The following is a 487,587-nucleotide window of genomic DNA, read 5'->3' as shown; positions in this document are numbered from 1 at the left end:
CGAAAGGTAAGAATGCCCTTTTCGAGTTTTTCAGCATCGAAGTCTCTGGGAAACGGGTTTCTACGGCATGGCTATCTACACTCACAGCTCAGCAAGATCTGGACTTCTATCTAAACAGCCGGTTAAACTGGCAAAAAGCGAAACACATGAACGTGTGATCAGTTTGTGGGTCTGTGTTTTAAGTCTCCGTGTGCGCTCTCTGCGTATATCGATAAAACCCAAAGGAGGGCCCCTATGGGCGCCGGTGTGCATTCCTAGCGTGCAGAAAAATCACCTGGAGACCTTGAAGAAACACAGATCCGGGCTGGGGAGAGTCAACCAGTGACTGAGCGTCTGATGCAGGAGATCTGGGGTGGGGCTAAGAATTTGGGTTGCTGACAAGTTCCATGGTAACACCGGAGCCCGCACTGAAAACTGCTGCTGCGGGCGTGTGGAGCTTTTGAGGAGCTAGTTGGGTGGGTGAGGAAGGAGAAGGCTGGATGTGTCCAGAACATTCCCGGAGACGCTCCGAGGCAACCCTCTGCACAGAGCTGACCCATCCCCAGGCCTCCAGGAGCAAACGGTTTGTTAACGGGGTTCTCAGGCACTCTCCACTCCGTAGCGGATTAAAATGCACGGGCAGGCGTGGCTCACACGCCTAAGCACACGCGGGCGCCAAACTCCCCGGCTCATCCCCGGCGCCCCACTGTGGATGTTCTCTGCAGGGATGCAAGGAGGGTGCAGAGCGAGGGCGCCTCCCCGGCTCCGGGCAACCCTGCCCTTCTCCTTCCCACCTGCGTTCCGCCCCTCCCCTTCCCTCCCGCCTCGCGTCCCACCGAACCCCGCCGGGCCCCGCTAACTCTCCCACCCGCACGTGCGCCGCGTCCAAGCCCTGCCCCCCCGGCTCTGCCCCGCCCGGGCCTCGCGCTGCCCTCCCCTGCCCACCTGCGCCCCGGCGGCTCCGCCCGAGCCCCGCCCCCGGCGCTGCCCCGCCCCTCCGCCCCGGGAGCCCCGCCCCGGTCCCGCTCCGCCGGCGCTGGGACGCGCACTCGCGCCGAGGGCCCGAAAGGAGCCCGGAGTCGTTGAAAGGAAGAGTGGGAAGCACGCGCTGTGGTGGCCTGGCAGCAGCTGGGGCGGGGTGTGCTGGCGGGGGCGACCCGTCCCCGAGCTCTCGAGGCGCGCGGGAGGCGTGCTCCTTGCCCTCGGGCTTCCGAGCGGAGGAACCCGCGGCGGCGTGAAGGAGGCCCCGCGCCGAGGACGCGGGCCTGGACTCCGTACGCGCAGGGGGCGACCTTCCTCCTCTGGCCGGCTTCCCGCCCCTTCCCTCGGCCCAGCTCACGCACACACCCTGGTAGGTGCTGCGCCGGCTCGTCCTCGTGGCCGCGTCCCCAGTTTCACGGGTCCCGGGCCAGGCCCCGCCTCTCTGCCCAGAAAAGGCAATTCTAGATGTTAAAACTGCGAGAGACCCTAGGGGAGGCCTCCTTGTTCTGCAGAAGCAAAGTTCTTGAAAAGCGAAGTGTCCAAGGATATCTGAATCGGTTTTGTTTATCTTTAGGGTTTGTTTGTTTTTTTTTTAAGTTTTATGTAACGAATTCCATTGTATGTAGGGTAGGGGCCAGTAGGGGCCCAAGTGCAGAAGTCAGCAGAATGGATGCAGCGCCCCAGGCCACGGGTGGCTGTGGCCGGCCTGTTTGGGGAGGACGTGGGCAGAACAGAGGTTCCACCTCGGGTCCTACTGCTTAGGAAACCAAACGGCAACAGACAAAGTCTGAGCCATCAGCCTTGAGAGATGCAGGCTGGCAACGGACTGCAGATGTGTTTGATAAGCTGCGTTCCATGGAGGCCTCCAAGGAAGACCTCCTGAGTGGAAATGAGGTTCTAATAGGAAGTCTTGGGACGGGAAATCTTCCCAGATGATTTCCAGAGGGTGGTCCGCAGCTGGGCTAGTTTGTGTGTCAGGAAATCTTCTGAGCAGCCTCAGTGGCTGGGAAAAGCATCGCTTTTAGGTAACGGGCAAGACTCTGTCAAAGTAAATCATGTATTTAATAATTTTTCCCTCACCAGATAGTCACCCATAGGAAAATGACCTGTGTAACCCCCACGGCAGCGGGGGGCAGCTTCTTTATTTGCTGTCATTTGGTTCGCATTGACTCAGTCCTCTCCCATCCTCCCACCCCCACCTCCTGATGGGAGCACAGCCGCCTTTCAGAGATTTCAGGTTTCAGGGTGTTCTTGCTACCTCTGGAAAAAGTTCCCTTTTCACTTAAAGCCATTCTGCGTGTGCTGACCCCAAGACAGAGCCCAGGCATTTTCATCTGACCCCCCAAATACTAGTGAGGTAGTAATGTGTTTTGGACGTTTACTCAAGATTTGGGGGGGGGGGTGGTTAAGACAGCACGTTAAGACGCCTAAAGATGCGGGCCTCGGCTTCCTTCTCTTCTCCCTCAGCCGTCCCCTAAGCAAGGTCATCTCCTGACCTAGAGATCAATGCCAGTAGATCTGCATCCGAAGCCCCTTCCCTCAGCATTCCTTCTGTGTGTCCAGCTGCTTCCCTGATCGCTCCATTTGGCTGTTGTAAAAGGCTCCTTGTACTTAGTGTATCTTTGGCAAAACCTGAAATAGTAAAATTATTTCCGGAATGTGCCCAGACCCTTGCAGGCTCTGGCCGCTGTGTGATGTTGCAACCATGGCAACAGTGGAGGGACTTAAATAAGTTGCGACAAAAGGTGAATCCCTTTTCAGTACGTTCTGCCATTTCTTGGTTCCTTCTTGGCTCACTTCGTACACATCTTTTTACTGCCTTTTCCAGGAATACGGCCAAAATATTCTTTGAACGTAGAGAGGGGTTGTTGTCTATGTGAATAGTGAATACAACTCTGAAGAGTTACTAGTAACATCATGGCCACTGTTGAATGGTATACCTTCTTAACCTGAAGATGATTTGTGTGCTAAGACATGTTGGCATGGCGGACCCAATGAGGGTTCTGTATCGGTGGTGTCACAGCCCTCTTGGGAGCTTTTCTGGTATAATCTGGAGCCTGCCCCTGTCCGCAGAGGGCAGGGAGAAACCAAAGAAAGAGGCAGGCCGCTGTAGGTTGGTAGGTGACAGTTTTAATAATAGCAAAGGGAACATACATACGAGATTTGTCTTGGGCTGCTGCAAGACGAACGGATACCTGCACCCACCTCCAGATCTTAAAACTCCTAATGAGGCCCTAAGTGGGCTCAGTCACATATACCATGCAGGTGTTTTCAACATCACACCCACATCTCAAGGCTCTGTCCTTGGAGCTGCCTCTGGGAGCAGGAAAGACAAATGGAACCCACATTCCAAGGAAGTGGAGGGAGTGAGGAGCCTCGGAGTGCCCTGATCCAGCTCATGGGTCACTTGGTGATCACGTTCCCCAACATACCCACATACCTATAGTTTCCACTAGAAAAAGCATGTAGAGATCACCACTTAATACCGCTTACAATAAGGTCTGTTTAACAGTCTACTTAGAAAGATTAAGGTTGGTCAGTTTTGAATACCACTAGTATTTCTGAGGAAGAATGACATGATAGGGGCGCCTGGGTGGCTCAGTCGGTTAAGAGACCGACTTCGGCTCAGGTCATGAGCTCACAGTTTGTGGGTTCAAGCCCCGTGTCGGTCTCTGTGCTGACAGCTGGGAGCCTGGAGCTTTGGATTCTGTGTCTCCCTCTCTCTGCCCCTCCCCAGCTTGTGCTCTGTGTCTCTCTTTCAAAAATAGGTAAACATTAAAAAAAAAAAAAAAAAAAAGAATGACCTGATACATCTACCAACAGAGTTACCTTAGGAAATGTAACAGGATGAAAATTTAATTACTGGTGCCCATAAAAAGAGTGATAGATAATATTTTACTAAATAACTTGGTGGTGGAAGGTGGGAAGTGACCATGAAAAAGGAGTTGGTTCTAAAGCATCTGAGTGGCTCAGGAAGTTAAGCATCTGATGCTTGATATGGGCTCAGGTCATGATCTCACAGTTCATGGAATCGAGCCCCGAGTCAGGCTCTGTGCTGACAGTGTGGATTCTCTCTCCCCCCCCCTCTCTCTCTGCCCCACTCATCTCTCTCTCTCTCTCAAAAATAATTTTTTTTTAAAACAGGAGATGATTCTGCTCTGTGTAAGAGATGAATGGGAATTTTTGAGTGGGAAAGAGTAGAAAAGGGACAGAGGGAAGTGGGGAGAAAGGAGGGAGGGACTGGACCATGTGGTTGTGATTGGAAACCAGTGTAGGGATTTATATTTAATTCTAAGTGCAGTTGGAAGTCGTCAAAGATTTTCAGCAGAATAGGGCTAATCTCAGTCAAATAGAAATTCAGAAGGTCTTTTGGAATTTCCGTGGCTTAGCCGAAAACTTCCCTGATAGCACCTGTATTTTCCACTTACCAAGTTACTTTCTTAGGTTAAAAATGAAAGCGGAGTTGCTATGCCAAAGGTTTTATATATATATATATATATATTTTAAGGCATTCAATATGTATTGATATAATTTAATTCTTTATTAAGTGACTGATTAAGGACCATAGTGGGTGTTATATTTTATTTTCCCCTGTACTAAATGTTCTAGAAACATCATTCTTTTTATTATAAACAGAAATTTGTGAAAAAGAGAAAATAAGTTTCTTGTGTGATAAATACTCTTTCATAGAGGATATCAGTAGATACTGTGAATTCAGAATGTGTGGCACAGGGAAAGCTTTTGAATGGTGAGCTCAGGCTGAACCACCTACATCTCAGCAGCAGCCGTGCCAAGAACCTGTGTTTGAGTTAGGAACTAAGTTTGGCTGCAGGTAACTCAAACCTGACAAACAGCGGCTTAACCAAATTAGTGGCCTTACGTTGGTCAGATTAGGGATGGTTTATGCTTCCAGGGTGCCATTACAGATTGGACTCCTGTCTTTCCACTCATTCACTTGTAGGAGGTACTTGTTGCCTCACAGTGCATCATGGCTGCTGTGACGCCAGCATGAGGCCCACGTAGGAATGAAGCAAGAAATGAAGAGCAGTAAAACACATGTGCCAGCTGGGTATGGTCCTCTTTTAAGGGCCTTTCCTGGATGCCCTCTCCCCCAGTCTGCTTTTAGATTGTTTAGCCTAAAGTGTGTCACATGGGCATCTTCCAAGGAAGCTAGGAAATGTGGTAAATGTGATGGGACTGAGTTAATAGGGAAGATGAGGAGAATGATTGTTGGTAGACCAGTGGCAGTCTCTGTCCCGCCCCAGATGTGACCTTGGCCACAACTCCAGATGAGAAAAGTAAATCAAAATTGAAGTCCACAAATGATAAAGAAATTTTTATTACTTACCTATTGCCAAATAACAATTTACTCCAAATGTTCGAGACTTAAAAACAACGAACATTTATAATCTCACCGAACGTGTGGGGGCAGGAATGCAGATGTGCTTTAGCTGGGCCCTCTAGATGAAGGTGCCTCGTGAGGTTACCGTCAAGGTGAGCCTCGTCCAGGGCTGCGTCCCATCTGGAGGCCCAATCGGAGGAGGATGTGTCTCCAGGCTCACTCACGTGCTCATTGTCTGGATTCAGTTCCTCACGTGCTGTCAGATTCAAGGCCGCGAGTCCTTGCTGGCAGGCGGCTGCAGGCCTCAGCATCTTTCTGGATCATCTTTCCCGCAGCATAGCTCACCACCTGGCAGCTAGCAGTCAGCAGAGCGAGCAAGAGAGAGAACCAGAAAGATGGCCAGATGAAATCTGGAGTCTGTCATTGAACCTCATGACCTCCCACATCCCTTTGACCGTATTCTGTGGATAATTTACACAAGTGCGTGAATACCTGGAAGCAGGAACCACTTCATGACATGTTAGAATCTGCTGATCACAATTGTGCGTCTCGAGCGAGGACGCGTGGACCCCATTTCCTTGTAGAGCTCTGAGAAGGTTGCCCAAGAGCAAGGACTGTTTATTCTCCTGCCTCCTAATGCATTTTCTCCTGCCTACTTGAGATAAGCATTCATTTTGGAACCACACATAGCACACACCCCGCTCTTGGGCCTCATAGACTCACCCCGCTTTTTGGGCCTCAATTTACAATAATTACGTTACTTAAACATTTTCTCTGGGTCACCCACCTTCGTAACTTTATATTTGTAAACTTCCACTGTTCTTCCATCCGCATCAGTTTCTTGACGCCTGTGTTAGTCTCCTCAAGCTGCCACACCAAAATACCACAGGCTGGGGGGTTTAAACAACAGAAATTTATCTTCTCACAGCTCTGGAGCCTGGAAGCCCGTGATCCGGATTCCATCAGGTTTAGTTTCTACTGAAGCTTTTTTCCTTCTGGCTTCTAGATGCCTGTATCCTCAGTGTCCTCACATGACATCTTCTCTGTGCACAGAGGGATCTCTGGGGTCTCTTACTCTTAGGAGGACGCTAGCCCTGTCAGGTTAAGGCCCCACCCTTGGGAACTTCAACGATCTCCCTGAAAACCTTATCCAGATACAGTCACACCAGGGGCTAGGGTTCCAACATATGAATTTTAGGGAAAGCACTCGGTCCATCGCAACTCTATTATATAAATGAATGCTTCTGTAGTTTTTTTCCTTCTAAGAACTGCACCTTTACTTGTACCTGTCTTATCTCCTCTTCTGTCAACTACACCTTTGCTTTACATTTTCAGAGCTGTTAACGTTTGCATTCTAAGCATTGCGTGCTTCATTGAGGGCTGAGTGTAGGCATTGAAAGCCAAGGAAAAGTATTTACATTCCTTTTATTCTGTATATTCCTTGCCGAGCTGAGTAGTATTTTCGTATTAACTTTCCTTCTCTACAGCTCTTTGTGTTCAATTTTACTGGCTTCAGGTCAACTAAACTGTGACAGGCTCTGAGGACAAATATATGCTCTTTTTTTTTTTTTTTAATATTTAGCCTTTAAAACAATTTTTTTTCTAATGTTTATTTTTGACAGAGAGAGAGAGAGAGAGAGAGAGAGAGAGAGAGACAGAGCATGAGAGGGGGAGGGGCAGAGAGAGAGAGGGAGACACAGAATCGGAAGCAGGCTCCAGGCTCTGAGCTGTCAGCACAGAGCCCGACGCGGGGCTCGAACTCACGGACCGCGAGATCACGACCTGAGCCGAAGTCGGACGCTCAACCGACTGAGCCACCCAGGCGCCCCCAAATATATGCTCTTTATTCTTCTCTCCATCTCTTTCTTTTTATATGCCATCAACTGTTCAATGTCATGCAACTTTTTATTTTCCTTTATATTCAGAAGCATAATTTTTTTTAATAGTTTTTGGGTTTTACAGAGGCTTCTAATTGCCTTTCTTTTTTTCTTTCTCCCTTTTTTTAAAAAATATTTTTAATGTTTCTTTATTTTTGAGACAGAGAGAGACAGAGCATGAATGGGGGAGGGGCAGAGAGAGAGGGAGACACAGAATCCGAAGCAGGCTCCAGGCTCTGAACTGTCAGCACAGAGCCCGATGCAGGGCTCGAACTCACAGACCGTGAGATCGTGACCTGAGCCAAAGTTGGACTCTTAACCAATTGAGCCACCCAGGTGCCCCTCTTTTTTTCTTAATAAAAGAAATACATGCCTTTTTCATGTCTTTAGTGTAATCCCACTTCTCGATTGTAGTATCTACTGTATAAAGTCCTCTCAATTATTTACAAACATTCTAATTCTCCTGCCCCAGTCTGTATGGGAAAGCCAAATCTGTGTGTCCACCAAACTGTTTCATCCTTAGAAAGATGATCTTTTCCAAGCTGCTGCTGCTTTTAGTTAAAAAAAAAATAAAATTATAATTGTATATACATACCACGGTTGGGATGCTTCTGTATGTTGGCTATTGTAAATAATGCTGCAATACACATAGTGATGCATATATCTTGTTGAATTAGTGTTTTCATTTTCTTTGGATAAACACACAGTAGTGGAATTACTGGATTATATGGTAGTTCTGTTTTTAATTTTTTGAGGAAACGCTATACTGTTTTCTACAGTGGCTGCACCAGTTGGCATTCCCACCAACAGTGCACAAGGGTTCCTTTCTCCCTACGTCCCCATCAACACTTGTTATTTTTCGTTTTTTTAATTTTTTTTCTTTTACTCATTCTGACAGATGTAAGGTGATAACTCATTGTGGTGTTGATTTGCATTTTGCTGATGATTAGTGATGTCGAGCATCTTTTGATGTGTCTGTTGACCATCTGTATGTTGTCTTTGGAAATATGTCTGTTCAGGTCCTCTGCCATTTTTAGTAGGATTGTTGGTTTTTTAATGTTTATTTATTTATTTAGAGCAAGAGCAGGCTCAGCATGGAGCCTGACATGGGGCTTGATCCTGCAACAGTGAGCTCATGACCTGAGCTGAAATCAAGAGTCAAACGCTTAACCGAGTGAGCCACCCAGGTGCCCCAGATTATTATTGTTTTTTAATGTAGAATTGTGTAAATTCTTTATATATTTTGGATATGAACCCCTTATTAGATATTACATGCAAATATTGTCTGCCATTCACTAGGTTGCCTTTTTGTCTTGTTAATGATTTCCAAGCTTTTTATTTTGGTGTAGTCCCATAGTTTATTTTTGCATCTGTTTCCCTTGCCTTAGAAGGCATAGCTAGAAAAATGTTGCTATGGTTGATGTCAAAGAAATTACCGCTTATATTTTCTTCTAAGAGTTTTATGGATTCAAGTCTCACACTTAGGTGTTTAATCCACTTTGAGTTATTTTTGTGTATGGTATTAGAAAGTGGTCCAGTTTCATTCTTTTGCACGCAGCTGACCAGTTTTCCCAGCACCAATTGTTACGAGCCTGTTCTTTCCCAGTTGTATACTCTTACCTCTTTTGTTGTAGATTAATTGACTGTATAAGCTTGGATTTATTTCTGGGGGTCTCTTCTGTTCTATTGATCTATGTGTCTGTCTTCCTGTCAGCACCATACTGTTTTGATTACTGTCGCTTTGTAGAATATCTTGAAATCTGGGATTATGATGCCTGAAGCTTTGTTCTTCTTACGATTGTTTTGACTATTCAGGCACCTTTTGTGGTTCCATACACATTTTAGGATTATTCTAGTTTTGTGAAAAATGTTGGCATTTTGATAGGGATTACATTAAATCTGTAGCTTGCTTTGGGTATTACGGACATTTTGACGATATTTGTTCTTCCAGTCCATGAAATATCTTTACGTTTATTTGTGTCTTATTCAATTTCTTTCATCAGTGTCTTATAGTTTTCAGAGGACAGGTCTTTCACTTCCTTGGTTAAATTTATTCCTAGGTATTTTATTCTTTTTGGTGTGATTATAAATGGGATTGTTTCTTAATTCTTAATTTATTCCTTAAGTTCTTAATTCTTAATATCTTTGCTACTTCATTATTAAGGGTATGGGAATGATACAGATTTCTGTATATTAATTTTGTATTCTGCAACTTGACTGAATTCGTTAATCAGTTCTAGTCATGTTTTGGTGCAGTCTTTGAGGTTTTCTCTATATAGTGTCATGTCCTGTATATGCATGTAGTGATAGTTTTACTTTCCCTTACTGCTTTGGAAGCCTTTTATTTATTTTTCTTGTCTGATTTCTGTGGCTACAACTTCCAGTACTATGTTGAATAAAAGTGGTGAGGGTGGACATCCTTGTCTTAGAGGAAAAGTTTTCAGTTTTTCACCATTGAGTATGATGTTAATTGTGGCTTTTTCCTATATGGCTGTTATGTTGAGATATGTTACCACTTTGTTGAGAGCTTTTATCATGAATGGATGTTGAATTTTTCAGTGCTTTATCTGCATCTATTTATATGATCAGTTTTTATCCTTCTTTTTAATGTGATGCATCACATTGATTTGCAAATAATGAATCACCTTCACATCCCTGGAATAAATCTTACTTGATCATGGTGAATGATTTTTTGTAATGTACTGTTGAATTCAGTTTGCTAATATAATGTTGAGGATTTTTGCCTCCATGTTCATCAGAGATATTGGCCTGTATCTTTCCTTTTTTGTAGTGTCTTTATCTCATTTTGATATCACTGTAATGCTGTCCTCATAAAATGAATTTGAAAGTTTTCTTCCTCTTCTATTGTTTGGAAATAGTTTGAGAATAGGTATTAACTCTTCTTTAAATGTTTGGTAGAATTCACCTGTAAAGATATCTGGTCTTGGACTTTTGTTTCTTGGGAGGTTTTTGATTACTGATTTAATTTCATTACTGTAATTGATCTGGTCAGATTTTCTATTTCTTCCCGATTCAATTTTGGAAAATTGTATGTTTCTAGGAAATTATCAGTTTCATCTAGGTTGGCCAATTTGCTGACATATAATTTTTCAAATGAAGATTCAAATAAATAGAGTAATAACCCTTTGTAATTCTGTGGTATTGGTTGTTATTTCTATGTCTTTTTTTTTTAATGTTTACTTATTTTTGAGAGAGAGAGAGAGTGCGAGCTTAAGCGTGAGCAGGGGAGGGGCAGAGAGAGAGGGAGAGGGGGAATCCCAAGCAGGCTCCATGTTATCACCACAGAGACCGACCTGGAGCTTGAACTCACGAACTGTGAGATCGTGGCCTGACCCAAAATCAAGAGTGGGATGCTTAACTGACAGCCACCTAGGTACCCTGAGATTTTTCTTTTTTCTTGAGGTAGGCCCATATTACTGTAAAATTTCCTCTTAGAATTGCTTCTGGTGCATCCCAAAGATTTTGAACCATTGTGAGGTTTTGTTTTGTTTTTTTTTTTTAAGTTAATTCAGAGAGAGGGGGCGGGGGGAGGTAAGGGCAGAGAGAGAAGGGAGGGAGAATCCCAAGCAGGCTCTGCACTGTCAGCACAGAGCCCCATATGGGGCTCAAACTCATGACCTGCAAGATCATGACTCGAGCTGAAACCAAAAACCAAGAGTCGAATGCTTAACCAACGGAGGCACCCAGGCGCCCCTGAAGCATTGTGTTTTCATTTTCATTTGTCTCCATGTATTTTTAAATTTCCTCCTTTTTAAAAGTTTTTAAAGTTTTTATTCAAATTCCTGGTAGTTAACAAAAGTGTAATATTAGTTTCAGGTGTACAATGTAGTGATTCAACGCCTCCATACAACACCAGGTGCTCATCACAGGTGCACTCGTTACTCCCCATCACCTATTCTACCCATCCTTCCCCCGACCCGGTAACCATCAGTCTGTTCTCTGTAGTTAAGAGTCTGATTTCCTCTTTGATTTCTTCACTGACCAACTGGTTGTTTAGCAGGCCTGTTGTTTAGCCTGCGTGTGTTTGTGTTGCTTCCAGTTCTTGTGTTTGATTTCTAGTTTCGTACCATTGTGGTCAGAAAAGGTGTTTGATATGATTTCAGTCCTCTTAAATTTATTGAGACTTGTTTTGCGGTCTAAAATGTGATATATCCTGGAGAATGTTCCATGTGCACTGGAAAAGAATGTATATTCTGCTTTTGGCCGAAATATTTTGTATATATTGGTTAGGTCCATCTGATCTAATGTGTCATTCATAGCCACTAAACAGTCGTTAGCATTCTGTCTGGATGATCTATCTAGTGATGTAAGTGGGCTGTTGAAGTCCCTTACTATGATTATTGTATTACTGTCAACTTCTACCTTTATGTCTGATAATATTTGCTTATGTGTTTAGGTGCTTCTGTGTAGGGTGCGTAGATATTCACAATTGTTCTATCCTCTTTTTGGATTAATCACTTTATTACCATAGGCTGCCCTTCTTTGTCTCTTGTTACAGTCTTTGTTTTAAAGTCTGTTTTGTCAAGTATTGCTGCCCCACTTTATTTTTTGCTTCCATTTGCGTGTTACTTTTTTCCATCCTTTCACTTTCAGTCTGCATGTGTCTTTAAGTCTGAAGTGAGTCTCTTGTAACTAGGATATAGATGAGTCTTTTTTTTTTTTTAATCCATTCTGTTATACTATGTTTTTCGATTGGAGCACTTAGACCATTTAAATTTATTTAAAAAAAAATTTTTTTTAACGTTATTTTATTTTGGAGACAGAGACACAGCATGAACGGGGGAGGGGCAGAGAGAGAGGGAGACACAGAATCGGAAGCAGGCTCTAGGCTCTGAGCCGTCAGCCCAGAGCCCGATGTGGGGCTCGAACTCACGGACCGTGAGATTGTGACCTGAGCCAAAGTCGGACGCTTAACCGACTGAGCCACCCAGGTGCCCCATTAAATTTAAAGTAGTTATAAAAAGGTATACACTTATTGCCATTTTGTTGTTTTGTGATTGTTTTTATACATCTTCTCTGTTCCTTTCTTCTCTTACTCTCATCCTTTGTGGTTTGATGGCTCTCTTTAGTGTTATGTTTGGATTCTTTTCTCTTTTTTTGTGTGTATCTATTACAGGTTTTTGATTTGTGGTTACCATGAGGTTCATATATAACATCTTATGTGCATAACAGTCTGTATTAAAGTTGATGGTCACTGAAGTTTGAATACATTCTAAAGCACTCAATTTTTACTTCCTTCTCCATATTTTATGTATATGTCATATTTTACATTTTTTTATGTCGTATACCCCTTGCTTGATTTTTGTAGATACAACTAATTTTACTACGTTTGTGTTTTAACCTCCATCCTGGCTTTATAAGTGATTAATCTAGTACCTTTACTATATGTTTGCTTTTACCTGTGAAATTTTTCTCTTCCATAGCTTCCTTCTAAGTATGGCCTTTTATTTCCACTTAAAGGATTTCCTTTAACATGTCTTATCTCTCCTTCTATTCAGAATGATAACCTTGCAAGGTAGAGTCGTCTTGGTGTAGGTGTTTTTTCCTTTCAACATTTTGAATATATCATGCCACTCCCCTTTGACCTGCAAAATTTTCGCTGACAAATCAGCTGATGGCCTTATGGGGTTTCCCTTGTATGTAACTGTTTTCTTTTGCTGCTTTAAAAATTCTCTATCATTATTTTTTGCCATTTTTATTGTTATATGTCTCCGTGTGGATCTCCTTGGTTTTATCTTGTTAGTGGCCCTCACTGCTTCCTGGACCTGAATGTCTGTTTCCTTTCCCGGATTAGGGGATTTTTCAGCTATTATTTCTTCAAATAAGTTTTCAGCCTCCTCTCTTTTCTCCTTCTGGGATCCCTAAATTGTGAATCTTAATATGCTTGATGATGTCCTAGATTTCCCTTAACCTATTCTTGTTTTTTATTGTTTTTTCTTTTTGATGTTCAGCTGGGTTGCTTTTCGTTACTCTGTCTTCCAGGTCACTGATACGTTCTGCTGCTGGGATCCTCTAGTCTGCTATGGATTCCCTCTCTAATGTGTTTGTTTTTTTCAGAGATTGAATTCTTCAGCTCTGCCTGTTTCTTTTTAATATTTCTTAAAAATTTCTGTTGAATTTCTCACTGAATTTATCCACTCTTCTTAAGTCTCATGAATATCTTTACGGCCATTACTTTGAATTCTTTGTCAGGCATGTTGCTTGTCTTTTTTTTTTTTTTTTTTTTGGCTCTTTTACTGTGATTCTGGTTTTGTTTTGTTTTGTTTCCATTCAGGACATCTTCTACTGTGTTTTCATTTTGTCTAACTCTGTGTTCGTTTCTATGTATTAAGTAGGTCAGCTATAGCTCTTGGTGTTGAAAGTAACGGCCTTGTATAGAAGAGGTCATGTGCTGGGGCGCCTTGGTGGCGCAGTCGGTTAAGCGTCCGACTTCAGCCAGGTCACGATCTCGCAGTCCGTGAGTTCGAGCCCCGCGTCAGGCTCTGGGCTGATGGCTCGGAGCCTGGAGCCTGTTTCTGATTCTGTGTCTCCCTCTCTCTCTGCCCCTCCCCCGTTCATGCTCTGTCTCTCTCTGTCCCAAAAATAAATAAAAACAACAACAACAACAACAAACGTTGAAGAGGTCATGTGCTGTCCTATAATGCGATCCTCTTGTCACCAGACCCAGGTGCCCCAGGGTGCCCCCTGGACGGACTGCATGCACCCTCCTGTCATGTCTGGGCTGCAGTTGTCTTTAGCGCAGCCGACTGCAGTGTCCCACTTTTCCTGGTTGGGTGCACCTATCCGGGTTTCCTTCCTGTGCTGTTGAGGGGCCTGTGTGCAGCCACTGCTGGCTCTTGAGTGGGCTTTAGCCAAGTTCAGTTCTTTGAGTTAACTCACAGCCACGGCTGCAGATCTGCCGAAGGGCAAGGCTTGTCCCCGACACAGCCAGCCAAGAGGCCACTGCGGGGACCGCGGGCATGCTGGCGTGTGGTGTTGCTTTCCACCCCTGCCTCCCTCCGCAGGAGCCGCCGGGAGTGGCGCTGGCTCTGGCTGTGGCTTCTGCCGGCTGTGGCAGGGCAGGAGCTGCTTTGGAGGGACCTCCGGGGTTGGGTGGACTGGATGGGGCGGGTCCACAGGGGAACGTCCGGCGGGCACGTAGTGCTAGCAGGGCAGATGGGGAGTGTAGCGTTGTCTCCCACGCGTGTCCGGCTACCAGGCTGGGCGGAGGGGAAGAGAAATGGCACCTGCCGGTGCTTGTGTTTCTGGAGAAATGTCCTGTAGATCTTTGCCCTTCCAGCACGTGTTCTGAGATTACTCAATAAATCTCTCTCGTGTGTACTCCATGCATTTTAAAACTAGTGCTTCTGTGCTGTGTCTCGGGCTGAGTTATTTAATATCTTGGCTCTTTCAGGATGGGGACTCCATTTCCTGTTGCCCTCTGGCTTTCCCAGAGTTAAGCCCACTGATATTAAAGTACCCAGAGTTAAGCCCTGCCGATTTTAAAAGTTCCCTGAGTTAAGTCTTCTGGTTTTCAAAGCCAGACATTATGGTCTCCAGCCCCGAGTGTGCCTGTGTGGGGTCCGAGCCTCTCATTTTTTCATGCTTGTGATGTCCCTCCCGTTTGTGGGTAGTCTCACTGGGGGGTTCACTTCCCGGCGGTGTCTCTGCCCCTCCTGCCCATTGGGTCTTGGCCTCTTCTGCATGATTAGCTGTGGAAGGTCTGTCCTGACGGTCTTCAGGTGTCTTCAGAGTTAGTCGCCAAGGTGTGGCTGTTATTTCGGTACGTACATGGGATGGGGTGAGCTCGGGATCCTCCTGTTTTGCCCTATTCCCCAAATTCCTATTACCATTCACAACACTTTTTTGAGATACATACTATTTTATCCTCCTTTTACAGATCAAGAGACCGAAGTACAGAGTGATGAAGGTAACTGGCCTGGGTCACGTGGTGGTGCCACTCTAGCCATCAGTTACTCCTTAATGACCTCTGTTTCCTCTCTGGATGCTTCCAGCAGCATGTCTTTGGTGTATGAGGTTGTGTATACAGCTGTCTCTTCTTTTTCATCTTGGTCCCTGTCAACAGGTTCTTTTCAGCAAAGACTGTGCCTTTCTTCAGCCTTGCAAGTAATCTTCAAGTGCTTTTCGCGGATTCCCCATCTTCCCTGTCCTGTCCCTTCCTTTTTGTACTCACTCTTAGTTCGGTGTTGAACATTCTCGATTGATTCTCTACATTTCCTATCTCTTCTTTCATAACCTCTTCTTTTTTCTCTATATCGTAGGATATTGACCAAACTCTATCTTCCAGACCCCCGTTTGTATTTACTTTATCTTACAGTATTATTTTTAATTGTCAGGAACTCTTCCACATTTTTTACTTTGTCCTTTTCATACCATTCTTTCTTTGTTTTATGGATGTATTCTCAAAAATGTCTGAATGTATAGTTGCAATTTTTTTTTTGTTAAAACGTGTTGTAGTTTACAAATTATTGGTGTAATTTTAGAAGTGATTTGAAAACACTTTGCCTTTCTATTCTGTGCTGTTGATTTTCCAAAATACTGATTAAAAGTGGCAGGATGTCTCTGAAGAGAATTGCCTGTGAAATACCGTGACGGGCCATTTTGGAGCAGTACGGTGAAGTGTTTGAAACAAAGACATTGCAGCCGGAGTGCCTAGCTTGGAATTCTCACGTCATCATTTATAACTTGAGTGACCTTGGGAAAATTACTGAACTTCTTTGTTTCACTTTCTTCATTTGTAAAATGGGGATATTAACACCCCCTGCTTTGTAGCACTGTTGTGGTGATGAAATATGATCGTATGTGTAGGGTGCTCAGGGCCTGGGACAGAGTAGGGCCTATATTAAGCGTTGCTCCTGCCACTCCTGTGGTAGTAACTATAATCATGATGATAATGAGGGTGAGGATGAAGAGATGGGACACTGCTTGTGAGACCTTAGAGTCCAGCAAAGTGAATCAAATTGCTTTGCAAAGTAAGATATGAAGACTTTTTAGTTTGTGTGGCATCCTGAGAAGTAGAGTTAAAAGGCTAGAAAAACAGGAAGGCCGGGTGGGAGATGAGAAGTGAGGACAGAAACTGGGCTGAAATTGCAGTAAGGAAGCAGGAGTCCAAGAAGGGGCTAACTGGAAGCTGACTTTGGCAGAAGAAGCCAGAAAACTCACAATGATAAAAGTACATACCATTCTAAGTTTCTTGTTTTGCTGGTCCAATATGAGCTGGGAGGGTTAACCCCAGCAGACCTGGAATTGACCTGAACTGTTGTACTGAGGACCATACAGGGCACTAACCCCTGGTCAAGCTACGGAATGTGCTGTAGGGAGTGATAGTGTTTCTTTGTAACCGTGGGTCCGATGAGTTTGTACCAGCTTGTCAGCATTGCTTACTGATAAAGATAAGAATCATGATCTGCACCTTGTCTCGGTGAGACCCGCTTGTCCCCAGGGCACCTTGCTATTTGGACTGGTTCTATATCCAATCAAGAGCATGCCTAGAGGGCATAAGAAACAGCTCGGGGCACCTGGGTGGCTCAGTCCGTTAAGCATCCAACTTTGGCTCAGGTCGTGATCTCGAGGCCCGTGAGTTCGAGCCCCGTGTCGGGCTCTGCACTGACAGCTCAGAGCCTGGAGCCTGTTTCGGAATCTGCGTCTCCCTCTCTCTCTCTGACCGTCCCCCGCTCATGCTCTGTCTCTCTCTATCTCAAAAATAAATAAACGTTAAAAAAAAAAAAAAAAAGAAACAGCTAAGGTTATATTTTGGACTCTGGTTTTGAGATTTTCCGGGCACAAGTCAGTAAATTCCTATCCGAGACAGAGAAAGGGTCTGCACTGGCCCTCACAGAGGGAGATTCTGGGAGCTGGTGTTGCTTTGGGGCCGCCTCTGACTGTGATGTATTGCCTTACTTCAGTGCTATTGCTAAAGTATATCCTTTTCCTGCAATAAACTGTAAATGACAAAGCTTTGTCACGTTGAGTCCTGTCTCTTTAGCAGTCCAACTTAGGATGACCACTCCATCCCTGTTCACCCAGGGCTGTCCTGATTTTAGCACTGGAAGTCCAACATCCCAGGAGAACCATCAGTCCCAGGCAAACGGGCATAGTTGGTCATCCCAACATTTGTGCAAGTATATTTCCCCTTCTTCCTTACCCACTCCCACCCCACATTTCAAATATTCAGTTAAAAAAAAAATTCCATTAGTTGTTTTGTGTTCGAGACATTTAAGCAAATCAAAGAAAAAAGACTGTGCTCCAAGTTTAAGTTGAAGAAAGGTAGAGAGAAGGCAACAGCTTCAAGGGGATGAAAAAGAAATCAAGGATTCTACTTGAGGTGAGAAATGGGAGAGGAGATGAGTAGTAGAAACAAGATCTGAGGATCCTTGGATGGATTGAAGAAGGATGCCGTATTTTCCCTAGTAGTCTGACTGTGGGTTCTATCTAGTTTTATTTGAACACCAGAGGAAGGAAGGATTTGAGCAGCTGGAGGAGGTGAGAGCACCCAGAACTGCAGCCTTGAGCGGCGCGATTGGAAATGTAGCAGTGCTCTCTCCCTCCTTCCGTCACCCGAGGCCCATGAGGAGGGGACATCCGTGGCCGTGGCCACAGGGGTATGGGCCTCAGGTCAGCAGAAAAGATTGATATTCTTGGAGGGGGGATTCCCTTCTGGGAGCATGGCAGCTGCGTGGGATTCGCGGGGTCCCTCTTGCTCGTGCCCAGGACACGCTGGGAAAGGCAAGGTCAGGGGGAGAGGCATCTGGACAGCTTCACTGGCCGGCTCATCGCGGGGGGCGGGGGGGGGGGGCTTACACTGCGTTTGTTCTCCTTAACGAGGAAAATTACAACTTTCTAAATATAAATGACACATATAAAAGGGGAAGGACTCACTTTTCTAAGGTGTTGGTGTTGTTTCCCCTAAAGGCACACAAAATTGTGACTAAGTTGGCTTCTCAAAGTCCTTGGGTCTAAGTTTATTATCTTGTTTTAGGGGCATAAACTGGTTGAAGTAGGTTTGCTCTTATTTTCAACTTGGAAGTCCAATAAACTGTGCTGCCCAAATGGGAAAATAAATTGTAGATATTTAAATAACTGGAGATTTCTTAATCCTGGGTCCTTTTTTTAAAGTTGAGATATAGTTGACATAACATTATATTAGTATCAGGTGTACAAGGTGATGACTCAATATTTGCAGATACAGCGAAATGATCACCCTTATTGTGACTTACTGGTCTAGTTAACATCCATCACCACACATGGCTACAATTTTTTGTGGGTTTGGTTAGAACTCTTAGGTCTACTACAGCAACTTTCAAATATACAATGCAGTATCATTAACTGTATCGTGTTGTACATTGTATTCCCAGGATTTATTTATGTAGTGGGATTGTTCTTTGTGTATCACCTAGAAAATTCAGTAAGTCTTGACTAAAATCATCTATTTTCCAAAAATGATAAAAGGGACTGACAGAGCAGCCATTTATATAAAAATAATGCCATTCAAGATGGCAGACAAGGAGTTTTGCATTTCTAAAAAGGATCACTGCCTAAAGTATCATTTGACACAGTGTCATGCAATTTATGATGGGTGGGGGCATTTACTCCAATCTGAAAAACATGATTTCTTTTTCAATTAAAAATAGGGTACCTAGGCGGCTCAGTCAGTTGAGTGTTCGACTCCTGATTTCAGCTCAGGTCATAATCCTGGGGCTGTGGCATTGAGCCCCATGCCAGTCTCCACGCTAAGCACGGAGCCTGCTTGGGATTCTCTCTCTCTCTCTCTCTCTCTCTCTCTCTCTCTCTCTCTCTCTCCCTCCCTCCCTCCCTCCCTCCCTCTCTCTCTCTTTCCCTCTCTCTCTCCCTCTCCCCCCCCGCCCCTCTCCCCTGCTTGTGTTCATATGTGTGTGTGTGTGTGTGTGTGTGTGTGTGTATGTATATATAGTAATGAAAAATTTTAAAAAAATAACCCATCTGGGCACATGATACTCTTTCTTGGCAATTCTTTTTTTTAAGTTTTTATTTATTTTTAAAGTTTTATTTATTTTGAGACAGCACAAGCAGGGGAGGGACAGAGAGAGAAGGAGAGGGAGAATCCCAAGAAGGCTTTGTGCTGTCAATGCAGAGCCCAACACGGGGCTCAATCCCAAGAACCATGAGATCATGACCTGAGCCAAAATCAAGAGTCAGACACTTAACCAACTGAGCCACCCAGGTGCCTCTTTAAGGCCTATTAAGAGGCACCCAGGTGCCTCTTTAAGGCACCTACTAAGGTGCCTATTTAAATTTTAATGTACAGTATAATAATAGTTTCAGGTGTACAATATAGTGATTCAACACTTCCAAAAAATACCTGGTGCTCTCACACCAAGTGCGCTCCTTAATCCTCATCACCTATTTCATCCATCCCCCGACTACCTCCCTTCTGGTAACGACCAGATTGTTCTCTATAGCTACGAGTCTGTTTCTTGGTCTGCCTCTCTCTTTATTTCCCTTTGCTCGTTGGTTTTGTTTCTTAAATTCCACATACGAATGAAATCATTCAGTATTTGTCTTTCTCTGACTGTCTTATCTTGATGAGTGTAATAATCTCTAGCTCCATCCACATTATTGCAAATGGCAAGATTTCATTCTTTTTTATGGCTGAGTAATATTCCATTGCATACATATACCACTTCTTTTTTTTTTTTCCCCTCAGATCTAGGGTTATGGTTAGGATCAGGTTTAGGGTAAAGGTTAATCTTAGGGGCCAGGGTAAGACTATGTCCCTGATATCTTGGTATTCTTTACAAAAACCTGTGACCGTTTACCCTGAGGTGCTAGAAAGGAAGCATCAGTTACACCTCTGACAATAGTCTTCGATAGCAGAAAATATAAAAGTCCAACATTATAAGACCTTTTTGATGGCTAGCAAAAATTTGGACTTGAACTTATTTTTTTTTTAATGTTTTTATTTTGAGACAGAGAGACAGAGCATGAGCAGGGGAGGGGCAGAGAGAGAGGGAGACACAGAATCCAAAGCAGGCTCCAGGCTCTGAGCTGTCAGCACAGAGCCCGACGCAGGGCTCAAACTCATGGACTGTGAGGTCATGTCCTGAGGCGAAGTCGGACGCTCAACCAACGGAGCCTCCCAGGCGCCCGTCAATAATATTGAAACGCTCATACATTTCAATGTTAACATAAGGGGCATATGATTCCACTCTTGTCTGATGTATCTATAGATGTGTGTATATGCCCATACACATAAACAGGATCATAATAAACATGCTATTTTGAAGCTTATTTTTGTCCCCCACCTTATAAACTGTGAATATTTTCTCATTTGGGTAAATACTCTTTTACAACAGGATTTTAAATGGTTTCTGGGTATTTAAAATAAGATTTTAATGAAATTATATGTAATTTTTAAACATTTAAAAAATTAATATCTTAGTTAATATACAGTACAATATTGATTTCTGAAGTAGAATTCAGTGATACATCACTTAAATAAAACACCCAGTGCTCATCACAAGTGTCCTTAATATCCGTCACCCATCTAGCCCATCTCCCCCCCAACCACTACCTCCCTCCATCAACCCTCAGTTTGTTCTCTATCATGAAGAGTCTCTTGTGGTTTGTTTCCATTTATTTCTCCCTCTTCCCATATATTCACCTGTTTTGTTTTTTAAACTCCACATATGAGTGAAATCGTATATTTGTCTTTCTCTGATGGACTTATTTTGCTTAGCACAATACATTCTGGCTCTATCCATGTTGTTACAAATGGCAAGACTTCATCTATTTTGATGGCAGAGTGGTATGCTATTCTATATGTATACAACTTTTTTTCTGAACTAACTGGTTTATTTATTTAAAAAATTTTTAATTTATTTAAATTCAAGTTAACATACAGTGTAGTCTTGGCTTCTGCAATAGAACCCAGTCATTGATCGTTACAAATAACATCCAGTACTCACCCCAACAAGTGCACTCCTTAATGCACATCGTCCATTTAGCCCTCTCCCCCCCCCCCACCTACCACACCTCCAGCAGCCCTCGATTTGTTCTCTGTATTTGGAGTCTCTGATGGTTGGCCCTCTCTGTTTTTATCTTATTTTTCCTTCCTTTCCTTTATGTTCATCTGCTTTGTTTCTTAAATTCCACATGAGTGAAATTACACGGTATTTGTTTTTCTCTGCCTGACTTATTTCACGTAGCATGATCTATTCTCGTTCCATCCACCTCATTGAAAATGGCAAGATTTCATTCTTTTTTTTTAACACAGAGTAGTGTTCCATTGTGTTTGTGTGCGTGTGTGTGTTGATTCTTCTTTATCCATTCATCAGTGGACATTTGGCCTCTTTCCATAATTTGGCTTTTGTTGATAGCAATGCTATAAACATTGGGGTGCATGTGCCCCTTCGAATCAGCATTTTGGTATCCTTCGGATAAATACCTAGTAGTGCAGTTGCCAGGTTGTAGGGTAGTTCTATTTTTCATTTTTTGAGAAACCTCCATACTGTTTTCCAGATTGGCTGAGCCAGTTTGCATGCCCACCAACAGTGCAAAAAGGGTTCCTCTTTTTCCACACCCTCGCCAACATCTGCTGTTTCCTGAGTTGTTAATTTTAGCCATTCTGATAGGTGTGAGGTAGTATCTCACTGTGGTTTTGATTTGTATTTCCCTGATGAGGAGTGATGTTGAGCATCGTTTCATGTGTCTGTCGGCCATCTGGATGTCTTCTTTGGAAAAGTGTCTATTCATGTCTTCTGCCCATTTCTTTACTGGATTATTTGGTTTTTGGATATTGAGTTTAGTAAGTTCTTTATAGATTTTGGATACTAACCCTTTATCCAATATGTCATTTGCACATATCTTGTCTCATTCCATTTGTTGCCTTTTAGTTTTGTTGATTATTTCCTTTGCTGTGCAGAAGCTTTTTATCTTGATGGAGTCCCAGTTGTTCATTTTTGCTTTTGTTTCCCTTGCTTCCAGAGACTTGTCTAGTAAGAATTTGCTGTGGCAAGGTCAAAGAGGTTGCCGCCTGTGTTCTCCTGTAGGATTTTGTCTCACATTTAGGTCTTTCATCCATTTTGAATTTATTTTTGTGTATGTTCTAAGAAAGTGGTCCAGTTTCACTCTTCTGCATGTCACTGTCCAGTGTTCCCAGCACCACTTGTTGAAGAGACTGTCCTCTTCCCATTGGATATTCTTTCCTGCTTTGTTGAAGATTAGTCGGCCATACATTTGTGGGTCCATTTCTGGGTTCTCTGTCTTGTTCCATTGATCTATGTGTCTGTTTTTGTGCCAGTACCATACTGTCTTGATGATTACAGCTTTGTAATACAGCTTAAAGTTCAGAATTGTGATGCCTACTGCTTTGGTTTTCTTTTCCAGCATTACTTTGGCTATTTGGGGTCTTTTGTGATTCCATACAAATTTTAGGATTGTTTATTCTAGCTCTGTGAAGATGTTGGTGTTATTTTGATAGAGGTTGCATTGAATGCATAGATTGCTTTGGGTAGTATTGACATTTTAACAGTATTCTTTCAATCCATGAGCGTGGAATGTTTTTCCATTTCTTTGTATCTTCCTCAGTGTCTTTTGTAAGCTTTCTATAGCTTTCAGCATATAGATCTTTTACCTCTTTGGTTAGGTTTATTCCTAGGTATCTTATGGGTTTTGGTGTAATTGTCATGGGATCAATTCCTTGATTTTCCTTATTGGTGTATAGAAATGCAACCGATTTCTGTACACTGATTTTATATCCTGTGACTTTGCTGAATTCACATATCAGCTCTAGAAGTTTTTTGGTGGAGTCTTTTGCATTTTCATGTAGGGTATAATATCTGTGAAAGTGAAAGTTTGACGACTTCTTTGCCAATTTGTATGCCTTTTGTTTATTTTTGTTGTCTGATTGATAGGGCTAGGACTTTCAGTACTATGTTGAACAACATTGGTGAGAGTGGACATCCCTGTCATGTTCCTGATCTTAGGGGGAAAGGTCTCAGTTTTTCCCCATTGAGAATATTAGCTGAGGGTGTTTTATATATGGCCATTATGAGGTTGAGTAATGTTCTTTTTATCCCTACTTTCTTGAGGGTTTTTATCAAGAAAGAATGCTGTATTTTGTCAAATGCTTTTTCTGCATCTATTGAAAGGATCATATGGTTCTTACCCTTCCTTTTATTAATGTGGTATATCACATTGATTGATTTGCAAATACTGAACTAGCCCTGAAGCCCAGGAATAAATGCCACTTGATCATGGTGGATAATTTTTTTAATGTACTGTTGAAGTAGATTTGCTAGTATCTTGTTGAGAATTTTTGCATCCAGGTTCATCAGGGATTTTCGCCTGTAATTCTCCTTTTTAGTGGGGTCTTTAGTTTTGGAATCAAGGTGATGCTGGCTTCATAGAATGAGTTTGGAAGCTTTCCTTACATTTCTATTTTTTGGAACAGTTTGCTAAGAATAGGTATTAACTCTTCTTTAAATTTCTGATAGAATTCCCCTGGGAAGCCATCTGGCCCAGGACTCTTGTTTTTTGGGAGTTTTTTTGATAACTGATTCCATTTCTTTGCTGGTTAGGGACTATTCAAATTTTCTGTTTCTTCTTGTTTCAGTTTTGGCAGTGTATGAGTTTCTAGAATTTGTCCATTTCTTCCAGGTTGCCCACTTTGTTGGCATATAATTTTTCATAGTATTATGTTATAATTGTATTTCTTTGGTGTTGATTGTGATCTCTTTTGTTTGTGATTTTATCTATTTGGGTCTTCTCTCTTTTCGATAAGTTTGCCTAGGGGTTTATCAATTTTGCTTATTATTTCAAAAAAACCAGTTTTTAGTTTCATTGATCTGTTCTACTGGGGTTTTTTTTTTGTTTCTATATCATTTATTTCTACTCTAATCTTTATTATTTCCCTTCTTCTGCTATTTTTTGGACTTCACTGACTGCTCATTTTCTAGCTCCTTTAGGTGTAAGGTTAGATTGTGTATTTGGAACCTTTCTTGCTTCTTGAGATGGGCCTGAACTGCAATGTATTTTCCTCTTAGGACTGCCTTTGCTGCATCTCAAAGGGTTTGGGCTGTTGTGTTTTCATTTTTATTTGCTTCCATGTATTTTTTATTTCTTCTCTAATGACCTATTTAGCCCATTTATTCTTCAGTAGGATGTTCTTTAACCTCCATGTATTTTAGGACTTTCCACATTTTTTCTTGGGTTGATTTCAAATTTTATAGCGTTTTGATCTGAAAATATGCATGTTGTGATCTTGATCTTTTTGTACCTTTTGAGACTGACTTGTGACCTACTATGTGATCTGTTCTGGAGAATGTTCCATGTGCACTCAAGAAGAATGTGTATTCTGCGTTAGGATAAAATGTTCTGAATATATCCATTGTTAGGTCCATCTGGTCCAGTGTGTCATTCAAAGAGATTGTTTCCTTGTTGATTTTCTACTTAGGTGATCTGTTCAATGTTCTAAGTAGGGTACTAAAGACTCCTATTATGGTTTATTACCAATGAGTTTATGTTACTGATTTCTGTATTTGGGTATCTCCAAGTTGAGGGCATAAATATTTACAATTGTTAGATCTTCTTGATGATAGATCCCTTACTTATGATACAATGCCACTCTTCATCTCTTGTTACAATATTTGTTTTAAAATCTAGTTTGTCTGATATAAGTATGACTACTCTGGCTTTCTTTTGACATCCATTAACATGGTAGATGGTTCTCCATCCCTTCACTTTCAATCTGCAGGTGTCTTTAGGTCTAAAATGAGTCTCTTGTAGGCAGCATATAGATGGCTCTTATTTTTTATCCATTCTGATACCCTTTGTCTTCTGATTGGAGCATTTAGTCCATTTACATTCAGAGTGATTATTAAAGGATATGAATTTAATGCCACATGTTACCTGTAGAGTTGGTGTTTCTGGTGATGTTCTCTGGTCCTTTGTAGTCTTGGTTGCTTTGGTCTTCTTTTTTTTTTTTCCTCAGAGAGTCCCCCTTAAAATTTCTTGCAGGACTGATTTAGTGGTCATGAACTCCTTTAGTTTTTGTTTGTCTGGGAAACTCTTTATCTCTCCTTCTATTCTGAATGATAGCCTTGCTGGATAAAGAATTCTTGGCTGAATATTTTTCTCATTCAGCACATTGAATATTTCCTGCCACACCCTTCTGGCCTGCCAAGTTTCATTGGACAGGTCTGTTGCTAACCTTAGGTGTCTACCCTTGTAGGTTAAGGACCTTTTGTCTGTAGCTGCTTTCAGAATTGTCTCTTTATCTTTGTATTTGCAAGTTTCACTATGATATGTTGTGGTGTTGACCTGTTTTTGTTGATTTTGAGGGGTTTTCTGTGCCTTTTGGACTTGAATGCCTGTTTCCTTCCCTGGATTAGGGAAAATTCTCAGCTATAATTTGTTCAAATAAACCTTCTTCTTTTTCCCCACTCTTCTTCTTCTGGAACTTCTGTGATACAGATATTGTTTCGTTTTATTGAATTACTAGGTTCTCTGAGTCTCCCCTCATGATCTAATGGTTCCCTTTTCCTCTTTTTTTCAGTTTCATTATTTTCCATAGTTTTATCTTCTATCTCACCTGTTCTGTCCTCTGCTTCTTCAATCTTCATTGTGACTGTATCCAGTCAGTTTTGCATCTCAGTTACAACATTTTTTATTTCAACCTGACTAGTTTTTAGGTCTTTGATCTCTGCAGCAAGGGTGTCTCTGGTAGCTTTTATGCTTTTTTTTTTTTTCAAGCCCCACTAGTAGTCTTATGACCGTTGTTCTAAATTCTTATTCAGATATATTGTTTATATCTGTTTTGAGCATGTAGAGACTGTGATTTCTTCTTGGCCTTTCTTTTGGGGAGAATTCCTCTGTCTTGTCGTTTTGTCTGTTTCTGTCTTTTGCGTGTTTTAAACGCTTGTTTTGTGTGCTGCACCTGAGAATACTGCTATATTAAAAAGGGGTCATACGTGGTCCAGGTACCTGGTACTTCAGGATGTGTTTCTGGGATGTGCCGTGTGCAGTCTGCTCTTGCATTTTGGCTGCTCTTTCCCACCGCTCAGTCCTCTGCCGAGCTCCTCCTTGCCTGCAGTGGGGAGTGTTTGGGCCTTTCGCTAGGTGTGCTTTGGTTTGTTTGCTAAGATAAGGCTTGCACCTGCCATGCTGTCTCCCTCCGACCGTGGAGATCCTTTTGCCAGTCTGCAGATTGATTTCCTGGGTATTCCAAAGGATCTGACCTCACTACAGCTGTGTTTCTGTATTTATATTTAAAGTGCATTTCTCGCCACTGCCGTATTGTTGGATCTTGCTTTCTTGTTGAGTCTGACAATATCTGAGTTTCATTTGGAGTATTTAAACCATATATACTTAATGTAATTATCAGTGTAGGTGGGTTTAAATCCACCAGCTTTCTATTTATTTTTTATTCCTCTTATTTTCCACCCACCCCCACTTTCCCTGCCTTCTTTTTGATTATTTTTAGTATTCCATTTTATCCAATAAAATGTTTCATTAGACATTCCATTTTATTTAAGCTTTTAGTGGTTGTCCTACAATTTATAGTGTACCTCTTTAATTTTCCACAGGCAATGTTTAAATAATATGTCATGTAAGATATAGTGTAGAAACTCTATGGTAATTATTCTTTCCTTTTCTCTCTCCCTTCCTTTGTGCTATTGTTGGCATATGTTTTACTTCTACATATGTTATAAACCCTACAATACATTGTTACTAATTGTGCACTAAATAGAAACAAATTGTTTAATTAGAAAATAAAATTCTTTATGTTTATCCAAGAATTTGCATTTTTGAAGTTTTTTAATTCCTTTGTGTAGATCAGATTTTCCATCCCTTACCATGTTCTTTCTGCCTGAACAACTTCCTTTAAACCTCTTCTGTTAGGTCAGGATTGTTAGTGATAAACTGTCTCAATTTTTGCCTGAAAATGCCTTACCTTCCCCTTTCATCTTGGAGGATATTTTCATTAGCTATAGAATTCAGATTGACAATATTTTTTCTTCTTTCAGCAAATTTCCTTTTGGCTTCTCTGAGAAGTCAATGGTCATCTTCTATTTGCTTTTCCTTTCTTAACTTTATAATGTGTTTTTTTTTAACCTTCTGGCTAATTTTGAGACTTTCCTCCTCATCCTTGATTTTCAGCAAATTTATTATGCTTTGTTTGTTTGTGTGTGTTTAGCCTGCCATGGGTTGGCTATGCTTCTCAGATCATGCTTGGAAAATTTTCCACCTTTTTTTCTTCAGTGATTTTTTTTTCTGTTACTTTCTCTATCTGCAATTCTAAAAATTGCATGTAAAACTGATATTGTCTTACAGGTAATTGCTCTTTTTCAGTTTTTGTTCAGCCTTTTTCTTTGTGTTTCAGTTTGGATAGTTTCTACTGCTGTGTTCAAGTTTATATATATATATATGTATATATATATATATATATATATACATACATACACACATATATATACATGTATGTATATACACATATATATGTATATATATGCATATATATATAATAGATATATATATTTGATTCTGCAGTGTCTAATCTAAACTTATTCAATAAAATTTTCATATTGTATATTCTTTTCAGCTCTAGAAGTTTCATTTATTTCTTCATTTATGGTTTTAATTTCTTTCCTCATTGTGTTCATGTTATCTTGAAGTCCTTAAACATATTTGTAATAGTTATTTTAAAGTTCTTGTCTGTCAATTCCATTACCTCTGTCAGTTCTGGGACTGCTTCCATTGACTTTTATTTTGGTTACAGATTAGGTTTTCCTGCTTCGAATATCTATTTGAGTATTTTTGACAAGATGTTGGACATTGTTACTATTACACTAAAGTGGATCTGTTTTGTGCTGTTAGAGGGTTTGTTTTTCCTTCCAGGCAGCTAAATTAACTATGGCTCCCCCTAATGATTTGGATGCTTATTTTTAAGCTTTCCTAAGATAAGCTTTGTTAAAGTAAGATTATGGGTCTATAGTAGTTCTTGCTCTAAGTGCTGGCTTAGCCTTACTATTAAGGTATGGCTCTGGGGTCTTTGTGGAATGTCTCAAGTATTCATCAAGCCCTTTCTACCCTATTTGGTTGAATATTGAATCCTGTGGAAGTTGTAGGAATTGTTCAGCTTAAATGCCTCTGGTAGCTGTCCTTGCCATCGTCATTGAGTTTCACTCCACATATATGTAGGTGAGCATCTAGTTTTTCACTCTGTGACATCCCTAAAGAAATATCTACAGCTCTGTGTATAGCTCCTTTCTCAATAATACTATAACCAGAAAATACCAGCTGCCTCAGCCTCCCCAAATTTTTAGCTTAGTTTCCCCAGTTCACTGAGAGTACTGTGCTTTGCTTGGGTACTACTTTCTTGTACCATGGTCTGGAAAATGCCTCTAGGAAGAAAGCCTGGGGAATAGTATGGCTTTTAATTCCTTTGTCTTAGGGATTATATCCCTATGCTGCCCTTTGTCCAATGTCTGAAAATATTTTTCTCATATATTTTTCCAATTTTCTAATGGTTTTAAGTAGGTGGTTTTAAGTAGGAAGGCATGTCTAGTACATTATGATTGGAAATAGAATTACCCTGTATTATTTTTAAAAATAGCTTTATTGAGATTTAAATCACCAATTCATCCATTTAAAGTATAGGATTCAATGGTTTTTTAATATATTCATTTTAATATGGGCAACTATTACTGCAGTCAATTTTAGAACATGCTTATCACCTCAAAAAGAAACCCTGTACCTTTTTGATATTAACCCTTTCCCCTTCATCTTCCCACCGGCACTAAGCAACTACTAATCTCCTTTATATATCTATAGTTTTGCTTATGAACTTCCCAATGGAATATTATATGTGGCCTTTTATGATTGGCTTTTGTTTTTTTTACTTAGCATAATGTTTTTAAAGTTTATCCATGTTACGCATGTATTAGTATTTCATTACTTGTTATGGTCAGATAATATTCCATTGTACGGACATAGCACATTTTGTTTATCCATTCATGGATAACTTTTTGAGATATTAATTAGATTTTTCTCCCCATGCTTTTCTTGTTGTCTCCATTCCAACAGTTATCAGGCTTTTTGGATTATTTCCTCAGAGGAGTCCTTTGATAGGATAGAAAATAAAGGTTCCACCTTTAAAAATTCTGGTTTTTGCTTTTAAAAACTCACTAAATAGAATGGGTGTGAGAAAGGGGACTTTGAACTACAGGAGAATTTGAAAGCTATCTGTTCACTCCCTCAACGTGCCCTGGAATGATAATGTGTTCCAGGAGAGGAATGTCTTTGCTGGTGATGTTAGACCACATGTGCAATATTGTGATTTATAAGAAGTATGTATTTGGTCAAGATGGTCATGTGAATGACCAACATATATTTCTCATATATATTTGGTCTTTGTCCATGGTTCCTGGCCCACAGCAACCAAAACCCTTGGGATTCCCTGAGTGATAAGAGCAATGAGAACATCTTTTGTTTTATTATTCAGTGTCTTGTCATCAGTTCCTGAAAATGCTTTGGACCCTTAAAGGCGAGATGCTGTCTTTTTATTCCTAATAAATCCCTTTCTATCACAATTCGGTTTATGTTAATGAAGTTACTTTTAGAAAGCACCTAAGAACGGGGCCTGGTTGCCAGGGGAACCAACAATGAATAGAGTCTCACCTACCCCTTTCTGAGGAGGGGGAAGGAGTGGAGTTGAATCAGTTACCAATGGCCAGTAATTTAATCAATCGTGCCTTCATGTAATGAAGCCTCCGTATAAACCCAAATGAAAGGTTTTGGAGAATTCTGGGCTGGTGAACCAGAATGTTTCCATGTGTTAACATGCTGGGCCCAAACTCCACTGAGACAGAAACTGCTTTGTTTGGGACCTTGCCCTGTGTATTTCTTCATCTGGCTGTTGAATCATATTCTTTCATATTATTTAATATCCTTTGTAATAAATTGGTAATCTAATGAGTAGATGGGTATTCTGAGTTCTATGAGCTGCTCTAGCTAATTAATTGAACCCAAGAAGGGTGTCATGGGAACCTTTGATTTATAACCAGTTGGTTAGAAACACGGGTGATATTCTGGACTTGGGATTGGCATCTGAAGTGTGTATGTGTAGGGAGGGGCAGTCTTGTGGGTCCGAGTCCTTAACTTGTGGGATCTGATGCCATGTTCCAGGTAGATAGTGTCAGAATTGAGTTGAATTATAGGACACCTGGCTGGTATCTGAGAATTCTTTGGATGTATAGGGAAAAAAGCTGTCCCACATCTCAGAATTAGTGACCCAGAATCATTAACAGGCGTGGGATTTCCAGCCTCCTCAAGGGTTTCAGTTTCCCATACCTGGCTCAAAAGCCTCATAAAGTGACCAAAATAAACCATTTGTTTCAGTGGTGACCTGTGTGGGAAGACGACAGAAGAACAGAGGGGTGTCCCGATGCTGTGCACTGTATGAAACCCTGGAAAGTTGGTAGACGCCTGAGGCACAGTCCCAAGAATGATTGTGGTTGAATTTCCTACTAAGTCCTAATGTAATGGACATTACATTCAAGTGTACAGAAAACGGGATATGTTGATTCCTGCCCACTGATTTTGAAGCCTGAGATTAGGGTATTTTCCACCTATTTGAATTCATTGAAATCAAGAGTACCGTGCAGATATTGTACAAGTAAAATATGATTCAAAGTGACAGGACATCCTACTTAGAAAAATATTTTATATTCTGCCTTTATACGCTCCACCTTAGTCTGTGAGTTTTCAAAGTACAGAGTTTGTGGGTGACTCGTTTGCAGTTAAGTAAGGGAGGCTTATTCATCATGACATTCTTTACCTTTTCTCCCAGAACAACTTATACCAGAGCTTAAGTTTTGGTGAAACAGAATGCTTTTAATTTTATACTTCAGACTGAACTGATTATCTCACAACCACAAAAAAGTAAGCAAGTTAGGTGAAACATTGAACGCAAATTTTAAAAAAAGCAAATAGGCTTCCCCCATTATTTATATCCAAGGATTGTGACTCCGTCGATACATAAATAACAAATTGGCCAGAGCCACAAGAAATGAGCATTTGGGGGCGTTGGCACGTTCTACGGTCTCGGGGAAGGACATGAGAACACAGGATGTGGTCCAAACCTCACTCGTAGCTGGACTCAGAAGAGATCGGACTATAAGCTCTTACTGGTTTTGATTTTAGTAGCGTCATAAGAACGGACGAGTTCTTCCTGAGTAATCACACCTTGTTCTAGCTGAGAAAATGCGTACCCACCTGAAAGAGTAAAGCACAGAGGAATCTGTTAGGAGCACTAACAGGGAACATTCTGTTGACAGAAAGCAAGACTCCTACCAGACTGGGCCTCATCGGCCACATCAGCCAGGCCCGTGACGGAGGCGGGAAAAGTGGTGAGGTGATGAGGGATGGTAATGGAGCGGCTTGCAAATTTGGCTGTATTAACATACCCACTCCTGGGGCCACAACTGAAAGAAGGAAAGTGATTTATGTCCACGTGGCACTGGATTAACTGAAATTGCTCCCGCGTGGAAGGAAAGACAGATGGTCCCAGCCTTCCCTGCACAGTGTAAGCACCTGGGAGCTGGTGAAATCCCAGGATCCAGCACCGACACCGGACCAGTGCTTCTCAAGTGTGCACCAGAATTCCCGTGGTGACCACTGGCCCCACGTCCAGAGCGTCTGGTTTCACGAGTCTGCCTCGGGGCTCAAGAACTGATCCTTCGGACAACTGCCCAGCCAAAGTGCCTGCCTCGGGCCTAAGTGCCAGGCATGGAGCCTCACCATTTGGGCCGATTTAACCCCAAGCTGTGGGTGGACACTGTTACCAGTAGCTTCCAACCCCTGGGGGCTTCCTTCCTCCTCTTTCCTTCCCGCTCGAACTCCATCACAACCTCAAGGTGGAAGTTTGCCCTTTTTTTTTTTTTTTTTTTTTCTGTTTTCCCCTGTTTTTATTCTTGACCTGAGACTTCCAGAGAGCAGGAGGATCTGAAAAGAATGCTTCAGATTTGGCCTGAAAGTATATTTCTGCTTGCTTCTGACAAGACTCGTATACAGAGAGGACCTTTTGTGAGCTGAAGTGGCCGCATTACCCCATTCAAAGCTCCGGGTGGTGTTTTAGAATTTTCTTTTGTACGCTAGTGATCTGTTGTGATTTTTTGGACTCATTCTAAACATTTAAACCTAATTTTCCTTAAAAAGGCCCCCCAAACTATATAAAGATCTGGCCTCGGAGAAGCAGGATCTGCTGCTACACCAGAGTCAAATGGTGTCTTTTTGGAAACTGGGCCTGGTTTTCCTTTCAGCAGTGTCCCCAGGGAGGAGTGAGGGCTGAAGAGGGACAGCAGGGACCATGACCCTCCGCCTGCCCAGCCCGCGCCCCTCAGCTTGACAGAGATGCGCCATGAGGTCAGCAGCTCAGTCTGACGAACCTTTACCTTCTGTTGGCATCCAAATGGGGAGCTCAGAGGAAGCTTCCAGCTCTTGGCGTCTCCCACTTTTGTCCGTCCTGACAGACGGAAAGTAACAGCGGGGCCCTGGGGAAAGCCCTGGATGGACCCCACTCCTGAGCTTCCCCTGGCTGGCTTCCCAGTGCACCTGCTTCCTAGATGCTCAGCCACAGCCAGAGTCCAAGCATAGAGGACGGGATGTAGAGGTGAAGGATGAGGGGATTTTCAAGCAGCCAGAATCCAGGGGATGAGGGATAGAGGAAGGGTGGGTAGAGGTGAAGCATGAGGGGATTTTCAAGTCGTTTTTTTCTTCACCTGGTAAAGCGTTTAGCAGATTTCAGAGTCGACCGTGTCATTTCTCATTATTTTGGCATAATTGTCTTGTTTAATGCACTTCATTAGAAATTGAGGAGTCTGATCAAATCTTAAAGCCAGAATTTTCTGGCTCAAGAAAGAGTTGTTGATGGCAATTAACAAAGAACTTCCCCCTCTATTTCTTATTTGAGGAGCTCAGAGCACTTTACAAATTCAAGCCAATATTAATAAATAATATTTTGGTGTACAGCAGAAAAATATACAGGACCCCCAAACCCACAAACTGCCTGAGGGACTTCAAGCAATAAAAGATAATGTTGCAGAAAAAACACCTTAGAAGCTCTTATAATCCTGTAAGATTTCTAACCTTTCAATAACATTCTCTGTTTTAATATTTTTATTTATTTTTTTTATTTATTTTTTTTTTCAACGTTTATTTATTTTTGGGACAGAGAGAGACAGAGCATGAACGGGGGAGGGGCAGAGAGAGAGGGAGACACAGAATCGGAAACAGGCTCCAGGCTCTGAGCCATCAGCCCAGAGCCTGACGCGGGGCTCGAACTCACGGACCGCAAGATCGTGACCTGGCTGAAGTCGGACGCTTAACCGACTGCGCCACCCAGGCGCCCCTGTTTTAATATTTTTAAAAAGTGGGTCATGAAAATACAATGTTTTTAAAAGTAACTGAAATATATTTTTCTGTTTCTCATATACATTCAGTCAGTGATATTTTCAGGACATTCATATTGGTTTTGTAGTGGTTTTAGGACAATGTGATTACTGCGTAAAACACCCGTCTATTTGAGTCCAGATACACGTGTCCGTTAACACTCCATACTACCTATCATGACGCCAGTAGCATGAAATGCCAAAAAGGTAGAGACAGTGCAGCTCAGGGACGGTAACTAATATGCCTAGAGTCCCACAGCAAGTCACGAGGCAGAACTGGGATGTAGCTGCCCATCTGTCTGGTTTCTGTGTCTCTTCTCTGGAGCTCGACAATGTGGCACTTTGGAGTGAGACAGACTGAGGCTCCAATCTGGCTTCTGCCCATTTCTAGAGATAGAATCTAAGGCAAGGGACAAATTTGCCAAACCATTTCCTTCTCTGCAAAGTGAGGATTCATCCACTTAACCTGCCATTCAACAAGGATTTAATAACTGTCTCCACATGGTGGCTCCAAATATTCAGTGCAGTGAAGCCCGAGTATTTAACAGTGGCCCAAATCACAGTTTTATGTGCTCCATAAATATGGGTTCCATTTTGGCCATATTTATAGTTGACGTCAGACAGATGGAAGAAGGAATGGCTATTTGTTAATTCTGCTTGGAGACTCTTCATTAGTCAATTAGTCCATTCATTCAATGAGATTTGTATAGTGTGTCTACTATATACATGCATTCTTGGAATGAGTTAGTAAAGCAAAAATCCTTCTTGTTATGGAGCTTACCTTCTAGCAATAGAGATACATAAATAAGTACATAATAAGCACATAACATAAAGTTAATCATATGGTACCCAAGAATGTACTAAAGAGCTGTGGACATCAGAAAAAGTACTTGGACAAAAACTTGAAGGAAGTGAGAGAATGAGTGACACAGATAACATGAGGGATTTGCTTTCTAGGCATAAGTGTTGGCCAGTTCAAAGGCCCTGAGGCGAGAGCATTCCTGATACATTGTGAGAAGAGCACAGAGGATGGAGTGGAATGAAAGAGGAAGAAGATTAGATGACACTAGGAAAGTAACGGGGTCCAGACCGAGTAGGTCTTTTTTGACGTTGAATCTGATAGCCATTGCGGGATTTCAAGCAGAAAACTGATGTGCTTGTGCTGATGTAATTTTAAATGCGTCACTTCGGCTACCGTGTAAGAGTCACGGGTAGAAGCAGGAGATGGGTTAAGAGGTTGTTGAGGTAGTGCCGGTGGGTGATGGTGGTCCAGACCCGGGTGCCAACGGGGGTGTGCGTGGCAAGCGGTCGGTCTCTGAGCACAGTGTGACGGCAGAGCCATCCGCTACGTTAGAGGAATTAAGAACGACTGAAAGGATCGTGGCCCGCACAGTTGGAAGCATGTGGTTGTCTTCAAGCGAAGGCGGCAGATGGGGCCGGCTGGGAGGGAGAGGAAGCCAGGGGCAGTTTTGGACATCACTGGTGGCCTTGACTGGAGGCGTGTCAGTGGCGTGGTAGGAGTGAAGGCTTACTGGAGCGGGTTCAAGGGAGACTGGGAGGAGGGGATTTGGAGACCCCGGGGACAAACGATTTGATCCGGAGCCATTGCTGCAAAGGAGTGCGACGGAATGAGGCGCACTCTAATGGGTGACGTGGGGTCCAGAGGAGGTTCTGCTTTGTGAGACCACCTTTTGGAGGCTGGTGAGAACGATCTAACAGAGGAGCGTGGGAAAGTGGTGACGTAGAAGGTAAATGACGGAGCAGCTGGAGCGAGGCGCTTGGGCGTGCAGGAGCAGACGGAGTCAGAGGCAGGCGCACGGGAGGGAGAGCCAGTCTGTGCAAACAAGCGGGAAGGCAGAGCACCTGGCAGGTGAGGTGGTGGCGGGAACCCCCGCAGGTTCATTTCTGGTGCGTTTTTCTCAGGGATGGAGAAGTCAAGGCCATCGGTTGGGAAAGAGGACGGGAGGGATGTCACCCAGATTTTTAAGACATCTGCCATCCTTTGTTTTCTTGTCCTCGTTCATTTTTTTCTTTTTCTTTTTTTTACCTTTGGTTCCCTTTCAGCTGCTGTTTCCTAAGTGTCTCTAGGGTGAGGGGAAGGCAAAGTGGTGGGCACAGGACAGGAAGAGGAAGTAATGCGTGTGTGTGCAAAAGAGAAATAGCAGTCAATCCAGAGACACACAAATCTGTGATATAAAAAACAGACAATAAGGGGCACATGGGTGGCTCGGTCTGATAAGTGTCCAGCTCTTGGTTTCGGCTCAGGTCATGATCTCTCGGTTCGTGGGATCGAGTCCCACATCAGGCTCTGTGCTGATAGTGCAGAGTCTGCTTGGGATTCTCTCTCTCCCTCTCTCTCTGCCCCTACGCTGCTGATGTTCTGTTTCTCTATGTCTCTCTCTCTCTCTCTCTCAAAATAAACAAGCTTAAAAAAATAGACAATAGAATTTTAAAATCCTACAACTTTCAACAAATACGTTGGTCGGAAAGGAGGGACAGTTAGTCTCCACAAACACCACATGTTCCTTTATTGGTATCGCCTTTTTGTTTGACTTGTACTCAGGATCGTACTCAGCACTCACATTACCAGACATGAGTCACATGGGACCTAAACATTTCATCTAGGCACTTCTTGGACACATTTCTTTTTGAAGGAAGGGAAAATGAAATAACTTTTAAAGGTTTTCATGCCCAATGTGGGCTGTGTTAACATCACACCCCCAATAAGGGTATGTAAGTTTTCTAAGGGTATAAATTATTTGGAGCCAAGTACTACTTTTCCATTTAAAATGGTAGGCTGGGGGCGCCTGGGTGGCGCAGTCGGTTAAGCGTCCGACTTCAGCCAGGTCACGATCTCGCGGTCCGTGTGTTCGAGCCCCGCGTCAGGCTCTGGGCTGATGGCTCGGAGCCTGGGGCCTGTTTCCGATTCTGTGTCTCCCTCTCTCTCTGCCCCTCCCCCGTTCATGCTCTGTCTCTCTCTGTCCCAAAAATAAATAAACGTTGAAAAAAAAATTAAAAAAAAAAAAAAATAAATAAATAAAATGGTAGGCTGGGGGCACCTGGGTGGCGCAGTTGGTTAAGCGTCCGACTTCAGCCAGGTCACGATCTCGCGGTCCGTGAGTTCGAGCCCCGCGTCGGGCTCTGGGCTGATGGCTCAGAGCCTGGAGCCTGTTTCCGATTCTGTGTCTCCCTCTCTCTCTGCCCCTCGCCCGTTCATGCTCTGTCTCTCTCTGTCCCAAAAATAAATAAACGTTGAAAAAAAAATTAAAAAAATAAAATAAAATGGTAGGCTAGAGGGGCGTCTGGGTGGCGCAGTCGGTTAAGCGTCCGACTTCAGCCAGGTCACGATCTCGCGGTCCGTGAGTTCGAGCCCCGCGTCAGGCTCTGGGCTGATGGCTCAGAGCCTGGAGCCTGTTTCCGATTCTGTGTCTCCCTCTCTCTCTGCCCCTCCCCCGTTCATGCTCTGTCTCTCTCTGTCCCAAAAATAAATAAACGTTGAAAAAAAAATTCTTAAAATGGTAGGCTGGAAATCTGTCAGAAGGTCTTGAAAACGTGAGGATGTTAGATTTAAGGATGTTATCATTGAGTGGGAGACCGGGAATTACTCTTTCAGACCACACTTGTTTTAGGCCAAGAACATTAATTTCATGAATCCAATGGAGCCCTCCTTCTGTATGAGAACTACCTTACCTTTTAAAAAATATGTAATACTACAGGTAGTTTCCTTTTTAAAAAAAAATTGTGGTAAAATACATGTAACGTAACACTTACCGTCTTAATGAGGTTTAAGTGTACAATCCAGGGGCAGTAAGTACATTCACAGTGCTGTGGAACCATCACCAGCATCTGTCTACGGACCTCTTTCCACCTTCCCAAACTGAAACTCCATACCCATTAAACACTGAGTCCCCATTCTCCCATCCCCGGGCCCCTGTTAACCCCCAGTCTCCTTTCTGTCTCTATGGGTTTGAGGACTCTAAGCACCTCATAGCAGTGGGGCCATACGGTACTTGTCTCTTTGGGTCTGGCTCCTTTCACTTGGCATAATCTCATCGAGAAGCACCTAATGTTGAATTACTCCTCCTCCTTGTCCGTAGGTGGAGTCTCAGCTTTGCGGCCTGCTTTACGGCACCGATACTCACGTGGGGCGCTTCGATCAACAGATTCATCCTGGAAGACCACCTTGTGCAGCTGGCTGGACAGAGGCTGTTGGAGGTGTTCTGTCTTCACGCTGTGAGTAAACCAATCATAACCTGGCTTTAGTTCATCGGAAAGTGAAACAGGACAAAACAAAACAAGTGACGAGGTAAAAGAAAAGAGCCTTCCTCACGTTTCAGAGGGTGTTCATATAGTTCAACTGAAGTTGAAAATTGATACTATCCAGACACTCAACTAGGTGTTTCTTCTAAAATAGGGTTGTGCTTGTGAACGTTTCTTTATTATACGGCTCTCCTAACTGTCCTTCACCGGTAGTTGAACTGAACGACCAATGTCTGGTCAGTCTTCTGGCCTCCCAGAGCACCTTAGAGATTTTATAATGTGTATTTTAAAAATCTTTGTCTCAACTTCCTGTTCTAATGGCAAAGCCGTAACTTACGCTGGGTCAAGACTCTGAACCATGTCTGTCGGGAAGGGTCAACTCTAGCAAAAGAGCTACCTTCTCCAGTTCCCAAGGCTTCTTGTGACACTACACCGGAAGCCCAAGTTCAGTACTTTCTAAATTCCACAGAGTGGGTAAGCATAGTGGCATAATTAGAGAAGTCCATGGTTTTTTCTTTTTTTTTTTTTTTTTTCCTCTAGAAGCTGAAAGATGGGGTTAAAAAAATACCCAGGCGGCCTAACCTAATCTGCTTTCTCACTCCTAAGATGTCACTAGGCCATACTGGGGCCTTCTGCTGTTTTGGGATTTACCATGTATCCTGACATTTGCAGGGACTTGAGGGGCTCACACCCTGGGTGATAAACTGTAGCTGCTTTCGACAGCTGTAAGGGCACTCTGATACCGTGTCCTCCTGCGGGAAGAGGGTCTTCCCTAGAGCCAGCTTCCCCTTTGTGGCTCAGAGGAAGGTTTCGAGGGATGCAGCTCCTGGGGCGGTGCGGCTCAAAGGTTATTGCACGACAGGGGTGGCCTTTGGAATAGTTGGCTACTGGCTTCCCCCTCTGAATTCCCCTCTAGAAAGAAGGCTACCCACTGATAATGTCCTGAACCAGATTTTTTTTTAACTTAAAAAAAAAAAATAGGATTTTACTTTTGCTCATATATTTAGGAGCTGAAGAGCATTTGGCTCTGGGCTTTCCAGAATCCATTTACTCATTTGCATTCCCTCCTCTCCGTCTCTCTCCTCTCTGTCTCTCTCCTCTCTCTCCTCTCCTCCCTTTTCCTTTCCCTCTCTGTCTATGCTAAATTTGACACAAATAAAACATTTACATGGTTAAAAATTGGAAGAGAAAATATGAAAAGTAGAGAATAAACATTGTTTTCCTTTCCCCATCTTCCTGGTTCCTCACTGGTAATCTGTTTTTTACTGGTAATCGCTCGAAGTGCTTTCTTAGCTAATTTTGCAGAGGTGCTTTCTAAGAAAAAGTGCTCATATATTATTATCCCTGCCCTTTGCACTAAAGGTTGAATATTGTACACGGCGTCTGACATTTGAGTTTTTCGGCTAATACATCCTGGAATCGTTTGCATCTCAGTACCCAGGGAGCTCCCTAACTCCTTTTCACAGCTAGAGAGTATGTTAGCATGACAATGTGCCACAGGTATGGTTGTTCCTAAGTGTTTGCTGTTCCAAATACTGTGGTGGTCCCTACCACTGGGACCTATGTGAGTATTTTGAGGATGGGAGGGAATGGTATGTTCCCAGAAATGGAATTACCGAGTCAAAGACCATATGCAATTATATTTCTGATAGATATTGCCAAAGCAACTGCCATAATTCTTTACTTTCCCATACTTTCACTAACCAAGGGTGGCCAATGATGATGGATGAAAAATATCCTTCCTGTGTACTTAGGATTTTCATTTCTTATTATGAGTAAAGTTGAGAATATTTTAATGAGATTAAGAATCTTTAGTGTTTCCTTTTATTTCCTTTTCTGTGAACTGTACTTTGCTTATTTTTCTATTGCTTGGGGGTAGTTGACCTTACTGATTTCTAGAAACAATTTATCTGTTGGGGAGGTTAGCCCTATGTTATGTGAGCTTTCTTTTTGCACATTTATATCGTGTTTATCGTTTTGGTTTGGTTTCTTACTGAGATTGATTTTGCATGTGATAAAATGCACGGATCTTAAAAGTACAGTGTAATGAATTTTAACAAAGGTATTTACCTAGGTATCAATCTCCCAGATCTATTTTTTATATCAGTACTATACTGTTTTGATTGCTATAGCAATATATATATTAGCTTTAGAAGAGAATGTAATATAGTATAATAGCTTTGTAATACAGTTTGAAATCAAAAAGTGTGATGCCTCCAGCTTTGTTCTTTCCTAAGATTGCTTTGGTTATGTGGGGTTTCATGCAAAGTTTAGGATTTTTTTCTATTTATTTTTTATTTTTTTCTATTACAACATCATTAGAATTTTGATAGGGAGTGCATTCAGTCTATAGATGATTTTGTTTCCAGAAGTGGAATTTCTGAATCATATGGTATATCTAATTTTAATTTTAACTGTTTTCCATAGTGGCTATACTAATTTTCATTCCCAACAACACTGCATAAGGGTTTCCTTTTTTCCACATTCTGCCAACACTTGTTATTTCTTGCCTTTTTGATAATAGCTGTTCTAATAGCTGTGAGGTGATATATCATTGTAGTTTTGATTTGCATTTCCCTGATGATTACTGATGTTGAGCACCTTTCCATGTACCTTTGGTCATCTGTATGTCTTTGGGAAAATGTCTGTTCATATCTTCTGATAGTTTTTAATTGGATCGATCGGGGTTTTGCTATTGAGTTGTAGGAGTTCTTTATATATTTTGGACATTACTCCTTTATCAGATATGATTTGCAAATATTTTCTCCCATTCTGTAGATTGCCTTTTCATTTTGTTGATGGTTTCCTTTGCTGTACGGAAGCTTTCTCGTTTGATATAGTCCTACTTGTTTATTTTTCTTATTGTTGCCTTTGTTTTTGGGGTCAAATAAAAAAAATCACTAACACCAATCAAGGAGCATACGTTCTGTGTTTTATTCTAAGAGTTTCAGGGTTTTAGGTCTTACATTCAATCTTTAATCCATTTTGAGTTAGTTTTTGTGTATGGTGCAGATAGTGGTCCAGTTTCATTCTTTTGCATGTTATTGTCGTTTTTCCAACACGTTTATTGAAGATAAACTTTGTATATTTTTGGTGCCTATGTTGTAAACTAACTGACCACATACGTACGGGGTATTTCTAGATACAAATTTCTAGATTCAACTTTTTGGATTGTTTGTTCTAATTCTGTAAAAAATGCCATTGGAATTTTGCTAAGGATTGCCTTGAATCTGTAGTTTGCTTTAAGTAGTGTGCACATTTTAACAATATTCTTCTAATCCGTAACCACAGAATATTTTTCCATTTGCTGGTGTCATCTTCAGTTTCTTTCATCAGTGTCTTAGAGTTTTCAGTTTGTAGTTTCTGTGTCTCCCTCTCTCTCTGCTCGTGCTCTGTCTCTCTTTCTGTCTCTCAAAAGTAAATAAACACTGAAAAAATTAAAAAAAAAAAAAAAGAAACACAACTGGTTTTTGTATATTGATTTTGTATCCTGTGATACAGATTACTGCATTTGCTTATTCCAGCAGGTTTTTTGATGGAGTATTTAAGGTTTTCTGTATATAATATCATGTCATCTGCATATAGTGACAATTTTACTTCTTCCTTTCCAATTTGAATGAACTCCCTCCCCCACTTTTGTTTTGCTTAATTGCTTTGGTTAGGACGTACAATATTATATTGAATAAAAGTGGCAAGAGTGGACTTCCTTATCCTGTTCCTGATCTTGGAGGAAATGGTTTCAGTTTTTCACTGTTGATTATGATGTTAGCTGTGAGCTTGTTATATGTTGAGACCTTGTCATATGTTGTCATAGCTGTGGCCTTTATTATGTTAAGGTACATCCCTCTATACCCAGTTTGTTGAGAGTTTTTATCATGAAAGGATGTTGAATTTCATCAAGTGCTTTTTCTATATCTATTAAGGTAATCATGATTTTTATCCTTCATTTTGTTAATGTGGTGTATCTCACTGATTAATTTGTGGATGTTGAACCATTATTGCACCCTTGAAATAAATCCCACTTGATCATGGCATATGATCCTTTTAAGTTATTGTTGAATTTGGTTTGCTAATATTTTGTTGAGGATTTTGTATCTATGTTCATCAGGGATCTTGGCCTATAATTTTTGTTTCTTGTACTGTCCTTCTGTGGTTTGGTATCAGGGTAAGTGCTGATCTTGTAAAATGAGTTTAGAAGTGTTCTCTTTTCTTCTATTTTTTGGATGAGTTTGATAAGGATTAGTATTAATTCTTCTTTAAATGTTGGGTAGAATTTACCAGTGAAACCTGGTCGTGGACTTTTGTTTATTGGGAGGTCTTTGATTACTGATTCAATTTTCTTACTGGTAATTGGTTTGCTCATATTTTCTATTTCTTCATGATTCATCTTGGTAGACTGTGTTTGTTTCTAAGAATTTATCCATTTCTTTCAGGTTGTCCAATTGTTGGTGTATATAATTGTTCATAGTAGTGCTTTATGGTCCTCTGTATATCTGTGGGATCAATTGTAATGTCTGTCTTTTCTTTTTTTTTTTAATTTATTTATTTTTTTCAATATGACCTTAACTTTAAAAAGCCTCAGGGTACAAATACAATAAAGTCATTCATTAAAATATTTAAAACTGATGGCAACATAATAACAGTTGTATTCCATACTGCTTTTTCGTCTTGGCAGGACAACTAATAAGACAGGGTTTGGGTTTTTTTTTTTCTTTCTCAAATTTTTATTTAAATTCCAGTTAGTTAACATACAGTGTAATGTTAGTTTCAGGTGTAGAATTTCTGATTTATTTGAGTTTTCTCTCTTTTTCTTATCATGAATCTAACCAAAAGTTTTTCTATTTTTTGAAAAACACAGTAGTTAATTGATCTTTTCTATTGTGTTTTTGCTCTATTTCATTTATATCTGCTCTGCTCTTTGTTATTTCCTTCCTTCTGCTAACTTTAGGCTTACTTCTTCTTTTTCTAGTTCCTTAAAGGGTATCATTAGATTGTTCATTTGAGATGTCTTTTGTATCTTAATGTTGGCATTTATTGCAATGAACTTCCCTCTATAGAGCTGCCTTTGCTGCATCGTATAAGTTTTGGTATGTTGTCTTCCCATTTTCATTTGTTTCCAGACATATTTTGATTTCTTTTTTGACCATTGGTTGTTCAATAGTATATTGTTTAATCTCTACAAACTGTGAGTTTTCCAGTTTTCTTCTTGTAATTGATTTCCAGTTTCATAGCATTGTGGCTGGAAAAGGTGCTTGATATGATTTTAGTCTTCTTAAATATCTTAAGACTTGTTTGGGGGCTGAACATATGATCTGTCTTGGAGATTGTTCCATGTGCCTTTGAGAAGAATGTATATACTTTTGCTCTGAGATGGAATGTTCTATGTGTATCTGTCACGTCCATCATCTAACAAGACATTTAAGGTCAATGTTTCCTTGTTGATTTTCTGTCTAGGATATCTATCCATTAATGAAAGTGGGGTATTAGAGTCCCCTGCTATTATTGTATTGCTGTCTATTTCTTCTTTTGGGTTTGTTAATATTTGCTTTATATATTTAGTATTCTTATGCTGGGTGCATAAATATTTACACATATTATATCCTTTTGTTGGATTAACCCTTTTTTCATTGTGTAATGCCTTTCTTTGTCTCTTGTTTTTATTTTAAAGTCTATTTTGTCTGATATAAGTATAGCTACCCTAGATTTCTTTTGGTTTCCATTTGCATAGAATATCATTTTCTTTCCCTTTGCCTTCAGTCTCTGTGTGTCTTTACATCTGAAGTGAGTCACCTGTAGACAACATATAGATGAGTCTTGTTTTTTTTAATCCATTAAGCCACTCTATTTCTTTTAATTGGATAATTTAGTCCATTTACATTTAAAGTAATTACTCATAAGTATAGGCATACCTCAGTGGTACTGCAGGTTTGGTTCTAGACTACCATAGTAAAGCTAATATTGCAATAAACCAAGTCAGATGGATTTTTTTTGTTTTCCCTGTGCATATAAAAGTCATGTTTATACTATACTGTAGTCTAAGTGTGCCATTGCATTATGCCTTAAAAAATGTACATACCTTAATTAAAAAATAACTTACTGCTGATGACTGCTTACCATCACCTGAACTTTCATCAAGTCATAATCACTGTTGACAGATCACCATAAAAATAATAGTAATGAAAATGTTTGCAATACTGTGCAAATTACCAAAATGTGACATAGAGACATGAAGTAAGCAAATGCTGTCAGAAAAGTGGTGCCGATAGACTTGTGGACACAGGATTGCCACAAAACTTCAATTTGTAAAGAGAAAAGGTGGGGAAGAAAAGCAGTATCTGTGAAGTGCAATAAAGCAAAGCACAATAAAACAAGATATGCCTGTTTGTAGTTACTGCTTATTTTTGGCTCTTTGTTGTTTTTTGGCTGTTTTGGTTGTGTACTTCTTACCATTTTGTTTGTTGTTTTGAAGGACCGTTGTCCTTCATTTCTCGCTCTCTTTTTTGTGATTTGATGGTTTTTCTGTAGTGGTATGCTTAGATGCTTTTTTCTTTATTATTTTCTTTGTGTATTTACAATAGTTCTTTGCTCTGTGGTTACCATGAGGCTTACCTAAAATGATTTGTATTTGTAACAGTCTGTTTTAACTTGGTAGCAGTTGAAGTTCAAACGCATTCTAAAAGTCTGAATTTTTACTCTCCCCCCCCCCTTTGTTTTGTATGTCAATTTTTTCTTGTGTATTTATTAACAAATGATTGTAATTATAGTTATTTTTTACTACTTTTGTATTTTAACCTTCATATTGATTTATCTATCACCTTTTCAACATTAGATTATTTTGAATTTTACTATATATTTACATTTACCAATGAGATTTATACTTTTCATGGTTTTCTGTTGATTAGTGCCCTATTGTTTCAGCCTTAAAGAAGTCCCTCTAACATGTCTTGTAAGGCCAGGCCTGTGGTGATAAACTCCTTTCTCTTTTGTTTGCTTTGAAAACTCTTTATCTCTCCTTCAGTTCCAGCTTTGTCAGATACAGTATTCTCGGTTGGTAGCTGTTTTCCCTTCAGCACTTTGAATATAGCATGGTACCTCTCTCGGACAATAAGTATTGTGTCGAAAAATCGGTTGATAGCATTACCTTGTGTGTGACAAGCTTCTTTCCTTTTGTTGCTTTCAAGATTCTTTGTCTTTGATTTTTGACAGTTTCATTATAATGTATCTTGGTGAAATCTTCGGGTCATACCTGATGGGGATCTTTCCGCATCATGCACCTGGATGTGTAGACATACACTTTAAAGTCTCTTGGGTAAATACCTAGAAATGGGACTGTTGGGACATGGGATAAGCTTTTCTTTAAACTCATGAGAAATGCCCAGCTGTCCAGACTGTCTTTTTCAGCATCTGTACTTGCTCTTCGTCCTTGCCAACGCTTGGGACCATCACTCCTGAGTACTCACCAGGTGCCAAATATGTGGGTCTTGATTAATCACCCCATTCATTTATTTTATATTTGCCCACTTACAATTTTGATTCTCCCTAAATAAAATCAAAAATGTGTTTGGGCCTCTTTATTCAGGTTACATCACCAGTTGCTTTTGACCCTTTCCATCTTGGTTAACAAAGTACTCCAAATATAGCAGCCATTCAGTATAGTTAAAGACTTATTCTTTGCCTTATACTTCCTGTATAAATATTCCAGATGCAGAGAAAGCCCACTTAAAACTCCAGGACAGACCAGGCTTCATGGAAGTGCCTTGAATAGAAGAAAAGGAGCATGGCACTTTTACTCAGAAGAACACCCAGGTTCTGTCAGACAATTGGAACGGATCTCTCCCTGGAGATAGTTTAGATACAGAGATAAAAAATATTAGTACACTTTGATTCCTAGCATTTGGTCTATTCTTCTCTCAAGGCCGTCGGGTCAGGACCAGTGGGAAGAAGCAGCAACTGTGGAAGCGAACACTGTAATTTGGTGTCTTCTTCCCAGGCGGTGGGAGGAGGGGAGAGTTTCTAGAAGCAGCCCTGGTCTTTTTCTCTGGCGGTGCCCTCCCCTGACCTCCTGCATCCCCAGCTTCGTCTAGTGGGAAGGACTCAGAGAGAGGAGCTGCTTCCCCTGCACGTCTAAACCTTTCTGCAAGAATCTGCAGGGGAAAGTGGCAGAGATTAGCAGATTCCTTGGCCCAACACAGGTATCTGGGTGTCTGTCCACCAACCACTAGAAGTTAAAATAAAGTCAGCGTGCATAAGCTTGATGCACCATCTGTTAGAATAATAGCAAGGGAGGTTGTGAAAAGGACACACCTTGCTTTGAAAATATGTGTGGTGAAATGGAAATGTGATTTTCCAAAACGAGGCATTAAAAAAAGAAAAAAAACCTTTTGGTGACCAGACATGAGAAGAGAAAGCCATAAGGAGGTATCTCAAATTGGTTGTGTGTGTGTGTAATGGGACTGTGTGTGATGGGACTGTGTGTAGGGCACTGGAAGCCACTAAAAGGGTCTTGTCTTTCTCTGAGTGAGAGAGTGAGAGGAGAGGTCATAGGAAAGCAGAGAGCAGGGAGTGATATGGTCTGATTTACCCTGCCAAAGCCTCCTCCCTCTGACTGCTATATGGAAGGCCAGAAGCAGAGATACCTGGTAAGAGGCTTCTGCAATGATCCAGGAGAAAGATGATGGAGGCTGGACCTGGTCACGATGGTGCAGGTTGTGAGTAGTGATCAAATTCTCAGCGTTTTTTTTTTGTTTTTTTGTTTTGAAGTAGGAACAGTAAGATTTTCTGACACGATGGGGGTGGGATAGGAGAAAGAGGATGTGAGAATGACTTCAAGATTTCTGGCCTGAGAAACTGGAAGAATGAAGTTGCCATCCGCTGGAAGGAGGGTCTTACGGGAAGCTGGTGTGGCTGGGGGTGTGAAGTTCAAGAAGCCTGTTGACCTGCACTTAATAAACTTGCGGAATCATGACAAGTATGGAAGTGCCTGGGAGGGGAAAGGTAGAAAAAGAACAAGGAGATCAGGTTTTTAACAAAAGTCAGGATGAAGGGAAGAGCCTCACCTCTTTTCAAACGCTGTTGGAAGATGAAGTTCTTGAACTCTGCCTCTTTCCATCTTACGAACTTCTTCTAGGAACGTTCCGTTGCAGGTATTTCTAATCCTGTATCGTATGGGAAAGATAAAAAGAACACATGAGCTTTACACGGTGTAAGCAACAATTTCTCCCTCTTGGGTAGCTGGACATCCCTTGCCTACAGGCTGTACGATGAGATGCGATGCATTGTGCCCAGCCTCTGAGCGAAACCAGAGTCTTGCTTTCCCAGCAGCTACGAGGCGTTACCAGAGGGGGTGCTGCAGCCGCCCCGAACACTGCCGACTCTCCGTGCAAGTCTGTAGATCTGGGTGTGTGTCTAAGTTGCAGGGGCCGTGACTCTGGACGAGTCAATCTGCATGCATTTTAGCCAGACAGTTGAAGGTTCAGAGGACTGAGACGTGATTCCGTATGACTTTTTCTACCATGGTCACTAGTTGGGAATCTTGATTCTCAAGTTTTCAGCTGTGTGCTGCCTCCAACCCTCACTTCCATCAGAGACACCTAGGACTACCTGTGCCATTCACAGCAGTCGTAATGGCAGAGTGGATGTGTCCTGTCAGTGCTTGACCACAGGTGTGCATTTCTGACTTGAAACCGACAAGACAGTGCTCCCCCTTTCTGTGGCAACTTGTTTTCGTTAGGGTCTCTATCTGTATTCATGCACTCATCATTCATCCACTCCAGTATTAAGTTTCTTTGAGCCACAATTAGATACCAAAGCAAAAATAGACATTGTTTCTACTTTCTCTTTTTTAAATTTTTTTAACATTTGTTTCTGAGAGAGAGAGAGAGAGAGACAGAGCATGAGCGGGGGAGGGGCAGCAGAGAGAGAGGGAGACACAGAATCCGAAGCAGGCTCCAGGCTCTGAGCTGTCAGCACAGAGCCCGACGCGGGGCTCGAAGTCACAAACCGTGAGATCATGACCTGAGCCGAAGTCAGACGCTTAACCGAGTAAGCCACTCAGGAGCCCCGGTTTCTGCTTTTGCGACGCTTCCAACGTATATAGAGAGACAGTCAACAGACAAGTACACGAATGAGCCATGTCAGAGGGAAACAGGTATGATGGAAGGGGCCCCACGTGGCACCATTCCAGTGTGAGGCAGAGGTAGAAGCTTCCAAGGGTGTTAGCAAAGCCTTCTCTGGAGAAGTGGAATTTGAGCTGGGGTGAAGGAGGAGAAGCCGGTTAGTGAAGGAGGGTGTGGGAGAGCATTCTGGACAGAGGAGACCCACTCTGGGAAACCCCTGTGGTGGGAGGGGCACAGTAAGCATGACCTGAGAGAGGCGGGGGAGATGGGGCTGGAGCAGGCCATCTGTGGCCTTGGGAGGGGTCTGGCAGGCGCTAAGAAGTGACACAGAGGACAGCTCACGGACTCCTGGGTAGTCATAGCCGCTCACATCCCCAGACAAGTACAATTAAAAAGTGCAAGAGTTTAGGCTGGTAGTAAGACTTGGTGGTTTATAAATTTTAGGCTGGCTGAGGCAGAAAATCACGGGAAGAAGGAAGATTGGGTAATTGGGAGAAATTATTAGAGACGTCAGTGGTCAAGTTTTGGAACAAAAACCATCAAAGAATGTGATGCCACACACTTCAAAATTGTATTATAAAAGAATTAACAAGCCGGGGTGCCTGGGTGGCTCAGTTGGGTAAGCCTCTGACTTCAGCTCAGGTCATGATCTCGAAGTTCCTGAGTTCCAGCCCTGGGTCTAGGTCTGTGCTGCGGGCTCAGAACCTGAAGCCTGCTTTGGATTTTGTCTCTCTCTCTTCTGCCCCTTCCCCGCTCACGCTCTGTCTCTCTCAAAAATAAGCATAAAAAACAATAAAAAAATAAAGAATTAACAAGCCTAAACACTAATGTATACTTGAAGAAAAACACGTGTCTAACTGGTATGCTTCAATTTTAGGAATTTTCTAAGCTGTTCCCTAAACAAAGGAAGCTGCCTTTCTCTCTAGTCAGCAGCTGTTCTGATATTTTAACTTAAAACCTGTGACTGTGACGTCACTGTGTTGGCACTGCATTGAATCTCTTGAAATCCTTTTGGATTAAAGTAAAATTATGAACATATAACAAGTGAACACTTTACCATGTTCTTTGTATGTTGACTGCAAGGTTTATCTGTCTCCGGTGTATCAGAAAGTTGCTGATGGGAAGTAACTTAACAACAAACGAACAATGAAGGAAATGTAGCTAATAAGATATGGTTTGAATGTTGGAAAAGAAAAGCCATACTTTATTTGACAGGTTCAGAAGTCCGTGATTATTCATTATAAAAAAGCTTTACTTACTGTATGTCTATCTAACGACATATTTGGACATCACAATGTAAGGAAAGGTGAAGAGTGATGGAGGAGAACATTTTGTAAAGCAGTTGAAATAGAGGCACAGGCTATATTTGCTGTTTACTCGAAAGTGAACAGTTTTTGTTTTATGGAAAGAAAGTTCAAGGTAGAGTATAAACATCTTCTAACTCCTGGGAATGGATTATAAATAGTAAAATATGGTATTTGTCACTTATGATTTTTCTGTAGAATAAACAATAGAACTAAATTATCAAGGAAGTACGCATGAGAGATAAATAAAAAGATCCGTACATAAATACCAGCATGTGGCAGGTGATTTTCTAAACACTTTATATGTACTAGCTGTTTTAATCGTAATTCCGTGAGATAAAGTGCTGTCATTTGAAATGTAGATTGGTAAGTTAACATTAGATTGAATTTGAAATCTCACGCATTTTATTTTATTTTTTTTTAATTTTTTTTTTCAACATTTTTTATTTATTTTTGGGACAAAGAGAGACAGAGCATGAACGGGGGAGGGGCAGAGAGAGAGGGAGACACAGAATCGGAAACAGGCTCCAGGCTCCGAGCCATCAGCCCAGAGCCCGACGCGGGGCTCGAACTCCCGGACCACGAGATCGTGACCTGGCTGAAGTCGGACGCTTAACCGACTGCGCCACCCAGGCGCCCCGAAATCTCACACATTTGATATAAAATATATATTAAAAATGACACCTAAACCACATCAGTTTTCGTTACAGCGTATATTTGGAACTTTCCAAACTCAAAACCATGCTGGCTCTAAAGCAGATAGAGAAACGCTCAGTGTGGCTGTCCAGAAAAGCCCTCCCCAGATAATCAGGGCACCCTTCAAGCCACCACATTTTCTCCTCGCTGCACAGCAGGAAGCCACACGGGGGGAGGGGAGGGCAGCAGGGAGGCAGTTCACCTTGTTAGCTCTGGGATCCTGTCGACGAGGTCCTTTGTAAAGCTCCTGAGGGAGAGCCTTGGGATGGTGGTTCTGGTAGTAGGTCCTAAGGGGCAAGGTCTGAAGTCTTATCTGAAGCAGAAGCAACCACCTCTGGCTCCCTGGTTTCCTCACACCCCCAGTTTCTGCACGTGTACCTGCCTCCTCAGGTCCTCCCCCTCTTACCACCCTCTCCAGCAACTTCTCTTCATTCCTTACCTTCCTAGATTTCGGGCCGGGAAACAACAATTTCAAGCACTTGTGTACCCAGTAAAGTATTTCTCAGGAGCTGAAATACTGCTCATTTCCAGTGACACTGTTTCCCTTTTTCCCCCCACGGAAATGAGTTTCGTTTCATCCATGTTATCAAATAAATAGCCACTTGTGGCCTGAACTAAAAAAAAATACTGCTACTTACATTTTTCTGAGAAAATGTGCCTTTAGATGCAAATAGATGTGCAATTGAGTATTTGGAACATAATTTGCTATCGGGACCATCTACGTGCATTTACATGGATTCTTCTAGTAAATTCCATAGTTATGAAAAGGATCCTAAATATTTCCTTGATAATGTGTAACTGTAGGATGGCTAAAATGTAATACTTAACAGCTCTGAAAATTATTTGGAAAGTGATCCATGGCATCGAGTGTAGGTCTTAACTTGGATCTTTTACAACCTGTGGCTTCTGTCACTTGATTCCCCAGTGATGTCATCATCTAGCCATAGATCCTAGATTTCCAAAGAGAGAGAAGGGTGCGCTGGATGCTGAGGGGTCCTGTTAGAATCATCCTCTCAGTATGTTAGCATCTTCGTCTGTAACTGAGTATGGCCAAGGTGGTCTGCAAGTTCCCAGCTGCATTTTATTTATTTTTAAAAAAAATTTTTTTTTTCCAACGTTTTTTTAAATTTATTTTTGGGACAGAGAGAGACAGAGCATGAACGGGGGAGGGGCAGAGAGAGAGGGAGACACAGAATCGGAAACAGGCTCCAGGCTCCGAGCCATCAGCCCAGAGCCTGACGCGGGGCTCGAACTCACGGACCGCGAGATCGTGACCTGGCTGAAGTCAGAGGCTTAACCGACTGCGCCACCCAGGCGCCCCCCAGCTGCATTTTAAAGGCAAGTAAGAGTAATCCTGAATTTTTCGTTGTCTTTTTAGTTACTTGAGGCCCCCCCTTTTTTCTTTGAGTAAAGATAAGTTAGCATACCACATTTTTTGTTTTTGTTTTGTTCTGTAATATGGTAAATAGAGGTGGGAAAATCTGCAATTCAAAGGGACTGTGAAATGCTTGAAATTTGTACTTTAGTGTAAGTGTTATGTAACTCAAAGAAAGTATTTTAGTAGTATATACAGTCTTCTTAAGTCCAAATCACATGTATATTTGAATTATTTCACGTTTGTACTTAACTTTCATGTAAGTATCTCCCTAGGATTATACCAAGATTTTTTAAAGATTTTTTTAAATGTTTATTTATTTATTTTGAGAGAGCGAGCGAGCAAGGGGAGGGGCAGCAGAGAAACGGAGCAAGAGAATCCCAAGCAGGCTCCACACTGTCGGTGCAGAACCCAGTGCAGGGCTCGATCTCACCGACCATGAGATCCTGATCGGAGCTGAAATCAAGAGTCAGATGCTTGACCAAGTGAGCCACCCAGGCGCCCCATTTGTACCAAGATTTTGAAATCATTCTGGATCACAGGCTATTTTATAAGCAGGAAATATAAGTAGAGTAGTAAAGGGGATAGACTCGTTGAGGTTAAAAACAAAACAGAGCCAAAAGAACTGCTCCTAAAAGTCCGGTGGCTTTAGTGGCAGCATTTCACAGCAACCTTGACAGATGAACTTCGCTGTGCTGTGAGTGCACAGCAGTTCATTTAAAAATGCCATCTCAGGGGTGCTGGGTGGCTCAGTCAGTTGAGCGACTGACTCTTGATTTCAGCTCAGGTTTGTGGGGGGGAGCCCCACTCAGGCCTCCACGCTGGGGTGGAACCTGCTCGGGATTCCCTCTCTCTTCCCCTCCCCTGCTCACGCGCGCGTACACACTCTCTCTCTCAGATAAATAAACGTTAAAAAGATACAAATGCCATCTCAGACTAACAATTTGGAAGAATTGATTGCGAAACTAATTCAAGAAAACCAAATTTATGCTTTTTAAGAAATACATACTATCCATATTATACAGGTGCCCAATGAGGTGTTTTAAGCAAAGTTTGATACAATGGGAAAGTGCAGGTGGTTAAGAGGATAAAAGTGGAGTGTTTACAGATCCAAATCTACCCCTTATTGCCTAATAGGAGAGGACCATCCAGGAAGTTTTCAGATGCCACAGGGCAAAAGATGACTACTTCATTCTGACGTTTTTTTACCCATAAGAGTTTAACTTCTGAAATGGAGAAAAGAATGGTGAGCTAAGAAAGAGCAGAAATAACGCAGCTGATGTGCCGAAGAGCTCATACTGAGATATGTGTAATGCCACGTGCTGGAATTTAACACCTTTAAAAAAGTTTAACACACTTTCAGAAAGATTCAAAAACTCAAGCTCCAAGTTCCGCAGTGACACCAGCACGGAAGACACGCTTGTGCACTGTCAGCGTGTGGCACATTCTTCATCTACGTGACAGCAGTTAATGCCCAGTCGGTTACTTTGTTCCACAGTAATTATTTCCGAGGTTAAACTGAAAAACTTGTGGATGGGATGCGGATTAGGATGTAGTGAGGAATAATTAGGAGAAATATATTGCACGTTAAAATGTAGTATAAAATTTCCCTAGATCGAGTACTTTATAGAAAGGTTTTTTTTTTTTTCTTTCCAGAAAGAATCTCATCCAACTTAATAGAAATATTTATACTCAGAGATGGGATAAAACAATGTGAAGAAAATTGCATTCTGTAAGCAAAAGAAAGTATGGAATGAAACTGGACCAGTACATATTGCACTGGGGAAATCGATGCTGTGGTATAGATATGAAATGCTCATTTTAAAGAATGTTTTCATGTTTATTTATTTATTTTGAGAGACCGCAAGGCAGAGAGAGTGTCCCAAGCAGGCTCTGCACTGGTAGCACAGTGCAGACGTGGGGCTCGATCTCACCAACTGTGAGATCATGACCTGAGTCAGAATCAGGAGTCGGATGCTTAACTGACTGAGCCACTCAGGCGCCCCTGAAATGGTTATTTTAGGTTGGGAGTCTTCAACGTATCCTAGTTCGGTTGAGGTTTCTGTCTCCCTACTGGCCACAACTCTGCCAGCAGGAACACTTTGGTACTAAGTAAATAAATGCCTCTGGGGCAGCACATCCTGGAGCACTCAGATTGGAGGTGCCCCCAAGATGGGAAATGGTATGTTTCCAGGGGTTTTTTTTTTTTTTGTTATAATTAGTTTTTAAAGTCTGAGATCTGTTAATACAAAGGTGGGTATGTAACTATTAATTACACTAGAATGGTTTCCTCCCCAAATGGCAAAACCTACTGAATGGAAGATAAGATGTACTTGTGGGACTGTGGAGAAGACATTCTGTGCCAGGGCAGAACGTTTATGTTTCAAAATGTGATGAGATCGGAGCCATGGAGATATTCTAGGATTTGTGAGCCCGGAGACACTGGTTTTATCTCACCCCTGCACAACTTTACTCACATTCCAAAGAGTGGGAACCCGTGATCCTTCTCCTTCTCTTCCCCAGGAGAATTGGCTTCCATTAAGGAGCAAAGCCTCTCTCCTTTCTCAGGAGACAAGAGAGGAAAACTGCTGTTCTCCTGCAGAGACTCCCAGGTTCATAGTCTGGGGCTTCCTCCCCTGTGACATACCTTTCATGCTAGGAGGGGGGGGCACCAGAGTGGCTGTTGCCGTGAGTAAGCACTACTGGCTGTCTCTGCCCTGACCCTCCTGCTCTCAGGATCGAATGAATAAACATGCATATTACAAACGTATTAAGTACTTTCTCTCCACCTCCCATCGCTAACTTTGGTTGATGAGTTAATAGTGATATAAAGGGTTCTTCAAACAGTTTCTTAAAAGACAGTTCTTGCTGAAGGTGGAATGAATGAAAAGACCCCCTCCCCCACACTTGCGCAAGCGCACGCACACACACACACACACACACACACACACACACACAACACATGGAAAGAGAAAAAGAACCTAATATGTTTGGGGGGGGGGATTTGAGAAAGATTCACCCCTCTGCTTTGGGGTCTATAAATAATTACATTTGCCCTGATATATAGAGGAATTAAGGAAGAATTGGACATTAAAAAGCAAAATTAGTATTATCACTTCTAGAATATTTCTTTCTCTAACTTCTTAGTTTGAAATTTATGATGTTTATTTACTTTTTAATGTTTATTTTTGAGAGAGACAGAGAGACTGTGAGCAGGGGAGGGGCAGACAGAGAGGGAGACCCAGAATGCGAAGCAGGCTCCAGGCTCTGAGCTGTCAGCACAGAGCCCGATATGGGTCTCAACACCACGGACCGGACCGTGAGATCAGGACCTGAGCTGAAGTCAGGTGCTCAACTGACTGAGCCACTCAGGCTCCCCTGTGATGTTGTAAAGCCCTGTTGTTCATGTTACACATTATGTACGATGATCGTGTACAAGTTATTTCCGATTTTTAAAGCTTGTAATTTCATGGGTTCTTTATCTGTAACATTAGGGATTTCAGGGATTTCTAACACCTTAGTTAAAAGCTTTTTTTTCCTGTTGGATTCGGTAAGAAAAAAAAGGGGGAGGGGAGTTTCTGTCCTCTAATACCTAAATATTCTGGGGGAACTATATTTAATAGACTCTTATTTCCCATGTTTTTAAAAAGTGAAGAATGTCTTTCTAATTTGAACATCTTCCTCCTGTTTCTTATTTTGTTATTAGTTTTTAATCTGTGATCCTCTGGTATCAGGTTTTGGTTCCTCTAAAATGGATAGAAGTCCCACTTCTAAAGAGTAAGTGGATGACCTTTCAGGAAAGATCATGAACTAGGTAGTTCACTACCAAATTTACCTCTCATGTATTTTGATAACATCTTTTTCCCCCCCAAATTGGTTGCTGGGAAATCTACGGTGGTGAAAGGCAGAAGACATTTACTTCTAAAAGTCCCATGACTGTTAATATTCATAAAGTGGCAAATTTTCAAATTCAACTTAATTTGAAGACCACATAATTGGAAAAGAAGAATTAACCATGACAGTATATTTTTTTGGTTACTACCTTAATTTTCAACTTACGATGTCCATAGTAGATTTAGAATCAGGCACACAATAGGGACTATGAAGAAACCCAGCCAGAAGTGTGGACAAACCAGGACCACACTGACCTGCAAATAAATAGAAATAAAGAGTATTTACATAGGAATCTTTTAGTTTGTCAGTATTGAGTACCACGTGTAACTTTCAGTTTCCCTTCTCCTCCACAAAAACCTCGAGATGCAGGTGTGGATGCAGTCATAGGAGTCTAGAACTACTCAATCAGTATAAGTACGTAAAACCTAAATATAGTATCAGCTAACTTAATTCGATAGTATATTCTATAAACAGTCAACCAAGTAAATATTTTGATCAAGTAAGTTTTATCTCAGGAATGCAAGCGCGGTTCAACCTTATGTTAACCTAGCAATACAACTTTACTTAACTTCTAGACATTGTGTGTAAGACAATTGTGCCATTCTAGTCCCCTGCGAAAAATCACTCTTCTTTCTGCCTGATCAGAGAGAATCAGGACTGTACTGGGACTGTACTTACAGGACTGGGTAAGGCTCTGTATTGTATATATTTTTAATTTTCTGTATATGCTGATGTTTCAACATCCAAACAAAAAACCTTTCTGTGTGGAGACTGCCCCTCCCAGAGCTAGTCAGTTCTTACAGATAGTAAGATCTCAGCGGGGAGGATGCCTTTGATCTGCAAACTAATCCACAGCCTCTCTCCTCTATCTGGCCCATATACCCCAGGAGGCATTATTCCTTTGCCATAATCATTCCAGAACCAGGTAACAGGCAACTAGAAACCACCCCTATAGTCCAAAGCCTGCAAAAAGTCATTTAAACTAGCCGTTCCTGGGCTGTTCACCCTGCTCTGCCTTGCCTTTCCCATGGAAGCCCCAATAAAGGCAAGGCCTAAGCACTCCTCAGCTCCTGTGTTCCTCCTCCTGACCACCCTGGTCTCTTTCCCATGTGGCATGCTGTGATTTATCTTTAGGACCTGTGGGAATAATACATGTTATTAAAATGGCTATAGTAAGTCCTTACCAGTAAGTAATTACTTTAAATGTAAACGGATTAAATTCTCCAATCAAAAGACATAGAGTGACTGGATAAATAAAAAAGATCCAACAATATGCCGCTGATAGGAGACTCACGTCAGCTTTCAGGCCACATAGGCAAAAGTAAGGGGATTGAAAAAAATATTACAAGTAAATGGTAACCAAAAGAGAGCAGGAGTGGCTATATTAATATTAGATAAAATAAACATTCAGGCCAAATCAGTCATAAGAGACAAAGAAAGTCACTATATAGTATTATGGAGGTCAATTTATTAAGAGGATATGAGAATTATAAGTTTGTTTGCACCTGACATTGGAGCACCTAAATATTTAAACCATAAACAAAACTGAAGGGGGAAATTCACAGCAATATAATAATAGGGAATTCAATTCCCCACTTTCAACAATGGAAAGATCATTTGGACAGAAAATCGATAAGGGAACAGCTGTCCTCAATAACACAATAGACAAAATGGACCTTATAGACATATTCAGAACATTCCATCCAACAGCACCAGAATACACATTCTTTTCCAGTGCACATGGAACATTCTCCAGGATAGATTACATGTTGGGCCACAAAGCAAGCCTTAACAAATTTAAGAAGATTGAAATAATATCAAGTATTTTTTTCCCTGATCATAATTCTATTTAATTAGAAATCAGTACTAGGAGGAAAACTGGATAAAATCACAAATAATGTGGAAATTAAACAACACACTACTGAATAATCCAGCGGGTCAAAGAAATCAAAAGGGAAACCACTCATGCATCTCTGGAATAAATTCTACTTGATTGTAATGAATGACTTTTTTAATGCATAGTTGCATTTGGTTTGCTAATATTTTGTTGAAGATTTTTGCATCTATGTTTATCAGAGATATTGGCCTGTAGTTATCTTTTTTGTAGTGTCTATCTGATTTTGGCATCAGGGTAATGCTGGCCTTATAGAATGAATTTGGAAGTCTTCCTTTTTTAGAAGTGTGAGAAGAATACATATTAACTCTTATTTAAATGTTTGGTAGAATTCACTTGTGAAGCTATCTATTCCTGGACTTTTGTTTGTTCGGAGTGTTTTGATTATCAGTTCAGTTTCATTACTTAGTAATTAATCTGTTCAAATTTTCTTTTCTTATTCAGTTTTGGAAGATTGTATGTTTCTAGGAATTTATCAGTTTCTTCTAGGTTGTCTGATTCATTGGCCTATAATTTTTATAGTCTCTTATAATCCTTTGTATTCCTGTGGTGTCAGTTGTTATTTCTCATTCTATATTTCTGATTTTATTGACGTGAGTCCTCTCTCTCTCATTTTCTAGATGAATCTGGCTAAAGGTTTATGAATTTTGTTCATCTTTTCAAAGAAACAAACTCCTGATTTCATTGATCTTTTCTATTTTTGGTCTTTATTTCTTTTATTTTTGCTCTAGTCTTTATTACAAACATTACTTTGAATTTTTTATTGGGCATATTGCTTATTTCAGTTTCATTTAGATCTTTTTCTGTAACTTTGTCCTGTTCTTTTATTTGGTACGTATTCTTCGGTCTCTTCATTTTGTCTAACTTCCTGTGTTTGTTTCCATGTATTATTAGGGAGGTCAGCTGTGTCTCCTGGTCTTGGAAGTAGTGATCTTGTAGAAGAGAGGCCCTGTGGGGCCCTGCAGCACAGCGTTCCCTGGTCACCAGAACTAGGTGTTCCAGAAGTATCTCCCGTCTGGGCTGCCTGAACCCTACTGTTATGGCTGGGCCACATTTGCCTTTAGCCCCACCAGCTACAGTGACCTCCTTTGCCTGCTGTGGACACACTGGGCAGGGTTTGGTCTCTGCATTGCTGAGGGCCTGTCGATCAGTGTGATACACCAGATTCACAAGACAAAGGATAAAAAACTAGACAGTCATCTCAGAAGATGCAGAAAAGCACTTGACAAAATCCAACATCCATTTGCAATAAAAACTCTCAACCAAGTGAGTTTAGAGGCAACACAGCTCAACATAATTAAGGCCATATAAGAAAAATGCACAGCTAACATGATATGCAGTGGTGAAAAACTGAGAGCTTTTCCTCTAAGATCAGTAACATGACAAGGATGTTCATTTTTACCACTTTTATTCAACGTAGTGCTGGGAGCCCTAGCTGCAGCAGTCAGACAATGAAAAGAAATAAAAGGCATCCAAGTTGGTAAGGATGAAGTAAAACCGTCACTGTTTGCAGATGGCACGATAGTATGTATAGAAAATTCTAGACTCCGCCAAACAACTATTAGAACTCATGAATGAGTTCACTAAGGTCACAGGATATAAAATCAATGCACAGAGATCTGTTGTATTTCTATACACTAAGAATGAAGTATCAGAAAGAAATTAAGAAAACCATCCCACTTAAAATTTTATTCAAAAAGAATAAAATACCTAGGAATAAACTTAACCAAAGAAATGAAACATCTGTACTCTAAAAACTGTAAAACATTGATGAAAGAAATTTTAAATGACACAAATGGAAAGATATTCCATCCTCATGGATTAGAAGAATTAATATTGTTAAAATGTCCATATTACACAAAGCAATCTATAGATTCCATTCAATCTCTATCGAAATACCAATAGGACTTTTTACAGAACTAGAACACATAATACTAAATTTGAGTGGAACTACAAAAGACACCAAATAGCCGAAGCAATCTTGAGAAAAGAACAAAACTAGAGGTATCACGATCCTAGATTTTGATCACTACAAGCTATAGTAATCAAAACAGTATGGCACAAAATATACATGCAGATCAATGGAAAAGAATAGAGAGTTCAGAAATAAACCCCTGCTTATATGGTCAATTAATCTATGACAAAGGAAGCAAGACCATAAAATGGGGGAAAGACACTCTTTTCAATAAATGATGTTGAGAAACCTGGACAGCTATATACAGAAGAATGAAACTGAACCACTTTCTTATATCATACACAAAAATAAAGTGGATTAAAGTGAGACCTGAAACCATCAAGCTCCTGGAAGAAAACATAGGTGTAATCTTTTTGACATCAGCGCTAGGAACATTTTTCTAGATATGTTTCCTCAGACAAGGGGGGAAAAAAGCAAAAGTCAACTATTTGGACTACACCCAAATGAAAAGCTTTTGCACAGCAAAGGAAACCATCAACAAAACAAAAGACATCCTACTGAACAGGAGATAATTTGCAAATCATATATCCAATCAGAACCTAACATCCAAAATATACAAAGAACTTACAGAACTCAGCAACAACAAAACTAAATTGGACCTGAATAGACATTTTTCCAAGGAAGATTTATAGATGGTCAATAGAGGTTTCCTGAGGGAGGGGCCAGGATGCTGGAGCAGCGTGGAAGTTCTCTGCTTCTCTCGTCCCTGAAATCCAACTAGATGAGCACCAAACCATTTTGCACTCCTAGAAAATTGATCTGAGGATGAACACAACTATCTGCATAACTTGAGCCACAGAACTTGGCAGGTACACAGTGCGGAGAGGTAAACTGGGGGAGAGAGGCCATGGAGGGTAGAGAGCTGTTTTTGCAGAGAGAGGACAGAGAAAGGGGGCAGAGTACAGGAAAAGCACTCCCGCTGAAAGTAGCTGGAGGGAAAGAGTGGAAACAGCCACAAGTAACTGGACAAGAAAGGGAGAAAGGAGAAACGAGAGGGTTTCAATACCATTAGGGCTCTATAAACAGGGGAGAGCAGTCAGAAATTCCACAGCTCAATACCTGGCAGTGCTCTGGTGGGAAGGGCGAATCCCCGGGAGCAGGCAGTGAGGTCCGAGGCCTGGGGGCTACGTGGGGAGAAGCAGTTCCCCTGCTAGGAGGGCATTTGGTAGAGGACCTCCCCACAGGCAAAGGTCCCAGCGGACCCCAGGGAACGGCCACGTTTGCTGGCATTGAAACAAAGATGCCAGGATGAGGCCAAACGTGGTGTCGGTTGTGCGTTGTGATTTACCATAACCCCTTAACCTCTTCTGCGCAATTGCACGAACTTCTGCTGGGGCCAGCCGGCACCCAGCCATTGCTCAATGAGACCCCTCCCCCAGAGGGTTGGAGCAGGTCCAAGCCACAGGGCCCTCAGAAGTGGGGGGGGGGGGGGGTGTGGAAACAGCCCCGTCTGAAACAAAATTCTGGACGGAGGTGCTGCGTGGCAGGATGGCTTAAATGCAGACACTGTAGAAGCAGGGAGTGGACAGAAAACAGAGACATAGGAGGGTTGCTTGACTGCTGGTCAGTGAGAGTGCGGTGTTCCTGTGCCAGACTGGGAAGGTGGGTAATGCCATTTTCCCCTCTCCCACACACGTGCATCCGTCCATCCCCGTAAGCTAAGCAGAGCCACCTAGTGGACAATCGAGCCGTTACACCAAGCCCCATCCAACTGCACCAACCAAGCCCTAGAGGACCACAAGTCTCTCTGCCTCCTAAGTGTGCAGATACACAGTGCTTTATAGTTTGGCTTCCAGGGCAAACTGGACGTAATTTCGTTTCGATTTCATTCTGTTCGCTGGTCCATCTATTTGGGTTTTTTTTTTTCCTTTTCTTCTCTTAATCTTGAATACAGAATAAGAAAAAATTTATTTTTATTTTCCGTTTTTATAAATTTTTAAAAATTTTTTACTATATTTTTTTGTAAATTTTTTTATTCTAATTCCTACAGACCAATAGACACATGAAAGGCTACCTCACATCACTAGTCGTCAGTAATCATCAGAGAAATGCAAATCAAAACCATAGTGAGACATCACCTTGTATCTCAGAATGGCCAGAAATAAATAACAAATGTTGGTGAGGATGTGGAGGAAAAGGAACCCTTGTGCATTGTTGAGAATGTAAATTGATGGAGCCACTATGGAGAACAGCATGGAGGTCCCTCGAATTTAAAAAGCAATAATGTATGATCCAGTGATTCCAGTACTGGGTATTTACCCAAAGAAAAAGAAAACACTACTTCAAAAACATATGTGCACCCCTCTATTTATTGCAGCATTATGTACAGTAGCCAAGACATGGATGCAACTTAAGTGTCTATCAGTAGATGAATGGATAAAGAAATGGTGTGTGTGTGTGTGTGTGTGTGTGTGTGTGTATTATTTTCATAGTAAAAAATGATATCTTGGTATTTATGACATCACAGGTAGACCTAGAGGGTATTATGCTAAGTGAAACACATCAGACAGAGAAAGACAAATACCCTATGATTTGATTTACATATGGAATCTAAAAACGAATAAACAAACAGAAACAGACCCATAAATACAGAGAACAATCTGGTGGTTGTCAGAGGGTTGGGGATGAGAGAATTGGTGAAATGGGTAAAGAGGAGTGGGAGGTACAGGCTTCCAGTTATTGAATGAATAAGTCTTGGGATTAAAGGTAAAGTGTGGTGAATGAATATAATCAAGGATATTGTAATAGCGGCGTATGGTGACGGAGGGCAGTTACACTTGAAGTGAGATAGCATAATATATAGAGTTGTTGAATCACTATCTTGTACACTTGAAATTAAATAACACTGTATGTTAATTATACTTTAAAAAGAAGGTACAACAACAAAACAAGTTCAGAAACAACAATAGAGGAAACAGGAAAGTATCTCTGGACAAACAAAAATGAAAACACAACATATCAACACTTATGGGCTGTGGCAAAAGCAGTTTTAAGAAGGAAGTTTATAGTAATAAATGTTTACGTCAAGAAAAAAAGATCTCAAATGAGCTAACTTAACGACTTGGGAGCTAGAGAAACAAGAACAACCAAGCCCACAGCTCGCCAAAAGGAAGGAAATAATAAGGAATAGAGCAGAAATAAATAAAACAGGATTCTAGGACAATGGCAGAATAGGAAGCAATGGGGAGCTGTCTGCCCCCCACCCCCGACAGTAACTGCACTCATAGGATGTGTCTGTTATAATTGTTTTTGAACTCTGGAATCTGTTGAAGGCTTGCATATTCCAGGGGGTAACTTGCAAAATTAAACTGTGTTTAGTTTTGGTCAATTTCAGCTCTTTGCCCAGTAGCAGCTCCCCATCATGTACTCCCAGCCAAGTGGCACATATTTCTGAAGCATCTCGCGTACAGGTTAGGGGAATTTGGCCGAGGGAAAAGGACCCTGTTCTCCAAATATTGGAGGTGTTTGCTCTGATCACGTACTGCTGCTCCTGATCACAGAGGTGCAAAGAGGCATAGTGTTTTCCACAGTGGCTGCACCAGTTTACATTCCCACCAACGGTGCTCAGCAGTTCTCTTTTCGCCACATCCTCACCAACGCTTGTCATTTCCTGTATTTTTGATAGTAGCCATTCTGACTGTTACGAGGCGATATCTCCTTGTGGTTTTGATTTGTGTTTCACTGATGATTAGTAACGTTGAGTATCTTTTCGTGTGTCTGTTGGCCAACTGTACGTGAGACTCTTGACTTTTGTATGTATAACAAAAGTAATCAAACTAGGTAACTTCAGCACAAATGGAGTTACTTGCAGGAGTTCTGTTCCACAGTTCCAGTATTCTGCCTGATCCCAATACTTTTTCGGTAGGGAGGTTTGTTTTTACTGGTTTGGTAAATAGATTTCCTGCATGCTATGCCAAACTCAGAGTGGAAAACCTTTTCTGTGACGTGTGCGTGACGAAAATCAATAGATCTGTATGTAAACACTTTGCCTTTGCAGTCTTGGCAGTTTTGCCAATGGTAAAGAGAGGATTTATGAATAGAAATAAAAATCAAAGGAAAGGAAGAAATTGAATACGTCTTTGCTACAAGCGTCAAGGAGTTTTCACTCTCTAGATTTGAGTGTATTTTAAGAACTGAAACAATACATATACTTAACACCCTGGACCCAGAAGCAGGTAGCTCAAGCCCAGAGTAACTGGCTTATTATTGTTTGGCTCTCTCAGTGGAGAACAGCTTTCTTCTGGACGTATGCATGAAAGGTGTATTGGGGAAATGATTTTTAAAGGAACTGAGGAACAAGTAAGAAAAAAATATTTCATTTAATATCTAAACAACAAACTGCATATTCCTTCACCTTAACAATCAACTTATGCTTAAAACATTCAGAAAAGTACAAGACTTAAAATGATAAATTTTAGTTTGTTTTTGTGTATGATGTAAGAAAGTGGTCCAGTTGCATTCTTTTATATCTAGCTGCCCAGTTTTCTCAACATCATTTGTTGAAGAGAATGTCTTTTTCCTATTGCATATTCTTGAAGATTAATTGGTCGTATAATAATGGGTTTATTTCTGGGTTCTCTATTCTGTTCCTTTGATCTATGTGTCTGTTTTTGTGTCAGCACCACACTGTTTTGTTTACTACAGATTTGTAATATATCTTGAAATATGGGATTGCGATACCTCTAGTTTCGTTCTTTTTTCTCAAGATTGCTTTGGCTATTTGGTATCTTTTGTAGTCCCACTCAAATTTAAGGATTATTTGTTCTAGTTCTGTGAAAATGCTGTTGGTATTTTGATAGGGATTGCACTAAACGTGTAGATTGCTTTGGGTAGTATAGACATTTTAACGATATTTATTCTCCCAATCGATGAGCATGGAATACCTTCCCATTTGTTTGTCATCTTCAGTTTCTTTCATCAATGCTTTATAGTTTTCAGAGTACAGATCTGTCACCTCCTTGGTTAAGTTTATTCCTAGGTATCTTCTTGGTTTTGGTGCGGTTGTAAATGGATTGTTTTCTTAATTTCTCTTTCTCCTACTTCATTATTAACGTATAGAAATGCAGTGGATTTCTGTATATTGATTTTGTGTCCTGCGACCTTACTGAATTCATTATAAGGTCCAGTAGTTTGTTTGTTTGTTTGTTTGTTTGTTTTTTTGGTGGTGTCTTCAGTGTTTTCTACATACAGTATTATGTCATCTGCAAATAGTGACAGTTTTCTTAACCAATTTGGGTGCCTTTTATCTCTTTTTCTTGTCTGATTGCTGTGGCTAGGACTTCTAGTACTACGTTGAAAAGAAGTGGTGAGAGTAGATATCCTTTTCTTGTTCCTGATCTTAGGGTAAAAGTTCTCAGGTTTTCATTAAAATTCTCAATTTCAATACAGAATTTATGACAATATAAGTATTCTCTTTTAAAATGGGAAAAAAACAGCCTGTCACCATTCCCTTACTACAGTGCTTATTCCGCCACATTCATGAATTAAGTCTCATTTAAATATTTTATTATTTTAACAGCTTTATCAAGGCATAGTTTGACTTAAAATACACTGAACATATTTAAAGTGAACAATTTGATATGTTTGGCATACATTATATCCATGAGCTCATTAACACAAGCAAGAATATAACTAGCACCCCCAGAAGTCTCTTTATCCTTCAGTGTAAGCACTCCTTCCTGGCCTCATGTGCCATTTACCACCCACCACCCATGTCTCCAGTTTACTATTGATCTGCTTTCTGTCACTATAAATTTGTTGGAAATTTCTATAAACAGATCCATACAGTTTGTAAACTTCTTGGCCTGGTTTATTTCTCTCAACATAATTATTCTGAGAGCCATCCAAGTTGTTGTATATGTCAACAGTTTATTCATTTTTATTGCTGAATAATAATTCAGCTGTATGGTGATTTGTTTTTTTATTCACCAGTCAATGCACTTTTGCGCTGTTCCCAGTTTGGGCTGTTGCAAACAAGGCAGCCTTGAATATTTATATTCAAGTCTTTTTGTGGACGTATGCTTTCATTTCTTTTGGGTAAATATCAGGGAGTGGAATGACAGGTTCTTATGGTATATGTATGTTATACTTTTTTTTCCCCCTTTTTTTAACTTAAAGTTTAGTTAATGAACATACAGTGCCATATTGGTTCCAGGAGTAGAATTCAGTGATTTGTCACTTACATACAACACCCAGCACTCATCACAACAAGTGCCCTCCTTAATACTCATCACCCATGTAGCCCCATCTCCCCTCCACCTCCCTCCATCAACCCATGATTTGTTCTATATCGTTAAGAGTCTCTTGTGGTTTGTTTCCCTCTCTTCTCTTATCCCCTTCTTCCCATATGCTCATCTATATGAAATCATATGGTATTTGTCTTTCTCTGATTGACCTAATTCACTTAGGATAATACATTCTGGCTCCATCAACATCATGGCAAATGGCAAGATTTCATTCTTTTTTATGGCTGAGTAATATTCCATTGTGTACATATACCACATCTTCTTTATCCATTAATTGGTTGATGGACGTTTGGGGTCTCTCCATAGTTTGGCTATTGTTGATAATGCTGCTAAAACATTGGGCATTATAGCATGTTAAATACACGCTATAACACGTACGTTAAGACCTTTATGAAACTGCCAAACTGCTTTCCAAAGCATTTTACATTTTTTTATTAAAAAAATTTTTTTAAACATTTATTTATTTTTGAAAGGCAGAGAGAGACACAGAACACCAGCGGGGGAGGGGCAGAGAGAGAAGGAGACACGGAATCTGAAGCAGGCTCCAGGTTCTGAGCTGTCAGCACAGAGCCGGAGAAAGCGTTTTACGTTCTTATGCGCAGCATATGAGGGTGGCAGTTGCTTTGCATCCTCAGGGACACTTGGTGTTGACATTTTTATAGTTGCAGCCATTCTCATAGCTGTGTGCTGCTGTCTCAGTTTAATCTGTATTTATCTCATAACTAATGATGTTAAGCATCTTTTCTTTTCCTTTGTTATTCATATGTATTCTTTGGTGAAGTATCTATTTGAATATTTTGACCATTGTATAATTTGGTCATTTTATCTTTATTATTTCCTTTCTTCTCAGTTTGGGTTTCATTTGTCCTTTTTCTAGTTTCTTAACATGGAAGCTAGAGCTGATATTTGAGAACCTTCTTTTTTACAGACATGATTATGGTGCTAAAAATTTCCCTCTAAGTAATGCATCAGCTACATCCTATAAATTTTGATATGTCGTGTTTTCATTTTCAGAGTTCATAATGCTCAGTTTCCTCTTTGACATATAAATGAAGTGTGTCTGTTGCCCTTAACTCCTGGATTCACTCTTAAACAGCGAATGTGCGGGGTGAGACTTCCAGAGACCCAGCAGAAAAGAGATGGCAGGTTGAAAAACCAAGCAAAGACGTGGCACCCACCCAGTGCTGGGGAGACAGAGATTGTAGTTTAAGCCTTGCCAAATGGGAATGCCCTTGGTAAACATTCGGGGTCTTCCTGAGATCCCAGAAAAGCCATGGCCTAGATGTAAATGCCTCAAATTAGAAGAAAGTACTACCTACACCATGGAAATAATAACTACCATGGCCTCAAGGGAAAACAAAACTTCAAACAACCCTTGACCGTATCAAAGTCTTTCCCTGATACTGTGCTTCTCACTTCTCTATGGCTGCCTCTTCTTGAGGGTTTTGTCCCTCAAGTCCAGGCATTTCAGCAGCCTAGGACTCTGAATTCTACCTTCCCAGTAAGATCACTGCATTAACTTTGGGCTTTTTTTCTTGCACTACAAGCTAAGAAATGCTCATAGGGAAGGAGCCAGGGTAAAGAAGGAAAGGATGGAAAAGGCTTCCCTTTTTTTCAAGAATCATTCCCTCGAGTATTATCTCTGTTCATTTCTAGCCAGTGTCTTCAAACAATTCTTATATCTTGTTTAGTTTTCAGAGTTGTTTTTGTCAGGTTCATCCAATCCTGGCCACTTGGTCATGGCTAAAACAAGAAGTCTCTTAAAATTCTTATTTCCTGGGAAGTGGGCTGCCATGATCCAGGGGTACAAGGGTCATCTCCCATTTCCACAGAGAAAGACAGGAGTGTGAAGGATGACTGTGTGGTAGACAGACCACTGGGATTGAACCGGACAACTCTGGACCTGTGTTTCTCCATTTGGCAAGTGAATAACTTTGGACCAAGGCTACCTCTAGTCCTAACATCATAATTCTGTGATCCATTTTGTAAGCATCATAGGCCTATTCCCCAGAATAGGTGTAGACAAAGTAGAATTTATAAATATGTAAACAATTGTAAAAGTCTAAAAATTATATCACCTCTGAGGTTTAACATAAGTGAAATAAAAGTTTCTAATATTTAGAAGCTGGAGCTTCTGGAGGTCCAAGGAATGTCCATTCTGGTTAAACATTTCAAATAAAAATAGTTTCTTAGTTGCCATACATACCTTATAAAAAGTACCTAATAATTTAAGCATATAGCACATTAACATGAAAAATATAACTACAATATTAGCTATTTTAGATGATTGTGATTATACCTTTTATCAGTTAGTTACAAAAAATAACAATTTTGGAAACCATAGCTAAGTAATTTTGAAGTTTGAAGTAATGCGATTTCGATGAAACAATATTATAACTAAAACTTCAACCAGAATTTAGTTGGGTCACCAGCTATTTCTAATTGTATTGATTTCATCTTTTCTTTCCAAATTACTTTGAAAGTAGATAGCAGACTGTTGTTATTTTAAAAAAAAATTGTTTTAATGTTTATTTATTTTTGAGACAGAGACAGAGCATGAATGGAGGAGGGGCAGAGAGAGAGGGAGACACAGAATCTGAAACAGGATCCAGCCTCCGAGCTGTCAGCACAGAGCCCGACGCGGGGCTCGAACTCACGGACCGTGAGATCATGACCTGAGCCGAAGTCGGACGCTTAACCGACCGAGCCACCCAGGCGCCCCACAGACTGTTATTATTAACAAACATAAGTTTTCATGAGGAATGTAAAGCATACTCACCACTGACAGTTAATAGAACTGACCTGTCCTGTCATTTCAGGAGCAACAGGAATGGTAGGCCATAAGAAAGAGTAAATTGCAAAAAACACCAGCCATATAATTATGCTTCCCCAAATTGCAAGATGATTAAACTGCGGAAAGAAAAATATTGCAGAAACCCTTCAGCCTTTTCCATTTAAAAGGAAGAAATTATTTAACTCTATCAACTGTCCAGGCCATATGTTCTCACGTGAAGAAAATGACAGTCTTTTGATTTCTTGACACTTGAGCTTTCCTTTCTAACATCCTTCTCAGAATAAAGTTTGAACAGAAATCGAGAGGGGTAAAAATTCGACTTTATCGTATCTGTCCTGCATGAATAATTCTGGGAAAATGGCAGAAGTTGTGATTCTTAGACTGAATGAAACTGGAGGGTTTTCTGTGCATATAAAGTCCCTATGTCAGTCAGATCAAGGTAATCTTGGGTGAAGGATCACTGTCTGTGCCTGGGGCTAGAAACTGCCAAATTCTTAATGGTAAATGATAAGAAGGCAGGTCCTTCTGTTGATCTGATCTGTTGCCTTGTGTGATTTGTGTTAGCAGAGGAATTGTAATGACAACGAGTGGGAGACCTGTGCTCTAAACCTGGTCGCACTGGGTACCTCAGAGTTATCATCTATGCATAAATCAGTGGTTCGCTAGATGAGATAATTTCTTTTTTTTCAGTATATGAAATTGATTGTCAGATTGGTTTCCACACAACACCCAGTGCTCATCCCAAAAGGTGCCCTCCTCGATACCATCACCCACCCTCCCCTCCCTCCCACCCCCATCAGCCCTCAGTTTGTTAGATGAGATGATTTCTTAAGGGCTCAAGTGCTGTCATCCTAGTAGGTACTGCTCATTGCTTAATCCTATCTGAACAAAAAAATATGGAGGGAAAAACCCCAATCTGCTGTTTATTAGAGTATTTATTGTTGCTTGTTTATGAGTCACTTTCAAAGGCAGTTTTTTACGCTCTTTGGAAATCATCTCTTACTCAAAGGATTTCTCTCTTGTGGTCACGTAGGAGCTGATGGAGAAGAGAATCCGCTCAAGAGTGGGAGCTTTAAACTCTTCTAACACTTGGGTGCATTTCCGTGTAACCATTCCCTTAGAGTTGGCATAAACATGAGCTGCAATGTGAGGCATTCTGCGTGGCTTGGATCCCAGGCGGGTTTCTGTCGGGACCATCCCCTGGGGGACGGCAGTAAGCCACCATTGCTGCTCTAAGATCTATTCTGTTATCTCTGCCCTGGCTCCTTCTCTGTACCTAAATAGTGGCTTGCAGAATCTTCTTCCCCAGTGAAGAAGCACAAGCTCCCTCCTGGACTCTCCACACAGGGCAGAGCAGCCTCTGACCAAACGGGAGAACTAGTCCCTTTTCTTTGCTGCCCTAATCCCCAGGCTCCTTCCTGGCCAACATGTGAGCTGGAGGGCAGGAGCCTGGGAGCTTGTGGGCCAGAAGAGACCTCTGTGTTTTGTTAAGTCTGCTTTGGCCTTGAAACGATGCCGTATTCATAAATGAGATTCACCGTATGTGGACAGTGTAAGGTCATCGTGGATCTAAGAAACATTCATACTGCAGGGAATTTAATAACAATTAAAAGGAGGAATAGAAAATAATTGCCTGTTTATGTTACATTAATGCAGTATAGTACCACATTTACAAGTGGTGTGCCTTATGAATTGCTAATAAAATAATTTTTGTTCGGCACACTTCAGTCCCACCTTTGTGTTGATGTTCAGTTGGGGACAGTAGCAGTGAGAACTGTGTTGATTACACTGGCGCAGAAACTCATGATATGCTACATAATCTTAGCTCTCCAAAAGTGACAGGCCGGTTAAAATTCATTTTCTGTCATAAACTTTTGAGTGCAGCTTGGAAAACAACTTATTTATAGGTGTATATGTACCTACATATAGATTCACTTAAATTACTGATCAGTTTATAAAAACATTCTACGTATCAGAAGTTCCACTTTTAATAATATCCTAGGGAAATTATTACTCGTGTCTGTAAATACACAAGTACATCTGTGTTCATAACAGTACTGATTATATATCATTTACAGTAACGAAGTTAAAAATTTATATTCTAAAATTTTATATTCTAAAAATATACATAATAAGTCTCCAAGTGATAAAATATTATACAGTCATTAAATGAGGTATAAATGTTAAAGATATGGAAAAATGTTAAAGATCTAGTGTCTAGTGAAAAAAGCAAATCATAAACTGTTAGGTACATTAGAATTCTATTTTTATGAAAAATAAACAAATAAAACAAAGACTGAAAAAATAGAAACCAAAATGTCCATGTCATTGACATTGAAACGTATAAGCAATTTTTATTTCTTTCCTTTTCTGTATTCGCTAAATTTTCTATTATAGTTCGGTACTTGGATAATAATAATTAAGGATCTCAATTAATATCATGATAAATTGAATCTATTTAAGATATAAGGCAGGGAAATGAATTTTTAAAAACATTAGATGGCTAACATGCCATCATCAGCTTAAATCATTTCAATATGCAAAACAAAAGAAGGTAAGATATGAAGAACAGAGCAAGATGCTTATTTTCTAAAGTTTAAAAAGTAAATCAACATGCAAACAACTATACTGGATTGAGGAACTACCCTGAAGAATACTCACTTTATTCCAAGATAGTGTCTCTAAACCAGCTTTCAGACAAACAGTAACAACTACATACTGTGCAAAGAGATGGAAAGGGGAAAAATAGATTGGGAAAATGTATTAAAATTTCCATTAGGGTCCACATCACCCCACTCCCTGACTCCCCCTACCCCCGACCCCCCTTCTCCATGTCCAGTGGACTCTGGTGCCATAGTTGCTAATTGCTTTACTAGCTTTTAATTAAGGAGAGAATGTATGGCCTCTCAACAAGTGCTTCATATTTAGAAGCCCTTCAACATATGACAAAAGCCATGCTTCTATCATGAGCTCATATTTACATTCTTTATAAATGGAATGGAAGAGTTCTTTCTGATTAGAAATCCAAGTGCCATCGATAAAAAGCACAGTTGAACGAGGGAGATTGAAATCGGCTTATTCTTGGCCTTTTGCATTTGGACATATACGTACTTTAGAAATAGCTCATCAGGCATCTGGGGCTTTTGATTGGGATTACAGTAAATCTATAAATCAATTTGAGGACAGCTGACTTCCTTTATAGTATTGAGTATTCCAATTAATGAGCATGGTATATTTCTCCATTTAGACGTTCTTAATGTTTCCAATCAAGTCTTATAATTTTCCTCAGAAGTCATGGATGTTATTTGTTAGATTTATTCATGTTTTTCCTATTTTTGATACAATGGTAAAATAGTATATAAATTTTTTATTTTCCAAATATTTATTGTTGGTATATTGAAATAGAATTTCTTATTTTTTAAATATTGGCCAATATCCAGCAAGCTGCCAGCCTCTCTTAGTAACTGTAATATTTTATCTGTAGAATTTTTTTGTATTTTCTGCGTGTACACTTGTGTCACCTATGGTTGAAAACCAGCTTTTCCCCTTTCAACGTCTTGTGCTCCTCCCCTTATCTTACTCCTCCACGATGGCGAAGAAAGGTGGGAAAACCAAGCAACTTTCTTACTTTTCATCTATTCTTAATCTCAAAAAAAAAAAAAAAAAAAGCTTTCAGTGTTCCATTAAGTATGATTTTGTCACAATGTGGGTTCCTGTGCAACAATAGACGTGTGATACACTCGGTGTTTAAAGTCCTGCTTTTGAAGCAGACTTTATGTCCACTCTTCTCGCTCTAGACTCAGCATTGCAGCTAGCCTGCATCGTCCCATCTAAGCTTCTCCAAAACCTTAAAGGTGGCAAGGCACTGGCCCCTACCTACCACTCCAAGTTCGTCTTTGCCATTATCCTGAGCCTCCCTTGCCCGCCACACAGTTTGCACTGTGCTTTAGTCCCACTGGCCTTCTTTAATTCCCTGAGAGCATCAAGGCAGACTCTACTTCCCTGGAGGTTTACTCCATTCCTCCAGCTGCTCTGTTTTGGCTTAGTGCTTCCTCCAACTCACTGGCACTGGGAACAGCATGTCAGGAAAGCTGGATCAGTGATGTCACCATGCTGACCCTGCCAACTCTCCCATTTCTCCCCTGACATCTCGTTTTGAGGTTTTTAGCATTGGTGCAGTCCCCTCTACTTCTTTGGTTGCTGTGCTGAGTTGATTTTGCCGTAGTTTGTTGTTGCTGGTTTTACTGTATATATTCATTTTTTTGTCTTAGGAGGTTGAGATTCCTTTATATCAATTTACTCCGGCATCTTAACAAGGAATATCTTTTATGTTTGTATGCATGCATGTCTATATGTGAGGAGGTTTGAAAAGAAGGAAATTTACTATATGCGTATGTCCAAATAAATAAGAAAATACTACCTAACCTCATTTGATGTTTAGGAAGATGTAACACAGAGTTAAAAGCCACGCCCATTATCATGAAGTAATAACGACAACCAGCTAAAGTGAAAAGAGGCAATATGCCAATAAATTGCTTCTTATGTAGAAGAAAACATGAGGAAAAACATGGTTTGTGGTTTTGTTGTTCCAACATGTGTTGTTAAATGAAAAAAAAAAACCAAACATGCAGAGGAATATGTTTCCACTTGCAGACCAAAAGAATAACATACAACATTGTGAATAAGACACAAAACTCAGAAGCCATAAAGAAAAATATCAATACATTTAACTACATAAAACCAACATGCAGAATACATGCATGACAAAAATGGCATGAAAAATAATATGCAAAACTGGAAATACATTTATGTAACAAATATGGGGGAAAAATTAACATCCTTAACACACAAATATCTACTACTAATAATAAAAAGACCAACAACCCTGTAGGACAATTGGTAAAGTAATTCAACAAACTTTTATACACACACATGCAAAAGAAATGAAAGGGTTTTTTTTACTTCATGCAAATATGCTATCCTCAAAGCAAAAACTGCAATAGAATACCATTTTACCTACTAGATCAAAAAGTGTGGTGAGACTACCGCCAGTGGGGGCGGTAAATATGTGGGGTCACCTAGGGAAGTGACAATGAGTCTGGATTGTGTATAGACCTAACTGTGACTCATGTTCTCATGACTGTGTACAACCTTTTGGGGGGATAATTTAGTAATAATTTCCAAGATTCACAGTACTCTCTGATCCAGCCAGTTACACTTCTAGAAATTTATCCTACAGATCTACCTACCCATGGGCATAAAGAATAGACTGCAACACTGTTCATAATGGCAAAGGACCCAGAACAATCTTTCCACTAATAGGAGACTAGTTAAATACCATCACGCAGGTACGCTGTGTAGTGAAAAAACAAGATATAAAAGAGCATCTCCCTACTTGTACAAAAGAAGAGAGGATAATATACATTAGGTACATGTATTTCACATTCCTACAAATTACATATGTGTGTGTATATATACACACACACAACACACATGCATATGCAACCACTGTTCCTCCTTGGAAAAAGTATGGGAGCATGAGGGAGATTTAAAACTTACGGATTTCTTATAATGCTTGAAATTTTCAATTAAAAACTTTCTAGAAAAAGCGATTGAATCATATGGGTAATCTTACCGTATAAATGAAATTTCCAAGAAACAAATAGTCTGTAGTGTAACCCCCTTGTAAGACCATATCTGAAAAATGAAAAAGTCATTTATTTATTTTTATAGAGTTTTAAACATAGATTTGAATTTATTTTTACCAAAGGTACCCATATTGGCCACCAAAAATGTTTCTCAATTATCGGTCATATTTTTTTTTTTAATTTTTTTTTCAACGTTTTTTATTTATTTTTGGGACAGAGATAGACAGAGCATGAACGGGGGAGGGGCAGAGAGAGAGGGAGACACAGAATTGGAAACAGGCTCCAGGCTCTGAGCCATCAGCCCAGAGCCTGACGCGGGGCTCAAACTCACGGACCGCGAGATCGTGACCTGGCTGAAGTCGGACGCTTAACCGACTGCGCCACCCAGGCGCCCCTATCGGTCATATTTCTAAAGTGACAACGATGCTCGCTTCGCCTGTCGTTGGGACACTTTTCCATTTCTCACTCCAAAGATATATTAAGCAACAAATGAATCAATAAATTGTAAGGAGCACATGAATGTGATTATTAAACCTAGTTTCACATGCAAATAAGCCAAATGGGAAAACCGAAAGTCCAATCCAATGAGTGACGCTGGAAAACAAGATTGGGGTTTTAAGGATTTTGAAATAACACCTTTGACACTATTCCTTTTCCAGGATTACTAAAATAATAAGCCTAACAGGTAACTTAAATTTACAATGGAATTTCATAGTCTCTCCAATTATTGCTAGGTCTGCTATAACTTATGAATTTCATTCTGTATAAAGAGTCAAAACTATCTCAAGATTAGGATGATTTTTTTCACTTATTTTCACTTTTTTTTTAATATTTATTTTTAAGAGAGAGAGAGACAGAGCATGAGTGGGGGAGGGGCAGAGAGGAGGAGACGCAGAATCCGAAGCAGGCTCCAGGCTCCGAGCTGTCAGCACAGAGCCCGACGCGGGGCTCGAACCCAGGAACCGGGAGATCATCATGACCTGAGCCGAAGTCGGACGCTTAACCGACTGAGTCGCTCAGGTGCCCCTTATTTTCCCTTTTTAAATTCTCGAATATATACTGGTGATTCTGGTCCTGGTTGATATGGAAATATTGGGGTGCAAATCCCTGATCTTAATACCAATTCAGAAGCTCACTCATTCCATTTTCTCCTGATTAAGAACTCACTAAAAATACACAAGGCTCATACCCTTTCTTAAAATTATCTGCAGTGGAATATTAGGGCATCTCATTGACAGAACCTATAGGTAAATATGTGGGGTCACCTAGGGAAGTGACAATGAGTCTGGATTGTGTATAGACCTAACTTGGTGAGTTTTATTGGGAACGGGGTGACAGTATAGATGAGAACAATCTTGTAACTGCCTAGAAACAGGGAGAAAACTGCAAAAAAAGGGAAAAAAAGGCCATATTGACTTATGTTGTCCAACTGCATATTCACAAAGGGAAAAGAGAAGGGAAGCTTTGTTGGGTCACCAGGGAAACTTCCACTGTGCACATGGTGATGTGAAACAGAGATTCTTTTCCTTCTGGATACTGTACAAAATCAATGATGCAAATAGAGAAAACCTCCACAGAATCTTTGTCGGGGTAACTAGGAGACAAAAACAAAATCCACAATCTCAGAAAGCTAATTAGGGTTTCAAAGCAGCTAAGGTGAGCGCAGAAGCTGTGCTCGGTAAGTGATAGTAAAAGCTCCAGGGTAGAGCAAATTCCAAGCTGGCTGAGGGCAGCAGACCTCAGAAAATATCGGCAAAAATACTCTCCTTGAAAGAAACTTCTTCCGGTAGCCGGGAAAGAAAAATCTGGTTTCTTGAGGAATAATACAAAAGTAGCAGGCACAGCACCAATGACAAGAGACTGTAGGGAAAAAGGCAGGATATTCTACTCTACGTGATTTATATGGTTATTATCTACCATACTATACTGTACATCTGTGTAATGTATAAAATATGTTTGAAAATGGTTTGAAAGCAAATAAATAGAAGATCAGCAAAACTTATTAGATGATGTATACTCACCAAGGAATTTTGGAAAAAAAAACTATTTTACCCAGCTAACAAAGAAATGATTGGAGAAGCCAGAGCGAAAAAGGCCATTGTGAGCATTTGATATGTTAATTGTAGAATTAAAATGAAGAAAGCAAAACCAAAAACAAACATAGTGTTAGAATAATCAATATGATTGTAGTTATTCAGCACCCAGACAATGTGGAAATGATGATAATTCATACAATATCTGAGGGCATATGTGAATGAGATGGGAAGTAGAGTAAGTTTGCAGATTGTCTCAACTATAATTAGGAGTCAAATAAGAACATTCAAAGCTAACAATCAAGTAATGGAATTATAAGTTCATATAAAGTGTAAAGGAGATAATGGGATGCTAGAGGAAAGGGAAGGGAAATGGAAGGATGGGAAACAAAATTTTTTCATACTTGGAAACAAATGGATTTGTCCAAAGAAAGACAGCAATGTCTATTAAACTTACAATAAAAATAAGCATAAGAACAAAAATCCAAACCTTCCTGAATATCAGAAGACAATACACAAGGAACTCACAAAGAAATCCAACCGCATAATTAAAGATTAGAAAAAATAGTAAAACATGAAATGTGAAGTCTAATGAGATATTGCAAAGAAAACCTATTTTTTTGAAAAAAAAAACTACTCTCTGATTATATCTCAAGAACAAAACAGTTCTATTCTGTATACAAGCAACAGGCCTTAAAAAAAAAGTAATTCATAAAGTTTGAAAAGCAAATTACAGGAAAGGAAAATACAAATTAAAAGCATAAAACATGGTATTAATATTAATTAAGAAATTGAGGGTGAAGAGAATTAAACAAGCACTTTATAATGCCAAATGGTACAAATTGCAGTGAATGTGAAACAACTTGGAGTAGTGGAAGAACAAATAACATTTCTAAACTATAAACTATGAGAAATTAAAAGGGAAACAAATATTTTAGTAGGAGAAGACTTTCACTCACCTTTCTCAGTACATGACAGACCAGTGACAAGAAAATTAGCAAGACCAGGACTCTACCTGCCACCCATAAAGAAGTAACAGTACTTTTCCTCTTGCTATAGTCAATTAGATCATTGGATGGGGGGCACCTGGGTGGCTCATTCGGTTAAGCGTCCAACTCTTGATTTCGGCTCAGGTCATGGTCTCATAGTCATGAGATGGAGCCCTGCTTTGGGCTCTGCACTAAGCATAGAGCCTGCTTGGGATTCTCTCTCTGTCTCTCTCTGTCTCTTTCTCTCTGTCTCTGTCTCTGACTCTCTTTCTCCCTCTGCCCCCTCCCCTGATTATGTATGCACTCTCTTTCCAAAGAAAGAAAGAAAGAAAGAAAGAGAATTGGACGAAACATATGAAATAATTTCTTCATACATTGGGTAAAAAGCAGCACCGGACTGTGATCCCTGAGAGAAGGGTAAAGAGACCCACTACTGCCCTTGCTTCATACCTGGAGGCAATTTCTGGTCTGTGCAGGGAGGAAGAGCCCAAAGATGGGTCATCACTTTGGCTAAGTTATGAGACAGAGATTGGACCTCAGAGAGGTGGCTGGAATTTGTAGAAATGAACACTGGAAATGAGGGAACTATGCAGAGAATGAGCTCCAGAAATTCTTTGGCTGAATGCCAATCTGTATGTGTGTACTGAGAAATTTCACAAGGCCACCAACGAGCAGTTACTGTGGGAAACCAAGTTACCACAGAACTGTGAGTCAAAACTTGCCAGATCTAATATAGAGCTAGAAATTACTCTTATTTCCATGGGTCAAAGTAAAGAGACCTTATTCAATATATGAAGCATTCAGTAGACACCCAAGAAGAGATAACCCTTGTATAGGAACTAAATTACTTCTTAAGTAAAAGATACTCTAGACTCACTTGAAGAAGAAGAAAAACAAATCTTAGAATGATCAAACTATTCATAGGGAATGTAACTTCCTGTAAAACCAAAGTCCAAGTATTTAAATGTATACAACAGAAAACATTCAACAGCATAAAATTCACAATGTCCAGCACCTGTTATAAAATTGCGGTCTATGAAGAAGCAAAACTTTGAACCATAGCCAGGAGAAAATCGGCCATAGAATCAATAGAAAAAAAACAGATACTGCAGTGAATTAGCAGAAAAATCTTTAAGATAGCTATTACAATTACACTCAGTCATGTGAAAGAAAGCAATGAGAGAAAGATGTAAAGAAGAACTAATTAATATTTCTAAAGATGAAGAGTATTAACACATGAAGGGAAAATGTCACTGAATTATTATTAACCTCAGAGAGGCGGCTAAATAAAAGACCCAGTGAACTTGGGCACGGCAAAAGAAACCAAAAATGAACCAAAGAGAGAACAAAGATGGTATAAATGAACAGAGATGTGGGAAATATCAAGAGTTCCAATAGATGTATGGTTGAAGTCCCAGAAAAAAAGGAAAGAGTGAGAGAAAAATATGTATAAAAAGAAATGATCAAATTTTTCCCTATTTGATGGAATCTATAAATCAACAGACCCCAAGAGCAATCTCAAGAAGGATAAATGCAAATAAAACAACACCAAAACATGTCAGTATCAAATTGCTGACAATCAGCAATGAAGAGAAAAATCTATAGACTACACAAAAATAGAAAACATAATACATGAAGAGAAACAAATAGGAAAAATATCAGACTTCCCAATGAAATAGTGCAAATCAGAAGACAGCAAACATTTTTCAAGTGTTGAAGAAAATAAACTTCCAATCTAGAATTCTGTACACAGAAAATTTTTTTCAAAATTGAAGGCAAAAGTATTTTGAGAAATAAAATTTGAAAGAATATCCATTTCCTTTAAATTTAAAAAGAATTTAAATTATCTTTAGATGCTTATGTTAGAAAAGGAGGTTACAAAATCAATGACCTAATCTTCCAACTTCAACACGTTGGAAAGGAGCAAATTAAATCTCAGTTAAATAGAAGGGAAAGGAATAATAAAAGTAGAAATTAATACAAAAGGAAAAAGACAAACAGTATATAAAATCAGTGAGACCAAAGTTGGTCTTTTGAAACTATCTATAAAGTTATCTAGGTGCACTGATCACCACAAAAAAAGAGAATTCAAAATTACCAATGTCAGTAATGAAAGAGAGAATTATCAGTAGTTATCAGTATGGGTATCACACATAATAAGGGAATACTATAAACAAATGTATGTCGATAAAGGTGACAACTTGGATGAAAATTTAAAATTCCTTGAAAGATACAAATTAACAAAATAGATTCAATAAAAAAAAAAAAACCCTGACCATCCTTATATTTAATAATAAGATTAACTTCATAATTAAAAACTTCCCCGGGGCTTCATCAGTAAATTCTCTCAAATATTTATGGAAGAAATAATGCTAATCTTAAACTTTTTCAGAAAATAGAGACAAGGGAAACACTGCCCAAATCAAGAAGCAAGAGCTACGCTGATTCAAAATCCAGACCAAGAATATTATGGGTTAAGTCAGACAAATATCTCTCATAAACTTAAGTACAAAATCCTTAGCAAGTATAAACAAATCAAATCTGAAAATAATCACCTTAAGAGATGCATTTAAAAATAATTTGATCGGGGCGCCTGGGTGGCGCAGTCGGTTAAGCGTCCGACTTCAGCCAGGTCACGATCTCGCGGTCCGTGAGTTTGAGCCCCGCATCAGGCTCTGGGCTGATGGCTCAGAGCCTGGAGCCTGTTTCCAATTCTGTGTCTCCCTCTCTCTCTGCCCCTCCCCCGTTCATGCTCTGTCTCTCTCTGTCCCAAAAATAAATAAACGTTGAAAAAAAAAATTTTTTTAAATAAATAAATAAAAATAATTTGATCAAATCCAAAATCTGTTCACAATAAACAGCTTCAGCAAACTAGAAATTAAAAGAAACTTCCTCAACATGCTAATGGACATCTATGGAAAAGCTAATATCATAATTAATGGTAAAAGGAATTTTTCTTCTTAATATTAGGGAAAAAAACAAACATGTCCACACCTACCACTTCTGTTTAAAATTGTTTTGAAGGTCATAGAGTGTGCATTAGTGCAAGAAGAAAGGAAAGGAAAAGAAGAAATAAACCTCTCTTTATTCACAATGTGGTATGTATAGAAAATACTAAAAATTGGGGCGCCTGGGTGGCGCAGTCGGTTAAGCGTCCGACTTCAGCCAGGTCACGATCTTGCGGTCCGTGAGTTCGAGCCCCGCATCAGGCTCTGGGCTGATGGCTCAGGGCCTGGAGCCTGTTTCCGATTCTGTGTCTCCCTCTCTCTCTGCCCCTCCCCCATTCATGCTCTGTCTCTCTCTGTCCCAAAAATAAATAAACGTTGGAAAAAAAAAAAAATTAAAAAAAAAAAAAAAAAAAAGAAAATACTAAAAAGGCAAAAAGCAGTTACTAGGAAAATTAGTGAATTTAGCAAGATCACAGGGTGCAAGTTATTGTAAGAAATAAAATGTATTTCTATATGGTAACAATGAAAAGTTGGAAAATAAGACATAAAAATACCACTTACAGTAGCATCCAAAACTTGCATAGTGATGGATAAGTTTAACAAAAGATGTGCAAAGACTGTACATTAAAAACTACAACAAATTCCTAGGAGAAATTAAAGACAACTTAAATCATTGGAGAGATATACTATGTTCATGAACTTGAAAACTTGATAATGTTAAGATGTCATTTCTCCTGAAGGTAATCTATAGACTAAATTGCAATCCAAATCTCAGTATTTTTAATTAGAATTTCAACTGATTTTAACAATTTTTATTGAGATTCAAAGGACTTAGAATAGCCAGAAATTTTTCAGAGAAGTTATATTACCTGGGTCAGGATTTAAATATGAAGTATAATTATCAAGACAATATGGTCTAAGAATAGATTTATGTCAGTGAAACAGAGATTCCAGGTACAGATCCATTCATGCAGCTTCAAAGATGCCAACATAATTCCATGGGAAAAGCACAATCTTTTCAACAAAAGGTGCTGGAACAACTGGCCATCAATAGGCAAAAGATAAATCTCAACTCTTACATCAATCCATAGACAAAAATTAAGATCAGAAAACTGGAAAACAAACTTCTAAAAGAAAACAGTATTAAGTCTTTGTAATCTTGCGGTGGGCAAAGGTTTCTTAGGATAAAAACAAAAACACAGACCATAAAAATGTTTGATAAATTGGACCTAAATTTAAAACTTCTGACTTTAACAATATTAAGAAAATTAATCAAGCCATAGATTAAGGTATAAAATTCCAGTGTATACATGACAAAGAACTCTTATCCAGAAAGAACACTAGCAACTCTGTGGGACAACTACTACAATTCAATTAAAAAATGGGTAAAGTACTTGGAAAAAAAACTCCCTCAGAGGAGGTATACAAATGGCAAAGAATCACATGAGGAGATGCTCTATATCATTAGTCATCAGAAAAATGCAAAATAACATCGCAAAGAGCTAGTGTATAATATTTTAGTGATGTTGTAAACAGTAAGTGAGACATGATAAAATGGGGTGAACTTATGCACATTGGATTTCTAATTTAAGATTATTTGATAGGAAACAGTCAAACATGTAGAATCTGTATGTACATCATCCATGTAGTCCCTGATCTATATGTATCCAAATTGCAAATGGCCTCCCTATAGGATTCGCTTCTATGGCAACAGGACCTTTCCAGGACTTTTCTGTGAGGCTCTCGCGCTCACGTCTTGATACTTGCAGCCATCACCACTCCTGCCTTCCTGCCGTAAGAGCCTATAAACCGCAGCTGCTGGAGATACCCACCTGCACCTTGCACCTGACCACCTCGACCCCTGTGAACTCTGAGAGGGTGAAAATAGTGGTATCTGAGCAAGTCAGTGACGCCATTGTAAGTAAGTTAAGGGGAAAATGCATCCCAAATTCTAAATAATTTTTAATGACCTTTTGGAATATAAGATTTTTATTAGCTATAAATCACCAGAAATACAGTTAATACCATAGAATGCAAAGCATATTAAAGCATTAAAAACAGTGCCAACATTTTTACATATATATAAAATCATTCCTTGCCTATTTCTTTATTTCTTTACACTTGTACTAGAGCAGTAATTCCCAAACTTGTCCGTACTTTGGAATCTTCTGGTGAGCTTCACAAACCACTGATGCCTGTGGCCGAACCACAGAGACTGTGATTCAGGTCGTTTGGGGTGGTTTAGGCTTCTGGAATTTTTAAAAAAAATCTCTCACTGATACTGATGTACAGACAAGTTTGGGAACTGCTGCATATACTAGAAAATGGTAGGGATGATGATCCTCTCTCTCTCTACTTTCAAAGTCCTGCATTAATAGATTTCATGTGATACAAGTTAAAACATAACACTATGTAGATAATGTAAGTTTGGTCAGTTACATTTAGTATGACACATTTAGGCTGAATTTACAAAGTAGGAACCTGGAAACACTGGTTGTCGTTTCACGGAACTCCCCAATGGTGAGTGAGAGTTTGTGATTACGTGGTTTGCTTGCCTGTTATGTACAGAACGGCTTTAAATTTGAACATGTATTACACCTATTTGTGTGGTGTTGTGGGCAGTTAAGTAATTCAGTCCCATTAATTTGTAAGGAAATTTGCAAAGATTATTTTATCTTAGTTACTCCTCTGTCCCACCCAGTAAGCACAAATAATCATAATTGTTTATTTCTTGTAGAGAATGTAAGGGTGTTGTGTGTGTGTGTGTGTGTGTGTGTGTGTGTGTGTGCGCGTGCACATGCTGGGGGACATTTTACATGTTATGAGATTGAAAATTTTAGTGAATCTTAGAGAAAAATGCTTAAAAATGAATGTTTTAAAAAGAATTACCGTATTTTTAAAAATTGTTTTAAAAGCAAATTTTATTTTACTTTTGAGAGAGAGAGAGACAGAGTGTGAGCAGGGGAGGAGCAGAGAGAGTGAGAGACACAGAATCCGAAGCAGGTTCCAGGCTCTGAGCTGTCAGCCCAGCGCCCAGTGTGGGGCTCGAACTCACAAACCCTGAGATAATGACCCAAGCCGAAGTCGGATGCTTAACCGACTGAGCCACCCAGACGCCCCAAGAATTACTGTATTTAATACTTGACGTTTAACAACAGAAATTCCGTAAGATACAAATTTAATAAAACCATAGTATTTCTTGTTCTGGATTTGCATTCATTATTACCACAGTGGTTCAAATTCCTATCTCTCTTTTGCGGATGAGCTAAGATCCCCCAAATATATTCTATTTGTTGTATACAATAAGTCTTTACCAGATTTATTGACACATAATTTACATACCATACATCCACACATTTAAAGTGTGCAGCTCAACGGCTTTTAGTATATTAACAGAACCAGGCAACTATCAGCATCATCAGCTTGAGAACACTTTCCTTCCCTCACAGAAGAAACCCCAGACCTCTTGGCTATTACTGCCCCATCCATCCCCCAGCCTTAGGCAAACACTAATCTGTTTTCAGTCTTTATATAATTTGCCTGTTCTGAACATTTCATATAAATAGGCTCATATAATATGTGGTCTTGTGACTAGCTTCTTTCACTTAGTATAATGTTTTCAAGATTCATCACTGTTGTAGCATGATCAATACTTCATTCCTTTTTGATAATAAACACTATTCCATTCATTGTATGTATATAGCACATACCCATTATATATCCATTCATTGATTAATGAACATTTGGGTTATTATGAATAAAGCTGCTATGTGTACAAATTTTTCTGTGGCATAGACTTTCATTTCTCTTGGGCATATACCTAACAGCGTAATTGCTGAATAATACGGTAACTCAATGCTTAACCATTACAGGAAATGCCAGACCGTTTCCCAAAGGGGCTACACCATGTTACATTCCTGCCAGCGGTGTGTGAGGGTTCCAGTCTCTACATCTTTGCCAACAGTCATTGCTGTCTGTCATTTTGATTATAGCCACCCTAATGGACATGAAGTATTACTCATTGTGGTTTTAATTTGCATTTGTTTAATGATTAATGATGTTGACCATCTTTTCATGTATTAGTTATTTGAATATCCTCTGGGGGGAAAGGTCTATTCAAATCTTTGGCATGTTTTAAAAATTGGGTCTTTTTGTCTTTTTACTGTTGAGTTGTAAGTGTTCCTCATACATCCCAGATAGAAATCCTTGTTATAAATATAATGTGTAAATGCTTTGTTCTATTCTGTGGGTTGTATTTATACTTTTTTATTGAAGTATAATTGACATACAATGTTAAATTAGTTTCAGGTGTACAACATATTGATTAGACAATTCTATTCATTACTCAGTGCTCACCACAATAAGTGTTAGTCACCATTTGTCACCATAAAAAGTTATTACAGTATTATTGACTCCATTCTCTATGCTGTATTTTTCATCTCCATTTATCTATTTCACCCATTCCCCACCTACCTGCCATCTGGTCACCAACAGTTTATTCTCTGTATTTGTCTAGCATTTTGTTCAATTTTTTTATTCAGTTTGTTTTGTTCATTTGTTTTGTTTTTTAGATTCTACACGTAAGTGAAATCATATGGTATTTGTCTTTCTCTGACTTAACTTCACTTAGCATAATAACCTCTAGGTCTGCCCATGATGTCACAAATGGCAAAAAAAACCACAAAAACAAAACTTGTTCTTTTTTATGGCTGAGTAATATTCCACTGTATGTATATGTATGTGTATGTGTGTGTGTACACACATACCACATCTTGTTTATCCATTTATTCATCTATAGATGGACACTTGGGTTGCTTCTGTATCTTGGCTATTGTAAATAATGCTGCAGTAATCCTAGGGGTGTGTATATCTTTTTGAAATTCTGTTTTTGTTTTCTTTGTGTTAATATCCATTAGTGGGATAGCTGGATCATATGGTGTTTATATGTTTCATTTTTGAGGAACCTCCATACTGTTTTCTACAGTGGCTGCCCCAGTTTACATTCCCATCGACAGTGCATGAGGGCTCCCTTTTCACCACATCCTCATCAACACTTATTTCTTATCTTTTTGGGATTAGCTCTTCTGATTGGTGTGAGGTGATATCTCACTGTAGTTTTGATTTGCATTTCCCTGATGATCAGTCATGTTGAGCATCTTTTTATGTGTCAGTTGGCCATCTGTATGTCTTCTTTGGGAAGACATTCAGGTCCTCTACCCATTTTTAATCAGATGCCTTTTTTTTTTATGTTGAGTTCTTTTTGTATTTTGGATATTAACTCCTTATCAAATATATCATTTGCAAATATCTTCTCCCATTTACTAAGTTGCCTCTTGTTTTGTTGATGGTTGCTTTTGCTGTGCAAAATCTTTTAATTTTGGTGTAGTCCCACTAATTTATTTTTTCTTTTGTTTCCCTTGCCTGATGAGACATGTGGATAAGTGTGTTGCTAAGCCTAATGTCCAAGGATTACTGTTATATATTCTTTTAAATTTTATCATTGCAAGTCTCACATTTAGATTTTTAATCCATTTTGAATTTATTTTTGTGTATGGTGAAGAAAGAGGTCTAGTTTCATTCTTTTGAATGTAGCTGTCCAGTTTTCCCAACACCAATTATTGAAGAGACTGTCTTTCCCCATTGTGTCTTCTTGCCTCCTTTGTTGTAGATTGAGTGTATAGGCTTGGGTTTGTTTCTGGAGTCTCTATTCTGTTGATTCATGTGTCAGTTTTTATGCCAGTGCCATATTGTTTTGATTACTGTAGCTGTGTGGTATATCTTGAGTCTGGAATTGTAATACGTCCCTCCAGATTTGTTCTTTTTCAAAATTGCTGTGGCTCTTCAGGATTTTTTGTGGTTCCATACAAGTTATAGGACTATTTGTTCTAGTTGTGTGAAAAATGCTATTGGTATTTTGATAGGGATCACACTGAATCTTTAAATTGTTTTGGGTATTATGGACATTTTAACAATATTAATTTTTCCGATCCACAAGCATGATGTATCTTTCCATTTGTTTGTGTCAATTCAGTTTCTTTCACCAGTGTCTTATAGTTTTTGGAGTATAAAGTCTTTTACATCTTGATTAAATTTATTTCTAGGTATTTTATTCTTTTTTGTGCAATTTTAAATGTTTTTTTTCCTTAAATTTCTATTTCATTAGCAGGATATAGAAATGCAATAGACTTCCACAGGGCACCTAGGTGGCTGAGTTGGTTAAGTGACCAACTCTAGACTTTGGCTCGGGTCATGATCTCATGGTCATGAGATCAAGCCCTGCATTGGGCTCCACACTGGGCATGGAGCCTGCTTAAGATTTTCTCTCCCCCTCCCTCTTCCCTTCTTCTTCCTCTCCTCCCCCCAAAAAGAAAAAGTAAAAAGAAATGCAACAGATTTCTTTATATTAATTTTGTATCCTGCCACTTTATTGAATTCATTTATTCATTTGGGAGGTGTTGTGAGCTAAACAGTATTACATCTTTCAATCCACAAATGTTGGATGACTTTATGTTCATTTAAGTCTTCTTTAATTTCTTTCAACAATGTTTTATAATTTTCAAGGTATAAATTTTGAACTTTTGTTAAATTTATTTCTAAGTATTTTCTTCATTTTTATGCAATGGTAAATAGAATTGTTTTCTTAGTGTCACTTTCTGTTTTCTTATTTCTGTTGTATAGAAATAAAATTGATTCTTTGTGTGTTAGTCTTGTACCCTAAACCTTAATTTGTTTATCTTTAATAGTATTTTAATTTTATCATTATATAATATATATATATATATATATCATTACATATATATATATATATATATATATATATATATATATACAGGGTTTTAGCAATATATATCATATGTATGTATTATATATATATATATATAAAATCATGTCATATACAAATAGAGATCATTTTACTCTTTCCTTTCTACACTGGATGATTTTTATTGCATTTTCTTGCCCAACTATACTGCCTAGTATTACCAGAACAATGATGAATAGAAGTACTGTAAATGATATTTTTGTCTCTTTTTTTAAGTATATTTATTTATTTTTCAGAGAGAGAGAGAGAGAGAGAGCATGCGTGCGAGAGGGAGAGGGAGAATGAGCGGGGGAGGGGCAGAGAGTGGGAGAGAAAGAATATGAAGCATGCTCTGTGTTCTCAGCGTGGAGCCTGATGCTGGGCTCAATCTCACAAACTGAGATCGTGACCTGAGCTGAAATCAAGAGTCAGATGCTTAACCCACCAAGCCACCCAGGTGCCCCTCATTCTTGATTTTAGGGGAAAACATTCAGTCTTTCACCATTAAACATGTTAACTGTGGGAGTTTTGTAGATGTCTTTTATCAGATTCAGAAAGATCAATTCTATTCCTACTTTAGTGAATGTTTTTATCATGAAGATGTATTGACTTATGTCAAATGCTTTTTCTGAATTTATTGAGACAATCATGTAATTTTTGTCCTTTATTTTTATGATGAATGACATTATTTTTGTGTGTTAAACCAACCTTGCATTCCTGAGATAAATCCCATTTGGTGTTTTTGTGTGTAACCTTATATATATTTCTAGATTTAGTATGTTGATATTTTGATAAAGATTTTGCATCTATACTATTTTATGAAATTTATTTTAAAATCATTTATGAAAAGACAGAAGATGGAATAATGCATTTACACTGTCTTATATGATTACATAATTTCCTTTATCAATGCTCTTTGTGAACTGGGTTTACTTATTTTTAATCTGAAGAACCTCCTTTAGTATTTCTTGAAAAGCATGTATTACAGTAACAAATCCTGTCATTTTTCTGTTTATATGAGAATGTCTCTGTTTTGCCTTCATGTTTGAAAAATTATTTTGTTGGGCATAAGATTCTTGGTTGACAGGTTTTTTTCTTTCAGCACTGCCTTCTGACCTCCATTTTTGTGTGTGTGTGATGAGGAGTCATCTGTAAGTCTTAACTGGAGCTCCCTTGTCCATGAGCCACTTTTATTTCTCTGCTTTCAATATTTTCCTGTTGTTTTTGGCTTCCAACATTTTTGCTACATGTGTCTGGGTATGGATCTCTTTGCATTTATCTCACTTAAAGTTCACTGAGCCCCCGTGGATGTACAAATTAATGTTGTTCAGCTAATTTGAAGCTCTTTAGCTATCATTTCCTTGAATAGTTTTACTACTTCATTCCTTTTCTCCTCTGGTTCTTATACCCCATTTGCCTATATTGGTGTGTTTAAAGGCTTCTCATATTTCTGAGTCTGTGTTAATTTTCCTTCATTCTGTTTTTCTCTCTGGTTTTCAGATTGCGTACTTTCCATTAATGTAGCATCAAGTTTCATAATTCTTTCTTCTTCCAGTTCACATTTACTGTTGAGCCCCTCTAATGAATTTTTCATTTTGGTTATTAAAACTTTTCAGCTCCAGAAGTTTCATTTGGTTCTTTTTTATAATTTCTGTCTCTTTTTTGATAATCTGTTTGATGTGCCTTCATACCCTCATACCTTTAAGGATTTCTTATGGTTCTTTCAACATGTTTGTATTGGCTAATTTGAACTCTTTGTAACTCTGACATGTAGGCCCTCTCACAGGAAGTTTCTGTTGCCTACTTGTTACTGGGTATATGGGTCATGCTGCCCTGTCTCTTTGCATGTCTTGTCCTTTTTGGTGTTGCTGAAAACTAGACATCTTACATAATACACTGTAGCTACTCTGGATACTAGTTTCCCTCCCCTGTCTTCAACGCTTATATTTGTTTTGATGTTTATTTGTTCTGTGATTTGGCTGGCTATTTTAGTTGAAGTCTATTTCCCCTGTAGTATGAAACCTTGGTATTGCTCCTTGGAAGGTGCAGCCCTGAGCAGGCACACAGTCACCTTGGTTTTATCTGGTCTGTATTGACACTCCTTTTCCCTGATTTTTCCATTAAGCTACCTGACTCACTTGGTATTACGCCAGTTGTTAGGCTCCACTAATTACCCACGGGATATTCTATTGTTTTTGACAGTGTGCTAGGGCATTAATTGTACAGCAGTCTGATCTGACTAAATTCAGACTGGGATAATTTTGAGACAGGTCTTTGAGGTTTGTTCTCACCTCAGGAGGGCTATTTTTATCTGTTTCTGTCCCTGGTTCTTTCTGAACCAGGCCTATGGTTTAGCTTGTTGGTCTCATTTAAGAAGAATTATTATCTTTGAGAACATCCCTAGACTTGAACTCTTCCCCCAGTATGTTTCAAACAGTCACTTCCTTTGGAAAGAGTTTTGGGTCTGTCTTTTCTTATGTACCACCTGTTACCGTAGGTAAAACCTTATTGCCACTACCTTTGGTGGTAGTGAGGTTGTTGTCACTGGTCTTCTTGGCTTGCCTTCCCAGCAATCTCTTGGAGATTCTCTTCCCTACAAGCAAGCTGTGGTGAGAGTGATCATGGATCCGGTATTCTTAGCCTATCGTGCCTGTTGTAGAGACTTTCTCCTGTGGACATAGGTTGATTGGAAAAGGAGAGCTCTAACCTCTTGGCCACACTCATCAGGAATTTGGCCTCTTCAACTCAAAGTTAGGGGCAGGGGATAAGAAATGCCGGTGGCCTGGCTCTCCTGTGAGATATTGTAACATTGAGTGACCATTGAGAATACTAGTATTCCTACCCTCTTGGCCACACTTGGCTGTAGTGGAGCTTCCATCAAGCTAGGTTGTGATTAAGATAGGGAAGGAGTAGGTCATGGCTACAATGCCATAGACTCTCAGTGTTCTTACTGAGTAGTAGGTTTGCTTGAATAAATGTTTCTTCATTTGTCTTTAGGACACTATCCAGAGAAGGTGCAGAGTCATGTTTTTATAATTTTGACCAGTTTTGCTTATCTGGGTGGGAGGCAGGTCCAAGGAGCTCCTTACAACTCCATCCTAAAAGGAACTTTTTGTAAACTTGTGATTTTGCTATATTTGTTACCATTTGAAACTTTTGTCCATTGTTTTTACAGTGAAGGCCTTTAGCTATATTAATGGCAGATCCTTTCTTTTAAATACCAACCAATAACACATACAACTCAAACTCAATGTTTAAAAAATATGTCCAAGATAAAGGATATATTTCTGGTAACACCCAATGAAAATTAAATCTGGTTAAAGAAAAATAATTATATTTCACACCTTAATTTATGGCTGTGAACCCATTACACAACAATAGCACACTTCATAAATATATCTCCTACATTTAGATGTATTGGATCCACGTTAGTCTGTAGAAACACTTCATACATAATGTTATTTGGAAAATCGTATATCAGGAAAAGGAGACTTGGTCTAATAATAAAGTGTATTAAACTTGTGGTATAGTCCAAATTGTAGCATGAAGTTTGGGAAGTGAAATAAGAAAATAGACATAAATTTCAAACTTACTAATGGAAGGCACCTATGATTCATTAGAATGATTATGCTTTCTATCAGACCTGCCAACTCAAATATTTATTAAAAATGAACAGTAAAAAGCACTAATTCTCAATTTACTTATGTCAGACACAAAGAAAATGCTTTCTAAAGATCAACTGTTAAGTGTCAGCTGGACTGTAATTTTATACATATTTTTAAATTCCCTTTTTGTTGCCTTCAGGTCTTTCTTTGGAGACAAACACACACGCGTGCGTGCACACACACACACACACACACACACACACAGAAATACTGGCCCCAGTGAGAAAAACATGCTCTTTGTTGAATATATGAAACAGTGAAGCCATTACCATGCTCCAGCATTTTCATGGGCAACCAGAAGAGAATGAAGGAATGGACCAAAGCATTTATGCATTGAAACCAAAATACCTAAAAGAAAACAAAGCAAGAAAGTTATGATAGTATGTTGGTCTAAATCTAAAAATATGTGACATTAGGAAATATACTTGCAGTTTGAAACACGGTTATAAAGCCAAAATGTTTTCCTAGATATGGAAAAATTCCATTTCTTCTAAAAGAAATGACTATGAAATTAAAGGGTATTATTTGAAAACTCATTAAATATAAATGTGTAGGATTCAAATATAGAATATTTGTTATAAAAAGTATAAAAACCTAAATTATCCAATGAAAAAGAACCAGAAGTAGTAATTTGTAAAAGAAATAAAAATATTTTTCAGTCCTTAAATTGCAGTGTTTTAAATATAATTTCTTTCATGTAATACAATCTGCACCTTTACATCGACACCCAGATTTTGGTCAAAGTAAATTTTAATAAACCATATACAATTTTCTTAAAGGAAATATTAATAATATAAAATCTCTAGGGTCAAACAAGAGTACATTGGTTAGGAGATGGTAGAACAACAGCAAAAACAAATCTTTGTTCTTTTGGTTCTAAATGTATCAGTTATTTTTATGTTTGCCAGGAAGACTTACAGATAAAGGACTAGAGGAGAAAAATATGTGGAAAAAAACATATCTGTCCTGTGACCTAAATTTCCTGAAGTAAAGCTGTTTTTAGGAAAGAATGTAAGAAACTGGTTTAAAAACACAACTAGTGCCAAACTGGAAAACCTCAAGATTCATGGAACATTGGGCAGAATACATAGAAGTTTCTGTCTCTGTGGAGAAAAATTATCCTTGGACTTAGCACAACTCCTGTCCTTCCTAATATTAAAATGCAGATCCAAAAGGGCTAAATTGTTTCCAGTTAACGTGCTAGTATTCCAGAACAAAACTCAAGAATAGTCATGGTGATACAAAATAAAAAACTTTTGTGCACAGCAAAGGAAGCCATCAGGAAAACAAAAAGGCATCTTACTAAATGGGAGAAGATATTTGCAAATGATTCATCCAATAAGGAGTAAATTTCCAAAATATATTTGTAAAAAAACTTGTACAACACACACACACACACACACACACACACACACACACACACAATCTGATTTAAAAATGGGAAGAGAATTTAAATAGACATTTTTCCAAAGAAGACTTACAAATGGCCAACTGACACATGAAAAGATGGTCAACATTACTAATCATCAGAAAAAGGCAAATCAAAACCACAATGAGAGACCACCTTACACCTATCAGAATGGGTAGAATCAAAAAGACAAGAGATAACAAGTGTTGGTGAAGAGATGGAGAAAAAAGAACCCTCGTGCACTATTGGTAGCAATGCAAACTGGTGCAGCCACAGTAGAAAACAGTATGGAGTTTTCTCAAAAAATTACATATAGTAATGCCATATGATCTAGTAATATCACTACTGGGTATTTACCCAAGAAAACCAAAAACACTAATTCATACAGATACATGCACCACTATATTTACCGCAGCATTATTTGCAATAGCCAAGATATGGAAGCAACCCAAGTGTCCATCCGTACATGAAGGGATAAAGAAGATGTGATATGTATATACAATGGAATACTGTTCAGCCGTAAAAAAGTAGGAGATCCCACCATTTGCAACAATATGGATGGGCCTAGAGGGTTCTATGATAAGTGAAATAAATCAGGCAGAGGATGACAAATACCGTATGATTTCACTTATATGTGTAATCTAAAAAATAAATGAACAAACAAAAACCATAAGAAATCAATACAGAGAATACACTGGAAGTAGCCAGAGGAATGGGAGAGTGGAGGCATGGGAAAAATGGGTGAGGGGGGTGAGGCTTCCAGTGTGGAATGAGTAAGTCATGGGGATAAAAGGTAAAGCACAGGGAATATAGTTAATGGTATTATAATAGTGTTGTATGGTGACTGATGGTAGCTACACTTGTATAGAATAGATGTAGGTAGAATAATGTATAGGCTTCTTGAATCACTGTTTTACACCTGAAACTAGTGTAGCATTGTGTGTCAACTATACTTCAATCAATCAATGTAAAGGGAAAAAATATATTCATGGTTATACAAAAATATCTATCATGTAGGACAAATCCAATTCAGAATTATCAGGCATTTAAAAAAAGGCAGAAAAACACTACCCAAAATGAGGAAGTAAAAATTAATTAAATCCAACCTACAACCAATACACATATTAAAATTTGTAGATAAGAATGTTGAAAGAGTATAACTCTATTCTTTTCCTTTTTTGAAACAGTATTTATTCTTTATGTTCAAAAGCTTAGTAGGGAAATAGAAAATATAAAAAATTTCTGGATAAAAATTTAATAGATTAAAAACTATAAATTTTGAGATAATAAACTTACTAGACGGCAGTAATGCAGATTCAGCATTGCAGAAGAATTAATGGCATAGATGTTGCAGAAGTAAGTGAAGACAAAATGATAACAAAACACCCAGACAAAAAAAAAATTTAACAGAGAGGAGGATGTATAAAACAAAGGTATAGGTTCAGTGAAGTTTTGGACAACTTCAAGTGATCTAACATATGTATAATTGGAAGCAACAGAAGGAGAGAAGATAGGCCAGAAAAAATATTTGAAAATACAATGGCTGAAAATTTTCCAAATTTGATGTAAACTATAAACCAAGAAACTTTTTTTGTAAAGGACAAGATGGAAAAAAAGTATTTTATTCTTTGGGGGCCACAAGATCTCCATTACAACTACTCAATTCTGCTGTTGTACCTCTACGATAATCATAATCAATTTGCGAATGAATGGTCATGGCTGTTTCCCAATAAAATTTTTTGAAATCAGGCAACGGACTAGATTTGGCCTATAGCCCATAGTTTGCTGATCTTTTTTTTTTTTTTAACATTTACTTATTGTTGAGACAGAAAGCATGAGCGGGGGAGGGGCAGAGAGAGAGGGAGACACAGAATCTGAAGCAGGTTCCAGGCTCTGAGCTGTCAGCACGGAGCCCGACACAGGGCTCGAACTCACGAACCGTGAGATCATGACCTGAGCTGAGTCAGACACCTAACCGACTGAGCCCCGAGGGGCCCCCTCATCTTCTTAGTATAAACCTACAGATCCAAATCCTCAGTGCTCCCCAAGCACAGGAACCATGAAGAAACAAGTCACCACAATCCAATTGCTCAAATCTGGGGGGGAAAAAAATCTTCAAAGCATCCAGATGAAAAAAGACACATGAAAGGTATAAAGTGAGGATGACAGTAATTCCACATCAAAACAATGCAAGTAAGAAGACAATGGAAATTACTGAAAGAAATAAACTGTCAAACCTAGAATTTTATGCCAACCAAAAATAACTTTCAAAAATGAAGGTCAAATGAAGACTTTTTGAGTTCCATAAAAACTAAGAGTTCGCTGCCAGCAGATTTGCACTACAAGGAATGTTAAAGGAAGCTCTGCAGGCAGAAGGAAATCAGAACACATATTAATGTGAATCCACACAAAGGGTAGAAGATTACTGGAAATAACAAAAGTATGGGTAAAGATCTAAGTGTTTCTCTTACTATTTAAGTCACTTTGAAAAATAATTGTTCAAACACAAGTATTAATATGGTGTGGGGTTGTTAACATATGTAAAAGTAACATGAATGACAACATTAGTCCAAAGGTCAGAAGGAGAGAAATGGAGGTGTACTATTAAGGTTTTTATACTGTATGTGAATTAGTATATCACTTGAAGTCATACTACACTAAGTTAACAATACATGGTATAAACCCTAAAGCAAATTCTTTAAAGAAAAGAATTATAGCTAAGAAGCCAACAAGGAGATGAAGTGGAATTCACAAAAATTAATCCAAAAGAAGTCAGAACAAGAGAAAACAAGGAAACAAATTATAATTAGGAAAAATCAAAAATGTGTAGAAAGATGGTTAAATTTGAAACAAAACACATCAATAAACATACGAAAATGTAAATACTTTAAACACGCAGTATAGAGACGTAATATCAGACTGGATAACAAAGACTACAAACTGCCCACTAGCCCACTAGAAGACTCAAATAAATAAATAAATAAATAAATGAATGAATGAATGAATGAATGAATGAATGAATAAATAAAAATAAGAGGATGGAAAAGATATATCATAAAAACTAAAAAAAAGCTGGAGTTGTCATATTACTATCAGACAAAATAGACAAGATCAAAGAAGAAAATAATAAAGGTAATTTCATAATGAAAAAGGGATCAATCAAGACAATATAAATAAATCCTAAACATGTATACACCTAATAACAGAACTGCAAAATACATGAAGCAAACCTGATAGAACTTCAGAGGGATATAGATGAATCCATACTTTGGGTTGGAGATTTTAGTTCCTCTCCAACTGAGTAATTAGACAGAAAATTAATGTAGAAGAATGTAGAAGTTTGAACACTACGAAGTTGACCTCATTTAACATTCTGTCCAAGTAAAGATGAAATATTTATCAGATAGACCATATTCTGAGCCATGAAGTAAGACTCAATACAGGGGAAAGTGGGTGTTGGGCACTGAGGAGGGCACCTGTTGGGATGAGCACTGAGTGTTGTATGGAAACCAATTTGACAATAAATTATATTATAAATTATATAATTATATTATAAAATTATAATATATATAATACATATTATAAATTATGTATTATAATTATATTATAAATTATATTTAATATATGGGTGCCTGGGTGGCTCAGTGGGTTAAGTGTATGACTTCCCCACTCATGCTCTGTCTCTGTCTCCCAAAATTGAATAAAAGTTAAAAAAATTTTTTAATTGTATTTAATATAAAAGACCCATGTTTCTTCCAGGCATCTATATATTTTTTTAATTGAAGCACAATTAACATAGTGTTATATTAGTTTCAAGTGTACAATATAATGACTAATAATTCTAAAACACTATTTAGTGCTCATTAGGGTAAGTGTACTCTTGATTCTCTATTTTACCCATTCTCTTACCCACCTCTCATCTGGAAACCACCAGTTCATTCTCTGTATTTAAGAGTCTACTTTTTGACTCTTTTTTCCTTTGTTCACTTGTTTCTTAGATTCCACACATGAATAAAATCATATGGGATTTGTCTTTCTCTGACTGACTTATTTCACTTAGCATTATACCCTGTAGGTTCATCCATGTTCTTGCAAATGGCAAGATTTCATTCTTTTTATAGTTGAGTAATAGTCCATTGCTTATATATACCACATCTTCTTTACCCATTTGTCTACTGATGGACACTTGGGTTGCTTCCATATCTTGGCTATTGCAGATAATGCTGCAATAAATATATGGGTGCATAGGGATTAATATGCAAAATATATAAAGAACAAGTAAGTTTTTTTATGAGCGTAAGTTCAACTCAATACCAAGAAAACAAATAATGTGATTTAAAAATGGGCAGAGGATGGGCATGCAAGCTGGTGCAGCCACTCTGGAAAACTCAAAAAACTAAAAATAGAACTACCCTACGACCCAGCAATTGCTGGGGTACAGGTGTGCTGTTTCGAAGGGACACATGCACCCCCATTTTATAGAGTACTATCAACAATAGCCAAAGTATGGAAAGAGCCCAAATGTCCATCGATGGATGAATGGATAAAGATGTGGCATATGTATACAATGGAGTATTACTCGGCAATCAAAAAGAATGAAAGCTTGCCATTTGCAACTACATGGATGGAACTGGAGGGTATTATGCTAAGTGAAATTAGAGAAGGACAAAAATGATATGACTTCACTCATATGAGGACTTTAAGAGACAAAACAGATGAACATAAGGGACGGGAAACAAAAATAATATAAAAACAGGGAGGGGGACAAAACAGAAGAGACTCTTAAATAAGGAGAACAAACAGAGGGTTACTGGAAGGGTTGAGGGAGGGGGGATGGGCTAAATGGGTAAGGAATCTACTCCTGAAATCATTGTTGCACTAGATGCTAACTAATTTGGATGTAAATTAAAAAAAAAAAAAATGGGCAGAGGGCCTGAATAGACATTTTCCCAAAGAAGACATACAGATGGCTGACACATGAAAAGATGTTTAACATCACCAATCATCATGGAAATGCAAGTCAAAACCACAATGAGATATCAATTTATACCTGTCAAATGGCTGAATGAAAAAAACTCATGAAATAACAAGTGTTGCGAGAATGTAGACGAAAAGGAACCTTCATGTACTGTATAAATGCAAATTGGTACACCCATCGTGGAAAACAGTATGACAGTTACTCAAAATACTAAAAATATAATTGTCATGTGGTCTAACGGCACTTAACTGTGGTATTTACCCAAATGGTACTTACCCAAAGAAAGCAAAAATACTAATTTGAAAAGATACTTGCAGGTGTCTATATATTTTTAAAGCTTCACTAATGACTGGGATGCAGTTAGGTTTACTCCAAATCTCAACTCCGTGATCCCAGGAAGAAAGCATTCCAGAAGAATCGCTTGTCTCCTCTAAAAATAGGCCTGAGTCCCTCATTTGTATTTTCCAGGATTGCCCCAATGCACAGCATGCCTCCTGAAGCTGCTCTGTGCACAGTTTGTGGGACCACACATGGTGCCTTGCTTCTTTTTCTTTAGTTTCCCTCGGCCACATATTGTTATTTAAATCTCGGTTCCCTAGATAAACTAAACTACGAGGTAAATGATTGCACAAGGCTGCATTCCTTGGTTTTTAAATGATTTTTTTAAGCATCAGAAAAGGAAAAGAGGAACCTTTGGAGTTGAGATGAAAACCTGCATTAAATCTTCTGTTTACCTTTGTGTTGAAAATTTTCCCTGCCTGAGAAATCCTATAGAGTTGTGGGCACCTCAGCAGGCTCTTCTCACTGCAACACTGTTCAAAGATTCCCAGAGTAAGAGGTGGTAATGAAGTGAAAATCTACATAGAAAACAAGGATTTATTAAAAAGAACTTTTAGTCTGTAACTAAATTAATAATATTGTAACAATGTCACTTTCCTGACTTTGATAATGTATTACTACTATTAAGATATCATTATGGGGGAAGCTGGTTGAAGGATACACAGAACTATTTTTGCATCTTCTGGTAAGTCTTAAACTATTTAAAAATAAAAATTACTGGGGTGCCTGGGTGGCTCAGTCGGTTGAGCGTCTGACTTCTGCTTAGGTCATGATCTCGTGGTTCCTGGGTTCAAGCCCCCCACAGGGCTCGGTGCTGACCCCTCAGGGCCTGGAGCCTGCTTCGGATTCTGTCTCCTGCTCTCTTTGCCCCTCCCCCACTTGCGCTCTGTCTTTCTCTGGCTCTCAAAAATGAATAAATAATAAAAAATTTTAAAAATAAATAAAACAATTATTTACAAAGAAGATATTATAAGTCACATAGATTCAAACACATTACCAAATCACGACTTAATTTTCTGATCCAATCCTTTGGTTCAGGAGGTTATAACTGTGTAAATGTTGCTTTATGAGCATAAAATGAATACGTTTTTTCTTCTGTTTAATGAGGTAAGACAAATTGACTATCTAGATATTTTAATAATAGGCATAATACTGCCCAACATATCTACCAATAATGACATTCATATCCCTCATAAGAACCAGTTGTTTAAAAATTTTTTTAATGTTTATTTTTGAGAGAGAGCGAGTGAGCATGAGCAGGGGAGGGGCAGAGAGAGAGGGAGACACAGAACCCGAAGCAGGCTCCAGGCTCCGAGTCATCAGCACAGAGCCCGACACGGGGCTTGCATCCACAAACTGTGAGATCATGACCTGAGCTGAAGTCGGACGCTTAACTGACTGAGCCACCCAGGGGCCCCAACAACCAGTTGTTTTCTAAGCTAGTTCACTTGACAGGACTGGCCCATAGTAATTACTCAGTAAATACTTTCGTGAATGTTAGATTAAACAAAAAATATATAAAAAAAATTCTTTATCTTGATAATAATCAGAAACAAAGAGATGTTTCCCAGTCACTTACTCTTGAAATATTTTGTTAACAATCATTATGCCAGCAACCGTATTAAATGAAAAGTACATGGCCCTTTAAAAAGTTCTGGACCTTGTCAGGGAGGGAACGCTGTAACAGCAGATACAATAACATGAGAAAAATGGGGAAGTAGGGGAAAAGTTTAAGAAGGAGAAAGGGGAGAAAAGGAGAGGAGAATAGCAGGAAGACGGAAGTGCATGAACTGTGTCCATTGAGAACTGAGAAGTGCTTTCAAAAAGACTCCTTGGATAAAGGACACTTGAAGCTCACTAGAATTTACATGTTTCTGCTCCATTTGGTTTCAGTGCCTTTGCCAGTTCAACCGGGGATTCTTCACAAAGAGCAACAAGGCTCACTGAGCAAGTGCTCTTCACACCTCTGGGCCTCTTACGTTTGCTGTTGTCTCATTGGCCAGATCAAGTCACATGACCAAACCCAGAGTCGGTGTGGGTGGGTACACCAAAGTTGTGGATACACCAACTGGGGGACATTTACTGTAACAATATAACACAACATGCGACTCATGTAGATTTTCTAGAATTTTGTACAAAATATTGACAGCAACTAAGTAAAGCATTACTTCTCTTTCAGTTCTTTTGTTTTGTTTTGTTTTTGACTCATTGCACTGGCTAGGACCTACATATGATGTTGAATCGAAGTGGTAAGAACGTCCATTCTTCTTGATCTTAGGGGAACAGGTTTTGCCATTAGGTATGATGTTAGCTGTAGGTTTTTCAGAGAAGCACTTTCTTAGTGCTTCTCAGAATGAGTGATAAATTCTCTTAAGTGTCTTTACTGCATTTGCTGAGATGATTATATGGTTCTTCCTTTTATATCTTTTTTTTTTAAGTTTTTTTTAGAGACAGCATGTGCCTGTGCAGAGGTGAGGGGCATAGTGGGGGAGAGGGAGAATCTTAAGCTGGCCCTGCGCTCAGCACAGAGGTCATAACCTGAGCAGAAATCAAGAGTCTGCCACTCAACTGACTGAGCCACCCAGGTGCCCCTTCCCTTTAAATCTTATAAAAAGGTGTATTACGCTGAATATTAAATAGTAAACCAAACTGCATTTCTGAGATAAATCCTAATTTGTCAAAAAGTTTTTTATATTGCTGGATTTGATTTGCTAGAATTTTTTGCATCTGCAATCTTGAGGGATATGGGATTGGAATATTCTATTCTATTTTGTCTGGTTTGATATCTGGGCAATACTGCATCATAAATGAGTTGGGGTATTTCCTCCTCCTCTCTTTTCTGGAAAAATTTGTCTATATTTGTTTTGTTAATACTTCTGAAGGTTTTCTTTAATATATGGGAAGGTTTTTAACTAAGAATTTAAAATTTTTTAATAGATATGGGGCTGTTACGGTTATCTATATCTTCTTGGGTGATATTTAGTAGTTTGTGTCTTTCAAGGAATTTGTCAATTTTATTCAAAATGTAAAATAGGTCATAAATATTCTTCATATTTGCTGATAGTCATTTGTTATCTGTAAGACCTGTAGACCCCTCTACCATTCATTCCTAATATTGGTTAATTTCTGTCTTCTTTTTATAGTGTGCTTGATCAGTCTGAATAGAGATTTATCAACCTCATTTGTCTTGTTTTAAGAACCAGTTTTTACTGCCTTTTTTTTTTTTTTTTTTTTTGCTTTACACTTATTTTAATCATGCTGTTTTCTTTTATGTTTATTTTGCTTTGTTATTCTGGACTTCTTTGAATCTTCCTTTTCTAGTTTCTTCAGGTTGGAGCTTGATGTTAGACCCTAAATTACTGGTATAAGCATTTAAAAAATGTAAGTGTTCTCTAAGCACTGCTTTAGCTACATCTCACATAATTTGAAAATTTTTGTTTTATTTTTTCTGTTCAAAATATCTCCTAAATATTCCTGTGATTTCTTATGTGACCATGATGTATTTAGAATTGTGTTCTTTAATTATCAAATATGTGGGTATTTTCCTAAGGAATTACTGTTATTCCTTTCTTGTTTATTGTTACTGCTATGTAGTTTAAATCCACTGAGATCAAAAGAACATCTTCTATGTGATTTTAATCCTTTTCAATTTACTAAGACTTGCCTTATCACCCAGCATGTAGTCTATTGATGAATGTTTTATATGCAACTTGAGAAGATTGTGTATTTTGCTGTTGTTGAGTAGAATTTTCTATAAATGTCAAAGGAAAGTTCTTTCACTGAGGTATACTTGACTCCTGATGCTACATTAGTTATACAACATAGCAGTCAACAACTCTGTACATTATGCTGTGCTCACTTCAAGTGTAACCACCCCTTATCACCACACAGCACTATTATGATATCATTGACTGTATTCACTCTGCTGTACCTTTCACCCCATGACTTATTCATTCGTAACTGGAAGCCTGTATCTTCCACCCACCTTTATGCATTTTGCCCATCCTCCAACCCTCTGACAACTACCGGATTATGCTCTGTATTCATGGATCTCTTTTGGCTTTGTTGCTGTTGTTGTTAGTTTGTTCACTTGTTTTGTTTTTAGATTCCACATGTAAGTGAAGTCATGTGGTATTTGTCTTTCTCTGACTTACTTCACTGAGTATAATACCGGCTAGGTCCATCCGTGTTGTTACAAATGGCAAGATCACAGTCTTTTTTTTTATGACTGAGTAATATCCTTTTGTGGGTACATACATCATCTTTATCCGTTCATCTGTGGGTGGACACTTGGGTTGCTTCCACGTCTGGGTATTGTAAATAAAGCCGCAACAAACATAGGGGTCCACATATCTTTCAGAATTAGTGTTTTCATTTCTTTGGGTAAATAACTAGTAGTAAAATTACTAGATCCTGTGGTATTTTTATTTTTAATTTCTTGGGGACACTCTATACTTTTTTCCACAATGCTTGCACCCATTTAAATTCCTACTAATGGGGATTTCCCTATTGGTTCCCTTTTCTCCACATCCTTGCCAACACTTGTTATTCCCTGTCTTTTTGTTATTAGGCATTCTGATATGTGTGAGGTGGTATCTCATTGTGGTTTTGATCTGCGTTTTCCTGATAATCACTAATGTTAAACATCTTTTAATGTTGTCTGTTGGCCATCCGCGTGTCTTCTTTGGAAAAATGTCTATTCAGGTCCTCTGCCCATTTTTTAATCAGATTTTTTTTATGTTGAGTTGTATAAATTCTTTACATATTCTGTATATTAATTCCTTATTGCAATGTCTTGCAAATATCTTCTAGGTTACCTTTTTGTTTTGTTAATGGTTTCTTTTGCTCTACATTTTATTTTGGTAGAGTCACAATAGCTTATTTTTCTTTTGTTCCCCTTGCCTGGAGAGATATATCCTTAAATATGTTGGTAAGGATGATGTCCAAGAAATTACTGCCTATGCTTTCTTTTAGGAACTTTATGGTTTCAGTTCTCACTTTTAGATCTTTAATCCACTTTGAGTTTTTGTGTATGGTGTTAAGAAAGTGGTCTAGTTTCATTCTTTTGCATGTAGCTGTCTTGAAAAGACTGTCTTTCTTCATTCTTGCCTCCTTCGTTGTAGATTAATTGGCCGTTTAAATGTGGATTTATTTCTGGGCTTTCTATCCTGTCCCATTGACCTACGTATCTGTGTACGTGCTGGTGCCATACTGTCTTGATTACTATAGCTTTTCAGTATATCTTGAAATCTGGAATTTTTATGCCTCCAGCTTTGCTGTTCTTTCTCAATATTGCTTTGGCTGTTCAAGGTCTCTTGTAGGTCCATACAAATTTTAGGATTGTTTGTTCTAGTTCTGTGAAAAATGCTATTGGTATTGATGGGGACTGCCTTGAATCCATAGATTGCTTTGGGTAGTCTGACATTGTAATGATATGAATTTTTCCAATCTATGAGCATGGTATATCTTTCCATTTCTTCGTGTCATCTTCAGTTTCTTTCATCAGTGACTCACAGTTTTCAGAGTATGGTTCTTTCATCTCATTAGCTAACTTTATTCTTAGATATTTTATTCCTTTTGGTACAGTGTAAATGGGATTATTTCCTTAATTTCTCTTTCTGCTACTTTATTATTTGTGTATAAAAACATATTTCTGTAGATTAATTTTGTATCCTACAACTCTACTGAATTCATTTATTCTAAAATTTTTTTTGGTGGCTTCTTTAGAGTTTTTATGTATAGTGTTGTCATCTGTAAATAGTAACAGCTTTTCTTTCCATTTTCAATTTCTTATGCCTTTTGTTTCTTTTTCTTATATGATTATGTGGCTAGGACTTCCAGTACTATGTTGAATAAAAGTGGTTAGAGTGAACATCATCGTCATGTTGCTCGTCTTAGAGGAAAAGGTGTTTTTGACCATTGAGTATGACATATCAGGTGTGGGTGTGTCATACGTGGCCTTTGTTATGTTGATGTATGTTCCCTCTAAACACACTTGAGAATTTTTATCATGAATGATGTTGAATTTTGTTAAAATTTTTTTCTGTATCTATTGAGATGGTCATATAATTTTATCCTTCGTTTCGTTAATATGATGTATGACATTGATTTGAAAATATTGAAACATCCTTGCATCCCTGGAATTAATCCCACTCAATCATGGTGAATAACTGTTTTAATGTATTGTTGAACATGGTTTGCTAATGTTTTATTAAATATTTTCATCTATGTTTATCAGGTGTATTGGTTTGTAGAGTTCTTTTTATGCAGTGTCTTTGTCTGTTTTGGTATCCAGGTAATGCTGGCTCATAGAATGCATTTGGGAGCTTTCCTTCCTCTTGTTGGGATGGTTGGAGGAGAAAATTGTTTGGTAGAGTCTTTAAATGTTTGGTAGAGTGAATCCATCTAGTCCTAGACTTACTCGTTAGGAATTTTTGATTACTGATTCATTTTTGTTACTAGTACTGTGTTCAGAATTTCTATTTGTTCTTAATTCAGTTTTGAGAAGTTATATATTTCTAGGAATTTATCCATTTCTTGTAGGTGGCCCAATTTGTTGGCATATAATTTCTCATAGTAGTCTCTTATAATCCTTTATATTTCTGTGGTGTTTATTACTTCTAATTTCTGATTTTATTCATTGGAGTCCTCTTTTTTCTTGATGATTCTGGCTAAAGGTTTATCAAATTTGTTTATTTTTTCAAAGAACTAACTCTTGGTTTCCATGATCTTTTTTATGTATATGTATGTATGTATATATATTTATTCTCTGTTTCACTTATTTTTTTTTTTTTCTGTTCTTTATTATTTCTTTCCTTCTACTGACTTTGGACTTTGTTATTTTTCTGGGTCCATGACATGTAAGCTTAGATTGTTCATTAGAGATTTTTCTTATTTCTTGAGGTAGGTGTGTATGGTTAGAAATTTCCCTCTTTAGAACTTCTTTGCTGCATCCCAAAGATTTTGGACTATTGTGTTTTCATTTTCATTTGCTCCGTGTATTTTTTAAAAATGTTTTAATGTTTATTCACTTTTGAGAGAGACAGACAGAGCACAAGCAGGGGAGGGGCAGAGAGAGAGGGAGACACAGAATATGAAGCAGACTCCAGACTCCGAGCTGTCAGCACAGAGCCCAGTTGGGGCTCGAAATCACAAACTGCGAGATCATGATCTGAGCCAAAGTTGGATGCTTAACGAACTGAGCCACCCCGGGCATCCCATGCCTCCATGTATTTTTTAATTTTCCATTTGATTTCTTTCTTGACCTATTGGTTATTTAGTAGCATGTTGTTTAAAATCTATGGTTTGTGCTTTTTCCAAAGAGTTTTTTTCTTATAATTGATTTCTAGTGTCATACTATTATGGTTGGAAACGATATTTGATATGATTTTAATCTTACTAAAATATTGAGACTTGTTTTGTGGTTTAATATATGATCTACCTAGGAAAATGTTCCATGTGCACTTGAAAAGAATGTGTATTCTGTTGTTTTTGGATGGAATGTTCTGTATGTATCTGTTGAGTCTATCTAGTCAAATGTGTCATTAAAGACCCTGTTTCTTATTGATTTTCTGCCTGAATGATCTATCTATCTATCGATAGATAGTGTCTATCTATCGATAGATAGGTAGATCTATCGATAGATAGATCTATCGATAGGTAGATCTATCTATTGATAGATAAATGTGGTGTTAAAGTACCTACTATTATTGTGTTGCTGTTAGTTTCTCACTTTATGTATGTTAATATTTGCTTTATGTATTTAGGTGCTCCAATGTTGGGTGCACAGATATTTATAATTGTTATATCTTCTTCTTGGATTGATTCCTTTATCATTATGCAGTGCCTCTCTCTGTCTATTGTTACAGTCTTTATTTTAAAGTTTATTTAATCTGGGGCACCTGGGTGGCTCAGTCGGTTGAGCATCTGACTTCGGCTCAGGTCATGATCTCACGGTTCGTGGGTTCGGGCTCCACGTCAGGCTCTGTGCTGACAGCTCAGAGCCTGGAGCCTGCTTCGGATTCTGTGACTCCCTCTCTCTCTGCCCCTCCCCTGCTCACGCTCTGTCACTCTCTCTCTTTCAAAAATAAATAAACATTTAAAAAAAACACTTTAAAGTTCATTTAATCTAATATAAGTATTATGGCTTTTTCCCCCCGTACCATTTGCATGGTATGTTTTTCCATCTCTTCACTTTCAGTCTGTATGTGTTTAAGTCTGAACTTTCTTACAGGCAGCATATAGATGGGTCTTTTGTTTTGTTTTTATCAATTCCATTATCCCTTGTCTGTCTGTTTATTTATTTATTTTGAATATGAAATTTATTGTCAAATTGGTTTCCATATAAAACCTAGTACTCATCCCAATAGGTGCCCCCCTCAATGCCCATCACCCACTTTCCCCTCCCTCCTACCCCCCATCAACCCTCAGTGTATTCTCAGTTTTTAAGAGTCTCTTATGCTTTGGCTCCCTCCCTCTCTTTTTTTCCCCCCATCCCCTTCCCCATGGTCTTCTGTTAAGTTTCTCAGGATCCACATAAGAGTGAAAACATATGGTATCTTTCTCTGTATGACTTATTTCACTTAGCATAACAATCTCCAGTTCCATCCACGTTGCTACAAAAGGCCATATTTCATTCTTTCTCATTGCCGCGTAGTATTCCATTGTGTATCTAAACCACAATTTCTTTATCCATTCATCAGTTGATGGACATTTAGGCTCTTTCCGTAATCTGGCTATTGTTGAAAGTGCTGCTATAAACATTGGGGTACAAGTGCTCCTATACATCAGTGCTCCTGTATCCCTTGGGTAAATTCCTAGCAGTGCTATTTCTGGATCATAGGGTAAACCTATTTTTAAAGAATTTTTTTTTCAACGTTTATTTATTTTTGGGACAGAGAGAGACAGAGCATGAACGGGGGAGGGGCAGAGAGAGAGGGAGACACAGAATCGGAAACAGGCTCCAGGCTCTGAGCCATCAGCCCAGAGCCTGACGCAGGGCTCGAACTCACGGACCGCGAGATCGTGACCTGGCTGAAGTCGGACGCTTAACCGACTGCGCCACCCAGGCGCCCCAAACCTATTTTTAATTTTTTGAGGAACCTCCACACTGTCTTCCAGAGTGGCTGCACCAGTTTGCATTCCCACCAACCGTGCAAGAGGGTTCCCGTTTCTCCACATCCTCGCCAGCATCTATAGTCTCCTGATTTGTTCATTTTAGCCACTCTGACTGGTGTGAGGTGATATCTCACTGTGGTTTTGATTTGTATTTCCCTGATGAGGAGTGATGTTGAGCATCTTTTCATGTGCCTGTTGGCCATCTGGATGTCTTCTTTAAAGAAGTGTCCATTCATGTCTTCTGCCCATTTCTTCACTGGATTATTTGTTTTTCAGGTGAGGAGTTTGGTGAGTTCTTTAGATTTTGGATACTAGCCCTTTGTCTGATATGTCATTTGCAAATATCTTTTCCCATTCTATCTGTTGCCTTTTAGTTTTGTTGATTGTTTCCTTTGCAGTGCAGAAGCTTTTTATCTTCATGTGGTCCCAGTAGTTCATTTTTGCTTTTAATTCCCTTGCCTTTGGAGATGTGTCGAGTAAGAAATTGCTGTGGCTGAGGTCAGAGAGGTTTTTTTTCCTGCTTTCTCCTCTAGGGATTTGATGGTTTCCTGTCTCACATTCAGGTCCTTCATCCATTTTGAGTTTATTTTTGTGAATGGTGTAAGAAAGTGGTCTAGTTTCATCCTTCTGCATGTCACTGTCCAGTTCTCCCAGCACCATTTGTTAGAGTCTTTTTTCCATTGGATATTTGTTCCTGCTCTGTCAAAGATTAGTTGGCCATACTTTTGTGGGTCCAGTTCTGGAATCTCTATTCCATTGGTCTATGTGTCTGTTGTTGTGCCAATACCGTGCTGTCTTGATGATTACAGCTTTGTAGTAGAGGCTAAAGTCTGGGATTGTGATGCCTCCTGCTTTGGTCTTCTTCTTCTTCAGTATTACTTTGGCTATTCGGGGTCTTTTGTGGTTCCATACAAATTTTAGGATTGCTTGTTTCAGCTTCGAGAAGAATGCTGGTGCAATATTGATTGGGATTGCATTGAATGTGTAGATTGCTTTGGGTATTATTGACATTTTAACAATATTTATTCTTCCAATCCATGAGCATGGAATGTTTTTCCATTTCTTTGTATCTTCTTCAATTTCCCTCATAAGCTTTGTATAGTTTTCAGCATACAGATCTTTTAAATCTTTGGTTAGGTTTATTCCTAGGTATTTCATGATTCTTGGTGCAATTGTGAATGGGATCAGTTTCTTTATTTGTCTTTCTGTTGCTTCATTATTAGTGTATAAGAATGCAACTGATTTATGTATATTGATTTTGTATCCTGCAACTTTGCTGAATTCATGTATCAATTCTAGCAGACTTTTGGTGGAGTCTATTGGATTTTCCATGTATAATATCATGTCATCTGCAAAAAGTGAAAGCTTGACTTCCTCTTTGCCAATTTTGATGCCTTTGATTTCCTTTTGTTGTCTGATTGCTGATGCTAGAACTTCCAACACTATGTTAAACAACAGCGGTGAGAGTGGACATCCCTGTCGTGTTCCTGATCTCAGGGGGAAAGCCCTCAGATTTTCCCCATTGAGGATGATATTAGCTGTGGGCTTTTCATAAATGGCTTTTATGATGTTTAAGTATGTTCCTTCTATCCCGACTTTCTCGAGGGCTTTTATTAAGAAAGGATGCTGCATTTTGTCAAATGCTTTTTCTGCATCAATAGACAGGATCATATGGTTCTTTTCATTTCTTTTATTAATGTGATGTATCACATGGATTGATTTGCGAATGTTGAACCAGCCCTGCAGCCTGGGAATGAATCCCACTTGATCATGGTGAATAATTCTTTTTATATGCTGTTGAATTCGATTTGCTAGTATCTTATTGAGAATTTTTGCATCCATATTCATCAGGGATATTGGCCTGTAGTTCTCTTTTTTTGCTGGGTGTGTGTCTGGTTTGGGAATCAAAGTAATGCTGGCTTCATAGAATGAGTCTGGAAGTTTTCCTTCCCTTTCTATTTTTTGGAATAGCTTGAGAAGGATAGGTATTATCTCTGCTTTAAATGTCTGGTAGAATTCCCCAAGGAAGCCATCTGGTCCTGGACTCCTATTTGTTGGGAGATTTTTGACAACTGATTGAATTTCTTTGCTGGTTATGGGTCTGTTCAAGTTTTCTATTTCCTCCTGTTTGAGTTTTGGAAGTGTGTGGGTGTTTAGGAATTTGTCCATTTCTTCCAGGTTGTCCAGTTTGTTGGCATATAATTTTTTTTTTTTTAATTTTTTTTTCCACGTTTTTATTTATTTTTGGGACAGAGAGAGACAGAGCATGAACAGGGGAGGGGCAGAGAGAGAGGGAGACACAGAATCTGAAACAGGCTCCAGGCTCCGAGCCATCCGCCCAGAGCCTGACGCGGGGCTCGAACTCACAGACCGCGAGATCGTGACCTGGCTGAAGCCGGACGCTTAACCGACTGCGCCACCCAGGCACCCCGGCATATAATTTTTCATAGTATTCCCTGATAATTGCTTGTATTTCAGAGGGATTGGTTGTAATAATTCCATTTTCATTCATGATTTTATCTATTTGGGTCATCTCCCTTTTCTTTTTGAGAAGCCTGGCTAGAGGTTTATCAATTTTGTTTATTTTTTCAAAAAACCAACTCTTGGTTTCATTGATCTTCTCTACAGTTTTTTTAGATTCTATATTGTTTATTTCTGCTCTGATCTTTATTATTTCTCTTCCTCTGCTGGGTTTGGGGTGTCTTTGCTGTTCTGCTTCTATTTCCTTTAGATGTGCTGTTAGATTTTGTATTTGGGATTTCTCTTGTTTCTTGAGATAGGCCTGGATTGCAATGTATTTCCTCTCTGGACTGCTTTCACTGCATCCCAAAGCATTTGGATTGTTGTATTTTCATTTTCATTTGTTTCCATATATTTTTTAATTTCTTCTCTAATTGCGTGGTTGACCCATTCATACTTTAGTAGGGTATTCTTTAACCTCCATGCTTTTGGAGGTTTTCCAAGACTTTTTCCTGTGGTTGATTTCAAGTTTCATAGCATTGTGGTCTGAAAGTATGCATGGTATGATCTCAATTCTTGTATACTTATGAAGGGCTGTTTTGTGACCCAGTATGTGATCTATCTTGGAGAATGTTCTGTGTGTACTCGAAGAAAGTGTATTCTGTTGCTTTGGGATGCAGAGTTCTAAATATATCTGTCAAGTCCATCTGATCCAGTGTATCATTTAGGGCCCTTGTTTCTTTATTGGTCCTGTGTCTAGATGATCTATCCATTGTTGTAAGTGGAGTATTAAAGTCCCCTGCAGTTACCATATTCTTATCAATAAGGTTGCTTATGTTTGTGATTAATTGTTTTATATATTTGGGGGCTCCCGTATTCGGCGCATAGATATTTATAATTGTTAGCTCTTCCTGATGGATACACCCTGTAATTATTATATAATGCCCTTCTTCATCTCTTGTTACAGCCTTTAATTTAAAGTCTAGTTTGTCTGATACAAGTATGGCTACTCCAGCTTTCTTTTGACTTCCAATAGCATGATAGATAGTTCTCCATCCCCTCACTTTCAATCTGAAGGTGTCCTCAGTTCTAAAATGAGTCTCTTGTGGACAGCAGATAGATGGGTCTTGTTTTTTTATCCATTCTGATATCCTATGTCTTTTGGTTGGAGCATTTAGTCTGTTTACATTCGGTGTTGTTATTGAAAGATATGGGTTTAGAGTCATTGTGATGTCTATAGGTTTCATGTTGTAGTGATGTCTCTGGTACTTTGTGGTCCTTGCAACATTTACTCACAGAATCCCCTTAGGATCTCTTGTAGGGCTGTTTAGTGGTGATGAATTCCTTCAATTTTTGTTTGGGAAGACCTTTATCTCTCCTTCTATTCTGAATGACAGACTTGCTGGATAAAGGATTCTCAGCTGCATATTTTTTCTGTTGATTTCCTGCCATTGAAGATTTCCTGCCATTCTTTTCTGGCCTGCCAAGTTTCAGTAGATAGGTCTGTCACTAGTCTTATCAGTCTCTCTTTATATGTTAGAGCATGTTTATCCCTAGCTGCTTTCAGAATTTTCTCCTTTTCCTTGTATTTTGCCAGTTTCACTATGATATGTTGTGCAGAAGATCGATTCAAGTTACGTCTGAAGGGAGTTCTCTGTGCCTCTTGGATTTCAATGCCTTTTTCCTTCCCCAGATCAGGGAAATTCTAGCTATGATTTGTTCAAGTACACCTTCAGCCCCTTTCTCTCTCTCTTACTCTTCTGGAATTCCTGTTATACAGATATTATTCCATTTGATTGCATCATTTAGGTCTCTAATCCTCCCCTCATACTCATGGATTTTTTTTATCTTTTTCTCAGCTTCCTATTTTTCCATAATTTTATCTTCTAATTCACCTATTCTCTCCTCTGCCTCTTCAATCTGTGCTATGGCCGCCTCCATTTTATTTTGCACCTCATTTATAGCATGTTTTAGCTCCTCATGACTATTTCTTAGTCCCTTGATCTCTGTAGCAATAGATTCTCTGGTGTCCTCTATGCTTTTTTCAAGTCCAGCAATTAATTTTACAACTATTATTCTAAATTCCTGTTATGGTATATTGCTTAAATAGTTTTTGATCAATTCATTAGCTGTCACTACTTCCTGGAGTTTCTTTTGAGGAGAATTCTTCTGTTTTGTCATTTTGGATAGTCCCTGGGGTGGCGTGGAACTGCAGGGCACTTCCCCTGTGCTGTCTGGAGTAACTTGTGTTGGTGAGCGGGGCCACAGTCACACCTGATGTCTGCCCCTAGCCCACCACTGGGGCCACAGTCAGACTGGTGTGTGCCTTCTCTTCCCCTCACCCAGGGGCAGGACTCACTGTGGAGTGGTGTGGCCCCTGCCTGGGCTGCTTGCACGCTGCCAGGCTTGTGGTGCGCTTCGATGGGATCTGGCCAAGGGCATATTAGCCAGGGTGGATCCTCAAGGTGCACAGGGGCGGGAGGGGCAGGCTCAGCTCGCTTTGCCGTGGGTGGTCCCCTGTGGGAGGGGCCCTGCAGCACCGGGAGGGATGGATCCACAGAAGCACAGCATTGGGAGTTCGCGCAGCGCAAGCAAGTTCGGTGTCGGGAACTGGTTCCCTTTGGGATCCCGGCTGGGGGATGGGCGAGGGAGATGGCGCTTCCCAGCGCCTTTGTTCCCCACCAAGCTGAGCTCTGTCATCCGGGGCTCAACAACTCTCCCTCCCGGTGTCCTCTCACCCTCCCCACTCTCCGAGAGCAGAGCTGTTCACTTTTACCATTCCGGATGTTAAGTCCCGCTGGCTGTCAGAACACGCTCTGTCCTGCCCCTCCGCTTTGGCAAGCCAGACCCGGGGGCTCTGCCTTGCCAGGTGGTCTGGCCGCCCCTCCTCCACCCCGGCTCCCTCCCGCCAGTCCGTGGAGCGCGCACCGCCTCTCCGCCCTTCCTACCCTCTTCCGTGGGCCTCTGGTCTACGCTTGGCTCCGGAGAGTCCGTTCTGCTAGTCTTCCAGCAGTTTTCTGGGTTATCTAGGCAGATGTGGGTGGAATCTAAGCAATCAGGACGAGGTGAGCCCAGTGGCCTCCTATGCCGCCAACTTCCCTTGAATCTCCCCATGTCTGTTTTTAGATTTTACTTAAATCCAGGGGTGCCCTGGTGGCTCAGTCGGTTAAATGTTCAACTTTGGCTCAGGTCATGATCTCACGTTCGTGGGTTCAAGCCCCACACTGGGTTCTGTGCTGACAGCACAGAGCCTGGAGCCTGCTTTGGATTCTGTGTCTCCCTCTCTTTTTGCTCCTCCCTTATTCATGCTCTGTCTCTCTCAAAAATAAATAAAAGTTAAAAAAAATTAAATTTTGTTTAAGTCCAAGTTAGTTAACATTATTATAATGGTTTCAGGGTAGAATTTAGTGATTCATCACTTACATATAACACCCAGTGCTCATCCCAACAAGTGCTCTCCTTAATGCCCCTCACTCATTTAGCCCATCTCCTCACCCAACACCACTCCAGCGGCCCTCAGTTTGTTCTCTGTATTTAAGAGTCTCATGGTTTGTCTCCCTCTCTTTTTAATCTTATTTTTCCTTCCGTTTCCCTATGTTCGTCTGTTTTGTTCCTTAAATTCCACATAGGAGTGAAATCATATGGTATTTATCTTTTCTTATGGGGCATTTAGACCATTTACATTTAAAGTAATTATTGATAGGTATGTACATATTGCCATTTTGCTCATTGTTTTCTGATTTTTTTTTTGTAGTTCTCTGTTCCTTTCTACTTCCCTTGTTCTGTTTTCTTGTGATTGATGACTTTGTTTAGCATTATATTTGATTTTTTTTTCCTCTTTATTTCGTGTGTATGTATTATAGGTTTTTGGTTTGTGGTTACCATGAGGTTTGTATATAACTTCCCTAAGTATATAGAAATCTGTATTAAAATGATGGTTACTTATACTTGAACACATTGTAAAGGAATTTCGTTTTTTCTCCCCCCTCCACATTTGATGTGTATGTTATATTTTGCATCTTTTTGTGAGTCCTCTTTTTAGATATAATTAGTTTTATTTCTTTGGTCTTTAACCTCAATACAAGATTTACAAGCGATTGGTCTACTACCTTTACTGAATGTTTGCTTTTACCCGTGAAATATTTTCTTTTATAATCTTCTTCTAATTATGGCGTTTTCTTTTCCACTCGATTGTAGGTTTTTTCCTTTCGGTGCTTTGAGTTTCTCATGTCACTTTGTGTTACATGCAATTTCTCCTGAAAAATCAGCTGTTAGACTTATGGAATTTCCCTTGTACAAACTAGTTGCTCTCCTCTTACTGCTTTTAAAACTCTGTGTCTTCGGGCACCTGGGTGGTTCAGACGGTTAAGTATCCGACTTTGGCTCAGGTCATGATCTCACGGTTTGTGAGTTTGAGCCCCACGTCCGGCTGTGTGCTGACAGCTCAGAGCCTAGATTCTGCCTCAGATTCTGTGTCTCCCTCTCCGCCTCTCCCCTGCTTGCACTCTGTCTCTCTCTCTCAAAAATAAACACACATTAAAAAATTAAAAAAAAACTCTATGTCTTTAATCTTCGACATTGTAATTATTAGTGTCATGTCGTAGACCTCCCTGGTTTCACTGGAACTCTGTCTGCTTCCTGAACCTAGATGTCTAGTTCCTTTCCCAAGTCAGGGGATTTTTTGCCTCTTATTTCTTCCCATAAGTTTTCTGCCCTTTTCTCTCTTCTCCTTCTGGGACCCCTATAATGTGAATGCTTTTTCACTTGATATTGTCCAAGAGATCCCTGAACCTATCCTCATTTTTAGAAACTCTTTTGTCTTTTTGCTGTTCGGGGTGCTTTCCATTACCCTGCCTTCCAGGTCACTGGTCTGTTATTCTGTCCCTCCAATCTGTTGTTGATTCCCTCTGGTGTACTTTTCAGTTATTGTATTCTTTCAGTTACTGTATTATGAAGAACCTGATTGGTTCTTTTTTATGTTTTCTATCTCTTGATGTTCTCACTGAGTTCAACCGCTCTTCTCTCCAATCTGGTGGGCATGTATTTGAGCATAACTTTGAACCTTTTTTTTTAAATTCTGAGAGAGAGAGAGAGAGACTGACTGTGAGTGCGAAGGGGCAGGGAGAGAGAGAGAGTTCCAAGCAGACTCTGAGCTGTCAGCACAGAGCTCAATGTGGGGCTTGAACTCCCAAACCATGAGATCATGACCTGAGCTGAAATCAAGAGTCAGATGCTTAACTGAGCCACCCAGGTGCCTCTCTACTTTGAATCCTTTATTGGCTATCTCCCTTTTGTTTAGTTCTTTCTCTGAGGTTTTTGTTTTGTTATTTCATTTGGAGCGTATTCCTCTGCTTCTGTGTTTTACTTGACTTTCTGTGTTTGTCTTTGTCAATTAGGTAGAATAGCTATTTCTCCTAAACCTGAAGGGATGGTCTTGTGTCTGGCTGTCCCCCGTGTAGATTGTGTGTGCCTGGTGACTTTGGCTGGCAGGAGCCGTGGCTGGCGCGGGATGGAGTCCCGCATGACTCCACACTGGGGCTGCCCTGATAAAATAGATGAAGCTGAAATGGGATTGGGATGGAGTGATCCTGGGCTCTTGGCACAGAGGGTGTCCTGGCAGGACGGCTGAAGCTGAGGTGAGTGCAAGGCAGGACCTGAGGCTTTCTGCACTGAGGGTACCATGGCAAGACAGCGAAAGCTGACGTGGGCTTGGGCTGGGGTAGTCCCAGGACTCTTCACGCGGAGGGTTCCCTGGCAGGATGACTGAAGCTGTAGTGTGTGCAGGCCTGGGGCCCAGGGCTCTCCACACAGAAGGAACCCTGGCGGGACAGCTGCAGGTGAGGTGAGTGCAATCTGGGTGTCTCAAAGCACTCACTGGAAGGGGCCCACGCCCCGTGGGGTGGCTGGCGCTGAGGTGGGCGTGGGCAAGAGGATCCCAGGGCTCTCTGCAGAGTGGACACCGTGGCAGGGCCACTGGAGCTGAGGCAGGATGCAGGCCAGAGGGGCCTACGGACACTGCGCAGGGGGTGCCCGGGAAGTCCTATGGGCCTCGTGTGTCTCATGGTGTTTGGTGCCTCTGTCACCTTGGTGGGGTGACTGGTGCCGGTGTAGACTGATGTCCCAGGGCTCATGGAAGCGGTCGGCTGGCTTGGGCACCAGACCCTGCTCATTCAGGAGAGGTTAAGCCACTGAAGGCAAGAGTCCATTTACTTAACTTGCCATTTAATTATATCAAGATCTGCTTCATTTCTCCTTAGTTTCTAATAAGCTGTGTTATTAGATTGTTACATAGTTCGGATTCTTAGGATTTCTAATTATTGGGATAATTACAGTGTAATTATAAATGTGGTTCAGTTGAAATCTACCATGGTCCTGTTTTCTTCTGTTTGGTGCAGTCTTCCGTTTTACCTTATATCCTGACTTCTTTTGAAGTAATTGAATATTAAGATTTTATTATATCTCCATTATTGGTTCATTAGCCATAACTTTTGGGGGTTTTAGTTCTTTAAAATTTACAGTATGCATATGCAGTGTATCACAAAATTCAAATAATACACTCCCAAATCCCTCCTCACATTCTTTGTGCTATCTTTATCATATGTTTTAATTCTAAATTAATGACAGTTCCCAGAATACATTATTAATTTTGTTTTAAACAGTTATCTGGCATCATGATTGAAAATGAGGGGAAGAGGGAAAGTGTCTTATAAATTCCCACATAATTAACATTTCTGTTCCTCTTTGGACAGATCCAGACTTCATCCTGATGTACTGTTCCTTTTGTTTGAAGAGCTTTCTTTCACATTTCAGGTATTACAGGTCTTCTGGTGATGAGTTTTCTATTTTCTTGGTTCATTTTCAAAAGACATTTTTACCGCATATAGAATTTGGGGTTAATGGATTTGTTTTCTTTCTTTCAGATCTTTAAAGATATTCCATTGTCTTCTGCCCTGCATGGTTTTCAACGAGAAATCTGCTTTTATTCACACGTTTGTGTTCTGTACACGGTATTGGTTTATGTGGTTGATTTAAAGATTATTGTCTTGGCCACTGATTTTCAGCAATTTGGTTATAAAGAACATTTGTGTGTTTTTCTTTAGGTTTCTTCTTCTTGGAATTTGTTGAGGTTCTTAGATTTGTGAGCTTTCATCAGATTTGACATTTTCGATCATTGTTACTTCAAATATTACTTTCTTTTTTGGCGACAGCCTCCCACTTTATAGTGGTTCTTTCCCTAGCTGTGGGTAGACTTTTCTCATGCAGACACAGAGCAGAAGCAATAGTTCGCAGGGGCCAGCTACGGATCTCCGGAGTCACGCTGTCTCTCTCTCTCAGTATAGTTCCCTCTGACATTCTAGCTGCCTTGGTCCTGCACTCCAACCTCTGTGTCTTCAACTCGCGTAGACACCTGGGCTTTCTTTTGGGTCCATCTTCCTGCGTTGTGGCCTGGAAGAGGCCTTCTCTCAAGGATCACAGTCATGAGCAGCCTGTCGTTTAATGTTTGAAAATCATTATTTTATATATTTTGTCTGATAGGTTATTTCTGGCAGGAGGTTTCCTATAACAGTTAGTCATGCGCGGAAGAAGCAGAAATAATATATGACCTCCAGAAATAGTATGACAACCGATTTAAATTTAGCTCTCTCTTATTGCCAGTAACTATGTAAAATGTCTAGGCCTCCTCTTTTTTCCCATCTGCAAAATATATTCGTAATAAGATTTAGTAAGTCAATGGCTATTAATAAGTCATCATATATTGTCCTAAAATGTCTATAATTTTAAGTTTCCCACCGTAGCCCTCATTTTACTGTTTATAAAAAAAAAAGTTTCTGTGCTTTTGTTCATTAAAGAAAAAAATAAGACTCTATTGACTAATATCTGTGGCCATGCATTCATATGAATGTTCTTCTTTTTTTTAATAATTTTAAAAAATGTTTGGTTTTTTTGTTTGAATGTTTGTTTTGAGAGAGGGAGAGCGAGAATCCCAAGCAGGCTCCTTGCTGTCCGCACAGAGCCCAATGTGGGGCTTGATCTCATGACTGTGAGATTATGACCTGAGACAAAATCAGGAGTCAGACACTTGACCAACTGAGCCCACCAGACACCCCCATAGTGAATTTTCTGACAGAGAGGAGAGACTGTGCCACTCCCTACCGCAGTATGTAACGACACTTCAAAAACAATAAAGAAACAACACATCGAGTGTTGTCGTCTGTGACCAAGAGCCTGGTAGAGCGACTATGTGTATGACCTCAGGTTCATCGGTGTAGTGCACTAGCCAGAAGCGCCTGGAGTTGACTTGTAACTGTTCCTAGCACTAGACATCTTAGTATTATTGGATACTTAATGACTTCTGGCCCGCGACTTGTGTCTGTGCTGTTTCAGAGTTTAAGCTCCTAGAAGACAGAATTTTAGGGATTAAGGCACACAGCATCCAGATGGTAACATGACTATGACAGTGCAGTACAAAAGAAAAGTCATGATATGCTCACCGGGAGCGTATTTTTTACGCTAGGTTTCCCTAACTGCTAATCTTTAAAGTGGAATTAATAATACAAGAAAAATAAACCAAAAATTTTAAGATGAACTTAACCATATTGTTTATTCCCAGTGTTTGAATTTAAAATGAGTTAAGTAATGGTATGGGATTGCTTAGTTGTAGAAAATTCCATTTATTACATTTATTCTTAACATAGGACTCGATATCAAATTCATCATTTCATACAAACACAGGATGATATATTTACAAAAGGACAAATTTTCTTCCAGGTTTAAAAGGCCATGGAGTTACACTATGAACACACACCCACATATACAAAGATAGATAAATATTAATTATATGTATTAAATGGAATTGGTTGAGGTAGAGTTCAATAATAATTACTTGCCTTAAAAGCCTGAAAACATTGTGCAAGCATTCAGTAAGGAGATTTTGGATGTATTATCAAAATACATTGGTACAAATTTAATGCAGTTGCTATAGAATGATCTGCTATGATTGAAACCATGTGTGGAGAGCTTGGGCTTCTGCGGGATGTGTCGCAGCAACAAAGGCTCTAAAGATGTATTTGTGCTGCCCGCTATGTATACAGATGATTGACTTAGATACACTTCCCAGACGTAAACAGTAAAGGAATGTCACTGAAGTTTCGCATGCTATCAGATAGAGACAGGGAATGCTTACCACATTGTACAAGCCGATGCACCAGCGTTCAAATATAATCTGCCCAGAAAATCCATTAACAAAGGCGAACCAAAGCTGAAAGAGAAGAAAGTTCATGAAGTTTTGTATCAATACTGACCTAAATGTTTCCATTCACTGAAGTACTTAAAATACTATGCTTTATCATTCTTATTTTCCCATGTCATCAAATGGAATTTTGCCAGAATGTAAATAAAATCAAGCTTGAGTGTTTGAGCTTAACAGAAAGGCAGTTCATTTATTTTAGAATTTTTATTTCATTCTTTATTTTTTGACAGAGAAAGAATAACAATTTCAATGAAATGCTTAGATCTGATTGTCCAATAATGCATTGTTTCAGTGAAAAGATCTCTGCCCCTCTGTGTTTACTGCAGCATTATTTACAATGGCAAAAATGTGGAAGCAGCCCAACTATTCACCAGTAGATGAATGGATAAAGGAGAGGTGGTATATATACAATGGAATATCACCCAACCATGAAATAGTGTGAGATCCCACCATTTGCAATAACATGGATGGACCTGGATTGTATAATGCTAAGTGAAATAAGTCAGAGAAAGACAAATACTATATGATTTCTCCCCTGTGTGGAATTTAAGAAACAAAAGCAACCAACCAACCAACAAAAAAACCCAGACCCTCAAATATAGAAAACAGACCGGGACTTGCCAGAGGGAAGGTGAATGAGAGGATGGGTGAAATAGGTAAAGGCGATTAAGACTATACTTCTTGTGATGAGCACTGAGTAACGGACGGAATTGTTGAGCCACTATGTTGTACATCTCAAACTAATATAACAATGTATATTATTTATACTCGAATAGAAAAATTTAAGGCAAAGGACTGGGAATAACTAAGACAATTTTAAAAATATATAGTGAAAAGACTCACTCTACCTGATGTTAAGGCTCATGGTATTGCTACAGAATTCGAGACAGTGTGATGTTGGCAGAGGAACAGACACAGAAATCAAGGAGTTAGAGAACCCAGAAACACATAGTATGTATCTACATGAGTATGTCCAACTTACTTTAATTGTGGTAAGAACCATAACCAATTTTAAGTGTACAGTGCAGTAACGTTAAGTATATTCACATTGTTGTGCAACCAATCTCCAGAATTTTTCATCTTGCAAAACTGAAACTCTGTACCCCCTGAACAATTCCCCATATCCCTCAACCCTCAGCCACTGGTCACCAACACTCTCCTTTGTCTCTCTGAATTTGACTATTTTAGATACCCCATGTAAGTGGAATCATACATTGTTTGGCTTTTTGTGTGTGACTCATAGTTAGCCAATGTCCTCAAGGTTCATCCATATTATAGTATGTGTCAGAATTTACTTTCCTTTTAAGGCTGAATAATATTCCATCGTATTTATATATCACATTTTGGTTATCTCTTCATCTGTCACTGGACGTTTGGGTTGCTTCTGCTTGGGTATTGTAAATAATGGTGCATTAAACATGGTATGTAAATATCTCTTCAAGATTCTTGCTTTCAGGGGCACCTGGGTGGCTCAGTCGGTTAAGTGTCCGACTTCGACTCAGGTCATGATCTCGCGGTTTGTGAGTTCAAGCCCCGCATCGGGTTCTGTGCTGACGGCTCAGAGCCTGGAGCCTGCTTTGGATTCTGTGCCTCCTCCTCTCTCTGCCCCTCCCCTGCTCTCTTCTCTCTCTCTCAATAATAAATAAATGTTAAAAAAATTAAAAAAAAAAGATTCTTGCTTTCAGTATTTTAGATACATACTCAGAAGTGGAATGGCTGAATCATGTAATTCTATTTTAATGTTTTGAGGAATCACCATACTATTTTCCATACTGGTTGCACCAATTTTTATTCATACCTGCAGTTCACAAGGGTTCACTTTCTTCACATCCTCACCGACATTTGTTATTCTCTGCGGGTTTTGTTTTATTTTTTAATAGTAGCCATCCTAATTGATGTAATACGTGATTATGGTTTGGATTTACATTTCTCCAGTGATTAGTGGTGTTGAACATTTTCTCACATATTGTTGGCCATTTATATTCTATCTCTGTAGAAATGTCTGTTCAGGTTCTTTACCCAACTTTATATCAGATTGATTTTTTGTTGTTGAGTTGTAGGAGCTCACTATTCTAGACATTAGCTTATGAGATATGTAATTTGCAAGCATTTTTCTCATATCCTGTAGGTATTTTTACTGTGTTGATTGTCACAATCAACACAGAGGTTTTAACATTTGATGTAGAACCACTTGTCTGTATTTGCTTCTGTTGCATGTGCTTTCATGTCATGTTCAGGAAAATTATTGTCAAACACAATGTATGAAGATTTTCCATTTTATTTTCTTGTAAGAGCTTTATAGTTTTAGGTATTATTTTTAGGTCCTTAATCAATTTTCAGTTAACTTTTGTAAATGGTTTAAGGTGTTTGATTATTTATTTAATTTGCATATGGATATCCAGCTTTCCCACTAGCATTTGCTAAAGGGGGACTATCCTTTCTCCATTATGTAACCTTGGTGTTTTCAAAGATCATTTGACCATATACACTAGGATTTATTTCTGGGTTATTTTATTCCATTGGTCTATATACCTGTTTTTATGCCAGTAAAACACATTTTAAATACTATAACTTTGTATATGTTCTGAAATTAGGGAGTATGAGACTTCTCAGTTATTTCTCAAGATTGTTTTGGCTATTCAAGATGCTTTAAGACTCTGTGTGAATTTTAGGATGCATTTTTCTATTTCTCCAAAACATGGGATTTTTGTAGGGATTGCATACAAGTCTGCAGATCATTTGGGGTAATATTGTCATCTTAACAATATAAACTTTTACAATCCATAACCATGGGATGTCTTTCCATTTATTTGTATCTTCAAATTATTTCAGCAATATTTTGTAGTTTTTGGTGTACAAGTGTTTTTCCGCCTTGGTTTTCTTAATTTCCCTTTTTGATAGCTTGTTATTAGTGTATATAAATACAGCAGTTTTGTATGTTGGTTTGTATCCTGTTGCATTATTGAATTTATTAGTACTGATCATTATTTTCTGACATTTTTAGGATTTTCCACATATAAGATCTTGTCCTCTGTAAACAGAGATACCTATTCCTTTCTGATTTGGATGTTTTTCTTTCTTCCTTCCTTTCTTCTTCTTTTTTTTTTTTTTTTCTCTTTTGCCCAAGTGCTCTTACTGGGACTTCCAGTACTGTGTTGAATAGAAGTGGTGAGAGCAGGCATCCTTGCCTTTTCCTGATCTCAGAGGAAAGACTTTTAGTCTTTCGCCACTGAGCATGATACCAGCTATGGGATTTTCATATATGGCCTTTATTATGTTGAGGAATTTTTTTTTCTTTCTAGCCTGTTGAATGCTTTTATCATGTAAGAGTGTTGAATTTCATCAAATGCATTTTCTGCATCGAGATGATGTTTTTTTTCCTTTGTTGACTGATTTTCATATATTGAACCATCTTTGCATTCCAGGATATGGTTTTTATTCCTTTTTTAATGTGCTGCTGAATTCAAGTTTGCTAGTATTTTGCCAAGGATTTTTGCACCTGTATTAATCAGGGATATAGGTCAGTAGCTTTCTTGTAGTGTTTTCTAGTGTCTTGTAATGTAGCTTTGGTTTTATAGTAATGCCAGACTCATAAAATGAGTTTGTAAGTGTTTCTTTCTCTATAATTTTTTGGAAGAGTTTGAGGTAGATTTTAATTCTTCTTTGAACGATTGGTATAATTTGCCAGGGAGGTATTTGATTACTGATCTCCTTACTAGTTATACTCTGTTGATATTTCCTATTTCTTTATTACTTGCCCAACTGATTTTTTACAAAGGTAGAAAACCAATTTAATGGAAGGATAACCTTTTCATCAAATAGCACTGAAGTAATTGAATTTCATGGGCAAAACAAATAGAAAATCTAAACCCTCCACTCTGCACAAAAATTCACTGAAAATGGATCATGACATTAAGTGTAAAACACAAGACTTTTAGAAAAGTACACAGAGGAATGTCTTTGGAATCTAGATCTAGGCAAAGAGTTTTTTGACACAGAACCAAAGCATGATCCATAAAAGGAAAAATTGTAAATTGGACCACTTCAAAATTAAAAACTCTTATACTCTGAAAGACTCTATTAATATGACAAAACATCATGATACAGACTGGAAGAAAATATTTGCAAACTACATATCTGCCAAAGGACTAATGTCTAAAATATGTGAAGAACTCTCAAAAATTAATAGTAAAAAATTAATTTAGTTTTTAGACAATTTAGACAAAAGATGGGAAGACACATTTCAGAAGATGTATTGATAGCAAATAAGTATATGAGAAGATATTCAACATCATTAGCCACTGCAGAAATGCAATTTAAAACCACAATGAGGGGGCTGCGTGGGTGGCTCAGTTGGTTGAGTGTCCAACTCTTGATATCAGCTCAGGTCATGATCCCAGAGTCATGGGATCAAGTCCCAGAGTTGAACCTGCTTAAGATTCTTTCTCTCTCTCCCTCTGCCCCTCTCCCCTACTCACACTCTTTCTCTAACATAAAATAAAAATAATTAATTAATTTAATTAAATGAAACCACAATGAGATACAACTAACCATCTATCAGAATGGCTAAAATACTAAATAGTGATAATATCAAATGCTTGGAAAGATCCAGAGAAACAAAATAACAGATACTTTGCTGCTAGGAATCGAAAATGGTAAAGTCACTCTGGAAAATAGTTGGGAGTTTCTTTAAAAAAAAAAACAACAAAAAACTAAATATACACCTACCATATGATCCAGCAATTGTACTCTTGGACATTTGTCCTAAATAAATGAAAACTTACATTTGCCCAAAATCTTTATACAAATGCTCTTCAATAAGTGGGTGATAAATGTTATGGTCTGGAACAAATGATTGATACAGGGAACAACGTGGATCAATCTGAAATTATACTGACTAAAAAAAAAAAATCAATCTCGAAAGGTTATATACTACACAATTCTGCTTTTATAACATTCTTTCTTTTTAAGCTTATTTATTTATTTTGAGAGAGAAAGCATGTGGAGGGGGAGAAAGAAATTCAAGCAGGCTCTGCACTGTCAGTGCAGGGTCCAACATTGGGCTTAATCTTGCAAACTGTGAGATCATGACCTGAGCCAAAATCAAGATCTTGTCTGATGCTTAACCAACTGAGCCACCCAGGCACCCCTACTTTTAGAACATTCTTGAAAGAACAAGAAGGATAGGGATAGGGAACAGATTAGTCACTGTCAGAAGCTACGGCTGGATGTGGATATAAAGGGGTAGCATGAGTGGGATCCTTGTGATGGAACAGGTCTGTATCATTGGGGCCGAGGTGGGGTGGTCTGTCTCGATTTCTGTGATGGTTGTATCAATCTACACATGGATAAAAGTACATAGAATCACACAAGTGTGGGTAAAGCTTGTGAAGTATGAATCTCAGTCAGTTGTATCCTGGTTTCGATAATGTCCTAGAGTTATTCAAGGTGTTATCTTTGGGGAAAATTGGGTGACTGTTTCATGGGACCTTCTAAAAAATATTTTTGGAACTTCCTGTGAATCCATAATTATTTCAAAGTAAAATACTAAACAATATTTTTCCATAGCCAAATTTAAGGCTTATACAAATGCTTTTTTAAGTCAGGATGGTGGTTAGAAGACTCAAATTTACCAAATAACTTTGAGCAAAAACCTAAAGCAGAATTGTGTAATGGTAATTTAAATGATACAAATATGGGGAAAAAAACAAAACACTAAACTGCCATACATGATGTCAAAGAAAGACCTAACTTTTTCATGAAAGAAAGCATATCTTTTCTTACCTCAATAACATATAACACGACATTTTTGTAGAAACAATATAATATGCATTTTGTCACTCGAAAATAATTCCAAGCTCCATGAACCAACAGAAGCTTCTCCAAGTAGCTAAACTAAAAGAAGGAAACAACAGTCAGGGCAAGTTCAAATGAAACAGCAAAGTATTTGTTAGACCCACTGTTGTAGAATGCATACAAAAGACTGGAGACAGATGGGGCAGAAATAGGAAAATGTCCATTTACAGTTCTTGGGCTAACACTCATTCTTGGAAAAGTATAAAATGGCACACACCATGGCATAACATCTTCTCTACAGTCAAAGCTGCTCTTGGGTCAAAGCAAGATGGAGGAAGACAAAATGTGGCTTAAAGTATTATCATTGCTGTGAAATAGCCTGTTAATGGGGGCCTGAGCATGAATCAGTTCAGTCTCCTGCATTAGTGACTTATTAGTATATATTTTTGAGAGAGAGAGAGCGTGCATGTGAGCAGGGGAGGGGCAGAGAGAGAGAGGGAGACAGACAATCCAAAGCAGGCTTGGCACTATAGGGGCAAAGCCCAACGTGGGGCTCAAACCCACAAACCGTGAGACGATGACCTGAGTTGACGTCAGGTGCTCAACTGCCTAAGCCACCCAGGCACCCCTACCAATAATTACATTAAATGTAAACAGTCGAAAACACTTGGAAAAAGACATAAGGTGACAAAATGGATAAAACAAATAAGACCTATCTATATGCCGCCTACAAGAGACTCACTTCAGACCTAAAGACACATACAGACTGAAAGTGAATAGATGGAAAAAAAAATATGCCATGCAAATGGAAGTCAAAAAAATAAAAAGTCTGGGGGAGGGGATACAATACTTCTATCAGACAAAATAGACTTGAAATCAAATACTGGAGCAAGAGACAGAGTGGGCACTATATAATAATAAAGGGATCAATACAACTAGAGGATATAATTGTTGTAATGATCTATGCACCCAACATAAGAGCATCTAAATAAAGCAAATATTAATAGACACAAAGGGAAACCTTGACAGCAATAAAATAATAGTAGGGGACTCTAATTCCCCACTCACATCAGTGAATAGATCACCCAGGCAGAAAATCAACACATTAGACCAGATGGACTTAAATATATACAGAAAATACCATCCAAAAACAACACAGTAACAATACACATTCATTTTAAGTGCACATGGAACATTCTCCAGGACACATCATGTGTTAGGCTACAAAACAAGTCTAAATAAATTTAAGAAGATTAAAATCATACTAAGCATTTTTCTGACTACGACTAATATGAAGAAGCTAGACATGAATTACATGGGAAAAACAAAAAACTAGAAAAAGCACAAACACATGGAGCCTAAACAACATGGTACCAAACAGCCAGTAGACCAATGAAGAAATCAAATAGGAAAATAAAAATACATGGAGAGGAATGAAAATGAAAACACAATCGTCCCAAAAATAAATAAACGTTGAAAAAAAAAATTTTTAAAAAAAAGGGGCGCCTGGGTGGCGCAGTCGGTTAAGCGTCCGACTTCAGCCAGGTCACGATCTCGCGGTCCGGGAGTTCGAGCCCCGCGTCAGGCTCTGGGCTGATGGCTCAGAGCCTGGAGCCTGTTTCCGATTCTGTGTCTCCCTCTCTCTCTGCCCCTCCCCCGTTCATGCTCTGTCTCTCTCTGTCCCAAAAATAAATAAACGTTGAAAAAAAAAAAAATTAAAAAAAAAAAAAAAAGAAAATGAAAACACAATGGCCTCAAATCCTTGAAACTCAGTGCAAGCAGTTATAAGAGGAAAATGTGTAGCAATATAGGCCTACCTCAAGAAACAGAACCTAACCTTACAACTAAAAGGGAAAACGAACAAAATCCAAACATAGCAGAAGGAAATAATAAATACCAGAGCAGAAATAAGTGAAAAACAAGAAAAAACATAGAAAAGATCAATGAAATCATAACCTTGTTCTTTAAAAAGATAAACTGATCAACCTTTGGCCAGTCTTTTTTCCATCAAGGAAAAAAGAGGGCTCAAATGAACAGAATCAGAAATTAAAGAGGAGAAATAACATATCACAGAAATAGAAAGGATTATAAGAGACTATTATAAAAAATTATAAGCCAAGAAGTTGGACAACCTAGGAGAAATAAACTCCTAAAAATATTCTTTCTTCTTTTGGAAGATTGTGTAACAAAATTGAATTGGCAATCAAAAACTCCTAACAAAAGTCCCAGAGCAGATGGCTTCAGAGGTGAACTCTACCCATGGTCTTCAAACTATTCCAAAAAACTGAAAGGAAGGAAAGCTTCCAAATACATTCTCTGAGGGCAGCACTACCCCGATACGAAAACCAGACAAAGACACTACAAAAAAAAAACACACACACACACAAAAAACCACTATAGGTCAATATCTCTGATGAACAAAGATCACAGAAATCCTCAACAAAATATGAGCAAACTGCATTCAACAATACATTAAATATAATAGGATCATTCACCATAACCAAGTGGAATTTATTCCAAGGATGCAAAAATAGTTTAGTATTCACAAATCAACACACACCACATTAATTAAAGGGAAAAAATCATATGATCATCTTAATAGATGAAGAGAAAGCATTAAATATAATACAACATCCATTCATGATAAGAACACTCAACAAAGTAAGTTTAGAGCGAACACATGCCAACATAATACAGGCCATGTATGTACAGGCCATGTATGACAAACCCACAACTATCATCATACAGAATGCTGTAAAGCTGAGAGTTTTTCCTTCTAAGATCAGGAACAAGACAACAATGTCCACTGTCACCACTTTTCTTCAACATAGTACCGCGAGTCCTAGCCATAGCAGTCAGACAAGAAATAGAAATAAAAGGCATCCAAATTGATAAGGAAGAAGCAAAACTGATAGTATTTGCAGATGGCATGATACTCTACATAGAAAATTCTAAAGACTCCACCAAAAAACTATTAGAATGATAAATTAATTTAGCAAGTTGCAGGATACCAAATTAATATACAGAAATCTGTTGTGTTTCTATATACTATTAGCAAAGTGGCAGAAAGAGAAATTAAGAAAAATTGTTTGAGAATTAAATTTAAAAATTATAAAATACATAGGAATAAACTTAACCAAAAAGGCAAAAGTCCTGTGCTCTGAAAACTATAGAACACTGATAAAGTAAACTAAAAAGACACAAAGAAATGGAAAGCTATTCCAGGCTAATATTCCATTAATTTAGAAAAATTAATATTGTTAAAATGTCCATAGTACCAAAAGTAATCTACAGATTTAATACAATCCCTGTCAAAATACTAAATATTTTTTACAGAAATAGAATAATCCTAAAGTTAGTATGGAACCACAGAAGATCCCAAGTAGCTGAAGCAGTCTTGAGAAAGGAGACCAATATATCTTTCAAGATATATTCCAAAGCTGTGGTAATGGAAACAGTATGGTACTGGCACAAAAACGGACACAGGTCAGTGGAGCAGAATAGAGAGCTGAGAAATACCCCCATGCTTACGTGGTGAATTAATCTACAGCAAAGGAGGCAAGAATATGCAGTGGGGAAAAAAAAAAGTCTCTTCAAAAAAATGCGTTGGAAAAACTGGACAGCTACATGCAAAAGAATGAAACTGGACCACTTCCTTACATGATGTGGAAAAATAAACTCAAAATAAAACGCCCTAAATGTGAGGCCTGAAACTCAGGGCACTAGTGATGAGCACTGCGTGTTGTATTTGATGAATCACTAAATTCTACACCTTGACTAATATTACACTGTGTGTTAACTAACTGGAATTTAAATTTAAAAACTTGAAAAAAGGAAAAAAAGAAAAGAAAGGCAGTAATCTCCTGGACATTGACCTTAGCAACACTTTTCTAGACATATCTCCCCAGGCAAGGAAAACAAAAGCAAAAATAAACCATTGGGACTGTATCAAAACAAAAATCTTTTACACAGCAAAGGAAACCGTCAACAAAATGAAAAGGCCTACTGAGTGGGAGAAGACATTTGAAAATGGTGTCTTTGAAAAGAAGTTAATATTCAAAATATATAATGAAGTTACTCAACCTAACACCAAAAAAGCTGCAAAACATCCAATTAAAAATGGGCAAAAGTGGGTGGGGGATGGGTTAAATAGGTGATGGGATTCAGGAGGGCACTTGTTATGATGTACACTGGGTACTGAATGGAAGTGTTGGATCACTATATTTACACCTGAAACTAATATTACACTGTATGTTAACTAACTGGAATTTAAGTACTTTTTTAAAAAATGAGAGGACAATAGACACTTTTGCAAAGAAGATATATGATGGCAGGCAAACACATGAAAAGATTCTCAACATCACTAATCATCAGAGTAGTGGAAATCCGAACCGCAATGAGATATCACCTTACACCTGTCAGAATGGCTAGAATCAAAAAGACAAGAAATCCCGAGTGTTGGTGAGAATGTGGAGAATGGGGAACCCTCTAGCACTGCTGGTGGGAATGCAAACTGGTGCAGTCACTGTGGAAAACGGTATGGAGGCTCCTCAAAATATTAAAAATAGAAATACCATACAATCCAGTAATTTCACTACTGTGTATTTACCCAAAGAAAAGAAAACAACTAATTTGAAGATATATGCACCTCTGTGTTTACTGAAGCATTACTGACAATAGCCAAGATAGGGAAGCAACCTCAGTGTCCATCAATAGATGAATGGATAAGGAAGATGTGGGGGGTGTGTGTGTGTGTGTGTGTGTAATGGGAATATCAGACATAAGAAAGAATAAACTCTTGCCATTTGTGACAATATGAATGGACTTGGCGGGTGTTGTGTGAAGTGAAATAAGTCCAACAGAAAAAGATAAATACCATAAATTACAATGTGGAATCTAAAAAGAACAAGCCAAAAAAGGAGAAATATTTCCCTGGATCCCCAGGATACCTGATACTGGCCAGCCTGGTGTGTGCACAGTGTTTAACAGTTCAAGGCTTATGTCACATATAACTGCTGAGATCATGGGAAGCATGTATCCCGATGGCATTTAGAACAGTTTAGGACAGGATCAGGAGAGTTTGGTGTGGTCATTTCCCTGTTTACAGACACAGGTGCTTTGATCATAGTTTACTGACACTTCTTGTAACCCAGATACTCTAGCACACAGGAGCCTTAGTTTTCCCTGTTGTAAAACTAGAACACTTAATCAGAATGGATGTGATTCAAACACTGGGGTAATACACTCCTCATCTATGCTGTAGAATCCTAGGAATCCGTTTTGTTACCACCCCAGTTTCAGGCACCTGCTTACCTGTGGGCAGGGTACTAAATCATCTAGCCTCTCAAAGACAGCCACCACAAGAATAGCCCCAGCAGGGATGTTCTACTCAAAGTATGGGATTATTCCTAGGGAGCTGTTCAAGAATTACATGTGGCTCCCGAATTCACCAAGAGTGAATGAAAAGTCTTCTTGTTAGTTGCTCAACTGTGGTGAAAATATTGTATCCATTCAAAGCTGATCTTACATTGATTAAAATATTCTTCAAAAGTCAAAATATTAATATGTAGAAGCAGGGAGTGTTCTTATTAAACAGCTTGGATATTACAAATACGCAGGGGCTGTACATCACAGGCCACACACTCTTAAATGCATTCCAGTAAATGGTACCACTACTGTGGAAGGCAGTTTGGCAGTTTCTTACAAAACTAAACGTACTTTTATACTTTTACTATATGATCTAGCAGTTGCACTCCTTGGTATAAATCCAAAGGAGTTGAAAATTTATGTAGCAGCTTTATTAATAACTGCCCAAAGTTGGAAATAGCCAAGATGTTTTTCAGTAGCTGAATGGATAAACAAAGTATTGTTACATCCAGAAAGTAGAATATTATTCATCGCTAAATAGAAATGAGCTATCAAGTCACAAAAGACATGAAGGGTACTTAAGTGCGTATTACTCAGTGAAAGAAGCCAGTTGGAGAAGGCTACATGCTGTATGAATCGGACATTCTGGAAAAGGCAAAACTATGGAGATAGTAAATAGATCAGTGGTTGCCAAAGTAAGTTAGTGTAGAGGGAACGATGAGTAGGCAGAGTGCAGAGGACTCTTAAGGAAGTGAAATTACTGTGATGATAGGTACTTGTCCTTATACCTTTCTCCAAACCTACAGAATGCACGACACCAAGAGTGAACCCTAATGTAAACTGTGGACTTTGCACGATGATGTGTCAATGTAGGTTCATAAGTTATAACAAATGTACCATTCTGGCAGAGGACGTTGATGGCGGGGGGAAGGCTGGTGGGGGTAGGAGCAGGGGATATATGGGAGTTCTATATCTTCTGCTCAATTTTGCTGTGAAGCTACACTAAAATATACAGTCTGTTTTTTTCAGATCTGCCAAGGGGCGGTGCCTACTTTTAAAAAGCAGAAATTGGATAAAACGTTGAAAAAAAAAATTTTAAAAAAAATAAAAAATAAAAAAAAAATAAAAAGCAGAAATTGGGAGATTATAAGTCTTCAAGAAATATTCATCAAGAGATGCCACAAAGTAAAGCACACATTACAGATTGAAGAGACTGGGGATTTAGAGATTCTATTAGCAGAGCTACAGACCCTCAGTGGTATCAGTTGGACCAAATCCATAACCGCTCGAGAAAAACCTTTTTGCTGCAAACTGTATAAGGACAAAACTTAACCCCAAATGTTCTGTTGGTCGCATATTGAAGAGCAGCTTAAAGAGTAGGGTAGACCTCATGCACTCGACGTGCCCACACCACTGACCTGTGCAATGGCAAAATCTGAGTTGTTGGTGGCCTGCATGCCCTCGTTCCCACTGATTCCCACACCCACGTGGGCCATCTGGATCATCCCAACGTCATTGGCACCATCCCCGATGGCAAGAGTGATGGCCCCTACGTGCTTCTTAACCACGTTGACTATTTCTGCCTTCTGGAGGGGAGATAACCTGAAAAAGAAGACAGAAATCACCACTTTTTATTGTTTTATGTTGGTTCGTTTTACTTCACCTTGTCGTAAAAGCCTTTAACATGGAGTCAACGGCAGTCTACACCTAACCACCTTTAAATGACAGCTACGGATAAATTTTCCAATACATTGATCAAGCTTTTAACAGATATAAAAACGTTCCACCCACCAATCTAAAATAAATGAATAAACAAACAAAAAGCAGAATCAGACCTATAAACACAGAACAACCTGATGGCTGGTGGAGGCTGTGGGGTGAAGGGATGGGCAATATGGGTGAAAGGGGGTGGAAGGTACACACTTTCGGATGGAACAGAAGTCACGTGAATAAAAGGCACAGCACAGGGAACAGAGCCAGTGATACTGTAGTAATGTTGTGTGATGACAGATGGTAGCTCGCTTGTGGTGAGCACAGCGTAACAGATTTCCAGTCACGTTGTACACCTGAAACTAATGTATCATTGTGTATCAGCTATACTCAAAAATTCCTTCCCCCGCCCACCCAAAATAAGAAGTAAAGCAAAGAAAGCACACAGTAACTTCTTTAATGTCCCCAAAGAAATACACAGTATCAGTTGCTCCCTGTTTCTAACACTGGCCTATCTTAATTTACATCATCTCGCTACATGAGAGCAAGAAGTGAAGATCTGTTTCTAAACCTGTATAAAGGCATTTCCCCCAAAGGATAAATATGTGGAGTAGCCTAGGAAAATCAAACTACCCTCAAGTGAACTTTACAAGGAGACAGAGAAACATGAAGATCTCAGTCAGGAGTCTGTGGAGACAATAACAATCCAAAGGTAAGTGACTGAAAATAACAAATGTTTGCTTCTTTCCCGTGGATGTGTCCAGTGCAGATGAGGATACCGTTGATCCTTTCTTTTCACCCAGACAAGCTACGAAAGCAAATTTCGTATTCCTCAAATATTTCAGACTAGCAGACCCTGTCTACACAAAATACTTAACAGACATTCCAAGGAAAGAGAAGCAAATTTTTTTCTCTCTTATTTATCACTTATGTACTCATTCACTAAATAAATTGGCTACATACCTCTATCCAAAATGATCAGGGACACACAAAGGTTTTATTTTCTAGTAAGTGAGTGTTCATCCCCTTCCCACAAAACAGCTCCTAAAAACTAATTTAAATCTCAACCTTTCAAATTTCAGGTGAGATTATTAAAAACTGAGGAGATGAAGTTCCCTTGACTAGAACACACTCCAAATTTTAAGACAGAAACACAGACGGAAGACCTTTGGTTTCATAATGAGGAAAATGTGAGTTAACATTAATACACTGTAGATACAGTGTGAAAAGTTGCTGAAGTAGATGATGTTCCGGAAACCATTTGTAAGTTTAGTTTCCATCTAGAGACACTGTTTTTTTTGTTTTTTTTGGTTTTTTTGTTTTACTGCAATAACTACAATGATAATAACTTCACCATTTTGTCTGGCAAGTACTTTTATATTTAAACTATGATATTTGTGAAGAAAAAAAAGAAAATGTACCTCATATTAATACCAAATTTGACTCTTCATACTGTCAAATCTTAATTCTATCGTTTGAGCCAGTGAAGCTCTCCAAATATGAAAAGAGAACTACAGGGACCCAACTAAGCCTTCTCCTCCCCTTGCTAAACATCCTTGAATCCTTCAGTCCTTTTGTGAGGTGGTTCAGGGCCTTTTGCCAAAGCTCCACATCAATTCTGATCAGTTGTTGGCAAGATGTAGAGAAAGGGGAACACTCATACACTGTTGGTGGGAATGCAAACTGGTACAGCTACTCTGGAAGACAGTATGGCAGTTCCTTAGAAAGTTACACATAGCAATTGCACTATTAGGTATTTACCGAAAGGATACAAAAATATTGAGTTGAAGGGGCATGTGCACCATGATTTATAGCAGCATTATCAACAACAGCCAAATTATGAAAAGAGCCCAAATGTCCATAGAGGTGGCACATTATATATATATACACACACACACACACACACACACACACACACACACACACACACACACATATATACACACACATATACGTGCTATGGAATATTACTCAGCCATCAAAAAGAATAAAATCTCACCATTTGCAATAATGTGGACACAGCTAGAGTATATTACACTAAGCAAAATAAGTCAGAGAAAGACAACATATTATTTCACTCATATGTGGAATTTAAGAAACAAAACAGATGAACATAAGGAAAGGGAGAAAAAACAGAGGGAAGCAAACCATAAGAGTCTCTTAACTGTAGAGAACTGAAGGTTGCTGGAAGGGAGGTGGGTGGGGGATGGGCTAAATGGGGGATGGGTATTAGGAGGGCACTTGTTGTGATGAGCACTGGGTGTTATATGTGAGTGGTGAATCACTAAATTCTACTCCCCAAACCAGTATTAGACTATATGTTAACTAACTAGAATTTAAATTAAAACTACAAAAAAAAAAAAAAGAGAAAAGAATAGAACTGGATTATCACTATTCTGATTTTGGATCTCCCTCCCATACATGAAAATAAATCCTAAAATAATAATAGTCTTTTCATACCTATGTGTTAAATGAGCTTAAATTAATAAAACACTTTAGGTCATGTTTCTGGGTGTATTAAGCCAAATTACCCTAATCTTGAAATTTTAGGGTTATACTCAATTGATGATCTTTACATTCATGTCTGGCAAAGTTTATCTTGTCATTTTATTTGCTGAAAAAACATAGACACCCCACAGCCATCTATTCACAAAAACTGAAGGGTGAAAAGTCTACTCAGGATAGGAAAAAAAGTCAATATGCTGTTTCAGGACACAAAAGTAATAAGAAAACACAGCCCTAAAACACAGTTTGAGAAATTCAAAACAGACATTAAACAGCTAATTTCTGTTCTTTTCATCTGAATGAAAGATGAAAGTATAAAAACCTTCCAAAACATAGTATTTCACGTGTCAACGCTCATTGTGATTTTTAATCTATAACATGGAACCGAATAAATTCAACAATGTAGAAAGAGCACATAATAGATTCCAACCTATAAAACAAACACTCTAGTCACATTTGACTTGATTTAAAAATTGTAGTATTTTTATCATCTGTTTTCATGGAATTACAAAGATAACTAAACCAATTGACTGGAATAATGTCATGGTTTTTCCATGGCACACACTACTGACTTCTTTATCAATACAATCAGTGTTAGAAATAAAAAATAAAATGGTTTCCACTCAAAATTTGTAAAATAGGTTCAACATATTATATGGCGTAGATACTTTCTTGTATATAAAAACAAGTTTTCTTGCTATATTTGTGGTTGGAATTCTCTGCGTAAGCTACTTACAGGTAATCTCATATGCATTAATTATTATTTATTCAACAAATACTGATGTCCCTACATATGAGCCAGGCACAGTTCTTGATACAGAAAATAGTGCAGAGAATAAAATACATAAGCATTCCTGCCTTCATGAAGTTTACATTCCAGTGGAGAGGAGAAAGACAATAAACCAAGTAAATAAAACATAAATTATGGCATATGGTGATAAGAACTTTCTTTTAAGTTTCTTTTTCAGTCAGTGCAGAGCCCGATGCAAGGCTTGATCCCATGAACCATGAGATCATAACCTGAACTGAAATCAAGAGCTGGACACCCAACTGACTGAGCCACCCAGGCGCCCCGATAAACTGAATTTTCTAGATTAATTAGATTTTTCTCTCCTGATTATGTTTACCTGAGTGCCACTGATTAAGCAATTGTAACAAATACCATATGACACCCTCCAAGTATCTAAGCTTTTTTATTTCTAAATGACATTCAGTAAGCAAATTATTGGTCAAAACTTTAAGAAAACTTTCTATACCTGTTAATGGCATATAAGGATATTAGACAGTTTCCTTCAGAAAGTAAACAAGTATAAAACTGGAAAACGTGATTAAGAACATTTCAGCCCATCAGAAAATGCCCAAAGGTGGAAAAGAACTCGAGACATGTTTATTCATGAAAATCAGAGAAGTGCAGCAAGTTCGTGACCTCCATACTTAGAGGTGTTCCTGTTCCCCTGACCTGGGAGTGGGGGAAAATCTGCAGATTTGCTACCCAATACACGGCGGACGTGGTTTGGAGCAGATAATGAACACCCACATCTTTACCAATTGGGGTGGCTCTCTCAGTTCAGGGAGGGCAGCAAACCAGCTAGAAATGTAACAGGGAGATTGTGCAACAAAAGAATCACGGGAGGGCTGAGGTCATCAACTTGCCCGTATTCCGAACTGACCACTAAAGTAAGGATATGCAGGAAAGAGCCCAGAGAGGCTGTCATGTTGTGCCTCTGAAAGCATTCCTCCAACCAGCATATGGCCCTAGCATCAAGGGTAGGAGCGTCAGACTATGACTTGTCTAGGCACAAACTTGGCCAAATAATTGCGTGATGACTAAACTCTGCAGGCACAGGAGAAACTCCTGGGAAGGCAGGCTTAAGGAAAAAAAAAAAAAAAAGGCTGAGGAAAGATACCAGTAACTGCAAGTGAACAGGGAAACATACTTGACAGTCTGAGTCCAGGCAAGTTACTAAAACACTGGGCCAACAAAATGCAGAAGAATAAATTAGAATCCAGATAAACTACACTGTATTTTTCCACAATAGCCACTTTCACTCTAAATAAAACAAAATCACTAGATGTGCCAAGAAACTTAAGGGTATTTGTTTTCATTCACAGTGAACAAAGCAGCCTGACTGAGAATAGACCTGATATAAGAGTTAGCAAAGACTTCAAAGCAGCATTATAAATACGCTCACAGAATTAAAATATGTTCAAAGAAAGAAAATTATGATAATTATGAGTCAACAAACAGGATATCCCAACAGAAGAATGGAAACTATTAAAAAAAAATTAGAAACTCTGGGATGAAGTGAAGAATACACTTCATAACTTAAGTCAGATCTGAGTGGAAGAAATTAGTGAATCTGAAGTTACATCAATAGAAAATATGCAATCCAAAAAGAAAAGAGTTGAAATTGAAAATGCAGTGGCAGTGCAACGGGTCTGTAATCAACATCAAGCATTCAATCATACATGTGATTGGACTCCTGAAGCAAAGGAAACAAAAGTAGCAAAAACAAAAACAAAAAACAAACAAAAAAAAACCCCTGAGAAAATAATGGTTGAAAACTTTCCAATCTGGTAATAACAAAACAAAACATTAATTTAGGGATCCATTGAATCCAAAGTAGAATAAATACAGTAAGAACCAGATTTAGAGCCAACATAGCTAAATGAATGAAACCCAGTAACAAAGAGAAAATCTAGAAAGTAGGAAAATGACACATCACATACAGGCTAACAACAGCGTGAATTTCTCACCAGAAACAAGGGAGCCAGAAGACAAGAGAGTGACAAAGTACCAAAGAAAAAAGGTCAACCAAGTATTTTCTTTGATAATAGCTTTAAGTTAGAAATCAGTAACAGGGAATATACCCAAATGTGTGAGAATTCAATACTTTTAAATAGCCCATGAGTCAAAAAGGAAATCAAGAGAAATTAGAAAATACCGTACTTTGAACTGAATGATAATGAAAACACAACATATCAGAATTTGTGAAATGTAATTAAATCAGTGCTTAAAGATTTATATCTTGAAATGCTTATAGTAGAAAATAAAAAATTTTTAAATCAGTGACAAAAGTTTTTACCTTAAGGGAATGAGAAAAAAATGAGTTCAATCCAAAGTAAGGTAAAAGCAGAAAATAATCCAGATGAGTATATATTATAATGTCTATCAGAATATGATATCATTATATATTATAATACACATATATTACATCATATTAATGTTATATATACATAACATTACATATACATTATAAACATATATCAGAATATAAATAAAAAACTGGACGGACCGTGGAGTTGGCCTTTTGAAAATATCAGCAAAACTGGTAAAGCCCTAACTAGACTGATCAAGGAAAAAAAGAGTAAATTATCCATATGAGGAAGGGAAGGAACACCAGCACACGTCACACAAAAGTAACAAATAAATAAAGGAATATTGTGAAAAACTTCATGCCAACAAGTTTGACAGCTAGAACAAATGGACAAATCCCTTGAAAGACACAAATCACAAACTTGAAGAAGTAGTAGAAAATATTTGCTTCCTAAATTGAATTACTCATCAGAGCCTTCCTACAAAGTCCAGGTCCAGGTGGCATCGTCGACAGTGAAGTCTGTCAAACGTTTTGGGAAGAAATCATACCAAACACTACAGAGAGTATAGAAAACAGGACAAAGAAACACCTCCCAAATCAGTTTATCAGGTTAGAATGATCTGATAACAAAGCCACTCAAAAAGTTGAGATGAAACCACAGACAGATGTCTTTCATGAGTACAGACTAGAAATGCTTCATGAAATTTTAGTAGAATATACAGAAAAACTCAGTCAAAAGTTTGAAGCCATGAAGAAAGTGAGAGACAGACTCTCCTCTCCTTGTCCGTCACCACTCCCCTCTGCAAAGTACACTTTCAGCCAGGTCCGTACCGAATTGTTTCCATCATTCAGGATGTACCTCAGTCAACAGACTTCAGTTTTGTGTTCATTTATGTTTACTGTTCCTCCAGTGGGGACCCTTAAAGGGATGGTGGGACTAAGGGGAAAAACTAAGACACTGGACCACATAAACCTGGAAAATTGAGAGTCGGTGTCGCAGTGGGCTGACAAGTGACCCTGCCGGAGCTGGACAGGGAGGAGAGGGAGGTCAAGTTGGACATTCCCCTGCTCCTCCCTGCCACATCCGCTCCAGGTGGCTGTGTCTGTCTCCTGCCGCTCACTGCTCCTCCAGAGGCAACCGGCTCTGAAGGACTCTTTCCTTCCAGGCACAGTGACTCCTCCCCTCCTCCAATCCCTTTGGACGTAGGGGTAGAACAGCTCTTCCCACTGTTACCAGCACGTATACGATCCCTTTGTTTTCATCTCAGGCTGCCGGCAGCAAGCATCTTTCAGAGCCAAGCACGATGTCCCATTTGCTGAGATTTATGGGAGAAAGCAGATGTGAAACTTGCCCTGGATGCAGTCCTATGAAGATGCGAGGTCTCTCAACCCCTAACTTGCTGCCCAAAGGGGATCTCGCCTGGGGATGAAGCCTGCACCAGACAGATCAAAAGGGGGACAACATTGGAACCCTACAAGAAACCACGAGTAAAGCCAGATTTAGGACCAACCACCACTAGGTCACTGCAAGCCAACTACTGGAATGTCCATCCTTTGTGGCCAAATTAGCCCACGTTTTCTCTCCTCTTCAGTGATGTCCTTTCATGGCTTCCTCCAGCATGAGTAGGAGGTTCAGGTGGAGAGACCGCGAACACTCCTTAAAATATTGTTAGAATGCAAAACGAAAATGGTTCCATAAAGTCTAAATAGTGAAAAGAAAAATAATTCTGACGAACTGTTGATAAATTTGCTTGCTTCCCTTGAAGTTGGCTTTGCCAACAGAATTTTCAACCATGTGAGCTAATAAATTCCCTTTTAGCCCAAAGGCGAATTTGACTTAGCTTTCTGTCATTTCGGTTCTAACTAATGGAAGGCTATGTCACAAAGAATCCTGAAGGCTAAACTACAGTCGTGACAAGTGAGAGTGCAATAAAGAACAGAACCTGCCGAATTCTTGTAGCTGATGCTGAATGAATGTGAACAAAGAAGGACACCGGGGGGAGACATTTGAAGCATATAGGGAACCTGATGACCGAGAAAACGGTCTAAATCAATACTTAGAAGTCCAAGGCATCAAAATGTCTTCATAATTGGTCCAGTTAATATTTTTATTCAGGAGAAAGGAACAATTACTCTGTACTTAGTTTATTTTCTTAGCTCCATCCATCTTTGTTGTACATGATTTCCCTTTTTAAATTGATGTTTAGACTTCCAGTAACACCGATAACTTCATTTCTCTCTAGGTGTCAGAATTTTTTCAGATATGCCCCTCACTATAAATAGAGGACCTTTGGGGCACCTGGGAGGCTTAACAGGTTAAACGTTCGACACCAGCTCAGGTCATGATCTTAAGGTTGGTGAGTTCGAGCCCCATGTCAGGCTCTGTGCCGACAGCTGGGAGCCTGGAGCCTGCTTCGGATTCTGTGTCTCCTTCTCTCTCTGTCCTTCCCCTGCTCATGCTCTCTCTCTCTCTAATAAGCATTAATTTTTTTTAATAGAAATAATTTATTTATTTATTAAATTAATTAAATAGAGGACCTTTGTTCTTACTGAAGACACCTTTCATCTGGTCAATACATCAATAATTTATCATTGAAAAATTATAATCTGTTTTCTACTACATCTTAAGCTTGACAATTAGAATTAAACTCAGATATCTCTCTCCAATTTGAACATATATTTTATCAATAAGGAACTTTTCCTCTACAAAAACTCCTATTTCCATGTCTACAAAAACTCCTATTTCCATGTCTACATTTTCTTTACATGTTTATGTTAAATATAGCAGGGAAGGGAAAAGAACAGTGAATATATCCTTACCTACAACATAATACTGCTCTGCATGAGAGGGCCAAGTTGACAAAGCTCCTCTTAACTTCAGGATGGAAGGCGTACTTCAGTGTTTCACCATCAATGATGAGGGCCAGGTCATTTTCTTCACCTAACAGGACTCCAAGATCTTGACAGTTCTGATTAACTGCTTGTTGTGTTGCCTAAAACAGAGTGGGGTGGGGGGGGGGGGGAGGGACCACTTATTTTTCTCATTTTATATATAAATATATAAATATAAATAAAAGACTTTCTGAATCAATATGGTAGACGGAGGCATACTTTTTACCTCATTCTTCCCTTCAAATATCTCACTGAAATGAAAAAGTAAGTAACATGAAAAGAAGAGTGACATCATAGATGACCAGTGAAATGCCAATAGAAACCACGGTGAGATACTACTTTATACCTATTAGCATAACTAGAATCAAAAAGCCAGACAGTAAATGTTGATCAGGATTTAGAGAAACCCAAAACTCTCAAACACTGCTGGCTGGAATGTAAAATGATGTAGCCACTTTGGAAAATAGTCTGACAGTACTACAGATGGGTAAGTGTGAGTTCACCAGATGACCCAGCAACACCACTCGTAGGCTTCTACACCCAAGACAAGTGAAAACCTGCGTCTACACAAAACTTGTACGTGAATGTTTATAGCAGCACCATTCACAATTGCCTAGAAGTGAAAACAACCTGATGAATGGATAAACAAAATATTGTATGAATATCCATACAATGGAATATTCTTTAGCCATCAAAAAGTTATGAGGTATTAATGCATTCTACAACATGGACGAACCTTAAAAATACAGTAACTGAAAGAAGCCAGTCACAAAAGACTATGTTATTATGACTCAATTCACATGAAAGTCAAGAATAAGCAAACCCATAGAGTTTGAAGCATATAGGGACCCTGGTCTATCAAAGTAGATTAGTGGTTGTTTAGGGTGGGGGAAGGAAGATGAGAGAAATGGTAACTAAAGAGTAGGGAGATTCTTTTAGAGGTGATCAAAGTGTTCTAAAAGTTGACTGTGGTGACGGTTGCATGTATGTGTGGAAATATTAAAACAGACTGAATTGTACACATTAAACATAATTTTTGTGTGTGATGTGGATCATATCTCAATAAAGCTGCTCTTTAAAAGGTATAGAAGAGTGAATTCGTATCAGCTGGAAAATACAAATGGGTGCTAGCATACCAGAAAGTTCAGAGAATTTTTGAGAAAAATGTTAAAGGTGGGAACAAAATAATGGGAGTGAACTCTACAAAACTGAGTCTCCGGTTTCTAAGGGGGAAGTATAGAAGTTTTAGAGACTCGTTCAATTTAAGATATGTGGGAGTCACCTCCCTTAGCTTATTTTCCTCAGATCATCCTTCCTTTCCTTCATAATTCACATAAACTATTGAAAGCTCAAAATTTTAGAGAAATGACTCCCCATGCCAGTAGCAGAGTAGAAAATTCAGATAGTGGAGTATTTTAAGGAAAATACATAATAAAACTATAAGTCATGCAGATTAATGCTAAAGAAAATTCCTTCATCAAATACAAGTGAAATAAAAATAGTATCAGTTACCACTTTCTGTTGCAAGATTAGTGAACTAATAAGTGTGCCAAAACATTTCTTGACTGTTGCCAACTCTTTTATTTCTTTGACTATGTGAAATGAGTGCCATAAAATACTAAATCATATTTAAAAGATTATTTTTTAACTATTTTGCTTAAACTACACTTTTCAGTTATATTCAGTCATCTGTAGAAATCAGAGGTTTTTTTTTTAATGATCTGTACTTTTCTTAAACATGTTAATGAATGAAATTTTAACAAGATGTGGCACCTGGGGAAAACTTTTAAAACATAACAGGTATCAAGCTCCAAAAGCTTTAATGAAACAATCCTCCTTCCTATTTTCCTCAGAAGGCCTTCATTACTCATTACTCAAATGAAATTACTGTGTTTCCTGAAATAAAAGGTAATTTAATAATCCTTGAATTACCAAGGCCTTTATAGAAACCTGCAGGTCTAAAAACACATGAAATTCAGACACTTAAAATTTGATTTCATACTGTGTAAGAGCTATAATATATACTATACGTGTATCATATTAAACATTTCCACTTCTACTTTTTCCACATAGCGGACTACATATCCCATCAGTGATCTCAAATGACTGCAGTTATTTTGTTGACCCCAAAATAATCTGGCAAAATTGAAGTTTTCCTCTATGTTAATAACTCTTCTCATACTTCATTTCATCACTGAACACAAAACTTGGTGCTTTTCTGATTACTATATTGCTTTCAATTTTACAGTTACTTGGAACACGTAAATGCTTGGAGCTAAAGCTTAACAGTCTTAACATCTTTTTTTTTTTTCTTCCACTCCTAAATTATTTGTTTTCCTTTACCAGTCCTCCTGCTGCCAATGTTAACAGGAGTGAAGATAATTCCTCCAACGTGGTTCACTTTAGAACATGACTACCTGAGCAATTTGCCAACGTTAATTATGTAAAATTCTGCACAGCACAACCTGCAGCACATTATACGGGAAAGTTGCATTATCTGCTTCATTATGTAAAGCAAGTGTATCAGTAATGATTATTTAGGAATAATGAGTTCTGTTTTTTTATAATATTAAATATTTTCTTTTTTGATGTCTTGAAATGAATGGTGAGCTGGCTTGCTAAATGGAAAATGACACTCCTTCCCAATTTTTGTTATAATCGGAGGCTCCATTTTTCTTTTGCAACATTATTTTCAATAAATGTGTGAATATGAAGCATTGAGATTGCTTTAAAATCTCTACTAACATGGTAAATTTTTTTGTAATGTATTACAAATTGGTTTCCATACAACACCCAGTGCTCATCCCAACAGGTGCCCTCCTCAATGCCCATCACCCACTTTCCCCTCTCCCCCACCCCCGCACTCACCCTCAGTTTGTTCTCTGTATTCAAGAATCTCTTGTGGTTGGCCTCCCTCCCTCTCTGTTTGAAACTATTTTTTCCCCTTCCCTTCCCCCATGGTCTTCTGTTAAGTTTCTCAAGATCCACATATGAGTGAAAACATATGGTATCTGTCTTTCTTTGACTGACTTATTTCACTTGGCATAATACCCTCCAGTTCCATCCACGTTGCTGCAAATGGCCAGATTTCATTCTTTCTTATGGCCAAGTAGTATTCCATTGTATGTGTAAACCACATCTTCTTTATCCATTCAGGAATAATGAGCTTTGAAAATGACATAACTCTAAAGTTTACAAGAACTTAAAACATAAGAGAAAATCTTAAAGAAACAAAGTGCCAAGATCACCATGGAAATCACAATATGGAAGTGAAATAGAGCTTTCACTCACAAGACTAGCTTCTGGAAAATTCTAATTATGCAACCAAGACCCACAAAGTCACAAACTTTGTAAACACAAATTTGAACACGTCTCAGCTGCCTATGCTGTATATAATTTGGAGAAATAAAAAGTATAACTCAGCCTTCATCTAATATTTAACAGTAGAAGAGTTAACAAAACATAACATTTTATTCTATATTTCTTATACTCTTAAGAGACATTGTAGAAGAGTTAACAAAACATAACATTTTATTCTATATTTCTTATACTCTTAAGAGACATTAAAGACTAGGGGTGCCTGGGTGGCTCAGTCAGTTGAGCATCTGACTTTGGCTCACGTCGTCATCTCGTGGTCCGTGAGTTCGAGCCCCACATCAGGCACTGTGCTAACTGATCTGAGCCTGGACCCTGCTTCAGATTCTGTGTCTCCCTCTCTCTCTGCCCCTATCTCTCAAAAATAAATAAAACATTAAAAAAAATTTTTTAATTTAATAAAATAGTACAAACGCTATACACAACCCTCAAAGTATATGCAAACTAAATTGAGAAATAAAGGAAAATATTAGAAAAGATACCACCATTATTATATGCCATGAAGAGTTAACCATAATGAGAAAGCTGAAGTGATATATCAGATAACATAGCCTTAAAGAGAAAATATTACCAAAAATAGAGACGTTTCATAATGATTAAAAAGTTAATTTTTCAGGAAGAAATAACAATTATATTTCCTAACAATAGAGCCTCAAAATATATGGAGCAAAAATGGGTAGAATAAAAGGGAGAAATATAAAATTCAAAATTACAGTAGGATTTTAATAATTCTTTCAGAAATTGATAGAATGGCTAGAAATACAATGAGGACAGTTTATTACAACAGTGACTCAGCCACCGTGACTCAACTGATATTTGCACATAGCATTTTACCGAAACCATATACTGGAACATAAAACAAGTCTTAATGGATTCAAAATGATTAAGACCAATTAAAACATATGTCCTTTGTCCAGAATTAAATTGAATTAAAAACAAGTAACAATAAGACATCTAGAAACATGCCAAATATATGTAAATTAACACACTTCTAAATAAGCCATGGGTCAAAGAAGAAATTAGTGAAAACTGGATATTTTGAAATAACCTTATTGAAAATATAACACTAATATTTATGGAATACAGCTAAAGCAATGCATAGAAGAAAAATTATGGTTTTAGTGCTTAAGTTAGAAAATATGTTGAAAAATAATCACCTGAATTTTCGCCTCATGGTAGGCAGGATTTTAAGATTCCCACCCACCAATGTGCATGCTCCATACAATCCCTTCCCATTGACCTCATCTGGTAGGCTCTTTCAAAAGAGGTATTAAAGGTCGGAGACAAAAGGACAGAGATATTCCAAGCTGCAGCACATGTTCTTTTGTTGGCCTGGAAGTAAACTGCCATGTTGCAGAGAGAGCCACAAGGCAGGGACCTACAAGTGACCTGTAGTTCCCGAGAGCAGTCCCTGGCTGACAGCTAGCAAGAAGACAGGACCTCATACAGACACAAGGAAGTAGATTCTGCCAACCAACTAAGGGAGCTTCAAAGTGGCTTTTTCCCCAGTTGAGACTCCAGACGGGGACACAGCCAGCTGACATCCTGATTTCAGCCCAGTAAGACACTGAGCTGAACCAAAACATGTCAAATTCCTAACCCGTGAAATCCGTAAGACGAAAAAAATTTATGTTGCTTTAAGCTGCTAAGTTGGTGGTCATTTGCTATGCAGCAATTGGAAAGTAACACACTGTTCTAAAATATAGTGTATTAATAGAAAATTTGAGATACAGTTAAGGCCAACAGATCAGGAGACAATTGCCGTTGAAAAGACGTTTTGTTATACTCACAGATCCCAAGATACGGAAGCAAATAACACAGTGGAGATGGGGGGGGGTGGGGGGACACATGGGACAGCACTGAGTTCAGTCAGAAGGCAAAGGGAACAGAAGGAAAGTGTGGGCAAGAACCTTTATTGTGCGTTCCACAAAAAGGAACAGGTGACACAGGGTAAGCAGATCTAGGATTTTGCGAGTTTGAATAATTTCAGTCGGCTCTGGGGCTTAGGGCAAGTGGATAGTGGCCCAGAAGGTGAGAGCCTGATAAAGGAGGTGGTAGGGGTACGGGCTCTGGATTGGTTGGTTTGCATAAGAAACGCACATTCACTGGGCAAGTGGTTTACTAGCTCTGGGAGTTGCTTAACCCTGGAGGGGAGGGACCTTCCCAGCACCTCCCCAGCAAAGCCCCCAGTAATAGCAAAACATCAGAATAAAGATCATGAAAGACAGGGTTAATATATATACACCTCAAAAAGACTGAAGAACAAATTAAACACAAAGCAGTAGATGGAAATAAGTAATAAAGACAGGAGTAACAATCAATGACGTTCAAAACAGACAAAATATGGAGCAAAATAACAAAGTCAAAAATCTGGTTCTTTGAAAAGATCAACAAAATGGGTAAACCCATTACTATACTGATCCAGAAAAAGAGAGAATATAAATTATCACTATCAAGAATTCAGAATTGGGGCGCCTGGGTGGCTCAGTTAAGCACCTGACTCTTGATTTTGGTTATGATCTCACAGTTCAAAAGATCGAGCCCCGCATCAGGCTTTACACTGACAGTGCAGAGCTTGCTTGGGATTCTTTCTCTCCCCCTTTTTCTTTCTCTCTCTCTCTTTCTCTCTCTGCCCCTCACCTGCTCATGCTCTCTCTTCCTCTCTCTCCCTTTCTCTCTCTCTCAAATTAAACTTTAAAAAATTAAACTTTTGGTATTTTAGGAGCAAATAATTGGAAAATTAAGCTGTACATACAATTCCAGTTCCAATATAGCCACATACATAAAGTACCTAGTGACAAATTTAACAAAATATAGTCAAGATTTTTAGTTTAGTGGTACTTGTCTATTTTTGCTTTTATTGCCTGTGCTTTTGTTATCGTATCCAAGAAATCAGTGCCAAGTTCAATGTCAAGCAGGTTCCCCCCTATGATTTCTTCTAGGATTTTACAGTTTCAGGTCTCTGTTTAAGTATTTAATCCATTTTGACTTGACTTTTGTGTATGCTGTAATGTAAGAGTCTGCTATGGTCTGAATGTTTGTGTCCCCCAAAATTCATATGTTCAAATCCTAATGCCCAGTGATATTAGGAGGTGGAGCCTTTGAGAAGTAATTATGTCATGAAGATTAATGCTCTTATGGAAGAGACTCCAGAAATTCCTAGCCCCTTTCACCACCTGTGGACACAGCTTAGAAGGCACCAGCTATGAACCAGGAAGACAACCAGCACCACAACATGACCATGATTGTGCCTTGGTTGTGGATTTCCCAGTCTCCAAAACTGTGAGAAATAAATTTCTGTTGTTTATAGGCTAGCCAGTCTGTGGTATTTTGTTATAGCAGCCAGAATAGACTAAGACAGGATCTGATTTTTTTCTTTTGAATGTGGATATCCAGCTTTTCCAACACCATTTTTGAAGGCACTATCCTCTCCCCAGTGTGCATTCTTGGCATCCCTGTAATCCATATACATGGGTTATTTCTGGACCCTATTCTTTCCCATTGCTCTCTGTCTTTATGTCAGTACCATACTGTTTTCATAATTGTAACTTTGTAATATATTTTGAAATCAGGAAGTATGAGGCTTCTGGCTTTGTTCTTCATTCTTAGGATTGCTTTGGCTATTTGGGGTGTTTTGTGATCCTTATGAATTACAGGCTGTTTTTGCTATGTCTATGGAAAAAAAAATTGGAACTTCTTGTGTGTGCAGCTGCAACAAACATTAAGTATGGCCAGATTAGCATAAAACTTTACATTAAAGGCCTTTAGCTCAATTTCTATTACCAGATTCATCATGTCCAGCTTTCAACAAAAAATTACAAGACATGCTAAAAGGCAAGAAAAAGCACCATATCTGAAGAGCTAAAGCAAGCATCAGAACCAGATTCAAAGATAACATAGATTTTGGAGGTATCAGTGAATTTAAAAAAACTATGATTGAGGCTCCTGGATGGTTCAATCAGTTAAGTGTCTGACTCTTGATTTTGGCTCAGGTCATGATCTCACCGTTCGTGATAGCACAGGGCCTGCTTGGGATCCTCTCTCTCATGATCTCTTTGCCCCACCCTCACTCACAGTCTTTCTAATTAAATAAATGAACATCTTTTAAAAATAAACTATGATTAACATGTTAGGGACTGTAAGGGAAAAATAGACAATATATGGGGAAGATAAGCAGAGTGATGGAAACACTTAAAGAATAAAAATGAAATGCTAGAAATAAAAAACACTGTAACAGAAGATTGCCCTTTTGAGCCCAACAATAGACTGGACACAGTCTAAAAATTAATGAGCTTGAATTATGTCAACAGAAATTTCCCAAACTGAAATACAAACAGTAAAAAGAATTAGAAAACAAATCCCAAATGGAATATTCAAGAACTGTGGGACAATTTAAAAGATCTAACAACATACAGTCAACTGGAATTCCAGAAGGAGAAGAGTAAGAGAACAAAACAAAGAGAATTTTAAGTACTAATGACTAAAAATGTTCCCAAACTAACAGCAAACACATAACCATAGACCCAGGAAGCTTAGAAAACACCAAGCATGATAAAAAAAAAAAAAAAATCTATACCTAGGCATATCACACTCAAACCACAAAATCAAAGGCAAAGAAGAAATGTTGAAAGAAGCCAGAAGGGAAGAATAAAGTAAGAAATAGCAGGCTTCTCATCAGAAACTACACAGTTGAGAAGGAAGTACTGAAAGAACAAGATATACCAACCTAGAATTCTATATCCAGTGTAATTGTCCTTCAAATGTGAAAGAGAAATACTTCCTCACACAAAACCAGGAAATTCATCACCAGCTGATCTGCCCAGTAGAAATATTTTTAAAGTTTTTTCATGGAGAATAATAATGATATGTGTCAGAAACTCAGAACTACATTTAAAAAAAAGAATGAAATGTAATAGATGAAATCTATTTAAAATTCTTTAGTGAGTATGAAAATTATACAGTAAAAAAAATTAACAGAAAATAAATGGCTGTAGCCATTTAATTTTTAAGGGCAAGGATGTTCAGTATTGGATTCCAAAATCCTTTCATTCTTGGGGCGCCTGGGTGGCGCAGTCAGTTAAGCATCCGACTTCAGCCAGGTCACGATCTCGCGGTCCGTGAGTTCGAGCCCCGCGTCGGGCTCTGGGCTGATGGCTCGGAGCCTGGAGCCTGTTTCCGATTCTGTGTCTCCCTCTCTCTCTGCCCCTCCCCCGTTCATGCTCTGTCTCTCTCTGTCCCAAAAATAAATAAACGTTGAAAAAAAAAAAATTTAAAACAAAATCCTTTCATTCTTGCAATATAAATGCCAGGTATCTACTCAAAATTCTGGTAAAGACTGCTATATGCACATATTTTTCTTTTTTTTTTTTTTTTTCATTTTTAAAATCAAGTATCTGAGTGCTGGGTTTGGTATGATGCTGGGAACAGGGTGATGAAGGCCTAGCCTAAGAATGAGGCAAGAAGTGGGAACCAGAGGGGCGCCTGTGTGGCTCAGTCGGTTGAGCGTCTGACTTCGGCTCAGGTCATGGTCTCATGGTTTGTGAGTTTGAGCCCCGCGTTGGGCTCTGTGCTGACAGCTTGGAGCTTGGAGCCTCCTTCAGATTCTGTGTCTCTCTGCCCCTCCCTTTGTGCTCTGTCTCTCCCTGTCTCTCAAAAATAAAAAAACGTAAAGAAAAATCTTTAAAAAAAAAAAAAAAAAAGAAAGAAGTCAGAACCAGAGGTAATGTTCCAGTGGACTTGGGTGGGGGTTCAAGACAACTTACGTAGATTTTAAGGTGTTGGGGAACACTCAAGTAACAAATTGGGTATACTCGTATTAAATAGAATTTTTAAAGTCACTTACCTCGAGTGAGTTTGAATTCAATCGAATACAAGGCATTTTAGTTGATAACAGTTTACAGGAATATGCTACAAAGTGACAAAGAAAGAGGTCACATATTGCCTTCCATGAGTTCATGTTTTTAATGAAAAATCTACTTATATTCTCTATTCACCATACTGTCTCACGACTAGTTCAAAGTCTAGAGGCTTATCACAAACACTGAGCAAGGGATTGTGGAGGGAAAAAATTGAAACGTCACTTCATTTTTATCTTAATCAGCAATTTAAGTAGAAATGGTTGGGAAATGGCATGTAACTAACGGCTAAATCTGTACCTTTAAATGCCTGTGGATTTTTTTTTTTAATTTTTTTTTTTTCAACGTTTATTTATTTTTGGGACAGAGAGAGACAGAGCATGAACGGGGGAGGGGCAGAGAGAGAGGGAGACACAGAATCAGAAACAGGCTCCAGGCTCCGAGCCATCAGCCCAGAGCCTGATGCGAGCCTGACGCGGGGCTCGAACTCACGGACCGCGAGATCGTGACCTGGCTGAAGTCGGACGCTTAACCGACTGCGCCACCCAGGCGCCCCTAAATGCCTGTGGATTTTTATTATCTCTCTGTGACATGAGATTCAGTTCATACTGTGTATCAATTCCAAGTCCTGAGGAATCCAAGTTCTGTTGTATCAAGCCACTATGTCAACATATTGTTCCTACTGTACTAATAAAATCCTAGGTGTGGTTAAAAGAAATAAACCCACCCAATCCTCAAAGCATTCAACGTGATGATCAAAGTATACACCTCAGGGGGCACCTGGGTGTCTCAGTTGGTCAAACATCCGAATTCCGCTCAGGTCATGATCTCACAGTTCTCGTGGTTCAAGCCCTGCATCGGGCTGTGTGCTGGCAGCTTAAAGCCTGGAGTCTACTTTGGACTCTGTGTCTCCCTTCTCTCTGCCCCTCCACTGCTCCATGTTTTCTCTCTCTGTCTCTGTCTCAAAAATAAACATTGAAAACGTTTAAAGATAAATTTATACAATACCACTTTAAAAAATTTTTTTAAGTTTATTTTTGAGAGAAAGAGAGCATAAGTGGGGGAGGGGCAGAGAGAGAGAGAGAATCCCAAGCAGGTTCCATGCTGCCAGTGCAGGGCCTGACGTGGGGCTCGGGCCCATGAACCGTGAGATCATGACCTGAGTCAAAATCAAGAATCAGATGCCTGACTGAACCACCCAGGCCCCCCAGGAGATAATCATTCTTAAATGATCTTCCTCATCAGTTATTGGTTCATCTGATGCTTCCTGTGTAAATCGTGGTTTTTTTCCCTAAAGAATGCAATGATCTTTAATTTCTATTTTGAAGCCTGTGGATATTCACTTTGCATTGCTACAGCAGTATTCAAAACCAGAGTTTCTAAACTCTTCTAAGAATTCTAAAGATTCCCTGATACATTTTTTAAATGTTCACTTATATTTCAGAGAAAAATAGGGGGAGCAGGAAAGGGGCAGAGAGAGAGGACCGATGATCCGAAGCAGGCTCTGCACTGACAGCAGAGAGCCCAATGTGGGGCTTGATCTCAGGAACCATGAGATCATGACCTGAGCTGAAGTCAGACACTTAAATGACTGATTTAAGGTGCCCCAAGATTTCCTGATAAATTTTATTGCAATGTTCATGTTTCCACTTTTACTTTGTAATAAGTTACTGACAAAGTTAACTGCGTAATGCTGTCAGTTTCTGTACCAGCATGCGGGTTGGAGAATTAATATTTGTGCCAGACACAGACAAGCCAGCCTCCACCTGTGGGTTCCAGTGCTGCCCCCAAGGAGAAACAACTTCTGTCCTGAAGCTGTTGCTGCTGCTGGCTCTATATAAACAAAGGCTAAAAAGTCTCCATATAGAGAGGTTCCTCAAAAAGTTAAAAATAGAACTACCCTACAACACAACAATGACACTACTAGATATTTACACAAAGGATACAAAAATACCAATTCAAAGAGACACATGCACCCCAATGTTTACAGCAGCATTATCAACAATAGCCAAATGGAAAAAGCCCAAAAGCCCATCAAATGGATGGATGAACAGACAAACAAGAGGTGAGATACACACACACACACACACACACACACACACACACACACACACACACATATACACATACACACATATATGTATGTATACACACACATATAATGAAATATTACTCAGCCATCAAAAAGAGTGAAATCTTGCCATTTACAATGACATCGATGGAGCTAGAGTGTATCATGCTAAACAAAACAAGTCAGAGACAACTACCATATGATCTCACTCATAGTGGAATTTAAGAAACAAAACATGAAGTAGGGGAAGGAGGGAAAAAGAGAGAGGGAGGCAAACCATAAGAGGCTCTTAATGAGAGAGAACAAACTGAAGGTTGCCAGAGGGGAGGTGGGAGGGGATGGGCTTACCGGGTGATGGGTATTAAGGAGGAAACTTGGAATGAGCACTGGGTGTTATATATTAAGTGATGAGCCACTAAATTCTACCTCTGAAACCAATACAACACTATATTTTAACTAACTAGAATTTAAATAAAAACTTGAAGCAAAAAGTGTCTGAAATAAAAAAATAAATAAAATTAAAAGTCTCCATATATTATGAAAATTTAAATCAGTATGCAGGCACTGATGGCTTACTCGTACCCAGCATCATATTGGGTGCAAAGGAAGATTTACGACAGGTATGTATTATAAGCCTCTTAAAACCTAAGGAATCAAAGCTAACACAAAAGAGGAAAAAAAACAACATACTGATAAGCCAAATATAATAGTATAAATGCTGCTGAGGTTGAGAAGTAGCAGATTGTGTTGAACTGTGTTATCAGAAAGCTTTCAGGGGCGCCTGGGTGGCTCAGTCGGTTAAGCATCCGACTTCGCCTCAGGTCATGATCTCACAGTTCATGGGTTTGAGCCCCATGTCGGGCTCTGTGCTGACAGCTCAGAACCTGGAGCCTGCTTTGGATTCTGTGTCTGCCTGTCTCCCCGCCCCTTCCCCGCTCACACTCTGTCTCTCTCTCTCTCTCAAAAATAAATAAACATTAAAGAAAGAGAAAGAAAGAAAGAAAGAAAGAAAGAAAGAGAGAGAGAGAGAGAGAGAAAGAAAGAAAGAAAGAAAGAAAGAAAGAAAGAAAGAAAGAAAGAAAAAGGAAGGAAGGAAGGAAGGAAGGAAGGAAGGAAGGAAGGAAGGAAGGAAGGAAGGAAGGAAGGAAGGAAGCTTTCAGAAGTTAATAGAACTAGTAGTCTTAGAAAACAGACAACAAACGTGACAGGAGTCCTCAAACCCGATCCTGACATACTGATTCCTGAACGTATGTCAGTAAGTAAACCTCCTGCCAAGTCCTTGATCCAATTTTGTTTGTAACCAGTAACAAGACTGTTTAGTCTTGTAAGTGCACAGCATTAGCCAACTTGAGCTCCGTGAGAGATGGCAGTGATTAGAACTGCCACAACATTCACAAAGGCAGCGGCCAACATTTTTAAAGCCCTCACTCTACCCAGTATTTCAGAAAGAACCGTACATGTGCATCTCATTTAATGGTCACAATCACCAGAGGTATCATGGTTATCTCCATTTTATTAATGAGGAAATTGAGGATTAGAAAAGCCTACAAAAGCACAAGCTTGTAAATGTAAAGGCAGAAGATTCAGGCTCAAAACGTGGTCCTTGTAACTCCGAAATCTGTGATTTTAAACCACTATGCTCTAGACTATCTTTGAAAGATACAAAGATGTCAGCTCTCAGACACAGCTCAGTCTTCTTTTTGAATCCATTCCCCCCCATTCAGACTCATGAAAGTAAGGTGAGAGCTCTCTAACCAAAGGCTATTGCATTTCTTGGAAAAGAAAATGGCCCGGAAAGCCTCTAAGAAAACAAGTTATATCAGCATGCTCTTCAGTTTATATCAAAGCTCATTGACTCCATTTTTAGCTGGTCTCTGCAGGCGTAGCCTCTAAGGGAGGACAATAAAATTCACTTTGGGACCCAGTACTCAAAAGGTGTCAGGAGACTGTAGGCTGCATTCAGGCAACAGACGTGTTTTGCTTTGCCCTTACAGAATTTTATACATTTGAGCCCACATCTACGTATCAAGATATTTCGCATCAAAATACAGAATTCTGAATCATCTTTTAAAAACAAAAAACCTGTGCCAACAGCGGACTCTCATTTCCAAAAGGCAAGACTACACTGACTGTCCCTGGGGGGCCAGTGTTCCCCCTGTGGGCTTCCTCCTCCGACACGTGTGTACTGCCCCTCACTCTTGTCCTGCCTGACTCTTACAGATGTTTGCAAGCCCTGCTTTAAGAAATTAGAGAGTTTGTTTCCTTTCTTCCTTCAAGTCCACCAGAGTTACTGTACATTTTTTTTTTGAATGGATGCAATTTAATATGGCGGTTTTCTAAGAATCCATTATTCTGAGCAAAGAATCCTCCAAGTGAATTACAGACTTCCCCTAACAAAAATAAGTTTCATTCAGTAAGTATAAAAATTCCGCTACTAATAACAATGGCTGTGTCTCATCTAGGTAGCGTTTCAGTCCTGAGCTGAGGAGACAGTTGAAGGCTTAGGAGAAACAAACAGTCCTCAGGTTGCGGGTTTGTAAAGAATGATAGGGTGCACTTTAGGAAGATAGGAAGAGAGCAGTCATTCTCCTTTGTGGTGCTGGGTCAGCTGAGCCCCTTCACAGGATATACACTGAGTTACTGTGGTCACTGAGGTCATGGTTATCAAGAAACATAGCAAGTCACACTAAAGCCAAAATACGGGAGAGCTGGCCAAAGGAGAGCATATGCATAGTGTGTCCTCAGATATTTGCCAGGTGGATAAATGAGTGACTACATCGTCCTCTGAGTCCTTAATAATTACATGAATATCCAGCATTCGTGAAGGACTTGTGAATGCTGCACCTCAAGCTAAGGTCTTCACAGAGACTACCTCAAGGCATCCTCACAAGAGCCCTATGAGGTTAAAAATATTATCATTATCCCCATTTTACAGACAAGAAGAAGTTGATGTTTAGAGATGTTAAAATCGATCCTTCAAAAATAACCAACCCTTCATTGACTCTGTGTTCTCTTCCAGCTACACCCTATTTCTCTGCTCCCCTTCACAGCAAGACTCTTTGAAAGACTCCTCTGTGCCCACTGCACCCTCATCAGTGAGGGCTGACAGATCAGCCTACCAGATGTACCCCGAATTTGGTCCCTCCTCCCCTTCCCATCACATCCTAGTGCAGGTCGCCACCGTCTCTTGTCTAGACGTCCGCAAAGGCTCGCTACCTGATCTCCTGACTTGACTCGGCCCAGCCTCCACACGGTAGCCAACAGATATTGTTGACACGCAAATGAGACCATAGTACTCTCCTGCTCGAAAGGGTACACATTTCTTACAGCAGATTCTCATCTCCTGTCTTCTCTGCTTTGCTCCCTGTACTCAACCACACCGGCCTCTCGACTGTTCCTCGAGCACACACACGCCCGAACCAGGGCCACGGCGCTCACCTTACTCCTGGCCTGGAACACGCATCCCAGGGACCTTCCCGAAGCTTGCTCCTTCTTTCCATCTGGGTCTCTGCTTCGAAAGTCACCTCCTTAACAGGCGTTCTATTTAATTACCTTCTCTACCTCTTGCTATGCCTTTCTTTGTTTTTATTCTTAGCACTGATTGTAATATAATACACAGTGATTTGCTTATTAATTTTATCTTCTCTACTTGTATACAAGTTTCACGAAGAAAGAGAGTATTACTCAAGTTTTCATTCCCAGCTCCTAGAGTGTCCTCATATCTAGTAAGTGTCCAATATTCATTAAATGAACGAATGCAGAGTAAACAAATGAGTGGAGACAACAAGTAAAGGGTGTCTCGTGCACACAGACTCATTTTATCATATATGTTCATCTAAACAGAGCTGGATGCCATGATGATTATGAAAAAAACATAATAATTTCAATTCCTTGTCACCACTGAAATTTGAATATGCACAGCTAACAGTTCATTTTTCAACTCCTATTCTGCACACCTCAACCCTAAGACACAATCATACAGTAAAGTTAAGGGGGAAAGGGGCCAAAAAAAGTGACATTGGAGCTTGGGGAAAAAACAGCTGAATATTCTAATAATCAAAATATTTATGAATAAACATATATAATACAAAGATAGGTATACACATTATAGAGAAAATATGCCATAACTTCAGGTTTCCAAGGAAAGGAACAAGAAACTACATACTACTCATGTCAGCATTCTGCAGTCTCTATTTCAACAATGTGAAGGAGACACAACAGTTTGCTTTGCTTGGTTTGTTGAAATTTTTTGCCATGCGATGGCAAGGTTCCATTGCACTCCATTTTCCCCAAAGACACATAAAACAATTACTTGAAGGCAGCTCATTCATTCTTGATACTAGGATATATTTAGAATACCTGTTCAACCAGATTTTTAAAAACTTTGTATCTATTACCTATGTTAATTGCAGTTTCTTGTTTATCTCCTGTCAGGACCCATATTTTTATGTTTGCGTTCAGTAAAGTTGTTATCGTTTCTGGAACACGTGCTTGAAGGTGATCTTCAATGGCTGTGGCACCAAGCAGCAGAAATTCCTAGACGTTTTTTTCAAAGAGATATTTTTTATTATTAGTTAAGATAAAAAAAATTTTAAGACGGAATAAATTGGGCAAATTTTGACAAAAGATACGCATTCTACTTATTATGTCCCATACCTGTACACACACACATACTTTTTTCTTGTCTCTTCCATTGGTCTGTTTGTCCCTAGTTTGTTACAGTATGAGGCAGTGTAGCATGATAGTTAAAAGCATAGACTCATGGATCCATGTCTTAACTCTACAAATTACTACAAGTTATGATCTACAAACGATCATAAGCACATTACTTAAATTTCCATGCCTTCATTTCTTCATCTATAACTGGCAAAGTAGGGGGAAAATGACTCAGAATTATTGTGAGAGTTAACATTTAGAAAGTGAGTAGAATAGTATCTAACATATTATAATTAGGAAATTAGGATTTGAATAGACATTTCTCCAGAGAAGATACACAAATAATCAAAAAACACATGAAAAGATGTTCAACATCATTAAAGAAGTGTAAATTAAAATCACAGTGAGATAACCGCTTCGTACCCAGTAGGGTGGCCATACCAAGTTATAGATAGTAACAAGTGTTGGCAAGGATGTGAAAAAATTGGAACCCTCATACACGGTGGTAGGAATGGAGAATGGTGCAGCCACTTTGGAAAACTAGTCTGGCAGCTTCTCAAATGGTTACATGGAGTTGCCATATGACCCAGCAATTTCATTCTCAGGTATATTCAGGAAATAAAGAATGCCCACATGAAAACTTCCATGAGTGCATACAGAAGCATTATTCACAACAGCCAAGTGGAAACAATCCAGATGTCCTTGGACAGAAGAATGGATAAACAATTGTATACCTACACAATGGAATACTATTTGTCACTGAAAATGAATGAGATACTGGTACGTGCTACAATATGGATAAATCCTAAAAACATTAAGCTAAATGAGAGAAGCAAGTCACTAATATTTATGATTCCATTTATATGAAATATCCAGAGGAGGTGAATCTATACAGACTAAAGGAAATTAATGCCTGCATGGGGCTGGGCAAGAGAGTAGGAGGGTACCAGAGAGTGAATACTAACAGATATGGGGATTGAGAAGGATGTTGAAAATATTGTGTTCGTTATGGTGATGGTTGCACAATTCTATTGAATGTAGATATTATGCAGCTGAATATACTAAAAACTGTAGATTGTATGCTTTAAATGGAGGAATTGTATGGTATGTGAATTATATCTCAATAAAGATGTATTAAAAAAAAGGAATTATTCAAAGGAATTTGAGGCCAGAGAACCTCAGAATCAAGTCTACCTCAGAATCAAGTCTAATTCAATCAGCCAATATGTCAGATTCATATTTTACCAATTGAGTGATACTGGCAACACGAAAATTAATTACTTCAGCAGTTACTAAGTTATGATGTACTTACTGACTATTGATACAAATGTGGAGATTGTCTCTCTTACTCTTACCCAACAGGAAACAAATTTAAATCTTATGAGTGTCCTAAGGAAAAATATTCAAGAAGAAAAGAAGTGCTACTGGCCACAAGAGCTAGGAATATCAGAAAATCCCTCCCTATAACTGAAAACAAGTAGAGTCATAGCAATGTGCATGGAATTATCTATAAGAACCAATTTCACACAACTAGTTGACCCTGACACATCTTTGGTGTTATGTTCCAGTAGTTACCAAAAAGTCCATAGAGAGTAGCCATATAACTAATTAACATAACATCAGCTGGAACTGTGGAAATTAACACAAGTCACCAGGCAGAATATTAGACACTCTTGTAGCTAAAAAAAAAAAAAAAAAAAAAAAAAAAGATGTAAAAGATCTGTATGCTGAAAACTATAGAAAACTTACGAAGGAAACTGAAGAAGACACAAAGGAATGGAAAAACTCTCCATGCTCATGGATTGAAAGAATAAATATTGTTAAAATGTCAAAGCAATCTACACATTCAATGCAATCCCAATTAAAACTGCACCGGCACTCTTCTCAAAGCTAGAACAATCCTAAAATTTTAATGGAACTACAAAAGACCCTGAATAGCCAAAGTAGTATCGAAGAAGAAAACCAAAGTGGGAGGCATCATAATCCCAGACTTTAGCCTCTACTACAAAGCTGTAATCCTCAAGACAGTATGGTAGTGGCACAGAAACAGACACATAGACCAATGGAATAGAGAACCCAGAATTGGACCCACAAATGTATGGCCAACTAATCTTTGACAAAGCAGGAAAGAGTATCCAATGGAAAAAAGACAATCTCTTTAGCAAATGGTGCTGGGAGAACATGCAGAAAAATGAAACTAGACCACTTTCTTACACCATACACAAAAATAAACTCAAAATGGATGAAGGACCTGAATGTCAGACAGGAAACCATCAATACCCTAGGGGAGAAAGCAGGATAAAACCTCTTTGACCTCAGCTGCGGCAATTTCTTACTCGACACATCTCCAAAGGCAAGGGAAATAAAAGCAAAAATGAACTACTGGGACCTCATCAATATAAAAAAGCTTCTGCACTGCAAAGGGAACAATCAACAAAACTAAAAGGCGACCGATGGAATGGGAAAAGATATTTGCAAATGACATATCGGACAAAGGGCTAGTATCCAAAATCTGTAAAGAACTCACCAAACTCCACACCCCAAAAACAAATAATCCAATGAAGAAATGGGCAGAAAACATGAATAGACACTTTTCCAAAGAAGACATCCAGATGGCACATGAAAAGATGCTCAACGTCATTCCTCATCAGGGAAATACAAATCAAAACCACACTGAGATACCACCTCACGCCAGAGTGGCTAAAATGAACAAATCAAGAGACTATAGATGCTGGAGAGGATGTGGAGAAACAGGAACCCTCTTGCACTGTTGGTGGGAATGCAAACTGGTGCAGCCACTCGGGAAGACAGTGTGGAGGTTCCTCAAAAAATTAAAAACAGAACTACCCTAAGCCCCAGAAATAGCACTGCTAGGAATTTACCCAAGGGATACAGGAGTACTGATGCATAGGGGCACGTGTACCCCAATGTTTATAGCAGCGCTTTCAACAATAGCCAAATTATGGAAAGAGCCTAAATGTCTATCAACTGACAAATGGATAAAGAAGATGTGGTTTATGTACACAATGGAATACTACTTGGCAATGAGAAAGAATGAAATATGGCCTTTTGTAGGCAATGTGGATGGACTGGAGAGTGTTATGCTAAGTGAAATGAGTCAGGCAGAGAAAGACAGATACCATATGTTTCACTCATATGTGGATCTTGAGAAACTTAACAGAAGACCATGGGGGAGGAGAAGGGGGAAAAGAGAGAGAAAGAGGCAAACCATAAGAGACTCTTAAATACTGAGAACAAACTGAGGGTTGATGGGGGTTGGGGGGGAGGGGAAAGTGGGTGATGGGCATTGAGGAGGGTACCTGTTGGGATGTGCACTGGGTGTTGTATGGAAACCAATTTGACAAGAAGTTATATTAAAAATAATCAAAATGGGGGCTCCCTGGTGGCTCACTTGGTTGAGTGACCGACTTCGGCTCAGGTCATGATCTCACAGTTTGTGAATTAAAGCCCCGCGTCGGTCTCTGTGCTGACAGCTTGGAGTCTGGAGTCTGTCTCGGATTCTATGTCTCCCCCTCTCTCTACCCCTCCCCTGCTCACGCTCTGTGTCTCTCAGTCTCTCAATAATAAATAGACATTAAAAAAAATTTTTTTTAATAAAAAAATAAAAATAATCAAAATAAATAAATAAAATTAAAAAATAAACACTGTCTGTTTGCCAGGCACTGTGTACATGCTGGAGACCAGCATTGAGCTGATGATTCACCTAATAACATGAAGAAACCAGTCAGCTTGAGGCCACCGCACTCCCTGACCTTGCCACCCATCTCACATAACCTGGGAAAGGCAAACTTACCTGTTCTTTTTCTTATCCTATGAATTCCTTACTCTTTTCCCACTTATGACTTCCAGACTAAAACTAAAACTAAAATATAAAATACATCGGTTTGATTGAAAAATAATTGCATAGTAATACTTGTACAGTCTCTCAAGTGCCAGAGGCCAATTGCAACTGCCCAGATTTCTTCCCGGTGTGTGGGAGCAACAGACGACTTGCCGGGAACATAAGGAAGAGGAGGGTTACATAAATCAGTTAGTCTCCTTGCTGTGCTGCGTCAACAGATGCAGAGTAATCACCCGTGAGGGTTACTGCAGCACATTCACGTAGTTGGTGTGAAGCTAGGTTAGGTTCCTAATCTTTCAACACACAACTTAAAAACAAAAACAAAAACATAGACCCAATGATGTCAAGAAAACCCCCGAGTCTAAATCTGCTTTGGCTGTGCTCCTGCAGGAATAAAATGCAGAGTTCATGGAACCAAATGACAAAAGAACCCAAGTCAAGAAACTAAGATAAGAATGGACCCAGGAGCCACAAGATCCCTGAGGCCACAACAAGCAAATTCACAATGACCCTCGAGTGACACTCAACAGTCCAGGGTGCAAGAGATCCCCTGGAACAGTAACCACCAGAGAAGAGCACAATAAAATTATACTCATCCATGTAATGAAATACCATGGACTGATCTAAGAAAATAACAGAAGAATATTCAGTAATATGGAAAAAATATCCCCAATTTATTGCAAAGTGAAAATTTTCATGATTCAAGCAGTATTTTCATGGGGAAAATTCGATGGAGATTTTTTTTTTGGCAGCAGGGCGGGGGAGGGTAGATTTTTACTTTTAATTTTTATAGGAAAAAATTTGTATATGTGTATTAAATACCTACAATGGAACACCACGCATATATGAAGAAAGAGACTGGAAGATTATACACTAGAACTTAGTCATTAGCCCAACATTACAGATGATGGTTATTTACTATTCCAGCTTATTTTTCTGTGAAAAACATGTATTTCTTTTGGAATGGGAAAGGTTATTCAAAAAAAAAAAAAGGGATAACAAGATTGGAGTAATTAGGATATGATTTGGAAAAGAAAGAAATATTTTTAATATTTTACAAGATATATCTTATGAATTTGCAGTACAAAATGTATACTTCTGAAGAAAAAAACACACAATTTAACTGAGTTTTTAAAATTACATCAAGACATGAAAACATCGATGAGTGCATGTTTTCAAAACTTTAACTTGGCCTGTAGCATACACATGGGGTATGTTACCTTTTCGATATGATCGTAACATTCTTCCAAACTCTGCCTTCTGTCCTGTATAACTGTACTTGCTTTTTTATACTCCATCAACCACTGTTGATATTGTTTCTCCGTTAAATCTGTATAGGCAATACAGAGAGTTCTCAGTCCTGCAAGAAAGAATGGAATACAACCTGATCAAGCCGTCAGTCAGTGATCAGGGAGAAGTAGAGAATTTGAAAACAAACCCAAAAGTGTTAGAGGTCACGGGAATGTGAAGTCCTTCACATGGCCCTATCTGATCTGTCCCTGGCTACCTTACTGATTGATCTTATCTCCTCCCCTCTTCATTGCTTTCTTACTGGTCCTCTTCCTGCTGGTCCTCTTACCTCCCAAAACTTGCACTTCCTCTGCCCTTGTCCTGGAATCTTTCCCCCTGGAAAGCCACATGGTTCTCCTTCCCTTTCTTCAGTTTCTGCCTAACTCAGCCTGCAGAGAGAGCAACCATCACACTCTGTTCCCCTATCCTGCTTAAATTTTCTCCATGGCACTTATCACCCCCCTGACATTATCTATTATTGGCCAATTCCCTCAGGGCATGAGCTGTCTATGTTTTGTTCACTTCTGTCCTGGGAGCTCACAACAGCGCACGACACTTAATAAATACTCAATATCTGTTTATTGAAGGAAGGAAAAAATGAACGAGGCTTTAGTTTTTCAATTTCCAAGTAAGTCAAACAATTGTTAAAATAACAGAATATGAATTTGAATCCCATTTTGTAAAGACTTACTGGGAAACAAATTAGAAATCATTTTTTACTCTAATATTTTAGGCTAACCCCTGAAAAGCATTCAAATAGTTGGGGATCCCCTAGAAATGAACTCATTACAGATAAGCTAAAGAACTTGTTATATTGATTTGAGCTCCATTACAATACAGTTCCTATATGCTTCTACCTGTTGTAACCTGCCTACAGCTCACATCTATTTTAAGATGGCAGTAAAAGGCCCAAAGTGCAACCTTGCAAAATACCAACACTTCTAGGCAAAACACACGGCTGTGGGAAGGAGACGCTTATAAACTAAAATGATAAAGGGGGATACAGCTTCCAGGTATTATTAGCTTTACTCTTACATGATACGATACCTTGCTTTTTCAAAACTTCTATCAACTTTTTAGTTAGTGTTGTTCTTATTCAAAACTCACTCATGAAATTTTCTTTTTAATTAAAAAAAGTTTTAAGTGTCTGTTTATTTTTGAGAGAGCGAGAAAGAGACGAAGCGTGAGCAGCAGGGAGGGGCAGAGAGAGAGGGAGCCACAGAACTCGAAGCAGGCTCTGGGCTTGAAGCTGTCAGCACAGAGCCTGAGGAGCTCGAACTCACAAGCTGTGAGATCGCGACCTAAACCAAAGTCAGACACTCAGCCAACTGAGCCACCCAGGCGCCCCCTGAAATTTTATTTCTTAAGAGATGGGTGATAAGTCAAAATCAGAAGGATAATAAGAGAATGGCAGGAAAACATTGACTGTGTCTGCTTTCTGAGTTATATGCACAAAATAGGTAACTTTTTCTCTACTATGGGCCAAGTTCCTAGTACAACAAATAGAAGCAGATAATAGATGTCTTTGTAGACAATGCTTTTGGAATAAAGGAAGAACATCACAGTAGAAAAATACTTTTTAGTGTTTGCTCATGAGCCTAAAACACATGGAGAGAGGAAGAAGGAAAAATAATGTCTCAACAGAGTTTATTTGAAGAACCATTTACTTTTAAGCAAACAGAAGGCATTACAAAGTCACATATATGAATGAGCTCCCCTTGCCAGCCAAGCATCAATGACATACATTCATTTTATAATTTCAATATTTAAGAAGAGCATTTCAAAAGGAAACATCATTCTAAACAATTTTCACTTACCTTCTTTGGCAAAATATTCCAGATGGGTTAATGTCTCCTTCACAAAGAGAGAGTCATCTGAAAGTCTCTCATAAATCACTGTATCCTATTAAAAAAAAAAAAAAAAGTTCCTGTGACTAACATCTTATCTAAGCCTGACAGTCCAAATTCTAAATACTGCATTACAATTTTATTGTCATATACAATAGATGTGAGGAACTCAAGCAGTCCCAGGGAAGACACAATTCCAAAGAGGATACATTACATACAGAGGAACAGAGATAACAGACTTTTCACTGAGACAATGCAAGTGATAAGCCAGTAAAGCACGATCTTTACAGAACTGAAAGAAAAAAATTGTCAACCTGGAATCCTATATTCTGCAAAAATTTATTTCAAAATGAAGGTGAGAGAAAATAAAGATGAAATAAAAATATTTTTCAGACATAAACAGGCTGAAAAAACTTATTGCCAACAGATGCATGCTATAAGATATGGTAAAGGGAATCTGTCAGAGAGGAGATTATAGCAAATAGAAACATGAGTCTGAAGAGCACTGAAAATGATAATGACATGAGTGTGTGTCACACACAGTATTTTTCTTATTTATTTTAACAAGGATAATTGCTTGAGCAAAATTAATAACAATACACTGTGAAGTTTATAACATTTATAAAATTAAAATGTCTGACAAGAGCACAAAGATTGGGTGGAAACAGATGGAAGTACAGAATTGTAAGGTATATAATCACTCCAAGACAGAATGTAATAAAGATGCCCACTCTAAGACCTAAAACAACTAATCAAATTTTAAAAAGGAGAGATATAGGAATAAAAAAATACTGAAGTAATTCTTGTCATAAATGAAAAAAGAACTGGAACAAATAGAAAATAAATGGCAAAATTATGTGTTTAAACCTAGCTGTATCAGTAAGCATATGTAAATGGTTTAATATCCAGTTAAAAGGAAGAGAATTCCAGGATGGATTAAAGATAAAAAACAAAACAAAACAAAACAAAAAACAACCAACTACATGCTTCCTAGAAGAATCGTACTTTAAGTATGAAGACACAAATGGGCTAAAAAGAAAGAAAAAAATATACCATAGCAACACTAATCAAAAGAAGCCTGCGATGGCTATGTTCTAACCAGACAATAGAGAATTCAGAGTGAAGAAAATTGCCAGGGATAAGGAAAATCATTTTGCACTGACAAAAGGGTCAATTTCACCAAGAGGAATTGGCAATCCTGAATGTTTATACACCTAATGACATAGCTTCAAAATGAAGCTTAAACTAATAGAAGCAAATGCAATGAAGGAAAAGCTAAAAGAACTTGAAGATGAAAAATCACCATTCAGACACAATGATATTTGGGGATTTTAATATCCCCCTTTCAATCACTGATAGAACAAGCAGACAGAGTCATCAAGGATATAAAAGATTTGGATGACAGTATCAACCAACTTAACTAATAGTTATAAACTACTTTATCCCACAACAACAGAATACTCAGACTTTTTATGTGCCTACAAAACATTTAACATTTGATAGGTCATAATATGAACCATAAAACAAGTTCCAATAAAATAAAGGATTCAAGTTATATAAAGTATGTTCTCTACTAAAACAGAATTATGTTATAAATCAATTAAAAGAATAGCTCTAGCAAATGCACAAATATTTAAAAACACATACTTAAAAAGAACCCATGAGTCAAAGAAGACATCAAAACAAAACTTAGAATATTTTGAATGAATGAAAATGAAAATGCAGCACATCAAAATTTGTGACATTCTGCTAAAGCAATAATTAGGAAATGTATAGGACTAAACATTTGTATTAAAAAAGAAAGAAAGTTCTCAAATCAAGTTCTGCCTTAAGAAACTATAAAAAGACTGAGGTGTTTGGGTGGCTCAGTCAGTTGAGTATCCAGCTCTTGATGTTGGCTCAGGTCATGACCCCAGGGTGGTGGAATTGAGCCCCACATTGGGCTCTGCACTAAGCGTGGAGCCTGCTTAAGATTCTCTCTCTCTCTCTCTCTCTCTCTCTCTCTCTCTCTCTTTTCCTCTCTCTCTCTCTCCCTCTGCATCTTTCCCTTGCTCACACTCTCTGTCTTTAAAATAAAAAATAAAGAAACTAGAAAAAGAGGAGCAAATGAAGCCACAAGTAGGCAAAATAATAGGAATAATAAAGAGTAGAAGTTAATGAAATAGGAAACAGAGAAACATTGAAGAAAAATCAAATCTGGAAGCACTTTCTTCAGGAATATCAAAACCAATAACTAGCTAGCCCACCATATGATTTCACTCATATGTGGAATTTAAGAGACGAAACAGATGAACATATGGGAAGGAAGGGGAAAAGAGAAGAGCGGGAAACAAACCACAAGAGACTCTTAACAACAGAGAACAAAGTGAGGGTTGATGGAGGGAGGTGGGTGGGGGATGGGCTAAATGGGGGAGGGGCATTAAGGAGGGCACCTGTTGGGATGAGCACTGGGTGTTGTATGTAAGTGATGAGTCACTAAATTCTACTCCTAAAACCAATACTACATTCTATGTTAACTAACTAGAATTTAAACAAAATCTTGGAAGAAAATAAGTAAGTAAAAATGGAATAATTATGAGTTAAAGAAGCTACACAATAAGTCATCCTATATGACTTACATATATCCTATATGACTTTATATAAAATTTAATAAATGCAAACGAATCTGTAGTTGACAGAAAGCAGACTGGTATCAAAACGTATCAAATTATACACTTTAAATAATGTGCAGTTTATTTTACCTCAATAAAGCTGTTTTTCTTTCTTTTTTTTAAAAAATTTTTTAATGTTTTGTTTATTTTTGAGACAGAGAGAGAGACAGAGCATGAGCAGGGAAGGGGCAGAGAGAGAGAGGGAGACACAGAATCGGAAGCAGCTCCAGGCTCCAAGCTGTCCGCACAGAGCCCGACGCGGGGCTCAAACTCACGGACCGTGAGATCATGACCTGAGCCAAAGTCAGACGCTCAACCAACTGAGCCACCCAGGCGCCCTGTAAGCTGTTTTTCTTTTAAGTACATATGGCTGTGAACAAATATATACGTGCTTAAAAAAAAAAAGATTTACAGAGGCAAAGCCATTTCCTGAGATTCACCAAATCCAAGCACTTTGGGCTTAAAATGGGGATCAAAATTCCTGCTCTAAACTCTTAGCATCAACAATCTACTCATTAGTTCTCAACAGACCAATTGAGTGACAACAAATTTTTCACTGACATTAAAGCTTAATAAACATTCTGGTGTGGATCACCATAAATTTCAATGACTTGAGTCTTGGGGAAGCTTTGGGGCTACCTAGAAAGGACTTTTCAGCCTTGGCTGATGCTGGCAACGACCAATGGTAACAGCAGATTCAAAGTAACATTGAAAAATAATTGCAAAGTTGTAAAAGGCTTCCTGCAAGTTGTTGAAACAGAGGGAAGGCGTTAATACGAATGATGAATCATGATACTTACAGCCCCTTTGCAGTACAGCCGGAGCTTTCCTGTAGGAGTTCGGACAATTACAGACATCCTTTTTCTATTACTAAGACAATATGAAATGCATTATTGGTTTCCATGTTCCTCAGTACATGGTACTAACACACACACACACACACACACACACACACACACACACACACAAAATCCAAGTTAAAAGAATTCTCAGAGTCCTCAGCTGACCATTAGTGAAAAGGCCAACATGTTTCTTGCCAGCCTCCATTTCTTTTTTCTTTACCTGTTTCTTTAAACTGAGATTCTAATCTAAATCTCCACCTTCTACTACTACTGTTTCTCAGTTACTATCATTTTCTTCCATGGAAACTTATTAGCACAAATATATATACATATATATATATACATATATATATTTTACATGTTAATTACATAGCGTGATATGTATAACATATATTGTGTTTTATATTATTACTATTATGTATTATGTAATACATATGTAACGTAACATACACTTATCACGCATTACACATATAAGACATAAATTATATATACATATAGCATATATAATATAATCACTTACGAACTGATGAGGAAAGAGGAAAGCTTCCCTGGTTGTGTATTTTTCAGGCCTCACAACATCTCTGTCAAGTAGATCCTCCTGTCCCCACTCTGCTGCACAGAGATGTTCAACTGCTGGCTTGAGAGATGCCAGTTATTTTTCTGTATAGTTCTGTCTCAAAGTCCTCTGGATTGTTTTCCTGTTTGTTTTTTTATGATTATAGACAGAACTTAAAGTCATTGCTTTCATTCCTGAGTTAGCAGCCCAAATAGGCTTGAAGATCTCCCCTCTCCTCCTTATCCCACACCCTGCCAAAGTAAACTGGCCAAAATCTTTTTTTTTTTTTTTTCCTTTTTCCTCATCTTGTCATTCCCTAACCTTAACCTTGGATGGCTCTCCATGGCTTACAGCAACTTTTCAAGAGACTCAAACAAACTACCTGCAAATCAGCACCTTCTCAGATATTCATCATATCCTACAATGCTGTGTGTTGCACAGTCCAAGGGGGGAGGGTCCCAGGGAGTAGCCCCACACCTGAACACTTGAGCTGGGAAGCATCTCAATAGGGACAGGGGCCAGCAATTGCTTTAACTGCCTAGCTGTCAGAATGCCACTAAAGGCAATTGAGTCATTCCAGTGTCACCCAGCTAGGAGCTCGTACTTTAAGGGCAGGAAACGAGTGCTCTAGTAGCAGTGACAGTCAGATATGAAGTGAAAGGAGAGCTACAATCAACACTGAGATACGTTTTCTTGTAATACGGTTTTTAGAAGAAGCTGTCCTCAAGAGACAAGTTGGTAACAACAACTTTTCTGAGGTTCAAAGCTTTTTTTAAAGTATGTCATTGGCCAGTAAGTCTTACTCATATGTGGATCTTGAGAAACTTAACAGAAGTCCATGGGGGAAAGGAAGGGGGAGAAATAGTTACACACAGAGAGGGAGGGAGGCAAACCACGAGAGACTCTTAAATACAGAGAACAAACTGAGGGGGGATGGGGGGAAGGGGAAAATGGGGGATGGGCATTGAGGAGGGCACCTGTTGGAATGAGTACTGGGTGTTGTATGGAAGCCAATTTGACAATAAATTATATTTTTAAAAAGATTTTTAAAATCACCTGGCTTTGGGAAGAACGAATTATTCCTTTCCTAATTTTCTAGCATTTCTCTTTCTAATTTTTCAAAGTCCACATTAGAAATGCTCAGATGGTCTAAGAGACTGAGACTCTGTGAGTCTTTAAAACAGTGCAATGAAAATAAAATCATCACCAATGTCCTCACAATAGGCTATGGGGACCAGGCCACAGTAGCTGGACCAGAAGGCCCTCTGAAATCCAAGAGAAGAGAAGACAATGTGGATGCACATTGCCTCCTTTGGGGGTAAAAAAAGGAGTTACTTCACTATCTATGTTTAAAGAAATCATTTTGGGTTTATTTGTAAAAATAATGTCCAATATTCATCTATTCATCAAGTGTTTATTGAGCACTTACTGAATACCACATTCCACAGAAGGTGACTCATGCGTTCCTGGGATCCCAAGTCTAGCTGGCGACACAGTCAATAAGTAATAACCCGGATGTGAAATCTCAAGTGTGACTCTGACGAGAGCTGAGAAGGCGAGGTGTGGGAACCCGTCTCAGCTACAAAAGGGGATTTGGCCTAATGAGGCCTAAAGAAGTGAGCACCAGGCTCAGATTTAAGGCTCGATGGAAGCTGACCAGCATGATTCTGCATTAAAGCTTTGATTTACATTTCCAAATCCTAACTGAAGAGTCACGGAAAGAGCCCTGGAGAATACATGAACAAAATGAAAAGGCAGCTTACCTAGAAAACTCCAGGATGTTAAGAATTTCAAATGTGAAGTTTTCTCCCATCTATAGGAAGGTAAGACAACATATTCTTACCTGAGGAAAACAGTACTCATCTTGCAAAACCACTCACTCTCCCAGTCGGAAACAAGTTTTACCGGACAACTACACATCTTTTTCAAAACAGAAATTTCCTTACAAACTTAATGAAATGATGGCGCCCTCTTCTGGCAAGAACATTGTTTGCAAACTGGGGAATAAGAAAAATGCTCCTCAGAGTGCAGATTTAAGGCTGAAACACCTCTTTTCAGTATAAAGTCAGCACCACAAGAAACAGTTTATAAACACTCTCATGTTGTAAGGGGACGTGGAGACCATCAACAGACAGAAATGGAAAAACAAGTAAGTCCCGTCATAAAGTCACGCAGTTCAAATGAAATCCTTAATCCTTAGATAATTTGAAAACATAAGCATGGAAAGAGATGGAATGCTATAAAATTTTATATCAGTAAAATCTGAATTCTTTTCTAAATTTTTCCAATTACAGCTTCTTGACTTCCTGTAGCCATGATCAGTTCACCAAGAAGGCAGTGCAGAATTTCAAATAATTAGAGAGTGGTCCATGTGGCATGTACTCTGGGTATAAGGATGAATCATTCAGTCCATTCTGCCAAGGGCTGAATGTCTAGTAAATATCCCTAACCACTGCATTATTACTAGAAAAAAAATTAGTGAGTTGAGCATCATGCTTGCATTGCATCAGTCCTTCCCCATGATATTAAAGGCTTGTGGTAAGTGGTCATCGAGACAAAATATATATATATATATAGTACATAAATATATATGTTATATATATATTTATAAATAATATATATATTATATATATGAATCAAATAAAATGAACAAATCAACATAATAACAACTCACAAAAAAATAGTTGGAAACATTTCAATTTTTCATAGAAAAAAAGTCGTGTATTTCTTGAAGATCTGATGATTCTGACTCTTTGGAATAGTTCACTTTCTCTGTGCTTTCTCACTAATTCCGGTTACTTTTCATACATTAACTCATTTAGTCCTCACAAGAACCCTGTGACACGCACCATAGGGAAACTGGGGTAGACACAGAAGGAACACACTTGAGACAAATGGCTGGGAAGGTGTGGGTCCAGGTGGGCATCCCAGGCACTGTGATCCCAGAGCTCCCAGACTCAACCACTCTACTGCGTCTCTCTGGAAGGGGCACGTGAATCATGAGAATGTAAGATGCTACTCACAGCATTTATGGTGACAGAGGATGGCGTTCTTGTAGTGAAAACAAAGCCAAGTTTCTTCATTCCTTTCACTAAAGCTGCTTCATCTACCAACAAAAAGTCGGTATTAATGGAGACTGAATGAAGATATTAACACTGAATTTAATTTGATACAGATTTCTATTCTCCAGCGCTAAAATACCATGACATTTTTTTAACTTGGCTTTTTTGTGTGTGTGTGTGGCTCCAAATGCACTTATCTAACTACCAGATAGCGTCCATGAAAGAGGAAATCTGCTTACATAGACCCCTTTCAGTGAAGCTGAGATCTATTTACCGGCCTAAATTCCTTTCTTAGTACTCATTACGGTTTTTGTTCGACAAGCCATTGACAGAATCGCCACAAAATGCCGCAGTGCCTCAACCTTACTCCTGCCTTGTTACTGATTATGACTAAATGTTCCACCGAGCCCTAGCTCAAAGAGCCGTCTCCACCAACGTCCTTAGGGCAGTCTTTGGGGGTGTGGGGAGCAGCATCCCCAGCGCTGCAGCGTGGCTCAGAACCGCACAGTACCATCCATAGCCCCGATCCATAAGAACGCCTGAGAAGGAGCGACGCGGGGGCAGTCGGGATCAGTGACGGCACCACCTCTTCTCGGGGTTCCTCGCCTACCGGGTGCTCCAGGAGCACGCGACAGACACCTACCTGGGGAGGAAGCCTGGTAGGTTGTATTACCTCCGTCTCTCTCAGGAACAACAGTGTGACACACACATAACAGGGTGAGAAACTCCTTTATGTAATCTCTCGTGGGCTACAAAAAAAGGCACAGAGCCAGTGAGTCTCTTCCAACACCAGTGGCACAAGAGTTAGATACAGTCTGCAGGTAGCAACAACTGCGGTTTTCACCTCAGGGACAGAGAGCCAAGCGCTGACTGCAGACCGCATCAGGCACTCGGAACGTGTTTGCACAGTGGCTACCAAGGCAGACAGTGCAGGGCCGGGGAGACCTCAGGGAACAAGATGACCCTACCCTCTTGGAGCTTCTCTCCTCCCCAGGGAAACAGGTTTTCTCAAAGCCGGAGGAAACAAGTAGGGGTCGTCACAGAGCAAGGAGGGGCATGTTTTAGGTAGGTGATCTGGGGGGAAGAATTGGAGGACATAATATCTAAACTAAGACCTAAATGGAAAAGTTAGTAGCTGTGTGACTGTGACATGTGACCGTGGCACAGGCTAGACAAAGGGGATGGACAGCACTTTCAGAGGCTCCGAGGCAGGAGACAGATTCATAGGTTTGCGAGCTTCAAGTTTGTGTGACTCCAGCGTCTTGAGCAAGGGGAATAATGACACAGAATCAGGTGGGAGAGAAAGCCACGGTGACGAGCTAGGATTTTATCTTAAGTGGCGTGCCAGTCCTCTGAAGGTTTTGAAGCAAAGGAAGAACACGTAAAGATTTATGTTTTTAAGATCACTTTTAGTTTTGATGGGTGGGGCGCCTGGGTGGCTCAGTCAGTCAAGTGTCCAACTCTTGATTTCCTCTCAGGTCATGATCTCACGATTTGTGAGTTCAAGCCCCACATGGGGCTCCATGCTGACAGTGCAGAGCCTGCTTGTGATTCTCTCCTTCCCTCTCTCTCTGACTCTGCTTGTGCTCTCTCTCTCTCCCTCTTTCAAAAATAAATACACTTAAAAATAAAAATAAATAAAAATAAAAGACCACTTTTATTTTTGAGAAGACCAAGATTTCAAATCAAGTAGATCAGTATTTTGAAATCGGTAAGTGAAGTTATTGGTAAAATACAATAGAACCAAAGCGCTTAAAAGCATTCAGAGATTTTCTTACACAGATTGCTACACAGTAAAATGTTCTTGAGTGATGTTTGGATTCATTCACACCAGTTAGTTTGGCACTCCCCTCATAACATCAGTATGGAATCCACTGTTCACTATATTAATATCAAAAAAATTTCAAGACCCTCTCTTTCCTGGCTCAGAAAATTATACCTTTTAATAAACCACATATATGTTTTAAAGTTATGTAGCATTACCGTGTGACATGGAGTGAAAACAGCAGACTTACGTGGCCATTCTCAAAGTTCTGCAACAATGTTGGGTCATTAAATCCACCGGATTCTGTGATGGCAGACGGTGATGCACTGAGGAAGAACAGAGAAGATTTACTGTAATTAAAAGTTCCTGACAGAGCCAGTCAGGGATCAAATGGACCTAAAGTGAACACGCAGCCCCATCTTCTGATTTCAGGAAGTTACACTATGAAGTCTACACAACTACAGCTGACGCTTGAACAACATGGACTGTGCGGGTCCACTGACACACAGATTTTTCTTGTACAATATGGTAAATGTATTTTGTCTTCCTTGTAATTTTCTTAGTAACACTTCCTTTTCTCTAGCTTTACTGTAAGAGTACAATCTATAATACATGTACAAAATCTGTGGTAATCAATCGTTTACATTATCGGTAAGGCTTCTGGTCCAACAATAGTCTCTGAGTAGTTAATTGGGGAGTTAAAAGCTATACACGGATTTTCAACTGCCTGGAGAGGGTCAGCACCCCTAACCCCTGTGTTGTTCAAGGGTGAGCTGTATAGTAAATATTTAAGGTTCTGTCAAATTATACATCCTCTCAGCCCTCAAGTTGCAAAATGGCATTAGAAAATGCCTAAACCTGTGTTGAAAACCATGTAATCATACAGAGTTTAAGACAGAGTGACCATAAAATCAATAAATCAAAGTCTGGATTCTGGGTTCTTTGAATATCACATGGGAAAGATCCATCCAGGGGAGATTTCTGGGAACTGCCTTTGGAGATCTGGACAAGGGATAGCTGTGTTACCATATATCAGAACTCCAGTACTGATAAAAAGCCCATTACAGGGGAAAAGGAACATGGGCAAAGTAGGAAAGAATGTTGTCTAGTTACCTTAGGTTGTCCAAAACGGTATCACTTCTGTTTGACAGATTTCTGAGGGAAAACGAGGGAGGTTATAAGGCTATACATATAAAAAACTTCAGGAATTCTTAAAAAAACACTTTAAAAAAGCTGATATAAACCATATTTTTTAACAACTGCCAGTTTTCATTTACGTTTCAGTCTCATTCAGATATAGCTATGTTATTAGAAATTCATTTAAGTTTTGAAGTAAATAAAGACTTATTAATCTATTTAAAAAATGAGAATTTTCAACAGAGTATGGCAAAAAAAAAAAAAAAAGCCACTTACCCATAAATTATACCTGCAATGGTACACTTCTTCAATGTCATAATATTGCAAGTGAGTGTTCCTGTTTTATCAGAAAATAAATATTTTACCTAAATAAAGAAAAAACAAACATGATAAACAACATAAATATAAAAATTAAGAGCAAAGACAAATTTAAGTTCTTTTCTTTAAAGCCTCAAAATATTTGAACTTTTAGTAAAAAGAAGTTCAGCCTACAAAAATTCTGCCTTTAATATTTATACTTCTTTCAGAGGTTCTCTTTGTTTTATACTGCAGGTGAAATTTTATGTTAATATTTTCAGGCCATCCAACCTAAGAAAATCAAAACTCCAAGTTCTTTTTCTTGCCACAAGAAATCTCATCAAAGGTCTCTAGAAAACATTAAGTGTATATATAGATAGAAAGATATAGACACACACACACACACACACACCACACACACACACACACACACACACACACACCCCAAAACCAGATAAAGACATTATAGAAAAAATGTAGAGGCCAATATCCCTGATGAGCATAGATGCAAAAGTACTCAACAAAATATTAGCAAATCAAATTCAACAGTACATTGAAAAGATTACACAACATCATCAAGTGGAATTTATTCCAGTGATACAAGAATAGTTTAAAAAATCAATCAATGTGATATACCACATCAATAAAATAAAGGATAAAAGTAATACAACCATCTCAGGAGATGCAGAAAAAGCATTTGACAAAATTCAACATCCATTTATGATAAAAACTCTCAATGAAGTAGGGGTTAAAGGGAACAAACTTCAACATAATAAAGGTCAATATGACAAGCCTGAAGTTAACACCAATGGTCAACGGTGAGAAGCTGGAAGCTTTTCCTCTGAGATCAGAAACAAGAAAGGGTGCCCACTCTCACCACTTTATTCGACATAGCATTGGAAATCCTGGCCAGAACAATTAGGCAAGTAAAATAAAAGGCACCTAAATTAAAAAGGAAAAAGTAAAACTGTCACTATTTGCAGAAGACCACACCAAAAACTCCTTAGAATGAATGGATTCAGTAAAGCTGCAGGTTACAAATTCAACACACAGAAACCTGTTGAATTTCTATACATTAATAATGACTGTTAGAAACATTAACAATTCCATTTACAATTGCATCAAAAAGAATAAAATACCTAGGAATAAATCTAATCAAGGAGGCAAAAAACCCGTGATCAAAGAAACTGAAGAAAACACAAATAGAAAGATATTCCACAAATTAACATTGTTAAAATGTCCATACTACCCAAACCAACTACAGATTCAATGTAATCCCTATCAAGATTCCAGTGGCATTTTTCACATATTTAGAACAATAATCCTAAAATGTGTATGCAACCACAACCCCAAATAACCAAGGCAATCTTGAGAAAGAACAAAGGAGGTATCATGCTTCCTGATTTCAAACTCTATTACAAAGTTATAGAAATCCAAACAGTATGGGATTTGCATAAAAACAGACACGTAGGTCAATGGAACGGAAAAAAGAGCTCAGCAATAACCAATGAACATATGGTTAATTAATTTACAACACAGGAGACAAAAATGTGCAATAGAGAAAGGACAGTCTCTTCAATAAATGGTGTTCAATAAATAAATGACAATCTCACCAATAAACTTGACAACCACATGCAACAGAATGAAGCTGGACCACTTTCTTATACCATGTACAAAATTAACTCAAAATGGACTAAATACTTGGACACAAGACCTAAAACTATAAAACTCCTAGAAGAAAACATAGGTAGTATGCTCTTTGACATCAGTCTTGGTGATGATTTTTTGGATTTGACACTAAGAACCAAGGCAGCAAAAGCAAAAATAAATAAGTGGGACTACATTAAATTAAAAAGCTTCTGCACAGCAAAAGAAATCATCAGCAAAATGAAAAGGTAACACAATGAATAGGAGAAAATATTTGCAAATAATATATTTGATGAAGGGGGTTAATGTCCAAAATATATAAAGAACTCATGCAACTCAACAGCAAAATAATAATCCAATTTTAAAAATGAGGAGAGGATCTCAATAGATGTTTTTCCAAAGAAGACATACAAATGGCCAACAGACCCATAAAAAGATGTTCAGCACCACTAATCATCAGGGAAATGCAAATCAAAACCATAATGAGATATCACTTCACACCCGTTAGAACAGTTATTACCAAAAGACAGTAAGTGTTGGCAAGGACGTAGAGAAAAGGGGACTCTTGTGCACTGTAGGTGGGAGTGGAAATTGGGGCAACCACTATGGAAAACAGCATGGAAGCTCATCAAAAAATTAAAAACAGAACTACCATATGATCCAGCAATTTCACTTCTGGGTATTTATTTGAAGAAAATGAAAACACTAAGTCAAAAAGATAGATATACCCCTATGCTCATGGCAGCATTATCTACAATAGCCAAGATAAAACAACCTGTCAATGAATGAATGGAGCAAAGAAAATGTAGTGTATATGTAATACAGTAATACATAATTATACACACACACAATTGAGCCATAAAAAGAAGGAAATCTGGCTGTTTGCACATGAAAGGACTCTGAGGGCATTATGTTGTGTGAAGTAAGTCAGACAAAGAAAGACAAATGCCACAGGATTCACTTACTTGTGCATCTGAACAAGAAAAATAACTAAACTCGCTACAGAGAACAGATTGGTGGTTGTCAGAGGCAAGGAGTGAGCAAAATGGGTGAAAGGGGTCAAAAGGTACAAACTTCCAGTTAGAAAGTAAATGAATCCTCAGGATGTCGTGGAAAACACGGTGATTGTAGTTAATACTACCATATACTGCATGTTCAGAAGCTGCCAGGAAGATACATCTTAAAAGTTCTCATCACCAGAACTCTGTAACTATGTATAGTGACAGACGTTAACTAGACTTCTTATGATGATCGTTTTGCAATATATACAAATACCAAACCATTATGTTGCACACCTGAAACTAATATAATCATAGATGCCAATTATACTCAATAAAGAAAGGAAAAGAGGCAATGTTAAACCATTTTTTTATTATCATGGTAAAGTGCTTTTGGATAAAACTTACCGTTTTGACCATTTTTAAGTGTTCTTATTGAACACATTGACATAGTGGTGCAACTGTCACCACCATCCACCTCCAGAACGTCTTTCTCATCCCAAACTGAAACCTCCTACCAATTCAACAATACAATGACTCCCCATTCTGTCCTCCCTGCAGCCCCTAGCAACCACTATGCTACTTTCTGTCTCTATAAATCTGACTATTCCAAGTACTTCATATAAGCTGAGTCATGTTCTATTTGTGTCCTTTTGTGTCTGGCATATTTCACTTAGCATAATCTTCAAGATTTATCCATGCTGTAGCCTGTTTCCAGATTTCATTCATTTTTCAGGACTGCATAATATTCCACTGTATGTGCAGACCACATTTTGTTCAATTATTTATTGGACGTTTGAGTTGTTTCCACCATTTGCCTATTGTGAATAGTGCTGCTTAGAACATGTGTGTGTATAATAGCTGTTTGAGTCCCTACTTTCAATTCTTCTGTGAAAATCCCCAGATGTGGAACTGCTGGAACATATGGTAATTCTAGATTTCCTTTTTTGAGGTTTCTCCATAGTGTTTTCCACAGTGACTGCACCATCTTACATTTCCACATGAACACGTGTTCTCTGGTTTGAAAGTTTTACAGTAGGTGTCCTGGTGGCTGCCAAGTGCTATTTCATTATGGTTTTGATCTGCAGTTCCTTAAAGATCAGGGATGTTGAGCATCATTTCCGGTGCTTATTGTTTGTTTATATACATTCTTTGGAAAAATGTCTATTAAAGTCCTCTGCTATTGAGTTGTACTAGTTTTTATATATTCTGAATATTAAACTTATTGTCTTGTTTTATTTCTGCTCTTATCTTTATGTATTACCTATATAAACAATGTAATTAATTTTTTTTTTAATTTTTTTAATGTTTATTTACTTGTGAGAGACAGAGTGTGAGCGGGGGAGGGGTGGGGAGGGGCAGGGAGAGAGGGAGACACAGAATCTGAAGCTGGCTCCAGGCTCTGAGCTGTCAGCACAGAGCCCGATGCAGGGCTTGAACTCACAAACGGTGAGATCATGAACTGAGCCGAAGTCAGATGCTTAACCGACTGAGCCACCTAGGCGTCCCAGTATAATTAATTTTCAAAGCTTGAGTTCCAAAGCCAGTTTTATTATATTGAATTACTACTCTAAAGTAGCTAGAGTCGACTGACAAGGCAAGAGGGATAAACTGATTTTTTTCCCAACTGTCAACAGAAAACATATGTTCTAAAGGATTAGCAAATGATCAGATTTTCACGAGCAGAAAAGTTGCTAGAGAGCTGATTATTCCATCCTCCTTCATTTTTAGTTTTCCAAGGTAAAAAGGCTATTAATGGTGTTCTCAGGTCAGGCATTTCCAAGAGCCAGAAATATTCTAAAATAAATATTTACTGAGAACTCACTATTCAAATGATACTATACAATGTGACCATAAATTAGAAATCATATAAACTAAATACTGGTTAATTAAATCCCTTCTTCACACTGGGTACTGTGCTGAGTGTATTACAAATACATTATCTTATTCAGTCCTCCAAACAACCTTCTGAAGTAGTTGCTATCAACATGCCCGAATTACAGATGAGGAATCCAGGCCAGCAAAGTTACCTAAGAAGCCCATGGTGACGCTGCTGGTAAATAGTGAGACCAAGGTTCACTCCCGGGAAGTTTAACTCCGAAAGTCTGCTTTTTATCATAATTTACATATTGCTTCCAATTAATTGAAAGATGGGAACTTATAATATTATTAAAAAAAACATTAATAGCAAAAATAATTACAAAAAAGTACCAATCGGAAGTCCCATCCTTCCAGGTACCATACGACTGTGGGAGTTAGCTGAGTTTTTCCAGCTGTCCTGAGGTATAACTGACAAATAATTGTGGGAGTTTTTAAACACAATTTATACTTGTAAAGCTGCCACTGTCACTTAGAAGGCAACCAACTGTCCATTGGTAACCTGGCATCATTCCTGCCCCTTTCTGTTGTACTGTAGGGGCTCATGACCTGAGGGTACATTTGTCCCTATCTCCCAGGATTCCAGTTTAGATTCTACCACTGAAAGGAACTTGCAGTAAAGAATTACAAGCTGCATCGTTGCCCTATTGGCAGCTATGGGCAGATGCATGCGTTAGATGGGTATGAAATTTTGCAGCAGGCTCCAGATGCTTCCCTGTGGGTCCTCTGCCGTAGGGAAGCAGGAGCATGGCCACCAGTGGCAGATGCCCAGGTTCCTGTGACTCCCTGAAAGCTAACTGAAAACTTGAGAGCTAACTGACGCTTTCACTACCTGCCTCTCCAGCTCTTCTACTCTTTCATAAGCACATTAATAACCTGTATTAGGTCCGTTCGACTTGCAACCCATGATGCATTATCAGTATTTTTAGCTAATTATACTTTTGAAGCTCCACATGGGTATCATGTCAACTACAGCTTATGGCTGAATTCGCACTTTAACTTTGCACACACTCTCCCTAGATCCACCTTCTTCAAAGTTCTTGTCACATACCCAGGCCCTGAAGGGGCCCTCACCTGCCCAAGCTCTTCGTTAAGATTGGACGTTCTGGCCATGGCATAGACGTTATTTCCTTCATAATGCATATCTTCATCCTGCAAGAAATGAGCAAAACAGCCAAGCCACGCAGTCAGAACTAGGCTCAAAACGTCTGCAGGTCAACTGGGCTGCCACTGGTCTTCTGACATGGCTGACATGAGAAAGAATTCAAAATGGAGTCTAGAATACTAAGAGAGTCTTGGGTGCTAGTTTCTCACACGCCTTGGCAGAGCTGATTCAGGACAGGCAATGCTACATAGAAACAAATATCAGTGTGTCGTTGATTTGGTATTGGAAGACTTGGCTTCCAAATCCCGGCTCCGCCTCCGACGCTCCCACAGAGTGTCTGAGATCCTGAGTATGCTTTGCAGCAGCTACATCTATAAAATGGGAGCGATAACACGGATCTCACAGCGCCACTGTGAATTTTAAATGAGAATACACTTAAAAGCACTCTGTCTCATTTTGTGGTTGTTAAAAATAACACTACCCTTCAAGTGATGGTAATTCATTGATACAGGGAAACATTTTAGTAGGACATCTAGCAAAAAAATTTATTTCCACAAAAAAATCTTTTTAAATATAACTAAAAATTGCAAATGCACATTCAAAGAAGAAAATTTGCTCAGTCACATGATACTAAGTATCAATTTAAGTGAATGCATGGTTTTCACCTAAGAAATCTTTTCCTTAGTTTGAAGTCATTCTGGAATGGCTGTTTCTGTCACTCTTGCCAAGATACGTAAATCTATTGTAAGTCTACTGGACTCTACTGTTCTAGAACATCTTAAATTTTAATGGGCCATCTCTTTGCAGTTGCTACTAAGTCACTACTCTTGAATCTTTCTTATCAGCTAGGAAAAAACATATTAAGAAACAGTGTCCTCAAGAGTGACACAGAGAGGCCCAGGCACTGCTGAGTCAGGCTGACCCTGATGTTTGGCTCTCCTGTCAGGAATGCAACTCACCCGTGCACCACGGTAGGAACTCAGGCACTCTGATTCTTAAAACCAAAGCCACAGGTCAAGAGAGAACTTGTTTTTAAACTTTCTGATTTTCATACTCACCCAGTTTATAAACAGGGCCTGAATATATTTCACAATTTCCAGAGTGACCAGCAGGCTAATGGGGATGAGATTGTGATACAAGATGATGAACACCAATATGTCAAACCCTAAGCTGTGGGAGCTGTAATCTGTGGAAGAAGATCAGAGGAATCATGTCACAGCTTCAGGCAATACCTCTATTCTTCTTTGCATTATTACGTTTTAAAATTGTGAAAATTTCTCCATGAAAATTACTATTAAGGGTAAAATTAAATGGACACATAAAGCAGTTTTATTATTTTTTAATATAGTTTATTGTCAAATTGGCTTCCATACAACACCCAGTGCTCATCCCAACAAATGCCCTCCTCAATGCCCATCACCCACTTTCCCCTCTCCCCCACCCCCATCAACCCTTAGATTGTTCTCTGTATTTAAGAGTCTCTTATGGTTTGCCTCTTTCTCTCTCTGTAACTTTTTTTCCCCCTTCTCCTCCCCCATGGTCTTCTGTTAAGTTTCTCAAGATCCACATATGAGTGAAACATATGGTATCTTTCTTTCTCTGACTGACTTATTTCACTTAGCATAATACCCTCTAGTTCCATCCATGTTGTTGCAAATGGCCGGATTTCATTCTTTCTCATTGCCAAGCAGTATTCCATTGTATATATAAACCACATCTTCTTTATCCATTTGTCAGTTGATGGACATTTAGGGTCTTTCCATAATTTGGCTATTGTTGAAAGTGCTGCTATAAACATTGGGGTACACGTGCCCCTCTGCATCAGCACTCCTGTATCCCTTGGGTCAATTCCTAGCAGGGCTATTGCTAGGAGGGATAGTTCTATTTTTAATTTTTTGAGGAACCTCCACACTGTTTTCCAGAGCGGCTGCACCAGTTTGCATTCCCACCGACAGTACAAAAGGGTTCCTGTTCCTCGCCAGTATCTATGATTTCCTGAATTGTTCATTTTAGCCACTCTGACCGGTGTGAGGTGGTATCTCAAAGTGTGGCTTTGATTTGTATTTCCCTGATGATGGGTGACACAGCATCTTTTCATGTGTCTGTTTGCCATCTGGAGTTAAGTCTCAGTTAAGCACCAACACTGTAATAGGGCTTGTGCCAAGCGTCAACATACAAGATCTAGCAAGAGACAGACCCTGCTCCCAGGGAGCTTTGGATGCAGCTTGAGAAAGGAAGATGTGTCAGGAATTACGACACAATGAAATCCATGATAGCGCTGAACACGAAGAGTTGCAACAACACAAAATGGAGGGCCCAGAAAGAGGGTGCACAGAAGAAGGTGAGCCCAGTTTTGAGGAAGGGAGTTTGTTAAATGGAGATGAAAGGAAGAGCGTGAAGAGGACATTTATTTAGGTGGAAGTATGTGGCTTGAAGACAAAGAGATAATTAATGATTTTTTAAACTTAAGAAATGAAGGAAAGTAAAGCCAAAAGGAAAAGAAAAAAAGTTCAATCTAATTTCACAGAAATTTACTGAAAAATATACAGAAGGTATTCAGGAGATAAATACAGACTGCTTTCTATAGGTCTTTATGAAAACTTACATCTCAATCTTACGTATTAAATTTATATGTTGAGTTACAACTGAAAAGAACTAAACAAACTGATTTGTCAGATTAATTAAGCACAAATATGTATACTGAGAGACAAAATTAAATAATTTTAAGTTAAAATTTTATATTCATTTTTCCTAAAAGGGAACACACCTGTAACTCAGAACGATCGTAGTTAAATCTAGATTTCTAAATTCCATCAACCTAAAGGTCAAGTTTAATTCACTATCATATCAATTCAAATTCTTATCACCTTGAGTTTACTAACTTTCCCTTATTTGCCCCATGATTACACTTTTATACTTACTATGCTACCTTATGGTCATAAATCAGTCTTTTAGGAATACTAGAGGCAGATATTATTAGGACCGTTTTTTTGGACAGAGAAGTCGAGAAAAGATCTCTAGTGCTTTGTTAAATGTATTAATTACTGGAAATGCAGTTATAGTTTAATTACCCAATACCTTTCTCTTCTTTTAGACTAGAATATCTTGGGCAGAGTGATATAGTCCAGAGCCAATAACAGATTTTTATTCCAAATAAGCCAGTAACTTCCTCTGTGCTTTTTTTTTTCATAAAACAAGGGGCTGGGCTAGAAAACAATAGAGTTCTGCTTCTAAATATAAAAATTATTTCTTTTACTTAAAAAATTAATTACTGAGTTCCTATTATGAAAAGGCACTGTTCTTGGAGTTAAAGATACAATGATTCCTGTCCTCAAAAATTCACAATCTAGCTGGAAGGATGGGGCAAACAATGATTATAAAACATGGAAATGGAATGATATCTATTAAGGACATCATTATAGAAGCCAAAGAGGCCTCCTAACTAAGAGAGGGAGATAAGATATAGGAAATCCTGCTGGAGAAGGTAATGCCTCATCTTGGACTGAAATGAGAAGAGACAGGTATCCCGTCACGAAGAGACCAGAGGTGCATTGAGGCAGAAGGAACTGTAGACAAAAGGCCTAGAGATGCTGAAGCAACTGGTGGATCACGAAAGAGAACAAAAGTCAGTCTTCTGTGAATACAGACTAAGTATCAGATGATGGAGATAGGACCAGATATAAAAGTCCTGATGTGCCATGCTAATAGCCAGAGGATAAATCATTTTGGTTTTACAAGACATACAGTCCTAGTTCCAACTACTCAACTCTGCTGTTGTAGCATTGAAAGTAATCACATGTAAGGGCATCTGGGTGGCTCAGTCAGTGAAGCATCTGACTTCGGCCCAGATCATGATCTCACGGTTCGTGGGCTCGAGCCCCCCGTCAGGCTCTCTGCTGACAGCTCACAGCCTGGAACCTGCTTTGGATTCTGTGTCTCCCTCTCTCTCTGCCCTTCCCCGACTCGTGACCTGTCTCTCAAAAATAAACATACATTATGGGCGCCTGGGTGGCTTAGTCAGGTAAGCATCCGACTTTCGCTCAGGTCATGATCTCACAGTTTGTAGGTTCGAGCCCCACATTGGGCTTTGTGCTGACAGCTCAGAGCCTGGAGCCTGCTTTGGAATCTGTGTTTCCTTCTCTCTCTGCCCCTCCCCTGCTCATGCTGTGTTTCTGTCTCTCAAAAATAAATGTTAAAAAATAAACAAAATAAATAAATAAGCATTAAAAATTTTGTAAAGGGGCGCCTGGGTGGCGCAGTCGGTTAAGCGTCCGACTTCAGCCAGGTCACGATCTCGCGGTCCGTGAGTTCGAGCCCCGCGTCGGGCTCTGGGCTGATGGCTCAGAGCCTGGAGCCTGTTTCCAATTCTGTGTCTTCCTCTCTCTCTGCCCCTCCCCCGTTCATGCTCTGTCTCTCTCTGTCCCAAAAATAAATAAACGTTGAAAAAAAAAAAAAAATTAAAAAAAAAAAAAATTTTTTTGTAAAAAAAAAGAAAGAAAGCAATCACATGTAATACATAAACAAATAAATATGGCTGTGTAAACTTTATTTACAAAAACTAACGATGGGCCATCAGGCAGTGGCCCACCGAGCCATTGTAAACAACAGGATACAGTGAAGCTACTGCATGCATTCATAACTACTTTTTACATACATCTTTCTGGAAACTGTATAAAGAATGAATCTGAGTGGAACTTGACTGAGGGCTGGGCAAACAGTTGGAGAACTGTGGCAGTAGTTCAGGGATGAAAACGAGAGTGTGCACAGACAAAATATTGAAAAGGTGGAATCAATAAGACTTTGGAACTGATTGGAGGATGAAGGCCATGGGGATAGAAGTGGGGAAAAGAGGAGGAAGCGAGGAGGGGTGAGAGTGACATTCATGTTTCCAGCTTGGATAATGGTTGGATAGCAATACCTACAATTTACATGGAGAATACTGAAAAAAGACACTCATTTGGGGAAAACAACTTGAATTTAGTTTTGTACATGATGTAAGAAGTCTACAAGATATCTGGAAAGCAATCTCCAGGCATCATTGAGTTAATAATTCATAGAGGTATCTGGGCTGGAGGCAAGCAGGTAGAAGAGAAATCAACTAATGGATGACAACTGAAATTATTAAAGCAAGTGAGCTCTCTTAGGATTTTCTTGGATAAAACAATCCCTAAGAAGCTGGTGAAGGCCATCCTACAGGAAAAAACATGCATACATAAATATAGGACTAAAAGTTTCACAAAATTTTCAGGATTTATGGACCCAAGTTGAGGCATTCCTGGTGAACACAGGATCCTGCAAAACACCAGCATGTAAGAGATGGATCAAGGTTTTCATGAATCAAGTAAGGAACAGATGATTTGTTTGCTTGTTTGTTTTTAATCAGAAGAGGGTGGGACGCTTGGGTGGTTCAGTCTGTTAATCCTCCGACTCTTGGTTTTGGTTCAGGTCATGATCTCATGGTCCATGAGTTCAAGTCCTGCATCGGGCTCTGTGCTGACAGTGCAGAGCCTGCTTGAGATTCTCTCTCTCCCTCTCTCTCTCTGTCCCTTCCCCACTTGCTCTCTCTGTCTCTCAAAATAAATAAATAAACTTTAATAAAAAATAAAATAAAACTCAGAAGAGGGTGGCAGAAATCCAATTCAATTCCACTTAAATGACCACTGGGTTTGGCAATTAGGAATTGCCTTGAGCCACAATTCCAGTAGACTGGTTGAAATGGCTAGCAGATGGGAAGGGACCAGGAGGTAAGAAAATAGAAACAGTGAGGGTTGTGTCTCCTTCAAGAAGTCTGACAAAGAAGGCAATAAAAGGTCATTTGTGGGGTATGCAGAATTTGACATTTTATCAACACCAAAATGTTCAGTGACTTCTGTAAGAATTTATGTCTGTGTCAAAATAATATAATATTCACAGTCTTGGGCTAGGATAAATTAAACAAGCACATTTAAGTTGAGATTACTTTTTTGAAATCACTGAAAATCTAAAAGCTTGAGCTAAAAACCATACAAGTAACATTTAGAAACCAAGATTGCATAGGAATGAATCCATAGTTTTCTGATACAATCTACAAAGTCTGTATCTTAGCTTCTTTATTTATTTTTTTTATTTTTTTTTCAACGTTTTTATTTATTTTTGGGACAGAGAGAGACAGAGCATGAACGGGGGAGGGGCAGAGAGAGAGGGAGACACAGAATCGGAAACAGGCTCCAGGCTCCGAGCCATCAGCCCAGAGCCTGATGCGGGGCTCGAACTCACGGACCGCGAGATCGTGACCTGGCTGAAGCTGGACGCTTAACCGACTGCGCCACCCAGGCGCCCCTTCTTTATTTTTAAGATGCTCCCAGACAGATCTGCTCAAGGGAAGTTAGAACAATTTAAAACCCTCAGTTGATAGATGAGAAAAGTAGAAAGATACATGACGGTTAATTGTGAAAACATGGAAAGACATAAGCAAAAAAAAAAAAAAAAGACTGAACTTTTAATGGCCAAGTATCAGTTTACATCTTTTACCAACCTTCTGGTCCCCTTCAGGGACCCTTGTCTTCATTTGGGGGGCATCATTCCTTGTATACAGAGCACTGTACTAACCCCATAAGGTAGGTATTATCCCCATTTTCAAATGAGGGAAGCATTGCTCAGAGAAGTAAAAAGCCTTGTCCAAGTTCTCCTGGTGACTAAGTGACAAAGCCAAGGACAGAGGCCCTGTGTGTCTGCCTCACTGTCTCATTCCTCTGCCTTGACCCGTCTTCTCTCCTTTATTCTGGAATGCCAAGATTATGTGGCACTGGCAGAACAATCTTAAGAAGGAAACACTCTGTTTCTAAAACTCACTAATCCTCAGTGTCTCAAAAAACCAAAACAAACAACAAAAACTGTTCTAACTGTTCTACCAGTTAGAACAAGGGCCTTCCCTTTCAAATAAAAACATGGAAACAAGTGTTTAAAGTCACTTCAGAGCGTTACCACTCTTCAAATGGTAGCTTCTCGACACCCTCGGACACTTACCCTTCGCCCCGATGTACCAAATGTCTCCTCCATGCCCTTCCTTCCAGAGTATGGCTCCCACACAGCTCACCAAGGACATGGCCAGAAGCAGCAGGAACAACACCAGGATCTGCACGTTGGTCACCTTCTCAACAGTCGATCTCTTGAGAGGCAATTTGATGGAATTCTGCACCATAGCGAATGCATACACACCAAAGAGAATGAAAAACAATCAAAGGAATTATAATGCATGAATATTTTTATGGTAAGAGGAGGTCAAAAATCCCAACAGTTGAAAAGGAGAATATGGTTTTTGCCAAGTAAGTACCAACACTGAAAGCACCATGTTGTTGAATGATGTGGCTTTCCCACTTCAGTCCTTGAAGCATCTTCTACTTATTCACAGAGAACATATTCACACAGCGGACCTACCACCCCACAGTTCTAGGGTTTTTTAAAAAAGCAAATGTGGGAAATCACACAGTCTAGGTGATCTTCTGTACAGATAAAAGAAAAAAAAAGACTGTACTAATTTATTGGCTTTACTATTTATAGTTATTGAATTATTTCTGGTTTGAAAACCATGGAAAGATACCTTTTATCTGAGTCTGTTGGGGAAATATTCAAGATTTTACCAGTACAGGGACACCTGGGTGGCTCAGTCGGTTAAGGGTCCAACTTCAGCTCAGGTCGTGCATGATCTTGCACTTTTCACGGGTTTGAGCCCCGCATCGGGTTCTGTGCTGAGAGCTCAGAGCCTGGAGGCTGCTTCAGATTCTGTGTCTCCCTCTTTCTCTGTCCCTCCCCACTCGTGCTCTGTCTCTCTCTCTCTCAAAAATAAACATTAAAAAAATTTTTTTAAAAGATTTTACCAGTACAATAATTATTCTAACACATGCTTATTTTAGGGACACCAAAGCTCTGGGTTAGGGATACAGGAGAGCTTCAAGTAATAACTTTCTATTAGCATTTCAAATTTACCCATAAATTTCTGATAATTGTCTGCATAGGTCTATTAAAATATTGACAAATAAATGTATATTTAACTTTCTTATATATAACATGTATAATTAGCCAGCATATAAACAGATATAGGTATTTAACTTTGCAACCATACTTTGCCAGATTAAATTTACCATTTCTACATATTTTTTTAAGTACGTTTCACACCCAGTGCAGAGCCCAACATAGGGCTTGAACTCACAACCCCAAGATCAAGACCTGAGCTCAGATCACTAGTCAGACTCTTAAATGACTGAGCCACACTGGTGCCCCTACATTTTTTTAAGTGTGGAAGCATAAATCCTCAAAGTCTATTAGTTATGAAAATATGAGTTAGTAAGCTAAATTACTCAGCTTTTTTACAAAGCACAGGAATAAAAATTGAAATCCTAGTTTTAACTGCATTAAGCATATTATTAGAGAATGTCCGTGCATATATGTGTACGTACTATAATTTATATAATATATACATCTATGTATAATATCTCCAAAGCAATCATGTCATTCCTTCTCTTTTTTTTAACTTGTATAAGTAATGTCTTCAAATGCTATACAATATAGAATAGTTTTCAGCTAAGCGTGTTGTGCTTAAAACCTTTCAGTAAGGAAATATTTACATTTACTAGTTCTTTCTTTCCTGAAGTTATGAAAAGGCCCACTTTGAGATTTTTGTTATTCTGAAATGACCCAATCAGCATGTATAATAAGCAATGATTTACACCCACAAAATAATGTGGAATAGTAGGATGCACCTTCTCATGAGCTGCTGCACAGACTAGCCACACAGGGGAGATAATGGGACAGGCTCCTTAAATCAACAGTAGGCATTTAAATTTGAGATTGAATGTTGTATCACCAGCTATACAATTAAGTAATAACAGCACGATCATTTGAAGACAACTGAAGTCAGAAGGGTGTAGCGTTTGAGAGTTGTGCGTTTTACAGTTGAATCACAGGTCACGATTATGTGGGTCTATGTTGCCCTTGGTTCACTGTCCAGATACAAACTTCTATTTGTGGGTAGACCGTGTCTATATCGCCATCTTCGTCCGGGGTTTTTAGTATACAGAGTGTAAGGAAAACTTACACATTAACGCACTACTGCAGGGTGCAATCCCAGGGCAGGAAGAATGAGAGGAAAAAGAAAAGTGAGACAAGAAATCAGGAAGCAAAGAGAGAGTGGAATGTTACTGACCAGTCATAGCTTTGCAAGAAAATGTACCTAGGGCCCCAGTCACAAGGGCCCCAACTTTCCTCGGACTAGTCTGTCACCATTCCATGCCTTCTTTCTCTGCCATTTACCCTACAGTCACACTGAGCAGCGCTCCCCAAATGGCCCCTGGACACATGCAAGTCTTGGTCTAGCGCTCTCCCACCTACCACGCCTTCATTCTGAACCTCCCCACACCCTTGAAACTTTCATCTGCTCTACTCAGCTTTCAGGTCTCGGTTTATTTACATCGTTCTTCCCCACAACAGCCTCAATGTCAGGTTGGATGGAGCTCCTATATAAACACACAGCGTCCTACACTTAACCTGCCTTAGTGACCTCTGGCTATTACGTTACCTTGATTGTCTTCCTTCACAGACCGCAGGTAAGTCGAGGGCAGGAAACAGGCCTTGTGCCCTACTATACCCCACGGTCTTAGCACAGTGTCTGGCATTACACAGGTGCCAAAGAGATGCTTGTGCAAGCAACAGTCAAAGCCAAATGTTATATTTTAGCAGATGGACTAACGGGCGGACTTACTGTCAAAGTATTAAGGATAAGAAATGTGCAAAACATTCCTAGTCCAAAACAGGTGTTTTGAAGGATGTCCTGAAGGGACAAACTGAAGGGTTCTCGAAAGACAGTGATTGGGAAGAATGGTATGTAAGAGTAATAACTTACACAGAACTTCCAATGTCATTTTGGCCAAAATAATCTTACCACTAATGGGAGCCATGTAGACTAAAATGAAATATGGACCTCCCTTCAAACTTCAGGTTAGTAAACAGAAATGAGCCTCCTAAATTCAAGAGACATGTGATGCTAACCCCCCTCACCTCATAAAAAAGGGAAAAATCTAGAGGCAATACAGTCATCACAAATTATTTTACCTGCATGAATTTGGTTTCAGATCCAGTGTAAACAACTATGCCAAGGATCCACCGGGTATTTTTAAGTTGTGTACCTCTTAGCAAGACCTGATCAGGCCCTACTGCAACAGGGCTAAAAATAAAGAGCATGTATACATTACCAAAAAGTTTTTTCTTTTCTTTTCACAAAGTGAAGCAAGCCTAGGCTTTCATCTTATACATATTTATTTTTTGTCGAGTTCAACTTTAGGGGGAAACAGCAACAAAAACAAATGTGTCTTCATACAAGGAGCATGGGGAAAAAATGGTTTTATCATCCATTTCTCACTAACCTAAAGATAAGTTGATTAAAAGTTCTAGAGAAATAATACCTCTCATACCTAGGGTGACTATGAAACTTAATGTCAAGGAAGACTGGGCAGAGGAATAAATACTTGTGTATTACCAATTTGGTTTTCTATAGAAAAGATTACATGGGGTCATTCAGAGCACACAAAGCAACCTTGGTTTGCCATATTTTCCTGTCCTCCTCCCCTCTGGCACTAGGCTGACTCACTCACTATATAAAAAAATGCTTCCCGGGCGCCTGGGTGACTCAGTCAGTTGAGCATCAGGCTTAGGCTCAGGACGTGATCTCACGGTTCCTGAGTTTGAGCCCCGCGTTGGATTCTGTGCTGACAGCTCAGAGCCTGGAGCCTGCTTCGGATTCTGTGTCTCCCTCTCTCTGTCCCTCCCCGACTTGTGTTTGTTCATTCTCTCTCTCTCTCTCTCTCTCTCTCAAAAATAAATAAACGTGAAAAACAATGCTTCCATAAAAGTCTTAAGTGGGAGCTAAGCAGAAGTGGAGCAGAAATTAGGGAAAATCCTTCATCATTATCAAACTGAATTCCTAGTGGCTTCTCTTCTTGGATGACTTTCAAAACTTTGTTCTTCCCGCTAACTTAGCCCAAGGGATGTGCCAAGTACTTCTACGCAAAGGGAACTTAGACCTGACTTCTCTAGCCCATTTACAGGTATACCAATTTAAAAATGCCATATAGGGGTGCCTGGGGGGCTCAGTCGGTTGAGCAACCGACTTCGGCTCAGGTCATGATCTCACGGTTTGTGAGTTCAAGCCCTGCGTCAGGCTCTGTGCTGATGGCTCAGAGCCTGGAGCCTGCTTTGGATTCTGTCTCTCTCTCTCTCTCTGTCCCTCTCCCACTCATGCTCTGTCTGTCTCTGTGTCAGAAATAAATAAACGTTAAAAAAATTTTTTTAAACGCCATACATTTTCCTCCCATATTTAAGAACCTTTTTAACAGTATACTGATGCCTCCAGTATTTCAAAATCAAGTAAAAAAATGAAAAAACTATTAAACTGAGAGAACAAAAATGGCCATATTTTATGTTCCATTTAAAAAAAATGTTCAATAAGAGAAAAACGATACCTTTTACCATTTAGATACAAGGTTCCAATGAAGGTATTGAAATGACGATTAGGTCCTTCACATTCTATTTTTCCAGAGAGGCTTGACAATTGTTCTGTTTGCATTTCAGCTGTTTCTAACAAAGCCTGTAAAATAAAGTCAAAGTAAAATTAATATAAAACTTTAATGGCAAAGTTCAGTGTCCTAGTAGTTAATAAAATTATGAAAATGAGGGTCCAAAATGTATTGCACTTACCAGACAACAAATAAGGTACCTCAAACTTTAACATAAAGTTTGTTAGAAAATTTTGCCATACGAGTATTTTGCAAATATTTTTAATAAGGTTCAAAGAGGTAGTAGGAAAGTCAAATTTTCATCATCTCTACATGAAAATAACATTTTTGAAAGTGTAGTGACTTTAACCAAACATCATGGCATGTTTGATACATTTATAGCTGTAGCTGATGAGGCTGATATCTGGACCACATTTAGAGTAGCAAGGATCTAGAATAATGGCTCCAAACTTTTACATACATCAGATGCACCCGCAAGTCTTGTTGAAACACAGATTGCTGAGATTCACCCCCAGGGGTTTTTGTTTGTTTGTTTGTTTGTTTGTTTTTATTCAGTAGGTCTGAAGTGGAGTGCTAGGATTTGCATTTCCCAAAGGATGCTGATGATGCTGGTCTAGAGAGCATGCCCGGAGAAACACCGATCTAGAAAATGTCTCATTGCAATAAGCAGACCTCAACTTTACAGACAGGAAAAGAAGATCATCTTCAGGAGAACAAGAATCAAATTGCCATCTGTCTTTTTTTAACAGCAATACGAGACACAGGAAGACAGCGAATTTTTATTTTTAATTATCTAAATAAAAGACCTTTAAATTCAGAATGTTATATCTTTCCAAATATCAAACAAATGTGAAAGTTTAACGCAAATATTCTCAGGCACGCAAATGTCTTAGAAGTTTTGACGCTCAGAAACCTACATCGAAACAGTTTGGGATGCACTTCTGTTAAAAAAAAAAGATGCCTTAACAAAAATATGAGAACAAGTTACCAACTGGGAGAAGGCTTTGATGACATGTATAACTGACAAAGAATTGGTATAAAAAATATGAGGGAGGGGGCGCCTGGGTGGCGCAGTCGGTTAAGCGTCCGACTTCAGCCAGGTCACGATCTCGCGGTCCGTGAGTTCGAGCCCCGCGTCAGGCTCTGGGCTGATGGCTCAGAGCCTGGAGCCTGTTTCCGATTCTGTGTCTCCCTCTCTCTCTGCCCCTCCCCCGTTCATGCTCTGTCTCTCTCTGTCCCAAAAATAAATAAACGTTTAAAAAAAAAAAAAATATGAGGGAACCCAAGTGGCTCAGTCAGTGGAGCATCCAACTTCAGCTCAGGTCATGATCTCACAGTTCCTGAGTTCAAGCCCCACATCGGACTCGCTGTCAGTGCAGAGGCTGCTTCAGACCTTCTCTCTCCCTCTCTCTGCTCCTCCCCTGCTCATGCTCTCTCTCAAAAATAAATAAAACATTTTAAAAAGTTTAAATACATAAAGAAGTCCTATAAACCAATAAAAAGTACAAATATCCCAATAGAAAGATGAATAAACAACATGAACAAATATTTCTCAGAAAAAGAAAATATGTATTACCAATAAGCTCAAAAGCAGATGCTCAAGAATGATAGATTAATGAATTTAAAAAGAAAAAGTAGGGGTGCCTGGATGGCTCAGTCGGTTAAGTGTCTGACTTCGGCTCATGTCATGATCTCACGGTTCGTGGGTTCAAGCCCCGCATCAGGCTCTGTGCTGACAGCTCAGAGCCTGGAGCCTGCTTCGGATTCTGTGTCTCCCCCTCTCTCTGCCCTTCCCCCATTCATACTCAGTCTCTTTCTCTCAAAAATAAACAAACATTAAAAGACATTAAAAAGAAAAAAATTGTATCAATTGAGGCTGAGAAAATTAGTAAAAAGTTTAATATGCATTCTAGATAAATAAAATTCTTAGCAAAACTTTGCAAGGTGGGTGGTTATTTACCAGAATGAAATGCAACTACCCACACTTAACTATAAAATGTTAAAGCATTTCCATGTTAGTCAGGAACAAGAAGAGACTGGGTTCTAGCAGAGTTTCTGGGTATTGCCATAAGATGGGGGGTGGGACGGTAAGAAATTAGGTATGATTATTGGAAAGTAAACAACAAAAATAACCTAATTTCTAAAGAAAGAATTTATCACCCACAAAATCCTATCTGCCTGACCTAAAAATTGTAGAAATGCATAGGAATACTTAGTAAGGTGTTTGGATTTAAGATCAATAAACAAAAATAACTGTAGGTATATCATAACTAAGCCCTTACCCATAGAGGGCAACTGTCTAGTAAAGCCTCTATAGGCAACTCTATAAAGGTTTTTGTGTGAACATAGGTTTCTACCTCTCTGGAATAGTGCAATTACTGGGTCATATAATAGTTGTGTGTTCAATTTTATACAAAACTACCAAAATGTTTTCCCAAGTGGCTATGCCATTTTATATTCCCACCTGCAATGTATGAATAATCCAGATTCTCCACATCCTCACCTGCGTTTGGTGTTGGAACTATTTTAAATTTTGACCATTCTGACAGGTGTGTGGTGATACTTCGACTCTTGATTTTAATTTGCATTTCCCTAATGGTTAATGATGTAGAAAATGTCTTCATGTGCTTTATTTTCCATTTTTATATCCTGTTCTATGAAATGTCTCTGTCTCTTTTGCCCATTTTCTAAGTGAATTGGTTTGGAGGTTTTGTTTGCTTGTTTTTGTGTGTTTATTTTGTTTTTTTATGTAGAGTTTTGAGAGTACTTTATATATTCCAGATTCCAGTCCTTTGTCAGACATGTGGTTTGCAAATATTTTCTCCTAGTTTTCAGCTTGTCTCTTCATCTTCAAAAGCAAAAGCTGTTCATTTTGATGAGGTCCAATTTATCAATTTTTCCTTTTATGGATCACATTTTTTGCATTGATTCTGAGAAATCTTGGCCTACTACAGATCCTAAAGATTTTTTTTTCCAATTCTTTCCCCTAAAAGTTGTATCGTTTTACATTTTACATTTAAGTCATGATAAATTATTAATTAATTTTTGTATAAAGTGTGATTTAGGTCAAGGGTTTATTTGAGGTTATTGTTTTGTTTTGTTTTGCCTGTGAATGTACAAGTGCTCCAGAACCATTTGTTGAAAATGTTACCTTTTCTCCAAAGAATTGCTTTTGCACCTTTGACAAAATCATTTGGGCATATTTGTATGGATCTATTTCTGGGTTTTCTATTCTGTTGCACTGAGCTATGTGTCTATCCCTTTACCAAAACCACACACTCTTGATTACTGTCGTAGAATGTCTTGAAATCTTATTCCTTCCATTTTATGCTGCTTTCTCGAAATTGTTTTAGTTATTATAGTTCATTTGCCTTTCTGTAAATATTTCAGGATAACCTCATCCATATCTACAAAAGATCTTGCTGGGATTTTCCTACGAGTTCCATTAAACTGGTATGTCAATTTGGGGAGAATTAGTATCCCTTACTGTGTTGAGCCGTCCAATCCATGAACACTGTTTATCTCTCCATTTATCTAGATCTTCTTTAATTTCTTTCATCAACATTGTAATGAAATTTTCAGCATACAGATCCTGTCTATATTGTTAGATTTATACCTAATTCACATTTTAGTGCTTATAAATGGTATTGCATTTTTAAATTTCAGGGTCCACAGGTTTATTGCCACTATACAGAAATGAAAGTGTTTTGTGTTTATCTGGTATCCTGCATCCTTGCCAAAAACACATTATTTCATTTTATTTTAGATTCCTTGGAAATCTAGGTAGACAACTTTTTTATGTAGACAACTATGTCAAAATCAAATACAGTCTATTACTTCCCTTCCAATATGTATGCCTCTTTACTGCACTTTCTACTGCTTCCAGTGCTATGTGAGTAAGAGTAATGTCAGCAGATATCCTTGCCTTGTTCCCATCTAGGGTGGGGGGTGGGGGGAATGCATTTAGTCTTTTACCACTTACATTTCATTACATATATTTTAATAGTAGCTCTAAGTTTTTGTAGATGTTCTGTGCCAAGTTGAGAATGTTCCCCTCTATTCCTACAGTTCTCTAATTTTTCTCATTGACATTCAATTTTGTCAGATGCTTTTCCTGCATTTATTGATATTACCAAGTGATTTTTCTTCTTTAGCCTAAAATGGTGGATTACATGGATGGATTTCCAATTATTAAATGCACCTTGAATATATGGAATAAACCTTTATATTTCTTTTCCTATATTTCTGAATTCTATTTACTAGTACTTTTAAAGAATTTTGGTGTCTGTACCCTTGAGGGATATTGAAACATTTTTTTTTTCCACTGTCTTTGTCTGGTTTGGGTATCAGGGTAATAATAACAGCTTCACAAAATGAATTGGGAAGTGTTTCCTCCTTTTCTGTTTTCTGGAGGAGACTATATATAACTGATGTTCATTTTTCATTGCATGTTTGTTAGGATAGTCCACTGAAACCACCAGGGCCTTGAGATTTCTTTTGGGGGCATTTTTAAATTATGAATTCAATTTCCTTAGAAGTTATCAGGCTATTCAATTTATCTTTTTAAGTGTTTGTAGGTTTTTCTGTTATGTTTGCCACAATTTCTAGCTTTATTCTCCCATGGGTGGAGAACACGTTCTCCGTGGCTTCAATTTTTTTCATTTTTATGAGGCTTGTTTGATGACACAGGTATTCTGTATCTTGGTGTACGTTCTTTGAGCACCAAAAAGAGTATGTCTTTCTTTTGTTGGGTATTGTTGAATGCTGTATAAATATCAAATAGATCCCGTTGGTTGATGGCATTTAGTTCTGTATCTTTGAGAATTCTCTGTGTGGTTGTTCTGTCAATTAATGAGACAGGGTTGCTGAAGTCTCCTACTAAAAATGTGGACATGCATATTTATCCTTTAAGTTCTAGCAATTTTAGCTTCACATATTTGCAGCTCTGTATTTTGATGCATACACATTAACACTGCTATGTCTTATTGGCGGATCCACTCTCTTGTCATTACATAATAAAAAATGTTCCCTTCTATCTCTGGCAGTTTCATTTGCTCTGATGTCTACTTGATATGCTATTAATAAAGCCACTCCTGACTTATTTTATCTTTACATGACATATCTTTTTCTATCTTTTACTTTTAACCTGCCTATTCCATTATAATTAAAGTGAGTTTTGTATAGAAAACTTATATCATCCAGCATATGCATGGATCATGTTTTTAATCCATTAGATAATATTCTAATCTAATATTTCAGGGCATTTAATATAATTATTGATTTTGTTTTTTTTTTTTTCTGATTTTGCTTTATTGTTTTTTCTTTCTCCTGCTTTCCTTTGGGTTACTTGAACATTTTTTTAGAATTTCATTTTGATTTGAGAGTTTTTTAGTATATTCCTCAGTGTATAACTATTGTAGTGGTTATTCCAGGCATTACATTATTTATGTATAACTTCTCACAGTTTGTGTCATATTACAAGTTTAAACAAAATATAGAAGCCTTGCTTCCTTTTATGTCTCTTTACCCTCCTCTGCTACATACCTTATATATTTTCTTTCATACATTTACAACCACATCAGATAACTTTATAATTTTTGTTTTAACCATCAAACATAATTTAGAAAGCTGAAGAGAAAAGAAGCGTATTGTATTTGGCCTTATTTTTGCTTATCATGTTCTTTATTCCTTGTTTCTTATGTTCCTTTTTTATGGTTTCCTTCCTTCCTTTAGCCATTCTTTACAGTACGTCTTGTGGCAACAAACTCTGTTCTTTTTTTCCTTCAATTGGGAATGTTTTAATTCTCTCTTCATTCTTGAAAAATATTTTTGCTCCATACATGATTCTGGACTGACAGTTCTTCCCTATCAGCATTTTTTAAATGTTATGCCACTTCCTTCTGACCTCCATGGGTCTTTTTTAAATTTTTTTAATGTTTATTTTAGAGAAAGAGAGAGAGAGACAGAGCATGAGTGGGGGAGGGGCAGAAAGAGAGAGGGAGACACAGAATTTGAAGCAGGCTCCAGGCTCTGAGCTGTCAGCATAGAGCCCGACGCAGGACTCAAACTCATGGACCGTGAGATCATGACCTGAGCCAAAGTCGGATGCCTAACCGACTGAGCCACCCATGCTCCCCTGACCTCCATGGGTCTTAATAAGAGATCTGCTTTTATACAAATGGTCTTTCCCCTATAGGGAGTATCTTTTTTCTCTCAACTACTTTAAAATATTTTTTGTTTTCAGAAGTTTGATTATAATGTGTCTTTGTATGGATTTCTTTGGGTTTATCCTTTTTGGTTCACTCAGCTTCTTAAATTTATAGTTTACGTTTTTTTGGCAAATTTGTGAAGTTTTAGCCACTGTTTCTTCGGATGGTTTTTCAGCTCCACCCTCTTTTCCCCTTCCAGTAGCTCATGTCATGAATGTTAGCTCTTCGGTTATATTCCCACAGGTCTCTGAGGCTCTGTTCATTTTTTTTTCTCAGCCTATTATCTCTGTTATTCAAGCTGGGCAATTTCTATTGCTTTATCTTTCAGTTCATGGATTCTTTCCTCTGTCCCTTCTATTCTGCTGTTGAGTTCATCACTTGAGAGTTCTTAATGCCTTAAGTACTTTTCAGTTCTAAAATTTCCACTGGGTCATCTATTTCTTTGCTGAGATTTTGTTTCTTCGCTGAGACTTTTTATATGTTCCTATTTGTTTCAAGAATGTTTGTAGTTGCTCATTGGAGGTTTTTTTTTTTCCCAACAGATCCTTTAAAATCGCTTCCAGATAATTCTAACATCTCGTTATCTTGGTGTTGGCATTAGCTGTCGTCTTTTCAATGAGTTTGAGATCCTCCTGGGTTTTGGCATAATAAGTGACTTTTTATTGGAATCTGGACATTTGGGGTATTATAAGATCTGGATATCATTTAAGCTTTCTGTGTTAGGTGGCTTCCTTTGACACCACTCTGACAGAGAAAGGTGTTGCCTCATTACTGCAAGATGGGGGTAGAAGGACAAGTTGCGCACTTGGCCTCTGCTGACAGCCAAATGGAGAGGCCCCTTGTTACAGCTGGACAGGAGTGGAAGTTCTGGCTGCCCTGTGGGCCTCCATCATTGAAGAGATTGGAACACCTTATTACTGATGTCCATGTCGTCTCCACTGACACTGTGGAAAGAGGAGAGGGCCTTACTGCCACCCTTATTACAAAATCAAAGTCTTAGCTTCCTACTTGGTTTCTCTGACATCATCTTTGTGGTGGAGTTGGGTGCCTCATTTCAGCATGGTAACGGTGGAAGTCAAGGCTCTACATTCAACCTTTGCTGGCAGAGGTGGGAATGGGACCATATTTTCACTCCGTGTCTGGCTGGGGTAGAGTGGCCATTGTCAAAGTTTCTGTCTTACTCTCTGCCCTTTTCCCAGTCCTTTGACTAGAGAAAGGAGGCTTTTGTTGGACCATCCTTTTTTTGGGTCTGTGTCCATTGGTTTTTCTGGGTTTTTGGTTTCTTCAGTCCCAAACCTGGTATATACAAGGCAAAAGGAAAACCCAGGGAACTCACCACCATGTTGTTCCATGGGTTCTAAGGTACCACAATCTACCTTCTTCTGTCACTCTTTCAATGTTTTTCAATGACACTTTCAATGTCTCCTTATAATTGTTTTCTACATAATGTCCAAACTTTTTAGTTGTACTTAGCAGGAAAATAGAAGAAAACATGTCTACTTCATTTCTCCTGAAACAGAAGTCTATAACTGCATTTTTAAAATTCAAGAAGGTACCACCAAACTATCACAACAATTAGTACTGGGGATAAAGATGGGATTTAGAAGATAGAGAAGGTTTAACAGACTGCCTAGGTTTCTGTACTGTTTGTATTATTTTTACAAAGATGATGTATTACTTTAATAAATCCTAAATACATATTTTTCACTTTCAATCACACTAAAGTTTGCAAAAAAGATTAGCAGACATGTAAATATTCAAATGTAAAATCAGGGGCTTCCTTTCTGAAGCCAAGTGATAAAGCAAAGACTCAATTATTTTATTTATTTTTATTTTTTATTTTTTGAGAGGAAGAGAGAGAGCACATGAACAGGGGAGTGGGATACAGAATCTTAAGCAGGCTCCACACTCCTCACAGATCCCGACACGGGGCTCAATCCTACAACCCTGGGATCATGACCTGGGCCAAAACCAAGAGTTGGACACTCAACTGACTGAGCCACTCAGGCACCCAAGACTCAATGATCTTAAAGATCAATGTCTTTTTTCCATTAATAGGAAGTTAATTGGAAAACTATCTCCTTCCATTCATAATCACAAGTTACTCTGAAATTCAAATGATAGTTTAAAAAGCAGTGTTATATAAGATCACTCAGAGCTCGTTTAGATTAATAATTATGATATTTATCATGAAGATAGTTATATTACCAAAGCACTAACAAAAATATCCTCAAAACAGCATGCTCAAAGGTATGTTATCCTTTATGACCTGAATTTTATAGGACACTTTTTTCTTACCTAGTTCCTACTTGTTTTTTTTAAAGTACCCTGTAAATAACTGCTGAGGACTCATTATATCTACACCAGAGTAGTGAGATACTTTTCTTCATGAAAAATAAGTAATTGGCACCTGACAAAACTTGACATTGTGAGCTTAAGCATAAAATCAGGATTTAAAAAGGTGTCTTTACCTGCCGTATTTTTAGGTTTGTCTCCCCATCCAGATTAGATGTTGCAACATAACATGTTGCCTCAGGTTCACTAAGGAAAATAAAGCAAATAACATTGAATGAATATCTGTCAAAAAAACTAATTTCCCAATAATATGAACAATGAAATGGGACCTACATCAACAGCTCTGTTTCTTCAAAACCGAAAAGACCACAGTTACTTTTCCGGGAGATATTAAGTCTGATACCACCAGCCTAAAATTCACCCTGTAGTAGAGAACTTTCTACCCTTCAAAAGCTGTGTGATTACTCTTTAATCTCAGAAAGAGACATGGCTGACGGTGAACAGGGTATGTTACATAGGCCAGAATAGACCAGCATCACAATGAGGTCAAACTTAAAATTCTGTTCTTTTCTAAAATGTGTCCGTGGTAGTTCCCAAGAGCTCAGGCTCTATGGCCTTTATAATGAGGGTAAATCTTTAGGATAACTCTGGCCAGAGCTGAAGTCCTCAAACACTACACTTGGGCTTCTCCATTTCTATCTGACCTCACCAGTGAAGAAATTAACACTGAGTTAACAAACATTTGTCTTGCCAGATTTTACTCCATGTCAAATGCAACTCACTCATGAAAATTAATTATTTGGGGAGGCGGGGAGTGCCACAAAGAATAACAAAAATTGTCATTAAAGTCTTGATTTCAGTCTTATCTCTTTTGACTGTATCTCATTCACAGCAGTATCAAGTTTAAAATAAAACAATCTATGAATTTTGCCAGCCAAGACCATATACCCCAAAATAAAAACAGATCTTCATTAAGGATGTCAGTGATATAACAAAGTAAGAACTTCCAAAAACTTTCTCCTCTATAAAACAATGAGATAACTGACAAAAATTATCAGAATCAAGTTTTTCACAACTCTGAAAATTAACTAAAGATTTAAATCAATCCAGGGAGATTTTATTCAAGAAAAAAAAAAGCCAAATCTTGTTGTTTTTAAAGAGAGCTTTGTAATATTTTAACTTCCTCCTGCTTTGGGCTCAGTAGCAGCTTTAAAAAATAACAGTCCACATTTCTAGTACTGAGGGAGCATAAAAGAGAATGACCTCTTTCAAAGCCTTATTCCCAAAAAGTTATTATTTCACCTGTCTGATGGTCTCTGGAAGGTCCCACCTGAAGGGCTTGTTTTTATCTGACTTAACCCAGAGCTTACCCAGTGCTCAAATCTAGGTAAACAGTGGTGGGTGTGGGAGAAACATTTGTTGAGAACATTTACAGGAAAGTATTTTAATGTTGCAGCTATCTGAGGTGATGTATAAGTTAGGGAAAACAACAGACTAACCAAAAAGCCTAAAAGAAAAACTTTCTTTTTAAATTTTTATTTATTTTTGAGAGAGAGAGAGAGGGAAAAAGAGCATGAGCATGGAAGGGACAGAGAGAGAGGGAGACACAGAACCCAAAGCAGCCTCCAGGCTCTGAACTGTCAGCACAGAGCCCAACGTGAGGCTCAAACTCATGCCCAGGTGCCCCCTAAAAGAAAAACTTCTAATGAAAAGCAACAAAAAGAAATCCTGGGGAGGAGAGAGAATTTGATGGTCAGAGATGCCACATTATATTACTTAAAATGTTCAATTTTCAACAAAAAAACATGAAACATGAAAACCATGAGCAGCAAATAAGTATGAACCATATACAGATTAAAAATCAATAGGAAGTCTTTCTGAACAAATCCAGACATTGAACTTACCAGACAGGTGTAAATCAGCTATACTAAATATGTTCAAATAGCTGAAGGAAACTATGTCAAAAGAAATAACATATTAGAACGTGTCCCCTCAAATAGGGAATATCAATAAAGAATAGAAATTAGAAAAAAGAAAGCAAATAGAAATTCTGGGGTTGAAAAGTATGATAACTGAAACGAAAAATCCACTGCTCAGATTTGAGCAGACTCGAACTGGAAGATAGGTCAATTGAGATAACTCAGGCTAAGAAATAAAAATTTAAAAGAATAAAGAGAAAAAAAAAAAAACAGAGCCTCAGAGACCTGTGGGACACAAACAAACATAGCAACATACATATAATGGGAGTCACAAAAGAATTCAGAAAGGGGCAGAAAAAATATTTAAAGAAATGATACCCCAAACTTCCTAAATTTGATGAAAAGCATTAATCTACACATCCAAGAAGCTCAACAAAATAAGCCTCCAAGTAAAATATTCTCAAAGAAACCACACCTAGACAAATCCTAATCAAACTTGAAAATTAAAGCCAAAGAGAAAATCTTGAGAGCAACAAGAGAAAAGCTACTCACCACTTTTTTTTTTTTAATTTTTTTTTTTTCAACGTTTATTTATTTTTGGGACAGAGAGAGACAGAGGATGAACGGGGGAGGGGCAGAGAGAGAGGGAGACACAGAATCGGAAACAGGCTCCAGGCTCTGAGCCATCAGCCCAGAGCCTGATGCGGGGCTCGAACTCCCGGACCGCGAGATTGTGACCTGGCTGAAGTCGGACGCCCAACCGACTGCGCCACCCAGGCGCCCCTACTCACCACTTTGAAGAGATGATAAAAAAGCCTATCAAATCTTTCTCAGCAGAAACCTTGGAGAATAGAAGGTACTAGGATGACATATTCAAAGCACAAGAAAAAAATTATCAACCAAGAATGCCATATCCAACAAAACTACCTTTCAAAAAATGAAGAACTAATACATTCCCAGATAAATAAAAACAAAGACATTGTTGACAGCAGGCTTACCCTATAATAAATACTGAAGGGGTTTCTTCAGACTAAAATGAAAGGTCAAAAGGCAGTATCTCAATCCACATGGAGAAAAAAAGAGTACCATTAAAAGTACCATGTAGGTAAATATAAAAGACATATATGGCATATATATATTATATATATATATATATATATATATATATAATATATATACACAGTATATATATATGACCATATATATACTATGTAAGTAAATATAAAAGATAGATATAGATATAGATATATATAAATTTTTTGGTTGTAACTTTTTCCTCCTTATTTAAAAGTCAACTGATTTCCTAATAAGAAAAAAAAAATTGTTGTGGTTACCCTTTAGAAGCAGGATCAGCCAGCCAGCCACCCACCCAAAATTTGGTTTGAGTGTCAAAACTGATGATGCCACAAACACACCAAAAGGGTGGGAAGATTTATTACATACATAATGAGGTTTTCTGGGGAGAAGAGGGCAGACCTTTGAAGCTGATCCAGAAATGCCTTAAGAGAGCAGGTAAAGGAGACAGGCTTAGGGGTGGGGCTTTTTTGGTGGTCAGGGAGGAAGCCCTCACTCAAGCAGAGGCTTACATGATTTGAAACTCCTGCAGGTGCCGAAGGAGGCAGCACGCAGGCTTTTCTGTCAGCCAGTCTAGACATGGGGCAGAAGGGGAAGAGGAAAGGAGGCTTAAAAGCTGTCAGCAAAGATCCAAAAATGGAGTCAGACTCCTTATTATTAAAAAAATATATACATTCCTGTGATAAACCCCATTTGATCATTACATATTACCATCTTTTATACTGTCAGGTTTTAAGATTTTATATTAAAATTAGCAGCAAAATGGACTTGTCAGTTTCCTTTCTCATTCTGTATTTGGTAATTTTTTTGTGTCAAGTTTATGCCAGTTTCAGAAAATTAGAGCATATTCTTGGTATTTCTTTGAGGAATTTATTAGAAAATTGGTATTTTCTCTACACTGAATGTTTGACAGAATTTGACAGTTACAGTGTCTGGTCTTGATAGTCTCTTTGTGGGAAGTTTATGTGTTTTTTTGGTTTCATTTTGTTTTGGTTTTTTACTACTTATATAATATCCTTAATGATTATAGGACCATTCAGGCTCTATATCTCTTCTAGAATAAGTTTTGGTATATTATATTTTCCTATGGGTTTATGCATTTCACTTAAATGCTAAAACAAGATCATAAAACTTTCATAAGATCCTCTCTTTAATCTCTGGTGCATTTATAATTATATCAAATTTTCAATTTTTAAACAAATACACGTATTTGTGCCTTTCCTTTTCTTCCTTGATTAATCTTACCAAACTTTCATTTATTAGTCTCTAAGAAGCAAGCTTTGCCCATTTTCATCTTCTCCACTGTTTTTCTTTCATTAATTTCTACTCTTTTTTTTTTTTTAAATTTGAGAGAGGTGGGGAGGGACAGAGGGGGAGAGAGAAAGATGATCTTAAGCAGGCTCTATGTTCACTGCGGAGCCCAATGCAGGGCTCGATCCCATGATCCTGGGATCATGACCTGAGTCAAAATCAAGAGTTGGACACTCAATCAACTGAGCCACCCAGGCACCCCATTAATTTCTACTCTTATCTCTATTATTTCCTTATGTTTGATTTCTTTGAGTTTATTCTTTTGATTCTTAGCTCTTTTTTTTTTTTGCATTTATTTCTTTTGTAATGAAAATGTCTATAAATTTAGTTATAACACAGGAGATTTGATGCATTCTCATAAGTACTAAAATCTAAGTATTTTCCAATTTCCATTATGATTGCCTCCTTGACCCATGATTTACAGGTACGTTTTATTTCTAACACATAAGGTTCCTAGTTATCTTATTATTGAATTCTGACTTAATAGCGTTGTGGTCAGAGCAGGTGGCCTGTGGGATACCAGCCTCTTAAAATCTGTTGATTCTGTCTTATGACAGAATATATTGACATATATTCCTAACTGTGCTTGAAGATTATGTATACATCACTTTTTGGTATAATACACCAAAAAGTTCTGTTCTATACATGCCATTATTTCAAGGTTGTTATTGTGCTTTTCAAGTATTCTACCTCCATATGGACTTTCTTCTCCATTTGATCAGTTCCTGAAAGCAAATATTAAAACATCACAGTATGATGTGGGGTTTGTAAGTTTCTTGTAGATGTATAAGTTTCCTCTTTTCTCCATGAATTAAAACTTTTATTGTGCAATGGCTCTTTTCTTTTTCTTCAATGAGACTTTACCTCAACGCTTTTTGCCTCAAAACCTATTTCATCTAATAGTGATACCATCTCTTCTGGATTTCTTTTACTATTTTCTGTGTGTATTTTTTCATCCTTTGATTTTAATCTTTGTGAGCACTTGTGTTTTGTGAATTTCTTATAAACATATAGCTGGATAATTTTATAACCTTCTCTTTTTAACTTCTTAAATCCATTTGCTTTAATTATAATTGATGATATATTTTTCTTTATTCTACTACCTGACTATGTGCATTCTGTTTCTCCCTCTTTTTGCCTCTTTTTTCTATTCTTTTAGTTACCTTTGAGGGCTTTTTCCTTCTGCTCAAATAATCTTTCCCCTTGATATGGCTGGAAGTTATATCCTCTATGTCTAATCTTTTAGATATTAAAGTTTTACACAAATAATCCAGAATTTAAGGTTTCTAGCCAATTGGTATTTTCATCCTCATTCTGAACAATACAAACACAATTCCGATTATCACACTCTCAATGACTCTGATGCTTCCTATTATTTACTTCTAGCTTCAGATCCAGGAAACCCAGTGAATCCAAGGGATGGACTTCCAACAATTCTGAAAACCTGTCAGCCATTATCCTTTGGACCGTTGCCTTTTCTTTTCTCTGTTTTATCTCCTTCTAATTAATTAGAGGTTTTTTTCTTTATTTTCCATGATGACATTAAATTCTCTTCTTAAAATCTCTTCACCCCACAGGCCAGGTGAATTCAGAGATCATATCTGAATGAGTCAGCTTGAATTCTCACAGGGAACGTCTCCCCTCCCCTCTGTGCCAAAGTCAAGGCAAGCACATTTCTCTATTGCCCCTACAGCATGGCGGGTTTTACTTTTCATTCTACCTAAACTAAGATTGTAATTCTCAACTTTATGCAAGAATCCCCTACCCAGTTCTCCACATAGGGGTGTCCCCCGGGCTTTATCCCTGTCTCTTGTACTCACTAAGCTCAGCAAAATGGAAGCTTATGGTCTTCATGGTTTGGCAGAAACCCTTGGGGGAAAAGCCTATATTGGCACACGATTACCTTCCAAGATACTTAGGAAGATTCTTCCAAGATTCTCAGTTCATTCTTGGCTTCAATCTGGTTTTCTTACTTTTATGCCCAATCAAATAAGCACTGGGGGGTGTGTGTACGCGCGCGCGCGCATGCGCAGGTGCGTGCATGTGCATGCACATATGTGTGTATCTGAATTGTTTAGCAGGGGTAGGGTGAATACTTAGAAAATATAATCTATAAAATTGCCAGAAAAAAGTCCAAGAATATTTTTGTCCCCCCCCCCTTACTTCTCTCCTACTCCAAAAAAATACTGTTTTCTATATAAGTAGTACTTTTTTGAGAGAAAGGAAGAGGTAAAGAAAGTCACACAAACAAATAATGTAGAGGTTATAAAAACAAAACACTTTATGGTACATCTCTGGCTCCTATGTCAACCCCATAACCCTAACCAAACCCAAAAGAGAAACACATCAGCAACAGTTAAGTTCCTCTGTCCAGTGGGTTAATGCAACCATGACAAAAGAACAAAGTGCATCTGGTAGGAAAAAGAACTAATGTTGGAATTACTGCTTTTCAAGAAGCTTGGACAATAGCTCTAGAACAAATCTGCTTCTCTTCCCAAGAAATCTCTCTATGCTGCAGAGTGACATGTGTCTAGATGGCTAGGAAATTTTTTTTTTTTTTTACCTTGAGATGACTATGACTTATCTAGGAAACCAGTTTACCCAACATGTCAAGTGCAGCTGTGTTCATGACTATAGCCACTCTTACCCACAGATGCCCTAGACTATGTTCTCCTTTCAGAGAACAAGAAGGAGGAAACCCAGGAGGGACAACACAGAAGCATGAGGGAGGTGGTCAGACGCCACCTGAGGGGAAGGAAATACCCATTGCAGGGAGTCTCTGTGTAAGTTTCCTCTAAAACAGCCAGTGAATAAAGCAATGTAGTTCTACAAAGAGACCAGAGGGTGTGTTTTTAAATTTGGGTCTCATATGAACCCACTTAATGGTACCAAAAAAATCACTTACTCTCTGTGCGAGTCACTTTGTTTATAGAATGGGAACATCTCAGAATTGCCATAAGATTAAAATAAGACCGGTGTAAATTTTTCGAATTTTTGCTGAACGTCTGTAGAAATTATAGAAGGGATGGAATTAATCTAACAATTAGGAAAGAAGAAAATATGCCCAGGGAAATTAAAGAAAAAGATAATAAAAGTATAGAATAGCAGTCAGCAAACTATGGCCCACAGGCCTAATCCAAGCCCTGCCTCTTTTTATAAATAAAGTTTTATTGGAACACGGCCGCACCTATTTGTTTACATGTTGCCTATGGCTATTTCTGATGCCACAACAGAGACTGCATGGCCCCCAAAGCTGAGAATATTTACTATGAGTCCTTTCACAGTAAAACTTTGCAGGTGCTAGTCTATCCTATAAAGAGATGGATGGAGAAAGGGGTGAGTAGGGTAGGCCTTTGTTTTCCTTAAAATTTCTCATTCAGAATAAAAGTTCCTTAAATGCACACCAACGTGACTAACCTGGAAGAAATCAGAACCATGTCTGCAGGAAGGAACTGTCCATTTGAGGCCTTCACAATGTCACCCACCTTGACCTTTTAAACCGGGAAAGAAACAACCGAAGCATAAATTCTAAAAGCACAGATAGAGGCAAAACATGTCAAATATTCTTAAGAAAAATTCTGATACGAAAATCCTGAAGCCCTGCTAAGAAACTTCGACTACATTAGAACAATTTTATTTTTTCAGGGATTCATTCCTCTAAAGTAGTTGCTCTTAACCAGAGTCTCTTTTGCCCTCCCCCTCCACCAGGGACCTTTGGCGATGTCTGGAGACATTTTTGGTTGTCACGATGTTGGGGTTTTAGGGGGTCGTGCTATTGGCATCAAGTGCCCGGAGGCCGGGGATACTGCTAAACATTCGACAATGCACAGGACAGCCCCTACAACAAATAATTTTCTGGCCCAAAATGTAAGCTCTGCCAAGGCTGAGAAATCCAAACAGACCTACTGGTACTAGTATTTTTCCCATGATACGCTGTTCATACACCATCACGCTGTTAACTGCTTGCCTAATGATGTGTTTTTCTCTGCTGGTCTGTGAACTTTATGTGGAACAGGGAATGAATGAGTGAATGAATGAATGAACAAATAAATAAATATTTGTTGGCTGAATGTATAAATGAATTCCAACTTGTAAGTAGGAGAGAGATGTAAATACTAGGAACAATACAGAGGGAAAACAATATGAGTTCTCGATGCTTTCTTCTTGTGTACTTTTTCTTTGACAAACCCCTTGAGCATTTATTTCCACGGTGCTAAGTATTGAGGACATTAGTCTTAAAAGTGGCAGGCCCTTCCTGGGCAGCTAGAAATGCAGAGGGGCAGAGGGCAAAATTTTCTCATAAACCGATTTCTAGAACTATGTTGGAAAAAATAATAGTAATTTCTTCTGAAGAGGAAGAGAAAAGGAGACTATTTTCCTTTTTATGGCATGATCACACAGATCATGTCTACCTTCATTAATTGGGCAAAGGTTAATTAAATACTTCCATATCAAAGTGAAGAGAGAACCTTAAAAGTTGCATGTGTCTACAAATGCAGAGAACACGTGCAACAGCAGGGGAGAAAAACAGATTGACAAATAAACATTCACAACTTACATATTACATAAAAATTCACAATGCAGTGAACAATAAATTTGTAACTTACATAAACGACTAATTTACAATAAGATCTAACAATGGCTAGACTGAGACAAGTTGAAACTTTGTAATTAGATTTCTGCCCCCCCCCACCCCGAACAACAGTGACCCCGAAAATTATGCACTCATGGAACTGACAGCAGGCAGTCATTCCCCTAAGGGTGGTCGTGTCTTACAAGCTCTCTTTCTGTTTTGCCCACGGTACCTCCAAATCAACTCCCTTTTCCTTTTGTAAGCCCGATATTTAGAGTGCTCCATTTGATTGTACAGGTATAAAAGGAGTCAGAGAGATAACAATTCCTGGGCCTTGGCTCTAGCTATTTGACTTGCTTTTCCAGTGGAAGGCACTGGGGGTAAATTAAAAGTCAATCATGCAGTCGCCTCTGCTCTGAGAGAAGCACCCCGCCCACCCGCTGGAGCCTCACTCCTCTCCTCTTGTCCTTCTCCCCTGACATTCTGCCATCAGGAATGGAGTGGCTCTGTCAGTGGCTTTGTTCTCTTCGTCTCAATGAGAGGAGCAAAATGCAATCATGACTGTTTTATCTCTCTTAGGGAAAGAAATACTGATACTTAGAAATCAAAACATTCTTATAATTAGCCTTCAAAGGAATTTTACACTGGTCAGCAATTAATTCCTATTATTTTTAAGTTTATTTATTTTGGGAGAGAGAGAGAGACAGCACACACAGGTGCAAGCCAGGGAGGGGCAGAGAGAGAGAGAGGGAGAGACAGAATCTCAAGCAGGCACCTCACTGTCAGCACAGAGCCTGACCTGGGGCTGGATCTCACGAACCATGAGATCATGACCTGAGCGAAATCAAGAGTCGGATGCTTAACCAACTGAGCCACCCAGGCGCCTCAGCAATTAATTATTGATGAGGACAGAGTCGGTATCTAGCCCGACTATAAATAAAAGTATGCCTTTTATTTATATCCCAAGGAAAATATATTCACGGAAACATCCCCTGAGGTAGTCTCCATACAAAGGCTGCCTTCTACCCTGAGCAACAGTCTGTGAAGCATCATCTTTAGATATTCCAGGAAATGACACAGAAGTAACCCAGAGGCACATTAGGAAGCACGTAGACTTGCAACCACTTAGACTTCAATTCAAATCCTAGTTTCGCCACTTGTGGGCTGTGTGACCTTGAGCAAAATATACTTAATTCTCTTTGATCCTCTACTTCCTTCATCATGTTTCATAGATAAAAGTCTGTAACTTTAAATATGGTAGGCGCCAGGAATGCCTGTGTGGCTCAGTCAGTTAAGCGTCCGACTTCGGCTCAGGTCATGATCTCGCGGTTCGTGAGTTCGAGCCCCACGTTGAGCTCTGTGCTGACAGCTCGGAGCCTGGAGCCCGTTTCGGATTCTGTGTCTCCCTCTCTCTCTGCCCCTCCCTCACTGATGCTCTGTCTCTCTCTCCCTCAAAAATAAATAAAACATAAAAAATAATCATAATAATAAATAAATATATATGGTAGGCACTTCTTACTAAGTTAAAAGTTCAAATACGTTCTTACCTCTTTCCACATAATCACTTGCCATTCATTCTCTCTGAACACTGAAAAACATATAGCTATATATTAACTGTAACAATTGTATTAGGTAAAGTCCAAAATAATAAAAGATACTTTTCCAAAAATCTAAATGTGTTTCTTTACAAGGTACTGTCTTTATTAATTTAACCTTGACATAAAGTAGAAAAATATGTAAACTGTGTTCACACACACTGCATCAAAATAGAGCAATATGTATAATATAATGTAACATAAGTATAGACAGATGACAGGTAGAAGCTACGTTAAGTTACTTCCACTCCTGAAAAGTTCGCTGCTACATGCTAAAATACTGGCTGATAGCCCAAAAAATAACCTATATTTCTAATCAATTATCAAGATAGCACATATCAAAACTAGGACTGGGAGAGACTATGTAACACCCAGATCTTTTTTTTTCTTCTAATGTTTATTTTTGAGAGGGAGAGAGAGAGGGAGACACAGAATCTGGCAGGCTCCAGGCTCTGAGCTGTCAGCACACAGCCCAACGCGGGGCTCAAACTCCTGAACCATGAGATCATGACCTGAGTGGAAGTCAGACATTTAACCGACTGAGCCACCCAGGTGCCCCTCCAGATCTTTTCTATTGACATAAGAATTGCTCATATCCCAAATATTCCAACTTCCCATCTCTTTTCTTTTCTTTTATCCTAATTAACATAATTGATGATTCTTACATATGGCAACAGCTTCCTTCTGGCTGTTGGTTTTTTGTGTCTCTATTCCTTTAAATAATAGAACGTTATGAAACACAGTATGTGTATCTATTTGGTCAATTTGGGTATTTTCTTACAGTGAGAAGAGATAAAAGCTCAGTCTAATATCTTACCTATTGTGTTCTTTGTGTTGACTAATCTGTCTGCCATATGTCGTTTCTGTTATAGAAAAAAATCCATTACATCGGAAGTTCAGAGTGAATAATTCACATTATAATACAAGTCACAGTAGGTTTAAGAAAGAACAGAGGCAGCAAACCTGTCAGTCTCTTCTTTGTTTTGCCCTTATCTGACTCTCCTAAATGAGAGGTCATCTAAGGGAGGGGCTAAGTGTGGCCTCGGGAGACGGCTTGCCTTGGTTAACATCCCAGCTCTGCCTTTTGCTAATGCAGGCTTCACAGGTCACTAACCTGTCCGTGGCTCCATTTAAGTGAACACATGCAAACGCTCACACACACACGCACGCACACGCACATTTTACAGGGCCTCCTACATAATGAATGCTACTGAAAATGTTAGCACATTATAGGTTGCTTTCAATGACTATATTTATAGTTAAACACATAAGTAGCAATCGTGGATTTCGCTCCAATTTAGCCCAAGGCTTTAAATCAAGTTTGAGAAATTCTTTCATATTATAAACCAATCAAAAGACCAGCAACCAAACAGATTTTCCTGATGTCCTATCTTAATAAGATATGAAGGAATTCGGCACAAGAATATGAAAAACAAATAGTTAGCAATTTTGGAAATGAGCATGAGGATTGTGAGTGAGGACGAAGGGGCCTCTACTGGAGTGGCCCAGCTGTCTTTATGAGGTAGGGTCAGAGCTAACAGAAAGCAATCTTAAATGTCTCTCTTCTTTTCCTTCACAGCTAAAACCTGCAGCTCTCGTGAAATTATAGCTCTGACAAGGTTAAAGGAGAAACGAAGTCACTGCACAATTCCTGACCTCTTAGGATCTTCACCTCTGGTTGCATTATATCCCCAAAGATACTATCATAGTTCTTATGACCACTATTAAGTCCTGCTGGTTTCTCAAACACACACACACACACACACACACACACACACACACACACACACTTTAAAATTTGAAACCTTAGAGTTTAATTCACATTTCACATCAACTACAGGTTTAAAGAATTATACCAGTTGCAAAACACGCAGCTAGGAAAAAGAGCAAGAAACATACCTCATGTACTCAAGGCAATAGTTTTGGGAACATTTCACTAACAGTAAACTTACATAATCTTCTACAATCTCTTTGATGCCTGAAATGGTAAGTATAATCATCAAAGGCAAGAGAGTTGTATATTTTCCCGTTGGAGACACATCTGGAATTTGCTGCGAAAACAGAGTTACACTATGAATTCTATGATACGTTTTTCTTGTATTTTGCTTAACGCTAAAAGCCAGGCTACTCGTGGCATACCCAGAACATGAAAACAACACACGGTGTCAAATAAAAAGGGGAAAGAGACTCTTAGCACATCGAAACCATCCCTCGAGCATGGTGTGAAACATTACATTATGGGAAAGCCACCAGTGCGCCTACTTAACGCTTCAGTCATATGTCACCTTCCCAAGAGAATACTGTTATTATGTTTTGAATTCAGAGGCTTGGACTGTATTCTGAAGCTGACTGTATTTGAAGCTTTCAAAACTTAATTGTCTAAGATAGCATCCTTTCCAAACAGTTAAAGCCAGAAGGTCAGTTATCTTAACCGAATCTTGCTTCTTTTTGAGGCGGAAGAGAAATTTTTTGAAGGCCTGGGAGAATAACGTTGCTTGGGTACAAATTACCTGTGGAGAGGGCTCTGGGGCTATGCCCCACTGTTTAAAGATAGGAGAAATAAAGTGACAAGAAGACTGGCAGTTTTCTGATGGACTCAAGGGTAGATGAGGTTGTAAAGGAGATCCTTTAACAGATTTAGAACAGCTCTCAGGCCTGTATTTCTAGACTTGGGTCTAGAGAGTGGATACTCTCTATGCTGCCTTATTTCCTGCTTGTTATTTCTTTGTGCAGCCAAAGAGTATCTATTCTGAAGCGCTCAATAATTCTTGTGGTTACTTTAAAAGCAGTCAGACACAGAGGAAGAAAGGGAGAGGTTCTAGGATCGCTGAGGCTATCAATGAAAACTGCCTTCCAAATAACTTGCCTCTGCCTGACTTCTCCATCTCTCTGCAGTGCACCCCAAGCCCGTCGTGTTGCTCCCAGGCCCCCCTCTCTCTTTTCCTCAGTTAAAGCCTCGCCGGAGCTGGTCACTTCACTGTAGCTCCTGACTGTCACTGCCTTCTCACTACAGTCCAAGCTTCTGAATGTAGCTCACGAAGCTTCTCATTACCTGGCCTCGGCCAACATCTTTAGCTTCTTCTCTACACTCCAGACAAAATTTTTACCATTTCCAGAACATTTCACATGCTAGAGAAAATTTTAACACTTTAAATTTTCACAATGCAAAACATATAAGACCTTCTTGGAGAAAAGCCTACCTCTTTCCCTCCCCCACTGGGTCCCCGGTTCTCACAAAAGGCGACCAGTGTTTCCGGTTGCTGTGCCTTTGCTCACACGGTCTTCTGTGCCGCAAAGGTCTTCTCTTCTTCCACTGACCTCTACTTACTGTTGAGCTCCTCATTCTCTAGTCTTTGGCTCAAATGTCTTCTTTTTCAGTACCTTTTCCTGAACCACTCGCCCTCAAGCCCAGAGTAGGCCGTGTTCCCCTAGCACTTTATAAATATTTCTTAAAGCACTTGTATGTTAAGACTACCCGCTCTCCAAAGGGAGAACTACGTCTGACAATTCATCCTTGAATTATTAATTTCATGCCCAGGTTTTGGTACACACTATGTGATCTCTATAAATTTTTGCTAATGCCAATCTTCTGTTTAAGGTCAATTCAACAGATTCATTAAATTCTTATCTCAAAGCTTGGCCGTTTTGAAGGCACTGTTTCTTTTCTTTTCTTTTTTTCTTTCTTTCCACGTTTTTATTTATTTTTGAGAGACAGAGACAAAGCGTGAGTGGGGGAGGGGCAGAGAGAGAGGAAGACACAGAATCTGAAGCAGGCTCCAGGCTCTGAGCCGGGGTTGTAGGGTTCATGACAAAAACAAGGTTGAAGAAACAGGAATAAACCAGATTATGGAAGGTCTTGAATTTAAGTGTTTTGAAAAGATGTCATTCCTAAAAGAAAACACAGAGGGAAAGCTTCCAGACGTTGGTCTTGGCAAAGATTTCTTGGATATGACGCCAAAAGCACAGGCAACAAAAGCAAAAACAGACAAGTGGGACTACATCAAACTAAAATTCTTCTGCACAACAAGGGGAACCATCAAAAAAATGCAAAGGCAGACTACAAAATAGGAGAAAATATTTGAAAACCCTCCATCTGGTAAGGATATAGAAGGAACTCCAATTCAACAGGAAAAAAATAATAATAATAATAATCCAATCACAATGGGCAAAAGACTTGAATAGACATTTCTCCAAAGACAACATACAAATGGCCAAGAGGTACATGAAAAGGTGCTCAATGTCACTAGTCACCAGGCAAATGAAATTCACAACCACAATGAGGTATCACCTCACACATGTTAGGATGGCTATTAATTAAACACAGAAAATAACAAGTGTTGGTGAGGACGTGAAAAAATTGGAATCCTTGTATACTTCTGTTGGGAATATAAAATGGTGCTGCTGTTACAGAAAATAATACGGAACTTTTTCAAAGAAATTAAAATAGAACTACCATATGCTTCAGCCATCCCACTTCTGGGTATTTATCCAAAAGTTGAAACCAGGATCTTGGAGAGATAGCAGCACTCCCACATTCAGCTCAGAATTATTCACAATAGCCAAGATATGGGAACAACATCAATGTCTGTCGATGGATGAGTGGATAAAGAAAATGTGGCATCTATACAATGGAATATTATTCAGATTTTAAAAAGAAGGAAATTCTGAGACACCTGGGTGGCTCAGTTGGTTAAGCAGCCAACTTTGGCTCAGGTCATGATCTCGCGGTTTGTGAGTTCAAACCCCGCATTGGGCTCTGTGCTAACAGCTCGGAGCCTGGAGCCTGCTTCGGATTCTGTGTCTCCCTCTTTCTCTGCCCCTCCCCTGCTCGCGCTCTGTGTCTTTCTGTCTCTCAAAAATAAATAAATGTTAAAAAAAATTATAAAAAGAAGGAAGTTCTGCCACATGTAACAACATGGATGAATCTTGAAGGCATTATAATGAAGTACGCTATAGAAAGACAAATACTGCATGAATCCACTTATGTGAGATATCTAATGTAGCCAGATTCATGGAGTCAGAGTAAAATGGTGGTGTCAAGGTCTAGAGAGAGGGAGAGATAAGGAGTTGTTATTCAATGAGCATAAAGTCTAAGTTATGCAAGATTAAGAAGTCCTAGAAATCTGCTGTACAACAGATGTCTATGGTTAACACTGGTATATCATACACTTAAAATTGTTAAGGGGGTAGATCTCACATTAAGTGTTCTTACTGAAATATTAAAAAAAGAAGAGAAAAGAAAATTAGCTATTTCAAACTAGCATTTGGACTTTCTTTAAACTCTTTCTTTTAATACAATAAAATTATCCTCTCATGGAGGTGGCATACATTATAAAAGTTAGTCCAATAATATCTCATTAATGATCTAAATCAGGAAGAACTGTGGGCCAATTCATCTACTGGGCATCAACACGTTTTTCATCCCCCAAATGAGAATTTCGAAGTCTTACTGAGTAACTTAAATATTGTAAGAAGAGAGTTCTCTTCTTGCCGTGTTTCAATTTATTCTGTATGTTCAATTTTTATTTCAGCTAAATGAGCTTTTTACATTTTTCTTTTTTAAAAAAAGCATAATCCAGTAATGTGTTCAGGAATATTACCTGCAATATAGTAATGAACAGGAAGAAAGCATTAGCAGCTTTGCTAAACTGCAGATACAGATATCGAGGGAGGAATGACCATATGCTGTACTTGGCTGTACTGTAGGCAAAAAGAAAATTACCACTGTCAGTTCACACTCTGAACTCTAAAAACACCAAAGGAAAACCCAGAAGTGGATAAAATATTCTTATAAAACCCTGACTCTTTTCTGAAGATTTTTTTGTCGTTTTTGAACACTCATTGTTACCTGAAAACAATGTCAGGACAAAGAAAGAATTTTCTCCATCTCAGGAACTAAGAACTACGAATACAATAGACAAGCAGGAGGTATTCCACATTTTCTAATGGCCTGTAATTCTTATAACAGAACTCCTAATCAGCATCTGTCTTATAGTTCAAGGATAACAAGAGCCAGCAATGTTTCTCCCTTCTCTCCCTCCCGGGAGCTTTATCATTAAAAGTTATCTTAAATCCATCTACCCCCAAATGCCTAGGCCACGTCACGGACAAAGAAAACCATCACGGGTGTGTTTCTTTTTTTCTAATGAACCTACTACATTTAAACATCAGAAAGGGGCGCCTGGGGGGCTCAGTCAGTTAAGCCTCGGACTCTTGACTTCAGCTCAGGTCATGATCTCACAGCTCCTAATATCAAGCCCGGCGTAATGCTCTGCACTGACAGTGTGGAGCCTGCTTGAAATTCTCTTTCCCTCTCTCTCTCTCTCTCTCTCTCTGCCTCTCCTCTGCTTGCATTCTCTCTCTCTCTCCCCCCGCCCTGCTTTCTCTCTCTCTCTCAAAATAAATAAATAAACTTTTAAAAATAACCGGAAAGACCAGGAGTTTGGGGAAGATGGCAGAATAGGAGAAACCTGAATTCACCTTGTCCCACAAACACACAGAGATAACAGCTCCATCACATAGAAGAGGCCACACCAAAAAGGGCAGGAAAGGCAGAGCTGCATTTGGGAACCAAATCCCCAGCACAGCTAACCGCAAATGGGAGAGACAGCACAAGTTCCAAAAAGCAAAAGGATGTGACCCCACACAGGGCACCCCCAGCCCTGGGGACCCACACTGATGAGTCCCCATAAAATCTGGCTTGAAGGCCAGTGGGGCTTCAATCCAAAAACTTTAAAATTCATCAGGCTTAACTGTGGGAGAGCCAGAGAGCAAGGGAAAGCTGAGTCCCTGCCCTTAAAGGGCCAGCATACTAAACAATCCAGCCCAAGGCCCAATACAGAAGCAGCAGTTTGAAAAGCACATGGGGTATACATGAAGATTTACTGACTAATCTTAAAACATGTGCCTGGAGGGGCAGGAATCTGCATGAGATTTTTCCAGGAACAAGAGTGCTGGCAGAAGCCATTTCTCTTTCCTTCCCCCAGGCTAGACAGCCAGATGCTTGTGGGAGCCAGCAACACTCTTCATCCACCTTTCTAGCATCAGGTGCCCCAGCCCAGCGTTCCCCTGTGGACCCTCCCCATCCGGCCTGCCTGATTCTTCAACAGGCATCCCAGCAAAGCAGCTGCTGCCCAACAGACCCTGCGAGCAGCTCCCACAGGGACCGGCACCGCTCCAAAGGGACTCCTGCCCTGAAGAGAGGGAGACATAACCCCATATAACAACATGCCCACAGTTTCTGCAGCCAGGCGTCTTGGCTGGCTCTGCAGAAAGCAAGCCCTGCCCTAGGGTGCATGTGCAGCTATGGCAGAAAGGCTAACTGCAGACAGGTTGGCTGACTGCCGGCCCTGCCCACCAACAAGCCCACAGTAGCCACAGACATGCCTCTCCACAGTGCAGGGAGCAAACCCCGTCCAGTGCACCAACAGAAGAAAAAATGGGTCATTGCAGCTGTCTGAACTAAGAATAACTGAGGCCCAGCTATAAGTGGAGGGTGCAAGACAGCCCACACGGGAGACACCCCTGGAGGATGTTGTTCTGGGGACCAACGGAGATTGCACTATAGGCACCACTCCTATTAAAGACCGGTACATTCAAGTCCAGGAGATATAGCCAACCTGCCTAATACATAGAAATAGACACAGAGTCACAAAATCAGGAGACAGAAGAATATGTCACAAATGGAAGAACAAGACAAAATCATAGGAAAAGACCAAAATGAAACAAAAATAATATGCTTGATAAAAAAATCAAAGTAATGGTCCTAAAGATACTCAGAGAACTTGAGAGAAGAGTGGATGAACTCAGTGAGAACTTCAAAAAAAGAGACAGAAAATGTGAAAAACCAGTGAAAGCTGAAGAATTCAGTAACAGAAATTAAAAATACAGTAGAGGAAACCACAAGCAGATTAGAGGATGCAGAAGAACAGATTAGTGATCAGGAAGATAGGGTAATGGAAATCAACCCAGCTGAACAGCAAAAAGAAAAACCAATAATAAAAAATGGAAACAGGTTAAGGGAACTCTGCGACATCATCAATAACATTCAAATATAGAGATTTCAGAAAAAGAAGAGAAAAAGAAGGGGGCAAAAAACTTATTTGAAGAAATAATAGCTGAAAACTTCTCTAATCTGGGGAAGGAAACAGACACCCAGATACAGAATGCAGAGAGAGTCCCTAACCAGATGAACCCAAGGACGTCCATACCAAGACATATAACAATTAAAATGGCAAAAAAGTAATGATAAAGAGAATTTTTTAAAAAGCAAGAGACAAGCAGAGAGTTACATAAGAAGAAAACCCCATAAATCTATCATGTGATTTTTTTAGCAGAAACTACAGGCCAAAGGGTAGCATGATAGATTCAAAGTGCCAAAACAAAAAAAAAAAACCTACAACTAAGAATATTCTATCTGACAAGTTTACCATTCAGAATAGAAAAAGAGATAAGGAATTTCCCAGACAAACAAAAGTTGAAGGAGTTCATCACCACTAAACCAACCTTACAAGAAATGTTTAAGGAAATTCTTTAAATGGAAAGAAAAGGTCATAATAACAAGAAAATTGTAAGAGGAAAAATTTTCACAGATAAAAGCAAACATATAGTAAAGGTGGTAGATAACTCACTTATACATGAGAATGACAGCTAAAAGACAAAGGCAGTAAAATCAGTTATCTACAGAAAATTGGTTAAGACATATACAAAATAAAATGTCAAATATGACATTATATACATAAAACATAAAGGGGTGTAAAAATGTACAAATATAAAAATACCAAAAAAATGCTTTTGTTTTTAATTTTAATGTTTGTTTATTTTTGAGAGGGAGACAAAGACAGAGACAAAGCTCAAGCAGGGGAGGGGCTGAGAGAGAGAGAGAGAGAGAGAGAGAGATACAGAATCTAAAGCAGGATCCAGGCTCTGAGCTGTCAGCACAGAGCCCAACGTGGGGCTCAAACCCACAAGCTGTGAGATCATGACCTTAATCGAAGTCAGATGCCTCACCAACTGAGCCACCCAGGCACCCCCAAATTTAGTGCTTTTAGAATGTGTTTGAACTTAAGTAACTATGAACATAGACTACAACATACATAAGATGTCATATATTTGATCCTGGTGGTGACCACAGATCAAAAACCTACAACAGATACACAACAAATAAAGAGAAGGAAATCCAAGTATAACACTAAGGAAAGCCATCAAACCACAAGGAAAGAGAGCAAGAAAAGAATAAAGGAACAGAGAACAACTACGACACCAACCAGAAACAACAACATGTCAATAAGTAAATATCTATCAATAATTAAATGTGAATGTACTAAATGCTCAAATCAAAATACATAGGGTAGCTGAATAAATAAAAACAAGCAAGACTCATTTATAAGCTTCCCTACAAGAAACTCACTTCAGACCTAGAGGCACATACACACGGAAAATGAAAGGATGGAAAAACATATACCATGCAAATGGAAGCCAAAAAAAAAAAAAAAAAAAAGCTGGGGTGGCAATACTTAAATCAGACTAAATAGACTTTAAAACAAAGACTATTGCAAGAGACAAATAAGGACACTGCATAATGATAAAGGGATTAATCCACCAAGAGAATATAATAATTGTAAATATCTATGAACCCAACATAGGAGCACCTAAACACAAAAAGCAAACATTAGCAGTAATAAAGGAAGAAACTGACAGTAATACAGTAATAGAAGGGGACTTTAATACTCCACTTACATCAATTAATAGATTGTCCAGACAGAAAATCAACAAGGAAACAGTGTCTGTGAACCAGATCAGACTAGATGGACCTAACAGATACAAACAAAACATTCCATCCAAAACAACAGAATACACACTATTTTCAAGTACATGTAGAACATTCGCTAGACTAGATGACATATTAGGGCACAAAACAAGTCTCAATAAATTTAGGAACATTCAAATACTCTCAAGCATCTTTTCTGACCAAAATGGTATGAAACTAGAAATCAATTACAAAAAAAAAAAAAAAAAAAAAAAAGAGCTGGAAAAAACACAAACCCATAGAGGCTAAACAGTATGCCCCTACACAACCAATGGATCAATGAGGATGACCTCAGTTTGGCTTGTCTGGCATTTTCCTCCTGCTCAGAGTGAGGTGATTTGTTGGGATGGAACACAGAGGTAAAGTGGACTTCTCGTCACATCATGTCAGGGTCCCCATCATCAACACCATTTATTGCTGCTAATGAAAAACTCAAAAAATACATGGAGACAAATGAATTGAAAACACAATTTTCCAAAATCTTTGGGACACAGCAAAGCCTGGTCTAAGCAGGACGTTTATAGTGATTCAGGCCCACCTCAAGAAATAAGAAAAAAATTCCAAACAACCTAACCTTACACCTAAAGGAGCTAGAAAAGGAAGAACAAACTAAGTCCAGAGCTAGCAGAAAGAAGGAAACATAAAGATTAGAGTGGAAATGAATAAAATGAGACTAAAACAATAAAGATAAATGAAATCAAGAGCTAGTTCTTTAAAAAGATAAAGTTGATAAAGTATAATCAGACTCATCAAGAAAAAGAGAAAATGACTCAAATAAAATCCGAAATGAAGGAGAAGAGGAGTGCCTGGGTGGCTCAGTCCATTAAGTGACCAACTTTGGCTCAGGTCATGATCTCACAGCTCGTGGGTTCAAGACCCACATCGGGCTCTGTGCTAACAGCTCACAGCCAAGAGCCTGCTTCAGATTCTGTGTCCCCCTCTCTCTCTGCCCCTCCACCATTTGCACTCTGTCCCTCTCTCTCTCAAAACATGAATAAACATTAAAAAATTTAAAAAGGAAAAAGAAAGGAGAAAAACCAACACCACAGAAATACAAAGGATTATAAGAGAATATTATGAGAAATTATATGCCAAAAATTGGACAACCTAGAAGAAATTCCTAGAAACATACAATCTTCAAAACCTGAATCAGGAAGAAATAGAAGATCTGAGCACACAGATTGCCAATATTGAAATTGAATTAGTAACCAAAAAACTCCAAACAAACAGAGGTCCAGGACCAGATAGCTTTACAGATGAATTCTGCCAAACTTTTAAAAAAAGAGTTAATACATATTCTTCTCAAACTATTCCAAAAAATAAAAGATGAAGGAAAAGTTCCCAATTCATTCTACAAAGCCAGCATTACCCTAATACCAAAACCAGACAAAAACACTACCAAAAAGAGAAAACAACAGGCCAATATCTCTGATATGAATAGACTCAAAAATCCTCAACAAAATATTACCAAACTAAAACCAACAATACATTAGAAGAACGATTTACCACAATCAAGTAAAATTTATTCCAGGGATGTAAGGGTGGTTCGATATGTACAAATCAAGATACATCACATCAACAAGAGAAGGGATAAAAACCTTATTATCTCAATAGATGCAGAAAAAGCAACTGACAAAATATAACATCCATTTTTGATAAAAACTCTCAATAAAACAGGCTTAGAGGAAACATACCTCAACACATTAAAGGCCTTGTATGAAAAACCCACAGCTAAAATTATACTCAATGGTGAAAAACTAAGAGCTTTTCTTCTAAGATCAGAAACAAGAAAAGGATGTCCACTCTCACTAGTTTTATTCAACAGATCACTGGAAGTCCTAGCCACAACCATCAGACAAGAAAAAGAAATAAAAAGCATCCAAATTGGTAAGGAAGAAGTAAAACTGTCACTATTTGCAGGTGACACTATATTTGAAAAACCCTTAAAACTCCACCAAATGACTATGAGTAATGATAATTTAATAAAGTTGCAGGATACAAAATTACTATACAGAAATCTGTTGTGTTTCTATACACTAATAACAAAGCTGCAGGAAGAGAAATCAAGAAAAAAAAAATCTCATTTACAATTGCACCAAAAATAATAAAATATCTAAAAGTAAACTTAACCAAGGAGATGAAAGACTTGTACTTTGAAAACTGTAAAATATTGATGAAAGTAATTGAAGATGACACAAATGGCAAGATATTTCATGATCATGGATTAGAAGAATCAATATTGTTAAAATGTCCATACTACACAAAGCAATCTATGCATTTAGTGTAATTCCTATAAAAACACTAACATTTTCACAGAACTAGAACAAATAGTCCTCAAATTTGTATGAAATCACAAAAGACCCCAAATAGCTAAGGCAATCTTGAGAAGGAAGAACAAAACCAGACACATCACCCTCCCAGATTTCAGGATGTACTACAAAGCTATAGTAATCCAAACATTATGGTACTAAAGCTATAGTAATCCAAACATTATGGTACTGGCACAAAAACAGACACTCAGGCCAATAGAACAGAATAGACAGCCCAGAGGTAAACACACACCTATTTGGTCACTTAATCTATGACACGGGAGGCAAGAATATAGAAAGGGTAAAAGACAATCCCTTCAATAAATGGTACTGGGAAACTGGAAAGCTACATGCAAAAGAATGAAACTGGACCAATTTCTTATATCATACACAAAAATAAAATCAAAATGGATTAAATACCTAAATGTAAGACTTGAAACCATAAAACTCCTAAAAGAAATGTCCATTTGGCATTGGACGTAGAAATATTTTTCTAGATATGTCTTCTCTGGCAATGGAAACAAAAGCGAAATTAAACCATTGGGACTACACCAAAATTAAAAGCTTTTGCACAGTGAAGGAAACCATCAACAAAATGAATAGGCAACCTACTGAGTGGGAGAAGATATTTGCAAATGACATATCCAGTAAGGGGTTAACATCCTATGCATGTAAACTTATTCAAATATAAATGTATTCCCCTCAACCCCCCCCAAATTAGTGTGATTAAAAATGGGCAGAGGACCTGAATAGGCATTTTTCCAAGGAAGACATATAGATGGCCAACAGACAGATGAAAAGATGCTCAACATCACTAATTATCACGGGAATGCAAATTAAAACCACAATAAAATATCACTTTACACCTGTCAGAATGACTAAAATGAAAAAGCACAGTAACAAGGATGTGGAGGAAAAGGAACCCTCATGCACTGTTGGTGAGAATGCAGATTGGTACAGCCACTATGGAAAACAGGATGGAGATTTCATGAAAAATTAAAAATATATTTACCATATGATCTAGTAATTCATTACTGGGTATCTACCCAAAGAAAACAAAAACACAAATTCACAGAGCTATATGAACCCCTATGTTTACTGCAGCATTATTTACAATAGGCAAGATATAGAAGGAACCCAAGTGTCCGTCCATAGATGATCGGGTAAAGAAGGTATGGTATATATCAAAATGGAAGGACCTAGAGGGTATAATGCTAAGTGAAATAAGTCAGCCAGAGAAAGACAAATACTATATTTTTTGAGTCATATGTGAATATAAGAAACCAACAAAGAGAAAAGAGGCAAACAAAAAACCAGAAACTTAAATACAGAAAAATAACTGGTGGTTGCCAGAAGGGAGATGAGTGGGGGGATGGGTGAAATAAAGGGGATTAAGAGCACACTTACCCTAACGAGCACTGAGTAATGTATACAATTGCTGAATCACTATATTATACACCTGAAAACTAATATAACACCGTATGTTAAGTATACTTCAATCAAAAAAAAAAAAAAAAAGCCTAATGCTAAATTCCCCAATGTAGGATAATGGTGGAGAACTCAGCAGCTCTGTGAGGTTCCACTGCAAAGCATTTACCTTGGGAATGCAAACTGGTGCAGCCACTCTGGAGAACAGTATGGAGGTTCCTCAAAAAGTTAAAAAGAGAACTACCCTATGACCCAGCAATTGTACTACCAGGTATTTATCCAAAGGATACAAAGAGTAGTGATTCAAAGAGGCACATGCACCACCATGGTTACAGCTGTCAACAATAGCCAAACTGTGGAAAGAGCCCAAATGTCCATCAACTGATGAATGGAGAAAGAAGGTGTGTGTGTGTGTGTGTGTGTGTGTGTGTGTGTGTGTGTGTGTGTGTGCATGTGCGCACGTGTATTTAATGGAATGTTACTCAGCCATCAAAAAGAATGAAATCTTGCCATTTGCAAGATGTGGATGGAGCTAGAATGTATCACGCTAAGCGAAATAAGTCAGTCAGAGAAAGACATATGACTTCACTCACGTGGAATTTAAGAAACGAAACAGATGAACATAGGGGAAGTGTAGGAAAAAGAAAATAAGATGAAAACAAGAGGGAGGCAAACCACAAGAGACTCTTAACTGTAGAGAACAAACTGAGGGTTGCTGGAGAGGTGTTTGGGGGGGGGATGGGCTAAATGGGTGATGGGCATTAAGGAGGGCACTTGTTGGGATGAACATGGGTGTTATACGTAAGTGATGAATCGTTAAAGTCTACTCCTGAAACCAATACTACACTGTATGTTAACCAACGTGAATTTAAATAAAACCTTGGGGGGAAGAAAGGAAAGCACTTTTACCTCCTAGGTATTGCTAAAGGGCACTCTCGATTGGCAGTGGGCTGCATGGTACTGCTATGAACAGGAGGAACAAGTGAGAGCAGAGGCCAATTCAGAAACAGAAACCTTGAGGGTGAGATGAAGACACAGCCTATTCTTGGTAGTGAACTTGAGAATTCAAAGTTTCTCAGGGTTTGAGACAACTGTTACAGCCTGAAGTATCTACACCAAGTGTATTTTGCAGGTGAGGACGACATCCTCCTCCTTCCTCTCCTCCCAGCTACACACACTTCTCACCTGATGGAGTTTTTGCAGAAGTTGTTCCTAATGGGCTCATTGAGGTAAATGGTGCGGACTTTGGACACGACTGATCCTTGAAGAGACTGTTGGCAGCCCATTTTTTCCTCCACCTCCTGACAGATTAAAGAGAAATCAACAGGTCCTACAAGAAGGCAAAGGAATGTTACCCAGAATTGCAACTGAAATCAGGCTCCAGGGAACGCATCAAGTGCATTGCATGTTGGACCTCTGTTGAGTCCCCAAGGAGGAGACTGTTTTCCTAGCCTCCAGTTCTTCACCTGTCCCATATATTTCTCCAGGGACCAGACATCCAAGACCTCCCCTGTCACCCTGCATTGGCGAGGCGGTTCTGGTTCCCTCATGGCTACCACATCCCCATTCCCTCCCCAGCCCTGGAGGCTCTGGGTGGGCACTGACACTCAGCCCGGGCAGGAGACTGGGGAAGATGCAGTGAGATAGGGCCCAGCAGCTGGCCTCAGAAAAAGAATGGGCGAGGGGAGAAGGTGAATAGGGCTGGGGGAAGCGGAGGGGAGAGTGTCTTGGCTCAAGAGCAGTAGCTCCATGACCGGAGGGCAGCCCCCTGACCAAGATGGCCTTAACATTCCCCCCAGCTTGACTAAATTGGAAATAGATGCCTTCTTGTCTCTAGTCCTGAATTCCCTTTCCTTTTTACTAACGTGAAGCATTTACTTTGGAAAAGGTGATTGTATGTTGTTATTCTACTCCCTTTGAAATGTATAGAAATGTCCTGAAAAGCCCCTTGCCAGCTTTAAGATCCATGGGAAAGCTTTTCTCAAGGACCTGGGAGATCCCTGAAATGTAATCATCAAAGAAATTCTCCATTCCATGGTAGGGTAGGAACCTAACTTCAGGGGGTGCCTTGCTCGAAGTGTAAAATTCTCACATGTCATGAAGATAAGAGAAAATGTAGTTATTCTTTGGGTAAAGCCAGTTAGCAGACACAGGTGGCCAACAATCCTCCTCCTTCCCCACCCCAGCTTTTTAAAACTCCCCCACCTTTGTTTCAGCTAAGGTGAGCTCAGTCTCTCTCCTCTATTGAAATAGCCTTGAATAGTCTTCCTGGCCCCATTAACTTCACCCAGGTAACGTATATTTTGATATCTCCTACCCCCAAAATAAGTGAGATTTTTGACCAAGGGGCCAAGGAAAGTCTCATTTGTTTCTTACAAGAAATAGAGGCTAGTGTGCCCTCAACAGTAAGAAGCATTTTTATGTCTGAGTCCATGTACCCAGTTTTCCTCAGACTTGCCCAAGGTCCTGTAGTGCAGGATTAATAGGGATATTCAAGTCCTTGAGTCACGAACTTTCTCACCGTCACTGTATGTTTAGTAAGAGAGCTATTTCTCTTCAAGCGTTTCCCTAACAATGCATCCATGTGTGAGGGTAAAGAAACAAAAGGTGAGTTACAGTTTACTAAGGGGCTGCTGATGAAAATAAATAAAGCTCTAAACACCTGACTAGACATGTGTGATCTTCAAGGCTATCAACAGGCTTCAAGGGGGAGCCTGTTGACCTGCTGCTACCTGACAGAAGGGTGCTGGTGACCAAGTGTCCCCAGTTGAAAGGCCTGAGCCTTTAATGTCCCGGCTCACACACTAGGTGCCTCTCACCACACCAACATGTCTCTTCAGCAAATAACTGGTCTCTTAGAGTGGCCCCATTAAATTGTATAATAGTAAAAAGTGAGCCAACATAGAATCTATGAAAACGTAATGCAGCTCTTTGCCCATAAAAATGACAAAGCCTAAGGAACAAAAGACAAAGGAAATTCTTGTTTGCACATCAAAGGAATTAAGTTACAAAACACACAGAAAATACATTTCCTGTAAAAGAAATTAAATATGGCCATTACGAAACAAGAGGTCAAAAATAGAAATACTAAATTATTTTTTGAAGTGATAATGAAACTGCAGAAGAATTTTTAATGTGACCTGAAAGAGCTCAGAAAAGAAATGAAAGAGAAATATCTTAAGAAAAAGGAAAGCCACCTTAGAAGCAACTAAGATAACAGAGAGCTGAAAAGAGGCATGTCCTGCACAGACTATGAAAACTAAGCAAAATGAAATGAAAAAGAGCACAGATGATAAAGAACTGGAGAAAAATTATAGATGTGGGACAAAGGATCCAACGTATGCATATTTCTTGTCCTTAAGAAATTTAAAACATGAAACAAAAATACTGAAAGTCGTAGTAGAATAGATCCTTCTTTAATGAGAACGAAACAACTAAGAAAAATCTAACACAAATTCCAAGACACTTCCTGGTTAAGTTCATTGGACTTTAAGAATAATGAAAAAAAATCATTATTAGACCAGCAAATCATTTATGAAGTTTGGAAAGAGAGGGACTATTGGGGCCCCAAGTAGAAGTCATCACTGAGGCAGGAGACCAGATGTCCTATCAAGAAATGAATGAAAAGCTGGTAAACAAGATGTAGAAAGCAGTGATTTACCTGGATACAAAAACAAGGCTTTAGGTAATCATAGGCCATCTTATTGTGACCGAACTTTCTGTTGACACAGCTTAAAATGGTGACTTTTTTTTTTTTTTAAGGCTTTTTAAATTCACTACTCAAGTGAGTAGCCATTATCAAGCCAAATTTTCATCAAAAACAAAATTCAAGAGAATTAAGTAAAAAATTCAAAAAGCACCTTCCTCCTGAAGAAATGTGCCAATTAACACCAAAATTAACAGTGGGGAAACAGGGGTTATGTAAGGCAAGGCTCGGGTCATGCCCAAGACAGAGACTCTGAGAAAACGTCATAGTCACAGAAACTCATCTCAGGGTCAGGGTGAAGTTGAAAGAATGTTGTCCCATTATCCATTCAACCACTCCCACAGGGCCTTGGTATAATTCTGACAAAGGAGAGAGAGACAGAGAGAGATGGAAGGGAGGGAGCTTCCTAGCAGAATAACCCAAATTGGCATCATCAGAGTTGGCCAAGAGATCTCAAGTACTGTCAGTTTAAGATGGTTCAGAATTAGTAGTGCTGCAAGGTAAAAGCAGATAAAAACACATACAAAGAGAGGGAGAGAGAGAGAAATAGGGCAAAAGCAGTATGTTGGCAGATGATGGCTATGACTTTTTCACAGAGGCAAGAAAACCAAGACATCTCAAACAAAGTAAGTCAAGAATATTACACTTGGATTTATAGTGAAAATGCAGAAAAATAAAGACAAAGAGGAAATCTTAAAAGCGGCCAGAGAAAAATAAGAGGAAGGAATGTTTCCCCCAAATTTTATGAAACTGCATTATGACACCAAAACCAAAGTCATTACAAGAAAAAAATAGTACAAATTCAAATCCATTATAAGCATGAATATAAAAATCCTTAGCAAAAAATCAAATCTACCAACATGCAAAACGATTACACATCATGACTTTTATGCATTGAATTGCATCTTCACACCAAAAAATGATCCGTTGATGTCCTAACCCCCAGTACCTCAGAATGTGACTTTATTTCGAAATAAGTTGTCTTAGTCTGCTCAGGCTGCTCTAACAAAATACCACAGACCAGGTAGCTCATAAACAAATTTATTTCTCACGGTTTGGTTTTTTTTTTTAATTTTTTTTAACGTTTATTTATTTTTGAGACGGAGAGAGACAGAGCATGAACGGGGGAGGAGCAGAGAGAGAGGGAGACACAGAGTCTGAAACAGGCTCCAGGCTCTGAGCCATCAGCCCAGAGCCCGACGCAGGGCTCGAACTCACGGACTGTGAGATCGTGACCTGAGCTGAAGTCAGAGGCTTAACCGACTGAGCCACCCAGGCGCCCCTATTTCTCATGGTTTTGAAGGCTGGGAAGTCCGACCTCAAGGTGCCAGCATGCTGGTTTTGATGAGGGCCACCTTCCTGGTTCGTAGCTGGTGCATTCTCATTGTGTCCTCACATAGTGGCAGGGGCTAAGGACCTCTCTGGGCCCTCTTTTATAAGGCATCGATCCCATTTGTGAGGGCTCCTTCATGCTTAAGCACCTCCCAAAGGCTCTACCTGCTAACATCCTCACCATTGGTGCTTAGGATTTCAACACATGGATTGGGGGGAGGGGGCCACAAACATTCAGACCACAGCATAAGGTCCTTGCAGCGTTACCCAAATTGAGATAATGTCATAGGGTGGACCCTAACCCAGTATGACTAGTATCCTTATGAAAAGGGGAACTTCGGTCACAGAGACAGACACACATATAAAGAGAAGACAATGTGAAGAGACAGGAAAATGCCACGTGAACATGGAGGTACCAAGTGGAGTCGTGCTGCTGCAAACCGGGGAACACCCGGAGCTACGAGAAGCTGGAAGAGGCAAAGGATGACCCTTCTCCTATGTATTTCAAGTGGAGTGTAGCCCTGCTGACCTTGATCTTACACTTCTATACTTGAGAATTCTGAGACCATAGATTCCCGTTGTTCTAACTAAGTCACCCAGTTTGTGGCACTTTCCCTATGACGAGCCTAGGAAACTGATAATGACCTAGTGGGGTTTATTCCAAGAAAGGAAGTTTGATTCATCATTTGAACATAAAATGATGTAATTTATCATCTCGAAAGACTAAAGGGAAAAAAAAAACAAACCCTATGGTAATCTCAACAGATACAGAAAAGGCATTTGACAAAGTTGAACATCAAATGATCAAAACTCTCAGCAAGCCAAGAAAATCGGGGAAGTTCTTCAACCTAATGAAGGATGTCTATGAAAAACATGCAGCAAATATCAGACTTAATTGTGGAAAACCAAATGCTTTCTTCCTAAGACTGGTAATGATGCAAGACTGTCCTTCCTCACCGCACACATACAGTATTGTACTGGAGGCTTTATTTAGTGCAAAAAGGCAAGAAAAGTAAAATTCAAAGAGAAAGGAAAGAAAGAAATAGAAGTCTATTGACAAACTACATGTTGGCCTATGAAAAATACTCTCAAAGTATCTATTTTAAAAACTGTTCTAGGGGCGCCTGGGTGGCGCAGTCGGTTAAGCGTCCGACTTCAGCCAGGTCACGGTCTCGCGGTCCATGAGTTCGAGCCCCGCGTCGGGCTCTGGGCTGATGGCTCGGAGCCTGGAGCCTGTTTCCGATTCTGTGTCTCCCTCTCTCTCTGCCCCTCCCCTGTTCATGCTCTGTCTCTCTCTGTCCCAAAAATGAATCAACGTTGAAAAAAAAAAAATTAAAAAAAAAAAAACTGTTCTAGTGTAACATGTAAAAAAAAAAAAGGCTTGGAAATTAAGACTCCCATCTTCATAAAGAGAAAAATAAAAAACATATGACTAAACTGAAAACCAATGACTCTTCTTATATCCATCAGAGAATTGAGGTCACAGGGCAAATTGCCGGCCCCAAATCTAAAGAGATAGGTGAACACAGAAAACCAGAATTTATCTCTGCAGCCAGCAACTGGCAGAAACATGAAGAGGGTCATTGATTAAGTGCAGAAGGCTTAACCATGCCCCAGATTTGAGATAAAGTCCTAGAAGGGGACCTTAAGGAATACCACTAGACTCTCAGGGTGAAGATCAAAGAAAAGTCCCCTCATGCTTCCAGTAAGGGAAGGGGAAAAGGGACCATTGTAAAATATGCTCAGCACACGGTGTTCTCCTCAACAAGGGCTGGTCCTCAAGGAAAAGTGTTTTACCAGAGCCTCATCAACATGGGAGAAGGGAAATACCTAACTTTGGCTCTTTCTAGTCTTCCTGTCTTACTTAAAAGAAAAACACCCTAAAAAGCACTTGTGAAGAACAAAACCGAATCAAAGGATTATCGCAGCTGGAAGAAGTGGCTAAGAACCTATTTAAGAAGGAGTCTCTAGAGAAACCAAAATACACAGTGAATCTACAGCTGCATATGGAACAGTTTCCAGCGGTAGGGAGGGGGAGGCTAAAAACTAGCTTAGCAAACTCCTACACATAAAGTGAACGAAAAAAAACCCACATGGGAGTGGGTGGGAAAGGCTGACACGACCTTCCTATAAACCCCACTCTAGGTATGGCAACCCACAATCAGGAGGGAACTCAAAAAACCTGAGCTTCTCCCTGAGGCATGAAGGCTTTGAACCCTACATGTGGCACCTCGACTTTTACCTGCACCTTAGAAAGGAGCCCCCAAAACATCTAGTAGGGCTTGCATCGCTGAGACTCACAAGGCTATGGTGAACTGAGAAAATTGTTCTTAAAAGGTCTCACATGTGCAAACACCCACCCCAGGGCCGAGCACAGAGGCGGCCAACTAAAAAGTGCCTAAGCTTTCTGTTAAAGAGATTTATTTTCTCATGTTAACGCACTGGCCTACGGGGCTGACATCTACATTAACACACATCTGGGGGGTCTGCTGAAATTCTCTCCAAATACAGAGGCCCGTGGGCACAATCTTTGCTCTCCCCCTTTGCCTCACTCCAGCCCTCTGCTATCTCCTAGAGTGGAGCCTGTACCCCCGCCTGGTGACTTCATTTTTACAGCTGGAGGGCTATGCTCATGGGTCCCACTGGACCGTAACCAATGGAGAAAGAGTTCACACCCAGATTGCACCCCCAATGTCACAACAGAGAGACAACAGACTGAGGAGCCCAGGCTCTCTGTGAAGCAGGCCAACTTATCTTCACAGGTGTGATCTGAGTGGCAGGGTTCTAATCAAACACATATCTAAAGACTCAGTCATCCTCTCCAGAGACCTTGGAGGGTGGGTTCTGTGTTTGTACCCACCACCCTCAGAGCACCAATATTTCCCAGAGGGGAGCTTTCACACACAGCTGGTACCCCAGTTTTTGTGACTGCCACTCAGGGGATGCTGCTTGACTTCCTGGCTCCGGTGGCCAGTGGGGGTTGCATTCCTGGGTCTCATGGGATGGGACTGTAATGATCAGAGAGCTGGTTCTTGGCCAGCACCGCTCTCAGGGCGTGTCACAGGCAGCACATGGAAACACATGCCTGGTCGTTCTGTGGAAAAGGCCCATCTGCTGGTCCTGGAGCTTCAGCCTGAGGGCAAGCTACTGGTTTGGCACACAAGGGGCCTGATGAAGTACTCTGCAGATACAGAAGCTGGTGGATGCTGTCTGTGTGCTCTCCCTCTGCCTCACTCCGGGTTGCCAGTATCTGCCAGAAAGGAGCTGGTACTCTCGCCTGGCACCTCAATTTTTGTGACTGCTTCCCAGGGGACACTCTAGGTTGCCTGGCTCTGGTGACCAGCAGGACTCATGCTTGTGGGTCCCATAAGGCTATAACCAACAGAGAAAGAGTTCTTAACCAACTACCATCCCCAGGGCAGGGCAGAGTGGCAACAGTCTGCGAAACAGGCCTGTTAGCTTTATAGCTGCAGCCTGGGGGACAGCCTTCTAATTAAGCACATGTCTCAGGGCTAACTGGAATCCTCTCCAGAGACCTCAGACAGGGGCACTATCTTTGCAGCTGCTACCCAGGGGACACTTCTAGATTGCCTGAGTCTGGTGGCCAGGGGAGCTTACACTCATGGTCCTGAAGGACTACACATATTTGTATACATTAAAAACTGCCACCTGAGGGTCTATCTACCAAGCAGGAAATAAAGACACTAACTTTAAAAGATGTCTGCACACCCATGTTCACTGCAGCATTATTCACAATAGGCAATATATGGAAACAACCTAAGAGTCCATTGGTGAATGAGTAATAAAGAAAATGTGGTGTATATATACACAATTAAACATTATTCAGCCATAACAAAGAGGAAAGTCTTGCCATTGGCAATGACATGGATGGACTTGAGGGCAGTACGCTAACTGAATTACGACAGAGAAAGACAAAACCGTATGATCTCACTTACATGTGGGAATCAAAAACAAAAACAAAAACAAACAAACATGCTTGTTCAATAAGAAGATTGATGATGGCCAGAGGTGGCGATGGGAGATGGGCAAATTTTTAAAGAAGGTCAAAAGGTACAAACTTCTGGTTACAAAATAAGTAAATCCTGGGGATGTAACAAGCAACATGGTGACTATAGTTAATAATACTGTATTGCATATTTGAAAGCTGCTAAGAGCAAATCTTGAAAGTTCTCATGACAAGACTGGGTGCCTGGGTCGCTCAGTTGGTTAAGCGTCTGACTCGGCTCAGGTCATGATCTCACAGTTCGTGGGTTCGAGCCCCGCATCAGGCTCTATGCTGACAGCTCAGAGTCTGGAGCCTGCTTTGGATTCTGTGTCTCCCTCTCTCTCTGCCACTCCTCTGCTCATGCTCGGTCTGTCTCTGTCTCTCAACAATAAATAAATGTTAAAAAAAAAAAGTTAAAAAAAAAGTTCTCGGGGCGCCTGGGTGGCTTGGTCGGTTAAGCGTCCGACTTCGGCTCAGGTCATGATCTCACAGTCCGTGAGTTCGAGCCCCGCGTCGGGCTCTGTGCTGACAGCTCAGAGCCTGGAGCCTGTTTCAGATTCTGTGTCTCCCTCTCTCTCTGCTCCTCCCCTGTTCATGCTCTGTCTCTCTCTGTCTCAAAAATAAATAAACATTAAAAAAATTAAAAAAAAAAAAAGTTCTCATGACAAGAGAAAAAAACTTTATAACTATGCATGAAGACAGATGCTAACTAGATTTGTGGGTGATCACTTCGCAACATATACAAATATTGAATCATTATGTTGTACACCTGAAACTAATGTTATATGTCACCTATATTTCAATTTAAAAAAAAAAACCACTTAAACATAGAATTACCATAGGATCTGGGAATTCCACTTTTAGATATATACCCAAAAGAATTAAAAGTAGGGACTCAAAGGGTGCCTGGGTGGCTCAGTCGGTTGAGCATCCGACTTCAGCTCAAGTCATGATCTCACGGTTCGTGGATTCAAGCCCCGCGTCGGGCTCTGTGCTGACAGTTAAGAGCCTGGAGCCTGCTTCAGATTGTTTCCCCCCTCTCTCTCTGCCCCTCCCCTGCTCATGCTCTGTCTCTGTCTCTCAAAAGTGAATAAAGATTTTTAAAAAAAATTTTTTAAGTAGGGACTCAAACAGAAACTTGCACACCAGTGTTCACAGCAGTATTATTCACAATGGCCCAAAGGTGGAAACAATCCAAATGTCCGTCAACAAATGACCTGATAAACAAAATGTGGTATGCACATATAATGGAATATTACTCAGCCTTTAAAAAGAATGAAATTCTGATACATCCTACATGGATGAAACTTGTAAATATTATGCTAAGTGAAACAAGGCAAACACAAAAGGACAAATACTATGATTCCACTTATATGAGGTACCTAGAGTAGTCAAATTCATTGAGACAGCAAAAACTAGACTGGAGGTTACTGGGGACTGGGGGAAAGGGAAAAGGAGAATTATTGTTTAATGGGTATGGGGCTTCTGTCTGGGATGATGAAAAAGTTCTTGAAATACACAGTGGTGACAGTTGCATGATTTTGTGAATGTATTTAACGCTACTGAATTGTAAACTTAAAAGTTATTTGATGTAAGAGACTTTTAAAGATAGAAAATAAACTAAGGGTTGATAGAAGGAAGTGGGTGTAGGATGGGCTAGATGGGTGATGGGCATTAAGGAGGGCACATGTTACAATGAGCACTAGGTTTTGTATGCAAGTGATGAATCACTGAATTCTACTCCTGAAACCAATGCTGCACTGTATGTTAACTAACCAGAATTTAAGTAAAAATTTGAAAAGAAAAAACACAAACCAAAAAGTGGTTTGAATGGTAGATTTTCTGTGTCTTTAACCACAATAAAATAATAGGCGATAGATATTATAAAACTATTATAATTAAACAGTGACTAGGAACAGAATAAGCCAGGAAAAGTGATCATCTATACTGGAGAATAATGAGTGGCATTATTAAGTCTTCAGGAAAAGAAAGGCCATTCTGTAAATTATACTGGACTAATTGGTTAACAGTATGGGAGGAAATTATGTCTCTAATTTCCATCACTTACAAAAATACATTTCAGATAGGCTAAATTGTTTAAGTATGAAAAGCAAAATTTCAAATATTTAAAAGAAAGAAATCTGTATGAGATCAGGGTATGGGAAAGATTACTTCAAAAACGTTCAAAAGCACGGACCATAAAGGAAAATACTAATTAATCTGACTTCATGAAAACAAAGAATCTTTTGTGCATTAAAATAGTAAAACAGGCACCTGGGTGGCTTTGTTGGTTAAACGTCTGACTTTTGATTTCAGCTCAGGTCAAGATCTCCAGGTTCATGGGATTAAGCCCCACCTTGGGCTCAGAATAAATAAACATTTAAAAATAATAAAAAATATATATTTTTTAAAAAAGAAAAAATAATAAAACATTAAAAAATTTTAAAAACAAACCACATACCACTAGAGTATATTTTAATGCATATAACTGACACAGGTTTTCTACCCAGATGTTTTAAATGATTCCCACAAATCAATAAAAAAATATAAAAACATAAGGAAAATATATGAATTGGCAATTAATTTAGAGAAAGATAAAAGCAAAATAAATATATGAAGATAACTCAAATTCAATCAGGTTAAAGCTAAAAACCAAAGAGCATGACAAGGGTAGGTGAGGACATGGGGCATGAGAAACCCGGAGGGGACAGGTGGGAGTGTAAATTAATAAAAGCATTTTAGAGAGTAAGTGAAGACTGCAGGTGTCCCACAATCCAGTAGAGTAGTCGCCCCACATCCATGGGCGATGGGTTCCAAGACCCCCAGTGGATGCTTGAAACCACAGAGTACCAAGTCTTATAACCACGATGTTATTTGCTATGCATACACACCTATAGAAGTTTAATTTGTAAGTGAGGCAGGGTAAGAGATTAACAGCAATCATGACAAAATAGACCAATTAGACCAACATACTGTAACACAAGTTATGTGGATGTGGTCTCCCTCTCTCTCTCTCTCTCAAAATATCTGAAAGTACTGTACTGACCTTCTTGTGATGATGTGAGATGTTAAAATGCCCACGTGATGAGACAAAGCAAGATGAATGATGTGGGCATCATGACCTAATGTCAGGCTACTAGTGACCTTCTGACCGTGCATCAGAGGGGGGTCCTCTGCTTCTGGACTGTGGTTGACCACGGATGACTGAAACCATGGAAAGCAAAACCACAGTTAAGAGGGCACCACTGTATTCCCATTTCTAAATATAACTTTTAAAAAATAACTCATGTGTATACAAGAAGATGTGAACAAGGATGTATATTTCAGCACCATTTGTAACAGTGAAAAAAATACGGAAAAATCTCAATGCTTATGAATAAAGAGTTAAGTAAAACCCATCTTAATCATATGATGAAATATTGTGGAGACATTTAAAAGAGTGCTACCAATAGATGATAGATGATTGATATACTAGGTAGAGCTCAAAAATCTAAGAGTGATGTGAAAATGATATATACATTACTCTACTAAATCATTTATGTAAACTTTTAAGAAATATAACTACAATATTGTGTCTTGCTTATGGATCTATACTTTGTAAATGTATATTTGTAAATGCATGTATGTAAATGTGTTTTTATTTTTCAAAATGTTTATTTATTTATTGAGAGAGAGAGAGAGAGAGAGAGAGAGAGAGAGAATCCCAAGCAGGCTCTGCACTGTTGGTGCACACAGTCTGACATGGGGCTCAATCCCGTGAGCTCATGACCTGAGCTGAAATCGAGTTGGACGCTTAACCAAATGAGCCATCCAGGTGCCCCTGTAAATGTATCTTTAAATGACTAAAACCACACATAACATATTCAGAATAGTAATTACCTGCAGCAGGGGCCAAGGGAGGAAGACAGGAGGACTGAGCCTAGAGGTAATGGTTAAAGGTGATTTTTGCTTTGTTTTATGTTCAATTATTTATTTCTAAAAAAAAAAAAATTAAATAAAAAGTTAAAAACATAAAAAATAAAATGTTAGAGGTTGTGGTGACAGTCTGTGTGTTTGTTGAATTTTATACACATGCACAGACACACATCACACAGACTGACTGCAGTGGCATCCACCAAACAGTGACGGTCCAAATTACTGGGATATTTTTAAGCAGTAGGTAAATTACATAGGAATCTGTCATCTCACTTTATCTTTCTCTGGCCACTTAGGGTCGAGGACACTGATCCCAGCCTCTCATACCTGTCCTACAAAATTTCAAGGGCAAGAATCTGCGATGAAAGAGAAGGACGGACTCCCTGGGTGAGCCTGGGACATTTGAGAATGGACCCAAGTTCAGTTACTGGAACAGTTGTCCAGCTGCTGCTTAAACGGACAACACACTGAAACAAAGGACTTCCTAGTTACTTACCAGTCAGGCTATGGACTCCACTTTTGACTGGAAAACTGACCTTTTTAGGGTTAATATCCTGAATGTCTTCCCTCAGCCCAAACAGCTCTAATCGGGGACAGTGGCCGCTGGGCTTGGCCTGGAGTGAGCTGAAACCTTCCCAGCTTGCCTCTGGGAGTTCTGACAGTTGAGGGCTCAGCACCGCCCTCCGCACTGCGCTTCTGAGATGGGGCTGCCCACATTCCCCGTCCTTCCATGCTCACCAAGTATGCTTTCCTTGCCCTCTGAAGTACCTCCCAGGCTTCAACTCAGCCTAGAAGAAGGATAAGAGAGACTTTCCAAGCTTCAGAGCTAATTCGCTTTTCCTCCGAATGGTGAAAAAAAAGTATGTAATGTGCCTTACTAACAGGTGAACACATGAAGATAAGACCATACCTCACTGGAAACAATGTGAACCTAATGTAGATTTGATAACTGATGATTTCTGCCAATAGCGTCATAGAGTAAGTCATCGGCTCTCAAACTTTAGAGTCTCAGGAACCCTTCAGACTCAAAAAATAACAAAGAACCCAAGGAGTTTTCATCTATGTGGCATATATCTACTGATAATTACCATATTAGAAATTGCACTGGTACAAACATTCCTGAAAACAATCCAGCACTGCTTACTGAAACTAAATACATCAGCCCAAACCTCTGCCATCTACTCTAGGATCAATATACCAAACACACACACACACACACACACACACACACACACACACACACACACACTACAGGGCAAATTCATAAGAAGACACATACAAGACGTACAAGTTCATAGAGGCAGGAACAGTTGGGAATAACCTAAGTGTGAGTAGAGGAAAAAAATAAGCTATGGTATGTGAATGCAATAAAGTAATATGCACCCGTCAGAAGCATGTTATATAAAGTTACATGAATAGGTCCTGAAAACCTAATAGTTTATCAGTTAGCCAAATGAGATTTATAGCACAATATCCTTTACATAAAATTGTAAAACTTATACAAAATAAGTATTATATGCTTTTCAAGGAAATATATTCAAAAGAGGGACGACTAGGGCGGGGGAGAGCATTAAATACATGAGGGAGTGAGGAGTATGGAAATGCTGGCAGGCAGGCAGAGAGAAATCGCTAAGGTAAAATGAAAGAACAAAGATGTAGCCTTTCTGGGCCAATGATTTCGTATTACTAATAAGGAATATGATCAATGAATGACTCCATTCTGAGCACCTGAGATCCTTAAAAAACAAAGCACTTACTTTACATGAGCAGAAACACTGTTGAGACTTCAGTTAGATTAAATGTTTCTTTAAATGTGAAAACCAGGGGCACCTGGGTGGCTCAGTTGGTTAAGCATCCAACTCTTGATTTCGGTTCAGGTCATGATCTCCCAGTCATGAGATCAAGCCCTGAATCAGGCTCTGTAGTGAGCACGGAGCCTGCTTAAGATTCTCTCTCTTTCACTCTCTCTCTCTCAAAAACATACATACATACATACATACATACATACATACATACATACATACATAAAACTATTCATAGGGCATATATAGTAAGTATCCCACAGGAATTTGTGAGTGAGCTGACCTTAAAAGAAACAGTCCATTCTCCTGAATAAGGTTAAACACCATATAATATGAAAGGACAGTTCAAAGAAATGCTGAAAAAAATAAAATTTCTCTGTTGAACAAATATACTATCACGTTTTTCTAAGTTAGGCTGTCCTGGTATTCAGCAGAGTAATTCTAAATTGCATTTCGGGCAAAGTTGTAAGTGCAAGTGAACTACTTTTTAATTAAATATGTGTGAATCTGAAATTCTACACAGATATTTTGTGACATTTTTACAGGATGCAAGATGCTTAAGTACACACAGAAAACTTACAAAACACATCACTTCCGTAACTTCTTTTGATTTTTCTCTGTATTATGCTTTTCCATTATGATATTCCCATAGGTATGTATCCTATATTACATATCTTATACTGTTTGGGAGGCTCTGGAATTACCCGGTTTCCTAAGGAAGAAACCAGAGCAGACCACAGGGGAGCTATAAGCTCTCGTTCATCACCACGTATTTTGAGCACCTCTTATATGTGATCTGTTGTTTTAGACACGATCATAGAGTGATCTACAGGACAGCTTCAGTGGAGAGCCCCACGACGGGTGCAAGGAAAGCTTTCCCAGGCCACTTCCAGCAACCCCATGCCACTCACCAGCAGACAACGTGGACTCTGCAAACCTTCTGTCCTTTTCCAAGCCAGCTCCCACCTCCAATCACATGACTAGATAATGCTCATGAGCATACGTAACACATACAAACATGAAATCGTGGCTGCTCAACTCATGATCCTCCAAGCTGTGATATTTCTAGGGCACTACCCACAAAAAGACCCAAAATCTTGAAATAAACACATTAACACATCCAACTTACATTTCACTATGGAAATATAACATATAGGTAAAAATGTATGGGCATACTCATTAAGCTGTTCAGATCATGAGAATTTCTAATTTGCAAAAAAAAACACAACACCTCACACTTTATGTGAGTTGACATAAACAAAAGTGATTACTGAAATATGGGGCGCCTGGGTGGCTCAGTGGGTTGAGCATCTGACTCCTGATTTCGGCTCAGGTCATGATCCCAGGGTCATGGAATCAGGCCCCATGTCAGGGTTCCACATTGGGCATGGAGCCTACTTGAGATTCTTTCTCTCTCCCTCTGCCCTTCTCTGCTCCCCTGCCTCAAATCAATTTTTTTTTTAAAAGTGATTGCTGAAATAGTCAAAATCAATGATTACAAGAACACTGAGGTTTTCTGCTGTTCATAAGATTACATGACTAAAATAACAGAAGAAAGAGAATGAGCAAATCATAAGTATATCCTGAGTCCCCTGGGCTATGGGGTGGCCAAGTGCTGAGGGGCTTCTCCTTCATGCTGGACAGCTCTTATCACCTCCTAAAGTGGAACAGGCACCTCCCCCCACTCCACAAAAAACAGGTGATACCAGGTTACCTTGTAGTATAGACTTTGCTAAAGTCTTAGGACTAAATTAGAACAGAGCAGGGAGCAACTTGGAATTCAGTATCAGACATCATTGCTCAAGTGTATGAGCAAATGGTCCCCAAGCCATAGCTTCACATAAGGCTAGCCTGGAAGTCTCTCTCCTTAGCCCTGACCTATAGCATCACTGATGAGAATGCTTATCTCCTGGAGAGGAGGGTACTTGGGTCCTGTCTTTGATCCTCAAGTCATGGGCCCTGATCCCTTCTCTGGACCAGCCAGGAAAAGCAAAATGGGGAAAAAAAAAAGCAAGAGACAGTCACTAGTTCAGCAGAAGTGACCTGCCCATGGCCAAGGTAACTACAGGAGCCAACTGTCTCTTCAACTTCTAGTCAATTCTCCAAATACTGTCCGAGTTGTCTTCCCTGGATTCTGTGGAAATAAATGAAGACCAACCAAATGAGAACAGGCAAAGTCCATTTCTTCTGAGCTTGCTCTAGCAACGCAGACACCCACCATCACTCGCACTTTGTCAGGGCTGAAAAGCAGGCAGGAAAGTGATAAATTTTCACAGTGGAGGAGAGGGATGGCTCTAGGTGTGCCCCAACTCAAGGCTGTTGACATGGGGATGTGTAGGCGGGCTTCCAAAAAGTAGGCATCCTATGCAATTGTTAGGCGTGCACATTTGGTTTTTCCCCAGTTGGTCCTAAAGTGGAAGTGGACACAAAAATTGCAGCTCTCAGTTATGAATCAAAGCCTGGTCATCCGGGGGCCAACTGATACAGTAGTTCCTGTTTGGCTTCCGGGGCTGTTACTGGTCTGCCTTCCCACAAGTATGACTTGTAGATAATGGGCTAGCTTCCTGGGCTAGTTGCTGCAGATAGTGGTCAGGTTTCTACTGTTAAATTAGGTCTGGCCATCATGTTTGCATATTCCGCCTCTCAAGTCAAAATTCTCTGGCTCCCCATGGCCTATGGGATCAAGAACAGAGTCTTTAACAGAATACACCGACCCTTCACCAACTGGCCCCTTATCTGGTCTTCCGTCCTGTCCCTCCGTCCTTTCACGTGAGGATCAAGACACTGAACCGTCCTCAGCACATGGAGCCCCTTCACACCGGACTCCTCCACAGGTACAGACCACCTAATACTGCCCTCCCTTGGCAAACCCTCGCTCGGATGTCCCCTCTTCTCTGCAGCCTTCCCTGATCTTCCCGCTGTTCGCTGTGGCCCTCTCCACTCTGCCCCTACCTCTACGTCAGCACTGCCAGCTGGTTATGATTTCTCAGTACACGTGTCTGATCACCAGGCCAGACACTGACTTCCCCCAGGGCTGAGACTGTCTCATGCTTTGTGTTTGGATCTAGCAAGAAGGAGTGCAGTATGAGTTTGCTCAGTTAATGAACAAATAAGCACATTGTATTGATAAGTATCTTGTATGGCTTATTGATAAGTATCTTATTGATAAGTATCTTGTATGGCTCACAAGAAGGCCATATTCCTCTGTAAGGCCGTCTGCCACTGATGGACAGAACAAATATATGGCTCTTTCACACACACACAAAGTGGTTTATTTTTCGTCCTTCCCTTCCTGTGCCTCATCATTCCCAGGGGAATTACATACATGTGAATATATGGTTTTAATCTCTTCCTACCACCACATTTAAGTCATCAGAGTATCAGTTGATGAAGTGATGTCAGCCCTTCATGTGCCATGACAGCTTGCTTCTGAGTCACTACCCTCGTCTCAAATGTGGAAGGTTTGCTTCCCTGAATGAACCTGAAGGGGAACATCTCATGAGTTCGTTGCACTTGGAAACCAGCACTTTGAAACAGAGTTAGCTTCCATCCCCTAAGTCTGTATTTTTCAAGTGGAGCATCACTTATAGCAAATCCTGTAACTGGACGAAGTGTAACGTAAGCCCAGGTGGCGGAAGGCAACCTCTTGAACACACTGAGGAAGAGATAAAGCGGCTCGACCCCATATGCTCCTCCACACCACACCCAGCTTCGAGTCCCTTATCAGCTCTCAATAGGATGCCACGACCACGTGATGGGTTACAGTGGAGAGAAACTGACTGTGAGGCAGGCCGCCCTCCTAGACTGTCCACCGGGAGACTTAATGCCCATTCTCATATGAGTTCGGTAGGACCACCCCAACAAAATGCCACAGACTACATGACTACATGATATAAATCTTATTTTCTCACAGTCCTGGAGGCTAGGAGTCCAAGGTGGTTTCTCCTGGGACCTCTCTCCTTGCCTTGCAGATGGCCACCTTCTTGCTGTGTTCTCACGTGGTCTTTCCTCTGTGGACACACATGCTGGTGGCTCTCTGTGGATTCTAATCTCTTTTGACAAAGGATACCAGTCACAGTGGAGTAAGGCCCACTCTAAAGGCCTCATTTTAACATAATTACTTCTTCAAAGGCCCTATTTCCAATTATAGACACATTCTGAGGTACTAGGGATTGGGACTTCATTATACAAATTGGGGGTGGGGAGAAGGACACAATTCAATCCATAACAATTGTCAAGGGGTCAGGTGTCTCTGATGCTTTAGCAGCCAAGGAGCTTAGTACCAATCAAGGTGCTCATTTTCTGAATCAGGGGCATTTTAAGAGAATCCCCTGACACAAAGAATAGGGAGCTTCCACCTCCAGCCTCTGGGTCCCCAGGCATTGTCACCATCTCTTCTCCAAGGTACCTGGTGGGTAACTGTAGGACATCCTAAGGACTGATCACATTGTCCTCCCTAAGATAAAGCTTGGCTTACTCATCTTTGGTGTCCTGGTTACCATCACAGCTCCTGGCATCTCAAAAAATTACTTACAAATGTACTTTCTTTGCCAACCATGAAAGTGAAGAAAACTGGGGAGGGTGGGAGAACCAGAAGAGGGTGCCACAAGGGAATCAGAGAGGGTGGGCCAGAAAACACTCTACCGTCCCTTCACTTTTGCAGTGACCTCCCTGTACAGAAGCGTTCACTTCCAAGTCACAGCAAGACGCAAGGCAATTTCCAATTTGAAACTGTGCATGGAAAACAACAAAAATGCTAGCTTTCTTAGGATGCTCTCACACTTGTTTAAAACTCATGAGGCTCAAGGTTTAGTGTCTATGTGTTTGACCACAAAAAGGTAGGAACACAGCGCACTCGCCTTACAGGGAAAACCAGCAGTATACTTGCATTGGACGAACCTAACTGTCAGCCTTAGGACACAAAGTGGTCCATGTCAACTCTTTAGAAGTGAAACTTGGAGAAAGATCTGACCAAGAGAAGGTAAAACCACTTAAGGGCAATGGGGGTCACCTGGGTTGTGAGACCTGATGCGAATAATGAAGGAGAATGAAGACAGACGAATGGGCTGGTAAACTCTGAACTGAAATTCTACCTTTCTGGTGAGGACTGGCCGTTGTTATGTAGGGAAATTTGCCTTCAGTTCACTTCCTAGTATTCTCTAGTCTGTACTTTTACTTTAAGCATGCTCTTTCCAGCCTCCCCTTTAAAGACTGCTATGGATTGAACTATGTCCTTCAAAAAGATATGTTGGTGGCCTATGGCTGGTATCTGAGAGCATGGCCTTATGTGGACATAGGGTCTTTGCAGATGTAATCAAGTTAAGATGATGTCATTAGGTGGATCCTAAGCCAACAGAACTGGTATCCTTATAAGAGGGGAAATGCCATATAAAGTCAGAAACACAAAGAGAATGCCATGTGATGATGGACAGGAAGACTGAAGTGACATATCTACCGGCAAGGGAACACCAAGAAATGACAGCCACTGCCAGAAACCAGGAAGAGGCAGGATAGGATTCTATTCAGAATCTCAGATGGAGCCCAGGTCTATGGACACCTTGATCTCAGACTTGCATCCTCCAGAGCTGTGAGAACACATTTCTGTTGTTTGAAGCCATCTGGTTTGTTGTGCTCCAAGAAACTGACACAAAACTTCAGGACACAACAGCTCTAAGGAACTGATATGAGGACAAACGTCCTGGAAGCAATGTCTATACCGGCCAACCTTACTTCATCAACTCCCATGAACCATTCAACTTAATGAAATTTGGCTGCCACCACTCCACAGAAACTGCTTGCAAAGATCACCAATGTCCTACTTGTCAGAAGTTCTGATAGAACCTTCTTAGAACCCATGTCGCTTCTTGGCAGCATCCTCTTCCTCTGCCCATCTCCTAAATATCAATGGTCAGCATAACTCTGTCCTGGTTCCCTTTCTTTCTCATTTGAAGCCCTCCTACTGCTAGAGCCCATCCATTCTTCAACACCCAGGTGATCATCATAACCATGAGAGAAGCCCAAATTCAAATCACCCTAAATCTATTCCACCTTACATTTTCTATTAAGTCGACAAATGGTTTCTACAATCTATCCTGCTGCCAGAAACCGAACATCCTTCAGCTTACTCTCTCTCCACACATCTAACTTATAAACAATTTCCTCTTAAATACCTTCCCATTAGCCATCGCCAAAAGGCTACTGTAAGCCACTTGTTCCTCTCCTGCACTGTTGCAAGACCCTCCCACCTCTAGTTATGCTCTATACCACAATGCTTCTTTCTTTCCAAAATACAAATACGATGCCACTCTGCTTAAAACCACTACTGCCCTTGGGGCACCTGGGTGGCTCAGCCGGTTGAGCATCCGACTTTGGCCCAGGTCATGATCTTGTGGTTTGTGGGTTCGAGCCCCATGTCGGGTTCTGTGCTGACAGCCCGGAGCCTGGAGCCTGCTTCAGATTCTGTGTCTCCCTCTCTCTCTGTCCCTCCCCTGCTCGTGCTCTGTCTCTCTCTGTCTCTCAATAATAAATAAATGTTTAAAAAAAGTTAAAAAACAAACAAACAACAACAACAAAAACACTACTGCCCTCAAAATGGGAGTCCAAGCTCCTTAACAAGAGTGTTCTATGACCTGACCCCTGGTTACTTACCTAATCTTGCCTCTCACCCTCCATGTTCCAATTAGATTAAACATTGAACAACTTTCGGGTCCGTACACACTCAATTCACCTCCTTGCCTATAAACTGTGGCATGTGATACCTCACAGACCGTAATTCCCATAAGGACAAGAACCGTGTCTAATTCAACATTCTATCTCCAATGCCACGCAGTGTGCCTGAAAACTGGCAGGTGTTCAACACTTGTTAAAAATGGGAACGTACTTGTACATGTTCTGCCTCAGAGCCTTCTCAGAAGCTGAAGTGGAAGGCCACGGGTCTGTTCAAACTCTACCTAGAAACATGGGAGAAATGCTGTTTCCTCTGCTCCCCAGACCCTGCCACCATGCCCCCGCTAAGGGCAAACCTTTACCACTGGCAGAAAGCAGACTTGTATCCTTCAAACAAGTAGTTCAAGAAGACATGTGGAACATTCCCGGTGGAATGGAGTTCCCACTGACCACAGTAGTGACCCTGAGAACAAACACACTGTTACAGTGGCTGTTCCTCACTCCATCACTGTCTCCTTATCCCCACCCCTCACTCACACTTTGTAAGGTGTTAGCCAATGGTTCAGCAGTTGAATCTGTAATACTTTGAAAAAAAAAATCCACATTTGGAGCTCTGTTAAGACTTGCAGCTTAAAATAAATTCAGGGGCGCCTGGGTGGCTCAGTCGGTTGAACGTCCAACTTCAGCTCAGGTCATGATCTCACAGCTCATGGGTTTGAGCCCCGCGTCGGGCTCTGTGCTGATGGCTCAGAGCTTGGAGCCTGCTTCGGATTCTGCGTCTCCGTCTCTCTCTGTCCCTCCGCCACTCACACTCTGTCTGTCTCTCTCTCAAATATAAATAAACATGTTAAAAAAATTAAATTCAAATGTTCAGAAACTTTAAAAATGCACTCCTGGGTAACTTGAGTTAAATGAGAAAATAAATAAGAAATTATAAACTGTTTAGGATAACCATTAGCGAATGAAACGTCCTTGGTATCCAAACCTGTGGCTATAGCAATCTTTAGGTCTCGACAGTTCACCACTGTAAGTAGTGGGTAGAGAAATCTTTATTGATAGAGTAGGATCTGAGCTGGTTTTCCCAAAATAAATATATTATCAAAGCCCTTACCCCCAGAAATCCTCCTCACTGGTTTACTGGGGCCAGAGTAAGGACCTCCAACACTGAATCTAGGAAGAAGAATCTAGAGATTGGGTTGACATTTGATGGTCTGAAATTAAAATCATAATGACATCAATAAAGACTCTATGATGCATAATGATGCACCTTTCCACTGACTACATGTAAGAACTACTCAATAGTGATTAACAGTATGTACTTGGAAATAACACATCCCTGAGTCCAAATCCCAGCCCAGCCACTGATTTTGCAGCTTTGGGCAAGTTTTCTTAATTTTTTTCTGAAACCCAATTTCCTCATCTATATGCTGAAGATAAGCTATTGCTATGAATTGTTACAAATATTAAGATTGAATATGTATAGCATTCAGCCCAGTTTCTGATACATATACATTGATTAAATAATATTTATTGTTATTACATCTCATTTCATCTCTCCAGAAAGGTTAAGTAAATTGCCTAAAAAGGGAGAGCTAGAATTAGAGCCAGGCTCCTGAATCAGTCTTGACTTCATGGGTTTTTTTATACGTTATGATTTCTAAACCCAGTACAACACAAATTTGCTCACAATGCTAAACATATACAGCCAAGTTTTTTTCCTTTTGTTTCTTTTCACTTGGCTCGCCTTATAACCACACACAGATTATGAAGCTTATCCAATTCTCACAGTGCATGGAGAGCCAGAGCGAGCAATTAACTTCAACATTCTGGAGCCAACACTGACACTGATAGGCTAATGTTGACCTTGTGACCTTGATAGGCACATTATCGGTTTATATTCCTATCCCTGACAAACAACACCAAACTGATTTTGGTTCCCGGCAAAACCTGGATAGATAGGCTGGAGCCACCCTACTCAAGGTCACTAACTCATTCTCTGTATCATCAAACACAAAGTCAAGAATGACACAGAGGGAAAATAGGACAAAACCAGTATCAATGAACTCCAGGTTGTATGGATTCAGAGATCTATCAGTTCTCTGAATCAATGCTAAGTATTCGTTTCCTGTGGCTGCAGTAACAAATTACCACAAACCTCGTAGCTTAAAACAACAGAAATGTATTCTCCCACAGCTCTCGAGGCCAGAAATCCAAAATTAGTTTTAGTGAACCAAAAATCAAGGTGTCCACACGGCACCTTGCTCCCTCTGGAGGCTCTAAGGAAGAATCTGGTCCTTGTCCCTTCCAGCTTCTGATTGCCAACATTCCTTGGCTTGTGGCCATACCACTCCAATCTCTGCTTTTGTCTTCACATGGCCTTCTTCTCTTTTTTCTGTGTCCAATCTCCCTCTGCCTCCCTCTTAAAGGATTGTATTTAGGGCCCACGCATCCGATCCAGGATAACCTCTCCCATCTCGAGAGCCTTTTTGTTTTTTAATCACAGCTGCGAACTCTTTTCTAAATGAGATAACTAACATTCACAGGTTCCAGGCATTAGGATGTGGCTATCTTAGGGAGTGGGGTGCATTTTTCAGCCTGCCACAATGGGCTTGTACTTCCTAAAACGCAGCATCTAAGTAATCCATCAGTCTTGCTTCTAAGATGTAAAATGGGCCCGCCTAATCACAAATCTACATTCTTTCCCAAGATTTAACCGGAAATACCTGAAGACTCAACCATGATCCCGAAAAGAGCTGAACTTTTGCTCCTATGGTTCTTCATGCAACAGTGCTGGGTGTCTGGTGAGTTGCCCCTGTGCAACCATTTAATACTTGCCCGATGAGTCTTCTCATACATACACCATTGATTGCCTTCGTTTCCTCTAGCACGATAATTAGTGGAAATAATACATTATGGGGAATATACGGCCTTAAGAAGAAATTTTTGCAATGCGTAGCTAAAAAAAAAAAAAAAAAAAAAAAAAAAAAAAAAAAACAGAGCAAATCTCGTAAAGGGCCTCTGGGAAAGTAAAGCTGTCCCCTGTACAGCCTTCCAGAAGCTGACCCTCCAAATAGGGAGATAAAGCGGGAACACAAGCACCGACAACACAAGCTGCCACGGAACGAACGCAGGGCTCGCTTTTCCCAGTGGCCGGTGATGCGGGAAGCCATCCTCTCTGCTTCTCGCTCTTCCCCCAGCCCCCGGCCACAAACAACCCCGTGAGAGAAGTGCTGGCACTCGCCCCGCTCACAGATGAAGTGGGCGCCAGGAGGCCAGGTCGTCAGCCAGTCACCGGACTTGAAGTGACCCAGCCGCGCTGCCGTGTCCCCAGAGCGCCCAGCCACTACCTCTCTCGCGCCCGCGTTTCTCTGCAGAGGGCTCGCAGGGGGCCCCGGTGCGCTAGTTCGGACGAAGTGCGGGACAGGGATGTCGTGGGCGGCCGGGTCCGCAACCTGGCGTCACACCACACGGCCGGCTCGGGGGACTGCGCCCAGCGCGCGCTCCAGCCGGACTCGGGGCCGCGCCCGCCACCGACGCACCCGCGGCTCGGCGGCCTTTGAGCCTCGGCTAGGAGGCCGCGCGCGCACACGCTCACGCTCACGCAAAGGCGCGCACGCGCACACCGTCAAGGGCGAGACCCTGAACTGCCGGAGCTTTGGAGGTGGGCCTCCTGGGCCGCCGTTGTCCGCTCGGCCGGGCGACACCGACGGTCGCGCGTGTCTTAGCCCTATGCTCCCAAATGTGAGCCGCGCTCTGGGTGTGCTGACGCTCCGTCCTCGGATCACCGCTTGCAGACCGCAGAAGAGGGCGGAAGCGTCAGGTTTCTGTCCCCTGCGCCTTTTTTTCTCACCCGCCCACCGCCGACCGGACCTTCGCGCCGCCGACTTCTCCAGAGCTTCGCCGGGTCTGAGGTTCGGGGTGCGTGCTGTCTCTGCAGCCCGCCGAGCCACGGGCCTGAGGACAGCTTGTGCTGCACCATGGGCACCTCTGGCCCTGGCTGCAACGCGGGGGATCCCAGCCTTCGGACTGGAAACCTGGCAAGAAACAATACGACGGAAAAAAGATCTCGAAACTTAAGCCGGCTCAGAAAAGGTGGTTGTTTGGTGGTCATACGGGTCTAATAGTCTTGGGGATAGTGGAGTATGAGAGTTCTTGGGGTGTCCGGTGTAGCTGGTAAGAATGTCAGGCCGCGAACTCTGGTGAGCAAGAAATATCGAGCCTCTTAATATTCTGGATCTCAGTTAATTTCTGACTCCTCGGGAACCACAGCCAGTCACCGTTTTCTGCTCCCATCTAATCGGCTGGTTACAAAATAAAAATTACCCCAGTCCTTCTTGGGGTTACCAGGGATTAGACCAAATTCTGACCTGGTGGGGAAATTCATGGTTTAGTTGCCTACCAAAAGACACATTGCCAGTAGGTGACAGGATTCACACCCAGCATTCCTGGACTCCAGAGGTTGTACTCTCAACCAAGATACTAGATCTCTTTCTGAGATGTTTAGCCTCAGCCCTGTTTGAAACCAGGTTGGATCACAGTGCTCTGAAGCATAAAGGACACTGGACCAGAAGTCAGAAGGTGACCTAAAACAAGACTCTATAGTTCTCTGATCTTCAGTTTCCTCTGGATGAAATGGGGTTAACGTCCAAGGTCCAGGAATTCTGGGGAGGGTAACTGTTCGTTTGAAGGCCACCCTCCAGCTCATCCTAATGATGGCTCCTGGCCGACAGCTTTTCAAGCATAGGTGCAGCAGCTCCAAGGTGAAGTGGCCTTATTGATGCAAAGCTAGATTCTATACCACTCAACTGGTACACAAGGACAGGTGAGAAATGCTAATGGTGCAAAGGAGGCAAAGGAGGGAGCTACCCACTCCCTCCACTCCCTCTCCACCTCCCCTCAGACATAGACAATGTAACTGTGCCACATGGGAAGAGAGGTTGACTCTTGAGACAATGAGTCTAGTCAAAATGCTACTGATCATTTCAGAGAGAACCCTCACATCATATATGATTACCAGCTCCTCCTGGAATTAGCAGCAGTCCAGCTGAATTTACATTTCACTTTCCAAAACAAATGTAACCAAAAGAAGAAGAAGAAAAGGAGAAGAAGAAGAAGAAGAAGAAGAAGAAGAAGAAGAAGAAAGAGCAGGACCTTACAGGCACTGCTTAGGCACATTCACTGACTTCCTTGAAGCTAGAGGCCAGTGACACACAAAAGTGTAGACGTGGGCAAGTTTTAAGTGAAATCTGTAGCTGTTCTCTCCCTCTCTGTGGGGGCCTTAGTTGGCAAGTCAGAACAGATTTCTGAAGAGGGTTCTGGTTGTGTGAAAACTGATTTGCAGACAAAGGCTTGCACTCCCCTGAGGTAAGAGGGAGTTTTCTTAAATTTAAGATATAATCAAAATGGTTCCTATTGTAACAGACCCTTGGATGCAAATGAACAGCTTTGCTCAGTCACTCAAATGGCAGGCTCATTTAGGCATAAAAATCAATCGCTGTGTTATTTATGTATATGTTCATGTGAAAATTTACATTTCATTCCAAATAGGAAATAGAGATTTTAAATTGCTTCAGTTTGGACATTTTCACCTAAAATCCAAAGTATGCAGAAGGGAAATTCCATTTAAAGGCAATTTGAATGAATGGATGGATGGATGGATGGATGGACGAATGAATGCAGTTGCCCCAATCTTATAGAAACCCTGCCTCTTTTCACTTCTGGGCCCTTTTATAGGCTCCAGGGAATAGGAATTCACCTAGCCTATCCCCCAGAACTCTTGGGTAATGGAAATTTAGGCTGAGTTCTCGACAGATCATGTTGACCCATTCTGATCTTTCAACTCACTGGAGATAGGGATTTCACAGTCTACTCCATAAACCACCTCCGTGTTTAATAACCCTCATCTTTGGAATTGTTTTCCTGGTTCTAATCCAGTCCCTCCTCCAACAATTTAGCATTACGGAACCTTAGATCTAGAAAATAACCTTAAAGGTTGTTGTATTAGTTTTCCAACAAATTTAATGGATTAAAACACACAATTTATTATTTTCCAGTTCTGTACATTAGAATTCCAACAGAAGTCAAAAACTCAACACAAGTCATAAAAGTCAAAGTGATAGCAGGGATGAGTTCCTTTTTGGAGGCTATGTATGGAGGCAGGGTGCTCTTTTCTTGCCTCTTCTACCTTTCAGAAGGTATTCCTTGCTTTATAGCCCCCTTCCTTTCTTCAAAGCCAGAAATGTTGTGCCTCTCTACCTGTTATTCATATCATCCTTTGACTGTGACGTCAGCCAGGAAACATTATCTGGTTTTAAGGACGTGTGATTAGATTGTTCCCTCTATAATTCAGAATAATCTCCCCATTTTAAGGTCCTTACCTTCTTCACATGTATAAAATGCCTTCTGCCATGTAAGATAACACTCAAAGGTTCTATGAATTTGGACATAGACATTGTTGGGGGTCATTATTCTACTTACCACAATCATCACTTCTAATTCTTTTCTATAAGAAGGAATTCCCTGATGGATGCTCCTCTAATCTAAATACTTCCACAGATGGGTAGGTTATTACTTCACCAGGCTGCAAAGGGTAATAATGTTGACCAACCCTAAATGTCAGAATATTCTTATGTTCAGTCCTTGTAGTTCCCATGCATAGTTGTCTTAAGCACAGGAGAAAACCTAAACCAGTATCCCCACTTATACAATCCACCATATGAAGTTCTTAAAATAACAGAAGACAGCCAGAAGTTTTCCCTTTTATTCATTAGTTGAACAAATTGAATACCTATTGTATGTGGGTGCTATTCTAGGCACCCACAGTGATTAATCAGCCAGCCAAAGTCTCCAATCACATAATGCATTTCTTCTAGTAAAAGAAACAGATGGATAATCCAATAGACAACCTTAGCATCACCTTGAATACCACCCAAGGGTATCAAAATAATTTTTGAAAGAATTTGATATATATTAAAAAACATCATCTGTTTAGCCGACCTGATACTCTATATGGAAAACCCAAAAGATTCCCCCCAAAAAATGCTAGAACTGATCCATGAATTCAGCAAAGTCACAGGATATAAAATCAATGCACAGAAATAGGTTGCATTCCTATACACCAACAATGAAGCAACAGAGAATCAAGGAATTGACCCCATTTACAATTGCACCAAAAAACATAAAATACCTAGGAATAAACCTAACCAAAGAGGTGAAAAATCTATACACTGAAAACTATAGAAAGCTTATGAAAGAAATTGAAGAAGACACCACACAAAAAGGAAAATATTCCATGCTGATGGATTGGAAGAACAAATATTGTTAAAATGCCAATACTGCTCAAAGCAATCTACGTATCAATGCAATCCCTATCAAAATAGCACCAGCATTCTTCACAGAGCTAGAACAATCCTAAAATTTGTACAAAACTAGAAAAGACCCCAAATAGCCAAAGCAATCCTGAAAAAGAAAACCAAAGCAGGAGGCATCACAATCCCAGACTTCAAGCTGTATTACAAAGCTGTAATCATCAAGACAGTATGGTACTGGCACAAAAATGGACAGGCAGATCAACGAAACAGAATAGAGAACCCAGAAATAGACCCACAAATGTATGGTCAACTAATCTTTGACAAAGAGTAGGAAAGAATACCCAATGGAATAAAAACAGTCTCTTCAGCAAATGGTGCTGGGAAAACTGGACAGAGACAGGCATAAAAATGAACCTGGACCACTTTCTTCACACCATACACAAAAATAAACTCAAAATGGATGAAAGACCTAAATGTAAGACAGGAAGTTATCAAAATCCTAGGGGAGAAAGCTGGCAAAAACCTCTTTGACCTTGGCCACAGCAACTTCTTACTCAACACGTCTCTGGAGGCAAAGGAAACAAAAGCAAAAATGAACTTTGGGACATCATCAAAATAAGCTTCTGCACAGCAAAAGAAACAATCAGCAAAACTAAAAAGCAACCGATGGAATGGGAGAAGATATTTGCAAATGACATATCAGATAAAGGGTTGGTATCCAAAATCTATAAAGAACTTATCAAGCTCAACACCCCAAAAACAAATAATCCAATGAAGAAATGGGCAAAAGACATGAATAGACACTTTTCCAAAGAAGACGTCCAGATGGCTAACAGACACATGAAGAAATGCTCAACATTACTCATCATCAGGGAAATACAAATTAAAACCACAGTGAGATACCACCTCATTCCAGTCAGAATGGCTAAAATTAAAAACTCCGGCAACAACAGATGTTGGCAAGGATGTGGAGAAAGAGGATCTCTTTTGCACTGCTGGTGGGAATGCAAACTGGTGTAGCCACTCTGGAAAACATTATGGAGGTCCTTCAGAAAGTTAAAAATAGGACTACCCTATGACCCAGCCGTTGCACCACTAGGTATTTATCCAAGGGATACAGGTGCGCTGATTCATAGGGTCACATGCACCCCAATGTTGATAGCAGCACTATCGACAACAGCCAAAATATGAAAAGAGCCCAAATGTCCATCGACAGATGAATGGATAAAGAAGATGTGGCATATATATAATGAAGTATTACTCAGCAATCAAAAAGAATGAAATCTTACCATTTGCAACTATGTGGATGGAACTAGAGGATATTAATTAACATCCTCTAATATAAAATTAGTCATCATATAAAATAATGAGTAATTTTCCATTAGCAAAATTTGTTAGAGAAAGACAAATGTATGATGTCACTCATGTAGAATCTAAGATGCAAAACAGATGAACATAAGGGAAGGGAAGCAAAAAGAATATAAAAACAAGGAGAGGGGCAAAACATAAGAGACTCTTAAATACAGAGAATAAACTGAGGATTTCTGGAGGGGTTGTGCGTGGGGAGATGGGCTAAATGGGTAAGGGGCATTAAGGAAGACACTTGTTGAAATGAGCACTGGGTGTTATACATAGGGGCTGAATCACGGGAATCTGCCCCTGAAATCATTACTGTACTATATGCTAACTAACTTGGACGTAAATTAAAAAATAAATAAATAAAAATTTTTTAAAAAATAAATAATATTGTGTTCATTAAAAAAATGTTTTAATATGGCTAATTAAGTAACATGAAATATGAAAAATGTAAACTCTCAGTGATCCTAACAGTAAGCGGCTAAAAACAACAACAAAAAACAATGTCCACAGCTATACAAAACAATTCGTTAGTAACCATTCGAGGTACTGAGATATCAAGTCCTTTGTCTGAAAGCAGACAACTAAAAAAAAAAGAAACATTTATCCTAGTTTTTGTGTACAAATGCAGCAGCCCTAGTTGATTAAAGAAAATGTTTTACACAAAATGTGGAAAATATTAATTAGAATGTCAGCTTTTTACAACATGTAATGAATGATCTCACTCAAGCACAGGTCATCAATGAAGGAAACCATTAGATGAAAGTGTGATGGGAACTTCATGGTGGAAAGATCGGCTGTCACCACCTGATCCATCAAGCCATAACTGTGATTAATCGTGCTTCCAAAGATGGTCCCAATGACATCGCCCATCCCTTTTCCTAATGTGACCTGTGACCACCCCATCAAGAGCTAGAGTCTCTTCCCAGTCATTTTGATTTAGACTGGTCTTATGGCTTGTTCTGACCAATGGAATGAGGTGGAAGTCATGCTATGTGTCTTCCAAGGCTGGGCCTTCAGAGACCTGCAACTTTTGGCTTTATCACTTCGAACACACCCTCTTCAAAGCCAGTTGTCTCATAAGACAACCCAGAGACCATTGTGCCATAAGGAAGCCCAAACTAGCTATGTGAAAAGAGAGGCTGCATGGATGAAAGCTGATGAGCCAGACATGAAACCTTGTTGCACATACGACCCCAGCGCAGCCACGAGCTGAATGCTGTAGAATGAATGATCCCAGCCAATGTTGTATGGATGATCAGGAAAAACTGCTCAGCCAAGCCCTGCCCAAACCATTATATGTGGAATTGTAAGCAAATAAAAGGGTTATTGTTTTAAGCCAAAACAAAAAACAAAAAAACTGTCTAGCAATTATGGTGGGGCAGGTAAAACTGGTTAGACCTTTATACATGTATTTTATATTTTAGAATTGTTTACATGTTTAATAATGGAAGAACACCAAAAGCTTTACAGAGCCACAGTCCTCTGAAGGTCTCACTCTAGCCCTGAGGGAGAAATAGTTGTAAGTGAAGCAGAACAGTTTCAATTAGAGTAATCAAAGATGGCTTCCTGGAAAAAAGTAGAGCCTTCCAAGATGACCTTCCAAGATTTCAATAAGCAAAGACTAGGCAGGGGACATTCTGTAGATTCCTACTGACACCATGGAGCCAGATGAGAGGGAGAATTGGGGCAGATAAGCCTTTTAGTTTGGGCATATGGCTGAAGATAGGGTGTAATCTGGATGTTTTATTCTAGTGGTTAAATAGAAGTCTTCTTAAAGGCACAGAGAAGACTAGGAATTCAGTGGCAGTGGAATAGCACACCTCTGGCATCTCCTCATACTACCTGCAAAGATTCTGTAAAGCAAGAAAGAACCAAAAGTCAGACATAGAGGATAAGCAAGGCACTTGGAAAGTTGGACTCCCCAGTCCAAAGATATTTTCTCACATAGTCAGTGGCACATTGGAATGGGGAATTCTGACTCTGTAATGCCCAAAAGGAAGGTTAACTCGAGCCAACAGATGGTCTCTTCAGAAATAACATGAAGGTGGGACACTGGGGTGGCTCAGTCGGTTGAGCACACAACTCTTGATCTCTGCTCAGGCCATGATCTCAAGGTTCATGAGTTCAAGCCCCACATCGGGCTCAACACCAACAGTGCAGAGCCTGCTTGGGATTCTCTCTCTCTGCGCCTCTCTCTGCGCCTCTCTCCCCGGCTCTCATTCCCCAGCGCTCTCTCTCTCTCTCTCTCTCTCTCTCTCTCTCTCAAAATAAATAAATAAATAACTTAAAAAAAAGACGTTCATTGGACTGAGTTATCTGATGACACAACTTCTCCATTGTTGGGAAAGTGATGCATTTTGTAATTAACATTTGAGGTCTCTCCTTCAGTTTGGCTTTCTTCTTAGAATGCTTTGTTGCCAAATGATTGTTTAAGTTTGTATATATATTTTAGGCATGTTTGCCTTTAAGATTCAGAAGGATTCGGACTTTTGTTTGGCTACAGATTAACGTCAGTCATAGGTCTGAAGACCTTCTGAATGATTGCTGGAAGTGTTTCTGGCATTGTTTTGTATCCTGTGATGATAATCTTGCTCTCAGTGTTTCCTGTTTTTAAATTTTGTTGGGTCCCTAAGGGGTATGCTCACTTGAAATTCCAAATCCCAATATAAGTGAGCAGGGTCTAAAATGAGAACAAAAAGGTAGTGTAGTGCTAGCATCTGACATAGCAGTCATAGCAGTATAACATTGGTGTCTTATTCTTTCTTGGTTCTCTGCAAAGTTCTGGAAAACTCTGATCGCTCCCTTCTGTTACTACGTCTATCACGCCAGGGAACTTGGGCACAATGAGTAGCAAAGACCAGTGGTTCCCATTCCTGTGGGGAAAAGTGTAATCTTGCTGGGGCAACCACCTAGGACTCGGTTTCTTTCCTTATTTGTACAGAGGTTTGGCTGTTTAAAGATGTAACATGATTGAGACAATTCAAGTGAACCAAGCCCTGCTCACTTAATGTCTACAAATACCACGGAAAATATTCCAAATGTCAAAGTGTACTCTCATAGAGAAAGTTGTTTCTTGGAGACAGCTCCAAAGTTGACAGGTCTCAGATATGGCCTCTACAATGTCAGATACTTACTGACATTGTAGCTTTACACAGTGGGTGGGAGCTGAGAAAACTTGTTTGCAAGCATATGTGAGATACTCCAAGGAGTTTCATAGAAAGAAGCAAAAACCTTCTTTGAGAAGAGCTGGAGATCATGCTAGTGAAAGTGAGGGCTGTAAAAAATGGTTTACTACTGTTAATTTTATCTGATCTGTCATTGTTCACTACTTCTCTTACCCAAAAGATGTCACGGCTGGTGGATTCATGGGTTCTTCATCATCATCATCATCATCATCATCATCATCATTATCACCACCAACATTTTAATTCATTGTTCATTTAGTATGAAACAGAAAAATCCAAAACTCCAAAGGATTTTCATATGGTGATATGAAAGGTCAGAGAACTAGAGTGAAGATCTACGAATTCCTTTTCTGAGAATACAGAATCATTATCCAGCTCCAGTGTTCATGAGGCCAAGCTTCATTAAAGTATGCCATAAAGCTACAGTATTAAAAAGCTTATAGTGGGGCACCTGGGTGGCTCAGTCGGTGAAGCATCTGACTTTGGCTCAGGTCATGATCTCGGGGTCTGTGGGTCCAAGCCCGGCATTGGGCTCTGTGCTGACAGCTCAAAGCCTGAAGCCTGCTTTGGATTCTGTGTCTCCCTCTCTCTCTGTCCCTCCCCCACTTGTGCTGTCTCTCTCACTCTCAAAAATAAATAAACATAAAAATTTTTTAAAAAGCTGGTAGAGAAATATATAATGTTCTGTGGAACATTACGCTCTATTTAGACCTCTCTTTCAAGTAGGGGGGAGGAGGTGATGTATTGGGTATATTATTAAATGCATTGTGTTAAATAATTGGCCCTGTTCAGGGGAAATGGTTAAGGTATATTCTTATCTCCAACCATTCATAAAAATTAATTCCAGATGGATTAAATATGTAAATACATCCATTCACTAAATACATATGCATTAAGACATTACCATGTTCAAGGAGGTAGTAAGTCAGACAAGAATCTCAGTTCTCATGGAGGCTACATTCTAGTGCAGACTGACAGACAGTAAGCACTTTAGTAGGGATATGTATTATGGAGAAAAACAAAGCAAGCAATGGGAATAGAGATTGGGAGTTTGCCATTTCAAATAGGATGCTTAGGGACGGCAACACTACAAAGATGACATCTGGGTAAAGACTTAAGTAAGGTGAAAAAGTTGCCATGCGGTAATGGAAGGGGGACGTTCCAGGCAGAGGTAGCATTTAATAGAAAGCCCTAAAATGGGAGTACACTTGTTTCAGAAATAGCAAGGAGTGGCTGATGTGACTGAGCACAGGAGAGAATAATGGGAAATGAGGCCAGAGCGGTAGCCAGAGATGGAAAGTTTAGCCATTATAAGAACCTTGGCCTTTTCAAGTCAGATAGGAAGTAGCAGGGACTGATTTTAATTTTAATGGAATCCATTTTTTGTTTTGGAAACAGAGTCAATGGAGGCAAAGTCAGGGGCAGGGAGACGTGTTAGGAGGCTATTGAAGTCCTCCAGCTGAAAAGAGAGCAATGGCTGGGACCGGGATGGTAGTAGTGAAGGCAGTGAGAAAGGGTTGTTTCTGAATATACGGAAGGCAGAGCCAAAAGGATTTGCTGATGGGTCGGATGTGCAGTCCGAAGAAAAAGAGGAGTCAAGGATGATAAGGCAGGTAAACTCAAAAATGGCCCCCAGGCACTACCTCCTGGTAACCGGGGCCTTTTGGAATCCCTCCTCTTGAGTGTGGGCTGGACCCAGTGTCTGCTTCTAACCCATAGAAGGCGACAAAGATGATGGGATGTCGCCTCCATGAGTAGGTTACATAATAATGTGACTTCTGTCTTATTAGCCGACTCCCTCACCTTCTCAGCCTGCATGCTTTCATGAAACAAGTTGCCATGTTGGGGAGGCCATGTGGCAAGGGACTGAGGGCGGCCTCTGGCCAATAGCCAGCTGGGAATGGAGGCCCCGAGTCCAACAGCTATAAAGAGAAATACTGTCAGATTTTATTTCTTTAGGGAAAAAATGCATAAACAAAGTTTTAAAAAATTCATCGAGAAATAGGAATTTATAACACATATAATCAACAAAGAAGTAATATCAGTAGGACATATTTGCAGTATTACATTTTAATATTTTAACTTCATAATATATCTAAAGTAATAAGAAAAATATTATAACCCAATAAATACAAGCTCAGTGAATATATGCAAATGCGTAACAATACAAGCAGGCAATTCACAGGGAGAAAATATGACCTATAAATACATTAAAAGATGCTTAGCCTCACTAATTAAAAAAAAATGCTAATTCAAACAAAAAAATACCATTTTTTCCTGCTTACAACTCTATAAAGTAGGTACAGGCATACCTCCTTTTATTGCACTTTGTAGATATTACATCTATAAATTGAAGGTTTGTGGCAATCCTGCATCAAGTAAGTATGTCAGCATCATTTTTTTCCAGCAGCATTTGCATGTTTTGTCTCTATGTCACATTTTGGTAATTCTTGCAATATTTCAAATTTTTTCATTAATTGTATTTGTTATAATAATCTGTGATCAGTGATTACAACTTACTGAAAGATGATGGTTACCATTTTTTAGCAATAAGGTATTTTTTTTTTCAACGTTTATTTATTTTTGGGACAGAGAGAGACAGAGCATGAACGGGGGAGGGGCAGAGAGAGAGGGAGACACAGAATCGGAAACAGGCTCCAGGCTCTGAGCCATCAGCCCAGAGCCTGACGCGGGGCTCGAACTCCCGGACCGCGAGATCGTGACCTGGCTGAAGTCGGACACTTAACCGACTGCGCCACCCAGGCGCCCCAATAAGGTATTTTTAATTAAGGTATGTACATTATTTTTTAGACATAATGCACCGTGAAACAAACAAAAAAATCATTTGACTCATTGCAATATTATTCTGATTGCAAAATTAGCTTTATTGTAGTGGTCTGGAACTGAACCCACAATATCTCCCTCTGAGATATGCCTGTACTAATATCATCCCCATTTTATAGATGAAGAAACTGAGGCACCAAGAGGCTAAGTAACTTGCCAAGGTCACACCGTTAATCAGTTGCAAAACCAGAATTTGAAACCGTATGTCTGTCTCCAGAGCTAATAGTCTGGACTATCCGTACTATCGTGTGGTGTTAGGCAAGCCCCCATCATCTCCCCTCACACACACACACACACACACACACACACACACACACACACACACACATTCATATATGGGACCATCTTTTGTAATTTCTTTAAAGATGACTTTATTATTTATTTGAACTTAATTTTCCTTGGACGTGTTACATGATTTATTCTTTTAGGTCACATCCAGAGAAGGTAAACCCAGAATCCTGTGGGGGAAAACACCAAACAGACTGACATACATATAATGGGAGACCCAGAAGAAGAAGAGAATTAGAATGAGGCATAAAAAATATTTAAAGATATAATAAAAATTTTCCAAAATGTTATTAAAGTTCATAGATCCAAGAATTTCACTGAACTCCAAACAAAATAAATTCAAACAAAACTACCTAGGTACGTTGTAGTCAAACTGATGGCAATCAAAGATAGAGAAAATGTGTTGAAAGAAGCAAAAGAAAGAAGATATCACAAACATACATTTTTTTCTCATCAGAAACAACGTAGGACCAGAAGTCAAAGGCAGGGAATCTCTAAAGTGCTGAAAGGGAAATGTTATCAATCCAGAATGTTATATACAGAGAAAACATACTTCAGAAATAGAGGAGAAATAAAATATTTTCAGACAACTAAATGTAGTGGGGATCCTAGATAGTGTTAAAAGGCAAGAAAAAAAAGGCATAGATATCAAAAAGAAAAACTTTATTTACGTATGACATCATTGGTACACAGAATACAATTAAGAATCTTTTTTTTAAATTTTTTTATTATTTTTATTTTTTTTTAACGTTTATTTTTGGGACAGAGAGAGACAGAGCATGAACGGGGGAGGGGCAGAGAGAGAGGGAGACACAGAATCGGAAGCAGGCTCCAGGCTCTGAGCCGTCAGCACAGAGCCCAACGCGGGGCTTGAACTCACGGACCGCGAGATCGTGACCTGAGCCGAAGTCGGACACCCAACCGACTGAGCCACCCAGGCGCCCCAAGAATCTTTTTAAAAAGCTACTAGAGGGGCGCCTGGGTGGCGCAGTCGGTTAAGCGTCCGACTTCAGCCAGGTCACGATCTCGCGGTCCGTGAGTTCGAGCCCCGCGTCAGGCTCTGGGCTGATGGCTCAGAGCCTGGAGCCTGTTTCCGATTCTGTGTCTCCCTCTCTCTCTGCCCCTCCCCCGTTCATGCTCTGTCTCTCTCTGTCCCAAAATTAAATAAACGTTGGAAAAAAAAAAAATTAAAAAAAAATAAAAAGCTACTAGAATAAGTGAGTTTAGCAAAATCAGAGAATATAAGTTCAAAATACAAAAATCAACTATATTTCTTTCTTTTAATGTTTATTTTTGAGAGAGCATGAGTGAGGGAAGGGCGGAGAGAGAGGAAGACCCAGAATCTGAAGCAGGCTCCAGGCTCTGAGCTGTTAAAACAGAGTCTGACACGGGTCTCAAACTTGGGAATGGCGAGATCGTGACCTGAGCTGAAGCCGGACACTTAACTGACTGAGCCACCCAGGCTCCCTGGAATCAACTATATTTCCATATGCTAGTAATGAAGAGCTGGCAATAAAAATTGTACAAAAATAACATTTACAATAACTTCAAACAACCTGAAAAACTTAGGCATAAATTTAACAAAATATACAAAATACACTAAAAAAAAAATACAGATCATTGCCAAAGTTAAAGAAAACCTAAACAAATGGAGATGTGTACAATATTGATAGCTTGGAAGATTCAATATTTAAGATGTCATTTCTCCCCAAATTGATCTATAGATTCGGTGCATTCCCAACCCAAATGCCAACATTCTTAGGGGTTTTTTTTGCGGGGGTGGGGGGTTGTTTTTAAATTTTTATTTAAGTAATCTCTACACCCAGCGTAAGGCTTGAACTCACAACCCGGAGATCAAGTGTCAGATGCTCTTCTGACTGAGCCAGCCAGGAACATCACTCCCCAGCATTCTTTTACTTAGAAATTAACCAGCAGATTATAAAATTTATAGGAAGACACAGAGGAGCTAAAATAGTCAAAGAGTGTGGAATGTCATAAGAATAGCTATATAGAACAATGCAGTAGAATAGGAAACTTAGCAATAGACCCCCACATGCACATACTCAACTGATGTTCACGCACCACAGAGCTTGGTGGAGAGGATAAGTCTTTTCAACACATGCTGCTGGAACAAGTGAGTATCCATATTCAAAACCAAACAAAAACAAATTAATCTGGATTCTTACCTTCCACCACACCAAAAAACAAGCCAAAAATGGATCATAGATTTAAACATAACAGCTAAAGAAGACAAAGAAAGAGGAGGGGGTGAGGGAAGGAAGATGAATTACAGGAGGAGGAGGAGGAAAGAAATCTGTGATCTTGCATTAGGCAAAGACTCTTAGGGAAGACACAAAAAGCATGAATGACAAAAGACAAACACTGATAATTTGGACTTCATCAAAACTAAAAACATTCTCCTTCAAAGATGCCATTAAGGGGGCACTCACTTTCGAATGTCCCCGCTCTGTAAAAAGAGTTTTCTTACTATTCTTCCTCTCTAATCTTATGATCTAATAAACTTTTGCCTGCTGCTCAAAAAAAAAAAAAAACAAAAAAACAAAAACAAAAACAAAAACAAAAAACCTGCCATTAAGAAAATGAAAAGGCAAGTTAAACACTTGGAGGGGAAAGCATCTATAATGTGTATATATCTATATATAGTGTGTATGTATATCTATACATATATAGTATAGATAACTACATAGATATACTTACGTAGATAGATATGGATCACAAATGACTGATATTCATAATACATGGAGAACTCTTACAACTCAATAATAACAAGATAAACCAATGGGGGCAGTGGAGATTATATACAATTACATAGGTAATTATAGATAGATAGATAGGACTAAAGAAGATGTATAAAGAGACAACAAGTACGGAAAAAGATCGTCAACATCATTAATCATCATGGAAACTCAAATCAAAACTACCCTGAGGTACCATTTCACATCCACACCACTGGCTAAAATCAAAGAGCCTGACAGCAGTGGGTTGGGGAGAACGTAGAGCAACTGGAACTCTCATACGAGGCTGGCTTCCCGGGCACCAGGCTCAGAAGAGCTCCACACCTGAAGAGCTCCATTCTGCTGTCACTGTCCTGAAGTTCTTGATAATAATTGTACCTTCGAGCGAGTGTTCTGTAAGTGAAGTCCAATGAAACAATGGAAAAATGCATGTGAGCAGAGGAGACACTCGTAATACACCTGTTCCTTGATGCTTCCTTCACACCTGGTGTTTGCAGTGTCCCATGAGCACAGACTTCTGATGGACGCAATGCATGGGAGTTCAGCAAGACTCAAAGCAAATAAAAAAGAATCATGTTGTTCCTCAGAAAATTAAAAATAGGATTATCATATGATCCAACAATCCCATTTCTGAGCTTATACCCAGAATGAAATGAAAGCAGAGACTTTGCAGCCCCATGTTCATAGCAGCAGTGTTTGCGATAGCTAAAATATAGAAGAAACTCAAGCATCAGTGGATGAAGGGATAAACAAAATGTGGCATGTATATACAATGGAATATTATTCGGACAGTACAACATAGATGAACCTTGAAGACATTATGCTAAGTGAAATAGCCAGTTGCAAAAGGACTTTAAGATGCTGTAAAAAAAATACTGTATGATCCCACTCATTTGAAGTACATAATACAGGTAAATTCACAGAGACAGAGGGGTGCCTGGGTGGCTCAGTTGGTTAAGTGTCAGACTTTAGCTCAGGTCACGGTTTGTGAGTTCGAGCCCCACCTTTGGGGCTCTTTGTGGCTCTTTGTGGATGGCTCTTGGAGCCTGGAGCCTGCTTCCAATTCTGTGTCTCCCTCTCTCTCTGTCCCTCCCCTGCTCATGCTCTGTCTCCCTCTCTCTCAAAAATAAACGAACGTTAAAAAAAATTTCATAGAGACAGAAAGTAGAATGGAGGTTGCCAAGGGGGCTGGGGGGAGGGGAAATGGACAGTTCGTGTTTAATAAGGATAGAGTTTCAGTTTTGCAAGATGAAAAGAGTTCTGTGGGTGATGGTTGAACAATGGTTTAAGTGCACTTAGTGCCACTGAATGTACACTTAAAAATGGTTGATGATTACATGTATTTTACCACAGTTTTTAAAAAAGTAATTATATCTATGACTGAGGAAGGGGGGCGGACAAGCACTGACAGCCATAGAATATAATAGAGTTGCCAGATAAAATGCAGTCTGTCCCGTGCAATATTTGGGATGTACTTGTACTAAAGAAATGATTTGCTCTTTGTCTGACACCTAGATTTAATTGTTCATCTCGTATTTTTATTTGCTACCTCCGGCAATCCTCCTCAAGGGGCCAGCCACACTTTGCATTTGAACCAGAACTTGCTTTGAATGAAGAAAGGTGGCGATCCAAGAAACCCGAAACCCCAAAGAACTCTACCATTTCCTTTTTCGCTTGCGTTACCCACTGTGTTGGCCAACTATTTATGCTATGAATGAAGACGTAAGCCATAAAAGGAACAAAAAAGCTCAGGCAACCTCTAGTTCCTCTTCCTCTCAGCTCTTCCTTACTCATCAGGAAGCCCAAGGTAGAGTTACCACAAAGTGCACGTGTGGAGAAGAGAAACAGAAACAGCTGAGTTAGTTTTGTGCAGTGTTTCAACTGTTTTCAGAAGAGCGAAATAAATATGTGAGCTATGAAATCCAAACTGTGTAATTTTCGGGAGTCCACATGCAAGCCAAAAGCTCTTGTATCGGCACCTAAAACTTGCTGTTTTGTATTCTTTTATGAGACAATCGGTCAGGTACACATGTAAGTGGAGCCAGAGGAGAGGCTCAGGACAAAACCGAGTTAATTATGCTTACAGGTCCTAGAGACGGGAGCCACACAAGGCCAAATGGGAAGGACACCAGGGTGGGCAAGAGGCAGAAAACAGGAGCGAAGGGCGGGAGAGCAGGGGGCATGTGTGCTTGTAATGTTGGTGGGGGTGGGACCAGGAGCCGTGTACCTAGGCCATGACCCTTATTGGTGCTTCCTTGGAGAAGTCAAGACAGGACAAGAGAACAATGTAGGATAGACTACGGAATAATTTCTGTGGGCTTTAGACTTGAGGGGTGATCCCTAGTTGCCTGGTACCTGGCACGATTAAGTCAGAGGAATATTGCCTGCTGGACGTGCATGGGCCAGATAGAGGAGACAGCTCTGGATTGGTCAGCTTGTATATATCAGAGGCATGCTCAGTCTGTGTTGCTTGCTATCTCTAAGAATTGCCTAGCCCAGTAGGGCATTCTCTGCCCAGTCGGAAAGGGTTTTTAAGATCAAAATATCATAATTTACAGGGGGAAACACACACACATGCACGCGCACACACGCGCACACACACACAAAATACTGCTTTTTTAATATCATATTAAGGGAAGTTTGGGGTGATAATAGTGGGGATTTTTAGAGTAGGGCATAAGTTGCCCTAAACAGCATAGAAAAAATTACAAGAGTAGAGAGGAGGAACAGAAGTGGAATACTAGTCTCCAGAGGCTGGCCCATAAATGCATGTCCCATTTACACGGCATTAGCCAAGAAAGACAGATCTGAAATTTTGAGTTTTTCAAACAATATCCTGGGAAAATTGTATAGTTGGTCAGAAAGATGTTCAGATCAAGGTGGCAGGTCTGGCAGTTATATTGTTGGAGGGTATGGAATGAAATTATTGAAGTATATATAAAAACTAGTGGTTCTGTGTGTAACCAAGGGGAAATAGTGGTTTGGTGGTCATGGTCTGAGATGCAAAGTGGGAGATTGTGGTAGGAAGCCGGAGGTGGGGAGTCGGAGAAGGCAGTGGGGGCAGGGGTGTCGAAGTATTGACTAACAGGAAGCAGTTGCCTCCCGGGGAAAACAATAATCTCCATTAATTTTTAGAATGGCCCAGATACTAGTAACTTCTACCAGATTTCTCTTTAGGCACAGGAATATAGGGAGGCGCATTTGAGCAGAGAGCAGGGAATATACCAGGATCACGGGCTAAGCGGACAGTGAGCCCAGAAAAGTAAGAGAATCCCTAATATCAAAAGAAGAAAAGCGGAAACGCCTTGCGTCCTCTTTGTGTCTTAGGAGAGGCAGTCTATGGGCATTGTTTGGGTGGAGATCTTAGCATCCAGGGTGAAGGATCTCTCCCACAGGGAGCGAAGTCATCTCCAGTGGTGAGTCTTGGGCAGATACCATGTCATTTGAGATGGCATGTTCTCCAGCGGTGAGCTCCTGGGCCAGGGATGTGGGACTGGGGTGTTCTTCTCAAGTGGGTACTTACTGGAGTTGATGTGGGTCTCAGCGTTTGCCACGTTTGGTTGGAACAAATGTTTACTGGAGTGTAACCAAGTGAAAGCACCCAGACGGGCTGTAGTTGCCAGAACGGTGTGCAGCTGGTCTCTTAACAGGGTTTTCCGTTTTGTTTTTGTTTTTGTGGAAGTTTAGATTCAAATGGGTCCCAAATCACATGACAGCTGCCTGGCCCAGGGGGTGGTCTACAGTTGATGGATCCTGGAAGAGTATAAATCGGCTAGCTAGGAGGGAGCATTCTCTTTCCAGCCAGAAACGCTTTTGAAATGTCCAAACGTTGCAATGCAAAGAGAAATTTCCATATATATCTTAACCCCGTTGGCACTGCATCATATAAGGTTGAAATAGCAGTAAACTTTATGTTAATAATTAAGAGCATGAATAGCAAATAAAAACCACCGTGACAAGTCAAGAGAGAGATTGCAGAAGAAAAGAGCTTTGTATTTCCTGCTTTTTGAACAGTGAACCACACGTTTTTAATTTGTAGTGGGTCCAGCAAATTATGCAGCTGGCTCTGGCTTATACATTTCTGGGAGGAATGTAAATGGTATGACCATTCTGGAAAACAGTTTTGTGGTTTCTTGTAAAGGCAGCCATGCATTTACCGCGTGACCTGGGGAGGGAAGCCGATTGAGCTAACTCGGTCACATTTGCACCCTACTGAAGAAAGTGAAAGAGATCGTATGATTGGGAGCCCTACCAGAACCACATAGAATGGAGGAAGAGTAATTCCCCCAGAAGAATGGAGAAAGGAATGCTGAGCAAGCCAAAATTAATGGAGGCAGAAAATGGATAAAGAGAGGAGGAGGGTGGTAGGAGAAGTGAGGATATTCTATTACAGATGGCGAGGCTAGAATTTAAGTTTCCCGCCCACCTCAGTGAAGCTTTTCTTCTTTGATTCAAGCCTTCGTTAAGGCGTTATCTAGAAAAATGGCTTGTTTCTGCAAAGAATTGCTTTGTAAATTACACCTGAGGCAAATAAACGTGGATTAAACATATAATAATAATAATAATAATAATAATAATAATAATAATAAATATGAGGCCCTGAAGTGCTTTTATGATTTTATGTTCCTACCCGGAAGTTTGGTTTCAAACCGGGAAAGCCAGTTGACGGATACCCAGTGACCCAGCTGTGGGACCTATCTAGAAGCTTCCAGTACTGACCACTTGTTCACTACGGGGAGGACAAAGACAAACTGGGTATGTAGGTGTGCCTTAGTAGACCCCAAGATGATGGAAGAAAGAGTGCCATTCTGCCCTTATTCCGTGGATGTAGCTGTTGTAACAGTCTGGCCCAAACTGAAGAGCCTCCAGTTGTAAGTGTGGAGAACCAAGGTCTGTTTTGGGCACCGCCACTGGCCTTTTGGTTGACTGGGGCAAATGATTCACTTCTCTGTACTTCATTTTCTTCCAACACAAGCATGAGTTATACCTCCTCAACCCACTGTCAAGTTGGTTTGTTATGTAAATGAGTTCATAAGCATGAAATCTCTTGGCAAATGAAATTTCATAGAAAATTAAGATTACATGCTAGTTATTATTATTAGCATGAGGGAGAGGTGCTGGCACCCTCCCTTTCCCTTCCAGATTATTGGCAATGGGAGAAGATCAAATAAGGAGCATGACTGGATTTGGAGAATGACCTTTCAATACATTGCTGTCCATGAAACAAGGATCAGAGAGTTTTGTGGCTCTGGCAGCTTCCTGAGAACCCAGGAAACTGCTATGAATCTGGAAGAGGCATTAGTTGTTAAAACTCAGAGATGGGATATTTTTACAGTGATACAAGGCAGCTTATCTCTTTCCTCACAGCATCACTAAAACAAAACCAAAACCAAAAATGAAAACCTTTAACTGATTCCCAGAAACACAGACTCTGCTTGCAGAAAAGCTGGAGGAGACGGAGGGGGTCAGTGAGCAAGAATAAAAATAGTATGGTACATTTGGAAAGGAAAAAAAGAGACCTCATTATCACACTGGCAGATACTAAGAATAAATGATGAACAAAAGTACCTCAAGGCTAAGCCAAATGGATCACAAATTGGATATGAGTCAGCAACGCAAGTCCTTTATTAGGGAAGCTCAGGCCTGAGTACAATGTTAATAATATTTTCTGCTGATTTTTATGAAGCACTTACTATGTGCCATGGACTTTTAAGTGTATACATGCATTTAATCCCACAGGGTAGGTGTGACTGTTACTCAATTTCACCAACGAGGAGAATGATGGCCAGTAAGTTAAAGTACTTCCACAAGTCCTCCTAGCCATTATGTGGCAAATCTGGGACTTGAGCTGGTATCTGTCACCAAAATCCTGTTCCTAATCCCCATATTGTAAACTGACCCCCAGAGAGCTCCCTGCTCATGTAGACACAGGTTGCAGTTCTGGGCTTTGGCAAAGGGGCTCGGCCAACCTTATGAGGATTCAAAGGATAGCAGTGAAAGGAATAAGATGACTTAACTTGGAGAAGAGAAACCTAAGATATGATCCATGGCAATGTTAACCTGTCTGGTGGCAAACCAGTCTGGGTGGTTTGGGAGAGCAGAGGAGTCAGAGTAAACCAGAATCAAATTGTGATTGTTTCTAGAAGCGACGAACGCTAAACATCTGTGGCAGTCGTGAAGACACAGCATTCAAGACAACCTGGTGTGGGCTGTGTAAGTGACTGACAGCCCCCAGGTGTCACACTTTTGGGTCTGCTCTGGCACTCAGGCGCAGGCTGCCCCCGGGCCGCCCCTAGCCAGTGACTGAGCCTGAGGACGTATAAGAGCTGGGCCATTCTTGCCCAATGGGGGACCACTCTGTCAGCCCTGACTCTCCATCTGAGAGTCTCAGAACCACCCAGTGGTCTGAAGCGTCTCCCACCCAAGCCTCCTTCTTCTCCCTTCCTTCCTTAGGGATCTTACCTAGAGCCTAGCCTGGAGGTTCTCCTCGCCTACTCCTGCTCTCTCCCCTTTAATCTTAACAGGTGTTTCCCCAGTAGATCCCTCGTATATAATCCTGCGTTGGTGTTCACTTCTCAGAGACCCAAACGGATACAATACTGAGTGTGTAGTGAAAGGGAAATGATAACTTTGTCTTTAAAAGCAGGCATCGCAATTAGTGACTAAGAAAAAGTACAGGCTCTTGGGACCCAAAGAGGATGTGCTTAGAAGACGGTCCAATCTTCTCCTAGGCCTGAGATCCTAAGAGTCTGTATTTGGGGTGTAAATATAACAGGCTGAATGTTCTCAGCTTATTTTATTTTTAAAAAAATTCACTGTATTATGAAAGTAAGAATTATGACCTTAAGGTATTATCTGAACAATAATGAGAAACGCCTGAAATGACATCTTCATTGCACCTGTCACCATCTGTGATCTGAAACCTGCACTGCTCTAACAGATGCTATTAAAATGATTGCAAAAGTGAACAGCGACCAACACTCATTAGAAACAGATGGCCGATCTCAGGCTTGAGCCCTCACAAACCAGCCCCAGAGCTGTCCCAAATCCCTCGAGCAGCGCAACTCAGCTCAAACTTCCCCAGAGTCCTAAAGAGTCCAATAGTCCCTGGTGCAGCATTTATTTGCCCTGCACAGGTTAAAAGAGGCCTTTCCCTATACTGAGGCATCAGCCTTACAAGACCAATAGTTAGACATACTTCAGCAGTGAATATGTGGTCAAGCTTTGAAGAATTCTTTGTAATTAATAAAGTAAGACATTTAAAAAAGTTACAAGGCTACAATGTCTTGCTTCTAACCAACTGTGGTGTGTGACCTTGAATAAATTGTTTAAGCCATCCAGATCACATACACACACAAAATTCTGTGTATGTGGCAGGTCAACATTACAAACTCATTGAAGTTATAATTCTCACCCCCTGTTAAGGGGTTATGGTTTTTCTTTGTTTCTCATGAGGACTGGACTATTTCAGAAAATGCCTTTTCATAGGGATAGAGTATACTTCCCTTAGGTGGATGTGGTAATTCTCCCTCTCTGTATATTGAGAGTCAAGAAACTTAAACCTCTGTTCTCACCTCGACAAACTATTTAAAGAGCTTCATGATAATGTTACACTGAATAAGAAGGGGTTTGCTATTATCAGCTCCCAAGATACAAACAATTCTACTATCAGACGGAATAAACACTCTTTTAAGATTAAACCTGAAACCTTTTTCTTTGCAAGAAAAAAACCCCAACAATCTGAGTACAGTTAATGGTGAGACACATTCAGAATTAAGCTGTAAAAGGGCCACCCTCTTCTCTAAGGCTCTGGCAACCACTAGGTTCCTCTCCCAGTTGGCCGCGTGGCTCTAGCACAATCAAAATGACCAGCCTGTCTGCCCGCTCTTTGGCTGGAAGGCCCTTTGCCCCCTCCTGGTGGTTGGGGAGAGAGAAAATGGAAGCAGTGAGAGATACAAAGGCAGAGCGCACACAACCAAAGCCACCATTTATCAAACAGGGTGGCCTGATGCAGAAACTCGACCCAGTTGGGCCACTGTGGTAAGTAAACAGAGCAGCTGCGACAGGCCATTGAGGAAAGGGCAACTTGAAATTTGGGAAAGGCATCCTTGGGGCCCCTGGTTGGCTCCAGAGGTAGTGACCTCAGGGTCCTGGGTTCAAGCCCCACATTGGGGGTAGAGCTTACATTAAAAAGAAGAAGTACAAAAGAGAATGGCACGCTTTATAGAGTCTCAAGCACTACCATACCACCACTCGCGATAGATTTTTTAAAATATTTTTTCAATTTCATTCTTTGTGAACTTGCAGGAATATTATTAGACTTTTCTGCTTTTGGCTGTACTCAAATCATATTTCAGAAACATTCTGGGTAGTGTAGATTTTCGGGGGGCTGCCCTGGGGGCATTTCCCCTCTTGCCTCAAACCACAAAAATACGGTAGCTATTGTATCTATGGTAAATGGGTTCCAAGTTTAAAAAAAAAAAATCTGGGTCACCTGGGTGGCTCAGTCTGTTAAGCATCCAATTCTTGATTTTGGCTCAGATTATGATCTCACAGTTCATGAAATCGAACCCCACTTTGGGCTCTGTGCTGATAGTGCAGAGCCTGCTTGGGATTCCCTCTCGCCTTCTCTCTTTCTCCCAAAATAACTAAATAAACATAAAAAAAATCTCACAAACAAGCTTTCAATGTATAAGGTATTTGTAAGCCAGGCCTACCTATATATGGAACTTATATTCATTTCCTTATTAAATATATACTTAGTGACCTACTAGGTACCAGGCATCACACCAGGTGCTGTGGACAAGTTCAAGGAGCTCACAGTTCTTTACAGAAGATGTAGTGTAGGGGCGCCTGGGTGGCGCAGTCGGTTAAGCGTACGACTTCAGCCAGGTCACGATCTCGCGGTCCGGAAATTCGAGCCCCGCGTCAGGCTCTGGGCTGATGGCTCAGAGCCCGGAGCCTGTTTCCGATTCTGTGTCTCCCTCTCTCTCTGCCCCTCCCCCGTTCATGCTCTGTCTCTCTCTGTCCCAAAAATAAATAAACGTTGAAAAAAAAAAAAATTGAAAAAAAAAATTAAAAAAAAAAAAAAAGAAGATGTAGTGTAAGTGAAGTGCATAATGGGGAGTGAGCAGGGCCATATCATTACTTTCATGGGCTCTTAGCAGCTTTGTGTTGCTGGGCCCCTTTGTCCATAAAAAGTATTAAAATTATGTTCTACTGTTATTAAAGAGAAATATAATACAGTTTGGATTACTTGCTCTTTTTTCTCTTGCAGATTTTAAAAGAAATTAAAACATTAAAAAATTTTTTTTTAATGTTTATTTTTTAAGAGAGAGAGATGGGGCGCCTGGGTGGCTCAGTCGGTTGAGCATCGACTTCAGTTCAGATCATGATCTCGCTGTTCATGAGTTCAAGCCCCGCATCGGGCTATGTGCTGAGAGCTCAGAGCCTGGAGCCTGCTTCACATTCTGTGTCTCCCTCTCTCTCTGCCCCTCCCCCACTCGTGCTCTGTCTCTGTCAAAAATAAATAAACATTAAAAAAAATTAAAAAAAGAGAGAAAGAGAGAGAGAGACAGAATGCAAGCAGGGGAGGTGCAGAGAGACACAGGGAGACACGGAATCCAAAGCAGGCTCCAGGATCTGAGCTGTCAGCACAGAGACCGACACGGGCCTAGAAATCACGGACTGTGAGATCATGACCCGAGCCGAAGTTGGACGCTTAACCACCTGAGCCACCCAGACATCCCAGAAATTAAAACATTTTTGTGGGCCTTTAAAATTATCCTGGGTTGTAGACATTGTGCCTGCTGTGCTTAACGGAGACATCAGCCCTGGAGATGACAAGGTGAGGGTTTGCAGAGGTGACATTTGAGATCAGAGTTAAAGGATACACAGGAATTAATCAGAAAGGCAAGCGGGGAAAGGCCATCACAGGGAGGAAGAATAGCATGGACAAAACCCTAACGTGTGAAGGGCAAGGTTAAGGGCCCCCGCAAGGTAGAAAATGAGGTTGGTAAAGGTAGGCAGAGGATAAAACATGAAGAATCTTATGTGTTGTATCAAGAACAGGCAGGAAGTAATGGAGAACAGCTGAGGAGTGTCACGTCTAGACGTGTCTCGTACAAAGATTGCACCTGAGTGATTGTAAGGCTAGGAGACCACGCTAAGAGATGAAGGCAAGGACCCAAGAAATGGGAACGAAAATGATGAGGATTCCAAGAACACGGGTTGGTCAATCGGACAGAAGTAAAGATGCAGAAGTCTGGGTTCTTATTTATTCCCTTCTCAGCCCTTTAATTAGTGCCTGACTACCTACCCATCAGTCACACACCAAAGAAAACCAAGCAACCAACTTGGCTATGGGAAACAGGCATTTTTCCTGATCACTCTCCTGTTCATCTGATTAAACTAATTTCTCTTGACCTTTTGATTTATCTTCAGTCCCTCCTGTTCTGACACCCTATTGAAACCCAGTTCTCCATCTCTAAGGGGTATCAGTGCATTGGTCACAAGTTTGTACTTGACCTCTGATTCTTTGCGTCCACAGCTATGACTACAAGGTACGCCTGCTGCCCATTCTGACCCCTCGGGCCCATCCTAGCCAAGCCAGTCCCACCTGACCTCCACACAGGGAAAAGGGATCAGACTTTTCTGCCTTAAATGAACCGGTGAATGGTTAGAGGTGATAGAGTAGGCAGTCAGGTAGCTAGGTGTGAGCAGGGAACAGGCATGTGTTTTCTGTTTAGAGAGGAGGAAACCAAGTTTCAAAGAGCTGGCAAACCCCGGGGGGAGGAGGGAATGCTCTCTTCCCTAGGATCACTACCCTTCAGTGACCTATAGCTTCCTTATGATACATTTACACTGCAGTTCTGACCCCTACCCCCTTGTGGGGGGATGGCTGCCATGACAGTTCTGACGAGCACCATACAGGGCCCAAAACCCCCACTCCTGTTGGTAGGAGGAGTCCCTTAGGAGACCTCAGAGGCCACACCGGCTATGACCCATAACCTATTCAAACATAAAAAGACGACCCCAAACCCTGATGTGTAGCCACCTCTGGACCTGCCTGCTCTCCCATCTCGAGAGTGTACTTTTGCTTTAGCAGCTATTTTTAAAAATTTTTTTTCATGTTTATTTATTTTTGAGAAACAGAGTTGAGGGGGGGAGGGAGACACAGAATCGGAAGCAGGCTCCAGGCTGTCAGCAGAGGGCTTGAACCCACGAGCCACGAGATCATGACCCGAGCCAAAGTCAGACGCTTAACCCACTGAGCCACCCAGGCGCCCCTTGCTGTAGCTGCTATTAAACAGCTGCTTAAGAGTTTGGCTCTGAGTTCTTTCTTGGCCAAACTCAAGAACCCAGGCCAGGGAATGGCATTGACTGAGCTCAGAAAAGAAGGTGAGGAACAGTTTGACGGAAAAGGATTACTACTTCAGTTCTAGATGTGTTGGCTCTGAGGTTCCAAAGAGGCAGCCTGGTAGACATTAACCAAAGCAGCCACAAATATGATCCTAGCGGGGCGCCTGGGTGGCTCAGTCAGTTTAAGCGTCCGGCTCTTGGTTTCGGCCCAGGTCATGATGTTTGTGAGTTCGAGCCCCACATCAGGCTCTGTGCTGACCGTGCAGAGCCTGCTTAGGATTCTCTCTCTCCCCCTCTCCTCTGACCCTCCCCTGCTCACACTGTCTCTCTCTCAAAAATAAACAAACTTAAAAAAAAAACGTGGTCCTAGAATTCAGGAGAATGTTCTGAGCTAGAGATAGAGGTGTGTGTGCAGAATTCACGTAGTAGGCCTTAGGCTATCCTCAGAAAGGCCTTCGTGAAAGACGGACCCTTAGCTGGCGTCTAGGCACTTGATTTGGGGAGTGTTTCCACCATCCCCCTACTGAAAGAGGTGTCTCAACGTGCCTAAACCGCAAATAATGTGGTTCATGCTGAACACTTGCTTTCCTTCTGGGAGTCTGGGATTTTGGTACATGCCAGGCAGAGGTGCCTACATGACCGGCCCCCAATAAAAATCTCAGGCACTGAGTCTGTAATGAGCTTCCTTAACAACAACACTTCTTCCATGTCCCATTTGGTGCTGGAGGAATGTGTGTCTTGTAGGACTGCACTGGGATAGGACTCTTGGAAGCTTGACTGGTTTCATCCAGACTTTGCCCCATGTCCCTTTGCCCTTTGTCTCCTTTCCTTATAATAAATCTTAGCTGTGAGCACAACTATATACTCAGTCCCATGAGTCCTAGCCAACCACTGACCTGGAGGTGGTCTTGGGATCTTCCAACAGAGAGTTATCAGGAACATCAGGTGCTTCAATGATGGGACTGAAAATATAATTAAACCGCTCCCAATCTACGTTCTTGCGCTGGACTGGCCACGAGACCTGACCCCAACTGATCAGAGTGGAATGGTCACTCTGCGTCACCCTTCGGACGAAAATGAAGAAGCCTCCTTCCTATTGTAAAACACACTGTCTGAAATGCAGCAAAGGGACAATGGCAACACTCAAAGGAAGATTAAAGAAAGCCCCCAAACCACACTGGAAGTAAAATCTATTTAGCTAAGCAATAGAAGCGTCCTTTTAACAAAATACTGAAAGAAAGAAAGAAAGAAAGAAAGAAAGAAAGAAAGAAAGAAAGAAAGAAAGAAAGAAAGAAAGAAGAGAAAGAAATGAAAAAAGAGAAAAGAAAGAAAGAAAGAGAAAAAAGAAAAGGAAGGAAACAAAGAAAGAAAAAAGAGAAAAGGAAGGAAAGAAAAGAAGAAAGAAAGAAAGAAAGAAAGAAAGAAAGAAAGAAAGAAAGAAAGAAAAGAAAGAAAAAAGAAAGAAAGAAAAAGAAAAGCCCTAAAGGTGTTGTAAGGGTCACGACTATTCCCTCTAGTAAATCAAGAACAATATAAGACTTGTGGTGTTTGAGATGAGACCCCAAATGAAACTGTTAAGGAGCTAATTAAAGTTTTAAGGCACTTGTCCAAAAAGCCCCTAACCTATTGTACAGAGACCTGTTCAACATTATGGCAGTTCCTGAACCAAGGATTCACATCAAAGTGCTAAGATCAAAACTGTTCACTAGCATCCTCTCAAACCTTCGAGCCCCTGCCACTCACCCCCACCACCAGTACGGAAATTCTCACTGGGTTATCTTTCTGAAAGCGGCCCTAATTCAGGATTAAGCCAGCCAAATTGGCTGACCAGACAACTTAGTCTACATCCAGATAAGAGAGTCAACAAAGAGATGCTTACAAGTCTCATTATTTCTATCATTCATCCTTCTAAGCTTGCTCAGCAAGATGTGTGCACATTCTATACTAGTAATCAGTGTAATCAGTGACGCTTCTTTCCCCCTTTTTTGTTTGATCTTTATTCCACTTCACTCTATCAAGGTAGATAGGAGCCACATTTATCATTTATCCCATAAGCTGGATGGTAAGAAGTCACAATGAATCAAATCCAATCTAATGGAGGGGCGCCTGGGTGGCTCAGTCGGTTAAGCCTCCGACTTCAGCTCAGGTCATGATCTCGTGGTCCATGAGTTCGAGCCCCGCGTCGGGCTCTGTGCTGACCGCTCAGAGCCTGGAGCCTGTTTCAGATTCTGTGTCTCCCTCTCTCTGACCCTCCCCCATTCATGCTCTGTCTCTGTCTCAAAAATAAATAGATGTTAAAAAAAAAAATTTAAAAAAAAATCCAATCGAATGGAAGAGTGGACACCATCCAGTTCACTATTATGAATCTGAACTCCTAAGAGTGGCTAAATTGTGTCACCTCACAGTACAGAAGCTGTAAATGAATTTGTATCGTTTCCCATCGGGGAGAATGTGAAAATGTTTTGCAATTGCACAGAAGACAGTTGGATTCTGGTTATAAATAGGGGCATTTTTGAGGTTAAATGTGTGAGAAGGAAGTGTACATATATACTAGGCAATCAAGAGGTTACACTTTTCTAACAAGACATTAATAGAGGAAAAATACACGTGAAAACTTTATTTTGGAGAAGATATGTGATTACGCTACTAAAAAAAGGGGGGCGGTTAAGAAAAAGAAAAGTATAGAGGCCAACTCAGACTCTTCAGAGATTTAATGCTCAAAATAAATTTTAAAAAAACTTGCTGAAAGTAATTGAAGATCCCTAATTATTCTAAGGGCAGATATGTTCAGGACCTAATACCTTCATAGTCACTGAAAACAACTCACAATCTGCCTGTAGACGTTGAGGAAAACAGTCACCACTGACACTTACAGTCATGTCCTGTGGAACATGGAACATTTGGCGTTCTCGGTGACAGGTGGCTTGCTGGGCAATCATCTTCTGTATTAACAGGTACCCCAGCTCTCTGACCTCCAACGTCCCACAGGATTGAGGAAGAGACCCCAGAGGAGCTTGCTGCCACTGCAAAGGGAAGAAGAACTGCCCACGTATGTGGAGAACTATTTCTACACAACGTCTTCCTCCTCTGGCCAGACGTTATTCAGATGGAGAGGTGCAGGAAGACTGGAAATTCACTGGAAGTTCTTGTCCAGGAGTAGTATTTGTGAAAATGCCTCAGACTCAACTTATTATTTTTTTTTTTCAACGTTTATTTATTTTTGGGACAGAGAGAGACAGAGCATGAACGGGGGAGGGGCAGAGAGAGAGGGAGACACAGAATCGGAAACAGGCTCCAGGCTCTGAGCCATCAGCCCAAAGCCTGACGCGGGGCTCGAACTCACGGATCGCGAGATCGTGACCTGGCTGAAGTCGGACACTTAACCGACTGCGCCACCCAGGCGCCCCCAGACTCAACTTATTAACTACGATCCTTCACACAGGGTCTTCAGGTCCCATCTCTTTTCTGGACCCATCCTCACAATACAGATCCCGCTTTATAACTTTCAGGAGCAGTCCTCCCGTTGTTTGCGGACCAAGCATTTCTGCTTTTCCAGAATGCAGTTGAGGGGGAAAAGCACAAGCTTTGGAGGCAAACGGTCCTGTGTGTGACTCTGAACTCTGCTACTCACTATGTGAAGTGGCAATAATACTTCAAGATCTTGGGAGGCTTAAATTATAAATTCACGTTAAAAACTGAAAGGAAAATAACCACAGGGCAAATAAAAGGTAGTCAAGTACAGGTCAATGCTACTTGAAACTATACACATCTGGGATACAAGAGGGAAAGCAGGTGGGAGGCTGACAGTTTTGAAATACAAGTTTGCAAGGCAGCCACACTATAAAGAATAAGCTCTAAGGACACAACATGGAGCACAATATTCAAATGAAGCGTTTCAAACTATTTGTTCCTTTCTATATTGGAACCATAAGGCATGCAATCATTGCTAAATAGAGGCTATAAATAGATAAAGAGCCTTTGTATTTGTCATCAGCTTTGTTTACTGGGAAATGAATGAAAATATTACAGAAAACACTCCTTTGTTCCCGACTAGGATACCAATTTACAAAATATATGAAGCCTGCTGCTTAGCGGGAATTTTCCATAAACTGTACAATGTAGTTCTATTTCAAATGCCGATTTGGGGTCCCTTCAATGCTGGTCCTACCATGTCTTGCAAAGGACTAAGTCAAAGAATCAACGTGCTTGTATTTTTTCCTTTATCCCTACTTTTTTTCATTTCCCCCTTTCTTTGTTCTCCTCTTGATTTTCCTAACTGATCAAGCCAGGGAAGGTAGAACTTCCTGAAGAATATTCCACATGAGCAAAAAATGCTGGATTTAGTCTCTGGTCATACTGGGAACAAATGGTATCACTGAAACGAGGGAGAGGTGCATATTTAAGATAAATGTCTACATTGGCATAGCTTGTAACACCTCTCTCTCTTCTATTCGGGCGATTTTCCATCTGTGAATATATCACTCTCCCACTTCATACTGAACAAGAAACCAAATAATGTCCTTTTTTCCCAACATTTTTATTCTCTTCTCTCTCTTTCCAGTTTCACTGCCATCGCGCTAGGTTAGCTAGTAACTGAGGATGAGGATAACGGATGACAAAAATGACCACAGTGGTTCCTTTATTAAGGTTTTTTTGCTTCCCCCTTCTCTCTACTCCATTGTGTTATGAACACTACACCACACCAATTTTCCTGAAACATGAAAAATGATCTTACCATTCGCCACTAAATTCACCAAGAGACACCAAAAGTTTGTAAGGTGAAGTAAAATTCCTTAGTCTGGCATTTAAAGCATTCAAACCTCCCAGCCCCATGATTGATCTACATAAACCATTTACTCCAAACAAAGTCATGACTCTTACTAAAAGCTTTCCCTCCAGGTGTTAAATGCACTCCCTGAAGTATGCATCTTACCTGATGAATATAGTTACTTAATCAGAAGGAAAAACAATCTTGAGATACACGTAAATCTTCCCGAATCTGGTCCTGAGGAATTTGTTCTTGTGGTTTTCCCCAAGCAGTATCACCACAGGAAAACTGTGTCATATATTCATTTAATTCAGTAACTCATTAAATGTTCTCTTCCTGTGAAGATAGGTACTCTGTCCTCAGCTGAATCCTCAGCACCTGTAACACTGTCTGACACCTTGTAGGTGTGAAATTTTTCTTTTTTTGAAAAATAAATCACAGGGGACCAAGAGAAAAGAAGTTCACATACAGCTTTGTTTTAATATTTATTGGTAGAAATAGATCTTCAATGCATACTTCGTGTTCATATAAATTCCACATTCTCTTAAGGGTTTTTTGTTTTGTATTATTTGGAGTTTTTGGCCTCCAAGTAAACTTAACACATTATCTATGCATTTGATTCTTCATAGACATTTTTTTTTTTTTAGATTTTAAAAGTAAATTTGAGAAACCATGCATATTTGTATACCTTAATATAATCCAAAGAATTGTTTGCACATTCAAACAAGTCACAAAAAGGCCGAACGCAAGTTAAATAATCTATATGTACTAAAATGTCCATGTTCCATTTCTGAGTAAAGAAATACTTGTTCAGTATTACATATTGCTTGCTGTCTAGTAAGATTGTCAGAGACGCTTCAGTAAATTATCTCTATTTTTAAATATCTACTTCCTCCCAGAGATGATCCTGTAAATGTTACACATTGTGCCATATGCAGTAATAGCCCAAAAGCTTAAATAAGAACCAAACTGGTAGTTTTTAGACGGAATATTTTACCCTTAAAATTATATATCTATATATACATATATGGTATGCTGCATATTAAATTTAACATTTCAAGTAACTTAAATATATAGAGCAAACATTCAGCCAAACACTCTCTCATGAAAAGATATTGTCCTTACAATAAAAAGTTAACGAAAGGCTTATTTAGACACCATTGTCTGGACATGGCACTAAGCCTATGGAAGTTGAAAGTCCACATAAAGTCTGCTGTGCTGTTAAGAAAAGGAAGATTGATTGTTAACCTACTGAATTGTGCAGATACAAAAGTGCTTAGCATGACGAAATTACCAAAATAAGAACATTTTAAAGATTATTTGGTTCTAGCAATATTGACTATTCTGTACTTGTCGATAATTTAACATTTGCCATTTTAAGTTTTATATAAATTTTCTTTTTAACAAGTTAAAAAAGCACACAAAAAATAGTGCAAACTATAATAATCTGTTCTTTTTCATCCTGGTTAGCTCATCACAAAGAATTCAACAAAAGGGTGCTTAAATACTCAGCTCTACTAAAATGTACTATTTGAACAGACCCAACGCTTCACCCATTGTTTGCTATGCTGGACCCTAGAACAGGCTGCCGACAGATGGGGCAAGTGCAATTCTCTGAGAGCCAGCGGTCAATACAATGAATGTGAAATTCGTGCATGCAAGGTAATTGCCTGAGCTTGTTTCCAGTCACATAGTCACTGATGCAAACACTACAGATTTTGCCTAGGTCACTATCGATACTGCTATGCTCATAGTTCCGGGTGGAAAGATTGTCAATCTGCTCTTTGGTTAAACCACGTATGTGATCCTCGTCATCACCTTCATTTAGTAAAAAGAAATGAGCAAGGCGAAGGATAGGTAGTGTTCCAGTTTCAACTAAGTTATTTGAATTTCGCGACTGCCGGCCACCTCTGCTATCACTGTTTCGGGCGGGAGGCTGGGGAGTCTCGTTTTCACCACGCATTTCAGAGCTGTCTTCTCGGGCCCGCCTGTATTGAGAGGAACCTTCACTGTGCTGGCTGATGTCATTAACTGCACCTACGGTGCTCAGATCTGAGTGCCTCTCTGGTAAATGCTGACCAGGTCTCGGAACCTCTGACTCAGATTCGGCCTCCATTAAAGAACTCAATTCTCCAAATCCAGTCATGATCTGCCTTAAAATGGACCGAAGAGCCACTGATGACGGTTCCACAAGCTCATTCTCAGAAATCCTCCGAAGAGGAACTGTGATAGTGCTAACATAGGTTTGAACACCTGACCGCTCTAAACGAGAAATAGTTCGGCGAAAGCCCCCACTATTGCTTTCGATAGTGACTGTATTTTCCGCTAGCCCTACCCTAGATCGAGTTCTACTTGCAATACTATCCCGATCTCTGTTTTCTCCAGGACGAATCCTTCTCACTTGGAGGTCCAGTGTGATTGTCGGATGTCGTCGTGTAGCAGTTGAAGATCTGCTAGATTCTTCTCCTTCCTCTACTGTTATTCTTGACACAAGTCTTGAGTTAGAGAATGGAGCATAGGCAGTACCTCTACGTTCCCTATCCTGCTCTAAAAAGACACGCGTTATACCTCTCCTCCTAACAGACCTTCTGATGTTTTGCTGTAAAGGTCTACTTTCTCTCTGTGAGTTACGATAAACAGTGCCACTTTGTCTCTGAATTGGCGAGCGGCTTCGACTACTGAAAGCAGGCCGTAATCTTATTGGCTCTAATCTTTGGTTTGTATTCCTCACTGTAACATTAGTTCTAGCCCCATTTTCCCAAACATGTGCTGCTCCAAACCGTTGCCCCTCCCTCTGCCTGAGTTCACTACCACCCAACTGGTTTGCATGACTACCGAAATCAGCACGCGGAGCTCTCGTTCTAGGAATGCCAACTGCTCCCCCAACGCCATTTCTTAATCTTCCCAATGTTGAGAAAGATCCTTCTGCTGAATTCTGCCCCCTTGAACCGAGCCTAGTCCTTGGGATGTTGGAGCTACTACCACTGTGATTCATGGAGGTTTGGCTTCGCGTTCGCCTAGCCACAGGACTGGCTGACCTCTGTTGCCTATTTGTAGTACGATCCCTGCCAAAATCTGAAAGTGGAATGCCTGTCTCATCTTCGCCATGAATTTCAATTTCTCTATTCTCATGATTTATATGGATTTCCAGACTAAACCGAAACTCTCCACTGTTTGGGTTTGTTCGACTCACAGCTCTCCAAGTTTGGTTCCCGTTTTGTCCACTTCGGGTCGCGTTTCCCGTGCGTCGAAACGTGTTCAACCATTCTAGCAGAGAATCTTCGTTTGAACTTTCTCTAGGGACTTCTGAGTCTGGAAAGCAAAGCAAATCAACTTAAGATCAGTTCCTAAAATCTTTAGACTTTTATTAAAGCTTACAAGATAAATTTTTTATTAAATTCAATAATATTTAAGAACATCTATGCATTTTAGTGAATGAAAATGGCAAAAAGTTGGAATTTCTAAAAGTATATACTAGATGCATATTATAATACATTCTGATGTATTATAAAACTGTAAATACTGTTTATGCAAAGCTCTGAAGAAATCCTCATTCTTACTTTCTCTATGCCCATTACTGGCAAAATATTAAGGCAAATGAGGAGGCGCCTGGATGGCTCAGTCAGTTACGTGCTTGACTTTTGATTTCAGCTTAGGTCATGATCTCACCATTCGTGAGTTCAAGCCCTGTGTCAGGCTCTGTGCTGACAGCACGGAGCCTGCTTGGGATTCTCTGTCTCCCTCTTTCTTGGCCCTTCCACCCCCCTGCATACTCAATCTCTCCCAAAGATAAATAAATATTTTTAAAAAACTAAAGCAGATGAGAAATACAGCCAATACTAAAACAGTACATTTAAATTGCTTTAGCCATATGGTAAAATCAGTAAAATATAGTGGCAAAACTTATATATAATTCATTGTGAATGGGGTTCTTCTGGTAAAGGGAAGTCAACATTTTACAGCTAGAGGTATTTTCATGACCTCAGAAATTTTATCCTATTTCTCAGGAACTGCCAACAATGTACACTTTAAGAAATATGCCTTTCTGAATACATATTAGCACTACATTATGTCTTTATGTGAAGCTGGGAAACTTTAGGCATGCTACCTAAGTTCTCTATGACTGTACCCTTATTTGTAACTTGGAGATAATAAAAGTATAAATGTCATAGGATTATCATGAGAATAAAATACTGGATACAAAATGATTAGTACAATACCTGGCATATAGGAAGCATTCAATAAATGTTAGCCATTATGAATATTTTCTGTTCATTTAGAATGTGTAAGCTCCAGGAAGATGAAGAGTTTTATGTTATCTTATTTACCGTTAAATCCCCACCTCTACAACAGTATGCGGTACAAATCAGACTCTCTCAATTAATGTTGAATGAATCAATTTAGAAAAAATGTGCCCCTGATAAACTTCCATAACACTGCTACTACGGGAAGCTTAAGTTTTCCATTTTTAACCAGTGGATTATATAAAGGGAAAAAGTCAATGAAAATCATTCTAATGCACATGAACTATACAGACTTTAACCTTTAAGTTTATTCTACACAAAAATGGCCGTTAAATGAGATGGCTTTGATTTCGTTTCAATCTCTTATAAAAATTTCTTGTAAAAACCCTTTTTAAATATTAAAGTTAAAGCTATTAATCAACTGCTGGTGTCAATAAAATAAACCACCTTTAGCCATATTTAAAATTTTTTTTTTTTTTCAACGTTTTATTTATTTTTGGGATAGAGAGAGACAGAGCATGAACGGGGGAGGGGCAGAGAGAGAGGGAGACACAGAATCGGAAACAGGCTCCAGGCTCTGAGCCATCAGCCCAGAGCCCGACGCGGGGCTCGAACTCACGGACCGCGAGATCGCGAGATCCCGCGAGATCGCGAGATCGCGACCTGGCTGAAGTCGGACGCTTAACCGACTGCGCCACCCAGGCGCCCCTACTTTAGCCATATTTAAAAGATACAAGCTATTTTACATGCGGTAAGTACATTTTCCATTAAAACATAGTAAAAGGACCAGCATCACCAGCTATAGCAATATGGTATAACTTCCATATCTACATATACAGAAAAAAAAAGGAAATCCAATTTCCATTTTAATTTGGAAAGAGACAGGAGTAAAAGGCAGATGAAAAACATGCTAAAGGCAACTTCCATCTTCAGCTACTAGAACGTATGATGATGGTGTGCGTAAAACAGTTCACTAATAATCTAATGAAAACCGTCCTGCCCTACTCCTTTTACAAATGCACTGTAATGGTCACGTGAACAGCCTGGCCATTGGGTGCAGCCATGTGACTAAGTTCTCATCAGTGGAATAGCAGTGAAAGTGATAGATCTCACTTTCGGACTGGTGCCTGGACCTCCTTCTGGAACCTAGACCTGCCAGCTAGAACCTAGATGTGGTTGTGACTTAGCTGGATCATGTACACAATATCCTGGAGCAGCAGCGTCCAGTGAAACTTTTAATATGCAAATATGAAAATATGCAGCAGTGGAAATTTCTACGTCTGTCCTGCCCAATACAGAAGTCACTAACCATATGTGACTACCGAGCACTTCAATGTGGCTAACAGGAGTGAAAAGCTGAATTTTAAATGTTATTTAATTTTACTTAAGTTTAAATGGTCACATAGGACTAGTAGCTCCTGTACTGGATGGTACAGTGATAGAACTACTCTGCTGGCTGGGTTCCAAGAGGATTCATGGAGTAAAGCTTGCCTATCTCCCCTGGACTGTTAACCGGAAAAGAAACTTGTATCTCACTGAGCCGTTGCATTTTTGAGTTTTTAATCGTCTTTGCTCTAATACAATAATCTTAATATGTGAAATGACTTAAAAAAAAAAAGTGAAACTACCAATAATGAATACCTCTGGGGAAGGAAGTAGAACTGGTAAGAGGTACATAGAGTTGGCTTTACTTTTAATTCTATACACTTCTGTTTAGTTTGAAATTTTTTCACTTTATTTTTTATAAGAACTTTTTATGACTTAGTGTTTGTTCAGTAACACGACAAACACAAAAATAATAAAACTAACAATAAAGACATGTTTTCTCAATCTTTCTGTATTGCTCTGTAGAAAATTTTAGAAGCTAAGTTTAGTTACATTACTTTAAAAGAAGTAGTGTGTGCATTCTAAGATTAAAAAGAATTATGCTGGTGATGAACTTCATTGTATACTATTTCACATACATGAGCTCCCCAAGGGCAATCTGTGTGTGTAAAAGGTCTTTGTATTCACCCCCTGTCCTGTACTGCCTAATTAGGCTGCTTTGCACATGATGGGTAAATACTATCTGAATGAGTACCACATTAAAACTGGAAAACATTAAAAACAAAAGTACTGTCCAAGATCTAGTAAGTTCATGTCTGCCACTGCTCTAATTAAACCTGTTCCTAATGGAAAGGAGTCCGCAGTACCTCTGGTATCTGTCCCACTTCTCAGGTCAGGCTGAGATGCTCTTTGTTCCTTGACTCCATCTAATCGCTGCTGTAGTTCTTCTGATGTTATTTCTCCTAAAAACAATAAAAAATTGCTCAGTGAAACTAAATACCTTAAATGATTGTTTTATGAGAACTCGTGAAGGGTAAGACTAATAATCTTCAGCGATCTGCAAAAGACATTGTTATTTTCATGGTCTGTTACATTGAAAGACAGTTAAAAATATTTAATTGATGCAAGTATACATCATTTTGGTTGTGTTTTATTAAAATAAAAATAGGATTTAATTTGAATACTTTTTTAAAAATCCTCTCAGTTGATACACTTAGGAATCTAGAAGCCCTAATTCGTAGATTTTTATTAGAGTTAAGAGGAATTTAAAGGGAAGTATTTCTAGGAAAAACTCTGAATCTTTATCTGCTTGAATGTTACCTCAACAGGTCATTATATCAGTCATCAATATACAGCGCGCAAATATGCAATATACAAATATATCCTGTACAAACATACAAGTTTCAATTAGTTCATTTCTGAAATAAATTTGTAAAAGACTTATGGAACACACTAGACTTTTGAAGCATTATTAATTCAGCTAAGTAAATAAATAAATTATAACACCTGAAATTATTTTTTTTTTTAATGTTCATTTATTTTTGAGAGAGAGACAGAGACCAAGCGGGGGAGGGGCAGAGAGAGAGTAGACACAGAATGTGAAGCAGGCTCCAGGCTCTGAGTTGTCAGCACAGAGCCCGACACGGGGCTCGAACTCACAGCCCACGAGATTGTTACCTAAGCCAAAGTTGGACACTCAACCAACGGTGCCACCCAGGCGCCCCAGAACTTGGTTTTTAAAAATATCTAATTTACAACTATTACTTAAAAGAGAAACAGGGCCATATATGTAAAAAATTGACACTATTATGTACATTTGTGAGCTCCATGTCTAAGATTCATACTTATCAAAAAAAGAAGCCAGTGATTTTCTGTTTTGTCATATTACAAGGTTCTTAAATTCACAAAAATAGTGCCTTATATTTTGGGAGAGGGAAGAAGGGGGGGAAACACCCTCCTTATTTTGAAACTCCTCCTTACTATAATAAAAAAAGGTGTCTCCTCTTTTACCCATATCTTACCAGGGGTGCCTAAAAGATTGTGGTCTCTCATTAGCCTGTAATCTTCATCATTGAGTTCATTAATAAACTGATAATAGGCTTCTTCTCTGTGGAGACGCTCTTGCTGCCATCTTCTCTCACTTTCACGATGATTATGGTCTTGAGATGAGGCTTCTTCACTACCATCGTCCGATCTCGATCTAGACGGATTCATACTGAGATTCCTGGCTTTCTGTTCAAACAAGATGTACAAGATCCAGGCTGTTAGTCATGGACTACACAGAGCTTCGTGTTTTTGACTTACAGTCGCTTTACTTTCAGTTTAAATTTCGTCCCCTGCTCATATATTTCACATGCCAAATCTTGCAGTGGAGAACTCACACATGAAACGAAAAGCGGCTTCTAGGAGACAGAACACAACTGGACCTACTTCTTTGCTTAAAGCCGCTACTTAAAGCAGACTGGATTTGGTTTTACCACGCATTTCTCACAGCTGAACACCAAAGTGCTTCTCTCATTTTTCTGCCTCCTTCACTCTCTGATAAAGTTGATCTAAAACTCTCACTGATAGTTCGAATATCTGGGTACTTCATGTTAGCATACAAAACACAAGCTGAATTATGCACTTTATGCATGATTTTAAATTGTTTTTTACTTAATAAGCACAGAGCTATTGGGAGGCTATCGTCTACATTTATTTCCAGCAAAGGTATTCTCCCCCAAATAAAACTCACATTATGTAATATTACCCTCCACTGCACTTTGTTAGGTAGAAATAATTTGGCCTACTGTATCTACTGAACAGACTTGGCAGCTGGTCTGTTAAACCTAACAGGAAACACCACACGCTTGCTCTGAGGACTGTGAATGTCTATCAGAGCACCCTGTGTCTCCCCACAGCAAACCTCCTCCTCAGGCCTGGTTAGTCCCAGAGGTTTCTGAGTGCCCCTGAAACTTCCTGACCTTGCCTAGGCAAACCCTATTTTTTTTTTTTATTATACTCAAGTGTCATTCCTTAGAGGCTTACTTTTCCACAGAAAAGAAACCAATGATGAAAATTGTTTCACAAATACCTTAGAATTTCTTAAACGCATCTATTTAGCAAGTCAACGGCTCTCACCTGGGAAGGCACATCAAACTCATTTGAGGAAATTCTTAAAAATACAGATGCCCTAGATCTCATCTCGAATCCCAGATCAGAATTTTCCAAGGTAGGGCCCAGGTCTACCTTTAAAAGCTAATTTGGGCGTGCTGTGGAAGGAAATAAACTATTCCTTGACAATTTCTAGGTGTCAATAAAGGGTGTGTGTGATTATAGCACATGACATAATGGAGGCTGGAGGATCAAATAACTAGGTGACCAGAGAAGCAACGGCTGCGCCTCTGACTCAGTGTTTAATAAGCAAACTACTTTAAATACAAAGTAAGTTAGTCTACAAGTCTGAACTATGTGTAAGTATCCAGTTTCATGTACATTCTAACATTAAGTTCCAAATTTGGGGATTTTATTACAGTGACTATTATGTCCTTTTTTAAAGGAAAGATCGAATGACACTACCCAATCAAAAGCAAATTAACGTTACTAAAAACTCAAGGTTTCCATTTTCAGAATCACGACAAGGCCATCATTAGCAAAGAGCACGTGTGCTAGGGAGAGCAGTAATAAAATTTTTGTACTAAACATTTAAAAAATTTGAAACCCATCATAAAAACCAAGCTACCCTGACAATCACTCAAAACTTTAAGAGCTTCTTCTCGCAGGTAATTTTCTTGCACGATTAACCACAACTAAACAAAGTGAATACCTTATTTTCCTTTCAACATGCTTTCAATACACGCAGTGGTGTCCATCCTTCCATTGTTTGTGCTTTTTTGGAGCGCTGCCCATCTGGAGCAATAAGAGAGAATTCAATCATTCAATAAATGGTCTCTTTGAAGGACGGGAATGGCTAACAAAGTCAAAGCTCTGCTGCAAAGTCAAAGCAAAACCTTCAGTGGATCCTGTTAGACGCTCGCCTAGAAAATCAGATCCCCCAAACAATTAGGTCATTAAAACCCCCCGCTAGGCCCTTTTCTCTCCCGCAACAGAAACTAGGCCTTCCCTCCCACACGGCCACAGCTCCTGGGATCACAACTCCCCTCTCAAAGGCCTTCCTTCCCACCCTGCTCCCATTCAGATGTTACCAGGGTCAGGTGTCTTCAGTTTACTTCTGAGCCTTCACTTTCTTGCCACCCCCGCCCTCCGTCCCGCTACTGGTTCCTTTCCTGGCCGTTGCGACGCAAGCTCGCGCCGGGGTACGGTTCGCAGTACAGTAAACAAACTGGGCTCAGGGGCCCAACCAACCTCTTCCCTAACGAGCCTCAAGGAACGCTTCCCTTAGCGACCTGGATTCCCACAGGGAGGCAGGTGACAGACGGTGCATCTGAGCCAATCACCAGTTAGGGGAGGGCATTGAGAGAGCAGTTAACCAATCGGAGGAGAGACGGGGGCCAAGGAGGGCTTGCTTTCCTGAGCGTCTCCCGGAAGTAGTGGCCGACCCGGAGCCTTTCCCCGAGCTCACCTCGCCAAAAGCTGGGCAGTCCTCCTGCCCTGAGGAAAGTTCGCGGCGGGCGGCGCTCCTCTCGGGTCCTGGAAGGTTGTGACCGACGGGCGTGGGCGAGAGGGGCTTGTCTCCGGAGGCCGCTGCGCCCTCTAATCGTCTACTGAAGGGAGAAGTCGGAAGCCCGTGCAGCAGCTTGGGGTCGTCCAGATGACGGGGAGGCTCTAGAGGAGGGACACAGGCCCTGGCCCTTCTTTCCCCGCTGCCAGGTCCCTCCTCGGACAAGCGCAGACGCTGCCCCGCCGGCTGGACGCTCGCTGGTGCGACTGAAAATTGTGTCCGGCGGGATCTAGGATGCTAGCGTTCCGCGCGTTCCGCCCCGTCAGGGCTCGCGGCCGGGACTGGTTGTCCCAGGGCCTCCTTCTAGAGTCCAAGTACGGGGCCGCTCAGCGCTCCTGCAGCCTTATAGTCCCAGGGACACATCCTGATTTCCACCCTTGGGAAGTAGTAGCACCTACTCTGCGCCTTGTTGTGGCTCCTTTACGGAGCCTGGCTACAGATTGCAACCCAGCAGTCTGTTCTTGTCCCTTCACTGCCCCGGTAGCACGTAACTAATCAGCCAGGCTCTTCTCTTTATTGCTCACTGGCACCTGGAAACTACCAACCCCGATCATTCTAAAGTGCTTTTATCTGTGTTTCTTCACTTTCCTGCCTGGAATGCACTTGGAAACTCCCTGCATTCATGTCTCTAGCTTTAATGCTGAGATGTGACACTTACCCAAACTCACTTCACCGTTAATTAAGCCCTTGACTGGGACTCTGCCCAGCCTGGTGTAGGCTCCTTTCCTGACCTCCCTACCGTCCAGAAGGCTTAACCATTGCACAGTGCTCACACTGCTATTATTCTTCATTCGTTTGTTCATTAACTAATTCATTCATTCCTGCCTTAACTTTTTTGAAAGTTTATTTATTTAAAAAATATTTTTTTTAATGTTTATTTTTGAGACAGAGACAGAGCATGAACGGGGAGGGGCAGAGAGAGAGGGAGATACAGAATCGGAAGCAGGCTTCAGGCTCTGAGCCGGCAGCCCAGAGCCCACGCGGGGCTCGAACTCACGGACTGCAAGATGGTGACCTGAGCTGAAGTCGGACGCTTAACCGACTGAGGCACCCAGGCACCCCGAAAGTTTATTTATTTTGAGAGAGCACACGCGTGCACAAGGGAGGGGCAGAGAGGGAGAGAGAGAATCCCAAGCAGGCTCTGCGCTGTCAGCGCAGATCCTGCCTCCGGACTCGATCTTGAGAACAGTGAGATCATGACCTGAGCCAAAATCAAGGGTTAGATGCTCAACAGACTGACCCACCCAGGTGCCCCTTGCCTTAACTTTTGAGGAGCTAGCCTATCCCTACCATTAGGCTTAGTGCCTGTGAAGAAGATGTATAGTCTTAAGCATGGGTGAGTTATTGCTTTAGTAGGGGTAAATGGGCCAAGTCAAAAAAAAAATCATATTGTTACAGATACTAAAATGGAAATACATAAACAGCAACGTCTACCAGGCCCTTTGGGATATGTCTGCTGCATACCTCTAGAGAGTGATCTCTTCTTGGCATCCCAGAACTACTTGAAGTTCCTCAACAATCCTCTGGGAACTCCTAAGCAACACCCAAACCCACTTTTACCTAATTTCCTTTCCCAAGACCCAGATCATATCTCATCCTCAAGGTACTTTTTCTGAGACCTCTGAAGTAACACCCTCACTCCAGCATCCAGCCCAGTATTCACACATAAAACTAGACAGATGTCCCTTTGGGGGCTCCCGTAGCTCCCTCTGTATAACTCTACCTTAACTTGTATTCATTTACTTAACAAATACTGGGTGCCATTGTGTATTAGGTGCTAGTGATAACAGCAGGGAATAAGACAAACAAGGTCCTTGCCCCCCTTGTCAGTGAAAAAGCCACTGAGCAAATACGATGATTTTCTGTTAAATTACAGGTCTCCTCCATCTAAGAGTCTAAAATCCTTAAATTTGAACAAATGGTTTTATTCACTTTTATATCCCAGAATTTAGTGTAGCCCCTGACACGCTGTCCTTCGCTTACTGCATGGATGAGCAGAGAAAAATGCGAACTTTCTGCAAACAGGATTAATGCATGTTAGTACAATGACCTCAGAAATTGTGAGTTCGAGTTGGAGAAAGCCACATGTAAGACATCCACAATTTAAGCAGAAGTCATTTTAAGTATCTATATGAGTTTTAAACAGTACTAATCCATCAAGTGTAAATACTTTCAAATGTTAAACTGAAAACACACACATACGTGTGTGTGCATGTGTGTGTGTGTGTATATACACATACACATATATGTGTGTGTGTATATATATATACACGTGTATATATATACACGTGTATATATATATACATGTATATATATATATATATATATATATATATATATATATATATATATAACCTAAGAGTCAAAAAATGTAAAATCCTATCAAGTGATTTAGCTGATGGAAAGCTGCAGGTTTCTGTGACCAAATGGGTAGTATATGTAACTTGAATCCAATACCTCACTTCAGTTTTTGTAGCCCAAGACAAAGTAACTCTAAAGGGAGACACAATATGGTAATTGGGACAGAGAGATAAATCATTCTGGACACCTGCGTTCCAAGCCTCATACCCTGCCCAAATCTCTGGTCTAATGAATCTCTGTTTACCGGAATGGTACCTAGCCTCTTAGTGTGTATGCATCTTTTAAGTTCAGGACTTTTTACAATTAAGAATAAAAAGGTATCAAGAGAATTTAAACCATGACATTAAAAAGATCCTCTGTATATTTGGTGTCTTGAGTACTTACAATGGCAACCTTAATTAAAATTTAAAATGCAAAACTGAGTAGTTGAGTTAGACATCTAAGTTTCAGCTGAAATCTTGCTGAGTTTGTGGACAGCATTGGAACAGCCACGAGAAATCCAGATTCGTCATAATCATTTTTATGGTTAACTTTAAAAATTATTCCTTAAGGATTCAGGAAGGCATTAAATGCAACCCTTGAAGTACTTATGGAAGGAGCATCTCTTACAGAACCAACCAATAGAGGAAAGCTGCCACCTTCAAGGATGCTTCTGGAAGTCCTGAGTCAAGAAAGTACTGCAGCGGTTGCTACAGTACAGTGATCAGGAAGCCAACAGCCGAAAGCCTCTGTCACCACCACCATCGGTTATCTCTTAACATCAGCAAAGCCAGTAACTGGGTGCTGAATCACTACTGCAGAAGATCCTCCCCTCTCTACAACCCCTTCACCATCAAGAGAAACAGCCCAAGGGGGGGTAGAAATACGGCCTCGGCTTTGGCTCAGTTTTCCACATCTTGGTGAATACATTTTAACTGGCAGAATGTAATTTGCATTAGAACTGTAGTCACAGAAAAGTCTGGGTAATGTCACTTTTAGCGTTCCAGCCTTTATGCAAGGTGGTACACTAGCAGAAGGAAAGAATGGAGATTGAGGAAGGAAATGCAAAGCATCCAAAACTAGTCTCAACCTATCCAGTTAGGCCGGAGACTGTCTTGGGTCATGCCCCCTAGAAATAGAGTCTGAGACAAGAATTCCTGTTCAGGTGATGTATTAGGGAAGTACTCTCTGGAGAAGGGAAGTGAAGGAAGCAGGATTGGCCAGGAGGATAAAGAAATAAGAATGAACCTCAGCTGATCCCAAAAATTCACCAGCAGGTGTTATCCAAGAAGGCCAGTCTTTTTGTACCTCCATGCCATTGGATGAGGTCTGCAGGGGCAGGAGAACCATTCTCTGGGGAAGGTGGCATCGTGAATTGTCATCCAACAGAGCGGCTGAAATATAGATGCGCTAGCCTATGAAGTGGATTTGGGCAGAGCCCAAAGAGAATTCACTGTAGTCGGCCCTTTGCAATGCTTAGATCACTAACTTTTCACGTTAAGTTACTCCATCCAAGCACGATTTTCCCAGACTTCTCATTTGTCACAATTTCTGGGAAACGTTATAAGAAGAGAGTAATAGGACAAACTAGTCTCCACTGCTGCAGCTGGTCTCAAGGCCATAACTGATACTCCTTATCTCCACGTCTACCACCCTTTCTAGATTCCCCTCCACCCCAGCTATCACTTCTGCTAGTATAGGTGGTTTGACTGATAGACTGACCCAGGCACTGTACCCTAGGAGGTTTAATACCCTGGTTATTATGCTGTGGTTGCTGCACTTACCTGTTTATAGTTACAACCAGACATGGGAATACCAAGCAACGCCCCAGTGGACCACCTGAGGCCAAGCACACTCTTCTCTGTCTCCATTATGTAGCGGCAGCCCCAAGTCCTGCTGATTTGTCAGTCTTATGGCATTAGGAACCCAAAGTGACCAGAGAAGAAACATTGCTCTAAGTTTAGTGGGGCTCTTACAGTGTCCTCTGAAGGAAGCACCCCACGTCTGAGTATCAGGCTCTCTAGGCTAGCAGGGCCTCAAGTCGCAGAGACAGGAAACACAAAGTCTCCAAATGGATCACTGGGAGCCATGGTGAGCAGGCCACTCCTAGTTTTATCCCTTGGTCTCTGGACCCATGTATTCTACCTACCAGGGACCCTTGACCCATGTTATGGCCATTGATTGAAGAAGTGTATTGCATCCTGAAGAATACTGATCCAACCTCACGAGGTGTCGTTTCCAACCTGGAGCCTCAGCTATGCCTGCAACAGGCCATTGCTCCAGTCCATCAAGCTGACAGCTTCCAGCGGTGTGGTGTGGTATGTGTTACAACCAGGGGAGCCTCTGGTCAAGTGCCCGCCACCACACCATCTTGCTGTAAAGTGCGCCCCTTGGTCAGCGGCAGCATTTTGTGACGTCCTGTATCAGAATATCAGACCTCAATCTGAGGCAGTATTCTGTCAGATTCCACGTCAGAGTCCTTGGATAGTGTGCTGGATGAAGTGCTGTGGGCACGAAAAGCAGACCCACCCTTAGAACACATGTCAAACCTAGTCAGGATGAAATGTCACTGTTTCCATGTCGGGAGGGCTCAGTGCAATCAACTTGCCACCCAGCGGCTGTGTGGCCTTCTTAGAAGCTCAGTACTGGTCTCTGCTTGTGACAGGTCAGACGTTTAGTGGTGGACTAACTATGTTGGCTTTGGAGAGAGAGTCCAAGTTGTTTGACCCATTCATCCCTCCATCTCTGCCACCATGGCTTCTCCATCCACCTGCCTGCTGTGTCAGAACTCTGGTGACCCCTGATGTAGGCTGACCAACATCTGCTGGCCTACTCATCCTGCTTGAGTTAGGACCTCTTCCGCAGTGGACACTGTCTAATGGGCATTATTTGCCATAAAAATCCTCACACTCTGTGCTCTCCCATAGATCCAGCCATCTGTCTCCTCTCCAGCCTTCCCCAATCTTTTTTCTTCCAACCCCTGACCAATAAGCTAAGCTAACCTCTGTCACTGTAGAGTACCCCCTTACCCTGGCCACCTCTGTCTCCGAAGTCGATGACTGAATGCATTGCCTGAAACTCTGCCAACTGGGAAGATTTCCTTCTACCACTCTCTTTCAGAGCCGCCTCTGAGTGGGGCTAAATCACAGCAGCAGATATTTTCAGCTTGTATCCGGACCCAGGTGACCCATCCACGAACCAAGCTTGGGTTTTTCCTTCTGTGTCAAATGGTCACAGGGGCCCCCTCGAGGCCATGACTATGTGTGGAGGGAGAAGCATTGGTTCAACAGTGGTAGGTGACATGGGGATCTCAGCTACCTGTTACGCAGCTCACTACCTAATCCCAGATGCGTGAAATGGCTTACAGCCCACTGCCACTGCAACCCCCTGATCTGCTGACACAGTAAATCCGGCAGAACCCAACTTACGATCACTTGGTGTCTCATTTTAGATGCTTCATTTCTACGAGGGCCCAGTAGCATGACAGAAGCTGTTTTTCAAATGCTGAATAATTCTGGGCTGCAGATGGCATGGCCTTGCTCCAGAACCCTGTGCTATGGGGTCTGTGCTATGACTCGCCTATTGGGGCTTTCCAGAAGCACTAAATGGCATTTTTCTCTACAACAGATACCTCTAGTACCATGGCATCTGCTGGCTCAAATGGCCCCAGTAGCGAGGCTGCTTGTGCCATGGGATGTACGTACCTGGGCCTTCGTAAAAGGTAGCAACCTTCCAAGTCACTTGATAAATATATCCCCAAGTGCAGTGAATGTGCAAACCTACCGAGGCCTCTGAGCATTCTGTTTTCTTCGCGGTAGAGATGCACAGTCCAATAACTTGCCCTGTGCTTCAGAGATGCTCCAGCATGCCTAGATCACTGGACCCCCAAAACCTTCACTGATGGGGCAGGCCCCCGACCCTTTGTAAGCCTTATCGCTCAACTTCTGGAGCAAATGTATATTACCAAGACACTCAGAGTCCTTGCCGCTTCTTGCTTCTAAGTTCCAAATAACACAGTATGGACGCATACTGCTTCTGATCCTTCTTCCCGGTGAATAACAGGAAAGAACACCCCTGCAGATTGATAAGTGCATACATGTACCAAGGACGTATTAATATACCCTAGTAAAGATACAAAATCTGGCAAATCAGCTGCAATGGGGCCAACAATTGGTTAAGTTTGTGGTGTTCCACTGTCGTATGTCCTCATCTATCAAGTTTCTGCAAAGGTCAGACTGGCAAGTTAAATAAAGCTATGACAAGGAACACCATGCTTTCATTTTCAAAATCCTTGTGGGTGGTATGAATCTCTCCCATCCCCCCTGGCCTGCAATACAGCTTTTTAATTTACTATCTTGGTAAAAGAGAGGTGGTTTTAGGGACTGCTCCTTGGAGTTTCTTACTATAGTAGCTCAAGGAACCAATGTGAGGATTCTGCCAACAGCTAAGCATTCCAATTCTGATGATACATTTGGGAAGCAGAGAAACAACTGAGGCCATGGACTCAGCAGACCCAGTCTGAGATGGGCATGAGTCAGAGCTCCGGTTATTACCTGACTCCCTGTTGGCTCTTCCTTGTACGAATGCAACTTCTCTTTTAACTGGTTGGTTTTGAGTCTAAGAAATGGCTCCAGTCTGGAGATTGCACAAGAGACCATGACTTTCTATTGTGGTGCCTGACCTCAACCTTCTGCTAGCCCATTATTAAGTAAGGGTTGTGTTCTATTTACATACATTTAGCACTATTCTTTCTCACTGCTCATCTCTCTTGCTCCTACAAGCGCTCTGTGGAATCCTCTCCGTGGATCCCTGAAGGTCAGGCCCCTGAAAGTCCAACTTGGCCACCCATCATAGTAATTAAGTGGTTCTATAAGTGCTTCTATGGCTCAGTGCCGTCACCTGGCCTCTGCTGTTCTGGAATTCTTTAATCCCCTTTGCTACCAGGAAGCGCAGCAATACTGTCTCTTATTATCAGCTTCAGCCTACAGAGAACAGTCTCTTAGTGATGCTGGTACCCCTTTCACCTGTGAATTTCTTATTGCCTTCGTTTTCTCTGGGAACTCTTGAGAAAAACAATCAGCTGGTGGGCTTTCTGATCTTCTGTAATAGATCCATCCTATTATGCTATTATGGATTGAATGTTTGTGTCCCTCCCCCCCCCCCCCCCCGCCAATTCATATGTTGAAATCAAACCCACAGTGTGGGGTATTAGGAGGTGGAGCCTTTGGAAGATGATTAGGTAATGGGGGTGGAACCCTCATGAACGGGATTAGTTCCCTTTTAAGAGAAGGCTAGAGAGCTAGTTTGCTGTCTTTCTGCCACGTGAGGATACAAGTTGAATTCTGCAACCCATAAGAGGGTCCACAGGACGCCTAGATGGCTCAGTCGGTTTAAGCGTCTGGCTCTTGATTTCAGCTCAGGTCATGATCTCATGGGTCGTGAGTTTGAGCCCCACAACGGGATCTGCACTGACAGCACAGAGCCTGCTTGGGATTCTGTCTCCCTCTCTCTCTGCCCCTCCCCTGCTTGCTCTTTATCTCTTTCTAAAAATAAATAAACTTAAAAAAAAAAAGAAGGTCCTCACTAGATCCCAACCATGCTGGCACCCTGATTTCAGACTTCCAGCCTCCAAAACTGTGGGAAATAAATATCTGGTTTTTTAAAATGTTTATTTTGTGAGAGAGAGAATGTGTATGCCCAAGTGGGGGAGGGGCAGAGAGAGGAGAAAGAATCTGAAGCAGGCTCTGTCCTGTCGGCACAGAGCCAGATGCGGGGCTTGAACCCACGAACCATGAGATTGTGGCTTGAGCAGAAATCAAGAGCCATATGCTTAACCAACTAAACCACCCAGGGGGTTTCATGGGGAAATGCTCCTATACTGGCAAATTCTCCTTTCTCTTGCTTTCTGGTCTACCCGCCTTGCTCCAGCACAATTGTGGTCCTCTCTGACACTTTCTCCCTGTTTTTGCTGGTGAAAAGTTATTTAGGTCCAATTGTTCTTTGGCTTATAGCCCCTCTCTACTTACAGCATGACCAGCACGTCCCTAACTGAGTTATGGTGAAACACGACCCCCAAGTTTTTGGTCTGGTATCCAAAAGTAGGCAGTGGAAAATCCTTGCCTTCATCTGAGATTCCTGAGTGGCAAGGCAAGGAAGGTGCTATCTTCTAGCAAGGGGCAAAGACCACTTCTGCAGGCCCATTAATTCAGGGGAGGGTGGGGGTTCACGTGCCGCACCTACGGGGCAAGGAGATCCTTGTGCTTCAGGGTCCCACTCCCTCCCTCTCAGCGCCCTGCCTTAGGGCAGAACAGATCTGCCTTGACCAAGCATTCAGCCTTCCCTGCAGTGCTGCTGCATGTTAGACCTCCACCTGCCCCCACTCAGCTCAGTCTGTTGTCGGCTGCAGGTGATGACGGGCTCTTAAAATGCTGTCAGGAAGGCCCTCTGACTCTCACGCTTCACTTTTAAGTCACGACGAAGTGACTTGAGCCCTCCATCTTCTTTCCTCGGTACATCAGCGGTGCCCAGCGGTGGCCATCCAATTGCACAGCCCTTAGAATAACCACTTCCTCCATATCCCTCAACTGCCAGGCAACCAGCCGGTGCGTTCTCTTCCGCCTGTGGCACACACCAACTCTCCACAGGTGAAGGGCTTAGCAGCCACACCGCTTCCCATGCCAGGGCTGTCAAGACTCCACTGAGGGCTTTGTGGCCTGTCGCCCAGCAAATGATCCAGCTCCAAAAGTTCATCCTTGCTTCCTGGGATTCCTCCAGGGATCAACTATCTTTGGTCGGACTCCCTAGACACAGAGCCTGAGTCAGTGATTTACTGACGGAGGATTCTTCAGGAAAAATCTTTCAGTAGTGAGGGAAGAAGGGGAGGGGGGAAAGCTGAGCAAAGGTTGGCTAACGTCTAACGTAGCGCGGTTCTTTTATTTGGGAAAGAAAATCAATCCGATCTCCCTCTGCGTGGCTAACTCTTTTAGGACTCATTAGCTCTGGCATCTCTACTTCTGGAGAAGATTCAGTGGCCTTGACTTTGGTTAGGTCTTCTTTCTGTGTGATCTTCTAGTAACTCCTAGTAACCAGGGTCTTTCACTTACCACATGATATAGTTGTCTTCCTATTTGAGGAAGAGAAAGAGAAGTGTTTTCCAAAACACCTATGTTACTCCTCTCTCTGAGGGTCTTAATATGCCTTAGGGTGAGGGGAGAGGTAGGTATAGGTATATAGTTTACATAACTCCTGTTATACATACAGATAATTCAGATATATTTAAAATTTTTTTTTTCAACGTTTATTTATTTTGGGGACAGAGAGAGACAGAGCATGAACGGGGAAGGGGCAGAGAGAGAGGGAGACACAGAACGGGAAGCAGGCTCCAGGCTCTGAGCTATCAGCCCAGAGCCCGACGAGGGGCTCGAACTCACGGACCGCGAGATCGTGACCTGGCCGAAGTCGGACGCTTAACCGACTGCGCCACCCAGGCGCCCCAATTCAGATATATTTATAGCTCTACCCTGAATCCCTTAATATCCACTAGCCCAGTGGTTCTCAATTCTGGCTACAATTAGAATCCTCTAAGGAGCTATTAAAATTTTTGGCACGTGGGCCTGCCTGCCAAAATATTCAGATTTACTTGGTCTAGAATTGGACCTGGGTGTCAGTGATTTTTTTTTTTTAACGTTTATTTATTTTTTTGGGACAGAGAGAGACAGAGCATGAACGGGGGAGGGGCAGAGAGAGAGGGAGACACAGAATCAGAAACAGGCTCCAGGCTCTGAGCCATCAGCCCAGAGCCCGACGCGGGGCTCGAACTCACGGACCGCGAGATCGTGACCTGGCTGAAGTCGGACGCTTAACCGACTGCGCCACCCAGGCGCCCCTCAGTGATTTTTTTTTTAAAGCTCTCAGATTATTCTAATGTACAATTAGGATTGAGAAGCACTGAACTAGATTGTGAGGTGCATGGGGCAGGCGTATGGTCCTATTCCTCTAGATATTTCCAGGGTCTACCTCGGTATCTGCGGAAGGCATCCAATGATATCGAATAAATGATGGGGCGCCTGGGTGGCTCAGTCAGTTGAACATCCGACTCTTGATTTCAGCTCAGGTTATAATCTCACAGTTTGTGAGCTCAAGCCCTGCATCAGGCCCTGAGCTGGCCATATGGAGCCTGCTTGAGATTCTCTCTCCCTCTCTCTCTGCCCCTGCCTGCTCGCTCTCGCTCTCTTTCTCTCTCTCAAAGTAAATAAATAAACTTAAAAAAAGATTTAAATAATATCGAATGAATGAATGAATGAAAAAAAGTAGAGAGAGAAGTGCAATCTCTTCCCTGTTTACGACATACACGGACATTTAACAATATTAAATCACATTTGTAAATAAGCTTGACCTGGGGCGCCTGGGTGGCTCAGTTGGTTAAGCATCTGACTCTTGATTTCGGTTCAGGTCATGACTCCCAGTTGGTGGGTTTGAGCCTCGTGTAGGGCTCTGCCCTAACCATGTGGAGCCTGCCTTGGATACTTTCTTTCCCTCTGTCTGCCCCTCCCCTGCTCGTGCTCTCTCTCTCTCTCTCTCTCTCTCTCTCTGTGTCTCTCAAAATAAATAAACTTTAAAAAAAAAAAAAAAAGTTGACCGAAGCAAACTTTCTGTTCTGATGGTCACAGATATTCCCGGAAGAGGTTAAAAGTCACCACATTCTGCCCAGACTCAAAAAAAGACAGTTTTGGCAAATGAGTGGAAGATGAAAGCGTATCTATTTTTCTGGAAGAGGCAAGGGAACAGGGATGGACGAGTTCATAAGAAGGTCAACGTCAGTGGGGAAGGAAATAAACATTTATGAGTACCCACCATGTTCCAGACACTATACCAGCTTTTTCATGGCAGCCAAAAGGACACAGCGGACCATAGGAGCTCAGTAAATATTGTCGGAGGACTGAATGCTGACGGAGCAGAGAGAGGGTGGGGGAGAGGAGGAATCACTCCGCGTAAGAAATAGTCCACGTATGCCCCACTGAGAACTGTCTTTTTAAAATATGAAGGACATCATATCTGGAAAGAACGACAATGAACGGGGCTGGGAACGAGAACAGGAGACGAGAACTTAAATCTGGAAGTGCCGGAAATTCATTTCAATAATCACTGTTTATGATTCAGAATGCGTATTCCAGAGAAATCATGCAGGGTAATTCCCAGCCTAGCCCCCAAATACACATTTAATCTGCAGTGGATGTAAATTATTAATTGTCCAAATATGGGTTTTAAATTTTGTTTAATGTTTATTTATTTTTGAGACACAGAGACAGCATGAGCAGGGGAGGGGCAGAGAGAGGGAGACACAGAATCCGAAGCAGGCTCCAGGCTCCGAGCTGCCAGCACAGAGCCCCATGAGGGCTCGAACTCACGGACCGCGAGATCATGCCCTGAAGCCAAAGTCAGACGCTCAACCAAATGAGCCACCCGGGCGCCCTTAAGTGTGGGTTTTACTTCCTGTGATCAGCTGCACGTACTATAAAGTACTGCAGGGATGGGAGCGGGGAGATGACGAGGATTTTCTGACAGTCACTTAGAAATGAAGTTTCTGGGGTGCCTGGGGGGCTCAGTTGTTCTGACACTGGCTCAGGTCATGATCTCACAGTTTGAGAGTTCGAGCCCCACTTCAGGCTCGCTACTGTCGGTGAGGAGCCCACTTCAGATTTTCTGTTCCTCCCTCTCTCTGTCCCTCCCCCCGCTCGCTCTCTCGCTCTCAGAAATACATAAAACATTAAAAAAAATTTTTTTTAAAAAGAAACGAAGTTTCTAATCTACAAATTATGTTTGAAAATTTGTAGATTGCTGATCAGAACTTAAAACGCATTTCATCAAAAAAAAAAAAAAAAAGTATCCATGGTGGTTTCGTTTCTGTCTAGCCCACAAAGCTTAACTTGGTTGAAATTAACTTTTTTAAAAGTTTAATTTGATCCTCCTACTGTCCTTGCCCTTTGAGTTTGTTCTTTTTTCAGTTCCTTCTCTTATTATCTGTGTGAACTTGGGCAAATTACTTAATCTCTATATGCCTCTGTGTCCTAATCTGTAAAATGACAACCATAGGACCTACCTAATTCTGGGGATTAAGTGAGTTAATACCTGGCACATAGAAAATATTCAATAAATAATAGCTATTTCCTTTTTTACTTTTTAAAGTTTATTTAATTATTTTTGAGAGAGTGTGCATGCGCGTGCACACACACGTGGAGGGGAAGGGCAGAGAGAGAGAGAGAGAGGAAAGAGAGAATTCCAAGCAGGCTCCAGGTACAATGTTAGTGTGGAGCCGTCAGATGCAGGGCTGGAACTCTAGAACTGTGAGATCATGACCTGAGCCAAAATCAAGAGTTGGATGCTTAACCCAACTGAGCCACCCATGGGCCCCAATAATAGCTATTTCTGTTGTGTTATTGTCTGTCTCTGGTTGGCTATCCTCCCCCTACCCCCGCAGAAAGGCAAAGCCTTAGACAAGGATTCATTTTAAAATACTTTATTTAGGAAGTGTTCCCTGGAAAAACCAATAAGGGAATAGGGGAGTGGAACTGGGAAGGAAAGGAGCTTTAGTAAGGGATGCAAGGTCAACTTTGACCTAAATTCATAGAGGGCACAGGACACAGTGCAGGTCCCCCCAGTTGTCCCCGTCAGAGGCTATGAGAGCTAGAGTATTCATACTCGTACCTATAGTTATTAACTGAAGATGGGGGTGGCTTATTTCTGGGTACTTCAGCTTTGCCTGTGAAAGCAAGGTGGGTTCCAGTAGCCTAAAGGTAGCCCCATCTGCAGCCCCGAGTCAGTGCTCTGAAAGGATATGGTTACCGGCTTGACTTGGCATGTTACAACAACATCATCATCATCACCTCCCATAAGACACGCAATGGTATATAGTATAAAAGGCATTGTGTCATGTTCTAGGGATAAAAAACAGTCCTTGTCCTTTCACGCCCTTGAATTCTTCTGAAGACACAGGATAAATTCACAAAGGTAAGAGATGTATATATGCTAAATGCCAAGTAAGTGTAGGCAAGGTACTTGCTATGAGTGTATTGGCTCATAGGAAGGAAAGATGCCAGGAGTACCTGAGTTGGATCTCACAGAGTGGGTAGGGTTTAGACAAGTCCAGAAAAGAAGGCGGGGGGTGTTGCTGGGGAAAAGAGTGGAATGATGAATGTTTTAGGGAGAATCAATAAACTGTTCTAATGTGGTAGTTCTCAACCCTAAATGCTCATTAGAATCACCAGGGAGCTTTAAAAGTCCCAATGCCCAGCGGTAGCCCAGATCAATTACGTCGGAATTGCTGGGGTGATTCCTCAGGTATTTCCAATGGCCACCCAGAGTTGAGAGCCACTGTTTTAAATTGGCTAGGAAGCAGCTTCAGAGGAACTGACTAGGAACTACACTAGAGATACGGAAGAGCGCAGATTGTAGAAATTTTAGCTATTTGGAGCCAATGATTTTAATCTCATTCTAACATTTCTATTGCAAGCTGCCTTCCAGCATTTTCCCAAGTGAGGCAAAAGTAAATGCAGAGTCTGGAATATTAGATGAAGGAGTTTGAACTTTATGCGGTAGGCAATGAAAGGTCACACAGGGTCCTTGAAGATTTTTGAGCACGAGAATGATGTAAGTAAAACAACATTTTAAAATTTAAACAGGATGTAGAGTTTGGGGGCAAGCAGGACAATACCTGATGGAACTTGACCTTGGCTGGTAGGGGGAAGGGCTACCAACAGAGAGAAAAAGTTCCAGAGGTTCTGAGCGTGAAGTTGCACGGAAACAAATAGCCTTGGGTGTCAAGTATCAAGTGGTGGCAGAGGTGACCTAACCACGTTTGTGTGTGAGAAAGAGAGCTATGCAGTTCACAGGAGATCCATGTTTGTACAGGAACCAGCCAGAAAAAACTTGGCTCTTCTGGTGATTGGGCCTGAGTAACAGTCCAGCTAGCTAAAGGGTGAAGCATATTGGAAGAAGCCAGAAGAGTAATTTAAGCCTTGAAAAACTGAACATAAAATGAAACTGTGCTCCTATAGATTACTTGCTATACTGTTGCGTAGCAAAATGTATTGTGAACTAAAAAAACAGAAAGTAATATGCTTATTCCAAGAGAAAAGGGGTCCAAAAGAAGAAAAAAAGGACAAGGGTATAATACTGCTTGCCAATGTTAAGAGGTAAATTTTCCTTAATACTTAATAGAACACAAGAGCAGAATTCATCATCAACAAATGGGAGAGATTTTCAGTTTGGGATGCCCTTACCAGTAACCGTGATAGGAATCTATTAGCCAAGAAAAGAAGAAATCATTTTTAACCTGGTATTCATATTGTTTCTTCAGCTGTCTGTTTTAGCTACTATACCTGCATATTAAAGAAGCAAGGAATGAGGGTGTTTACTTTTTAACTTATCCTGCAAAAAATTAAGTTAAAGATTTTCACGCTAGTGCTATGCTATAAAAGGGGGAAATCCTGTTCTCATTTTCCTCCTTCCCCAGCTTAAATGTCATGGTCTGTCATTTTAACTACGCTATTGCCAATAATTCCAACCTCTGTCGCCTCATCTTTTCATTAAACCCAGCTGGCGAGGCTCTAACCCAGGATGAATCTAACATCTGTCTTTGCCAGGCCTCCACCTGGGCTGTTGAGTGCTGGTGATGAAAATCTCACAACAGGGCAGATGGATATTGATATAAATGCATGGCTGTGCCTGCAAGTGGACCTGCGACATGGGCTAGAAGTCCCGCGGTGATATCCTGCCAGCTCTCTCTCTCATTCTGCCCAAAGCTTGTTTTAAACCCGTAGCCTTTTCAGACATGAACGGATACCACTGCTTTCTCCTTCCACGCCTGTCCCCTCACTCACAGAGGCCAACTTTTCTTGTACCTTCTCTAGAAAACCAAAGCCATTTGAAAAGGAACAGCTTCAACTTTTACCAAATCCACAGAGTCACATGTATCCATGAAATATCTGCAGGACATGGCCACAATATTTTGCTCTCCCCATTACTGAGAAGTGAGTCTACTTGTGGACTCTTCGAATCTGGGCCGGTCTTGTATCTAGCTTTAGCCTAAACTTGTTCCTCTCAAAGTCTTTCTCATCTCAGTAACTGGCATCATCTTCAGGAGTCGTCTTGATTCCTTGCGTTTCCTTACCTCCCATCCAACAGAGCAGCAAGTCCCCTGCCTCCCTGTCTGTCCGTTCTTCAATCTTGTCTCCTGGAATCCATTGTTAACATACTAGCCAGGATATTCCTTTTAAAGGATAGATCACATCTGGCCACTCCCTTCCTTACAACTTTCCAATGGCTTTCTCTTGCCCTAAAAATCAAATCCAAGCCTCTTTTCTATGGTCTTACAAGGACCTGTATGATCTGGTCCCTTCCTACCTCTTTGCCTTCATCTCACACAACGCCCCCTGCCCTTACTCCTGACAATTCTATCACACACGACTTCCTTCCCAGCTTAAAGCCTTTGCACTTGCTGCACACCATCTATCCACCTGGACCACCCTGATCTCTCACCTTAGCAGGATTTTCTCCTCATCATTCAGGTCTCCCTTAAGCATCATCTCAGAGAATCCTTGGCCATCCACCTAATCCGAAGGACTCTCCTCTGGGCTCACTTTCCATCGCATTGCTTTGTTTTATATCCTTCCTGGGACTTAGAACTTTCTCCCTTCTGTGAGCTGCCCACTCGCTTCTTCTTCATCACTCTGAATGAAGGAGCTGTCATATTCTTATGTGACACTGCCCCTAAGCGTAACACTTCATTGGTCTAGGAGGGCCCCCCAGCTGAGCTGGACCAGAGCCTTTCCTGTGATTTTTAGAACTGGAGTTGAGAAACACAGTCAATTCTTCTCTCATGACAGGCGTCTGATACAAAATTCAGCAACTGTTAGTGGTCACGTTTCCAGTCATGTGGAAATGAGTCTATAAGAACAAATGACATTCACATGATGAAGGGGAGAAAGAATGTTATTTTTGAAAGTGCTTTTTGGTTCTGGTTGTTTCCAAGGTTTAAATTATATTTTGGATGTGTTTAGAGTTAATTGAGAAATTTCGCATTAATATTTTCTTTGAAAAAAGTTAAAAGGCTAGAGTGTTGATTGATCTAACTTGTTCTTTCTTGTGTCTAACACTACTCAAATGTAGATATTTAAGATGCGCTTTTGATGATACAGGTGATGAACATTCCACCTGCAGAATGGAAGGTTGGATATTTTCTGTTTAAAGCACACTTTAATATTGAGTGAGAAAACAATGAAAAGTTGTAGAGACAAGAAGTGATCAATTCTGAAAAGACACACTTGGGTGTTTCCATTAATACATCATGATATATCATATATAGCACTAAATTCTTTTGCACACTACAAAAAAAATACATGTTCAGAGGCAAGGCTGGGGCAAGATGTTAAATGTTTTCAAATGACTGCCCCCCCCCCCACACCTTAAGGTCCATTTGAACCTTTAGAGAAATCAATCCAATAAAACACATTGTAATTAAATACCATTATGCAAATTATGTTCTGGGCACTTTAGGAGATACGGTGATGAGTAAGTCAGAGACTCAGTCATTAAGGTGTTCATTAAAGGACAGATTTTTTTCTTTAAATTTCCCTTCACCTCTTTTATTTTATTTTATTTTTTAATGTTTTTAGTTATTTTTGAGACAGAGAGAGACAGATCATGAGCAGGGGAGGGGCAGAGAGAGGGAGACATAGAATCTGAAGCGGGCTCCAGGCTCTGAGCTGTCAGCACAGAGCCCGAGGCGGGGCTCGAACTCACAGACTGAGATCATGACCTGAGCTGAAGTCGGACACTTAACCGACTGAGCCACCCAGGCGCCCCAAAAGGACAGATTTTTTTTTTAAGTACATAAATGACTAAAATACAAAGTAGCTGGGATGTTTCTACACAAGTTACACATAAAGTATAATGGTGCCAATGGTAGGAGGAGTCCATGGTTTAAAAAAAAAAAAAGGTCATTTTCAGGTGTAAAGGACCAGGAAAAGGTTCATGACTAAGTTAGGCATTTAAGCTGTACTTTGGAGGATGGGTAGGGCTGCAAAGGTCAGGGATGGTATGAGGAAGCATCCAGCCTTTGAGAACAGGCCAGACAAAGGCATATTTGGCACAAGTATGAAGGACAATGTGCAGCTAATGACGGCCTGAACTCCTAGGATTGGCAGTAAAACAACAGAATGTCTGTCTACTGGCATTGCTATTCACTGCAATTGGGAGGTACAGGGCACAGTATGATAATTTTCAGAAATTTTAAGTTGGAGATGCAGCAGAATATCCCCTCAGGCTGAGCAGGAGGCAGTTGAAATGTGGGGCTGGTGTTTGGGAGGCATGTTAAGACTGGAGATGCTAAATTTAGGATGTAAATAAAACCACATTTATGAAAAGCATGAGCATTATTTGCACATTGTTTGGAACATGGACCAATGAAGGTCATAGACTCTGCTACATCATGATCTCCAGTGACAGTCTAGGGTCGTGTGGCATCAGTATAACCTGAAATTGAAAATCAAATGGAAACGACAGCTCCATGTTCTTGATATGTTCAATTCATTTAAATAACAAATATGAACCCTCATCCTTTGATCCACAGGAAATCCATTCTAAAAACAGAGTGTATTCTTCAAGTTTTTGGAATCCTAACACGTGCCAGGTTCTTCCTAGCTCGTTGCTTTGGCCCCTTCCTGTCTTTCCTAATTGAGTCTCAGGCTGCTGCCCTTTCCATTGTCTCCAAGCATGGACACAAGTAAGGCCAGGCTGATAGCCTGGTGATGACGGAAGGGAAATACCACACAGAAAAGAAAAACCTAAAATTGGATATTAGATATTACTGCTCCTAACACATTAGCCAAGCTCTCCCCAAAAGGCACTGATGTCTATCTCTTCCTTAGCTCCCCATCCTGATGCTGTGTTCAGGGGTCTGCTTACCTCAAACCACCACATTCTTCCAACCTGGAGTTTGGACCCCCAACTTTCACCCTAGCTTTGCAGAGAGAAGCAGGCCTTTCTCTGCCCTGGTCCAAACCTGGCTTCCTTTCCTATCCCAGCATTACTGATAGTAAGAATACTGTCAGTTAGCTTGACTATAGTAATCATTTCACTAGTCATGTACACACACACACACACACACACACACACACACATCCTATTGTACCTCTTAAAACTGTACAATATTTATTTAGAAAAATTCGGTCTCTTAACATTGAATTCTTTAACTCTGCAAAAGAACAGTCCTGCTAGAGAATCACCCACTATATATCACTGAATAGAACATGTAACATCCTCTAAGTTAGGGCCTTTTAGAGCTCCATTTCACAAAGAGAGAAACTGATGGTTCAAGGGCACACCAGTAATAAACAGCTGAGCAGGATTCAAACCTAGGCTCACCTAACCCGTCAATGTACTTAAACATTAAATAATATTTAATGTGCTAGGTGAAAACAACTTCAATTTAACCAGTGGTGAAGTCACAATTTTATCCAAAGAAATTTATATAAGAGAAGAGCCCCTCTGAGGATTTTTCAAATGGTATCATTGCCATCATCTATCTGTACATGGATTTTTTTTAAACTTAAAAAAATGTTTTAATTAATTAATTTATTTATTGAGAGACAGAGAGAGACAGAGCATGAGCAGAGGAAGGGCAGATATAGAGGGAGACACAGAATCCAAAGGAGCCTTCATGCTCTGAGTTGTCAGCATAGAGCCCAATGCAGGGCTCAAATCCACAGACGTGAGATCATGACCTGAGCTGAAAGCCAGATGCTCAACTGACTGAGACACCCAGGTGTCCTTGTACATGGATATTTTTAACATAAATATGGTTACTCATTAATTCAACAAATGTTTACTGTGCACCATACTCAAAGCATATTACTAGGTATTATGGAAGATGCAAATATGATTTCCTATAGGCATTTATAATCTAGCAAAAGAAAAATAAAACATAATTTGATGACTACCACAAGAAAGGCAAGAAAAAAAAAGGGTTATGGGGGTTTGAAAGTGGGAGAGATTATATGTCCTTTGGGGAGTGGGGAGCTTTAGTGGAAATAGTAGCAATTGGAAAATGTAAAATAAATACAAACCTACAATTAATAAAAAATTAAAGACACACATCTAAATAAGACGGATTAGACAAAATGAGAGATTATTATCAAGATACTGGGACCCCTTCAGCTGGCACCTTTCCTACCTTAAAATTATCAACAAATTAGTTTCAATGAATCTAGATCCGTTGTTGTAATCATGGCTCAAATGTGCTGTCTTTATAGACAGAGGTGCAGAAGGCCACACTCAAAAGAATGTCCCCTCTCAATGGATGGGAAGCATTTAGATAGTCATCTTTCTCAATAGTAAAACTACTCAGGAGTAGCATGGCCACGGGTCATTGATTCATTTTTATTGATGTTTGTAATGTGGGTCAATATGTTGATATCGTTGTGCAGCCCTTATCAGATTGTGAACGACAAGAATACACCAAGTCTGTGAGCTGTTTACAAATATATAGACTTTTTTCGATAATGTTAATGCTCTTTAACATCTGGAGTTCGGAAGCGGCGCAAACTGTGATTACAATTGCAAACTAGCCTCCCTCGCACATAAATTTCTCTGGTTAAGTTTACGGTCCAAATCACACTCTAGCGATATTGCTGTAAAAAAAGACAAGAAAAGAAAAGAAAAAGGAAAAGGAAAAAAAAAATCCCTCTAAGCGATTGAAACTAATCTCTCCTTGGACTACTAATCCCATCATGCAACGCTCCCGTATTACCACTGTGTGGGGTGGAGTCGTCGAAGGGGCGGCAACGACGGTGGCCTGTGCATTCTGGGCAATGTAGTCTGGGGCTCTGGCCGCCGTCAGGACAATCCACGTGGTGCTTCTGGCGGCAGCTTCGGGCAGTGGCTACCCTGCTTCCTCCACCGGATCCTCGAGGTGCGGGCCCCGGCGGGGCCGGACTGGCGCCGCGGAGCAGGCTGCACGGAGGCCCGGAGGCAGCCCGAGACTTCGCGACGTTTTTGCGACAGCTGTGGCCGTGTTCCGCGAGTTCCCTCCCTCCTCCTCTCTCTGAGGAGGTACCGGCTGTTGTGCGGCGCTGCCTTTCTGTTTGAGTGTATGGGTGAGAGAGTGAGTGAGTGAGTGTGAGCGTGTGTGAGAGAGAGGGTGAGGCGTGAGTGCGAGTGTAAGAGGAGGAGAGCCCGCCGCGGCCGCCCCGCCGCTCCCCGCAGCGGGAGCAGAACGCGCGGCAGGAGAGAGCAGGAGAGCCGGCGCCCCGGGAGCCCGCGGGGACAAGGGCAGAGACGCCGCTCCCCACCCCCAGCCGTCGTCCCTCTGCTCTCCTTCGCCCGGGGGAACCTCCCCGTCCCCCCACCCCCTCGGCCGGCCTCTGCCCCGCCGTCCCCCTGGATGTCCCCCGCGCTCTTGCGGGGCCTCCTCCTGCTCTTGCCGCATCAGTCGGGCTGGTGCTGCGGCCGCCGGGCGTAGAGCGGGCGGGTTCCCGGGGGCTGCGGCTGCCGGTGCTTCCCCGGTCCCCACCCCTGTCCCCCGGCCCCCCGACCCAGCTCCCCGGCCCCGGAGGCTGTGACAATGGACTATGACTTTAAAGTGAAGCTGAGCAGCGAGCGGGAGCGGGTCGAGGACCTGTTTGAATACGAGGGCTGCAAAGTTGGCCGAGGCACTTATGGTCACGTCTACAAAGCCAAGAGGAAAGATGGGTGAGTGTTTGTGTCTGTGCCGGTGTCCGCGCTGGGCGGCGCTCCCGCAGGCCGAGGCAGGTAGCCCGGAGGGAGAGTGGGGCGCCGGCGCGCCGGTCTCCCACTTCCTTGACACCCGAATCTGGCCCTGCCAGCCAGGTTTGGGGAGGAAGTGGTGTACTAGGGATCCAAGCCCACACGAAATCCTGCCTGTGTATTCTACTTCGGTGGCTAATAGGGAAAAAGAGCTGCTACTCCATGGGCTGTGTACTTTTCAAGGGTTTCGGTTCTAGATTGAAAAAAAAAAAATCGTAGTAAAACGTCAGTTTAAATGGTTTTCGGGGGGAGGGGTCCATTTATGCTGGTAGCCTTCGGGGGGATTTCCTCGCCCGCCTCTGGAGTGACATCCATCAGTCTGGAAGGGAAGCTGTGATCCTTTCCTCCACCAGTTTGTGATTGATTTATTACCAAATTTGGATTTTATTTGGGAGAAAGAAAGCAGCAAGTAAATGTGATGCTGAAGAGTTCTTCATAGGGATCGTCTGTAACCTCAATGTAGCAATTGTTATTTAGATACCATTAACCTGTGAGTTTTACATAGAACAATGGGGGTTTGGTGCAGGGTGGGTGGTGGGGAAAAAGGCAAGGGACTAATAGGGGCTATCGTGTTCAGGCCTGTTCCCCCAAAATTTAGCTGTTGGCAATAAGCTGTAAATCGTCTCTTTGCTTTAAATATTTTCCCCTGCAAATAACTTAATTAAGTCTATGGCTGGTAATGCTCCCAATTGAGTTTCTTAAACAGGCAAGTGAAGTGTTCATTTTTCCTTTGTCAGTAGATGAATGTCGTGTAATATTGACAAAAGAGAAGGCAATTCTTAGTTGAGGGGAAAATATATTTTATTAACTCCTTGTTTCCCTGTTGTACAAACGTTATGTTGATGTTGTCTGTTGCCTTTGACACTATAGAAAATTGCGGGAGAAATCATGTCAGAGTTTATTATATAATCTTTAGATACCAGTATAAACAAAGTAGCTTTACTCGAATATCAATGTCAATTTGATAGCTGCTGTTTTCACATTTAAAAGAATTGCTTTCCTCCCCCCCCCCCCCCCCCCGAATTAGGTAAGAGGGTTTGTTCAGAACTATATTAGCACTAAAAAAAAGAAACCGTTCATAAAGCTGAAGTAAGTTGGGGGAGCCATATTTATAAATACTTTAATATTCTGGATATTGGAAAAGGAAGTGTATATTCAACATTTTTCTTAGATTGACTGAGGTGTCTTTCTCAAATAACTTAAAAGGGACTCTTAAAGGAAGATGGTGATTCTAATTAACTTGGTATGTGCATTTCAGTGCTTATATGAGCAGTTAAAGCAGTACAGATATCTGCAAAAGATAGGGATTTGAAAACTTGATACTCTGGTGTGCTGCATGTATTTCAAAGTACTTAGTGGAATGGATAATCTGGTGACATTTGAGAAATCTGCATCTGGAGATACCTACCTACTGTTGACTCTGCTTATATTTTTCATCGAAGTATTGTTTAATAATGTACTTTAAAAATTATCTTTCTCATATAATATTTTTCAAAAGCCTTAAACCATTTCTCTTTCCACCAATATTATGTAATTTGGGGCATATTCAGAAAATTCCCAATGCCATGAGATTACACATAGTAGTACATTTGACCAGTCTGTCATCTGCTTTGTAAAATTCTGGTGATTCTAAATTATTTTTAATCTCTCTGAGAGAAGCCAGTTCTATTTCCATAAATTACTGATTTAAGCTAATAAAATGTATAAATTTATTAACTTTGGTTTTATATTTTATTTAAAAACTATGGTATTGTTTAGTGGCAGGAGGTACTTTTAACCACCTTTTATATCTCATAGTTAGGTTTTAATTTAGACTAAATAATTTTAGAAGAATTAATACAATTTAAAAATAGCTAAATGTACAGCATGTAAGCATTTCTTAGTCATTTGTGATAGCTGAAAATTACCATTGCATTTTGGAAAAAAAAACTTTATAATTTTTGGGCTTGTTTTCCAGCAGCCTTTAATGATTTTGTTTATAGGATGAACTTCAAAAAAATTTAAAAATGATCAAATGTCAAGAGAGTTTTAAAATTACTTAAGACAGTTTTTGTTTTCCAGAGGGAATATTTTTGGTTTGGCTTCTCAAACAGCCTCATCACTCGAGTGAAATATAGCATTGTATTTAGGAGGTTCTTTTGATCTTATGTCAGTGAAATGTAATTTAATGCATTTTAGTCCTGGTAAAATAAAATTTGTGGCTGTTTAATCTTTTGTAAAAAGATGATGACGAAATAATTTGTTTCTAGTATTGATTTACTTTCAAATTAAATTATACATTCTGTAACTGAAATTTCAGAGTACTCTAGGAACGCAGACAATAACACCTTCAAAGAGAATCCTGAGATGTACGGTGAAGTGGGTTTTGTTTAGACCTATTTGTCTATTAGAACAAACGCACATAAATGTATCTTTTCCGTCTTCCAGCAAGCATCACAGAATATGAGCACGTAGTAAAAGAATTCAGACTGGAGGTATTAGCTTCTTAAATTATTAAGTTTTAGGAAATAAAACAGCTCATAAGGTCATTTCTTTGACTCAAAGAATTATTAATACTATCCTGCTAGTATACCACACTTAAAATAAACTCAGCATTTTAAGGAATGTGGGGAAGGAGGAAATACTTTATTTGAAGCATGATTATATATATATGGAAAAAGGACCTTTTGTAATTGTGTTAATTTCAGATTCTAATAGAGTTAAAGCATAAATGCACAATAAATCTTGGAAATAATTTGTTCTCACTGTCACCATAAATGAGATAGTGTCCTTTGTGTCTGAACACCAAAAGGGTACTCAGTAGGAAGCAGGGAGATTCATTTTCTTTCTGAGTCAGTTGCATTTCCTCTTTGTACAATTTAGGCAACCAAACTCATTTTGTTCGAAAGAATGGAAAAGTGTGAGAAGACAAGACAATTTGTGTTTTTAAATTCTAAACTCTCATTACAGGGACTGGACATTTCTAGCATTTAAAAATCAATTTGAGGTAAGAGTTTGATCTCCAAAAAAGAAAAGCAAAAGCAGTTTTCTTGAACAGGGTTCTTAATTTGCTGTACTCTGTGTTCAAAAGAACAGATTATATATAATTGGGATTATATGTGTGTGTTTGTGAGAGACAGAAATATACAGAAAACTTTTGTTGGGGCACTTTTGTAGGCAACCCAAAAATTAGGAGGCAGTAATAATAATAGCTAAATTAATGAGTATTACTAGGTCCTGGGCAAAGCCCTTTTACATTCATCATCTATTTAATCCTCACAAAGTACCATATCAAGTCAGTTCTGTTTTTCAGTTTTACAGGTGAGGAAACTGTTAGAAAGGTTAAGCTGTTAGAAAGGTTAGATAAAATTGTCTATGCTTATATGACTGATTAAATGTCAGAGCTGCAATTAGGGGATTACAAAAGGTCCTCTTATTCTAGAGCACATGCTCTTAACCATTATGCCTCATAAAGCTAATATATTAAGGTAAATATAAACCTAGACGTGGAGATTTGGTGTTTTCGTGGGTCATTTGGAAAACATGAATGTCTTACCTATCAGAGGAGTAGTCTTTTCAACTAACTCAATTAATTGGTATACTTTTTCAATACATTTCTGAACAGCGTTGGTTTTTTCAAGTGCAACAAGTGTTTATGTAGATACGTCGGTGTATCTATACATACACACATATATACACATATATGTATGTGTGTGGAGGGGGAACCAAAGGTCTTCTGGTAGAAGAAACTCAAGTTGGGGAGACAAATACTGAGTTTGAGTTCAGACTCCGCATCTGATTACCAGTATGACCTTGGGCAAGTCACTTGCCCTTTGTAAACCTCGATTTCCTTATTTGTAAGATTAGAGGGCTTGAGTTGATAATTTTTAAGGTCTTTTCTAGTGTTATGATTTGGGGAAATAAATTATGAATATAAAGTGTAATACTTTTGCAAGATTAGGTAAACAGCCACTAAAACAAATTTTACTTTAGGCAGTGATACACGTCTTTGTTTCTTAGTCTCATGCTTTAATGTAGGTTCTCACCAACTGCCTGAAAGAAGTTAGGTTAACTTCCAAAGACATACCAGCTATTTTACCTGTCTTTATTGCTGTAGCATTCCATTATCTTTATCTCTTAAGACGTTGGGATTTAGGGACTGTGCTTGTTCCCACTCCAGTGAACCACTCATTTGGTGGCTAGCACAAAGGACCCTTCTGATTCAGTCTGCATTGGGGCTTTAATTCAGTTTTATTTCCTTAATTATGATCAGAACGTGGTGGAACCCTTTATTTCCCCTGAAGGGATCGGATAGTTTTTCTTCTGAATATTGCTGAACCCTGCATATATGTTCAGTCTGACTTAAATATTTCTTTAGACGTCAGAAATGCCAAATACAACATACATACCCATTACTGAGGATTTTGCATGCCCAGGAAAGAGTATTCCTTATAACTTTTTAAAAATGTGATGGAAAGGGACACTGTTGAATTTGTCTACCTTAGATATTCAGTGCCTTCAGATCTACTGGTAAGGCCACTTGGAGGTTTCATGCTTAAATCCCATTTTCTTAGTAGCAAGACTGGCAAATTAATTCATTTGGGAGCTGTTCATTTGATTTTTACTTTTTCTGTTTCTTTCAACATTTGAAGAAATCCATACAGTCATTCGTTAACCAATATTTATTGGACTCTTGCATGTGCCAGGCACCGTCCGAAGTACTGGTAATACAAAGATGAATAAAATATTCCATTACTTGAGGAGGTATCTACTGGGGAAACAAATGTAAATAAACTGTAGCGATTTAATAAGCGCTATAATAATTAATACAGGGTGCTAATGGAACACAGATGGAAACTGCCAACCCTGTTTAGGGTTTTCAAGGAAAGCCTCTCAAAGATGGCAGCATTTTGTTTGACTCTTAAAAGAAGGGGAAGATCTCATCAGATAGGGTATTTTCAGAGGACTAGGGTAAGGAGAGGTGCTTTTTTACTGTGCTCTTGCAGACCCCAGCAGATTGTGTGGGTTTGAATTTTTTTCCTTCTCCCGCCTTCCCTCCCCACCTTTTGGCCGTTGAGCTCCTGCTGTATGTGTCCTGCTATGTGCGTGCACTACAGATGATCCATTGTACCCACTGGACATGATGAGGTTTCTGTTATTTCACAATGAGCACCTTAATTCTCTGTGCGGCAGTTTCCCATCACAAGAATGTTGCTGAATCAGAGTACAAGCAGCCTCTGAAATTGAATGGCTGACTTACGAATTTCTCCCTCATATGTAAAGCTGCCATGGCAGAACTCCATTTTGATTACAGCTCTTGATAGCAGATGATTCTACTTCGGCCTCACCTCCATGAGAACTAGGGAGCCAGAGTTTTCTGTCCTGCAAGATGGTGGTGGCAACAAATTCCCAGAGGGAGAATTTCTCTTGTTGGAATCTGATGTGGGAAGAGATGGGAGGTGGGGAGATGGCTTCCAGCCTACTGGATTTCAGCTAGGAAAATAGAAATAATGACAGATTATTATAAATTATTGTAGGCCATTTTGCAAACTTACCTACTTTTCAACAATTATTTCTCTTGGCAAATGTGTTCAGAATTATGATTTACCAACATTTGAAACGTGATCCATATGTAATTTGGGAACTGTATATGCCAGATCAGTGTTGATAAATACATATTATCCCCTGTGGCTGCTGTCATCTTTCCTGTAGTGCCTTTTATTGTTGAATCTGATCCTCACTATCTCTTTATTCTTTTTCTGTTCTTAGCTGCTGCTAGAGAATGAAAATCCTACTGTCCTTTCCTTCTTCAGAACAGTTTGTAAATCCTTTCCTTCACACCAGCTTAGGTAGGCTTTGGTCCTCTCTTTGTTCCTTAGAAACTACTAAGAGCTTTTTTGTCTTTAGGTATTTCTTGTTACCTAAAGTGACTTGATGTTGTGACTAAAAAGTGACTTTCAGCTGTTATTTTGATCATAATCCTTGAAGACCCTTTAGTGTCATGAGTCTCAAGAGTCTTTATTATGGTCGTTGTTAGAGTCCCAAAACCAGTCCCTGCTGTAGTAAGCTGCCTGTACTGACGGAGTCATGTCATGTCCTTCAGATGCGTTATGGCAGAAAATACGCTGAGAACCCCCTTTCTAAAATTGAGATGTATTACATACCATGACATTCACCCTTTCAAAGTGTGCAGTCCACTGCTTTTTAGTACGTTCCCAAGGCTGTACAATCATTACCCCTATCTAATTCCAGCACATTTATTACCCCAAAAAGAAACTCCGTATCAGTTTGCCATCACTCCACATCCCCCATCTCCCCAACTCCTGGCAACCACTAGTCTACTTCCTTTCTCTGTGGATTTGCCTGTTCTGGACATTTCATATAAATGGAATTACACAGTGTGTGGCCTTGTTTGTCTTTTATTTAGCCTAATGCTTTTAAGATTCATCTTCATTGTGCATGTATCAGTATCATTCCTTTTTATGGTTGAACAGTATTGCATTCTATGGATATACCACATTTTGTTTATCCATTCATCAGTCAGTGGACCTTTGTGTTATTTCTACTTTTTGGTTATAATGACTAATGCTGCTTATAACATTGATGTTTAGTTGTCATGTGGGATTTTTGTTTTCAGTTCTCTTGGGCATATAGCCAGGTATGGTAACACCAGGTTTTGCTTTTTGAGAAACTGCCACACTTTTTCAAAGCAGTTGAGAACCACTTTTGAGTGGCTTTACCTTGACTTCGGTGCAGGACCAAGACCTTTGTTCTTCGTTTGTGAGACCTGACAGTGAGACCCAGGAGTGTTCACTCTCTAGTCCATTGCAGGATTCTGAAGTGCAAATGGATAAAATTGGCTCCTCCATCAAATCAGACCACCATTCTGAACTTTATCTCAGGCAGCACCTTGTGCTGGAAATTTTTCCCCCCAGCTGAAGTAGGTTCTAACATTTAGCTTCAGAAATTCTAACTACTTTATCTTAACATACAACTCCAGTAATTCCCTCTTCACTAATCACCCCGCAAAACATATTTAGTCCTTCATAGATGTATTGTGTAACTGCTTCAGAGTATATGTGGTTAATGTTTATATGTCCTTTGGGTCTTTCTGGTGGATGTTTATGGCTTAGATATTATAGATTTCCTCTAGGGCAGTAATTGTGTTCCCCTCAGTTCCTGGCACATTGCCAAACGTTGACAGGTACTTAATACTTTTTTATTTTTGGTGTACATGAAATTCATATTTGAAAGTGTCCCTTTTCAATTTGCTGAAATTAAAAACTTGAGCATATTATAGGAGACTAGAAAAGCAGCATCTTGTGAAAATACCCAGAGAAGCAAAGTTTGATCGGCTGGCTGTATTGCTACCAGGAACAAAATTGAACAAAACCAAAAGTCAAAGACAGGGCAAACTTTGTTGATCAGGTGAGCCAAATACAAGTCCCAGGTATTTGAAAAATTGAACCACTACAAAGAATAAAGCTTTTTTTCTGAAATATACCTTGTAAATAAATCAATTCAAATGGGAGAGATCAAACCTCTATTTGTAAATTTAAGAAAAATATAATTAGTCTCTGAACCAGACTGACATTTGTGTTTAAATCGTGATGTTCCGTGATCGATATTTGGAGTTTATTTTTGTTATGTGAATAAATTATTTAGGCTCCTACGACGCAAGGTAACTCAGTTACTCGTCTCTTGAGACAGCTCTCTAAAATTTATGGTTTTATTATATAGCTCATGAGTTCCAGCGAATAATCATCCTAAGGACAGGAATTCTTTACATCATGATGCAAGGACCACTGTACATGTTTCTAGACACCCGAATTTAGAGGTTGTCGAGAGAACTAAAGAGATTTAAAAAACCTAAAACTTGTCCATCAGTGGTGTCATGACTTAATGTTAACCAAGTCCTATTTCTGGGGAAAGCAGACATGAGTATTGAAAAATTATTTTTATAAGGTTTCTGTTTTAAGGAGAGCCAATTGTGAAAATTTGAGTTCGTGTAGAATAAATTTATTTGGAGTTTTTTTTTTTTTTTTTCACTTTATGAAAGAATCTCTTTAAGTACATAAGCTCTCTTGGTGTATTTACCACATGACTTAGTTTGCAAAAAATTCAGTTTATACACACTTTCCAAGAAAATGTTGTGTAAAGTAAAACATTCCTTGTAATGCGTTTTCTAATGTTGACCCAACATTGAAGATCCTTTTAAATGTAAAGTCAAATCATTTAAATATTTGATGTTTCATTATAGTTTCTCTTTAGCTGTAGTGTTTGGTTTTTGGTAAATTTATGTTTTTAATTTATTTGGTAGCTATTTGCAGAATGTCTCTAATATGTCAGGTTCTGTGCCTGATATTGGCAATTCAGCAGTGAACAGGACAGGGTCCAAGTCTTCAGGGAACTTACAGACTTTTCAGGGATGCAGGCAAGTAAAAAGGTAATTATAGCATAGTGGGGGTAGGGCTGCACTAGGGAAGATGCGTAGGTTGCCGTGGGGGTATCTGATCTGCTCTTGGGGGTTCAAGGATGGTATTTCAGTTGTGACTTGAAAGATAATTAGAAGTTACACGAGTGAATGGGCAGTAAATAAGAGTGAGTGAAGGTTGGGGAGTTACAGTGCAGGCTAGAGGAGTAGCATCTGGTTCCAGAATTTCTTTATAAAGGAAGGACTTCTATCTGGTGGAAAAGGGAGTATGATGTGTAGTAAGCAAATTTTAACTTAAGTTATTTATTTGAAGTGATTTCGAGAGCTTTTATGTTATGTTGTAGGAGGGAAGGCTAAAGCTGTCTCCAGGACCCTTTGGAGCCACCGTCAAGTAGCATTTATAGAGATACGAAGAAAAGATAGTATGGTGAGGGAATTGGAAGAGTTTCAATACCAGATTGCAGAGAGTGGTAACGGGTAGGGTGAGAGGTACAAAAAATTAAGTTGGAGAAGTAAGTGGAGTCTTGGAAATCATGTCGTGGACTTCTTACTTGATTCTGAAGACAATGGGGACCATTTGTAGGATTTAAACAGGTAGCAAGTTCAGATTAATCATTTAAAAAGAGTGCTTGACAACATACTCAGAATAGCTAGTAGCTACGGGGAACTGGGGTTGGGAAAATGTAATAGTAATCCAGGTGAGAGGTGCTAGAGGCTTGAATTAGGGAATGACAGAGGGAATGACGAACAATTGATAGGACCTGTTGATTTATTGAATGTGAGAGAGGAAGGAGTCAGAAGAACCAAGGGTAAGGTCTAGGTTTCTGGCATAAGCAGCAAGATACTGCCATTCACATAGATAGCCAAAACAGAAAGAGGAGCAGGTTTGATGGGGAACATGATGAACTGAGTTTTGGTGTATTGAAATGCATGTACCTGTTAAACATCTAAGAAGAAATGTCCGTTAGGCAGATAACATGAGTGTAGTGCTCAAGATAGAGATCTGGATAGGGAAAAACTTGGGAGTTAACCAGGTACTTGAAGTAATAGCTTCGAGTCATCTTGAAATTGCCTAGACAAAGTGTAGAGTAAGAAGAGGTCCTAGGACGGAATGTAGAGAAACAGATGTCCATCCAGGAGGCCAACAAGTTGAGTCCCGAGGAGGAGGAGAAAACTCAGGGTCATTCCCACTGTGCACCAGCAGTTGTGCAGTGCACAACTTATTGGCTGTACATGGCAACTTGGAGAACAGCCAAGGCCTTGTAAGGTAACATCATACCAACCAAGGAAAGAGTGTTTTCAGAAGGAGTGGTAGGCATACCCTATGCCACACAGAGGGCAAGGGAGATAATGAAGTATTTGGGTTAAGTATTTTATTTGTTTATTTTTAATTATTTTATTTTATTTTTTAAAAAAATTTTTTTTTCAACGTTTATTTATTTTTGGGACAGAGAGAGACAGAGCATGAACGGGGGAGGGGCAGAGAGAGAGGGAGACAAAGAATCGGAAACAGGCTCCAGGCTCTGAGCCATCAGCCCAGAGCCTGACGCGGGGCTCGAACTCACGGACCGCGAGATCGTGACCTGGCTGAAGTCGGACGCTTAACCGACTGCGCCACCCAGGCGCCCCTATTTTTAATTATTTTAATGTTTGTTTATTTTGAGAGAGAGAGAGAGAGAGAGCAAGCAGGGGAGGAGGACAGAGAGAGTGGGAGACAGTATCCCAAGCAGGCTCCATCCACACCATCAATGTGGAGCTCAAAGCGGAGCCTGACACAGAGCTTGAACCCACGAACCATGAGACTGTGACCTGAGCCAAAATCAAGAGTTGGACACTTAACCCACTGAGCCACCCAGGCATCCCTTGGTTAAGTATTTTAAACAGAAGAAAAATTCAGCAAAAGATTTTTGGACACTAGAGCTGAAATTATAACTCGCTTTGTAGGTTTTATCCAGAATATTTTGTGGTACTTTTATGGGTAGCCTTATTATTCAGGGCCAAGCAATGAAAAGTTTACTTCCACCTTTGTTTCCACATTGGCTTATTATTGAAGCTAAAATTGTATATGCTGACTTGCTCTTTATTTGTACATTCATTCATTCCATGGTATTTGAGATAGTTCTTTTTTTTAAAAAAATAAAATCGCTTTTTTGTCTGATTATAAAAGAATTATAATTCTTTACAATTACAGGTTTCTTGTAGAAAATTCGTAGTCTAGAAATGTTTACAGAAACTAGAAATTTTAGAAATTTTATTTATTTTTAATGTTTATTCACTTTTGAGAGACAGAGACAGAGCACGAGCAGGGGAGAGGCAGAGAGAGAGGGGGACACAGAACCTGAAGCAGGCTCCAGGCTCTGAGCTATCAGCACAGATCCCGATGCGGGACTCGAACTCACAAACCGTGAAATCGTGACCTGAGCTGAAGTTGGACGCTCAACCGACTGAGCCACCCAGGCACCCCAAGAAATGTATACGGAAACCAAAAGCCTTAACTCTGCTACTGGAGACAAGTACTATTTTCTTTATCATCTTTCCAAATAATGCTATGAATGTAGGTAGAGATTAATGAAATCTATGATCTTAACATTTTTTTCATTCAAGAATATTATGCATCTCTTCCTGTCAGTAAATATAGTTCTAAACCATCAGTTTTAATTATTGCAGTCATTACATTATATGTATGTATGTAAATATGTATCTATCTAGTGAACCAGTTCTCTAGTGATAGAAAAAATGTAAGTAGTCTCCAAATTTTAGCCATTACAATTAACAAAGGACCTCCTAGAAAATATGTCTGCAGTTCTCCAATTGTAGTTAGTCCTTGAAATGGAATTTCAGGGTCAAAGGTTATGTACTTTCAACAAGCAAATTTTTCTTATAAAATAAGATTGGGTTATAAAATTCATGTATGCTCATGATAAAAAATTTGAACAGTACATAAGGATACCTAGGACAATCTGAGTCTCCCTCCTTAGAATAGCCATTGTCAGCATCTTCTTGTGTCTATGCATATAGAAGCATATCTATGTATGGATAGACTTCAAAATTTATTGCAATACTTTATTCATTTTGAGCAGACAATACTACATGTACATGAAAAAATGTAAATATACTGAGGAAATGTAGACTTGTGTGTTTTCCCTCCATCTCCTCCAGCCACCCAGGTCCTTCTTCCCAGAGCTGTCCGCTGATAGCTTTCTTGTGTCATGCTTTACAGTTTGTGGAAATAAACGTCTTTTGACTTTATTCATGGTATTGTTTTTTGTGTGCAGCTCTTATTTTTAGGAAGTTACCTTTATCACTTATTTCTTTTTTTTTTTTTTTTAATTTTTTTTTTCAACGTTTATTTATTTTTGGGACAGAGAGAGACAGAGCATGAACGGGGGAGGGGCAGAGAGAGAGGGAGACACAGAATCAGAAACAGGCTCCAGGCTCTGAGCCATCAGCCCAGAGCCCGACGCGGGGCTCGAACTCACGGACGGCGAGATCGTGACCTGGCTGAAGTCGGACGCTTAACTGACTGCGCCACCCAGGCGCCCCTATCACTTATTTCTTTAATGGCTCCCTGGTTATGTGTCAGAATTAGTTAGAAAGGTCCATATGTCATTATCTTTAAACACAAATTGTATGGTATTATGTGTATGAGTCCGTGCCTTGCTTTTTTTCAGTTCATATGTTTCAGTGATCAGTACCCGCACGTAGATCGCAATTCAGTTCATCAGCTTATCATTCTGTTTTATGGATAGAACGTAGTATACTGGTTCCATTGAGGGGACTTTAGGTTCTTTCACTTATATGTGCTTCTAAAAAGCACCGCAACAAATGTCCTTTACTGTCTTTGCACACAACATTCTTTCAGGTGGAGGCAGAACTCCCCAGGTCCCCAGGCTCCCCACAGGGATATTTGCTGTGGCTGATGCCGCTGGTGCAGAGTAAAGTTTTCATGAAGTAAGAGAAGTTCCCTTGCTGTATCTACAGGGATTTTTATCCTTCCTGGTTTCTCTCAGTTCTAGAAACTGGTCATTATGCCTAAGCACAAGTTACTGATAACAACCCTGGTACCTTACCGCAGGACTGGTGAAGCGTAGGTCAGTTTCCTAGAAATAAATCTTAATAGGCCTGGGCTTAAGGCTCTTCTGTGGACAATCTTAATGTCCTGTAAACAGGTTACACCAACTTTGCTCCCATCAAAACTCCACAGACAAAACTTACCTGAAGGAAGAAGTGGGAATAGATACAGTAATGGGATGTTTGAACCATAGGGGTTAAATACATCGTAAAGTTAGAATGGTTTAGGTTATTCTTTTGAAACTTTTTGCTTTGAGTTCTCTTTGCCCACATAGTGTTATGCATTTTAGATTACTTGCTGGGCTAGAAATATTTAAGAGCCATGTGGATGTTTAAAGTTGCAGTCATTATTATGTTTACATCTTATTTCATGTTCACTTCATCGTGTTTCTTGTTTCCCACTCAAAACTGCTGGTACACTGTGTTCCTATTACAAATAACTAACGCTCTGGATATATTCTACCTCCAACCATTTGTTTAACACTGACTCTTTTACTTTTTGCTTAGATGATCCCTTCTTTTTCCTGTTGCTTGGCTTTGGTCTTCCTTTCATTCTCTACCCAGCACTGATCTTCACCCCAAATTTTCCTTTCTCCCACTTTTTGGTTTTCTGTTTTGTAGTTTTTTTTATTTTTTAGCCTTGTGCTTTTGTCACCTGTTTCAGTGACCTGTGGGCTTGTCTCCATGGACTCGTTCTGCCGATAGAATTGCTTGACTGTGTGTGTTCAGCAGAGGTAATCATTCATGGTAGATGAGCAGGCAGGTGATTATCCATAAGATAATTCTGAGGCATTTTAACTTCAAAGAGACTTTTTAAAGTTCTAAGTCCTATTAAAAATAATTCTCTATTCATAGACATAATTTCTGCTGGACAGAAGTTGGAAGGTATTTACTCTGTATAGGGAGTTAGGAAGCAGAAGGAGCATGCAACCATGTTACCTTCTTATCTTAAAATCTATTTTAGTACAAATGAGTCCAGCTCTACTCGAAAATTTAAACCAGATATCCTGGAGTTGAAAGTAACTATTATCCTTTTTTTAGCCAAGACTAGCTGACCTCTGCAGATCCCCTTCAGGCTTGTGACATGAGCTAGATTCTGAAGTATGTAAGTGAAAAAAACATACGGAAATCTATCAAAGTAGCACATACTTCTCATACTTCATTTGTTTCTCTTCTGGTTTTTTGTTTGTTGTTTGTTTGTTTTTTGGATTGGACCATTCACTTCTAAAAGGTGATTCAGCCTGATGTTCTTTAAGCACTTGAAGTTTTCAGTGCCATCAAAAACAAACCGTTTGTAACGCCCGCAAACCCTGGTATTTTGACGTTGATCGCGCGGTGTCTTTGCTCTGTTTCTACCGCACTTCGTAGCGGGACCTGCTGAGTGGAGGTACGCTTGCTGGTTCTCCAATCAGAATGCGGTACAATTACATTTTGCCTTCGTGAAATTCTGTACTATAATTATCCCAGAAACGTTTTGGAATGTAAGATAACATTTGCCACTAGTTATTTATTTTAAAAGTGTTAAAAGTACTTTTGATTTCATTGCAGTGTACTAAGTAGGGAAATTAAATCCCAGTTGTCTTCATCAGAAAATATTAGTAATACCTTCCAAGAAGTTATAATTGTATAGTGTATAAAAGTTTTTTTGTAGCTTTATTGAGATAAAGATTTCCGTAGCATACAATTTACCTTTTTAAAACGTCCAGTTCCCTGTTTTTTTAGTATATTCACAGGGTTGTGCAGTTATCACCACAATCTAATTTTGGAATGTTTTTTTTCCCTCTTAAAGAAACCCTGTACCCATTAGCAGTCATTCCCCTTTCCCTTCAACCTCCTAGCCCTAGGCAACCACAAATCTGTTTTCTGCATCTGGATTTGCCTACGGTGGACATTTCATTTAAATGAAATCATACAGTATGTGGTCTTTTGTGATTGGCTTCTTTCACTTAACATAATGTTTTCAAGGCTCATCAGTGATTTAGCATGTATCACATTTTGTTTAGTCATTTATCAATTGATGGATATTTGAGTTACCAGTTTTTGTAATCATGCTGCTGTGACATTGGTGTGTACAACTATCCAAGTTCCTGCTTTCAATTCCTTGGGTATATACCTAGAAGTAGAATTGCCAGATCATATGGTAACTCCGCTTAATTTTTATGTAGCCATCAAACTATTTCCACGGTGGCTGCAACATTTTACGTTCCCACCAGCAACGCACTAGGGTTCCAGTTTCTCCACATCCTTGCCAACGCATATTTTCCTTTTTTTTTTTTTTTTTTAATATAGCCATCCTTATGGGTATTAAGTGGTATCTCATTGTGGTTTTGATTTGCATTTCCCTGATGACAATTATGTTGAGTATCTTGTCATGTACTTTTTGACCATTTGTACATCTTGGGAAAACATAATCAAATTCTTTGCTCATTTTAAAATTGGCTTATCTTTTTATTATTGAGTTGTAGGTTTTTGGTTTTTTTTTTTTTTCATATTCTGGATACTAGACCCCAATCAGATACACAATTTGCAAATCTTTTTCCCACCCTGGGTTGTCTTTTTACTTTCTTGGTGGTGGTGTTTATAGCACAGAAGCTTTTAATTTTGATACAATCCAATGTATTTATTTTTTCTTTTGCCACTTGTACTTTGGCGTTGTATCTAAAAACTGCTGTCTGACCCAAGGTCACAAAGAACTTACTCCTATGTTTTTTCCTAAGAGTTTCATAATTTTAACTCTTAGATTAGGTCTGTGATCAGTTTTGAATATCATGGGAGTTGGGGTCCAACTTTGTTCTTTTGCTGCTTGTGGGTATCCAGCTGTCCCAGCATCTTTGAATTGTCTGGGCACCTTTGTTAAAAATTGGTTGGTCCTAAATGTAGGATTTGTTTCTTATCCCTTCCATTCAGTTTGACTGATCTATGTTTGTTCGTAAGCCAGTAGTACCACACGACATTGATTACTGGCCGTTTCAAAATTGGGAAGTGTGAGAACTCCAATTTTGTTCTTCTTTTTCAAGATTTTATTTTTCATTTTTTAAATTGTGGTAAAATACACTGAATATAAAATTTACTATTGTAGCCATTTTTAAGTATACCATTCACTGATATTAAGTAAATTCTTATTGTTGTTCAGCCATCACCCACCATATATCTCCAGAACTCTCTACATCTTGTGAAATAGAAACTCTGTATCTGGTCAGTAATACTGTATCTGGTCCCCCTACTCCTCTCATCCAGCCTGTGGGAAACCCCATTCTACTTTTTGTGTCTGCTGCTTTAAGTATTTCACGTAAGTAGAATCACACAATATTTATCTTTTTGTAACTGGCTTATTTCACTTAGCAGAGTGTCCTGAAAATTTGTCTATGTTTCAGCATATATCAGAACTTTCTTCCTTTTTAAGGCTAAGTAACATTTCATTGTATATACCACAATTTGCTTATCCATTCATCCATTGATGGACACTTGGGTAGCTTCCACATTTTAGCCACTGTGAATAATGCTATTGTGAACATGGGTGTGCAAATATCTCAGGACCCAGCTTTCAGTTCTCTTTGATGTATCCCCAGAAGTGGGATTGCTGGATCATATGGGAATTCTGTTCTTAATTTTTTTGAGGAATTGCCATCCTGTTTTCCACAGTGGCTGTATCATTTTGCATTTCCGCCAACAGTGCGTAGGGGTTCCAGTTTCTCCACATCCTTGCCAGTGTTTATTATTTTCTGGTTTTTGTTTGTTTTTATAGTAGCCATCCTGATGGGTATTAGCTGGGATCTCACAGTTTTATTTGCATTTCCCTGATGATTAGTGATGTTGAGCATCTTTTCATGTGTTTATTGGCCATTGGTAAGGTCTCTGGAGAAATGTCTATTCAGGTCTTTTGCTCATTTTTGAATTGGTGGTTTATTTTTTGTTGTTGAATTTTAGGAGTTCTCTCTATATTCTGTATATTAATTCCTTATAACATACATGATTTGCAAATATTTTCTCCCATTCTGCAGGTTACCTTTTTACTCTGCATATTGTCTTTTGATACACAAATTAAAAAAAAAATTTAAAGTCCAGTTTGTCTGTTTTGTTTTGTTTTGTTTTGTTTTCTGTGCCTTTGATGTTCTATCCAAGAAATCATTGCTAAATCCAATGTTTTGAAGCCTTCACCCTGGTTTGTTTTTTTTTGTTTGTTTGTTGTGGTTTTTTTTTTTGTTGTTTTTTTTTTGTTTGTTTTTTTGTTTTTTTTTACTAAGACTTGTCTAGTTTTAGGTCTTACATTGAGGTCATGGATCTATTTTGAGTTAAGTTTTGTATATGGTATTAGGTAATGGTACAGCTTCATTCTTTTGCATGTGGATATCCACTTTTCAAATACTTGTTGAAAAGATGTCTTTTCCTCCATTGACCGGCCCAAGCACCTTTATCAAGAATCATTTGACCATATATGCAAGTGTTTATTTCTAGACTCTATTCTTTTGGTCTGTATGGTATATGTCTGTCCTTTTGTCATTACCAGAGTGTTTTGATTACTGTAGCTTTGTAGTAAGTGAAATCAGGGGTGTGAGTTCTCTCTAGCCTTATTCTTGTTTTTCAAGATTGTTTAGAATAATCTGTGGTTCATAAAGATTAAACTCTGATTGCATTTGCTACTATCTTTTACTTTTCTAATAGATTGGGATACCTTAGACATATGGCTCTAGGTTACAAAGTTTTCTGGGTAACTGGTTCACTTTTTATTCATCAAATGTTTATTTTAATCACTGATGAAAATCATCCTAAAATGTAGTATACAATTTATATGTATGCATGTATTGGTTTCTGTACTAAACAGTTGTGTTTTCAGAGTTCATCTGCCCATATTGTTTTCCTTTACTCTTCCCTTGTCAGTTGTCAGTTAAAGATGCAACTTAATGCTTTTTAAATTATGGGAGTAATGGAGTATCAGTTGTAGAACTTACAGTGCAAATACATTCTAAGAAGAAAATAAAATTCACCTTACTTTGGCCACCCAGACATTTTTCTAGTCATGTTTTTTAAAAGTCAGATCATATTGTGCCTATTGTTTTTAAACCTGCTTCATTCCCTCAACAATAAATTATGTATATTCCATGTTACTTACCATCTTTCTATTAAGTTTTTAATGTGTATTTATTGTATTGTGTGGTGGTGTCTTATATATATTAATTTTTACATTCAAGTATCTTTTGCAGTTAAAATTTTGTTGCTACATCTTTGTAGACATCCATGATTTTATCTGTAGGAAACATTTCTAGAAGTGGCTTTATTGAATCAGGTTTTTGATATATAAGGCCAGATTTTCTCCAAGAAAGTTGAACTTATTTGTAATCTCATTCATAATGAACAGGAGTAATGTTTGCCACTTTCTTGATCATTATCTCTATTATATAATTTTAAAAATAATTTTCTTTTAATCTTTGCAAATTTGATAGGAAACCTATGGAATCATGGTTTTACTTCTTTTTGTTTCATTCATATTTAAATTTATAGTTTCTTATTTATTCCTTATTTAATTTCTTTTGTGAATTGCCCATATTTTGCCTGTTTTCCTATCATTTTCTTCTTTAAATTTTTTTTTTAAAGTGCCTTGTTTATTGGGATATCAACTCTTTTTTTCATATTGTAAGTATTTCTAATTTTTCATTTGTCAATTTTTACACTTAGGAAATATTAATGTGTAATAAAATCTCATTGTCTTACTGCCTCTGACTTTATTATATACATTTTTTCTTACATTTTCTTTTTTTTTTAATTTTTTTTTTTTTAACATTTATTCATTTTTGAGACAGAGAGACAGAGCATGAATGGGGGAGGGTCAGAGAGAGGGAGACACAGAATCTGAAACAGGCTCCAGGCCCTGAGCTGTCAGCACAGAGCCCGACGCGAGGCTCGAACTCGCGGACCGTGAGGTCATGACCTGAGCCGAAGTCGGCCGCCCAACCGACTGAGCCACCCAGGTGCCCCTCTTACATTTTCTTCTAGCGTTTTTATGGGTTAAAAAAGTTTTTGCAGTTAAATTTTATTTGATCAAATGTATTTGTCAGAGCAATGTTATACAGGATTCTAACTGTAGTTTTTGTAGTCCTTTTAGTACTGTTGAATAATTCTTTCACGGTATATTTGAAATGCCACCTTTATCACTACCCTGAGTTCGCATATACACTTGTGTTTCTTTCTGGACTTTCTCCGCCAGCCCATCGATCTGTCTATTCTTGTGTTATTCCCCTATTGTTTTAAGTCATAGACTATAATAACTGGTGAGGTACCCTTTCATAACTTTTCTTTAAAAAAAATTGAGTTTTTTTGTCCATTTATTCTAAGTAAACTTTAAAAGCAACAATTCAAGTTCTAAAAAATAGTTTTTGACGTGGATTTAAGTTGTGTTTAATGTGTTAATTACTGTTTATATTCAGCAGCGTGGTTATGTTTTTATTTGTTCAAATTTTATCTTATGAATCTTGATAAAGCCTTGCAGTTTCATTCCTATAGATCCTACATATTGTTTATTACTAGGTACTTTATTTGTTTTAGTAGTCTTATGTGTAGTTTTGTGTGTCATTTGATCTCATGCAATTATTTGTGACATACTTATACTAACAATGATTTGTTAACTATTTGTTATGGAATTTTAAAAACATACCCAAAGTAAAGATAGTTCAGTGAATCCCCATTAACCTACCATGGTGGCCAAATAGCCATAAACTTTCTGTTCCTGTGTAGTTAAAATTTTTTAATGGATTTGTGACTCTTTCCTATTATGTTTTTAGTTTTATTATTAATCTCTTTCTAGTTCTTCAATGTTAGAAAATCTAAAGTAACCAGCATTGGCTGGGGGTGGAATATTTTTGCTTTACTTTTGATTTTAAATGGTAATGTTTCTAGTTTTTTTCTGTTAGGTAAGACCTCTTAGTAATTTTTATTTTCATAACATTATTAGATATGAGACTGACATCTTACATGCAATATACTAGCTTTATGAGCTTGGGCAATTCATTTAATCTGAGCACTTTAGATTTCTCATCTGTAAAATGAATTCATCTCACAGAGGTCTTTTGTATAACATGGTAAGATAAAGCATGTAAACAAAGTTTTCAAGCTCTTGTAAGGCCATCTAAGTTTTGTGTACTTTAATATATTTATTAATCTTGCTTTGTTCAGTTATTCGTGATTCCCTATTTCTCCAGTGCCCAATTAATGCTCATTCACGTCTGTCAAGAAGAATTTGAGATGTTTATTAGTAGATGATTTTCCTAAGTATGTTTTGTTTTCAGATAATAACCTATAGTGCTTCTGCTATAATGTCATGGTTGTGTTCCTGAGAAATGTTTTATTATGAAAAAACCCTTAAAGAAACAGCTCTTTCATTGGGAGAGGGGATTACAGGGTTTCTGCTGACTTGCTATGTATGATATATGTATTTTTATAAGCGTAACCTGGAAGTACTGTATCTATTGACAAGTTAACAGAAACAAATCATATGTTTACTCCTTTACCATTTAGTCTACTCAGAAGATTCTTAGACATCCCTATCACCTTTGTCCTTGACCATGCATTCTTTTGTTTATTACTGGCAGTGGTAAACAAAAGAAAAAACAATGCTTGGGTAAACAGAACAATTCTATCCCAGAAGAACCCCAGACACTCAAACAGTACATCTATCTATGTGTGCATCTATCTATTGTTTGGATGCAACTATTATTTTTCCTACTTACTCTATGCTGATTCCATTTTGCATTGTAATAACAGTGCCTTCACATACTGATTCTTTTCCCCTAATTGGTGAGGTTATAATTACATTATGTTATAAAAAAAACTCATGCTATAAGAGACTTGCCTGTATTTGCTAGTATAGAGTAAATAATAAGTACTGTAAATACTTGTTGATTGCAAATGGCCAGATGACCCTTTTCATATATTGAAACACACTGTTGTTGCTCTGGCTCAGTGCAGGTGTTCAAGCTTGGCCCAGTAAACTATGCATTTTGAATAGGATCTGGTTGTATAAATATGTTTGTTCTTGTTATAAGCATTTGAATGGGTTCCAGAAAGTTGTAGGGGGAGAGTATCTCTAGAAAACACATATTGCGGGGGTGGGAGTTGGGCAAAGGAGACAGGTATTCACTGTTATCACTTAGACCACGTATTAAAAACAAAGTAGAAAATGTAATTCTACTATTGTACAAAATTGTAGTACCTTTTTACTTTTGACAAGTGTTGTCATTTTGTAGGAAGATAATTAGAACAGGTTTGGAGAAAGGCAAGTAAAATTATTGGGAGAAGGATGTTATAATATATAAACTAAAAGGGTTGGGTCTTTCAGGTTGGAAATTAAAGGGGTGGATTTGAAGTTTAGAAAACTGTGACTATACAAGTAAGTTGAATATGAATTTCTTTTTTTTTTTGTTTATTTATCTTGAGAGGGGGTGGGAAGGGAGAGAGACTGAGAATCCCAAGCAGGCTTCATGCTGTCAGCGCAGAGTCCGATGCAGGGCTTGATCCCAGGACCCTGGGATCATGACCTGAGCTAAAATTAAAAGTTGGACACTTAACCAACTGAGCCACCCAGGCAATCCTGAATATAAACTTGTTTCTAAGTCTTAGGCTTATGAGCTGTTTTTGTTTCCCAATCTTGAAGTAGGACAGTTGGGTAGAAGCTCTATAGTAGTTTATTTTGTTGCTGAAAACATAATTTCTAGAAAAGTTTAGGTATATTCATGAATGATAGATCCACAATTAGTTACTAAATGGAACTTGAGGTTTTATCCTCTGTCTTCTGATGGTTAAATCAAGGGGTATAAGTATACCTTCCCATATGGGTACTATTTTAAATCTAGAAGACTAACAGAACTTCTTTGGGACCCAAGATGTGGAACTATGACTATGTCTGAAACTAAAGATGCACTTTGGCACTTTACCATGAGCAATTTTTTATTTTATTTTTTTAATTTTTTTTTCAACGTTTATTTATTTTTTGGGGACAGAGAGAGACAGAGCATGAACGGGGGAGGGGCAGAGAGAGAGGGAGACACAGAATCGGAAACAGGCTCCAGGCTCTGAGCCATCAGCCCAGAGCCTGACGCGGGGCTCAAACTCCCGGACCGCGAGATCGTGACCTGGCTGAAGTCGGACACTTTAACCGACTGCGCCACCCAGGCACCCCGAGCAATTTTTTAACAGACCAAGTTGTCTAAGCATGAGACAATTTTCCCTCCCTGCCTTTCTTTTGTTTTGTTTCCTTCCTTCCTACCTTCCTACCTTCCTACCTTCCTACCTTTCTACCTTCCTTCCTGTCCAGAGAGCATGCAGAGAGCATGCGAGCTTGGGAGAGGGACGGAGGGAGAGAGAGAACCTCAAGCAGCCTCCATGCCCAGTGTCGAACCCAACACAGGGCTCAATCTCACAACTGTGAGTTCATGACCTGAGCCGAAATCAAGGTTGGATGCTTAAGAACTGTGCCTCCCAGTTGCCCCAGAGAATTCTTTCTTTATGCACATGGTCTCGGCATATCCTAAATGACAAATTGATGGAGTTGTGAAGGAAACTCAAGTATTGGGTGGATGTTTGGACTAGATGACTTGTATCATCCTACCAGCTCTGAGATTTTATATGAGGATCCGTTATGAGAGAACTTTGGACCAATGGGCTAGATCTAGAAAAAGTATAGTAAGTTATGATGAAACCTGGAGATGGTTGGTTTGCCTTTCAAAGTTGATGAGCAACATACTTACATTTTTTGAACAGTTCTTTAAAATTTTTTAAACTAATGAAATGGGCACAGAAAGAAGTATAAACAGCATATATAATACATAGAAGAGCATGAACTGGAAAGTAACAGTGCTCCGTTCCTCCAACCACCCTATTTCCTTCTCTGCCTAGTGGTGAGGGAAAGGGAGGGTCGAGAATTATTCTGAGGTTTCTGGCTTGAATAACAGAGTTGGTGACGGTGCCATTAATGGAGAGATGGGAAAACAGGAAGCTGTGTGGGACAGTCTTATTGAATTGTCTTACAGTGTTTGTCTTATTTAATTATTTAGGTCTCAAATTCTGTTTGCCTTCCAGTGGCATCTTCAAAGATGTCAAATCATTTCAAAAGGAATAGGAGTAGACACGAAGAGGTTTTTACTGGACAAATTTGGGGCAATTTGAACATCAAAAAGAATAATAGATTATAATATGTCAAATAAAGAATCCATGAATCCCTATTGACAGTAAAAAAGTTCGGAAGAGGGAGTTCTTTATAGAAGAATGCCATTTGATAAATGTAGAAGGAATGATAGAATCAGAAAAAAGCATTTTGAGACTCCCAGTATAATAATTGATTCAGGCAAGAGTCATCTATGGATACTAAAGTCGTATGGTGAAAGTTTGTTGGGATATAGAATATTCCTTTCATCTCCAAGTATCACCTCATGAATAATTTTCTAATTGCAGAGAAGAAGATGCACCTTTACATATGGAGAGTTCTGGCAGTCACCAGCTTAACAAAATGATCAATCTTAGCATCACAGACAGTGGGAGAGCCCATCATTATCTGATGTGATGCAATTAGAAAATTTTAACAGTGCTATTAATGTGGTATACTCTGAATGTTATATGAGCAAAGAGAAGGGTCATATAACCTGTAGTACAGAAAGACTATGATAAGGATTAAAGACTCTATGATAAATATTAAAAGCGCAGTTGGAATGTGAATGCTGAATACAATATATGCACTCTATATAAAACTTCTCTCCCAGGTCCCTATGAGATTTCTTGAAGGTTACTTTAAATCTACCCCTTTTTTGCTTTCCTTTAACTGATTAGTTAGCATTCATATGAGTTGATATCTCATTGTATTGAGATATATGAACTAGGATATATTTATATTCATTCAAAATAATTGGTATTATTTAGGTTTTAAAAGAAAATAATTGGTTTCTTTTTCTCTTTGTGAGAATTTTTTATTTTTTAATATTTCATTTATTTTTTTCTTCCAGTTAGTTAGCTTACAGTGTTGTTTTTGTTTCAGGTGTACAATATAGTGCTTCACCACATCCATACATCACCCGGGGCTCATCACTACAAGTGTACTCCTTAATCTGTCACCCATTTAGCCCATCCCTCTACCCACCTCCCCTCCAGTAACCCTCAGTTTGTTCTCTGTAGTTAAGAGTGTTTCCTGGTTTGCCTGTTTCTTGGTTTGCCTCTCTGTCTCTCTCTCTGTCTCTGTCTCTGTCTCCTATCAAATGTAATATGTGTTTGTTGAAATTCTGGAAAATAAAAAAATCATATATAAAATGTTTAACTGAACACATATATATAGAAAGACAAACATAGGGGCACCTGGGTAGCTCAGTCAGTTAGCATCTGACTCTTGATTTCAGCTCGGGTCACGGTCTCTCAGTTGGTAGGTTCGAGCCCTGTGTTGGGCTCTGCACTGACAGTGTGAAGTCTGCTTTGGATTCTCTCTCTTCCTCTCTCTCTCTGCTCCTCCTCCTGCTCGCTCTCCCACACCCCTCAAAATAAATAAACATTTAAAAAAAGACAAACATAAATTCAGACTGGAAGTGAACAGGCCAAGGTATTCTTTCTGAGTGGTAGATAAATGACTTATTAACATTTCAAAATGTCTGGAGTGAAGCTGTATTATTTCCTATTTAGTCATGAGGGTATAAAGTAATGTATTTAGCAGACTTAGTTTAGAACATTTAAGTTGTCATATAGTCTAATCTTAAGCTTTATAAGAGTATTCCTTGGACAAGATTTTATGTTTATTTTAATGCAAATTATAAATCACTGATTTTTTGGCAGAAATATTATTAGACAACTAAGTACACCATTGTCAGTTTTTGGTTTTGTTTTGTTTTTTAGTGGTATATCAGTGGCTTAATAAAGACGTTTATTTCTCTTTTTTTACTGAGCTGGTCAAGAGTTGAGCGAAGATAGAGTGGATTTTCCTGGAGTTTTCTAGAGACCCAGGTGCCTTCTTTCTTGTTACATCATTCTCTACTCTTGGGCCTTGGAACTCTAAGTATGATTCCCGGAAACAGCAGCAACATATGGGAGCTTGTTAAAAATGCAGAATCTCAGGCCCAGCCCAGACCTACTGAGTCAGAATCTCCATTTTAACAAGATTCCTAGGTGATTCGTGAACTGCTCTGTGGTTTATCTATATGCTCAGTGCTTGCTTCAACAGCACGTGTGCTGCCTTTATCTATATGCTCAAAGATGGCTTATTACCCTGGCTTACTCCGTCCTTGAGAAGGAGGAAAGAGGAAGTGGAGGGCATGCAGATTTGTTTTAAGGGCATGAACTGGAAGCTGCCCATATTACTTTTGCTCATATGTCAGTGGCCACGAGGTTGTCAGGTAGCCACACCTATTAGTAGGTACAAGGGAAGCAGGAAAATCTAGTATATTTAGTTAGGTAGATATGTGCTCAGCTATGCTTGGTGGGGCTCTGATAATAAAAGGATGAAAATTATGGATATGGGAAGAAACTAACAGTGATACGTTGGCTGGATATGGAATTCTAGGTTGGAAATTAAGAAAAACACACACACCAGAATTTTGAATATATTGTTATCTTCTAACTTCAGTGTTGTTGAATGCCAGTCAGTGTTGTCCAATGCCATTCAGACTCTTGATCCCGTATATAACTTCTTTTTATTTTTGAAAGCTTTTAAGATCTTCTTTTTAAACTTCTGTTTCTTTAACTTTTATGATTACATACATTTCTGGGTCTTTTATGCTGAGAGTATAGAGATGTGGGAAGGGAGCTTTCAGTTAGCAAACACATCTTTCAGTTGTATAAAATGTTAACTATTTGATAATTTCTCTTTACATTTACTTTGTGCTCTGTTTTTGGATTTTGATTTTTCAACTTTATCATTCAGCCTTTCCAGTTAATTTTTTATTCTGCTTTCATATTTATTTCTGTCATCTGAATATTTTTATTTTGTTTAATTTTTTTATTTTTATTCAAAAAATTTTTTAAATGTTTATTTTTGAGAGAGAGAGAGCGTGTATGCAAGTGTGTGGGGAGAGGCAGAGAGAGAGGGAGACACAGAATCCAAAGCAGGCTCCAGGCTCCAGGCTCCAAGCTGTCAGCACAGAGCCCAACGTGGGGCTCAAACTCATGAACCGTGAGATCATGACCTGAGCCAAAGTCAGAAGCTCAGCAGACTGAGCCACCCAGGCTCATCTGAATATTTTTGTCTGGTTTGTCTTTTTGTCAGATGAGCCACCCTGTCATCTGAATATTTTTATATAAACTTGTTTATGTTTTATGGATACAGTAGCTAATGTCTTTGTGATAGTATAGATGTTTTAATTTCTCTTCTCGTTGGTGCTTTGTCTTTGTTTCTTCCGAGCTATTTTGGTCTCTCCTTATTAGAGGCTTTCCTTAAGTATGGTGATTCTCAGCAGCCAATTCATGCTTAAGCATAAAGCAGTAAAACGTTTGCCTGTAGAAGCAGATGCTTGCTTATGAAAAGATCAGGTAGGGAATAGGCCATTTTTTTACGGACCCCCTTGATTTCGGTATCAGTACAACTTTTCTCATGGGCTTCCCCAAAAGATGACCAAAATATCTTATTAATAAAGCAAAGCCTAGTTTACTGCTGTAGTAAGGGAGTCTTCTGTCTTTACGGAATTTTAGTAGTGTCTCAGAAACAGGAAGGGTATTTATGAGGATGTTGGGGTCTGCTTTAATGTAGATCTTTCACTGCAAAAGCCTGAATGGGATAAGGCAAAGATAATGGCCCTAAGTAAGAGTTTCTGATCAAGTCTTTGATAAGCGTAGTTGGGTGACTTATTGTCCTGGGAAGGGGATTTATTTTTTGGATAAGTGTATCTTGGGGACCTGAAACAAACAAGGTTATTTATAACTTATTTTCCTGGGTAAGAGTTCCTGGATTAGTAAAGCTGTATTAAGTCAAATAGTAAAGCCATGTTAATGTAGACAGTGTGTGGTTTTAGGTGGCTTTGGTTCTCAGATCCCCTTCCCATTAATGTCTGGAAATATGATCAGTCCAGATCTTTATCACTCTATGAGGTGTTATGATGAAATAAACTGGGGATGGGGGTGTGAAAGGGGAAGATGGTCACTTTAGTCTTTGTAAGAATCAGAGTTTCCTCTCCTCCTGTTACATGGTCATTTTGGGGTCATTTGACTGGACAGTGGCTATGCAGCAACATTTAATACTCTGGAGGTCACGCCTAGGCACTGCAACACAAATTCTAAGAAAAGGATTATATCTGAGTCTGCAGGGGCCAGGAGTGCCAAAATTAAGGCAAGAAATTAAGCCAAAATTAAACCACTTCATCCAAAAGAGCCCACTAAATCAGGTGTGTGGTTATTGACAAAATTATCAAATTTATGATTATTTCCTTTGCTTTTCCAGTCTCTGTAATAACAGTAAAGATCCCAGAGAGGACTGAAGGGACTAAAATGTTGTAAGCATGCCATTTATCCCAAGACAAACCAGTATTATATCTAAAGTAGCTTTTTTCAAAACTACTACCTACCTTGTTTTACAAGCCTCTGGGACAAAGAGTTCTTTGGTCTTGTTTGCATTGTTTCATTCTTTTGCTCTGAACCTTAGTACATAGAATTCCCCATTACTTAATAGGCATCTTCTAAAGCTGGAAGTGAAAAAGCTTGATGTGAGGGAAGTAATTCGGAATCCCTTTGAATGATTAGAGAATTAGATTCTCAAATGGTTTCCAAGAGGGGAAGCTGATGGGCCAAAATGGGCTTTGGGTGAGATCCCTGAAGAGAGGCATCAGTTTACCAAGGTCACAAATCCTTGACATTGGTGACTGGTTGGTAAGTGGTAACCCATAGACTTTTATGCTATAGATTCAGTATTAGTCTTTAGGAAACACCTGATGATCTGTGTTACCCCCATCAGAGTTGTTTTAGAGTACTGTAACATTTTGATGTCACTTAACAAGAGTGATCTATTACCAGGTAATGAAATTTGTAGTGTCAATATCATCAGGTAGCTCTAAAGTGGAGGAATTTGTAGGAATGCAAGCTGGTGCAGCCACTCTGGAAAACAGTATGGAGGTGCCTCAAAAAAACTAAAAATAGAACTACCCTATGACCCAGCAATTGCACTACTAGGTATCTATCCAAGGGATACAGGTGTGCTGTTTTGAAGGGACACATGCACCCCAATGTTTACAGCAGCACTATTGACAATAGCCAAAGTATGGAAAGAGCCCAGATGTCCATTGATGGATGAATGGATAAAGAAGATGTGGTTTATGTATACAATGGAATACTACTTGGCAATGAGAAAGAATGAAATCCTGCCATTGACAGCAATGTGGATGGAACTGGAAGGTATTAGGCTAAGTGAAATTAGTCAGAGAAAGACGAATATCATGTGACTTCACTCATATGAGGACTTTTAAGAGACGAAACAGATGAACATAAGTGAAAGGAAACAAAAGTAATATAAAAACAGGGAGGGGGACAAAGCATAAGAGACTCATAAATATGGAGAACAAACAGAGGGTTACTGGAGGGAGTGGGGGGAGGGGGAGGGGCTAAATGGGTAAGGGGCACTAAGGAATCTACTCCTGAAATCATTGTTGCACTCTATGCTAACTAATTTGGATGTAAATTAAAATAAAATTAATAAAAAAAAAAATAAAGTAGAGGAACTTGGGGTTGAATTTAAGCAGACTGCCTTCACTGTGAGGTCTTCTTTTTCCAAGATCTGTTTCTGGGAAAGTTAAGTTACAGAAGCTAGCTCCCATGAAAGATCCCTGAATGTGGTTTTGGTGGAGATACGAACCTCCTATCCTGTGTACAGTAGGATAGATGGCCTGCTGTGGGACCGGCCATTTAAAAGGTTACTTAACAGTTGAGTCTAGGTACTCTTGCCCAGAACACCAGTTGATTCATTACAAGAAACTGGTACCAAGGGAAGCTGTGTGGGTACCAAAGGAAACTGTGTATAGTTGATGCTATAGACTGAATGTTTGTGTCCTCCCTAAATTTATATGTTAAAACCTAGTCCCAAATGCCTTCACATTTAGAAGTGGGTCCTTTGAAAGATGCTTAGGTTATGGGGGCAAGACCTCACGAATGGGATTAGTGCCCTCCTGAAAGAGACCCTAGAGAGCTCAGTCATCTCTTCTGCCATGTGAGGATACAGCTGGAAGATAGCTGTTTATGGGAGGCAGGCCCCCAGCAGACACTGAATCTGCCAGCACCTTGATCTTGGGCTTCCCAGCTTCCAGTACTGTGAGAAATAAATCTCTGTTGTTTATAAGCCACCTAGACTATGGTGTTTTTGTTATAGCAACTGGAATTGACTAAGGTGGTCTGTTTGATTGTATGCCTTAGTCAGATCATGAGTCAGTTTTAGCCAGGTTTTGGGCTCATAAGAGGGAGTAACTATGGAAAAGCCAATTTTAAGAATAGGGTCCTTATGGGTAACATAGTTAAAAGTAACCTTAACAGCAAAAGAAGAAAAAAGATAACTAGGAAAATAAAGAGCAGAGTAATAGAGATTAGAGCATGACAGTCACTAGTCTTATTCTGTGGATCTTGGTGTAAAGGTCTTTAGTTGAAGCTCTCTCCTTCCAAAGACCTATTGCTGCTAGAAGACTCATAAGAATCCTCAGTTCAAGTTCTCTGGGTGCAACAGTCTTGCAGCAATTCAACACTGACATAGGCCTTAAAAAAATTTTTTTTTAATGTTTATTTATTTTTGAGAGACAGAGATAGAGCATGAGTGGGGGAGGAGCAGAGAGAGAGGGGACACAGAATCCAAAGCAGGTTCCAGGCTCTGAGCTGTCAGCACAGAGCCTGATGTGGGGCTTGAACCCACGAACTGTGAGATCACGACCTGAACCGAAGTCAGACACTTAACCGACTGTCACATCCAGGCGCCCCGCTGCTTGTACCTATTAATGTTAAGACTGGGTATATCGCATGAATCCCTGGCAGACAGTATTTGGCTATGTCTGCTTGCAGTAGTGTAGGTCTAGTATCAGAGTTGACATTCTTAAATGTATGGGCTGGTGTGTAATAACTCATAATTGGAGAGTGGTCAAGCTCCAGAAGGAATTGATTTCATTGTCGTTAAAACCAGTGGCAGTATCTTAGGCTGTGGAAGTTTGAGAGACTCTAAGACTTTTGCTAATACTAGTTTCAGAACCTTTCTTGAAGACTGGACAGTGACATTTCTGAGTAAGTGGAAGGGCTTTAAAAACTCTTTAATAATAGTATCAGCAAATGGGTACCTCTCATCAGAGAGAAAATGGGAATTTCTGAGGTTGGGAACACATAGTTGAGTAAGGTTTTTGCTACTCTTTGAGATACAGATTTCCAACAAGGAAGGGCTTCTGTCTACCCCAAGAATAAGCAAACGATGATCACAACGTATTCAAAACCCTTGTATGAAAACCATTTGGGGGTGTTCAAAGAGACCTTGAGGTTTAGACTCTTGTCCATGCTTCACGTGTACTGCTGCTGTTTTTAATGTTTACTTATTTCTTTATTTTGGGAGAGAGGGAGGGAGAGAAAGTGCACAGGAGCAGGGGAGGGGCAGAGAGATAGAGGGAGAGAATCTCAAGAAGGCTCCATGCTGTCAGCACAGAGCCCAATGCAGGGCTCATTCCCACAAACTATGAGATCGTGACCTGAGCCAGGATCTAGAGTGGGACACTTAACTGACTGAGACACCAAGGTGTCCCCACATTTACTGTTTTAAGCAGGGATTATACTGGTGAGACATAAACTGTAACATGCTCAGCAATTTTACTAAAGTTTTCCCACTTTCCTAAACTATTAGAGAACTGAGTTCTCTAACCAATTTGTCCTTAACATAGTATATAATTTTATGTAAAATTTTCCCCAGGTTTCTTTTGTGGACCTCTGATGCCACAGAGAAACTGTCCTGAGAACACCAGAAGCTAACTTGGGTACTTACTCAGATTTCTCCCTAACGCCCTTCTTTTTCCAGCTCTGGAGATAATTGCAGGCATCGTGCAAATGGACTTTTCGTATCATGAGGGCTAAAATCTTGGTAAGAGATACCTATCTCCCATAACAATCAGCCAGGGCACATTCTTTAATCTTTTTTTTTTTACCTCTGTTTTAAATGCGCTTCTATCTTTGTGATAGTTATCATTTTAGGAAACGTTAATGCTGAAGTCAAGAGCTCTCCCGATTTCCGAGGCATTCCACAATTATGGACTACCTCAAAAGCAGATGTGTTCTGAACTTCCATGTATTAACCCTGTTAATGCCAATTAACCTGTTCACTACCTAGCAAACTCTGGTGAATTCATGGGGAATTCTGCCAGTTAGGTGTATCTTGCCTGTAGCAAAGGAGTCACATTCTAGGGGTGAGTTTGAGATCTGTTGCAGCATATTCTGCCTACTATTTACTTGTTTTATTCTTTTTTTAATTTTTTTTTCAACGTTTCTTTATTTTTGGGACAGAGAGAGACAGAGCATGAACGGGGGAGGGGCAGAGAGAGAGGGAGACACAGAATCAGAAACAGGCTCCAGGCTCTGAGCCATCAGCCCAGAGCCCGACGCGGGGCTCGAACTCCCGGACCGCGAGATCGTGACCTGGCTGAAGTCGGACGCTTAACCGACTGCGCCACCCAGGCACCCCCTACTTGTTTTATTCTTAAGATTGACCCATCAACAGTGAAGATTAAGTCCGAATTTTCTAGGGGAGTTTCTGTAAGTCTATTTAGGGCATGGTTTGCCAGTAGAGAGTAGTTTCTCCTTTTTTAGGGAGGAGAAAAGTAGCAGAGATCAGCAAACTTTTCTTGTAAAGGGTCAGATAGTAAATGTTTTGGGCTTTGTGGGCCATATAACAGTCTCCGTTGTGTATTCTTTTTTTTTTCTTTTCTTTAATAATAATTTAACAGTATAAAAATCATTCTTAGCCGATAGGCCGTGCTGTGGGCTGAATTTGGCTCGTGGGCCATAGTTTACTGACCCCTTGAGTATTACCATGAATGGAAATATGTGAAGGGTAAAGCAATAGGATTTTATAGGAGCTAAGCCTCCTTGCTGAGACATGTTCTGTCTTTGCAGTGAGCAACAAAGATTGTACAGTATGAAGGACCTTGGGGTTAGAAGAAGATCCTTAAATTAAGTGGACAAAAGCCTTTACTGTGGCTATTTTTAGACACACTGGGTAATCTTTTACCACGGGGTCAAGAGAAACTTTAGTAACCTCTTGATCTCTGATGATTCTCATCAAGTGAAGTCAGAACACTAAGGGCTGGTTCAGATCTCTCATGGATGAATAGATAGAAAATTTTATGATAACTAACTCAGAGTAGGAAGTGACTGAAGTGCTCTTTTTTATCTAACAAAAGATCTGTACGTGTTTAGGTTTCCAGGGAAGAGCTTTGGTTATTGAGGAGGTCTTGGTTAAATTGTCAAATAATCATACTGTTACGGAAAAGTGGGAACCCATTGCCTCCAGTGGTCAGTGAGATCTAGGAATCTTTGTAATTGTCTCTTAGTTTCTTGGAAAGTTTTGAACAATTTATAATCTGTCAAGAATAAGGGATTTATCTCCTTTGGATAAATGATGTGCTAGTTAGTGTACTTTAATAAAGTCATAACTTCTCTTTGGAAATCGATGTCCTTTCTGAGATACAACAGAAAAAATACAATCAGCCTTGGGGCTTACCTCATCTTTCAAACATGACAAAAGATCATCCACATATTAGACTAGGGTAGAAATCCAGGGAAATTTACGATCCTTGAGGTACAGGTTGAGGACTTACTGCAAAATTGGAGGGTGCCCCAGTATATACCTAGGGCGTAAATGTCCAGATGTACTGTTGATTTTCCCAAGACGAACAAGTATTGACTGTTTTGATCTAAAGAAACACTACAGAAAGACACAGATCTGTAAGTGGCAGGGGGCAGTGAAGATAAAATACTCTGTTGGTTTGGTTCTGTTTATAAATGAGGTAGGTGGGGGAGATGAATATTCTGTTTCATATTTTTTAATCACGAAGATGGGAATATTACAAGGACTAGTATGAAGTACAGTGAGTCCTTTCCCTATAAGGTACTCAGTTGTTTTTAGCCCTTCTTTTAGCTGCTGCTTTAGGGAGTACTGTCCAAATGTGGGTACGTATTTGGATGGGTCAGTTTAGTCTTGATGGGTTCAGCCCCAATAAGTCTGCCGATGTCAGTAAAATTTTTGTTTTTTGCAAGAGGCATACTTCCTAGAGATGTTCAAGTTGGGTTTGATTTAAAAAAAGGGACGCCAGTAAATCCAAGTCCAAATTAGCTATGACCTGATGGAAAAGGAAGACCGCAAGGATTTTGAGGAAAGAACTATTAGGAGAGCACTTCATATGGTAATTCCTTTTGCACAGTAGGTCTTTCCCTATGATATCACTCGGAGTGATATAAAAAGGAGGAAAAAAATACTCCTTTGTCAGAGGTCTGCCAATGAGTTGAGAGTAGTGGTACGTGAGAATGTCTGAGGGTTACTGCAGATGCCATCAGCAGAGTAGTTTGTCAGCTCCAAGGCAGAAGTTCTGTAACGGGTAGGGTTTAAGGTTTTTATAGCATCAGTATTAACACAGAGTTTGCAAGGTTGCCCTTTACTATTTAGAGAAATTTCTCCTCTTGAGTTTAAGGATAAAATAGCATATTCTCCATCACCTCACCTTACTTACTGACTTTTATTGTTTTTCCTTCCCTTTCTTAGCAGTGACAGAATTATTGTTTTTCCATTTCCTGTCTAATTATAGTATCTGCAAGTGTCTACCAGGAGGCTCACTTTATTAACTTAGAAGTTCTACCCTCTTGGTATTCCTTAATGGTTGTGCTAGATATTAAAACATGCATTTTGACTCATCAATGTATAATATTAATTGGCTTATTTACTCTTTTTCCAAACAAAGAATATTAGAATGTTTCAAATCCATTTACTCTTCCCAACCCTGACTTAATTTGACCATGTTGTTGTATCTTTTAATTCTGTGTGTTTAATACAAGATACTGTCATTATTGTATACAGTCAATATTCATTTAGAAGTACTATTATCTTGACCATTTCTCAATCTTTCCTGCATTATTGTACTTCCTTTTTGGATCATTTTCTTACTACCTGAAGAATACCCTTTTTACTTATGCTACTGTGGTTGATAATGCTTCTTGAATCTGTAATTTGTTTCAGAAAATTCTCAGCCATTGTCTCCTTAAATAGTATTTGTGCCCCCTCCCCCTTAGTCCTCTCCCCTCTCCTGATGGGATTTAGTTATGTTAGCCCTTCTCATCTGTATTATCCATGTCTCTTATCCTCTCCTTCGTGGTTTTCATTTTATCATTCCGGTCTTTATTTTGAATATTTTCCTATGATACCTCTTCCAATTCATTAATAATCCCTTCTGCTGTGCTTACTGTGCCTTTAAATCCATCCATTGTGTTATTAAATGCATTTATTTATTCAGTTTTATGATTTGTTTTCTCCTCAGAAATCTGTTGTGTCCTATTCTTGGGCTTTGAGACTCTCAGAACTCTCTGTCTTTTGTTATCTTAAACATTGTTTGCATGGTTAGAGACTTCAGAGACCATCCGGAGCCTTATGAGTCTGTTTCTATGGTTTGCAGTTTCTGCTAGTTGTCTTGTCTCCTCATATGCCTGGTTACTTATTTTTTTACGAGTGTAGACATCGTACTTGAAATTGTTCTTTAGAAGAAACTTATACGTAGGAGATGGTGTCTTTCAACAATGTCCACTTTCATTAGTACCTGAAGGTACTAGCAATCTAGGACTACATTAATCTGTTTTCAGTCTTTGATATTGGAAGCTGAGTTGCAGTCCCCATGAGTCAGTAAACTTCTTGTTCATACTCACATTACTTTTAGAATACTGCTCTTTACGGTCTTAACCAATGTGCATGGGCATTTCCTTGTGTCCTTTCCTTCTTTCTCCTTGGCTTCAGTGATCCTTGGACTGAACATAAGTTCTGTCTCCTTAGCCCTGCAATGTTACCCAAAGCATCACTCAGCTCATCAGTAGCCTCGTTGTAGGACTAGCTTGTTAATTATTTACTTTTTATACCATGTAAGTAAGTTAATTTTATTTTATTACAGTTTTTCTTAGAGTCACATGGCATTTATATTCTCTCTTTTTTTGTTTAAATAATTGGAATCCTTTTTTTTTTTCTTTTCAAATGAAAGGTTATGTAGAAAAGTAAAAGGCAATGGGAATGCAAGCTGGTGCAGCCACTCTGGAAAACAGTATAGAGGTTCCTCAAAAAACTAAAAATAGAACTACCCTACGGCCCAGCAATTGCACTACTAGGCATTTATCCAAGGGATACAGGTGTGCTGTTTCGAAGGGACACATGCACCCCCATGTTTATAGCAGCACTATCAACAGTAGCCAAAGTATGGAAAGAGCCCGAATGTCCATCGATGGATGAATGAATAAAGAAGATGTGGTGTATATATATATATATATACACACACACACACACACACACACACACACACACACACACACACACACAATGGAGTATTACTTGGCAATCAAAAAGAATGACATCTTGCCATTTGCACCTACATGGATGGAACTGGAGGGTATTATGCTAAGTGAAATTAGTCAGTCAGAGAAAGACAAAAATCATATGACTTCACTCATATGAGGACTTTAAGAGACAAAACAGATGAACATAAGGGAGGGGAAACAAAAATAATATAAAAACAGGGAGGGAGACAAAACAGAAGAGACTCATAAATATAGAGAACAAACTGAAGGTTACTGGAGGGGTTGTGGGTGGGGGGATGGGCTAACTGGGTAAGGGGCATTAAGGAATCTACTCCTGAAATCATTGTTTCACTATATGCTAACTAATTTGGATGTAAATTTTAAAAAATAAAAAATAAAAAAAAAGAAAAGTAAAAGGCAATAAAAAGGTCTGGTTAGGTTGAAGCAGAGCCAACGCCTTGATTTTTCCATATTTTTCTCCCTTTACCTCTTACTGCTCCTGATCGATCTCTTTAAAATTTTAAGACCCTATGAAAGTTTGGAAAACTTACCTTACAAGGAAATTTCACATCAAAAGCTTTTAAACATATTTGAGGCATATAGGGAGATATAATAAAAAACATAATGAACTCCTTTGTCTACTTAAGGAACAAAACATTACAAAATTAAAGTTCCTTGTGTACTCTTCTGTGGGACGGAGAATAAATCTCGCCTACCAAAGATAATCCTGTCCTTATCCCTGGAACATTTGGATATGTGAAGTTACATGGCAAAGGGAAATTAAAGTTTGAATTAAAGATTGAATTAAAGTTTCTAATCAGCTGACTGTTAAATAGGAAGATTATTCTGGATAATTTGGGTGGGCCCAGTGTAATCACGATAGTACTTAAAAGTGGAAGAGGGAGGTACAAGTGTTAGGGTGTGACAAACAGAAGCAAGATCAGAGTGATGAGGTAATGAGAAGGACTTCACCTACATTCTTGTCTGGAAGATAGAAGAGGTTTATGAGCAAAGAAGTGTGGTGGTTGCCTCTATAAACTGGAAAAGGCAAGGAAACTGATTCTCCCTTACAGCCTCCAGGAAAGAATATAGTCCTGCTAGCACCTTGATTTTAGCTCACCAAGACCCATGTTGGACTTTCAGCCTATACATGTGTATGGTAATAAATTTGTATTGTTTTAAGCCAAGTTTATGGTAGTTTGTTATAGCAGCAGTAAGAGACTAATACACTCTCTCTGATCAAATTTATATCTCTCACCCTAGAGGTAACCAGCACACTGGTGTTACAATTCCTATGAATGCCTTTATTTATTTTTTTTTAAAGTATATTTATTTTTGAGAGAGAAAGAGCGCAAGCATGGGGGGTGGGGTGGGTGGGGGCAGAGAGAGGGAGACACAGAATCCCAAGCAAGCTCTAGGCACAGCTGGGGCTGCAGGGCTCAAACTCACTAACCGTGAGATAATGACTTGAGCCAAAGTCAGATGCTTAACCAACTGAACCACCCAGGTGCCCCTCCCCTGAATGCCTTTATACTTTTATACTGTATATATGGCTTTTTAATACTGTATGTATGTTTAAGTAGTGCTGTGCATATGTTTAAACTTCATATAAATGGTATTGATGGTACTTTCATTCTGCAACTTTGTTGTAAACCTTGTTTTTGAGATACACATGTTGAAACATGTAGGTATACCTTATTCTGTTACTGTAAATTCCATTATAACTTGTGAAAATTATATAGGTATTCTCTTAAGGTACATTTGGATTGTATGATAAGTAGTTTTGATTTGTTGTTTTTTTTTAAGGGAACCAACATTTTAAAATGAGAAGAATTCACATTAAAAAATTTATTTCTGGCTTATCCTTAAAAAAATTAGGCTATTCATAAACAATTTTCTGGAGTTGTACTATCTATTATAATAGCCACTAGCCGCATGTGTCTTTTTAAATTTAATTATAATGAGATAAAATTTAGAGTTCCCTCTCGGTCGTTCCACCTTATTTCAAATGCTCAATACTCACTCAAGGCTGATGGCTACTGCCTTGGACAGAGCATAGGACATTTCCATCTCACAGACAGTGTTTGGCTATTGTTGGAGCCATAGATCCCTCTTGAGAGTGCATTTGCTGTTCAGTTCACCAAAGCTCTCATATCACGTGCACTTTTTTGGCCCTTTCTCTGATAGAAGGTACTTGTTCAGGAACAAGTTTGCTGAGGTTTGAATCCTAGCCAGCTGTTTGACTTTCCCAACTTGCAGACCTTTTGGTATATAAGTTTTCTTATCTGTGGAATGGGGCTAAGTAGCTGTTGTTGGCATCACACATGCTAACATATAAGAAATACTTAGAAGAATACCTGGTGTGCTATTAAGTGTGTATTAAGTATTGGTTGTCCTTATTGTTGTGTAAATTATCTGACTGATCTGTCTGGATACTTGAGTATGCTTTCTTGCCCTTAGTAGCAAGTTCAGCAACAGTGAAACTTTCTATACGCTGAATGCCCTTCCAGTGACCACCCTATCTTTCATCTTTCTTAGAGACATATTTCTTAAGAGTTGTTTATTCTTATTACCTTTAGTTCATCACTTTCCATTTACTCTTCAGTGCACTCCAGTCTGGCTTCTGCCTCCATCATTCCATTTAATTCTACTTGGCTAACGTCACCATTCTCTCTGTTGCTAAGACTATGGATACTTACAGAGTGAGTATCACGTAGTGAGTAAGAATTCAGGTTCTGGGTTCTGCCTAGTTTGCTAGATACATAGCTGTCAATGAGTTAACTTGCTTTCTCTAAGCCTTAATGTGTTCAGCTGTAAAAAAAAAAAAAAAAAAAAAAAGATAGGGAAATTTTTTCTAGGGTGTTGTGAGAAATGAATGAATCATTACCTTTACAGTGCTTATAACAGTCCTAGGAACATTGTAGTCATTTAGTGAATGCCTTCTATTATTATCATGATCATTGTATATTTTAACAGGTTTCCTTTTCTATAATATTTTCTTCTCTAAGCTTTTGATTTATCATACTTTACTTGTTTTTATTTTGTATATATGGCTTCTCTTTCTCATTCTACTGTGGGAATTTCTTGTCTTTTCTCCAAATGTAAAAGTTCCTCATAACTAGATCCTTCAAGCCTGGATTTCAGGCCTTCTCCCCCCCTTCCCCCCACTCTCTTCCTATGTAATGGCATCGGCTTGCCAGCTTCAAATATCGTTTAAATACTGAGGACTGTCTGATTTGCATCTCCAGGCCAGACATCTGTTCTGAGCTCAACACCCATTTATACACTCATCGACTCACTTTCATTTGGATGTGTGAAAAGTTTCTCAAACTGAACATGTACAAATTTGAATTGTTTCTCTGTATTCTCCTTTACAGTTGGCAACGTTATCCACCTAATTACTCATGTCAGTAATTTGGAAATTATCTTGGGTATATTTCTCTTTGAGCCTCTAGTCAGTCACCAAGACCTGCTCATCCTTATGCTCAAAATATAGTTCCAGCCCATCCTCTTCTCACGATCCAATCAGTTGCATCTTCTCTGCTCTTAATCTGGACCAAGCCACTGTTACCTCTTGGCTAGAAAACAGACATAGGATTTTTTTTTAATTATGTATACCATTTTTAAGTATATAGTTCAATAGTATTAACATTCACTTGTGCACCATCACCGCCATTCATCCCCAGAACTCTTTTCATCCTGCAGAGCTAACACTCTGTACCTATTGCAACTCCCCATCCCCCTCTGCCAGCCCCCGGCAGCCACCATTCTACTTTCTGTCTCTCTGAATTGGACTGTTTTGGGTACCTAATAGAAGTGGAATCACAGTCGTTGTGAGCCATACCTAGTTTTTTAACTTCATTCTCAGTAGCATACCCTGTTAAATATCTTCACTTCTTTTTCTTTACCATTTCTTTCTGTTCTCTTTCTCTTCTGTCTCTCTGCGTTCTTCTCCTCCACTGCTTCTCTTTGCCCTTTCTTCTGTTCCACAAATATACATTCAAAAATATGGATTAAGGGGCACCTGGGTGGCTCAATCCATTAAGCATCCGACTTTGGCTCAGGTCATGATCTCAACAGCTCATGAGTTTGAGCCCCGTGTGAGGCTCTGGGCTGACAGCTCAGAGCCTGGAGCCTGCTTCGAATTCTGTGTCTCCCTCTCTCTCTGCCCCTCCCCTGCTCTCTCTCTCTCAAAAATAAATAAACATTAAAAACCATTTTTTAAATATGGATTAAATTCTCCAATCAAAAAGTATAGAATGACTGAATGAAAAAGAAAACAAGATGCAAATATATTTTGCCTACAAGAGACTCTCTTTAGCTTCAAGGATACACATAGGCTCAAAGGGAAGAGTGGGAAAAAGATACTCCATGCAAGTGGAAACCAAAAGAGAGTAGGGAGAGCTGTACTTATGTCAAAATAGATTTTAACTCAAAAGCTGTAACACAAGGTAAAGAAGGCCATTGTATGACGATAAAGGGATTATATCTTTATGGGATATGACCGTTGTAAATCTATATGACCCCAACATTGGAGCACCCAAATATATTAAGCATATGCTAACAGATATGAAGGGAGAAATAGTATAATATAGTAGGAACTTCAGTACTCCACTTTCAATAATGAATAGATCATCCAGGCAGAAATCAATGAGGAAACATTGGATTTGAACCAATGTTTTATATATATAATATATATATTGTATATGTAATATATACTTAAAATATGTATCTATATATAATATATATATACCATTACATCTAACAACAGCAGAATATACATCCTTCTCAAGTACATGTGTATCATTTGCCGGGATAGACCATATGTTAGGTCGCCAAACAAGTCTTTGCAAATTTAAGAAGGTTGAAATCATACCCATTATCTATTCAGACCACAGTGGTATGAAACTAGAAATCAGTAACAGGAAGGAAACCTGGAAAATTCACAAATATGTGGAAATTAGACTACACACTCCTGAACAACCAGTGGATCAAAGAAGAGATCAGAAGGGAACTGAAGAAGTAGTTTGAAACAAACAAAGATGAAGTCACAGCATATACCAAAATTTATGGGATGCAGCAAAAGCAGAGGAAAATTTACAGTGACAAATGCCTATATGGAGAAACCTGAAAGATCTGAAATAACCTCACTTTATAAATCAAAGAACTAGAAGAAGAACAAACTAAACCCAAAGTTAGTAGAAAGAAGGAAATACCAAAGACAATAGACAATATCAATGAAACTAAGAGCTGTTTTTTTTGACAGATGGAACAAACTATTTGCTAGACTAGAAGAGGGAGAAGGATCAAGTAAATAACATCAGAAACGAAAGGGGACATTACAACTATACCAAAGAAATATAAAGGATCATAAGAGATTACTGTGAATGATTATATGCTAACAATTTAGGTAGCCTAGAAGAAATGGGTAAATTCCTAGAAACATACAGCCTACTAAGACTGAATCATGAATAGAAAAATCTAGTCCTAAAGTAAGGAGATTGAATCCCAACAAAGAAAAGCCTAGTACCAGATAGTTTCCTGGTGATTTCTAAACATATGAGGAAGGATCCTTCTCAAACTCTTCACAAAAATTGAAGAAGAAGAAACACTCCTAAACTCATTTTGCAAGGCCAGCATCACCCTGATAACAAAGCCAGATGAGGACGCTACAAGAAAACAGGCAGTATCCTTCCTGAATATGGACGCAGAAGATCTTGACGAAATATTAGGCAACTGGTTTTAGTACCACATTAAAAGGATCATATGCTGTAATCAAGTAAGATTTATCTCCGGGATGCAAGGATCTTTCAACATAAACAAATCAAGAAATGTGATATATCACATTAATGGAATGAAAAATAAAAATCATACGATCATCTGAATAGATAAAGAAAAAGCACTTACCAAAATACAACCTCCTTTCATTATTGAAACCTCTGGACAAAGTGGATATAGAGGGAATGTGCCTAAAATAATAAGGCCATGTAAAATAAGACCGTGGCTCACATCATACTCTGCAATGAAAAGCTAAACACGTCTCTTCTAAGATCAGGGTGCCTACTCTTACCACTCCCGTTCAACATTGTCCTAGTAGAACAGTTAGGCAAGAAAAGATAAAAGGAAGAAGTAAATTTGTTTGTTTGCAGATGATATGATCTTATATATGGAATATTCTAAAGACTTCACCAAAAAACTGTTAGAATTGGATTCAATAAAATTGCAGGATACAAATCAACTTACAGAAATTCGCATTTCTATGCACTAACAACAAAGCATCTAAAAAGAAATTAAACAATCTTATTTAAAATAGCATCATAAACTTTAAAATACTTAGGGGTAATTTAACCAAAGAGGTGAATATTTGAACAATGAAAGAAATTGAAGACAGATAAATGGAAGGATATCATGTTGGTTAAATGGAAGAATCAATATTGTTAAAATGTCATACTACCCAAGCAGACTATGGTTTCAGTGCAATCCCTGTCAAAATTCTGATGGTGTTTTTCACATAAGTAGAAAAAACAATCCTGAAATTTGTATGGAACCACAAAAGACCCCGAATTGCCAAAGCAATCCTGAAAAAGAACAAAAATGGAGGCATCACCCTTCCTGATTTCAGTCTATCATACAAACTTATAGTAAAACAGTATGGTACTGGTATGAAAATAGACACACAGACCAATGGGACAGAATTGAGAGCCCAGAGATAAACTCTTGCCTATACTAATGTGTGGCTGACATCTGACTAATAATACTAATATGTCATCTAACATGTGACTAAGGGGTGAAGAGCCAGTTAGATCTGTGCTTTTGTAATTCCGAAGGCGAATGCTATGAACAAGGGATGGCAATAAGGTTGGAGAGCAGGGATTTGATAACTGACTAGATAGGTGAAATGAAGAGGAAAAATAAAATAATTTCCTGATTGTGAGTAAATGGTAAACCACAGAGTTTGACAAGTTGTGAAGGTCTGAGGACTACTGCTGAAGGTGAGACTGGGGTTAGGCCAGTGTTTAAGAATTTCTAAGCACGGAAGCAGATCCCTCTGGACTTTATGTCCTTTCATTTCACCTGCTTTCTTTCATGGTCCAGAGTTTGCAGGAGAGGGGAAAGATCTCTGAGAGATTTTGCAGGTGTAAGTTTTCTTTTCTTTCCTTCCTTCCTTCCTTCCTTCCTTCCTTCCTTCCTTCCTTCCTTCCTTCCTTCCTTCCTTTTAAATTGTTTAATGTTCATTTATTTTTTGAGAGAGAGACAGAGTGGAGTGGAGGAGGGGAAGAGAGGGAGACACAGAATCCCAAGCAAGCTCCAGGCTCTGAGCTGTCAGCACAGAGCCCAACATGGGGCTTGAACTCACAAACCATGAGATCATGACCTGAGCCTAAGTCGGATGCCCAACCTACCGAGCCACCCAGGCACCCCTGCAGGTGTGAAGTTTCTAATTGGTCTTAGGTGTCCATCACTTTTAACTTCTTCCTCACCAGATATTCTTTAATTTATTTAACTTTTTTCCTTATCTCACATTTTATTTTGGAAGTATCTTAGACTTCTTACATGTAACTTTCATTATCGATCCGTTCTGAGAAATATAATGTGGAAATACAAGCCAAAGAACATTTCCAAATTTTTGTAAAATCCTCAGTTTAAATACTTTTGCTGTTAATTCATCTTAAAGAAGGAAATCAAACATTAAATCCAAGTTAACTCTGAAGCTGTGGCTAATATGTTTTGGAAAATTGGGTTACTAGGATGAAGTAGCTTATGTGTTTGTAGTTCTTTATAGGTCGTTTCATATCTAGATCAGTGCTTCAAACTCAAAATAGATTTATAATTAGTTGGCCTTCATGCAGGTATTCTTATTCTTTGATGTCACATTTATAAAGTATATGTATACGTTTTCATCTTGAAGTACTTTATAATAGTGGGAATGAAGACAGAAGTTACCCAGAGTCACCAAGCTAGTCTTGCAAGTGCAGTGATGTGTAGTGTGAGAGAATTTGTCATTGCAGGAGTATGTGCTGGACCTGCTGTGCAGTCATAAAAATATGTTCACTTTTCATTATAATCCTATAACTGTCTTCTCACAATCGATCTTTTCTCCAAGTGTCTATTCAACAACAGTTTTACAGGCCTTTAGTTACAAAAGTTGTATCAGCCTGATACATGTTACATGATACAGATTATTTCACAAAATGATGTGATCTATTGTTTTGTATGACAGGTGTCATTTAGAAGTATTTAACTCTTTAAAGGTATAAAACATTGATTTATTAGTAGTAGCAAGGCTTTTCCAACATGTAGGAGGTGTTAAGAGTTTGTTAGAATCTAAATTTGTACCTCTTTTGTGAACTGTTTGAAAATTGGTTTTCCCCACTACCTTTACGTTTTGGGATTAGTCTAGTTCTGATAATCATAAGATGTTCCCCCCCTTTTGTGTGGTCTTTTGTGCCTTGTCTCTTGGCTTCAAATCACTCAAAGTATATACTTTGTTAAATCATAGCTTTTATACACAATTTAAATTTTTTTTACCTCTTTGCTATTTTTTAGTTTTATATAACTAAAAGATCATAGATCTGTGAATGCTACAAATAAAACTTGAAACTTCGGGTAGTCTTTTGTTTTAAGGTCTCTTGGTCCTCTTTTTGTTCATAGAATATAATAGTAGCAGCTTTAACTTTTTTAAAGTTTATTTTTGAGAGAGAGACAGAGAGAGTGAGCAGGGGAGGGACAGAAAGAGAGGGAGAGAGAGAATCCCAAGCAGACTCTGCACTGTCAGCACAGAGCTGATATGGGGCTGTAACTCACAAACTGGGAGATCATGACCTGAGCTGAAACTGAGAGTCAGATGCTTAACCGAAAGAGCCACCCAGGTGCCCTGATAATAGCAGCTTTAAATGAAAAGTTTCTGATAGTTTGTACTCCATGCATTGCCGGATAGGTTGTTAGGAGGGAGTTTGAATCTGTGTGTGTTAGTGATAAGCAAAGAATAGTCTATTTATTAGCTCATCTAGGTAGAGGAGGTGTATTCATTTACACATGACCCATTTATTGCTGTAGTGAACTTGCCTAAGAGTATTTTACCGGAAGCAATTTGTAATACAGTTGGTAGTCACACTTCCTGAACAGAGCCAATGTAGCATATGGTTGGAGATGCTTTCCGCAGTCAAACTGCTGGGTTTGAGGTCCCGGTTTGCTGCTCTCTAGCATTGTGACTATGGATTCCCTGTTTCCTTTTATGTAAAATGGGATAACAATAATGTGTTGTTGTGATGCCATTATTAAACAATGCTTACACATAAAGGACAGTCTGTGTCATTAGTTATGTCACCTACATAACTGATACTTGTTTTTTTATAACTGAGTTAAAATAGTACTGTGGGCAGTCAGTAACTTAATTATTACTAAAATTATCTTCTTCCTCTGTGTGTGTGTGTGTGTGTATACATATAGGTGTGTATATATGCACGCATATACACACATATAGTTAGCTATATTTATCTGTTTGTGTATATCTACTGTATATATGCAGATATATAAATGTACATATGTGTATATATGTATTTATGTGCACATATTTGCATATGTATTTTAAAATGTGCTTATGTATGTGTACATAAATATTTCTGTAGAGAAACATGGAGCCATGCTGGCTATATATAACTATATACATGTAAATTACATATTTTATGTACACAATTTCAGAGCATATGTGGCATGAACTTTAACATGTATTTATCTTAAGTGCTTAATATAGTACTTGGCTGTGGAAAGTGCTTGGTACATATTGTAATATTCTTCTAGGAATCCTATTCCTTGTCTGCCTGCCAAGAAGTCAACATTTATTGAATATTCACCTGTGGAGAAATGGGCTTTCTGACATTTTGGAAAGTTGGAGGCAAAGGTATATAGTTCCCACTCCTGGGAAATAACTTTGCTTCCTCCCTTCAGATAATAGTGAGTTTGCTTTAAGAACTAGGAGAACACAGCCCTTGTAAATCCACTAATAGAGTAATTTTTTACGGAATGGTATGAAAGTGTCAAATGTAAAAGGTTAGTTAATGTTAATATTGCTAGAAGACTTCAGCTTCTCCAATCTGGCACGGCCCTGCCTTTCAAGGAGAGACTCACTGGGAGCTGATGCCCCTCCTTTACCCCCATCCACTCTGAAATATGCTGCATGTTTCATTATTCTGTGTGGCCCTCTGCTTTCTGGTTAGATGTTACATCTTCACCTAATTACAGTGAGACCCTATCCAGTTCTACCTTATGTGTAATTGGTGCTGGGGCAGTGAGTGAGTGGAAGGAAACAGGGAAGAAGAGAGAAGGTTCTTCTTGCCGGTTTTTAACTTGTTTGAAGCACTGTATTTGGAACTGTTCTTAGGCAAGGTAAGTTTATCACTCCTTAATTCCACTCCTGTTTATTTATGTATGGAAAATAGCAAATTTTAGTTTTGGAACTTGTTACTCAACTTTTAGATTATTGACGGTAGCTTCCTAATTACCCTTCTTGCCTCCAATGTTGATATTTCTGTTGTGTGCTAATGTGTGATCTTTCTGTAAGTTTAGTCTAGTCAGACCTTGTTAATTTTATTGTGTTTAACACTGTCAAATATCTATGTAATTCTGTTGAAATTTTCTTAATTTTATTTATCTTTGGCATATACCAAATTTAATTCTTTTCCCACTGTAATTTTTTCCCCAGAATTCTAGGAAACCCTATTTTTGTACTTGAGTAGGGATAGTTCCATTTAACTGGTTGTTTCTTGTTTTTCTGTACATAGAATTGAATTGAAAATACTGTTAAGTACATGGTATACTATCATTGTCACTCTGTGCAAGGTCCTATATTTTATTTTTCATTCTCCCATCTCTATCCCATCTCTTCTCCTACTATAATCAACTCCTGTTCTGTTCTTTTCTTTTCTTTTCTTTTTTTTCACTTCATTTCATTTCATTCATTTATTTATTTAGAGAGAGAGCTTGAGCAGGGGAGGGGCAGAGGGAGGAGAGAGAATCTTAAGCAGTCTCCACGCCCAGCACGGCACCAGGCTCCATCCCACAATTCTGGGATCATCACCTGAGCTGGAATCAAGAGTCAGACACTCAACTGACTGAGCCACCTAGGTGCCCTCTCATTCTGATTTCTTGAGTATAGATCCTTTCAGCCCCTATTTTAATCTAAATATCTTTATTATATACTTGTGCCCATGAAAATATTGCTTGGGTATGGTTTAGTCTCATTCCTCTTAAAAATGTTATGTTTTTGCTTAGCTATATGTAGACCCAGTTCATTGCTTTTGACCAGATATTCTCAATACTGTATATGTACACACCATGTGTTACTTATGTATACACAGTATGGTGATGTATACATAGTATGCCCCTCTTTGCTTCCACAACAGTGTCCTCCTTTGACACTATATGAAACCTTTCCTATGGTATATAATCAATCAGGAAAGGAACTGCTGGCGTAGGAAGTATGCATACTTAATACCACTACTCCAGATTGCTTTCTAAAATGTACCAGTTTATACTGTTAATAGTACATGAGGTTACCATTCCTTTACGTTTTTCACCAGTTTAAAGGAGAACCTTTAAATAATGTTAACTGTTAATCTTTAAAGAAACTGGAAACAAAAATAGAAGGGAAGAGTGAGAGGGTAGAAGTCTATTGATTTCTTTATGTAGAAAAACTTTTGTGGCCAGATTTTTATTTATAAATTCAGGTTTTACGCTGTGTTGCTAATGACAGAATAAACCCTCTGCATGTGAGAGACAGAGCTGTAATGTAATGACTTCAGATCCCATCCAGTTCATTTGTTCAACAATGAGCATTCATAACAATCTTTTCTTTTTTTTTTTTTTTATTTTTTTTTTAATGTTTATTTATTTTTGAGACAGAGAGACACAGAGCATGAAGGGGGGAGGGGCAGAGAGAGAGGGAGACACAGAATCGGAAGCAGGCTCCAGGCTCTGAGCCATCAGCCCAGAGCCTGACGGGGGCTCGAACTCACGGACCGCAAGATCGTGACCTGAGCTGAAGTCGGACGCTTAACCGACTGCGCCACCCAGGCGCCCCCATAACTATCTTTTCAATTACAGAGTGTTGTCGACGAGGTACAATGTACATTAAGGGAGAAGAAGACATTTTTAGGGTGTCTTAATAACATCAATCTTGAATAATTAAAATAATACTTGGAGTATAATATGAATATTTAAGAAACATTTGAGTATATTCGTATGCCTGATGTAATAGTACTTTTAAGAAAACAGTATTTGGGGCCAAGTGGAAATAAATTAGTGGATATGGGAAATAGCAAGAAAGACCAACCATTTGGGAGAAAAATACTATGCATTGATTTCTGGTTTTAGCGTTTCTTAGTTCTTGGACCATGAATGTTGAGGAGAAGAAAAATGATTATAGACAACGAATATTAAGATACGGTTCTTGAAGTCAAGATGCAGTGACTATAAATAACTTTATAGAGTTAATGTTCAGAAAAATGGCACTTTGAGAAGTTGATTTAAAAAGATTGGTAAGTAGTTTACTTTGATGGAAAACCCCCATATGTAATGATACTTGATCATGTTACTGTAATCTTATAACTGAACAGACAGGAAGGGACCAAGAGTTACTTTCTGACTTCCAAGCTCAGCAGTTTGTTAAATTCTGCATAGCTGTTTCTCCAAACAAGGTGAAGATGAGTTTCAAGTGTGAGAACTAACAAGTTTAGCGTGAATTGCTTGAGATCATGTAGATGGGAGATACTCACTTCTAGGTTTACAAGAAGGTTTATAATTTCTTGGAGCTTGGCATCTGGAGCTGCCAAGAAACTTGAAAGTAATTCCTGATAGGGCATTCTTTTTCACTGCTGTATCTTGGAGACTATACCTGTGCCAAGCACAGGAACCTCCCCCAAAGTGCCAAGAAATCCCCTCAAATCTAGAATTAATAATTTTAGTAATTTTTAAAATAAACTTGGGTTGTTGACAAAAAAGTTAATTTCTAGATTTCATTTGTCAGACGATCAAAAGGGCCGAATGTGTTAATATGACAAGGGATTTTAAGCAAGATATAGTGTGGCTAATTAGATTTTTTTTTTTTCAACGTTTATTTATTTTTGGGACAGAGAGAGACAGAGCATGAACGGGGGAGGGGCAGAGAGAGAGGGAGACACAGAATCGGAAACAGGCTCCAAGCTCTGAGCCATCAGCCCAGAGCCTGACGCGGGGCTCGAACTCACGGACCGCGAGATCGTGACCTGGCTGAAGTCGGACGCTTAACCGACTGCGCCACCCAGGCGCCCCCTAGTGTGGCTAATTAGAATGTGCTCTCAGAGTGTACCCAATTTAAATGAAAGGAAGTGTTGTTTCAGTTTGCTTTAATGCACTATAACTTCATATGAGATTATTGGGCATAAGTCCATCAAGAATGCACCGGTAGTCAAAGTTTATTAGTCTGCCGTAGCAAATGACAGTGAACATCTGGGAACTGTGAGGTATCTCAGCAAGAGGGAGTGGGCAAGGGCTTCGGAGGGTTTGGGCTTGGGCTGCGTGGTCTTCAGGAAAGACTGGGGGAGTAGATCAGCTCTGGATTGGATACTCTCATGAAATGGGGTCTGTTTGGTAATTGGGTATCTCAGCATTCTTTTCAAGAGTAGGAGTGAAGCAAAGCTGGGACTCACTGGTAAGAGAACAGTAATCACTCATGAAAGGGCCGTTTTAGTCATTCTGCAGCTGTGGTGTTGCCTTAGGCAAACTTTATTTCCTGTGTGCCTTTGTACTGGCATTGCCTCTAATCTGTTAGGTATATCACAATCTGATTATCAGCGGAGTTTATTTTCACTGTTCTCAGCCCCTCATTTTGGCCAAATTCAGCCATTCAGGACATTGTTCTGTAAAATCCAGATCTTCACTCTTGCCAGAATTCCATTGATCAGGAGGCTGTTCAGAGAACCTCAGTTGTTGGACTGAAGTGAGTTCTTTATGTATACTTTTTGTTGTTGTAAGGTTGGTTATTGAATCATCCAAAGCAAAAATGGCTGTGCACATGTAGGACTCTGGAGTCATTTGAGCACTGCAGTATGGCACATGCTGAGATTAACAGGTTTTGTAATCTGTTTCTAAGCAAAGAGCCAAGTCCCAAGTGTGGTTTTGGTGTAGACAGAAACTTTGCTAGGTTTGACATCACAGGGGCTCCCTGTCCTGTTTACTATTTTGAGTTTACTATTTCAGGAGTTGCTTAGTAGTTGAGTGTGATTGCCCAGGAACTAGAGTGAGTGGAGTTGCTCCCAAAAGAAAGTGGCTAAAATCTCAATAATTAGCTTGTTTGCATTATTTTAGTGAAATCATGAGCAAATTGTAGCCAGGTATTGGATTCATACAAGGAGTGATTAGGGATACAAAGAGCAATATTAAGGGTATTGTTATTAGACATAGCAGGTGTCTGTTAATAATTCAGAAATTTAAACCAGCATAGAGGATAGAAAAGAGCTGTGGAATGAGAGCATGCAGATTTAAGCCTGACAGTCTTTGGTTCTTGCCATTTAAATCTTGTTCCATGGATCCTGGGTGGAAGCTGTCTCATTCTCTAGGATCATCTTCTGGAGGATTCTTAGTCATCCTCAATTTGAGGTCTCTGGCTGGGACGGTCTTCCAGTAATTTGAGGATGTGTTGTTATGTCACGGTAATTGAGAGCTGTGCATCCAAGGAGTTCTGCTGTTGTAGTTGTCAACAGAGTATGGCAAGGTCATTTCCATGGGGGTTCAAGTGCAGTCTTTCCCTAATGATGCTTCAAAAATAGCCAGTCACCTAATCTGAGAGCGTATAGAGCTGATTAAGTATCTAGCCAGGGAAGATAAGGTTGAACAGCTCTGGAAAATTAGGTTAACCAGAATTTTTAGAATGGGAGAAAGCAGCTCCTCTATTGATGTGTATATAATACACAAGGATGTAAGGCTTTAGTCAGTGGTTACCCAAGGAGTTAGAACATACTGTGAACAGTGAGGACTTGAACCAATCTGCAAGGCTTCTTGATTTCTACCATCAAGTGTGTTATGTTCGTTCTTAATTGACTAGGATACTGAAACCTAGAAACAAAAATATTGAAACAGTCATTGTACCAGTTTTTCTCTAAGAACATGAGTCTGCGTCTTCTCAGCTCAATGTACATAAATCACCAAACATGTACATATGTATATATGTGTGTATATATGTATATGTACATATATGTATATACACACACACATACACACATGTATATGCACATTAATACATTTTATTTGCATTTAATGTATAACGGCTGAACTCCTTTAATTTGTCAAATAAATCAATTTGGAGAGAACAGAGTTTTTAAAATAAGAAATCCAAAGATACGTTAAGTGTAAAAGACATCCGCTTTATTATTTTGATTTTGGGACCTAAATTTACAAAAGACAAAATCAGATGATAATAATATGTGAACTTTAGTCGTGGTATCCAAAGGTAAAAAGTAGTTCCTAAGCCATATTTGAAAATACTAATTGCAGTAAGAACAATAATTATTAGGACCTTTAATCTTTTTAAATAGATTTTATTAAAAATGATTTAAAATATGTCTAAGGCCCAAGGATGTATCTTTAAGAGCATTCTGTCCCAAACTGGAAATACTAAGATTATTAAAAATATCAAATACTTAAGCAAGTTAGGGGGCTGAATTCACATCTCTGTAGCATTCGGCTGGGGCAGCTCATTGTCGTGCACAATCGCTGAGATTCGTGCTGTGGTCTAGCATCCTCCCAGACCTTTTCCCTCGGTAGCCATCATACTGCAGCACAACAGTGACGGTTGCTTATGATCTGCTTACAGATTATTGCATAATAAAGATAATTACATCTTCAGTTTAACACGTTACACTTCATGTAATTCACAATTTTTACTACGTAACTAACAGTGATTGGTTCAGCTGTTTCTTTCTTTCTTTTTTGCTTCTCCCGTAAAGCATGACTTTTTCCATGAAGGAAGTACTGTTCTGATTTACATTCTGGCTCAAGCTCCTTGATGTGGTTGAATACTCTGTAATGTTTTCCTGTCATTGCAGCTGACAATGTAATTCTCCAGAACAGGCTCTTACACCCCAAACAACTTCTATTGACACTGTAATCAATACCTCATGATTTTACGTAGTGCAGTTAGGCCAGAGCTTCTGGCTTCTAAAACTGCTGTTGAGAAGTCCACAGGTATCCTGATTCCTGATTCTTTTTTTGAAATTTATTTTTATTGAGATATAATTCACATATAGCATTGTGTAAGTTTAAGTTGTACCACTTGTTGACTTGATAAATTTGTATATTGTAATATGACTTCCACTGTAGTGTAGCTAACACTTTTTTCCCCCCTAGTGGGAACAGTTAAGATACAGTCTCTTAGCAACTTTGAAGTTTATAATATAGTATTGTTATCTATAATCACTATCCTGCTCATTAAACATCTCCCTGTGCCCCTCGCCCCAGGTAGTCACCATTCTACTTTCTGTTTTTATGAGTTCAGGGATTCCACATATAAGTGATATCATACGGTATTTTCTTTATGGGATTTATCTCACTTAGCTTAATGTCCTCAGGTTCATCCATGTTGTCACAAATGGCAGGATTTTCTTCTTTCTCGCGGCCAGTATTGATCCTTTCTAAATGGCCCATTACCTGTCTCCGCCGGAAGCTTGTGAAATCCGCTCATCTCCACTTTTCTGAAAGATGTAGGTATTGTGTCTTGATGTGGGTCTGTTTTCAGCTGTTTGTGGTGGGAACTCATTGCGCCGGTTCAGTTTTAGAAATCCTGTCATTCAGTTTGGGAGGTTGCCTTGAATTACTTCTTTTCTCTGTTCTTTCTTTCTTAACTGCTAATTACTTGCATATTGGATTTCATGGACTGGTTGTCTAATTTTTCTGTTTTTCTTTCACATTTCTTATTTTATTCTATTTTCTAGGAATGTCTCTTCAGCTTTATCTTCCACTCAGCCAGTTCTGCTTCCAGAGTTATCTCGTACTGTCAGTTCTCTGATCTTGGAGGATCTTGCTGTATGCATCTAATTGGTCCTCAGTTTCCTTCACTGTCAGTGTCTGATCTAGTTTTTCTTGGGTCTTGTTAACCACTTAGTGTTTGTCCACTTACTTTCTAGTTTCCAAAGCTTTATGCTGCCTCCTCTCCATTTCTCATCCATGTGAGTTAATATTTTTAAAAACCTTCTTTGCCATTGTTTTAGTAGGGTTTTAGGAAGGAAGTGAAATTTCATATGTGTGTGCATTACTCTTTTGTACCAAAACACTGCTCATTTTTTTTACCCGCTCCTTTACGGCCATTTTCTATTACTGGCTTACTCTTTCGTTCGGCTTCCTCGTGTAACACACTTTCCCTCAGCTTTCTTTATTATTTTTAATGTAATATTTTCTTGTTTTTTTACTCTCCCTGAAGTGAAGCACATATACTCTGTGTACCCCTGTTTGGACACAGATGCCACAGCTGACCCCCTCCCATCTTCCCTCTGCCTGTTTCTAAAATCTCATCCATCCTCAGCACTGGGAGCATGTTTCATGATGTTAAAGTGCTCCCGCTACTCTCTGCTATTCTCTGAGCATGTCACACTTTCCCCATGCTTCCGTATTTTTGTACGTACCGTTCCCACTTTCTGGACCGTCTGCTCTTGCTACTGGTTTCTCTCCACGGCCCCTCCCTTCTTTCCTCACAAACTTCTGAAATCTTGAAAATCTCTGCTTAGGTAGCCTCTTTCTGAAGCTTTCTTTCATCTTGCTTCAACCCTTCAAGTTGTAGTTGGTCCCTTCTATTTATAGCACTTAAAACACTATATTGCAATTATTTATTTATGCAGTCTGACTACTTTAACCGGATCATGACTGAAACTAGGGAACAAATCCTTTCCCTCTCCAATGTGCCTTTTTACTAAAAAGTGACTGTGTGGATGGATATATAAATAAATGTGCTCTGTAGACCACAAAGTGCTGTTATATTATGATGGTAATTCAATGATTTTCAAGAGGAGGTTGCCTTTTTGATTATCAAACATCTAAAGTTTTTCTATTCTCCCATTTCACCTTTCTTTCTCATCACTTACCTTTATAAAATATAACACATATAATTACTTGGGATGGGGGAGAGAACTGTTTGCAGATTAGAATTTTTCAGTTCATTGAGAAGACGTTTGCATATGGCAGCTTGACCATTTACATACAAGAGAAATTCAGGGTTGTTGTTAAGGAGGTGAATGGGTAAGTCTTGGGTTTAATTTATTTTCTTTCCCACCACTCTCTTTCTCCTTAGAGTGCCCAGATCTAGGATGCTATCCTCAAATAGTACCTATAACAATCCCTTGTACTCACTCCTGGGTTAACCATCTGGTTAAACCAGTACCGTGTATGTGAAAGTGTCTGGCAGACGTATTCTAGTCCTGACGTCATTTTATTTTTGCATCCCCCTCTTCAACTTCATGTTTTTAATTCTTTCACACATCATTCAGACATAGTGAACATTGAGTGTAGGTACACTTAATGTATTTTTAAAATAATGAGTGCCCATGGGGCTTTACTAGAAAGTATGTTATAAAGCCTATTGTCATAAGACAAATCTTTTTTTCAGAAAAATAATGTTGGAATTGGGATTTTTTTTCCCCCACAGCTAAGGATTTGGTGTAAATATATTGCAATCATGAAGATAAAGCTATGGATGTTTTAATAATTTGAGATAATAAAGTAGTAAATGAACTTAAATGAATAGATTTTATTCAACCAAATCTCCTTTTATCCTTTCAAATCTTGAACTCTACCACTTTTGCCCGTACTTTTATTTTTTAGGTTTATTTATTTTGAGAGGGAGTGGGGGAGGGGGAGAGAGAGAGGGAGAGAGAATCCTAGGTAGTCTCCGTGCCGGGAGCATGGAGCCAGATGCGGGGCTTGAACTCAGGAACCGTGAGATCATGATCTAAGCCGAAGTCCAGAGTCGGGACGCTTAACTGACTGAGCCGCCTAGGTGCCCTCCTCTTACTTCTAGTATATGACCTAATTTCCAACATCAGGAAGATTCAAAGCCATCAGGTGAGAACTCTCCCTGAAAGTATTTCTCCTTCTAGCCTTGTTTAATTTCTCCTCAGCATTTCCGTCTTTGCTCTCTTAATTTTTACCTGCCTCTCCCTCTTCCATCAGCAGCTCCTTCACTCTGGATTCTTCCTGGCAGTGCTTAACCTATTCAGTTCTCTTCCATCTTAAAATAATAGTAACTCTGTAACCTTGCGCATCATTCCAGCTGCTGGTGTACTTTCTCCCTCTCGGATGTCTCCGTTTATTATCTTAGTCTGCTTGTGCCCCGTTCATCGCCAGCTGCTGCAGTGCGGACTCTGCCGTTACATCACTTCAACTGTTTTCGCCCGGTCTGCTCTCTGGTGACTTCATCATTGCTAAATTCAGTGAACGCTTCTTCACCTCACTAGTCTCCTCCGCAGCTCTCGATACTATTTACTATTCTACCCTTTTTGAAACTCTTTTTTTGACCTCTCTGGCATCACTTTACTCCCATGGCTTTGATTACCGTGTGTGTCCTAATTATAGTAAACGCGTGTCTTCAGCTTTCTCTCAAGCTTTAGACTTGTTTATTCAGCTTGCCATCCTCACTCTGGTATCTCGGATGTGCCGCAGACTCAACCTACACAAAACAGAGCTGTCTTCTTCTTCCCTCGGTCCTTTTCCTCCCGTTTCTTATTTCAGTCGGTAATGTTGCTGGTAACCTGCTGCCTCGGCAGAAATCATTATCTTTGACTCCTCCTCCTTCCTTCTGACCAGTATCCTGTCACCAAGTGCTACTGGTCCTGCCTCGCGCACTCCGGTCCGTGTCCTCTGTATAGAAACCACCGTTGTGCAGCCACCGCCACCGTCTCTCAGCTGAATTACTTTAACGCTGTTTACTTTTCAGTGGCTTCTCTGCCTCCTGTTCTCATTTGCTCTCCCAAAGCATTCAAAAGGCAGCCAAAGATATGTTTTCCCAGTAAAATACAATTGATGTTCTCTTATTAAAGAGATCTTTAATGGAGGGCTTCCTGTTATTCTTGGAGTAAAAAGACTTTTATGTTCTGGTTCCTGATTAATGTCCTTAGCCTCATCCCCCGTTGTTTACGATGTCTGTTCTCCTCAAATGCTTTTGTCTCGCCTCATGCGTCTTCGCATTGTGTTTCCGTCTTAACTCAAGCCACATACACAAATGCACGTACCCTCACATCAGCAGTTCTCAAACTCCGATCTGGGAACCGCTAGTTACCCCCAGAATCCTTTCAGAGAATCTGCAAGGTCAACACGATTTTCATAGTAGTGCTGTGATGTCACAGTTGACCCTTGAGTACTACGTGGGGGCTGGGGGCATCGACAGCCTACCGCGGTCACCACGGTCTAAAATCCACATATAACTTTTAGTTCCCTAAGAACTTGACTACTTAAGCCATACGGATCACATAAACAGCAAATTAAACACATGTTTGTTATGTTACATGTTATTTACTGTGTTCTTAACGATAAAGAAAGCTTGAAAAAAGAAAATGTTACTAAAACTAGAAGAGAAAATATATTTACAGTATTGTATTTGTTGAAAAAAATCTGCATATAAGTGGACCCGTGCACCTCAAACCCATACTGTTCAAGGGCCAATGGTATTTCCTTTCTCACTGTCTCATGCATATACAGTGGGTTTTTTTCCCAAAGGTGTCATAACGTGACATCATCGCTCTGCTGGCTAACGGATAGGTGCTTTGTATTCTGTTTTTAAAAGTTCCCATTTTTAAAATCGAATAGGGTAAGTACTGATAGATATGACGAACAAAACCTTGCAGGTCCTCAGTAATATCCAAGAGAGTAAAGGGGTCCTGAGTCAAAACAGTGTGAAAATTGCTACTTAGGCCCCAGTTGAATGGTGTTTCTTCTGAGAAGTCCTTGCTTAGGTCCTCCACCAGAGTAACCGTTGAGTAACCTCTGCGGTTTGCGCTTGCCCTATCATAGCACTTCTATCGTACTGCGGTATGTTAGTTACTTATCTGTCTAGGCCAGCAGACACAGAAAGCTCCGTAGAAGAAGGAACTCTGCTGTAACCCCCATACCAAGCACAGTTCTGAATACATAGTAAGTGCTTAGTCAACACATGTTGAGTGAATCTCTTCAAAGGTATTTGGGAGATATGAGGACTATAACATGTTTGAAATTATAACCATCTTGTACTTTACTGATGCATTCATTTCTTAATTTTTTTTTGACCCACCGATATCTGAATGGGTTTTAGGAAGCAAGGTTGTGTGTGTGTGTGTGTGTGTGTGTGTGTGTGTGTGTGTGTGTGTGTGTGTGTTGAGGGTACAGTACACACGCACACATGCGTGTATAAAAGGAAATCTATACATAATATCATTGCTGAAAGTCTGGAGCTCCATTTCTGAATCTTTGTCTTCCCCAAACCATGGAGGCTTGGACAAGTCTTTTTATTACTTTGAATGTAACTTTCCTCATCAAATAATGGGATTGAACTAGATTATCTAAAAATTTCTTCCTATATGATACTATTTAACACATGTGAAAAGTGGTCTGTGTATCAAATATGTGGCTTATATTTATTTATATTTTATATTACTAAAAATGCACGTAAATTTAGTTTTATCTGTATATTAAAATAACTTTGTTTTTGCAGGAAAGATGATAAGGACTATGCTTTAAAACAAATAGAAGGAACTGGGATCTCTATGTCGGCATGTAGAGAAATAGCAGTAAGTGAAGCCCTTTTTATAGTCATTATTATCATTTGACTCATGAATGTCAACTATGTGGTCTCTGAATTGTATTTGTCACATATACATGTTAATTGAAAGTTGGTAAATATTTTTCATATTGACCATTTGTAGAAAAATATATTTCTTTCCTAAGAGAAGTAAAGGTGGCATGTAGTTCTAGCAAAAATGTCTGCATAAATTCATTTATTTGGGAGTAAGTCAGTCTTATTTGTTTATATAAATATATATTTTTCTGGTAAATGTCACTAAATATTAAGGGTCCAGTTATTATTTCATTGGGTGCAATAAAAGTAAGTTTGTAGAAACCTATATGTTCATTAAAACTAGTATTTCTGTTTTAATGAGATTGATGTCATTACATGAACTTAAAATGAGATCGTGTTACTTGATTTTCATTGTATCTGTTCATTTGAATATGTTAAAAATATGCGCTGTTTTCTTTTGGAAACTTAGCTTTCCATATGGCATTAGAATCTCATTTTAATCCCAAAGGAAAATATTCATCTTAATGCACTGTTAAATAATTATTCACAGATTTAAACTGAGTTTTACTTTCATGAGATTTTACTTCAGTTTTTACTATTGTGGCACTGTGGGTCCAAATTTATCTTTTCTGGCTATAATGAGAATATTATAGAATATATATTATAATCTTGTTGCTCTTAGCCCTTGTATCTATCCACAGATAATAGGCTATTGTGAGCTAGATATATTAACTTAGATAATTTTACTCATTTAATAGATTTATACCACTGGGTTTTCATTCATTTGTTGTATGTCATGTTGACAGGAACTAGAGTAGGTAAAAGTAAAGAAACGGAACAGTCAGGGTCCCTGGCCTTGAGTATTTACATGCTGATGAGGAAAGACACTCATATATCTTATAATAATGGTATACCAAGCACAGTGATAGAACTGTATGGAGAATGGGAAAAGGATCTACATCTAACTGAGAAAATCAAGGAAGGTTCCAGGAAGACATGTAAGAATTACCTCCACGAGGGAAGAGTAGAGGTGAGGTGGAGGGTATGCCATGCTGGAAATTACCTTTCATGTAATTGATAGATTTTTAATGCTCTTGAATCTAGAGGAAGGATATCTGTACATTAACTATCAGTTCTTCCAGCATCTACAGTTCTGTATATTCTAGTTAGTTTTAAAGAATTAAAATCCATTGAACTGTGGTCAGTGATGTTAGATGTCATGATAGAGATTATCTTTGGAGGGGTCAGGGAGTGACGGAAAGTGGAGACAAGGGAACTTTCAGGATTCTAGTAATGTGCTGTTTCTTGTTCTTGTTCTGGGTCTGGTTATGTGGGTTTAGTATGTGAGAACTCACCGAGCTGTGCACTTAACGGGTTTGTGTGCTCTTTCTCTGTGTTTATTAAACTTCAGCAAAATGTTTTGAAAACAACTCATTTTAGGAACAGACATTCTTCATGTGTATGTTGATAACTGTAAATGAAGTTCAGCACGGAAAGAAATATGAACACTTATTTTTAACGTATATGATTATGGTTCTTCAACCTAAAGTGAGCACAAATTTTTATTTTATTTTATTTTATTTTTTTTTTAATTTTTTTTTCAACGTTTTTTTATTTATTTTTGGGACAGAGAGAGACAGAGCATGAACGGGGGAGGGGCAGAGAGAGAGGGAGACACAGAATCGGAAACAGGCTCCAGGCTCCGAGCCATCAGCCCAGAGCCTGACGCGGGGCTCGAACTCACGGACCGCGAGATCGTGACCTGGCTGAAGCCGGACGCTTAACCGACTGCACCACCCAGGCGCCCCACAAATTTTTATTTTTGATGAAATTTACTATTTTTTCCTTTTCGTGACCATTGTTTTCTGTGCCTGACTGAAGAAATCTTTACCCACGGATTGTGAAGATATTTTCCTGTGTTTCCTTCTAAAAGCTGTATAGTTTTGGTTGTACGCTTTAGTTTGGGTTCTGTTTGATTCATTTTTGTTTGTATACATGTGATGTAAGGTTTGAGCTTCTCCCCTCCCCTTGTAAAAACTTAAATGACTATGTAAGTGTGAACTGTTCTGGGCTCTGTTCCATTCTTACTGATCTCTTTGTCCGCCCTTATGCCATTATGAGGTCACTCTAGCTTTACAGCAAGATTTGAAGTAAGATTGTATAAGGCCACCAGCTTTAGTCCTCTGTTTCAGGATTGTTTGGGCTATTTTAGGTCCTTTTCAGTATCATATGAATGTTTGAATCAGCTCATTTTTATTTCTAAAATATGCATGCTGGGATTATGGTTTGGATCAATTCGGGGAAAACTAATATCTTAATAATACTGCATTCGGTCCATGAAACTCAAAAGATAAACTTTCTATTTTTTAATATTTTCTTTAATTTTTCTCAATAGTGTTTTGTAGTTTTTAGTTGTAGAGAAAACGCACACCTTCTGTTAAATTCATTCCTAAGGACTTCATGTTTTCTGGTACTCTTGTAAATGGATTGCTTTAAAAATTTTTACTTCCCATTTGTTTGCTTCTATACTTCGAATTTTTTTAATATTGTTATTTTCGTATCCATTTTATATCTAAATTCACTGGTAGGTTTTGGTGATATATGCAGAGAAATGGTTATGTCATCTATGATTTGGAATAGTTTTACCTCTTTTCATCTTTGTATTTTTTTTCTTATTGCACTGACTTGGCTTCCATATAATGTTGAAGAGTAATGAGGACAGACATCTTTGACTTGTTCCCAGTCTTGGGGAAAGTGTTTTCAGTGTTTCACTATTAGATAAAATGCCAGCTGTAGGTTTTTATAGATGCTGTCAGTCAGACTTAGGAAGCTCTTTCTAGTTTTTTCATAAGTGGTATTGAATTTTATCAGATGCTTTTTTCCTGTGTGTACTGAAATGACCCTATAGTTCTCTTTTATTCTGTTTCATTGGTAGACCACGTTGATTTTTAATGTTTGTCCAATTTTGCATTCTTGAAATAATCCCTGCTTGGTTGTTTATTGCTAGATTTGATTTACTAGTGTGTTGTTAAGGAGTTTTAACTGTATGAGTTTGAAGGATGTTGTTCTATAATTATCTTTTCTGTAATGTCTTTGTCTTTGGTATCAAGACTATGCTGCCCTCGTGAAACACGTTATGCAGCATTTCTTCATCCCCTGTATTCTCAGTTTCTGTAAGATTGGTAGTTTTTCTTCTATAAATATTTGATAGAATTCACAAACTAATATTATATCCTTAATAGCATCTAGTATTTGATATTTTGTATTTTTTATGTAGTTTGTCTATTTCACGCAAGTTGTTGATTTATCAGCACCAAGTTGTTCATATTATTCCCGTATCTTTTCATATCTGTAGCTTCTGTAGTGATGTCCTGTTTCATTGGAGGTTGGTAATTTGTATTTTCTCTCTATATTATCGATCTCTACTCTTTATTATTTTTTTTCCTTCTACTTTTGGCTTACATTTCTTTTTTATCTTCTTAAGGTGGAACCTTAGGTCATTGATTTTTAAATGGTTCTTTTCAATAAGCAATTAAAACTATAAATTTCCCTTTAAGCTGTATTCTACTTGCATTCCATAAGTTTTGTTACATTGTATTTTCATTATCATTTAGTACAGAATGTTTTCAATTTTCTTTGTGATTCTTTTCTTTTATTCATGGATTATTTAGAAATATATTGTTTAATTTTTTAAACATGTGTGGAACAGAATAGAAAACCCAGAAATGAACCCACAAGTGTGTCAGTTAATCTTTGACAAAGGAGAAATGAATTTATAATGGGAAAAAAGACAATCTCTTCAACACACGGTATTGGGGAAACTGGACAGCTATATGCAAAAGAATGAAACTGGACTACTTTCTTAAACAGTACACAAAAATAAACTCAAAATGGATTAAAGGCCTCAATGTAAGACATGAAACCATAAAAATCCTTGAAGAGAGCACAGGCAGTCAATTCTCTCACATCATCTATAGCAACACTTTTCTAGATATGCCTCCTGAGGTAAGGGATACAAAAGCAAAAATAAACTGTTGAGACTACATCAAAATAAAAAGGTTCTGCACAGCAAAGGAAACAGTCAACAAAACTAGAAAGCAACCCACTTAATGGGAAAAGATATTTGCAAATCACATATCTAATAAAGGGTTAGTGTCTAAAATATATAAAGAACTGATAAAACTGAACACTCAAAACAAATAACCCAGTTAAAAAATAGGCAGATGACATGAATAGGCATTTCTCCAAAGAAGACATCCAGATGGCCAATAAAAAAGATGCTCAACATCACTCATTATCAGGGAAATGCAGACCAATACTACAATGAGCTATCACCTTATACCTGCCGGAATGGCTAAAATCAAAAACAGAAGAAACAATACGTGTTGGCGAGGCTGTGGAAAAAAAGGAATCTTCTTGCACCATTGGTGGGAATGCAAACTGGTGTAGCAACTGTGGAAAACCGTATGGAGGTTCCTGAGAAAGTTAAAAATAGAACTACCCTAGGGTCCCCTGGGTGGCTCAGACGGTTAAGCATCTGACTTCAGCTCAGATCATGATCTAACAGTTTGTGGGTTCAAGCCCCACATCAGGCTCTGTGCTGACAGCTCAGCAGCTGGCCGCTGCTTCAGATTCTGTCTCCCTCTCTCTCTGCCCCTCCCTCCCTCTCAAAAATAAACATTAAAAAAAGTTTGTTTCTTTTAATAAAAAAAAATAGAACTACCCTAGGATCCAGTAATCACACTAACTGGGTATTTACCCCTAAAATGCAGAAACACTTGTTCAAAGGTATACATGCACCCGTGTGTTTATTCCAGTATCATTTACAATAGCCAAATTATGGAAGCAGCCCATAGCTATCGTCAGACCTATGGCATAAATTCAGAATTTATTATTTTTGCCATGTTGTAAAATTTTAATATTATAAATCAATGTCATTTTGAGAATATTGGAGATTTTCTTATCTTCTCACAGCTATACATGGTATTTATTAACAAGATACAGTTTCAAATATTATTAATTTTTTATTTATTTGTACTTTAAGAGTTCAAATTAAGGGTGATATTAGATGGCACGATTAGAATGAATTAAGTTTGTAATGAATGACATATTAAGACGTTTATATTTTTAGCAGTGATCTTAGTATTCAGGAAATTACAAGAATTTGTTCCCAGTAGAATTAGAAGAATTTAGGTGATTTTTGTGATGGAAACCACTGCTTAAGCTTATTCAAACCTTTTCTTTAATTTTTTTTAACTTAAAATCTTCAAAAAGGCAAAAAAAAAAAAAAAACAACCTTAGAAAATGTTAAGAAATATGTAACTACATGCTGTGGGCTCTGTATGGGGTGATGAAATGCTGAAGTTCTTTTCATCAGCTTTGAAAACTGGGATGTTCCCAGTGCCAGAGTACCAATGTCAAAGCACTGCCTGTAGCACTTAAAGCCCTAGCCAAATAAACCTGTGCTTTACTTGGCTTGACCACTTACTAGCTTGTAGGGCCCAAGGCAAGTTAATTGTGTTTTTGTTTCCTCATCTGTAAAATGGTAATAGTGTCTCATAGGGTTTATTGTGAGGAGCTTAGCATACTTCTTTGGACACAATAAACTCCAGGTAAATGTTAGCTGCTGTCGGTAATGGGTTACCACTACTGCAGCCGCAGCCTAGGATTGTCTGCTTACTTGCATTTGTCTCCCACTGGAGAACCTCAGCAAGTCTTAGCACATTTTATGTCCAGGACCTAGTGTATCTCCCACAGTGGCTGGCATGTAGGAGGTATTTGGTTAATGTTAGCCCTGCTAAATGTAGCACAGCTCCCTGGTTTTTTGGAAGTACTTCAATAGAAATATTTACTTAGATGTAATCCCCCACTGAGACTCGGTTCCATCTCTAATCCCACAGTGACCCATCCCCTGATAAATCTCCCTTTAAAAAACACCCCGCATAGAGTGTCTTACTTACTCACTAATAGTAGTTATTTACTGAGTTAGTTTACCAAGGCTGCCAGAGCAAAATACTATGGACTGGGTGGCTTAAGCAACAGAAACTGACTCTCTCCTGGTGGAACTTGTAAGTCCAAAATTGGAGAGTCTGCAGAGTTGGGTTTCCTCTGTGGCTTCTCCTGGTTTTGCAGACGACTATTCTCTTGTGACCTCTTGGAAGGTCCTGTCTGTACCAGCTGCCCTGGTGTCTCTCTGTGTGTCCTACCTAATCTCTTCTTATAAGGCCACCATTCAGATTGGATTAGGGCCACCCTAATGACCTTATTTTAACTTAATTGCCTCTGTAAAGGTCTTATGTTCAGATACAGTCACATTCTGAGGTACTGGCAGTTAAGGCTTCAACATATGAATGTGAGGGAGAACACAGTTCAGTCCATAACACTTACTGTTACTTACTTACTATGATAATGATAGCACTGACTGTTAATATATTTTTAAATTATTACCCTCGAAGATTTGTTGTCTGACTCATCAGGTAGATGTTTTAAAAATAGAAGTGGATTTTTTTTTAAGTTTATTTATTTATTCTGAAAGCTAGGGGAGAGGCAGAGAGAGCGAGGAGAAGAGAGAGAGAATCCCAAGCAGGCTCTGAACTCGTGCGGAGCCCATTGAGGGGCTCTAACCCACAAACTGCGAGATCATGACCCGAGCCGTAATCAAGAGTTGGATGCTAAACCGAGTGAGCCACCCAGGCGCCCCAAGAAGTACATTCTTAAAAGAAGTAGACTGGTTTTATGATGAGAGCAGTGATCTTAGTCCACAGGTCAGAAGCCAAAGGGTGTTTTGTATGATGCCTGTACATTTGTATATATTTTTTAATTCACAAATTCATTAATCATCAAATACCTAATGAGTGCCTACCAGGTGCCCAGGCAGTGTGCTAGAACCTAGCAGTGAAATGGTGAGCAAGGCACTGTGCCTGTCACTGTGCATTTCACACCCTAGTATATATTTAGACATCTGTGCTTATGAAGTATAATGAGAAATAGCCCCCCCCCCCCCGAGTGTTAGGTCTTGGAAGGTATTGGTATTAGACCTTAGAGTGTTGGCTTTGTGTTTTAAAAGTCAATTAATCAGTTTTAAAAGCATTTAAAGCCTGATCGTAACCACTACCCAGGACTATGACCATGAGCAAATTATTTAATACCCTCAAACCACTATTTTCTCATTTATAAGATAGAAGTAATATAAATATTTCATACAGTAATTTATGATTAAGCGAGATAAGGCATGTCCTCTGCTTATTTAGCACCATGTTTGGGCCTCTAGAGAACTTAATAAAGTATGTTGCTGGTTGTTTCCCCCACTTCCCCAGTACCGGAGCTAAGCCTCATCTTGGAAGTAAAATTGAGGGGTTATCTAAGAATAGCTTTATATGTAGGTTTCTAATGGAGTTTGTCGTAATTTCTACCCTGCCACTTTCCAGAAGTGATTTGAAATAGTGCCTGAGAAGTGTGTTCCAATCGTGAGGTAATAGAGAAAACGCTTGACCCAGAACTAAAGTGAACTGAGCACTAGGGTTGGCTCTCCAGCCAGCTGGATTATCCTGGGTGACTCCGAAGTCTAGACTTCCCCTATCAGATTCTTTGCCTTGTTTACTAATTAGGAAATGGTTAATCTTAAATACTGCCCCTTTAGGTTTCTGAGGATTTGTGTGTACTCTCTAAAGTCTCATAGCTTTGAAATTATATTCTAAAAGCAGAAATAGATAACTTGAATTTAATCTTGCTTCTGAATAAAATAATTATCACTTTCCGGAGAATAATCGTTAATGTAAGTGATTTAACATACAGTCCATTCATAGTCTTTCCTTTGCTGAATTCATTTTAGAGTCCCTAATATATTGTTAACATTGTATTTATATTAATTCTTGTTTTGGTAGCAGTGTTCTTATAAAAGGTACTGAAGTCGTAAGTTCCAAGACCTTGACTTTCTCACATGGCTGTCATGTATTTGGAACACATTTGGAAGCCACTGTGTAAGTCAGTTGTAACTGATAAATACGTAGTATGAGGCTTCATGAGAAATTTTTTCTTGTCATTGTTGGAGCTGTTGTTGACAAGGTAGGAATACTTTTTAACCTTTTAATCCTAATGGATTATTAGGGCCACATTGGTTATGAAATGAGAATAAAATAAGGAGATAAAAGATTTTAGATAAAAGAATGTCCTTCTAGGAAATGAGAAAGGTTAAACCCATAAAAATGTGTTCTACTTAGATGCTTCTGTCTGCATAAGTTCTTTATTATTTTATTAAGGGCTGAAATATTTTAATCAATTTTACTATATATTTGAAATGCCTGAGAAAATAGGTACCATATCTCACAGAATTACAGATCTTAATTCTCATCTGCTATTTGATATTGATAAATGTTGTATTTTCTAATGTCGTGATGAGTTTTTTTTAAAGAATTGCAAACTACACATTTAAGTTCAATTGTTTTAGGATGTCAAAACATAGACAACTAGCAAAATGGGAGAAAACATTTGTAAATCATTTATCTGATAAGGGATTAATATCTACGCTAAAGGATCACAACAACAAGAAGAAAAAAACAATTCAAAATTGGGCAAAAGACTTTGGATAGACATTTCTTCAAAGGAGGTATACAAATGACCAATGAGCACCTTAAAGAAGATGCCTAACCCATTGTTAGGGAAAAGGCAAATCTAAACCACAGTGAGATACTACTTCAATATCTGTTACAATGTGGCTGTTATTAAAGAGCGGGGAGGAAAAGGAAAATAGGTGTTGATGAAGACGTGGAGAAATTGGAACCCTCATGCGTCGCTGATGGGAATATAAAATGGTACAGCTGCTGTGAAAACCGGTTTGGTGTTGCCTCCAAAAGTGAACCGCAGAAGTCTCATGTGATCCACCAATTCCACTCCTGGGTATATTTCCAAAGAATCGAAAGCAGAGACTCAGGTAGCTGCATACCAGTGTTCACAGCAGCATTGTTTACAGCAGCCAAAACATGGAAACAACTCAAGTACATCAGCAGATGAGTGGATACACAAAAGATGGTACATACATACCGTGGAATGTATTCAGCCCCAAGCAAGGAAGGAAATTATGACGCTGCTAGTGCTACAGTGTGGCTTAACCTTCAAAACATTATGCTAAGTGAAATAAGCCAGACACCAAAGGACAGATACTGTATGACTCTACTACTTTAAAAGAGGTACCTGGAGTAGGCAAATCCATAGAGACGATGTAGAGTAGAGGTTAGCAGTGGCTGAGAGAAGAGAAGGGAAATGGGGAGTTATTGTTAAATGGGTACAGAGTTTCTCTTTAGGATCATAAATAGTTCTAAAATGGGTAGTGGTGATGGTTGCAGACATTTTGAGGAGACTTAATGCTATTGAATTGTACACTAAAAATTGTTAAAATGGTAATTTTAATGTTACGTATTTTATCACAAAAAATAAAAAATAAGAAAACCAACTAAACAATAACAACAAAACAGATTTACTCAATTATATCTTTTCCAAACAGTTTTTCCTCATCTGTATGGACACTTTTAAAATAGTGTGGGTAGTTATGAGATTTTTAGGATTGATTACCATTGGGTTTTTATTGCCTGTGAATTACAAATGGTGTGGTTTATTTAACATGATTTTCATAGCAAAAATTTTTAATGGATCTTCCTTATTTTGCAGTTACTTCGAGAGCTTAAGCATCCAAATGTCATCTCTCTTCAAAAGGTGTTTCTGTCTCATGCTGATAGGAAAGTATGGCTTCTGTTTGACTACGCTGAACATGACCTCTGGGTAAGGTGAATTGTGGTAGGCATCAAGTCATTGGTTTTAGTCAGGGATTAAAGGTGACTAAAAACAATTTTAGGAGTTTATCTTACTGTGAGATTTACATTTTTTTAAGTAAAAGTGACCTCACAGAATATGGTTGATGAATTACCAAGACTAGGGTATTTTGCTCTGTATTATTACTTTTTGGTCTTATCAATTTCATCTTTGTTACATGCTACAGAAAACAGTAGAATCTGAACAGTATAAACAACTATTCGGTGTGGTATCTTAGCTACAGATTTTTGATAAAATTTTTAAGGTAACTGTAATAGCCATTTTGTTCTAGGATTTAAAAGCAGCATGTTTCCTTTTACTCTGTAAAGGAATATAAGATGAGAAAGTGGTATCCGTGTGTAGGGAGACAAATACGTTAGAGCTAGTCATTCTGTTATTTGTCATACAACACCAGGCAAGTCTCTTAATGGCTCTGAGTGGGGGGGGGGGGGGGCTCTGAAGTTGTAGGCGCCCCCCCCCCCCCATCTGTAAAATGTGATACTTTTCCTGCTTTTCTACAGGATTTTTTGGAAGAGCAATTTTGTATTTGGAAAGCTTCATAAGCTAAGTGTAGTATACAAATCTAACATACTATTAATCATTTCCTGGATATTATTCACACTTAATACCATATTCTAATGTATTCCTTATTTCCATAAACAGAAATTCAGTATTGTACTTACTTGAATTGGGCATGGTCTCGTTTAGGAAGAATTCTTTGTGGAAGACAGCTTCCGGTCAAATCCTTGAAGATTCTCAAAGTCAAGTGATTACAGTCTCTTAGATGAGTTTTATTAGGTTAGCTAATATAATGACAAAAATGATGTTACATTGATAAAAATTATTATAAACTGAGAATTTATTAAAAAAAATTTTTTTTACTTTTATTTATTTTTTTTATTATATGAAATTTATTGTCAAATTAGTTTCCATACAACACCCAGTGCTCATCCCAAATGATGCCCTCTTCAATGCCCATCACCTACCCTCCCCTCCCTCCCACCCCCCATCAACCCTCAGTTTGTTCTCAGTTTTTAAGAGTCTCTTATGCTTTGGCTCAGAATTTAAATTTATCTTGGCTAAAGAGCTGAAATACTAAGAGCTAACTCAGTATTTGCATTTACTCAGTAGATTGTTTTTAAAACCGGTATTTACGAAAGTCTTGGGCAACTATCAGATTTATTCTATTAATCATAACGGTTATGTTTTTTGAAACTCTGAAGTGCAATCTTAGGGATAAGAGTTTATGATATATAAAATGAAAATCTGTAGCAAGATAGCCAAAACAATTTTGAAATATACTCACAAAACTTATATGCTGATCAGTCAGTCTTGTGTAAAGAACATGTTAACACAAACTACAGTTGAGAAAATAAAACAAGTAAGCGAAAACCCAGTATTACATTGAGTTAATTCATTAACAAGTGCTTCACTTCTGTGAACTCTATTTTTTCTGATATTTAATAAGTAATTTAATAGGATCTTTACATATTTCACTGTGTTTTGTATACTGGCCTATATGTATATTTCTATACTGGCTGTGCATCTCTTGAGATAAATAAAAGAAAACAAACATACATACAGATCTTCCTTGACCTACGATGGAGTTAGATCCTGATAAATGCATCGCAGATTGGAAACATATCAAGTCAGAAGTACATTTCATACACCTAGCCTGATGGCTGAACATCATAGCGTAGCCTAGTCTACCTTAACTGTGCTGAGAACACTTATCCCCCTCCAGTTGGGCAAAATCTCCTAACACAGAGCCTGTTTTGTAATGAAGTGCTCGGTACCTCACATCATCTATTGAACACTGTCCTGAACTTGAAAACCAGAATGGTTGTGTGAGTGTGGAATGGTTGTAGCGCGTTGGCCGTTGCCCCTCGCTGAGGTACAGCAGCTGCCGCCGCCTGGCATCCTGAGCGAGCACTGGCCTGCGTGCTGCTAGCCTGGGAAAAGATCACATTTCAGAATTCGCAGTGTGGTTTCTGCTGAATGCTCATCGCTTTTGCTCCATCACCACGTCAAAAAATCATAAGTTGAACCACTGTAAGTCAGGACCATCTGTACTGGTATGCAAGGGATTATAATATTCTGGCTCGGTTTCAGGTATCTTCAAAATAATTTACAGTTTTCATTCAGCTGCACTTTGTAAATGTAAAAACAAAATTTTGAAGTAAAACTAACACAAGTAAACAGTAAATAGTTTTGGAAGGAAGTTCACCTCCTGAAAATAGTTTTCAACTCTTGCTAATTTCCAGAATTAACCTCATTTACATAATTTTAACCCTAACGGATTTCAGAAATGGAAACTTCTATGGGTTTCATATACTTTCAGATTTATAAGAAGTATTTTTCACTCTGTGGATTTCTGTTTTCCATGAGTAAATGCAATTTGATTCAAATTATTTGTGTAAGTTATCTGTAAAGAATTGTTTTGAACTGAAAGTAGACATCACATTTTCTATTCTATGAAACTATTGTCCACAGTCAGTGCTGGTTGTAAATATTTTTGTTGTTGTTCACTTCTGTTCTTTTAAAATAAATCTGATCAAATCAAATTGGGATTCTGTTAATAAAAATTTATTAAATTAGTGTGGCCGATACTGAATTGGACGCTCATTCTCAAGCCTAACATGAAATCAAATTATACGATCCAAATTTATGAGAAATTGTGTAGGCTGGTTTATAAACATAATTTGTAATAAATCATGATTTGTAATAGTTGAACATAGGAGATCGTATTGTATTCAGTATAATTTCTAGCTAGTATGTGATATTTAATTTTACGTGTCGATATAATAATTATACTTTCGCAGATTATGCTGCATGCAGTGTTCCCAGATGTGTATACATGGGCATCATTGGCCTTAAGTCAAATAAGTACTTTTAATGTTCATTTTAATAAAAATAAAATAATTCCGTTTACTAAAACCTCCTTTATCCATTTCATTTTCTTATTTTAATTGGAGTGTTGAATTAGCTGGGGGAAGGCAGCAGAGGATAACAAAAACAGTTGCAGTAAAAAGAGTCATTTAAAAAAATCACTTAGGTGTTGGTGAAATTTCATGCTAAGCACACCGCATATTTTTTATATAGCCCTGGAATAAAAACGAAGGTAAGCGATTTCCCCAGTGTAGTTTTTTGTAGTTATGACATATTGGTAAAAAAGTAATTTGTTAAACCCTAATGAAAATGTTAACTGAAGGGGTGTTTAACTGGCTTAGCCAGTAGAGTGAGCAACTCTTGATCTTGGAGTTGTAAGCTCGAACCTCACGTTGGGGATAGAGATTACTTAAAAATGTTAACTGGAGGAGTGCATATGGCATCATTTATTGTACCTCCCCTACATATTCTTTTCTTCTCACTCTGTCAAGTTTTAATTTTTCTAAATAATGATGTATTTTAATCTATTTTTATTAAGCTCTGAAAACCACTAGCTCTTAAGGTGAACAGACTTCATTGTCACACCATTTCTTAGGATATGTGACAGAACATTCTAGATTATTGAGTTTTAGCTCTATTTTGCTTGACTGTTTTAAAATACTTTGGGCAGATAACAGAAGAAAATTAAAATAGTGTTATGCTGCTAATAAAGTATAGATTAATCATACTACATGCAGGCTGACACTTCTACTTTCCCACCAGGTAGTCTTTGCTATATATTTTTTTCTTTGGAAAGTAAAACTTCTTCACTCATGAGTTACTAGTTATTCCTTATCCTTGTTCTACTTTCTATGTCATAAGAAAATAGGAGGTGAAAATGTTGACCTGTAATATAAAATATGTCTGTCCTGTTTTAGTTGTGTTTACTAATGTCAAGAATATGGTTGATATTCACCCATAAATACTGCTCAAGAGTCTGTTCTTCTGCACATGAGGTACCAGGCATATGCCTAGTGTTACACACAGCAGAGTTGATTTCAGCTGATTTGTAGGTGTTCTTGCAGTTTAAGAGTGCTTTAATTAAAACGAAGAAACCTGTCAAGAGAGTTTGAAACATGGGATCTTGTTTCTACTGAGGTACATTTGTTTATAAAGCAATTTTCCTGTTTATAAAATGGTATTGTGTTTTACCGGATGTCCACTAATACTGTTCCTAGAAAGTTTTTAATGAATAGTACAAGGCTATTTTTTTCTCATCTGAATCTTAGCTATTTCTAAATATTTCCAGTGTGAACTGGTCATTTACATGTGATTTCTTTATGCTTCTGTGTATTTTATTGAAATAATTTCCCTGTGTGCTTCCTTTATAACCCATGTATTATAAACAGGCAACACATTTATGCTATGTCAGCCAACCCATAAGTATCTCTTGAAATTTGTTCTGTTTATTTTCTTTTCATTTAATTAGTACAGATAAAACAGATTCTGTTCTTGAAAATTTCTACCAGGTAAACAGGGGTCAAGTATATTCTGAAAGTATTTTTTAATTATACTTTTAAAATAAAATCACATTGCTCTCAACTTCTCTGTTGTAATCATTTGTTTTCTGAGACACGATCATTTGCTCAGGAAATGAAATTTTAGCTTCAGTTAGTAGGAAATTTTAAGTTTATGTTATCCAGCAGAATATGAAATTATATTTTGGATATCTTTGGGAATCCCTGAGTGTTTCTTTTTCTGTTAGGAAAATATTATACATCAAGTGATCTTTCCCTCTTTTCTTTTTTAAGCTTCTGGTGATATTTTTCTTTCTTTCAGCATATAATCAAGTTTCACAGAGCTTCTAAAGCAAACAAGAAGCCAGTTCAGTTACCTCGGGGAATGGTGAAGTCACTATTGTATCAGATCCTAGATGGGATTCACTACCTGCATGCTAACTGGGTGTTGCACAGGGATTTGGTAAGTTGATATGTAGTTAGGTTTAAGCAGAAGGATGCATTTATAGTTGGTTGATTTTCTAGTCGTCTCTACGTATCAGTGCTGCATAGACTTACAAACCTTGTAGAAGGGTGAGAGTGCTGTAGTCTCCTTACAGTCTAGCCTCGTGCTGTTTATATGATGCATCCTGCTTCTCTGACGTATACTGGCTGGGGTTCCCTGAAGAGGTGAAAGAGGGCACATTTGTTTTCCTAAGCTTTTGTTTACTTTTCACTTTATAAATGAAGTCTAATTATTAGATGCTAAGCAAACTCTAGAAATCAATATATTTGTGAATAACTTGGAAATGAAACTTCAGAGCCTACTGAAACTAAGTTACATATTAGGAGAGGAGATCTTAATTCAGTCTGCTGGGTTGTTGTTTTTTTATGTTTATTTTTTTGAGAGATAGAGATCAACCTGCTTATTTTTAAGCCCCACTATATTAGTAGCAGACTTTTGACCAGTAACAGTTATTAATCATTATTGAGTACATTATTGAGAAGCCTTGCCACGTTAATGCACATTAAATTCTTAAGAATTCCACATGGCAGAATAATTTATGCCTTTTTATAAAATCCGTCTAGCATGAAATTTTTCGTTAAATGGTGCATTGTTCATTCATCTTCCTGGATGTAAATGATTTAAATCTCAAATTCCCCATATTGCATAATTACCTTGTGCTTTGTTGTTCTTTTCTTTGTAAAGGTGGTAACTATAGTAAAGTCTGTGACAATGCCTTCATTCCAGACAGTTACAAACACAGTGCTGGAAGTGATGACTTGGTCTCTGATCACATGTGTCACATAGTCACTAATAGTGACTTCGTCACTAGTCACTTAGTCACTCAGTGACGTAGTCAATAGTGACTTAGCTTTTAGCCCTGTAGACGTTGAGATGGAGCTGATCTGCCCCTTGCACCTAGTCTTTCTGAGCTGCTCTGTGTTTAATGCCTTCAGATCAGATGTTGCCGTGTCATAATTTCTTGTGCTTGCATCTATTTTCAACAGATCTCCTCGCAATGTGTTTAAGGCTACTTATTTTATCTCCAGGTCACACACCTAGAAAGCATTTAGACTAGGACCGGTAACATCAGAAATTCGGTTGAAGGAACTTGTTTCCGTATGCAAATTTTATTTTTAATATTATTAGGGTATTTTATTTACAGTGGCATTACAGAAGTGAGACAAGTGTGTCGGTTCCTTATGAAGCTGAAAGTAAATTTCAACTTTTAGGGGAGTCAGCTATTGATACTTTTAAGCTACCGACCTTTTTTATGATCTCCGAAAGAATAAAATATGGCAAAAGGGCATTTTTCCCTAATTATGCTGAGATGACACTACATTTTCTTTTGGTTGTAAGTTATTTTTCATCGTGAAAATATGTCTGTTTGTTAGATGAATACAAATTGAAAACAAATCAGCATTTCAGTTGTTATGTTAATATATAATATATTTGAACCACTTACAGTAATACCAACTACAGTAGTGAAAATAGTTACAGTTTGATTTTTTTTAATTTCTCTTTTGGGAAAGCTCTTTCTATTGGTGTGGCATAGACAAGTTCTCTTTGACCTAGAGATAGTGTGGGACGCTTCATTTTGGAGGTCTCCCCGTCTTTTAGTGGTGTGCCAAGAGGTGGGGGCCAGTGGGAGCAGTGCACCCTAGATGCCAGCATCAAAGGGATGCACCGTCTGAAGGTGACTTAAAAATAATAAACAGACTTTTATAAGAGAATAAACAGGGGGACACCTGGGTGGCTCAGGCGGCTGAGCGTTGGGCTTCGACTCAGGTCATGATCTCGTGGTTCTTGACTTCAGGCCCTTCATCAGGCTCTCTGCTGTCCACGCAGAGCCCACTCTGCATCCCCTGTCCCCCTTTCTCTCTGCCCCTCCCCTGCTCACGCTCTCTCTCTCTCTCTCAAAAATGAACATTCATTTAAAAAACAAAAAAACATGGAAAGAGGTTACTTTCGATTGTCACCATATGCTGGCAATTGGGAACAGTGTCAGTGATAAAATATTCTCGTTCTCTGAGAAAACCATTCCCACTCCTCTTACCCCTCTCATCTGCCACTGCTGTCTGTTTAGTTGTTTATTTACCCCAAATATTTTCCGACCTGTAATGTATTGTCTGAGTACTGCTACCTCCTTTGACTCCCCCACTTAGAGTGAAAGCTCTTGAATCATTTGTGTGTGACTGTTCACACCTAAGTCTCTTGTGCATTGTAGACACACAAGGGCCCACGGAACCTTTGGGTCATTAAAGTGGTAACATCTGCCCCCAGTCTGGATCTTACCGGTTCAGGTGCTTACTTCTTGAATCAGTCCTCAGTTTCTGTAAGAAAGATTCGTTATCATAGTTTTTGTTAAAATGTGTCCACCTTCCTACTAACTAAAAAGTAAATTTTGGAGTGTTGATGGTATGTAATGCTCAACTATAATTACATTAGATATTCATATTTGTAGCAAAAAAGTACTTACTCTGAAGGATGTTCTTCAGAAGCTGATAACTTGACTTTAACTCTCTCAAATATTGTTATTTGCAGATGAAATACTTATCCTATTAGAACAAATATAATTAATGGCTAATTATATTCCTTGCTTCTTTGCAGTCAGGTTTAGATGAAATGTGGCAATACTGACCTAAACAGACCTATGTAAGATTTCTAATGTTACGAATTGCTGACGTGCCACGAGAAACATCAGACTAAGATGGATAATTGGCACAGACTCCCTAAAAATATCATTTTAATAATGCCCTAGAATGTTATTGAAAGTTTGCTTAATAAAATTGTCTTCATCATTAATAGAAATAATGATCTGAGGTGGTAGAATAATGAAGTTCTTTGTTTGATATGTGCAGTTGAGCTTTAACAGTTAATAATCCTATTTAATAAATACAGATTAATTTCATCACTATTAATCATCACATAGTAGCAGATCAGTTACTGGGGTCTGTCGTCCTTGGTGAGAAATAGAGATTTAATAATTCTGAAACTCTGGTTGGACTGAAGTCGGTAATAATTGCATATGTGTGTGGATGTTTTATGAAGAATGGGCCTGAGTGGCGCCTGGGTGGCTCAGTCGGTTAAGCGTCTGACTGGGTTTTGGCTCAGGTCATGATCTCACGGTTTGCGAGTTCGAGCCCCACATCAGGCTCTGCGCTGACAACGCGGAGCCTGCTTGGGAGCCTCTCTCTCTGAGCCTCCACTGTTCACACACACACTCTCTCTCAAAATAAATAAGTAAACTTTAAAAGAAAAAGAAGAAGAATGGGCCTGAAAGGAAACACATGAAATATTTATTTTTGTGCAATAATTTGTGAGTCCAAGTCAAACTTTTTTGGTTTTAGAACATTAAAATATGTATGTATAAGTTGGTTTGCTTTGCACTTAATCTATTTGCCTTAACTAGAGATAAATAAAAACAAAGATATATGTGTTAGCTTTGTTCTTCCCTTTGACTACACTCTTTCCCTTCTTTTATTCTCCTCTCCTTGGGAAATGAAAATAGTCTGACCAACAGGCTATAGTCCTGGTTCTGGCCCTAACGTTTGTATTAGGATCCTCCAGAGAAACAGAATGTGTATGTGTGGAGAGGCAGAGATTTATTTTAAGGAGTTCCCTCGGGGAAATTGTAGAGGCTTGGTGAGTCCAGAATCTCTAGGGTAGGCCAGAAGGCTGGAGACTAAGGGGAAGAGTTGCAGAAAAGTCCAAAGGCAGTCTGCTGGCGGAATTCTCTCTTACTCAGGATAGGTTAGTCTCTGCTCTGTCGTGGCGTTGGCCTCTGACTGAATGGGTAGGGCCCACCCGTGACATGGAGGGTGAGCTGCTTTTCTCAAAGTCTACCAATTTAAATCTTAATCCCATCCAAAAACACCTTCACAGAAACCTCCAGAGAAAGGTTTGACCAAATGTCTGGGCACCATGGCCCAGCCAATTTGACACATAAAATAACCATCCCGTACAAATGAGTAAACAGAGGCACAGAGCTGAAGGAACACGGGACCAGTTAATTCCAATTTTTACTCCCCAATTATCTGCTTATATAAAAAAGGAGTACTGGGTTAAAGAATATTAAGATTTTTTTGCCCGATGCTATAAGGAGGAACTAAGTGTGAAATCTTAACGAAAGCTTTGAATAAAGATAAACTTAAGTGAGTCAGAATAAGGAAAAGTTTGAAGTCTGTTAGCCTGTTGGATTGAGTTTGGTGGTTTTTCGGAGCATGAATAAAAAGACATTAAACACCAAATCCTATCTGATACTTTCTGTGTAGAAGCAAAAGTGTGATTTGGCAGTGGTATCTGAAGTCTTTCCTCTTAAAAGGTTGTCCTTCTTGACTGAATTAAAGCACATTGGCAAGGCCATGAGAAGTTGTCCCTACTAGTGCCTCTGCTGTGACCATTTCAGGTCACCCAGCCACCCAGCCAACTCCCTCTCTTGTCTGTCCTCTTTTGTAGAAAAGATTAGTTTTTATATAACTTTCTAAATTTAAGATTGGTTTTCTTGCGCAGTTGTGAAATAAATGTCTAAGTCAGGTTTCTTTTTTAACTAGGAGACATTCTGTGATTGGGTTAAAATTTGAAAATCTCTGTTAAGTGTATGCACGCTAGTATTTGTGAATTGAAGTGAAAGCTGGCTTTAATCTTCTTTTCTTCCATCTCACTCCATATACCTGTTTCCAGCCAACTCAGAGATTTCCCTGTGTACTTGAACCCCCTCTTCCCGTCATCTCTAGTCATCTGTCTCGTTTAAAATTCTATTCCTCCTTTAAAGCGCTGCTCCTGCTACCCCACCAATAAAGCCCTCCCTGATCACCCTAGCTAGGAGTGAGAATGTTTACATCTAAAGTCCCATAGCAGCTATTTTGAATTACCCAAGGGGCACTTAAACTAGTTTTGGTAGCATGTTCTCTATTTGATTATAAGTTCCTGAGGGCAAAGACTGGGTTCCTCTGTGTTTGTATCCCTCCCAGTGCCTAGCAAAATACAGTTGGTATATACAGTATTGCTTATGTTTGTTGAATGAATGAACTAGCTCATTTGTAGCAGAAACAAGGTGCCTTCCAAGATGGTTCTCCATAGGTTATTTCTGCTACCACCTAATGTTTCTCCCTGTCTACAGATGTGTGCACGCTCCTTTTTACAGCCTACTGAAGTGAAAGAGGGCAAAAAAAAAACACAAAACCCTTTGTTCATAATTTTTAATTCTTTTCAGCAGCCTTCCTCTTTCTACCTAGAATTCAGCTCTTACCAGTCAGTCCAAAGACCATTCAGCTGATGATATCGATCTGTTGATTTCTTTTATCACATTCTTTTTCTACCCAGTATTTTTGTTTCACCCAGTGAAACCTATATCCTGACCATTTACCTATTTATTCGTGTTCTCTTTATGTCATTTATTTTTTCCAGTGTTTTTCTTAAGGTTAGGACATCTCCATCGTAGTTCATTTACATCCCTTACTTTTTTTCAAAAACATCTTCAAGTCCCAAGTGTGTGAATTATTCTTTAGTTGTAGATAAGGCAGCAGTACCTACCTTGTGAACACACAGCAGTTCTGAACTTACAACTCTCATTTCACTTTTATACTACATTTAAGTGACCAGTTCATTACTGGTCACAATATAAATACTTTAATTTCTAGCTAATAGTTATTCACTTTTAATTTTGTAGTACACTTAGTGTTGGCTGAATTTTATGCTTTTGTTGAAAATAGTCATCCACCCATATCAGTCAGACCATAGAAATGGTTTACACTTAATTCAACTCTAAATGTTAAGGACTTGGGCTTTCAACATATTTCCTAGGGAACTTAGGAAAGTAGAGTGCTAGTTAATAAAACTGGCCAGTTGACCATTAGTTTTTGTTGAGTATAAATCAAGTTCTCATGGTCATTAATGTGTTCCACTTTTTATTTTATTTTTTTTAATTTAATTTTATTTTTTTAACGTTTATTTATTTTTGAGACAGAGAGAGACAGAGCATGAACGGGGGAGGGGCAGAGAGAGAGGGAGACACGGAACTGGAAGCAGGCTCCAGGCTCTGAGCCATCAGCCCAGAGCCCGACGCGGGGCTCGAACTCACGGACCGTGAGATCGTGACCTGAGCTGAAGTCGGACGCCCAACTGACTGAGCCACCCAGGCGCCCCAATGTGTTCCACTTTTTAAAAAGCTGATATTCAAAATCTCATTTTAATTATTACCCTAATGGTTTTAGCATAATGGTAATTAACTTGGAACTACCAGGCACATAGGGGTATTTTCACCTTGTTGCCCTAAGTGGAGTAGAATATTAAGTGAGAGATACTGTAACTTTTCATCATAGTTTTTTTTTTTTCTTTTTTCATTCAAGCTGAATTACAAGGCTGTATATGAAATTTGGAGTGCTTTGTTGGAGTATTGCAACAAGCTGCTGTAATCACTCTTGCCCGAAAGCATTTCAAAATAGTTTTTTAGGCCACAGTAAATTTCTTAGAAAATAAATCTCTACAGAGATTTCTCTTAGGAGTATCCCAAAGGGGATGTGCTACTGTGAGAGAAGTACATGATGTGAGATAGCCCAGTGGGCCACAGTATATACATATGTAAAAGAGGTTCAAGCCATTTCAAAGCTTTCATCTGAAGTAAAAGAAAAAAAATCTGATAGTGCTGTTGCCCTGCAGTTAATTTTAATTATACTGGGTGGCTTGGAATCACTTGGTGGGGCTTCAGCTGTCCTTGGTGAAGGATGAGTTGGTTTCCTAGCAACCATTAAATAAGATCAAAATCTTTTGAGTGAGCCACTGACTCAAACTCAATTTCATAGGTCCTGCTTTATCTTGGCATCTTACGTATTGATGGTAGCATGATGGATTATTGGGGTATTCTGGATCTGATTCTCTGAGTGAAAGATTGCCTGGTTTATTAATTTTGCTTACTGAACACTATATATTTGCTCATGGTGATATGGTTTGTTTTGAAGTGCATTTTTTATTGTCTGCTGAATTCTGTCACTAATAAGTGGAAAAACCGAGAAGCAAAGTAGTTAAATGACGTGATTCTGGCTACTTGGAGAACCGTAACAAAGCTGGATCACTAAATTCAGGGATTTTTCTTCTAGGTTGGTGATTTTTAAATTGCAGGTTGTAAGCCATAAATGAGTCAGGAAAGCACACAACACAACTAGCCTTTTTATTTTTATTTTTTTAATGGAATAGAATAGAAAAACTATCAGAGTATATCATACGTATTAAGGGCAGTTGTTGTTTCATGAAATTTTTGTTTTACTTTTATATGTTTATATGTATGTTCATTTAATATTAAATCGTTTTCTTGCTGTGGGTATTTGATATGGTTAGGAAAAGAGAAAACTTTAGAAAATACTCCCAAATTATAGGTACTTTGATGTTTTGTGCACACTCCTTGACAGTGATGATAAAATTATTTTGAATAGCAACCGCCCATTAGGGAAAAAAAAATTCAAACTAGGGTTTTTATATGGGCACGAGAATTTCAGGCAGGTTTCCCTTTCTTCCTTTAATATCTTTTAAATTGTCTGAATTGCTTGCAGTTAACATATATTGTTAAAATCAGAAAAAAAAAGTGTTTCATTTGGACTAGAAACTGAGGAAAATGTCTGTTTAGTCTCTTATTGAAGTTCACACGTAACATTCAGTGTAGTTTAGGGTATTTTTATGTTGGTAAAGGATGATGCTATTAAAGAAAAATAAAAACGTGCATACACTTTCTTTCTGCCCAAAAAGAAGGGCCAATAAATTCTTCTGGGGGGGGGGGGAATAACAAGCAGAAAGGATCCTGAGATTACTCATATGCTGGAACAGGAGAGCAACAAAATAATTGAACAGTTGGAAGAAAGGAGCCTACATTTGCAGCCTCTGCTCTGTTTTTTGCCCCTTCTCTGTGCTTTAGCTTCCATAAAATGAGTGTGGGGACCGTGTAAGCATGTTTCTTTAAAACAGATTTGGGGAAGAAAAATGCTCTGGGAAATGTCAGGTTTAATCACGCTTGTTACTTGAGATTTCTTTCATTTACTGGGAGCTCCAGTGATTTACTCTGATTTTCTTATTTGTTTGATTGTATAGCACTAAGATTGTATCCATAAAATTTAGGTTTGAGGATAAAGCGTGGGCTTTATTGATAACAGCTGATTGAAGCAAACTTAAATGAGATTTCCATTGATTTTAATTATTATTGTGAATGTCATGCTTATTCTAAAGCATGTTTACTTAAATAACCAATTGGAAATTTTCCTTGAAAATATTTGATTGTTTGTAAACAATGTTTGATTTCTTGACAAATGCCGCATTTGCTTAATTTTGATATTAATGTTGAGCATACACAATGGACTGCATTCTATCATATGTAAATAATGAAAAAGTAGCCTGCTTGATTTTACTAAATGGCAGCTGCAAATGTCATACATTTTATAAAGACACGTTACAAGTTGGCAATAAAAATGCTGCTATTTGGTTTACATGTTGCTTGTTAGGCTACTTTTACATTCTGAATGAGTCTTTTCAGATACTTTATCAACACACTGCTAGAATATTTTTAGTCAAATTTCTCACCAATCAAGAAGGGTTATTCTAAATAATCTCGTCAAGGTTTTTGGTTTTTTTTTTTTTTTAAGAGTTTAAGACGATATTTTTGAGTGATCCTGAAAATTCAGTAGAAGTAGAGGATTATCAGAGTTTTGAGTCTGATATATCTTTTCTGTTTTTCTCTTCTTTTGACATAATTGATGGGATAACATCATTATATCATTTACATAACTGCTTGCATATTTTTAAAAAATGTTTTGTTTACTTCGAAGGAGAGAAAGAGGGTGTGCTTAAGTGGGGGCGGGGCAGAGGGAGGGAGAAGGAGAGAGAATCCCAAGCAGGCTCCATGGTGTCAGCACAGAGCCTGACACGGGGCTCAATCTTATGGCAAGATCATGACCTGAGCCAAAATCAAGAGTCAGATGCTTAATGGACTGAGCCAACAGGTGCCCCAACTGCTTCCATTTTTTATAAACAAAATTTACTATCATCCAGAGCAGTGTGTTTCCAAAAACAGGACAGATTTGGGAAGGTTTTGTTTAAAGGACTTTTGAATCATATTAAAGACAAGAATTTACCAGGTCCCTGATACAAGTTATTACTACTGGATATAGTGTTAATATATCCTTTTTCTCTTTTGGCCTTTAGACTTTTACATTAGGAAAAGAGAAATACATACTGTCTATAGTCAAAATACCAAGAAATGCTTTTTCTAAAAATAAGTTTCAGAATTTTTTGTATTATACTCTGAAAAACATATAAAAATTAATATTCCAGTCTAGCTTTCTAATAGTAGAGTCAGGCCTTTTAGAGTATTAGAGTATTATATTGTCTTCTAGACTAATGAAGATTTGTCAAAGTAATTTAATCTTTAAAGATAGAGTATATTAGATAAGGTTTTGTCTTATCTCAGCTAAAATTGTTATCTAAACCTGTTTAGATCACAGGCTCCCTTGGCCATATATATCTTTCCGTCTTTTTCAGTTTGATAACTATGTCTTTACTGGATACAAGCAAATGAGAAATGGTTATATAAGAGGGTAAAAGTAAGTCTTCCTACAGAAATAAGCACATGCAGCTAGCCATATTTCAAAGTCAGTTCAACATAAAAGTTCAGGACTTTGAGTAAATTTTTATAAATGTCCTAATCAACACATAGGATTTTTTTTTTTAGATTGAGTAAAACTAAAAGTTTCCTCAGGTACAATTAGATATTAAATTAGTAATAGTTATTGAATTAACTGTTGAAGAAATATTTCTTTATTAAAGTTTCCTGCCCCTAGTACAGTTAGGATTTTACTTGTTTTTCAGAGTGTCCCTTTGTTGTAATAACCTATGTCCATTTTTATTATTTATGTATAATTTGCCTTCAGATATATATCATGCCATAGATATAATACTTTTAAGTAGGTGTATAATCTAAGGATCCCTAACTCCCTTTGCCACAATAGATGTGTGAGTTTCTAAGATTAGTTTCAATTCTCTGAATTCATGGCCTTTTCAAACTACAGATAGGCTTGTAATTTAGGTCAGTACAATTCAAGATGCCTATTTAACGAAAATGTAAATGATGGGAGATAGACTGCTAATTTTTTTAATCATTAGTTTAAAAATCTGTGTATGTAAACAACATATACCATTTGAAATGAAGAGCATTTTTTTTTGTGTTCCCTAATTTCATAAACTAATAGACTATAAAGTTGGAAGGCATCTTAGACGTGACCATTCCCATTCCTTACCCGGTGTAGTGATTCTTGGTAATGCATGCGGCAGTAACCATGCTGTCACCATTCAGCATTTCCAGCAGTGACTAGTGTTCTGTCTTAGTACGGTACACTTGTTACATAGCTGTAGGCCTCACAAGGTAGAGTCAAAAAATCAGAATGTATGACCCTGACCTCTCTTCTTCTGATTGGTCTTCTCTTTTATTTTTATTTTTTTTTCCTTTTGATTAACACCGGCTGGCAAAATCAGGTAGTCTGGGCCTTCATGGTAAGGAGGAAGAGGAGAATCTAAAAATAAAAAAGTAGGTAAAAGGTAGGAAGAAGTAAAGAATAACAACAGAAAAAATTAAGAAGAAAAATAAAGGGTTGCATTCACCCTCGTGGGACTGAGCCCTGCGTCGGGCTCCATGCTGAGTGTGGAGCCCTATTTAAGATTCTTTCTCTTCCCCTGCCCCTCTCCCCAACTCGTGCAGGTGCACATGCTCTCTCTCTCTCTCTCTCTCTCTCTCTCAAATCAATCAATCAATCATTCCTTTTGATCTAGCAATCCTACTTTTAACACTCTCTTATGCATATTACTAAAAAATGATGAAAAGGCCATCACAGCATTATTGATAATGACAAATTGAAAAAATGTACCTGTGTAACAACTGGAAAATGTGCAAATTGTAACATGCAGAAAAATTGACCTATTGTGTAGCCATTTAAAATTATGTTCATGGGTGGGGGAGCCTGGGGGTCTCAGTCGATCGTCTGACTTCGGCTCAGGTCATGATCTCATGGCTCGTGAGTTTGAGCTCGGAGCCTGGAGCCTGCTTTGGATTCTCTGTGTCCCTCTCTCTGTGCCCCTCCCTTGCTCCTGCTCCTGCTGTCCCTCTCCCTCTCTCCCTCAAAAGTAAATAAACATTAAAGAAAAATCTTTTTAGATTATGTTTATGGGGGAAGGGAAACAAAAATGAGATAAAAACAGAAAGGGAGGCAAACCATAAGAGGCTCTTAAATACAGAGAACGAACCGAGGGCTCTGCTAAGGGGAGGGGCTAAGTGGGTGATGGGCATTAGGGAGGGTACTTGGGATGAGCACTCAGTGTTGTATGTAAGTGATGGATCACTGAATTCTGCTCCTGAAATCATTATTACATTATATTTTAACTAACTTGGATTTAAGTGTAAAAAAGTAATAAAATTATGGTAAGTGTAAGTAATGTTGTTATAACGTTACGAGAGAAAGCAGATCTCAACATAGTGGAAGTAAAATACTGAGTGAAAAATACGTCAACAAAAGAAAATACACGAAAATATTATGGTTAAATCTGGATGGTAGGAGCGCCTGGGTGGCTCAGTCGGTTAAGCGGCCGACTTCAGCTCAGGTCATGATCTCATAGTTTGTGAGTTCCAGCCCCGCTTTGACCTCTGTGCTGACAGCCTGGAGCCTGCTTCGGATTCTGTCTCTCTCTGTCTGCCCCTCCCCAACTCTTGCTCACTCTCTCTCTCTCTCTCTCTCTCTCTGAAAAATAAATATTAAAAAAAATATTTTTAAAAAAATGAGATATTTATTCTAGTTTTAGCTGGAGATAAATTCCTAACCAAGTAAATTCCTGACTGTCACTAAAGATATGATGGATATACTGAAATGTAAAAACAAGAGTAAAAATACTCTTATAGAAAACAATAGTATAAATGCTCTTATATAAAACGTAAAGTTTGTAGCAAGAAGAAAGTAATATATTAGAAAAATGGCAAAAATAATCGAATCTACCTTTACTAACTAGAATATAGAGAATTGATGTGAATATTTAAGTTTAGTAACCTAAGCCTCCTTAGGTAAATCTAGAGAGAGTAAATCATAACATGCGTATCAATGAAAGATCCTCAAATTAAAATATTTAAGTTATGTACCAAGCTAATAAAAATTATAAAATCTTACATGGATACACATTGCTTTTGGTTTTGAGGATTGCTTTTATCATACTTAATGGTATTGTTTTGTATAAAAGAATGCTGAATTTATAAAATTGATACTTGAACCTTTCAAGGGCAAAATCTGTTAATGTGTATCCAAAAAAACCTTAAGAATGTTTATAACATTTATGCAAATAATTTGACTTTCTAGGAATTTATCATAGGTACATACAGAAATGTTTGTTATGGCATTATTTTTCTTTTATTAAGAAACTAGGAACAACCTCAACATTTTGATAGGAGATAATTGGTATAAGTTACAGGGAATCCATATGATTCATGAAGATTATATCAGGAAAGTAATTTTCAGACTAAAAAATCTTCATGATATACTAGTGAGGAAGGAGGGTACAAACAATATATTTAGTATAATGCCATTTTTTATTTTTATATGGAGGAAAAAATAAAAAGGCATGCTGATAATGTTTATAGTGGCCCTCTGTTAGTTTAGAGATTATATACAGTTGCTTTGTTTTCAGTCGTCTATTGTCAAGCACATTGTACTTTTCTTTATTTCCCAAGTTATATCCATTGAGCATGTATCCACCTTTGAAACTTAAAAAACAAAACAAACTTTTGTGGGACACCTGGGTGGCTCAGTTGGTTAAGCATCCAACTCTTGATTTCAGCTCACGGTTCATGAGATCGAGCTTAGTGTCGGGCTCTGGGCTGACAGCAGAGCCTGCTTGGGATGCTGTCTCCCCCTCTGTCTCTGTCTGTCTGTCTGTCTCTCTCAAAATAAATAAACATTAAAGAAAAACTTCTGGTTTTAGAACAATAAAGCTCTTGATATTACTTGGTCTGATAATTCTACATTTGAGATTTCATCCCAAGGAAATTACCTGGTGTATGTGTCAGGGTGTTTGGGGTTTGAGGGGAGGCAAGTATAATTTATACAAACATTGTCAATGGGAGCATCATCAGGGTTGATTCCAGAAGTGGGGGTTTGGGGCAAATACAACCAGCTGTCTATTAATAGAAAAGTACAATGTAGTTAGTAAGTGTAATGTACAAACATCCAGATTTGTCCAGAAAATAATACTTGGGAAGACAACACAAAACAGTATTACTCACTGATTACTGTTATACTATCAAATATATAAATTAATATCGTTTAGAATAATGTTTGCAATTACAGTGATTTTCAGATTTAAATATAAACTATGTATACTTTTTTTTGGTAAATTTAGTTAAATTCTTTTTTTTAATTTTGTTTTTTATCTTTTAAAATGTGCATCCAAATTAGCATGTAGTGCAACAATGATTTCAGGAGTAGATTCCTTAATGCCGCTTACCCATTTAGCCCATCCCCTCTCCCACAACCCCTCCCTCCAGTAACCCTCAGTTTGTTCTCCATATTTATGAGTCTCTTCTGTTTTGTCCACCTCCCTGTTTTTATATGATTTTTGTTTCCCTTCCCTTATGTTCATCTGTTTTGTCTCTTAAAGTTCTCATATGAGTGAAGTCATATGATTTTCGTCTTTCTCTGACTAATTTCACTTAGCATAATACCCTCCAGTTCCATCCATGTAGTTGCAAATGGCAAGATTTCATTCTTTTTGATTGTTGAGTAATACTCCAGTGTGTATGTGTGTGTGTGTGTGTGTGTATGGAGATACACACACACACACACACACACACACACACCCCACATCTTCTTTATCCATTCATCCATCGATGGACATTTGGGCTCTTTCCATACTTTGGCTATTGTTGATAGTGCTGCTATAAACATGGGGGTGCATGTGTCCCTTCGAAACAGCACACCTGTATCCCGTGGATAAATGCCTAGTAGTGCAATTGCTGGGCCATAGGGTAGTTCTATTTTTAGTTTTTTGAGGAACCTCCATACTGTTTTCCAGAGTGGCTGCACCAGCTTGCATTCCCAAAATTTAGTTAAATTCTTAATAATGAAACTGGAACTATTTTGAAAACTAAAAGATTTTTGATATCCTGTCTCTGCCCCTTAATACCTCTCCCTTAAGATGTATTTGATCTCCTTAATGTTACTCAGTTTTCTAGTCTTCGAGTAATAGGTACTTTTTTTCTTATTGGGCACTTTATTAGATTCTTTGCTTAAACTATGGTTACAACATACCTTAAAACTTTACAAAAATACAATTAAATAAATCCAACTTGGAAAATACATTTCCATCTATAAGAAAATATACACATATATGTATTAATATGTGCACCCACACATTCTTTATTAGGAACAAATGAGATCTAGCTTTGCTTTAAAATTAAAGTTTATTTCTGTTGCCATATGTCTGTTCTGTGCCCCCATGTTTCATTGTTAATGACATGAATATTGTGTCTGGTAGTCTGTGGCAGTAAGAAAATGACTGTTGTGTCAGTGAAAATAGGACATTATATTCCAGATTGATCTTGTTGCACTTAAACTAGTATTTTATGCCTCAGTTGCCTAAAATGGACAGGTTAAGAATTTTGTAGTTAAAAATTCAAAATTTATAGTTTTAAAAGATAGCAATTTTAAACTAATGTGAATCATGTTTATTATTAGAAATACTTGTGATGATCATATTCACAACTTGGTGAAAGACCATTTTATTTACTTTTGTATCACCTAGATGAAAACAAAAAGTAGAGTAGTAGTCTGGACTGGAGGAATGTAGGAGAGGCTTATTGAGAAGAATTGTCATCTGTTATTAGCATGATTACTGCCATGTAGTTAATGCTTGTTTCAAAGTATCTTGATTAGCATCGACTCTGACAAAGAACCTAATTCCTATTCTCCCTAAAAGAGGACTTGTTAGGTAAGTAAAAGATTCGTCAGTGCACCCATGTGTTCCGATGCCCTAGTGCATGCTGTCTCCATCCCCCGAGAGGGTGCAGACCCAGCCTTGCACTGGTTTAGTAGAGGACATTAGTAAATTCTGGAGGCACCGTCTCCCGTTGCTTATCTTCCAGACCAGCTCCTGAGCTTTCACACGTCAGCTGTCATCACCTGTCATCACCTGTGCAAAGCCTTTCCTTGCCTGAATTTACCCTACCCATTAGTCTAAACTGTCTGCCCCTGGCTTGCTGCTCTGTTGATCTCTAGGCCTCACTGCCTCTTAGTTCCTCAAATACAGGGATAAATGTAGAGTATTTGAACTGTTGACTGTAGAGGATGAAGTTACTTGTTATAAAGTAACATCTGTTTTCTCATCAGGAAGCAGAATTTGTTAAAAAATTCTATACGTTTTTTTTTTTTTTTGAATTTATACAAAAAGCAAGAATTTACTAGAGTAGTTGATAATTTCTTCTTTAGCTTAAAGATGTTCAGCAGCAATACTGGGGTAAAATTTAATATTAGAGGTAAAAAATTAAAATTCATAGCTTGAAAGAAAAAGTGAAACTATTATAAACGGTCTTCCAGACTTTATTCACTGGATTTCCAAATTTCTAACTCCACTCCTTACAAGGTTTCTTATAAAACAGTTTTTTAAATTACCGAATATATGTCTATTTAAGACTTTGCTGCTCATGTTTGAATCTCATATATGTATATCAGAGTTAAAGTTTTTAGTATGTATTGTACATATTGATTAACAACCAAGCTGAAAGTTATTATCTAGAATGTGTGCCCCCAGAAAGTGTACAATGTTTTGTGGAAGTTAAATTCTGAATAAATCTTAGAGAACAGCACTGGCAGTGGTTTCTTATGGGTAGCTGTATTTTGTTTTTTGTGTTTTTTTTTTAATAGATCCATCAAGAATCAAACTTTCCTGTTGACTGCAAGTCTCCATTTTGCCTTGACACATTAGTGCGCATACGAAGACCCCATTTTCACCCCTAAAATAAGGTCTTGGCAGTTATCGGGACAGATAGGCTGTCATTCTCCACTTCTGCCCCTCTGTCAGATATATCTGATATTGGCAGTTTCCTGATCAGCCCAATTCTTGTCTTTCTCAAGATAGAGCTCCCTGCAGTCTTTAACCTTTTTTTTTTTTTTTTTTTTTTTTTAAATCAGGATTGACCCCTGAAATGAAACCAATTTGCCATCTCTGCTGTGTGCCAAAGTCATCAGTGAACTATTTCACAGCATGACAAATTCTGGAGAACAGAATGCCTCTACATGAATGGTTTTCTCTGTAATACAAACATCTTGCTTTAGGAAATAATTGAGTTTTGGGGGAAGCATAGCAACAGAAAACAAGAAAAGCCATAAGCCTGTCCTATAAAACAAGGACATGTTCTTTTAATTACAAACAGGTTTTTGTTTTGTTTTGTTTTGTTTTGTTTTTTTCTGGGAGAAACAAAACAGCAATAGAAGGATATTATAGTTTCAAACAAGAAGTATACTTCAGGTATCTCATTGATTTATTTCGTTGTTCAATAGGCAATAAAAGGTGCTCTGTAATGTCTGTGCATAGCATAGCTATGTTTGAAGATGTTGCTATGATGTAATAATACTTCTAACACGTTGGACCTCTGATCTCCATAGCAAAAATATAGTTTAATAGAGTACGTGCCTCATTAAAATGTAAAATTCTATACATGCTTTCAAAGTGATTATGTTGGATAGCATATAAAAGATAATGGACTGTTTATCACAGTTCTGGTTATTACTAATTTGATTCATGTATCGTCACTAACTACTTGGAAGTTTTGGCTCTAGAGCTAAAAATCCCTACCAGATTCTCCTAGTAGACAAAGAAGAAAGAAAAAAGAAATTAACTTTTTTGGGGAATATTATGTGAGCGTACTACAAACAAAAATTATCAAGTCTTTGAAGCCTTCCTTAATACTGACTAAGCAACAAAACAGAAATAATAACAAAAGTACTTTTGATCTTTAGGGCCTTTCTTCCTGTTTTCTCTTGAGACTTCCATTAGATTATATTGATAAAAGAAATTTAGTGTTAGATTTACCTCTACTGAATCAAAACATCATACCCTGGGGCATATAGAAGGCTACCGTGGAAAATAACATGAGGAGGGACCCGTTGTGTATAGTGTTACTGAAACAACACAACACCATTCTCTTTTGCTTGTGACTATATAGCATGGCCCAAACTGAATTTTAAATTTACTTACAGAGGTAATGTTGGTAATGGCTTTTATCCCCAAGACCTGCTTCAGATCATAAATAGGCAGTGAGTTGCCTAGAAAAGCAATTTGTAACTATTAACTAGAGCTGTGGCCCCAAGCCCCAGTATTAGACCAGACCTTGACAGAGAAGCTGTGTATTCCCCACCCCATGCTGAAACCCAAGTTTGGAACTCGACCAGTCTGATGAGTCTAGAACAGAATGAGGAGCAAGAGAGGGTGTTTGTCCCCCTTTACCTTGTAGCATGCTGACTGATGCCACTCACCCTAGGGCTTCTCAGCTATGGGCCCAGCTGCTGAATGAGTAAGAAAAAAAAAAAAAAAGATTTTCCACTACATCTAAAATAAAAGGAGGAGAGAGATGTCCATGTGCTCTGCTCTTGCCAGATATGGAGATTGCATTTTAGGATTGAGCATTGAAGTGTGGTAAAAGTCCATCACAGCAAACCAGTTAAGCAACCTGCATCTCTGGAGAAGGGGGTGGGACTTAGGGTATGGCTGAGGAGCAGGAGCCGTGGGTGAAGGAAGGGTCTTTAACGTTTAGTTTAGACGTGACTTTATGGTCTGAATTGTTTACAATCAGAATGTATTCGTGTACTATTTATGTCATTAAGGGGGGTGTGGGGAGAGAATCAGATTTTGCCAAATAACAAAGGAAAGGTCTTTGGGGACAGAAGTAATGGGATAGCAGTGACTTAGTTTTGAAAGGTCTAGTCACAGGACACTGAAAACAGTGTGGCAGGAACAGTGTGGGTGGTGGCAGGTGGGACGGGAAAGATTGGTGGGAATGAGCTTGCAGGTGCCTTGCATCCCCTCATAAGGACTTTGGGTCTTATTCACAGGTGGTGAGAGGCTAAAGTAGAAATAATATTTTAGTAATAAGGCATGGCAAAAGAATTCAAAGACTTTTGAAAGGTTCACCTACACCACTGTCACCAACTCTTTTGGTTCTTCTAGTTCTTACTCATTGTACTTTTTTAAAAACCTACTTGTAATCACAGTCTATATATCATTTTGTGTTGTGCTGTTTTCACCCAATCTTGTAAGAATTTTCCGTATTGCTGTGGAAGATTTTAGGCAAGGGAGTCACATGATCAGCTTCCTCTCTTAGAAAGGTGACCCTGGCCACATTGCAGAAGATGGATTTGATGGGGAAAGAATCCTACTGGGGCTAAAGAGTAGGGAATGGGTTCAAGAGATGTTTAGGGAGTTCTGCCCCAGTGGACCATAAGAGAGTTCTAGCACAGGCATGGAAGTTCCCTCCTAAGCCCACATTGGTAGTTGAGAGCAAGCCTCTCCCCTCTGCCAAGTAGAAATGCTGCCTGATTCCTCTTGGAAAGCCCTCCTGGGCCTTCAACACTTTACACTAGTCTCAGAGATCTGACTTCATTTTGAAGTAGGCTGAGCTCTGAAAGTCTCTGCAGAGTGTAACCCAGGGGTGATTGATGAACATCGTGCACAAAAGCAATTTTATTTGTGCTAGGCAGTAGTTACAGGTAGCTCCTGGGGAGTATTGTTAGTGCTGTACTTCCTTTTGGTACCTTGCAGGTTATCCCAGGGGGTCAGGTGTGTGTGTGTGTGTGTGTGTGTGTGTGTGTGTGTGTGTGTGTGTGTGTTAATGATAGAGGTTCCAAAACCTTTTTCTTGAAGGAAACATTATCATTATCATTGTTATTGTTATTATAGTATGCATTAATTGAAAAACTTGATTCACAAAGTTACTTTCAAAATGATATATTGGGAAGGGAGCATTAGGCTTAAGACATGGGGTAGATTCTACTGTTGCCCCAATCTTGTAGATTATATTTACAGGGCAAGTCCTTTAATCTCTCTGGTGCCTAGTTTCCGCACCTTGAAAAATGTAGGGAGTTGTAATTTCTGAAATGTATATGCTACGATTTCAGCAGTTCTTTTCTTTTTGCTGGGGAAAAATTTTTGATCTGTAGTAGTTGATAGAATAATATATTCTATGTTCCATTTTGTCAGTAATAGCATGGAGGCTGTTACCAAATATGGTTAGGCAAGCCTGTGAATTGGTTACTACTGTAAACAGCTTTCATAAAAATCTTTAATTTTAAGGTTCCTTTGATCTATTTGAAGGGCGTTCTGATCTAGTTTCACTTCTGTTTAGCAGACTGGTAGAATTAAAGACCAAGTAGACAGGCTAGCAGGGTGAGAAAGTTTTGGGGGTTGCTCTCCCCCCGTGACCCCCTTCCCTTCCCTTCCTTCTTCCCCTCTTCTTACTTCTTGCTGAGGAGGGAGCGAACCTCACATGTCAGTATAGTAGATATCACTCACTCTAACAGATTGTAGATGACAGTTAATTTAGAGACTATAACACTGTCTGAAATTTTACTTCTGTAAAATCTCCCTTTAAATTTTAGCTTCTCTTTTTATTTAAACATAAAAACCTCGAAGCCATTGAGGTCATAGAAAATTCCTCTTAACTTTGCTAATTCATGTAGGAAAGACTTTAGTAAATTGATTTCTCTAGAATTTATTTGTTTAAACATAGGTACATACTTTGCCATTTCAAAAGAAAAGAACAGAGATATCAGGTGGCTCCTTCCCTCCTTCCTTTTACTTAGATTGAAGTCATCTTTGAAGATAACATTTTCCCTTAAAGTTGCAGGGCATTTTATATATAAGTTGGCAGGAAGCACAATATTTAAACTTCCTGTCAGATGCTCCACAGTAGTGAAAACAGACTGATAAAAGGGCCAAGAAAAGCCTTCGCTCTACATGCAGAAGAGCACTGCCATATTTGGGCCTTCATGAAGTTTGCATATTGCTTTGCATATATACACAAAGTTTCCTTGGTGACTTCCTGTGTTCGATTTTAATTTTTGAGTAAATGAGGTTTTTTAAAGGTGGATTTATGTTATATTGGCATATTGTCTATTTAAAAGAAACCACTACTGTCTACTGAAAAAAAACACTATTTTGTTTCCACAGAAACCTGCTAATATTTTAGTTATGGGTGAAGGTCCTGAGCGAGGAAGAGTAAAAATTGGTATGTTTTATCTTTGATAAGTCACAGCGTAGCACTCTTTTAAAACTTTTGCAGGCAGCTGTATCACTTCTAATTTTTGCTGTAATAATATGCATATATTCATGTAGTTCCATCTGATCAAAGCCATTTCTAAAGAGTTTACATTAAAAGTGAAAAATGTTTCACACTCTTAAAAGGTGTCAGACAATCCTTAGAGATTGAAGTGTTCTAATTATAAAATAAACCATGGAAGTTTCTTAGAAACCTTTGCGTTCATTAAAAATAGCCTATAGAGGTGAGTGGCTTCTATCCCTGTTAGAAGCCAGCCTCACCTTTAGTCACAAGGGCATACAGCGTACTAGTAATTATACCATCAGTTCTGTTCACCTGAGCCAGATTAGATCAGAACATATGCCTCTGTTGACCTTGTCTAGATCAGAAATTACCAACTAGGAAAACCGTTAAGGCTGGATAGGTACAGAACCTTAAGTTCAAACTAGCCTGTCTTACTATAGAAGGCCTTTGCCTAATGGGGGAAAAAAAGTAACAAGCATTCTATACCTTGGCGTGTTTTCTAATAGCTCTGTTTTCTTATATATGAAAGCAAAACTTTACCCATTTCTGGTTTGGTACCTATAAAGATAGAACTAAAATTTATTTATTCTAACTGGTTATTTTTTTCATTGTCTTTTCCAAGTTGTGTTTGTTGCATTTATTTAGTTTGTCTTGTGTGTGGGTAGAAGAAATGTTGTAACTAAATTATATTTAAAGGCAGCAGGATTGTGGGAGTATACAAAAAAGTAAATAGTGATTTCTGATTGAAGATTTAATATAGATCCGAATTATCATCTGATTTGTACCACTTTGCCAACAAAGAAAAACCTAGGTGTTGCTAATCCCTTTTCCCTGTCCTCCCCTATAAAGTCCCCAGATCTCACTTTACGCTTTTAATTAGACTCTTAGAATGTTCTTTTATCGTACAAACCTTGCAAATTTTTTAGTATCACAAACATTTGATGCACCTCAAAGTGCTCCTAGTCATTGACTCCCTTTAAGAGCTAGGCCCTGTCAGTACTTACCATAGAGTCACCAAATGCTATTAAGTCCTTACTTGTGTTTTAAAAAGCCCAATTTGGTTGCATCAAGTTCAAATGTAAGTTCAAAGCATGCAAAATAGAAAAGATTCAGCCAACTAGTAGTTATAGGCATGGTTTTACTATAAGATTTGGGGAGATCTTATATAACAAATTAAAATCTAGTTTGGAATTATACTTCTATATAATGTGTATGATGTTAGCAAGTTTGGGGGGATACCAGTGACTTAAAGCATTTACATTTAAGAAGAAATATTAGTTCTTCTATAAACCAGTATTTAGTAATGTGAGTCATGTTTTTAATTCTTTGCCAAATTTCTGTGTTGTTTTTTTTTAACCTCCATAATTGAGTAGGTTAGACAAGGGCCTACTTCATTAAAAATGTATATTAGGAGAGCAAAACCAAACAAACGGTGGATAAGTCTTGACATTTTTGATAGGTGGTATAAATATTGGTTGTTCATTCAACATGTATTTGACAAAAGCTACGTGTACTGACAGTAGATTCTAAAAGACACAGATGAAAAAAAGACAGTTTTTGCCTTTAAGATTACAGTGTAGTAGGACAAACAGCCATGCCTGAATAACTACAGTACTTACTAAACTGTGTCAAATGCCACAGCTCCCGTTCTGAGCTAGGAGTTTATGACATTTGTCAAATCATTTAATTTCTTCTTTTGAAAATTTCTTCTTTTTTCCTCTTAAAAAAGGGAGGCGATTGAACTAGATGGCCTTTAAAAAGTCTTTTCCAGCTTAAAAAAGTTACTATGAATCTTTAAAGTTAAGCTAATAAAATTCAGCCAAAATAAATGGGGGGAAATAGTGGTGTTAACATACTGTATCGTCAACTTCTGATGATCCCAGTGAACAAGGCTTATTGATGCAAATAATGGAAGGCCTTACTGTAACTGATCTGGTGTCTCAATGCTTATTACCAGTACAAAGAATGGACGTGCAGCTTAACAACCCTGTCCCCAGCATTGGTGCGACAGGTGGAAAGAAATCTGCCCAGGGGAGTAGGGTCACCCTTGACCTCTGATAGCAGAGCCTCTCTGTAACCCAGGTGAAGAGCAAATGACAAGAGTTTGCCAAGATTGAAGATCTCAAACTTGGTTTATATTTAGGCTGTTGAAAGGGATGAAACGTTTTTGGTGCCCCCCCCTCCCCCCCCCCGTCCACTCCCCCTGCCCTGCAAATTTAGCACTTTTTTCCTATCTTATGAAATAACAATGGTAAAATTAGAGTAGTCAATTAAATTTGTAAAAATCTATTGACTCAACATTATTATTATCTTTTTTTACAGCTGATATGGGCTTTGCCCGATTATTTAATTCACCTTTGAAGCCTTTAGCAGATTTGGATCCAGTAGTCGTAACATTCTGGTACCGAGCCCCAGAATTACTTCTTGGAGCGAGACATTATACCAAAGCTATTGGTGAGTAGAACTAATTAAAATTCCATGACATTTAAAAAGTGGCTTTGTTGTTGTAAAATATACATATTTCTATATAGTAAATCAAATACAGAAAATTATAAAAGTAAGAACAAAAACAGTCCTAAAATTCTTTTACCTAGAAATACCATTATTAGCATTAGGAGGGTATTATTTCAAGCATCTCTGTCTGACAGATAAATAGATATTTTAAAACTTAAAACATATGGGATCATACTATGCATTCTAAGTAAACGTGTATTTTAAATTTAATTTTACTTGAAAAGAGAAGTAAGCACAGTAAAATTTCTAAACCCTTAAGCTTCAGACAAATGTTTCTTTCAGCAAAAGAAATGTTAACTTCTAAAAGATCCCCTTAGAGTTAAGGGGAAAAAATTATGGAAAAAGTAGGAGTTGGAAACATCTTAATTCACTTTTCAATTTTTGACTGTGTTGGTTACCTCCCTACAATGAACGACTGGGAAATGAGTACTCTTGTACTTCCTCCACACCGACCTCTCAGTTTATAAGCTATCTTAGAAATGTCATTGTCATCGTTATTATTACTAGCTTGTTGATGTTTATGACATTAATTTTGTTTGCCAGCTGTAATTCCCACCATGTATTCTCAGGTTGTGTATTATAATGAATTCAGTGCTCAACTACCACAGTCCTTTGACCACCTCTTTTCCATTACCGAGTCTTTATTCCGCCTCATTTTATTTGGCTGAATTTTATCATTGAGTACTTTTCTTATGTGCTTTGCTTTTCTTTTCTCCTTTATTGTGTGTTTTTATTGCTTATTTAACCTGCTCTGCGTTCTCCAGAATGACATCGAGCCTGCTTTTTTTCTGTCCCTTGGTTAACTCCATCCTGAAGTCATCTATGCTTTGCTGTATTCTGGATTGATTTTAATCCTGGCTTTTCTTTTTTTTTAATTCCTCTGTGTTGGATATGTTTCATTCTGGGCTTTATTATTTTGCTATAGCATATTCTCAAGTAACTTGCTTTGGAAGGGAGGTAAATTTTCTAGTTCTTGTGTTTCTGAAAAATGCCTGTGTCATACTGTATCACGCAGTTTGGCCAGCTTTAAAATTCTAAGTACAAAATAATTTTCCTTCAAAATTTGATGATGCTCCCCCATTGTCTTGTATCATTAGTGTCGCTAATGAAGTCTCATGCCAGTCTTATTCATTGGTGGATTACTTCGGTGGTTTTTCTTTCGAAAACAGATAAGAATTCTTATCGTTGTATTTCACAGTAATGTGCTGGCTCCTTGGTGAGCACGTTCATCCTGAAGTTCATAGTGGAAAGTCTGTAGAAAACTCTGACACTAGTCTTTTGATTTCATACTGTCTACTTTCTTTTTTTTTTTTTTTAACTTTTTTTTAATGTTTATTTATTTTTGAGACAGGAGCGACAGAGCATGAGCAGGGGAGGGGCAGAGAGAGCGAGGGAGACGCAGAATAGGAAGCAGGCTCCGAGCTGTCAGCACAGAGCCTGACATGGAGCTCGAACTCACAAGCCGTGAGGTCATGACCTGGGCTGAAATCAGATGCTCAACCGACTGAGCCACCCAGGCACCCCTCCTTCTGTCTGCCTTCTGTGTTTCTCTTTCCTAAACTGAGTATGGGCAGATATTGGACTCCTGGGGGTAATCCTTTATACCACTTTTCTTCTGTTTTTCTGCTTTTGTCTTTTTTTTCCTAGAACCCCTTCTTATTCTCTGTTAATTTTTTGTCTTATGGAAAGAAGCTTCTTGAATATCTGTGAGGACAGTGCTGTATTCCTGGAATAATTACCTGTGTTTTCTTTATAGGCTCCCTTTTTATTAATTTGTCTCGGTGTCTCCCTTCCACACGTCGTGTTCTTGATCCTTTCCTGTCTCTTCATATTTAAGAGTCACATTAACAGAAAGCTGCTTGCGAACTTTGTGTACACAGATCATAGGGCTCGTTGATTGGCAGACGTTAGGGTAATCTAGCAGAGAACTTTAACAGGGGGATCCCCAAGTGTCAGCATGCACGAGTCTTTGCCCTGAGTCCATTCAGATTCTTTAAGGGAAGAGTCTTTCCACTTTGGGCCCAAGTTTTGTATAGCCCCAGGGCAGCAGAGGGGACTAGGGGAAGGAGAATGAACTGTTTATAGAATACAGACTTTGTAACTGGTGCTGCAAGGACAGACTCTTCACGAAGTTGTACAGGACAGGCCTGCTTCCCACTCGGCAATAATACTGTGGCCTACGGTCTTCTCTGAGCTGTTCCATCTGCCTTCCAGCTTCCAGAAGTGTTCTTACATATCTCTGCCAAATCAGGTCTTCATATAGCCAGTCTCTTTTTTTTTTTTTTTTCATTCAGATCTTAGTCAAAACGCTACCTCTTCAGGGAGAGCTGTGATCATACAGTCACCCTGCCTTCCCCATCCCACTTCTAGCTTACTGCCGTGGTAACATTGAACAGTATCTAAAATCCACTAAAGTGGATAGACGTTGCCCAGCTGGTCACCCTGGTAGGCCAGTGCCTACAGGGTACACAGCGAGAACTCGGTACTCTCTGTTGAATAAATGAGCGAATCCTGTCCCCAGGGATTTCCTCCTGTTCAGAAAGGACGTTGCTGCCATTTCAGTGTATGTAAATGAGGGAAAAGAAGAAATACTTGTGATTATTCCCCTGTCTTAATCTGAGCCCAACATGTCTTTCTTCAGAAAAAAAATTTTTTTTTTTTTTTTAATTTAAAAGGTTATTTATTTATTTTGAGAGAGAGCAAGACAGAGCCCATGAGCTACGGAGGGGCAGAAAGACAATCCCAAGCAGGCTAGACGCTCAGCGCGGAGCCCAGCGCAGGGCTCAGACTCACGAACCGTGAGATCGTCACCTGAGGCAAAATCAAGACTCAAAAGGACACTTAACTGACTGAGCCACCCAGGTGCCCTCAGAAAATCTTTATGTTCACTAATCTTTGTACCTGCTTTGACATCAATTTCATTTTATAGAAAGATAAAGGTAGATAAAGTTAAGTCAGGGAGATATGGGACTTCTCTGTGCTTTGTGGCTGTTATACAAATCTGAAATTACTCCAAAATAGAATACTTTTTGAAAAGTCAGTTACAAAGAAGGAAAAGTAAAAGTTATTGAAGCTAGTCCTGTTTTGGGGGTACATATTATTACCTAGGCACATGTTTGGTTATCTTTTTTATACGTGTGTTCTAAGTGCTTAGCATATCAACTAATATGATGCATAGCTATTTTTTCCATCTAGAAATGAATATGTAAGAGCAGGGTTATTTTTGATAAGACATATTAACAGACTATACAAAGAAGTTATTGCCTAATCTTAGCTGTTATCAACTGAAAACTTGAGACTGAATTGATTGAAATTAAGTAAAAAATACACCATCACAGAAGCTTGTGTCTCTGACTTAAACTGTTTATTATCTTTTTCTCCAGAAACATTTTATCGTGAACACTGCAGTTTGTATAACCTGTTACTGTTCACGAGGACAATCTCTAGTCTGGCAGTTTTGATGCAGGGCTGCTTGTCACAAAGCTAAACTACCAGCCAGTTGTCCAGATGGCTCTATAATTTGGAAAGGAGAAGGTCTTTCTTCATATTTTTCCCCTTTTACTCCGTCATCATCAAAATTCATCGGATAACTGTTAGAGAAACAAGAGAAGCCAAAACGTACGCAACGTAATCTGACTGTAGCCTTAGCTCCGTCACTCGGTGGGGCGGGAGGGCGGCGTATGCACGCTCATGCTCGCCCTTAGCAAAGGTTTAGTTCTTTAGCCTCGTTTTTTGAAAGTGAGAATTTAGCCTAGGTCATCTCCGAGATTCCCGTTTAAATCCAAAAGTTCTGTGACGTTGGATAAAACAATTGCTTCTGAGGGAGGGAAGTTGCAGAGGGGACTGACTGGAGCGTAGATGATTGAAACCAAGGTCAGTGCCAGACCCTTTGTGGTGGTGGTCCCCACCCCATGAATACCTGGCTTGGCCAGGATCAATCTTGGAAAGCCCTTTTCTTTTATGCAGACATTGACTCAAAAGTGTTACAATATAGATACCTTTCAAATTACTTTTTTGAAAGCGAGAAATCATACATAGACCATTTTTAACACAAATTTTTAAAAATAGAATAAGGGAATAAAAAAGGAAACTTCTTCCTTGATTCCAGTCTCTCCACCACATTCGCATTCCTCCTATTACCTGCGTAAGTAGCCTAAGGGTCCATTAAAGTATTCAACAAATTCCACACACCACACACAGTGAAAGCTACTTATCAAAGAACTTGCCTGGTGTTTTTACTTCCCTGTCAGATCATTGTGGTTTGAGCAGCTGATAGAAGAACCTTTGTAGTTGATGCACAGATTACTTGTTCAGTAGTTCGTTTCAGGGGCATCCTTTAGAAGGGTGAAATCTGCTAGTGTAGTTAGTGGATTATGTTACACTGAAGGATATTAAGAAGCAGCAAAAGAGCATAGAGGGAAATGCTGTCCCCACCCGCTGTCGCCAACAGATTTTACCCACTTCTGTAGAACTGCAAGCTGAATCATTAAACCAGAGCGAGTAAATAATGGGTCAGTAAACATTGTACTCCCAGTGACAAAGTTTAATTCAGTTTTAAGTATTTTGGGGTTTTGTTTGGTTGACTTTGTAGACCAGGCTGAAAGAGGAGTTTCAGTTTTTAATCATCACTAAAGCAGTCTTAAAATTTTACTAAAGTATGGTACACTCGGATGTTTGTTCTCAAATAACTGAATGCCCCCTGATTATGTGGCGTTCTGTTAAGTGGGAAATGCATTATAAGATAAAGAGAAATGAGAATTTACTCTTTAACTAAGGTAGACACTTGCTATTAATACATCTGTTGATTAATACATTATTTAACAAGCCCCCCTTCCCTTGGGTCTACATGGCATGCTAATTCCTATCTACTTTGGCTGGTTAGTTCAGTAGCTATACACAAGTATTACAAATTCTGAGAAGGAGATGAGATACATAGGTTTTTTTTACCTTGGAAAGTCTTCTAGAAGGACGTAGGCAGGGAGGTGAACAGGGAGGGACTTTTTCATGAACTTGGCACAATCCAAAAAAAAAAAAAAAAAATCAGGCAAGATAGAAAGGAGAGACTTATTTACACAGATTTAGAAATTTATCTGAAATAATAGCCTGCTTGTAGCTAACTTAACTTTCTGATTAATGTCTGGATCAGGATTTTGAAGAAAGGAAGGATGATGAGATTGCTAAAAGGTAAGAGATAATAGAAAAGATACAAAGGGGTATTAGGGTAAGGTTAGGCAGGGCTTAATAAACTATTTCGTCCTACTTTCTGACTTTTTATTTTGGAAGCAATGTAGCTTTAAGGATAGCTACACGACTTACTTGCCTTCATCTTCCTTTACCTAGTTTGTTTTCTTCTTTAGAATTTTTCATAGCTAACCAGAATGAGTTGTCCGGTCTTTTGGGTGCTGTGAGTAGAGTTTTACACATGCAGACTGACCCATCAGCCCCTTTTTGTGATGCTACTTAGTTTGTCTCCCTTCCCTTTGATTGAGATTAACATAGGTCAAGCTATTTATTTGGCACACATGTAAAGAGAATAATCACAAAATCGTTTTTTCTGTGTACTTTCTGGCACTAAAAATAATATAGTTTGGCTTGTGTTTCTTGGTACTTTTCCATATGGTGGTATTGGCTGACTTGGTTCTCTGATATGGGAGAAAACTGATACGCAAACACAGCGTCATTTTTAAAAACCGCTTGTCATCAGTGTGTTGTGTAATCTCTAATAAATAGGCGATTAACTTGTTACTCTGAAATGTACATGTGATAGTTTTACATTCAAGATCTATATTCCAGTTTTAGAGTTTAGGAATTCTCAGCGAATTTGTAAATTAACATTTTTTCTCATTTTCTATTTATGTGACAGTTATTAACATACCTGATTAATTGCCTTTAATAAAACAGTGATTTTTATTTTTCCCTCTATCATTATTTCTATTTACCATGGTTATAAGATCAGTCAAAAACCACTGACTTGAGTGTCTGCTATATACACACTGTTGTACTTACTAGTATGGAGAAGTCAACCTTGTTGGCTTAGGGCTTTCTCAAGAGTGGAAACTAAATAGTTTCAGTTTTAAATTCTAAACTGGCATGTAGCTCTTTCTTCTACTAATAACAGTTCTGTTGAGTAAAAGTTCAGTCTGAATGAAAGTTAGCCTATATCTTAAAGTGAATGAAAGGAATTTGTTGGGTTAAGGAGGCATGCATTTGCCTGGCTTTTATAAGTAATTCCAGTGAGTTTCTACCCTTTGTGCCTCTTGAAGTAGAATTTTGCTCCCTGTTTTCTTGTCTTTATTAAATTGGAAAATCTGATGCTACTGTAGCATAAAGAAATACTTTGAACAAAAAAAGCTGTTCAAGTAGAAATGTGATTTCATTAGAATATTTGAGGTCAGGCACTGTCTTTTTCTTATTGGAATATGACCTTGCTTGCATGAGAGAATAATCATTAGACTTTACAAATTAGCAAGTACATAAACTAGGTGAAGAAAAAATATTTTTACCTCAAAAAATTGTGCTGACTTTTTTTGGGCAAGTATGCCCAATTTCAAAGGCTATTTGGGTTTTCTTGTTTTTGTTTTATTTTTTGTTTAATTTTGTTTGTTTGTGGTTCCTGTGCTCCATATGTAGCTTTGTATGTATTTCATAGATAAGGTAATGTTTGAAGCATTTAAAAATTGCCAAAAATGTAGGTAATAAATTTGATTTGAATTTGGAATGAAGCCACTGGGTGGAATGGAGGTATAATAGGGAATGAAAAATTGGGGTGGATTGGGTGGGAATATATTTACAAACAGTATTCCATGATATTTTAAATTATAATTGCTTTAGGAATTAATATGACTTATTAGGAAAACAAGAAACAACCACTCCCCACCACGATAAAAATGCATTTTCTTTTGGAAAGAACCACTTTATTTTCCTCCTTTCTTTTTCTTTTTTCCTTTCCTTTTTTTTTTCTTTTCTTTTTTTTTTTTTTCTTTTTGTTTTAAAGATATTTGGGCTATAGGGTGTATATTTGCAGAACTACTAACGTCAGAACCAATATTTCACTGTCGACAAGAGGACATCAAAACTAGTAATCCTTATCACCATGACCAGCTGGACAGAATATTCAATGTAATGGGATTTCCTGCAGGTACACATTATGTTTTTGTTTTTGTTTTTAAATCACTGTTGTTTAAACTTAGATATCTTCATTGGAAAGGTGTGTATCTTAAGCTGATGAAAGCCACTCTTACTCAGTTCTTTATATTTGTGACTTGCATTAATCAAAGATCCTTAGAAATAGCAAAATTTAGAGTTCACCTATTAGCGTAAAGATATTTGTGGGTCTTCTGAATTCGAGGAGTATATTTTTGTTTCATTTTATTTTGTTTTGTTTTGTTGTTTAATATTTGAAATGATAACATGTTTGCGATATCTGTATTAAAAGGTGCCTTTAGTTCTTACCAGGGGAAACTATAAATAAAATTCAGTAGTATGTATTTTGGTCCGGCAGTACGTATAATAATGCCATTACTTGGGATTTGAGTGTAAATTTTGAACATTATTTACATTTAGGGCACTGTACAGAATCACATTATGTTGAATAATATGAAACGTAGACTATTTTTGCTCTATCACCCTGGCTGGTAAGAACATTCTTTTAAGTGTTCTATTAGAACAGCAACCTTGCGTGCACTGATTAGCGGCAGGGAGAAAGTTGTTAAGGTGTCTCATCACAGGCGTTAGACCTCACCAGCTGTGTCTCCATCCCTTGTTATACCACAGAATGGTAGTTCTTCAGTCACCAAAAACTCCCCAGAAGTCTAGAATAATGGATATTTGCTTAAAACACATACATAACATTGGCTAGTGAGGTACTTATTAGAAATGGTTTCTCATTAGGAAGTTTTCTCAGGTCAGGGTAACTCAAGACTAATGCAGAAATACCTGGGAGTTATAATTTCTCATTCCCTTGTTGGAGTGTTAACACAAATACTACCTTTCTGCAGAATTGGTCAACAGTTCTGTGAAGACTGCTTTTTTGTGATGGGAATTGTATTTATTCACTAAATATTTGAGTACCTGCCATGTGGAGGCACTGAGTTATGCATACAGTCTTGTTGATATAACAGGCATGACTCTTGCCTTCTTGGAGTTTATACTGTGGTACTCTAAGTAGAATGTTTAAATAATAGCTATGGATGGAGTAGGTGGAGGAGAATGGTCTTTTCTTCCCACTTGTGGATGTGTCCACCATCTCTAAGGCCCGAGGCAAAGGAACATGGCTTACAAGGAGGTGAAAGTGGGGGTGGCTTCTGTAGGAGATGATTCTTAATGTGTAGTTCCATAGTTACGGTAGGCTCAGCTTATAAGAAATTTGAAAAGTAGGCAGCAGGGTTTAGATTTAATGTGCAAGAGAATCCACGATAAATTCTTGAAAACTAGTGATGTGGTTTATGTTCCATTTTAGAAAGATTAGCGTGTGGTGGTGGGTAAAAGTCAGTCAAAGAGAGGGAACCGAAGCCTTGCAAGCCAGCTCTTTGCCTGTATCACGGTACTCCAGGTGTAAGTGATTAAAAAAAAAAAAAAGGATGGGAAGTAAAGGACAAAAATGGAATTGTTTCTAGGAAGTGTGTACTTGAGGGAAAAGTAAAAGATTATCAAGATTTCTAGCTTGAGAAATTGACAAAATAGAGAAATCAGAGCAAGGAAATAAGGAGAAGATTCCATGCAGGAGTTGTGTATTTAGTTGACTTTACAATATGTGATATTTATGGAGGATAGGTAGTAGCTGTTTGTGTAAGTGGAAGGAAAGCTCTGAAGGCCATTTAAAAACTAACGGTAGCTATTAAGCTACCTGTTGTACTACGGCACCTGGTAGTCTCTCAGTAAAAGTCCATTGGTAGTGATGGAAAAAACAAGCTGTCTAGCATGCGTTGTTCGAGCAACTCTAAGGCCAGCAGAACTAACTGAAACATTTTCCACCTAATGTACCTAGTAGCTGGGGTTGTTTTTGTTACCGTTATTGAAACTAGCCAAGCCACCAGCTGACTTTTTTGCATACTAGTTATATCCTACCCTGTTCTATTTCAGACAATTGTTGTCGCTTACATTGATTGCTGACGTAAAGCAGTGTATTTAATAAAGTGAAAGTAAGGAGGGTCATATTTTTTTTTAAAGTGCATCTTATAGCTATGGAGGGAAAAGATACTACCTTTGTCATTGAAGAGATTGGTTGCTGATTTAACCAAGGTATTGAGTGGAAAAGGGGAAAAAGTTTTACAAACAGAAATAGAATGATTTAATAATAGAAATATTTATTAATAGCTTATTCCCCTCTACTTACAGAAATTGAGGCAAAAAAGAAATTGAGGTAACTGATAGTAAATTCTATGGAAAGTAGGCACTAAAAAGATAAACTCAAAAAGATAGAGATCTAATGCTATGCAAGGGATGAGAATTGTATTTACAGGTCAAGATAAGACGTTTCTATAGCTAGTCAATTATTTGAGATCTGTGCTTTCATGGAAGGTCAAAGTGTATGGCGTGTAATAAAAATTGAGGTAACTCTTGTTAAAATTCTCGAGAACAGGAACCTAGACAACATAAAATGTTATCAATGTATTCCACAGATAAAGATTGGGAAGATATAAAAAAGATGCCCGAACATTCAACATTAATGAAAGATTTCAGAAGAAATACGTAAGTTGGAAAGAAAGTAGACCCTTTTTTGATTTCTGCTTTCCCACAATACTTAGGTATAAGCTTGAGTACTCGACAGAATACGGAACACAAGGTTATGCTAACAAACAATTTTACTTATTTACTTAATAAATATTTTACATTATGGCATTCTTTATTGCTCAAGATGTTTACGTGATATAAAGACGATAAACAGCTAATTTTAGTAGCTAATTTGGGTAGAAAAAAACCCTTTCTGTACCTATTACTTTCTGGAAGCGGCATCAGTGAAAGTATCATAGCTGAAGCAGTAAGAGACTGAAATACCCAGCCTTGCTAGCACTGACTTGCCTCCCCACCTGGGTTGTGTAGTCATTTTACGTAGGCTTTAGCAGAGAAGAAGGAATATTTCATTTATCTGCAATGCAAGATCAGAGAATTGGGAGAGAGGACAGTTTATAGGCCTGTGACAAATGTAAAAAAAATTTTCTTTATACTAAAAGACTGAATTAAACATTTGACCTGTAGTTATTGAGATAAGAGTCATATAAAAAATGCTATTCAGTATATATTATTTATGAAATTATTTTGTGTTTAATCAGTGGTATCCATTCGTAAGTGACTAGTGTGCATGAATGAAATGTGAAATTGATCTAATGCTATGCCGATAACGCCATTTTTTATACATATTCTGTACCGGTTGTTATTAAAATGTTTGGAAAATCCTCAGCCGATGTAAAATTAACCTCAAAATCTAATAGGTATTTCATAGTATTTCTCTTTCAGGTATACCAACTGCAGCCTTATCAAGTACATGGAAAAACATAAAGTTAAACCAGATAGTAAAGCATTCCACTTGGTAAGCTTTAGAGAACAATAATAATTTTTTTTTCCCCTTGATTAGCCCAACCAGAGGTTTTTTGGGGTCATTTTATATGGTTACTTAGCACTCTTAGAGTACTTTATTTTTATTTATTTATTTATTTATTTATTTATTTATTTATTTATTTATTTAGAGTAATGGTAAATGCAGACATCTGGTTGGTGCATCTTAGTAAAGGCATGAAAATATTTGTTTTTGCAAACCCATAACATGGTTTAACAGACTAATGTTCAGTTATATTAGATTTTCTAAAGGTTGTCTTTGTATCAAGGCTGTCGAGAACATTTTTAGAGTTACATTTATTGGTTTTCATCAGTTATTTAAAAGTTCCAAATATTTCGAAGAATCTAAAAGAAAAACCATCCCACTGCTCAGAAATAATTTTTACAGGTTATTTTGTATTTCAGATCTTTGAAAGATTGTTTATAAAATTTTTAACTCCCAAGATACTCTTACAGACTTGGGTATTAGAAGTCCTTCAGTGATGGTGTGCACTGTTTGCATTTTCTGGAAGAATATGAGAGTTGCGTGATTTATTTCTGTATAATGGAAAAATAACTTGACCTAGAAACTGAAAGAATCCATGCGCTATCATAATTTATGAGATTATATTCAACTATTGCCGATTTAAATTTGTTTACAATTTAATTTCCACTTTTACATCATTACAATTAAAAATGATTTTCAGCTTTATGTTTTTAAGAAAGTTATATAACATACTTGGAAATTTGGGGGAGCAGGCTGTATTATATTTGGCTTAAAATTTTAATCCTTTATTCTCGGTATTTTTAAATGAGTTCATTAAGTGGGATTTTTTTTTTTTTTTTTTTTTTTTTTTTTTGCCTTGAAAAGATTATATTTTCCTTTATTACAGTACCAGGCCACTTGCAAACATGTCTTCTATTTCTGCTTTTTCTTCTCTGTCTACTGCTTCTGCTCCTACACCTTCTACTTATTTTTATATCATGTCCTATATCCTATATTTCATATCTTATTAGCAACTTAAAAAGCAGTACTTAACCTATCTTATTAGCACACAATATATTATTATCCAAATAATGGTTTCTTATAACGTACTTGAAATAGGACCCAAATAGGAAGGTAAGTTAGATCCTTCAACATACGGATTATTTATTCTAGCAAAATAATGGTAATAGTGGTAGACTGAAAGTCACAGTTTGCCCTTCCTTCCCCCCAGTTTGCTGCTTTTTGACATGGTCTGAAGTGGCTCTCATAACCATCACCACTGACATCCCAGAGAGAGACTTCCCTTGCAGCTTATTTGCTCATTTTTGCCAGGGTGACCTACCTTGTGTGGGCCCATCTGAAAACTCGGACTAACTCCATTAAAACTGTTGACTATTTTAAATGGCAAATCCGTGCTTTTCTTTCAACTCTAAAATTGAAGCTGCACTTCCACTGAAATCTCATCAAAATTAAATTTAAATCTCGCCATCCCGGCACGTCTTCTGTATTTCTGAATATTTTATGTCCTTCTGTCCTCTGTGCCCTCTCCCATCAAGTCTCAGCACGTCTGTTGGTTTTCAAGAGTGGTCCTGGTCCACCGCACCAGAGTCATTTGGGAACTTGGTGGAAAGGCAGCTCTTCGGACCCCTGCCCAGACATCCCAGTCAGAGCTCTGGGAGCGGGGCCAGCGGTCTGCTTTCGGAAGTGCGCGAGCGGTGATTCTGATGTACTCTGACGTCTGAAAACCACCGCATTAGATCAAAGAGGAGAAGCTGAGAGACCACTATTTAGATAAGCTCTTAAATCACATGTTAAAGTCAAACATTCTAAAATAAATAAATAATAAAATATGTTAGTTCGTAAAGTCTTTCGGTCAACTATGTTTTAACCAAAAAATACTGAATTTTCACGTGAGTGCGACATTTCTATAGGTAGCAAGGTAACAATAACAATAATAATAGCAGCTAACACTTACTGTCTTTGTGCCAGGTACCATTATGTTTGCTTTCCATACATTAACTCATTTAATCCTGAAAACAAACCTTTGGTAGTAGACACGATTGTTAATCTCCCTTTGACAGATGGGATTACAAAGAGAGTAAGCACCTTGTCCAGAGTCATTCGGCTCATAAATGTCAAGTCAGGACTTGACCCAAGCAGTAACCTTGGAGTCTCCCATTCATAACCCCTCTGTACTTTACAAGTTCTGTATCAAGCATCATATTTATTTAGACTAGGATAGCACTGGCCAGGAGAGCTTTCTCTGATGATCTGTGCTATCCCATAGGTTAACTTCTACCCACATGTGTCTCTTGAGCTCTAGCAATGTACCTGATATGACTGAGAAATTGTTTTGTTTTGTTTTGTTTTTTTAGTTTAATTTGGTTTTAGTTAATTTGGATTTAAATCTAAATAGCCACACATGGCTAGTTTATTATTTGTGTTATAATAATGTTTCCCCTTAATAGAAAAAGAATAGAAAAGACAAGAATTTAGTTCTGTCCTAAATTGGGCAAAGCAGTTCAGATAATGTGGGTCATTGGTTTGGAGTAAGGCATACGTTTAGTTACTTCTGAAAGGAGAACCAAGTAAGATCATGATTATTAGAATGACTAAATGTGAATTACTACATTAAATAGAAAATAAGTTTTCCTATTGTTAATTTGGGGGAATAAATACCTTCAAATGGTGGCATTTTCATCAAAAAACATACACTTCGCACATGTGTCCGAGGAGATGACTATGGGAAGTAACGCAGTAACGTTTTTATGACTTACGGTTTCAGCTTCAGAAGTTGCTTACCATGGACCCAATTAAGCGAATTACCTCAGAACAGGCTATGCAGGATCCCTACTTCTTAGAAGATCCGCTTCCTACATCAGAGTAAGTGACCCATGTATTAATTCACCAGCACGATGGAATTTTTTGGAGCGTGCTTTATTTTAGCTACCAACTCCAAGTTGCCACTCCTGTGACAGGAGGACCTGAGGAAATCCCCACAATAAGCCAGAAATGAGCTCTGATGACCGAGGTGTCATTTAGGCATCTCTGGCCGTGTCTCGCTTTGCGAGACGTTGCCGGCTCTAGTTTCAGGTGCACTCCCGTTACTTGGTGGCGGGTCGCGTGTGGGTGCTGCCACCCCCTCAGACTCCCCGAGGCCGCTCACCGCTTGCACTCACACTCTGTGTTCCCAACTGCAGATCTCGTTCCCTAAGAGCAGTGACGTTGCAGCTGGCCTCTACATTTCGGGTATAGTCATAAAGAGTAAGCCTGGGCCAGAAGGAAGTTGAGTCATATTCGATGATCGATTATTTTTATAGAGTTCTGAAAAGCCCTCCCACGGCCTGCTGTAATGTCACGGGTTAGAAGAGTCATCTCTTCACAGCTGCAGGAAGAGTGCTGGGTTTACAAATACGGAGGCAAAGCCCACCTTAAAAGAGTAAAATGAAGGATCTGAAATATCGATTAGCATACTGGAAATCATTTCTCCTTTTTTTTTTGTGATCAGCGTTTTTGCCGGTTGTCAGATCCCTTACCCCAAACGAGAATTTTTGACAGAAGAAGAACCTGATGACAAAGGAGACAAAGTAAGTATTAAAGTACATTTCCTGCCTCTTGTTGTGGCCAGTGCGACCGTGAAGATAATTTTGCTTGTATTTGGTTCTCCTTCTGAGTTGAACTTTATTTTTCTGTTTAACCAATTGAGAAGAACCAGCAGCAGCAGCAGGGCAATAACCATACTAATGGAACTGGTCACCCAGGGAATCAAGACAGCAGTCACACACAGGGACCCCCGTTGAAAAAAGTGAGAGTTGTCCCTCCGACCACTACCTCAGGTGGACTAATCATGACCTCAGACTATCAGGTATTTCTAGTGTGTTTTGTTTTGGCTTGCCATATCCATACTTGTAAGTGGGTTCGTGACCTTTGGGAAATGCAGTATAATTAAGAAAAATGCTGACTTTTATGTACCTGGGGAAATGACACTGACACGAGTGTCACTGGCATGGAGAAACACTGACCGATACAGTAGAGGGAGCTGGCTTTTGAACCAGACAGGCCTAGAATGATCGAACTTAAACTACGCCATTCATCAACTCTGTGACCTTGGACAGACAATGTGACATTTCCCGGCTTTAGTTTTTCATCTGTAAAATGAGAGTAGCCAAGTCTAACTGGTAGCTGTTGTAAGAGTAGCCGTGATATATCCTAGCGCCTTAACTTGTAGCAGCAGCTCGGTCAGTGCTGTCTGTTGTTTTGAGACAGCCATATACCGATAACGATTAAGCACACAGGCTTTCAAATCCCAGCCCAGCCACTGACTTTGGGTAACCTTGAGTAAGTCATTCAGATGTTCCCAGTTTTCTCATTTACAGAAATGGACAATGGCAAGTGTCAAGTTGTAACAACGATTTAACGAGAGAACGTATGCTGAGGCACAGTGGCTGGCCTGCCTTGAGTCCTTAACGGATGTTACCACTCTTACTGTCTTCATCATCATTCCTGCCATCAGAAGTCTTAGTAGCATTCGTAGCACCCAAGTTTATTTATTTATTTTGAGAGAGAGAACATGAGCTGGGGAGAGGCAGAGAGAGAGAGGGAAAGAGAGAGAGAGTCCCAGGCAGGCTCCGAGCGTTCGGCACAGAGCCCAACTCGGGGCTTGAACTCAGGAACCTGAGCCGAGATCAAGAGTCAGACGCTTCACCACTGAGCCTCACAGGCGCCCCCTTAGTAAGCGCTTCTTAAGTGGTGGTGGTGATGCTGGTGGTGACTGTAATGATAAGAGCTTGTTTGGTACTTACTCTGCTAGCTTTTATACTAAGCATGAAACCTACATTATTTCATCATTATCTCAGAAAACTGATGCTCAGAGAGGTTCCATAGCTTTCACGTGTTCCCCTGCCGAGCCGGGGGCAGACCCAGGACACAGACTCAGATCCGACTGCCAAGGCTGCCTGCTCGTGGATCCTGTCGAGTGACATTGTCAGTTCCTTTGCAGAAAGACCTGCTTTGAAAATCGTATTCCACCTCCTTGCTCATTCTGATCATATTGCCAACTCAGCCGGGTTTCAGTGTGGAGAGGACACTGAAAGCTTGACCAGTTAGAGTTACTTACCTACCAAAAGAGAAAAGGAGATCTTACTGAACTGGTGAGCTTCCCAGAGCTGCCACTACGGTTCAGGAATAAGATCTTCGCTCTTCGCTTTGGTTGAGGAGGGGGCCAGTCCACCGAACCATGGAAATTCTTGAGACTCTGCTGGGGTAGCAGCTCTCTTCCAGGAACAAAGCAGGGACATCAAGGGCAGACATCTCTGAGGGTTGATGTTTGTTCAGACATCTCTCTCTCCCTATCTGGATGGAAAGAGTGCATCCTTCTTGGCCCAAGAGTGTGTTTGCACACTAAGGCATCCTTAGAATGAAGCGGAGCAGTGCTTGGACCTTTGCTACTGAAACCAAGAAAATGCTGCTGCACTTCTTTGTTTCTTGGTGTTCTCATTGTGGTTGGTTTTTGTAGTGACTTCGATTTCACGTGTCCCCTCTTTTAAAATTCTATTTTGCTAGGGTTGGCAGAATTTCGGATTGTATGATTTATTAACTACGCTTTGAAAGAGGAAAGTAGTAAATTACGGTTAATCAGTTATCACATTTGTCTTGGGAGCTAATAATACGAGAGGGAGAGGTGCAGGAATGGGAATAATAATATAACAGGTCAAAATCAGAGGTCTCAACTCTATCACTGTTCTTTCCCTTTGTGCTCTTTTTAGAACTGAGAATACCATTCTTGTTACGTTTCTATAATTACGAACTTTTGTATATACCTTGTAGCAGAAGATAAGATTCATTAAAGGGCATAAAAATATTAAATGCCAAAGAGAATTATTCCGTGGTACCTTTTCTTGCCCTGTTCATTTTTTTTTCTATTTTTCAGTCACAAGCATGTTGAGAGGTTTCTACCGAAGAAACTAGCATGTAAATTAGCTTTGAATTTCTTAGTGTGTCCATTCCTAAGTTCATTTATAAACAACTCGAGCAAATTAATTATTACTTATCAAGTAGGTACAAAACGGCTTAAAGAGGGAGGTTACTGCTCTAGAGAAACAACGAACTGCACAGCATTGTAATGAGACTCAGCCTGATATTGTTTGCTGGCAATACTCTGACCTCCACGAAGAAAAGCTGATATTAAAAGATTGGGGGTTTTCATCATGTTCCGTCTAGAGCTAGTGTATGGCACAAGACTTTGAAATTCTTACTGCCTTGAAATCAGTGACATTTTAAACACACATAAGCCTTGCTGGCTCGGGATGGAGCTGACTCTTAGAGACGTCTGACTCACATGTCTCCCTCGTTCTCCATTTTCCAGCGTTCCAATCCACATGCTGCCTATCCCAACCCTGGACCAAGCACATCACAGCCACAGAGCAGCATGGGATACTCAGCTACCTCCCAGCAGCCTCCACAGTACTCACACCAGACACACCGGTACTGAGCTGCGCTGGAATGTTGTCCGTGCACCGTTGCTAGCGCTGTGGACTGACGGTGCAGCTCCCTGCGGGAACCCGGCATGGGCCACGGGAGTGTACTGTGCGCTCACATCCTCAGACTGTCCAGTAGCCAAGTTCCACCACTTTTCACAGACCGGGGTAGTGGCTTCCAAGTTGTACCTGTTCCGGAGTTAGACTTGAAAGAAAGTGCTAGCACAGTTTGTGTTGTGGATTTGCTACTTCCATAGTTTACTTGACATGGTTCAGACTGACCAATGCATTGTTTTCAGTGACAGTCTGTAGCAGTTGAAGCTGTGAAATGTGCTAGGGCGAGCATTTGTCGTTGTATGTGGTGAGTTCTTTCAGTGTAACAGCGTTCTCTGACCAATAGTACACACACACACAAGTTTAACTGGTACTTGAAACATACGGCGTATGTTACTCAACAAAATCACCAAGACGCAAAGTGAGATTATTTTGGTACACCTTTCATTTTAGTGTCTTATCAGTGGGTTGATTCATTTTTCTACATTAATCAGTGTTTTTTTTTTGACCAAGACTATTGCTTGGGTTTTTTTTGAAAGTACAGAAGCCACATAGTTTTTCCAGAAAGGTTTCAAAACTCCCAAAGATTAATTTCCAACTTATAAGTTCGTTTTTATTTTCAATCTATGACTTGACTGGTATTAAAGCTGCTATTTGATAGTAATTAAATATGTTGTCATTGATATAAACCTGTTTGGTTCAGCAAACAAACTGAAATGATTGTCATAGACAGTGTTTTATTTTTCCTGTTGGTGTTGCTGATTAGTGAGCATGCTTTAAGATGAAAAAAGCATGAATGATAACTTCCTCTGAAAGGTGCGGCATCCGATTCAGATATCCTGTCCCGATTTTAAAGCTGGTTGGTGTAGTGCTATTAAAATTTTGTTCAGTTAATTTTCCTTTTTAAAACTCGTTCGCACGTTGTTTAGGGTGCCCTTACTTCAGCAAAGGAGAAGGAGTAGGAGAGCCTTAGGATTTTTGAGGAAAAAAAAAAAACCTATAACATACAATGTACTGTATCAAACTATTTTACATGAATGACACAAGTATTCTGAATTAAAAAAAATTGAACATTGTTAAAAACAAGGTGTTATGTAATAAATTTATTTTTCATAAATCAAAATATGGAGTCAGCTGTATTTTTATATACACAAAGGTGTTTTATTTTAAAATGTGCCTTAACAAGTGGCCTCTCAATAAATCTCTGTGATTGTTTTCATTAATAATGTCTATATATTCTACCTCTGTAGTGGAGTAATGACTTAGGATGTATATACGGGTTCTTTCCTCTGCTGCACTTCGTACTATGATAGATGTGGAGTAGACACCTTTCTAATCGAAAGAATTATGATGAGCTTTCCATTTCTAGAATAAGGCGTAATTCTGTCTTATGCTGAGAACAATTTGTTTTATCCCAAATAGTTCTTTTTCCTCCCTCCTTTCGCACAAAACCCAGAAGATTTAAAAAGCTGACTTAATTTTTTTCCTAAAAATTCAACTCATTCGGATAAAAACATTTGAAGAACTAAGGAATTCCCAATCCTGCTAGGCCGGATCAGAGCAGTGAGGATAATTTAGGAGCTAGACCTGTGTTGCCACATGACGTCTTGCCGCCCCGGCTCGTCCGCACAGCTCGGGGATCTGATCACGGAGCTGCCTCCCCAGGGCCCTCGGGAGCTGCCCTCTGACCACAGACTGAGTCAGTCTGACTTCTGTCAGTACCCTAACCCGCCTTCCTATTTCCCTTCACTCGAATTGCCTTCTGTTTTTCCTCCCTGCCTTTGATGCAGTGGCTTCCAACCTCAGTGGGCGTGAAAATGATCTGCAGTTTGTTTTCTCTGGGTCTAGTCCCAGAGGTTGGTTCAGGGGCGCAGGGAGGACACGGAATCTTCATTTTTAACGAGCTCCTCAGTTGGTTCGGATGCGGTTGTCTGAGGAACACAGGAGAACACCTCCAAGCTGGTCTAAAGATTTGAGCAAACGGCAGTTCAGAGACTTGGAGAGAGGGCCGCCGTGTCGACAACCCGCCTCCTGCATGAATTTCAAAAAATAGAACCCTGGGGCACCAGGGCTGCTCAGTCTGTTAGGCGTCTCTTGATTTTCGGCTCAGGTCATGATCCCAGGGTCGTGGGATCCGGCCTCCCACACCGGTTCCACGCTGAGCGTGGAGACTGCTTAGGATTCTTTCTCTCTCTCTCTCTCTCTCTCTCTCTCTCTCTCTCTTTCTGTCTCTCCCCCCCCCTTCTCTCTCTGTCTTTCAAATAAAAAATAAAATTTTTTTCAAAAAAGTAAAACCCATTATGGCAAGTTCCACTGGAAATGTTGGAAACGCCTAGGGCTCAGTTCTCAGATTTTTAAATTTAGCAACCCCTGTTCTCTGAGGGATCCTGTCCAAACTTGAGGAGTTAAACATATTGACATATGTTTATGACATATTAACGTATGTCATATAACATATATATGTGGCATATGACATATAAACATATTAACATATGACATACGTTAACCATCAACTTGACATATCCAGCCTATTTCATATACGGGTCCAGCTGCGTATATTTAATTGCATCTGTGACGAGAAACGTGCACAGACATACACCCCGTCGTCCTCCAGCCCGTTCCTGGCTTTATTTCTCTGTGTTGCACGTATATTTGACTGTTGTCTGTCTCTTCCCTGTACAACAGAACCCCCCCCCCCCGGGAGGAGCCTGTACCGTCTCAGCCTCTCCTCTTTTCCCTTGGCCCTGGGTGAACGCATCGTCCAGGCTCAGGACTCGGGTAGGCCGACGGTTCCCGGATTTCCCGTCCAGACCTACCTGCCGCATCTGACTCATTACTGCAGATTGTCTCTAGACCAAAGATGCCCGAAGCGGACTCCGGCCTCCGCCTTCCACCCTGCTCCTTTTACAGACTTAACCGTCTCCGTGGCCACGAACCCCTCCCTCCCAGCCGTCCAGGCCGCACCGACACTGTGGCGTCATCCTTGCTCACACGCACTATTCCCGTTCCGCATGCAAACCCCGGGCGCTTTCCCTTTATATCCCCGCCAAACGACAGCCACCCACCTCTTCCCTAGACTCTTACACAAGCGTCCTGCCCGTTTCTGCCCTGTCTCCTCAGCCTCCAGCAGCCCGAGGGACCCTTTTAACACAGCCCGTGCCACTCCTCTGCTCTCGTCCCCGCAGCGCTCCTGGCTCAGTGAGAGCCACACAAGTCCCTGCACGCCGTGGCCTCCCATTTCGTACACCTGTCTTCTGTCACCCTTCTGCGCCGTTCCTCCAGCTTGCCAAGCATGTCTTGTCTCACGGCTCTCACACCCTATTCCGGCTGCATCTGTCTCCCGCTCTCCCCAGCTTGGCTCGCTCCCTCACTTCGTCAGGTCTGCTCAGATCTCATCTTAGAGAGGCTCTTCCTTTCCACTGTGAAATAGCAGCCTGCCCCCCGCCTCCCCACCCCAGCCTCCTTCTCTGTCCCCTTCGGCCGGGCTTCATTTGCCCCCATAGTACTGACCGCTACCAACTCCGGCTTGCTTGGTCTTCCTCCCCACCCCACCAGAAGATAAACTCCAGGCAGGCAGTCGTTTTTCGTTGAGATGTCGTCGACCTGTCACCGGTCCTGCTTACGGGGTGAGAGGTGTTGATTGGATACACTTAGGTATTCAGCATGATTGCCACAGTGTTAGCTAACACCTCTAGGCGGTCTTTTCATCTACGGCAACTGGAAACGTGCCTTCATATGACAGTGCTCGTAAATATTTACTGAGTGAATGAATGAGTGAACAAACGACTCCACGTTGGGACGTCAAATAGGATCTCAACTCCAGCATATCCAAAAGAGAACTTTCAATCTTCTCTCCCTCGCAACCTCTGGCCTCCTAACTGGCCCCTGGCTCCCACTCGCACCATTCTGTGGCCTGCCTTCCACACGGCACCGATCCTTCCTCTCCAGAACACTGATCACTACTTGACACTGGTATACATCTAGGGTTTTCTTTTTTGTTTGTGTACTTGTTTATTGTCTGTCTCCCCCATGGAGTAAGGATTCTGTAGTCCTTTTAAAGAATAAACTAGAATGGTCATCGTGCATGCTCGTAAGCCTTCAGTGGCTTCCTGAGTCAGTCACACTTAGGAGGTTATGTGTTTTTTAAGGAGGATGTTTGTAGACATCAATAAACTTTCTCTAAAATTTATGGAGAAGCGAAAGCACTAGAATGAAGGAGTACATAGAAGATGCATTATGTGATTTTAAGCCTTAGCTAGACCTAGGGGCGCCTGGGTGGTTCAGTCGGTGAAGCATCGCACTTCTGCTCAGGTCATGGTCCCACGGTTAGTGAGTTCGAGCCTCGCATCGGCCTCTGCACTGACAGCACAGGCCTTGCTTCGGACCCTCTTGTCTCCCTCTCTCTGCCCCTCCCCCGCTCACACTCTTTCTCCCAGAAATAAAAGAATAATTAAAAAAAAAAAAAAAAGACATCTAAACCCACAATAATCAAGACATTGTGATATCGGAGAAAGAATAGTCTTATAAATCAATAGAACATGATAAGTCCAGAAAGGTACTGACACATAGAAGGGCAATCGATTTTCCAAAGAAGGGCGAAAGCATTTTAGCAGAGAAAGGATCGTCTCTTCAGCAAATGATGCCGGAGCAATTTGATATCCTTAGGCAAAACCAAGCGAACAGAGCCTTAATTCAGACCTCGTACTCCATACAGAAATGAACTCAAAATGGATCATAGACCTAAATCTAAATATGAAACCTGTAGAATAAAACGTAGGAAAAACCTGTGTGACCTCGTGTTAAGCAAACATTTCTTAGATATAATACCAAACACACGATGCAGAGAAGAAAAGATTGACTAAGTTAGACTCTATCACGATCAAGAACTTCTGCCCTTTGACAGACTGTTATGAGAACAGAAGACAAACACTGACTGGGAGAAGATATTTGCAAGTCCCGCGAGAACTTGTCTCTGGAAACAAAGAACCCTTAAAACTCAGTAATTAAAAAAAAAAACAAAAAAAAACCAGCAATTTTTTTATGGGCAAAAGATGTGAATAAACATTTCGCCAAAGAAGATAAACAGATGGCAGATAAGCTCATGGAGAGATTCTCAACATCACTGCCCATTAGGGAACTGCAAATTAAAACCACAATGAGATCCTACTACACACCTATTAAAAAGGCTAAAATTAAAAAATAACGGAGTACCACATACGTGAAGATGCGGGGCAACTGGAACTCTCACGTCACTAGTGGGAATGCCAAGTGACACCGTCGTTTTAGAAAAGGTGCACAGTTTCTTTTTAAAGTTCAACACACCCTTGTCCTACAACTTAGCCGTCCCGAGTGAAGCGAGCGCATGTTCCCACAAAAACCTGCACACAAATCTTTGCAGGGCTTTATCTGTAATTGCTAAAAGGTGGAAACCTATCCGTACATCGACCAAAACACATGCCGTAAAATGGTGAATTTCCCAGGCAGTGAAATGGAAAGTGCGTTACTGACACACATAACGTGAATGATTCTCAGCTCGTGATGCTAAATGAAAGAAGTCCATACTGTGCGATCTCATTTCTGTGGCATTCTGGAAAAAGCAAAATTATAAGAACAGAAAACAGACCCCTAGTTGCCAGGGGCGGGAGGGAGAAGAGGGATCCGCTAAATAAGAACATGTTGGTATGTTTTTGGGTGATGAAACTTCTATACCCTGATCTTTGTCATGGCTACACAACTGTAAGCGTCAAAACTCACAGAATTGGGGCGCCTGGGTGGCTCAGTCAGTTAAGCGTCTGACTCTCGATTTTGGTTCAGGCCATGATCTCACAGTTCGTGGGTTCAAGCCCCACGTCAGGCTCTGCGCTGCTAGCGTGGAGCTTGCTGGGGATTCTCTGTTCCCCTTCTCCCTGCCCTTCCCCTGCTCGTGCACTCTTGCTCTCTCTCCCTCAAAAATAAGTAAACACTTGTTTAAAAACTGGCAGAATCGGGGCGCCTGGGTGGCGCAGTCGGTTAAGCGTCCGACTTCAGCCAGGTCTCGATCTCGCGGTCCGGGAGTTCGAGCCCCGCGTCGGGCTCTGGGCTGATGGCTCGGAGCCTGGAGCCTGTTTGCGATTCTGTGTCTCCCTCTCTCTCTGCCCCTCCCCCGTTCATGCTCTGTCTCTGTCCCAATAATAAATAAACGTTGAAAAAAAAAAATTTAAAAACTGGCAGAATCGTTCAGGTGAATTTTAGTGGCTTTACATAAACTCCACCATAGTAGAAGACAAGAGGGGAAGAAAAGGACCAACAATATCCAGTGTTGGCAAGGACGGGAAGTGGCTGGAACTGTCATACGTTATTAGTAGCAATATCCAGTAGAACAGCCACCCTGGAAAACAATTTGACAATTGCTTATAAAGTTCTACATATTTCCCAGGGGATCCGGCAGTTGCACTCTTGTGTATTTACCTGAGAGAAATGAAAACACGTCCACACAATGTTCAAAGTGCCTTTATTATAGCACCGAAATGGATGTCTACCAACAGATGAATAGATAAACGAACTAGTATATGCATGAAGTGGGGTATGTTACTCAGCAGTAAAAATGGAGGTTCCGTAGACTCTTAATTGTAATGATAGTATAGGTATACATTTTGCAAAACTCCTGAAACTGTACACTTTCAATTGGCAATTTGTATGTATGTAAATGATGTCTGAAAGTCAGTCTGCTTAAGATGCAGTAATCCATAAAGCGCTGAGCACACGCCTCGCCTATAAGCATTCATTAAATGTTAGCTATTATTAGCATTCTCTCTATATGGAGATATGATTTTTCTGAAGACTTAAAATATGACCTAATTCTAGCAGGTAAGTTGAACTTTGGGGGTCACGTCACGACCAGATGTCTCCTCGCCCTTCACAATGAATGTAGAGCAATTATATGAACATAAGCAGAATTCTTGACGTCAATAATTCCAGGGCTGAAATAGTTAAAGGTAACTCCGATTTCAATAACCCATCATGAGGTTTTTTTTCTTTCTTAAATTCAGGGAAGGTGAGGGGCTCCTGCTCTTTACTGAACAATTAATTCTCCTCATCTCACTTAGGGACAGCTGTGAATTTTCTCATAACCTGAATGTGTTTTGAGGGAGCAATGGAACTGAATCCGCATTTACTGAGCATTTGGTATCTCAGAGAGGCTGTTAGGGCCTGTGGCCAAACATTACTGAAACAAACCACAATCCCTATCCTCAAATACTCATGGAATTTAATTTAGTTGAGGAGGCAGGATACACGTATGGGAAATAAAGCAATGGAAGCCATTATTGGATCAAGCACTAAACGGAAGGTTAAGCACCATAACTATTTCTCTTTTGAGAAGAGAAAGTAGTACAGTGGGAAGGATTTCGGGGGTTGGGTGGGGAGACTATCGGCGAAAAGCATCAGAAAGAACGTGAGTTTGGGACCTCGGGCTTTGGTCGAGTTGTTCTCTTCCAAGCTCTGTAAATATTAAGAATTGTAGTAACAGGGCGCCTGGGTGGCTCAGTCGGTTGAGCATCCGACTTCGGCCCAGGTCACGATTTCACGGTTCATGAGTTCAAGCCCCACATCGGGCTCTCCGCTGTCTGCGCAAAGCCTGCTTCGTATCCTCTGTCCCCCTCTCTCTGCCCCTCCCCCGCTTGTGCTCTCTCAAAAATAAATAAAACGTTAAAAAAAAAACTTACAGAAAACAATTGTAGTGGTAACTATGATACTCTCAGTGAATCACCGAAATGCGTAAAGGTGCTGTGGAGAGCAAGCTCCTTCACTGTTCAGAGTTGCCTAAATAACTTTGTTATCTCAGCTTGACCCTAAAGTAACACTGCCTGCCTACCATTTGGAGAATTAAGTACAAATGTACTTGTCTCAGTGTACAAATGAGACAAAATGAAGTTTGGAGAGATCATGCCCTGCAAAGTCAGTCGGCTGTGTGGTAAAGTCAGATTACTGCAGCATCCAGGCCCCAGAGAAAGGAATAAGTCTAAGGTGGTCACCCACGGTGACGTGGCCACTCTGTTCAGAGCACTAAACGTGTCCTGGGCAGCAATGGCCACAGATGAAATTGGTAAGCTCGTGGAAGGCCAGTGAGGACCGTTTTGTGTACAAATAAAGTCATTTCTTAGGTGTGTTTTTCCATTTAAGTTACAAAGTACAAAGAGAATTTGCATTTTACCGGCTATTGATAATGTCTGTTGAAAGCATACTCAACAGTGCTAATGGATGTAAAAACTGATGCTGGCTTAATAGACCCTAAAATCCGCTTGATAGGCGGTAATTGCTTTCCCAGTTGAGTTTCTTCATTGGTGGAATATATGCTATACATAGGCAAAAATAGATAACGAACAATTTTCTCTGATTTAATCAAGGACTTTTCCTAATACCAAACTACGCTGGACTCCTCTCGTGGTCCCCTTCTCCGTGCAGTACCATAACTGTTTTACTGTGAGTTTGTAGTGTAGACTGAAGTCACGGAAGTGTGGTGTCATTTCTGTTGTTCTTCGTCAGGACCGCGTCGCTTTTTGGGGTCTTTTGCGGTTCCATGCATATTTTAGGATCGTCTTTTCTATTTCTGCGAAAAGTGCCATTGGAATTTTGATAAGGATTGCATTAAATCTGTAGATTGCTTGGGTACTTTGGGTATTTTGTCAATATTAATTCTTCCATTTAACCAACATGGACTATCTTGCCATTTATTTGTGTTATCTTCGATTTCTTTCATCAGTGTTATAGTTTCCAGTGTATAGGTCTTTTCTCTTCCTTGGTTAAATTTATTCCTGGGTATTTTATTCCTTTTGATGCAATTATAAATGAGAGTGTTTTTAAAATTTCTTAACCTGGTATTTTTTTTTAATTGGATGCTGATATTGTGAATTTTCCTTTGTTGGTTACTAGATCTTATTATATTTGTTTAGTGTTGGATTTGTTCTGGCATACTATTAAATTAACTGGATCTTTTTGATGCTTGCTTTTAAGCTTGTATATCAGGTCCAGAACTGTGCCTGGGGCTAACTAAGTAGTGATACTAAAGAAATGTCCTGAGAATTCTGCCAGATGCCTCAGCAACCACTCTGATTGGTAGGAAGATAGACTCTTCTCAGCCCTGCGTAAGTTCCTGGAAGTGGTTTTCTCTGACCTCAGGTAATGTTCTCTCATGCATGCACAGATCAGTACTCAGCAAAAGATTTGACGGGACTCCTCTGCAGATCTCCCAAGCTCCCTCTCTCTGTGCAGTCCCCTGCTCCAATACAAGGCCCTGAAATTCTGGCCACCTTAGCTTCTACGTGTATTTTATTTTATTTTATTATTTTATTTTATTTTATTTTATTTTATTTTATTTTATTTTAGAGAGAGAGGGCTAGCACGAGAGAGTGGAGGGGGGGGGCAGAGGGAAAGAGAGAGAGAGAGAGTGGGAAAGAGAACCCCAAGCAGGCTCCATTGCTCAGCACAGAACCTGACATGGGGCTCGATCCACAACCCTGGGACCAAGACCTGAGCCGAAATCAAGAGTCAAATGCTCAACCGACTGAGCCACACAAGCGCCCCTAGCCACCTTAGCTTCTATGCAGTGCAGCTTCTATCTGCTCAACACACACCAACGCCAATAGACCATATTTGGAGTTCCCTTTCTTGTGTTGGAAACTGCTTTCAAGCAGTAAGCTCACGCAAGAGTAAAACTCACTTTGTGCTGCCTGTTCTCTGATGTCTGAAAAACACATTTTTAAATATATTTGGTCCAATTTTCAAATTGTTTAAGGAGGAGGGGTCTCTAACGGTTCTTCGGTTCGAGCCCTACGTTAGGCTCTGTGCTGACAGCACGGAGGCTGCTTGGGATTCTCTCCCTCTCTCTCTCTGCCCCTCCCCTGCTCTCTCTTGCTGTCTCAAAATAAATAAAATTCATGGGCATCGAGGAGGGCCCTTGTTGGGATGAGCACTGGGTATGGTAGGTAAGCCAATTTGACAGTAAATTATATTAAGATAAATAAGTAAGTAAATAAATAAATAAATAAACTTAAATTTTAAAAATTTGTTTAAGGAGGAAGGGTAAATCTGGTCCTATTGTTCCATCGTGGCTGGAAGCAGGAGTCACAGCTGGAGACAGTTTGGTAGATGGAGAAAACATTGAGCAGATTCACAAGATTTATTAGAATTGTGATGTAAGTGAGTTCGATATTGACAAGACAGTCAATACATTTTCCTAAAACTTGTGTACATGTCCAAACATCTGGTTTGGCAATCTGGTATATAATGTGATCCTCTGGTTTCCCAATGAGAAGATGAAAAAAAGAAAAGGATAGATAGATAGATAGATAGATAGATAGATAGATAGATGATAGAGATAGATGATAGATAGATAGATAGATAGATAGATAGATAGATAGATAGATAGATGATAGAGACAGATAGATATATGATTGATAGATAGATAGATAGATAGATAGATAGATAGATAGATAGAGACAGATAGAAAGATAGATGATAGATAGGCAGGCAGACAGACAATAGACAGACAGACATAGATATCCTTTAAGAGATGGAGATGGAATTAACTACATATACTTACAAAGTTCAATTTACTTACAAATATTTAAAACTACACATTACATAAACTAACATTATTTTAGAATATTGCCTCTTCTCACTAGAAGGAAATTATCCATTCTCTCATATGCATCTTTGACTTGATGAGCAATTTTGTCATTGCTATAATTTCTTTTTAAGTTATCTAAACATCATTTTTATGTCACTTGAAATTGTATGAGATACAGCATTTTTTTTCTTTTTTATGTATATCACTCTCGCTGGAAATTTTACCCGGGCCACAAGTACTCATTCACATCACAGGAAATGGCTTGTCTGGCACTTGTTTTTGTTTATTTGTTTGTTTGTTTTCATTCAGCAGTCACCACATGCAAAATACTTTGTGGCTTTTGTAAGTGATTTTTATGAGACTTATTTACAGTATATCCAATAATTCTAACTGGGTGTGTCAGACCCCCAAAGATAATCACTAAATACTCAACTTGGTCAATTGCTTTGTCTCTGTTTTTAAAAATCCATTCCATCAGGTGACCTCTCTAATCATCCCAAACTAGCATTTTAAGATCATTTTAATATTTTTTTTAACGTTTATTTATTTTTGAGACAGAGAGAGACAGAGCATGAATGGGGAAGGGACAGAGAGAGAGGGAGACCCAGAATCGGAAGCAGGCTCCAGGCTCTGAGCCATCAGCCCAGAGCCCGACGTGGGGCTCGAACTCACGGACCGCGAGATCGTGACCTGAGCTGAAGTCGGACGCTTAACCAACTGAGCCACCCAGGCGCGCCAAGATCATTTTATTTTTTTTTTATTTTTTTTTTTTTATTTTTTTTTTTTCAACGTTTTATTTATTTTTGGGACAGAGAGAGACAGAGCATGAACGGGGGTGGGGCAGAGAGAGAGGGAGACACAGAATCGGAAACAGGCTCCAGACTCTGAGCCATCAGCCCAGAGCCCGACGCGGGGCTCGAACTCACGGACCGCGAGATCGTGACCTGGCTGAAGTCGGACGCTTAACCGACTGCGCCACCCAGGCGCCCCCCAAGATCATTTTAAACTAGAGTTGCAAGATAAAAAATACAGGTGTCCACTTAAATTTGAATTTCAGAAACAGTAAATTTTAGTATAAATTGCCCCAAATATTGTATGAAACCTACATGCATTACAAAAAAAAAAGGTATTTGTCTGAAATTCCAATTTAACTGGTCATACAGAATGTCCACCTGAAATAAAAATACAGACTTTTATTGGCTAAATCTGGCAATTCTATTTTATTTTATCAATTTTTTAAATTGAGTATAGTTAACACACAATGTTACATTAGTTTCAGTTGTTAGACGTAGTGATTTGACAATGGTACACTTTATGCTGTACTTAGGACAAGTGTAGGTACCAGGCATCCCATACAACAGTACTACAATGTCATAGACTACGTTCCCTGTGTTGTGCATTTCATCTTCCTGACTTATTCATTCCATAACTGGAAGCCTGTACCTCCCACTCCCCTTCACCCATTTTGCCCATCCCCCCACCCCTGGCAAACAGCAGTCTGTTCTCTGTATTTATAGGTCTGTTTCTGCTTTTTTGTTTGTTCATTTGTTTTGTTTTGTTTTTTAGATTCTACATGTGAGTTAAATCATATGTGATATTTCTCTTTCTCTAACTAACTTACTTCACTTAGCATAATACCCTCTAGGTCCATCCATGTTATTGCAAATGGTAGGATCTCATTCTTTTTTATGGCCAAATGACATCCCATTATACACACACACACACACACACACACACACACACACCACATCTTTATCCATTCATCTATTGATGATACAACCCTGTTTTGGATCCAGGTCCTCCTTGGAAAATCTTTATAAGATGTTGCTTATCAGATGATTCCTTCTCTTTTGAGTGATAATATTGAAAAACCATCTCACTTTATATTTGGGCATAAACAATAATTTTCACCATCATTTTCTTCCTAAGTACTAATATCATAAGTACTCTAGATAATATTTCCAAGCATTTTCCCTTGGTGGGGGGTAGAAATTAATTCAGAGAACCAAATATTAGAAGACTGTGTTCACCCATTTTCTGAATATTCCACCAGAACCCACATGACTAATTAAAGTACTACAATATTCATGAACACAGGTTTGGGCTAGGTGAGTGCGTTCATTTTTCTTTTCACGTTTTCAGGTTTTTTTTCTCTGAGATTTCGGAATACCAGAATTTTTCAGAGGTAAATGTTATCTTTAACATCACTATCCTGACCCCCCCCCCCCCAAGATTGCAGGTATCCCCTAAGCCACACACACTTGTGAGGCAATTTAGATGGCAAATGGTTGTATCTGTGAAGAAATCTAGGATTAAAGAATTCCTTCGGTCAAAATGACTTTTAAAAAAAAGTGTTCAGGAGTGAACAAAACTAATCGTATTTTCTTCATTTGTTCTTAGCATAGTAACAATAATACTTTCATTTCCCCCTGCTGTATCATTTAGAAAGAGTAATTCAATTTACCTCACTACTGTGGAATCCTGGTGGGGTGTCACATCTTTAATAACTTAACTTGTTCTGTCACTTTATTAAGTTAGGGGGGAAAAATAACATTTGCTACTTTGGATCCTGTTTTAGAATCCATGAAAAAGTGTTAAGTTCCTTCGTGCCTCCTGAATATCCTCAGTTAATACCAAATTGTACCCAGCTTGAAGCATTTCCTGTGATTCAGAAAAGCATTTTTGTTCTGTCCCCAAGGATACAAATTGGAAACAAAGTGATTAAACAAAACAAAACAAAACAAAACAAAAAAACTTGGAAGTAACACAATAAAACATCCCTAGGAGGCATGAGAATCTTACATTAAGCCGTTGGTAAGTTTCGAATCCTGCCCAGATGTGCTGAAAATATCCTTCGCGCACAGTGAAAATTTCCACTGCCCTCTTTAAATCAGTGATTTTCCCTTTCTTTCTTTCCTCTTCCCTTTTTGACACAGATGACTTTGCTGTTCTGGGGGAAATCAGAGCGCTCCCTGCCTCTGAGGCTGATGCACTGAGGAGGTCAAGGCTGCTTGCTCCAGCAACTTCTTCACACCCGGGCTTAGAAGGAATTTCTCCCAGCACATTCCTATCCCTAAAGAACACCCTTGCTTCCCATTCCAGAACAATGCTTTCTCTGCCAGCCAGCCCGTTGATACTAACCAGAGCTTGACCAGCCCCTGCAACCCAGTTCCTCACCCGCCCTTTTACATTTCACATGTGCTAAGTCGAGCATCCTTAAAGAGAGATTTAAAAAAAATTTTTTTTAATGTGTATTTATTTTTGATTGAGAGAGAGAGAGTCAAGAGTGAGAGCAGGAGAGGCAGAGAGAGTTGTCAGCGCAGAGCCCGAAGCGGGGCTGGAACCCACAAACCTTGAGATCATGACCTGAGCCGAAGTCGGACGCTTAGGCGACTGAGCCACCCAGGCGCCCCAAAGAGAGATTTTTTTTAAACATTATTGATGCAACAAATGGCATTTCCTTCAGGCTTTTCTTTTTCCATTTTTTTTTTTAATGTTTATTGATTATTTTTGAGAGAGACAGAGAGAGTAAGAGCAGGGGAGGGGCAGAGAGAGACGGAGACACAGAATCCAAAGCAGGCTCCAGGCTCTGAGCTGTCAGCCCAGAGCCCAACGTGGGGCTCGAACCCACAAACCGTGAGATCATGACCTGAGCCGAAGTCGGATGCTTAACCGACTGAGCCACCCAGGCGCCCCAAAGAGAGATTTTTTTTTTTTAAACATTATTAATTCAACAAATGGCATTTCCTTCAGGCTTTTGTTTTTCCATTCGTTTTTTATTTAAAAAAAAAATTTTTTTAACGTTTATTTTATTTTTGGGATAGAGATAGACAGAGCATGAACGGGGGAGGGGCAGAGAGAGAGGGAGACACAGAATCGGAAACAGGCTCCAGGCTCCGAGCCACCAGCCCAGAGCCTGATGTGGGGCTCGAACTCACGGACCGTGAGATCATGACCTGAGCTGAAGTTGGACGCTTAACCGACTGAGCCACCCAAGCGCCCCTGTTTTTCCATTCTTAAAGGCAAGTACCCTCGGAACCAAAGTGTTTACAGTATTCTCTCTCATCCAGTAATTACCAAGCCAACTTCAAAAGATGCCCGGCAGTCTCGGTCTTCCTTTACAGCTTGATTTCTTTCACTGCATTTTCTACTGAATGATGATGTGTGGTTTCTGAAAACGGACCGTTCACTCCTTGCCCGAGGAAATGGCATGTTCTGGAGAAGAAGTGTGGAAGACAGAGACCCAGACTGATTTCCGACCTAAGCTGGGCTCTTGGGGCAGCACTGGGGCACAAATCAGTCTGCTTCCCTGTGGCTCAGGGTCAGCGGGGGGACCAGATCCAAACAGGCAGGCTAGGGGCTGGCACCTTTCCAGAGTTCCAGGAGCCATCTGCGGAGGTGAGCGGAGTCTTCTAGAGGGTCTGGGATGGGACTCACGTGAGCTCACGACACCCCCTTTCTACTGACATTACCCGCCCACCCTCTATGAGCTTCATAGGAGCAGGAACCGGCCTTACGTACCTCCCCACTGGCGCGGCGGCCGGCAGAGCGGTCCCTTGATGGTTAAGCGTAGGTTAAACTGCTTCATCCGGGAAGACGATGTTTAGGGCTACAGTTTCCAGTCGGCTTTTCCTCAACTCCCAGCCGAGAGCAGAACGGGAGGGGGGATGGCAGGAGGAGACAGTGGCGTGGCACTGAAACTTCAACGAAGTCAAAGGTCTTAACTTGAACGGTTATTTTAAGCGGGTCTGGACTGCTTTTTCTTTTCCTGGGCGGAGCCGCTTAGCCATTTCAATTTTTGATATCTGCTAAAAGCATTGAACGTTTTTAAGCACAGTCAAGTACTTGCCCTACCGTGGCCCGGAAAGAAAGAAGTAGGAACGTGATTTCCCTGACTCCTGCCCCCTCACAGAGCTCTGGACCACACAGGGGCCCTTTGATCTGCCGACCTTAGAACATGTTGGGTTTCTTGGGTTACAAAAAAGAGCATTTTGCTCCCTCTGCATCCACGATCTTCTTCCTTCCTTCAATCCCGTGATACCAGGGCGTTTGAACGGAAGTGGAAATGAAACATGCGACCAACTCTGTGCTTGACATAAGGACCTTGAAGTGACCCGGAGGCCAGTGTCACCATCCTTCCCATTTTTCCTGCCTACCTTTCTGTCGCTTACTGGGTGCCAGGCCACCACGTCCCCAGTCCTGCTCCTATCACGGGAGTAACAGTATCAAGGGTAGGAAACATGTCCCCCTGTGTCCCAACCACCAGCTCACTTGCCTATATCCTCACTAACTCAGGTCTCCGTAAGTGAGCTCGGCGCCTAGCACTCTATAAGCACGCAATACGTTCCGTGAAGACAAGGGGTGAGTCCTTAAACTTCCTAAGTGCTTTCTATATGTCAGCCCCCACCTCACCATCTGTCTTAATCCTCCCCACAATCTCAGGGCACAGACATTATTATTATTACTCCCGTTCGCCACACGACGAGGCTGGTGCTTCAGAGGTTTGCATCTTGCCCAAGATGCACAGTTCTCAGGCAGAGCCGGGATTCAATTTTGGCCTCTCTTCCCCTACAGCTTTTGTCTTTACCTCCACAGTGGATCAGTGAGCCCACGATGCCCCCGTTAAGTCCCGGAGGGAGGCAGGAAGGGGAGCAGCAATTGGGACGAAGCCGATGCTCAGGGTGGCAGAGGGGAGACCGCCAGAAGTTGGGGCTGGATGTGGACCTACCAGCCTGGAAGCCTGTTCCCCTCTGGACTTTCTGGTTACGTAGAAAATAAATATCCTTGGGGCGCCTGGGTGGCTCAGTCGGGTAAGCATCTGCCTTTGGCCCAGGTCATGATCTCATGGTTCGTGAGTTGAAGCCCCGCATCCGGCTCTGTGCTGACAGCACGGAGCTCATGTCAGATCCTCTGTCCCCTTCTCTCTCTGCCCCTACCCAGCTCTCTCTCTGTCTCTCAAAAATAAATAAACTTTAAAAAAAAAAAAAAGGAAAGAAATGTCCTTACTCTTTAAGCCATTGTGAGTTGATTTTTTTTTGCTCTTTGCGATGAAAAATACTCATCGATACACTGGATGAGCTACGTCTGGGATTCCTCACCCACTACTGCTCTTTCTGCTTACTAATTATTTACTGATATGCTTCTTTCCTATGGGAACATGTTCTTTAATGAAAATTGTAATCGCTATTTATCGTGACCCGTTGGAGATCAAGCTACATCCACCAATTAGCTTTCTGAAGATTAAAAATGTGTCCACATGCCTTTGTGTTTTTTTTGTGTGTGTGTGTCAGTTTTCTTTTTCCATCATTTAACGTCTGTGTTTATTTCATGCCCCTAAGAGTTTATGCCAGCGTCTGGCTCTTCATGGAGAAAGAGGTAACATTGATTTCTTGGTGGTGCATTGCAAGCATAACCCTCTGATCACAAAGCCCTTTATCACCCATTCCCAAGCTAATTGATTTCTTTGAGAGCTGAACAATCCCAGCCTTGTGGGAAGAGAGTCTCCCACATTCGGAGAGCAGTGGCTGGTTTAGAAACGCTCTGTCTTTGTCCCAGACGAAGTCTCTTCCGCATCCTTGATTATGTCTAAATGATGCTCTTATCCTTAAACAGAGCCCACTTTCTCAGTCCACCAGGAAGCGCTGATTTGTTTAGCAGCCTCAGGGACGGCAGGAAGCGGCGGTCCACAGGCCAATCACACAGCCAGGTGAGCCGCCACCGAGCTCTGGCCTGGGAGAAAGCGGCTTTAAAGGCTGAAAGGGTTTGGTGTCATGCCAACCTGTTTACTAAAGCATCTGCACAGCCTGCCTGGGAAATTGGACGGGCAGGCGATGCTGAATGCTTCCAAATGGGGACACTTGAGGTAGCTGTAATTGTCCCAGCCAGGGGGGACAATCATGAGGGGACAGTGCCCATGGTGTGCGTGACCTCGGTGGATGCAGGCCTTCGCAGCAACCACAGCACTCAGGGGTGGACCAAGGATTAATGAGAATGACTGTGTATGTCTGTTGGGTAGGTGGGTGGAGAAAGGTGGTCTGATAATATTCTAAGCCCGCTAAACTGGCTTCTTACTCAGAGAAGTATCATTAGAATTCCTTTCCCCAAAGTCAGAATTTTTATAATTCAGGCATCCCATTGGTAAACACGGGGGCTTCAAGAAACAAGCCCACCTCGGGGGCTGGGAAGCCTTGGAGCAGAGAGTCTCAGCTTCTGGGATGCCTTCAAAGGAGTCCTACACATCCGGGACCGAATCCCACTCAGCCCCCGGAGAGTGACAGGATGGCACCCTGAGCTCCCTCCTTCACTAAGTGCCCCTCCTGGCTTGTTCCACTTGTATTTCCCAACCGCCTCCCCCCCCCCCCCACTGTGACGGGCACAATCATATCGCATTGTATCTGTGCAGGCAGGATAAAGTCATTAATTTGTTCAACGGTGAACATTTAAAATATGTCAATATTTTTGTTAACTGCTTTGGCATCTCTTTATTTGTTAATATATCGAGTGATTTGAAAAAAAAAAGGATGTGTATGTGGGGGGGGGGGGGTGGGGGGGGGGGTTGGTCCTGGACTTTTTCAACCTCAGAGAGCTTCTGCCCGGCCTGGATATCAAGGGTCCTCAGGTGGAAGGGGGCCTTGCTTCTCCAAGTGTGGCCCCTGGGCCAGGACATCTGCATCACCTGGAACTTGTGCAACACACAGAACCTGCCTTTCAGCAAGGTCGCCAGGTGATTTCTAAGCACTCTGAAAGTTCCAGAAGCACAGCCGTAGGCAAGACAAGGAGAAGGTGAGTCAACAACCATAGGAGGTTTGGGAAGATTACCTGGACGTGGATGGTGGTGATGGTTGCTCAAGGAAAATGTCCTTAATGTCCCTGGACTGCATATTTAGAAATGGTTGATCATAAATCTTACGTATTCTACCACAAAAAAATGAAACAGTCTGGAGATCAATCAGTGGGACCCCCTGGCTGATTGCACGCGGGGGTGGGGGCCGAGAAAGGGAGGCCTAGACAGCGCTCCCCCAGCGGCTGCGGAACATTCCCACAGCCACCTGCATCAGGTCTCCTGCCCCCCGGAAATGCTAGCGCCCCTGGGCCAAGTGACGGAAGGGCGGCGCTGCCCTGGTCAGCGTGGCCTGTGCGGGCTGGGGCCCACCCGTGGCCCCTTGCAGAGTCAGACGCCCCCTGCCCCGCGAGCCCTCGAGAAGGCGCGGCCCTCCACTGTGCAGAGAAAACGGGGCAGGTCTGTGTGCAGAGCTGCGCGCAGGGGCAGGAGGCTGGCTCCACGCGTGGCCCCAGGGCCTCCGTGACCCGGGCTCACGCCCCCAGACGATACCGGCCCTCAGCCACACACGCCTGCGCCTGTCCTGCTCCCAGGCTCGGGCCTCCCCAGGGAAGGGGCAGGGGCACGAAGTGAAGGGCAGGGTCCACCAGACTGGGCATGAGATCAGGGAAGGAACGTGGTCCTTCCTCAGGGAGCAAGGCCACCGGGCAAGGCCAAACCCAGGGCCTGGGCCCCTCTACCCGCGCTGACCCCCATCGGCCCGTATCCAGGAGATGCGATGATGAATAAAGAAAGCTTAATTCCATATGGAGTTGGGAAGCAACAAAGGGAGGGCTCTCACGCACTACCACTTGCAGCAGCTTACCATACAAGCCGGGGCAGAAAGGATTTTCTTCTTGCCTGGCAACAACCCAGCCAATGAGAAGCCTCCATAACTCAGCCAATGAAAAGCTGCCACAAGGCAGCCAATGAGAAGCCTCCACAACCCAGCCACTGAGACGCCTCCATAACTCAGCCAATGAAAAGCTGCCACAAGGCAGCCAATGAGAAGCCGTCACAACCGGAACTCTAGCTCTCCTCCAATGAACTTTCATTTGGAACAACCCTGCCTAATGCCCTCCTTTCCTCTACGAGAGGACATTCTCCTCCTTTGTTCTCGGAAGTGCTGGTGGTTTGCCATGGTTTGCACGTCCTGAATTGCAGTTTCTCTGATTATTCCTGAATAATCTCATTTTTGCTGGTTAAATAACTGGCCATTTTATTTTTATGTTGACAGTGGTGAGGCAGCTCCAAGACAGATGTGTGACGTTCAGACGAGAGGCGTCCTTGGAAGTGGGTTCCCAGGCTCCTGCGTCCGGGCGGCAGTGAGGACCTCGCTAAGCAGGATGCCAGGGCCCCAGGTGACCCATTTCCTCTTTTGTGTCAGTAAGTCTCATTCCACAGCGTCCTCCGAAGCTGTCCTTGAACACCAGCCCGGGAACGGGGAAACGTGCGGTGGGTGGAATTGCTGAGCCCCTGAGCCGCAGGGGCCAGAGGACCAGCGTCAAAGCCTCTACTCTGATTCTTACGGGCCAGAACACGGTTGCCGAACCCAGGCTTCCAGAACGGTGAGACAAATACCGCCTCTGTGTTTGGACAGTGCTCTACGATGCTGTGCCGTCTGAAGGTGACAAGAATTGGGTAAATAACTCGAGGATGTTTCCAGCTGCTCAGGCATATTTCAGGCACATCAAGAATCTTTCAGATCGTCTTCTCTGTGGGCGAATTGGGTCATGGGGAGAACCCTTTCGTGTCACCCTCAGGGTCACGGGCAAGATCCAGTGCTTTAAGTCAAAGAATGAAATGCTCAGTTCCCGTCGTGGCCCAGGCTCTCAACCCTCACGTGTCCTGCGTCCTCAGCCTTCTCCCACCCACTGTTTCCTGGGTGCTCTGGGTTCTCATGAAACCATTTATTGGCTTGGCTTCCTCAGGAAATAAAAGATCACAGCATAACGCACTTTCCGGCAGGTCTGGTTGGTTCCGTGGAGCCTGACGGGACAAAGGGATTGCTTCGGGCCAGGCGGGGCAGCTGCTGAGTCCGGCCAAACCAGCGACCACAGCGTCCCTCAACACACCAGACCCCCTCAGGGATCTGTCCTTTCACACACACAGTCTGTTTGCCCAGCCTGCTCACCCCTCAACCCTTCCCCTTGGCCTTGCAAACTCCCGGTCAAGCTTTAAAACACTTCCGGTTTCTTCTGTTTGCAATCCTTCCAGGCCAGCGTCCTGTTGTCGACGGCACCCCTCGTGGATTGTAATTGTTCATAGGCTTTGCCTGTCTGCCAGACCATGAGCAATCTGTGGGTGGTCAAACCTGCTTCTTGGGGGCCGGGAGGGGGTGGCGGTTAGGTCTGGAATGGACAGGGTATCATTCTTCTGCTCCCATGACGCGCAAACCCTGAGGCTCTTAGCCAGGCAATTTCAAGGGCGGGCAGCCAGGACGCGGTGATGGCCACTGAAGGGCGAGGCTGGCCTGTCTGAATCACCTGAGGCTCCCGGCTCAGTTCAGTAGGCCGGGGCGGCCTGGAGCAGCGCCAGGAGGGGCCCAGGAGAGAAGGGGCCTGTGGGAAGGAAACGCGGTACACAGAAGAGGTCACGAGTGAATGTTTCCCTTAGGAGCTGGCACCTCGTAGGGAGGGAGCTGCCTTTGGGAAACCGCCCATTGAAAGGCCCTTGGGTGGAAGGTGAGGCGGTGGCCACGGAGGGAGGGCAGGGTGTGGAGAGGCAGGAGGGAAGGCAGGCTAGGGAAGCAACTCGGGGGGAAGCTGTAATCAGCCCCTGTGATGGGGGAGCGCAAAGCCAGTTAAGGACTAAGATGCTTAAGTTTGCAATAGCACTGATGTCAGTTAAGCCTCTTCTCTGGCTTCCTGCCACCCCAGTGGGGTGTGTGTGTGTGTGTGTGTGTGTGTGTGTGTCCAGGAAGGTGGGAGAAGAGTTTCCCTCCTGGGCCTGGAAGCAGGAGCTTAGAGGCCAGAGGCACCCCGGCACCCCGTCTCTCTGTACCCTCAAGGGCTTCCCAGAAGCTGGAAGTCTAAAGCAGGGGTTCTCACCCCCAGCTGTACATGATAATCACCCACAAAGCAGGTTTGAAAACGCAATGCCTGGCGTTCACTCTCCTCCTCAGAGTCTGGCCTCAGCTGTGTGATGGGGAGCCCAAGGCATGGGTGCATTCGAAAATGCTCCCCAAGTTGTTCAAATGGGCACAAGGGTTGAGGACCACTGATCTGAGGGAGTGACTCAAGAAGGAAGTGGGGGTGGGGGCGGGGGGTGGGGGCGCCTGGATGGCTCAGTTGGTTAATCATCCAACTCGTGGTGTTGGCTCAGGTCATGATCTCACGGTTCGTGAATCTGAGCCCCATGTCTGGCCCTGCGCTGACAGGCTTGGGACTCTGTCTCTTTTCCTCTCCCTCTGCCCCTTACCTGCTCGCTCTCTCAAAATAAATAAGCTTTAAAAAAAACAAAGGAAGGGAGGGGTTCCGTGAGGCCTCCAAATGGGGAGTGGGAAGCAGGGTAGGGGGCTCAGGGAGGCAGAGAGCTGGCCATCCCCGAGGAAGGAATTTCTGGGGACGTGCAGGGACCAGGGGACCCAGCACTCAAAAGGCTATCAGTGATAGCCTTTGTGTCTCCAGCTCCAGCCCTGTGTCTGCAGGCCGCTAAGGGAGCTCAATGCTGACTCATTGAAACTGTGCAGCATCACATAAAGTAGCTGTGAGCTCCCCTGTTGCAGATAAGGACAGAGGAGCGTGGAGAGACGGCACCCGGCACCCAGGTTGGTTAACTGCAGGGCAGGGATTTCAGCCCAGTCTTCTACCTGCCCTGGGCGCCCGCTGCCCGCCCTGCAGAGCCGACACAAGGGAGCCGGGCCAGATCCTACTTTTCCGCTGTTGCCCAAAGCTCTGGTCTTGGTGTTATCTTTTCTGTGGCCTTCAAACGATCGCTATGTTCAGTCTGTATTCTAGCTCATGGAAATGAGAATAGAATCTTGGTTGCATAAGGCTATAAATCTTGTGCTGTTCACTCCTAATTGTGCTGGGGGGGGAGGGGCATAGACATTCCAATACATAAAATTCACAAGTAATCGCCGAATGTAGGAATTGCCAGGGACTCTATTGGCAGACCTCTCCAGACCCTGGAGTTCACAAACATTAAACAAAACGGGGCCAAGAGGGCGCCAAAGAAAAGAAGTGAATGGTTTGAATCAAATTCCCAGTCCCCAACCCAAAGATTTGGATTCCAGGCTGCACTCAGGAATCTATATTTTAAATTCCCCTCGTGATTCTGATGCTCTAAGACTTGGGAACCAGTGGTGGGCATGGCCCCGTGAACTGGAGAATCAAGCTTTGCATCCCATAAGCCGGTGGCCTAGACTACACAGAGAAGAGGAAAGAGCCCCCACTGGGAGCCAGGACTCTGAATTCCAGTTTGTTTGTACTGGGTGGACAGGCTAACAGTCACCAGCGTCCAGACCCTCCCTTCGGTTTTCTTATCTGTGAAATACAAAAATTGGACAAAATAATCCCCAAACCTTTCCTGTGATGGATTTATCTGATTCTGTGAGAGTCGAATTTCTTATTCAGGAAAGGTAAGAATATTTTTAAAGGAATGGGGATCAATTCTCCAAAGGGGGGTTGCCATAATTTTAGTATCTCTTCCTAAATCTGCTTAGGAAATTTGGCAAGTCCTTCCAGCCAGCGCTCTGATCTTCCTTCCTTCCCATCACAGGGACCCTTAATGCCAGTGACCCGTGGGCCTTCCTTCCACTTCTTGCCCGACTCTCAGAAATCTCCCCTCTGGCTCTTGCTTTCTTCCCCGGAAACCCCAGAGTGGCAGTTTTCAATCCTGGCTGTGTATTAGGATCACCTGGGAAGCTCTTCCGTATTATTGGCACTCAGGCCTTACCCCCAGACAACTGAATCAAAATTGGGGGGGTGTGGCTTAGGCATCTGCATTTGTAAAGCTCCCCGGTGGATTGCAATGCATGAGAAAGTTGGAGCAGCTCCCCAGAGCTGGTGGGAAAGCAGGGGTGATAGGTCTCAAGGTACCTCTTTATTCAAGTAAGAGAGCGAAAGCGTAGGGTTGAATTTACAGTATTCCTAGTCTTCTCTGCCTAGACCTACGTGCCAGTATTTTAGGTACACCACATCGGTATCCACAGGAGCAAGCATCAAATACACTATGGAAGTGAAATGAAAATACCAGGCCACCTAGCACCACCCTACACCCACCGGTGGACCTGAGTCAGGTCTCCCAGTTCCAGTTTTCCCATTTGCAAAGCGAGCCCAGCATTTCCCTCTGACCTTACAGGGTTGGGAGGTGAATCCTATGATGTAATGCACGTGAATTGGCCTTGTAAACTATGAAGCACCCCACAAATTGAATGGGTTTAAGCACCTTGCATGTGGAAGGAGTTCACTTGTTCAACAAAAATATGTCGGTTCTTTCCCAGTTAATGCATGGATTCCATGCAATATTAATACCAATCAAGATGCCAGCAGGCTTCTTTACAGAAATCAACAAACTGATTCTCAAATTTGCATGGAAATGCCAAGGACCCTGAAGAGTCCAAACAGTTTTGAAAAAGAAGTACAGACTTGGAGGACTCACACTCCCTGGTTATGAAGCCACAGCAATCAAGATAGCGTATGAGGGGCGCCTGGGTGGCTCAGTCGGTTGAACGTCCGACTTCAGCTCAGGTCATGAACTCGCAGTTTGTGAGTTCGAGCCCCGCATCAGGCTCTGTGCTGATGGTTCTGAGCCTGGAGCCTGCTTCGGATTCCGTGTCTCCCTCTCTCTCTGCCCCTTCCCTGCTCATGCTCGGTCTCTGTCTCTCAAAAATAAATAAATGTTAAAATAAAATTAAAAAAAAAGAAGATAGTGTATGAGTGTAAAGATAGGCGAGTAGTTCAATGAATGAAATCCCAAAATAGATCCACATATATATGGCCATGTGACTTGCTACAAACCGATAAGACAATTTGATGGAGAAAGGATAATCTTTCAACAAATGATACTGGAACACCTAGATAGCCATAGTTGAGATATATCTATGTGCATGTATATACATATGTCTCCTAGGAAAGAAGAAATAAATTATAAAATTATGGCATCTCCATACAGTGGAATACTATTCGAAAGAAAAAAGGCATGAACTAGAGACATATACATTCGCATGGATGCCTCACTAAAATATCATACTAAGTGAAAGAAGCCAGACACAAAGGCTGCACATTATTTGATTTCACTTCTGTGAAATTTCGCAAAAAAAGAAAAAGAAAAAGAACTATAGTGATAGAAAGCAGATCAGATAGAAACCTGCCAAGAGTCAGGGGGTGGGAGGCGGGGATTGAATATAGAGGGGCTTAAGGGAACTTTGGGGAGATGGACATATTCTATTTCAAGATTACACAACTGTATACATCGGTCAAAACTGAGAGTTAAAAATGGTGAGCTTCATTGCATGTAGGTTCTGTTTCAAAAGCTGACAAAATGGTTGGAGTCTTCGGCTTGCCAGGCACTGTGCTGGGCACACCAAGGTGAATCAGACACGGCCCCTACCTGCAAAGCACTTGCAAATAAGTGCAACACATCGCTGAAAGTGCTGTGATAGGGACTGCACGCGGAACTTCCTCTTCTGCGAGGTTGATTCTCACCAGGGGAGGGGGAGCAGGCTAGATGCTATCAGAGCCAAGTCTTGAAAGATAGGTAGCTATTTGCCAAGTAATAAAGGAGAGAAAAGCAGTTCTAAGCAGCAAGAGCCAAAGAACAGAACCTCACAAGCTGGAAATAGCTAGACACATTCCAGGAAACGCAAGTGGCCGGTCAAAACAGAAGTTTCCAGGAAGAGCATGTCCAGAGATGAAGATGTTGAAGGGTCTCATACCACATGCTCGGGCGCTCAAGTTTCATCCTATAAACAAAGAGAAACTACTGAATAGTTTTGAGCTGTAATAAACCGGTTCAGTTTGGTGTTTTAAAAATATTAGTCTGGAAGACAGATTGAAGGGTGGTAGCAGCTAGATCGAAGGCTAAGAAGCCAATTAAGAGACGATTGCAGTCACTCAGATAAGATAAACCGTGAGTTTTGTTCTGTGGGGTAACGTTGAGGCAAGGGTCATGAGACATATTAAGGCAGCATAGCTGGATATGTTGGAGGGTGCCGCGTAAGAGAATGATGGAGAGTCAGACAGGACTCCTTGGATCCCAGCTTGGGTGACTGCTGGTGACATTTTTCAAGATGGCAGATGCAAGGGAGAGCAAGCGTGGGAGGGAAAGCTGAGTTCGGGTTGGTGCATGGTTAGCTTTTGTACAGCCCATTCTAGTAGAGTGTCTACAAGGAAACTGAACACCCAAGAGGAAAATTCAGGAGAGATCTAGACGGGATGTACGGTTCAAAGTAACGCACACACAGATGGCAGCTGAAGCCAAGGAGTGAACGAGGGTGATCACACAGAAGGGCAAGGAGGGCTTGTAGTTATGGAAGGGAGGAGCAGAGAGCAGGAAGCCTTGATGGAAACTAAGAAATAACGGTCAAAGAGGTGGAGGTGGGCCAGGAGAATGTAGTGCAGAGAAGCAAAGGAACAAGCGATCTTTTAGAGAAAGGGATGGTCCACACCATCAAATGCCACCTCTAAGTCAGTCATGATGAAGACAGGAGAGTCCGTTAGAATCGCCAAACAGGAGATCGTTGTGGTGGTGGCACAGGGCCCGGCTGTGGAAGGCCAAGCAATGAATGGGAAGGACACGGAGACAGTGAGCAGGCAGTTTGGGTCTGAAATGGAAGACAGAGGAAAGAGCAGGGTGCTAGGGAGAGCTGGGGGATCCAAGTATTTGTTTTTAAAAATATTGAAGAGGTTCGTCAAATTTAACAGGCTGTTGAGGAAAAGCCAGTGGAGTAGAAGTTGACACCATAGCAAGTTCTTTCTGGCTCTCCTGAGGCATAGTTCGGGGCTCCTCCAGCTAGTGCCCACTCTACCCTCTCACACTTTCCATCAAAGCAATAATCACGTCACAGTAGAATTCGCCTGCTGCGATATTGTGATTTATAAGAAATGCATCATTCAGATGACCAAGGTATATTTCTCGTATGTATTTGGTCTTTGTCCGCAGTTCCTGGCTCGCAGCTCGCAAGACTCTTGGTCTCTTTCTATTCTGTGTCTTTACGCCCGACTCTTCTGAGCCTCAGGGTCTCAGGAATCGATCGAATGCCTGGATTTTGAAGCCAGGTAAACCCTGGACTCAAATTCCAGGTCTGCCACTTGCCAGCTACTAGCTGCTGTCCTTGGGCAAGTTACTTAACCTCTTGAAGCCTCAGTCTCATTATTTACGCCACGGGGGTGCTGAGGGCGGTGGCTGAGGGGGTGCTGAGGGTGTGAAGGTGGGAGGATAAGTAATAATGTTCGGAAATTCCAACGAGATCATGGCTACCAAAACCATTGCTGGTTTTTGAAAACATAGACTCGGAAATTCTCTTACAACCTAGATCTACTCGAACCCTGATGAACAGATTCACACCCCTTTAGAAACCGGGATGCCAGATTATTAGCTCACGATAAGAATGCCAAGCAGGGGGCGCCTGGGGGCTCAGTCGGTGGAGCATCCGACTTCGGCTCAGGTCATGATCTCGCGCTCCGTGAGTTCAAGCCCCGCATCAGGCTCTGTGCTCACAGCTCAGAGCCTGGAGCCTGCTTCGGATTCTGTGTCTCCCTCTCTCTCTGGCCCTCCCCCCATTCATGCTCTTTCTCTGTCTCAAAAATAAATAAATGTTTAAAAAAAAAAAAGAATGCCAAGCAGACCAGGCACCATGATACCGCGCCCCCCCCCCCCCCGCCTCCTCCCTGGGGACAGTGCCAGGGACACACTGAGAAATTCTCATTACCCACCTCACATTTTTTAGATTCTGTTATGACTATTATGCCCGTTTCTGCCATGTCATTTTGGCTTCTTTTCACAGCATGTCACATTTCCAAGTTAATTCACACTGAGCTATGACAGCGAAAGTCTCCTTATTTTAAACCTGCAGTCAAAGAGGGTGACCCTCGCCCGAACTTTGAGTCCAAGATCTCGGGCTCTGTCTTACTTCGAGAACTGCACAGCCCCCACCCGACACCCTCCCTCGCCACCCCGCTCCAGTCCATTGACGACACTGTTTATCCTCAAAGGAAAGAAAAGCGGGTTTTTATTTATGGGCCAGATGATGTACCATATAGAGTTGCAAAGCATTCCCCACTGGAAGTCTCAGCAGCCGAGAGCCAAGTGCATTAGTCAAAGGCACTATTGATACGAGGGAACAGAACCAGTGTCCTCAGCTGCCCTGAGAATGCCTTTCCTGAGGTATTTGTCTGGGAGTAGGTCTGACATTTCTGACATTTGCAAGGGAGCCTGTGGGACTGTCGTCTTAAGCAAGGAAGCAGCTGGTCGCCTTCTCCCACCAGCAGCCCTGAAACGTTGTGAAATTCTGTTGTTTTCCACAGCGAGTGCAGGGGCCCTGAGAGATGTGACAGTGGGTCATTACGGAACGCTTAAATCACACCTGGTTCCGGGACCCAAGGCGGGCCAAGCATGCTCTTTTCTGTCCTCCCCTCTGTCTTTCTGTCTCTCTCTCTCTCCCATCCTTCCTTGAACTTTCCTTGCGTGTGTGTACCTACACAGAACTTTAATAAAACCTATAATGAAGGGTAAATATGTTTAGGATAAGACGTACTTCTGTTGTAACTCCTTTTAAATTAAATAAAAATTCCGAAAGGTCAGGAATGTATCACAGGAGTATCAGGAAAGAGCAAACCTCAAACATCTTATTTGAGAAAAGAAACTTCAGCTCTGGTTTTAGGGTTACAGTCCCCACAGAGGTAAGTTTCACGTTAGCCTCAGATTCCAGTGATGGTGGCTGTGTTCAGCTGGATTGTTCCTTTTTTCCTAAGTAAGGAGATACAGAGTGCGTTGTATCTGGGGGGTCGTGTTTCCCCAAATTCATAATGTGCTTTCTTGCCCAGTTCTGGCTTGGGATGACTGAGCTGCTCTCATGGGTAACGGGATTGAGGGATCTTCTAAAACACAGGGGTTACCATCACAAGTCTCAGCAGGGGCAATGATGAAACTTCTAAGGCATTAAACACAATAACCCAAAGAAATACCCTAACGAAGGCGTGGCTTTCCATCGTCAGTTAAAATGATTTCTTCCTTAAGGATACCTCTCGGGGGTTTTGTTGTTGTCATTTGACCTAATTTCCTTCAGTTGCTGAGATATGGAGGGGGTGCTTGTTAGCTCAGTTGAGGCAGGTAGGTCAGGGAATTTCTTAACTCTCTCCTCTGAGTCCGTGTAGTGATGCTTCCAACATCCCGTCCTCACAATCCTGCCTCCTCCACAGCCTCCATATCCCCTCCTGGCTCCGTGACGCCTGGACCTCCCTAAACCTTGTATCTCCTTCCTCTCCCTTACCCCCAACTCCTATCTCTCTACCGTAACCCACTTTTCAATCCCCCTGTGTAGAAACATGCTTACCTTCTCCATCTTCACAGAGGTGAAGGGTTTCACAACCGGCTGGGCGTGAGGGCAGGTGGTTGATCGGTAGCATTTGCCGATGTCTGCAGTGTAAACACATCCACCGTGGGAGTGTGTCAAGCCAGTTGAACAAGAAGCGTGCATAATCTCTGAAAATTTAAAGCAGCTCTCCCAGAGGTAGGAGGTTTCTGGGGCATCACTGCAGCCTTCCCTTTAGCTCTGGCCTTAACTTGAACTATCTTTCTCCTTCTATTTGTTGTAAAACTTCTCAAGGAGCAGTCCACAATCATTGCTTGTGTCTCCCAGTGCCGTAGTGTCTCTTGGGCCTTTACCATATGGGTTTTACCTCTTCAAGATCCTTAGGAATTTTGTGGTTGTTGTGACTACGAAAGCTATCCGTGTGGAATCCAAAAGCAAAAAAAAAAAAAAAGAATCCATCAAGAAAAATGAGTAAAAGTATAAAAGAGATACCATAAATGAGTTTTTTTAAATGTTTATTTATTTTTGAGAGGGAGAGACAGACAGAGCATGAGCAGGGGAGGGGCAGAGAGAGAGGGAGACAGAATCCGAAACAGGCTCCAGGCTCTGAGCCATCAGCACAGAGCCCAACGTGAGGCTCGAACCCACCAGTGAGATCATGACCTGAACCGAAGTCAGACGCCCAACCGACTGAGCCACCCAGGCGCCCCTACCATCAATGAGCTTTGAATTGGAAACTGACACTCTTATTCCTTGTTTTCTTTGGCCTTTGCACCACTGGTGGCTAGTGACTTCCCCCTCTACCAGGAACTCTTTTTTCTTCTTTTCCTTTTTTTTTCTGGCATTTTTCAAGTTGAATTATGGTTGACACAATGCTACATTCATTTCAGGTGTACGATGTAGTGATACTATAACTCTATGCATGATTTTGTGCTCAGCACAAGTGTAGCTGCTGTCCGTCGCCATGCAGCACAAGGACGATATCATAGACTATATTCCCTATGATGTGTCTTTCATCCCTGTGACTTACTCACCCCATAACCGGAAGCCCGTCCCTCCTGCTCCCCTTTGCCCGTTTTGCCGATCCCCCCACCCCCTCCTCTCTGGCAACCATCAGTCAGTTTGTTCTCCTTATCTGCAGGTCGGTTTCTGGGTTTTGTTTTGCATTTGTTTTCTTTGGTATTTCTCTTTCTATGTCTGATTTCTTTCACGTAGCACAATATCCTCTAGGACTATCCATGTTGTTGTAAATAGCAAGATCTCATCCTTTTTTAGGGCTACGTAATATTCCATTGTATATACGTACCACCTCTCCTTTATTCACGCATCTACGAGTGGACACTTGGGCTGCTTCCATATCTTGGTTATTGTAATTAATGCTGCAGTAAACATGGGGGTACATGTATCTTTTTGAATTAGGAGGTCTCCTTTCATTGGCTGCAGCTTCCTGTCCTTCTCTGATATGCCTTCCTCATCTCTCACCTCCTCTTCCCCTGTCCCCACAATGTCCACATCCCCAGAGCTCTCCTCCACCCTCTCCTCTTCCCTTCATCATCTCCATCAACCTTGACGTTGGTGACTCACAGGCAGATCTTTCTACCTGAGACCTCTCTTCTGTGCTCCGGTTCAGTATCCCAGTGGCCTGAAGTTTCTTTCCTCTGAAAAATGTGAATAGTCCGGAATAGACTCCACCAGCTTGACGTCCATATCTTCTCTGCTGTCTTCATCTTTCCTGTTTCTGTTAAAGGGGCTACCATCCCTGCAGTCACGGAGGCTACAAATACCCATAGACCGAGTTCCTCTACACTCTTCACACATACGTCCTGCTTATTGAATCTCCCGGCTACCTCTTATTCCATTTCACCTCCACAGTTGAGACCATCATTACCTATTGTCATACCTTCTGGCCTCCGGAATTGATAAGAGTTCCTCTTCCACTGAAAAGAAATCCAGGGATGCCAGCGTGGCTCAGTTAGTTGGGCATCTGACTCTTGATTTCGGCTCAGGTCATGATCTCACGGTTCATGGGATGGAATCCCACGTTGGGCTCCCTGCTGACGGCACAGAGCCTGCCTGGGATTTTCTCTTTCTCTCTTTCTGCCCTCCCCCCATCCCCTACCCCTCTCAAAATAAATAAAATTAAAAAAAAAAAAAAAGAAAGAAAGAAAAGAAACCCAGCTGTGAGATTTATATTTATAAAAAACAGTTCTGACCAATCTCACCTTCCAGCTCAAATACCCTTGATTATAACTGAGGCTTCACCTTAGCCTAGCATCAAAGTCCTAAATGACATGACCCCTGATTTTCTCCCAACATTATCTACCTCTCCAGCATTCACCTGCCCCTGGACTTTGTCCATGTTGTTCCCTGTCTGGAATTCCTCATCCCCTGTTTCTACATACTTAAATCCATCCATCTTCAAAGCCAGGGTCAAATGCCACCCCTGCCCTGAACTTCTTCTCGGAGCTCCCCAGCTGCCAATAATTGCACCTCCATTCTCCGAACTCGGAGCATTTTTGTGTCACATCACTTCCTGCTTCGCATTAAGAGTAATTTGTGGAAGAAAGGAGGAAAACTAACATTTATGAGATCAGTCGTTGCATTAGGACTTTTTGTTAGCTCCTTAAATGTTTACACAACCCTGGGTGGTGCATACTATCACCTCTTGTTACAGAAAAGGAGACAATGGCTCAGAGTGGCACCGTGAAATTGAAATCGGATGACGGCCTGCCTGACTCCACTTGTGTGCTGTCACCACTCAATCACGTGTCCGGCTTAGCTCTCCTCTCATGGTGACCTCCTTGAGACTGAGGACCATGATTTCTCCCATGTTTACACACCTCAAGACTCCCCGAGCAGGGCTGGGCACCCGGCCGGTGCGCATCGGAACGCGAGGGACTGAGTGCACGCTGGATTGACAGATAGGTTTGCCCACTGCTCATTTCCCTGCGGGTTGCAGCTGTGCATTCCAGAGCTCCACACGCTATAAATATCTCACCGCCATTCACGTTTAGATGTTTCTTCCTGCTCTCTGTGTCCTACTTCTGTGCCTCTCTTTGATTGGCAAGCTGTGAAGGAGGCAGAGATTGAATCGGCGGTTCTCTTTTGTCCAGAGCCTGAGCACAACAATCAACAAACGATTTCTGGTGAGGGGAAAAAAAAGTTGTTTTCTCGAATGATTCTGTGCTGCTTTTCGATCGATTCTCCTTGCATTTCCTCCCCTTCATTGTAACACATAGAAATGGCATGTAGAGTCCACTGTGACATCACCTCTGTTGGGACGATTATTTACTCTCCAGATCCCTAGCCTCTTGTGACCTCTTCTACTCCACCCCTCCCCCCGCCCCCTGCTGGTTGCTCAAAGCCCTCATTCACAAGTGCAGGGGCAGAGGTCCCCCAAGCCACACCCACGGGCCTGACTTACCTGTTCCTGGTTTCTTCTAGATCTACGCAACTAATCTTGTAAACCAACTGAGACTAGACAACCACTCGTGGAATCATTAGATTGTTCCTTCCTCCTTCCATTAAGCGGTGGCTTCATGAAGTAGTTTAACTAAAAAGTAACTGTAATGGTGGGAACTCGGATACCATGGCCTCCTGTTGAAAAAGATATTTTAGGGCAAAGGGACTTCTCTGAGGAAGCTCCCAGGCACCAGCTACCTGTACGGCTGGCTCCTCCCACACACCCCCTCCCGGAGCTTGCCTCCAAATCCCCAAGTTTGATTTGCACCTAGGAAGGGATGAGGAGCCAAACTCTCATTGCGCGTCTGATATGCAATCTGACGCACAGACCGGCAGGTATGACGAACATAGACGTGGCTCGCCCGAGAGCAAGGGTGATATATGGTCCTTGTGCGGCTGGCCACTCCCCGGGCTGAGGAAGTGTTTGTCAAAGCTGGCCAAAGGGCCTCAAAGACCAGCGAAGACAGTGTTTCTGCTCTTGACTCCTCCTCTATCAGTGATGCCTCTGACAGAATGCAGCACTGACCTGTCCCGTGTGCCACGCTTTCTGATGCTCTCTGAGACAGACAAAGGGGCCCCAGAGGGATGGCCAAGCTCCTGGTCGGGTCAGAGGGGGAGGGGCACCACCCTGCAGACGGCAGGACGAGCAGGACCCTGCACGGGCTCTCGCTGCTTCAGGAGCGCCAAAGAGCCTCTGGCTCCCTTGGTGCGTTGTTTGGATATAAGAAAACCCGTTTTTATTCTCCAAATTTGTGCATAAATCCCACGGAGGCCTCGGATTTGAGGTGGGTGGATTTCATGGACATCCAGGCACTGAACAGCTGTTGTGGGATTTCTGACTTCTGAATGCACATTCATTCCTATGAAGAGCTCCAGGGACATCTAAGCCCTTGGATGCTCCCTCCTCCACTTGTCCTCTCTCTCCGTCCCCAGCACGTAGGTTATTGTAGCTATTACTGCAACTGTTTGGGACTTGTTCAATAAAAAGTCCCTTTTAATCCAGCGTTACTAAAACGGGTTCTAGTTTATTCGCATATATGTATTTGAATCTCAGTGTATGGTGGGATGAAATGTAATGCTAAGAAGTAAAATGGTTCTACTGTGACTATAATATTATTAGCCTCTTTTTGGATATTGGGGAAATTTTATTTGTGGCAAGGTGATATACTGAAAAAGAGAGAGCGTATGTCCCTGATATAAGAGTTAGGAATTGGCCAGATAAATTTCAGGCATTATAGGTAGATAAGTAGATAGATAGATGGATAGACAGATAGATAGATAGATGACAGATGGAAGAAATGTATTATATATATTTATATATGTGATATATATATTTAAAATTATAGAGAGATGTTAATATCAGGTACTGAATGATGGGAGTTCAAAATTCCTTTTTCGTTAAGGAGAAGAATAATAGAGGTCAGTCTGTGAGACAGAGGAGGATGGGTTGACTTCTCAATGGAGGTGGGGTCTGATCTCCTGCACAATTAGTCAGAACAGCCATTTTTCATGTGCTGACTCCTGGCCCTGACATTGTGGATTCACCTATAGGGCTCACCGGTTCAAGAGGGACGTATAGATGTTCAGGACTGTTCCCAGCATTGACAGAGGCAGGCCATGGCTATGGCTGTGCTCCCAAGACAAGGCCATGACAGTGCCCTAAGGAATTCTTCCTGAAACACTCTGGGAATGCAGACTTTGGAAAGGCCTGGTACTCATGCACTTGACCTTTTAGCTGCCGTACAAGCAGGAAGTAATCCCCAGCAGCAACGGCATCCTTGAACAGGAATAGCAATCCCGATGTTGCCAGCAGTGTTAAGAAATGAAGAAGTCTGAAACTTAAACTTTTAAACTCCTTAACATTTTGAAGAGTTCTTTTGTTTCCCAGAATCATCATTATGAAAAAGCAAAAATGTGATCTTCGCTTCAGAGAAAATAATCTAACCCCAATGCCAGTCTCAGGCCCAGCTGCCATCAAATGGTTTACTTGCTGAGAATACAGAGCCTTACTTCCCACTCTGAATTCTCACATAGTACGTTTGGAGTCGGCCTTGGAACCTGCACTTAAGTCAGCTGGTGGAAAGCCAGACTTGGGGGACACTGGCCTGGTTTAACTCCCCATAAATTTAGAAATCCCTTTCACAGTATCCCTAAGCCAGAGTATTTACGACATTGTTTCTCTTACTGAGCTGGAATCTGCCACAGAAGTGTTTTTACCCATCTGCCCTGGTTCACCCCTTGGCACAATAAATCAAAGACCTCTGAACTCAGGGGTTGGGAGGATAGCCCAGGGCAAGGGAGCCGGCGGCTTGTGAATAGGAGTGTACTTGCGTGTGTATGGGTGCGGATGTGTGTGTGTGTATACACGAATGCACGCTTGCAAGTGTTCGGGGTACAGTTTAGAGCAGGTATGAGGCAGGAGTGAAGCTAACATTTAAGATCAACTGGGGGCTTGGCACACCCAGGTCCAACAGCCATCAAGATCCGAGAAGCAGAGACTGGGGCAGGATGGGAAGGACAGGTGTGCGAAAACAGAGTGAACACAAGACCACCTTATTCAAGAGCCTCCAACTGCAATGTTACCGGCCTGACCTCCAGAAGTGGGGGGCTAGACGGTGGGGGCAGAAAGCCGGCATGAGGTACCAGCTGAAGTTAAGGACACGGGTATGGGGAAAGCCCAGAATACCCAAGAGACTGGAAGCAAAAGGAAGTCCGCCATTCCTCCCGGTAAGGGGAAGAAAAGGAGCTGCTGGGTCACACCATCAGAGCGGGTACGGCCCCCTTAGTACAGAGTTAAAACTATGTCTAGGTCTCATGAATGCACGGGGCAAGGGCTCTCATCCGCACAGTCTCCTTCATTCTGAGGACGGACAGGGACTGCACCGAAGGATGGGTCTCGTTTGAGGCTTCGGCTGTGCTGCCAGGATGGAGAAAGACCTAGATCCTTACGTCTCCCAATAATTCTCATTTTTTGTGGATTTTTTGCCACCCTGGTTGAGTGCCTTTAATTAACAAAGTACCATATCCCAGAAGTGGTCTAACCAGTATGGAATAGACGTGGAACGAATGCCTTCTTCGTTCCGGACATCAGACTGCTGTTATTTCAGTCTGAACAAGCGCCCACATTGCTTGTTCAACTTTTAGTAAGATTGGTTTACATTGACCTTGAAGACATCCAAACCCTCTCGAACCTTTCCAGAACTGAATAGAAGTCAAGACTTTGTATTTTTTCTTTTTCGATTTTACCTGTTAGTGTGGACACACTCTTCTAGATTCGGGAGGTTATTCTGAATCCTGCCCCATAGCCAATGTTTTCGCTCTCCTCCGCAAGTTGACGTCATTGGCAAATTTGATCAACGTGACCTTGATGTCTCCATGTAAGTTTTTAAAAAGAGTTTGGACGACACAGAATTGATATACCTCTTTGTGGTGCGGTAGAAGAGACCTCCTTCCACCTTGATCTTGAATAATTAATGTTCATCAACCAGCTACAAAGTCACCTGCTTGTCCCATCACATACAGCACTTTGTAAATGACTGAATTATAGCATTTATCAAAGTGTATCATAATTACTTCTTTGCATAGCTGTCTCACTCACCAGGCTGTTTCTCCAAGACAAGGACCATGTTTTATTCATTTTTGTGATTTCAATGCAGAGCACAGTAAGTGTGCAATGTACGTGGTGTGGACTCCTCTGGCCAATATCCCCCCCAACTTGTCTGCAGAGGTAAGTATCAAGAATACTCATAAATCATCTTGCCAAAATGAAGGTACACTTTTATCTTGCAACTCAATCTATCAAGAAATGTAGAGAAGTATGAGGTTAATTGGACACAAGTTAACAACCCAGAATTATTCATTCTTCTCCATAATGTGCATGGCAAACATAAGCTGAATAACATGCCATCAGTTTGTTAACCTAACCTAGACATTTGTTAGTACTCAAGGTCATGTTCACTGGGCTGTGGTTTCTGGTTTCCACCTTGTTCTGTGTCTCCCACCCCCAAGTTGAGTATCCGTGGTCCTTTTGTCTCTTACCATTCCCCATATTTGCTCAAAGATTCCTAATTATCTCCATGCCTCCAACGAGCCTCGCTCTACTTCCCCGGGACATCCTCCCTTGGACCCATCTGATCTCCTGGAAAGCCTTCAGCGCCAGCTGCTGGTTTCCTCTCCTTTCTTGAACCACACGCTTCAAGTTAACCAGGACTTGACATGGGTCTCTCCGGCCAGGTCTGGGAGAGAAAGTGGGAATGTTACTTGGGGGGGCCCATGCCCTCTTATGCATGGCCTGGGTCAGGGCAAGGAGATGACGCAGAGCGGCATGTGGGCACTTTTAAGTGCCCCCCCCCGCCCCTCCCTCCCAAGGACTCTTGAATAACCTTGTAGGGAAGAGTCTTCCACAAAATCATGGAGACTGGATTTCCTGCCAGCTGGAAGGAGGGGTAAGAGGAGGCTTGAAGTGATGGAGAGAAGTTGAAGAAAGGGGCCTGTCTTCTCTCATGAATATCTCGGAGCTAATTGATCTCATTACATACGTCTTTCTTCCCTCTCAGTTTTTAGATCATTTTCACCGACAGAGAAGACAGAGAAAACTAGGATGGGGTATTTCTGTCTTCGTCGAGCTCTCTGTTACCACCAGGCCAGCTGCCAAGCACAGCTTCAAAGCTTCCGGGCTTGCCGCTTCCTGAATGTCGTTCCACAATTTGCATCCCAGTGTCCTGTGTGTCCACCCTCAGTGATGTGCTTCAGTCTTATATACGTGCATTCAGCAGAGAGTTAATCCAGCTGTGCCCCTGACACGGGGTGCGCTGCGGGCGCAGCCCCGAACAAAACGAGAAAAAAGCCATCAACCCTGCCCCTCATGGGGCTTGCAGTCGACCGGCCGGCAGACAAGAAACAAGACAAGCAAAACAAGTGGCAGCTTGGAGAGCGGTACCTGCTGTGGAGGAGAATGGAGCACAGAAGCGGATCGCGTGCTGGGGCCTGAGGGACCAGGAGTTGAGGTCTGTAATAGTGCAGTCTGGGAAGGTCTCACGGAGACCTCAACGGTGGGGCGGGGGCGGGGCAGGGGGGTGGGGCAGGTGCCCGGGGAGGGAACCTCCTAGTTGCTCCTTCAATGAGGCCAGACCGACGGGAGCAGAGGATTGGAACCGATCCTGTTAAAATTGGAACTCCACAGAGAACCTGCTGGTTTCTCCTTCTCTGTGTCAGAATAGACTGTTCTGGACTCCGATGCAGGCATGGAACTAAGTGGCCAGGGGTCGTGGTCTCATACGTGGTGGCCTCAGATGGCTGTGCTTTCTGAGTTCTTGATGTCGGACCATCCACTGGCATTTTGTTAATTTATTACATTACTCCCGAGTGCCCGTTCTACCTCCGCGAATAAAACATTCCCGACCCCAACTTCACGGGCTCGGGGATACCAAGAATACAAGCAATGGTTCTGCTGGAGGCCATAAGAGGTAAACGGGCCCACTGAGGGATCCAGGTGGCTTCCGGTGGGAAAGGATGTCCAAATCCTGTCTTGAAGAATGGACAGGAAGGAGTGGGCCAGGCAAAGACGTGGGGCAGAGCTTTCCAGACATAGCACGCCCAGGGCACCAGGGCACGTACTCAAGACAGTCTCGGGGTGGTTGCGGATGTTTGGGGGCGGGTGAGGATGATGTGGGGGTTGCCGGGCGTTTGTGGAAAGAAGGATGGCAGAGACATGAGGGCGGTGAGGGCGGCACAGGCCTGGTCGTGTCTGGTCTCATCAAGGGCTGCACCGGAAGTCACTGAACGGTGTGACTAGGGCGGTGACACGGTCCAATGTGCTCTCTGGTGACACGAGGAGAAGAGAGCACAGCAGGGAGCAGCAAGACCCACGGGAAGGAGTGGTGGCCTCAACTCCGATGGCGTCACAGGGCACAGCGACAAACGGACAGACTCCAGGGTGAGGCGCCCCACCGGCAGGTCGTGGGCCTTTGGGAAGTGACTGGGTCATGTGGGTAGAGCCCTCACGAAGGGGTTAGCGATCTCCCCAAAGGGACCCCAAAGAGCCCCACCACCCCCCTCCCCCCAGCAGCACCGGAGCCACCTGAGAACACGAGAAAGGCCCGCACCGGAAGGGCAGCCTGAGCCCACCGGCACCCCCGTCTCCGAGGACAGCCTCGACATCCGCGCGAAAGAAATTTCCGTGGTTTACAAGCCGCCCAGGCCACGGTGCGGTTCTCTAGCACACGGGAGATGCGCCCGAGCCGAGCAAGTTGCTCTGACCCAGGGCCTGGTTTCACCTGAGGGCGAGTGATTTTCAAACGCTGGCTTCAAACCCACATTTCCAGCTCGGATTTTTGTGCTTCCCATCCCTTACTCGGTTGTGTTTGGCACAGTTGAGTTCGCTGAAAAAGTGTCCTCTGGGTAAAGGAGCTGCTGTCTGGGTCCCCGACAGACCGTCCTAGGTGCAGCTTCCCGCGGGCCCGTCACAGGGAGTCCACGCCTCTGTGGCTCAAGACTCCCAGGCGACGTCCACTTCTTACTCTGTGCGAACAGCGCCCCCAGGAGCTCGGGGGCGGTGTAACCCGCGCAGCCCCGCGCCCCCAGTTCCCCTCGGCTGGCTCCTGGCCCTGCCATTGTTTCCGGCGGGACTGGAGCGGGCAGAGCAGATGGGGAGGGGCTCTGGGGGCTGTGGGCACGGGGTCCTGCCAGGCTCGCTGCTCTGCGAAAGCGCAGCGACGCCAAACACGGGCTACAAAAGTCCCAAGTGCCCTGCGGGAGGCCCGTGCCAGGCTCCCCTCCCACGGCCTTCAGTGCGTGACTGTGACCTTGCGCACACACCCCCTCCCCCCTCGCTGGACTGTGGCTCGCTGGCGACGTTGCTGGGACGCGTCCAGGTTGCCATGGGAACGCGCGGGGGCGCTACCGGTCAAGACCCAGACCCCTCAGAGCTGCTGCAAAACCAACACCACGTACAGGGCCAGGTGCCCAGCAGCACCGTCTGGGTCCACAGCTAACCGGGAAAGGGGTCTGGAAGGGATGTCGGACCTTGCCTGTCGTTGGGGAAAGCGCCCCTTAGTCCCCGGCTTTAGTGGCTCTGTGCACACATCAGAGAATCACTCCCCGGGGCTAGGAGGAGGGGGCGAGGGGGAGTGCAGAGACAGGTGGGCTCTGGGATCAGGAAGACTGGGTTCAAGTCCAGGCTCTGGCACCGGCTAGCCACGCCACTGTCAAACGGGCACCGGACATCTCCCGGGGTTATCATTGGGGTCTGATGGGAGAACACGGTCAAGTGCGGAGCCGGGCGCACGCCCAGTACCCCTTACGTGCCAGCTGGTGAGGGCGGAAGGTAAACCACTTTCCTAGCCATAGCGTGGGGGCCCTTTGCGGATTCCGGGTGTCTTTGTGGGCATTCGGGGTCCCGGTGCTTGGTAAACACCCGGGATTCTGCTTCTTCCAAAGGGATTCTGCTTCCCTGAATGGCTCGTCCCTTGACATTCCGTCTAATTACTGCCTTTTCCGTTTGCAGGCGATGATCCCACAGTTCACAAGAGCGGGGCCTGGTAAACACCTTGCACCTTTGCAGTTAGGGTTTTTTATGTGTACTCCTTCCCCGCCCCCAGCCCCACCCCGCACCAAAATAGGAGATTAAAAAAACACAACAACGCCTCTATTAATACATAATTATGCTAGAAAAATTAGATAATACAATGCAGATAAACCACAACCAGAAATATAATTAAAATAATCCAGATCTTTCCACCCAGAGACAACCACTGTAACATTGGTTCTAGACTCTTTCCCATGTAAATACATATGTCCTTTTAAAGCAAATTTGACTCATGTTATACATAAGGCTCTTTCTTTTTTTAATATGAAATTTATTGTTAAATTGGTTTCCATACAACACCCAGTGCTCATCCCAACAAGGTGCCCTCCTCCATGCCCATCACTCACCCTCACCGCCCTCCCACCCCCCATCAACCCTCAGTTTATTCTCAGTTTTTAAGAGTCTCTTATGGCTTGGCTCCCTCCCTCTCTAACCTTTTTTTTTTTTTTCCCTTCCCCTCCCCTATGGTCTTCTGTTAAGTTTCTCAGGATCCGCATAAGAGTGAAAACATATGGTGTCTGTCTTTCTCTGTATGACTTATTTCACTTAGCATAATACATAAGGCTCTTTAAACTGCTTTTCCAACACATACATGCTGAACATCCTTCCAAATAAATATAGAAGTATAATCCACAGCATCATTTTATTTTTTTATTTTTTATTCACTTTTTTTTAATGCTTATTTAGTTTTGAGAGAGAGAGAGACAGAGACAGAGCATGAATGGGGGAGGGGCAGAGAGAGAAGGAGACACAGAATCCGAAGCAGGCTGCAGGCTCTGAGCCATCAGCACAGAGCCCGATGCGGGGCTTGAACTCACAGACCGTGAGATCATGACCTGAGCTGAATTTGGACGCTCAACCAACTGAGCCCCCCAGGCACCCCTCCACAGCATCATTTTAAATGGTTGCATGGATATATTATAATGTATTTTACCAATTATTTAAGAGGTTTGGATTCTTTTTGCTGCTATAAAAAACACTGCAGTGAGTAATCCTGTGCGTGTATCTTTGTGGTCTTACATACTTGTTTCTTAAGAAAAACATTCCTGGAGGTGGAATGATATGGAGAGTATATATCTTATGAGGGCTTTTGCTACATATTATTGAACCACTCCTTAGATGTTCCTTTTACGATCCCTCCCATTGAGAACACGAGTCATTTTTCTCATACACATACCAACACTGGCTTTTAATTTCTCAATGAAAAAAGTATTCTTCTTTTACTTTTTTCCCAGCCCATTCTATGAAAAACGCATTCTTGTAATGTTTTCTTCCGTTTGTTGGATTACTAATGAGAATGATAACTTTGGACACTCATTGGCCACTTATCTGTGTTTCTTATTTTATTAAATGCCTCTTCATTGCCACTCTTAGCCATTTTCCCGTTAGGGCGTCTCTCAGCCTTTGTTGATTTGTACTAGCTTTCTCCAATAAGCTCTTACACAAACCTCTGCCCAGGAAATACTCTCCTCAGTGGGGTGAGAAATTACTGCATGATTGCTCTGGCAGAGGTGCTGTTGAGGCCAAGTTCCCCCAAAGAGGCCCCGAAAGGAGAGCGGTCACCCCCTGAGTGGCGGGGGGCAGGGGGGGGGGGTTGGGAGCTCCTGGTGTGGGTTGTTGAAACTGGCACTAACCACACACGGAGCCTGCACATTTGGCCTCAGCGGGACTGTGTTATTTCACGTAGCAAAGTGCCTACCAGATGCATCCATATTGTAACTTGTGTCAGAATTTCCTTCCCTTTTAAGGCCGGAAACTGTCCCATTGTGTAGATGGACCCCATTTTGTCTGTCTAGTCATCTGTTACTGGACCCGACTGCATTTCGAAGAACAGTGTGCACAGGATTCGCTGAGAATGGGGTTTAATGCAGACTTCAATCAGCACTGCTGGCACGAGGCTGGAGATTCGGCAGCAAGCTTCTGGGCCACCTGCCCTCACCAGCCAGTTCAGCTCTTCGCTCACCGTGCCCCGTCCCACTTGTAGTGATAAGCACCAGCACCAAGGGCTGTTCTTACGGGCCGCTTTTAGGGGCGCCTGGGTGGCGCAGTCGGTTAAGCGACCGACTTCGGCTCAGGTCACGATCTCGCGATCCGTGAGTTCGAGCCCCGCGTCGGGCTCTGGGCTGATGGCTCGGAGCCTGGAGCCTGCTTCGGATTCTGTGTCTCCCTCTCTCTCTGCCCCTCCCCCGTTCATGCTCTGTCTCTCTCTGTCTCAAAAATAAATAAATGTTAAAAAAATTAAAAAAAAAAAAAGAAAAGCACAGAGAGAGAAAAACTTAAGTCATTTGACTTCATGTTTAAAACACGTGCCTTCAGGGGCGCCTGGGTGGCGCAGTCGGTTAAGCGTCCGACTTCAGCCAGGTCACGATCTCGCGGTCCGTGAGTTCGAGCCCGGAGTCGGGCTCTGGGCTGATGGCTCAGAGCCTGGAGCCTGTTTCCGACTCTGTGTCTCCCTCTCTCTCTGCCCCTCCCCCGTTCATGCTCTGTCTCTCTCTGTCCCCCCAAAAATAAATAAACGTTGAAAAAAAAAATGAGAAACGAATTTCTTTGCTTCTGTTTAACACATGCAGGTGTGCTGTTGAGGTTTTTTTTTTTTTTTTAATTTTTTTTTCAACGTTTTTTATTTATTTTTGGGACAGAGAGAGACAGAGCATGAACGGGGGAGGGGCAGAGAGAGAGGGAGACACAGAATCGGAAACAGGCTCCAGGCTCCGAGCCATCAGCCCAGAGCCCGACGCGGGGCTCGAACTCACGGACCGCGAGATCGTGACCTGGCTGAAGTCGGACGCTTAACCGACTGCGCCACCCAGGCGCCCCACATACTGCATTTTAAAGAAAACAATCAAGGGGCGCCTGGGTGGCGCAGTCGGTTAAGCGTCCGAGTTCGGCTCAGGTCATGATCTCGCGGTCCGTGAGTTTGAGCCCCACCCCCGCGTCAGGCTCTGTGCTGACTGCTCAGAGCCTGGAGCCTGTTTCCGATTCTGTGTCTCCCTCTCTCTCTGCCCCTCCCCCGTTCATGCTCCGTCTCTCTCTGTCCCAAAAATAAATAAACGTTGAAAAAAAAAATTAAAAAAAAAAATACAGACTACCCATTCTCTCCTTTCTAGCTAGTTCCACCCGCCAACTCCCCACCCCCGGCCTCTGCCATCTGACAGGTCTGAGCGGCCCTGCCTGGGTCTGAGTGCCTCTCGGCCACAGCCAGGCCTCCTCAGCTGGCCTAGCTCCCAACTCCCCGCAGGCCTCTCCCCTGCTCCAACCCCCGGCTCTGTTTTCATCTGTTATGTATACTTGGCTTCTTTCATTTGGAGCAAAGATCCCGAGGCCAAAAGCCTGTATCCTGTATTCATTCGTTCAGCAAATATTTATTGTGACTTTGAGCAAAGCGCCGTTCCTTCTAGATACAGGGGCTACAGCAGAGACCACAAGAGACCCAAATCTCTGCCCATATCAGCTTTCACGCTGATGGGGACATAGATAATACACAAGGGAAACAAGCAAAATTTTAGCTAGAGATAGATACATAGTGAGCATGAAAAATAAAGCAGGGAGGAGAGAGGGGAATTTGGGGGCAATGATACTTTAGGGAGGGAGTCCAGATCAGCCTTCACGTGGCGATGAAGTCAGGTAGAGATGTGGGGGTGTCAGGGAGCCAGCGGTGCGGGCATCTAAGGAGTTCATTACAGGTAGGGAGAATAGCAAACAGCAACTGCAGAGGGCCTGCGGCAGGAGCATTGAAGGCACATCAGGAGGCCATTGTGATGGGGACAGAGCAAGTGAGGCAGACGAGGCAAGAAGGCGAAGCCAGAAAGGCAGCAGGGTTAGATCACGCAGTGCCCTGTGGCCCAGTGCCGTCCAAAAGAGATCTGGGAGCCACACATGCATCTCTAAATTTTCTCGTAGCCGTACGAAACAAGTAAAAACAAATACGTGAAATTGATTTTATTGAACCCAATATATCTGAAATATTATTACTATTATTAATGTGACATTTTTTTAAATGTTCATTTATTTTGAGACAGTGTGGGCGGGGGAGGGGCAGAGAGAGAGAGGGAGACACAGAGTCCGAAGCAGGCTCCAGGCTCTGAGCTGTCAGCATGGAGCCCGACGCGAGGCTTGAACTTACAAGCTGTGAGATTGTGATCTGAGCCGAAGTTGGACGCTTACCCGACTGAGCCTCCCAGGTGCCCCTGAAACATCGTTATTTCAACATGTGGTCAATATAACTACTGATGAGATATTTTACTATCTTTTGGTATTGCCTTTGAAACCCAGTGGATATTGTATAATTACGGCACATCTCAATATCGGCTAGCCACATTTCGAGTGCTCAATAGCCATATGTAGCTAATGCCTAGCACCGAGGGCAGCAGAGTCTGGGCCATGTGAGCAACTTGACTTTTCCCCTGAGAATGGTTTACAGTGTAGGTTTTAGGGGCTCCTGGGTGGCTCGGTCGGTTAAGCGTCCGACTTCAGGTCAGGTCCTGATCTCACGGTTCGGGAGTTTGAGCCCCACGTTGGGCTCTGTGCTGACAAGATCAGAGCCGGGAACCTGCTTTGGATTCTCTCTCTCCCTCTCTCTCTGCCCTTACCCCATTCATGCTCTGTCTCTGTCTCTCTCAAAAATAAATACACGTTAAAAAAAAAAGGTTAATGTAGGTTTTATTATCATTCAGGTATGGCGAGGCCAATGGATCAAGGAGACAAGGGGTCGTTGGAAAATTAGTTGGCTACACTTACAGTTCCCAGAAGAAAGGGTACGCCACTCCACACGGGGCCGTTCGGGGAGCCCCAGGGGCAGTCAGGAGGCAGAGGGAGAGGGGAAAGCATGAGCTAGAGACTTTTTGACAGTTTCTATGGGAAGGAACAGGAGCGGTAGGACAGGTTCAGGATGGGTAGTCTGAATAATTCCAATGGGCTCTAGAGCATAAGGCTGCCCCATTTGTCAGTACCTGGCCGTACCCGGGGTGATCAGAACAGGTGTTTAGTGGCCCTGAGTGCAAGAGTCCCATAGAGGAGGCGCCTGGGGGTGTGGGCTCTGGGCTGGTTGACATGCATGTGAAAGTGCGCTCCTCGGTCCCTTGTTTGCCATCTTTATGAATTAGCCAGTCCTGGGAGGGGCAGTCTCTTGGAGTCTGAAAGCCCCCAAGATGTCAAAGCATCAGAAATACAAGGTTAACATAGAGAGGAGCAGGAGCACTGTGGGAGTGGAGCCAGGCAGGGGTGTGATCGGGCTGCTGTGTGTGCAGGACTGGGCTCAGTTCGGGAGCGATGGAAAGGGGGAAGGGGGGACGAGGGACAGCTAGGAGGCTATGGCGACACTCCAGAGGAAAGGGGGTGGGGGCTTGGGTGAGGATAGAGGCTCTGCGCGGTGGGGGAGGGGTGGGGGAGGAGGGGAGAGGGGAGAGGGGAAGAAGCTGCATTTTAGACAAGACAGACAGATCGCTAAGATGACTCCGCCCAGAAGCCCCTAAGCAGCTAAATGAAAATAGACACTAACCAGGGGCCTTTTGAGGAAGGCTAGGACAACACATTTGTTGAAATGCTTAAATTCAATAAAATTCCGCGAGCGCTTAGACAGTGAAGTAATACCAAAACAGACGCAGAGTTATTCTCAGCTGGCTCTCAGCTGGTGAGTGCGCCAGGCCTGGTCGGGTCATTCCGTTTCCCGGGTCAGAGCCTGGGGTCCCCAGAACAGGACAGAACCCGGAGATGGCACACCATCAGGATGAGCGGAGCGCTTTTTCCTCCCATACGTCTTCATTTGTCCGGGAAATCCCAGGGCTTTGCTGAAGGAAAGACCGTTGTTGAAAGAGCCATCTGTCATCCTGCCATCCCGAGGCAACTGCGTCTATTCGGAAGGCAAGGGGCTGCCTCGGGGTCTGAGGGGCGCGAGCCCGTGGGCCTCGCTCCGTCCAACAGTCCGCCCCACGCCCGCGGCTCACGCCACAAGTACTTGTTCCCATTTTCTTCATAATTCAAACACATGCGTTCACTGGGGGCTCGCATCCCTCATGCGTCGTCACTAAGCCCAGCCCAGCTGCAGGAAGCCCGGCCAGTGGGGACAGCTGCCCTTCACATTGAAGAACAGAAGTGGGTTAAGCCCTACCTAGAGCTCACCAAGGAATAAAGTAAGATAAAAGTATTGAGTCAGACAAAAAGCACTGCTTTCCTAGAAAGCAGGCAACACAGGATGGGGACTCTTTTCTTGCCTGTAAAAAAAGGTGACTGATCTGTTAGCACCTAGGCCGGAAATCCCAGATGTCGGGGAAGTGTGCTTAAAGCTGCTGCCTGGGGAGGAGTTATATCTTATTCCGAAGTTGTTCCCACACTCAGCACACATCTGGGACTCACTTCTCCTTGGCAGTGTCCTTCAGAGTCCATTGAAGCCACATTGGAAACCCCATCTCATTTTTTAGAACAAAAATAATGGTATTACTCATTTTGAGCTCATGTATCGTCTCGAGACTGGACTCTGAATTATTTTTTTTTGTCACGTCCTAAGCTCATAAAAAAAAAAAAAAAAAAAAAAAAAAAGGCCCATGTTCTGAAAGCAATTGTATTCAAAGGCTACCAAAAACTTAAATTCCTTGTTTCACCTCTGATCATCGCAGGGTATATTGTTCCAATTGAATATGTACCTGATCTGAAAAATTATTTACTGAAAGATTATCCTGAATTTACATGCAGAGAAATTTACAAATCGGATGTGTACAGGTTGAGTAATCTGTGGAACTCAACACCCTACTGCGACCAGCACCCCCACTGACTCACAGAGAGTTAACCATGGCCTGGCGTCCACCCCCCTCTTTCTAGGGTAAGCAGCCCCAGACCACGGCCAAGGTCAGGGGAGGCAAGCGAGGCCCCTAGGAGGTGCTCACTAAAGCCTCCTTACTTCTTGCCCTGAGCACCTTCCTTCCCTCACCCTAGTCCCCACCTTGATCCTGACTTCTAACAGCACTGGTCAGTTCTGCCTTCTTTTGTACTTTGCAGAAGTGGAATTATCCGAAATGCTGTTTTGTGTCTGACACCTTTCGCTCAACATTACGTTGGTGAGATTCACCCATATTTTTGCATGGAGCTGTAGTTTGATCGCTCTCATTGCTGTCAGGCAGTGATTCTCACACTTGGGCGGACACCATCGTCACCTGGGGGTTTGCTAAAACACAGACTGCTGGGCCCTGTGCCAGAGTCTTGGAGTCAGTAGGTCTTGGGTGGGACCTCAGAGACTGCTTCTCTAACAAGGTGCCCGGTGATCCTGAGGCTGCTCTTTCCAGACCGTACTTGGAGAACCACCGCTGAATACTCCGAGGTGGGAATAGCTCCCCATTCCTTCGTCCATTCTAATGTTGATAAGCAGGTAGGTTTCCAGTCTTGGACTACAAATGGTGGTTCTCCAGACAGTTTCGTACATGTCTCTTGGTGAACTATGTATGCGCCCCTGTTCGATGTGTCCCTGGGGGTGGAATCACTTAGAGTAGGCATGTGATCGGTTTTAGAGAGACCGTTTTCCAAAGTGGTTGTGTCAGCTTACATTCCCACCAGCAGATTATGAGGATTCCTGCTGCACACCCTTGCTGACACTTGATATTGCCCACCATTTTTCTCTCAGACGTTCTGGGAAATGGGTACCAGAATCTCACTGTGGCTTTAATTTGCTTTTCCCTGTTAATGGATAAGACTGAGCGCCCTTTCATACGTTGATTGGCCATTTGGCTGGCTTCCCTTATGAAGTGTCTATTCAAGTCTTTAACCCGTATTTCTGTTGGTTGTCTGTCTTTTTCTTATTGATTAGCGGGACTTCTTTATGAGTCCTTTGTGTGCATTGCAAATTCTTCCTCCCTCTCTGTGTGCTACCACTCACTCTCTTCCGTGTCTTTTTTTTTTTTTAATGTTTATTTATTTGTTTTGAGAGAGACAGAGACCGGGTGAACAGGAGAAGGGCAGAGAGAGAGAGGGAGCGAGACAATCCCAAGCAGGTTCCACACCGTCAGCACAGAGCCCAACACAGGGCTCGAACTCAAGACATTGTGAGATCATGACTCTTCCGTGTCTTTTAATGAACAGAAGTTCTTAGTTGTAATGTAGTCCAGTCTACTTTTTTCTTTATGCTTAGCATGTTTGTGTCCTGCTTAAGAAATCTTTACCAACTCCAAGATTCCAGATAAATATTTTGAAATAGGTATCCAACACTCGCTTGGAAGTGTGAGTGCAGTCACGCCCAACCTTTGGATCCAGAGCTGTCAACCATGGCATGCATACTTTCATCAGCCGTGGCAAACATCACACGTTGTCCCCAAGCCTTCCCCTTTCTGCTCCGTCCACATCTTCTCTGCTTCCATCCTGCCCTTCTCCTCCTTACCCTCTCCCCACTGGTTCTTCCATGTGGCCTCGCGTAGCTCCTGCAAACAACACATCCCCTCTAACCGATAGCCTCTCTCCTCTAAGGTCCCCTGAGCTCATAATGGGGCTCCTGTGACCTGCTGCACAGAACCCGCTGGACAATAGCATCATCCCAAGAAGACTGATTGGCCTGTGTTCTTGGGTCAGACGTGGCCATGGGGTGTCCTTCTTAGACAAGAGTCCTTCCTTTCAGGGAAACATCTCTGTGTCTGCTAAGGAGTGCTCATTCGTTACTTTTTCCATGTGGATGTCTGAAATCTCAAACGCCATGGCAGGATTTTAGAATGGACATCAATCTGGGGCGCCTGGGTGGCTCAGTCAGTTAAGCCTCCCCTCCGACTTCGACGCAGGTCATGATCTCGCAGTCTGTGAGTTTGAGCCCCGCGTCGGGCTCTGTGCTGACAGCTCGGAGTCCGGAGCCTGCTTCGGATTCTGTGTCTCCCTCTCTCTCTGCCCCTCGCCTGCTCATGCTCTGTCCCTCTCCATCTCTCAATAATAAATAAACACTAAAAAAATTAAAAAAAAAAAAAAGAACGGACATCAATCTCTTAAAGTTGGATTAGGGTTGAATTCCATTCTGCAGATCTCATGTATCACACTGTAACCATGCCTTCCCAGTCCACCAGGCAGGGCAGCAAGGATCCCGGGCAGAGCCCAACCCCAGGGGTGAGCAGGACCCACACAGGCAGGGGGGTTCGGCATGCTTGTGTTTGGAGGGCACAACAGGGGGCCAAGAAGAGTTCACAGAGAGACGTGGAGGCTTGTAAGGAAGCAACTAGAAGCATAATCATGGAAAGGACGCGGCACCAGGAATGAACAAGCCAGGTACCAGCATGGGTGGCTTGAAAAATTCTCTTAAAATGCGCTCCGTGAACCTAGGACAACTTTTACTATCATTATGTGGTCTTCACCCACAAGGGTCTCGGTCCATTTCCAACACAAAAAGCATCACTCTCGTATGGTTAAATAGAGCTCATTAAAACACCCCTCCCTATTCCTTGACAAAGTGGTAGATGAGGAAGAAGCCCAAACTAGGCACCCTGAATGTATGTCCAATATAGATCATTCTAGATTTCCATTCATGGGAAACCAGAGGTAAGCAACAAAATATTCCAATTTATTTAAGCTTTACTTTGTAAAGCATTAGATAAATCTTACTCCCTCAGCAGATCTGCCTCTATTTTCCAAGTCAAATGTAACATGTTTCTTGTATTTCCCGAGCACACACCAATGGATGGGGTGCTGTTGGCAACAGGGGGGAGACCAGTTAGGTGTTTTAAGTGCTGCTCACGGTGTTCGATAGATAAGCCAACTAGTCTGTCTCCACTCCTTTTCAAGGATCATATTCTTCACTCTTTAGCTCTCTCTACTTATCTTTTTATTTCCTTCCTTCTTTTCTGGTGGTTTCTTTTTCAGCTGTGCTCTGGGAAGGTGTGGACTTCTACCTTCTTTGCCCTCATCCCTCTACCCTGGTTAATTTCCCATCGGCTCTCTGTGAAATCATCATCCTCGCACTCCAGTCTAAAAGGAGAGAGAGCACTTTAAGACAGAGCCTTATTCCTGCCACCTGTCTGCTTTTGATCATTTATTGTTTGGGAGTATAGGCATTTCCCCCCCATTCACCAGTCGTTAAAGTTATATTTAAAACTCGAACGTTAGCAGGGAGCCTGGGTGGCTCAGTCAGTCAAGTGTCATCTCTTAATCTCAGCTCGAGTCATGATCTCACCATTCTGTGGGTTTGAGCCCCGCATTGGGCTTTGTGCTGGCAGTGTGGATGCAATGCTTGGGATTCTCTCTCTCCCTCTCTCTCTGTCCCTCCCCTGTGCTCACACACACACACACACACACACACTCTCTCTCTCTCTCTCAAAATAAATAAACTTACAAAAAATCAAAAGTTACAAATTACGTTGTAGAATAATATTTGATGATGTGGAAAGCTGTTTATGATATATTGTTGGTGAAAAAGAGGTTAAAGTCAATATGTAGAAGATGATTCTCCTTTCTGCAAATGAACCTAAACTTGCACCTCTAGTCACGAAAAAAAAAAAAATCCCAGTGTGAGAACTAAATGTTAGTGGGATCGGTTCTGAGTGTAAGAGAATTATTGTTGGATTTCATTTCCCAATTTTTGCTTTTCTGTATTTGCTATGAAATCCACATATAAGTTTTGAAAGCAGACATAAATGATGGCTCTAAATTTTCTTCATTTAAAATTTCAGTGAATAGAGAGACAGGGCCCTACCAGGGGCCCCCAAGGAGGCAGACAGGGAAGTAAATGCTCGTTTGGAGAGAGAGCCCATGCTGCCTACTGTGTGAGCTCCGCGAGGAGGCCTTGACCTCTTCGCAGGATAGCTAGCTGGACTTTGACCTGACTTAGACTGTAGTCAGCCCCAAAGAGGCCCTTTGCTAGGACACACATTTAAAGACTAGATGCTTAGTGATATACCAAATGTTTAACTTTCTCAACAACCGGGAAGCTTGTTCCTCAGTGTATCAGTCTGCATCAGCCTGCAGGAGCCTGTGTAACAAAGACCACAGACTGGGTGGTTTAAACAACAGAAATGTGTTTCTCCCGGTTCTGGAGGCTGGAAGTCCAGATCAGGGTGTTGGTAGGTTTGATTTCACCAGAGGCCTCTCTCCTTGGCTTGCAGACGGCCATCTTCTTGCTGGGTCCTCACATGGCCTTTCTTCCGCGCATCAAGATCCTGGTGTTTCGTGTGTCAAAATTTCTTTTTGTTATAAGGACTTCGGTCAGATGGGATTAGGGGCCACCCTCATTTTAACTTAATCTCTCGTTAAAGGCCCTATCTCCAAATAGAGTCACATTCTGAGGTTCTTGGGGTAGGGCTCGAACATACGAATTTGAGAGGGACACAGTTCAGCGCAAAGCAGCAGCTGTCCTGTTTTCTGAGGGGAGAATGAGCTCAGGTGAGCTCCGGAGGCAAAGGGCGGCCTTAGGTAAGGCATCATGTTTTTCTGAACATCGTATGCGTTTTCCCCTCTGTCCACCAGAGGGCAAACTTTTAAAGTGCTTATTTAAAAATGTTAACCTTGGTTTTTAACTCTTTAGAAGCCTAAATAGTTTCTTTTATTTTATTTATTTAAAAAATTTTTTAAATGTTTATTTATTTTTGAGAGAGAGGGTGTGAGCGAGGGAGGGGCAGAGAGAGAATCCAAAGCAGGCACCCCTAAGTAGTTTCTCTTTTAAATAAAAGATCATTGGGGCACCTGGGTGGCTCAGTCGGTTAAGCGGCTGACTTCGGCTCAGGTCATGATCTCGCGGTCCGTGAGTTCGAGCCCCGTGTCGGGCTCTGTGCTGACAGCTCAGAGCCTGGAGCCTGTTTCAGATTCTGTGTCTCCCTCTCTCTGACCCTCCCTGTCTCAAAAATAAACGTTAAAAAAATTAAAAAATAAATACATAAAAGATCATTAGGGGCACCTCGGTGGCTCAGTCATTTAAGCATCTGATCTCACAGTTTGTGAGTTCGAGCCCCGCATCGGGCTCTATGCTGCCAGCTCAGAGGCTGGAGCCTGCTTGGGATTCTGTGCCTCCCTCTCCGCCCCTGCCCCGCTTACGCTCTGTCTCCTCTCAAAAATAAACATTAAAAAAATAAAAAATAAAACATCGTTAGAAACAGACAACACTTGTGTTGCTCATTAATGTCAGTTATTCTCAGTTTATTTTTTTTTTTATTTTTTTTTTATTTTTTATTTATTTTATTTTATTTTATTTTATTTTATTTTATTCAGTTTTCTTAATGTTTTCTTTTTCTTTTTTTTTTTTTTTATTTATATATGAAATTTATTGTCAAATTGGTTTCCATACAACACCCAGTGCTCATCCCAAAAGGTGCCCTCCTCAGTACCCATCACCCACCCTCTCCTCCCTCCCACCCCCCATCAACCCTTAGTTTGTTCTCAGTTCTCAACAGTCTCTTATGCTTTGGCTCTCTCCCACTCTAACCTCTTTTTTTTTTTTTTTTTTGTTCCCCTCCCCCATGGGTTTCTCTTAAGTTTCTCAGGATCCACATAAGAGTGAAACCATATGGTATCTGTCTTTCTCTGTATGGCTTATTTCACTTAGCATCACACTCTCCAGTTCCATCCACGTTGCTACAAAAGGCCATATTTCATTTTTTCTCATTGCCACGTAGTACTCCATTGTGTATATAAACCACAATTTCTTTATCCATTCATCAGTTGATGGACATTTAGGCTCTTTCCATAATTTGGCTATTGTTGAGAGTGCTGCTATGAACATTGGGGTACAAGTGCCCCTATGCATCAGTACTCCTGTGTCTCTTGGATAAATTCCTAGCAGTGCTATTGCTGGGTCATAGGGTAGGTCTATTTTTAATTTTCTGAGGAACCTCCACACTGCTTTCCAGAGCGGCTGCACCAATTTGCATTCCCACCAACAGTGCAAGAGGGTTCCCGTTTCTCCACATCCTCTCCAGCATCTATAGTCTCCTGATTTGTTCATTTTGGCCACTCTGACTGGCGTGAGGTGATATCTGAGTGTGGTTTTGATTTGTATTTCCCTGATAAGGAGCGACGCTGAACATCTTTTCATGTGCCTGTTGGCCATCCGGATGTCTTCTTTAGAGAAGTGTCTATTCATGTTTTCTGCCCATTTCTTCACTGGGTTATTTGCTTTTCGGGTGTGGAGTTTGGTGAGCTCTTTATAGATTTTGGATACTAGCCCTTTGTCCGATATGTCATTTGCAAATATCTTTTCCCATTCCGTTGGTTGCCTTTTAGTTTTGTTGGTTGTTTCCTTTGCTGTGCAAAAGCTTTTTATCTTCATAAGGTCCCAGTAATTCACTTTTGCTTTTAATTCCCTTGCCTTTGGGGATGTGTCGAGTAAGAGATTGCTACGGCTGAGGTCAGAGAGGTCTTTTCCTGCTTTCTCCTCTAAGGTTTTGATGGTTTCCTGTCTCACATTCAGGTCCTTTATCCATTTTGAGTTTATTTTTGTGAATGGTGTGAGAAAGTGGTCTAGTTTCAACCTTCTGCATGTTGCTGTCCAGTTCTCCCAGCACCATTTGTTAAAGAGACTGTCTTTTTTCCATTGGATGTTCTTTCCTGCTTTGTCAAAGATGAGTTGGCCGTACGTTTGTGGGTCTAGTTCTGGGGTTTCTATTCTATTCCATTGGTCTATGTGTCTGTTTTGGTGCCAATACCATGCTGTCTTGATGATGACAGCTTTGTAGTAGAGGCTAAAGTCTGGGATTGTGATGCCTCCTGCTTTGGTCTTCTTCTTCAAAATTACTTTGGCTATTCGGGGCCTTTTGTGGTTCCATATGAATTTTAGGATTGCTTGTTCTAGTTTCGAGAAGAATGCTGGTGCAATTTTGATTGGGATTGCATTGAATGTGTAGATAGCTTTGGGTAGTATTGACATTTTGACAATATTTATTCTTCCAATCCATGAGCAGGGAATGTCTTTCCATTTCTTTAAATCTTCTTCAATTACCTTCATAAGCTTTCTATAGTTTTCAGCATACAGATCCTTTACATCTTTGGTTAGATTGATTCCTAGGTATTTTATGCTTCTTGGTGCAATTGTGAATGGGATCAGTTTCTTTACTTGTCTTTCTGTTGCTTCATTGTTAGTGTATAAGAATGCAACTGATTTCTGTACATTGATTTTGTATCCTGCAACTTTGCTGAATTCATGTATCAGTTCTAGCAGACTTTTGGTGGAGTCTATCGGATTTTCCATGTATAATATCATGTCATCTGCAAAGAGCGAAAGCTTGACTTCATCTTTGCCAATTTTGACGCCTTTGATTTCCTTTTGTTGTCTGATTGCTGATGCTAGTTATTCTCAGTTTAAACCTCTCTTTGAAAGTTCAGGGTCACGGACTAAGATAATTTTTCATTAGTGGGTGTGAATGTCTTGACAATTTCAAAATCAGTTGTTCAAAAAAGCGTATTTTTACGCATATTACATTTTATTGTAACTTTTATCATTTCGGTTTCATTATCTCAATTCCTAAGCACCTTATGAGATAATTAAAGAGTTATCATGCAAGAACGGAAAGAAAATGAATTTTCAAGTCAAGGAACTTGAATTCATTTGTCTGTTTGTGTCTTCAGTTATTCATCCAGCCAACAGATATTTGTCATCGTCTGCAAGGCAGTGGGATTCAAGTCCTAATTCTGCCACTTGGTGGCTATCAGACTGTGGGCAACTGTGGGCAAGTCAGATCCCCCGTATTTCTGCTTCCGCTGACCTAAGATGACTGAGGGCTCAGTGCAGTCAGTGGGGGGGGGGGGGGGGGGGGCGTGAAGGGGGAGGGATGTTTGGAAAACCTCAGAATGCAAAACCTCTGTCAGTTGTCACATACTTGCCAAGTTTAGTCTCCACTTTGTAGAACAGTTTCTTAAAGTGCCAGGGTCAGGGAACACCTGTTTCTGGATCTCTGGGGTGTGGCTATTGCAAGGTGGGGGAACTTTCCCAAAACTTCCTGAGAATCTCTGGGGGGTTAGTGCCCAGGAAAACATGCCTGTTCATGTTTGCCCCCTGAATGCATGGAGATCTGCAGCTTAATCTAGTCAGAGTTTCTCCACGTGGGCGCTACGGTCATGTTCTGCCCAATAATTCTTAGTTGTGGGGTCTCTCCTGGGCACTGCAGGTAGAGCAGCATCCCTGGTCTCTACCCTACGGGCCACCCGCACATCTTCCTCCTCTCCTGGTGTGACAAATGTCTCCAGACAACACCAAGTGGCCCCCGGAGGTCAAATTTGCCCCTGGTTGAGGACCACTGAGCCAGAAAAATGGAATTGGTCGCGCTGCCCTGAGGCAGAGACGTCATCCCAGTCTAGCGCCCATCAGGGTGCAGCTCTGAGAGCCCGGCCCCTGCCGCTCTGTCCACGCCCCCATTCCTAACCTTCCTGTGGTCAGAGCCACCCTTCACTGAAGGACCCCCATGTGGCAGGAATGCTGTCCAGAAACGAACTCAAGGAACACTTGAGTGGACTTCATTATAAATTCTGGCTTAAAGGCGAGAAGCCCGAGGTTCAGAAACCCGTGCCCAAGGTCACAACTGAGCCCAGATCTGCCTCTGAGCTCATCGCTTTCAGTATCCCTGCACCCACTGGCCATTAATTATGCCCTGCCTTGTCGCTCTCCTTGTGCCACTCACAGTCCAACGGCAGGCCCTGCAGGGACAGGATCCGGGTCCTGGGGAAGCCGGGGAAGCTCTCAGTGGCGAGGAGCACAGCACGGTGGGTGGTGTCGTGGCGAGGAGCACAGCACGGTGGGTGGTGTCCTTGTTTCGTGGGCAAAATGGGGGGAGCACCGTGGTCGGGTCCCCTCCCTCAGGAGAGAAAAAACAAAAACAACCTCAAGGCAACCTGACTATCCGCGTAGGTGACAACGTTCCTCACGACCCTGTACCACGAGACCACTCACTCAGACTACGCGTTTGTGAGTTACCATATGTGGGAGACACGGAAGTAGAAAATGTATAAAAACCTACTGGGGCTCCTGGGTGGCTCAGTCGGTTGAGCCTCTGACTTCCGCTCAGGTCATGATCCCACCATCTGTGAGTTCGAGCCCCGCGTGGGGCTCTGTGCTGACAGCTCGGGGCCTGGAGCCTGTTTCCGATTCTGTGTCTCCCTCTCTCTCTGCCCCTCCCCTGCTCACGCTCTGTCTCTCTCTGTCTCAAAACTAAATAGAAACATTTAAAAAAAAAAAAAAAACCTACGCCACGTGGCGCTCGGGGCTCAGTTCTTTGGGTACAAACCCAGCGGAGTGAGCCCGTGCCAGCACGAATAAACTTGCTTCCTGGAGAGAAAAGCCTCGGTGTCACGATTCCGTGCGAGGATCCTGCCACAGCATTGCACAGCTTATGCCAGCAGTCGCATGTTTTCGTATTTGGGGAACAGAAAGCCGGGGTAACGGGCGCGTCCGGAGAGTGAAGCGGAGCCCCCGCGGGGACTGACTGCACGGATCCGCTCCCCTGGCTGGAGCTGAGAATCCCCGGGAAGCTCCGAAGCCAGCTCGGCGCACCGGTCCCGCAGACGCTAACGAGGGGAGGGAAAGGGCCCCGGGCCTCAGGGCTTCCATACGTGCAATGGGCACAGCACCACTCCCGCTGCGGCCGGTCAACCGCGAGGCAGCTCTAAGAGAAGCGGATTTGTGAAGCCACAGCCCCCCGGGGTGTGGCACGTCCTAAGGTGTCCACGTGGTTTCTCTCCCCGCTCTGTCTTCCGTCCTCCCGCTCTGGTGCTTTCCTGCCGCCCCGGAGGGCTTTCCGACCTTACTCGTACCCGGCTGGAGACGAGTGTGGACGTCCCCGTGCGTCATGCTCCCCGCTGCAAGGGTGGGCGGGGACAGAGAGCGTCACGGGGACAGGCGCTCACTCCAGTTTGGGTCCCTCGGGCTCCGGGCTGAGCCAGACCCGGGCTGATCGCTGGCAGGCCGCCAGTCTGGAGGGCAGGCCCTCGGGGAGCTCAGCAGCCCTTCCCGAGGGGCCGAGAGACCAGAAGAGCTGCCCGAGGCCCGGCGGAGGGTCCCCCTGGAGCCCAGGCCAGGGCGGTGCCCGCCGGGGGGACCCTCGCTGCGGGCCACGCAGTCAGAGGAGGCTCCAGAAACTCCCACCGCTGCTCTCCACTTGCCAGCATCTTCCTTCCTTCGCCTTAGCCTCAAGAGCCTTTTTTGGTTTGCACTGTTTGAAGATATGCTATCGATTTGCACACAGGCTATTGCTTATTTTACCTTTCTAAGTATTTAAGGCTTCTGGTCTGTGGTCTATAACTTTATCCGTGTTTGACTACCTTAATTTCCTTCCTGCCCTGTTTTGAATTTCTCCCTTCTATTTAAAAAAATATATTTTTTGATGTGTATTTATTTTTCGAGAGAGACAGAGACAGAGCAGGAGTGGGGGAAGGGCAGAGAGAGAGAGAGAGAGAGAGAATCCGAGGCAGGCTTCGGCTGTCATGACAGCTCAGAGCCGGAGGCCGGGCTGGAACTCAAGAACCAGGAGATCACCGCCTCTGCTGAAGTCCGAGGCTTAACCAACTGAGCCACCCGGTCGCCCCATAAATCATTTTAATTTAAGTGAACATCCTTTTATTAGCCGTGCTTTAGTTTTTCATCTATCTTCATACTCTTCATAACACAAATTATTTTATCTTTTTAAATTTCCTTCTTATATCCTGTCCTTCTTCGTTTCTTTTTGGTTCTTCTGTTCCTTTGGATGTCTTAGGTTTAGGTAGCATCTGATTTCTTTTTAACTCTAGTTTATAAATGGCGGGCAGAATGCGCATGTGTGGAGTGAGGAGGCCGAGAGGGGGCCCGGGCCGTCAGCAGAGGCCCCGGGCCAGCGCCATCTCCAGCCCTGGAGACGTCTGCTTCTCTGGCTCATCGTGACACAGCTTCCAGCCCCTCCTATGTTCCCTGAACCAGGGTCCATCCATGTCCCCCAGAGGCCCCCAGGCTGCAGATGGATGTGGGCAGGTGACAAACAAGCTTCCAAGAGTAATAAAAACCATAAAGAAAATGTAACAAGAAATGAAGGTAGAGGCTGAAGAGTGACAGTGTGAGGACAGATGACTGGGGAACTTAGCAGAGAAAGTGGCAGTCCCCTGCTCCAGGTTTCTTTCTCTCTTTCTTTCTTTCAAGTTTATTTATCTATTTTGAGAGAGACAGAGCATAAGCGGGGGAGGGGCAGAGAGCGGGAGAGAGAGCATCCCAAGCAGGCTCCACACTGTCAGCACACAGCCCGACATAGGGCTCGAACTCACCAACTGTGAGAGCCAAGAGTCAGACATTAACCGACCGAGCCACCCAAGTGCCCTAGATTTTTTTTTTATTTCCTAAGATGTGGTCAGGTCTCTTCTTCCGGCAGGTGGTTTTGTCTGCGCGCTGGGAGCCAGAGAAGGCCTGAGGCAGGAGGCCCAGACGACGTGTCAAGGAGCTTTCAATTCTGTGATTGTACGATTCATTCTTAGTAACCGTTTGCCTCTGTGGGTTCTTTTTCTGTTGTGTCTTTTGGATACGCGGGACTCCTGGAAATAAAAGTTGTTGGAAAATTCCATTCGGGAAGAACTGCCGGAATGGTGTTAAGGTACCATTTACATGGTAACCGTGTCCCCGGTAGGAGGCACCGAAAGATGGAACTCATACAAACAAGCAGAAGAATTGGTTTCCGGGGACGGGGCAAGGTTACTGTAGGGGGTTCAGGGTTGAGAAGAATTGAGCTCTAGAAGGGTCACGATTATTCAGCAAACTCCATGCAATAGTCAACGTCGCCGGGCATCCTGGGACGCGTCTACCCGTGGACAGCTTGTCTGGGGACACCTGAGCTGGGCAGCCTCGGGAGCTGGCTGCCGGCTGCAGGCTCGCCTTGTCTCCTTCTCTGGCAAGGAGGTCCGGCAGGGCTGGCCGGGCCAGCGCCATCTGGTGAAGCTGGAGGGAGAGGTAGGCGTCTTCCACCCTCGGCTGCCGGTGCATGGGGCCTGCAGGTAAATACCAAGTGAGCTCCCGTGAGCTGAGCCCAGCAAGTCTGTCTGCAACAGGTGATAGGGCTGCGGTGGGCTTGTCAGAGAGGCTCTGGGAGGGGGTGACAAGATAAAGAGGGGAAGGGGTTGGGATCATCCAATAAATAGCTGTGACGGCAACTCCCAGCGGATCGCGTGGGCAGACCTAGCCCCGTACGGGGCTCAGGACTAATGAACCCGCCTGGGGGGAGGCTCTACCCGGGATTGGGGCGCAGCGACTCTGGTTGGACTTGAGTGGGAAGCCTGGTGCCCTGCCTCCTCCCTGCCCCCCAGCAGGGCCATTAGAGGGCCCTCCAGGGGCGGGGCCTCTCCCAGGCTTCCCTTTACGAAGACAAGAGAATCGGGGTCGGGACTGAAACCGCACGACTCTCCTTTCGCTTCACCGTCCACGTAGGCAAAGACCAGGAGCCCCACCAGCCTCTCTAGAAGGCTGGGGGCTCATGGGAAAAGATTCTTCCAGCATCTTCTGACATGCTTCACCTCCTCCGAAAGAGCATCACGCTTGCCACATGGCATCGTAATTGTCTTTTTTGCAGTTGGGTCCCCTCACCCGCACATAGCTCGAGGGAATTCGACTGTAGGTGCTCAAAAGAACATGTGACATAAAAAGCAACATCCTGTGTGTGATCTTGCCCGCCGTCCCCCACCATGTGCAGGTGCCCCGCAGTGCGGCTCTGCAAACGTTCGTACCCAGTTCCGATCCTCTCTTGCCGGGAGCATCTCACACGCTGGCGTTTAGAGCTAGGATTCATATTTTTCATACAACGTGACCTCAAAACACAAGTCAAGCCAAATGCTTCGTCTGGTGCTCAGCCACAGAAAACAGCCATCTGTTCCGGGGCTGCGGGGAAACCGGCTTTGTTGTATTTCTTGAGAGGCTGTGTTTCAGATGCCAGCCAACGTGCCTCCTCCCTGGGGGATGTTCCCCTCCCCCCCCAAGAATAATTTTGATTATACTTGATTTTCTTCTTGATGCCAGAATGTACCTAAGCCCTGCCAGAAATGCAACTCCGTTCTAGCTTTCTTCCTGGCTAAGCTGTGAGCTCCCCGAAGGGTGGCCCATACCGAATTCGCCCCACATGGTAGGCACAGTCCTGTGCATGAACAGAGAAGCCGGAGGGCGGGCACCTGGACGGTCTTGCTCATTTACCCAAGGCGGGGGGCGGACTGAGATTACAGATGATGATCCGGTCATCCTCCAGATCTGCACGAAGGAGATGAACTCCTGCCTGTGCTCTGCTCACCTGCTGTGCACCCCACCTTTGTGAGGAGGCACGGCCTGACACACTGTAAGTGCTTCGAGCTTCCAGGATTCCACGCTCGCGTGTCTCGTTTGCTCACTGGACACGCGGCCTCAGGCTCCTTCGCTGGGTCCTCTTTCTTTTCCTAACCTGGAAACACTCGGGAGCCCCAGTCTCAGTCTTTGTCTCTGTCCTCTCTTCCCCATCTGCACGTGCATCTCAACGTGGTCCCGCCCAACCCCGCAGGTGTCCGTATCGTCGTGCCCCACGCTGTCCCGTATGGTAGCCACCAGCCGCGCACGGCCACGGAGCGTGTGAAGTGGGACAAGTCCACGCTGGGATGTACTGTCCGTGTCGATCCACACCGGATTTTGAAGGCTTAGTATGGAAAAAAACAAAAAAAGTAGAGTAGCTCATTAATACTTTTGTATTGATTAGATGCTGACATGGCAAAAGGTTGGCTCCGCTGGATGAAGTTGAGTGCGTGAAAAGGAGTGTCACCTGTTTCCTCATGCCTTGTTTTTAGCGTGACTGCTGGAAAGTTTTGAGGTCTCTAAGTGACGCACACATTTTCTTCTGTTGGACCCTTCTGATCTCCACGCTGACGACTCCTAAATTTCTATCTCAAGTCTCTTTTCTTGGAGGTTTATTTTTTTTAATCTTTTTTTTTCAACGTTTATTTATTTTTGGGAAAGAGAGAGACAGAGCATGAATGGGGGAGGGGCAGAGAGAGAGGGAGACACAGAATCGGAAACAGGCTCCAGGCTCTGAGCCATCAGCCCAGAGCCCGACTCGGGGCCCAAACTCACGGAGCGCGAGATCGTGACCTGGCTGAAGTCGGACGCTTAACCGACTGTGCCACCCAGGCGCCCCTCTTGGAGGTTTAGAGTGGCGTATCAGTTAAGCTTCTCCAGAGACACAGATCCAATGGGATGTAGGCGCACACATATATGAGTGTGTGTGTGTGTGTGTGTGTGTGTGTGTGTGTGTAGAGAGAGAGATTTAAGGAATTGGTTCACATGGTCGTGGGGCTGGCAAGTCTCAAATCTGCAAGATAGGCCAGCTGGCTGGAAACCCAGGGTAGTGTTGATGTTGCAGTCTTCTCTGAAGGCAATCTGCTCGCAGAATTCCTCCTTCCTCGAAGGTCCTCAGTCTTTGAAGGCCTTCAACTGATTGGATAGAGGGTAATCTGTTTCACTCAAAGTCTACTGATTTAAGTGTTAATCTCATCTAAAAAAAAATACACCTCCACAGCGACACCTGGACTGGTATTTAACCAAGTAGCAGCACCATGCCCAGCCAGGTCAGCGCATAAAATTACCCGCCCATAAAATAAGTGCTTTGGCCACCTTGGCATCTCCACAGAGTGGTCTGATGGCCATCTTAGACTTCCCGTGCCCCAAGCAGACCTCTCTGCTCCCCTCCCCCGCCCCCTGCCCAGTTGTTCAGCCCAAATCCTAGGAGTCCTCGGCAACACCTTTCTTCCCTCACCTCTCCTCTCCTGTCCATCAGCCAAGTCCTGCCGGCTCGGCCGTTAGATCAGATCCTGATTCTGACACCGCCCCGCTGGTCCAAGCCACCATCACCTGTCACCTGCATGTGACAGTTGTCCAAACCATCTCCCTGCCTCCCCTGCCACCCACCTACACACGAATCCCACAGCAGCGACACTCTCCTGTTTAAAACACCAGCTTACCAAGGAACCCCCAGTCTCAAAACTCTGATGGCTTTCTATCACATTCAGAATCAAATCAGAAATCTTTACTGAAGCCCACTTGGCAAAGACCCGCCCCTGCCAGTCTCTCTGAGCCCATAATCCACTGCTCACCTTGGCCAAACTGGTCTTCTCACAGTTTCTCAGATGCGTCAAAGGCATTCCCGTCTCCAGACCTCTGTGCTCTTGGCCCTCCTGACCTCGTCTTCTGCTCTGTCCTTCCTCTCCTTCCCTGCTAAGGCAGCCTGCCAGGCCCGCCCGCTGCTAAGAACCACCCCCCCCTTGAGCCGACACGTGGCTTTTTTGCACCTCATGGGGTGCTGACTTAGCTGTGTGAGCCCTTTTGACCTTACTTGCCATGGGCTGAAGGGACTTCAATGCCAGACCACGCTAACATCTCTCGGGCTTGGTCTGTCATCGGTAATGACAACGACAACAGTTTCCATTTCATAGGTTTGTTTGGGGGAATTAAAGTGGCAGTCTTCCTAAACCGCTGGTCCATAGAAAATATTCACTAAATGCCGGCTAAAACACTGCTGATTTTCTTGGTGAAACTTACAGGTCAGGAACTGAGAGCCGTGCAATAGGACAGGGGCAGCCTATAATCCAGGTTTCTGTCTGTTTGTACCAACCCACCCCTCAGTAAGAGCCCCAGGGGTGGAATTATTTGGGGGGAGGGTGTAGAGCACACAATTCCGTTTTTAAAATGAATCGGGGCATCTGGGTGGCTCACTGGGTTGGACTTCCGACTTCAGCTCAGTCATGATCTCATTGTTCAGTTCAGGAGTTCGAGCCCCGCGTCGGGCTCTGTGCTGACAGCTCAGAGCCTGGAGCCTGCTTTGGATTCTGTGTCTCCCTCTCTCTCTGCCCCTCCTCTGCTCACTCTCTCTCTCTCTCTCAAACATAAAAAAAATTAAAAAAAATTTTTTAAATGAATCAGATCTCACATTAAGTTGATTTATTTACTTGAGAGAGAGAGAGAGAGAGGCAGAGAACAAGCAAGCAGGGAAGGGCCAGAGAGAGAGAGAGAGAGAGAGAGAGAATCCCCAGCAGGCTCCCACACTGTCCCCGCAGACCCAGATGAGGAGCTCGAACTCACGAACAGGCAGATCACGACCTGAACTGAAGTCAGATGCTTAACCGACGGAGCGACCCCGGTGCCCCCAGATCTCACATTAAAGACAAAGTTGGCAATGGCCGCTGAGAGAAGGTTCCATATTTTCCCTTTTACTCCGAGTCGGCTTTATTGGGTCTGAATCACCACTACCTTTCAGCCTTCCTTTCTTCCAACCCAGCGCGTTTGGCCTGAAGGTCCCAGCAAGGGAGGTACTGATTCTAAGGTGAAATTTGTCATCCCAGCGAACGGGCTCCTCACTGAAGCTCGGACATAGAATGGCAAGTGCAGCCCCCCCATCCGTAAAAAGACAGAAGGAGGCAACACGCTGCTTTCAACGACTTTCGGTCTCTGGATGCAGGGGAACTGTAACCTCAAACTGCTGGTGGCATTTGCAGACGTCACCTCAGAGTCTTCGAGAAACGCAAAATGGGACGAGCTCCAGGGGACCGGAGACAGATCACGTGGTCAGAATTTTCAAAAGGTGGAAACAATGAGAATAGACCGAACTCCAGACGGAACACGCCTCAGTCCTGCGCTGCTGATCCAGAAGGGGCTTTCGAACTGTGTGTCGCTTCAGGGTCATTACACTAGACACGCTTATCGCGTCCTGGAAACGGGCAGATGTTCGCATTCACACGCTAACTGCTAACAGTTAACAGCTTCCTGGGCAACAGGGGTTGATCTGTTAATAATCTCTTCCATTTATTGGCCCCCTCTGCGCCAGGACAAATGCTAAGTGCTTTCTTTGCATTTTCTTGTTTAATCCGTCCTGCCGCCCTTCGAGGTTTGCATTCGGAGGAAACTGAAACTCAGAGAGGTGAGCTGGCGTGTCTGCAGCCACCCAGGGAGAGTGAGGACAGCTGAGGCTTGGGCACAAATGGACCTAATTTCAAAGCAATGGCCCTTAACCATTTCTCTGTCCTGCTTAGAGAAACCGCGGCCACATTTCAAGGAGCAAGAACCAGCGAAGGAGACGGAAAAAGACAGTCATGGGAGCAGGGGGATGAGGCTTCTGCGAAATGCCTCGCTCCCCTCCCAGCTAGGGCGAACTTTCCACGTTGGAAAGAACAACGTTCATGCGGGATGAACGCGCTCTCCACGAAAATGCCGGGAGCTGCTTTAAACCAAGGGTTCGAAGTCATGGCGGGGGAAGTGAAGGTGACTGGATGAATGGGACTCTAGACACTCGCCCTGTTCATGTCGTGGTAAATATCTTCCGTCTGTACTACCAACACTCATCCTCTGAAACCAACGTGGGATTGATATTCTGTTCACAAAAACAATTCTCCAATTTTCCCGTGTTCTACTCTAGATCACTTCGTCCTTTTCTAGTCACAGGCCCTGGCAGGCAGCAAATGGGACCCTCAGACCCTCACACTATGCACCTTCTGAGAGTTTCACGAAGGGGCTATTCATGAAGATTCGGACAAGATTGAAGGAGACCGACAGGTCATGGTCTCAAGACTCCTTAGCTCACCTGCCCTACAAGGGCCAAGAGCAGGGGGCAGGTTCCAGAGCCTGGAGAGTGTGTCTTCCGCAGAAGGAGCAGCAGGGGGGAGGGGCGGGGGGAGACCCGGAGGGGTACGTGCTCTCACCGCACTTTCTTCCCAACCCTTGACCCCTGTCAGCGCATCCTAATGGAAGTCACTGAACAAGAGACGCTGTTACTGTTCCCAGCACACAAATCAAGGTAGAGAAAGATGGAAAATGGATTTGGGTGGGGTTCACAGAAGACACCTACCACACTCCCCTCCTTCCCCAGAGAAAAACTGGAATGAAAATAGTTAAAACAAGCAAAAAGAAAAAAGAAAAAAAAAAAGGCCAAGTGATGCAATGAAGTAATAAATTGTTTTAAAAAATCACAACAAAAAGCGCCCACTGAGAGGTCACAAAGAGGTCCTTGAACAGAAAATAACCCCGAGGCTGTGTGATTTGGCCTGGCACATGCCTTACATGCGTTTGAATTTGTTGCCAATATTTAACACTTTTTTAATGTTTTTGTTTTATTTTATTTTATTTTATTTTATTTTATCTTATTTTTGTGAGAGACCGAGCACAAGCGGGGAAGGGGCAGAGAGAGGGGGACACACAGAGTCTGAAGCAGGTTCCAGGCTCTGAGCTGTCAGCACAGAGTCTGACACGGGGCTCGAACTTATGGACCGTGAGATCATCACCAGAGCTGAAGTTGGACGCTTAACCCACCGAGCCCCCCCAGGCGCCCCTATTGCCAATATTTAAATATTGGGGGATTTTACACAGACATCTGGATTTCCTGTTTTTCTTTTCTTTTTTTAAATGGAATAACAATTGACATACAATGTTGTGTTAGTTACGGGCGTACAACACAGTGATTCAGTGTTTATGCACATTGCAAAATGGTTACCCCACTGGGCCTAGTCACCATCCGTCACCGTACAAAGTTGTTACAGGATTATTGACTGTATTCCCTAGGCTGCACATTATATCCCTCTGTCTTATTGTATAACTGGAAGATTCTACCTTTTAACCGCTGTCACCTCTTTTGTCCCCCCCCCCCCACACCACTCCCCTCTGGCAGCCATTCGTGTCCTCTCTGTATCTATGAGTCTGTTTTGTTTTGGTTATTCCTTTGTTTTGGTTTTTAGATTCCACAAGTAAGTGAAATCATAAGATATTTCTCCTTGTCTGATTTAGTTCACTTAGCATAATAGCCTCTAGGTACATCCATGTTGTGGCAAATGGCAAGATTTCCTTCTTTTCCATGGCTGAGTAATATCCCATTGGTACATCTGTTCTTTATCTATTCATCTATCAATGGAAATTTAGGCTACTTTCATATCTCGTCTATGATAAATAATGAACATAGTTCATTAGTTTTTGTTCTCTCCAGGGAAATAGCTAGAAGTAGAACTACTGGGTCATACGATAGTTCTATCTTTAATTGTTTGAGGAGCCTCCATACTGTTTTCTGCAGTGGCTGCACTGATGTCCATTCCCACCAACAGCACACAAGGGTTCCCCTTTTCTCCACATCCTTGCCAACACTTGCGTCTTGTCTTTTTGAGGCTAGCCCTTCTGACAGGTGTGAGGTGACAGCTCGTTGTGGTTGCGATTGGCATTTCCCTGATGAGCGGCGATGTTGAGCACCTTTCCGTGTGCCTGTTGGTCATCTGGATGTCTTCGTTGGGAAAGTGTCTATGCAGTTCCTCTGCCCCCTTGTCAAGCAGGTTGGTTGTTTTTTGATATTGAGTCGTATGAGTTGTTTATATATTCTGGATATTAGCCCTTTATCAAATACGTCATCTGTGACTATCTTCTTTCGTGCAGTCGGTTGCCTTTTCATCTTGTTGATGGTTTCCTTTGCTGTGCAGAAATCTCTTTAGGTTGTTATCGTCCCATTTGTTTATTTTTGCTTTTGCTGTTCTTTTTTGAGAAGACAGAAAAAAAAAAAAAAACAAACAAAACCGCTAAGACCGATGTCAAAGAGCTTACTGCCTATGTTTTCTTCTAGGAATTTTATGGTTTCAGGTCTCTTACATTGAAGTCTTTAATCCTTCTGAGTTTATTTTTGTGTATGGTGTAAGAAAGCAGTCCAGTTTCACTCATTTGCACGTAGCTGTCCCGTTCTCCCAGCACCATTTATTGAAGAGGCTGTCTTTCCTCGTTTTCTATTCTTGCCTCCTTTGTTATAGATTGACTGACCATATAATCATGGATTTATTTCTGGGCTGTCTGTTCTGTTCTGTTGATCTACGTGTCTGCTTCTCGGTCAAAACCATACTGTTTTGGTTATTACGGCTTTGTAGCATTTAGCCCCTTCTGCCTGGGACACAAACATATCTGCCTTCATCAGCAACCCTCAGGAAGTACCTTAGATATCACTTCACTCCCTTTAGGGAGCTGTGTCTCAGAAGCTCTTACGGCATCCCCAAGCTAGTGATGATCTTGTTCCGTTATTGCCTCTAGACTAAATCTAAAAGGACAGGGATTGGGCCTCTCTTGGCTATTGTATCCACAGGACCTCTTCATGAGAACCACTCAATACTATTTGACAAATCCATGGCCACACCTTACCCGCTAATAGGTTTAGAGAAATGAGAGGCAGGTCCTGTCAGAAGCTCCAGTTTTGTCTCCAAGATAACCAGTAGGAAAGAAGCAGCTCCTGGGAGAAAGTGAGCGAGTGTGAGAGAGACCAGCCCACTTCCCGGCAAGGGCCGGCCCCGGCAAGCTCTTGCAACTCCGCCTCTCGCGAGAAAACATTTGGTTTGTAGGTTGTTCTCACTTGGCTTTGAAAAACCAAGAACACGTTCAATTTAATGACCACTCGGCATTAGTCAGCATGGGTTCACAGAAGTCCTCACTCTACGTATTTATTAAGAAATCCATCGACCCTTATTTTTCTAGACAGGGCAATTTCAGACACTTCCTGTCTCCAAGAAGTCATTGCTAATATTGAATTCCAATAGTATGTGAAACTGTGGCTGGCGGCCAAT

At 40.5% G+C, this 487,587-nt stretch overlaps 3 protein-coding genes and 3 long non-coding RNA genes across 15 annotated transcripts; 3 read left to right on the top strand and 3 right to left on the bottom strand.

Moving 5' to 3' along the window:
* The first annotated feature begins 1,194 nt into the window (after positions 1 to 1,194).
* On the top strand, positions 1,195 to 130,047 carry LOC147584880 (uncharacterized). The gene is made up of 3 exons (XR_015254047.1): positions 1,195 to 1,330; positions 37,724 to 37,859; positions 130,005 to 130,047. It is a non-coding gene; the product is annotated as an uncharacterized LOC147584880 (long non-coding RNA).
* On the bottom strand, positions 31,051 to 247,079 carry LOC112860863 (phospholipid-transporting ATPase IB-like). 5 transcript variants are annotated; one of them, XM_086714937.1, is made up of 37 exons: positions 246,916 to 247,079; positions 223,327 to 223,471; positions 214,197 to 214,296; positions 210,549 to 210,647; positions 209,414 to 209,459; positions 208,549 to 208,589; positions 205,846 to 205,919; positions 198,301 to 198,370; positions 189,567 to 189,691; positions 188,161 to 188,272; positions 185,080 to 185,245; positions 179,133 to 179,260; positions 178,044 to 178,121; positions 172,426 to 172,514; positions 172,126 to 172,167; positions 171,263 to 171,338; positions 169,891 to 169,996; positions 169,209 to 169,291; positions 167,949 to 167,998; positions 165,588 to 165,657; positions 162,107 to 162,191; positions 160,220 to 160,359; positions 154,879 to 155,017; positions 148,398 to 148,462; positions 139,109 to 139,281; positions 130,394 to 130,577; positions 123,597 to 123,707; positions 117,747 to 117,821; positions 97,381 to 97,503; positions 90,530 to 90,608; positions 73,814 to 73,875; positions 70,840 to 70,896; positions 68,187 to 68,294; positions 55,436 to 55,524; positions 46,943 to 47,041; positions 37,769 to 37,857; positions 31,051 to 31,452 (listed from the first exon to the last, which is right to left on the bottom strand). In XM_086714937.1, the coding sequence occupies exons 2-37, from the start codon at positions 223,425 to 223,427 to the stop codon at positions 31,352 to 31,354; spliced, it is 3,435 nt and encodes a 1,144-aa protein (XP_086571063.1). In that variant the 5' UTR covers positions 223,428 to 223,471; positions 246,916 to 247,079; the 3' UTR covers positions 31,051 to 31,351. The 5 variants fall into 5 exon arrangements, with proteins under 5 accessions (XP_086571063.1, XP_086571069.1, XP_086571076.1 ...); XM_086714943.1 differs by lacking the exon at positions 246,916 to 247,079 and adding an exon at positions 235,637 to 236,174; XM_086714950.1 differs by lacking the exon at positions 246,916 to 247,079 and adding an exon at positions 235,065 to 235,145.
* Positions 132,916 to 138,113, top strand: LOC147584879 (uncharacterized). The gene is made up of 2 exons (XR_015254049.1): positions 132,916 to 134,096; positions 137,557 to 138,113. It is a non-coding gene; the product is annotated as an uncharacterized LOC147584879 (long non-coding RNA).
* A 30,832-nt stretch (positions 247,080 to 277,911) lies between the features above and the next one.
* On the bottom strand, positions 277,912 to 287,881 carry RNF6 (ring finger protein 6). Of its 3 annotated transcripts, none has more exons than XM_086714924.1 (5): positions 287,571 to 287,881; positions 286,815 to 286,897; positions 285,031 to 285,241; positions 283,876 to 283,971; positions 277,912 to 280,751 (listed from the first exon to the last, which is right to left on the bottom strand). In XM_086714924.1, the coding sequence occupies exons 3-5, from the start codon at positions 285,221 to 285,223 to the stop codon at positions 278,989 to 278,991; spliced, it is 2,052 nt and encodes a 683-aa protein (XP_086571050.1). In that variant the 5' UTR covers positions 285,224 to 285,241; positions 286,815 to 286,897; positions 287,571 to 287,881; the 3' UTR covers positions 277,912 to 278,988. The 3 variants fall into 3 exon arrangements, with proteins under 3 accessions (XP_086571050.1, XP_086571053.1, XP_025780601.1); XM_086714927.1 differs by lacking the exon at positions 287,571 to 287,881 and adding an exon at positions 287,354 to 287,431; XM_025924816.2 differs by lacking the exon at positions 287,571 to 287,881 and adding an exon at positions 287,194 to 287,347.
* A 20,138-nt stretch (positions 287,882 to 308,019) lies between these two features.
* CDK8 (cyclin dependent kinase 8) lies at positions 308,020 to 421,302 on the top strand. Of its 4 annotated transcripts, none has more exons than XM_025924205.2 (13): positions 308,021 to 308,756; positions 365,516 to 365,591; positions 375,263 to 375,373; positions 380,111 to 380,251; positions 400,505 to 400,562; positions 402,939 to 403,070; positions 410,125 to 410,268; positions 412,751 to 412,820; positions 413,586 to 413,658; positions 416,435 to 416,532; positions 417,158 to 417,236; positions 417,359 to 417,514; positions 420,014 to 421,302. In XM_025924205.2, the coding sequence occupies exons 1-13, from the start codon at positions 308,629 to 308,631 to the stop codon at positions 420,137 to 420,139; spliced, it is 1,392 nt and encodes a 463-aa protein (XP_025779990.1). In that variant the 5' UTR covers positions 308,021 to 308,628; the 3' UTR covers positions 420,140 to 421,302. The 4 variants fall into 4 exon arrangements, with proteins under 4 accessions (XP_086571003.1, XP_025779990.1, XP_025779989.1 ...); XM_025924204.2 differs by having other exon boundaries at positions 308,027 to 308,756; positions 417,356 to 417,514; XM_086714877.1 differs by lacking the exon at positions 410,125 to 410,268 and having other exon boundaries at positions 308,020 to 308,756; positions 417,356 to 417,514.
* On the bottom strand, positions 363,339 to 381,054 carry LOC147584878 (uncharacterized). The gene is made up of 3 exons (XR_015254018.1): positions 380,947 to 381,054; positions 376,087 to 376,206; positions 363,339 to 364,236 (listed from the first exon to the last, which is right to left on the bottom strand). It is a non-coding gene; the product is annotated as an uncharacterized LOC147584878 (long non-coding RNA).
* Positions 421,303 to 487,587: the final 66,285 nt, after the last annotated feature.

The sequence above is a fragment of the Puma concolor genome, chromosome A1, assembly GCF_028749965.1.
Source record: "Puma concolor isolate L17-30 chromosome A1, mPumCon1.1.hap2, whole genome shotgun sequence".
Taxonomy (NCBI): domain Eukaryota; kingdom Metazoa; phylum Chordata; class Mammalia; order Carnivora; family Felidae; genus Puma; species Puma concolor.
The sequence above is the reverse complement of the archived record's forward strand: the minus strand, read 5'-3'. Positions and strand labels throughout refer to the sequence as shown.

Bases quoted from the DNA above. Each gene is read 5' to 3' on its own strand.
- LOC112860863 (XM_086714937.1), bottom strand. From the start codon at position 223,427: ATGGGCTGCCAACAGTCTCTTCAAGGATCAGTCGTGTCCAAAGTCCGC. The intron at 160,360-162,106 runs GTAAGTGAAAAT...TCTTTCTTGCAG, and splicing joins GGAATATTTTGCCAAAGAAG to GACTGAGAACTCTCTGTATT. The intron at 73,876-90,529 runs GTAATGGCTTCA...TTCATTTTTCAG, and splicing joins CATGAAAATGCTGGAGCATG to ATATGGTCTTACAAGGGGGT.
- RNF6 (XM_086714924.1), bottom strand. From the start codon at position 285,223: ATGAATCCGTCTAGATCGAGATCGGACGATGGTAGTGAAGAAGCCTCA. The intron at 283,972-285,030 runs GTAAGATATGGG...TATTGTTTTTAG, and splicing joins CAATCTTTTAGGCACCCCTG to GAGAAATAACATCAGAAGAA. The intron at 280,752-283,875 runs GTACTGCGGACT...TTTGCTTTCCAG, and splicing joins AAGTGGGACAGATACCAGAG to ACTCAGAAGTCCCTAGAGAA.
- CDK8 (XM_025924204.2), top strand. From the start codon at position 308,629: ATGGACTATGACTTTAAAGTGAAGCTGAGCAGCGAGCGGGAGCGGGTC. The intron at 308,757-365,515 runs GTGAGTGTTTGT...TTGTTTTTGCAG, and splicing joins AAAGCCAAGAGGAAAGATGG to GAAAGATGATAAGGACTATG. The intron at 413,659-416,434 runs GTAAGCTTTAGA...TTACGGTTTCAG, and splicing joins ATAGTAAAGCATTCCACTTG to CTTCAGAAGTTGCTTACCAT.